Source organism: Danio rerio, chromosome 20 (genome assembly GCF_049306965.1).
Source record: "Danio rerio strain Tuebingen ecotype United States chromosome 20, GRCz12tu, whole genome shotgun sequence".
NCBI lineage: Eukaryota > Metazoa > Chordata > Actinopteri > Cypriniformes > Danionidae > Danio > Danio rerio.
The window spans coordinates 29,941,302-30,518,017 of NC_133195.1; the positions used below are offsets into that span (position 1 = coordinate 29,941,302).

The 576,716-nt window shown below is 35.8% G+C and overlaps 18 protein-coding genes, 1 long non-coding RNA gene and 2 other non-coding genes across 64 annotated transcripts; 12 read left to right on the top strand and 9 right to left on the bottom strand.

Annotated features, from left to right (window-relative positions):
- The first annotated feature begins 18,985 nt into the window (after nt 1-18,985).
- Nucleotides 18,986-62,638, top strand: prima1 (proline rich membrane anchor 1). 5 transcript variants are annotated; one of them, XM_073933293.1, is made up of 6 exons: nt 18,986-19,756; nt 20,194-20,413; nt 20,603-20,740; nt 21,400-21,550; nt 36,898-36,971; nt 37,365-37,678. In XM_073933293.1, the coding sequence occupies exons 2-6, from the start codon at nt 20,379-20,381 to the stop codon at nt 37,384-37,386; spliced, it is 420 nt and encodes a 139-aa protein (XP_073789394.1). In that variant the 5' UTR covers nt 18,986-19,756; nt 20,194-20,378; the 3' UTR covers nt 37,387-37,678. The 5 variants fall into 5 exon arrangements, 3 of the variants coding, with proteins under 3 accessions (XP_073789394.1, XP_073789395.1, XP_002665769.1); XR_012395750.1 differs by lacking the exons at nt 36,898-36,971; nt 37,365-37,678 and adding exons at nt 43,251-43,383; nt 59,325-62,638 and having other exon boundaries at nt 19,388-19,756; nt 20,194-20,277; XM_073933294.1 differs by lacking the exons at nt 20,603-20,740; nt 36,898-36,971; nt 37,365-37,678 and adding exons at nt 43,251-43,383; nt 59,325-62,638 and having other exon boundaries at nt 20,194-20,277.
- A 13,810-nt stretch (nt 62,639-76,448) lies between these two features.
- On the top strand, nt 76,449-159,227 carry ppp4r4 (protein phosphatase 4, regulatory subunit 4). 19 transcript variants are annotated; one of them, XM_073933295.1, is made up of 27 exons: nt 76,449-76,686; nt 78,080-78,223; nt 110,056-110,599; nt 111,537-111,610; nt 131,634-131,736; nt 131,827-131,974; nt 132,284-132,357; nt 132,466-132,572; nt 133,254-133,361; nt 133,830-133,951; nt 134,818-134,940; nt 135,019-135,182; nt 138,056-138,175; nt 138,303-138,380; nt 141,232-141,315; nt 152,540-152,722; nt 152,812-152,917; nt 153,012-153,159; nt 153,289-153,430; nt 154,358-154,396; nt 154,507-154,578; nt 155,632-155,695; nt 155,835-155,915; nt 156,647-156,737; nt 156,857-156,918; nt 157,004-157,160; nt 158,695-159,227. In XM_073933295.1, exons 3-27 carry the CDS (start codon nt 110,495-110,497, stop codon nt 158,738-158,740), a joined length of 2,601 nt encoding a protein of 866 aa, XP_073789396.1. In that variant the 5' UTR covers nt 76,449-76,686; nt 78,080-78,223; nt 110,056-110,494; the 3' UTR covers nt 158,741-159,227. The 19 variants fall into 19 exon arrangements, with proteins under 19 accessions (XP_073789396.1, XP_073789397.1, XP_073789398.1 ...); XM_073933296.1 differs by having other exon boundaries at nt 152,543-152,722; XM_073933297.1 differs by lacking the exon at nt 154,507-154,578.
- On the bottom strand, nt 77,292-90,963 carry asb2a.1 (ankyrin repeat and SOCS box containing 2a, tandem duplicate 1). 5 transcript variants are annotated; one of them, XM_691298.11, is made up of 11 exons: nt 90,812-90,963; nt 89,363-89,663; nt 87,714-87,833; nt 85,778-85,947; nt 85,540-85,695; nt 83,445-83,690; nt 83,179-83,350; nt 82,968-83,018; nt 80,260-80,821; nt 78,282-78,435; nt 77,292-78,192 (listed from the first exon to the last, which is right to left on the bottom strand). In XM_691298.11, the coding sequence occupies exons 2-11, from the start codon at nt 89,653-89,655 to the stop codon at nt 78,047-78,049; spliced, it is 2,070 nt and encodes a 689-aa protein (XP_696390.3). In that variant the 5' UTR covers nt 89,656-89,663; nt 90,812-90,963; the 3' UTR covers nt 77,292-78,046. The 5 variants fall into 5 exon arrangements, with proteins under 5 accessions (XP_696390.3, XP_073789411.1, XP_073789409.1 ...); XM_073933310.1 differs by lacking the exon at nt 82,968-83,018 and adding an exon at nt 90,029-90,156 and having other exon boundaries at nt 90,423-90,812; XM_073933308.1 differs by lacking the exon at nt 90,812-90,963 and adding an exon at nt 90,029-90,206.
- On the bottom strand, nt 95,572-111,100 carry asb2a.2 (ankyrin repeat and SOCS box containing 2a, tandem duplicate 2). Of its 5 annotated transcripts, none has more exons than XM_073933311.1 (10): nt 109,523-111,100; nt 104,050-104,295; nt 103,803-103,925; nt 101,136-101,305; nt 100,913-101,068; nt 100,029-100,274; nt 99,773-99,944; nt 98,108-98,678; nt 96,799-96,952; nt 95,572-96,510 (listed from the first exon to the last, which is right to left on the bottom strand). In XM_073933311.1, the coding sequence occupies exons 2-10, from the start codon at nt 104,286-104,288 to the stop codon at nt 96,356-96,358; spliced, it is 1,986 nt and encodes a 661-aa protein (XP_073789412.1). In that variant the 5' UTR covers nt 104,289-104,295; nt 109,523-111,100; the 3' UTR covers nt 95,572-96,355. The 5 variants fall into 5 exon arrangements, with proteins under 5 accessions (XP_073789412.1, XP_005160665.1, XP_073789414.1 ...); XM_005160608.6 differs by having other exon boundaries at nt 109,474-111,076; XM_073933313.1 differs by having other exon boundaries at nt 101,421-103,925; nt 109,474-109,717.
- LOC141379249 (uncharacterized) lies at nt 117,816-124,604 on the bottom strand. Its single transcript, XM_073933314.1, has 2 exons — nt 124,341-124,604; nt 117,816-122,069 (listed from the first exon to the last, which is right to left on the bottom strand). Exon 2 carries the CDS (start codon nt 122,026-122,028, stop codon nt 120,628-120,630), a length of 1,401 nt encoding a protein of 466 aa, XP_073789415.1. The 5' UTR covers nt 122,029-122,069; nt 124,341-124,604; the 3' UTR covers nt 117,816-120,627.
- On the bottom strand, nt 158,560-168,424 carry serpina10a (serpin peptidase inhibitor, clade A (alpha-1 antiproteinase, antitrypsin), member 10a). Its single transcript, NM_001045071.2, is given in 5 exon segments — nt 158,560-159,719; nt 161,687-161,834; nt 162,044-162,317; nt 164,834-165,404; nt 168,266-168,424. Coding segments are annotated over 4 exon segments (1,176 nt in total). The 5' UTR covers nt 165,399-165,404; nt 168,266-168,424; the 3' UTR covers nt 158,560-159,530.
- Nucleotides 168,425-169,269: 845 nt separating this feature from the next.
- On the bottom strand, nt 169,270-177,896 carry prph2lb (peripherin 2-like b). 2 transcript variants are annotated; one of them, XM_005160581.6, is made up of 4 exons: nt 177,656-177,896; nt 176,381-177,196; nt 173,732-173,978; nt 169,270-171,969 (listed from the first exon to the last, which is right to left on the bottom strand). In XM_005160581.6, exons 2-4 carry the CDS (start codon nt 176,956-176,958, stop codon nt 171,715-171,717), a joined length of 1,080 nt encoding a protein of 359 aa, XP_005160638.1. In that variant the 5' UTR covers nt 176,959-177,196; nt 177,656-177,896; the 3' UTR covers nt 169,270-171,714. The 2 variants fall into 2 exon arrangements, with proteins under 2 accessions (XP_005160638.1, NP_001104664.1); NM_001111194.1 differs by lacking the exon at nt 177,656-177,896 and having other exon boundaries at nt 170,920-171,969; nt 176,381-177,040.
- Nucleotides 177,897-180,449: 2,553 nt separating this feature from the next.
- Nucleotides 180,450-183,350, top strand: tmem179aa (transmembrane protein 179a, genome duplicate A). The gene is made up of 4 exons (NM_001003767.2): nt 180,450-180,769; nt 180,856-180,993; nt 182,534-182,612; nt 182,734-183,350. The coding sequence occupies exons 1-4, from the start codon at nt 180,468-180,470 to the stop codon at nt 182,911-182,913; spliced, it is 699 nt and encodes a 232-aa protein (NP_001003767.1). The 5' UTR covers nt 180,450-180,467; the 3' UTR covers nt 182,914-183,350.
- Nucleotides 183,351-192,734: 9,384 nt separating this feature from the next.
- mir203b (microRNA 203b) lies at nt 192,735-192,819 on the top strand. Its single transcript, NR_030115.1, has one exon. It is a non-coding gene; the product is annotated as a microRNA 203b (primary transcript).
- A 1,539-nt stretch (nt 192,820-194,358) lies between these two features.
- LOC137488731 (5S ribosomal RNA) lies at nt 194,359-194,477 on the top strand. Its single transcript, XR_011007914.1, has one exon. It is a non-coding gene; the product is annotated as a 5S ribosomal RNA (ribosomal RNA).
- Nucleotides 194,478-195,341: 864 nt separating this feature from the next.
- On the bottom strand, nt 195,342-207,768 carry LOC141379251 (uncharacterized). Its single transcript, XM_073933316.1, has 2 exons — nt 207,727-207,768; nt 195,342-201,121 (listed from the first exon to the last, which is right to left on the bottom strand). The coding sequence occupies exon 2, from the start codon at nt 200,223-200,225 to the stop codon at nt 199,329-199,331; it is 897 nt and encodes a 298-aa protein (XP_073789417.1). The 5' UTR covers nt 200,226-201,121; nt 207,727-207,768; the 3' UTR covers nt 195,342-199,328.
- Nucleotides 201,559-207,732, top strand: LOC137488657 (uncharacterized). 2 transcript variants are annotated; one of them, XM_073933315.1, is made up of 4 exons: nt 201,559-203,513; nt 204,297-204,428; nt 204,575-205,356; nt 205,516-207,732. In XM_073933315.1, the coding sequence occupies exons 1-4, from the start codon at nt 203,429-203,431 to the stop codon at nt 205,930-205,932; spliced, it is 1,416 nt and encodes a 471-aa protein (XP_073789416.1). In that variant the 5' UTR covers nt 201,559-203,428; the 3' UTR covers nt 205,933-207,732. The 2 variants fall into 2 exon arrangements, with proteins under 2 accessions (XP_073789416.1, XP_068071750.1); XM_068215649.2 differs by having other exon boundaries at nt 204,575-207,732.
- Nucleotides 207,769-213,967: 6,199 nt separating the features above from the next.
- Nucleotides 213,968-339,788, top strand: kif26aa (kinesin family member 26Aa). 4 transcript variants are annotated; one of them, XM_068215647.2, is made up of 15 exons: nt 213,968-214,285; nt 217,249-217,500; nt 264,399-264,842; nt 278,212-278,375; nt 306,548-306,737; nt 315,816-316,007; nt 317,878-317,971; nt 318,749-319,011; nt 320,515-320,698; nt 324,832-324,991; nt 325,549-325,711; nt 326,560-329,590; nt 330,012-330,202; nt 333,128-333,278; nt 336,381-339,788. In XM_068215647.2, the coding sequence occupies exons 1-15, from the start codon at nt 214,157-214,159 to the stop codon at nt 336,560-336,562; spliced, it is 5,790 nt and encodes a 1,929-aa protein (XP_068071748.1). In that variant the 5' UTR covers nt 213,968-214,156; the 3' UTR covers nt 336,563-339,788. The 4 variants fall into 4 exon arrangements, with proteins under 4 accessions (XP_068071748.1, XP_009302328.1, XP_073789419.1 ...); XM_009304053.5 differs by lacking the exon at nt 213,968-214,285 and adding an exon at nt 215,480-215,726; XM_073933318.1 differs by lacking the exons at nt 213,968-214,285; nt 217,249-217,500 and adding an exon at nt 251,917-252,024.
- An 80,994-nt stretch (nt 339,789-420,782) lies between these two features.
- On the bottom strand, nt 420,783-428,561 carry LOC141379277 (uncharacterized). Its single transcript, XR_012395798.1, has 3 exons — nt 428,412-428,561; nt 426,946-427,029; nt 420,783-424,955 (listed from the first exon to the last, which is right to left on the bottom strand). It is a non-coding gene; the product is annotated as an uncharacterized lncRNA (long non-coding RNA).
- A 5,559-nt stretch (nt 428,562-434,120) lies between these two features.
- Nucleotides 434,121-470,189, top strand: mthfd1a (methylenetetrahydrofolate dehydrogenase (NADP+ dependent) 1a, methenyltetrahydrofolate cyclohydrolase, formyltetrahydrofolate synthetase). 6 transcript variants are annotated; one of them, XR_012395801.1, is made up of 27 exons: nt 434,121-434,664; nt 434,759-434,864; nt 437,261-437,345; nt 439,341-439,400; nt 439,480-439,533; nt 439,907-440,043; nt 443,144-443,244; nt 445,948-446,084; nt 449,017-449,128; nt 449,215-449,342; nt 451,338-451,435; nt 451,550-451,723; nt 452,026-452,162; nt 452,990-453,036; nt 453,116-453,223; nt 456,234-456,308; nt 456,393-456,485; nt 458,225-458,363; nt 458,435-458,503; nt 458,675-458,786; nt 459,313-459,452; nt 459,585-459,626; nt 460,330-460,430; nt 462,403-462,580; nt 464,987-465,094; nt 468,735-468,887; nt 469,849-470,189. XR_012395801.1 is itself a non-coding variant. In XM_690886.10 (27 exons), the coding sequence occupies exons 2-27, from the start codon at nt 434,761-434,763 to the stop codon at nt 469,918-469,920; spliced, it is 2,760 nt and encodes a 919-aa protein (XP_695978.4). In that variant the 5' UTR covers nt 434,121-434,664; nt 434,759-434,760; the 3' UTR covers nt 469,921-470,189. The 6 variants fall into 6 exon arrangements, 3 of the variants coding, with proteins under 3 accessions (XP_695978.4, XP_073789445.1, XP_068071749.1); XR_012395802.1 differs by lacking the exons at nt 468,735-468,887; nt 469,849-470,189 and adding exons at nt 466,319-466,386; nt 466,559-466,709; XR_012395800.1 differs by lacking the exons at nt 468,735-468,887; nt 469,849-470,189 and adding exons at nt 466,319-466,386; nt 466,559-466,709 and having other exon boundaries at nt 458,225-458,359.
- An 8,520-nt stretch (nt 470,190-478,709) lies between these two features.
- Nucleotides 478,710-481,065, top strand: si:dkey-1h6.8. Its single transcript, XM_001341025.8, has 2 exons — nt 478,710-478,792; nt 479,390-481,065. Exon 2 carries the CDS (start codon nt 479,502-479,504, stop codon nt 480,897-480,899), a length of 1,398 nt encoding a protein of 465 aa, XP_001341061.1. The 5' UTR covers nt 478,710-478,792; nt 479,390-479,501; the 3' UTR covers nt 480,900-481,065.
- An 11,354-nt stretch (nt 481,066-492,419) lies between these two features.
- Nucleotides 492,420-507,544, top strand: zbtb1 (zinc finger and BTB domain containing 1). 2 transcript variants are annotated; one of them, XM_073932348.1, is made up of 2 exons: nt 492,420-492,551; nt 503,019-507,544. In XM_073932348.1, the coding sequence occupies exon 2, from the start codon at nt 503,023-503,025 to the stop codon at nt 505,054-505,056; it is 2,034 nt and encodes a 677-aa protein (XP_073788449.1). In that variant the 5' UTR covers nt 492,420-492,551; nt 503,019-503,022; the 3' UTR covers nt 505,057-507,544.
- Nucleotides 492,640-499,238, bottom strand: zbtb25 (zinc finger and BTB domain containing 25). Of its 2 annotated transcripts, XM_021473377.3 has the most exons (3): nt 499,132-499,238; nt 497,849-498,027; nt 492,640-496,386 (listed from the first exon to the last, which is right to left on the bottom strand). In XM_021473377.3, exons 2-3 carry the CDS (start codon nt 498,019-498,021, stop codon nt 495,258-495,260), a joined length of 1,302 nt encoding a protein of 433 aa, XP_021329052.1. In that variant the 5' UTR covers nt 498,022-498,027; nt 499,132-499,238; the 3' UTR covers nt 492,640-495,257. The 2 variants fall into 2 exon arrangements, with proteins under 2 accessions (XP_021329052.1, XP_021329051.1); XM_021473376.3 differs by lacking the exon at nt 499,132-499,238 and having other exon boundaries at nt 497,849-498,253.
- Nucleotides 507,545-520,037: 12,493 nt separating the features above from the next.
- On the bottom strand, nt 520,038-521,129 carry zgc:153157. Its single transcript, NM_001045390.2, has one exon. The coding sequence runs from the start codon at nt 520,879-520,881 to the stop codon at nt 520,096-520,098; it is 786 nt and encodes a 261-aa protein (NP_001038855.2). The 5' UTR covers nt 520,882-521,129; the 3' UTR covers nt 520,038-520,095.
- A 2,097-nt stretch (nt 521,130-523,226) lies between these two features.
- LOC108180259 (uncharacterized) lies at nt 523,227-528,158 on the top strand. Its single transcript, XM_068218949.2, has 8 exons — nt 523,227-523,316; nt 523,408-523,434; nt 523,617-523,925; nt 524,021-524,086; nt 524,350-524,400; nt 525,983-526,078; nt 526,804-526,874; nt 526,955-528,158. Exons 1-8 carry the CDS (start codon nt 523,262-523,264, stop codon nt 527,066-527,068), a joined length of 789 nt encoding a protein of 262 aa, XP_068075050.1. The 5' UTR covers nt 523,227-523,261; the 3' UTR covers nt 527,069-528,158.
- Nucleotides 528,159-536,576: 8,418 nt separating this feature from the next.
- Nucleotides 536,577-542,457, top strand: vrtn (vertebrae development associated). Of its 2 annotated transcripts, XM_073932528.1 has the most exons (3): nt 536,578-536,715; nt 539,244-539,592; nt 539,696-542,457. In XM_073932528.1, exon 3 carries the CDS (start codon nt 539,759-539,761, stop codon nt 541,277-541,279), a length of 1,521 nt encoding a protein of 506 aa, XP_073788629.1. In that variant the 5' UTR covers nt 536,578-536,715; nt 539,244-539,592; nt 539,696-539,758; the 3' UTR covers nt 541,280-542,457.
- The last annotated feature ends 34,259 nt before the right edge of the window (nt 542,458-576,716 follow it).

Here is a 576,716-nt window from a genome sequence, read left to right on the forward strand (position 1 = left end):
TGGTATCGTTTAGACTTGAGTGATCATGGCATAGATTTGTGTTTTGAATGAAATTCCGGAACAAAAAGAAGTTTTAATGGGTCTAAAGTGGATTTTCTGAAAGGGCAGCGCAGAGGAAACATCTATAAATGTTTAGTCGTTATCGTTTTTTGGTATACTAGAAAGAATTAGTGTCGTGGCATGTCAAAAAGTGCAAAACATATTTTAATACAATTTCTATTTATGAATGATATCAGATAATAATTTGGTAATACTTTAGATAAATTGTAATGTATTTACTGACATTAACTAAATAGTCCTGTAATCATAGCAGGTCATAGTTTACCATAAACTAATGGATTGTTAAATCCAAGTGCTTGTTAACATTAGTTAACACACATTGAGTTAACAAACTAATGTCTATACATTCATTTTCCTTTGGCTTAGTCCATTTATTCATCAGGGGTCGCCATAGCGAAATGGACTGCCAACTTATCAAGCAAGCATATGTTTTACACAGCGGATGCCCTTTCAACTGCAACCCAGCACCGGAAAACATCCATACACACTCATTCACACACATACACTATGGCCAATTTTGTTCATTCAATTCACCAGCATGTCTTTGGACCATGAGGGAAACCTGAGCACCCGGAGAAAACCCACGCCAAAACGGGAGAACATACAAACTCCACACAGAAAAGCCAACTGGGACAGTTGACAGGCGACAGTGGTGAGCCACCATTCCACATACACTAATGTTATTTAACTTAAATGACATTAACAAAGATCAATAAATACCATAATATATTAATAATTGTTCATGTTAGTAAATACATTAACTAACATTATTGGCGTCGGCGCCAGTGGTGTAGTGGTTGGTGTGTCGACATATGCACTCTGGTGCTCGCGGCGACCCGGGTTCGATTCCGCCTTGCGGTCCTATGCCGATCCTTGCCCTCTCTCTGCTCCCCATGCTTTCCTGTCAATTCTCTGTACTGTCCTATCAAAAATAAAGGTGAAAACCCTGAAAAAATAATTATAAAAAAATAATAATAACATTATTGGTGTCACGATCACCAGCGATCCAGTTTGTGCAGTTCGCTGGTAAACTCACAGGAGGCACAGAACTACAAATCCGCCAGTATATGGACTACAAGGTCCAGTCATGCACCCCTTGCTCACAACTCTTCCAGTTTCCTACATTAGACTCACACAGCTGAAGCTGCTCATGGTCTGATTACTGGACTATTTATACAGCCCACAAACACAGAGAAGTTGCTGAGGCTTCACTCTAAAAAATATTGTTTAGACCAAACAAAAAAAATCAACGCAACAGTTTGCATCAATATTTTCAAGTTACGGCAACATCTAACAAAATGAAGTTCAGACAGCAAACTTTATTAAGTTAGCCAAATTACCTTTACCTCTTCAATCAGAGGTATTTTTACATAGCATAACCTCAATTTTTTTAAGTTGACTACTTAAAAAATTAAGTTGTTCCAACTAGCTTTTTTTATTAACATTTAAACAAAAACCAGTGTTATGTACTTAATTACCATAATTATACATGCTAGTTTTCAAGTTTAGAATCTCAAAAAAATTAAGTAGCTGAAATTAAATTTTTTGTTTGTTTTCATATTATTGTTAATTTAGGTGCTTGTAAGAAATACATTTTTAAACAACAGCAATTTTAATTTCAGTAGCTTTTTATTTATTTAGAAACACAGTTTTCAGTGTTTTATTTTAAATATTGCACTTCTCAAAGTTTACAAAACACAAATGTGTACTGTCTCACAAATTATAAACAAACTGACCCGTCAGCTTTGCCTTCAAAAATGTGCGTGCATGCATAGCTATGCCATCACAATGAATTCCATCAAAACAAGAGTTATAGGCATTGATACACTTAAAGCTAACTATTAACTTATAAATTGAATATTTTACAAACTACTTGTTATTAGTTAACCTTAATTGTAAAACATGTAACATTTTAATATTATAAACAAACATATATAAATGCCACCATTCATATAAACAGTATGAAATAAAAAGATCAGCATGTGGACTTCAAAATACAAAACAATGTAGTTGCAACATAAAGAGCAAAATGTACTTTGAAATAAGTAGAGGCTTCAGAAAATGCTGTTCTTGAGACGCATTACTTTTGCACTGGGATTCAGTCCATCAAGTTCAAGAAACAGCTTCTGAAACACTTAACAAGTATATTTAAGCTCCTTGGGGTAGCTCAGATTCAGAGCATATATTATGCCCGTTAGCAGAGCACAACACCTTGAGATATCCATTCCAATCAGGATTCTGATTCCCTCAACAATGATGGGTCCCGTCTTGTGGTTTAATTCCATAGTTGACAGATCACCAATGATGGCAATTTTCATCACTTGCTTTTTAAGGTCTGCCTCAATTCCTTGTGTATTCTTGTAAAGCAAGAAAAAAAAATTGATTAGCATGATAGAGATAATTAAATTTATAATTACTTCAATTTTTTATTTTACTTACATATGATTTCAGTTAATCTCTGGAGACTTTGTTTTATTTTACCCCTTACATGCATGCACCCAGCTACTTACTCATAAGAATAATTCGTTTCACAATGTAATTTAAATGGAAAAGTGAAACGCAACTGTCACACCCATTTTACAAATCTTTCTCATTATTGTCAACATCTGTTTATTGAACTAAATAGTACATTGTTATTTTAACACAGAGCTAGGTAAACCCAGTGTGTGTGGACAATGTAATACAACTACACATTAAACTAAAAGAGAGCAGTCATTGAGCACATATTTTGTCTTGTATGTTTCCACTGTCAAGGGAATATTTAATTTGAATTTTAAAACAATGTAATACTCACAGCAAACTCCTTGAAAAGATCCTCTTCTTTCTCTCCAAGATAGACAACAAGACAGTGAATGGCTACTTCTCTCCATACTTCAACTGCATTGTTCTGTTTAATTAGAAAAATATATATCAAGATAAAGTACCTACAGTAAATGAATAAAGTTTTATCTGAACAAATAACTGATGGCAACCTGACAATTTAACACAAATCTAAACTATTCTAGTGTGTACAAATTATTTACAATACCTCAAGAAGCATATCCTTAATCCTTCTGATTCTTTCCCCTTTAGCTCCTCCCCTTGATGAGGCCAGGTCCATTACTTTTGGGCTGCATTTGTCAAGTTTGGCCATAAATGTGGATTCAAGACCTACAGTGGTTATCCTCTTGAATTCTTCATTTATCTGTAGAAAAAATAGAATAATTAAATAATGGAATAATTGTATACAATGTGTAACACAACAAATAACATGTAATATGTTATTGTTGTAAGAAGTTTTTAGCATAAATAACTTCAAGATGATTTTCTCGCAAAATTGTGAAACTAGACTAAAAAAAAAATAACCTTACCTGTGTTGCATCTGATAATGCAGGCCAGCGCTCCAAGATATCCCTTATTTCTTGCCCATTTTATCTGCAACAACTTGAAAATTGTTTATTTTTGTTACTTCATGCAAAAGGTTTACATTAGACAGATTTGTGGACTGTAAGATGGGCTTTACAACCCAAGCAGGACTGTAAAATACCTTTGATGATGGGTCCAGATGCTGATCGAGATATAAAATTTAACTCTTTAACAACCTCTTCTATACACCTGTAAGATACATTAAAAGTGCTCTCCAGTTTTAGAAACAACAAAGCTATTTTTTTTCTATGCAGTTTGGCAGGTCTGTCACATCATTATTGTCATCTTGACATTCATCAGACAGATCCCCACTTTGACCTTCCACATCACTGTGTTGATCTGCATTGAATGAACATACATACCTTTTTATTATGTCTGCCTTGAAGTCATGCAATGAGTGAGGAGTATGTTTTCGGCTTCTGTGGGAAGCAAATGTACCATAAATGTTAGTTCTGAAATTGCAGTTCTGAAATACACAGATGACAGTTTCGTGTTTTTTTTTTATTTCTATGGAAATTGTCATGGCATTGCAACAAGGACAAGTAAAATAAAAACTTGCTGCAAATCTGGAGGTTTTCTAAGTTTGATGTCTTGATAAATGTGATCTAAGGCTGCCCCATGTTCTGAAAAAACACAAACAATCTTGACAGAGGCATGGAAATGGTTGCCCACAATTACCATGGTGTAGTCTGTAATGTTTTAGCAAAACTATTTGTGTTGATGTTTCAAATTTACACATTTTGCACCCCCAACCTATTTTATATACAAGCCTACTTATATCTAAAATTCAGATCAGCCTAGAAAGTTGTAATACAGTTGCATGAACTTTGTATGAAAATCTTAGCAATCAGTAGATAAATGTAATATTTTCCATAAGAACAGGAGGAATAAAATACAAATTTTTAGGTTGGATAACAACTGTGAGCAAGCTCCAGAATATACATTTCTGCTAGGGTAACTAACATAAAACATGCAGGATAAAGCAATACTATTTATGAAAAAAAGCATCTACTATATAAACTTTATGTTATTTTGACATATATACTAAATTGCATTTCTGGCTTACCGTATGTGTTTTTACTTTCTTATCTACTATTTTCTAGTCAAAAAACACTGCCAACACCAACTATAATTTACAAGGAGTAGCCAACACTAATGGAATGTAGAATATTGATTTGGAAATGAAGTAAAACCCAGATTTCTCACCTTAAAGTATCCTTTGTGCCAAATGGTCTGCTTAAAACTTGTCCGGACATGCCTGTTGATCGTTCAGTGAGGGAGGAGCTTTGAAATCCAGAACTCCATTGGTGTGAAAAAATTGAGTTATCAACGCAATTTTTTTGGGTTGTTATAAGTTAAATATTGTTTTAAACTAATTGACAGATATATTTATCTTTAAATTACCCTCTTTTTTAAGTTGATGTAATTATCAATATTTTCCTGTTGTGTAAACTTAATAAAATTACTCTGGCAATTTAAACGTTTTAATATAATCAGCAATGTAGAATTTTTAAGTTACAACAATGTATTAAACTCTGTGGTGGTAACAGATCGCTTGAGTTATTTTTTAGAGTGTTGTTATACATTACAGCTAACATTATGTCGCGTTTCCCTAGTCTAGTCTTGCCTTCGCCTTGCTTGTTTGTTTACATCTGTTTACTCCTGTGTTGACTGTTGCTTGCCTGACCGTTCTCTGCATGAAACCTGCATTTGGATGTGCACCTTCCTCAGCGTCCGCTTCACATCACAATTGGACCATCATTATAGTGTTACCAATGTTTTTATTCAGAAAATAATTTAAAGGAATTTTTAAAAAGGTCTTGGATTTTTTTTTTGTTTTGTTTAGAAATCAACTAAATTGAAAGTTCTTGTATGACCATTTAGTATTGCAGTGATCTGCATGCTTTTGGTCTAATGTTTGTTTAAGAAATTGCTATGTTTGAAAATTATCTATTGAATATTTATGACAAATGTTACCAAGAATTTAGCCAAAGCCAGTGCTAATATGGCATTAAATAAATCCATACAAATAAAATAATAAAAAAACGATAAATAAAGTCCATTGAGGATACATTTTGATCTGTTGTGATGCAAAAGAGTAGATTATTAAACAGAGCTGTTTTTTTTTGTTAATTAAAATCATCAAAATTGGCATTTCCAAGCCAGAGAGAGATTGTGACAAAATATAATGGTATCATAAATATATGTAATATGATATATGATAAATATGATATTTTAAAATTGGTCTAGCCTGCTTGTACAATGTGCATACATTATCTCATGCCAGCCACTGTGCTAACACATAAAATAAAGTTATAATATACTAACATACTATCAGCATAATAAATTTTATTTTTATAATCATTTCAATCACATAAACAAGTACTTGTACAATTTTACCATCGGTAATGGGGGTCAATATGGCAGCTCTCACGATTTTTTTGTTGTTATTACAATCTTTGTTGTTATTATTCTAAAAATAAGCAAGCTTTTTCAGTTAATCTTTCATATTGGGCTTATAACTATACATTCAATTTTTGTGGTAAACAAAAACTGAGTCATTAAAAATGAGCCTGTCCCTAAATAAAAACAACCGCACGTAATTGACCAGGAAATATCAACACATTAAAGGACAGGCTAATCAGTCCCTCTTTCAGACAACCTAAATGTCATAGTGTAATGTACCAGGGAAAATGGACTAATATGCAATGAACAACCTACAGATCTTTTACACGCTGGTGACATCAGACATTTGCGTAATTAGGCATGAAAGTAATTTTGTGAACAAGGGGTCAAGGTTTATCTGGTTAGCACAGCTCAGTTGACAGATGCCATAATTACATCTTCTATTTCCAAAAAGTATCATTCTCAATTGACAACCTTTTAGAGAGCCATATATTTAGCCACAGTATTGTTTGCAAGCAGCACATGTTACATTTCTTTATATAATGCAAGGAATAATTGATGATAGGTCATTTAATAATTAGAAAATAATGCACACCCAAGGTAGAGATGCATTTAAGATGCAAAGCGGAGTGTGATAGTAATCATATTACCACACCTACAGACATCGTTTAGAGAATTTACTTCTAGACGTCTGACAGGTTTTTGTTCTCAAAATGCTCCTGAGTGAGAGAATATAGTTTCTTATGCATCTCATTCAAAGCCTTTTGTTTTGTTTAGATTTTCGGCAGCTGTTAAAGGCTGTGAAGTATTCAAAATAACTGAAATCAATCAGCATGGTGATATGGAATTGTAATAGAAAGTGATGTAATTACTGTAGCTGCATATGCATTTATCTGATTATATATACAGTACACACCTTAGAATGTTCATCAACCAATCAGAACCAAGCATCCCACAGTAGTATATATGTATTATATCAGAGCAGTGGTGACTTTTCATAATATTACGCTTCCAACAAAACCCCTCAGAATTGCACAATTGCACCTTCATATAAACATTGATTTATTGCTCTAATTTGTCAACGGTCAAGTCCAGAATTTTATTACATTGTAAAAGTAATGGCTTTGTAATTGGTCGGTTCAACTCCAAACGCCTACAGTTTATTTCTTTTGGTGCTGCAGTGAGATCTAATTCATTTGCATCTGCTATAGCGAATGCAACATCAGAACTTTAACATGCTTAGATAAAACTTCATTGTCAGACATGTAAAAAACTAAATTAACAGAAGAGGTGAATGCAAAGGCATATATGATGCAGTACCTCTTAATGATAATGCTAAAAGCTCCTACGTATCACTTCTGTCCTGTTATCTGTAAAGTGCCATTAGCTATCTTTCGCAGTAGTGGGTGAAGCATACTTCAGCAGTGGCACTCGATGTAGAATTAAAAGTTACATTGACAGTTAGAAGAGAGATAAACTGGCTCATGAGAAAATGGTAAGGACCATTAGTAACAGAACAAATACTCTATGTGGCTAAACCTACTGAAAAATATAGGCTACGAAGAAGCTCCTTCAGAATACAAAAGACACAAATAAAGCACATTTTAATCAACTGACAAAAAAGTACCAAAAAAGTGAGTCTATATAGTGCACTAGTTGTATTGATTAGTTTTATGGTGCTTGTTTATTTGTTTTGTCTTATATCTCGACACTGTTGCATATCCCAAAATGTGCCTCTGCAAATACAGCTGCAAAAGGTCAAAAAGGTTCCAACATGTGTAAAAAATTAGACATTGCATTTTAATTAGTTTTTTACTTGACAAAAGTGTGAATAAATTAGATGGAAAGCATGTAAAAGAATCTAAAGCATCTATTGTGATGCTTCAAAAAACATTATTGAAACAAAACGTAAAGAGATGATGCAAAAACTTCTAAGTGCCGTCTGAGGTTTTCATTAAAAAAAGGCATTTTTCTCAGACATGTTTATGTTGAGTTATTTCATTTTAAAGACATTTAAAAGAGTGTATTCTTTGCCAGTAACTTTAGAGTACTGAACCTACACACATGAGCCTGATAAAAATGCTCGTTTTAGAAGGAAATTTCAAATGGCTTTCAGGGGTTTTTGCATCTAAACTCTTTATGTAAACATCTGGTTTAAATAATATTCCATCTTCATTCAGTGTAACAGATTTATGTTAAAATGAGGCACTTATTCTGACGCTGTAAAAATACAAATACAGGATCATATAAAGTGTTTTAGATTTAAAATGATTTTGAAGCTGCGCTGTGATCCTTAAATAGAGCATTTTAATATGCGATCAAATGAGTCTTGATCATCAGTAAACCAGACAAGTATTACTTTCAGTATAGATGGTTGAAAATCTAGAGGAGAATCAGAACAGCAAACAAATACTGTAAATGAGAATGAACACCGAACTGAAGAAACTAAATGTTTAAACGCATAGAGAGCCAATCAACTGAACAGAAGCAGATGTGTAAAACCTATATGTGAACTTGGAAAGTAAAACAAGACCAGAGGACAGAACATATAAACCAAAAACAGAACAAAAACATTTTGGATGGTCTCAAATTGAAGATTCCCACATTTTTATTTTTCATTATTATTTAGATTTAAATTTGCATAATCTAGGGCAGGGATGCCCAAGCTTTTTCCTATAAAGGGTCAAAAACCAAACTTGATGGGCTCTACTTAGGGCATCTCTGATCTAACAAAACAACACCAGTTATGGTTATGTTAAAAATTGAAAACACTTCTTTTTCCTTACCGATTTGCTGGACATTTAACTGTTTATTTCACTAAATGATTCTCCCTAGAGTGAATAAAACAGCATATTCACAGCATGTCATTTATGTCATTTCCCAGAAGAGAAATGGTCATTCCCACCTGTGCTTTTTTCCCCTTCACTTTTGTCAATTGGTGAAGTTTTGTTCCTCGTGACTGTCGCCACTGGCTTGCTAGGTTTGGGACTTGTAGAGCTGCGCATCGATGGATTTGCTGTTCAGTAATTTGACTTTCAGCAGTGAAATTTAAACTACACTGAACGGAACTAACACTTTACAATAACAGTGCATGAATTATGATGTACTAATATTTAAACTAAACATTACTTTATTATGGACTAATGAAGAGTTAATGCATGTGCTAATCATGAACTAACTTTAACTACAACATGAGTCACGGCTACCTGAATTACTTGTTCGTACATTTGTTAATTATGTCATGACTTTACTTGGAGGGGCACATTCTCATTGACCCATTCTTTACTATTCTTTACAACTCTAGTGTCTTTACACTAAATAACAACAGAAAGTGTTCTGTCAACTTCAACATGAACAGTTTAAACCAGGGATGTCAAAACTCTGACCTGGAGGGCCAGTGTCCTTGAGTTTAGCTCTATAATCAAACACACCTGAACCAGCTAATCAAGCTTTTACTAGATATACTAGAAACATCCCTGCAGGTGTGTTGCAGCAAGTTGGAGATAAATTCTCCGGGACACCAGCCCTCCAGGACCAAGTTTGGACACCCCTGGTTTAAACAGTTCATGAGTAGTTAGGGATGAGTTAATGGTGATGTGCCACTCCAAGTAAAGTCATGGCATCGTTATACATTAACAGCTCATGAGTTCATGTTGGTTACACTTAGCTTAAACGTAAATGTTAATTAATGCATTAATATGTACTAACAAGTAATAAGGGTATTCATTATTTGCTCATGAACTCGTGTGACTCATGTTATAGCTGAAGATTATAACACGAGTTGTGATTAGAGCACACCTTAACTCATCAATAACTCATAATAAGGTTAAGTTTACATATTAATAAATCATTATCATGTACTGTTATTGTAAAGTGTTACTAGAACTTCTATGTTAAGCTGCTTTGACATGATCTACATTGTAAAAGTGCTATTCAAACAAACATGAATTGAAATATATAATGTACAACACTAATTCATTCTGAAAACATAGCCCTATATAGGTTTCTGGAGATCGTGTATTATGTAATCAGAAGTATGTATGGGTGCATTTATTTTTTTTTAAATAAATGCTACAGGGCGGTATGACGCCGTTCCTTTTTGCGCTTACCAGCTTACTGCTTATGGACGGCTTTCCCACTGTTTTCAGTTTGTCCAGTAGCTCGCCATGTGCGTCAGTGGACTTGAGACGCAGAGAGGAGTTGACCTCGACGACAGGGTTTGAGTGCAGTAAAGAATGGTTCTAGAACGCAGATAAGACAAAAACAAAATACAAAAAAATAATAAAAAATAAACAAGTAAAGAACAGGGTGAGAATGTAGTAAATTTTGAAAGCGTTGTAAAAATCAGGCAAGGGCTTTTCTTGTTCTGGATTGCTTTTGAAAATGGTGGGTTAAGATTAGGAAAGTGGATGGGTGGGTCAGTCAATACAATTGGTTGGGTTTAGGGAAGGAGGAGAGTGGGTCAGTTGACTAGTCAGTCACTCAGTCAGTCAAACAGTCAGTTGACAGCAGCCTTTGGTAGGTTTACGTGAGAACAGCAGGTGCGAATGGTGCTAGCAATTTGAAATCTGAAAAAGCGTACACAGCAGCCTCTGGTGGATTCGCGAAAACAAAAACTGCAAAGAAACGCTCCTGGGACGTATTTGGTGATCTCAAGAAATGTATATAGTGGTACGTTTTCAAAATGAACCAGGGTTGATAATGTAGTATCAAGTATTTATTTAATTCAGCAAACAATCTTAGTAAAGTCTGTAAAAACTGTAACCCAAGCAAAGTTATGTGTTGCACAAGAAAGCAAATATCTGATATCCACTGTATCACGGCACAGACCTTTCTGTAGACACGCTCTGTAGTGATTTACTTCAGGGATTGCATGAGCTCGCAGAGACTTTTGGCAGCACTAAGCCTATCCTGTCAGAAAGTGCAATGTGCTCCCAGAGAACTGAGGGATACCTTGTTGGATATGCTTCTCTGCTGCTGGCCACTCAGGCTCTTCCTCTCAGATCGATTTACTGTTGAAGCACAGGCCTTAAATCACAGCGCCATGGCTGTGCTGACTCCACTCCACTCCACTCCTTGACCTGAGGCGGAAAAAAACTCAGCAAGAAACGAACGGCTGTCACAACATCATCTATCACCGCTGCTCCCTCCATTTTGGGACACGGTTGACCCATGCAAACCCCCCAGGACTCCCGCAAGGTTGGGCACTGCGCTTCGGCTGCATTACATCCAAGTGCTCTCCACAGGCTAGCACAGAGCATTACATCATAGAGAGACCACGCAAGCACAAAGAAATGTTTTGCAACATGTTATTAGAGCTGACACAAAGTAAGGCAGTGGTGTGGAAGCCTTATCTGAAAGACAAGAGTAAAAGGTAGGCTGTGATTGTTTGGTTCCTCCTACAAAGCCACGATCTTTCACTCAGAAAGTTATTTACTTTAGATTTTAGACCATATCATTTAAGATATGTATGATCAGTGTTTAACTGTTTCTCTTGCTCCAAAACAATGTCTTCAATTGGTACAATGTTTTATTTAACCTTGGTTTGATATACAAGGCAAAATTTCAAAGCATTTTAAAATTCATTTATTTATTTTCCTTCAGCTTAGTCCCTTATTTATCAGGTGTTGCCTCAGCGGAATGAACCACCAACTATTCTGGCATATGTTATACGCAGCGGATGCCCTTTCAGCTGTAACATAGTAGTGGGAAACACCCATACACTCTCACATTCACACATGCTCTCATTAGTAATGTGCCGGTATTAGATTCTAACGGTATGATAGCCTTGGATAAAAATATCAAGGTATCATGGTATTGTGATCACTGCGCTAAAATATATAAAAAACAAGAAACTGGGTAAAAAACAAGAACTTTTTTTCTGTTTTGAACACAATGGCTGTATTCGAAATCACATACTTCCATACTTTGTAGTATGCTAAAAATGCAGAGTAGTATGTCAGAATTCATAGAATTCGAAAAACAGTATGCAAGAAGTACCAGGATGACCTACTACTTCCAGCAAGATTCTGAAGTGTGCATGTGATAGATGCTACGCTATCACATGATGCACCGTGATAGAATTCATGAATGGGAGTGAAGTGGGTGGGTCACATAATACTGACAAAATGGCATCTGTACAACGTTCGAGCTGCATTTATACTACTCACATTCATACTGTATAGAACATAACTTTTTTATTGGTCGAGTAGTAGACTCAAATTCAAATGCACCTACTGAATAGTATTTGATTTCAGACACAGCCAATATATTTTACTTTGAGAAACATTTAAAATATTTTGGTGTAGTAAACATGTCAGGCTAAATAATTAAAATAAATCATTGACTTCAACTGTCTTTATTAATTTAAAAAACACTGACTTCTTTACCATTTAAAATGGCATCTTTGTATATTTTTTCTGCTGGGAATACTGTTGTCCCTAAAAAGTAAAAAAAAATCTTACACATATCACAGGAACGGTATAGCAAAACATTTTGGCAGTTTAAAACCTTGACTTTTCCAAACCACGGTATATCTTGAAAACTGTTATAATATATTAGTGTTTTTCCTTGATTGTTTCATCGGTGAGATTTTAAAGCTTCATTTAATCTATCAAACATCCTTCCATGTTTAATATCATCTACTTTATCACAAACATTTTAACTCTCTGAGACTCACACATTCATACGTTTCTTCATCCTTTAAAGGGTTAGTTTAGAACAAAAAACAAATTTATTCAAGCTAATTTGGTTCCAAACCTATGTGTTCACCTTCTGTCCCTCCAATAAAGGTTAGTTCAACCAAAAATGAGCTTTGTTCATCTTCAGAACACAAATAATGATTTTTTAAATGAAATCGGTGCGCTCTCTCACTCCCAATATGCTCAAAACCCAGAAAAAGAACCAAAACACTGCCAAAACAGTCCATGTGTCTTAAGTGGTTTAACTGTAATCATATGAAACTCCAAGAACACTTGTGTGTCAAATAAATTGTAAAAATGACTTCCCCTTCAGGTCATCAGGGTGTACATTTACTACAGGCAATACATGAAATAACAAAACAATGACATACAATAAGGGTGCCCTCACACTAGGCTATCAGAACCAAAAAGCGCAAAGACACAAACCCCTTACTGCACCTTTAGCAAACCTCCTAATACAAGCAGCATGATGACTTTTATGATAATTTATAAGCGTCAAAAGTTGTGGATCTGTTCGGCGAAATATTTGACTGTGTCATCGCATCCCAAATGACAAAAATGATATAACTAAAGCAATATCCACTATGCTGAGCGAGAGAGCTTCTCTTCCTGTTAAACTGAAAAGTCGATTATCGATGACGTAAGCATGATAGGTACGGTATAGGTTCGGAAGGTAAAATGCAGTATAAGTGCAGGCCGTCGGGGGAGAGGGGACGAGGGACAATTGTGCTTTGGCACAGTTCAAGGCAACTGTACATAGTGTAAGTACACCCTAAGACTCTTTTACAAGGTAGAAAACCAAGGCAAGCGCCTTCATTTAAATGTCTGTTGAGAAAAAAATGGGATTTGAAAAGATAATAAAATATGAGTTTTGAGATTAGATTGTAAAGTATGAACATCACTACAGCTTCAAAAATGCAAAGGAAAGGAACTCTATAATTGATGGGCAGCATGACTTAAGGCTGTAGACCTCATCATGCTCAAACGAATATGTGGTATAACAAGAAAAGAAGACCTGAGATCACAAGTAGACATAAAAAAGATCAGAGAGATGTGAAGGAGTAAGATTACAGAGAGCCTTGTAGGTAAGAACCAACATTTTAAAATCAATTACTTAACCCGAAGCCAGTTGAAATGTTGAGGAAGTTCTGAAGGAGAGAAGAGCATTGCAATAATCAATACATACAGTAAGCTAACCAGTGCATGCATGAGAACAGCAATGCTATTCATTGTAAGAGACAGATGCAGATGATTAATGTAAATAAAATGATGCGATATTATTGCGTTAAAATGCGAAAGTGTGTGATAATATTTACCTAAAAATATGTCAAAAGAAAAAGTCAGATTTTGTCCAATTTGATTGGGTGAATCTAAAGAGGATTTTGAGGTTTTACCACAATTAAACATGAGCCAGAATCATAGTGAACGGAGAAAACTGGTTTTACCACTATTAAAAACAAACAAGTTCTTAATTTGAGCTAAACAACTAGACATTGAAGGCAGACACGGTAAAATGTAAGCTTAGAAGACAGACTGAGCTGGTGGTCATCCGCATAAATAAATTACCAATGGGAAGTAAATAAATAATAAATAAAAGAGGGACCAGTACTGAGCCATGGGGAGTGCCATGGTAACCTGAGTTGTATAAAACTAAATGTGAGCAGAAAGATATTATTAGTACTCTGTGAAGTAGCAAGAAATGCAGCATACATGTCGTGCTTTACAATCACTTTTTTTAATTTGAGGTCAGCTATACTGCAGATTGATTTTTAGGATCATAATAGAGTAAATATATTTTAAACAACATACCTGAATTACATATTTGTTTTAAAGTCTCCATGAAGTGGAAGTGCCAAACTTTTCATTAGAATGGCATGAAAATTGCAAATAGATTTTTTTTACATATATCCATAACATAATGTACACATACATATAACAACTATGCCAAAATAAGATGTTCATATAGAGCATTTTGAGTAATGTAAACAAAAACAGTGGTCCCAACATATTTCCTGTTTTATTTTTAATTTCTATTGCTTCAGAAAATCAAAAAACGTGCCACATATTGATAAATAATGTTTTAAGATTAGGTTATGATTGAATTGCCCCCTGTTACAGTAATGAAATAGTTTGAAAACAAGCAGAAAATGTTCATCAGCCAATGACATGACCACACTGAAATGGTCAACTTAAGACAATTTTTCATAGTATTTTGTATATTAGATTTGTGTAATCTGAAAAAACAAATGACATTAAAATCAGTGGTGTTTTCAAGCCCACTTTTAAATTGCTTAATTTTTCAGTTATAAGAATGCATGTAGTATTTCCGCATGAGTGACTTGTTCAATTTAGAAATAAAGATAATTGCAAATGTACTTATTATGGATGTCCTCGCTTTAATTACTTTTCAGAAAATGGATGTAAGTTGGAACCACATTATTTCCGAGAAATGAACATACTGTTACATTATTAGACAAATCTGACAACATTAAAATAGTAAAAGCATTAATTATAAGACACAAATCAAAAGTTTTGCACTGTCAAAAACTGAAAACATTCAATGGATGGCTAGCATGATCATTCATTCATTCATTTGTTATATTCATTCATTTTCGGCTTAGTCCAGTATATGTTTAATGCTGCGGATGCCCTTCCAGCCGCAACTCATCATTGGGAAACACCTATACACTCTTGCATTCACACACATATGGCAAATTTAGTTTATTCAATGACATATACCACATGTCTTTGGACTGTGAGGAAAACCAGAGCACCCACACGAACAAGGGGAGAACATGCAAATTCCACACAGAAATGCCAACTGACCCAGCCGGGCTTGAATCAGTGACCTTCTTGCTGTGAGGCGATCATGTTACCCACTGAGCCACAATTATCACAAACAACAAAACATAAATATATGAGGTTAAAATTAACACAGATTAAAAAAAATATTTGTCATAATGCTGTAAAGACCCCAAAAATAGAATGAAGTATCAAATTTAGTTTATAATCCTTTTAGATAGTGTTATGCTATCATCTTTCTTGAACAAACGTATAAAATTTCCAAAGCACTAATTCCCAGAGGTCTCTTTGATCTGTTTTATTACAACACCATTGACATATTGTCTACTGAGAGCATTCGGGTGGTCTGCAAAACTACTTTACCGCCACCAGACTGGCGCCAACCTGAGACAGAAATATGGGGTTGTTCAGGTGCAAAGTTCCCTCGAACCTTATTGAATCAGCCAACGAGAATACCGACTGTGGCCAGTTTGATTCACAATTCAATTTCATCTTCAGCAGAAAAAAAAGAGAAGAAGCCCAGAATAGACTGAGGGGTTTCTTTAGGTGAGGCAGAACAAATAAAGAATTCAAGAGCGGGGAGATAAGGAACAGAAATCGACAAGACCGAGAGGAAGGAAAAGAAGCAGCGTGAGCTCATCTTGATTGAACACGGGCCTAATGGCCTGGACTCAATTGGATGAACAATCGGACAGATCTACCTTAATGTACACTGAGCCATCAATCTCTTTTTAACTAGATTAGAGCACCCTTTAGGGTTGGTCAGCAAGCAGGGGAAAGGACTGTTGCAGAACAAGCTGGACTTCCTGGCATCAGGCTGTAGGATCAGCTATTGCCTGAATACACCCCTCCCTGTTCTGAGACCCCTTTTCCTATTTCTAATCTACTCTGCGTATGCCATGTCTCAACTAATGAAATGGCATTAACTTGGACTAGAGCCTATCACTAAAACCAAGCACTCACATTGATTTCTATTGACTATGTTTGTCCAGCACTCAGAAGAATGCACATATGATGCCCGCGTTTCCAATAGCATTGCGCTGGATTTCTGATCTTTTACGAAAAGTACACCCAGGCATGTGGATTTTAAATTAAAGCATTGACTAAATAATACTTGAAATTACTGTAATTGCTTGCAAATCGTTAGATAAAGTTGTGTTTAAGCAGCACTAAATAATTCTGCTGGTGTTTACCAGGTGAGTAAATCAAGGTATCCGCCAGTTCATTTTTAAAAGCCAATGAATGATCGCTGTGATTAAACGGAAGCAACACATTGGAGACACTGTGTCTGAGGTGCTGGCAGACTCTGACTCAGTCCATAAAACAAGACCTATAAATTAAGATTCAATTTATTCTGGGTGGAATTTATTGCTTTGGTGATTTAGTGGAGCAAGCTCATTTAGGATGATCACATCAGAGGGCTTCTCAGTCTAATTAAATCTGAAGAAGGAGGGGGTTTTAGTGCAAAAGTGTAAGCTGTCACCACACACGCTGCGGTTTGGTAAAAGAAGTGGTGGGAGAATTAATCAAAGTGTCATGTTTAGTTTACAAAAAAGATCCTGCCGATAATTAGGCAATAAATTTGAAAAAACTCATACGAACAACATTAATGATCCACCCCCAATAATTATTCATTTGGATTCTATTTAAAACCTTATTCAGGGTAGGTGTCATATTTCATTTTTCAATAATAAAAAGGCCTGTAAGAGGGACACACGTTCACTTTACAATTTTTAAGATGATTGTGTCTACCGAACAAATAGTTGTTTTAATGTGCAAAACTTCTATTTTTACAAGTCTTTATATTTACAAATCAATATTGACTATTGAAATTACAAGATTGATTATTTAGTTTATTAGACATTTCAGTTGATGAGTGAATATCTCTTGCAATGACCACAAAAAGCTTTGATATATTAGTAACAAAGATATTCAAACAAATCTGACAGATCATCCTATGGGCATCTCAGTTCAATCTGCAGCAGAGCATGAGTGAACATGATTATACCTTCCTCTTTATCACTAGTTATAGCACAAAATAAACATGAGTGGAAATCCCATGCAATCACTCAATCAAAGTCATAGTCCTAAAAAAAGTCAATAAAACATCTTAACAATTAGTCACAGCATTACATTTACTTCGGGCAAGTTTACAGTTCAGTGTACACAGCTTGTTAACCTACAAGCGCTATATAGAAATCTGTCATGCAAAACAAAATTCTAAGTGAAATAAAAGCCACTGTGTAAATTCTTCCAAAAATGAACTAACATATATAGTTAGTTTTACAAATCGTGTGTGATTAACATGTCAGTTTAAAATTAGTTTATTTTATCTATAAATTTAATACTTAAAGCTTCTTATTGTAATTTGCAGCCTTAACATAATGATGTTCAAGCAACATTTACATATAAGAAACTCCCTAAAGTCTACAGCAATAGTTGACATAGTTTTTAACCTTGTGAAAATTGTAAATATAACATAATTTATTTTAAGAAAGAGACACTCTTTTCCAGTAAACTACTGTTGATGTGTTATGAACAGAAAAAAAAACTAAAATTTGCATAAAAAGACCCATACACAGTGCTTAGCATTTATAAGTACACCCCTTCCAAATCTATCTTATAAATCCATATTTTTAATAGGAAGCTTTACAATATTTTTTTTGTGCATATACTTTAGATTAGTCAGTACTGAAGCCAAACCTGGAGCATATCTAACAAAATAACTAATGATAACGGTCCAAAAACTAGTACACCAAAATTTATTTGTTATAGAAAAATAGTAAATACAAATTCAAAAAATGGGAAAAATCAGAAGCATTTTAATAAGATTTTATTATTGAAATCTTTTAGATTGTCTTTTTTTGCAATATTTTGATTGAATTTAATTGTATTATCTTTCAATTTCTTAATATGTTTGGTGACTACAATATTAATTTAATAAATATATATATGTTTAATAAATCAGATTTGTTTAAATGCACCAAAATTCATTGCCTATATTCACTGAGAAATGGATAATAATATTCATTTTCAAAATGGGGTGTACTCAATTATGCTGAGTACTGTATGAACAGAAGTGTTCAAACAGTGTGCCTCCATACTATTATAATACAAGCACAAAGAATTTCATTACGCAATATCATAAAGCACACATTTAAGCTTGGCACTGGATGAAACTGTAGATTTAGACAACTTTTGTCAAACAATGGTTCTAAATATCCATCTTTAGTTCTGTCTAGCAACTGAGACAGATAAATCATGAGCTAAAGTGTGTAGTGTAGCCTCCTCCTGTTTCAGACTACTTCACTTTGCTCTAGTCTTTTACCACTTTTACCGCCTGTTACAAATTATTTATTTTGGCTTTCACGTCCTATTTCAGAATTAGATTGTAGCCAGTTGGATCATTTATTTAAGTGCGTTAATTAATAAATAGCTTTTTCCTGCTGTTAATCAAATCCCATTCGGATGGCATCACACACACAAAAACGTCCAGTAATTTACCACGCAGGCTAAAATTAAAATTCTGCCACCTAAACAAAAGCTGTGGATGGCAAAGTGCCCCCCTCCCCCTCGGCTCTCTCCCTCATCGCCTCAGCGTCTGAGTCTGCAGAGTAACATCCAACTCGCCCCGAAAACACGCTCACTGTCTGCCGCCGTGACCCAACCAAACATAACCCTAAGAGTCCTCGTTAAATGCCTCTTTTTAGCTCAATCCGGAAGCGATCGTAAAATTGCGATTTCCTCGCTAATGTAAATGGCTACCACATTAATAACAGCGCGTTATCATTGCGCGCGTCTCTCACTGGACGCCTTCACGTCATGTGCTGCTGTAGAAGTACTGAAGAGGTGAATCCCCAGCAGTCTACAGTTTTTTGGGACCTACTTGAGCACCGTGTGTTCTCCGTGGCGATTTGAGTTGCAGTTACTTCATCTCATCATGCCTGGCAAGAAATGAATCCTGATTCAGCGCTCGACTCGCACAGAATCGCGCGCGGTGAGAACTTTGCTTTGCAACTCTTCTGTGGATTGGGCACGCGCCACGGCAGCGCGCGGAGGATCAACAACTTTCCTCAGAAACAGCGCTAGCGTCCGTCCTATGTCGCCTCTAATCCGTCCATGTCACCAAGTATTGTCGCTCTAGTTGGACGAGAATGTTTCAGAGACAATTTCTGCTTAAACTCGTGGAAAACATCGTTGGTAAGCCTTGAGAAGCGGATATTAAATGACTTTTGATGCGCCCCAGACTCGCGTCCTCGCCAGGTGGACTGTGAAGAGACAGAAGAGGAATGTTTATCCGAAAATTATTGCCGCTGAATTTGGGTTTTTTGACATTTTTGTTTAGTCACTGCTTTCTCTCATTGTTTCTGCCGTTATTGCAGGTAAGTTGGACTGAGCAGTTGGGTCAGAGATGGTAACATTAATTCGTAGTTTTGGTTCATTGGCGAACCGTCGCGAAAGTGCACGTGCATAACGGTCACTGTGTCGCCGAGATTGATAAGATTCAAGCATATATTTGATTATATGTATATCTAGTTGTGTTTTAGTAAATACAATCACTGTCCGATTCCATTAATTTAAAATCTGACAACTATTTAAGTGACATTTATGTATTATTTATATGCGTACTATTATTTTGACCCACTGTCAAAGATGTTTACGTTGTAACGTTAAGAATTACAATTAAGAAGTACAATCAATTTTTGAGTAAAAAGCACATGGACATATGTCAAATTTTGACACTACACACCTAATAATAGTATTTACTACTACTAGAGAATGCACTGCTGTTTATTTAAAGAACATCTCCTGCTCTCAGTTTCAGCACCAGTTAAAGGGATAGTTCACCCCAAAACGAAGATTTGCTGGCAGTTTACTCACCCTTTGGCCATCCATGATGCTGGTGACTTTTTTTCTTTAGTAGAACATTAAAGATTTTTTGCTGAATCCAAGGCAATTTCAACAGTTACTGGCGTTTTGGATGTAAAAAAAAACAACATACACATGCAAGACAAAATTCATACCAGTGTCTGCTTCAGGTACATTAAAGTCTTATGAAGCAAGTAGTGTGCTTATCTGTGCCTCCGCAAATAGTCATGAGACAACAGCTTGAAGCACAAGCATCCTTTAACATGTTGACATTATCAAATGTTTGCAAACTGTGAATTCAGTTTTCAAAAATGAGGTCACTTATGCAAAAGTGATCTTACTTTTTCTTTATGTTGCAGCGGCAAGTACCAATTTGCTAAGTGCAAAACACACATCTTCTTTCCTCATTGTAAACAGAGTCAGCTCTTATGTGAGTTTGTGCAAGAATGCGTCAGGATACTTGGTTGTGAACACACTCAGAACATAATAACACTAAGGTAATAATGTGTAACCCTTTACAAATGTCCATTTTTTTGCACACACTGATAGTTTTGCTTTATATGATGGTATTATTAGGAACTGCTTGCATTATTTTTATTTATGCATTTATTTTTATTCTCAGAGTGCCAGTAGTTGTTGATTTGCATTTTAGGAGTGACCAATCACCACGGTTTTAGCTAAATATTATACCAAATAAAAACAATCTACATGGTTTGACAGCAACTTAACAGCAAATGTTTATTTTATTTCCATTTATTCTTTAGACTTTACTACTGTCCCCTGTGGCAACATTGCTCACAAGACTAGCAAAAGTGTTCCCTGGCCTATCAGGGGGAGGCAGTGTCAGGGTTCACCCCTCGTTACTCCCACTTCTCTGGGGATCTGAGGCTCCAAGGTGTGGGTGGGTGCTCTCTTGGAGAGACCTCAGCCTCCACACACCCTTCATTCTCCACTTAAGTGGGAGGGAGCTCCCATTCGTGCGTGCAGAGAGAGAAAGAAAGAGTGCTTGTGTTGTAATGCTCTCTTCATTGTAAATTCTAAGGGCTATTGTGAAAAAAATCACATTTTACTATGGCGTTGCTGTTCTACACGCAGAATTGGTGATGAATTTGAGAAAAAAACACTAATGTATGTCATGCTCTTTTCTTTACCCTAGTTTGCAAGAGGGGAGCTCCAGAAATCATGCTCCCGAACCACAGTGGCACCGCTGGAAGGGAGCTGCCAGCTGCCATGCCAGTGTAGGCCATACCCACCGTTACCACCTCCACCCCCTCCTCCACCGCCCCCGAGGCTCTTGGCTCCAACTGGTGAGTAGTACTACCCTCTAATGTCACTGCAGTCCTTATTCATGGTTTTCAGTCACATGAGTCCTGGAGCACTAAGCATCCTGCTTAGGTCTGCCAGCTGTCCATCTGTTTCAAGTCACGAGTAGTAGATCTAATCTTGAAAAAAAGAGATGATGATGATGATGATGATAAAAGTGAATGATGTGATGAAAATGATAATATGTGAACAAAGTTAGTGTAGGGCACTTGCTATCCATATGCAGTAACTGCTGCTCTATTTCAATCATTAAAAATAGCAGGGGTTGAATAACATGGATACATGTAATAAAGTTTGATTAGATTTACAACTGCTCAGGCAAAATAGTGTCCTTTTAAAAAAAGAATCTTTGATGTAGAGTTTTTTTTGTTTTAACAAGGGTGAGAAAGATCCCTACAAAGATTTTGCTTATGTTAAGGTTGCATATTTGGAGCTTATGATCGTATATGTCAATAGTGCTTAACATATTACTTTTCTATTGACAATTTCATTACATTTTTATTCTAATTTTATGTAACTGCAACTTATAGATGGCAAAATTTAAATGTTAAATTATGTATGCAACTGATTGCACACTATGTAAACTAAAGCAGAATGTGAATGAAATGCTTTGAATAGCATGTTAAATGCTCTACTAATTTCCATTAGGTAAAACCTATTTGTGTTGCATTTATATATTTGCTTGTCTGCATATAGTGCAGTTTAGGTGTTGCATTAGTTTTAGTTGTATCTGTTTAAAACAGAACCGGAAAGAGCTTTAGTGTCAGGTGTTTTGTGACAGAGCTTCTACAGTGAAACAGAATGACAGAGACAGGACAAAAACAGATAATAAATATATTTTAAAAATAGTAGTAGTGAATGCAAGAATACAAATTGACAAGTGAATGTACAGGTATATTACTATATGCAACATTATATGTGCAGCTGTTACGTGCAAATTGGCATGTAAAGTATGGTGTTAAATAAGTGTGTATGTGTATAGCAAGTAGTGATGTTTGTTTCATAATTATTATCATCAAGTGTTCGTGAGATGGATTGTCTGAGGGAAGAAGCTGTTTCTGTGTTCCGGGCTGTTCTGGTGCACAGTGCTCTGTAGCGTCGACCAGAAGGTAACAGTTCATAGAGGCAGTTTGCTGGGGGTGAGGGGTCCAGAGTGATTTTGGCTGCCCTTCTGCTCGCTCTGGATAAGTAAAGTTCTTGAAGAGTTGGCAGGGTTGTACCAGTGATTAGCTCAGCAGTCCGACCTATTCGATGCAGTCTTCGAAGGTCAGATTTGGTAGTTTGCCCGTGTATGTTATCACCATCTTTAATACATTAGTAATTGGCAGGCCTCATTCCTGTATGATGTCACGTATGCATCAACTATGCATTTGGTCCATAATACTGAGAAATTTTGACTTAATGTTTAAAATGGATTAACTATTTGTACGCTCCAAAGAATTTCTCTGCATCACCTCCATGTGGAGATGTTCATGTATCTATTTGTTCATCACACATGAATCTTGCAATCTAGGATTTCCTCTAACTAGAGTGAAATTTATCTCACTGTCATGTTGTCAGAATCTGCAAGTGAGTTCAATCCCCAAAATGAATGAATTGGCTTTGGCTGCACGCTTTTCCAGAAAGACAGGCGAGTTCATTTAATCAGATTTTGTTGCTGTCGTTTTGAGGGTAGCTTATAAGCAGTTTAATAGATTGCCCTTCTTGCTGAAACAGTTTTCATTTCCGTTTTGAGAAATGGACATGGCCGGATGGTATGTTGCTGTTCACGATTGACACAAAGCTCAATCCGCTTCATTACAGGAGGTGGAAATTTTAGATTTGTCATCAGGGGTCCCTGTCAGGCGCTCGGGAAAGCCAGATCAATGAGACCTCAGCATTGAAAGGGTTGTGAAATCAATCTGCCTCTAGAGTTTTAGCCTTCTGCTTTAAGCCAGAGTAATGCACTCTCACAACAACATGCTCTGGGGGAATCGCATTCATAAGAATTTATGACAAGTACATTAGTATGCTTCGCATCAGTATGTACCTCATGCATAAAGTACATGCTTGCTGTATCTTTGCATATGAAGAAAACAAAATCGATACATACCAAGAACAGCCTAAGAGACTTTAATATTATGTTTTCAGTCTGTGACATGAAATGTTTCAGGGGGAAATGCAACATGGCTTTAAACAAGCGTGTGAACGCTGAGGATTTAACTGTAAAAGGCAGTTTTGATAAGCAACCAATTGAAGGCTGGTGACAGGCTTTGCCTTTAGGGGTGAAATGGCTTTAACATTAGCTTATTAAAATTATTCATGAGGAAGTTGCGTTTAATGAGGACTCCCACACCTGTTGTCATTGAAGCAGCGATAAAAGGTTTAAACTGAGGGATGTATTAGTTGTGGAAAATAAAAGGCGGTTTCTGAAGGCCTGATTGCAAAAAAGTGCTACCGCCCTAAACCTAACACTAGGATTAGAACATAGGTTTGACTTTGGCTGAATATTGCAATCATCCTGCTGTATAACGAGGTTGTTGAAGTAGAATTTGACATTCTGACATTTAAAAGGTTTATATCAGAATGATGTTAAAATGTTATAGCAACAAGATGTTTCTTTCATCCAATAATTGTCCCCAGTTGATACACTGTGCACGCTACACTGTGAATATCTTGTTGAATTTTCCTCATGCGGGTAGATGTGTAGTAGTAGACATTTAGGACAGAAGGATCCCAGAATATTATAAAAGTGTACACATTTTTATCTCAAGATTAAAGATGAATCTATTTTTAGCAGAACTACTTAGGATGTAGATGAGGGGAAGTAGATTAGATGGAATTGCTCCTGGGCTCTTGGGAAAGAACATACTCTTTTAAGCCCAAAAAAGGACATGCGTGGCAGTCAGAAACACATGGCAAACTCTGCTAACCTCACAGAGGTGCTGAGAGACACTAGAATTGTCAGTGAGCTGTATCATAGTAACCTAAAAGCCCTGAAATGTTGCATTTTGATTGAGCTTCTCATTTTTTTATACTATTTGCTGCCAACCCATGTCAATCAAAATTGTTTGCAGTAGTAGAATTGGTTGGTTTGAAAGAAAATATAGTAAAATAAATACACTACCTGACAAAAGTCTTGTCTTCAATCCCAGTTGTCAGAGCAACAAACAATAACTTGAAGTCTATTTGATCATTTGGAAAAGTAGCAGAGGGTAGATTTTTCCAGTGAATTATCTGTTGAACTGCGTCCCAATCCTCATAAATACTGCAGAAGACCTATTGGAACCTACATGGACCCAAGAATCTTAGAAATCAGTCAAGTTTGTTGAAGGAAAAATCATGGTTAGTAGTTACATTCAGTATGAAGGCCTGCGAGAGATCTGCAGAGTAGATGGCAACATCAACAGCCTGAGGTATCAAGACATTTGTGCTGCCCATTACATTACAAACCACAAGAGAGGGCAAAATCTTCTGCAGGATAGCACTCCTTCTCATACTTCATCCTTCCCATCAAAGTTCCTGAAAGCAAAGATGGTCAAGGTGCTCCAGGATTGGCCAGTCCAGTCACCAGACATAAACATTATTGAGCATGTCAGGGGTAAGATGAAGAAGGAGGCATTGAAGATGAAAATGAATAGAGGCAGTCCTCCAAGCTCATGGGAATCATACACAATACTAATTCTTTTACCACTGCACCATGAATTTATATTCTGTACTGTACATTATTTCTGTCAAGTGACAAGACATTTGTATAAGCAAAGTCAGACCTTACTGTCCTAATAAAGTAATTAAAAATCAATGCATGATCATATTTTGTTTTGGTAAAATAAGAGTAATCTAGAGGCCTTTGCCTTTAATATAAGCCACTTCTGATACCAAAGGATCAACTAGAAGTCAAGTTGTGATTTGTTATTCCTAAAACTTAAGTAGGTAACAAGACATAAGAAGATTGTCAGGTAGTGTGTGTGTGTGCGTGTGTAAATAAATAAATATTGTGTGTATATATATGTATGTGTGTGTGTGGTGTGTGTGTGTGGTTTGTGTGTGTATATAGTTTTCAAAGCAAATAAAAATAATAATACAAATTAATTATCATAAGTTTGTTTGTGCTTTTCTTAGCTTTGTCTTTTTTCCAAAGAAGGATCATACACATTTTTTTTCTAGCCTAAGATGAGATATTTGCACATTTACAATGCCCCCTGCTGATGGAAAAGATATGGAATGCAGCTTTGCATCAGACACAAAGAACATTCATTATTTACAGTTCCTACACAAACTTGTAAATGCTCATTAAAAGTGAGTGAGTGTGTGTGAGAGTGAGCAGCAAACTGATAACAAATTTGCAAAATTATCAAATTGCTTTCCAACATATTTAATTTTGTGTGTTTTACTTGTCATTTAAACACGTACGAGTTTGCTAAAGTGCAGATTACACCACGGATAGGAGAGTGCACAATCTGACATTCTTGCAGTCTCCACTCAATTCACTATCATTTTACAAGTGCGTTAAATTATAATAAAAAGATGACAGTAATCAAAGAAGATGACAACATGTCATGTGTGACGTTGCAGACCAGAAAATTGGCTTCTGTGGGCTGCCACATTTCTCATTTTAATGAGGTTGAAGCTTCCTCAGTAGGGCTTGGACTAACGATTATTATGATAAAAACTAAATATTTTACATTTGCTGTTTTGCTCATTTTTACTGTATAAAACTATATACCAGGGTATTATTTATGTATAAATATTTATTAGAAAAAAAAGCAAATGCCACAGTTTAATGATCTTTAATTTTGACATTTTAAATCTTTTGAAGTTTGTCATATAACAAGGCAAGGCAAGGCAAGTTTATTTATATAGCACATTTCATACACAGGGGCAATTCAAAGTGCTTTACATAAACAAGAATAAAAGAAACAAGTAAAAAAATAAATAAAAACAAATAATAAAAATGATTAAAAAAACATAAAAATAGGTCAAATGTGATATAAAAGAATGAAGAATAAGAGTAAACAGTAAAACTTCTCTAAATATCCAGTATATTTATAAACAAAAAGCAAAACAAGTGTTGTACTCATTATGTTCACATTATGAAATTAGGACGTAAACATGCTGATATTAACAGCAGATAAAAATTATTAATCTTAAACAACAAATATTAGTTTTTGAATCAGGTAGAAATCAGAAGAACAGACAAACTGTTATTTCTCCGCTCAAAAATGTAACTTTATAAGCATTTGATGAACTCCACAACATTGACTAATTGTAATATTCTACTGCTCTTGTAATATTGTACTCAGCTTACTGTATATTTAGAGGCATTTAATGGACTGTTCTCCTATGCTTTAAAGGACTAGGGGCACATGCTTTTTCCAGCAGCCTGTCCTGTATGCTCCTCAGCAGCCTAACTAATCGATAATAGCATTCATTGACAACAATATTCATTATCGATAATATTATCAATTTTAGTTGTTGCAATTCCCCAGTATAGGTGACGCAGTGGTGCAGTAGGTAGTGCTGTCGCCTCACAGCAAGAAGGTCGCTGGTTTGAGTCTCGGCTGGGTCAGTTGGCGTTTCTGTGTGGAGTTTGCATGTTCTTCCTGCGTTCCCGTTGGTTTTCTCCGAGTGCTCCGGTTTCCCCCACAGTCCAAAGACATGCGGTACAGGTGAATTGGGTTGGCTAAATTGTTCGTAGTCTATGAGTGTGAATGAGTGTGTGTGGATGTTTCCCAGAGATGGGTTGCGGCTGAAAGGGCATCCGCTGCGTAGAAACGTGCTGGATAAGTTGGCGGTTCATTCCGCTGTGGCGCCTCTGTAATAATAAAGTGACAAAGCCGAAAAGAAAACGAATGAATGAATTCCCCAATATCAAAAATCACACTCATTGGGATATATATTTTCTAGAATTTGTTGTTTGACATTATCACAAATTTTTGCAGTTTGCAGTGCAATAAACACAAACGTTCCCTGCTCTTTAAATCTCAATTCCTTTTTAACCGTCACTTGTTCAAATCGATTTTCAACCAGCTCACTGTGAATTGTTACATTATTAATAATTCATTAATTTTCCTTTGGCTTAGTCCCTTTATTAATCTGGGCTCGCTACAGCGAAATGAACCACCAACTTATCCAGCATATGCTTTTCGTAACGGATGTTGTTCCAGCAGCAACCCAGTACTGGGAAACTTCCATACAAACTCATTCACACATGTACACTATGGACAATTTAGTTTATTCAATTCACCTATAGCACATGTCTGTGGACTGTGGGGGATCTGGAGCACCTGGAGGAAACTCATGCAAACGGATAGAACTTGCAAACTTCACACAGAAATGCCAACAGACCCAGCTGGGACTCCTGCTGTGAGGCGACAGCGCTAACCACTGAGCCACCATGTTGCCCCATTCTTAATAATAACACTGCTAATTTTATTATTTGTTTTCTAATTATATAATATAAATATTTCATACTGTACATACAATGTGGTGTAAATTAATAGCATTTATAAACTATTTAATGTACATTTTGTTTTTGTTTGGAAAATTCGATTACATTTTAATATTTAGAATTTATTAATGTAAGTTTAGTGTTTATTTGGCATAAAACAATATGCCTTTTGCTATTTGGCAACACTTTAATATTTGTACATAAAACAATATTTTAAGTGAATAATCAAATAAATAAAAAAACATATATCTCCAGATAAAATGTTTGTTATTGCAATTGTTTTTAATTATAGATATATCTGCTCTACAGACAAGCAATTACATATTCACTCAAAGGACTAGCTGTTTGTAGAATGTGGTGTTATTCCTTGAAATCTAGGCAGAAAATTGCTGCCTTAAAAACAACTGGATAGCAGGGAGAGCTTTTGAAATGGCAAGTACTTCTCTCCTCTTGTCAGCCTCTTCTCCCTCCGGGCCTGTCGACTTGACTCCCCCTCCTGACAATCAAAGTAAGGGAGAGAAAAAGCAAAGCTAATGTCTCCCTGTCCAGAGGGCTGTTTTGTCTTGCAAGTGTATCTGCCTGTTTATGCTAATTCAAAGCATGTCAACATTAATTAAGCGTTTCAGCATCTTAGGAAGTAATTAAGTGTAGCTAAATCAAAAACACATTGTGACACAAAACCCAAATAAACTGTAACAAATTTATCACTCTGTATCTTCCCATCAGGTGAAACCAATGGCACAATTTTTTTGAGATAGCAGCCAATGTTTGTGCTTGTACGCCATGACCGCAGAAATCTTTCCCTCTTATCACACTTCTGAATTATTCAAATGTGTGCAAGTGGGATAGCTTGCTATAGGGAAAATTGCTGTGTCAGAAGTGTAAAATTGTCCTGCACAGTGAGAAGGCAGTCAGTGGCTCGGCTTCTGTGAAATGCTACATTATATAACCTTGTAGAGAATAGGTATGGTTGAGCATCCACAGTTAAAGACTCTCACTCGGGTTAAATGATAGTTGCAATGCCAACATGATGTCTCTTTATGCCTCTGTGGTGCTTGTTTTGTCAGTGAATGTGTCATGCACGTTCAATTGATCAAAGGATCTTGCTGCCTATTTCACTGCCTTTTTTCATTGTTTTAGGCAGTGTAATCTGTACTTCAAAAGAAGGTAATGATTCGCACTCAATTGCTTCATACTGTTTTTATTTTTACTTTTTCTTACATTGTTTTACACTGAGGAAGGCTTTGTGCCGAAACGTCTGTTTGTCTGTTATCACCCGTAAAGTGTAAGAAAAAGTAAAAAATAAAAACATTATGAAGCAATTGAGTGCGAATCATTACCTTCTTTTGAATAGTAGTAACGATCAGATTAACGCACCAAACCAAAGAAGTAACTAAAAAAGAACCGCAAGCGCGCAGGACAAACTTCAGTAAGTCTGTATTATAAAAAAAAAGATTTTGAACCATTTTTGACTGAAGATCGAAAATAATACTTTGTGCTGGGCTAAGTGTGCTCATTGTATGTCCATACGTGTGATAATATTTTTGCTCATAAAGTAGGAGTCAGAGCAGTTCCAGGAAACATGCGCACACACATAAATAAGAATTTGCTACAAAGACACTTCTGCATTCCTCATGCCTCTGTTAAATTCTAAAGAGCAGTGATGCAACTATACACTCTTAGAAATAAAGGTACAAAATCTGTCACTGGGACAGTATCTTTTCAAAAGTTAAATTTTTCAGGCCCTTTAAAGGTACATATTAATACCTAAAAGTACAAATGTGTATCTCAAAGTAACCTAAAGGTACAAAAATGAACCCTAAAGATACTAATGTCCACCTGTAGGGTAAAAAAGTACAGCTTTTGAAAAGGTACCACCTCACCTCAGTGACAGATTATGTACTTTGATTTCTGAGAGTGTACTAAGGATAAACATGTATTCTTGTTGTATCCTTTTTTTAAATAGTTGGAGCGTGTTATATACTGTAAGATCCTGTTTTCAGTTAGCTTACATATGTTTGGTTCATGTTGCATTCACATTTCTGCTAACTGCACCTGTTTGTTTGGAGGTGACCTAAGACCCATCTCTTCACTTTCTAAGGTAAATTTGGATGTGGTTTGGCTTGATTGTTGCTCACCAAGGTTCATATCGGAGAGGTAATGATCCACATTTACAGCTTTAAATCTGCCAAGTGTGACACTTCCTTATGGAGTTCATGGAGTAACCTTTTGGCAGCAGTTGGCTTTTTTGTGTGGAGTTTGCATGTTCTCCCCGCGTTCACGTGAGTTTCCTCCGGGGGCTCCGGTTTCCCCCCAGAGTCCAAAGACATGCGGTACAGGTGAATTGGGTTGGCTAAATTGTCCGTTGTGAATGATTGTGTATGGATGTTTCCCAGAGATGGGTTGCAGCTGGAAGGGCAAAAAAACATAAGTTGCATAAAACATAAGTTGGCAGTTCATTCTGCTGTGACGACCATAGATTAATAAAGGGACTAAGCCAAAAAGAAAGTGAACGAATAAATATATTTATTAAAATAATATTTGAGTCACAAAACATATTTAGAAATTGAAAGATAATACAAATAAATTCAAGCAAGATATTGCAAAAAAAAAAAAAATTACAACCTACAAAATTTCAACTAAATTGTTTTATTTTTTTGCTTCTTGATTATTTTTTTCTCTTTTTAAATTTGTATGTAATCTTTTTCTTTAACATATAAATTTGGGTGTACTAGTTTTTGGGCCGTTATTTTAAGTTATTTTGTTTGATTAGCTCCAGATTTGGCTTCAGTACTGACTAATCTAATGTATAAGCACAAATATAATACTGTATAGCTTCCTATTTAAAATATTAATTTAAAGGATAGATTTGTGAGCGGTAAACTTATATGCTGAGCACTGTAATATAATATAATATGTTTTCCTCCAAAGAAACTACAGGAAATTTTAGGCTGCTTTCCTTCAAACCTATGATCTTGTCTGATGACTGGACCATAGTGCAAATAAAAGAGGGATGTAACACCCACTGACATTTTCACTGACTGTGAAATTGAGAAATTCACCTGGCATAAAGTAAATCTGATGAATCAGGAGCCGTTCACCTCTACTCACACACTCTGCACATTCCCCACTGTCCAATGTGTTGTGGAGCCTATCTACTAATGTTACATGGATTGATTCCCCGTGATCCTGTTTGTCTTATTTGAGAGGACATTAGTGATCATAGAGCATTAGTAGATTGACAGTCATTTGCTGAAAGCCATGCGGTTGCTCGGTGGTACGCTAAGCTGCAAATAAGTTAAAAAACTTAACAAGTCTTATAGCTTGAAGGGTAGGCCGTAAAGCTTTTTTTATGTACTGCTGATTAATGCTTTCCATTTTAGGTTAATTACATCCTAGAGAGGCTGATCACACTTATTATGATGCAGCACTTTAAATGTTTTATTTATAGCACCTTTGTCTATACTTTAGAGTGTTATTTGAAACTGTAAAATCAATTAGTTAAATTTTCTTTAGCTAAATATTAAATGTAAGGGTCATGTTTGGGGCTACATGTTGCCAAATTGTGTAAAGTTGTATATTTATGTTTTTATTAATTTGTTATCACCAAGTTTTTTATAGTGTAAAGTAGAGCTGTGCGATTTGGGGAAAATATCTAATTGCGATTTTATTGACAGCTATTGCAATTTCGTTTTGATCTATGATTTAATTTTGTAGTCAAGCTTCAGCTCAGTAATCTGTATTGTAGCTGAGTGAGTGCAATCCAGAATGCAGTGAGTGTTAGTTAAAAAAGGAACTGAAAAGATATTAACTTAAACATTTATTCTAATTTGTTTTAAATATGCAGAAATGAAACACTCATTTTTTTCTAGAGCAAACAGTGGACACAAATAATTACCTTGTTCCTTGTTTACCTTGCTGTAAACAAGTTGATTTCAAAGGGAGATGGTGTAGCTTATTATAAAAACAAAAATTCACTCCGCTAACTAACATGGCTGAAACAACTCTGAAATTGTAATTTGCTGTTGCTTTCTACTAGATTGAGTATCACTGACAATACTTTCAGTTGACATTTTAGCAAGACATCCCTCATGTAGACCTGTGTGGTGCTTTTTTTAGGTGCTGGTTGTTGTATTTCTTCGTGCTGTGGTAACAAATCCTATAAATTACCCGTTTTTGTTCAGTGTCTGTGTCTTCAAAACCAAAATAATCCCAACTTAATGATGTCCTGTTTTTTTTTTTTTAAATATTAATTTGTCTATTATTGCGGTATTGGCAGACATCACCCCAGTCCACGCTTTCCTGTTGTTGTTTTTTTTTATTTTTAATTTATTTTTATTTTTTATTATGGGCGTTTCACTAAGTTCAGTTTTGCAATTTTGTTTGGGCAGAACGAAAGTGTACTCTCAATTGCCTAGTAAGACTGTCAAACACAGATGGCAGTCATACATTTGCTCTGGGCTGAGAAAATTAAACAATACAAATATATTTCATATCGCAGCTTCTTGCGATTAGCTAATTGCGAGGTTTTATATCGCAACTGTGATTCAATTTTGATTAATTACACAGCCCTAGTGTAAAGCAGTTAAAGCGCCAGGTTAAAGTAAGTAAAACACTGGGCTATTTCTATCACCAATGCTATCTGGGATAGGTGTATATCTTTACAGATAAAACAATCAGCACCCTGTTTAGAGTCAAGATTTAAAGTTGTGTACTTCGTACATTGTGTCACATCTTCACCACCTGGGTGAATACCTCAAGAAGCCTGGACAGACATGATCAGACTGTATCAGTATTGAGCTTTTAAAATGTGTTTTTATTAATCTCTTTGTCTTTTACAAAATTACAAGTAGAACTATTGCTGCTTAAAAATGAATTTAGTGCTTTTTGAATGTTTAATGTAAACTGTAGCAAAAAAAAAAAAATTTATATATATATATATATATATATATATATATATATATATATATATATATATATATATAAATTTATTTTTTTATACATTTTTTTATTTATTTTTTGTTATAAATATCTTTTGATGAAAGTTGATTCTCTCTGTTGACTTTGTTCAATCTAATTATTCAGTTCACTTAAATTTAGTTTTTTTCTTATTGCTCTTATTGTCTTATTGCTCTTATCTTATTGTCTCTTTTTTGTGCATAATTTAGTGTCTGGCAGAAATCCAATAAACAACTGACGGATGGAAACAAGCTTTTTTTTATATATAAATAGCAGCAAAATCGCAAGAAAACATTTGTCACTACTGTTGCAGTTTTAAATAGTAGAAAATCATATCGATAATTGAACCTAAAAAAGTAAAACATATGCTGGATAAGTTGGTGGTTCATTCCGCTGTGGCGATCCCAGATTATTATAGGGACTAATCCTTGAAGAAAATGAATAAATGAATAAATAAAATAATAGGATGTCTGATTGCATTGGAATATGCATAGTTACTATTGGTACTTTTGCATGTGGGTGTTTCATTTATTTATAGCCTTTGCGTATAATTAAGAAAATGAATATGATGAAAAATTGTGACACTACTATCGTGGCTTTACTGTGCAGTTTCTGGAATATGGTTCTCCTTATTGATTTAATTAGCTTTTTACGTTAGATGGGATGCCAGCAGGCAGTTGAACGACCAACTGTTATTTTACTCAGAAACTTGGCAAAGGTCTAAATCCATAATGAAAGTGCACCAGGCAGCACAATGAGAAAATTAGCTTGCGGTTTTCACCAAAGGTCAAAATAAATGAGGAGAAAAAATATGAATAAATATTTACAGTCACAGGCATTCCTATCTGAACAGGATTATATTTCAGTACTTTAGTCTAAGATGCTTGAAACATTTAGCAAGCGAATTATGTAACATATTCTTTAGCTGAAGAATAAGAGACAGTTGTGATTATGATAAGCCAGCATGTTATTATGTTTTAAAAATACAGTTAATTTCAATTGTTGATAAAACCCTTGTAAATACTTTTGTAAATGCATGAGCAGATGATGCCACTGAAGTCACATACTATCTCTTTCTAGCTCTTGCTCTTTCTCTTGCGCATCTAGCTCAATGCCGCTGGCAAATGTCAGGAGTTGTGGTGGAATGTCAGAAGTCACGGTCTGGCTCCACCACATCTCCTCAACCGATCGGACAGGGCGTGCTTTCAGGTCTGGCCCTGCACCAGGCTCCTAGCTTTAATTAAAGAGGGCTTTAGGATGTGTGCCAGAGACTTCGGAGAGTCGCTTTCATCGATCACCCCCACCGTCTCATCTAGCTTTCCACACCCCCACAGCTTTGGATCTTCTTTGTGCTCTCTTTTTATTTTTTCATTTCGCCACTCATCATCATTGGATGATAGAGTGATGTTTTTCCTGTTTAGTATGACTAACAAGGTAGGATGGGGGAAGCAGCAGTTGCCTGCAGGCTCTGCACTGACCTTTGCTCGGATGCACTTTGTCATGAGTGTGGATCAGCCACCCACAGGGATGGAGGCCCACGATTGCTCTCTCCCTCTTCATGCAGACTTTCCCGTTGTAGAAATACAATGGAGTCCTTCCCTACCTGCACACAAGTGGTCTGTGGCAATGGTGATTGAGGATAAATGTGAAGTACATGTATTATGGGTGATTGAGGATAAATGTTGGCATAGAAATGTCTACTAAATTAAAGCCAGTGACGTCCACGTCTTGGTTAATATATGATATCATTCATGTACAAGAAAATCAGCAGATGGTACTGCGACCAAAGAGAGAGTGAGAATAAAAAAATTATGAGCTCATACTTTGAGTGGTAAAAATTAGTCTGGACTTTGAAAATTCTTGTAAATTACTTAAAAGTGCCTGACTTTGCTTTTTTGTCTGGCTGTCCAATAAAAATTGCAGAGCTCCATGGAGTTATTGTTTTTTTTTGTTTTTTTTTTATCTGGCAGCCTGTCAGTCCTCTTATTTTAAAATCAGTTTTGCCCTGGCAATCCAGAGCCTTGTAACTCCATTAAACAGGAGAGCAGGTACAAAAATAGCCTAATCTAATAGGCCTGTTTAGCTCTGCCTTCATAAGACCGAACCTCTGATATGTCTGATGCTTCATCACCGACAGAAGATGCTATGATTTACAGTTTACATGATACAGGTACTCAGATCAAACTTCACATATGCTGGATTACATTATTACAAGCATTTTCTGGCGCATTATTCTATTTTTAAGATTACTAAATTTGTTTTTGAGGTTTCCTGCAATAGGTTTGCATCAGTTCAAAGTAAAAAGATTTTCAGCTCTGGTGGCTTCACCTGTTGTAGCACAGATTTTACAATATCACTTTGAGTCTGAAGACAAAACATTGGGAAAAACAACTTTGTTGTAAACTAGGTTGTGGTAAATTGAGGTATTCCAACAAATGTCACTATTAACAAGGGCTGGTGGTGCAAATGCCCAAAATGAACAAAAGTTAAAAGGCAAAATCGCTGCCCTCCACTATCAAACTTCACAAATAAGTGTAAAGCAATGCGAAGCGTCAATATGTGGCATTGCACTTAATCCTGTACATGTTGAATCAGATTTATTTTACTTCTTGTTTGTCGCAGTGCTGAGAATAATAACCAGTCACACATTTCTGTTGAGTTTTGATCACAATGGCCAATCATACTTTTGGATTAGCCACAATAGAAAATGAGCTTTGTTGAGCGTATACACAGTAAATATATTTTGCGTTCTCACAATATATAAACAAGAAAATACAGATACAGTGTAAAAATTTATTTATCAGTTTGAGGGTTTTGCACAGTGGTTTCATATATACACAATTCACGCGTGAATAAATAATTTGTCTTAACAAAGATTTTTTTTCCCTTAACATGATAATGACAACACAAACCAACTAAATGGTTTGAGGACTGGGCAAATCAGATATTAGACATCCAATGAAGACCATAGACTGGCATTATGCAAGTATATTAAAGATCTATGCATGTGAGTCACGGAAGTAAAATTGAAAGTGCTGATGACAGATTTATTGGCAGTTCTGGCAGTTTTTGTTTTTAAAAGACAATACAATGTGGTGCCAGTCACAAGACTGACAACAACCTGTTCATTAAATAAAGGATTAAATAACGTTACAACATCTAGTGCTTAAAATGTGTAAATTTAGTGGCAAGCAGTTCCCACTAGCTTCACAGTGAATGGCTTTAGTAATTTTAATAGCGGACTTTAACCCACTGGAAGTCTTTTATCCACTCTTCGGAAAATGTAAATGGTACATTAACATTCACCACATGATCACTAATAAGATGTGCCATTATTTGTAGCTTTATCTGATTTCTAAAACTAAATCTGTCAGTGTTGTTTTTCTCTCGTATCCAGACCTTTACATTTTTCGTTGTTGTAGCTCCCTGTCAACTAAACTGAGTGATTGACAGCTGATATTAATCAATCCATTTGCGTTCTGTTCTAGGGCAGTGGGCCAATGAGAAGAGCTTGAAGGTGGGGCAGACATTGCATGATTTGTTTACTGCAGCAAGTTGACATGTCAACTATTCCTGAGTGCTGCGTTTGGGTTTTTTTGGTGCAAAGATGCTCTCTGCGTGAATTTTTTCTAAATACGCATATATGGTGAACATTTTGCTGCGGAAACTTGTTACACGGCAACAATTTTATGCACTCACACAAATGCTCCTAAATATATTTTGAGGTCACAAAGATAAAATTTCGGGTGCATATGCAACCAAGATAGTTGCAATTTAAAACCCTGCTGAATGAAAAAAAAGCGAAGTGATATGCTGGTGAATGGATAATGACAGTTTTTTATTTATTTATTGATGAACTATTCCTTTAAGAGTGTAAAAGCCTATTGAATCCCAGTGTCTCTTTTTCCCATGCCTGCCCAAAACATCATCTACATGCACAAGGGTCCAATTACTGAGTTCACTCGAGACACTTTTGGCACTGGAGGTCATGTCTTTGGGGCCAGCCATGTATTTCGGTAAGTACATGTGGGTCATTTGAGACTAAGGAGTCTTCTGAGGACAGGCCTTGTCTTCCAGGCAGTCATTAGGACTATTAGTCATTTCAGCCTTTGCTTTGTTATCAGACTGAGAGCATGTTCAGAAGATGCTGAGAGCCCTATGGAAACAGACAGATTTTATGTTAAAGAAATGAACAAATAGCATCACAGATGTCTTTTCTTTATGGTGTCATATGTTGGCATTAAATTTGTAATCAACTAGAATACATCCTCCTAAATGCTTTTACATATGAGCAAGTCTACTCTGACATTTAAATAAGGTCACAGAGGTCATCTTCGCACTCTCTTTTCCCATTTATTTGCCCTGAGGCTTTTTGCCTTCTCGATAATGTACTGTATTTTGATTTGCAGGTGTGCCGCCGTTCATCAGTAATAAATCTGACTTGGAAATCAATATAAGAGTTAGTTTCTCCTCTGCTGAATTATTTCAGCAGTTATGTGTTTGCATTTCTTCCGTTCGTCCAGAATGGTGAGGATTGGGAGCATCAATCAGGATGATAAACAGCAAGAGAGAAGCCCATATGAAGTTGCTGATGCATTGGTCTCGACCCAAGGGAGAATTGTTCAGTGATTTATACTCCAAAGCTGCTGGCTTACACTTCACAGTCCTTTAATTAATTGAAGGTTTGAGTGAATAATGAGGAATAAAAGTGATGTTTGGGGTATTTCTACAGTGTAACAGTTATTTTTTTACACACTGAAATAATGCTGGTTCTTGTGCCGTTGAACAGTTGGTTACAGTGAATCTTTGTTAAAACCTGCCCACTTGCTTAACAAGGACTTAACTGATTATGTTATTACATAACCTGCCCACAAACGAGAATGCTGCATCATTGGTTATTGGTTTTGAGAACATCATCTACATAAAGTAATGCTGTGTTTGTGTTATTATGAGCTGATTTTCATGAGAAACAAGAGTTAATGAGACGTATCATTTAAAAGTTAAGCTGTAGTTTTTTAAAATTTTTTTAGCAAGGATGCAATAAATTGATGTGAAAAATAAGACTTTAAAATATATCATTTGAAAATAATTTTTCAAAAAAATCAGGAAAATTGTATATCAATTTTATAAATTATATTTATAAAAATGTTATATATATATATATATATATATATCTTTTTTTTATGTCTTATGTCACTAATTTACAGTAGCATGTGTTCTTTATGGCGTCATAGTATTTTGACATTACATTTGTATTCAACTAGAAAACATCCTCCTAAATGTGTTTACAAATGAGCAAGTCCACGTTAACATTTAAATAAGGTCACAGAGTTCATATATGCACTTTCTATTCCCAATTATTTGCCCTAAAGCTTTAGCATATTAGAATGATTTGTGACTAAATGACTGACGCAATGGCTAAAAACAACAACCCTACAAAATAAGCTGCAGTCTAGTTTTTTTTATTAGAAAGATTGTTGATGAACTTTGACATAAATTGTTGAAGATCAGAAGTGACTGAAGCCCAAAAAATACTTCTGTTTTTACACATAACAATTTTTTATACCAGGGTGTCTGATATTCAAACCGAACAGAAAAAAGTGCAATGTGTCCTCTATGGTACAAATCGTGATACTCTCATAGAGAACCGAAGTACCCCTTCCTAAACTCCACCCACCACCAAGCCCCAAGTCACCACTGAGCCCCCGCCATACCTGTCAACTGTCCAGTTTTTTATGGTATTCTCCTGTATTTTACCATTCTATCCCACTATCATCTAGTAAAGGTGTTTTCCTGTATTTCTCCCATTTTTTAAATATTTCTATGAAGGGTAGCAATAAACATTTAAAGGGCCATGACACCCCCCACTTTCGGTTAAAGTCTACTTCAGAATTTTTTCAAAAGATGCATGATTAATGGGCGTGGAGCTCCGCGAGCATCGAACAGGAGTGGGCGTGGCCAGCAGGGGAGAACGTAAGCGAATGAAGCTAGCTCACAAAATGAGACAAACCGTGAGGAGACGCTTGAGTTTATAGTTTACAAAGTTAAAATGCAAAGAAATAAATAGTGATTTAATGCCCTGCTACATTTGTTATTCGTAATTTCATATACACATAACCACAATTTATATAATTATAAAGATAAGTGTGTTCATGTAAACCGTATAAATGGGGACTTCTCTCTTAATCCCCGTATCCAGCAGACTCAGTGCAGCAGGTCTCCTGACCTGTCTATTTTAACCATTAGCCCTGCTGGTAATCTGGAGGATTTAGGCAAACACAGCAGCACAGTGATGTGTCTGAATGTGAACGAACTCCTGATAAAAGACAGCGTCCGCCATTCTCTAATTCTCGTGCTGCTCTCCCGACAAAAAATGCTAGCAGCACACACACAGCTTTGCTGTATGATCGGCCCTGACAAGATCGCGGGGGAAAACATGCAACAAACCGCGTGGATCATGGAAACAAACGCATATGAGCCTTCATGAACGGCTAAATACTGTGTGCCCGTGGGTCCGTGACGTGTGTCACAGCTCGGGCTTGACTCTGGCAGGTCTCATGAATAATTAAGCAGCTTGCTCTTCTCATAGGATAAGAAAACTTCGCTATGAATAATAATGAGAAAACCGACGCGTCATCATTGCACTTGCAGTACTGCGCTACGTCGCCGATTTTGATCCCGCCCCAAAAATCATTTTAAAACCGGAAGCTGAAATTAGCTGACAAAAGCTCAAAATTATCCAATTTTCCCCACAATTAAAGCTTACAGGTGCTAACATTGTCTTAACTGATGCTCAACACACACAAATCTGTTAATATTAAAAAAAAAGTTATCCAGGGTTGCCTGAACCTTTAAGGGCCGAGCCTTCCTATATGCAAACCATACCGCCAAACCACCAGGGAATGCCCCTTGCTCTTAATTGTAAATCTGTTCTGTGCTTTCATTTAATTTAGGCATGAAAACACTTTGAAATAAATATAAAAAAGGAGGGATTTTTTTTTCTATTACAGGCGCTGTTGCCCCTTCTATGTAATCCTTAAAACAGTCAGTTTATGTAGCGACATACAGTATAAACAGTTCGATCTAGGTGGGTTTCCTTTTAAACACAACAAATTTGTCTTAAATGAGCATAAAAAGTAAGAAAAGCAATTGAATGCTTTTGTTATAGATCTGTGCATGTTTAAAGTGACAGCTGTTATTTAATGTAATGAAAAATCTAAATAAAAGATTAATTTGCTGCTCTTTATTCGGAATGTTTAAATTATACAGTAAATAAAAGTTAATGAGATTTGATAACTTAATTCAATTTATTTATAATAGCTATTTATTTAAATGGGGGGGTTTATCCCTTATTTTCACATCCCAATGTAAACAGGTATGGCCCCCGCACACCTACCTGCCACCCACCAATATTCACCGAAATAAAACCAAAATTTGTATATTGGTCATTTGAGCTGGGCTTGATGAAGGATACAGAATGCTCCAGATAACCACCAGTAATCAAGAAGCGAATGCGCACCAGCATGCCCTCATCTTCAAAAGTACTGCATTTTAAAACGCAACCACAGTTTTCAAAGTAAAACTGTTGTGATTTTAGATGTCAGCAAAAGCTTTATGGGCTGGTATTAGTTTCTGACTTGGATAAAAATATCATGCAATTGTGATTACTGCTCTAAAATAAGTTCTTTTTAAATGTCTGGGTAAAAAAAAAACCTTTTCCCTCATTGAACACAATATATTTTATTTTAGGAACATGTATAATATTTTGGAACAATAAACATTCATTCATTTGTTCATTTTCTTGTCTGCTTGAACCCTTTATTAATCTGGGGTCACCACAGCAGAATGAACCACCAACTTATCCAGCATGTTTTTACGCAGCAGATGCCCTTCCAGCCGCAACCCATCTCTAGGAAAACAATAAACTTGTCGGGCTAAATAATTCAAATAAGTCATTGACTTCTGCTCTCTTTGTTAGTTTCATTAACACAGATTTCTAGACAAAACACATAAAACAAAAAAAAAACCTTACATATACCTTAGGAATGATATAACAGAAATTATTATCAGTTTGACTTGACTTTTCCAAACCATGGTAAACTTTGTAACCGATTATCATGCCATGCCTAGATGCCACATCTAACAGCAGCAAAAGTTATATTTCGTAAAATGCAAAGTGGTGTAAACAGCCTTGATATGACTCATGTCTCCACATGGTGAGAGCATATGAGAACATCAGTGGTCAAGCATTGTTAGTTAGTACTCAACAGATATTTTTCTAGGTATTTTATCCTGTTAATAAGCAGGACTGTGTATATAGTATTCTCCTCATCCATAATTGTGACCAGCAAATAAACTCCACTCATCTTAGAGTGCCATTACATAGTCTTGTGTGTAGAAATGCCGTCTAGGTCTGTAATTAATACCATGATTTACATATTTGGGTGAACTAACTCTTTAAAGAGAAAAATTTGGATTTTTGATTGGGCTCTGGCATAGACTTCAGACCTATTAAACTGTTTGTGGAAACAGTAAAATAGTTATAAAAATGACTTGTTTAAGTCGTTATGCTAGAATGAATATTGTTTTGAGGTCACTACTGTAAGCTGTTTTAAGAACAGACACACAGTTGTTTGTAAATTGAGTTGTTAGTCCCAAGCACAGGCAACACGCGTCATGATTTTGCCAAGTATAATGCGTTCCTGGATTAGCATCTATGTTGATCCTGGAACATCATTTTTCTTCCAAAATACATATTCCATACCCCTAAACCCAACAATAACTGTAAATTATTCCCCAAATCAGAGAGGAATAATAGTTGGATAACAATCATGAAGAAGTGCATAAACCTATCAGTAAGCCTGAACTTTACATAAACGTTAAGCATTAATTCTGATTGGCTGATTGTAATGTTGTTCCAGGATCAACATAGATTTTAATTCAGGAACATGTCCTACTTGGTGAAATCAGGCTCGCGCACAGCCAACAGCCAGAAATCTCTATTTTTGTGACTCAAAGGTATTTAGACTGAAAAGCAAGAAGTAGAAAGTGAAAGCAGTAGTCTTGTTTGCTCAAGAGGCCAATGAACTTGTTAATTATCCTTCTCCTGTGCTTTTTTTTTTATTTTATCAGTAGCATTAAAACGGCTCCGTATACAAGGTGCCACTATCAGTTCCCAACCAGAGAAAACTCATCCCAACTTTAAAGTGGTGGGGAAGGTAGAGCAGCCTGAAGCACTAATATAGTTCTGGATGAGACGGCTGTGTAATGGTCCAAATAAAGTGCCTCTTTGAAACGGAATGATAAATGGAGTAGAGCTAAATGCTGCATCCCTGTGATTGGGCCATCAAGCTAAACTGGTGTGAGAGACCACTAGGAGAAGTTCTGTTCTCTAGCTTAGGTGAAATGACTCAGTAGCAATAAATGACTGGAGTTGGCTATTTTAACCATCACCAACATCAAATAAAGAAAAAAAAATGCAGTACTGTATTTGTTCATGCTTTTATCACCAGCAGAGTGGATTACTGTAATGGACTCCTCACTGGTCTTCCCAAAAAGACAGTCACACAGTTGCTGCTGACAGGATTCTTTGTTTTTTTTTAAGAAGAATCAGCTTTCAGAAATGATCAGATGTGCTCCAACATTAGGTACATTCAAATCATGTGTTTAGCTGTGCCTTTACCGACTGAGCACTGTGCTATGTCCTACAGATCTAACTATTATGTCTTTTTTTTCCTTTTTCATTTTTTATAACCTGTTTTAAGACATTTTAATCTGTTTTTAATTATTTTAATCATTTGTTATTATTTTCTTGTTTCTTTATTCTTGTTTATGTAAAGCACTTTGCATTACCATAGTGTGGGAAATATGTTATATATACATATATATATATATATATATATACGTATATATATATATATATATATATATATATATATATATATATATATACACACGTGTGTGTGTGTGTGTGTGTATATATATATATATATATATATATATATATATATATATATATATATATATATATATATATATATATATATATATATATATATATATATAAACTTGCCTTGCCTTACTGTTCAGAAAATGGGGTTGGTAATAACGATAAAAAAACAATGATTTTTCTATTTCAGTTCTATATGTGTGTGTGTGTATTTTTACATGTGTATCTACATACACATTGCAATGAGTGTTGTTTACCAAGCATAAAATAAAGTGAGAATCACGTGATCTGTTTAGTTTTGTGATTTGTGATTTACTTTCTTTGTAACACTTTGTTTCTCTTGCAGTGGCTCCCTCCACTGTATCTCCCATGACACCATGGAGGAGAGAAATGGAGATCTTAGTACTGGGGACTGTAATCTGTGCATCTGTGGTCTTCCTCCTCCTGACTGCCATCATCTGCTACAAGGCCATCAAGAGGTATCAAATATTTAAGTGTTTCACTTTGTCTCTTGTATTATTTGATTTGACATGGCTTTTCATTAGACATTCTGTATTGTAAGACAACATAATTGTTTGTAATTCTGATCTGTTTATATAAATATATTTTTTGTATATGAAATTTATCGGTGTATTAAAATACAAACAATTTGGAAAGTGATACATTATATATTATATTTTATATTGTTCTGTTTATGTATAAATGTTCTTGTTTCACATACAATGAATGATGGTGGGTACACAACAATTTCAATTGACAACTGGCGGCTTTCATTTTATGAGAATTATTATTATTATTTTTTTTTACATATGAAGAGTTCTGATGCAAAAGCCGCTAATCGCCACTTACTCCAAAAATGAGCTAATGACATTGAGCGAATGCTTTAGGTACGTAGCACATGTTCTAAAAATATTTTTGCTTTAAATCATCTGAATCCCAATGTTAGCCCATTCAGAAATAACAGTTTGTTTGCAAAAGCCTCTAAATGCCACTTGCCTTTGACAGCAAAAGCGGCTATATCCTGAGAACCAATCAGAAGGCGTGAATCAAATCGTAAGTTTTAAATGTAACAGTGCGCTAATACGCTGGCTCTATGAGGATATTTTTATTTATTCTGCTACTGATTTAGATTTTAAAAGATGAAGTTTGATGAATTGGATGAGCCTGTCTGACTGTCAGTGAATGGCCAATGAAAACGTCCCTTACCTCAAAACTCACAGTTTTATGAGAAAAAAACATTATAAGAAAAAGAAAACACACTGTACAGTCGGAGGTGTGACATGCATTCATAGCGTTTTTTTTTTTTGCTCAGTGATGCTTTACGAATGAGTCTGATTTACTATAGCTACATTAAACAGCAACTCCATTTCATGAAAGACGAAGTAAAGATGCCATTCTTTTATCCCACATGGATGCTATGAGAATAAACAAGAGACGAAAAAGAGACCAAGACCTTGAGTATTGTGAGAATGAATGAATGACAGCTTTTAAAAGTGTCTCAGAGACATCTCCTTTTTGCCAGTAGGCCTACCTTGTGTTTTTTTTTTTTTTGCTAATGTAAGCTATTTTTGAAAGATATACCTATAAAACTATACATTATTTATATTACCTCATAGTACCTATATGTCTGATTAGCTTTTTATATTCATGGACAATGCACAGATATTGATGTTTCACAATGTTTTTATTCTACATTAATTACTATGTTTGCAATGTTTACATTGTTCTACTTGCATTAAATCTAAATGCTATATATCAGAAAAGACAACAGATTAAGATTTTATTGTTGTGAATTTTGATGCTATTGATTAATGCACTTACTTGACAGATTTCATTCAGTCATTAATTTCCTTCTGCTTAGTCCCTGGTTTATCAGGGGTCGCCACAGTGGAATGAACCACCACTTACTTGACAGATTTATGTATTTTTTTTTTTTTAGGTGGTTTGTGTAATGTGTTTTATGTTTGGTAAAATAATTTCTAATTGCATTTTAGTGATTTTTCAAATAATTACAATTTTGTCCCAATAGGTGGATTTAAAGGTTTTTGCAAAAAGTAGATTTAGCTGGTTTTGATGCAAAAGAAAATCTACCTGTTAAAAACCAAAGAATTGTCTAAAGTGACATTTATTATTATTATTTTTAATTTTATTTACTAGCTAATAACCTTTTCATTATCTATAAAATGAAACTTCTGAACCTAATCAGCCTGATAGAAAATTCTCCTTTACAAAAAAAGAGGTCTGAGGGATTTAGAGGGGTTTGCATCTGAACTCTTCTTATGTTCTGCAGAGGAAAAAAAGTTGTACAAGTTTTGAACGATTTTAGTGCATTCCCTTTAGGTTGATGCTCACTGTTTTTTGAGCCTGCAATAGGTAAACATAGAACTTTCCATCAGCATTTTATCTGTCACCTTAATGCTTCTTTGATATAACAAGATAACAAGGCAAAAGCATGATATCTGTACGTCTTGTCAAAAACATAAATTGTGACTCAAGGCACAAGAATCGACAATGATTTATGTTTAGGAAATAGGAATGTGTTTCACACTTATGGCACAGTAGAAGGCATAAGCATTGAGTGGTGTGTCAGACTTAAGCTGCTCTTTTGGTTTGGTACCGGTGACATGCTGTCATGGGAACAACCGAGAGGCCTGTCAAATCAGCTGCAGACAGGGAAATGGCCCCAGACAGTCCAAATCACTCACACAGCAAAAAACACAAACCGGCTCCCAGACTCTCTTTGACGCACAACAACTATATATATATATATATATTATCATCATCATGCTGCCTTGAATGCGCTGCTATATAAAGTCCTACTGTTACTTTATAAAAAATAAATTGATGGTTTGCATTAAACACAAATGAAGCAATGTAGTAAGAAATATTTATTTAGTACTATTGTTTTTATATGCATGTCAATTTAATAAATAATATTTCTGCTACAAAACAATCGAAATAATATATTAAATCATTCAATTCAATGCTGAAAGCTGCAAAGCAGTCATCAGTAATTAAATAGAAAAATAATGTACACCTCAAGAAAGAACGGACAAAAGAAAGGAGGAAAAGTCTTACTTTTAAAAGTTTTGGTTTCGGTTCGTGTCGTTTTAATGCTCAGCCTCGTTACGCGCTGAATTACATCTTTCTGTGTTTGCGGAAAACCATGCGAGTCAGCCGGCCCAATTTATGAGGGGGGCAGAGCAGGATCTTTGTTATAACCCGTATCAGTTTAAACTCAGTAAAGGCAAGCTTCTTTGGCGATGGTGTTTTAGCGGACATTTGCGCTGTTGCAGCCTAATCTCACGAGGAAACGTATGAAAAAGTTACGAATTGCTGTGAAATTGTGTTGGCTGAACACGCAGTGCATGCAACGCATCGAGAGTCAGTGTACTTTTCAATCTTCAGCCGTTTGCATACAAAAGCTCCCTCCCTCATCTGACAGTGGAAAGTCTTGAGTGATTGACAGCTAATATGAACCAATATAGCGGCAGGGAAGACAGATTTTACCACGTTTTCAGAAAAAAAAAAAAAAAAAACAGGTCACATTACAACTATTGTATGCAGTCGCATGAATGCTCCCAAAATATATTATGAGGTCGCATAGCTTAAATTTCGAGTGCATATGCGACCAAAATAGTCACAATTTCGAGCCCTGAATATAATATAATATAATATAATATCATTCATTCATTCATTCATTCATTTTTTTGTCGGCTTAGTCTCTTTATTAAGCCGGGGTCGCTACAGCGGAATGAACTCCCAACTTATCCAGCAAGTTTTTACGCAGCGGATGCCCTTCCAGCCGCAACCCATCTCTGGGAAAATATAATATAATATAATATAATATAATATAATATAATATAATATAATATAATATAATATAATATAATATAATACACAGATCTAATATGAGCACATGCAGTTTCTTTCACAACTGTTAATGTTGTTTACGACGAGTTTGTAAACTTTGTCAGATATACACAAGATTTTTTAATTATTATTTATTTATTATTATTATTCTTTGATCATAAATATCTGATCCCCAATGATAATCTGATCTGATCCCAATCACAGTCCCCAATCTAATCCACATTAATTAACCCATTCTAATTTTTTGTATTAAACATCATTTGGAATCAATGAGATTCAGTGATGTTAATCTGTGCATCTGATAAATATGACTTTGATAGACATTTATTTATAAAATAAAAGTTTGTTGTGCAGATTAGCCTACATGGTTAAAGTAAACACAGGCTTTATTACTCCCTTCAGACTTTAGTATGAATATTGCTGTTACGGTCTTTGAAACACACTAACTATATGGTTGTTTCTTACTTACAACTCAGGAAGTTTTTTTGTGGAGACCAGTATGGCCAGGTTACTTTGGAAGAAAGAACTCGGAGGGATGTGTAAACACAAAATCATATCCTTGTGAGACTGGAGATGCTTACTGCATTTCAGCTTTGAGAATGGAACCCCCTGTCTGTCCCTACCAGTCCAGCAATGATGCATTTTAGCCTGACATGTATGCTTTATTGACCCGGTGGCGTCCAGAACCAGAGCTCATTGCTTCACTACCAGAAAAACAGAATCCATGTGGTAACAGTCAGTCAACTATATTTGGCCTGGTTTGTGTCATCCTGAGGCATCTCTCATTAAATGGATACTATTCAGATTTTCCAGTGAAACTAGTGGAGGTGGAATCCAAGCTGTTAATGTTAAAACATTCCAGTCTTCTGGAAATTAATCTTTTATTTATGAAAGCTGTGGAACATCCCCTCCTGGCTATTAAACGGGGACTTGTTATGAGCTCTTTTGGAATCATTTCACTTGGTGAATTTGTTTGTTGCACATTTTTTTTTGCCTGAGAACTTGGTATAAGGAAGCCAACTCCCAAAGGAAAACCCAGCTGGCAGCTATTTCCCCACTAATGAGCTTGCCCAGTCTGCCAAAATGAAGAGAGAGACATGTTTAATGCCTTCCTTTATATGCATGCGAACACATCATTTAGCTATGCCCAATGACCGATGCACCGCAAATGGTGCTTCTTCAAACAGTCGCTAAAATGCCCCAGTGAAGGCTCGGATTATTACCCCAATCATTGCTTTATGGCTTCTGCTTGCTGAAGCCCGGTGTGGCTCACTTATTGTAATGAGTTTAATGGAATTAGAGGCACTGGAGGGGAAAGCTGAAGCAGTTTTGTCGAACAGTTGCTCTGCGCATATCGTGAAGAATGGATCTTAGAGGAGAGAAATGCGGTGCTTGGCGATTTTTGACCGCTGTAAACAAATGATTAAGTCCCTGGGTCATTAAACCGCTAGTACAGATTTGATAATGCAGACTCTAAACAAACCAGAAACCATAGTCTGGCTAGGACAAGCAAACATACTGTAGCTTCAATCTGTCTCTCCCTCTCTTCTCCTAGCTCTGCTGAACGTGCAGCACTGTTAAATGCTGTCATGCATGGTTACAGTCAAGACATCCTAAAATAACTTTTTGGGTGAACTTCAGTCACATTTGAAATGCTAATTAGGCTCAGGCTTGTTTAAAGTGCCTTAAGAGATACTGGGGCTAAGAAGGAAAAAGTTATCTCTGAATTATTAATAATACAATAGTGAAATGATTATCACTTTTGTTATCTTCTGTTCTCTAGGATAGAAACGTGAACATTTAATATGACAAGTCATTTCTGCATGACTTGTCTTATTATTACCTAATATTTCTGTAAATTAATAAGTTGGTCGTGTTGTTAAAGAAAGATAAACATTGTACTGTGTCAATTCCGGTTATGCAGTACCTTTTGAACTTTCTAACTTTTTAAAAATAAATATGTCTCTGTTGTAATTTCTATAAAAGGGTACATCAGACTTTTTATAAATTCACTCTGGCTAAGCTCATGCACTTAAACTTTACACAAAGTGACAAGAGACTTACCAGGATGCCTGCATGGAAATAAAGACCTAGAAATAATCCTACCTACAATAAGGTACATTATATACTTATTGAGGATGCTCCAATCATGATTTTTGCAGCTGATACCTAGTACCGATTCCTTGTCATGGTGATCGGCAGATTCTGATATTCAAGGTTTATAATGCAAAAAAGCACATTTTCCCCCTAAGTTTAATACTTAAGTAGAGTTTTCTCCTTTCCTAAGAGAATAAATTAAGGATACAGCATTTAACCCCTAAAATGTCTTTTATAAACATTTAGTGTGGACATATTGTGGTCAGAAGGAGCTTTACACAAAATAATAGATAAAACAGATTTAAAACATTGGTAAGAAATGATTCATGCAAATTAGAAACATTTTAAATGATGGAAGAAAAACATCTCAATGAAGAAAAAGTTTCAGGCACATAATAGATAAATAAGAAGTTAACCTAACCAACGTAATGCTTAGAAACTGTGCCTCTCTCATTCTCTCACTCTCGTCACTTTTTCCCTCTGCTTGTAAACTCATAACCAAACACTTGCCATCAGTTCATGAGATTGGCCTGATTGGCGAGTACTTATTGAGTCATGAAATGTGATTATCGGCCGATACCGATCTCCGGTCGACAGATTGAAGCATCCCTGATACATATATATCTTTTATTTCCTTCCAAATAAATATAGATTTTATTGCCTTGTTGTAAATTTGTGAATCAATAAGTGCAAAAACATTAAGACCATATAACTTCTTTTAAAAAAAAACCTTTACAATTTCTATTTATTTAATTATTAAAATTATTTAAATATGAAATTATTTAATTTAAAATGTATTTACCTAAAATTCTAATTACCTAGTAATTAGAATTTCTTAAAGAAAAATTTTAAATATTTAAAAAAAGAAAATTAGTTTTAACGCTGTGATTAAAAATAACTGATAAATATGATTATTGACAATTTGTAAACGTTTTAAGTTATGTCATTTATGATGAGGACAAAAGTTATAAGTGGTACAAATTATAAATGGTACAAAAATAGCTATACAAAATGATTGAAACATCATTCGTATTGAAATAACTGTGCTGTGGCAACAATCTCAACCTGCTCTCTTTCATTTCAGAAGAAATGAATATATTTTAGTGCCTATTCCACAGAGCAGGATATAAAATATTTACCTCTACCTGCAATGTTTTGTGTAGCTCCATGGCATTTGTGTACTACACGTCATGTATTATTGAGGTGAGGATGCAGCTGTTTTAGGTTCTGCAGTGATATTTTGGTCTCCTTTTTATTAATATAAAATGACAAAATTCACCTCTGAACATCAAACTCTGTGTTTACTAAACAACAGACTTATGAAAGTACTGTACATATATATTGAGGATGCCTTATGTAGATTACTTTTAGCTGTGAATTTGACACTATTTTACAGACATTTTTGAAAGAAAGTAAAGTTATTATTTTGTTGTGACTTAAAACACACATTTGGATTAGTGCCAAATGAGAGGAGCTTGTGAGAAATTGTCTAAGTTGTATTTTTCACAGTCAGCCAATTTCAGTTTCACTAATATTTGTTTGTGCATCGAAACTGTGGAGTGCAGAGATAGGGGAAGGATCAGCAAAGGGCCTTGAGCGGGGAATCTCACTTGGGTTGCCGAGAGCACCTTGGTGCTTATGTGCATTAACCACTAGGCTATTGGGACCGAACTTGACATTTAAAAATGTTGAACATAGTGAATGCCATTGTGGATGTGCAATATATATATATTTTATTATGTGCCAGCTGAAATTGTATATGTCAGTCACTTTGATGCTCCTATAATTTGTCATAAAAACAAAATCTTTTGCTGCATTTTTTGTTTATGATGTAGTTAAGTAAACAAAACAAACAAAAATTTGGGTGTCTTAATACTGCAGGTGTGTTTCTGAATGTTTTAGAATCAATTAGGCCTGTCTTAATCAATGATATTTAGTGATCCATTCATAAAAAACTGTCTATTGCTGCTTTTCTAGATTAATCAGCTGTTTTGAACCAATCATTTTGATTAAATGCTTTAATGAATCACTGATTAAGAGACATATATCTGCAGTGGGTGTAGCAAATCCCAGTCTAAATGAGTGATTTATTAAATACTTAATTAAAATGATTGGTTTAAAACAGCTGATTAATTTAGAAAAGGTATGTCATGTATTTTCCGGGCTTTATTTTTTTTAATAGATTAAACACGGCAAATGTACCAGCACAAAAATACACTCAGCAAATTATCCTTTTATTATCATTAATGAAAAATAAATCCCAAACTGATTTTCAAGCTTTCGTATACAATTTTTTTGGAACTACACTTGAGAATAATGGCTCATACAAGTTCATCGCTTGTTATTCCAGCTCCCGCTATGCTTCACAACTTATCCTTCCAGATCAGCATTTCTTTCAAGCGGAGATAAATTTTTGGCCCACATTTTCCCACAGGATTTATGTGTTGACCTCAGATGGAGGTCACGTAAGACCCAGGCATCCGAACAGTGAGCTGAAATATCTGGGGAACGACCTGCTGCTGTCCATCACTGGGAAAAGGTGGTAAAGAGAGCAGAAACAGCGAGGGAGAGATAGAGTGTGTGTGTGCGAGTGAGCGGCTCACTGCTGATTCAGGAGAAAGATAAAGGAGTTTTTGGCTTCCCGTCCTGGCACGTTACATAAGCCGAGCGGTCCACTGAGAAACTGGGCGACTGTCAGGGCATCTGCACACGGTGCAGTAGAGCAACACAACTCCAGGGACATCCACACGACTGCTGGAGTCCATGAGCCTTTAGCAGGTTGGAGGGAGGATAGAAACAAGCTCTCGGTGGAAAATTACTGTTTCGCAGAAAAAGCTTAAACTGTAATTTTATGCAGTGGACTGTGAGACAATGGGCCCTGTCATACACCCAGCGCAATAAGGTGTTTAGTGCGATTTGTTGCTATTTTCAGACCAGCACAACCCTAATTTTCACGTTTTGCACCACGTTGTTTAATTAACATATTCATTTGGCTAATTTTATCGGTGTGTCAAGGAGGTGTGTTAATGTGCATTGTTGAGGAACTGAAATAGACTGTGCCATTGACCAACTAAAACCTGGTCTAAAGTCCAGCGCAGAGCATGTTAGTTTTGCGCTTATACAGGTCCAAAATGCTTACACATTGCTTAATACACACTGGATTTTCAATAAAAACAAGTTTAGATTTGTCCACCTGTTGGATTTTGGAAATGTCTGCATCACCATATGGGGCATAAGAATAGGACGTGTGTTTGGATATAACTCAGGTTTTGACCTCACTTCATTAGTATTGTTCATTTATTCATTTGCTGGAAATTAGAACATAATTTAGAAATAGTTTTGAAACAAATCTTTGCACTTTACAAACGAAATTAAATCTGTAGGCTAATGGATGTCTTCAGTGGAGTGTGTACTACACCATTTTTTTATCTATAAAAGTAAAGAAGTAAAGTAAAGAGTAAAAGTAAAATAAAGAAATGATAAAGAGACCGAATGGAGGAGGCTTGTTCTTTATCCTTGATGCACATGGTCTGCTTAACAGTTTTCTCACTAGTGAAAATGTGCTTTAGACTTTGTGCTGACAGTAGATTGTTAAAATTAAGCCCAATGTGAATGTGAATTTGAGAACATGTACAATTATATGAAACATGAAAAATACAGTGTTTTTTTTTACCTGTCCACTTAAATTGAAAACAATATTTATGTATTTTTGGTTATTGTTTTAAATATACTTCTAGATGCTATATTTATAATAATAATAATAGTAATAGTAAGTCTTTCTTGGGCCAATATTATGATTCTATACTTTTGTTACTCAAATGTAAGAATTTTTTAAATTTTAATATAAGACATTATACACTTGAACATGTTTATGAGTGGCTTTTCACACACATGCTCTTAAAAAACATTTTAGTTCACACACATCTATATTTAGCCACAAGTAGTGCAATGCTTGCTCTTCATATCCCTGCTGTCATATTTCATTTTTGCCTAGCAAATCTTTCTATTCATTATTGAGTTGCCATTTTTTCTCATTGAATTGTTCCTCATTTGTCCAGTGGTCAAGCGTGTCAAATAGACTATGACTAGTCCTTAAGTGACCCTTTTGCAGCAGCTCTACCGCTCTTACATTGTTTATACATAAAAATTATAAGCTTTCTCTTTACCCAAGTTTAATGTGGATAAGATGTGAACCCAAATTGCTTGTTTTCTTTCTCCCCAAGTTTTTATTTTTGAAAGGAATGGGGAAAGGAAGACCATGTTTTCTTCCTTTTTTTTATTCTTGGTGTCTCCCTGGTCCCCTTTCCACCTCTCAAAAATCAGATGAGGCAGAGTTATTCCCATGTGTAAATCATGCAAAGCGAAAGGATGTCTTTATAGGAAAGCCCTGCAGCCTGGGGCATCTTATGACAGATGGCCCCTGCAGAGCTCTGGGATTGTCTCATCAGTCCTGCCCAAGAGACAGAGACTGTGTTTATCACAACAGATGAGCGCAAGCTACCTCTAAACATTTAATCAATCTCCACAAGGACTTAAAGTTGAATTCAGCTGAAGGTATAGCTGTGTTTGTTGCTCAGGGTTTGAAACGCTGGATCTTTTATAGAAGATGGATAAGGAGAAGGAAATATAATGTTGTGTAATCGAACAGCAAAACAATAATTGTCATCATTTGACTTGCTTGGTTTGAGACTTGTGGAGCTGCACATTGATGGATTTGCTCTTCAGTGTTTGGACTTTCAGCAGTGAAAATTAAACCACACTGAACTGAACTAAACTGGAATTTAACTCTGAAAACTGGTCTGACGTAGATTCAGTTTACTAGAACGTCTATGTTAAGTTGCTTTGACACAATCTACATTGTAAAAACGCTAAGATGATTTATTTAGATGAGTTATTTAGTTGAAAACAATTGATATTCTGTGATTTTCTCATGTTCCAAGCTGTACGACATTTTATAGCTATTTTGAATAATAGTTTTGTTCTTATTACGAGTCAACAACTTTAGAATGTTACAAAAGGGGGAAAATGCAAAAAAAAATTGTTAATCTATTTAGTTTTTTTTATTATATTCTAATTGTTATGGGTGATGGGTGAACTATTAATTTAGGGATGTTTTATAAACATAATTCTAGGAGGAGCATGCACAGATGATTGACAGCCCTAGTTTAGCATTAACAATCACACCATTATCCAATCAATATAGGAGAGAAGCCCTATAAATAGTCAAACATGTTCTACCCTTACTAACTCTTGATTTTCCAACATCCTCCAGAAATGTCTTGCTTGATTGTGATTTCAGACATCAGAATATTAACCGCATTTGACCGCATCTGAGGTGTGGATAAGTTATCACTTTTTATTATTATTATGTAGAGACCCACAGTGGCTTTTTTTTTTTCTTTTTTCACAAATTAGAAAGAAAATTATTTTACGAATATTTTTTGCAATATGACAAATTTGTGCAAATATTGTGGATTGAAATACAACTATTGTTGTATCACTTCTCATTTGCATAAATTATAGCTGTGCTGAAAATTAAATTTGATAATAATGTTAATTACAAACACTTCCTGACAAAAGTTGTCGTCGACCCCAGTTGTAAGAGCAAAAAATAACAACTTGACTTTTAGTTGATCAATTAGAAAAGTGGCAGAGGTTAGATTTTTCAGATAAACTGCATCCCAATCATCACAGATACAGCAGAAGACCTATTGGAACCTGCATGGACCCAAGATTCTTACAGAAATCTGTCAAGTTTGGTAAAGGAAAAGGGTGTCCGAGAGATCTGCAGAGTGGATGGCAACAACAACAGCCTTAGGTATTAAGATATTTGAGCTGCCCATTACAAAACAAACCATAGGAGAGGGCAAAATCTTCCGCAGGATAGCACTTTTTTAATACTTCAGCCTCCACATCAAAGTTCCTGAAAGCAAAGAAAATCAAGGTACTACAAGATTGGCCAGCCCAGTCAACTGACATGAACATTATTGAGCATGTCTGGGGTAAGATGGAGGAGGCATTTAAGATGAATCCTAAAGAATCTTGATACACTCTGAGTCTTGCAAAAATGCTTCCTTTGCCATTCCAGATGACTTTATTAATGAGTGATTTGAGTCATTGCAGAGATGTATGGATGCAGTTCTCCAAGCTCATGGGAGTCATACACTTTATTCATTCATCTTCCACTGCACCATGACTTTATATTCTATACTGTACATTATTTCTGTTAAGTGACAAGACTTTTGTCTCAAGAGCCATAGGTGAGAATCAACACCTCCATGTCCGAGGCCATGGTCCTCCACTGGAAAAAGATGGCTTGCCATCTCCAGGTTAGAGGAAAGTGTTTACCCCAGGTGGAGGAGCTCAAGTATCTTGGGGTTTTGTTTACAAGTGAGAGAAGGATGGAATGTGAGATTGACAGACAGATTAGTGGAGTGGCAGCAGTAATGCGGTCGATGTACCAGTCTGTTGTGGTAAAGGAGCTGAACTTAAAGGCAAAGCTCTCGATATACCGGTCAATCTACGTTCCTACTCTGAACTATGGTCATGAGCTTTGGGTCATGACCGAAAGGACAAGGTCTCGCATACAAGCGACCGAAATAAGTTTCCTTCACAGGGTGGTAGGGCACACCTTTATAAATAGGGAGCTCTGTCACCCAGGAGGAGCTCGGAGTAGAGCCGCTGCTCCTCCACACCAAGAGAAGTCAGCTGAGGTCTCTCGGCCATCTGTTTTGGATGCCTTCTGAACGTCTACCTAGGGAGGTGTTCCAGGCATGTCCCACCGGGAGGAGGCCTTGGGGAAGACCCAGGACACGCTGGAGGGACTATGTCTCTCAGCTGGCCTTGGAACGCTTCGGTATTGTAATCTAGAGGTCTTTGCCTTTCATATAAGCCACTTCTGATACCAAATGATCAACTAGAAGTCAGGTTATTATTTGTTGTTCCTAAAATTTGGATAGGCAACAAGACTTTTGTCAGGTAGTGCACACCCTTAAATAAATAACAAGACTATCAACAACTCTACATTTATCTACTTAAAACTCACAGTTCCCAGAGTAGAAAACCTGTTTTAGATCATTACAATCAAAGTATTTGATCACATTCAAAAGATGGATGTTGAAGATGTTGCTCAGCTCCACACACAAATGACATTTCATGGGGGTCATCTGAAGGAAGCCCTTTATCTTACCCTGTCTGAAAAAACAGCCTTCATTCAACAAGTTGCTGTCTCATAAGTGTATTTCACTGGAAGAAACGGGTCAGTTTTAATGAGCTCAGGCCCTGTTTATGAAATTAGACTTGTCCTCTAGACAGACCCCAGAGAGCCGCAGACAGTAGAGACAGCCACTGTAAAGGTCAGGTTGTTTTCTTTCTCATGACTGCTTTCATTTTTCCTGACCTAATCATTAATATGACGTGGAATCTCTTGTTTTTCTGGTATTTACTGTTATTGTTCATTATTGTTCAAGGTTTTGGTGTGTTTTAGCATAGCTCTGTGACCACACACTTAAAAAAAAATGGTTTTGGATGCATTTATTATTAAACATACTGATTTATTTGGTCCACAAAGGTCTAAAGGTGCAGTTCTATTGAGATATATGCGGGAGGCTGGAAATGTGAAGATGTTTTTCATTTGCCATGTTCCAAAGTTATGTTTTGGTTATCTCTGACTTGTAAACCATCATACCTCATGACTTCAAAGCTACAAGTTTAAGTTCTATGACTACCAATATATTTGCTCCTTTTTCTGAAATGATAGTAATTTTGAATATTAGTATTCTACTAAACCATTCAAATCTATATTGTAATTTTGAATTTTGTGCCATTTTATAACTCTAGGTGATCAGTCTAATAGACATTTCACTCATTTGTGAATTAAGTGTGAGATACTGTTCTTTCACCTTTTGTGTCGTTTCTACGGCAACAGTCTTCAGAGTGGATTTCACTTAAATTAATTCGAATTTGCTAAAAAAGGAAGCTGACTAATGGCTTCTCTGGAGACCTACTTTAGCACTTAACCTCTGAGTTATATTAAGGGTTTCTTGAAATATTTATTGGGTATTGTTAAAAATCAATCTCGCTATGGAGATTCTGAATGACATTTTTACTTCCGGAAGCTGGACAGTGAGCCCTATTGCAAGGATGTGTCCTTTTTAGCAGTGATGTGATTGTTTGGCATCAGGGGTCTCTTTATAAGCTTATTGAACATTGTTGATAGCTGCTTTTATGCAAGTGTTTCTTTACTTCTGTTCCATCATTGCATCCTTTTTTGTGTGAAAGGGAAGCTTTAAAACTGCTTTATTTAATAGAATCCTTTACTGATATTATTATTTTTTTATCCTTCAAAATATATATCCCCTGCATCCATCTGTATACATAACCAATTTTTTTCAGACTCTCTACCTAGCATTAAGTCAATTGTGAATGACATGATTTAACAAAATATCTACAGATTGGATCTGCATGCTCTGCTCTGGATTTTAATGTGGTTATAAAGGCAATTGGCTATAGGCAGGTTGCATATTTCATATCTTAAAAAAGAATGGACAGGCCGGGTGCATGCCAAAGCTTTTTAAGTCCAGCAGTCATTATGGCTTGCGGGAAGTAATTTAAATGGCAGAATAACTCACTTTGATGACCCGTGCTGCTGTTTATCAACCCAGTGTTTGTTAGTGGCTCAAGAAACGTCTAGTGATGATAAATAGAGCAAATATTATTTGGAAACCGGGCTTGACATTAGCTTTTTTGATCACCAGCCACTGTAGTTACTAGATTTCCAACATTACTTGCCACTCACCATTTTCACTAGCCACAATTTTGTTGTTGGGAAAATATATTTTAAATGCATGAATTTGACTTTGAAATGTTAATTACTTGATTCAAATTGTATGTTATGTCCACATGGCTCCTCATTTATTTCACTTTTTTGTGTGTTGTGTATGAGCTTGCTTAATTTGATTAAGCAAATGGGTTGTGCTTTTATAGTGTCACATTTATTTAACAATTAGTTTTTATTTCACATGACTTTGCAGGGCTCAAAATTAAGGACTTACCAAATTTATCTCGGACCACATGAAAAATAAATAAATTATTTCTTAGCCACAAATTTTAAATAATGTGTCAAAACAAGCAAAATATAGCTGTATACATGCACTTTTTATTCAACACAACTTTTTTTTTTAAACAATTACATTTAAAAAATAATTATTGTTATGAAAGCGAAAGCAGCAACCGCTGCTGCTTACAAAGGGATATTTTTTAACAAATCTGGAGCTCTTGAAAGCAGCAGGACTGTGGGTACGCAAGCATTGCTTCTTGTCCAGTTTATTTCAAAGAGAACAGATCTCACCAGCTACGTTTCCAGGCACTGTTGCTTCGCACAAGAAAACGCGAGCATGCACACTTTTTAAACATCACCTGTGCGCACGATTTATCATGCTGATAACATTTAATCACATTTGCACGCATTGGGCCGTACTTATTGTCGAATCTTGCTTTTAAGAAAACTACAATTTAAAAATTACTGTTAACTAGCCAAAGTGGATGGTGGTGGTGTCTGTCTAACCCGCCACTACTGAAATCTACCCACATTTGGTGGGTTGACGGGTGTAAATGTCAAGCCCTCTTTGGAAAAAAAGTTGGAATTTTAAGTTTAAATTTTATGAGCTTAGGTAAGTAAGACAGGTTAAGATGCCTCATTTTTGTATAGCAAACTTATGTTGTAGTTTTTTTTTTTACATTTTATTTTTAATTTCAGCCATTGTGAGATATTTGGTTAGTACAATGGTTTTGGGGTTAAAGTCTGGTCACGATTCCAGAATTTGCACTGAAAACCCCAAGTGCCATTTTGTTAAAAGTATTATTTACTTACTCTAATACTTGAAATATCCACTATTATTTTATATAGTCTATATAATATGGAAATATATTTAATATATAAGTATACTATACTATACTATACTTATAATTTATATAAGTATACTTAAATAATTTTTCATATTACTGTTAAAAAACAACATCAATTTTAAATCATTGTTATTGGCAGTGTGATAACATATTATGGTGTTCATTATGATGTTCCTAATTGCAATTTGTTATTTTGTACTTTTTGTAAAAAAGTTGTGAATAGAAAGTCTGGTTAAAGATTAAAATTCCTAGAACAATTGACCATTTTGATATAGTTTGTGATAGCATTTACATAGCCAAAATGATCAAAACCCAAAATGAAAACACAAGAATGCTCATAAGGATGTACGAGGTTAGAATATAAAAGTAAATGCACATTGCACTTATCAGTTTTCCTTTGCTTGTTTTCCTGTTTGCCTTTGAGAAATCTATGGCATTTCTTTTCTGAGGCTTCAACAAGCCAATCAATAGTATTCTCACTCTGAGCAAAAAAAAAAAAAAGAAAGTTGTTTGAAGCTCAATCTGTTTGTTCTCTGTTTTCCAGGAAACCCCTTCGAAAAGAAGAGAACGGCACGAGCCGAGGGGAGTATGCCATGAGCTCACGCTGTAAACAGCAGGTAGTGGAAACCAACAACACTGGAGTATAGAGGCCAACATGCAGCAAGGCAAGCTACCCTACAGCACCACCGGCTCTCTGTTTGGGTTCACGAGATGGACGCAAGGTATATACGAATTTAGAAACTGTAAACTGCACGGCTGCCCTCCTTGGGACATTAAATGGTGTTTAGAGAAAAGAATCAAAGCAAATAAGTGACGTGTATAGGCAAGCATATGTAGGATTTGAGGAGACGACACTTAGCGATGCAGGCAGCTGCACGAGTTTCACAAGACTCAACCTGGTGGCCCTCAGGGGCCCCTTTGAGTATAATATACAACACCAACAACAAAATAGACGCATGCACTTTCTGTTGAATGCAATGATGTTTTGAAATTCCTGTCTTCTCTTGTCTTTAACTCGGTCTCTGCAGTGTTCCTCATTAAACATTAAGGGTTCTCTCGTCTCATGTAGATTGTGTGAGTGTTAAATAACCACATCAACCCCTTATGTTTTGATACGGATTCCAAGTGGATTGGTTGATTCTTCATTTTGTGTACCAAATATACAGTAGAGAACGAGAAGTGCTTTTCTGAAAAGCACCCATAGATTTCTTGCAGTTTGTGTTACTATGCAATTGGAAAGAATTGAGTTCTTGAGGTGCATGCTGATTATACAAAAACACAATGCTAGCATTTGCTTTGCTAATATTTAGATGATTGTAGATGAGTTCCTTTTATTGATATGGTGTAGATTTTAAAGATGCTAAATGTGGCTTATTGGGAAAGAGCTCCAGTTATAAGTACATGAAGAAAGAACAACGGATAATGGATGAGTTTTAAGAAAAAGTTCATTTTAAAATGAGAATTATGTTGTTAGAGCTGATAAATAGCTTCTTTTAAATTTGTATTATTAAGACATTAATCTGTATTATTTTGTTAAAAATAAATCAATAAAAAATGAATCTGTTTTGTCTTAACAATTTGAGTTAGCTGACCCTTGAAAAGAGCAAAGATTAAAATCACTGTCTTTCTCATTTCAATATACTTTAAAAACTCTTCATCTTTGAAACACGGATTATCATCATTTTAATGAAACCTAAGAGGTTTCTGTCCCCTCAATGAACGTCTTCTTAACCATACCTGTAAAGATCCAAAACGCAATAACAATGTATTTGATAATACAGTATAGACCATTTCAATGTGGTGATGTCATTGCCCTATAAACATTTCCTGCTTGTTGTCAAACTATTTCTTTACCGTAACGATGCAATTTGATCATATCTTAAAACAGCCTTTATTAATCAGTATATGGACCATATGGACCTTTTTGGATTCTTGGAAGATATAGAAATTAAAAGTGCAATACAAGAAATACGTTAGGACCATTGATATGGTTTACACCTCTCAAAATGGTCTATATATTATCATTTGTAGGTTACAGTAGTGGCGGTTGTTAGCTAAACATAATGTGGCAGAGAATATCATTGAACATTTGAGATTATTGAAGAATTACTAAACATAACAGTTTGGCTCTTCAAACCCATTTTAGATTTAACTGAAAATTAGGCTTTGACTGAAAATGTTAATTTGCCAGTATTTTGGTGCACCTTTGACTGCTGGATATAATAAACAAATTTAGTTTGATCTTTACATGTTTCCTGAAGCATTTTATCATTTAGTTTTTTTTTTTTTTTTTTTTTTTTGAAGATAACTAAAGTCAAATATTAAGTGAAATATTTCATTAATTTATTTTCCCCATAAAGCTGCTCTGTTCCTCTTGAAGTTCAGACTGCATGATTTTAGCCCCGATTTTGACTCAGAAATCGAGAAATCGGTGCTCGTTCACATGAGTAGTTACAGTATGTATGTTAACAGATAGGTCGCTGATACCTGTCAGATATTTGGCATGCTAAACATCTGGAGCTGTCGGTGATTTAAATCATGCTGTGTGGAATGTATTAACATTCATGTGTGAAAATAACATTGGCAATCACCTACAACTAACAAGAGAGCAGCATCCACTAGTATAGGTATCTGCTGGCCAGCTGAGGATGGGGTAGAAGTTAAAAGCGCTCATTTTCAGTTTATTTGGACCCAAAAAAGGGAGGAAAAACTAGTGAAAATTTGGCAGCAGCACTCATTTCTGTTTGACATGTCTGAGCAATACCACAACTGAGTCAAAAAAATAAATAAATAAAAATAAAAAGATGGAGAGAAACTGCTAATTCCCATTCAAAGCCTTATTTGATTATTGATTATACAGATTATTTGAGAATAAATGCTAAATATAGACTGAGAATAAGGTTAAAATGTTTGGTCATGATAATTGGACAATTTCAAACTATTATAATAATCTAGAAGTTTGACATTCAGTGTTACATAAGGTAATAAACTTTTATGCCAATATTCAATTTATTACGAGAGAAAAAAACGGGAAAGCAAATTAGAAATGATTGAAAATTAAAATGATTTTAAATTAAAAAAAAGTGTGCCTATATATGAGTGTGCACACACAAACACATAAATATATACATATAAATCTTTACATCAGTCAATAGAAATCAGTCACTTTTTTAAAATCGTACATTTTCATACGACTGAACTCGTACGAATTAGCCACTAAACTATAAAAACGTAAAATACTTACGTTTATTCGTGAGATCAGGCTGGGTGTTTAGTTAATTTTCGATTAATATATCTTAAATTCATTTTTTTTGCAGACAAGAGCTTGTATTTAGAAATCAGTGATGCAATCAATGTTCCTGCATAGTAACACGGAACTATGAACCATAATAAACAAGTGAGCAATGATGATTACATCATTTACAGGCCTGTGTAAACAGAAATCCCACTTCATGTCCCACTAAAACATTCCCACAATCTACTGTACAGTCTTTCACCCGTCCAACAAGATACATGTACTGAAGATATATGTGTATTATATTGTACAAAAGGTACTCAGAATTGTATTGCATGAATGTACATATCAATATTTGCCTTCTTGACAGTTTATTGTGTGTACAGAGTAAGAGCAAATGTTTATAGGGATAAGTATAAGTCGATGTGTCGTCAGAACAGAATAAGTTATTGTTTGTCTGGAACAAGCCATTAATGTATATTTGAGTAATCAGAGGTTGTTGCACAATGTATGCATCACATACCAAAATGTAAAACAATTATATATATATATATTGTGCATTGAACTAATTTAACTGCAACTTGCTGACTTTTTTTAGTTTTAAATAAAATTGTACTACTGAATCGCATCTGGTGCTTCTTTGTCGGCGAGAATTGACCTGTGATAATTGAAACTGGCAAATTAATCCCATGACTTGGGATTATTGCACAGCTGTAACATATTGGCCATATTCACAAAAAGGGCTGCCAATCCTTCATTTAAATCATCGATACAGTTTCATTGCGTTCACACACATTTTAGTTATTTGTAGTCACATTTTGTCACACTGAGCATCACTTTAGTGTGAAGCACGAGTAATACTGAATGAACAAACAAATGTGAGTGGGAAAGCAAGTAAATATACAGGTAATGTATTTAGATATGTGTTTTAGTGCAATAGTATTCTCTTTTGGTGCGTTTTCTTATGACACGTCTCATATCAAATGCATGGTAGGTCAGTATGCAGAGAGTAATCTGGTATTTTTTGGCTGTTCAAACTCTAAAACATGAGTAACTACTGATTTAAATAAATGAAATAAGTAGACCATGTTTTAAAGCATTAAATGTCATCCACTTTAGATTAAAATTATTTTTTAATTATTGAAGATGTGTAAACTGTGCTCGTGTTTTGAGATTGTTCAGAGGTACAAAATTAACATTTTTTCAGTAGGGAAAATTACTTTTCTTGTACTTGTTCAAGTAAATGACAGTGACTGTATGTTCTCCTAAGCCGATTATGCTTAATTTAACATATACTTGTATGCAATGTCATGTAAATGTGTTACACAGATTTTTTTTATTGGATACAAATATCCAATCAAAACAAATATATATATATATATATATATATATATATATATATATATATATATATATATATATATATATATATATATATATATATATATACAGTTGAAGTCAGAATTATTAGCCCCCCTGACTTATTAACACCCCTGTTTATTTTTTTCCCCAATTTCTGTTTTATGAAGGGAAGATTGTTTCAGCACATTTCTAAGCATAATAGTTTTAGAAACCTATTTCTAATAACTGATTTATTTGATCTTTGTCATGATGACAGTAAATAATATTTTACTTGATATTTTTCAAGACACTTCTGTACAGCTTAAAGTGACATTTAAAGGCTTAACTAGGTTAATAAGGTGAATTGAGCATGTTAGGGTATTTAGGCAAGTTATTGTATAATGATGGTTTGTTCTGTAGACTATCGAAAAAAAAATTAGCTTAAAGGGGCTAATAATTTTGTCCCAAAATTGTTTTTTAAAAATTAAAAACTGCTATTATACTAGCTGAAATAAAACAAATAATATTATCAGACATACTGTAAAAATGTCCTTGCTCTGTTAAACATCATTTGGGAAATATTAAAAAAAGAAAAAAAAATCAAAAGGGGGCTAATAATTCTGACTTCAACTGTATATATATATATATATATATATATATGTATATATATATATATATATATATGTATATATATATATATATATATATATATATATATATATATATATATATATATATATATATATATATATAATTTATTTATTTTTTATTTATTTTTTTTGGCAAATACCTTGATTTCCATTCTGACGGTTTGATAACCTTTAATAATAAAACCACGGTTTCTCTGTATCATGATATTGTGAGAACTGCTCCAAAATGTGTTCTTTTAAATGTCTGGGTAATATTTTGGAATCATAGATTTTAATGTGGAGGATTGTTTTCTGCTGAAGATAATGTTAATTATCTAATAAATTAAGAAAATAGTTGTAAAAATACATTTACTAATATGTAAATACATACGTTTTAGGAACAACAAATAATATCTTGACTTCTAGTTGATTATTTGGTGTCAGAAGTGGCTTAAATGAAAAGCAGACACCTCTAGATTACACTTATTTTACCAAAATAAAATATGATCATGTCTTGATTTTTAATTATTTAATTAGGAGAGTAGCGTCTGACTTTGCTTAGACAAAAGTATTGTCATTGAACATAAATAATGTACAGTATAGAATATAAAGTCATGGTGCAGTGGAGAAAGAATGAATATTGTGTTTGACTCCCATGAGCTTGGACGACTGCATATATCTCTGCAATGACTCAAATAAAATGGAATGGCGAAAACAGCAGTACTCCCAGCGTTCATCAAAATTCTTTGGATTTATCTTCAATGCCCCCTTCTTCGTCTCAATAATGTTCATGTCTGGTGACTTGGATTGACGACAAGACTTTTGTCAGGTAGTGTATATTTACATATACCCTAGGAACGGTATAAGAGAAAATGTTGACTTTTTAAAAACATTTTCCAAACCTCTGTAAACCTTTAAACCAGTTCCCAGTCCTATGCCTAATGCAAACACAAAAACATTTCCTGAAATAATACGATTTTTTATAGCTGTTAACTGCTTTTATGCATGTTAAGATATTCGACATACAGTACTGTAGCCATGCTGTACATGCACATTTCCAGTCTGTGATAGGATAAATATATAAACAAGGCATGTATGTTTCTAAATCCGCTTGAATCTAATCTCATTACAATGTTGACACCTGATATCTGTCACTCTGGGATTGTTTTGTGGTTGTATGTGGCGGATAATTATATTCTATTAATTGCTAGGATATAATTATCTCCATGCGATTATTGAGCTAAAAATATCTTACCTAAAGACAACAACAACTACAGCGAAGGCTCATGGGACTTGTGTCTGCTTTGTAGAAATAAATTCCTTTCACATTTTTGCATTATTTATTGAGGTGTGTAGTGTAAATTTCATTTACTCAAGTAAAAGTTTAGCATTTAGTAAAGCACAATGTCAGACATTTATGAAAGAGTCAAACTGGGGGAAGGAAAATGTTGCCCTTCTCTGACAGCCGTTACCTGACAAGTGATTTAAAAAAGTGGAATGTCAGGTCTTTTCCATAAGAGCCACAGTACATACACACATTCTCTGTGCTGCCAGATAAATTACCCACAGTTCGGATAAGGATGATAAATTGCTTGGAGGACCCGAAGGCTGAGGCTGTCAGTCAGTCACTTTCACCTGAGAAATTTGATGCTTTAAAATGTTTACACTGTCAATTAGTTGGGCGCCGGTAAGGCTTCCCTGTCAGTCAGAATTATTTGTCTGTTGTTTCATATTATTATTCTGATCCAGTACTGTCATTGAACATCTCACAGATTTATTTAAAGCAATGAAACCCGAAAGCTGAAACTAATCCTATAAATACAGATAACTGTATTAGCAACACTGTAATATGTATTCTTTCATAAGTATTCAGTGAATGTTTACACTTGGATATTAAATATAATGGATATTTCAAATACATCTTTGTAAAGCTATGCTTTTGAGAATATTTATTATAATAGAAATCAGTTACTTTAATTATATTTCACAATATTGAAAAGTATTGCTTGGATTTAAAGAATGCAGCCTTGGTAAGCATAACCGTGCATTAACACGGTGCTTCAGTGCCAACGCTTGACCAAGGGCAGTGTCTGAAGTTTGAGCTTCACTTTGAATGGGTGACGTCAGGCATTGCCTAACTGCATTGTGGATACGTTGGCACCACTTCAGTGGTGTTGCTTGCTGCAGAAGTTGGGAAATTTTCAACATTTCAAGCGCCAGCGGACGCGTCAGCCAATCAGATCGCTTTATGCATATACACCAGCTCAGACAGGAATCGATAGCAGACTAATTTTATTGGCTAACGCTGCTATGATGATTGCCTCAGCCCCAACTTCAGACACACACTGTCAAGCATTGACGCTGAAGCCCTATGTGAATCGGGCGTAAGACACTTAAGATAATACGATTTTACACTTAATAACTATTAAGACGGTTTATTTCCCTGTTGAGACCTCTGAAATATATGAATGAATGAATGAATCAATCAATCAATCACTATTAAATGAATGAATCACTATTATATTGGCATGTTTAATGTTTTAGAAGGACCTTTCTTTAGATTTATAAAAAATTTTATTAAATTTTTTTTTTTACTATTTTCATACACTGAGCAATAAGGTGCAAGACATGTTTGGCATGATTTTCTTGCTATTTTTAGGACAGCGCAACCATAATTTTCACGTTTTGCACCATGTCGTTTCAACTGCAAATCCATTTGTGCTATTTTTTGGACTCATGGACGTGCTGGTCTAAAATAGAGGTGTGTTAAGGCGCATTGTTGGCGCGTTGCTTCTTTTAAGTTCTGAAATAGATTGCACCATTGAGCATCTAAAAGGAGGTCTAAAATCCAGCACATTGCTTAATACACACAGGATGTACAGCAATACACAAATATCTTTACTTGTGAAAAATAAAGGATTAAATTGTTACAAAAATTTTCTACATGAAAAAAAAAATCGATGCCTTCATGCCTCTATGCTTTTTTTCAGTAAATTTATGACAATTTGCATTTGTATAATATTATTATTAGCAATATTATTTATTATATGCATATTTATATTAGTTTTATTAAAAACAAGTTTAGACTTGTCCACCTTTCGGGTTTTGTAGATGTCTGCATCACCATATGGGACATAAGAATAGGATGTGTGTTTGGATACAACTCAGTTTTTTGACCACACTTCATTATTATTGTTCATTTATTAATTTGCTGGAAATTAGAACTGAATTTAGAAATAGTTTTTAAACAAATCTTGGAGTTTAACAAATTAAAATAAATCTGTTGGCAAATGGATGTCTTCAGTGAAGAGCGTACAACACAGTTTCCTTATTCACAAAAGTAAAGGATTAAAGAGTGAAAGTAAAGAGGCCGAATGGAGGAGGCTCATTCTATATCCTTTGCACAGATTGTTTGTTTAACTGTATTTTTGCCAGTGAAGCGTTCAGTTTTTCCACTTACAAAGTCCGACATGTAAATTTCAAATGCACCATGACGTGATGCATCTGACTCCTGAAGGGAATAGGAGACGAGACTCTGATTGGTTGAATGCTCGTTATGCACAAAACACACACATTACTCATTAAGAGAATAAGCACAACCCTGGTAGACCATACACCAGGGCGTAGAGCGTATTTTTCAGTCCTTGAAATAGCAAAAGTGTATTCAGACACGCACTTAATGCTTTTGCGTCATGCACTTTAGACTTTGCGCCTAGATCGTTAAAATAGAGCCCTATAGTTGAAAATTTGATAGTGTGAAAACTAAACTCTTTATCAGGACTTCTATAGACATAATGATTGTGACACTGTACAACCTGTAAATTCTATCCCCTAACCCTCACAGGAATCAATGAATACATTTTTCAATTTCAAAATACCCAATTCTGTGAGATTTACGAGCTGTTTCCCCTATGTGGACAAAGAAAAGTATTTCTACGAAGTCAAAATTGACTGATATTGCTGTTCTTGTGCATGGGCACATACACACATATAGCACACACACAGTTAAGTTGGTTTCATAAATATATTTATATAATTATGTAAGTGTGTGTTTTCATTCATCAACAAGTTTTGGAATATACAGCTCTTTTTTTCCTCCAGGCAGCCACACATAGGCCGCTGGCAAAATAAGGAGTTGGTTCTGCTTCATTCACCTCCTCTGCTTGAGTACAGAGCTTTCAAAACTTCTTCATAATCGCCCTCTATAGCAGCTGACCCAGTATTAATGCAGTTTTGATGTTGTTCTTTTGATGAGAATACACCCTGCGTCTTACTGTATGAAGCTACAGTATAGGAAGGTTGTTTTACTAAACCCACAAATACAGGTACTTGCGCTCTGGGAAACGTGTTCAATTCTGGTCGCACATTGAGATATAAAGCACTTTGTAGGTGCAGTACATGTTAATAAGGGAGGCATCTCTAAATGAGAGAAGCTAGGAGAGCTGTTCTGTAACTTCTCCATCAGACGTGCCATTTGAAGATAATGCAATGAGACGGCTGGGGCCATTTGGAGCACTGATGCGTCTCTTCTCCACCGAGACTTGACTTACACGGGAACAAAGCCAACCCGACAGCCTGTAAATCGCTCTGCTCAGCTCCTGCTCATAGGAGGAGAGAGAGAGGGAGAGAGGTCCACTTTTAGATGATGATACAAATCTATTGATATACGACTTCACCATGACAGCCCTGTAATCGATGATTCCACCGAGACCTCATTTGGAAATGATCGAATTAAACTTCGCTTATTGTGCATGCACAGTCTTTGTGTATGAAGGTTGAAAAAGAAGTAAAGAAGCTTTGCGGTTCTGTCTGTGTCATTGTAGAGAGGGAAAGCCAGAGCTCTGACTGTGCATATTATATTGTCGGGATTTGCAGCACTGCATTCAGCCTGCGTTGGGACAATAACAAACTCAAGCGTGGCTCTCAAGCTGTGGCACAGCTGAAGCGAAGGCCTTTTGGGCCATATGGATCAAATGAAATGGACTGAAGGGGATAATCCTTCTGCTGTCCCCTATAAACAAAACCAATGCACCACCACTAATGTGCCTGCGCCCATTCGCATCTCATTGGTCCAAGCTTCAGAATCAGCAACAACAACATCTGCGAAAAATACACCTCTCTGTTGTGCAGGCTGTGCTTTGTTGGAGATGTTTTTAGACAGGAAAGCCTGACGTTACTATCAGTTATTAAATCTGCAGTTCAGCTTTAATCTACACATATCTGAAATGTATCTATATTATGTATTATGTACAGTTAAGATCGATAACTATAACAATTAATTTAGCACCACACAAATACAGTAGAGATCAAAATTAGAGGGCACTCTACAGGTTCCTTACTTTCAAGGTCGTTGCTCAGTTCTAGAATAATCGTTCACCCTTACTTTATTCCAATGCCGGTAAGACCTTCGTTTGCATTCATAAGAGAAATTAAGATATTTTGTATGAAATCTGAGAGTTTCCTGATCCTCCTGACTTGTTCAAAGTACAGAGAAGTACCAAAACATTTGTCAAAACCAGGGGTGTCTAAACTCAGTCCTGGAGGGCCGGTGTCCTCCAAAGTTTAGCTCCAACCCCAGTCAAACACACCTGGGCTTGCTAATCAAGCTCTTACTAGGCTTTCTAGAAACATCTTTGCAGGTGTGTTGAGGCAAGTTAGAGCTAAAATAAGCTGGACACCAGCCGTTCAGAACCGAGTTTGAACAACCCTGGTCAAAACAGGCCATCTGTCTTTGTGGTTCATTCAGAATATTATGAAGCTATTTTTGTGTGCACATAAAACAAATATAATTATTTTATTCAACCATTCTTTTCCTCAGTGTCAGTATAGGGTGCATGTTCACAAGCTCTGATGTACACTCACTGGCCACTTTATTAGGTACACCTTACTAGTATCAGGTTGGACCCCCTTTAATCCTTCATGGCTGGATGGATCCATGCTTTCATGTTGCTGACACAAAATTCTGACCCTATCATCCAAGTGGCGCAGCAGAAATTGAGACTCATAAAATCAGGCAACATTTTTCCAATCTTCTATTGTCCAATTTTGGTAAGCCTGAGCCAATTGTTGCCCCAGTTTCCTGTTCTTAGCTGACAGGAGCGGCACCCAGTTTAACTTTCTGCTGCTGTAGTCCATCCGCCTCAATGTTGGACCTGTTGTGCATTCAGAGGTGCTCATCTGCACTTCTCAGTTGTAACAAGTGTTTATTTGAGTTACTGTTGCTTTTCTTTCAGCTGGAATCAGTCTGGCAAATCTCCTTTGGCCTCTGGAATCAACAAGGCATTTGCGCCCACAGAACTGCTGCACAGTGGATATTTTCTCTTTTTTAAGACATCCTCTGTAAACCCTTCAGATGGTTGTGCATAAAAAGCCCAGTAGGTCAGCAGTTTCTGAAATACTCTTTCACTTAAATCACCTTTCTTCCTCATTCTGATGCTCAGTTTGAACTGTAGCAGATCGTCTTGACCATGTCTACATGCCTAAATGCATTGAGTTACTGCCATGTGATTGGCTGATCCAAAGATGGAAATGTTTAAGTGCTTTAACCACACTTATATGCCCACTTTTCTATATATTTGATCATTGCACTCTTACAGTGTCTTGCACATGGCACAGAATTTTAAAAAGCACAATCCTCGAGGCTCTCAGCTTAAACAAAATAAAAGCAAAATCTCATATCTAGAGCTTGTGTGCATTTTGGTTATTGCACAATTAATGTCATGGCTGCATTTTGTGTTATCACTCCCATATTCATTGTTTTTATGACTTCACTTATAAGTAATATGTAATTTGTTCTTCCCCTAATCATTTGTTTAAAAACAAGTTTAAATCAACCCAGGCTCATTCTGAAAACCGCTAAATACATTTCTGGAGAGCGCAAAATAAGGTGCTACGTTTTTAATGTAGTTTCTGTTTTTGCAAATCCACCAGTGGCCGTTGTGTACACTTTTTCAGATCTCAAATTTCTCTTCCATTCATGCCTGCTGTTCTCGCGTAAATCTTCCAGAGGCCACTGTCGACTGACTGACCCGCCTTTCCTCTTCCCTAAACCCAACCAATATTGTTTTCAAAAGCACTGATTGCCCCTAACACCCACTTCCCTAAACCCAACCGACAGTTTTCAAAAAAATTCAGAAAAAGAAAAGCCCTCGCCTGATATTTAACCACGTTTTCAGATTCTGGAACCGTTCTTAGTCGGACTCGAACCCTGCCATCGTGGTCAACTCCTCTCTGCATTTCAAGTCCGCCGACTTACATGGCGAGCTAACTGGAACTAAAGTGGTAATAGTGGGAAAGCTGTCCATATGGATGTAAGTGGTCAGCTGGTAAGCACGAAAAGGAACGGTGTCATACCGCCCTATAGTGTTTTAAAGACGTACCAATACATACTTCTGGCTACATAATTCGCAATCTCCAGAAATGTATATAGGGCTACGTTTTCAAAATGAGCCTATGTTGAATTAAATTCAGTTCAAAAGTTTTTTGAATCACTAAATCAGTTTTTTAAGGGAACGAGTTGTTGCTCAGGAAGGAGTAGGAGACTCACACTGATCACACTGATTTCAAACACAAATTGAAAGCTCTTTATACTCATTTTAGTTGTTTTTTTACACAGAAGTGTTTTGGGAGATTATTTGACAACCGAAACAACAATAGCTGCAGAACAGTACATAGTATTTCTTTACAAAGTAACATCACCAAATCCTAGCCTAGACACGTACAATCAGCTAATGTTTAGATCAATTTCAGCATATCGTTGTCATGAAAACTACAACTCAGTTTGGAGCTATTGTCTTTTGCGAAGCATTGCACCCCAGTTGCTGGTGCACAGTGGACATGTTCTATAAGGCACTGAAAGTTTTGACGTGATCAGTCCAGTATAAGTGTTTTAAAATGTTTAAAGGTTTGACTTTAATTTTAATAGTATAGCACTGTGTTTAATAAAACCGCTAAGTCACACTCTGCAGTTTGGGCTGTCTGGGGAGCAGTCAGCCCTTAAACAGCTCTGTAATGTCAGCCGCTGCCAGAGTGTGATGGAAAACCCTACGATGCTTCTGCCACTTCTGCCAGCACTTTTTGAAGATTTCTGAACAAGAGTTTGCAGAAAACAAATGGCCACTTACTCCTCTCCCCAGGGCCCTTCTGACAGCAAGGTGTGTAATCAATGTTTGCCGTTGACCTTTCTCAGGCCATTCATCCACATAAATGTCACAACAGAAAGCTGATGGACAAAAACAAAGTGCAAGAAGGAGTGTTGTGGTTTGGCCCATCTCCATAATTTTAATGAAAGTGGACATTTTCGTATAGAGTGATGGCAAGTTCCTGGACTCAAAGGGGAGGAAAGAGAGAAATCTCTTCCAAATTACTGATGAAATCGTCTACAGGTATGTGCTTTGTGTTGGTTACAAACAATCCTCTAAAATAAACTCATGGATTACTTTTAATATACAAAAAGATATTGTGCACTGTAACTGTAAATGTATCTAACGCATGACAAATGCTAATATTAAAGATTATGATCATATTAAACTATGAGTGTTTTGCTTTCTTAAATCTGCCGTTTGTCTTATATTTATTATATTTTTAGTGTGAATTTTTTTTCTAATGTTATTTTTTACTCCATGAAAAAGAATCAGCAATTGACTTTTATTTCTGCCTTTTATACAGTATTTCTCTGTGGAGTTGCATTGCCACCCTGTGGTTACAGGTAAAGTTGTCTAAATAACTACATAAGCACACCAACGTGGGCCCAGTTAAGAAATATGTTCAAACAGATCAAACTACCTAAGATTATCTGAAAAAGCCTGTATTAATAAAATTAATTTGCTATATAAAACAGACATATTTGAATGGCTGTTGAACTGTTCTATCAACCATTATTTAGTTTGTATCTGAATATATATATTTACACACACACACACACACACACACACACACACACACACACACATATATATATATATATATATATATATATATATATATATATATATATATAATTTTTTTTGGTAATATATACATTATAGCAAAATAAGTAAATATGGAAGTCCTAAGAGGCCATGCATTAAAATATTTTTCTCACTTGTTTTCGCGTGATTAGAACTTTCTCATCTATCTATCTGGATATAAAGCCATCAACCAGACAATCATGTTAGACAAATTAGCATTTTATAGGCTTATCGGTTTGTGATTACACAACAAATGATTAAACCCTGAATATTGTTTACTTTGGACAGAATATTTCTCTGAAATAGACATATTTTAAGGTCTATAATATCTGACAAGGTATCTATAGCTCCTTACTGCAATCAAATGCAGAAAATAATTAAATAATTCCAGCTGTTTTTGTTTTTAGAGCGTTTTCCAAACGTTAGGAGTGTTCTCAATGTTTTCATTAAGTCAATGAAAGCATGTTCAAAATGTCAATTTTTTTCAGAACTTAGCTAGAATGTTTAATTAATTACATTTTTCTTGATAAAGTCTTTCAGAAATCATCCCCCAATTTAATTGACTTAGTTATTGACATCTACAAAAACAAAGACAATAGGAGACTTGTTTTAAATTTGTATTCTGCCATCCAAGGAAGACTCAACAAATGACATCAGACAAAATGGGAGAGAGAATCCAACCTAGTTATCTCAGAGGAAGATTGGTTGAATATCTGCTCAGTACAGGCTACCACTTCCAGCTCTGGTATGTGAAGAGATTTTTGCTGGAGGAATCTTAGCAGATACTTTATAACCTCCAAGTTAACATTCATGCAAACACGGGAGAAGGAAAGGGGACAGTGCTGGAGGAAATGTGGAGAAGACTTGGCAAACCACTTTCATATATTTTGGAGTTGCCCATCCATTCAGTCATACTGGCAGGACGTAATGCAAGTAATACGAAATATGTTTGGATATGATGTGGATTTTTCTTTCACAACAATTTATCTGGGAAAAATTGCAGCCAACCTAACGGTAAAAGACAAGTATTTATTAAAAATACTTCTAGCAACCAGTAAGAAAACTGTGACTCGAAAGTGGCTACAACTGGATCCCCATACAAAATCTGAATGGTTGGATATCATATCTAATGTTCAAAATATGGAGAGGATGACTTCTTCTTTAAAACTACAAATGGACAAATACCTGCAATATTGGGAGAAATTGATTGTTCTTATGCCTTTACACAGTGTAATCTGATTTCTATATGTATTTGTTAATGTGACCTGTAAGAAAATATGTGACCAGTCAACTGTTCATTTATGTACCGGTGTTTTATTGTATTATTTATTTTATTATTATTATTTATTTTTTGTTGTTATTTGATTTTTTTCCTTAAAAAAAAAAGTCTATCAAAATTTTCTCAGAACATTATTCCTGTTATGTAAACGTTCACTAAATACTTTCTCTGAAGGCTTAGTGAAGCCATTATAGTTTGTGAAAAGCTGAATATTATTCTTTGTCCTGATTTGCCTAGGAAATTATTCATTATGGTGACTTACAGTAACATTTCCGTTCTAACAAAACCTTTAACTAAGTAGGAAAACAAGAGCCAAACAGCAAATAACAGTACTCCCTTATTTTGGCAATGTCCCTTTCTTAAATCTTTCTGGTCTGTTGTGAACACTCTAATTGTCCAAAATGTTTATAGTGATTTTTCATTAAGTTAGACATGATATTTTGGGCATTTACATTAACAAAACAAATTTCATTTATTCAATTTATTTTTTGTATAAATCTAATATTATTTATTGTTAAGTTTTTTTATGCATAAGTGTATACTATAAGTATATTGACAAGTGATATACTAACAGTAAATCAAATTTTGTATTTCTTAAACGAGAATTGGATCTGTACTTAAATACTTTTTCAGTCTCATAACAAGAAAGCAATTAAAACTTCTAAAACATGTGCTTTATTTAATATTCTGCATTAATTTGTGTTATTTTTCAAGTGCCCTCTCTCTTCTTTGATATTTTTTCTGTTTATGTTATGTATTTATTACTTTATTGTCTTTTTTTCTTTCTCACTATCTTTCCCTTTGTCATACCACTCTAATACTTCTTTAAAAATGGTCATTCTCTTTTTGTGCAAAAGTAATATTTGCATTGTTTGTAATATACTTATTCGTCTGTATTTTCATTGTAATGACCTGTTACTGCAATAAAAACAAAAAATCCAAATAACATAGTACTGTACCACATTTAATCTTTTTATTCTGCCCTCTGGTGAGAACTCAGAGACACTGCAGGAGGTTATTTATTGCTAACCTCAAGAAATTGTTTAACCTGCAAAGCCACCACATCTGCCGGGTTTCTGCACAACCCAGATCAGTCACGACAGCTTCTGATGCTAATCTGGAAGATGTTCAATGACGAGGTGACAAAAGAATTAGTCACAACCAAAAACAAGTTGTATTTCTTGGTAACATGAAATGCCATTTGTATGTGTAGGCCTATTTAATACTAAATATCAATATTTACTCCGAATGAACGATTAAAAGATACAACATCGGGCTATCACGTTTGAAAATCATAAGGTTTCTATCTTTCTTTCTTTTTTTTTACACAGCATTTGTATTTCAGGTATTGTCTATGATATGAGGCACTGCAAGCAGACCATATCATTTGCTGGGAAAACAGAACATATTGAGAATCTGGGCAATGTTGCCAACTTAGCAATTTTGCTGCTACTTTTCATACTAGCTAGCAACTTTTTTTTTTCAAACAGCAACTAGCAACAAATTTAGCAGTTTTTAACTGTCATTTGGCTACTTTTAGCTATTTTTAAAAAGTGACTCAAAGCAGTGGCTGCAGGCTTCACTCAGTAGAGTAAATCGCGAGCTCGATTGTTTTTCATAACCGTTAATTTACTGATATTTGTTAAATTGTTAACATGTGTAATTGTTGGTTATTTAGGTAGCAATTAATTCCAATAGTGCTATAACTATAAAGTTTCATTAAAATCTCAATTTCATACAAATCTGCTTTGTATCAGGCTTTTTAATTTAATAAATTTGTATTTTTGGAGCTGTGGTGTTGCCGCCTTTGATGAATAGTTAATTTGCACCTTTTGCGTTTTTTGGCTGAGCACATTTGGGATTTGCATGCTTTTGAACAGTTTTTCATACTAATCTAAATGGACATTTTTCAAACAAGGTTTTTGCTGAGATGGCCAATCAATCTGAGAAAACATTCATTATTTTGTATACTACATAAAGAGCTGTAGTTTTAAGTTGCGATTACGCAATGACGTCATCACGCTAAGTAATATGTTAATAAGAACCTATTTATTGATTAAATTCTGGATGTAATGTGTAAATATAAAGTAATACCTCCGACAGAGAGATACCGCCTCAGGGAGTAGAAACATGACGGGGTTTCTTGTCAGATACTACGTGATGACGTCACTGATATGCAAATTAGTGCTTGACGTCATCTGGCAACATTTAGCTACGGCCTTCGCCTCCATACCATACAGGCTTTAGCTACTTACCATCGGAAAAAGTTGGCAACACTGAATCTGGGCAATCAGTTTTGCTCTCAAGTCTGGCCATCTGGAAAGTACATTGTCTGGCTGCTACCCGAACTGACCTGATCAAGTTCAGATCAGGGTTAACAACACCCACATTCAAGGACACATAGAGGCAGCTTCTGTGTTCTCTCTCTGAGTATTGCTGACAGCTTTACTGCTGACAACATTATGTAAATACAGGTATTTGTACGAATTTTGTTTACACGTTTATTGTTTTTAAAAGTATTTTTAATTACTTCCCTAAGTTACAGACACAATTAGGGGGGCAATACGTGACGACACCAGAACCAATTATTCTACCCACGTTGTAGCTAACACTTAATCGACATACACAGAATAATACAATAGTCTTTTTATAATGACTGTATAGACCTTTTATTCATTTTTTTGTGCTATTGCTTTTGTAATAAATAAATCCGAATGAACACTGAATAACTCATGACGTCACTTCCGACTCTGAATAGTAAGGTCCACAAAGTGTTGTTTTCAGTAGCTACATTATTTAAAGTAACGTACTTGGTTAAGAACAACGTATTCCGTAATTTTGTTCACCGTTAGAACTGTTAGTAAGTAAATGAGTTTTGTTTTCTTTCTCAGTTTTATTTTTAACGTTGAAGTAACGTTGGAAATGTTGATTGAAAACGTGTGCAGATGAGCAAGTAGGTGAATGAGCAAATGAGGGACATTCATTTTTAATTTGAGAAAAACTGTTTTCTTATTATATTTTTTCACACTGGTTCAGTTTGGAGGTGTTGTTTTTTTATTTTTAATAATAACATTTCAAGAACTGTGTTAATCGTTTATTAAAGAACAGAAAAAAACTGTAGCTGAAAAACCCCAAGAACAACCCATGAAATGAAAAAGGGCGGTAATTTTGTACATCATTATACCCAGGAATGGAAGTTAGGTTATTTATTATTCATACATATACACTAGTTTGTAGAAAATCTTCAAAATTTGTAAAGGAATAGGCTAATTGAATCTCAAATACTGTAACTTTAATTATTGTATAACACTTTAATTATTATCATCATGTCGTTGGAAATCATTCAGATAATTATCTCACGTAGCTTTGCCACTTAGTTTGCTTTGTAAGCAAGACAAAACATTGAAATATACACCGACCTGACTAAAAATCAGCAAGAAGTAAAAAATACAAAACCTAATACAAAACTATACACATTTCATAATACATTCTACTATATTGCAAAAAAATAGCAGTTATTATTTTCTTTCACATGATATCATTTTTCGTACATATAATATTCCTACATTTTAAATAAGAATACACATATAGACAAGATAAATTAATATGTCTTCACTGAATCTATTTAATACATGTCCGCTATATTCTGTTTATGTCTGATAGCTACTTGCATTTAAACATTTATGGCCTGTTTACATTAAGCAGCAGATTTGATTGGAAAATTTATGTCAATTTAGTTCCAATTATTTTAACTCAGTGCAAGTTATGAACAGAAGCATATGGACAGATAATTTTCTTATGTCATTGTTCTTTCTGCATTGAATAAAAGCAGGTCTACATTTCATATTCTCGTTCTTGATGATTTAGGAATTTGATCAGCCTCGGAGGAACCGGAAGCTTGTGAATTTTCTTCAGTCTGTTGATTCCGAGGAGTGTACGGATTTTCAGTCTGCACAGCTGCATGAGTGGGCGTGGAGGCACTGCAATCAAAGGCAGCAAATGAATACACAGGTGACTCAAATCATCTGCATAAATGAATAATTCACGCTCAAGGTATGGGTGCACATACTTGCTTTCTCTTTGATGCACTGCCACTCGTGGTAACTGTCCAGATGTTCAACCAGTCGTGCGCAGAGTTTCACATGTCCAACATAGTCTAGAAGCACGTCAATAATCGGTCCTGACCAGCGCGAGTAGTTTTCGGTGGAGATCACCTCGCAGAACTAGTAAAAAATGCAAAGTAGATATGAAATAAGTAATATACAGCAGTCAACATTTGAAGTGGATCAAAAAGTTGAGCAAATGTTTCCTAAGAAAATAATGGCTGTGGTTCAATAGTTAAATAACACAGTCAAATCAAAGATTATTCAGACATTTTCTCACATTATCACCATTTATTTGCTACGGTTTAGAAAGTGGTAATAAAATATGTTCCACCACATCCCAAAGGTGCTCTATTGGATTGAGATCTGGTGACTGTGGAAGCCAGTAAGTGAGTACAGTAAGAGTACAGTAAGATTATTGTCATGTTTCAGAAACCAGTCTGAGATATGACATGCTCTTTATGACATGGTGGATTATCCTGCTGGAAGTAGCCATCAAAAGATGGGTACACTGTGGCAGGGCCAGAGCAAGCTGAACTGCCGCTCTAGGCAGAGGACGATCATGCCGCCCTCAACCCCAATGTAAAAACGAAAGTGACCGGTTATGTAAATGAAGTGAGGTGTCGCGGACCTCTTTTCCAGCACACTATGCGCTGAGGATGCGCGGGTGCTGAGGGAGGGAGGGAGGTGTCGCGGACACTGCGCTCTCAATTCTGCCGCCCTATGCGCGGATATAACTGAGGACGCGAGGGTGCTGATGGAGGTGTCGCTGACGCCGCCCTCTCTATTCTGTCGTCTATGCGTGAATATATTTGAGGACGCGGGTGGTGAGGGAGGTGTCGCGGACATAACTGAGGACGCGGGTGGTAAGGAAGGTGTCGCGGATGCCGCCCTCTCTATACTGCCGCCCTAGGCGGCCTACTAGTTCGCCTCTATGGACGCGCCGGCCCTGCACTGTGGTCATAAAGGGATGGACATCGTCAGCAACAATATTCAGGTAGGCTGTGGCATTGACACAATGCTCAATTGGTACCAATGTGCCCAAAGTGTGCCAAGAAAATATCCTCAACACCATTACACCACCACCACTCGCCTGAATTGCTGATAAAAGGTAGGATGGATCCATGCTTTCATGTTGATGATCCCAAATTCTGACCCTACCATTCGAATGTTGCAGCAGAAATGAAGACTCGTTAGACCAGGCAACGTTTTACCAATCTTCTATTGTCCAATTTTGGTGAGCCTGTGCGAATTGTAGCCTCAGTTTCCTGTTCTTAGCTGACAGGAGTAGCACCCGGTTGCTGCTGTAGCCCATCTGCCTCAAGGTTGGACGCTTTGTGCGTTCAGAGATGCTCTTCTGCATACCTCGGTTGTAACGAGTGGTTATTTGAGTTACTGTTGCCTTAAAAATCAGCTCGAACCAGTCTGGCCATTCTCCTTTGACCTCTGGCATCAACAAGGCATTTGTGCCCACAGAACTGTCACTCACTGGATAATTTTCCCTTTTTCGGACTATTCTCTGGAAACCCTAGAGATGGTTGTGTGTGAAAATCCCAGTAGATCAGTAGTTTCTGAAATACTCAGACCAGCCCGTCTGGCACCAACAAACCATGCCACATTCAAAGTCACTTAAATCACCTTTCTTCCTAATTCTGATGCTCGATTTGAACTGCAGCAGATTGTATTGAAGATGTTTACATTCCTAAATGCATTGAGTTGTTGCTATGTGATTGGCTGATTAGAAATTTGCTGTAACGAGCAGTTGGACAGCAAGTGGCCGGCGAGTGTATAATGACAGTTTAATTTATTTAGCTATCCTAATTTAATGCATAAATGATGTATAATGTCTAGCACCCATTAGTAAGTGCATGAATAAAAATATAATAATATATCTGAATCCTTTTTTAGTTTGACTGTATATATAGCTATCTTCAAAACACTCACCAGAACACAGGTCTTTTCTCTGGATTCATCTGAGTCATATCTTGGATTCCGCCTTGGTTTTATAGGTGGATGGGGATTACTACCATAAACACAATTAAAACATGACAATGCATCGCAGCCGTTATCCATCAGATATTTCAGTAAGGACAAGTACTTCATACAGAACATAACGGAGGCTGGAAAGCTAGTTGGATGAGTTGGGATGTTGGCATTAACATCAGCGCCATGTTCCACCAGCAGAGTCACAGTCTGTATGCAGCCCTGCCTCAGTGCCACCAGCAGCGGTTTGAACGTATCCAGGTTTGGGTTGGCACCAGCCTCCAGAAGCATAGTGGTAGCTTCGATGTTGTTGTTAATGACGGCAAAGTAGAGAGCTGTGCTCCGCCGATCTTCATACATCATGGAACGATCCTCAGACAACATGGCATTAACGTCAAAGCCGGCCTCGATCAGTACTTCCACAATGTCATTTCTGTTGCGCTCCGCAGCCAAATGGAGAGGGCTGATACCAGAACGCCTCACTCTGGCCCTACTTGTGGCTGGGATCAGCATGGCTATAATTCTGAAAATGAGAAACTTGATGTTCTTGAGTGTTACCTTGCTAGTATGCACCAAATTTGAATGTCATGTTAGAAGTTGATGTCATTAGGTTGAAATGAACATTATAAAAAGGGGAGATGGTTTAAAATGAAGACTGATAATCTATTGAATACATGAAAATCTTTAAAAAGCTTGTATTAAGTGATTAGAAATAATGACATTTTAGGAGGAAAGTTCTGGGGTTGGGAACCGAGAATTAGTGAAGAAAACGTGAACTACGAGATGTAAATATGAACAGTTAACTAAAAATTTTACTTTTATTTTAAATAGAATCAGACCAAAACAAAGTTTAGGAGTAAAAATATGATTGGCAAATTGAACTATCCTAAGCAATGTAAGTTTGGTGTGGCTCTGAGGATTCCTTTTCTTGAATGTAGTACTATTTTTCAGTTAATCTCCTCTACTCTTGCTATTATTTGATGCTTTATTGTTGTGTTTTCAATGCTATAATTTTGGTTGAGTTATTTTTTTGGTATTCAGAGTAAAATGAATACTTTTAATATGCATATACAGTAGTTCAACTTAATAACTTTGCGACAAAGTATTATCTCTATTGTGCCTCTGTATTGTCTTGTGATGAAATTCATGATGCATACTACGGCTGTGCAATTAATCAAAACGTAACGAAATAGACATTCAGGACCAATAATCGATAAAATTTTTTCAGGTCAATTTTTTCAGTTACTTTTCCCACCACATGCAGAGTCACGTGACCCCGCTCTATTAAGGCTGATTTATACTTCTGCGTCGATTCTATGGGTATAGTCTGGAGCAGCCTTTGTGCTTTTACTCACACACCTCTCGAAAAATGTAACTATACGTCGCACGTTTGCACTACATTGATGATAATTGGAAGCTGTGCCAGAGATACCTTGAGAAGGTATACTTTCTATTACAATAAAATAGTAATTTGCATTAAAGGTAATTACATTACATCGATTTACATTACAATAAATATTTGTTTAAACAAGATGCAAGGATTGGACTGTTTAAAATATTATTTACAGGTTGTACAAGAGTTATTCCAAAAGTGCAAGTTATTTATTTTTACTTTTTCATAAGAAAAAAGTGACCGTTGGTTGTAGACAATGTGTGTTTTATTTCAGTTGTTTAACATTGATGTTCAATAAATAATCATAGATAGTAGAACGTGTTTCCTTTGATTATTTTAAAATCAATTAGTGTACCCTTTATTCAGAAATCTCCCACTTGTTATATGTGAGCATATTTACTGTACAAAACCTGTAAGTGAACTATTACAGCAAAAAAATAAATAAACAAATAATAAAATAAATAAATAAATAAATAAAATAATCATTAATCGTGATTGAGTAAAAATGTTCATTATTAATCAAGATTTTGATTTTAGGCCAAATCGCCTAGCCCTATCACATACAGTATTCCGATCTTAATGCATACCTATAGAAGCTTATCAGTTAACTGATGACATTTCAATGTTCTTTCCATGCCTAACTGTAGAACGAAGGGCTTCAAACATATGTCCACAAATAACGCTTAAAAAAAACCATCTCTTGCATATTTTTATTTAATGAGTTGATTCTTAACTCTAATTGGCTCTTATTTTAAATTAGCCAAAGACAGCTTGCAACTCAAAATCAGATTGCCTATTCGCATTATAATATAGATATACATTATGCATTTACTCAGTGTTCTCTTAAACAGACCTTTTGCGAAGGTTGTGTTAAAATATTATTTTTAGCAGTAACATATTTGTTTGTTTTCATATATTTATTCCCAGGCAGCATTTAAGTCATTGTTAATAAAGTAGTTAAAGGAATTGAAATGGTTAAAAGGCTGCAAAAAAGGATTTTGGAAATTGTTAATTTTTTTCACGATTCCCATCCCTAAACATTTCATGCTAACAGGAATAATGCTAATGGATTATTAGTTATACTGTTAGGCGAGGGAAAAAACCTACACAGAGTTAAAAAGACATTATGTCTGTCAGAAGAAAGAACATTTAAATGCAGATAAATGGTATTTTGCAAGTAAAAAAATTTGCTCCTACTTGAGTTAGCTTGAGTTAAGGTTACAGGATTAGCACCCTCTTGCTACAGCATTGCTGTAAAGCACCCATTGAGACTTACTTAGTTGCACTGATATTTTTGCGGGTACACCCAAAAGTGAGGAGGTCTTTGCTGAAAATTAATGCAAGATTGTGAGATGTACTATGCCTGAACTCTCAAGAACCAATGGCCTTCGCATAAAAAATTTATCTTTAGATAAACCTGAGAACATTTCTCCCAAAGCACATTCGTTCACATAAATACTTTATATTTCTGTACTGTTAAATCATACCCATCTTTGCCACGCTGGGCAGCAATATGAATCGGCAAGAGTCCTGTTTTTCCTGCCTTGTTGGCATCTGCATTTTGAGAGAGAAGGAACTCTACAATGTCCTCATGACCATTTTTACAGGCCTCATACAGCGCTGTGGCTCCATCTGAGGCCTGACTGTTGAGATCAGCGCCTGATAGAATTGAAAGAAATTACCTTTAAGATGCATTACATTACAAAGCGACAGAAAGACAAAACACAACCCAAATGATAGAGGAAGATGTTACCATTTTTTAAAAGCATGCGAAGTGCTTCCACTTTTCCACTTTGAGCCGCTACAAAGATAGGAGTGATTCCGTACTTGTTAGGCAAGCTGACTTTGGCTCCAGCTTTCATCAGCATCTCACAGATTTCCACATTGTTCCTGCACACACTCTCGTGGAGAGCCGTCCAGCCTTGAATACAGCTCTTATTCACCAAGGCGCCGTGATTCAGTAACATGGCAACCAATGCTGGGTTTTCCTTCTCGCAAGCTACAGATATGTATAGAAATAATAACATTTCCATCACAGCACTGAAGGCCATGTTAAATGAAGAACATCAACAAAAAGGCTTTTTTTAATTAAATGATGTGTATCTGGGACTGTAAGCTAGAGTTATCAACCTGAACTACAAAAGAATATACCTGCATTTACAAAAGATTAAAGAAGGAAAAGATAGATAGATAGATAGATAGATAGATAGATAGATAGATAGATAGATAGATAGATAGATAGATAGATAGATAGATAGATAGATAGATAGATAGATAGATAGATAGATAGAATTAATGCATAGATGACAGACGGATGGATGGATGGATGAATAATGGATTGATGGCAGAAAGATAAAGGATGGATGGAATAAATGAATAATAGATTGATGGCAGAAGATGGATGGAGGGATGGAAAGATGGATAGTAATTGGGTAGACAGATGGTTGGATGGACTACCAGACAGACAGACAGTTGGAGATGGACAGATGGATGGATGACAGTTGTATGAATGGATAGATGAAAGACAGATGGATGGATGGATAAATAATGGATTAATAGTAAACAGATGATGCATGGATGGATAGATGACATGGATGGATGAATAATGGACAGATGGATGGATGAAGGTTATATGAATGGATAGATGACAGACTGATGGATGGAAGGATGGATGGATAAATAATAGATTGATAGTACATAGATTATGCATGGATGGATGGATGACGCATGGATGGATGAATAATGAACAGATGGATGGATGACAGTTGTATGAATGCATAGATGAAAGACAGATGGATGGATGGATAAATAATGGATTAATAGAACACAGATGATGCATGGATGGATAGATGACATGGATGGATGAATAATGGACAGATGGATGGATGAAAGTTATATGAATGGATAGATGACAGACTGATGGATGGAAGGATGGATGGATAAATAATAGATTGATAGTACATAGATTATGCATGGATGGATGACGCATGGATGGATGAATAATGAACAGATGGATGGATGACAGTTGTATGAATGCATAGATGACAGCAGGGGCGGACTGGGACAAACATTCAGCCCTGTCACTGTTGTAACATCAGCCCACATTACCACACCGACACAGCCCCACCCACGGACACGCACATTCACTATTTATTTTGGTGTAAAGATGGTGAAATAATATGACATTTTTGCCAGATTTTGATTATGTCCGGGTTACCTTGGATTGGGTCGGCCCATCTTGAAACCAGACGGCAGTTGCCGATTGGGCCAAATGCTTAATATTTATTATTATTATTTTTATTATCATCATCATAATATCACATCTAGGAAGAGATAAAAGCTGTCTGCACTTAAAAACAATAAATTTTTTCAAAAAAAACCTAACCGGCCCACATTTAAAAATTGGTCCAGCCCTTCTGGCATTTGCCAGAATTGCCAGATGGCCAGTCCGCCCCTGGATGACAGACAGACGGATGGTTGGATGAATAATGGATTGATGGCAGAAAGATGAAGGATGGATGGATGAATAATGGATTGATGGTACACAGATGTTACATGGATGGACGACTGTTGGATGGATGAATAATGGACAGATGGATGGTTGACAGTTAGATGAATGCATAGAGAGATGACAGACAGACTGATGGATGAATAGATAACAGTTGGGTGGACATGAACAGACAGACAGACAGACAGACAGACAGACAGACAGACAGACAGACAGACAGACAGACAGACAGACAGACAGACAGACAGACAGACAGATAGATAGATAGATAGATAGATAGATAGATAGATAGATAGATAGATAGATAGATAGATAGATAGATATTAAAGCGGTACAATACCTTTGTAAAGTGGAGTCTCCTTTTCCTTGTTGGGAATCTCAGGATCAGCTCCTTTCTCCAGAAGAATCTCCACACATGCCAGATTCTCTCTGGACACAGCTAACATTAAAGGAGTCTGATCTCTCAAAGTGCGCTGGTTAATCATCCCAGGTTGAGCTACATTCATGATAAGAATCACAACATTCTTTTACAGCTTGGAAAATAGGATTTGAGGAATTTACAAATGAGTGCACTCTACCTCTCAGGAGAATTTTAACGCATTGATCTTGTCCATAATATGCCGCCTCATGCAAAGGAATCCACCCTTCTTTATTAGGTTTAAGAAGGTTGCAGCCTGGTTGCTTGACCATTAGTCTCACTGTCCCTACATCCCCCTCCGAAATGGCCTTAGCAATGGGCTCAAGTTCCCTACAATAGACAATTTGTTTATGCAATGCTTTGCTTTAAACTTCTAAAATGTCATGCCATAATGAAATGAATCTTCCATGAGTGCTTTATTTAATATGAATTTTTGTTTTGAAATGCGCGCATGACAACCGTACCATTTGACATGTGAAATTTCATTTAATTATAGCAACAAATATGTTGAAGCGCAAGTAGTACCCCGAATAAATATATTGACAACAAAAGGAGGCTTATATGTAGTGTGTTGCTCTCACAAGAGAGCATGAAACCTTCTAAATTGAAACGACATTTAGAAACCAAACATCCCAGTTGCAAGGACAAACCTGTGGACTTTTTTCAAAGACGACTCCAATAGCTGAGGGCATCACAAAAGTGCCTAACATCTTCATGTTCAAAACAAGTACAGGCAATCCGCGCATCTTACTGCGTAGCTCACCGTGTAGCAAAGGCCAAGAAAGCCCACACAATAGCAGAAGAGCAAATAACTGGCGATCATTATAGAAATGGTTATGGTTATTATTATCAATTTACTTGAATTTGCTGGTTTGTTCTGTGCAACAGGATCAGTGTTAATGCTTTATTAACAGTTCAGTTTAGTTCATATTTGAACCTTTGCTTATACCATAAGCACTGTTTACAGTATTTGACGTTTTACTTTGTAATATTTCTATAATTTGATGAATTTTGTTAAATGACAGCAATAAAATATTGTTTATTTGTAAGTCTTGGTGATTTTCTTATGATTTATCTGTCACTACTTGTGTATGTTAACAAATAAGTACAAATTAATTGTAATTCCTAAAATTATATTATAGTTCCTAAAAATTTGGGTTGCGGATTGATGACAATGTAAAAATGTGGGTCCCAAGGCCAAACCAGTTGAGAACCACTGTATTAGATCATGTCATTCACCCGTTAGAAAACTTTATAGTACTGTATAATACTACAATTCTAAATGAAAAACTGCTTTATATCTAGCATGTTTTCAGTTGTGTAGCAAGCAGAACTTGTCAAACTTGTGCAACTTTTTATTCATGCAAGGGTTGCTGGTCTCACTCTCTCATGCACTTTGTCCTAATGCAACTACTGTATGCTTAGTGCTTGGTTGGCAGGATGCAGGAATTACACTTATTACTAAGCTATACTTACATAATATTTCAGACCGTATAGTCAATAAAATAAAAATCTACATTATTGATGCTGTAAAAGGTTCCTTATTTAACTGTAAATAGTCAGATCAATCTTTCGCCGGAAGATTTCAGTGGCTGAACAACACGTCAGTGCATATAAGTAATTCGTAACGCAACAAATCTACATAAGGTTTGCATGACTAAAACACTTTTAAAACATAACCCGTCTAAAAGAAATACTTCAACCATGGTGTCATCCTTCCTCCAGCATGCAAAAGAAACTCCAATATTGATTCAGAATTTTAAAAAGTTTTGATTTAGTAATTGTTTTTCCTGCTGTCACTCTCTCCTTCGTTGATAGTTTGGGCTACTTATCAGAATCATGGGAATTATCGCCTGACACATTTTAATTGGATTAACTTTTTTTAGTATTATGCCTTACCTAGAAAATGAAAATACATATAAATTCATTTAGATCATTTACTGAAATCATTACTATTGGTATATGAAGAGACTTTTAACCAGCACAACAAAAAATGTTTCTGAAGACAATCACCTGCTGCACCTTTAATGAACAGTATATTTTAAAAAAAAAACGTAAAAAAACGAACAAAACACTTTTATCCAAACATCACTCACTCTTCAGGTTCAGGCACGAGTTGCATAGATCCATCATATCTTCGGTACGCCACCATTGGCTTGCCATATCCAGTCACAAAATGACTCACTGAACACACATTTTCAAGATCAATTTTTTCTCTTTTGAGGAAGAAAAAAAAAGCTGATCAGAAAGAGATCATTTAATAACACTTGTGCTTCTATATGTTATATACTATATGTTTTTGAATATATATATAAACAGTTGAAGTCAGAATTCTACCCCCCCCCCCCCCCCTGAATTATTAGCCCCCCTATTTATCTTTTCCACCAATTTCTGTTTGACGCAGAGCAGATTTTTTCAACACATTTCTTAACATAATAGTTTTAATAACTCCTTTCTAACAACTGATTTATTTCATTTTAGCCATTATGGACAGCTATGCAGCTCAAAGTGTAAAAGGCTCAACTAGGTTAACTAGGCAGGTTAGGGTAAATAGGCAAGTTATTGTATAACGATGGTTTGCTCTGTAGACTTTCAAAAAAAAAATAAATAAATAGCTTAAAGGGGCTAATAATTTTACCTGAAAATGGTTCATAAAAAATTTAAAACTGCTTTTATTCTAGCCAAAATAAAACAAATTAGATTTTCTCCAGAAGAAAAAAATATCATCAGACGAAAATTTGTGAAAATTTCCTTGCTCTGTTAAACATTATTTGGAAAATCAAAGGGGGCCTAATAATTCTGATTGTTGAATGGAAATAGAGTTTTTAACTTTTTTCACCCACAATTACCAACCCAAACAAATAACCTATATAATATCTTAAAATATAGAACTTATCACTCCTTAAATGTCAGATTACAGTGAAAATCCAAACAAGTACATTGGGGCACAGCAAAGGATAGAGTCTCTATTTTTATGCACGGTGGCATGCGAACTCTTGAACTACTCCACTTGCACCTCTTTCTAATGCTGGCCTTTGAATGAAGAGGAACAGGTGTAAAGCAGCCACCGGAGAAGACGCAGTAGGCATCTGTAAGTGATATTGTGACCCTGACCCCCTCCCGTGAGCTGCATCATCAAAACATGACTGGAAAATTCATGCAGCAACACATTAATGTCTATCCTTTCAGCCTATTTCTTATGTCTTCACATAGTTTTATTGAGAAATACAGAAGATGTGAGTGTCCTATACTACAAATGGATGTTCATTTTAATAATTATTTTGAATTGTAGGATATGATTGCAATTTAAAATAACTGAAGTTTACAAATGTTATTTTCTGTGTTTAATTTTCAGCATCGTTACCTTATTCTTAAGTATTCAGAAATTATTCTAACACTATAATCTGCTACTGAAGAAACATTTATTACTATTAGTATTATTATTATTATCATCAGTGTTTAATTCTATTGGGCTGCTTCATATTTTTGGGGTGAAAGTAAAACAAAATGCATAATTCTAAATGCAGGAAAGTTTTCAAGTTTTCATATTGGATTACATTTTCACCATAACTATGATGACATTAAATATAATTTAATTATAAACAACGTAAAAAAATACAATTATTTTAAACTGCAATAATATTTCACAATTTTTCACATATTACAATATTTTTGACCATTAGTCTTATAGCTGGCTTGATTTATGATGCCGCTTCATTTGAACCTGAAGCACATCAGATTGTACCTGGGTGGATTAGCAGGACATGCAGCTTGTACTGTCTGCTGCCGCTGTTGTTGTTGGGGTGGACGTGATGGTGTCTGGCATGCTGCTGTTGCTGCTGCTGATGATGGCTTGTTCAGAGCTGCAGGGGTCTTTAAGTTTTCAGTGCCCGACCCAGAGCTGTGGGCATCAGCAAGACTCCGCTCGATTGCCAGGTGCAGGAGCTCATCATCAGACAGGTTGCTATAGAGACTGTAGTCAGCAAATTCCAGGTTGGTGCCTGTGGTTCCCGGTAAAGACACATGGGTGGCTGCCATGATGGTTCCTGAGGCAATCAAAACATGCATTACATAATGACAGAAAACTGCTGGGTTAATATGCTTGATTAGGAGATTAAACTACATCATTAAATGGTAAATCTGACTGATTTTTATACACACAAACACGCACAAACACACACTAATTTCTTGTTTTTTTGCATGTTTCCTAAATTTTTTAGATCATTCATTTTCTTAGGCTTAGTCTCTATTTCAGAGGTTGCCACAGTGGAATGTACCGCCAACTGTCCCAGCATATGTTTTATTTAGCAGATGCTCTTCCAGCTGCAACTCAATACTGAGAAACACCCATACACCCTCAATTTACACAGACACACATACACTACTGCCAATTTTAGTTTATCCAATTCACCTATGTCTTTGGACTGTGGGGGAAACCGGAGCTCCTGGAAGAAACCCAAGCCACCACGGGGAGAACATGCAAACTCCACACAGACACGCCAACTGGCCCAGTCGGGACTCGAGACAGTGACCTTCTTGCTGTGAGATGACAGTGCAAATTGCAGAGCCACCATGCCACAATGTTTCAAATCATCCAACAAATTTATTATTAGTCATAAATAACAAAAGTAATCACATCATGCAAATTTTAAATGAAGGTATTTCTAATGAATGGAAAACAAAATACATAACTATCCCCGCCCCCTCTCTGGTTTATCACACCTGAGTTCACATTTTCTAGCCACACCCATGCCTGATTACTACAACACCTGCTGCAATCAAGAAATCACTTAAATAGGACCTGCCTGACAAAGTGAAGTAGACCAGGTGATCCTCAAAAGCTAGGCATCATGCAGAGATTCAGAGAAATTCAAAAACAAATGAGAAAGAAAATAACTGAGATCTACCAGTCAGGAAAAGTTTACAAAGCTATTACTGAACTTTGGGACTGAACCACAGCCAGACCCATTATCTACACACATGGCAAAAACATGAAACTGTGGAGAACTCTTGCAGAAGTAGCCGGCCGACCAAAATTACCCCAAAAGCCCAGCTAAAACTAATCTAATAGGTCTCAAAAGAGCCCACAACAACATCCAAACAACCATTGCGCAATAAATTAATCTGCAAATGCATTATTTACAACATTACTCCAACATAATTATCCAAATCACACCAACACGGGTCTACTCACCAACTGAAATAACCTCTCTTTTCCCCTTTTCTCAGCAGCGTGTCAGATTTCCAAACAGAAAAACTTGTTTTGTTGTTCCCCTATGTCTAGTGACACACTTAACACCAGCTCAGCCCGTGACCTGTTTAGCTCTCAGCAAAAGAGAGGCCTTTAACTGTCACTGTCACCCCACACCGTCTGTTTAGAGGACACGTGATGTCCAGCATGCCAAGATTATCAAACTCTGAGCCACTGCCGTTCTTGAGGAGCTGCAGTAACAAACCCTCATTACCTATAGGAAGGAAAAACAGTTAAAAATGCACTTCCAGAAAAATACCCACACCGTTAAAAATGCAGGGTTCCACGCAATCCTTTTTTGCCATCCCAACGAAAATTGATTAAGTTAACTTAATGTTTTTTTTGCAATTTTAAGTTGAGTGAACATAAAACAATTAAGCTGTCCCCCCAAAAAACTCAAGAATTGTGTGGTTTCAGCTCATTTTAAATAAGTAGTTAGAACAAGCAGCCATAATATTTTCTGAGTGCATTATACTATAGGACTTTAAGACTTTTCTCATAAAAAAATAAATGAACATTGATTATACTGTTGGGGGTGTGTGTGGGTAAATTACGGTTGGGCTTTTCTACATACATTGTCAAGCCTTTGGTGTGTAACTGGGTTAAATTGTTAGGCTGTCTTTGCTGTGTCAGGTTACAGGTGTGTCAAGGCTACGAGACAAACAGGACATAGAATTGCATTGTGTGAATGCCTTATTCCTTATTTATAGGTGAAGCTGTTAAGTTAAGGTCAAGTGGACGATTCATCAAGGTTATGAACTGTAGTCACGCTTTGTGTTGTGTTTTGAGTTGTCATTGTGGATTAGGCATGAATAATTTGACAAGGTTATCAAATAAGCAGGACGGTGTGGTAATAAACATTAAGTTGGTGTGCAGATTTGCAATTGGATGCCCTTGTTTTAAAATAAAGGCCTACAGCTAGTGGTTATAAAAGATGAGGTCTCCATGCACCTTTTGACATTTTCTGACAATGAACAAAATGAAATTTCATTCGGAGTGACATTTATATGCAATTTTGAGTCTTCTGGTGGTTCTTTAATGTCAGTGATTAACTGTTGTGTTTTATTAATTATATTTTCTGTTTCTGACGTTATTTTTTTTTCTCAGGTTTTTGGAAATTTGATTGTGGTTTTGTTAGTACAATAATGTTTTAAATCATTAAAATTTGCGCTAAGTATGTCTTTTTTTGTTGTATTATAGTTTAAATATTTATTCATTCATTTTATTTTCGACTTAGTGCCTTAATTAATCAGGGGCCGCCACAGCGGAATGAACCGCCAACTTGTCCAGCATACATTTGAAGTCAGAATTAATTGCCCTCCTAAATTATTAGCCCCCCTCCCCCCCGTTTATTTTTTTCCCCTAATTTCTGTTTAACGAGGAGAAGATTTTTTTAACACATTTCTAAGCATAAAAGTTTTAATAACTCATTTCTAATAACTGATTTATTTTATCTTTGCCATAATTACAGTAAATAATATTTTACTAAATATTTTTTAAGACACTTCTATACAGCTTAAATGTATATGTAAAGACTTAACTAGGGTAATTAGGTTAACAAGGCAGGTTAGAATAATTAGGCAAGTTATTGTATAACGATGGTTTGTTCTGTAGACAATCGGAAAAACAATAGCTCAAAGGGGCTAATAATTTTGTCCCTAAAATGTTTTTTAAAAACTGCTTTTATTCTAGCTGAAATAAAACAAATAAGACTTTCTCTAGCAGAAACACATTTTCTTGCTCTGTTAAACATTATTTGGGAAATTAAAAAAAAAAAAAATTCAAAAGAGGGATTATAGTTCTGTCAACAACTGTATATTTTACGCAGCGGATGCCCTTCCAGCCACAACCCAACACTGGGAAAATACACTATGGCCAATTTAGTTTATTTAATTTACCTACAGCGCATGTCTTTGAACTGTGGGGAAACCGGAGCACCCAAAGGAAACCCACGCCAACATGGAGAGAACATGCAAACTCCACACAGAAATGCCAATCTACCTAGCCGGGGCTCGAACCAGCAACCTTCTTGCTGTGAGGCGATCATGTTACCCACTGCGCTATGTGATGCCCTAGTTTTAAATATTTAAGTATTTAAATATTTCTTTTATTTAAATGATTAGGCCTATAAATAGGCTGATTTAGTTGAACTACTGTAGCTGAAATAATTCGTTTACATATTTTTATTTTTCAGTTAACACCCATCTCATAATACAATTGACAACTTAATGAATGTAAAAGGTCACATATTTTACCCCTTTTTTAAGATTTAGAAGTCTTTTGTGTCTCTAGAGTGTGTCTGTAAAATTTCAGCTCAAAACACCCATCAGAATATTTATTATACAGTTCAGAATGTTGGAGTTTTCCGCTCTGAACACAATGTTGCTATTTTTGTTGCCTGTGCATTTAATGCTAGTTCTCCCCACCTACTGTTCCCATGTGCCTGTTAGACTTTGCCTTGTTCTCCGCCTCAGCAGGGTCAGATAAACAGCACAGTGACAGATATGAAGGAAGCAGACCTTACGTAACATTTGTGATGAATACTACAGTAAGAACTTTCCCAATGATTATTTGATATATTTGTTGTGGAGTTAATTCAAGCCTTTCTACAATGAGTCACACAATGTCGTTACAAAGTTCACGTAGACACAGAGACACACAGCACGCGCATTTAGCTTTGCACTGTTTTTGCATGGCAAATGTGACAGGATACATGTTAATATCCACTGCTGTATGGGTATATGTTATGTTAATGTACAAAAAACGGGATTGAAGCTTTTATAATTGTACTGACGTGGCTGTGGTGATAAAGTAAAGACGGTAAAGTCACTGTAATTAATTAACTTGCTTTGCTTTAAAAGCGTTTTAAACTTGTAAAGCTCATTATTGATCACATTTGAGAATGATTGATGAACCTAGCAAACTGAACAGATCTTTTATTCCCAGTGGTTTTGCGCACGTCCTGTCTTGTTGACATGATTAAATGCGTTACTACAGAGACATGTTAACATGTGGTTGTCTATCAATTCGGTGGGCGGGGAAACAGCACTCCTACTTACTCCACCTTTCTGGTATAGGGTGAGCGCACTAGTGCCATTGTAATATGGCTGCCGTCGTATCATCCAAGTGGATGCTGCACAATGGTGGTGGTGTGGAGAGACATCCCTCATGATTGTGAAGCGCTTTGGGTGTATGGCCTTACACAATAAATACGCTATATAAATACACATTACATTACATTACGTTGCGCTCGGCCACAAAATAGGAGGGATTTGGATCCTATTTTAACCTCAGGAAATTTTTAAAAAGAGGCTTATTGTGTTTATATCACCCCAGTATGACTATGTACACACTATACCTACACACAGTTCTGTCCAAACAGCTTACAAAAGATGATTTTCATCATAGGTGCCATTTAATGTCTATTTCAGGTAAAAATAACATATTAGTGTGTTAGTTTTTGTTGATTAGAAACACATATAATATTTATAAAACATTATTATTTATTATTATTACTATCATTTTATAGTTATGATTTAATTAATTATAGTTTCATTTATTTACTAAGACTGCTCTTTTTGAAAGATTAAAAAGAAAAGTGTGTCAGAAATGGTGTCTGAGGTTATGTTTACAGTATCTTGGCTAATTATAGAGCTTATCAAAAGCTCAGCTATCTGCTTGAGCATACAGTAGAGGTATGATAGTAATCAATTAAGCAATTTATGTCAAGAATGTAATCAAGGTGTTCTTAAGGGATATAAACGTACACTCATCATAAGACTACAGGCTTTGGCAGTGAAGCACTTTACCTCTCACCTCAAAGTTTAATTTTGTTTCTGCACCTTGTTTCCTCCACTCTTCTTTGAGATTCATAACAGCTGTGATCCCGATGAAGAGCTCAAACTCCACCATCTGTCATGAAGCAAGATGAACACACTTGATAACAGCTTGCAAGGGTTTCTTTTACTATTCAAAGAGCATTTGGTGGCACTGAAAATAATATTTGTGAAAGGAGGTATTGAGGTGTTTTAGCTAGGCATGTGCTTGAAAGGTTTTTGGGCTGCATATTAAAAATGGTTTAAGCAACATAATCTTTCTATACCTGTTTGTCTTGTTGGTGCATCAGACAGGAAATGTGGCATCATATTGCACATCCAGTAACAAAAAAAACATGCAAATCCTAAAAACATGGGACTTTCGGGCTGGGTCTTGTTGGGGGCAAGACGTTTCAGATAACACCGCCCCCCCCAAAAAAAAATTCAGATAATTTACCCAAAACGAATCATTTTGTCATCACTCAACCTCTACATGTCACTAACCTGTTTGAGTTTTGTCTACTGTTTAACACAAAAACAAATAATTACAAAACTAAATAAAAACCAGTAACCACTGATTTGTTTTGTTTTTTTATACAAAGGTTACCAGAAACCTCTCTTTCTTCAAAATATCTTTTAATGTATTCAACAGAAGAAAGAAACTCATAAAAGTTTGGAAAAACTCAAGACTGAGTTAATAGTAAAAAAAGAATACATTTTCATTTAAGGGTGTTCTGTCACTTAAAGACTAACATATTGATGTTAACACCAGTCAAATCAAATATGTGACATTGATTTTTTAAAATGTATATATGGCCTAAATACATTGTGGTAATTAACAGATTATAAACAAAATGTAATGTCATCCATTTAAATGGGGTCAGTATAGTTTAAAAATAGTTTATTGCACATTTTTGCATATGTACACTGAAAGATACGTACGAAACATATCAACATCATAACGCACACCACACTCTTGCTAACATACAAAAACATGTTAACATTTAATGGACTCATGATTATGAGAATGATACAACTGTCATTTAATCAGGAGCCCATTAAAATAGTAACTATTTTGACCAACGTGTGTAAAAGCTTTACATCTTTCTATTTAGTTGCAAATAAGTGTTAGCCTATTATACTTACTACAAAAGTACTTCTTTACATTATAGTGTTCAGTGTCTTACTGATAACCTCAAACATATGAATGTGCTATAGACTAAACATATACTGTAATACACACCCATGCCATCACATTTATTACAAAATCAAATTGTTGTGACACAATTTTTGCTCATTGCAGTTTTAATACCCGAAATTTTTAATTATTGTTGAATCCAATTATTATTTACAAAAAATCTTAAAGTGCAAGTACAGTACATTTGTTTATGCAAGTAAAAATACATAGCCAGCACTTGATTTATATCAAATTGTGTGCCTCTTTTGACATTTTATACAGTATGTATACTATATACATTTAATATGTTATTTACATTTACACGCATGAATTAAAATAATTAGCTATGCAAATTGAAAATAGTAAACGTTTCATTTTCAAATTTGATTTTAAACATTTAATTCATCGTTTAAATTTGTTATAACTAACTGTATGTCTGTACCAAAAGAATTCAAGACAACATGTTTTGTAAATATTGAAAAATGGCACAGAATTTTATGACAGGATTCCCTCAAATGATTCTCGTTCATAAATCAAGAACTTGTTTAGTCTTGCTGGTAGAGGAAGAGTGTGGATTTGCTGCAGTCTGTGGACTCCGAGTTGTTGGCGAACCTTTATTCTGCACAGATTCATCAATGTGCATGGAAGAACTGAAACAGAGAAGCGTCAGTTTTTATTTTTAATTCCGTTAATTAAAAAAAAAATATTTAGACAATATTGTCAGTAATATGACAAATTCTGCAAAAACATTATCGCTGCCTTAATTTATTTAGTTGAGTCAAATGAACTTTTCTAGTCATCTCAACTTCCATATTACATAAATATTAAGATACTAAAAATGGTGTAGTTGAAACCGGACTAACTTGTTATTTATTATTACACTTTTTACAGTGTGAAAATGAAAAGAATAGAAGAAGAATTACAAAGAATGTTCTCACCTGCTTTTTCTTTTACATGAGCCCAGTCTTTGTTGTTGTCTAGGTGTTCGGTTAATCTAGAGCAGAGTTTAACGTGACCCACGTAGTTAAGTAAAGTGTCAATAATGGGTCCAACCAAACCACTGACTGAGGGAGCAGAGATTATCTCACAAAACTGTGAAAAAAAAAGAAAAAAAGTACTTCATTTTGTTGTAAAAGAAATGTACAAAATAACAGTTGTACAGTTAGGTCCATAAATATTTGGACATTGACACAGTTCTAAAAATTTTTTTGGCTCTGTATAAAACACAAATGGATTTGAAATTAAATGAAGATGTGCTTTAACTGCTTTGATTTGAGGCTATTTACATCCAAATAAGGTGAACGCTGTAGGAATTACAACAGTTTGCATATGTGCCTCCCACTTGTTAAGGGTTCAAAAGTAATTGGACAATCGGCTTCTCAGCTGTTCCATGGCAAGGTGTGTTATTCTCTCATTATTCCAATTACAATGAGCAGATAAAAGGTGTAATGCATATTTACTACTGCATATATTTGATTTTATTGGATATATCCAATACATATTTTATTGGATGGATATTTAAGGTTAAAGCAAATGTTTTTCATTTTTTAAAGGAAAAATTTATCAAAAATTACATTTTCTGTCCTAATTCACCCATATTTTCTATATGTTTGTTATATTAAAATTCTTTGTAAAAAATGCCATAAAAATAAGGGATAATATAGTGTTCGTGTAAAGCTTATTATTATTTTATTAAAATAAATAGTAATTTAAAGGGATAATTTACCACCAAATATATTTTCCGTCATCATTTTCTCATCCTCCACTTGTTACAAATCTGTATGAGTTTTTTCTTCTGTTAAACACAAACAGCAGCTACTTTGAAAAATATTGGTAACCAAATAGTTAGCCAAAGATTTCCATACTACTATTTTTTTACTGTGGAATTGACGGGCTGTTTTTCACTCTCTCGTTTTTCAAAATATCTAAGCAGAGAAAAGACTCATGCGACTTTGTAACAACTTGAAAGTGTCTTCAGTAGTGTGTTTTTCTTGTTGTCTGTTTCTATCACCTTTCTTTCTCAGTAAGCTGTTCTTTGCAAGCAAGCAACATTGTAACCAGTCCAAAAACAATATAAAGTGTATGTCTGATCTGTTCAGTACAGTACTTTGTACAGATGGTTACAAAAATCAAGATGAATGATGAAATCTGAGTTAAGTGTACGTTACTGAACATTAGCACACTGTATGTGTAAATAGTTATGGTGTAGTTTTAAACACAGTGTTATCATTTTATTTAAAAATATACCTGTACACAGTAGTCTGATGGATCTTCATTTAATAAGTACATTGTTTCTCTTCCAGTTGATCTTGGTTTTAAAGGGGGATGAGGATTACTTCCATACTGACATTTAAAACATGCCAGTGCATCACAGCCATTGTCCAGAAGATACTTCATCATCATAATGTACCTCATGCAGAAAACCAGAGCTGCTGGGAAGCTGGTGGGATGAGTGGGCAGCATGGCATTAACATTGGCACCGTACTTCACCAACAGGGTCACCATTTCTATATTTCCTTTCCTCACAGCCACAAGCAGAGGGTTGAATATGTCCAGGTTTGGGTCAGCACCAGCTTCTAAAAGCATAATGGCGGCCTCAATGTTTCTGTTCACCACAGCCGAGTATAAAGCTGTGCTGCGGCGATCCTCATGCAGTTTTGACCAGTCGTCTGAGAGCATGGCATTGACATCATATCCAGCCTCAATCAGTATTTCTAGAACGTCATCTCTGTTACGCTCAGCTGCGAAATGAAGGGGACTGATGCCGGAGCGTCTCACTTTGGTTGTGCTGGTTTTAGGAATTAACATGGCGACAATGCTGAAGAACATTTAAAAAAAGAGACATATTTATTTCTTCAGCAATAATCAGATCCTTGAGATTATGAAGAAAGACTAAAAAAACTTCTGAATAAGGATATCTACATGAAAAGTAGGTGGTATCTAAAAGATTGGTTATTTCTTGACTGTTTAACTCAAACACACACACACTTAAAAAGACATTAGGAGAATTACTTCTGGAACCAGCACTCCTGGAAAATTGAACAGGCCCTAATGTACTCTATGGACCACTTAATGATGGGATTGACCAGATTATAAGAATAATTTACCCAATAATAAAAATTTGGCCATCATTCACTCATCATAAACTGGTTTTAGACCAGTTTGTGTATTCTTTCTTCTCTTGAAAAACAGGTCACAAAAGTGAAGTACACTAAGGAATATCAAAAAAAGCCATTGACGTCTTCCATCGTATTTTTGCGTCTCTTTTTCTCCAACATTCTTCAGAATATCTTGCTTTTTGTGCAACAGAAGAAATTCATTTGTAAAAGTTTATAACAGGGGTGCCCAAACTTTTGCCTTTAAAGGGCCAAAAAGCAAACTTGATTGAGGGCTGTGCCAAACCCGTATATATAATATTTTCCATGGGTAATTTCCTAATTAATTCGCTAATATTTAAAAATAATTACACTGTAAAACCTAAAAAGTTAAGGCAATTCAAACTATTTGAGGAAACAGATTGCAACAAACCATTTAAGCTTTAAAAAAAATCCTAATGAGTACTGTGAACTTAATACATTTGAGTAAATAAAGCAGTTTGAGCACAGTAAAACCCAATAAATTAAGAGAACCCAAACCAACTGAGTACTGTAAAACCCAACAAGTTAAGGCAACTCAAACCATTTTAGGAAATCGACTGCTGTACACCATTTAAGTTCAAAAACTAATCTATATGAGTACTGTGAACTTACGCCATTTAAGTTGAAGTAATGAAGTATTTAACTAACATATTACTTTCAACTCTTCAAATGAGTAGAATTAACTTGCAGTCAATTTTGACTTAACTACACTCATTTAATTTGTTAAAGTTGACAGTTGGTTCTTACAGTGTAGAAAACATTTCACTGCACTAACCTCTCATGGCCATTCTTTGATGCGATGTGAATAGGAAGCAATCCAGATTTGTTGGCTTTGTTAGCATCGGCTCTTTTTGACAGGAGGATCTTGACAACTTGAACATGACCATTCTTGGAGGCCTCAAACAAGGCTGTTGCATCATCATTAGCCTTGGAATTGATATTACCTCCTAAACAACAGGTAACTGGGTTAATGATGCTAGATTAGAGTTGATAATTACACTTAGGCATGCCATATGAAAAAAAAATAGTACCTTTATGTATAAGGTAGTTTAGCACATCGACAGCGTTACACTGAGCAGCTGTAAACAAAGAGTCAATCCCATAAACATTTTGGGCCCACAGCTTTGCCCCTGCGTGTATCAACATCTTACAACTCTCCAACATTTTGTTCCTCACTGCTTCATGTAGTGGAGTTAAACCTTGAACGCAGGCTTTGGTTGGTGTAGCTCCATATCTCAATAGAAGTTCCACTATCTCTTCATTACCTTTCTCACATGCTGTAAAAGAAAATCATTATTCATATTTTCAAACGCTTTCTGGTCATTTGCGCATGTTTACATGGACAATAATAAGCCAATTTTAATACGATTAAGACAATACTCTAAAGCAGAACTAAACAGAAATTGATTTAAGACGTAGAGTATGCCAGTTTTAGTCACATTATTGAAGTGTAGTACAGACATGTAAACAATGCAATCAAACTATTACTGTCGTGTAGGATTTTTAGTAAAGGATCACTGTCACCTGCATCACGAAATGCAGAGGTTTTTTTCCTGCGATATAAAGTTCCATTAAAACAACACTCTTCCTAAAATTCATACTCATACTATATCTTGTTTGTAATGGGGGCATGCATGAAATGTTTCTGAATGAAAGTGAAAGTGCCAAACTGCAGCTAAAGTCGACAAATTAAAAACGAAACACGCAAAATTACATGAAATTCCGGAGGATATGTGGATAGCCTGGTGACGTAATGACTTTAATTATGAGCTATACAGTAACATGTAAAACTGGATCATGATGGGAACATTCAAAAAACAACAAGCGTTAACACCTTAATTATATTATTGTCTTACTCAGATTATAGCAAATAATTTGATTACTGATGTCCTTGTAAACATAGTCACTATTGTACCTTTGTACAATGGGGTCTCCCACTGGTTATTCGCAATGTTTGGATCAGCTCCTTGCTCCAAAAGGTGCTCGACACAAGCAACATGCTTGCGACCCACAGCCAGAATGAGCGGGGTCTGATTTCTGTGTGTTCTTTTGTTGATTGTATCTGGTTTGGCTGTGAGGAAAGACGAGATGGTTTGAGTGTTTGACTCTGAGCTGGACACAAATGATTAATTTCTTACCTTTGAGCAAAACCTTAAGGCACTCCACATGGCCGTTGCAGGCACATTCATGAAGCGGTAACCAGCCATCTTTATTGGGCTCTTCGAGATATTTAGATTTGCTATGAACGAGGTCTTGTAAAGTCTTTGCATCTCCCTTCCAAATAGCTGAGAGAAAGGGGTCCAAATCACTGAAAAGAAGAACAAATATGCAAACCAATCTTAAGAATAGCACTTATATCAGAGGATTTTGATTAAGCATTTTATTTGATTTTAACTCAAAATATGCAGTAGTTGTTGCCTCACAGCAAGAAGGTCGCTGGTTCGAGCCTCGGCTGGGTCAGTTGGCGTTTCTGTGTAGAGTTTGCATGTTCTCTCTGCAATCGCGTTGGTTTCTTCCGGGTGCTCCGGTTTCTCCAACAGTCCAAAGACATGTGGTACAGGTGAATTGGGTAGGCTAAATTGTCCATATGTATGTATGTGTGCGAATGAGTGTGTATGGTTCTCCCAGAGATGGGTTGCAGCTGGAAGGGCATCTGCTGCGTAAAACATATGCTGGATAAGTTTGTGATTCATTCCGCTGTGGCGATCCCAGATCAATAAAGGGACTTAGCCGAAAAGAAAATGAATGAATGAAAGATGAGTTATGAGTGATTTGTTTTTTATTCAAGCCATTTGGAGTCAGATAAGTCTCAAAAATAATGTATTTACAAAATAAATTCATGGATGCACAGCACAATTCACATTTACAAAATCCAATTTGTAAATTCAAAACACAATTTATAAATACAACACACAATTCGTGAATTCACGAGTAAAAGTCCTAAATATTTTTGCCAAATGAATTGGATTTGCATATTTTTGAATTGCGATTTGAACTTCTTATTTGGAATTGTGTATTTACGAATCGTGTTTACAATTTACGAATTGGATTTGTGTATTTACAAATCGCATTTAGAATTTACGAATTTTATTTGTGTATTTACGTATCGTGTTTAGAATTTACGAATTGGATTTGTGTATTTACAAATCGTGTTTAGAATTTACGAATTGGATTTGTGTATTTACGAATCGTGTTTAGAATTTATGAATTGGATTTGTGTATTCACGAATCGTGTTGAGAATTTACGAATTGGATTTGTGTATTTTCGAATCGTGTTTAGAATTTACGAATTGGATTTGTGTATTTACGAATCGTGTTTAGAATTTACAAATTGGATTTGTGCATTTACGAAACAAGTTTAGAATTTATGAATTGGATTTGTGTATTTACAAATCGTATTTAGAATTTACGAATTGGATTTGTGTATTTACGAATCGCGTTTAGAATTTACAAATTGGATTTGTCTATTTACGAATCGCGTTTAGAATTTACAAATTGGATTTGTGTATTTACGAATCGTGTTTAGAATTTACGAATTGGATTTGTGTATTTACGAATCAAATTTAGAATTTACGAATTGGATTTGTGCATTTACGAATCAAGTTTAGAATTTACGAATTGGATTTGTGTATTTACGAATCAAGTTTAGAATTTACGAATTGGATTTGTGTATTTACGTATCGTGTTTAGAATTTAAGAATTGGATTTGTGTATTTACAAATCGTGTTTAGAATTTACGAATTGGATTTGTGTATTTACGAATCGTGTTGAGAATTTACGAATTGGATTTGTGTATTTTCGAATCGTGTTTAGAATTTACGAATTGGATTTGTGTATTTACGAATCGTGTTTAGAATTTACAAATTGGATTTGTGCATTTACGAAACAAGTTTAGAATTTATGAATTGGATTTGTGTATTTACAAATCGTATTAAGAATTTACGAATTGGATTTGTGTATTTACGAATCGCGTTTAGAATTTACAAATTGGATTTGTCTATTTACGAATCGCGTTTAGAATTTACAAATTGGATTTGTGTATTTACGAATCGTGTTTAGAATTTACGAATTGGATTTGTGTATTTACGAATCAAATTTAGAATTTACGAATTGGATTTGTGCATTTACGAATCAAGTTTAGAATTTACAAATTGGATTTGTGTATTTACGAATCAAGTTTAGAATTTACGAATTGGATTTGTGTATTTACGAATTGTGTTGTAAACTTACATACTGGATTTTGTAAATGTGAATTGTGCTGTGCATATATGAATTTTATTTTGTAAATGTATTATTTTTGAGACTGATCTGGCTTCTGTCTTCATTAAATAGCTACTCATTTTGAATAGTGTGTGCCTTTTGAATGTGTAATATGGATTAAATTCAAACACACATTCTGCATGTTGTCAGCATCACATGACCTAACAGGATCTGTTGTGTCACTTCACTGCCATTATACTCTCATAATAAGTAGTATGTAGTAAGTACTAATATGTAGTTACTCATTAACCTGTTTATTGAAATTGCAATCATAAAAAACTGTTTATAGAGTTGTACATATTGAGAACATATCATAAACTTCCAAACTTACCAAAAGTTTTTTTCTGTCACACTATGTCACACTATATACTTATACATATCCACCACAAGACATGCAAATCACTTGATGTTAAGCAAGCATAACTAGTAATGATGAGAAAAATTTCCAAGTAAAAAAGTCAATTGTCACAATTTTCCACTATAAATAAGGACATGTGGATAAATAAGTACACATGCATACACAAATTGGGTTAAATGCTACTCACTTTACAGTTTGCACTGTGACCCGCAGGTGTCCATTGTGTCTTGTCCATGCAATTACCTTGTCACTGTCTTTACTAAAAATATGATCTTGAACATCTCTGTCGATCTTTGTTTTCTTAATTTCACTGAAATCAGAACAACACATTATTTACAGTATAGATTTTGCAAGAGATTTAATAATAATTATATGTTTTAAAATATTTTATTCAAAGTCATGTGGTTGTGCATAAGAAGCCCGGGAAAAATCACCTTGGTGGGTTGGCTGAATTAGGGTTGGCTGGAGGTCTTTGTGCACCTTTAGGGACAGCTGGCTGTGTGTGGGCCTGCACTTGCCGATCTTGCCATGGAGATAAATTTGTTTCAGCCAGGCTACGTTCAATAGCTAACTGCAACAGCTGTTCTTCTGACATATGTGCATAAGCACTGTAGTCCTCCAGCTCTCTGCTTGTTGTCCTTGATGCTGCCATTGTCACTCTGGCTGCTGCCATTTTGCACCTGTGACAGTAAAACAGCTCATGAATTTGAATACCATTTCTGAACAATCACATACACACAAACACAAAATTTGCTTCGAGATGAATTAAAATACCAGGTTCGAGCGGTATATTTTTTTTCTTCTTCAATTTAAAAGGTCTATAACATTTTCAATACTGTCATTAATTGCACCTACTCTACCTCCTACCTTCTGCAGGATATCAACAGTTAGGCTGAATGTGTTGCATGCGTGTCTGCTTCTTCCTCTCTACAGCAATTGCTGCTGTGTGCTTTATGAGGAGTCTGTAAGAGGTCTTGATTTCATATCACACAGTAAACAAACTGATTCCCTTATAAATATATCTGCCTTCACTGCATGTGATTCATTAGAGCATGTCTGGTTTAGATGCAACATGATCTTTTTTTTTTTTTTTTTTGCATGTGAGCCAAGAAACAGGAAATGTGGGACAGCTAGACTTATGTATGTTTGTGGAAACCATTTTTTCCTAACCCGGTTTACCAACACTTGAAAAGACAGTTGACCCAAATATCTTTTACATGTAATTCTGCTGTCATTTGCTTAACCTTTAATTTAAGTTTCTTCTGTTGAGCACAAAAGAAGATATTTTGAAAAATGTTTGAAACTTTTGACATTTATTGCTATGAATGTCAATAAGTTGTAACATTCTTCTGAACATCTTCTTTTTGTTCCACAGAATAAAGAAACTTATAATGGTTTGGAACCACTTGATGGTCTAAACGGTGAGCAAATTTTTATTTTAATTCTGAATTTCCATAAATATTATGTAAATTGCAGCAGGTACAAATCTTGCATAATTGATCAAAACTCGGTAGTTAAATATGCAGAAACAGCAATATAAATGTGTTTATTGCCAGTATAATACATTATGATGTAAAAATTTGCGTTGTCATGTGATGCCCTCTATACTGCTTTCTATATGCATTGTTTACATATTTACAGCATGTCATCTTTCTCTATACATTAATACAATTCCATGGTGTAACGTTTGAGTGACCCTGTTTTCTGAGACAGCTGTCTCTGAACGCTTGCATGTGCTGGAAACCTATCTGTGACACTATAAACATCTCAGATGGATATTCATATCGCTTGTTTTAAATGACTCAACTGTTTTTTATATGCAGCAGTGTGGCAATGAAGGTTTACAGCTTGAAAACAGTGCAATAATGCAATCCAAAATAAAGGATGTTGATAATGAATCATATTTCTGATTGACGTTTGACTGAAAACTGACGGTATAGTATTAATGTTCACAATCATACAGTATCTGCAGATATGAAATTCATTTTAACTAGACTATCGTATATTTTAATGTGATTCAGCTAAAGAATATTTAGATTAACCGTTTTCATATGGAGCCAGATCAGTCTCAAAAATAATAAATTTACAAAATTAAATTATTGTATATTCACAGCACAATTCACATTTGCAAAATCCAATTTGTAAGTTCAAAACATGATTCTTAAATACACAAATCCAGATTGTATATTCTAAACTTGATTCATAAATATGCAAATTGATTCGTTAATACACAAATCCAATTCGTAAATTCTAAACACAATTCGTAAATACACAAATCCAATCCATAAATTTAAAACACGATTCCTAAATACACAAATCCAATTAATAAATTCTAAAACACGACTCGTAAATAAACAAATCCAATTAATAAAGTCTAAAACACGATTCGTAAATACGCAATTCCAATTCATAAGTTTTAAGCACAATTCGTAAATACACACATCCATTTCGTAAATTGTAAACACGACTTGTAAATACACAAATCCAATTCATAAGTTCAAAACACGATTTATAAATGCGCAAATCCAATTCATAAGTTCAATACATATTTTAAAAATATGCAAATCCAATTAATTTGGCAAAAAATATTTATGACTCTCCATGAATTCACGAATTGTGTATATTATTATTTTTTGAGACTGATCTGGCTCCATATTTCATTCCTTTTACACACCTGAAACAATATGCCATTTGGTAATCTCATTACGTTTTATTAATTTAGTTAATTAATTATTTCTTTCAATATAGTCATCCACTTACACCAATAAGAATTATTTTTCCCATTTAGGCTGAAATAATAGTAAAAATGTGGGATTAATCACACAGACTACTACTGATCCCCAGTGCATAAAATCGGTACACTGGCACCATCCTCTGGTCGAAATATGTAACTTTTCTTTAGTGTTTATATAATGTTTATATACTATATAAATAGTATGCTCTAAACAAACAAATAAATAAATGTGCACATAATTATAAATAATTCCATGTCATAACATTACCATAATCAAGTTTCTTCATGTTTTATTGCATTCACTTAATTTTTAAATGAAAACGTTTAACCTAAATTGGCTTTGCAACGTCAAAAATATTTTAAAAGACTAAATTAGCCTGGGAGAACCATACAAGTTAAGCAATTCGGTTCAGATAAAATCATATCTAAATTGCTTTTCAAGGTTATATATCAATATCATAAACACCTTTTAGAGTAACTATACAGCAAGAGCAAAATAATATTTTGGAATGGATCGTTTCAGTTTTTTTTATTAATGTTGGATGAATAATTCGAGCAACTGGGTGTCAGTTGAAGGAGGAGAATCCCAGACATGATGTAGTGTGAAAATCATGACTGTGCATTTACTTTGATATATTCAGAGACATTCAGATATCTGAGACAGCACATGTTGAGATCGAGATGAGTATACAGTTGATCGTTGCTAGTCTGGCAGTGATATGAGAAACTTGCATGGATGGATTCTCTGAGAGCCCAGAGACTAAACCTTTCCAGCTGACCTGATGTGACCTGTTATCCAAGAGCCATATAAACAAGGATACTAAAGGTCTCTAGAGGTCTGAGTAGCATTTGGTTTTGTCACGTGTATTTGTGTTCACGTGTGCTTATAAATAGGTCTGTTTTATATAAAAAATAACAAGATTTTAACAAGACACTTTATATCTTGGGTCTTGCACCAATGTATATAATTTAGAAGAGCCCAATTAGGCCTGTTTTACAGAAATACTCAATAAACAATATTGAGTTTAATTATTTTTGTAGCAAAAACGTCTAATCATTACAAAAAATATTTTCAGTATTATTTTTGTAATATTTTATTTTATTTAACAATTATAAGATATTTAACAAAAAACAGCACAATTCCATTAAAAAGAAGAAAAAATAGGACAGAATAATTGACATTGCATTTTTTTCTGTAAAGTTTCAAGGCGTAGTAGTTCCACTTGAATGACATAAAGCAACACGTTCAACCATCTCTTATGGAGCCTTTGGAGATTTCCAATTAAGTAAGATCATCTTTTTAGCTGTAATCATGTCAGTCATCAGGGCTTGCTGTTGGGTTAATAGAAATGTCCATTATATTAGAATATTTAATAATTGACAAATTGTAGTCGGGTGGATATAATAGTCGGGTGGATATAATAGAAATGTCCATTATATTAGAATATTTAATAATTGACAAATTGTAGTCGGGTGGATATCGGGTCCATAAGCACTGGAAAACAAATTTAAAATGTTGTGCCAAAACTCATGAAGAGCAGGACAAAACCAAAATACCATTTCTGCCCCACCACATCTTTCACATTTAGGAGATAAAGAGAGAAATATTTTACGTAATCTAGTTTTAGAGAAATAAAAGCGATGTTAACACTTTAAATTGGATTAATTTATCTCTTGAATTTATCTAACCTTTCTTTATTCTTGACAGGGCTTCTCATCAGCCACTTCTTTATTCAAATCCATGGCCCAAGCTGTCTTGATGTGCTTAGTGCATGTTGGTGCCTAGATGTCTAATATTAGGGTTAGAGGATAGACAATTCTGAATAATATGACTTTCTGGTTTATTTATAAATTGTGAAACATTTTCCTTTACATAGTTTTAACCTGCAGATAGTAAAATAAATTAGACTGCGGGAGAGAAAACTTATCCTTCAGCTGTGCAAAGCATGTAAATTGATTGTCAATGTAAAGATCAATGCAAAATAGCCCTTTTCTTATCCATGCCGTAAAAGTACTGTCGATCAGGGAAGGTTTAAATGAAGGACTGTTTGAAATAAGCGTACTGTCTGAAAGCTTAGGTCATTTGTAAAATGTATTTATCTGATTTAAAATCCTTAACAAATTCCACATGCTGTGTTACTTTTTAGCTGGAATATTACAACTACAAGAAGAAGCTTACATGAGGTCTACTGTAGTTTAACTGCAGTTGCAGTCCAATTCACTCCCTTATAATTTACTGCATTTACTGCAGTGCAAATATAATTCAGTGCAACTGCAGATGATGATGATGATAATGATAATAATGATGATGTTGATGATGATAATGATGATAATAATAATGATGATGATGATGATGAAGATGCATTTAGTAAAATAAAAATTATTAAAACCAAGATAAATAAATACATTAGTAAATTCTAAGCAAATACTTTTTATATGGAAGTAATAATTATAGCAGTTATAAAATTTACAAAAATAAATAAAAAATAAATATGATCCAAATAAATAATCAAAATTAGATGAAAGCAAACAACAAATACAAGTATGATGACATTCGGTTCTATTTGGTGCACTGTAAAAACATCCCGGTTGCCTTACATTGTTAAGCTGAATCAAAATAACCTCACGGGTCTATTGAACTTAAAACTCCACTGACCCAAAACTGCTTGCATAACTTATAAAATTAAGTTAGAATATTATTAACGTAATTTAATAAGTTACAATGAACTAAAAACATATGCTGTCATAACAAATTGTTCATAGAATTTTTTTTTTACAGTGTGGTTATACATTTTAGGAAGGGGTCCCTTATCAAAATAGGACAAACACATTTAGTTATCATGTGGCAGCTTAAATTAAAAAGAGTGTGGAAATGTTAAAAACGTCTTGATCAAAGGTGTGGGAATTTACTGCATTGTTTACTTTTTTAAGCATGGTACCTTTAATGCATTATTAATGCTATTTTGCAGGACTAGTGTTTAAAAAAAGTTGTGCTCAAAATGACCACACTTGCTTTACAGTTAAAGCTCAACTCCTACAGCTCTTTAAATGTGCGTATTAGGCTAAGGTACTTTGGATATTCTTTGTCATTCTGCACTGAATGTGTTTGCCCGAATTAACTTACTGTTGTAAGCACTGGTGTTCAAGTTAGCACAATGAGCAAAACGTCACACCTAGCTGTTTATTCCAAGCCTTAGGTTTACCCGGAATTAGCCATATTTAGAAGATTATGCCGTAAGTAAACGTAATCAGTTGTCAAATCCAGTAGTTGTGCCCTGTTCCGAGTCCATTTCGATGACGAACTTCGACTCGCGTTCTGACGTGCCAACCGCTCCGAGCTGCTGTGGCATGCTGTCGCCATGGAAACCAGTTTAGTTGGTGCAGTGCGTTTGCGTGGTTCCAATATTCCTGCTTGCTAGCACATCCACGTTATAAAAGACGTAGCTTTTATCAAATGATCCGTTTGCCAGTCGAGCTACATTTACAGAGGATTACGTGAGATGGGAACTAAATAGGCAGGAATGCGCACGGCTTTCTCGAAGGGAGTTTTTTTTTTTTCGACAGGCCTTTTTTCAACTTTGTTGTCGTAATATTAGCGAGCTAACGTCAACCGAGGCAGGTGAACAGGTATGTGCGGTCGTCTTAAACTGCAAATGTACTTGACGCCAGACATTCATGTAAGCGCGGTTTTATTTTTTCCCATCAGGGATCTGTTCTTCATATGACAACAGCCATATCTGGATGATTTTGTCTTCAAGCGGGGGAAGGATTTCATGTTTGACCACCAGCACGCGCTGGCCACACAAGCACTCGAGCAGCTCCGGTGGGAAAACGAACAGCACATCCCATCTTTTTTTCTCGGAAAGTTAGCAACACTTTAATCGCAGGAATCCCTTACTATGTGCCGTCAGCGCACGCGCGTGTGCAACTGAAAGCGCGTGTGGAAACTGCACAAACAATTCTGAACACCACGCAAATAAATTAGTGATAGATCAAGCTTTGCAACCAGTGGGACGCGTTTGTCGTGGGAGGACCATCCTCTCTTCATCAAAGGCATCACATCAGTCATTATCTGTCAAGGAGCCACAATAATGACAGCACTTTGACATCCGCGTCTGGCACATTGGCGAAAACACTTAGGACAGATGTTTGTCAGGAAAATGACGCCGAGTCAGTCCAGTCTGTTTGGAGAGATTGATGACCTGCAGGACCTTACTTTCATCGAGAGACCCATACGCAGGAGCCTGAAGGTATGTATGAATCCATTTTCTTGTCAAGAAATGCCTACATACATTTTCCAAGTTGCTTATCAAATTGGTATTGTGCCATTAAATGTTCGTATATAGAAGTAAATGCATTTTTGACGCTGCAGGTTATTTTTAAAAAAGAAATACTAAAATATTTTTGCATATTTTGTTCCGGGCGTCACGACTATTCATTTTACATTATCACGTCATATTATATTTATTTGAGGTTGTAGCTGTTCTAGCATCCGTGGGGAAGGACGGGGGTTGCCCACTTCAGTCTGCTGAGTGACGCAGTTTCTGTCAGCTGTCCGCATCACTACTTCGCCTCCTCGTTTTCGCGCCTCACCACTGCGGAATAGAGGATTTCCACCTCAAACCGTAACGCTAATCCCGTTACCACCGCGCAATTCCTCACGTCAAACGGTGGCATTCACGTATTGTCGTGTTGTACGTCTTTGCAGTCGTGCACCTGGTCGCAGTGAAGTTAAGCAAGGATACTCTCTCATCTCAGCATCACGTATGCGGGAATAATGCAACGCCTCCAGAGGGGGCGGGTGTTTTCTGTCCCTTATCTTTTTTTAATGGGGAGCTTCCAAAGAAAAGCATCGTGGTTCTGAGAGACCTGAAGTATCAGACTAGGCACCCACACATGGCTCCAGTCCCCCACACTATATCTTCCCACGCAGTCCCTCATGCCTCGCATCCTGCCTCCCTGCAGCCTCCTCACATATTTGGCTGAGTCATCTGTAATGGAATCTTGCCCAATTACTGGCCATTCTTTATTTAAGACACACTACTTTTGCACATTTTTCGTCTTTGCTATAGAAACGCTCAGCATTTTATGATAATGTCTTTGGATTCCTTCTTTATTGAAGTGCTGTGTTTTGTCAAGTGCCAATAGCAAGGCCTGGATTCATCCTCTTATTCCCACCATTTGCAGACTGCAGAAGAGATTGACAAGCTCACTGTGGATGAAGATCTCAATGACATAGAGCGAGCAGTCTACCTTCTCAGGTAAAATATGACCCATTTGTGGCATGGGCAATACCACAGGCCTTTTCTAAGGATTGTTAGTTATGTAAGGTTTGTTAGTTATTAAATTGTAAGTTCATTGCATGGTGATCTCGATTGTGGCAGATCATTTGATCTATATTCTGACGAACACATGACCAAAAATAGTATGGCCTTGAATAGCACATAATATTGAAAAAACGTTGAAGTCACCATCTCATTGGTTAAACTCTACAGGATTCTTTAACTGTCCATCTGAAAACATCATCATCATTATCAGCAAAGTCATCATTACATCAAATCCCCTCACAATGAAGAAAGCTGTTGTAAACAAATATGTAGCTTATGCTACATGCTTTTAAAATGTGGTTTCACAATTTGGTGTGTTATTGTTGGTTCATTAGTTACATTTTTATGATGCTGAAAAAAAAAACTTGAATAGCTAACTTGGTTTTTTAAATGTTAGTCAGGCATCCTCTGGGTGGACATTAGTCCAGCTACATATATGTTCTGTGCATTAGTTGTTAATTTCATGGAGGCAGATGGTTTGTACTGTACATAAAGACACACATTAACATCTAAATTTATATAAAACACTTTAATAAATCTTTTTTCACAAATTACACATGATTTTTATTGCAACTTTGACTTTATTTTGAATTGCAAATAAGACAAAATTAATATTCACAACTTAGATTTTATTATTAATTAATTTATTATTTCAACTGTGACTTTATTTGAAATTCCTTTTTTTTAAAACCATCAAAGACTTATTTTATCACAAGTCACTTTCATCAGGGATACAATGGAATTCACATGGCTAAATTGAAGACAATTTTAACTTTGCCTTCATGCAAAACACATAATCTGCAAATTTATAATGGGATAACTGGATCTGGATTTCACCAGTGGCATTTTGGAGAGCAGTTGTACATGAGATCACATTTGTGACTTTATGGTGACAATTTTTAGCTGTTTATTGTTTCCCCATCTAGTTTTAAAAAAATGTATATTCAACCAAAAACATCACTATTTTAACTTTTTTACTGAATACATTTCATGCTAAACAGATGCATTATATATATATATATATATATATATATATATATATATATATATATATATATATATATATATATATATATATATAAATGTATATATATATATATATAAATGTATGTATGTATTTTAAAAAGTTGACAAAGAGAAACCTCTCAAGCCAAATCATCTTATTTTCTGGTGGTACAGTAGATGATTGATTCTTCTAAGATTGACTTTTCTCTTTCTAGCCTAAAACTGCACATATCCTGTTTTATTAGTCATATCTTTGTATCCCAGCTTGTCTTAACCATTTATTCTTAGTTCTCTTTCTTTTATCTGACACTTTGTTGGAAACTGTTTACCTGTGCCAGCATTGTTGGCTGTTGTTTTGCCAAATGTGTATCCGGAGTAAGCTGACCGCACAACAACTTCTTGGTGCTTGCTGACTAGCATAGTACATTGAGCTCAGTGGTTTAGGGCAGGCTGTGTCATCACCGCTGTACTAGTCTTATGAATAATGAATCTTTGAATGGCCTCTCATTGAGATCTAGGCAAACCTAGTTAACTGCATACTCATCTTGAAGGACTTTGGGGAGCAGCAACTCTTACATTTCCTTGTTACTGTTGCTCAGATGGAGGCTTTGTAGGGCTTAATAGTGTTGTCTGATCATTAAAGTTGAATGGATATGGTGCTGATTACTGGGCACACCAAGTTAAATTTTGATCAGATTTCCCCAGAATCTGTGGTTTGTCTAATCTTACAGCATAATGCAGTTTATGGTTTCGTAATAGTATGGTAACTATTTCAAGTTAGAAAACTCTTGTTAGTATACACTTGGTCAAATTGTCTTGTGAAACTCTAGTTTTTTAAAGAAATGTAAAAATATTTAAAGCTGTTTACAAAATACTAAGCAATTGTTAAATTATGAGAAGTGCTTTTAGTTATTTAGATGTCACAGACCCCCCAAAATGATCATCCTCATGCAAGTGACCTATATCTTACAATCTAAAAGGTAGACCTTTCACAATAATCAATATATCAATAGGCCTGTCTTGATGGTCAGATAGTATTGACTTATCGTGCAATATATAAAAGTGAGTATGGTTAATTTTGGAGGCTTGATATATTGACTATTTTATATAAAGAAATTTAAGATGATGATGATGATTAGGCTACATAATATAACAAGCTTAGTTTTTTTAAGTTTAGTGTGCTGCACTGTGGAAGTCAGGGCTTATGGAGCATCTCCACGCATGCTGCGTGCACACACACACAGATAGAGTGCGAGAATAAGCGGATAGTGGAGTTGAAGAAGGCAAGATGCAAACCCTCTGATTCGTGTTTAGGAACTAGAGTCAGTTAGGATAAACATGTTGCAATGAACTTGGTTTCAAAGTCACTGTCTTCAGCTGTGGTGTGGTAACATTTTGACTTCAAGCCGAATGAAAAAGGAAAACCTGTTAACATGAGCGAGCCAATATTTAGAATTCGTTTCAGAACAGTGGCAATGAAAAAAGGCTACACAATTATACAACTGACCTTAAATCACACCTAAAACATAATCACCCTATCCATTTTTTTAATAATATTTTTTAATGTAATATAAACGTGACAATGTGAAATGGCACACACTCACAGACAGGGACCATTATTTAGCTATATAGATGTAGCCGTTAATCCAGCATTTAAATAAAAAATGCAGCAAACCTTTAACAAGCAACTATATATTATTACTTATTTCATCTAAGATATTTTTTCATGTTTTAATTTCAACCATCTAAATATTCTTAAAATAAAATGTTCTTTAAAACAGTGTACCTTAATTGTTACATTCTATGTACAGTGAATTGGACGCTGACAACAGGGAGTTGCAGATCCAAATGCAGGGTTTATTAGCATAGCTAACAGTCATGTAATAACAGTCAAGACAAATGCAAACAGATGTATACTAATAAACCCACCAGTCCTACACCACCCAACCCGTTCCGAGCTGGTATCAATCCGGTGACCTTCCGCATGGGAGTTGATTGCGCTACCAAGGAGGCTAAAGACCCTGGCCTCTCGCATCTGTCACTAGAGCACCTTTAGAGGTCAGAGGAGTGAGGTTTACCTGCACAGCACACACTAGCTGGCCTCTGTTACATACGGGCAATCCAGAGTCATAGTCAAATAAACAGGCAAATTGACAAAAAGGCTGGCGGCAGACAAACAAAACAAAGCAAGGTTCAAAAACACAGAAGGCAAGGAAAATGCGTCTCAGTGTCACGCACAGTTAAACAAGACCCAGATACTTCTGTGTGTTTGTGTGCTGTATAAATAGTCCAGTAATCAGTCCATTAGCAGCTTCAGTTGTGTGAGTCTAATCAGTGGAGACTTGGAGCAGGTGTGTATGTGTTGCATGACTGGATATTGTAGTCCATATACAGGCATATTTGTAGTTCTATGAGATCTGCAAGTTTATCAACGATTTGTAAGGATTAGATCGCTGGTGGTTGTGACAATTATGATGTTTTTTTTATTAGTCATATAAGTTATAAAGTGGCAATGATATAGTTTATTGCATTTAATGTGGGTGCAATATATCGCCCAGCAAAAATAGATATTGTGACAGATTGACTTATCGAGCAATGCTTGAAGATGACAATCCTTTCTGCCATTGCAATATATATTTACAAGCTCACAAATAACACTCTTCCTCACTGATGTCAAAGTTTATAATTGGGCATTTACCTTATAGGACATTTAATGGTATATATAAAAGGAGATTTTTTACCTTTTTAACACCTTTAACAAATAAATAATCAAAATAACCTTAAAAATGATAAGTATTTTAAAGTGTTTATGGTTATTTGCAGTATTATGCTGTTTTAAAATCATATAATCAGTGCCATAAAATATTTCTGTTACAATACCTACTTACAATGCCTGCTAAAAGGTAAATATAAGTTTATTGTGTAAAATCTAAATTTTTTTTTGCTGATATCAATAAAGCAGTTATGTTATTTTAGTCTTATCTTTATTTTAATAATTGCATTATTTATTTTTTTACATTTATTTTTATGTTTATTTGAGCTTATTGTCCAATCATTTGCATGGACCTCCTACCACTTTTTACCACAGTTTGAATAGCAAAATTAGCATTTATGCCAAAAATGTAACATTCGAATATTACATCTGTTACCCTGTTTATGAATATGGAAAGTGCATAAAACAATAGCAAGCCTTAAAATATGGTTGAAATGTATGTCATGTTGTTTTTGGAATTATATTTATATTCATATTTTTGCACATTTATATGTTTGGAAGATAATTTTTCAAAGCAACTACTTTCTATCAGTCCTTGCATTCGAAGGGAATCAATACCTTGACCTTGCTGTTTCTTTACTGTTTGAGCTACACAAATGCTCATTTAATATACAGTTATAGAGAGACATGCATCAAAAAGTCTAGTTGTAGCACCATTGTTCTGACATGTGGATTTATAGAGTTAGCTTCTGCCTCTGTGTAGTTCTTATTCCACAATCTTTGATACCTGTGTCTATATTAGTTGCTTAGTTTTAGAACAACGGCAGTTGAACTGTTAGGTGTCTAGACTCTGTATGCTTCTGTGCTATGTATAGAAGCAAATGACTGGAGTCTAGACCAAACAACCAGAACTCTTTCTTATTATGTTTTTTGACCCAAAGCGCAAACACTCTTTCAGAAGAGCTGATTTTGTCCCTCTTTAACCTATAAAACTCTATATTGCTCCTTGCCTGTGCTAATTAAGCGGCAGAGTTGGTCCACAGCCCGACTCCCTCGGGTGGCAAACTAGTTCTGAGAACAATTTAATTGCCCCTGTTCGCAGTAATTTGGCAGGTAAAAGCAGGCTGCCAGAGCATCTCGAAGATGACAGGAAAGAGAGCGCTTGTTAAGAAAAGGATGAATGGTTGAAAGAGGATGGTGTTTCTGATGCGCAGACACCTCATAGATTATGGTTACACATAGATGGTGCTATATTTGAAAGATCCTTTTTAGGATTTTGCACACTTCAGAATATTAATTTTAATAAAATTTAATATTTCAGTGGTTGCTATTTAAAGGGATAGTTCAGTCAAAAATGAAAATTTTACTTTCTGTTTACTCACATTTAATTGAGTTAAAACTTAAAGAAGATATTTTGAAGAAAGCTGAAAACCTGTAACTACAGAAGAGAGAAACCCATAAAGATTTGAATCAAGTAAATGTAAATAATAACAGAATTAAAATTTTTGGGTGAACTATACCTTTAGGTCATACATATGTCAAATTGTGTTTTAAGTAAAATGCTTAAAACCAATTTGATGTCAAGTAACTTCGGGAATGTCCAGTTTTTTTCTACATGGGGCCTAATGTTAATATCATACCATGCAAAATAATATTTATATAAATTCCATTTAAATTTTATGTTGATCAGTTTTAGTTTTTAACAATCTTAAGATTATTATTTTAATCTTCTTTCTTATTTAATTAAATTGTTTATGAATTATTTATCATTTAATAGAACTTTTCAGCAATCATGGACCGTACATGGACCCCCTAGTATATTCCTGTTTGTGAAGAATTTTCCACATGAAAACTTGTTTTAGGAGACAATTTAAGACAAAATATCATTAGAACTAAATCAGCAACTGCATCCACAGCCACATCACCCTGCACCCCAAGACCGGTTACTCACTGAAGCTGAGCAGGGCTGAGCCTGGTCAATACCTGGATAAGAGACCACATGGGAAAAGTATGTTGATGTTGGAAGAGGTGTTAGTAAGGCTCAACCTGCAGTCTGTGTGAGTCCCGTTGTCCTGTGGCTGCCATCGCATCGTCCAAGTGGATGTTACACTGGTGGGGGATTGGAGAGACCTCCCTGATGATTGTCAAGCACTTTGGGTGTATGGTCAAACATGGTAAATGCGCTATATAAATACACGCATTACACATTACAATCGGCAGTTCTGGCATATGCTGCTTTTAAAAGCTAAAGCTCTTGTTAAAACTCAAGTTGGGTGGATTCTTATTGGCTGCTTATGTTTTTATCATTTGTTAACTTGACAAACATCATTCTACGAGGTGTGCCCATCATCATGTTGGAATATCTAGCCTATTCCATGCGTGTTCAAGAGAAAAAAGTCTGGAGAGGTTTTTCTTCAATGTCAAAAATCGTAACAATTTATTGGATACAAATGAATAATTCGATGACAGAGCTCTGGGTTACGTTACCCCAATGCAATACAAGAATTACATTCAGGAGGTTCGCAACTAACATACATTTCCTGACTCCAGTATATATACACAACTGATCTTAACAGGTGGAGTTTTGGTTTAACGTCACTTATCAGTCATTCTGCAGTCCCTTGGCCCTTTGTGACCCCTGGACATTACTTCCTCTTTCTGCAACCTTTCTCTGCATACCAGAACTGAACACTTCCGTGCATCTTTAATATCTTTCACACTTCTACAAGCATCATGACAACTTGTGACATGTCTAGACTATAGTTCTGGAACAAACCTAAATTTATTCTTATTCTACTTTTTTCACTAGTCAGCAGTTCTTCTAAAAAGTATGCAGCACAGTAAAAAGAGGAAGTTTGTCTGGTCAAGATGTTTTATAATACAAAAGAGAACGATTGATTAATCTGTTGTTAGTCTAAACATTTTTCTAATAAATGAAAACACAAAAGTTATAAAAATAAATTCCTTTTCTCTAACACAACCCATCTCTGGGAAACGTCCATACACACTTAATCACACACTTTCTGTCAGAGTGTCATATGCTAGTAAATCAGTCTTATTTTCTCTTACTATTTTAGAATTTAATGTGGTTTTCGGTTCCCCTTTTTGTGTTGGCCTGTATCTAATATACAGTTGGCCTCATGCATTGATGTTGCAGCGTGTTCAGCTCCCACACCAATACATGCTTACACACTCCAATTAGTCAGATATCCCCTTTTTGTGTTTTATCCCCCTTTCGGCCTGGGCCTAGCTCCAGGCCGTTTTTACACCCCTATGTTGACTGTCAAGTTAATCCGGCCAGCCTCACACCTTCAGCAACCTGTTTAGAAAAAATCGGGAATAAGGTTGTTAATTTGTCATTATATAATCTCTACATAAGTGATCTACTGCACATCCAAGCTGCACCAGGTCCCCAAAACTGCAGTCCTGTAAACAATTTAAAAGTCATTAATTCTTTCATTAAACACTTCATCACTGTCTGACTGTCCTCTTTGCTTGCTGGCCACTCCTCTAGCCATTCACTATAGCTGTCAATCATGACTAGCACATATCTTTTTATTCACCTGTTCTCCCATATCTCTATAATCAATTATAACCTCACCCTCATTCTTCTCTTGCAGTTTCTGATATCTCTAAATATAATTTTGTCTTATCAACATTAGTCTTATTACCATGTCTTTTACAGTCACCAGTTTACAGTTATTTGAAATGGCTTATTTATTTAGTGATCTGACTCCACCTATCCCAGACACCACTTGTCCCAATATTATGACGTGTTATCTAATCACCTATAATTTTTTATTTACTTCCTTTAAATCTAGTTCCATATAAATTTCATAGCACCTTTTTAATCCCAATCAATTAGGTGTCTACTCTTTTTTCTGCAAGTAAAATATCATCAACATCACGTATCAGTAACACTCCCTCTGCCAAGGGGCAATAACTCAGCAGGCCTCGCAGGGTGTGATTTAACAACCCTGATAATATAAATTCTTGGGGTACTCTTGTGTACCTGTATTGTTGCCCCTAAAGATAAATGAAAGCACATCCCTCAAATTTGGTGCCAGTGTTAAACAGAAAATTTCATTGGCTAAGTCTAGACATTAAAACCACTTATTCTCTTGGTGTAAAGCTGGTAATGCAGTGTATTAATTTGGAACTGGCATTGTGGTGGTTTTCACTACCGCATTAACTTTTCTTAAATCATGAGCCATTATGTATTTTCCTATGTTTAGTTTTTCTACAGGTAAAATTGGAGTGTTTGGTTGTAAGGTCGATGGCTCTAATAAAACTATAGTCAACAATCCTTTAATTGTATCTGCAATACCTGCTTCAGCTTGTGGTTTGTGAGGATACTGTGGCTGCCAAATCGGCCTTTCATTATTTAAATTCATTATTTAACTTTGATTTGTGTCTGAGAGTGAGGAGCAAAAACCCACATCTGCTGGTGCTGTAGGACCTAATTGGCTTGGTAAACTTTCTAGCATTGGTGCCGCCACCTCATAAACCGTTCTTTCTCTCCCATGCCACCTTGTGACCCATATATGTTTTGATAATTTGCCAACCACACCCTTCTAATTTTTATTTATTATTATAAAATCAGTTTTAGTTTTGGTCACAGAATACAAATCATGTGTGGTGGTTTAGTGGGAGTCATGTATGGTGTACTGTGGGTTACCCAAGACCTCCATTGAGCATAAAGCGAGAGAAGGCCGTATCCCGACATGGTTTCTGGCTCCAGTTTGCCCCAGTAAATGTCAGCTCCTCAAGGCTCTCATATCGCCGACAGCAACCATTGTCCTCTCAGTCTTGGTGTGCCCAGTGAGCAGTTCATAGTCATTCCTGGGAGAAATCTCACAATGACACCATCAGCACAACATAAAATTAATGCACCCAGCTTTATCAACAAGTCTCTGCCCAGTAAGTTCGTATGGGGCTCTGTCAGACAACAGAAATGACATCGATGTTTTCATTGCTGTCCAGCCACAGACATGGGTATTGGTTCAGTTAAAGGCAGTCTTTCACATTCCTCAGAGAAACCCATCAGTTCCACAGTTTTTTTTTTTTTTTTTTTTTTTGTGAAATCAAGTCCTGGTTGACAGGGCCACTCAGTGCGGAATAGGTAGCGCCCGTGTCAACCAAAAAGTTCAGACAGTCTTTGTTAACCTCCATTGATAGCATTGGCTCCACCTTAGCCACGCTTGGGTCTTCCCGTGGGCCTCCTCAGTATAGTTCATGTCCTCCCCAGAGTGGATATTGTGTCCCACTCTGTCCTGGGTTTTGTCCACCAGGGTTTGGGGCTAGCCCTGCGTGTAGTGTTGCAAAGCCTTGGCCTCCTTGTGCACCCCCTCTCTGGGTTTTTCGGGTTCTGTCCTTGGGGACATCTCGTTGAAATGTGCCCCCACTGGTTGCAAGTGAAACATTGAACATTTTGGCAGTCGCGTATCTGATGATTTAGCTGCCCACACCGGAAACAGCCCTCTCCACGCCCACGTCCTTTGTAAATCCCGGGACCCCACTGACCCCCCATGCCTCCCCTATTTGGTCCTTTAACCTGATGTTGGCGTTTGGGTGGTTGGTTATATACAGGTGCCATGTAGAATAGTTCAGGGTCAGGTGACTGCACCAATTGTTTACCTTTCTCTTTATTCTTTTTTCTTTTATCAATCAGTTTCTGTCTGGCTTTCTTCACCTGCAATTTAATTAATAGGTTTTTCAACTCCTCAACCTCAGACCGGCTCACATCAGCTTTATTTTTAGCTATATCCATATGATGAATTAAATGCCTCTCCCAGGTGGCCGAGCCACTTCCTGGTATGTCAGGGTTAGCTTTTAGGGCCGTTTTAACACAGCTTGGAGTACCCTCCAACACAGCTGATCTGAACACCCCTTCATGAAGTTGGTTAGCATGAGAATGTGTCCCAGTTTGGGCTTCCCACTCCTGCTTGCACCTCATTAAGTATGCTGCTGGGGTTTCATCTACCTTAGGGGTGAATTTTATGTTATGTATTGCACCAGGTGGTGCTGGAAACTTTTTTCTCATCACTGCTCCCCAAGCAGTTGCCACATTGCCAAAAGGAGTGCTTGATTGAAATTTGTGTGTACCCGCTTCCTGTTCAAATAGTTTCAGTTCCCCATTAGAGATTACCTGCCCCAAAAGGGATCGGACATCACCGATCGCTAGGCGGTATCCCTGTGTAAGAGACATTATTTTAGCCAGCCAGTTGCCTCCCCCTTCAGTGATATGAGGTAATTTTTCCATAATGGCATGCATATCAGTAAATGACCATGGCTGGTATTCCTCCCTACCGTTACTTGTTAACAGTGGAGCCATTAGAGAATTTCCCATTTCTGATGTCTCACCTATTTTCTCATCGCTTCCTGCATTTTCATCATCTCTTTTTTTGCTATCCTCTTTTATCTCAACCCTTTCTTCCTCACTTTCGTAATCTGCTAATTTCACTTTCTTAGTTTGTTGTCTGGTTCTGTGTGCTATCACCTCTTCATTGTGTTTCAGTTCCCTTCTCACATTTTTAATGGACTTTGTGGCCACTCCCAGTTCCTGATCCATACATGTACATCTGGCCTGTTCTGCGTCTTCACTGCATCCTTCACACTCTCCTTCACGATTCATTCCACTCTCCCTTCTTTATCTCAACTCAGGATCGTCTTCAACTGTCAAAAGATGAGTGTTAGATCAAAACAAAATCAAATCCTTCTCTGCCTGACCTGCTTTTATTGTAAATTCTATGTCTTTGCTTCTCTTAATCTTCATTATTATTTTTTTTTCCACTGACTGAACTCTTCCTTCTTGTTGTTAACTCTAATAATTTTCCCTTCTTTTTCTAATGTATGTATTCTAATGTTTCTTTAGTAGCGGGTCTTAATGTTGTATCTTAATTTCTCTTTTTCATTTTCTATTAGTATTATTTATTTATTTGTGCTTATTGTTCTAGTCAATAACTACTGGTCTATTGTTTTAGTCCTCCTCCTATATTTAGTAAATTCATTTATTTATTAATATATTCATTTGTATAGCTTCAAGTTCCATTTCAACAAATATAACTATATTAAGCATATTTCTCATTGTTTCTTTATTTTACTTGTCTTTTTTAAACCGCATTGTAATAGATCTGTTTATTTAGGAACTTATACTATATCCCTAATTATTATATCAAAGTCTATCATTATTTAATAAAAAAATTATATATATTTTTTTTATATAATTTACTCTCTTCTGTCCCTACTTCAACTGCTTCTTCCTCATGAAAAGGAGTGGCTCCTTTTTCTGACTTCCTTTTTGTTGTCAGTCTGTCTAAGATTGTCTGCCTGAGCACTTCCTCTTTTTTCTCCCCTCATCTGTCTTTCTACAGCCGTTCCAACAAATGCCAAAATCATGCCACATTACAAATTCCAACTAATTTTTTAAAATTCTTTTGCTATGTTATTAACTTTGTAAAACTCAAATTCTCTGTTTCTCAAAATTGTAGCCAATTTTACTGTTCCATCATTGCTCTACTCATTTTCACATTTAAGCTTCTCATATATTGTTTCTCATTTCCTTGCCACATTTTTTCTTCTTAGTTCCAATCATTTATCACTTGTCCCATTGAGTTTTTAATTTTGTCTGGGACATTTTCCATATTGCTCACATTCTTAATCGAATTACTTATGTATTTTTCACACCTCCACTTCCTCAAATTTACAGTGTTTTTTACACACACTAATGAACTTCTGTATGTTTCATTTACTGCACATAATCAAAATATATATATTTATCCTCCTCCAACAATCAAATTTTCACCTGCAAACTTTTTGCACTTTCCCAATTACTGAACTTTCCCAATTCTAAATGACAATTAATTGAATATCATATACGCTTATATACAGCCAACTAAATATTTGTACACTATGCTTATTTCAACTGTTAGTTACTACCGCAACAGACAAACATTTACATAAAATAACATGCACACTCTATACAAGTCTCAATTTCTTTTTATATTTACATTCGCCTTCCACAGTTTTCCTGTGTCTGTCTAATCGACCACACCTTAACAGTGTTGACTTTTTCCTGTATCTTCTACAGCGTCACACCTTTTCAGTGAAGCAAATCATCCACTCAGAGTCACAACCTCGGCGACTAAACTGTCCCTATTTTTTAGACTATTTACAATCTGACCCTATAGCTGTCTTTAACGCTTGGACGTAACCAACGTAGGGGCTTGCACCCAGATTGTTCGGGATCAGCCGTCGCTTTCCCTGGATTCCCATCCTATCATCCAAATACGGCATTCGTCAATACCGTTGCCCAGGTAAAATCACAGTATCCACAGAGACAGCAGTCACCTGAACAGAACACCCTAGGATGGTATTCTGTTCAATTCAGTGTAGGAGCACAGCCCTTATCTGATCTTTCCTTCCACCAAACAAGCAAAAACTGTCAAAATTGATCAACTTATGTTCTGATCTACTTAGTGAATGCCATATGACGAAACCATTATAATACCTGAAGCTGCACAGTCACAGCCCTATCTGGTCTCCTGTGCAATACAGTCACAGCCCTACCTGGTCTTCTGTATTCATACAGTCACAGCCCTACCTGGTCTTCTGTATCTCATATTCTCATACAGTCACAGCCCTACCTGGTCTTCTGTATCTCACTACAGTCACAGCCCTACCTGGTCTTCTGTATCTAAACTATACTACCCTATTCTAAACTATTAATCTTTTCTAAACTATTCTAAACTATTCTAAACTACCCTATCATTTCATTAATCTTATTCTGACACATTGGTTCACATTTAAAGCATATATACATTTACACTCATCGAATTATTCAAATGCTTATATATTTTAACTACATCAATCCTACATATCACCTGACATCATTTAATTTAGATTATGCCAATTGCAGAAATTCGATTTAACAGGTTTTCTGCTTACCTTATTTTTTCGGCACCGATGATGTCAATGCAATACGACAGATCAATAACTTCCTCTCCCCCTTTTCCACGTCGGAGGTCACCAAATTGTTGGAATATCTAGCCTATTCCATGCGTGTTCAAGAGAAAAAAGTCTGGAGAGGTTTTTCTTCAATGTCAAAAATCGTAACAATTTATTGGATACAAATGAATAATTCGATGACAGAGCTCTGGGTTACGTTACCCCAATGCAATACAAGAATTACATTCAGGAGGTTCGCAACTAACATACATTTCCTGACTCCAGTATATATACACAACTGATCTTAACAGGTGGAGTTTTGGTTTAACGTCACTTATCAGTCATTCTGCAGTCCCTTGGCCCTTTGTGACCCCTGGACATTACTTCCTCTTTCTGCAACCTTTCTCTGCATACCAGAACTGAACACTTCCGTGCATCTTTAATATCTTTCACACTTCTACAAGCATCATGACAACTTGTGACATGTCTAGACTATAGTTCTGGAACAAACCTAAATTTATTCTTATTCTACTTTTTTCACTAGTCAGCAGTTCTTCTAAAAAGTATGCAGCACAGTAAAAAGAGGAAGTTTGTCTGGTCAAGATGTTTTATAATACAAAAGAGAACGATTGATTAATCTGTTGTTAGTCTAAACATTTTTCTAATAAATGAAAACACAAAAGTTATAAAAATAAATTCCTTTTCTCTAACAATCACTATAATTCTCTCTGTGACATTATTGTTGCTTGCGGTTTAAATTATTTGCTATGTTTTTATATGTTACCAGAGATGTAGTGGATGTTTAGGTGCTAGTGGTTAACAGCTTTTAGGTTCAGTGACCTTAGGTGAGGCTTAAAGAGAGGTTTTGTTTTTCATTCTGGAGTGCTGATGTCAGGAGCTGCATTGAATACGTCACTCTGCTCTTGCTGAGAGTCATACTGATGAGACTGCAGGGTCATGCTTTTTGTTTATGAAATGAGTGTTATAGGGTGTTGGACACTTCTAGGGTTTGGTTAGCATGACCCCCTCCCACCCTCCTTGTAACTACACCATACATTAGAGAAATATGATGATAAAAATTAGTTCCTATATTGACGTTCATTAAAAATAGCTAAATCATCTAGATAATGTTTGCTTTCAACATATGTATTGGCCAGATTTCTTTAATAATAGTAAATGTTTTCCTTGTGATTATTTCTATTTTTTCTACTGTGCATTTATTGGTTACTTCGCTGTATAGGTTCGCTTGAATTGTAGAATAAATGGTGAGCACAACTGAACAGAAAGTGTCTATTTGGAAATTTTGGGAATGAAATGTTTGTTCTCAGACAGACTGCACAGCCTGTGCTCTTCAGTTTTTTCCCCGGCATCATCATTGTTGGGGTTGGAGCGATTAGTGTGACTGCCAAATGTAAACTAATTGCTAAGTGGGCTTTGTTTAGGTTTCATTACAGTCCTGCTGGCTCAACAATTAACTGCAGACTCATTTCTTTTGGAGAGGGAGAAATCAAACAGTGTGTCACTTTTTGCCACTGCATGTCTTCTCTGTCTCTCTTTTTCTTCTAACTTTTTTTTGAAACATAGAGCACTTCAGACAGATTTACAAAAGAAGGCAAATTAGATAGAAAGCACAATATAACATTGCTGATGGTACAAGTCCAAGGTTTTTGTGATCCACCCTATGAATGTGCACATACAGTATGAACATCAAGGTTTGGTTCTTTATACATTGCTTAATTTAAGATGATTTGACAGATTCTGTATCTTTTAATCATGATAACTGATCTCTGGCTAATTTGGCTCTTTAAACTCTTATACTACTGTATACTATTATAATACTGTGTCTGGATGAATTGATATGAGATTTTATTGAAGGGAAGATCTATCAGCTACACGGCTGTTTGTACTAGAGCTCCACAATACATTTAATTATTTATTATTATCGTGATAATAGTTTATGCAATGTTCATATCCTAGAGAGATAAATTAAATAAATCCACTATTTTTTTTAGGAATGCACTGAAACAAGAGAAAAAATGACAACAGACAATTAGAGTCAAGATTTCTGCCCAGGTATACACTCATTTATAGTGTCAAAATTTCATACTTTCATATTTGATAGTATTTACGTTTCCTAATCCTGTGGCGTAAGTCTTAACTGGCTATTTAAATACATTTTGCACCTAAAAAGCTTTTTGATGTTTGAGAAGATTTTGCATCTTCTGCCCTGCATCAAATCACCTGAATATTTGAGAATATTGATAGGAGGACATAGCTATGTTCTTTATTATTATCATAGAAATTGTACTAAAGCTGGGGCATTACCTTTTTTAAAGTTTAAGTTTGGATCTAAAATGTCAATTTTGGTGTCTTAAAAGTATATATTTGCACCTGAAGTGTACATTTTCATTAATAAAAAAGTACTATTGTATATTAGTACTAAAAGGTACCTCGTGACTTTTTTGTTTGTTTATTTCAGTGTAGATTGTATAACAGTCTTAAAAGTCCAGTGAAGTGCTTAGAAATGTGCATTTTTTAATTTGATTTGATGTTTGACGTAAACTCAACCAAAAAATGTAGAGAGGGTGGGACATAGAGTAGAAAATATAAAATAAGGTAATGTAAAAAAAAGATTTTCATCGATTCAGGCTGAAGTGGCAAACTTTACATGTTTATATATTTTTTATCTATAATTTTGTCTAGCTGATTGATATCCTTAAAACTAACAGACTAAAATCAACATAAAACTAACAGAAACTAACAAAAATATTCACAGTACTTTTAAATTGTTTGGTTGTTTGGTTTTTACAAATAATTTCACAATATAGTTCTTCCTTTATTTTAATACAGTACTCTTGTAGGAAATTATAATCAGTTTGTACATTCTGTCAGTATCACCTTTGCTTGAAATGACTCAATCTAATCCTGTTTTAAAATAAACCTGCTCCCAAGCAGGTTTCAGCTTATAGACCTGTTGCTTTGACAACAACTCATGGATGAGTTTTGAAGAACTGAACTATCCTGGATCATGCCAAATAATAAATAATCAAATCCAGCTAAATAATCTATGTACTAAGAACAGACCCCTTGAGTGTGTGATCTACCAACAACTCAGACACAAAGTTGATTTGAATGGCATTTTGGTTGGCATGATATTTGGGCGTTAAAAATGCTGCAATAATAGTCAATTAAATACCACAACTTAGTAAATTAAATTGTGTTTAAACATGTAAATGCTCTCCTTCCATACATTTTGTATCTGAAAAGAAAACCATAGTTGCCAAAAGAAATCCTTTCTCTGTTTCCTTTTCCTACAGAAGTTTCTAGACATAAGGTAAAGTGTTTCCAAAATAGGCCTTTCTAAACATATGATGTAATGTAAACTCCCATAGGAAAGGAAGATTACAAGATCGCTCAATTTCTCTTTGGCAATACAATTAAATGTAGAGCAAATGGAGATGATTTTCTTTAGTTTTGGTATGCTTTGCTTTTCATATTTTCTCATGAGAAATATACCAGTCTAATAAGAAATATATCATTTGTCTCCTCTGGAGAATTTGATATGGTTTGCCAGTCTGTGATCAATAGTCCAGAATTTAAGCATTGGATTATTTCTAAATCAAATTCCTCCAGCCAATGGTGATTTATTTTAATGTATTGTACTCCATTTTTTTTAGCTCCATTGTGTATCTTAATGGTTATCTCATTCATTTTTTTATTTCTCTTTTTTTCTGTCTTTAAGTATGAAAAAGCTAATTCTAAAAGGATCAAAATGTTCTGGGCTGAGGCCACTGTGCATCGTTCACTCACCAGGGAAATCTAATTACAAATGCGAGCGTAGCTCTTTTTACTTTCTGACCACTTTCCAGCTAGAACCTGGCCGGTGCAAACAGAGACTCGAGGCTTACGGCAGTGGGATTGTGTTTCCATACCCTTCAGCACCTGGTCTTTAGCTGATTATGTCTTTCGCCTTTTATACATACCAGCTGCTCTTTTCTCCGCACGGTGCCTCTGTCATTAAGGTGCCGCACATTATTGACCATATTCAGGAAGTGCACAAAGCATGACCGCTTTACTCTCTTCTTAGACAAACTTGGCATTAGGTCAGACTGTTTCTTGGTTATTAAATAACTCTCTGCTAACAAAGGACACAGGAGGACAACCTATCCCTGAAAAAGTAATGAATACCTGTTTATAGTTCATTATTTAGAACAACAGCACGCATGAGAGACTGATAGACATGAGAGTATTTGGAGAGAGGAGAACGTCTGGGAGGTTGAGCTGCTCTGAGCTTGCTTGAATGGTAGAAACAGCTACAGCACAATGGTTCTATAAATATTCAGAGCATGTAGGCGTTTCCTTCACCTTCATGGCTACTTCACTTGCACATTTCATCCAAAATAAAATAGCTAAGCTGTTGTAAAATTTAAAGTTGCACAAAAAAATGAATGGTCTTTGTGTTCCTAATTGACCAAGTGGGCTGGACTATATACTGGAATGTATTGGTGCAAACTTGAATTGAATTTATTGAATGGGATAGCCCCTTGAGATGAACTTGCAGTTTGAATGAGCTGGTCATGTAATTTCATGATCATTATTTAGAATAAAACTACTCATTTAATTTCCCGTGTCATTGTACATTATTATAGTCAAATGGACCATTCATTCTTAGGTCTAAACCAATATGTCCTCCAACCCATATACAGTGCTCAGCATATATAAGTACACCCCAATGACCCCTCACAAGTCTTTTAAATTCATATTTTTACTAGGGAGTTATACAATATTATATTTGTGCAGATACATTAGATTAATCAGTACTGAAGCCAAATCTGGAGCTTATCTAACAAAATAACTTATGATAACGGTCCAAAAACTAGTACACCCAAATGTGTTCACACAATCACCAGCGATCTAATCCTTACAGATCACTGGTAAACTCACAGATTGCATAGAACTACAAAACCACAGGTATATGGACTACAAGGTCCAGTCATGCACCGCACACTCACACCTGTTCCAGTTTTCCATTGATTAGACTCACACAGCTGAATCTGCTCATGGACTGATTACACTCACATATATATATAGCTCCCTTTGTCACCCTCATTGCTGAGTCTTGTTATATTGATTGTGAAGATTACGATGCATTTTCTTTGCATTCCGTGTTTGTACCTTGCTTTGTTTTGTTTGTTTGTTGCTTGATGCTTTTTGACCATCCACCCGTAAGACCATAAATCTGGATTGCCTGTATACGCTTGCTCCTGTGTTGACTGTTGCTTGCCTGACTGTTCTCCTAATTAACCCTGTATTTGAATTTGCACTCCCTTTGTCAGCGTCCGGATCACATTACATGTATATGTTATAGAAAAATATTAAATACTAATTTTAAAAAGAGGAAAAATAAAGAGAAGCAAAAAAATTGAAACATTTAGTTTATTTTAATTTAGGTTGTAATTTATTTGCAATATTTTGCTTGATTTTAATTGTGTTATCTTTCAATTTCTTAATATGTTTGCTGGCTAAAATATTTTTTAAATAAATATGTCTGTTTAATAAATCTGTTGTGTTTAAATGGACCAAAATACATCGTCTATATTCACTGAGAAATTGATTAAAATATTCATTTTCAAAATATGGTGTACTCAATCATGCTGAGTGTTATGATGTAATGGCAAAACATCTTGAGTTCAATTTATAGAGAAAACATTCATTGGTTACAGGGTTGGGCAATATGGCAAAAATGCAATCTCCATAATAATTTTTCATATCAAACGATAAGTTGTTATCACGATTTTATCACAATTTGATACAATATATTGGTTAAATATGTGGCTCTCATCTAAAACAGTTAAACAATTTAGTGCACCTTTAATTTTTTTAACAAGACTTCATAGCTCTTTGTATTGGTTGGTTATTGTTTGTGAATGTACTGTAGACTAGACAGTACAAGTCAGTGCTCATATAGTTGAGGTGATGAAAGAAGCATATGTCTCCTAGAGACAAGATAATGCACATAGAAGGATAAATCATACATTTTATCTTTCAGTGCTGCATAAGTGCTGGGCACAGCTGTAGTTCACTGGCATTTAAAACATTTAATGTACATGGAGTGCGTTTAGCAGAAACTCTTGTGTGCAATGTGCTTGGGATTCACGTAAGATCATTGTTATCAACAGATGGCCAGCATGCAACTCAAGAGCGTCATCTGCTACAGAAGGAAAGAAATACTTCCTGTACAAATGCGAAAGCAAGTGTTAATTAGAACAAAGAACACTACAGTATATACACACAGTGCAACTTACAAACAATAAAGTATTGTTAAAATGTTGTTTTAACACAGCGTCTAAAGATTTAGGTTAATTTGCTGTTATTTAAATCAATCGGATGTTCTCTTATACAGAAATAGCAAGGAAACTGCACCTGAAACAAATTGGTTATCATATTTACCCGCTGTTTTAATGGGGAAAATATCCTGTAGATTTGGTAGTTTTGAAAAAAAATATTTTGAATAATTTGTGTGAACAAGGAGATGCACACATTTAAATGATGGGGGAAATAGATGATCATGAGTAATGAGTAACATTTCTCTGCATTTGAAATATAAAGCATTTAAAAACAGTTTTCGGTAGCATTTGGTACATATTCCTTAAAAACAAAATAAACTGATTTAGAAGACATACTGTTTTTCAAATTTGCTCCAAGGAAATGTCTTAATATTTTTTTTCCTAAAATTTATGTCAAAACTGATTTCGATCCTGCTGAATCAAAAAGGAAATCAGACAAGACTGCTTAGATACAACAAGCTGAGTATCAATTCTGTTGAAACTCACATCTAAACAATGAATGTCTGCAGCAAAATGTTTTCAGTATGTTTTAAATGAGCTATATTATACTAGCAGTGTGATATGACTGTATATCGGCACTGGTTGGAGGCATGCGTCGGTGTCCCACCAGTGACGATATACAGCAATATTGCTCTGCCACAAGTGTAATATTGCATTTATACAACAGTCCGACAGCATACTCATGTGTATATGTGTGTGTGTGTGTGTGTGTGTGTGTGTGTGTGTGTGTGTGTGTGTGTGTGTGTGTGTGTGTGTGCGTGTGTGTGTGCGTGTGTGTGTGCGTGTGTGTGTGCGTGTGTGTGTGTGTGTGTGTGTGTGTGCGTGTGTGTGTGTGTACAGCAGGCATTTTAATTTATTATAATTTTTGTTGTGATACAGCTAGTAGCCTCATATCGTTATTATTCACTAGTATTCATATCATCAGCCATATTTCTGTGTTGTTTAGTTCTGGTGAGGATATCCAGCGGGCCAGTGTGATCATCAACCTGCCAATCCTGGTGCGTCAGAACCCAGCAGAGACCTTCCGCAGGGTGGTGCCAAAAGTCAGGGTAGGGTAAATAATGGATCATTCATCGCTTCTTTTTATGAAATCTTTTTAAATTTTATGTTCATACAGAGCTCCTCTTCTACCCCAACAGGAAGTGCTCCATGTAGCTGGAGCAGATATGCAGCTTGCCGCAGCAGGATCTTTTCTCACCATTCTACAAGACGACATTGTCCTCATCCAGACACACACCCACTCAATTTTGCAGATAGTTCTTCTAAATCTTGACCACAGGGACACAGGTTGAAACTCTTTGAGAAAATATGTAGAAAATTTTGAAGTGAATTGGAGTAATTGTGGACCTTAACATCCTCTTGGAATTATTGCTTGAATTAACGAGTCTTTAATATTTAGCAGTCTTGTGATTGATAGGCAATTTAACACAATACTGTTAAAAATACAGGGTCAGTACAGCTTTGTACTAATAAAGACATGAGACTCAAACAATATTTATATTTTTGACCCCAATTTATTTACCAGCAGAGTGAAATATATGTATTTCTTCATGTCAAGGACACAACTACAGTAGCTATTTATTTTATTTTCATTAGTGGTCAGCAGTGCTTGGTTGGAGACATTGCTATCAGCAATCGATGCTTTACCTAAGGAAACTATTAGACAAGAGGTAAGGACAGCTCTATTATTTCTCCCGCCTGTCATTTTTAATACCCAAAGATTCTAACTGTTGAATGTGAATTGACATTCAGTTTGCTTTGGTTGACTGTTTGCACAGATTCTGAGTCCTCTGTTATCAAAGCATCAGCTCTCTCAGTCTATTCCGGCACGTCTGGCCAGCTGTCGCATCTTAGGAAAGGTTGTTGGCAAGTTCGAGTCATCGATGTGAGTATATCAGTGGACCAGAATGATTATGTTGTACTATTCCTAATTCCTATAATACGTACTTTTTAAAGTAATATTTACAGTTAATAACATTTAAATAACATAATTTACAGTACAGTTTTAATTTACAATTTTGTTTTTCCTACTAAATATCTGCTTTTGTGATTAACTAAATGAGGCTCATAAAGGTTTGGAACCAGTTGAGGGTGAGTAAATAGTGACTAAATGACATTTTTTTGTAAACTATACTTTTAGTTTAGGGGTGGGCAAACTCAGTACTGGAGGGCCGGTGTCCTGCAGAGTTTAGCTTCAACTCTAATCAAACACACCTGGTTATAGATTTCTAGTGATCTTGAAGACACTGATTAGCTTGTTCAGGTGTGTTTGATTAGTTATGGAGCTAAATTGAGCAGGACACCGGCCCTCCAGGACTGAGTTTGCCCACCCCTGCTTTAGGTGCTTACACTTAAAGGCATAGTTCACCCAAAAAATGTAATTTGCTCCCTATTTACATTTACAAATATGTACCTAGTTACAAATATGCAACAAAATAAAAAATAAAATCAATTCAGGAAGGGGTAAATATATACTTTTTTACAGCATTGTTCAAAGCTCCAAAGCTCCAAATAAATTTTGTTGCTTATTTGCTGACTTAAAAGTTCTACAACATGTGCTCTGCAGAGTGAAGAAGGACCTTTTGCCACTAATCAGGTCGTTGTGTCAGGACGTAGAGTACGAGGTGCGCGCCTGCATGTGCCGCCAGCTGGAGAACATCACCAGGGGAATTGGGTAAAGAGATAAAGCACAGAGACATTACAAAGAACATTTTGTTTTCTGAATATCTAATGCTGCCAAGAATACATGGCATAATCTTCTACGGAAGACTCCTGAACTTTTCTATACAAGAAAAGTCGTTCTAATTCTATACAGCCAAACATGTTTTGTTATGTACAGTATATAAAGTATAATATTTTGGACAGATTTGCTATTCTGTATTATTACCTTAGTATTGTTTTTGCCACTTCCTTGAAATATGAGTCATTTTGTTTAATATTTGAAATATTGGCTTATTTCTTGACATAATTGTTTAGGAATGCATGTTTTTAGCTGCGTGATACTAAAACTTAATTGCTTCTTTTATTACAATTAAAGTCCTTATGGGTTGTTTAAATAGAAATAATGTGTGCAGCAAACATGCATGTGTTTGTTTTCAACAGAGAGCACAGATTTATTTGAATATACTTATCTGTATCCTAGGCTGGACCACACGAAGGGTGAAGTGCTCCCAGAACTGGTTGAACTGGCTCAAGATGAAGCCAGTACTGTAAGATTGGCAGCTTTCGACACAATAATCAACCTCTTAGAGATGTTTGATAGTGGTAAGCCAAAAATGGAATTTATCTCATAATTTACTTATCTTTGAGCCATCCTAGGTGTATATAGTGTATGCAGTTGTACTCAAAGGTGTGCCTGGAGATGTTGCTTGGTCCTCACACTGTTCATGACACAGCTACATGCATGTTCAGATATAACTAGCCGATTTTGCAATATTTTGAAATATATTTTGCTTGTATGTACTCTACATATAGGGCATATATTTGTTATAGCTTGTCAAGAGTTCACACTTAGCTGATGATTGATAATAAAGCTTGTTTGGCATGCTGTCCCGGGAGAGAGCCCAGAGCTTAAAAGATCTTCGAGCCCTGGGCTCCCTCACGTTGCAGGGCGATAGGGGAGTTTGAGCTCAGGTAGATCTCGATGACTCCCCCTTGCTTATTGTAGTCAAGTGTCGGATATGAATGGCTGAGAAGAGGTGTACTCAGAGCCTGGCTATAAATATTTTGAAAATGAGCCTGGGTTGGCATATTTATTATGTTTTATTTATGAATTTGAACATAACATTTCAGAAAACTTGGAAAACAATTCAGTTGTCATTATACAGTAATGTGATTGTCTAACTGCAGAAGTATGGTAATATCTTAATTTTTTGTTCACTTAAAAAAAACTTACTTCAAATATGTACCAGTTTACCCCATGATGTTACACCTTAAGTTTTAATCGCATAATTTCTGCCCTTGAACCCAAGCTTTGTATCATATTACCAGACACAGGTCCACTCTGTATTTCCAAAGCTTTATATTGCGTGTTGGGATATCAGATTCAGATACTGGCAAGTGGCTCTTTTGTGAAAAGATGGTGTCTCACACTCTTTCCGTCAACCTCTCACCCTCCCTTCTTTTCACAGATGACAGGACTTGTGTCATATTTCCCTTGGTGAAGGCATTCTGTGAAAAATGCTTTAAAGGGGATGAGGCGGTTCTGGCCTCCCTGTCCTTTCAGTATGGAAAGCTTTGTCATGGACTTTCAGGTGAGGCTCTTTCTGAAATGTTCTACAATGCCAGCCACTGAGCCGTGTCATGAATCTTTCTACCTTTTGTTTGAACAGAGTCTTTTACTGACGAGCAGCACCTCTGGTTTCTGGAGTTTTATAAGAAGCTGTGCTGTCTGGGTCTGCAGCATGAAAACGGGCATTGCGAAAGCCAGCCTTACCCGCTGGAACTGGAGAACAAATACGCCCTAGTGCGCAGGAACTGTGCCTACAACTTTCCTGTGAGTTTTTTGCCTTGCATCCATATGCAAAGCCCCTGGAAGGGTGTAAATGCTATTGCACAGTGCTTTCAAAACTGTTCAGAATGCAAATTTAGTCATGTACACGGTGTATGTGTAGTGCACATTGTTTTGGAGAGAAGAAAAGCAGACACTGGGCAAGGTTAAACCTTTCTAGTGTGCATGTGTTACATGCTTGTGTTAAGGGTGCTATCAAATGGAGGCTGTGGCTTTTAATGCATTTTATTTGCATTTAAGGCAGATTTCAGTCAAATATTATCCATAGTTTGACCTGCTAACCTTTGCTTTGGCTTGGCTTTGTCCATCCTGTAAAATGAATGTTGGCATCTTCTAAATGACTAGACATAATATTAACATATTTTAAATAATGATGTAGCTGTTTGTAATGGTTTTAAAGATCAAAATCACAGTCAAATTAAATTATTAAATTAAATTTTACTTACTATTTACTCACCCTCAAGCGATTCCAAACCTTTTTTAAACCTGTTAAACACAAAAGATGATATATTTGAAGAAAACTGAAAACCTGTAACCATTCACTTCCATGGTAGTAAAAACAAGTTCTATGGAAAGTGATAGTTTCAGGTTTCCTGCTATCTTTGAAATATCTTCTTCAGTGCTTAATTTGTAAAGGAAAAATTCCCGGAACAAAACCAGGAAATAAAAGTTACTGTGACCGACAAACACCAAACAATTTCAGTTTTTCCGGAACATGACGTTAATAAACGGTGATAGCGCAAAAAACATAATCACATTTCTGAACTGTCTTTAAATATTTGTGCCATATAACGTTATTGTTCAGTCATGGTTAATCAAATCATGTAGCTACAAACATAAAACGTATGAACAAACTCTTTTCACTATTGTGAAGTGAAAAATAAAACTTAAATGACTCAGTATAATTTTCAAGAAGAGGAAACAGTTTGCCCTTCTGTCATGTTTTCTGGCTGACTTGAGATCGCTTTGCTTGTCTCCCGCTATTCTGATCCATTCTCGGAGTTTCATCTTCTCGAGATATCTTTTGATCAGGCTCATTATCAGTTACTCATGTTTTTAAATATGAAAAATAAGCATGCCTCTTTGCCATTTTGAAAATACAAATATTATTTAGGTAGGCCTCCTTGCCATTATTTATTTTCGCTGCTCACTGCACGCAAAACAGTAATCACCAACCAATGAAAGTGATTGTAAACATAAGAAAGTCGATCGGCTGAAAATATTGTCGCGCACACACAATCCACACAGCCTTTGCTTGCACTCATTCTCTCTTTCTCACACACACACACACACACACACACACATACATGCAAGCGCACGCTTAGGTATTCACCACGGACAAGTTAATGCTGGATCCATTAAAATAAATACCGGAACACGAAACACAAATATCAGACATTTTCCAGAAAAGGGTTTGGCAATTTCCGGCTCAAATTAAGCACTGATCTTCTTTTGTGTTTAACAAAAGAATAAATAAATGTTTGAAATGAGTAAATGATGACAGAATTTACATATTTGGGATTTCAACTATCCCTTTAAAAGAACATTAAGTGAATTTTGCAATGTTGATATTTGAAAGCACCAAAATAAAAACACACCAGTAACCCAACATGACTTTACACTTTTTGATATAATTACTAGACATGCCCCTTACTGCTGATTGGCTGCTGGTGTGTTGTAAGGCTTGAGTCTACAAAAATGTCTTTCAAATAATGCTTAGCGCACCTTATAATAGTGCACAACAAATAATGTAATTTCCTGCTAAAAGATTCCAAACTTTCATTTCCATATTTGACCTACTGATTGATGCGTCACAAATTTGTATATTTCCAGCCCATGGTCCTCGTTGGCCTGTAATGTCTATTTTGACCCATCCTTAAACACTAATATAAATGCATTTAACTTGTCATTGTGTTAATAAGCTCAATAGAAATGTGTTCAATTAAGTAATTGACTGATTGATCTGTTGCACATTTTACATTCTAAATGAATTCCTACTTTTGGAAAAGTCTTAATGAATGCTTTCGTTTAAATATTGTTTTATAAAATAAAGTTTTAGGACTTCTGTATTTATGTTTTTAAAATTTTTTGATTGTTTCAGTTATTAGAAAGCCTTTTGATATTTTCAGGCACAGTTCTCTATTTTTAACGTCTGTCATTGGAGAAAAAGTCTTTTAGAATAGGTCAGCGTCTCATTTGAGGAAATAGGACCTCTGACTGCTCTATCATCAACGTCTAAAGTGCTCCTTTGTTGTTAGTGAAGTTATTTATAGCTGCAGTCACTCTGAATAACTCTGCAAAGTCTGAGATGAAGGTGGCTGAAAGTTGCATCTGTGAAACCATTCTCACTTTTAATGTTATAAAGTAGATTCATATCAAGTCCAGTTTACAAAAAAATGAAGATTCTGATGTACACTACAGAGTTTGGAAACATTAATGGTTTAAAGACAGTACACGGCAAAATTTAAATGTACTCACTATTTATTTGCATATAGGATGAGTAAATGATGACAGAATTTTCATTTTTGAATGAATTATCACTTTGATGTTAGTATGTTCACTAAGACTGCATTTATCTGATCACATTATAATAAAAACATTAATAATGTGAGATAACTTCTATATTTAGAAAAGCTGTTTTCAATATCAATATATTTTAATGTGTATTTATTATTTTTTTGTTTATTCGTTGTTTATTCTTTGTAAAAATGCAAGAGTCTTTATTGACATTTTTAAACAGTTAAATGCACCCTTGCGTAATAAAAGTATTCATTTCTTTTCTTTCTTGAACTGTTTATATAGCTGTATGAATGCTATCTTACAGTATGTGTACATTTCCTCTCTGTGTTCATTTGCAGGCCATAGTGTTATTTGCCGATCCCAACCACTTCCTATCTGAATTATATCGTACCTTCTCAAGTCTCTGCCATGATCCTGAGATTTCAGTAAGAAGGACAGCAGCTGGTGGTTTCCATGAGGTATGAACTTTCGCATTTAAACATATGTTTGTCATAGTACACAATGACATTCATAATTTGACATGTACGGCAGTGATGGCTCTGTTCAGAATTCATAATAGCATCTTTTCTAATCTGTCTGCATTAGGTGGTCAAATTACTGGGCCCAAATGTGCATTACATACACAAAGAACTAATCACTTTGCTGCAGGATGATTCATTAGAGGTGAGACCTGAAAAAAGGTTTGTTTGTTTTTGTGTGTGTGTGTGTGTGTGTGTGTGTGTGTGTGTTTATTAAAAGAGCTTTCAGCTTCAGTCAGCACAGTCATTTCCTTGGCTCACTATTCTGTGCAAAACGTTGCAACTTTGTTCTCAGACAGATTTCGTTTTTTTCTCAGACCTTTTTCTCATTCAGAGTGTTCCTCTTCTGACTGCTGAGTTCAGATCAACAAATAACCGTCTGACCATTCAAAACCTCCGCCTTGCAAGGCCAATTGTGCTTATGTAACCTCTGAATTTAGATGCCCATTAGTTGGACTAAAGATTTTATCAGTGAGTGAAGGAGAATAAAGATTTATTTGGTTGCGTCTTTGTAAAATATAAGAAGGTGAAGTGTGTTATTTTTCGCCACTAGCAGAAGCTATTCTTAATGTCCTTTTTTTCTCTCTTTAAAGCTAATGGTAAAATAAAAATAAATCAAATATAAAATATTCATTCATTTATTCATTTTCTTTTCTGCATAGTCCCACACATACACTACGGACAATTTAGCTCACACAATTCACCTATAGCGCATGTCTTTGGACTGTGGGTGAAACCGGAGCACCCGGAGGAAACACTCGTGAACACGGGGCGAGATGATTGTTCTACCCACTGCGCCACTGTGACGCCCTCAAATATGAAATATACTATATGAAATTACTGAATTATATAACTAAATTCCTTGAAAGAGACCCTATTATGGGTTTTAATCTGAAAATGCACCGTTTAAAACGATTGATTCTTTAACAAAAGACTATTCAACTTAGAGTTGAATAAATTAATCGTGTTAGGTTGGGATCTTTTGCCTAAACATGTCAATGTCGATATGGTACATCACCAAATATGTAGTGCTAGATCCGGTAAAACGTGAACGTGCCTTTCCCTTCAGACACTAGTGGAGCGCAGGGGATCACGGGAGTGTTCATGACATGAAGATGGCGATCACTAACAGATGAAGATTCAGCTTCAAGAAATAAAGGGTTAAAGTTCACTTTCACAACAACACCACAGTATAGCCAGACTGTAATTTTTCTTATTTTTGATACAATAACCTACCCTACAGTATAGGATTCCCAGCAGCAGAGACTATTATGTATATGGGACTTTGACAGGCACTTTGTCAGTAACTGTAACAGTTAATATGGACCAGTTTTTTTTTCTTCCGGATCATAACATGTATGTGTATTTAAAATTGTTACCTTGTTCTTTGCAGTGTGCAAAATATGTATTTAATTGTGTGTTGTAATTTGTAATCGCTTTGTGTGGCTTGAATTCACTTTCTTTTAGAGATTAGTGCTTAGTACTGTTTCTGTCAGGTTAAATCTTTATGGAGCTATTTACATATTGCGTCCAAAATCACGTTAAAAATGCTAAACGTGCTTTTTCCTTTACTGATTTAAGTGCGTTTTTATCGCCACCATCAGCTGTTTATACACACGTGTGACACGGTCAATTTTCAAAATAGTTCAACTTTTGCCACTGTGTAGATTAATACTGAATGTGTGTCGTTGTTATTATTTGTGGTTAGCATTAAGAGTAGAGTAATATGCTAGTGTGTAACTGCATTGCTTTATTGCACTCCTGCATTGGGCTCACACATATGCTCTGCACTCTGAGTACTTCATAAATGTACTGGACATTTCTCTCTGTCTTGCGCTGAACCCAGTCCACTAATCACAATAGACAGGGTCATCAGACCAATCACAGCAGATTAGCCTTACGCTAAGGAGGGGTTTGGGAACAAATGTATCGCTGAACGAATCATATGGGAGTCGTTGGGATAGTTAGGTAAAAATAAATGCATATTATAAGTATTTTTTATTGGAGATTCCCAAAACCAAAAGTACCTTTTATATGCAAAATAGAAGCTCTTTAAATTTATTTTAAAAAAGTATTTATTTTCATAGTTCATCAGTTTGGGTTTAGAATGTTTTTTATCTAAAATAAAAAGAAAAGAAAGCTCAAGGTTGTATTTATGTGTTCCAATATTGGAAAAATAATATTTCTATGAAATATAAATGTTTTCTGTTTAAATAATTTTTTAAAAATAATTTATTTCTGTGATGGTACAGATAAATTTCACATACTCCTTCAGAAAGTATTCCAGGATGCTGATTTGGTGTTAAAAATATGTCTTAAAATTATGAGTATTAAAAATAGTGCTGTTTCCTCAGTACTGGGTTGTGACTAGAATGGCATCCGATGCATAAAACATTTGCCGGAATAGTTAGCGGTTCTTTCCGCTATGGCAACCCCTGAAAAATAAGAGACTAAGCTGAAGGAAAATGAATGAATGAAATAAGTGCTGTACCAAAGCTGACGTATCAGATTTGGTACCAGCTTTCAATACCGAAAAGGTTGCATGGATCCCCTTTAACATCAAACTACCAAATATTCATTGCCAGACATACAATTTGTGTGTGTGTGTATGAGGCTGTGTGCACAAGTTGCGGAGGTTGTAGCAACTGTGTAGGATGAATGAATCCATCGCACCTCCCTAGCTAAGACTAGGAGTGTTGCATTGTTTATTCCGTCATGATCCTCTGAGCAGTGTTAGTCACACACTACATTAGCATCTACTACGGCGCAAAGCTCCCTGAGCCATCAGACATAGTGATTTTCATGATTAATGATGACAGAAACCGAACATTATAGCCTATCTATTATAGTCAACGATCTCACATCAGCTTATCTCTAATTTTAGAGTCGCTTCCTGGGGTTGATAGAAATGTGTTCCTGAAGCGTCTAATAATGAGAAGGCTTTGTTGATATGAAAGGCTCAGATCATCCTGAGGTTAATGCTTTTGAATCTGCAGGTACTGGATGCTCTGCTGAACAATCTTCAGGAGACTTTAGAGCTGGCCACGTCTAGAGGAGAGGGAGCAGGACCTGAAAGCAAGGTACCAGATGAATGTGCTTTATTTTTGGTGCTTTTAGTTAGCCTTTTCCTTTGTGCTGTCTCTGTTTGTACCTGGTATTAAGGTGCATTTTTGTGAAGCCGATCTCAAGTGAGCTTTTAGCTTGTCTAATTTTGTCCAATTCCTGCTGTAGTTGAAAGCACATTTGACTGGATTGCTTTTATAGTGTAGACTCATGTGGTTGAATGCATTCAGAGAGGCACAAAAGACAACCTAGTTTATGCTAACTGAGTTAATTCTCATAGTTATAGGATGTTTTGCTGTAGTATGCTAGCTGGACAATTGTATTATTGATTTACAGGATTAGCTCTTGCAAAAATGAAAATTCTGTTATTAATTACTCACCCTTATCTCGTTCCAACCATCATATACAAGAAGGGTCCCAAAATTTTCAAAAAACATCCTTAAAAAAGACCATATGCTTCAGTAGTTCAGTTGAAGTATTATCTCGTTATGAGATTACTTTTGATAATAAAACAAAAATAATAACTTTATTCAAAGTCCAGAAAAGCTACGTAGAACTTTGGTTGCAACCAAATAGACCCCTGAGACGTTCATTCGTTCATCGTTGGAAGACAATTCAAATTTTTTTTAGATAAAATCTGAGAGTTCTTTGATCATCCAAATACAGCAAGATTCCCAAGATGCTTAAAGAAAGTCCAGAAAAGAAACCAAAAACTTTCTCAAAGCATTCCATGTCACTTTAGTGCTCCATGTACACTTTCATGTGGCACAAAAATAATGAAAAAATGACTTTGTTTGCTGATGTTTTTACTGTATCAGTTCAGGGTGCGCATTTACTATGGGCAGTAGGAAGCTTGCATGTTGTGCTGCTGACTGTAATAGCAATAGTATTGCCATTGTAAAGAGAGTATATATATAGTACATTTATTATGTATGGCCATACCCCCAAATTGCATAACAATGATGAGGGGTGATCGCTCCACAACCCTACCAGTGTGCACTTCCACTTGGCCACAGGACAATGGTGCCAGTGTGCTCACCACACACCAGCTATAGATGCCATAGTGGAGAGACAGTGAGAGAGCCAATTTGGTGGATGGGGATGATTGGGAGGCCATGATGGGTAAGGAACGATGGAGGGAGTTTGGCCAGGACACCGGATTTACACCCCTACTCTTTACGAGAACTTCCATGGGATTTTAATGACCACAGAAAGCCTCAGGTTAATGTCTCATCCTAAAGACAGCACCAGGGCCGGATTAAGAATTCAGAGGTCCCTGGGGACCCAACCTAGCGGCACTCCTATAGTTGAATTAAAAAATAAGATTAATATAATAAAACAAGTAATAAAATTAGTCTACAACGTATTGCCCGCATAAATAATATACAGTACATATATTTCAAGTCTACAAAGATTTAACATATTTTTAAAGCATTTAAAACACACGTTGAAAAAAAAATTACTAATAAAATCTTTGAAAATTAATAGATTTAAATATACTTGTGGTTCACAGAAGCAGTACTACAAATTTATATTTAAGGGTTTAATGTATAACTTGTACAAACTTATAATGCATATGATTTGGACATAATACCTTTCCAATCTAGTTCTATGAATCTGAGTCCTCCATAATGCACACACTTATTAATGATTCCTACTTGTCTTCCTCGTGATGAAGAGTAGACAAAATCTGATATGTAGTAGGGGGAAAAAGAACGTGTTCATCAGATGCTGGATTCAAACCGGGTTCACGATCTATTGCATCAAAAGGTATTGCCATGCGCTTTTACGAGCTACGCCACTCACGCTGCTGTCTGTTGTCTCTGTCAATCAAACGGTGATGGGCGGTGTAAGAGCCAGTTATGCAGAATTCATTTGTGATAATAATTTAGTGAAGGTTAAAACATGATAAAAATTGATATTTAAATTTAATAAGAATTCATTGTGATTGTATTATCTAAAATGCATAATTTAGTAATTGATATAATTTAAAAACCTTTAGTTTGGTATTTTGGCTTCCGACAGTAATACGTCATGAGGTCTGTAGTTCATACGTTTTAGGCAGATTGCAGTTATGGATGTTGGAAGCAACACAGTTTTTTGACCGAGCTGATCGAGTCTATTGTAACTTTGTATTTTGTTTGCATTTGTTCAGTAAACCTTTTTTAAAAGAAGATTCGGTCTTACTCGCGTTTTTGCAAATACTGGTTGTTGGAATTGAAGCTGCAAAAGGTGGTACATAAGGATTTGCACGAAAGGTGTGCCACTATATTAGTCAAAAAACTCGCTAAGAAGATGTCAATGGAATCTCCTTGGATTGCCTTATTGCACGGCTCGACGAACTGATCAACGAACTGATAATTCATTACAGCTTGGAAAAGGTATTGGAACGTACTTTTTATTTTTTGAGTATTGTGAGGAGGAGACGCATATGGATGAATGAGGAATTCCCACGTGCGGAGAAAAACGAAAGTGAAAGAATTAACCGCATGGTCAGTGAGAGCGCTGAATCTCTCCCTCTGTCAGAGAGCGCACGTGAGTGACAAAGTGGATTCAGTCAGTGTGGAATTGTGTGATTATAGAAAGGTTGTTGGCATTCAGTTCTTTATGAAAAGCAATTTGAAGAAAGTGCTTTAAACTTTGTGCACGCGACATAAGCATAAGCTCCGCAACAAATACGATGGCTGATGAAGAAGTTAATATATGCGAAGGCGAAGATGGGGTGGAGTCAGGAAGATCACGTAAACTGACAGAGAAGGGATTAGAGGAGAGATTGCGACGGCTCATAGCAAAAAGGAAACAAACTTTGCGAGCTCTAACAGACAAAATGAAGGAGATAGAGACAATGAAGAGAGATACTCAAAATGTACAAGAAGTGAAGGATATGTTGGAAAGTGATTTTGAGCAGTATCTAAATGAGTTCATTACACTTAATAAAGAAGTTGGCAGTTTGTGGACTGAAGAAGAAAAAATGTTTGACCATGTTGATTGGTTTGAGCCAAAAATGGTGATGTTTAAAGACTTCATAAAAACAACTAAAACATGGGTTGCAGATATGCAAGAATCTATGGAGAAAGAAACTGAGCAGTCAGAAAATCATGATGGAATAAATGAGCATCAAGAGGCTGTTTTACCAAGTGACAGTATCTCCCAGATAGGGGTCAGCAGTGGTGCCAAAGCTCACTCATGTGGATCTCATGTAAGTCGTACATCAAGCACTTCATATTTATCATCTACACGTGCTAAACAGGAAGCAGAACATGCTGCTCTGCTGGAACGTGCATCAGCGATGAAGAAAAAGCGAGAGCTTGAATTTGAGGTGGCAAGGATTAAGCAACAGTTTGAGATGGAAACAGCTAGAATTAAGGCTGAAAAAGAAGAATTAGAAATGGAGACTGCGCTAGCTGAAAGCCAAGCAAAATTAAAAGTGCTCAAAGAGTATGAGAGGTCTGAAGATGGTATGAATAGTTATGCATCAGTGCGTAAAATATCAAGTGAGAATGTGAAGAAGGAAAGAGTAAGCATTACGCTACCGACACAAGCTAATGTAAATGTTCATGTACCAGCACGAATGCAGCCCTCACAAATACCACAGCAGCCACAACCAGTCTCTCATCAAAGTCTTATAACTCAGAATAATAGAAGTGATGACATTTTGACAATCATGCAAAGGCAGAATGTAATTACTGAGCTACTAGTAAAGCAACAACAGCTTTCTCAGTTGCCAACAAAAGACATATCAGTGTTCAAAGGTGATGCACTCCAGTACAAATCCTTCATGAGGGCATTTGAACATGTAATTGAGCAGAAGACAGAAAATGATCAAGATAAATTATACTTCTTGGAGCAGTTTACAGACGGTGAGCCTCAAGAACTCGTTCGTAGTTGTGCTCACATGCCACCTAGCAAAGGTTATCACGAGGCTAAGAAGTTACTTCATAAGCATTATGGAGATGAACTTGTGACTGCCAATGCATACATAGAGAAAGCACTCAAATGGCCACAAGTGAGAACAGATGATGGGAAAGCATTAAATGCTTACGCAATGTTTTTGATTGGATGTCGTAACTCTATGGAGGATATTGAATTTTTGGAAGAAATGGATAATCCTACCAACATGAGGACAGTGATATCCAAACTGCCTTACAAACTTAAAGAAAGATGGCGTGTTGAAGCTTTCGAACTTAAAGAACGAAGAGGTAGAAGAGCAAGGTTTGCAGATTTGGTGAGTTTCATAGACCGCCAGGCCAAGATAGCTATAGATCCTCTGTTTGGTAACATCTCAGACAGCCGCCCAAACACAGCTGGAAAGCTGGATCTAAGGGAAAAGCAGCCTGCAAGGAAAGAGGTTCGAGGAAGCAGTTTTGCGATTAGTGTTGCTACTGAAAGTAAAGCACCTCAAGAAATACCTATAAAGCCTCCTAACATAATTAAACCAGCAAATGCCTTTGCTAAACCATGTTTGTACTGCCAGCAGTCTCACACTCTTGCTTCATGCAGTAAAATTAAATGTCAGCCACATGAAAAACGAGTGGAATTTCTGAGAGCAAAGGGCTTATGCTTTGGATGTTTGGTTCCAGGACACCTCAGTAAATTCTGCAAACGAAAGTTAGAGTGCAAAGAATGTGCATTAAAGCACCCTGACATTTTGCACAAAGTGAAGGAAGAAAGTTCTGTCCCATCAGAAAATAAAGATGGTGCTCAGCGTAAAGAAGTGTCAAGTATGGAAGTTCCCATCACACAAGAGTCATGTGGTCTTACCGGAGCCGGAGAAACTGAATGTGTGCTATCAATAGTACCCGTGAAAGTCAAATCAAAGAATAGTAATAAGCATATAGAAACATATGCTTTCCTGGACCCGGGAAGCACAGCATCATTCTGCACGGAAGACCTACAAAGGAAATTGAATGTTAAAGGGAAACCCACAAGAATACTTCTTAGCACTATGGGCAAAGATACATCAGGAGAACAAACGCTAATGAACAGTTTTGTGATATCAGACTTAGAAGTGTGCGGGCTCGAAGACACGATGTTCATTGAGCTACCCAAAGTGTTCACTCATAGCAGCATACCTGTGCATGCTGAGAATATACCCAAACAGTCAGATATTCAAGAGTGGTCTTACCTTCAGGAAGTCAGCTTACCAGAAATAGAAGCTGATGTAGGTCTGCTTATCGGAGTTAACTGTTCAAGAGCCATGGAGCCCTGGCGCATCATTAATAGTCAAGATGGAGGTCCTTATGCAGTGAAGACGGCTATAGGTTGGGTGGTGAATGGTCCTGTAAGGAAGGAACTGAAGGATTCAGAAAATGAACCATCTCATTTCTCTGTTAACAGAATATCTCTGATGGACATTGAAAAGTTACTGGTTCAGCAGTACAATACTGATTTTCCAGAGCGCAAATATGACGACAAGGAGGAGATGTCTGTAGAAGACAAGCAATTTTTGAGGTCTGTAGAGAAGACAGCAATCTTTGAGAATGGGCATTATAGCATTGGATTGCCACTCAGGAATAAGAACCTACAAATGCCTAATAACCGCTGTGTGGCAGAACAGCGTTTAACTTGTTTGCTCAGAAAGTTGAAAAAAAATGCTGAATTCTTTAATGACTACACAAGTTTTATGGAAACCATCATCAATAAGGGCTACGCTGTCCAGGTTCCCACAGACCAACTGAACAGAGATGACAACAGGGTGTTTTATATACCTCACCATGGTGTCTACCACCCAAAGAAAAGAAAGTTAAGGGTGGTATTTGACTGCACCTCCTCGTATCAGGGTAAATGCCTGAATAGTGAGCTGCTTCAGGGGCCTGATCTGACCAACTCATTGATTGGTGTCCTTCTTAGATTTCGAGAGGAGCCTGTAGCAGTAATGGCAGACATCGAGTCGATGTTTTATCAAGTGAAAGTGCCAGAACATGATGCAGACTTGCTCCGTTTTCTATGGTGGCCCAACGGTAGATTGGATGAGCCAGTGGAGGAGTTCAGAATGACAGTGCACCTCTTCGGAGCTACTTCTTCTCCAAGTGTAGCCTCATATGCACTGAGAAGAACTGCAGAGGATCACAAGGATGCTGCATCACTAGATGCTGTTCAGACAGTACTGCAAAATTTTTATGTAGATGATTGCCTGAGAAGTGTAACTACAGAAAACGTTGCAGTAAACTTAGTCAGTGATCTACGAGCTTTGTGCAGCAGTGGAGGGTTCACCCTAACAAAGTGGATGAGCAATAGCAGAAATGTGTTACTGTCAATTCCTGAGGAGCACAGAGCCAGTGAAGTCAAAGATCTGGATTTACGACGCGATGCTTTGCCAGTTGAGAGGACACTTGGTGTACAGTGGGACACAGAAAATGATACTTTCACCTTCAGTATAAAGCTGCAAGATAGACCAATGACTAGAAGGGGGATTTTATCGATCGTCAATTCCATTTACGACCCTCTCGGCTTTTTAGCCCCAGTCATTCTGCATGCCAAACTTCTATTAAAGGATCTTTGCAAAGAGCAGCGTGTGTGGGATGAAAACATTGATGGAAAGCACGCAGAGGATTGGGAAAGATGGATGAAAGATGTTACTCACCTTTCCAACTTTCACGTGAGTAGATGCGTTAAACCCACCAAGTTTGGATGCACTATTACAGCGCAATTACATCATTTTTCAGACGCATCAGAATATGCATACGGCATTGTGTCTTACCTACTGTTGGAGAATGAACGGGGTGAGAAACACTGCACTTTCCTTTTGGGGAAGTCAAGAGTGGCTCCACTCAAAAGAGTCACAATCCCAAGACTTGAGTTGACAGCAGCGGTTGTCGCTTTGAAAGTTGACAAGATGTTGCATCAAGAGATTCAGGTTCCATTGCAACAATCTGTCTTTTGGACAGACAGCACTACGGTGCTCAGATACATCGACAGTGAAACTGCTCATTTCAAAACGTTTGTTGCAAACAGAGTTTCCTTGATCCGAGAAGCAACCAAGTCATCGCAATGGAAATATGTTGGAACAAATGAAAACCCTGCAGATCAAGCCAGCAGAGGCCTGAAGGCGAAAAGCTTAGCGCAAGGGGGAACATGGATAAGTGGACCAGACTTTCTGTTGCATGAAGAGGATTGGCCGGAACAACCTGTGAGAAGGAATGAAAGCCTTGCCAATGACCCAGAGGTCAAAAATACAATTGTTGTTAACACAGTTAAAGTAGAAGAGAATGTAGAACCAATGAAACAGCTGATCAATTATTATTCGGATTGGAGTAAGCTTAAACGAGCAGTGGCTTGGATTGGAAAAGTGAAGAGTTATCTGTGGAAACAAAAAACAGAAAGAAAAGAGGCTTTAAAAAACAAGCAAGCTGTAAAAGACCCTGAAAAGCAAAGATCAAAATTAAAGCAACTTATGAAGAAACTAAAACCTGCTGAAGTAAAAGAATCACTTACCTTGGATGATCTGGACACTGCTGAATTAGAAATCATACAGTTCAGTCAAAGACAGCATTTTGGAGAGGAAATCAAGGTACTACAGGAGGGAAAGCAACTCACTCGCAGTAGTGCACTGTCTAAATTAGATCCAGTGATTTACGACGGCACGTTAAGGGTTGGTGGAAGACTGAACAAATCAGCTATGCCGGAAAAGGCTAAACATCCTGCGATTCTTTCTAAACACAGCAAAGTTGCAACTTTGATCTTGAGGGACATACATCAAAGAACAGGACATTGTGGACGTAACTATGTGTTGGCACAACTAAGATGCAGATATTGGATTCCACAAGCTAATTCTGCTATCAGAAAAATAATCAACACATGCACAGTATGCCGTAGGATGTCTGGAAAGGTTGGTGAGCAAAAGATGGCAAACCTACCTGAAGATCGGCTCCTCCCACACCAACCTCCTTTTACCAACACCGGTGTTGATTTCTTCGGTCCGTTTGAGGTTAAACGGGGCCGGGTTACCCTTAAAAGATATGGGGTAATGTTCACTTGTCTAACGCTCAGAGCTGTGCACATTGAAGTAGCTGACAGCCTCGACACGGACTCCTGCATCAACGCAATTCGCCGTTTTATATGTAGGAGAGGTCAAGTCACCATCATGAGATCTGACAATGGTACAAACTTTGTGGCAGCTGAAAGAGAATTAAGGGAAGCTATTCAACAGCTGGACAATTATAAGATCGAAAGAGCTTTGCAGCCCAAAGGAATAAAATGGATATTCAATAGCCCAGCTGCTTCTCACCAAGGCGGTATTTGGGAAAGACAAATCCGGACGGCTCGAAGAATTCTTAATTCCCTGTTGAAGGAGCAAACAGTTAATGATGACTGTCTTCAGACGATAATGTGTGAAGTTGAAAGTATCATCAATGGCAGGCCTCTCACAAGTGTCTCAGATGATGCAAACGACGTTGAGCCTTTAACTCCCAATCACTTACTGCTTCTGAAATCTCAACCAATCATGCCCCCAGGCATCTTCTGCAAAGATGACACATATGCAAGAAGAAGATGGAAGCAAGTTCAGTATCTTGCCGATTTATTCTGGACTAGATGGACGCGAGAATATCTTCCACTTCTTCAGGAGCGTCAGAAATGGATGAAACCCAGCAGAAACTTCATGATTGGAGATGTGGTGCTATTGGTGGACAGTTCATCTCCCCGCAACTCTTGGGTAATGGGGAAAATAGTTGAAACACTGCCAGATTACACTGGAATGGTGCGGAGAGTGAAATTGAAGACCAGAACCAGCACTTTGGAAAGACCCGTAAATAAACTGTGCCTGTTGAAAGAGGCAACGTTGGACGAGTAACAAAGAAGGACAAGTTGATCTTTACACACATTTGAAGTTTAAGTTGTTTGGCTCTTAATGTTTTTAGTTGTAATTGATTAGTCCTCCAGCCTAACAATTAGGGGCCGGGTAATGTAAGAGCCAGTTATGCAGAATTCATTTGTGATAATAATTTAGTGAAGGTTAAAACATGATAAAAATTGATATTTAAATTTAATAAGAATTCATTGTGATTGTATTATCTAAAATGCATAATTTAGTAATTGATATAATTTAAAAACCTTTAGTTTGGTATTTTGGCTTCCGACAGTAATACGTCATGAGGTCTGTAGTTCATACGTTTTAGGCAGATTGCAGTTATGGATGTTGGAAGCAACACAGTTTTTTGACCGAGCTGATCGAGTCTATTGTAACTTTGTATTTTGTTTGCATTTGTTCAGTAAACCTTTTTTAAAAGAAGATTCGGTCTTACTCGCGTTTTTGCAAATACTGGTTGTTGGAATTGAAGCTGCAAAAGGTGGTACATAAGGATTTGCACGAAAGGTGTGCCACTATAGGCGGGAATCGTTTGGTTAGCTTATTCCAACGAGGTGCACTATTTGCACTTAGCCTAAATAGACACTCCACAATCCACATTTTTTCCACCCTCACAGGGGCCCCAAGTGCGCAGGAGCCCCTGGGCCTGTGCCCATAATGCTCGTTGGTTAATCTGGTCCTAGAAAGCACTCACCGACAGTATATAGTGTCCCCTTCAATTTACTGTGGCATAAGAACTCACACAGACCGCAGGTTGAGCACCCCCTGCTGGCCTTCCAACAGCAATCTAGTTTTCCCATATGTTCTCCAATCCAGGTACTGACCAGGCTCTTCACTGCAAAGCTTCAGTGAGTAACCAATCTAAGATTTTTTGCTGCACAAAAGTGTTCTGGTAGCTTTGTGTGATTACAGTTAAACTAGTGAAGTTACATGGAATGTTTTGTCAAAGAGGTTGGTTTCTTTTCTGGACTTTGAGAATCTTGGAACCATTAGTGTATTTGGAGGATCAGAGAATTTGTGTGCTGAAGATGAACAAAGCTATTAGGGGTTTGGAAAGACATGAGTAATTAAGACCAGAATTTTCATTTTGGGTGAAGTAATAGTTTAAACGTCAACAATAACTAGTAAAAAAAACTATGTTCTCATAACAGCCCTGATTCTTGCACAAATTCATAGCATTCTGTGTAGTTTTACAGCTATCAGAGTAGAAAGAAAAGCTGTCGTCCTCCATGTAATATAATGTCCTGTTGTCTCTTTTCACATTCATGTGTAAGTTCCATTAGATTGAAAAGATCAGAAAAGTCTGTACATACTCATTCAACCCACTTATTCAACCTCCCTTTAAAGAAATAGGCCAAGTGGGTGAAAGTAGACAAAACAGATGGATTGAGCAACAGGTGTAAAATGGCATGCATTGTTTGTTATTGCCAAAATGCTTCTGCTAACTTAATATTGGTACCAATAACGTTTTGACTTTATTTCAGTTTACTTGGATTAAGAGGTACATATGAGCTGAAATAAGAGAGCGCATTTGAATCTGGGACTGGAAAAAACTTTGACAAAACCTGTTTTAGACTTTTAGTCCTAATAATAATACAAAAAGATTTCTAAAATGAATGATTTTTTTAATAAACAGCTCATCATAATTTATACAAATATGTCATTAATATTCCTATTGAACTATTTATAATTCTTATTTTGAAGTTGTTTTTTTCTTATACAAAATAAAAGTAACTTTTGATAGCTATAACTGTAATCTTCTAAGTGTAAATAAAATTGAAATGTTTGAAATCAGTATTCAGTTTGATATATTAAAGAAAATATAATATAGTATGTTTTAATTAAATTGAAAATATATTTTTATGTCAATATATTTTTAAATGCGTTACTGTGATGGCATACTTTAGCTACATTTTTAGCAACTGTTGCTTCAGACTTTAGTGACTCATGAACGCACAGGAATCATTCTAATATGTTGAATTCATGCTCAAAATAAAATATTATCAGTGTTTAAGACAGTGGTGCTCAACCCTGTTCCTGGAGATCTACCTTCCGGCACAGTTCAGCTCCAACCCTGATCAAACACACCTGAACCAATTAATCAGGACCTGAACAGCACTTGATAATTACAGGCAGGTGTTTGATATGGGTTGCAACTGTAATCTGCCGGACGGTAGATCTCCAGGAACAGGGTTGGTCACCCCTGTTTTAAGAGATAGTTCTGCGGTGTAATGTTTTCGTAGAAAGCAAGTTAGAATTTTCCAGGACTCCTTAGTGAATAGAAAGCTCAAAAGACTATTCAAATATTTGAAATAAAATTTTGATTTTAATGTAAAAGTCTTTTCTGTTACAGTACATTTAATAAGTTGAATGCAGGCATCTTGCTGAATATGAGTGTTTATATAGTAGCTTTTATATCACTTTCACCTTTACAGCAGGTGAATATACAAGACTTGGTGCCAGCTTTGGTAGCAGCAGAGCAGAAAGCGGCTTCTTCCCTTCACTGGCGAGTTCATGAAAAGCTGCTTCAGTGCTACTCGTGTCTGCCTCGTGTCATTTCTGGAGACCAAATCTACTTCCGCTTCTTTCAGAGGATGTTCAGCATCATCACCACTAATGTAAACATCTTACACACACAGACCTTTCAGTACAGTCTCATCCGTTATACAGTATGTTTGATCTGTCTTTTCTGTTTACTCTGTTGTAGAATGTTCTGCCAGTCCAGCGGGAAGCTGTCAGGACGTTATGTGTGTTCCTGCGCTATAACCGCAAACAAGAACAGCGGCAAGAGATAATGAGTAAAATAAAACAAGGTAAAAAGAAAGAAAAATACTTATTTGACACCTTGTGCTTGAAATTTTGTCTTTTTATGTGGTCGGGACTGTGTTTTTTTCTCCTGTATTTTAGATCTTGCTCAAGGTAGAAGCTACTGGAACAGGCTTCGCTTTTTGGACCTGTGTGATATCACAATAGACCTCTTCTCCAAATCATATTTTTGCAAACATTTTCTTATTCCAGCACTTGAGTTAGTTAGTGATCCTGTGGCCAATGTCAGGTGAGCAAGTTTTCCACATTATTGCTTATTTTTTGACTTTGCTATTCATTTGAATTACATAACTTAATGCTTTAAAGTATTTCTTCAAATTGTTGTTGTTTTTTTAACAAAAACAAAACATTTTGGCAGGTACAAGCTCTGTTATATGTTGCCCAAATTGAGATCCACCATCAGACCAACAGAAAAGCATCTGCTTCAGCAGCTGGAGTTCTGTGTTCGGAAATTGTTGTGCCGTGAAAAGGATAAAGATGTAGTGGTGACATTGAGAAAGGTGAGGAAATCATTATTAAGGTGCATTAGCATTGTATTGGCAAATGTTTTGGGCCAGCATGATAATAAATAATTATAAATAAGTTTAATATTACGGTTTGGCTTAGTGTTATCGCATTTCACAGGCTGCAGTTTAATTTAATATAAATGCGCCGGGTTTCAGTGCAACATGTTTGCACACCAGACATCAGATTGCATGGATTTCTTATGAAGTGAGATTTTATTTTATTGGATTTTTTTTATTTTATTTTATTGGATTTTATTCACAAACACTCTTTTGTAAAATGTATTCTGTACAGTATACTGAAGGTGATTCAATTTATTACAAGTAGGGATGCTCCGATCAGGATTTTTGCAGCCGATTCTGAGTACTGATTCCTTGTCATGGTGATTGGCCGATACCAAGTACCGATTCTAATGCTTCAAGCTTTATAATGCCTAAAGCACATTTTACCTCCAAGTATGATACCTAAATGAAGATCTTGCCTTACGAAAGAGAATAAATTCAAGATGTTGCATATATTTCCTTAAATGTCTCTTAAAAGCATTTAGTGTGTACCTGTCATGGTCAGAAGCAGCTTTTCAGAAAATAATTAAGAAAGCAGATACAAAAAAATTGGTAAGAAAAATGACTAACTAAGCAATATGGAAACATTGCAAATGATGGAAGAATGTCTCATTTTTATTTCCCTAATATTTCTAGTCAGGTTTTAATGAATTTGTAATATTGTAGAAAACACTTCTTATAAGTTCTTGTAAACTCGTAAACAAACTATTGCGATCGGTTCATGAGATCGGCCAGATTAGCGAGTACCAATCGAGACATGAAATGTAATTATCAGCCAATACCGATCGCTGGCCGATTGATCGGAGCATCCCTAATTACAAGTAATGATATTGCAAAAACTGTTTTATTATTTTCCCTCAGACAGTTCTGGAGCTGGACAAAATGGACATTACAGAGCCGGTATGAAGGATCTGTGACTTTTTATATTTGGTTATGATGACAGTTTCTGTACACCATAGTTATTTCTTTTGAGCACTGTGAGCGAACTTTGCCCATATTTATATTTGTAGTATCATAAAAGGCATGAAAGAGAGCTCTTGGATCAGAAAAAGGAGAAGGAGGAGACCCTTTTACTTGAAATGGTGAGAGAGATTTTTAATTACTGAAATTGAAGGCAAATTATTATTATGGTTATGGTTTTTTCCACCAAAACCATTTTGAAAAAGCAAATAGGCTTTTCCTTATGTGTAAATGTGGGCGGTCACATGCTATTTTCAGTACCAACAAGACAAAAATGAGATTTTTAAAGAGATAGTTCACCCAAAAATGAAAATTTCCTCACCATTTACTCAGACTTAAATGGTTCTAAACTTCTATTAATTTCTTTCTTCTTTTGAAGACATAGGAGAAAAACAGCCAATGACATCCATAGTCGGAACAAAATATACTATGGTAGTCAGTGGCTGCTTTTCCCCAACATTCTTTAGTTATACTTCTTTTGTGTTCAACAGAAGAAAGAAACTCGGTTATGCTTTATTTTCAGATGTCTTTGTTACAGAGTAACTATTAATTCAGCGACTAATAAATAATATTAATTCATTACAAGTACTTTTATATGTACTTACTATATGGTTGGGGTTAGAATGTGGATTAGGTTTAGCTGAATGCAATCAACCATAATTACCTGTAATTACTATTATTGCTTGCCGGCTTAGGTATGCAACAAATGAAGAGCACCAAACTAAATAGAATGAAAATGCAAAAATATATTTATTTAAAGGTTAAATATATGTAAATTAAATGTCTAACATAACATATATAGTTCAAAACAACAGATAACATAGGATCAAATTCCAAAATAAAATAAAAATAATATATAAGCGGTAGGTAAGCAAAAAGAAGTTGAATGGAAACGATCCTCCGAAGCAGTCTGTGAAACACATCTTTGCAGCTTCTTAAATAAGCAAAATCTAATCACAAACCTGTAACACTATAGTAAGTACATACTGTAGAACTTGTGTAGCACGGACATCTAAAAATAGTGTTACCAGAAACTCAAATAGGTTTGGAACAAGTGGAGAATGAGTGAATGATGGCAGAATTTATTTTTTGTCTGTGAACTATACTTGTATATGTTCTAGATCCCTACATGTGAACTATTTGTTGCTACTGTATTTGTGCTGCTGTTAACACAGGAACTGTTGGAAAGACAGCAGAGTGAAGCAAAACTAGCTGGAGATAAACAGTCTGAGAAGAAACGTGAGTGATGTTTATTTATGCACCACTTCATTAAGAAGTTTACTTTGTGCTTTTTGTTGTAGCTTATTGTAAGTTTCCTAAATGTACTGTACAGCATATGTGTGTTTATGTTGTGGTTTATTATATTGTTGTGTTCCAGAACGAGAGAGCAAATCAGGCCTATCTGGTAGTAAAGGAATGTCAGGAACATTATCAGGAGCATCATCGTCCTCTTCTTCTGGTTAGAATCATTGTGTACATTAATTATTATTAATTTTTTGTCAATTAACAATTTGTCAATTTTAGATTTTTCTTTTTTTTTTTGGAATAATTTTAATCAGATAAACATTTTATTTATTGTGATAGTCCCCACAAAAATGAATATTTACTTACTGTTTACTTACACTAAAGTGGTTTTAAATCTTTGTGAGTTTTCTTTTTTCTGTTGAACACAAAACAAGACATTTTGAAAAATGTTAGAAACATGTAATCATTGACTTTGTAAGTAGGCTTCAGGTTTCCAACATTTTTCAAAATATCTTCTTTTGTGTTCAACAGAAAAAAGAAACTCAAACAGATTTGCGAAGGGTCAGAAAATGATGACACAATTTTCAGTTTTGGGTGAACAATCCTTTTAATGATCAAGTAAAGGAACATGATGGAACATGCTTGAATTATTATAACATTTTATTATATTTTCGGAAATGCTGAATATTCCATTTTGAAAACTAACAAAATAGTAAAACATTAAAAATATTTTTTACAATAAAAATATTTCACAGAAATACTGTTTAACTTTTGTGAACAAAAAAATCTGTAGCGTGTAGCAGAAAGCTACTTATGTAATCGTTTTGTTATTATTGTTTTTGTTATTAGTTTGATAAATTTCCAGTGACATAAAAATGTTAAACATTTTCTTAAAGTTTTGTAATGGTCCGGTGCTTATCATCTCCACATTGCTGCTGTTTCTAGGGAAGGAGATGCGGAGGGCTAAACTAGCTCGCAGTCGTTCTCTCAGTGGCCATCCCACAACACCCAAGATGACAAACTCAGACAAAACCTTGTACGTAACAAAATCCCCTAAGCTTTCTTATGTTGCTACTGCAGTTGGTTCTTTGACCCATGACCTGTGACCCATCATCGCTAGTACTTCAACATTTACACTCACAATTTTTTCTTTAGAAAACTGAAAGATTCAGGAAGTTGCCCTGGATCAGGAAAGAGTCCTATGCTACCTTTAAATGGTAACTAATGAGATTGTTCTTCGTGAATTATATTGTTATATTATATTGTTGTTTACATGTACTTATGTACTTGTTTGCTTTCCAGATGATAACCTGCGACCCCACCACTTTAATGTTGCTTCTTCAATCTCCTCCACCCCATCGTCCTCGTCCATGCCTGTTCTGATCCGCAGCAACACCAGCAGCTCTGTGGATCACCGGAGTAACGGGAATAAAGACACACAGTCTAGGAAACTTTCTGTGTATGTTTCTCAAATTGACTGATAAACTCCCATTTTTAATCAGCCACTCCCCACCTAGCAAAATATCTCTGGCCCAGCTCTGACCCACACAATCAGCTTTTACTTGGCCCACATGCTGCAGTAAATTACGGTACATGACTGGACCAAGTCTGGCTTCCAGACAAGGGCCAAACATGGACCATATCTCAGCCAAATTAACAATCCCTAACCCTGAACTAGGCCAGATATGTTGGTGTGTCACGACTGCAATGAAATTGATAAATCCATAAAGCATTGCACTTTAGACATGCTATGGGCATGCTTTTTCTTGCAGAGACCTGATTGTTTTTTTGTTTTTTTTTAAAATAAGAATTTAAATGTGGGTCAAGATAGGCCAAACTCACATGGCCCACATATCAAATTATAACATCTGGGCCAAATACTACATTTGACATCTGGCCCAAATATTGTGTGCCGCCTTAAAGACGGTGCCTGACTGCTGTCAAACCTGGGCCATGTTTGGTCTGAATGCCTGCTGTGCCAGCTTTATGCTAAATCTCAGCCAGAATTCTTTGCTTCCTGGGTTATTATCTAAGTGCCGTATTCGGCTGTATACAACTCATTATTTCATTATTTAAAACATGCTGCACCTCACTCCAAGGATGCAAAGCATTTGCAAAATCTGCACACATTGTCAAATGAGTGTATCTATACAACAAGTACATCATTACTTCATATTTTAAACAATATTATATTTCTTATCTGAATCAAGTCATTATGCCTATAGTAAAAACAAAGGAACAGCTTATATAGCCTTGCAGAATTCCAATTGTAGTGTTCATAGATGTCATATAGATATTGAAACTGAGGGCAAACATGCTCCCTTTTGAGCCTACTGGATTATTAAGGCAACTGCCACAAGATATAATGTACATTTTTACATTTGACAGTTAAGTTCTATGGCTATTTAAGCAATCACGTGAATATACTGTGAATTTATTAATTACATACTATTGAGAGAAAACAAGAGGCATTTTACAGGTCAAAGTACTTTATTTATTATTATTATTTATTCATTTATCACAATGATTTTATTCTGTTCAGACACGTTTATATATATATATATATATATATATATATATATATATATATATATATATTTATATTATTTCATTGTGCGCATGCAGAGCTGAATCAAAACCTTACTTACACATTTTTTTGCATACAATTTTTTTCAACTTCCAGTGGCCCAAATATTTGAAGGTGTTCCTTTTAAATAAATTTATTTAGGCTTTTATCATTCTAGTTTAAGGTGAAAATTATAAAAAAATTTCAGTTTGTTTTACATACATTTCTATCTGTTCTGAATAATAATGAACATTTAAAGGATTTGGTGTTGGTTTAAGGGATCTATAATACATTTTTATAATTGTTTTGTACAATGTTTTGATTTATTTTCATTTCTTTTTTCTTAGCAATGCAATTTTGTTTTATTATGAACGGGTGTGATTCAGCAAGAGTGATCTTATGTTGTCTTTCTGTTTGTGTTCGACAGACAGCGGAAGTCGAATTCATTTGGAATGCAGTCTGGGAGAGAGTGATTACCACTTTGCCTTCTGACTTAAAGCCCCTTTTACAAGACTTTTCATTCTGCAGCAGCAGCACAGCAGTGTCCCTCCATTTTGATGTGTCCATTCTCTCTTCTATCCCAGAAAAGGCTTAAGATGTGCTGGGGCATCAATTAAGGTCTGCATTGATCCATCTCTGCCTTATTTCATACAAAAAAAACAATCAAAATCTCACACCATACATCATAAAATGAAACCGAGAGTTGAGGAGTAATTGAATGTATTTAATTTACTGCCTCATTATTTTGTTTCTTGTATTATAGCATGCTTTGCAAAATTCTCTGTTTTATATTTTTGAAGTGGCTAAGAGAAAAAGAAGCACTATGTATTTTTATGATTGAAGAGTTTTGGAACTCTCCATCCCATCCCACCAATGAGATTGTGCCTGGTGCCACCCAGCACCTGATTGATTAACGCCAACATCTTAGTACCCAATGAATAAAATTCATGTTGAATATGACGTGCTTTAATGACTTGCTTTTGAACTGGCTCTTTAAATACTGACAGCGCACATAGAAAAACAAGTTACTAGTTACACTTGACATTAAGTACACTATTCATTTAATTTCCTAGCAAACATTGGATTGTGACTATATTATGCTGCTACTTAATGTTAATTAAATCACAGTATAATGTTAATAACAGTTAAAAGGTTGATACTGATATTAATTGTTTTAAAACACTATTAATATTTGGTTATTCACGCAAAACAAATGGATGTAGGAGTGAGAACACCTGTATACACCATTGGTAGTTTCTCTAATTAGTTCTTAGTTGGGTCGACCACACGTCCAATGTAGAGGATGCATTTTGTGACCTCATGGTAGACAACAAAAATGAAGGGTCGGTTGAAAGTGAGCCTGGGAGGAAGAGGATTCATGAAGAGATTGCCGGAAGCTTCTGCCAGTGAGCCTCCAGACTCATCCACATCCACAGCCACCTTCTGTACCACCTGGAATCAAGCGCCATTGGTCAGTGCATTTTGTATTTATCATTATATTTATTTATTTTTAATTATGTCAACCATCATGGTAGAAAGAGTATGATTTTTTTTTTTTTCAGCAAGGATTTCACAATTTCCCTTGAACTTGCACATTGAAAAAATTATTTCATGTTTTTCTTTGGTTAAATTTTATTCCAGACACCACTTTAAATCAATTTTGCTTTAATTGAGTTTTAATGATAACCCATAACATAACATCAACCAGGGGTGCGTTTCCCAATTAACATCGTAACTCGCGGCTAAACTATCATAGTACGATGCATCATTTGGGAAAAGAACGATGTAGTGACGAGTGTTTCCCAAAACTGTAGTTTCTCTGTCGCAGATCCATCGTTTGAACCACGTTAGTTATAACGTAAAACACGCATAATGATGCTCTAAATGGGGTGTTAAAAACCTCTTTAGAGAAAAAAAAAACTATAATTTCTTTGTGCAAACTATATTGTTTTACACGAACATGCATTTAAAAAAAAAAATCCAATATCAGTTTTGGAAAAAACATGCACTCGCTTTCCAATATTCCAAATTCTATTTTGAAACATAAAAGCACTTACAAAAGCAAACACATACTATAATATCATATATAAATCATATAAATAAATAAATAATTAAGCTATTTATTAAGAAATTGAATTTAATATTTATTAAACAATGAAAAACCCTACTTTAATAACAATACTATTGATGATGATGATGATTATTAATATTATTATAAGTAGGAAATTGTTTATTCTTTTTTTTTTTAAAGAGTCTACTTTTAAAATTTGACATGCAAACCACTGCAGAAATGTTCTAACCAACAGGCCCATGCCATATACAGTACAGATACTTAATAAATAACCTACTATAAATTAAAAGCATTAACGTTTGCTATGCTTTGGATACATAACATAAATTCTGCTTTTACATAATAGGTCACCTATAGCTTTCATCATGAACCACGGCTGTGTTCAAAATGACATTAATGTTTTCAAAGTGCAATACGAAGGCTACGAAATTGTAAACATGAAGATCTCTAAAACTGAACTGTAAAAATGCTTTGAAAGCATATTAAAGAGCACAGCCAGGAACTATGTTTCTAACTATAGCTTCAGATGTGTAGTTACAAACATACAAGTTTGAGATGTAGTTTGCGAATGTTCGTTGAAACGATGCATTTGGGAAATGCCAATCAACAAACTATGTTTGTAACGACGGAACTTGTGACCTTAGTTGGCTAACAAAGGTTTTCAGAAACAAACCCCAGGTAGTTACTATGCCTGTTAAAGGGATATTACAGGTGTTTTTTTTTTTTACATGTTAAAGGTAGTGTATATATGGCTCAAATACAAAATGTCCATATTGGTTTATGCAAAAAAAAGTGATTTTAAATACATAGAAAGCCTAATAAATGCAAATAAAGTGTCTGATATTTATGAAAATAAATGTCAAAATTGGTGAAATAATGTTTCACAGTCACTCAGCATGACAATGTTTTTATATTTATTATTTATTATATTTTTAATCTTGCTGAGAAATGGCAAAGAATAAAGTTTTTAAATAAATTTTTTGTTTTGTTTTGTGGTTGACTTAAATAGAGGCTTGTAATATGCTGCAAAAACTCTCGTTTTAAATGCCTGAAGATTTTTTTTATCTTAACTAATGTTACACAGAAAGACATTTTATTGAGTTTGTTCTGTAAACAATGATAAAAAAACATGAAAGTCATCATTTGTTTTTGCTCAAAACAAACCCAAATCCAAAAAAATAAAAGATTAACAAGATACATTCTAATGTGTAAAAAGGAATATGTTTTGATGCTTTAAAAACATTTAATTAAACTTATGGTGCAAATAACTGGTAGACGTACAGTATGCATTAAGAATGACATGAAAACCCTTCAACACTCTTTGTGTATTATTAGAAAGACCTCACACCTCTGACAGCTTCAGGCCTTCACTGCTGCTGATTCCAGTAAGATTTGCAGTACTTCCAAAGATCTCTTTAACACCCAGACTCGGCAGACTCACACTGAGCGAATTGGACTGCTTCAGTGAAAATCTGGGCAACTGAATCTCCAGCTTCCTGATGAGAGACACATAATGGATATTTAAGCAATAAACAGAAATTTGTCTTAAAAATTGTATGTTTCTAAAAGGGAAATATGAACTGTCAAGTACAGGATGTGATTGTTCACTTTGGCTGCACAGCATGAGTTTGATGGAGATTTTAGTCATTAAAAAAACAAAACACATGGATTTATGAAAATGTGAGAGACTGACTACATGACTCACGTCTTTTTCAGCTTCGCAACCCATCCACGAAACACTTCACCAGTCATGGATTCATCAACGTAGGTGTAGTCCACATCTTCATCCGGAAGAAGAACAAGCATGGCAATGCCGTTCTCGCAGGGCAGCTTCAGAATTCCAACCTTAAATGTGGGGTCATATGCCAGGTAGTATTTTCCAGAACGGAGCATCATGGGTACTTGCACAATGTTATACTTGTTCACATAGAATCTGTCTTCTTGGGTGAAGGTTGCGTTGAATGGTTGCAGCCACTGACCTGTTAAAGATCAAGAAACTACCTTGATATCGGAATATTTGCTTGCCCACTATTGACTTACTCCTTCCATCTTTAATTCCTGCCAGTTTTGTACTAAATTGTAACCCTCTTTAAAATTATTTCACAGCCTCAATCTGGTAGTTTTTATGGTTAGGTGTGGGGGAGAGGTTATGATTAGGTAATCAGGTAGCTACTTCAACGGGGAGTAATAAATTGGTAGGGTTGAAAAAAAAAAAAAGAATCAACACCTGTGACCAGTAGTTTGTTGGACTGATATTTACAGTACAGACCAAAAGTTTGGACACACCTTCTCATTCAAAGAGTTTTCTTTATTTTCATGACTATGAACACTGTAGATTCACACTGAAGGCATCAAAACTATGAATTAACTTGTGAAATTATGTATATAACAAAAAAGTGTGAAACAACCGATAATATGTCATATTCTAGGTTCTTTAAAGCAGCAACCTTTTGCTTTGATTACTGCTTTGCACACTCTTGGCAATCTCTTGATGAGCTTCAAGAGGTAGTCACCTGAAATGGTTTTCACTTCACAGGTGTGCCCTGTCAGGTTTAATAAGTGGGATTTCTTGCATTATAAATGGGGTTGGGACCATCAGTTGTGTTGTGCAGAAGTCAGGTGGATACAGCCGAAAGTCGTACTGAATAGACTGTTAGAATTTGTATTATGGCAAGAAAAAGCTGCTAAGTAAAGAAAAAAAACGAGTGGTCATCATTGCTTTAAGAAATGAAGGTCAGTTAGTCCGAAAAATTGGAAAAACTTTGGAAGTTCAGTCACAAAAACCATCAAGTGCTACAAAGTAGCTGGCTCACATGGGGAGCTGGCACACCAAGACTCACCTCTGCTACAGAGGATAAGTTCATCCGAGTCACCAACCAGAAATCGCAGGTTAACGGCAGCTCAGATTAGAGACCAGGTCAATGCCACACAGAGTTCTAGCAGCAGACACATCTGTAGAACAAATGTTAAGAGGAGACTGTGAATCAGGCCTTCATGGTAGAATATCTGCTAGGAAACCACTGCTAAGGACAGGCAACAAGCAGACGAGACTTGTTTGGGCGAAAGAACACAAGGAATGGACATTAGACCAGTGGAAATCTGTGCTTTGGTCTGATGAGTCCAAATTTGAGATCTTTGGTTCCAACTACCGTGTCTTTGTGCGACGCAGAAAATGTGAACGGATGGACTCTACATGCCTGGTTCCCACCGTGAAGTATGGGGGAGGAGGTGTAATGGTGTGGGGTGCTTTGCTGGTGACACTGTTGGGGAGTTTTCAATATTAAAGGCATACTGAACCAGCATGGCTACCACAGCATCTTGCAGCGGCATGCTTTTCAATCCGTTTTGCGTTTAGTTGGACCAATTTTTTTTTTTTTAACAGGGCAATGACCCCAAACACACCTCAAGGCGCTGTAAGGGCTATTTGACCTAGGAGAGTGCTGCGCCAGATAACCTGGCCTCTACAGTCACCGGACCTGAACCCAATCAAGATGGTTTAGGTGAGCTGGACCGCAGAGTGAAGGCAAAAGGGCCAACAAGTGCCAAGCATCTCTGGAAACTCCTTCAAGACTGTTGGAAGACCATTTCATGTGACTAATGAATTTTGATCAAATCATGGCTAATTTGATGAACCTAGAATATGACATATTTTCAGTTGTTTCACACTTTTTTGTTATGTATATATGAGGGCTGTGAAAATTAATTGTTTATTCTATGCACCGCGATGCAGACACAAACAATTTGGTATCGGTTCAGTAACAATTATAACCGGTTATTATGTAGGCCTGCTGACGTCATTTAAAATAAAATGCTCCAACTACTTAAAAGGCAGATTACGCACAATTCACTGCTTGTGTCTTTCACTGACAGGGAAGCACATCAGAACCCAGCTAGGAAAAAATGAAAGCTGTAAACTCTCTTTCTCTCTCTCAGGTAACGTTTTATCTCATCAATTAGCTGTTACAACAGTAACATTACTTGTGGATCCAGACAGGAGCGTGTCTGCAGAGGGAGTTTTGACAGATAGAGCCAATTGCAGCCTTTTTTGTTGAGCGCTTGATCAATCATAGGCGTTTAAGAATCCGCAGGCTCAAAAAGCAAGCAAAATAATATTTACATTAGTTTATTTGCTTTAAATGTTCATGTTGTTCCATGCATGTACTTGAGATTTGTTTGATAGATTCAAAATTTCTTTCAGCGGGTAAAATTCTTTCAGTTTTCTTTCAGTAGGTAAAATTAAAGGTACAGTACATATATGCTTGTATTAAAGGAAATTTTTTTATCACAAATAATAAATAAATATACTTATAAATTATACATTTTAATACAAGAATTATTGTGTCGCATCGTCAATGCACCGTGATGCACTGAGACATCAAATTGAACTGAATCGATGGCATGATAATCATAACAAACCAGTGTAGGTTCACACCCCTAATGACATTATCTCATGTCATGACATTATATCATGATATTACTCCTTTGTTTTTCTTACCTGTGAAGAAAGCAGCACTGATTAAAATCGCCATGCTTTGTGGATCTACATTCTCCACCACATCCCTGACCTTCTCTCCTGTTCGGCCTCTGACATAATCATTAATACTTCCTTTGGCCTGCTGTCCATTGGCGTAATTCACATTCTGGACATCTGCATTATAATACTGTTTAACCTGGTTGCTGAAGCTGTCATCAGCCTTGACGTCCTGCTTGATGAAGAGTCCAGTGGCCGGGATTTGAGCAGCGTCTTCCCTCAGCTGCTGGAGTATATTCTGAATCCTTTCCTGCTCTCCATCTTTCACCATGGAGTCCACTCCTATACCCTGGAGCAGCTCGGATTGAGTAGCTCCACCAGCCCCGGCTGCTAATGTGGCTAAGGCCAAGGTAGCCCCGAGAGTTGAAACAGCCACGTTGTCATCACTTGAGCTAGCAATCTTGCTGTAAAGCCGTGTAGCAAAGTCTGCATTCTTGATGGCAAGCTCTTCAACATCTGTGGTTTGCCCAAGAACGGACACAGAAAGAAGTGATGCTTCGATCAAGAGGGTGAAGAAGCCCATCTTCATGATGCTCTGAAAAATGTATATATATATATATATATATATTTTTTTTTTTTAATTGTCATGAAACATAAATATTATCTGCTATAGATTTCACACAATCAACCCTGTAAAGCCTAACACCTGAAACAACAATATACTGTTATATACACTCACCGGCCACTTTACTAGGTACACCTGTACAACTGCTTGTTAACGCAAATTTCTATTAGCCAATCACATGGCAGCAACTCAATGCATTTAGGCATGTAGACATGGTCAAGACGATCTGCTGCAGTTCAAACCAAGCATCAGAATGGGGAAGAAAGGTGATTAAGGTGACTTTGAAGTAAAAGTATTTCAGAAACTGCTGATCTACTGGGATTTTCATGCACAACTATCTCAAGGCTTTACAGAGAATGTTCTGCAAATGAGGAAAATATCCAGTGAGCTGCAGTTCTGTGAATGCAAATGCCTTGTTAATGCCAGAGGTCAGAGGAGAATGGTCAGACTGGTTTGAGCTGATTTAAAGGCAACAGTAACTCAAATAACCACTTACTACAACCGAGGTATGCAGAAGAGCATCTCTGAACACACAACATGTCCAACCTTGAGGCGGATGGGCTACAGCAGCAGAAGATCACACCGGGTGTCACTCCTGTCAGCTAAGAACAGGAAACTGAGGCTACATTTGGCACAGACTCACTAAAATTGGAAAAACGTTGCCTGGTTTGATGAGTCTCGATTTCTGCTGCAACATTTAGATGGTAGGGGCAGAATTTTGCATCAACAACATGAAAGCATAGATCCATCCTGCCTTGTATCAATGATTCAGGCTGGTGATGGTGACGATATAGTGTGCGGGATATTTTCTTGACACACTTTGGGCCCATTAGTACCCATTGAGCGTTGTGTCAACGCCACAGCCTACCTGAGTATTGTTGCTGACCATGTCCATCACTTTATGACCACAGTGTACCCATCTTCTGATGGCTACTTCCATCAGGAAAATGCACCATGTCTTAAAGGCCGAATCATCTCAGACTGGTTCCTTGAACATGACAATGAGTTAACCGTACTCAAATGGCCGCTGCAGTCACCAGAACTCAATCCAATAGAGCACCTCTGGGATGTGGTGGAACGGGAGATTTGCACCATGGATGTGCAGCCGACAAATCTGCAGCAAATGCGTGATGCTATCATGTCACAATGGACCAAAATCTTCTAGGAATATTTCCTGAGAATAATTGAAGGCAAAAGAAGGTCCGGTACTAGTAAGGTCTACCTAATAAAATGGCCGGGGAGTGTATATAATCAAAGTGCCTTTAAGGCATGTGTATTCTAGAGTCTTTGATATAATCCATTGACCCTTTTGAATATTTGAACAATATTTGAAACATGGATCACAAGCTATGACTGTTCAGATGCATTTTTCATGGCCAAAAACTATGATTCAATTCTAATAGTTTTGTCATGTAAATGAAATATATATATATATATATATATATATATATATATATATATATATATATATATATATAACAGACAACTTGACTAAACAGCATTAAGTATCAGTTGTCAATTTATACCCTTCAATAATATTTCTTGGTAAGATATATTATTTAAATGCTTAGCTTTGGTTTAGAAAGCGTTTTGGGGTTAATTTTGGGGAGCAAAAGAAAATGTAGTGTAATGAAACGGTGGCTGTGAAATGTATTGATAAAAGTTCCTTAAAGACCTACTGTATTTTTGATTTAAAATAACATCATTTTGAGCAAATCTTAAATGGATAATCAAGTAACTATTGCTTAGTTCCATAAATTTTCATCTTGAAATATAATTACCAATACACAGTTGTTTTATACTAATCGCCAAAGATTTCACAGCAAATAATGATGAACAACAACATTTAACAAGAACATTGAATAAAGACTTTTTAAAGAATTACGTTAATCAGTCTTTTCTAAGGTGATAAAAAACACAATAGCTTAATAAAAAGGTTTTGAGTTAAACCTTTGATATAAATATCAATGATAAAGGGTGGTGGACAAATTTGTGCAGATTGTAATATTGATATTTTTATAATATTTGTATTACATATTACATTATTATAATAGTATTACGTTTTGTTTGATATTAAAAAATGGTTAATTATGTTAAACTTTTATTTGACTCTCACCATACAAAATATGATAGAAAACAACATTATATAGTTTATAGGTATAATTTATACCTATACCAGTTTTCCTGGGGCCCTAAGTGGTCGCTTAGCTTATTGGTTAAATCCGCCTCTGATCACAATAGCAATTTAGAGGCAACATCAGTACAGTAAGTTAGAAACAGCTGCCTAGTTTTTAGGCAAATCTGTGCAGTATAATACATAACAAGCAATACACGGTGTGAGAGCCCACAATGAAGGCCTCAGTTGACCGACTTTTGTTTTTAAAGGATCTGATTGTCAGGCTTTAAACTGAAATTTTAACATATTATTACATTATCATCATCTTATTTATCATATTACACGGGTTGCGTTTGGTCTTTGTAAAATACTTCGCTGTTTTAATAGTCTAAGCCAGAATAAAAGAGAATGTCCTCTGATGATTCTAGAAGCGCAATCAGACGTGCGTATGATTCATGCATTCGTGCATTCTAAATAACAGCTAAGTTCAACCAAATAGCATCGATCAAACGGAGATCACTGATTAGTGTGTATTTTTCTCAATAGAGCTCGTGAACATTCTCAGAGGTGACAGGAGGCGTGTTTACAGTGTATGTTCCTTTAAGGGTTGTGTCGCATATTCAGTAGACTGCGCTAACATATAGCAACACGGTTTTAAACGAAAAAGAAATGTTGCACAATTCATTTGTATTCACTTACAGTCGATTCTACATACCTGCAATCACTCTAAAAGAACGCCGAAACGTTGTGGAGGACAGACTTCTTACGGTACAAATGTCTGATTCGAAGGCAGTGCCAAAATCCAAGTTATAGAAGTACAGATATGTTGTCTGTTTCAAAACAATTCACTGCAAACACAGCAACAACACCGTCTAACGGTTCACGTCATGTCGCCATCAATAACAAACCGAACGTACGCAGATTACGCAACATCCGCCCCTTGCCCATACGCGATGATTTACGCAGTTTACGTATGTTTCTCTTACATCGCACAAGGGGGAAACGTAATTTTATGATTTGCGATTTTGCGTAACATTTATTTCCAAATCTCTACAGCCATTTGTCAACTAACATGTTTGGGGAAAATAAAATATTACAATTTATTTTACTACCTATGATTTATATTTGAATAAATGGTAGTTTTAAATAAATAAAACGAATATGAATATCCCACTATTGCCTATTCAATTGTTAATATGATGTACACGAGTAACCACTGTAATCCACACAATTACTGTTCGCTTGTTTTAACGTTACCTGTACTTTTAGCACGTAAATTATCATGAAACTATAATTTATAAAAGCGTTAAGGTTTGAGACATTTTTATTTGAGATATTTTTACCTAGGTAAATATAATAAACACAATATTTCCAAAAGCAAAACATGTTTGTATAAATTGTCCTTGTAATCACAAATGGCTGCGATTGGCCCATTTTGGATGTTTTTACCAGCGCTGAGAAAAGTAACATGTACGGTACCACGTGACAACAATGTTCTACGTTGATTTCAGGAGCAGACGGCCAGACACTGTTGAGTTTGTGCTGTCGTCTAGTCGACTTGTTTTTAATCCAAGAAGGAGAGGCCGCTGTTAATCGGATGCGTGCCTCGGTCACGGTGACGGACTGCAAGATAAGTGCACACCAATCTCTTTAATTCAGAGGATTTGGTTTGGAACAGTTCTTGTCCAGAAAAGAGGGCCTCAGCAAATACAAAGACACTTGTAACGTTAAAGCAACTGATTTAATCACAGGCATTATCACGTTTTACTACAAGTGCATTCACGTCAAACATGTTTTAAAAAGTGACGTGTTTTAACACACAGCCAAAAACAAAACAAAACAAAACAAAACCCTGATGTCAAAACTGAAGTATGTGGAAGACATCAGAACGAATGAATGTGATACAAGGCCCCAGGTTTACAGCCTTTCTGGAGGCTCAGTCTTAAAATTTTTAAAATTTCAAATCAAAATGTTAGGCCTTAAAAAGTGAAATTCATTGAAATAATGTGTTGTAGGTTTTTATTTTTCTATGTCCATGTTAAGCTACCCAATCAGGCCAACACTTGTCCAATCAAACATTCCATCTCAATAAAAGTTTAACAAAAGTTTATTAACTCTATTTACCAATATGGCTTGATTATCTTCCTTATGATAACATTGTAATGTTTTAACTGGGCCATTACAAACAAATCTTAAGCGTTTGGTTTTTGTAAGTCTGAAATTTCATACATAAAGGTCTTAAAAAGGCTTAAATTTGACATGATCATGATGAAACCTGTAGAAACCCTGAAAAAACTAAAATAAAATAATAAAAAAAATACCTGTGGCTATAAACCCTTTTTACATTTCTGGCTTTCTCAGCAGCAGAAGTCATCATAGTTGGGTAAACTTAGAGTGCAGTGAAGGGGAGAGTACAACAAATAATTTTTTACAATCCAATTTGCTGAAATAATAAAGGAAAAAAAAATACCACGAGGATGTTATCAAGACTTTCAGTAAAAGAGAACAATAGTGTGAAGCTGATGACGGCAGCCAGAGGAGAAAATAATGTCAAATATACTCTTAGCCCCATAGACGCTGCATTAGAAACACCTCGGATAAACGGTAATTTGTTTTTTTGTAACTTGACGCAAAGATGATATAATACACTCATAAAGGCATGTAAATGTTCATACTTTTTAAAAAATCTAGATATTAAACTAACTTATAAGGATTTACCATTATGAAGACTGGTAAACACGTCAGAACAGTCTTTGAACAGGGTCCACTGATGATTCACTGAGGTCTTGCAATCGGTCTATGCAAGACCATTATTACCAATAATTACTTTTAATATTTTAGGTTCAACTTATTTCCCCTGTATTGCAACCTATATATATAGGCTGCAACATCCAGGATAAGCACAAGTAGGCCTAATATTATAATGAGCATTCATGCTCCCTCTCCATTGTAAATGCAAACAGAAAACATTTATTATACAGAGGGAGCATGCAAAGGTAACAAGGCTGTAAATAAAATTTTGCTTCCTACTCAGACCAATCATTTTCACTTCATAAGACCTCATTGTACCCTCAGGAGTTACTGGTGTTCATTTATGCCTGTGTTATAATTTTTTATTCTAAAAGTCCCTAAAACATCACAAAGGTCAATATTTTCAGGTAGTAATCTTCCATTTTTATGAAAGAAAAAAAATCACTTGTAAATTTTGGGTGAATTACCCTGTAAAGATAATTATCCTGTTAGAGGTATGCAGTTTTTTTTGCATATGGAAAATAGCTGTTGTTTTCCTCCTTTAATTTGAGGCGTCACACCAAATATAACGAAGCAACTGTGAGAAATAATGTCACAATAACCAGACAGAACACACAATGGGTTTAAAACAGACAGTGTAGACTCAAAGTATATTAAACACAGTGCTGCAGCTCAGAAGTCAATGTTTGTACTGATTAATTGTCTGAAAAAATGTGCCTAAGCCAAAATTCATCCTTTTCAGATGCAGAAATTCTCCAAAGCAATAGATGTATGATTGACTAGCAGAGAAACTAAATATAGACCTACGACGAAACAAATGAAGCAACTGAGTGAGAGAGAAAAAGATCCTTGCTGGATCCCAAAAGGCATTTTATGCTTAACACATGGTAATACCTCTTTAGTAATGGAACAAAGGCCTATAATCAAACCCTTTTCAGATTAATTTGAAATGTGTTTATCATTCAGATAATATTAAGATGGACAAAATAATCTTCATTACAGGGTAGAGGCACGCGAAAGCTTGTCATCCATTACCATCTTTGTTTATAGCCGCTGTTATTAACTTATTCATGTCAGTTGAATGAATTTACTCCATTTCACAAGTGTAAATCCAAGTAAATTTGACATTGATTGATTAAATATTGTAAATATCTGTCTGTCGCTTTTCCTTCAGCTTCTAAAAATGCATATTTCATTCTCTTCCTTTTGTATGGCACAAGGATTACATTGCAATGAGTGCCTTTCAATTGAGATCTCCTTTATCAGCCTGTTTTTATGTTCCAGGTCATTCTTCACCTCCTTTGCGCTTTGTGCGATTCAAGTAAATGGTCAAAGGCTGCAATGCAGAGCTTGATCTGCCTCTCCAAGGCTGCCATTGTGGAATGGCTTGGGTAAGTCTCAGTGTCTCTTTTACTACCTGGCCTCAGGGATTTGCTTTACGGGCACGTTCTCTTGCATTTGCCGGCTGGTGCTCGGTACGTCTATGTTGGGATCGTCATCCACCTGGTAGCACTTGCCCAGGTTCTTAATGATGTTGAAGTTATAGCGTGCAGTGTCTGCAATGCTGTTCTCCAGAAGCCAGCCGTCAGACTCACAGTCAGGGTCTCCCTGCCTCAGCACGTTCTCCATGGCTGTCTGAAGATAACGCACTCCTGTCAGCACAGACACCTACAGCAAGAGAACAGCATTTAGGGAAAAAGAGTGTCACATTTCATTTTTAAGATTAGCAAATTAGTAAATTGTTACGTAATGGCTTGATAATATTCTTTTTTTTTTTGTATAAATTAGAGATCAACACTTTTTTCTTCTGGCCAGATTGGACTAGTGGTTCAGATTTTTACTTGCCCTGCCAAAATTTTTACTGGCCCCAGCAAAAAAAAAAGAAAAGAAAAAAAAAGCGACTTGCTATTTTTAGCCACATATTTTAAATAATGTGTCAAAAATAATATCTGTGAATTTAGAATTTCAATATTTTAGAAATGTTTTAACATTTAGCAGTAAAATATAGCAGTATGGAAAATGTGCAGGTATTTTATTGCAAAACAAAAGGTGGCTGACTTAAAAGTGACGGCAAACTATGCAAAACATCACTTCATTTTTTTCTCGTGTTGTACCCACAATGTGAGAAACAGACATTTTCTATTAGCCTCATAATTTGTTGTTGTCGTCCTGTTGCTTTCTCTTCAATGTACTGGTTATGGAAAAAAATAACATGCATACAACATCCAAACAGATAAGTGGAAATGAACAGCAATATGGTGTTTACGACTTCATATAAAAGGTAGCATTTAAATACTTATAAGTACAAAGTGTTTCTCGATTCTAAGACAACGCAAGGCAGGCAGCCTAACGATTCTGTCTACTGTCCTGAGCATCTCTCACTCTGGCACCGGGCCATCAGGTAGTCCTTATAATTGAGGATTAATATGTAATGATTATTAGCCAAAATAATTATATTTTCATTAACTGTGAATGAAAATCAAGGTTATTCCAACAAACACAGATTTTTTTTAAAGGTATAGTTGACCCCAAAATAATCTAATTTTAAATAACAAAAGAAGATATTTTGAAAAATGCTGGTTGTTGGGACCCATTGACTAGTATTTTTTTTCAATGGGTCTCAGCCATTAGCATTCCTCAAAATATCTTCTTTTGTGTTTGACAGAAGAATGAAACTCATAAAGATTTAAAACCACATGAGAGAGAGTAAAGTATGATGAACATCTATCTCCTAAACTCATCTAAAGATAAAACGGTCTGAGAATTGACAACAATGTTCGTTATTTTGACCTTTTTTATGCTTAAAATCTCACATTTTTATTTCAATTTTGGATTAAACAGAATCAGTAGTTCAAAGGTTAAAACTAAATATTTCATACTATAATTCAAAATTTCTGAGAAACTAAGATTTTTACTTAGAATTTTTTACCAGTCATTTCTTTGGCTTCAGTGTTTTCAGATTTTGTTCTAACATGCGGATATTTTTGTAAATCATGGTAAATCTTCATGATTCTTTGTTTAATACTTAATAATAAAGTTTTTATGTATTTAGGATCACTTTAACACAATTTAATGGATCTTTACTAAACATGTTCATTCTATTTTATTCCCAGTTTCCACAAAAATAATATACAGCACAGGTTCAGTCAACAGAATATGATAATAAAACATTTCTTAATCGTCAAATCAGCATATTAGAATAATTTGTTGAGGATTGTGTATCACTAAAGATACTAAAGGATCTGAATTTAGAAAACAAAGCAAAACAATTGAAGGCAGGTACCAAAGTTACAGTCTTCGTTGTATTCTTGATCTCTTATATCAAATACACCCTTAACTGATAATGTACAGAATGCAATACATTTTTCAGAATAGAGATGAATTGGATTTAATTAATTTGTTTAAAATGAGTCAAATCAAAATCACACACCTCAAAAAGCCAAATGATGAGAACGATTAACCCGATGGACTGCATGATCTGTGTGTAGTGCTCCAGCAGGGCCTGTAGGCAGCCTCGTCGGTTCAGGTTCAGATCCTCCTTCAAGTAGTCGTAATTATAGTGCGCTGAGTTGTTGGTGATTTGATGCTGAATGCAGGGCCGGGGTGAATATAGGCCACAGCAACTGAACGGCACCCCGTCTATCAGATACTTCCCTTCCACATTGCTCCGAATCCGCCTGAGAGGACCAGAAAGCATTGAATAAACCAAAGAGGCATAGACAGATGATAAAGAGAAAATAAAATGTGATCTGTCTAATATTGAAGGTTGAGCTATTGGTGTATTACCATTCACTTAATGGTAATCCGTATTACTAAAAACAAGGGTTTCTAGATTAAACAAATAGCTCGTTTAAAGAGATCATTTAAAAATAGAGTACATACAAAATAAAATACACTCTATCATTTAAACATCCCGGTGTTGTTCCAAATCTGAATGACTCCTTTTATTCTGTTTGAATTTTAATATATTCTTAGTTTATGAAAGTGTGTGAGGTTCAGTCATGGTGTTATTTGGGACCCCACTGATTTTTACTGTACAGACAAATCCAGCCGGAACATTCTTCAAAATACCTTCTGTATTCCATATAGCAGTGGTTCCTTTTTTTTGCCTGAGACCCCCCTTTTCTCCCAGAAAATATTGTAAGGCCTCCCTCCACATTTAATGATATTATCGCTGATATAAGCTTACAGTAGGTATAACAAAATAAGATTGTTTTCAAACTAACAGTGTGTTTATTACTAAATCTAGATATGTTTATGCTCAAATAATAGCCTAATGTATCATATAAAAGCTAAACATCAGTTGGCCGTTTGAATTAGGTACACCATGCAGTATTGTGGATGAGTTGTCTGCAAATGTCTTATTAATTTGGACAGCCTCATGCATTTGTTAGCAAGAACTTTGGCGCAGATAATGCACTGTTACTGGGTCAGGGACTCTTTCCCACAGAGCTCGCTGAGGCCCCCTTGTGGGCCGGGACCTCCCTGAGGGGATACACTGTCATAGTATGGTGGCCTAAAGAGCTCAAATGTGCTGCAAGTTAAGAGAAAACATGCAAATAATAGACTAACAAATTGAGAAAACATCTTTATCAATTTTAAAACCCATGAGCATGAAAATTCCAACAACACATGCAAATCTAGAAACACTCTGCAAATAGTGCGCTTTACCACGGAAATGTGTTAGTGGTATTGTGGGAGAAGTGAGAGGTGAGTTTTTTTGGTTCATCTCTGACAACAGCGCTGACTGTGAATGCCGGGACACACTAAACCCACATTCGGCCATCCGTGAGTGTCTGTCGGGCCCATGTGTTTGGTGTGTTCCACATGCCACCTCACATAGAGCTCATGTCTAAGAAAGTTTGCCTAATTCAGCATGTATTGTAGGACAGGGGTTCCCAAACTCTTTAGCCCGCGACGCCTCAAAATAGCAATGCCAGTACCTCGCGATGCCCAATACTCTCTGAGGTGATTATAAATATATAAACCTTACACACAACAGTGCAGGCATACCAATAGGCCCAAGTCTATTCATCGTTTAATTTGGATAACGCCATTTGGAAACCAGCCTAAATGTTTAATTGTGGCCTGTATTAATTTTTGATGTACGTGAATGCAGCAAATCGTGTTCCATAATATCAGTTTGCTGCATCTCACACTATTGCAGTGTCTTTTATATAACGCAATCACCCCAGGGGTCGCCAACAAAATAAAAAGCTAATTTTGAAAGGCTGATAGCTGTATTATTATTATTTATTATTAACATGTTAACAATGTTACCAATAACTACTATTTTGTTTTTCAGTAGGTTTCGGATAAAATATGGTAATTCTAATAGTTTAATAAATTGAATTTAGATTTTTGGAATTTCCACCCCCACTTTTGGGAATCACTGCTTTAGATGAAGTGACAAAACTAAGCAAACTAAATTATTGAATTCAATACAAGTCAAAACAGTCAGTTTTCACCACCACTAGTATTTTGACATCAGCTTGGTGTGTGCCAGGTTTAAACAGGAAGCAGCCAGGTTCATCTTTTTTTTGGGGAGGGAGGGGGTGGGTGTTCACCTTTATTATGATCGGACAGTTGAGAATTCCGACAGAAAAAGCCTTGGGAGATGAAGAATCGGCAAAGGACCCCAAGCCAGGAATCAAACTCGTCACCATGATCACATCAGTGCTAAATGTCTACTGGCTACTGGCACCGATGAGTTCATCATTTTTTTTTTTTGGGTCCCCTGATACATTTCCATTGTGATATGCACTGTTAGCAGAACGTTTATGTATTTGGAACGTTATGCATGTGTCTTGTTGGAATTTGCGTGTGTGTGTGTTATCAAATTGATAACGATGCTTTCTTAATTATTTGTTTTATTTGTTTGTGTTTTTCTATTTGCTTGTGTTTTCTTAACTTGGAGTGCATTTGAGCTCTCTTGACCATTGTATTATAATTGTATATTGATATTCATATTGGTTTGGAATGACACAAGAACAAGTAAATGATAAAAGAATGTTTAGTGAAAACAATGCCTGGAAAACAAACAAAACAAACCAATAAATGAAGGTAGAGATGGACTTACTCCACAACATCACTGTTGCTGAGATTCAGGTAGCGGTTACTGATCCACTGAATGTGAAACCAGTCTCTGTAACCTCCGTTACCGCAACACTGAAACTGCATCTGCAGCATGTCCATAGTGCGCTTAATATAGCAGCGTCCCGGCATGTCAGTGTCTTTATAGTAGCGCATGGCATCTCGCAAACCAAAATACAGGGACTCCTCCAGGTCTTTGCGCATGCTGTAGCACATCAGGGCACCCACGAGGATGCAGAACGTAAAGAAAAAGGTACATGTGATGTAAGGCAGCATCAGCAGCTTCCATCGCAGGAACTTGGTTGTATCCACACAGTCATAGCAGATCTTTCCCCCCAAAAAGTTGATCGCACATGCAGTCAGGCCAACACAGATAAGCATGTTTGGCACCGAGTCGATCTCTTTTGACATCAGCTCCCGCCTCTTCTCAATCTCCACCTTTAAGAACAAGCCCATGCTGAAGAGCGTCACTCCAGTCACCACAGACACCCAGTTCAAAACCCATAAAACCTGGGCCAGTTTGTCTCTATTGGTCTTCGTAAATGTCACTTTTAAGACGGCCATTGTCAACGGAAAGTGTCGAGTTTACCGTATCCGCTGTAATTTTTTATGTCTGGTCGTAAAACTCATTTTATTTCAGGATGATATAACGTACTGGGTAATTGGGAGAGGACGAGGAACATGTTCCACAGGGAGGAGGGAAGCGAACTGGGAGAGAAGGCCAAGAGAGCCACGTAAGCAGCTTAGATGAGGTATTTTTACCCTCCTGGATGATGGCCTTAGCTGCATAATAGCGTAGGTACTGAAATCAAGATGAAAATGTCACAAAATAAATTCACAGTTTGCTTGCATGTTATGAAGACAGACATTTAATAGATACATATATACAATTTATCTGTAAATATTACACTTCTACAAATATTCCGATATTTGCTGAAGGATTAGCAGTTGAATTTAATGCAGAAGCTTTGTTGTTCTTTGCCTTTGAAAATATATTTTAGGAATTAAAATGTACATATTTTACTGTCATTGGTTTATCAATTTGCATATTGCATATACTATAAATGCAGTCTTTCATCATTTATGGCTTTATGTCAGTTAGTATTGTTTCTGTGCAAAAAAATATGTTTATATTTATACATTAAATATATAATTTTTTTATATTTAATTAGATACATGTTGAAATTTCATTGCATTAGCTGTTAAAGAAGAGCATTAGCTATTAGCTCTTCCTACAACCCATAAAATGCTATTAACCTACCTGCTCAGATCTCATATATTCTCATATGGCCTTGTAATCCATGGACCTTGATTGTAGGCACTGTCATAATTACTCCTTTTTTGTGCATATTTCATGTAAGGACTACAGAAGCGGTGAGAAGCGTGTTTAGAGCGACTTCCGTCCAGACTCACATTGACCTCCACCTAATCTATTTATCCCAAGGATTTAACAGAACACCTCCATGCCATATGGGCCAATCCCAAGTCAATAACATCAGTCTTTCCACACCCACATCATATCAGTTATTATATGATTTATACTTTATATATCAATTATTATTTTATTATATATACTAATAAATATAAATATTCAATAATATATATATATATATATATATATATATATATATATATATATATATATATATATATATATATATATATATGTGTGTGTGTGTGTGTGTGTGTGAATAAATAATGATTATTTAGTGTCCAACATGATTTATTTTGATCATGTTTTTCAATAAATTAGTCTTACACTTTATATTTTCAGATTTTCATAGTATATGTATTCATTTCGGTACTTTTCCCATAAACCAACATATCATGTATTTGGTAGAATTGGATATTTCAGAAATGATGGGATATGTTAGAAAATAAATGCATTGTGTTAGCTTAACTAGCAGTATTAATAGTTAAGAAATGCAATCCAAAAATGTTCTATTGCTTTTTTCTTAGTGGGACAGTTAAAGAGTTAAACTATACCCAAAGCATGAGGTCTGTGAGCTCCGTGAAGTTGGCACCCCATAAAAACAAAAAAATCCCTTAAATTACGGTGTTCGTTTGTGCTACAATTGTGCTGATTTGTACCGCAAAAATGAACATTTGTGCTGATTTGGGCTCGGATATTAAGCATAATTTTTTGAACTGTGTGACATCACTTTCCACACCATGTTGCTCAAATGACTTCAAATCAGCACAGGTTGTTTGTGCTCATTTTGTGCTGGTTTGTGCCGTTAAAACAAACACTGAATCTGTTTTCCTCGTTTAGATACAAGCAAAATATTTCGGGAATTGTGATATCACTCTCCACCACATTTTGTCTTAATCAGTGTTTCTCAATTTGGCTCGCGGGAAGTGTGTATTCAGTGTGTGGTAAAAAAACAACAACAGAAGTTTAATTTTTTTTCATTTTTAATTTTTAACTCATTTTTATTTTTATTTTGAAATGCGTCCACGACCACCCTACCGTTTGACGTGAAATTTCAGTACAAAACCTTCTAAATTAAAATGACATTAAGAAACCAGACAACATGTTTTATTCACAGTTCAGTTTAGTTTATGGTAACCAAACCTTTCCTTACCCTAACCACTGTTTACAGTATTTGTCGTTTTTACTTTGTAATATTTCTATAATTTGATACATTTTGCTAAATGACAGCAATAAAATATTGTTAATTTTAATTATAAATAATAATTATTATTAATAATAATTATTAAATAATTCCTAAAATTGTATTAAACTTCCTAAAAATTTGGGTCGCGGCTTGATGACCATGTAAAAATGTGGGTCCCATGGCCAAACCAGTTGAGAACCCCTGCTTTAAATCACACAAAACTGGTGTCATATGTTTGTGCTGGTTTGTGCGGTTAACATACACAGTGTATCTATTTTTTCGTTTAGATGTTACCTAATCAAAACACTTTGGGAACTGCAACGTCACTCTTCACTCCATTATTTCCTCTAAATCGCCCAAAACTGGTGTCATTGGTTTGTGCTGGATTTGTGCCACTGACATGTTTTTAACTGATTATATTTTACTTATATTACAACATTGATGCTGTAAAAGGAACCATATAAAATGGAAAAAAATGGGTTAATTGGAAAAAAGCATGGCTGCTACCATACAAATTTTGCATTTCAAATAAAGTAAGAGAAATACATTTAAAGATTTTACATAAAATATATCCAACCAAATTGTTTCTCAGATTTTCAGATATTGAGAAAGAATGTTCATTTTGTAAAAAAAAAAAAAAGAAAAAAAGTAAGGAATCCTTATGTCACTTATTTGTTGAATGTTAGAGTGTGCAATTTTTTGGAAAAATGTCTGCTAAAAATAATTTCTTGATAACATGAATGCAAAAGAATTTATTTGTTATATTGAAAATGGTGATAAAAATGTACAATTTTGTTAATTTTATTTTAAATGGTAAATTCTTCACCCACAAATGAAGACTTTCAAAATCCTCTCTTTTATACAAGGTTTTTGTCAACAAACTTTTTCTGTTAATGAAGTCTCTCAAAACTGTAAAAAAAAATGTAAAAGCTGTCTATTGTAACCCATGTATCAAAGAATTCTGGCCCAGATTTGGCAAAAAGCTGGCACATAGTCTAGGCTGATGTGATAAAAGCATGACTTTTTCCAGATCTTGAAAGGAAAGTAAAGTTATAAGTCTGAAGATGATCCTCAACTATTTTTAATGACCAATTTGTTTTTCTCGACAAAGCTCAAAATCAAAGATTACTCTTAGATTATGACTGATTGTAATTGTCTTGCTTATATTTTGTTTTGTGTTTTTTTTTTATTTGAATTTCAATTATCTTCAGATTTTTTTGTTGCCTGTTTTTGCTGTATTTGTAAATTACTAATGCACAATAAAACCTTGTATTGATCTATTATTATTATTACTACTATAGTAAAATCATATTTGATCACATTAAGGCAACGGTGCTATCAAAACAATCCTCAGTCATGCAGTGGAGACATTTTACTCCTCGTCCAATAACATAAATCCGACATAGTTCAACATTCACGGTCATGCGCAGTAGCAGAATGCAGTCGCCGGGAACGATGGCCGTCGATAATTTTCTCTTCGGCCAGTGCATCCTTTACTTTTTAGCATTTCTTTTCGGTTTCATCGCCGTTGTACCGCTCTCTGAAAACGGCGATGACTTCCAGGGGAAATGTCTGCTGTTTACTGAGGGGATTTGGCAAAATGAGAACATGACGATGGGGAAACAGCGCTTTATAGTTGAAGAATGGGGACCAGAGTCATCCTGTCGCTTCATCACTTTCGTGGGCATCGTGTCTCTCATCCTCTCTGCCGTGCAGGCGTGGCGGACCTTTTTCTTCCTCTGCAAAGGCCACGACGAGTAGGCAACACGCATATCATAATGATGATTAAAATCACAATATAACGCTTTGTGAATTGTTCTTTTTTTGTCCCCCTTTTTTGCAGCTCCCTCTTCCATTCTTTCTTGAACCTCCTCCTCTCTCTGTTAGTGTTATTTGTGGTGTTTGTGGCCGGTACAATCTCCAGCGTTGGGTTCAGTATATGGTGTGATTCTGTCACTGAGAATGGAGCAATGCCTAGCAGGTAAACTAAATTTAGTACTTATACAAATACAGCATATTTTATGCATATAAAAATATAAAGCTCCTTGGTAAATATGAGATTTCATATAATAATAATAATAATAATAATAATAATAATAATTGTTAATTAATATTTTTCCTTAAGGAATAATATTGGAATGCCTAAATTATTAGGATTGAAATATTCTTGCCATTTATATTCCTACTTATTTTTGCATTTCTGTTGCACACAATGGTGATTATAGGGATATATTGTCTGGTTATAACTTTCTAACTTAAGTATGTGTAAATTAAAAGAAAGTCAAAGGCCAAATTCTTTTGTTTGTTTATTTATTTTTCCACAACAAGGGACAGCGTACTCAACATTCCCCACGAATGTAAATGTACCCAATTTAGCCCAAAGTTTTCATTAGTGGTTTATTTGCCAGTTGTTAAAAGCCTATACTAATAATAAAATACAAATAAAACTATAAACAATACTTAAATGAACAATTAGAAAACAAGAACAAAAGCAAAAAAAGAAAAAAAAACTGGTTTTCACATTGTTGATTATTAATAGCCATTTCTTAAAACTGTACTTTAATGATTTAAAAGATAAACCGATTGTGGATACAAAGATGCATATTGTGGTATCAAATTCTACTGATGTGTTTGTGTATTGCAAAGAGTAAACTAAAGCGTATCGATTTTTTAAACTAGAAAATGGCAATAACAATAAAAAATGACAATGATTTAAGAATTAAAGTAGAATCCCCCATATTAGTTTAATTTTTTGGGTCAGAAAACCTTTTTAGACATTTTCATTATATATATTAAATTCGATATTATAATTTAAATATTGATATAAACTTTTTTGTATTTGTAGGTTTTATATACACTGGAAAATAAATAAAACAAATTACTGGCTTATAATTGCATTACTTTCACCGCAAGATACTGTATGTAAATTCAAAGTGAATTACTGTGAGATACATGATAATAACAATAATTCTGTAAATATTTCTAAATATCAAAAAAGTGCCTGTACTGGCATAAACGTTAATGTGTATTACTTTTTTATGTTGAATAAAATATTAAGTGTTTGAATTCCTGTAACTAATGTGCAAAAAATATTGCCATTTTTACAGTAATTTGCTGTAATCATGATGCCTGCCTTAATTTCACAATAAAATTCTGAATATGTAAAATTTAACAGTTAAATCCTGTAATGTGACACTAATGTCATGTACTATGAAAAATTACAGTAATGTGAAATTCTGGGAATTTATTACAGTGTATATAAATATAGTAGTCAACATATAAAGTGGATTAAAACCTTTTATCAAAGTGGTCCTCAAACTTTTGAACAACACCCATTCTTGTCTTAGGACAACTTCAAAAAAATAATTGATTCACTTGAAATGATGATTATTGAAAACGGCGCTATATTTATTTTCTTGACACTGGAACTTAAGAGTATTATAATAGTGTAATTTAGCTAATGATACAAAGTCACATTTTATTTATTATATCTCCTATAACTGTCTTTATTTTTTTGTCAGCTGTGAAGATCTACAAGACACAGATTTAGAGCTCGGCGTTGAAAACTCATCTTTTTATGACCAGTTTGCCATTGCACAGGTATTACAACATATTTACAAAGTAACATATTTGATTCTCTCAGTATATAATTTAGCCTGTACATGAGCGTCTATATCCATTATCAGTTATACAAGTATGTAATTTGTTCTTTGTTTCACAGTTTGGCCTGTGGTCGGCCTGGTTATGCTGGCTAGGTCTAACAGTGCTGGCCTTCCTGAAGGTTTACCATAACCACCGACAGCAGGAGCTGCTAGAGAGTCTAGTTCAAGAGAAGGAGCTTCTGCTTGGTCATCCTTTACAGAGGAGTTCTTATGTGTACAACAGGAACGCCATGATTTAATCCAACATACATAGTAATCCATTTGCACTGCATGAACCACTTTCTGAGAGCAGAAATAAGCCCTCAACATCAACATATTTTTTAATAAAAAACATATATCACAGATTAGAGTAAGTCGTTAGAGTCATTACAATATATATATATGGTCATGGAGCAGGGTTAAAATATTTCTCTTGTTTCAGACATTTCATCAAGCTGTACATGTTCATATTCACTCTCATTTTCACAGTATTAAGGCATAAGAAGACTGATTAATTGTGTTGTATCTTTTAAGAAGCCAGCTGTGCATTTATTAGGCTCAGTAAAGCGTTATGAGGACACACTTTTAACAGAAGTCGCAGTTTCAATAAGTTCACTCAGACGTGACATATAAATTCTGCTACCGATACAAACTACTGCATTTATTGTACATTTGAAATAAAGCTGAATTATTGCTCTTATGCTGGCTTTATTCTCTTATCAATTACTGTTTATTCTCATTTATGCTTTTTGCAAACATAAGCTACTCTAAATTGACAAAATGATTGAATTATTTCGCTTGTTATGCTGTTAAATTGTATGATTTAGTAAAATTATATATAAAAGTAGATAAAATTGTGTTTTATCGCTGTAATTTTCTTGTTCCTGCAGATTATCTTTCTAGCACTTACAGCAGGTCAGTCTGACTAAATCAGAAATGCCCTGCCAAAGTTGGCCCATTGTAACCTTTTATTTGGCTTGTCATGCCATTTGAGAAGAGAGGGAGAATTTTGGGAAGGGTTGGGGTAATTGTTTTAATACACATTGTCTTTTCTAATTTAACGTAACCTTTCATTTGTTCATTTATTTTTAAACTACAAAAAACTTGATTTAAATGTTTCAATTAAATGTTGTAAATGAAGGCAGGTGCAGCTTGACTAGAGTATTTGGCATTAAACTCTATAATGTTATAAATGAAATTCTTATGTTTTCATTATAATAGCTTCATTATAAAATGTAAAAAAATATACAATGGATTAATTAATATGCTTAAAGTAATGTTTTTTATTATTATCTTTTGAATTAACAAGGAAATTATTCACGGAAACCTTGTAATACAGATTGATATATTTACTTTCGGCCCACTGCCCTCAATCAAGTTTGTTTTTGGCCCTTCATAAGAAAAAGTTTGGGCACCCCTGAATTAAATAATAATCGGAAATGTGTGTCCTATTCTTTTGTAAAGCTGTAGTGCTGTACAGTCATCAGTCTGTGTATGGACTCGCAGTTTCGTTGTCTCTGTCACCATCAAGTGTTAAAAAAGGAAATTGCTACTATGTCAGGTTTACTCATTTATTATTCGTGCTAAATCATATATGATACTGACTAGTGAAGTCACATTGTCTATTTAAAAAAGTTACATAGTGGCTACTTGATTACTTTTTTGTATAATTTGTATAATATATATTTTTACCTTGTTATATTGGAATCATTATTCTTAAGAGACTGAATAAATTACATTGTATCACTCGAACCTATTCAATGCAAGTCGCAAGTAGCAAACATATAGGCAATGTAAAGCAATATCAAACGTCGCTGCAAATATGCATTACAGCCAATGTAAATCTGTATTTTAATTGTAACAAACTGTAACCCTGCTGTGACATCATATTAATACAACACACTCAACAAATGTGCAAATTTAATTTTTGCAGAAAATAGTGTGTGTGTGTGTGTGTGTGTATGTATGTGTGTATATATATATATATATATATATATATATATATATATATATATATATTTTTTTTTTTTTTTATTTTTTTCCCCCAGGTAGAAATATATAAAAATGTATAAAAAGTTGAATGAGTTATTCAGTAATTAGCTATATACGAACGCTTGTCTCTTTACTTACAATTAGCCTACATTTAATTAGGAGAACTCGTTTAAGTGTCTAATGCATTTAGATAGTACGCGTTTTACTATAATTATTGAACAAAAAGTGCATGCGCATGATATTAAATTAATCTTTAGCGATTCAATTACATTATGTTGATTTGAGGCATACATTAAAGACAACTTCACTATATTTTGGGTTGATTATTTTGAGGATTTGCTGTTGTCTTCCCTTTTCCGTGATGAACACCAATTCTGTTGGATAAGGAGAAAGAAAAAGAGAATAATGTGTTAGTTTGATCAGGTAATAGGCCTACTCGCAACTTAAACTCGTCCTCAGAAAAGTGTCACTTGTAGCTACCTTTTTGAGCACCGTGGAAAAATCTTGTACCAGCCGATGCCCCACACAGCTGTGCGTAACGCCGGGCTGCCCCAAACGTAGAGCGCCGGGGAGGACAAGGCATTAAAACGAGCCATTATTAAGAAAATGCTCGTGCCGTCGTTTTTAAAATAAAGGCCGTATTTAGAAACCTGCTTCACAATTATGTTTAGAAACGCGGGGTACCACAGAATTAAAAAAGTAATGACTACAACTATAATAATCTTTAAGGACTCCGCCTTGCCGTCTCTCTCCGCGCCTGGCGGATCTCGGGCAAGTTGCCGTTTGGCAACAATGAACAATTTGATCGTCATCATTACATTGGTCACAACGATAATCTGCAAACTGGCAATACTGAAGGCGAATATCTTGTTGGCCAGTGAAGGTGGAATCAAGTTCGCCATAAGCTGAAACAGAACACTGCAGTGAAACCAGCAGTAAGCGCAAATACAGATGACCAGAGAGCGCGAGATGAAGCGCTTGTAAATGAAAGGAAAGCACACGGCACCGTATCTGTCAAACTGAGCAAACATAAATGTTACAAGGTTTACACCGAGGAAAGATGGTAAAATATTATAGGTTCCGTTTCTAGAAGGGAACCCCTCTTGAACGTCAAAAAGCCCCGAATAGTAAACAGAGAGGCCTGTGATAACGTCACACATGCTTGTGCTCAGCATAAACACAAATCTGTTTTGGGATCGAAGATGCTTCGTTTTTAAGATCGCCACGACCACCGATCCAGCCAGCAGAACCGCACTTGTGGCGAAAATAATGTGGTAAGCAAACAGAAAATAGTGCCCTGGTTCAGAGAAGTCCACTGATAGTTGAATGCTGGAAAAGGTGGCGTTTGCGGAGAGGGTTTGTGCGCTCATGCTAGTCATGAACTACAGTCTGACTATCAGGGTGAAAGAGACATGCTAAAGAGGAGATATATATTCTCAAAGCCCTGGAGAACCTCGAGATAGGTCTGCAGACAGGTAAATGTTTGGCTCTGTGGTAAATTAACGAGATTAATTGAGGCCAAGGGGTCAATACACAAGACTCTCTTTTCTGAAGATGAACTCAACAACAATCATTCATCCAAACAAATTAGACAAGCCCCACTGGGAACAGTTTTGTTTAAATGCTCTTTATTAGTATGTTTATTTCGCTGTTGTCAGATTTCATCAGGGTGCTCAAGTGGTGAAGTCCACACAAATATCGGTTAATTACACCCAAGGCACATTCAGAGTTTCATCACTGCCCCCTGACAGCAGATATACAGTATTAAAAGATAAATTTGTCCCACAGAGAGAAACGGACAGCTGCGCTACAAACAATCTGTGCAGTATTTCTAACTATTCTTGTTGCTAGATTAGTTTATGAGGGATTTAAACTTATAAGTAATAAAAAACTTTAAAAAGGTCTAAAATAAAATCATGTTTCTATTCTATGGAAATACCCCAAAATATTAGAGTCAATTTGGTAGGAATATTAGGTGCTGACACTCTCACTACAACAATCATAAGATTATGGCCCCAACAATAAAAAAAGTTAAATCAGTAAACTATAACTGGATATACAAATTTGTAAGGAAGATGTGCATACTGCAAATAAGAGTAGGCCTAATGCTTCATAACACAATGAAATCATCATTGTAAACAATTCTATGAATCATGTTTGTAATCATGGTTTATGAAAATTAAAGAGTCATGAAACACCAAAACACATTTTTTGTGATGTTGACAGTCATATATGTGTCACTTGTTGCTAAAAACACTATTAGGACACATATATTTAACTAAAAAGTGTAAAATTATTATTTTATTTCATTCTTTCAAGCTAATTCGTTCTTCTGGTTTGAAAAGAAAGTTTGAAGCTATTTCACAGCCATAAGATCCTTTTGAAAATGTTCTACCTTTTACAGTATTCAGAGAGACGTCACGTTGTGTTGCCAACCCTAATTCAAACAAGCAGAAGAAGAAGAATTGTTCAGGGACATGGGTCGTCAGTGTTGCCTTTATAAATGTGCCGCAACAAAGGTTTTGTTTCCATTTCCCCGCTATGAAATATATGTGTCCTAATAGTGTTTTAGCAAGGGACATATATATGACTGTCAACATCTCAAAAAATTGTGTTTTGGTTCCCTTTAAAGTGCAGATCTGCTGTTTCGGGGGCTTTTGTGTACACCCAATTTCTATTCACACTAGAGTATCTTTGGTTTAGATAATGTATAAAGACCTTAAATGATATTGAATAATGATCACTAATGTGCAGGTTGTGTACCTGTAAAGGTGCAAGTTCAAGTTCCTGCACCTTCAGGGATTGGAGGTGTTGGGAGTGAATAACCATTGGTCCTTACCCTCAATACCACACCACCAAACCCCCAACTGCTCCTCTAGAGCCACAGAAATTGCTGATCATTGATGCAGGTGTGTGTTTTTGTTCAAGGCTGTGTGTTTTCACTGGAATGGGTTAAATGTAGAGCACAAATTTCGAGTATGGGTCACCATACTTGGCCACGTCACGGCTATCCTTCCTTTACTTTTCCTTTTTTAGTAGTTTGAAACAATATATTATCTATATTTACGTTCATAAAGTAGTCTTTGTTAAATTGCAGAATTAAATTTTCCACATCAAAGGTTATGGAGCAGAGATCAAGGCCCCATAATGAATTTCAAAAGCTTAAACAAATGCAAAACACCTATGAATCCCAAAATATGGGAAAGCTGCTGAACCTCAACAGTTGAAGATGTGAACGAACCAGATCTGACGTTTACACTCTATAAAGAGCCGTTTTTACTACAGATCTTTCACAGAGACTAAAAATGTCACAGAGTTTCTCAGAGAGGAAGAATGCGGAGGAGCCATTGTTGAGTTCAGCACAGACAGCATTCCTCTCATCTCCCTCCCATTTCTCTATCGCCTGACGATGACTTCTCAGATACTGCATTGATTTCATTTATGATACGTTTTGTTATAGCTGTTTTCTGATACTTTTACAGTTGCTTAGCAGCCTAAGATATTAATCAGTCAAGAAAAGATAAACAGTGTTTACGGGTATTTATGGAGTCTCACAGCACGTATCATCTTCTAGCTTTGCTATACAGTATGTCATTCGCTAGCCTGTTCTAAAGATTTTTTGAAACAAATCGATATATTTTGTATATATATGAGACTGAAAGTAGGTTAGTTTGGGATTCTCAAGACACTGATAGTGGGCTAGAGAGACTTATTGGGGTAAAGTGTTGGTTTGTTTGTTAAAACTTGGCCTGCAAACACTTTTCTATTGTGTGGCTTTTAAAAAACAAACAGCGGAATGTGATCTGATGCTACCACCGGAACTAGCTCTACCGCACCAGCAAGTTCAGCCAAAACATGGACATCACTGTGAGCTTTAGACACGTGCAAAAGCGTGCACACACACACATAGCCTACAGTTTTTAGATGATGACTTTTTAAAAATGTAATTTAGTTTCTACCATTGTGCATGTGTTTATGTATACAGTTGAAGGCCAAATAATTATTAGTCCTCCAGTAAAATGAAATGGTTTTTCAAATATTATCAATGGTCTAATGAAGAAAATATTATTTCAACATATTTTAAAAGTAGATTCTAACAATTACTTTTATTTGTCTTTGCCATTATGACAGTATATACGTATTTGTAGTTATTGTGATAGACACTAGTATTCAGATTAAAGCAAAATTTAAAGGCTTAACTAGGTTAATTAGTTTATGCAAGTTAGGTTAATTAATTATATATATATAATTAAGCAAGTTTATTAAGTTATAATTAAGCAAGTTTTTGTATTGTGATGGTTTGTTCTGTAGACTAAAAAATAAAAAAAAATAGCTTAAAGGGGCAAATAATTTTGACCTTAAAATGTTCCTAAAAAAATTAGAAACTGCTTTTATTCTAGCCAAAATAAAACAAATAAGACTTTCTCCAGAAGAAAAAAATATTATCAGAAATACTGTGAAAAATTTCTTGCTCTGTTATCATTTGGGAAATATAAAAAAAATCAAAGGGGGGTAATAATTAGGACTACACATAATATATATATATATATATATATATATATATATATATATATATATATATATATATATATATATATATATATATATATATATATATATATATATATATATATATGAACAGTTCAGATGCAAAAACTTCTAAATGCTTCTAAATAAGTTCTCCTAAAATGAGAATTTATCTCAACCTGCTATGTTTATGTTCAGTTATTTCATTAGAAATTAATTGAACTTATCTGTCACTATAAATATAAAGTTACTGAGCCTACACACAAGATTGGACAAAAAAAAACTAATTTTAAAAGAAAATATCAAATGGCTTTTAGAGGTGTTTGCATCTAAACTCTTCATTTATATATATAAGTATTCATAATTGACAGTTTTCCTTATTTTGTGATAAATGTTATTATATTTTCCCATTTGTTTTTATATGCTTATTTTTAATAGTTTAAAGTGATATGTTTCTACCCATTCTCACCCCAAAGGCATCAAAATAGGAAGCATGTCAGACTTATTTCTTTATATATTATTTCCTATACATTTTATTATTTAAGAAAATGTCAATAAGTCACTTTGTTGAATTGTTGAGTTCAATTGTCAACATCAAAAGTGAACAGAGCAGAGATCAACATCCCATAATGCAATTCACAACCATAAATAAATGGAAAACACTAGTGAATCACAAAAGACAGAAAATGTTAATTAACAGATATTTAAAATATATAAATACATATGCGTTAAATATTACTTTAAGTTGTTATTGTATTGTTATTGAGTATTTCTCTTCACTTTAAAGAACTGTTTCATCATACTTCACATCCTCAATCAGTAAATTAATAATACTTATTTCTAATTAATTTTAAAGTATGCACTTTCAAGTAAACACTTGGTTGTTTTAACACTATATTAACTTAAAGTGCAAAGTTGTAGCGACCAACTCAATGGCTGGATTAAAATCCATGACACATGTTGTGTTGTGTCTATTTACCCAAATTTGGATTAAATCAACCCAGCATTGAAAAAACTCTCTGAAGTTATTATAGGCCACATCATGTTTGTTCCTCTGAAAGTGTATAGGAATGCCAGCAGTTTGGCTAGTTTCAGTGTGACCTCAGAGAACAGGTCTGCCCTGTAGAAAACAGCTTTTGATTAGTCTTTGCATGTTACCGGATGGCATCTTTACTAGTATATCCTGTAGAATGGCATTCATGTGTCTTTTACAATCCAGAGAGATTCCTTTCAGATATAAGGTGGCATCAACTTTGAGCCCTTAAACTCTTAAACATTAAGGAAGTGGCTATTTTTAAGCCTCTTGAACCTTTCTGTGTTCATATTCATATTCCGTGGTCACACATTTTCTCTGTAATTTAGAGAAAAATAGATATGCGTTTGGTAAACATGTTATAATGTGAAGGAATTCATGTTATAATTGAAATGTATTATGTTACGTCTTGTCATATTTAAGGCCATTTTATTTTTTCAGTACCTAACATATACTTAATAGATTCTTTTTTCACCTTGTTGGATGAAAAAGGAGTGAGTCAGCACTTAATGTCAAGAAAAAATATATATTACAGTGTATCCGCAGGGTCTTAATGTCTTAAATCTCAAAAATAAATTTTATGCCTTAATTTTTTTAAATTTCTGAAATACTGTCTTGTAGGTCTTCAATCTTCTAAAACAGGTCTTAATTTTTCTTTGTTCACGTATAGCTACCCAATCTGGCCAACACCCATCCAATAAATAAATAATAACATTTTATACTTATTATTTAAGAATATATTTTTAATTCTATTTACCACAATGGTTTAATTATTTTCCTCACAATAACATTTGTTTAAAAGTTCTCCATGTATTTACTGCTGAGGAAGCTGATCTGGTCAGACTGTTGTGCATAGATTGTTTATTATAGTTTTTAAAACCTTTAAAAAAAATTTAAAGAAAGGTTATGTTGAAAAAAGGGTACTATAGAGCTTGCTTGTTTTAGCAATGTTTAAAATATAAAACTTTTTAATTATTAAATTATTATTATTGTATTATTACATTTATTCAATTGTAAGAAAAAGTTTGATAGGGCAAATAAAAATCTTTTCCAACTGGGCCATTTAAAAAATTCATTAGCCCTGTGGAGTCTACAATTTCATTCATCATAATAGTCTTAAAAATGTCTTAAAAAGTCTTACATTTAACTTGCAGAAACCCTGTTATAAATAGTTCAGACTATTTATTATTCAAACATCAGAACAATAAAACCTTTTCTGAATAATAATTACACATTTAAACCATGGTTTGCAGATGACATTAAAATGTATTCAGTGTAACAAGTTTTTAGACTAAAAAATTTGTCAGAGATATTTAAAACAAGAATCATTTGATGATTTATTCTAATTCATTTGTAAATCTTTATACTTTGACATTATACTGCAAGCAACTAGATTTTACCTGTTTATCAGCAAAAATGTTGTCATCATTTGAAATATAATAACATTTTGTGTGAACATTTATTTTCTTAGAATAAGTAACACACATATACTAATTTATGATGAATAACAATGTAACATTATTTCACCCAGATTTTTACATTTTATTTCTGTTACTTAAATCTTTAAAGTATACAAAACGTTTGTCAATTAAATCGGAAAAGGTCACAAACATGGGCTTTCTATATATTCCTGATAGATAAAACAACTTATCCCTAATTAAGATTTCGTTAGTAAAAATAACTTTGCAAATGTTGTTTTTATTACAATTGTCTAGTTTAATCAAAAGCAATAAAAAATATTCTAACTAGATGAACAAATGCGTTACTGTGCCTAATAATATGCATTTAGCCCATTTGTATTTTATTTGTTACAATAGGCCTAGTTAAAGTCTATATTTCAATTACTCTGTTTAAAACAGTCTAAACTCGTTTGTCATGTCTATGTGTGCAATCATAATAGTATTCATAACTGGATTCGTGAATGAAAAAAGCAAGAAAACATTGTAAACAGCCTTAAACCCGTTTGGTATGCTTATGTGTGCAATCACAATACCATTCATAACTGGAATCGTGAATGAAAAAAGCAAGAAAACAGCGCAAACACTTTTAAACTCGTTCGATACGCCTATTCTTTTCATACCTAGATTCATGAACGAAAAAAGCATTGTTTTTCCTTTTTGTAATCAATTTCAATGGAGAATCTCAGTAAATCGGTTAATTTAAGTTATTTCAATAAGGTAAAATCGACAATGGTGCAAGAAGTGGGGTTTTTCAGAAGCAAAGGTGTGCTCTCTACCTCACTTCTAACCGGTCGAGCAGGCAGGTTTAGGGTGAACTAACCCACGCAATGCTAAGAACCTCTCTGACGAGTCCAACCGGCAAGATCATCATTCCACGCCGCCCTGAAAGAGACCCCAACCGTCTGCTCTCTATAAAAGCACCGGGCTTCAGCAAAGAGATGTGCATTTTGCTCTCTGTGGAAGGATCTCTTTAAAAAGCGACTCATCTCAGGCTTGACATGTGTGTTCCTCCAGGCAGGTACCGAGCGAGGATCCCGGATCGCTGCTGTTCTCCACTTAACATGTGGCTTCCTCTTTGGCCGAGTGGTTCTCAACAGTTCAACAGTTCTTTTGATGATTGTGAAATGTTCAGGACCACTTGATCAGACGAAGGACAATTTCACCTCTGAAACGGGTTTGTTATTTTGTTAAAGTCAGCTTACAATCAACTTTGGCAACTTTCTATGCGATATTGGCCTAAACTCTCTCTCTCTCTCTCTCTCTCTTTTATGTGGTTTAAAATGATTGATTGTATATATGTAATGTTTGGTGTTGAATTTGAAAATAAACATGATTCAAAATGAAACCTGTAACATTTATATTTTTCAGCACTGGATTTTTGTACTTATTTGTATAGCCTACCTCACTGGTAATTTTTACCATTTTATTATTGTTATTATGTTTGGACATATCAGATTTTTAAATGTTTTTTTTTTTTATCTTTGTTAAAAGATATCTTAACATGTCTGCATTTGCGGGTGCTTGTCTAACACGCAGCCTAACATTAGCCAATGTGTGAATGTTTTTAAATATAATTATTTTAGGCTATGTCTTGCTGTTCCACACTGTTGAGACAGACCCTTGTTTGCTTATAAGAGGTATGCTACACTCTACAGGCAAACAATGGTACAAAGAAGAAAAAAAAAACAGAAAATTAATACACTTAAGACAACGATGAATACATCTGAAGACCACCAAATGCTCTTCAAACCCCTGTAACGTTACAATGAAGTCCACGAGTCTCTTTTCCTCTGACAAGAACAGCCTGAACGTGAAGTAGGATTTCCCCAGAGATAGCGAACTGCTTGTTAAGTGGATTCTCACTTTGCTCAACTGTTGACTAAAAAAACTGAGCTACAGAACAGGCAGTGAAAGTCCATGCAGCTTGTAGTGTTTAATTCAGGCAATTCCTGTTCAATTCAGGCAAGGGTCTTTCCTTGTTGGACTTCTACATCTTGAAAAAAAAAGAGCCTATAGTTATCTCTTGGTAACACTTTAATAATTGCACACTATGAATAATTCATTAAGCACTCACAAATAGTGCATAATTTAACAATAACTATATTAATATATAGCCTATTTCAATACTAAATTCATGTTGTATTATTTACAAACCAGCTAAGGTGAACATTTTCAGAATTATTGTAATATTAATAGTCACTCTGTATGTTAATGATAAAAACTTCCTACAGCTTTGTAACCCATGACAATAAAGGATCAGTATGAAAAATACATTTTTGCAATTATATCTTCAAACTCATCAAAACATCAACAATATACTAATTTAACAACATAATGACAAAAACATTTCAGTGTTATTTGGCGGGGTATTTTTTTACACTGATTAAACTAAACTTGCCTTGCCTTACTTTGATTATGTGAAGTTTTATTTTTTTTATTCTTAAAACATGCATTTTTTTCTGAATCGGTTATTCATTTCTTTTTTCTGTTTAGTATAGAACTAAGCCTTTTATTCTCATTTATCGGGAATTTACAAAGCATAAACTGTAGGAAAACTGCAGAAAGTCGAATTAATAAAGCGTTTATTAACAGAAACTATTACTGTAGGTCTGAAAAATAAGTAGATAATGCAGCCTATTGAATCATCACATTATATGGCACGTTTAAATTGGTCGCTCTTCTGTCCATCTTACGCTTACGGCCACACCACCTTCAGCACGCCCGATCTCGTCTGATCTCGGAAGCTAAGCAGTGTCGGGCCTGGTTAGTACTTGGATGGGAGACCGCCTGGGAACACCAGGTGCTGTAAGCTTTTGCATTTTCTTCATTTGTCACCTAATGCACTTCCCCATCGCTCAGCTTTGGTGGTAGTATCTGTATGCTTTAAATTGAGTTGATTTGATCCATTTAGTTTTTTCTGTGGTTTCTTTTTCTGCTTTCAGAGCGGCAAAGGGACAGTTCAGCTGCGTCATTGTTTCTTTCTCCTCCAGGGGGCGACAAACACAACACATATATACAGTATACACTCACCGGCCACTTTTTTAGGTACACCTGTCCAACTGCTCATTAACGCAAATTCCTAATCAGCCAATCACATGGCAGCAACTCAATGCATTTAGACATGGTCAAGACGATCTGCTGCAGTTCAAACCGAGCATGCAAATGGAAAAGAAAGGTGATTTAAGCGACTTTGAACGTGGCATGGTTGTTGGTGCCAGACGGCACCACTGGTCTGAGTATTTTAGAAACTGCTGATCTTGTTGATGCCAGAGGTCCGAGGAGAATGGCCAGACTAGTTCAAGTTGAACCTTGATTGAAAAGCAAAAGTAACTCAAATAACCACTTATTACAACCAAGGTATGCAGAAGAGCATCTCTGAATGCGCAACACGTCATACCTTGAGGCAGATGGCCTACAGCAACAGCAGATTGGAAAAACATTGCCTGGTCTGATGAGTCTTGATTTCTGCTACAACATTCAGATGATCAAGTCAGAATTTGGCATCAACAACACAAAAGTGTGGATTCATCCTGCCTTGTATCAATGGTACAGGCATGGGCGTAAATCTGATTTAACAGTAGGGGGGGGGGGGGGGGGAGAGACAATAAATATAAAATTTCTTTCGAGCATTTTTTTGAAGGGGACACAAATAATACAGCCGAATTTAACTAATAAAGATATGTACCCGCAGTTTCATTATAATTATTAGTATAGTATGGAGAATTTATTATTATGATTATTCTCAAAGTTTTTCTCAGGTTCAACGACAGCAAATTTTTCTTCAAAACTATTTGTTTTTGTTTATCTAACTGAGGTTTTAATTTAACACTAATTCGAGTGTATCTGAATCCCTGCAGACAGCCGGTCAGAACTGTGTACTGTATGTACTGGATGTACTTCCTCGAATTTCCCCTCTGGCCATAGAGCTCGAGGGAGCTGAGGATCGACAATCATCACTATTTCCCCAACCTGCAGGTTTTCCTTTTTTGCTTTCCATTTCTGCCGAACATGGAGACTAGGCAAATAGTACTTAAAAAAATGCCTCCAGAAGTGGTTGGCTAACAGCTGGCTGTGTCTCCAATGGCGTCGGCTTATCACTCCTGAGTCCTGATACACCACCTGGGGCAGTGAGGCATCTCTGCGGCCAATGAGGAAGCAGTTGGGAGTGATTGGATCTACATCAGAAATGTCTGTTGATATGTAGCTGACCGGTTTTGAGTTAAGTATCCCTTCAATCTCGGTTAAGACTGTTCTCAAAACTTCCTCTGTCACAGTCTGTGCCCCTAGTGTAACTTGGAGGGCTGCTTTAATTGAACGTATTTCTCTCTCCCAGCATCCATCGAAGTGGGGTGCTCCTGGTGGATTGAAGACAAACTTAATTTGTTGGGAGGCAAGATGACTTTGGAGCTTGCTGTGCAAGGCACCAAGAGATTCCTTCAACTCTCGTTCTCCACAGTTTAGAGTTAGTGCCTTAATCACTTAACAACTCGTATGGCTTTCCTCGTCGAGCAATAAAACGTCTTAAGGCCATTAGGAATGAATCAGAATCTATACTGGCCAACAGATCTATATACACTGCCCTGGTCGTGAGGCACTTGAATATTATACCCTACCTCTTCTCATTTCTCAATCCGATCTTAATCAGGCAAGGTCCAAAGCAATCCATCCATGTTGAGAAGAAGGCAGGTTTAAAGAGCTGTTGTCTTGCAAGTTGTAAGTCTGCCATCAGGGGAACTTCTGGTTTCCCTTTCCATCTACGACACTCTGCACATTGAAGCTGGTGTCTCTGAACTGCTTCACGTCCTCGTAACACCCAATATGTTCTCCTCATCTTTGCGAACACTCGTTCTGATCCAGGGTGATATAGCTTCTCATCATAATCTTTAATAATGAGTTTAGTTGCAGGATGGTGGGAGTCAAGGACTATGGGGTGAATACAGTCCAGCTCTGCTTCTGTGCGATGTCTTAAACGGCCACCTACCCGAATGAGACCAGTGGTAGGGTCAAGTTCGGGAGAGAGAGAAGCCAATCTGCTTGTACCTAATACTGGTTTCCCAGACTTTAGTTGGGCCATCTCAGTAAGGCAGGACTCAGTTTGGATTTGATAAAGAACAATTTGTTCCAGTTTTCTTTGTTCATCAGCACATGTAATGTTGGCCGCCTCGTATAGCTGCTGATTACATGCTTTCATGAACTCAGTCATTGTCTCATACTGCTGTGGATTTGGCAAGGGTGTGACTGTAATTGCTCCACAAAACACAGCTGGCCCTAGTTCGTGCTGCTGCTCTTCAGCAGGCAAGGATGGCTACTCTGGCCAAGTCTCTACAGGCAGCTTAAGAAATGAGGGGCCTTGATTTCACTGGTTACATTTGACTAGGTCACACAGCTTTTTTCCTCTTGTGATACTATCCGCAGGATTGTCCTCTGATCATATGTATCGCAAGCTTGCAGAAGCTGTGAGTTCTTGAATTTCTGCTATTCGTGTTCCCACAAACACCTTGTAACGACAAGAACTTGACAATAACCAGGTAAGTACAGTCATGGAGTCTGAACAGAGGGTTAGGGAACAGATGGGTAATGTGAGCTCTGTGACTAAGACCTTGGAGAGCTGGGCACCACTAAGAGCTGCACATAGTTCAAGGCGAGGTATAGACTGTTGCTTTCGGTGGGCAACACGTGACCTGGCTGCTAGAAAGGCAACTTCAACCTGTCCTTCTGTGCTTTTTGTCCTCAAATAGGCCACAGACCCATAAGCCTTCTCCGATGCGTCACAGAATACATGTACGTCTCGTCTGCTAGTTGGTACATCCATGTCTAGACTGGAGTAGCATCTTGGCAGTGTTATCTTGTCTAGCTCACACAACTCCTTCTCCCATGAATTCCATAAACTGAGCAGATCTTCAGGCAGTTGTGGATTGTCCCAATCACGCTTTTTATCCCATAGACGCTGCACCAGTAATTTTGCTCTTGTGGTGTAGGGGATAATATAGCCAAGGGGATCGTATTCGCTGACCAGGACACAATAAATGCTGCGCATGGTTACTTTAGTGCAGTTCACTTCCCTGTGCTTGTAGTGCAAAGTGTCTGACTGACAGCATCAGAGCAGTCCCAGGGTAGATTCTTGGGTATCTTGCAGTCCCCGACTAAGGCAGAGCTCACAGTTATTTGATCTTCTATCACAGGGAAGGTGAGCGACCACTGTTGGACAATTGCTGGCCCACTGATGCAGTTCAAAGCCTCCTTCATTCAATAGGGCACAGAGCTGATCAACAAGATCTTTGGCTGCATCTTTGGAGGGGAGACTGTAAAGACAGTTGTCAACATAGAATTACTTTTCAATCACTTCCCTCACCTGATCTCCTGGTTGACTGTGGTCTTGTTCGTGTTTTTGGAGAGCAAATGTGGCACAGCAGGGACTGCAAGTAGTCCCAAAGGGAAGTACCTGCCACTCGTACACTTCTGGGGCTTGATCTACAGCAATGTCTCTCCACAAGAACCGAAGCAAGGATTTGACTTCCAGGAGCAGCCTCACCTGATGAAACATCCCTCGTACGTCGCTACTCAGAGCTGTTGAGTGTTCACGGAAACGCAGTAACACTGCTAGCAAGGTGGGACTCAAAGTGGGACCTGGTAGTAGCAACGTATTCAAATTTTGTCCCTCTTACTGAAATGAGCAATTGTACACGACAGGATTCTTGCCATTATGGGTGACCATATGGTGAGGATTGTACCATGATTCTTGTGATTTCTTAGCTTCACCTGGTTGTAGCTTCTCCACATAACCAGCATTCTTGAGTCTCTCAATTTCAGCTTTGTAAGCACATGCCTGATCAGGTGTTTTCATCAGCTTACGTTCAATGCTTCTGAACTGTGGCAGTACAGCTTCTTTAGGCATGTGCAGAGTCGGCATATGTTATATCATATAGCGGTGAAGAAGCATTGGTGAGTATTGCGGCCATGCTTAATCTTGTGTGTTGGGCCTTGAAATGTCCAGCCTAGTCGAGTTCGTATAGCAGCAGGTCCACCTAGAGGGCCTAGACGAACAGGCTCAATTGGGGTCACCAAGTGTGGACAATCTGAGCCATTAAGTAGTACAGGTTGGACTCTGTCTATTTGATGCAAGGGTAGCCCTGCTAAATGGCAGTACCTCTTTTGGAGGGAAGCAACGGGGTGGGATTGCTCGGCCAGTCCAAGTCTTTCTGCTGTAAAAGCACCTTGAATGGAGAATTTTTTTGTGTTTATTACTGACAGGGGACACTGTGAATGAGACTGTTGCCCCATGAAGAACCTGTTGGTCCTGCCTCACTGTCCGCAGTATTAGGTCCTCTGGCTGCCCTTTCAGATTTAATTCCTGTGCTGCGTTATGGAGCAAGATGGTCCTCTCCGACCCGTCATCCAAAACAGCATATGATTTGTCTCCATTGGTAATGATGACTTTGCTCACCTTCAGAAGTACTTTACGGCTATAAACTGGGTGGTCAACATACAGGACTTCCTTGGTGGTGTTAACTCGACAGGAGTTCTCTTTCGTAGCTGTTTCAGTGGAATCTACAGTCCGTTCATTTACGTCATGCAATATACATAGATGTCTCCTGTTGCAATTCTTACAGGGGGATTTTAGGGTGCATTTTGAGGCATGATGGCTGCGTCCGCAACACCAACATCAATTGTTTTTCCGAATCCACGACTCTTTCTGCTCTTTGGTAAGTTCTTTGAAATTAGCGCACCCATTCAAGAAGTGATTGGTATTGTCACAGTAGGGGCAATATGCACTTAACCACCCTTTAAACCTAGCAGATTTAGGTGTCACCTCTGAGGCTTGTGGTTGGCTTATTCTCCCACTCATGGGTTTCTCTGTGCCTAGCAGGATGGTGGTGGGTTTCCTGGCAGTCTTAGGATTACGATACTCCAGCCTTTTCTTGTTGCTGGGGCCTGGTGTGAAACATGAAGTTTTGGCGCCATCATCCTGAACTTGTAGCTCATACTCTAGCCAGTTAGAGAAATCGATGAGGGTTGGTATGGCTACTCTCATAGGGTGTATATATCTCTTGAAACTAGTTCTCAGCTCATGTGGGAGTTTACTTTGCTGTCTTAAAACATGTGACCCACAGTCCAATTCAACATTGCCTTCAGGACCCACCTGTTCTAGCATGCTCACCAGGGAACGTCCTCGAAGTGCAAACAGATTGAAAGCTTCAACATCTCCAGTTCTGATATTGGGGCCATCCATGACCTCAGCGATGTTGTGCAGGACCAACTTATGTGGCTGACCATACATGTTAATGAGAGCTTGGATATTGTCCGTATAAGGGTGTGTTGAGTTGCAATATGAGTCTGCTACCAGCAATGCCTCCTCTAACTGTAGATGATCTGTGAGGATTTGATATCGGAAACGTTCAGATACATCACTGGGTAGGAGATTCTCTAAAGCCATGCGCAACCTTGAAAACTCTCTGGGATCCGATGTTGATAAGAACGGAATAGAAGGCTTAGGTCCTCGGTATGTTCTCTCTAGAGAGTATGGCACTGCAGATGGAGGCACAATCCCTGAACGCTGCATATGGTAGGATTCTCGCTGGTTTGAGTGTGAGGGATAATTGTCTTGGGGCTCATAGTAGTGTATGGGTTCACTATGTGGATGAGGCTGAAGATTAGGAGATAGTCTTGGATTAGGGGTACGATACCTTGGTAGTGCTTGGGGCTGCTCTGCTGATATAGATAATCTCTTATCTGCTCTGTTACCTGCCCAGAGGGGTACTGGGGGAAATCGCTGCCTTGTGTGGGGGACAGAGGCTGGCTATGAACTGTTTCTGGCACATCAGGGCGAGGAGCTGGTAACCGAGCGACTGGTTTATGCTGAATGGCTACGTTTGAGGCTAGCTGATGGATCTCTCGTTTCATAACAATATTCTCCTCTTTAAGACCCCTTAATGCACTTAAAATCTCTGGCATGTGTCAGATGCAGCTACGGAGCTCATCATTCTCTCGTTGCATCTCCTCCCAGGCTGACTGCTGCGACTGATGATACTATTCATCTTCTTCTAACACTCCATGTGTACTTTGCCATTCATCCTGTAGCACCAGATCACTGGTTGGTGAACGCTGACTTATAGGTGTGGAGACACTTCGTCATCACTTGAATATGCAAGTTGCTGGCATCCCCTCTCAGATCCAGTCATACGCACTTGGAAGTCTGCTAGATATGCAGGTGGCTTTATATGTCGTCTGGGGCGAACAGCTGGAGGCTCTTGCTGTGAACGGGATAACATTTCTGCAGTTATTCAGCATCCGACTCGAAGGACCACTTTGTAACTGAGGTTTTAATTTAACACTGATTCGGGTGTATCTGATTCCCTGCAGACAGTCGGTCAGAACTGTGTACTGTCATCTATTCAAAGAAATTCACTCAGACTCCATGTCTCATTCGAACATTTACTGACGAAAAGTTGTGGTTTTCTGAAACAAAACAAAAATAATCTCACATAAGTAATTTTATAAAAAACAATTAGAACATCAAATAACAATACTTATAAATATAGCTGCAAGCACCAATTAAGGGGCTAAGCACTTTTGGCCAAAAGGTGGTGCTGCTCCAGACGTTTTTGAGTACTTTCAGGGAATGGGGTTGAAGATGCATACCATGTTTTGTAATGATATGTGAATGTGTTGGTAAAATATAGCATTTTCGGCCAAAAATCGAAATGGGCGACGCCCAAAATGGCTGACCTGTGAAAATCAGACATCATTCGACTCGACATGCTCTGCCGGATGTAATGAGGTAAAGGTTAAGACAGTATAAGCCAAAAAGCAAGTTTTTTTTTTTATCTCCGGACCACTAGGGGGCAGTGTGCCGAAACTCCGCATATAACCTCAGACCCTATAGTTGTCATACCACACACCAAGTTTGGTGTGAATCGGTGAATGTCCATTTTCGCAAGTCCTACGTTAAATTTGATCGCAAGTTAAACAAAAACGGTTGGTCAAATTAACTTGAATTCCATAACTTTTGGTTGGCATGGTGTGTAGATCATATGATTCAATTTTGGTGAAAATTGGAGAAACGGCCTAGGACGAGTTCGATCAAATAGGTTTTTTGAAAAATTTAAAATAGCGTGAAAAAGAATTTTGATTGAAGCCCATTTGGTTCAAAAGTTATGATGATAAACGTACGTGAAAGTTTGGACAAGTGGTGGCGCTATAGAGTTTGATTTTCAGACTCCATATTTGGTCTGATTAATGTTAATACTGTCCTCTATCATTGTGCCAAATTGCTGCCATTCAAATCTGGTGGAAGAAACGGAAGAAGAGGAAGAAGAAGAAGAAGGAAGAATAATAATCATAATAGGAACGCTAACGGATCCAATAGGTGCCTACGCACCTACGGTGCTTGGCCCCTAATAATAGGAACACTAACGAAAGCAATAGGTGCCTACGCACCTACGGTGCTTGGCCCCTAATTATTGATCACTCAGTGTCATCAACTAAACTATTTTTGATTCACAGTTTGAATGTACAGTTGAAGTCAGAATTATTAGCCCCCCTGAACTATTAGCCCCCGTTTATTTTTTTCCCCAATTTCTGTTTAACGGAGAGATTTTAATTTCTAAACATAATAGTTTTAATAACTCATTTCTAATAACTCATTTATTTTATCTGTGTCATGATGACAGTACATAATATTTTACTAGATATTTTTCAAGACACTTCTATACAGCTTAAAGTGACATTTAAATGCTTAACTGGGTTAATTAGGTTAACTAGGGAGGTTTGGGTAATTAGGCAAGTTATTGTATAACGATGGTTTGTTCTGTAGACTAGTGAAAAAAATAGCTTAAAGGGGCTAATAATTTTGACCTTAAAATGTTTTTTTAAAAAATGTTAAACTCCTTTTATTCTAGCTGAAATAAAACAAATAAGACTTTCTCCAGAAGAAAAAATATTATCAGACATACTGTGAAAATGTCATTGCTCTGTTAAACATAATTTGGGAAATATTTAAAAAAGAAAAAATAAATGCAATGGGGGGCTAATAAGTTTCACTTCAACCGTATGTTGCCTGCACTTTTGCACACATTTGTTCTGCACCTTACGGCTTAATTCAGAATTATTTTGTTGATTTTTATTTATTAAAAAAAATAATTTTCTGTTCAAAGACAATCCTTTAAATTTATTACTGTGGCGACCCCAGATTAATAAAGGGACAAAGCCAAAAAGAAAATGAATGAATAAATGAATGATGGTGCACTCCAGACGTGATTTAGTCCTTTAGTGTTCGAAAAACACTAATGACAATAGTGTTTATGTCTTATGGGAATGGCATGTATATTTGCAGTATGTCTTGCTGGAGGATCACATTAAAGCTTCAAATTAATTTATTATATATAATTTCATTTGATTTATGTCAGTTTTGTGTTTTGAGTTTCACAAAAATCTCTGGTGTTTCATTTGTTGTGCTTCTTTGTTTAGTTAAATTAATTTAGAATTGATTATCTATTTAAAACAGCTTTTGTCCCTTAAATCTATTTATTCAGCCAGTTTTTAATTCATTTTATGTCATTTGGATATTTACTCAGTCATTCATTAGTATTTAAAAGAAAACATTTCTTAGCGTTCAGTCTCGTTGCCATAGTGACATGTTCTAGGGAATAGAACGCGTTCCAAAGTGTTCTTGAAGCCTTGCATCACAGAAAATCTCTAGTGGTTTTGTTGTAGTGGAGTCAAACAGGTTGTGTCTTTGGATTTTCAGCACTTTAATACTTGGAAATGGAAGTTGAAATCTCTTGCGAGATCTCCGAGCGCCAGAAAGAAGCGCAGCAGGGCAATGAAAGGCCTGGGAACGGCACTAATAGTGAGTCATATTTACATTGTGATATGAATATCCAGGGTTTCCTTACATAATATTATACTTACTGTTACAAAATAATGTTTGTACAGTGTAAATGTTTGTACATTATAATAGACAGCTGGTTGAATTCCAGTTTTCGTAAAGAGCTATGTTAACAAAGTCCTGTAAAATCTACAGCAACTCGCAGCAGTTCGCCAGTAAATTACTAAAATCAATTATAGCAAAAATACTGTATCATTTATCTTGCTGTATATGTATTTACAGTATTGTATGGACATCTTTACTGTAAAATACGGAGTAATTTTCACAAAGCAACTTGAAAATACAGTAACAGACTGCTTAAATGTCTTACAGTACAATACAGGCTATTATTGCATTCAAGTGCATCTTAATGAAATGCTTTGTGTAAATGAATGTTGTATCTCATATTCAGCTTTTCTGATTCAACTTTAGTCTAAAGCCTTTAGGAAATTTAAGAATTTACTTTTCTACTAAAAAGGTATACTGAACATGTATATTTTTATATGGTTAGGTGCACTGACCATTTGTGTAACCAATTTTATATAACATGAACATAATAAAATATAATATTATTATAATCAATTATTATTTATCAATGAATAATAATAAAATACAAAAAAAAAGAGAAATTTCATGGTTAAAGTAAATTTGTGGTAACCTTGGTTTAGCTGTAATAACTTTTTAAAATGTTTATGTATTAATATATATATATATATATATATATATATATATATATATATTGTGCAATCATTTCTCTTTTACCAGACGAGGAGAAGGAGAAAATGAAGAAGCAGAAAAAGAAAAAGAAGAGCAGGGTTGGCTCCTTTATCAGAGCTGCCCTAAGATGCTTTTGCTTCGCTCCAAGAAACTCTTCGATCCGACTTTCACCCTCTGATGGTAAATGATGGTTTCTGTATCTAGATATTTTTTAGACTATAATGTTAGAAAAAATCTGTACTTTTACTCTCCTTTATCTGGAGTTTAACAGCTTCTTGAAAATGACTTGTACTATGTGCAAACTGCAATCGTTTCTCTTTTAACAGACAATGAGAATGAGATCTATCAGAATATGATGGTGAAGGTGGAAGAAGAGGAGGAGGTGGTGGAGAAGGAGGAGGAGATGATGAAAGAAGAGGATGAGGTTTTGGAGAAAGAGGAGGAGGTGATTGGACAGGAGGAGAAAGAGAAAGATTACAGAAATGAAGAGAAGCCAGAGAAGGAAGAGAAGCAAAAGAGAAAAAAGAAAAACATCAACAGCCGATTGTCAGAGGAGGAGTTTTGGAGGAGGAAAATGGAGGAGGAGAGGGTGGAGGAGAAAGAGGAGGAGGTCGTGATTGAACAGGAGGAGGTGAAGGAGAAAGAGGAGGAGGTCCTGACTGAACAGGAGGAGGTGAAGGAGAAAGAGGAGGAGGTGGTGACGGAACTTGAGGAGGTGAAGGAGAAAGAGGAGGAGGTCATGATTGAACAGGAGGAGGTGAATGAGAAAGAGGAGGAGGTGGTGACAGAACTTGAGGAGGTGAAGGAGAAAGAGGAGGAGGTCATGATTGAACAGGAGAAGGTGAATGAGAAAGAGGAGGAGGTGGTGACGGAACTTGAGGAGGTGAAGGAGAAAGTGTTGTCAAAGTTCTCGATTGTGCAAATAAAGGAGGAGAAGGACATGATGAAAAGAGAGGAGGAAGAGGAAACAAAATACATTGAAAAGGAGAAGAGGGAGGAGGAGGAGAACATGGAAGAGGAGAAAGTTAAGAAGAAGAGGAGGAGGAGAAGGCCAAGAAGAAATTGCAATGTGGAAGAGAAGGAGATGGAAGGAAAGGAAAGTGAGGAGGTGGAAAAGAACAAGGAGGAGAAAGAGATGAATGAAACTGAAAAGGAGGAGAACATGGAAGAGGAGAAAGTGAAAAAGAAGAGGAGGAGGAGGAGAAAGCCCAGGAATAATTGCAGGTTGGAAGAGGAGGAGGAGGTGGAAGGAAAGGAAAGTGAGGAGGTGGAAAAGAACAAGGAGGAGAAAGAGATTAATGACATTGAAAAGGAGGAGAACATGGAAGAGGAGAAAGTAAAAAAGAAGAGGAGGAGGAGGAGGAAGCCCAGGAATAATTGCAGGTTGGAAGAGGAGGAAGAGATGGAAGGAAAGGAAAGTGAGGAGGCAGAAAACAACATGGAGGAGAAAGAGACACTCAATAACTTTGAAACGAAGGAGGAGGAGCAGGTGAAAAAGAAGAGAAGGAGGAGGAAAAGAAAAAGTAACAGTTTGAAAGAGGAGGAGAAGACAGAAGATAAAATAGAGGAGGAGATGCTTAAGTGGCCCAGCATCAGACCTGTCTCCAGGGCTGAAGCTGCATTGCAGGAGGGAAAGACAATAATATTTTATTTTGGTGGTGGAGGAAAGTTTATTGTTCAATGAAGTTGTGTTGTACAAATAAAACTATGTGTTGTGTTTATAGTTGTCTGTTTTTAAAATTATGAATGTGTCTGATGTTGTGTTGACGATTATTCCCTTGTTTCTTAAAAAAAAAAAAAACCTTAAATATTATTGTCATCTTAAATATTAACATTTTATTTTATAATAGTAATGGGCTTAATATTCACCTACTTTACAAAGTCAAAAAAAAAGTTAAGATTCTCAATATTATAGTATTTTACTTCAATAGCATGCCACAGACTGTTTTTATGGCTAATACTAAGTTGTAACTGGTATGGTTAATGTAATTACATTTTAACGTGAATGGACTCTTACCTTAAAGGTGCCGTATGTACATTTTTGACTCTTCTAAAGCATAAAAATACCATAATATGATTGCAGATATTTAAGAAACATGCCAAGCAATCATTCTTGTTTATCTGTAAAACAATGCTGTAGTCAGATATTCTGCTTTAAACATGTGAGTTACATGCCGGAATGCTGTCTTTGTGTTTTGGCCATTTTACCCACCCAATGCCAGTTTAGCCAAATATTTTTCAATACTCCAGGTTGCCTTGGTGGAAAACTGTGTATTTCATTAATTTATTCAGTCAGGAAGGCTCTCAAAGTGCGCGCCTGTAACCAAAATGCGACCTCTGGTGGACAGTAGCTGACTCCAAAACGAGACACAGATTCAGAAAATAATATAAATATTACGAACGTAAACATTAGGCAAGCAGGTTACATTGTAACCCCGCATCCTAACAACACGCTACTGTGACGACATTTGCAGTGATAAGCAATTTGGCTGTTTGCACCAGACCAAACAAGACAGAAATTTAAATCCAGCCATTCAGAAGTACAGAATATGCACTCACTCATGAAATGGTAAGGTTTATAATCTAATTAATAAAAATTAAACCTCTTTAACAACATTAAATGTAGATGCTGAATCACTGATATGTGTTGGTTCGCACTGAGTCACAGTTCTAAAGTTCAATTTCAGACGGTTTATTTTATTTTCAAGATCTGATGTGAACTATCTGCTGCTGCTTTCAGCAGTATGGCAATAACTGTCATGTAAAATGGCATTCAAACTCACATTGTTAGCATTTAACACTGAATAAAGCACATCAGGTGTACCTGAGGTGATCATTGTCAGTTTTCTGTTATTTAGCTGCAAGAATAGAAGCTGTTTCTAATATATCAATTCCAGGAGTTGGTTAGAACAAAAACTCCTTTTAATATAAAGAATATTCCTTCTATCGCGTGCCATTGCTTTTATATAGAACACAATTTAAATCAGCCTTTAAGCTCGAAAGTCAGACTCGCTTCTGTTGGTCGTCAATCTGACAACCTGCGCTTGGATTTGTTTTGATCCAGGAATTCAATACCTAGTTTAACCACTGGGCGTTAAGCTTACATACTGCATGCTGAAAGTTATTAGATTTGCGGTGTCTGTAGGTTATGTTGAGTATATTTGATCTGAAATGTTTGGCTGAAATGTGGGTAAAATCTATAATGCTACATTACAGTTACTATTTAGAAACTGACCAATGAACTGATGATGAAGAACAGAGGGTGAACACAAGATGATTAACGGCCATTTCATCTATCTATCTATCTATCTATCTATCTATCTATCCATCCATCCATCCATCCATCCATCCATCCATCCATCCATCCATCCATCCATCTATCTATCTATCTATCTGTAAAAATCAACATTTAAAAAAAAAAAAAGCAAAAGCTTAGCACAAATCTTAAAAGAAGCTTGTGATATAGTATGTTTTTTACCTTCTCTGCACCTCCAGCTCCTCTGGTGAAGGGCCATTCTGCACCTGAGGGGTCTGTCTTGGCAACGGGGGACCTGCGGGACAAATATCTGCAATTAACATCACTCTGAAATCTATATGCAAAAAGAAGCTGAAGTCTGATCAATAATGTAAAGTGCACAGGATAAAACCCAAAAGAGTAACAGAAGAGCGGGTTTTAAAGAGAGTAACATCGATCAGGTGCGTTGGACAGCAAGAGTTAATTAGGACATTATATATCAGCCAAAGGGGAAAAGATTATCTGTAAAAACAACTATCAGCAGGAGCTCAAGTTAGCGTAAAGTTGCCAAGCACCAAAACAGAGCTGGTGCCAGTACGGATTACTTTTAAGAGCATTTGGATGAGGGCAACTCTGTCACTTTTACTCAGTATGTACTTTTATTATATGTACAATCATGTGGAAAATATTTCAAATGTGGAAATCCAAAATTTAAACAAAAAGTGCACAGAGGTAGCTTAAATAATGTGTTGGTGATTTTTAAGGTAAGGTTTTCATCAGAATAAACAGCAAAAGTCAGTCCAAGGCACTAAAAAATTGTGGGAAAAAATATTATGAAATATATTATGAAAAAATATTTGTATCCTTACACCTGGTCAACCTGTTTCTGTACTGCAGTTTGGTCGTTTTTAAGTGGACAAAATATAGTAAAACACAAAACTTTAAAATTAAATAAAATATCAAAAAACATTCAACATAAAACAATACTATATGAAATACACAACAAATAAAAAGCATAAAATGTCATTTAAAACATAAAATACATGACAAAAACAAAACATTTACATAAAACAAACAAAATCAACTAGTAAAAAAAGCAACATTTAACATAAAACAATAATGTGAAATACACAAAAGTATCAAATTTAAATGTAAAACAAAATACATCACAAAACAAAGCGATTACATAAAACAAAAAAATATCAAACTATTGATATTGAGAATTGTTCAAATATTAAAAAACACAACACACATCAAAAATACAATAAAAATTAAAGTAAAAAATCTAAAACAAAATACACAAACAAAACATAATAAAAAAAATGCAACATTTAACTTAAAACATAACAAAACAAAACAACTTAACGCACAAAATTTGTGAAACAAAACAAAAATCTGAAAAACAAAATTAAACAAAACAGAAACCACAAAATTGACAAAGCATAACAGCACCATAAAACAAAGAATAAAATAAAAACAAAAATGCTACAAAACTACAAAAAGGAGAATTGTTTTAAATATAAAAAAACAAAAAACACAACAAAAATACAATTAAAAAAATGAAATAAAAAATAAAACAAAAATACACAATAACAAATCATAATAAATTAAACAATGCAACATTTTACTTAAAAAAATAACATAAAACACAAAGTTTGTGAAACAAAACAAAAATGTAAACAAAACAAAATTCAACAAAACTGAAACCATAACATTAAACACAAAAGCATAACAAAAGACCATAAAACAAAGATTAATAAAATAAAACAAACAAACAAAAAAACTGCAACAACTAGAAAAGGGGAAAAAACACAACACAAAACAAATGTCTAGCAATGAGACAAAGAATTTCAAAATAAATAATAAAATAAACCAAAAACACAACATAAAAATAATAAACAAATCAAAAATAACAAAATATAAAACACACACCGACAAATAAATAAATAAAATATAGCTGCAAACAGCAATTAAGGGGCCAAGCACTGCTCCAATCGGACTGAGCCAAGGAATCAGAGGAAAAAAGAATTTTGATTGTAGCCCATTCGGTTCAAAAGTTATCATGATGAATGTACGTGAAAGTTTGGACAAGTGGTGGCGCTAGAGAGTTTGATTTTGAGACTTCATATTTGGTCTGATTAATGTTAAGACTGGCCTTTATCATTGTGCCAAATTATACAACTTTCCCGCATACGCCTATATGGGCTGCCATTCAAATCCGGCGAAAGAAACGGAAGAAGAAGAATAATAAATATAGCTGCAAGCAGCAATTAAGGGGCCAAGCACTTTTGGCCAAAAGGTGGCGCTGCTCCAGAAGTTTTTGAGTACTTTCAGGGCATGGGGTTGAAGATGCATACCATGTTTTGTAATGATATGTGAATGTGTTGGTAAAATATAGCATTTTTAGCCGAAGAAGAAGAAGAAGAATAGGAACACTAACGAAAGCAATAGGTGCCTACGCACCTACGGTGCTTGGCCCCTAATAATAAAAACACTAATGGATCCAATAGGTGCCTACGCACCAACGGTGCTTGGCCCCTAATAATAATAATAGGAACGCTAACGAAAGCAATAGGTGCCTATGCACCTACGGTGCCTGGCCCCTAATAATAGGAACGGTAACAAAAGCAATAGGTGCCTACGCACCTACGGCAATGGCGTAGCGCAAAATGCAGAGGCCCCCCTGCAGGGATCACTGACGGGGCCCCCTGATGAGGGGGGGGGGTAGTTGGAGGGGTCAACGCGGGGAAGTGATCACAAATTAAGGAGCGGGGAAGGCAGGCGGGGTGGAGCGACATAGTGGGGAAGCCTTCACAAACCGACAGCGGCGACAGCGTCAAAGTAGCCAGAAGTTATTCATTTTCAATGAGAACCGGCGGCGAGAAACAGCGCGGCGCGTCTTCTCCAGTGTGTTAACGTCAAGGAGAGATCAAATCAAATCAGTTTTGAGCTATGATATGACGCGGTTCGGCAGCAAGCAATCAGAATGAAGTAATCCACCGCTTGAGAGGTGTTCAGAGAACACAGACCTGTGAACTTTGGTTCCGACCACAGTTGTTCCCAAGAGTTTGATTATTGCGGTTGCTGGATTTTCAATTATTGAAAATCGCGATGACTCGGGGCCCCCCATCACATGGGGCCCCCCCCCGCGGTGCGTGCCCTGCGGGCCCGTCCGCTACGCCACTGACCTATGGTGCTTGGCCCCTAATTATAAAATATAAATACAAATTGCAGTAACTGCACACCATATGAATGAAAATAATTAGAGCAGTAATTCCGTGACTGTCCACAAGAGGGCACCAATAGACCACTAAACGTGGCTGAGGCACATTTTCCAATTAAATAATAAATCAACAAGTATAAGTGGTAAATAACTCGACGAAATGATTACGTTTGTACATGTAAAGTGTTAACATTGCGTGCATTAGGTATACTGCACATGAAAGTAAACTTAATCATCAACTGAGTTACAACTCCAAAACCGGCCATTAGGCGCTATTGCATTATGGCGCTATTGCGCATTTCACCCGCGATCTAAAATAACAAGACATTTACATCAATTGAACCAAATACACTTACTTTCTGTGCACGCACAACTATGTACATCATCAGTGATGTTAATCTGCATGCAAACGTGAGCAGATAAGCAGATAACTTTCACTTTGTAGCGATTTTAGATCGGTTCTTTGTCTGCTCTCCACACCTGCTTCTTTTTCTTCTCTAAGTCCCGCCCATTAAAGTGACGATGCACTTGCGTATCAGTCAGCAGCAGATTGTTCCAGAAGCCTTTTGAACAGTTTAATTTCAAAGGAATTTTATCTGCACCATTTAAAAATATATTTATGCTGGTTTGACTACGTTCAGTAAGATATCGACAGCTTATACTAATCATTTCTCAACCACATTACTGGAGGCCCACCAGCTCTGGACTTTTTGTATGTCTCCTTAACCAAACACACCTGATTCAGATCATCAGCTCATTAGCAGAGACTGAAAGACCTGTAACGGGTGTGACAGACAAATGAGACATCAAATCATGCAGTGTTGGTGAGTCTCTAGGTGGTTGAGAAACACTGGTCTAAATAGGCTAATTTATTAAATTTTACTGTATACATTTCAAACTTTTCTAACTATACAGTAGCTTATATCCCCTTCTATACGGTATTTACTATGGTTTACACAGGTTTGTTGTCATCAATGTCATCGGAGGTGAAGATGATTCCTCCATTACCGGAAACATGAGCAGATTACACGGGTATAAAAACAGCTGAGCAGTTACCATGGGACGCTGCGTTTAGGATGCAGGGCATGTCTTTGTGACTCCAGGGACCACTGGACATGATACAAATCATTTCAATATGGATTAAAAAGGTCGCCCCCACTAATCTCCTACCATGTATTTTTACCATAGTCAAACGTGGGCCTATAGGCGTACGTTTAACCATTTTTCTCACGGAGGCAATGGCATAAAGGACTAGAGAACCCAGAAATTGTTTACACAAATAGTAAATTATTACAAAATGTGTTAATCTACCAATGAATGAAAATATATTCATTAATATAAATATTGAATACATTTATTAATATATTTATACATACATTATTAATATATTTTGCATACAGTAAAACAAGAGACAATTGCTGTGTCCTTTTCGGATGCTTTTACACTTGATTCGTTAAAAATAAACAAGTGCTCTCTGGCCAATGAGATGCAATTTTACCTGCACGTGATGAACTTTGGTCCGTTTAAAAGTTTAGCTTGTTAAAATTAGGTACTGCTGTACATTATAACGGCTTTGATCGATGTTTCAGACTAAAGCAAGCGTTTTACAGGCTTGGAAAAAGCCAAATGAGAGAGAGAGAGAGAGAAAAAAAACAGCTGCTAGGCTATTGCATTGCGGATTAAATAATGGTAACAGGTGTAGTTGTGGGATGTTTCTCGTGAGTTGTGACAGTAACGTTAATTCCTACAACTCGTTTATGGAAGGAGAGAAAGAGAGATGGAAGGAGGCGGAGACATCAGAGCAGCTTTGAATCGATCCACATGTTGGAGCTTTAGTTTCATGTGCGACCAGGTGTGCACGTACGGAACCCCGGAAGGGACGTAGTGGAGGAGAAAAAAAATGGGTGGGTGAAAAAAAATAATGGGTGAAAGAAAAAAAATGGGTGGGAGGAAAATATATATTTCTAAGTTTTTTGCGTTCTCTCGCAAAGTTTTGCGTTCCCTCGCAAAGATGTTTTGCGTTCCCTCGCAAAGATGTTTTGCGTTATCTCGCAAAGATGTTTTGCGTTCCCTCGCAAAGATGTTTTGCGTTATCTCGCAAAGATGTTTTGCGTTCCCTCGCAAAGATGTTTTGCGTTATCTCGCAAAGATGTTTTGCGTTCCCTCGCAAAGATGTTTTGCGTTCCCTCGCAAAGATGTTTTGCGTTCTCTCGCAAAACTGTTTCTCCACAAACACTTCCTGTTCACTTCACTCACGTAAACCCTCCCGTTTTTTCCGAAATTCTCCCATATTTTACTATTCTATCCCACTTTCTTTACTGTGCGCTGATTGTCGCCTTTCACTTTGCAACCTCTGAACCAGTGAATGCATGTTTAAGCGCTGACTGACAGACGCGCTCCATACAATAAACTGATCCCAGATCAGCGTCTGTACGCGCCATTTAAAGGGACACTTCTGTTATCAAACAAGTGCGCAGCAAATGAATCTCATGTTTTGTTTAGTTTGATAACAGAGGTGTCTCTGTAAGAATGCACAGATCTATAATGAAAGCAGTCTATTACTTTAGAAACTGTTTGTGCTCATTTAAGAGAAAATAAGCTGTTTAAAATAAAAGATGCAGGACGGAGATGTTTCATATTGTTCAGTGTATTTGTCTGTTTAAACATACACCCGCTCCTCTGTAAATGGCGTGTACATACGCTGATCTGGGATCAGTTTATTGTACGAAGCGCGTCTGTCAGTCTGCGCTTATACATGCATTCACTGGTTCATAGGTAGCATACGCACAGTAATGTAAAGAAAGTGGGATAGAATGGTAAAATACGGGAGAATTTCGGCAAAAACGGGAGGGTTTATGTGAGTGCAGTGAACAGGAAGTGTTTGTGGAGAAACAGTTTTGCGAGAGAACGCAAAACATCTTTGCGAGAGAACGCAAAACATCTTTGCGAGATAACGCAAAACATCTTTGCGAGGGAACGCAAAACAACTTTGCGAGATAACGCAAAACATCTTTGCGAGGGAACGCAAAACATCTTTGCGAGGGAACGCAAAACAACTTTGCGAGATAACGCAAAACATCTTTGCGAGGGAACGCAAAACATCTTTGCGAGGGAACGCAAAACATCTTTGCGAGATAACGCAAAACACTTAGAAATATATATTTTCCTCCCACCCATTTTTTTCTTTCACCCATTATTTTTTTTTTCACCCACCCATTTTTTTTCTCCCCCACTATGTCCCTTCCGGGGTTCCGTATGCACGCGCGTCTGCGATGAGCAAAGGATGGAGATGGTTAAACATATGCCAAAGCTACCGAAGGACAGGAATGACATTTAGGAATCGCATGCCTCTGGGTTTCTTCTTAATACCTGACACATGGTTTGATGATCTCTCGGCGTGTTTTGATCATTTTAAATTGGCTGTAAGACTCAGATGACAAGAGGTGTCCCATGGCTTTACATCATGATTTACCACAAGATATAGAGCAGAGGGAAACACCGGTGGAACTTGACGCTCTGCTTTTGGATACGGATATTATATTTGGATTAACCAGTCATTATTTGAGGAGAAAGCAGCAGGTGATACCCTAGCTTGTTGTCATGTTGCATGTTTTGTTGACTTTTTATGCAAATGTCAAACTTAAACTTAGTAAGTTTATCTTGTTTTTTACAAGAAAAAAAATATAAATGGATAAAATATTGCAGCACCATGAACAGCTCCTTTGAAAAAAATAAACAAATGTGTTGTAGGCTATTCATCTCATCTAATAGCTGTAAAGTGTGATGTCGACCACAACGAAACCTAGATTAATCAAAGTACTGTCTGAAATGCATAGTTTAATCATTCCTGGATCAGCTGACGCATTTTTGTAATGTTACTAAAATATTAGTACAAAACCCGCCGATAAATAAACTTTATAATCGTCCAATTGCAGATTTTATCCAGGTAGTGGCGCTAAAGTAATAGTAAATGACTGACTGCACAACAGAATCGACTGCGTGATGATGAGCTGCTCTTTCTCTAAGCACCTCATTGGCGTATGTCTGACTTCTACAAACGCAATAAATTGTAAAAAAAAAAAAAAAGTGAAGAAATCTTATTAATTTAGTTAAATAAAGAGTTGTAATATATGTAGAACATAAAAATAAATTAGCGTACAATAATAACCTTAAAGGTAGTTTGTGTAATTAAAAAAAATACTCACTATTTACTCACCCTTAAGTTTATGTTGTTGAACAAAAAATTTAATATTTGGAAGAAGGCTGAAAACTGGCAACCCTTTACATATAGGAAAAACTATTACGATATGGTTACAGATTTCCAACATTCTTCGAAATATCTTCTCTTGTGTTTAACAAGAACGTTGGTGAAACCGATTTGTAACAAGTGGTGAACTATTCCTGTAATATACTTTAATACTTTAAGAATAAACCTCGTGAGTAGCTTTATATATATGAATGTGATGCGAGTCATGATGCATCTTGCACGTCTCCTCACCTCAGTTTTAGTTAGGAAAATCTGTAATAAGATTTTTTGAGTTTTTCTGAAGTGTTTCCCTCAGTTATAAGAGTAATTGCATTATATGAGAAGAAGCTGATAAAATGAACTAGGACAAATATTGCATGTGCAGCCTATATCACGCTACCCCCCTCATAATACAGCGATGCGCGCATTGAGTGTGAAGTGAGGAGCGCGCTGTGGCTGTGGGCTGAGCTGAGATTCTGCTACGCCCCTCACTGACTCAACGCCACTCTAACTTTGAGACCCGATTTAAATTCATTTATAGTTAACATGAGAAGCGCGACATCTCGAAAGACTAGAAAAACTAAAATTTAGACCCTTATATTTGTAAGATTTATGAACAGAACATCCATGAAATGAAAAGGATAATTTACAGATCTCTCAGTGAGTCGGAGCACAGACTGTGTCTAACACGCGGGGACATTTAAAGCCAGAAACATGCGCTCTCATTATTGGGTTCAAGGTGGAGGACGTAGAGCAGATTTCAGGAGGTTCACGGTGAGATATGGCATGATGTAATTTAACAGCTTATGTGTTTATGCTTCAAATAACTTTGTCATGTTTATTGATTGATTGATTGGACCTAATGTCATGCATGTTAACAAAATGTGAGACTGGTCTCATGTTTGCATTTCCCAGTTAGTTCAGCTGAGAGAAACTTGGTAATTGGTAAGACTGGTAATCCATATAACTCATTTAAGGGTTTTTTGTTATTGTTGGTTTTGTGAATGTCATATTTTGAGTCTTATCCCTAAAAATAATTAGCATTAACTGTTAAAAACATTTTTGTGGTATTAAACATTTATTAGATGATTAGTGTAATCTTCACACTATCAAAATACGTTTTGAATCATACTTTTAAGAGTGTAAGTTTCATTCCCACAAGGACCATAACTGCATAACAACACATATGTTTATAAATCATTCTCAATATCTGTTGACAACCAAATAGTTATTATTAATGATAACTACAGCATGGCTACATAAAGAAAGCTCAAGTTGGGACCAACTTTACACACCAGCTGATGATATTGTTCTTGATTAAGTGTTGCTGGACTATCCTACTCTGCTGCTTTAAATTCCCAAGCTCTTTAAAGGAGGATGGATTCTGATTGGCTCATATTCAAATCCATATCGAAAGTGATATAAATGCTACTGTTTCTTAGTGCTGTTGCTGTTAATGATGTGGTGTGGACTGCAGATATATGATTTTATACCTAATCTAGTTTTAGAACTAAATTTTAATTTTTTTCATTCATTTTCTTTTCGGCTTAGTCCCTTTATTAATCAGGGGTTGCCATGGGAATGAACCGCCAACTTATCCAGCATATGTTTTACGCAGCTCATGCCCTTCCAGCTGTAACCCATCTCTGGGAAACACCTATACACTCCCATTCACACACATACACTACAGACAATTTAGTTTAAAAAATCCATTTATAGCATTTGTATTTAGACTTGTGGGGGAAACTGAAGCAACTGGAGGACACCCATGCAAACACAGGGAGAACATGCAAACTCCACACAGAAATGCCAACTGACCCAGCCGAGGCTCGAACCAGCGACCTTGCTGTTGTGAGGCGACAGTGCTACCCACTGCACCACCGCGCTGCCCATAACTAAAGATAATAAATGAAAAATAATTTATTATAATGAATTCACAATAATTTAATAATAAAGTCCAGAAGTTATAATGTAGTGTGGCACTTTAAAAGCTTTATAATAAAGTTTTATTGCATTCTGATTGGCTGTTAAATGATTGTTTATCAGTGTCATCAGTATTGTTATAGTGTGAACTTCTTTTCTTTTGCTTTATATTTAGAACAAATTTTAGCACATTTTCTTAATTGTTATAGTTATCGTCTTTGAACTGGCCTTTTAGGTTTATTATCTTGCCAAGTATGAGTCTTTAAAGTAAAGTCTATATTGTTCATCATAATCATGTTTTATTTTTCCCAGCAACCACTTTTCATTAATCCCTCATTGTGGACTGTTCTGTTCTGCTCTTCTCTCACATAAGGTCATTGAGGTTTCAGAAAGCAGTGAATCAGTGCAGAGTCCGGCACTCAATCCTAGGAAAAGGCTTCATTCGGCAGAGGAAGTGCAATGCGGCAGCCGGCCAAACCCGGAGGGTGCCGGTTCAGCGTCCGTAACAGAGTTAAGTTATTCTGAGAACAAGCACGGGAGGGAAAGCCTGTGTCAGCGATGTCAAATCATTGCGAACCAACTGAACAGGCAGGCGCGCGAGCTGGCCGAGCCAGGAACTCTGAAGGTTTGTGCATTCAACTATACCATTAAATCAATTCATCTCAGGGCCTGTTTCATCATGAACACAGTGACAGTGGTGTAGAAATAATCGTTTTAATCTTTGCAGTAATTAAAAGAAAAAAAAACTACTGTAACCATACCCATTGCATTCAGAATAAAGCATTTAGATGAGTTCGAAAAGATGGGTTACTCAACAAGTTCAATCATTCTTCACTCTGCCTATTTTATTGCACCCAGTTTGACCTTTTTTCCTACATGGTAACATAAAAGGTGATGTTTGGCATATAAGCAGTCTAAGTCTTCTCTCACTGTCAAAATATGGAAAAAAGATGTCTCGAAAATGAAAGGCGACAGACACTGTCATTTTGCCTGACATCTCTTTTGTGTCCCAAAGAAGAAAGAAACAGCTGTGGAACAACATGACAGGCAGTGTATGATTAAATAATTGTAATTTTTGGACGAAGTGTTCCTTCGAATTATGGAAGATCCTTATTACTTTTTAATATATGTTGAATGCATGCATGCATACACGTACCACACACAAACATCTGAAAATTACAATTTATATAAAATAGATTCATTCTGATGCATTGCAAGTCAGAATTCGTCACAGACACCTTTGGGACACATCACTGTCATTGAGGATTACTGACTTTGTTGAAGTCTACAGAATATTTTGACTGGTCTTCCTCTTGTATCTAAAGTGTTCTTAGACAATTTTCGAAAATATGAGATGGCCACCAGCGTCTTGACTGTCCTCAATGATTATTGTAGATGATCGTGAGATGTACTGCAGGTAAAAACACATTTCAATGACCAGAGGAGCGACCAGCTCAGCAGGATTTTATGGTCCCATTAATCGTAAACGATGACACACTTGGAGTGGCTGTATTCAAGAGCAGAACTGCTGAGATGAACGTAAGCAGTCATGCCTATCATTGGTGATGAGCGCTCTGATGATATTAGCTGTCCCAGCAGTGCATAAAGAGAAGGTTGTGTCTAACCTTAGCCTTTCACAATAAAATCAGCTCAAACTAAAGTTTAACAAAGCTTTTAAATTAAATCTCTAGACATTTTTGAACCTGTAAAGATCATTTTAAAGGTGAAATATGAAATCTGTCAATTACTTTTCAGCTTGACCAGTAGTAAGAGTTTGGGGCGTGACTACTGTAGGATATGGGTGGGGCCAGATGTTGTGTAGCTTGGGATGTATTACATCATGTTAAAAGAAATTAAAGCTGCATCTGAATTTCTGAAATCGTAAACTACCTGAGTAGGTACTAGATTTCAATCTGAATTTTACTTCACGACAGCTAAAGAAGTATATTCTACATCACAGGTGTCAAGCACAGTTCCTGGAGGGCTGCCGCTCTGCACAGTTTAGTTCCAACCCTAAATAAACACACCTGATCGAACTAATTGAGTCCTTCAGGCTTGTTTGAAACCTACAGGTAAGTGTGTTGAAGCAGGGTTAGAACTAAACTGTGCAGGGCTGACAGTTTGCAGTTGCAGTGCAGTTTGACACCACTGTTCTACATAGTATGAATGCGTGTAGTAAGAATAGAATTCATACATACTTCATCCAGCATTTATCATTCTCACATGACCTACCAGTATCAGTTGGGTCTCTTAACTCTCATTCATAAATTCTCTCAGAGAAAGTATGGTGTCCATTGGATGCACAGTTCAATATCTCACCAGAAATAATAGGCCATTTAGGTTTTTCTCAAGTGTATTCTCACTGCAGTCTGTGAACAGCTCATGGACGTGCATGTGCAAGCTTTGTTGCTACAAATAAGCATTATTTATAGTAATTATTGAATTATCCGTTACATTGAGTGTTATTAACATCTACCCCAACACTAAACCCAACACTGACAGTTATTGACCTATCCTAACCCTAAACCCAAGCGACACAGTAGCATGGGTGTTTCAATGTCCTACAAAAGCTTGCACATGCACGTCCATGAGCTGTTTGCAGACTGCAGTGAGAATAAACTTGAGAAAAAACCTCATCCAGTACATCATCATGTTACCGACTGCAGCAAGGACATCGGCTGCGTCTGAAATCACATGCTTCGATACTATATAGTACGCCAAAAACAGTATGTGAGTAGTATGACTAAATTCATAGAATTTGAAAATCAGTATGCGAGATGTACCCGGATGACCTACTACTTCGGGCGAGATTCTGAAGTGCGCATCCCATGCATGCTGCACTATCCCATGATGCCCCGCAAGAGAATTCATGAATGGGAGTGAAGTGATGCAACTCACGGGGGTAGGTCACGTGATCATGACAAAATGGCAATCTCCGAATTCCTTTCATACTGCTCACATTTATACTGTATAGAACATTGGTCACCAAACTTGTTCCTAGAGGGCCGATGTCTTGCAGATTTTAGCTCCAACCCTAATCGAACACACCTGAACAAGCTAATCAAGGTCTTACTAGGTATACTTGAAACATCCAGGCAGGTGTGTTGAGGCAAGTTGGAGCTTAACCCTGCAGGGACACCGGCCCTCCAGGACCAAGATTGGTGACCTCTGGTATAGAACGTACTTATCTAACGGCCGAGAAGTATGTTTAAATTCAAATGCAGTACCTACTGAGTAGTATGCAGTTTCGGACGCAGCCATCTTGTTTGTCTGTTTTTCAAATGCTATGAATCCAGCCATACTTCTCTGCTTGCATACTGTTTTCCACATACTATATAGTAGGTGATTCGGATACACCATAAGATTCCTTGACAGAAGTAAAAGTAAAAATTTAATGTCTTGCCAAGATCCATGGAGATAAATAACTTAGAAAAACAAAGATTATCTCTGAAGGTGCTTTTACAAGATAAAGGAATTTGAAGAAATGTTTGCGTTTCAATTACGACACTGAATTTGCAGAGTTTCTTATTAACACAAAATCTGAAAGTTTTTAACAATAATTTTAGCTTTTCACCATTAAGCCAATTTATTAAGTTAAAATATTGCATCTATAAGAATAATCTTTGTGAAAAAGCTCAGTGAGGGTAAGTGATGTTGGCAAAGGATGCAAATAGTTGCTTTGTTTGTAAGAACACTAGTGCAGAAATGATATACACTACATGTAGCCTCTGGCTCACAGCTGAAGGTTGAACACTGTCAATAACTTAGTTGTTTAGATTTGACAGTTGTTTCTTTGCAATTGCTAACATTTATTATGCAGTGACATCATTATTTATGAGGGTTAATATATTGTCTTGTTTCCATGTTTGTATACAGCAGCACTTGGTTGTTATTGTTTGAAACAATGCTTGTGAAAGGAGGTGTAGAAGTGATAGGATCTGAAAAGGAAGCTAAATCACCTCACTTTTATTAGTCAATGAAAGTGTGATCCTGTTGGCTTGGTAGTGCATTTCCTCATATCCAGAGGTTGTGCATTCCTTCACGTGGACTGAGGATATCAAGAGTTTCAGACACGCCTCCCTTGTCATGTTTTGGTAATCATATTCTCTCTAGAAAGAAACATTCATGTTTCTGAATGTGCCTACTTCCATAATCCCCTGACAGTTACATTCACATTTTTTACTAAAGCTGGTTGTAGTAAACCTCACGCTGAATCAACAAAGCAGTTGAAACCATTGTTTACAATGCAACGCTATGGAGATTGCCCAAGTTTCTTTGGCCTGTTTACATTAATACATTTTAGTTTTAAAACAGCGTTTTAGAATGAGAAATATCCATGTCCACACAGGCGTTTCAACTAGCATTTTTGAATAGCCCTCCGTCCATACTATACCACTGAAAATGCACATCACATGACCACACACACAAACTCTGGTATGCGCTTGAGCGTATGCACATGTCTGAGCTCAAGGCAGTCAGCAGGTGCTTTTAGCATAGAATCCCTGGTGAGAGCTGTGCACGTCGGACTGTTTAGAGTGCATGGACAAGACTTGTTGTGGAAGCAAGTGTAAAAAGTGAGAAAAGTTCTGTTCTTGTTGGTATTTGGATGGCTAGCTATAAAGTACCAGTGATGGGTACATCATTTTATCTAAAGTTGATATGCAGGTGCCGAATTCAACGTGCTCCACACACACTGATACATTCACCAACTTGGAATTATCAATAAGTCGTCACTTATAGTAAAATCAATACATTTTTCAAGATGTCACAATATTGAACAACATTGGTTTGTTGTAGTTTAGCAGTGTCATTGGACATATTGGTGTTGTTGACACGGTTTATCTATGATTGCACATGAAGAAACAATATGTCACAAACCCAATCACCCAATCACAAACCCAACGTGACCCTTCTTATATAATTTGCTATATACTGTAATCAGCCACTAATGGGACATTACTTTATATATATATATATATATATATATATATATATATATATATATATATATATATATATATATATATATATATATATATATATCCACGCTCAACATATACTGCTGATTTTATATTGTACAGTTCCATGAAGGTTATGTGAAGAACTTTTAACATCCATTAACCCCTTCAGACCTGAATTATGTTCCAAATTTCAGAAAAACGGGATGTCATGTGATGTCCATTGTAATGGACGCAGGGTCTGAAGGGGTTAAACCTTTGCATTCCAGGTATTTACATTGGAAAAAAAAAGTCACACTTTATTTTGATGATTCGTTTGTTGAATTTAAGTTACACTGCACCTACATGCCAACTAATTCTCATTAAATAATAAGTAGACTGTTAGGTTGGGGTTAGGGTTAGTGCAAGTTGACATGTACTTGTAAAGTTTCTTATAGTCAGTTAAATGTCTGTTGAAGGAGCAGTATCAACATATACTAAGCAGACAGTCTACTAATACTTAAATGAACCATCAAAATAAAGTGTTACCCAAACAAGTGATTATTTTAGGATCTGTTCTCTGTTCTTTGTCAGGTCTTTTTTTGCTGGAGAACAGTAGTGGCCCGATGGACTATAAAGCTGAAATGTTTCAATTAGTCACACACCTTTCAGTCACAACAGGATTCAAGGTTTGTTTTGGGATAGATGTAGACTTCACCCACTTGTTTTGGGAAATTCCTGTATTTTCCATTCCCTCCCTTATGAACTGAAACAACTCCATTCCTGTACAATCAATAAATCTCTGTTAAATTTTTAGTTTTTTTTTTAATGGATTAATGGGATCAGATATAACCTAAAAATATTGTATTTGTTGGTATGGTGTGTCCTTATTCTTGATAGATAATTTAATATGACTTCAGACAAGTGAACTGGACCGTGTGAAAGGTACATTTTGTAAAGCAACTATTGATTGCAGTGTAGCAACACTACTCTGACTAGCTTGATTTAGTTTTATGAAGGATTCACTCATTCAGGCTACAATTCAACTTCACTTTCTGGGATTTCTAGCTTTCTTTCAGCCCTGGAGATGAGATGAGGTAAGGCTGTAAAACGCGTGAGGACATTTTCTTCTCAGCCGTCTCAGACAGAGTTAAATTGTTTGTCAGGTCAGACAATCGTGCCTGAGTCCAGACAGTCAGATTAAGCTGTAAGATACCCCTGCAAAGGCCGAGTGCTCAACAAAAGCAAGATGAAAGAATCTATGGTTAGTTTTAGCACACAATGATGCTGTCAATACCAGACTCCATAAGTTTGCTTCACACAGTCTCCCAGAAAGAGTTTAAATTAAAAAGTGTAATGACACTCTAAATCCATTCTAAATCATCAATGAAAAACAAATTGGATTGTATAATAGAGAGATTTATCTCAATTTCAGATCATTAGGATCACATAAAAGTGGTGGGCTTTGTGGGTTTTTAATGCGCCGTGTGAACAAATCCTTATGAAACAGATCTGTTGAAGGAAGATTAACTTTAAAGAGTTCTACATGTGGTAGAAATAAATCTATATTTTAAATAAATGATCCATCTTGCGTAAATTTGGTTTTGATATTGAGAATATATTTTCCTAAACATACGGCACAAATTTAACTCAAATGGGCATGAAAATACAAATATGTTTCTCATTATAAAATACAATGTAATTTAAAACAGTTTGTTTTGAAAATATGCTTTATAGTATGAAATTATATAAATAAGATAAAAAAGATAAATTTTGTTTGTTATATGTATTTTTATACAACAGTTCTGTCTGGTACTCTGGTTCTCAAATCTGATTGGCTGATAGCCATGTGACACTCTGCAATATTAAAACTTGAACAGCCTCCTCACCCTTGTGTATTACTCCGCCTGCATAGTGACATTAGATCAATAAACTCACTACAGTTTGAAAAGTATTGCAGCTGTTGGACAACATAAAGTGCTTTTTAGACGATAATGTTTAATTATGAGGATCGTGACCATTTTAAATATTTATGATTACGGAGATACAACGCGTTGACATTCATCAGCCTGTCAAACTAAGTCGATATCTCTCTCTCTCTCTCTCTCTCTTGTATGTTGTAGTGCTGTATTAATACCATAGTAATTGTAGTGTATTGAGTGAGATGGGACTCAAATATCAGGAATGTTTATTTTGTGTTGGCCACTCTTTGTATAAACTTGAGTTACTTTTTCCTTTGTTTTTAATGAGTCTCCTGTCTTCGCTCCTGCAGACTAGTTCAGTAAAAAAAAAGAACGAGGAAATGCCTGCATGTGTTTAGCATTTTTACTTATCGTATTCGTTTCTTTGGTCTTTTTTTAGGGATAATTATTGTGATCTCATTGCAACAGAGAAATGCTGGGAAATATCTGTAGACTGATGGCATTTCCTGCTGTTTAGCCTTATAATCTTAAAATGTGAGCAAAATCATCTGCTATTCATCCCTTTAGACATTACGCTAATGTATAATTCAAATACTAGCTCTTAAGTGACATTTGTGAATTAGCAACAGTTTCTGCTGTTTTGACGTCAGCTGCAGATGTGAATGAATGGCGGAAAAAGTAGTTCCTCATTGAAAAAAAATTTTAGACTCCATATTTGATCTTCTTAATTAAATACATGATTATGCCATTGAACTGTTGTATAGACACAATATCACACTCTTAGCAGTGCGATATTGCTTGAATGGTATTGCTCATATATCATACCTGCCAACACTCCCGTTTTTCCCAGGAGTCCCCCGTATTTCAGACTAATCTCCTGCAACCATCTTATTTTTGGTACGGTCCGTAAATACCGCCGGGTTGCCAACATTGGTACAGTAATGTATATATTATTTAAGTATTAGTAGGAGTTAAAAGTAGTGTTCAAATCAATAATAATATTTACATCTGTTACTAGTCTATAGGCATCAGTACCGCTGCGTGTTTTAAAACCATTTTTCTACTTCAAAACCATTTTACTAACTACTAAAATTTAACAATTTATTTAGTTAGTCCATCAACCCATTATCCAGAATGATGATGCAACTGTATTGTTGTATTGTACACAGGATGTTGTGGTTTTCTTTTCACAAATTAGTGTCATCCACTTCAGTGATTTTCCTTTAACCGATCCTGAGGCATGTTGGGACATTTCTAAGAGCTGGCTTATTGAACATTCACTAAATGCCAGAGTAAAGAATTTAAAGGCTCTGGCATATTTCACTTTGTACGTATACAATCACCCAAAAGCATTGCCCTGTCTCCAAGCTTTAGCTGAAACATTGCGTGTCTGACTGCCCTCCTGTGTTCAGCGCTAGTATGATCGTGGGAACAACCGTCTCTGACAATATTTACAGAAGGGATTGAGAGTACTTACAGAGCAGTGAGTTCTTGGTAAAACGATGATTACTACAATCAACCGGGACCGTCCTATGGAAAATCACCTCACTATAAATTCACTGGGAAGGTCTCTGAAGAGGCCCGCGTTGGTCTTACTGGAGGGGGTGAAGCAATCTCAAAGAAATAAACTACGATGGAATGATGTGCTGGTCCATGTGATGAAAATTTAAACCTGTACATGTCCCTGCTGCCTCAGCATTCGTCTGCCAGGCATGACCGCAGTTTATAGGGGAAAGCAAGTAGGGGTCCTTCCCAAGGGGATCATGGCCAGCTTTTTTTACAGGCCTTTACCGATAGCAAGGGTCTCTGGCTCCCTCTCTGAGATTATTCTTCCAGTCGGCATGTCCTTGGCTTGATAGCAGATGACCTTTTGGCATCGCAAGCAGTCGTTTTTAGTTTTCTGAGTGCAGTGCATTGGGAAGGGCAAAAGGCTGATGCTGAGGATCCCAGTCCTCCCTTCGGTTTGTCCTTAAGCTTAAAATGAGAGCTTCAAAAATCACCTGATACAATCTGCCACACAAATTACATCTGAAGCTGATGTACAACAGTAGTATTAGATAGATAGATAGATAGATAGATAGATAGATAGATAGATAGATAGATAGATAGATAGATAGATAGATAGATAGATAGATAGATAGATAGATAGATAGATAGATAGATAGATAGATAGATAGACAGATAGACAGATAATTATTATTTTTATTTGATTTCTATATTATTATAGATTAAATATAATATATTTTTGAAAGGTTGGATAGATATATAGGACATTTCTATAATATGTCTATATGGACTTTTCCCCTATCCATCATAAGACTCAAAATGGCATCTTCAAAATTCCATGAGCACTCCATACAATCTGCCACACAAGTTATCTCCATTACTGGAGCAGATTATTATGTAGGTCCATTTCCTTTCTGTTATCTCTTAAATTCTGGATAAGTGTGATTTACTGTGGTGAATAGGTAATCTTGAGAGCGTTTGTGGCCAGATGACAGATCATCATCTCTGTCACTCTCGCTCCTCTGTCCTGCACTGATTGTGTCAAAGCCTGAGGGGTCACAACTTGTCCATCAAGGATCAATCCGTCACACTGATGGGACTTGGTCGTCATAGAAACCTGTCTGAAGGATGGAGTAAAAAAGGCATTCCTACATTTGCTAATGCTTAGTCACCCATCCATTCTTCTCTGTCTTCATGTACATCCATATATTGAGTGAACAGAAATATTTTACTTTGGCATTTATAGCACATTTATTACAGCAGATGAGAGCTGGTTAAAACATTTGTGCATTAAGCTGTATATTTGGAGATCAAAATTTTGAATACACACACATTTGATTCATTTTATTTGGAATGACTAATACTATTAAAACAACACAGCATCCAAATAATCGTAAGGAGCCCATAATGTTTCACAATAAAAGCAGCATGCAACCATTGATCTTTTGCGTGGCACTAGACACTCAATCCATTCTACGTGCAGTATTAAGTAAATGGATTAAGGATAGAGATGGCATCGTCTTCTCCACACATGAAGACTGCCTATTATTGCAGATACAGAACAATACTTTGCAATTTGTTTAGAGTTTTTTTTACTGAGTCCGGCAATTTGTAGTCCTCTCACACACAGTTTATGAACATGCCCAAGGCTACCGTAAATTAAAACCACCAACTTTGTGTTGTAGCCACACACTTTCAGAGCATTCACTAATGGTTGATATTTCAGCATTTTTTCTGAATAGCACAGATCCATGTATGAGTCAAAACAACAGCCTACTTCCATAATCAGAATGTTTTTCAGTACTTCATTCACAACAACAATATCAGGAGTGTTTGGAAAATCTCTAATGACAGCACTCAGAACATGTGCATTACTGCTCAGTGATGGAAACCAGTTCATTCGTACAGTCTTGTTAGTGTATAGTGCACTGTGCACACTGACTCTGTCCACCTCTTTAGCTGTGATGTTCACAATGCGATCGTGACGTGTGATGTACATGCCTCTGAACGCGGGGCAGCCGTTCATTATGTGCGCTGTTGATTCCACCGTTCTATCGCTATGTAATAAGCAAAAGGGCTCGTGGTGTTTCGGGTACCACACGGACAGATTAAACTTTGTAGGAAGTGTTTGTAAACGAGCTCTAATGACAAACTTAAGAATAGTGTGGTCAATAGCGGGGTTGTGTAGCGTAGTGTGTGAGACTGTGTGATCCGCGCTCTGCAGGCAGGCCAGTTTGCCCTGCAGCCGCAGATGAGTCCAGTAACTGCGCTGCTGTGTGTAAAAGTGCTGGAGAATCTCATACCTGCACGTCCTGCCCTTCAGCTCCTTCTTTTCTCCACCATTATCTAAAGTTGCTTCAGCAGATGTGTTATCAATGTCCATGATCGCCTCATCGCTGACTTTCACCTGCTGTCCGCTCGTGTTCCTCCAGCTCAGCTGTATGTTATTGCTGCTGCACAAGTCATTCAGGTCCGGCCAGTCTGAGCGCACTCCAAATCCCACAGACGCTGTATCCAGCCTACCATTGAGTTTCTTTCTGAATCCTAAGAAACTTGGTTCTCCTTCAGCTGCATATGGCACCTTGCGTTTACCCAGATCCAGAAGGAGTGAGCTCCGGGCTAGCCTTTGTACTGTCGGGTCATCGCTGTTCAACATGTGCAATAGATGGTTTATCCTAGTAGCTGTGTAGATCCACTCGATATTGGGAAACCCGAGTCCGCCCTCTGTTTTATTAGTGAATAAAATACTTCTTGTCGTGTGTGTATTAAGACATAGCCATTTTCGCGCCAGGTGCACAGCCTTATCATTCATTTGCTTTAAAGCTTTCTTTGAGATGTGTACGTTAGCAAACAGATGTTGTATTTTGGAGAGAGCGATCTCACGAACTGCTTGAAGTTTTAGACAGGCTGGTAGGGGACAGCGATCTATTTTGTCCAGTCTGCTAAAATATTCATTGCTGATTTCATTCAGTTGTTCTTGCCATTCTCCAGCTACGTTAAATTTATGTCCAAGGTAACTATAAGTCTCATGTCTGGCATAAACTCTGATCGCATTTCCTGAGATTGTGAACGCAGGAGGATGGTCATATTTGGCTCTGTACCACCTGTTGCCGCCGGATCGGCGTTCATAAAACACTGCACACTTGCTGTTCTTCACCTCGAGTCCAGACCACTGCAGAAAGCGGTCAGTGTCTGACAACATATTGGTAATGACATTTTCCTCTCTTGACACTAAGACGACGTCATCTGCGTAGGCTTGGACGGGATTCGGAGATATGACATCGGGCGGGGCGAGGAGGCAGATCCATTTCAGCCATTGGTTTAATGCTAGAATAAAATTCACTGCGCTCCAAGGACAGCCTGTTTTAATTCCAACTGTAAGCTTTATGGGTTTTGTCATTTGCTGTCCGCACATTACTTGTATAAAGGATTTCTCATATACATCCTTAATTATGAGTCTGTACTGCTCTGGCAGTTTTATCTCTTCAAGAGAGCGAATCATTTCACTATGAGGTAAAGACCCAAAAGCATCCCGAAAGTCAAGAAACACAGCAAAAAAGCGTGAGGACTCGTGTTTAAAGTCATCAATAGCAGTCTTCAAACAGAAGACATGTTCGTTCATTCCTTGCCTCTCTATATATGCTTTTTGCTTTGTTGATAGTATACCAGAATCCACAAGCCAAGGCAGAATACGATTTACAATGCATTTCATAAATACCTTGTAAATGGAGGGCAGCAGTGATATATCCCTCCAGGTGGAGGGGTCTTCCGGAATGTTGTCTTTCTTGGGAATCCTGTGGATGATGGCTCCTTTCCACAAATCAGGAACTTTTCCATTGATTAAGCAGACATTGAAAATCTGTGTTAGCGTCGTTGCTGTAAAGTGTTTTGTCGCTTTAAGCACTTCATAAGTTACCCACACACACACACACACACACACATATATATATATATATATATATATATATATATATATATATATATATATATATATATATATATATATATATATATATTTATATATATATATTTATATATATATATATATATATATATATATATATATATATATATATATATATATATATTTTTATATATATATTTATATATATATATATATATATTTATATATATATATATATATATATATATATATATATTTATTTATATATATATATATATATATATATATATATATATATATATATTTATATATATATATATATATATATATATATATATATATATATATATATTTATATATATATACATACATACATACATATACACGCACGCACGCGCACACACACATGTATATATGCATGTGTATTTGTGTGTATCTATATATGTACATACATGTATGTATGTATGTATGTATGTATGTATGCATGTTTGTATGTTTGTTTATTTATGCAAGTTTATTTATTTATTTATCCAAGTTTTATTTATTTATGCAAGTTTGTTTTAGTTATGAAAGTTTATTTATTCATGCATATTTATTTCTTTATATATTCAAGGTTGTTTGTTTATATTTTTGTTTATTCAAGTTTATTTATTTATTTATGCATATTTATTTCTTTATATATTCAAGGTTGTTTGTTTATTTTTTTGTTTATTCAAGTTTATTTATTTATTCATGCAAGTTTGTTTATTTATTTTTGCAAGTTTATGTAAGTTATTTATTTATGCAAGTTTTTGTTTTTATTTATTTATTTATTCATGCAAGTTTATTTATTTATGAAAGTTTATTATGCAAGTTTTATTTATTTGTTTATGCAAGCTTGTTTATTTATGCAAGTTCGTTAATTTTATTTGTTTATTCAAGTTTATTTATTTCTGCAAGTTTATTCATTTATTTATTTATTTATTTATTTACTTATTTATTTAATTTATGCAAGTTTATTTATGCAAGTAATTTGTATAATTCAAAGTTTGAAAGAATTTTAGTTGTGGATATATTGTGCTTGAATAATAATGTTTTACAAAATAAACAAGGCGCTTAATTACAGCAGGTTACAGCAATTGCTAGGAAATGTAGAGGATTTTGCTTTGACTTCAGCAATCTGACAACTCCAGAATAGGAAGTCAAAGCTCAAAAAAAATGTTCATCGGTGCAAAATGAGGGATCGGGTCAATTAGTGCTTTTGAAAACACTGTCGGGTGGCATTAGGGAAGGGTGTGGGTGGGGTAATTGGTCAGTCGGTCGGTCGGCCAGTCAGTCAGTCAGTCAGTTGACAGCGGCGGTGTGGTGGATTTATGCAAGAACAGCTGGCGCGAATGGCCTTCACGAGAGAAATTTGAGATTTAAAAAAATTGTACACAGTGACCTCTGGTGGCTTCGCTATATCGCAATCGTATCAATAATGACTCTGGGTTGGCAAAATGACAAAAAATAATGAACATTGAAAAATTATGCAATGCTGGGTTGAGTTTGTGTATTTTTTTATTAGTTTTTTAATAATTAATTTGTTTATTTTTACATTTGTTAGAAAAAATAAAGAACAAAATAACAGAAACACATTTGTTAGCAGTGTTAACAAAAGAAGCCCTAATATTTTCAGATGCTATAATACAGACTACCACATTCTTTAACATTTGAACTCTCCATGTCCATTAATCACGTTAATGAAATGTTAGCATATCAGGACACTGCGGTTCTTTTGTATGCTTATCCGGCCACCATGGTGTTTCGTCTCTGGTGAGTCCGAGCTAATGAGACTGACCTTTGATTCTCTCTGGAACCCCAGAGGCGGCATGAGTTTTTTAGCAGGTACAGCTGAGAGCGAAGCCCGGATCAATGCTGCATTTGCATTAATCACTCCAGAGTGCTCGTTCACCACTATAACACATGATGACTGATGAACGTGTGAGTGGGTACATGTGTGAAGAGTGGCAAACAAACCACCCGGGCTGTGGACCAGAGCCAAGAGCTAATCAGAGGATTGCACTATATGCTCGAAAACCTTACAAATCAGCACCTGTGTGAGAGAGACACCAAATGAGATGAGCAGCATGTTCAAGATCCACAGTTGTCATTCTGCCCCATAGCAACACATCTGGCATGAAGCGGCAAAGTGATCATGAAAAAGTCCAGATGGGATCTGCAGGCTTTCTGCATTCAAACTAGATGTTCTAATGTTTAAAAGAAATGGTGTACAGTATTATAAAAATATTTGATGTAATTCCTATCCCTTGTCACTTTTATTCAGGCTGAAAGCATAATCAGGTTTGCTAAAGTATTAGGTGAGTTTACACAATACAAGTATAATGGGATTTTTAATTTTAGTTAAACAGTACTTCATAAACACCATACTTGGATTAAACTAATGCACTATAGCTTCTAATGGTAATCACCATAATCCCGTTAAACCATAATGGATATCAAAATTTGAAGACAACCTTCCTTTCTGAAATTTCGAGGCCATTGCTTAGTCTTGGTTAAAGTTATTTAACTACAAGCAAGGCCCTACAAGCACGTACGTTTGCACTGTGTAAACACTGTCAGTTAGAGTAGCTGTTGGCTGTATCGGTTTGTGCCTAAATCAGACAGAAATTGACACAGAAGACATCTGAACCTCATGCCTGCTATAAAATAAAATCTGACAAGTGTCTTTCACATATATTCAAAATAGGCATGTGTTAGTAATATGAAATGTTCACACATCTTTTAAGAGTTTGTTATTTGAGATGTAGAGCGCAGGAATAGCGGCCACATAGAGAGACACTGCAGAGCTGGTAAAGAATGTGGGTGTTTACAGCAGTTTGACAGACAAATATGAATTTGTAGCTAAATTGTTAACTGTGCCAAACAGCATGTCCCGCTGTTTACGTCTTTGTTTACGTTCTCGCTACAACATACAGTACTATTAACACTAGACACTGTGCATGTAATAGATCAATTTTAACAAATAAAAATACTTACAGGTTGTGGCTCACAATCCATAGCTTCATCTGTTATGGGTGGAGGAGTTTTTAGCCAAATCTTGCTGTGAACTCAGAGATTCTGGAACCTCTCCTTTGTCAAATGTTAGATATATATATATTTTTTTATAGTTCTCTGGAGTTCTTTGGAAGCCCAAATACAGAAAAGGAACGAGTTATACAAGAAAATAGCAGCGTTTGGACGCATTTTAGCTTTTTCTGCTAAAACATTACAGTGCCACGCCCCTTTGCTGTGCAGGGTGTGCGCTCGTTGTATATGCATGTAACCTGAAGTATTTGTGATGTCACTCACCCGCATGTATTTTTTTGTAGTCCCCAAACTTTGTTCGCTGTAGGCTTTGTTAAGCTGACTCTGTAAAAACCAGTGTCTTCCTTCACATTGAATATTGAGCATATTACAATTAGAGATTTTGTTTAGGTTCACACAGCTACATTACAGATCAAGTAAAGTTTTAAATATGATATCACAGTAGACCACCCCTTTAACATTACTTGGTACAGTAACCATAACTTTCCAGTTTTCACTGATGGCTTTACAAGATGGCGAGCTTTTATTTACGAATTTATGATTTCTAGAATATTGCATGTTTACCGTGTCACTCACTAGCTAAGTTTCCATCGACTTATTTTTATGTGCATTTTTGGATATGTGCATAAAAAATCGGTTAATAGAGACATCCAATTGCACATCAATTATAAATGCACATTAAAAACATATGCACATGTCACGGTCGGTGAGGGGAAAAGGAGCGAGGACTCAGGTGCAGCAATAATGGGTTTTTATTTAATTATAAAATGAAAACAAAAAGGCAAAACAAACAACCCCGAGGGGGAAAAACTCTAATAAAACAAATAAATGAACAAACAAACTTGACTGGCTGGACAAGACAGGGCTAGACACAACAGGACAGGAAACTTTCGACTACGAACTCACAAAGGACTGAAAACATGAGGGGGATTATAAAGCAAAAAGTAAATTGACACAGGTGAACACAATTAACTAATAATGGGTTGACAAGGAGGGTGGGACTAGACAATAGACGGGAGAGCGCATGACACAGAGAGACAATACAAGCCATGCGCTCACATAACACAACACTGAAGCACACGACAAAAGCACGTGACCACAATGTAAACACCGAGCCACGTGCTTTGACAAAAGACGCAAGACACGAGCACACGATAGATAAACACCTTACCGTGCGCTCACATATAAGCAACGCGCATGCTTCATCTCAGCGCCAACCAAAACTGAAACCAACTAGACGGAGGCGCCGAGAATAAAGCAGCGCGCTGCTGACAGAACAAACACAAACACTAGTACAAGAGCGCGCGCGTCTGAGGGACGCAGAGCGCGCGCGGCCACATCATGTGGCAGCGCGCACACTCTGCGTACACCCACGACGGCGCGCGCGCACACAGAGACAGAAACAGGACCAGACATTGAGTAGTGTCAGAGCTCTGCCACCAAAACAAGAATTTACAAGACCAAAGTGGCAGAACCCTGACATGCACATAACTGAGTAAGATAAACTTTTTATCCAATAAGAAAAGATGTGCATAAGCTACGATAGCAACCCTTTTACAAAACAAATTCCAGTGTGTGTATTAAAAAAAAGTCATGTGACTTTGTTTTTACGAGATCATGATAAATATGTGTGCGAATGGATAAACCACAGCAGGCTGAGTACATTGTAAAGCATCTGTAATGTTGTTTTGGTCATTCTACAATGCCTTACCGTTTAAGTATCAGTGTTATTATATTATTAATGACCTCCAGAATCAAGGGTGTCTGTGCTCCACGTCTGACACCTCCAAACGCCACCGTGCGTTTACTGCGAGTCATTTATTAAATGAAGAAAAGATTCAAGCAGCTCCTCTTATTGCAGCAAATTCTATTTCAACAGTTTTTACTGTTGAAATTTGGTGCCAGTTGTTCAGGAAGTGATAATTTGGTCTCTTTGACTCGTTGAATGGAAACGTTGCTTTATTCGGACGTCTTTTATGCGATAATCCAGTTTTGCACATAAAGTTAATTTGCATTTTTGGATGGAAACATAGCTAATGACTCATTCAAGCCTCCAAAAAAGCAGGTTGCCCATTAAAGACAAATGCACAGTAGGATAGAATAATGATGACAATGGGCAATCGATTGCTCTCAAGTTTAGCGCTAAACAGCATGTCATACAAACAGTGTCTCCCCAGATTAGGATTAATATTCTTGTTGAGTATAAGCATGAGTGTTCTGATTGATTGTTTTGCTGGAGTAGATCCTGATTTGTCAGCTGAGGTCTTATGGAATTCTTTGAAGTCCTCTCAATATGGATTTTTGACTGCTAAAAATTGTCTTTAATTTAATTGGATCCGATGGAGTGTTCCCTCAAAGCCTTCATTTCTCTTTAGCCTGGGAGTCATATACTGGATGCCCTGAGGGAAGTACTTAATGAAAATTTTTGGATATTTACCTAAATTATAATAGTTAATAGTCAAGATACCATCCATCTCTCTTTTCTGCTAGACTTTAGTCTATTCTTTTTAGATGGTCAGATAAGATCCTCAGATCCTTGTTTAAAAGACATAAATCAGTCCTTACGAGTATAATAGAACTAAACAGACACAAAGGCTAGTTCTAGTAAAACACAATGTTAAGAATCAGTAAACACATAAAGAAAACAACAGCAACTCTGACTTCAGAAAGACATTGCATGAAGAGGTATAAAGGTTTTTCATTGCATCCAACAAAGTCTGTCATTAACCTGAGGTGATGAGGGGTCTGTCTGTCAGTGTCTGAGGCTGGATGACAGAACAAACACAAACACTAGTACAAGAGCGCGCGCGTCTGAGGGACGCAGAGCGCGCGCGGCCACATCATGTGGCAGCGCGCACACTCTGCGTACACCCACGACGGCGCGCGCGCACACAGAGACAGAAACAGGACCAGACATTGAGTAGTGTCAGAGCTCTGCCACCAAAACAAGAATTTACAAGACCAAAGTGGCAGAACCCTGACATGCACATAACTGAGTAAGATAAACTTTTTATCCAATAAGAAAAGATGTGCATAAGCTACGATAGCAACCCTTTTACAAAACAAATTCCAGTGTGTGTATTAAAAAAAAGTCATGTGACTTTGTTTTTACGAGATCATGATAAATATGTGTGCGAATGGATAAACCACAGCAGGCTGAGTACATTGTAAAGCATCTGTAATGTTGTTTTGGTCATTCTACAATGCCTTACCGTTTAAGTATCAGTGTTATTATATTATTAATGACCTCCAGAATCAAGGGTGTCTGTGCTCCACGTCTGACACCTCCAAACGCCACCGTGCGTTTACTGCGAGTCATTTATTAAATGAAGAAAAGATTCAAGCAGCTCCTCTTATTGCAGCAAATTCTATTTCAACAGTTTTTACTGTTGAAATTTGGTGCCAGTTGTTCAGGAAGTGATAATTTGGTCTCTTTGACTCGTTGAATGGAAACGTTGCTTTATTCGGACGTCTTTTATGCGATAATCCAGTTTTGCACATAAAGTTAATTTGCATTTTTGGATGGAAACATAGCTAATGACTCATTCAAGCCTCCAAAAAAGCAGGTTGCCCATTAAAGACAAATGCACAGTAGGATAGAATAATGATGACAATGGGCAATCGATTGCTCTCAAGTTTAGCGCTAAACAGCATGTCATACAAACAGTGTCTCCCCAGATTAGGATTAATATTCTTGTTGAGTATAAGCATGAGTGTTCTGATTGATTGTTTTGCTGGAGTAGATCCTGATTTGTCAGCTGAGGTCTTATGGAATTCTTTGAAGTCCTCTCAATATGGATTTTTGACTGCTAAAAATTGTCTTTAATTTAATTGGATCCGATGGAGTGTTCCCTCAAAGCCTTCATTTCTCTTTAGCCTGGGAGTCATATACTGGATGCCCTGAGGGAAGTACTTAATGAAAATTTTTGGATATTTACCTAAATTATAATAGTTAATAGTCAAGATACCATCCATCTCTCTTTTCTGCTAGACTTTAGTCTATTCTTTTTAGATGGTCAGATAAGATCCTCAGATCCTTGTTTAAAAGACATAAATCAGTCCTTACGAGTATAATAGAACTAAACAGACACAAAGGCTAGTTCTAGTAAAACACAATGTTAAGAATCAGTAAACACATAAAGAAAACAACAGCAACTCTGACTTCAGAAAGACATTGCATGAAGAGGTATAAAGGTTTTTCATTGCATCCAACAAAGTCTGTCATTAACCTGAGGTGATGAGGGGTCTGTCTGTCAGTGTCTGAGGCTGGATTGCCTCGAGTATATGGGACAGGTACGCTGACAGAAGAGCACTGGAACAGATTGAATAACAGGCTAAGTGAGCTGTGAAACAGATCAATGCTGTGGTTTGGTAGTCGTAATTCAGTTCTGTCCCCGAGCCAGCACCTCAATCAACTTTTACCTCAGATAAGTCCTTCATATAAGTCACACTGAAAGCCTAAGACACACACACAAGCACACAAAAGGCTTGTCTTTGTTGATAAATATCGTAAAATCTGAGCACAAAAAGCAGGTAGTAGCTTAGACTCTTTATCCTTTCCGAGAGCTGCAGTGTTAAAGCATGCTCAAGAGAGCGTTTCAGGACTCCACCGCCACAGTTTTATGCACCAGTTTGCCCAAAGAGGCCCCATTCGCCTTGTCAAAGCAGGGATATTTGAGTTCACACTGGCTTTATAACCCTCACCACACTCGTTTTGAAAAGCCACTGGAGCAATAAAGCTGCAGGGTTACGGCTCTCTCCTCATGAGCTCTGGATGCCAGTGCTGTGGGGAAGGAGGAATACAAGAGGTCCAGTCAAGCAGACAAGCAGGTCAAGTCAATACAAGTTTCCTGGAGTTATTTTAGCTTCTATTTACTCATGATTACCGCTCCAGTATTTGATTTAGTCAGTCAGTTTGTCCTCGTTGTCACTTCATGCAACTCAGGTTGTGCGCGTCTTACTTTCAAGCGTCTTATCTGCTGTCAGCCACAGCCTGCCTGCCGGTCACACTTTCAGATTAGTTGTCATTAGTGATGGCTGGAAGATTGGAAAGGGAGATTTTGGCATTTTGGGAGACGCTCAACAGCTGTGGTAAAAAGATAGCTGAGCTGTATTCTTACAACTCAGTTTAAGCTTAGAGTACAAAGTCTGACAAAATGTCATCAAAAAGAAGCTGTGTGGAATTATTAAAAGTTTTATAGACTACTTTTGTGTTGTTAGAGGATAAAGTCATGCATTGAAAGTCAGGTCTATTGGTTTCTTGATTGACATCTTGTTCATGAGTTTGTTGTGTTTTAGAGTTAATAAACACCCAGGGTCTGAAAATTTGGGTCACACTTTTATTTTGATGTTCCGTTTGTTGAATACAAGTTACATTGCAACTAATACTCATTAGATTATAAGTAGACTGCTAGGTTGGGGTTAGGGTTAGGTTAAATTGACATGCACTTGCAAAGTTTTTTATAGTCAATTAAATGTTTGTTGAAGGAGCAGTATTAGCAGACATTAAACAACAGTCTACTAATACTCCAATGCAGGTGTGGCCAACCCTGTTCCTGGAGAGCCACCTTACTGCAGATTTCAGTTGCAACCCATATCAAATGCAGGAAAGTGGCTCTCCAGGAACAGGGTTGGCCACCCCTGCTCTAATGCACCATCAAAATAAAGTGTTACCAAAATTAGATTACAGGTAGCAATTCACATTGTTTTACAGTTACACTCAATACAACAAATCAAGACAAGCTTTAAAATAATTATGCTAGATACATTTTTCCTTTAACCAGACATTTAAAACAGTTTTGAATGGGGTTTGGTTATGAATCATCAAGTTCGAACAAGTTTTACAGTAACAGTAGTATTGTTATGTCTAAAACATTTCGTTTTGTGAAATATTTTGCTTGAAAACGGTAGATCCTATTATAATCAACAAAGGGTTCCCTCTAGTTCTGAATCTAGTCAAATGATCCCCATTGCCCAACACAATATTTCACTTAACTAAACCATAGAGCATTGAAATATCTATTACATTTCATTATCTTTCAGTTTGTGTGAACATGGTTTTCTTGTATTGCCTGGATATTAGTTTAATGTACCTGTACCTGGGGTTCAGGTGGTTTGGAAGACCCACCACTCACTGACAAAGGTCCAGAATTTAGCTTATTTTAACTGCTATGCCATCATAAATTGTAAAAAATAACTCATCGAAGAAGGCTTTAAGACTTTCACTACATCTTTCACTATGACCTACTGTATTGTTGTTAAATCGCAAAAACATTTTACAAGTAACTTTTATATCTTGCACCTTATTAAGAATTTTTTTTTTTTTTACCAATGTAAAGGAGTGAATATCCAAACGTTAATTTTGAAGTATGCAACCATTAATTTTAATACTTATAAGAAAATTGTTGCTATGCATATTTTTTAAATGTACTTTTTACGAGAGAGGCTAGAAAAATCTAAAAGTTCTACACTATTATTATTATTATTATTATTAATATTAATATTATTGTTATTATTACTTTTTTATATATTTTATTATTCAAGTGGACAAATTCTAGTAATGTAAAGTTGAATGTGCTGGCTTGTTTGTTATTTTCCTAATAAATGACAATAGGCTACTTGGCTTTAATAGGCAGTTTTTAATTTAAAACTTTAACAAGAAATTTTTTCTAATAATATAAGATGCGATAAATTTGTATTTTAAAATGAATATATATATAAATACATTTTAATATTTTTTTATTCTAAATTTTTAGAAAAAGTGTGGTTATGATGACCACCCGACAAGCTAATCAAGAAAAACACAATGCTGTCATTAAAATGGAGTATTTAAACCTAGTTAAATAGAAAATGATGTAAATAACTGCAAAAAGGTCCAGTTTTTAAGATAAAAGAACTACCCCTTTTACCAGGCAGGCTACAGGCCTGCAACACAGGATAAAAATTACATTTTAATGTTTACAGACAGAACATACTATAAATATATATATATATATGAGCAATATCACTTGAGTAGCAGTGCGATATGGCTGTATATTGGCAGTTTGAGAGCATAATTGTGTATATAAAAACAAAATCAAACATGGAGAGTCTCAAAAACCCTTTTGTATGAGGAACTACTTTCTTCCGGATTCAAATCATAAGCTGACAGTTAAACAGTTGAGTGTGTATCTTTTAAACTTTAGATCTGTAGTGTCTGCTTTTTGCTGGCTGTATGTGGGTGGAGTAATACACAAAGGGTAAAGAGGCTGTAGGAGTTCTGATATTGCAGAATATCGCACGACTATCAGCCAATCAGATTTGAGAACCAGACAGAACTGTTGTATAAATAAATATATATATATATATATATATATATATATATATATATATATATATATATATATATATATATATATATATATATATATATATATATATATATATATATATATATATATATATATATACTCTTTCTTTCAATCTTTCTCACATAAACCTTCACAGAAACTTGCTATCAGTGTGTGTGTCATGACTTTCTAAACAAAAATAGTATCTTAAATTGAAATCTACAATTTTGCTTCACTCATCTCAGGTAAAAATTGATGTTCTTGAAGCAGATGAACCTACAGTTTTGCTGTAAGTAGAGATGCTGCTGCTTAACATTGTTAAGAGATGCATAGACTTTAATAATTCATAAACACTCACATAGAGTCACTCTCTTGCTCTCTAAGAATTGTGGCCATGCATTTTGCAGAAAACAACATAACCTTGCTGATGCGTAATAAGGACTGGTCTTCTGTCAATTATTTCTTACATAACTTTAAAGCATATAATCACTTTAAATCATCTTTCTGCTAGTCTTTGAGCTTTACAAAGAACCTTGTTGTGCCGGTCCACTTGTTTAGAACTACAGATTGAGTTGCTTTTCTAATTTTCAATCTCAGCCTTTTATGTGAATAACTTTAATTCTTTGAAAAGATACAAGTAGAGGTCACCCCTCCTTAATATACTGAAATATTGTTTCACTTATCTTTTACCGCACACACAAGAACATCTTTTAATGTCGGTTTTACTTGGCTGGTCCTGGTGTGACATTTACGTGCAGTGAATAAAATAACCGAACGCTTGAAGTTTATTATCTCATTGACATTTCTAAACAGCTTTCTTGTGTATATGCAGTGTTTTATAGGTGGCCTGCTACACCCTTATTAATGTAGCACAGAAGTATTTTTTCGTACACACAGTTGGTGATAAGAGGTCAGTGGTCCTAAAGAGACTTGAAAGAGCGTCTAGCAGAATATGACAACCAGCAAGAGGAGACTCTGCTGGTGGTCCACTGAAAAAATAAACATGGGAAAAAGTATCCAGCCATAACTGTTTTCTTTAAAAGGAGGTGCCATCCCTGTCCATTCCCAGTAAAAACAGGAAGTTACAGGCGGTCACAGGGAGAAGTGTAAGCGCTCATTTGATCTCTGTTGACTGGAGGCCTGACGTGTTCAGCTTTGACCTTCCTGGCTCAAAAACAAGTTCATAAAAGACAAAACCTGTGGTGAGAGACCTAAAATAGAAGCTTATACTGCCTTGTTGACATGGAACATTGAATCGGGTCTCCTGCTGTTGTGGAACACTCATAGTTACCCATCATCCTCGTTGTCATGGCACGGTCCAGAGCAGATATGGATTTTAATGCTCTCTTACTATGTGTCAAACCACTGTCCGTTATGGCTGCTGCGATTTTGCATTTCTAAAGAATTTTAATAGTACTTTTTTCTTCCAATTCTGTGAAGGAAGTGCACTGCTTTACTTTTTCTTGTCTATGGGGATTAGAAAAATCAGCCCTGTGATTTCTGTCCAATCGAATCGCACATAGAAAAATTATTCGTTTCATATTGAACTACCTTAAGACCATGGGCACTTTATAAATGCAGCAACTGTTTGGAAGCATTAAAAATGTCTAAGAAAATGTCAGAAATCTTTACACACATTGACCCAGAGACTGTTTAAATGCAGGTCACTGATAAAAAGATGATGGATGTTTACTGTATGATGACCGAAATGGCCTTAAACACCCAGCAGGCACAAAATGTCAATATGACGTCAGATTGACGTTGTACCCTAACATCATGGGGACCTTACATTTTGTTAGGAAATGAAAATAAGGTTGACATCTGAACTCAATGTCCAAACTAAAATTAACCAAATATCAATGTCTAATGATGTTACAGCTTAATGTTGTTTGGACGTCACCGCTATGACGTCTATCAGATGTTGGATTTTAGTTGCCGTACCTGACGAATAAATGTCAGTATTTGACGTCAATATGTCGTTGGTTTAAGATGTTGGTTCGATGTTTTATTTTGGTTACTTTCTAATGTAACCTAAAATTAACCAAATATCAACGTTATTTGACGTCATTATTGGACATCAAAATAATGTCGTCCTTAGATGCTGGCTAGACATTGAATTTTGGTCACCTAATATCACCACCTAAATCTAGCTTAATATTAACGTCTTATGATGTTGTGTACCTGCTGGGCAGTCACTAAATGCACTACAGAATGTTATGTTTACACACATCCACAAATTAATTGTAAACACATCAGCTTTTTACAGCGTGATATTCACTATTCACTACTCACTACTTTTGAGTACTTTTAAAACATACTTTGAGTAATATTTAAAATAGATACTTTTACTCTACTTGCACTACATATTCAGGCAAGTTATGGTATTTTTCCTTAAGTATAATTTTAGTACTCTTTCCACCACTGGTTATTGCAACACAAGGACAAACAATGGTGTTTGTTTTTGCCAATTTTGACTACTTCAAACTGTATGTATTGTGTTTTTCTCATTTAAATTTGAAAAATGTATCAAAAAAGTTCAATCCAGATACACAAAGACTTGATCTGCCAACATATTTCAAACTTCAAAAATGTTTCTCTGCATAGTTTTCAGTTGGAATTTTTAGGAAAGGTAGTAAAACACAATCAACCTTTATTCCTTTTCTCAGAAATGACGATCATGGGCATTATTAGTTAACGATTCACTTCCAGAAGGTTTCTTGCATGTGAATGGATATGTCACAAAACATTGTAGAATGATATGGTTAATTCATCAAAGAAATATTCATTATTTTTTCTTTCTTTAGCACTTGTTTAGGAATGGTGAGGTTTTGTCACAATCCCCAGTGATCCAACCTGTGCAGATCACTGAAGAACTACAAATCTGCCACTTTAATGAACTACGAATGCCTTCATGCACTACAAATACACACCTGGCCGAGATTCTAATTGACTGCAAACACACACAGCTGAAGAAGTTCAGGATTAATCAGATGGAGCATAAAGTACACAGCACATAAACAGACACACACATCATGGTTGAGTCTTCTGTTATGTAGCAGATGCAGGATGACAAAGTCGAGGATCCAAATGCAGTTTTATTAAAGAGAATCGTCTTGCAGTCAATGGTCAGAACAGGAGGTACATGCAGAGAAATACAGAGCATGGTCATAAACAGGTGAATGGTCAGTTCAGGCCGCAAACAACATAAACAAAGAAACAAAGTAAGGATCAAACATGGCAAGGGAAAACACATCGTAATGTTCACAATACAGATAAACGATACTCAGCTCAGAAGTGTGTGCTGTGTAAATAGTCCTTGTAATCAGTCCAGCAGTATTCCAGCTATGTGCATGTAATCAGAGGAAAACAGGAACCGTTGTGTGCGAGGTGCATGCTGGGTGTTACAGTTTGTTTGTGTGGTGTGTGTGTGTAGTTCTGCAGCCGCTAGATCGCTGGTGATCCTAGCAGGTTTAGTGTGAGTGCTATGCTATTTTTAAATGCAATACAAGATTGTCTTCTATCGTTTATCAGTTATTTGATTTCTAAATTGAAGTGATATGTGCAAGAACCAACCTAATAAAACAGTGTCATCAGGCACATTTATCTGTTTTTTTGTTACCACTCATTTTACTGCAGTGAAATATGCAAGATTTTTTAAGGTTTACAAATATTGCTATAGTCAGTGCTAACACTTCACTACTAAAGAGTGACATCTTAAATTGCATGCTGTAAATGTTTTTAAAAAAATGAAAGTTTAAGCTGCTTATTTTTTTTTTTAAATATGGCATAAAAATACTCTTATTAGCTATGAGTTTTCTGCACAGATTCTACGCTGTTGTGGCCAGCAGATAGGAATAGTTAGAAACAGGCATATGGGTGTAGGATAATATTTATGTTCAAAGTATGAAATTATTTCAACACCATCTGAAAAATTCATTTATTCCATTAATTTATTATGAGTCATTCTGTGAATGATTGTATTAATCATCTGGCTAATTGGCTTGGCTGATATGCATCAGTGGGATACTAATGATTCTTATGAGAGTGCTACATTTTTCAATTCGGGATGACGTACTTGCTCCATAATCTTTGCTGGAAGGATTGTGTGTAATGTTAATTAGGCCGTCTAAAGTCTCTTTATTTGACCACAGAGCCGTGCCAGGGTGAAACAAATCTTTCCATGTCGATTTCGATTTGTTTGAAACAATCAAAGTGGCAGAAGAGGCTCTGATTTTTAAAGTAGCACTCCTTTTTTTTCTCCAAAATATTCATTTTACAAGTCACCTAGAGTTAAACACTTGTGTTTAATCATTTATTAATCCATTCCCATCAAGCATTTAAAAAAAAAAAGATGTCTAATAGATGTCTATGAATAGGTCAAAACTAGAGTTAGTCATAAATGAAAATCAGAAATAAATGACTACATATAAGTCTGTCTAATCTGTCTATTAAACAACTAGTCTAGTTTTGGGCTATTCTTAGCTCTTTACTGACAGCCCCAGTTTAGCCAAGCTGTCTACATTTAGATGTCTATCAGATTTCTATTGAACACAAAATTGTTTGCTGGGTTCAGCCAATCTCTAGCACTGGCAGAGCATTTTTAAGATTAGCTTAGCATAAATCATTGAAACAGATTAGACCATTAGCATCTAACTCAAATACATTTAAGTTTTTAATATCAAAAACAAAAAATAAAGAAGGAATTTTGCTGTCGAACTATAATTGTTGCAGATGCAATGATGTTACGCTGCACCTGACAACTGAAAAGTTTGGGACTGAAAAGTCCCCAGGAAGCTAAATTACAATGCTTTGCAATGCTTTTTCATTAGACATAACCGTCAGTGCTAGCTACAGAAGAGTAAATGGGAAAATAGGACATTTTTTGAGCAAGATGTTAATGGTCTAATACAATTCTACAATTAATGCTAAGCTAAGCTAAAATTACCAGACTTGGAGATTTTCTGAAAGAATTCAAAAATGGTAAAGCTTAAACGTTAAACTCGGAAAATGAGTCTATTTGCAAAGAAGTGAAGTGTTCCTTTAAAACATTTGATTTGCCAGCTCTTACCTAATCTTTATAATTTTATCTTAACATTCTCAATTTACCTGCGAGTATATCCACCAGCGCATTATGCAATAGCCTTCACAGAGGAAGCATTTCTTTTGAATGCATCATTGATGCATGTGTATGTCATCTCAGTTACGTAACTGTCTCATTACATTGACAGGAACTCGGCTTTGATACGAATGACTTAGAATGCAAGAGAAACCCAGGATAAACAAGTCTTTGCAAAGTCACTGTGATGGGAAAGTGGCTGTTTTCATATTCCTGCTTCATCTCTTTATTCGTTACAGAACTAAATCCCCACTCTGCTTTTCTGTCACACAGATAGTCTGACAATTTCTGGAGGATGCACTTATCTTTGACTTTTCTCTCAAAACAAGAAAAAGAATGTTATTTTCTTTCCCTTCAAAAGCATATTTCCGTGCCTCACAGGTAATTTAAAATCACAGCAGTAATTTTCTTAATATAGGCAGGAAAAAAAAAAACATTTTGTGAGTGACAATATAATACTAATTAAGAAAAATCTTTGGCATAAATCCCACTCAACAGGGAGACTAAATTACTAATAGTTTGCACAACCTGCTTGTTTACAAATCACTGCGAAATTACTCTCCTAAATGTAATTTAAACAATGAGCTTTGTGGAAATGTTTTGGGAGTCATAAAATAAGTGGATTTTTATAAATGGTCACGTGAAGATGCAGCATAAGCCCACCCACATGTAATCAAATGCTGTCATCGTCTCTGCGCTTGCTCATGATAATGGGAGCTTATTGGGTGAGATGTTATCCTAATGGGGCATAATTGGTCTATTAAGTGCCATCATTACAATTTCCTCCTGCATCTCATAGTCGATTATGCCTGTGCCGTTGACGCCATTATCATTGGTATCATTGGTGCCGTATGACCAATCAGAAGCTGAAGACTGACTGACTGACTGGGAAAGAAGCATTTTTTTGTACGAAAGGTTTAACTGTCAAAGGAACAAACTATACTCTGGAGATATGATGAAAAGGCCCTTGCAGAGAATATGCAGATTGGAGAGCTCTTGGCATTTTTAAGTTACTGCAAGACAGAATCAGAGAAAGGCAGTAAAGTGATTGAGTAAACCCATGTTCTTAAAAATAAACATCATATTATCTGGTAGCCCTTTTCCGTCAGAGTATAATCATTCATTCATTCATTCATTCATTCATTCATTCATTCATTCATTCATTCATTCATTCATTCATTTTTCTTTGGCTTAGTCTCTGATTTATCAGAGGTTGCCACAGCGCAAATAACCACCAACTATTCCAGCATATTTTTTATGCTTTGGATGCTCTTCCAGCTGCAACCCAGAACTGTGAAACAGCCATACACATTCTCTCACACACACACACACACACACACACACACACACACACACACACACACACACACACACACACACACACACACACACACACACACACTTATACACTATAGCAATTTTTTTTTTGTTAACCCAATTCACCTATAGGCGACGCAGTGGCACAGTAGGTAGTGCTGTCGCCTCACAGCAAGAAGGTCGCTGGTTCGAGCCTCAGCTGGGTCAGTCGGCTTTTCTGTGTGGAGTTTGCATGTTCTCCCTGTTCACTTGCGTTTCCTCCGGGTGTGGTACAGGTAAATTGGTTAGGCTAAATTGTCCGCAGTGTATGAGTGTGAATGAGTGTGTGTGGATGTTTCCCAGGAATGGGTTTCGGCTGGAGGGGCATCCGCTGCGTAAAAACATGCTGGATAAGTTGGCGGTTCATACCTCTGTGGCGACCCCAGATTAATAAAGGGACTTTATTACAAAACAAAATGAACGAACCTATTCACCTATAGCGCATGTCTTTGTACTGTGGGGGAAACCGGAGCACCCAGAGGAAACCAACACAAACATAGAGAGAACATGCAAACTCCACACAGAAATGCCACAGGATAAGTAAAATAAAATAAATTGATAAGTAAACCCAAAAATATATGATCCCAATTTAAATGGAAAAACCTTTAATGCAAGGTTTTAAGAACAAGAGATAATCTATAACTAAATGAGAAATAGACTAAAAACAAACAAAAATTTCCAAAACAAGCCATTTCTCAGTTCATGTCTGTACATTTTGTGTCTAAACATATCTCACTGTTTTGACAGAATTCTGTTTATATCTTCCATTTTTCTCATAATTGCCTTCGCTTTAAGTTTTTTTGCTTATTTTCTCAAGATTATGACAAATAAACTAGCAGTTGTAAGTTTATAGCTCAGTATTGTAAGATGCACACTTGCAAAAGTCAGAATCGTGAGACGTTCACATGTAGTTCTGAGAAGAAAAGTTTTTAATTCAAAAAAATTCTTCGTTGCGAGATAATGTACAATTTTATTTTTTTTATTAATGAAGTCCATGATGGAAAATTTTTGCTACCATAATTATTTTGCAGAATGTGTTTTTTTTATTTACTGTTTACTCTTTTTTATTTTTTTATTTTATTTTATTTTTATTTATTATTATTATTATTTTTACTTTTTATCCCTTGTAGGTCTCAGCTTCTTTTATAATTATTATTATCATGATGGGGCGAAGCAGTGGCGCAGTAGGTAGAGCTGTTGCCTATACCTCACAGCAAGAAGGTCGCTGGTTCGATCCTTGGCTCAGTTGACGTTTCTGTGTGGAGTTTGCATGTTCTCGCTGCGTTTGTGAAGGTTTCCTCCGGGTGCTCCGGTTTCCCCCACAGTCCAAAGACATGCGGTACAGGTGAATTGGCTAGGCTAAATTGTTCATATATGAGTGTGTGTAAATGAGTGTTTGTGGATGTTTCCCAGGGATGGGTTGCGGCTGGAAGGGCATCTGCTGCGTAGAAATGTGCTGGATAAGTTGGCGATTTGTTCTGCTGGGGCGACCCCGGATTGGTGAAGGGACTAAGCCGACAAGAAAATGAATGAATTATCATGATCATAGCACACATCTTAATCTTTAAAGGTGTTTTAAAACAGTAAATTCACCAATTCTTAATTATAAAATTTTTATTTGAGTGTGAGAATTTTGTGGAAAATTAAATGGCATTAAAAAATTTTGCTATGTTACAGTATCAATGTTTGGGCTTGAGACTTTAAATTATTCTGTGCTTATATTTATTCATAAGCTTTACGTTTTCTGGTGACCATACAGGATATTTCATGTTAATATGAAAAGTAAAAGTAATTGCTACTTATCAAATTGGAAAAGGTGAGCACTGAGGATTGACAACTGGTTATGTGGAAATGTCTCAAACACTGCAAAATTATAATAGTGAATAGTATACTACCTGACAAAAGTCTTGTCATTGAGCACAGTTGTAGAAGCAACAAATAATAACCTGACTTCTAGTTGATCATTTGGAAAAGTGTCAGAAGGTAGATATTTTTTTCTATGAATCTTCTGTTGAACTGCATCCCATTCATTACAAATACTGCAGAAGACCTATTTTTTACCCGCATGGACCCACGATTCTCACATAAATCAGAAAAAAATCATTGTTTTGAGATACATCCAGTATGGGGGTGTGCGAGAGATCTGTAGAGTAAATGGCAACATCAGCAGCCTGAGGTATCAAGACATTTGCTCTGACCTTTAAATTACAAAACACAGGAGAGGGCAAAATCTTCAGCAGGATAGCGCTCCTCCTTATGCTTCAGCCTCCACATCAAAGTTCCTGCAATCAAAAAAGGTCAAGTTACTCCAGGATTGGCCAGCCCAGTCACCAGAATGAACATTATTGAGCATGTCTATAGTAAGGTGCAGGAAGAGGCAATGAAGATGAATCCAAAGAATCTTGTTGAACTCTGGGAGTCTTGCAAGAACGCTTTCTTTGCCATTCCAGATGACTTTATTAATAAGTTATTTGAGTCATTGCAGAGATGTATGGATGCACTCCTTCAAGCTCATGGTAGTCAGACAATATTAATTCTTTTTCCACGGCACCATGACTTTATATTCTGTACTGTACATCTACACTACTGTATCTACACTAAATATTATTATATATTTTTTTACAAAACACTGACTCATCAATTTTTTTGGGAGTTTGAAAGCAGCCAAAAATGAGGAGAACTGCCCAGAATCAATGTAAGTTTCAGATTAGTTTTGTCATTGCAGTGACTAAAACAATTTATAATATATTATATCTAGACCTATATATCTATAACTCCAGGTGATCAAAGGTGATTTATTCTAGGAGAAGTTCTTTGAAGGCTGACATACATGAGCCTAAATAAGTCATTGCATTTCTGAGACACTTTCATGTGTCACAGTATCCAGAGCATTAAAAGACGATTTCTAAGAAGTGAAAATGTAGACTGGAATCTCGCAGAGCTCAGATGTCTTTTACATTTATCTGTTAATAAATTCTTCTTTGAAACTTTTATGCTCCTGCTTTTCTGTCTGTGAATGTCATAAAAAAAACAAAAAAAAAAACGTTTGTTTCTCTTGACATACACTCCTGACATGCATTTTTGCAACAGGTACACCAGTTCAGACACCTGAAATTAACACAGTTTGTATAAAGACAGAATTCATTTGCATTACTAATTAGAGCCTCTTATTTGGAAGTATTTTGTGACACATGCATAATTTGTTTTTAATGAGATTTTTAAAATGAAGTACACTTCCAGTGAGGGAAGGAACAAGTTTCTTCGGGATGGGATGTACACAGGTGTTGATGAGCAGATATGAATATGCAAGGAGGCGAATTAATAAGAGAGGTATTGAAGGCGACAGTGGGGGCAACCCTTGTGTAGAGGAGACTTTGAATTGCAAATGGAACATTAAGCAGAGACTGAACAGAAGTGAAGGCCTTTTTAAACTGTGACCGGCCGCATTGTATGCTGTATATAATAATAAAGATAGCATTTTGTTGGCTAATCTGATTACAGTTCTACTGTCACTTAAAGTGCACGTCTAAATGTAATGTTAAATGACTTTTTAAAACTAAATGTGTGGGTGAAATACTGTTTCATTGCCATTCAGTGTAACGTAATTCTGTAAAAAAAATGTTAACATAATTATTGTCATTAAAATATTTAAAATGATGATATTAATTTCAAAAGTCAAGGTCAGCTTTATTGTCAATTCAACCACATACACAGGACATACAGAGAATCAAAACAATGTTGACAATGAAACAACTCTCAGACCCTAGGTAACATACAATATTAATACAAAAAATAGAATAAAAAAAGGAGTTACAATAAATACAATTACACATATAATATAATAAAAAATATAGGTAAATATAAATTATAATATATGATAAAAATGATAAAAAAAAATTCTAAACTTTTTGCAGACAAATGACAAATTCAGTTCAGTCTTCTTTATTTTGTCATTCAGAGCATCACATGCAATGTAATACAGAACGAAACTACATTGCACTGGTAATCAGCAAGAAAAATAAAGAAAAACACCTTAGCAGCTGAAAAAAACACTTTAAAACCCTAAAAAAGAACAAAATTAATTTGCTTTGTGATTCATAAATATAGAAAAAGGAAATGTTTTAAATGTAAACCAGTTCAGGTCAATGAATATAAAAAATATATATATTAGCATTAAAAGGATGATGGTAAAATAAAATGTTAATTAGCAAAAATTGACTATTTTTTTCAATTCAACTCTTCAATACACTACTAAAAGATCCTAGTTTTAGTAACTTCCATAAATCATGTTTTTTTTTTTTTTTTTGCAATTGTACTCTATAATGCACAATATAGAATATATACAGGAATAAACATTATTTTCAGGCTGCACTGTTGTATCAAACATGACTGAACTTTTGACAAAAGTGAGAAATAGTAAATTTTAAACAAACTTTGGCCTTAATTTAGGGCACTTTAGCTTATATAACCTTAAGACCAAAATGCTGATACCGAAACCCTGATACAGGTTGAATATAATACATTAAAGAATTATTATTTTTAATGTATGTGATAATGTACCCCATAAAAGGTCATTCCTTTCATATGTCTATTTATTTCTATTAACAGCAATTGCTTGGAGTATAATTTTACATGCCTGTATATTGAATGTGATTTCCTTCACGAGTTCACACTCGTAGATATTTGACTGAATAATATGCATATTTGGCATGTTGTCCGGGAAGAGGGCTTCAAGATAGGAAAGCCACCCTGACTCATGTTATTCACCTTGTCAGGATTGAGAGAGAAATAGGGGTCCGAGCACAGTGTCTAGCCCGGCTCCAGAACACTCTTATTTATGTTGGAATCAGGTTAAAGTGTGGAGTTGTGATGGTGGAGAGATGCTGAAAGATGGGACCTGCTTGACTATAGACAGTTGGTCTTTTGCTGATTGGAAATAGAATGATTGTCAACAAGGAATTAACCTCATCAAAACTGTTCATGGTGCTCCTGAAATTTGTTTATAAAACATCACAATGAAAGCGAGAAAGGGGATGAATATTGCACTGATTAGGGATTCATTCATTTTCCTTCGGCTTTTCCCTTTATTAATTCGGGGTCGCCACAGTGGAATGAACTCCCAACTTATTCAGCATATGTTTTACACAGCAGATGCCATTCCAGCTGCAACCCAGTACTGGGAAACATCCATACACTCTCATTCACATTCATTCACACTCATCACATGTCTTTAGAAAACTTTAGAAACTGGAGCACCCAGAAAAAAAACCCCCATGTGATCATGCAAACTCCACACAGAAATGCCAACTGACCCAGCCGGGACTCAAACCAGCAACCTTTTTGCTGTGAGGTGACAGTGCTAACCACTGAGCCACCATGTTACCCCTAACCAGTATCAATGAATACAATTTGAGAAAACAGCAACCATACATTTTTAAGAATCAAAATTGCTTGTGACATGATGCCGACAAAAATAAGGCCAAATTTTGTATGCAAATTAGCACACATTTTACAGAGACTTTGCATTTCTGGTCAAGGCTGGTTGTATAAACTGTTAAAACTTCTTTTCAAGAAATAATTAAATAAATATTTTTTGGACAGTTTTGTAAAACATATTTACCAGCAGTAAATGAGAGCGATTGAATTACTGGATGTTGGTCAGAGTAGCAGGACATAGTCTTAACATGCTGGCTATATTTCTGCATCTAGAAGACTTGTTGGGATTTTTAAACTAATTTGTTCGTTCCTAGACGTCTGATCTGAGGAGCATCCCATCTCCCCCCTTACCTCCAGCACACAAAGCACTCCGTCTGTTGCTGTGCTTATGTTAGTAAATCTCCATTATTTGTGTGTGGTGATTTATGACACTGCTTTGCGAGTGAGTCCAAGTGTCTGGGAGTGAATTCAGTTAGTTGTGTTCTGACTGCACACTAGATGTCATGGCTAGAAAGATTGCAAGCTTCTGAAGTGACCAGTCAAGTTTTAAAAGCCCGGATTACTAAGACAAAAAGCAGGTAATTTGGTACTTTGCCTTTATATATTTATGTCATGATTATTCATACACAATGAGTCTTTGTTTGTCACTAAGTTGGATTTGCAAAAATCCAAATGTACCAAAGGACAGATTGATGAGAAGATAATATGCTGATCTCGTTCTTTTGAGAACATTCAGTTGTTTTAAAATCTTTTTTTGTCTATTTTGTTGAGGCTAATGCATTTCTGTCACATATAAATCTTTAATTTCAGGTGCACACATTGCTGGTGCATTTAATGTGTTCTGTGTTTTAGCAAATGTGTTTTAGCAAGTACAGTACTTTTATGTGCAACATAAAAATTTTACTTGTTGCATCGTGGGTTGCTTTGTGTAGAAACTTTCTTGTTTGGAGTACAGGTAATAAATTGAAATATGTAGCCTTTTTGTTAGACTGTGGGTCTTAATACATATGTTTATGTAAAAAAAAACATCAGTATCTTGTTACCCAAGGAATTTAAACATGCTCTATAGATGAATGTCTGAGTCTGAAGTTAGATTATGCCCTTTATAAGATAAGATATTAATTGTTTTGCAACTTTGACAGATTTTTTTGTTTTAGTTTAGTGTTTGTTTTATTATTTGTTATTTTTATTATTATATTTAGTTTATATTTTCAATGTAATTTAATTTTATTTCTAATTACATTTTTAATTAAATTAAATAAATTTTTTTGATTATTTTAAATTAAATTTTTATTATATTTTTATTATTTTTGATTTTACATTTTTATTTCATGTTATTTTGAATTTATTTTATTTAGAAATTTGTTTTGAAATTTTATTTTATTTTATTTAGAATTTTTATTTGATTTGAAATTTTTATTTAATTTTATTCTAAATTTGTATTTTATTTAAAATGTTTTTTATTTTATTTAATTTTGTTTTTATTTTATTTTATTTAGTTTTATTTTATTTTATTTTACTTTATTTTATTATTTATTTTATTTTTTATTTATTTATGTATTTATTGTTTTATTTTATTTTATTTTAATTTATTTTATTTTATTTTTCTCCAGTCTGCTCTATTGCATCTCATATTTCTAAACTCAGGTCTTTTTTAATATGAATCGTCTTCTGTCATTCTACTTCTTATTGCATTCTGCCATATTCACTGGATTTCAGCCAAGCTTAGTGACAGACCTCACTTATTCTTGCCTTCCTTCCTTCCATTTCCCATTCCTTCTTTTTTCCCTCAGTACCTTCATCATCTGTCTGCTACCTAACAGAACAGAAAATTGCAATTCGCCAGCAATTTTCCCCTCTGTAGAGCATGGATGAAGTCTTGGAGGGAAGGCCTCAGTTCTTTCCTAGCCTCATATCTAGTAGTGGATCATAGTCGACAGTCTCGGTGATCCAGTCTTTCATTTAACTGTATGTCAGACTGTCACACTCCTCTTTGTTTAAGCTACGCCTTTATTTATTTATTTTTGTGAACACGGATAGGAAGTCCATCATCGGTAATGCCTACCAGCCAGTTTTTCAGATTTATCGCAGGTACAGTTGTAGATCTTATATTTTTCATCCACTTCACTTTTTTCAAAGTGCCTAGGAGTGTTTGAAAATATAAGGGCTTTACATTTCCCAGGGTTAACTCTTTATGAGTCAAAGAACCATGTTGTAACTTCATTGACATTGATTACAGTGCACTATAAAGGGTTAAGGGATAAATATATTAGCTCAATAAATTGAGAAACTTGTGTTATTGTGTTATTGGTTACACTACTGGCCTTTAAGTGAACTGCAGTCAGCAATTTATTGATTGCGATTGCATTTGAGTACATGTAAAATAAAAAATGTAAAAGATTTAAGACCCTGAAATCTTCACAGTTATTTTTTATATGACTAGAAGTAAAAATCTAAGTGCTATAGCAGTAATAATGACACTGTCACTACTGTTAAGCACAATGTTTAGATGAGGCTGGACAAAATATATCGTTTCAGCATCAATATTGCAATGTGTGCGTCCACAATAGTCACATCGCAGGGATTATACTGTAGTTGACCAGACATTACAGTTAACAACATACTGGAGTCATTTCAAAATTTAAACTTAACAGTGAAAGTTTATTATTATTTATAATTATGTTTAAGGTCTGTGACTGTGTAAACATTTCAAGCTAATTTAAGCCATTTAGGCACAATAAATTAGAAGTTTGTAGCTTAAAGATTGTTTGTAGATTATGTAATTATTTACTGAATGAAATAATTTAATTTGTCCTTTTTTTCTATTTAATCTTTCTGAATACTGTTCGACTGCCCATAAAATCATAAATATTGTTAATTTCTAAATAAAAAAAAATATACATATATAAGTCATTTGCAGAAATTGCATTTATATTGCAATGTATATCACAGTAAAAGAAATATCGCAATATGAGTTTTTTTTTTTCAAATATCATGCAGCAGTTTAGATTAATATTCTTCTCTTGTTTATGAGAATATGTTCTGCATAACTTTTTAGTCATTCATTTCATGTGCTATTGGTGTTTTCTGGAGAAAAGTCACTTTTTTTGTGTTTTTTTTTTCACGGAAAACGTTCCTTCACATATTAGAAAGTCTACACTTTAGTCTACACACTAAAATTATGTGATAAAAAGTAATGACCGCAAATGTTTAGTTATTATAACTTAAGATATATATAATAAGATTATTTATTTATTTACTTTTCTTTTGCTTTTTTACAGTGCAGGTTTTCTCAGACAACCTACAATAGGAAGCCTGAGCCTTTCTATTCCACAAAAAGCTCTTTAATCAGTATTTTTTTCTTCGATATATATCTTCTATATATATATATATATATATATATATATATATATATATATATATATATATATATATATATATATATATATCAATGAATCTGTAAAAAAACAAAAAATGTACTGGCAGCTTATTTCAAGGTGTTTGCAGCATAAAATACAACACGAAGGCAGAAAATAATCACTTTAAGCTACTAAAATGTTCATAAAGGTCACTTTTTCCAACCTTTTAAGGTTAAAAGTTGACAGAGGAAAGATCAAGGTCTCATAATGCAATTTAAAATCATAAATTTAAAAAAAATGAAAACATAAATCACAAAATACAGAAAACTGTTAAATTATAGATATTTTAACATCCCCTTGTTTCAAGTTTGTCACACAGTGCTGGATTAACATGGCAAAACATAACAAAAAAATCTGTTAATCCCAATTCTAAATTACACTTGAGCAAAACCTGAAAAGCCAAAGTTGCAATAAAAATAAAGTTTCCAAAGTAGAGTTTTTGTAGTTATGCCAGAGAAGAACCTTTTTTTTTTTTTTTGGCTCCACACAGGAACATTTAGTGCAACATTATTTTTTTTGGTACGAAAAGTTTCCATGTATGTTTAAGGTTATTCATAAAACAAGTGAAGAGTTCAGATGCAGAAACCTCCAAATACCATCTAAACATTTGTTATAAAATGCATTTAATGTCAGCCTCCGACAGTATGTTTACATTCAGTTATTATATATTAAAGGCAAAGAAAATAACCTATTCTGTGTCATAAAAGTTAAACTAATGAACCCACACACAGGAGCCTGGGAAATATGCACATTTTAGAAGAAAAATTCTGATGGCACACAGATGGAGGTCTTTGCATCTGAACTCTTCAATTGTTTCACGATGAACCTTTATTTTTAAGAGTGCGCTGTCGGTGGATGTAAAAATGTAACCCTGTTGTTCTAAAATCCCAAAGTGTGCCTGCTCACCATCACCCCTCTGTCCCTTCTATTAGAATGCACATGTGGGGTGAAACTTAGAGGGCACAGGCTCATAAGAAGCCACTGACTCGTGAATAACCTCAGTGTGTTTGTAGAGGAAGACACCAGAGTCACAGACAGAAGCCTGCCTTTAAATCTCTGCACAAAGAAAGGGTCCTCTTCAATAGTGTCGTGGTGTGTGACGAGCACTTAACAAGTGTCTGTTGGGTGGGTGGACAGATGAACACACGCCATGTTTGCACGCTTGCGTTAGTGTCATCTGGTTATTTTGCATTCTGCAGCTGTCATTTAGCATTTTTACGATTCGCAGTGTTTAAATGTACATACATAAAGGCTTCTAAGAACACATGCTGGCTGAACGGCTCCAAAAGCCTGACTAGACTATTCATGTTTCTATGCAGACTTTTAACAGAAGGTACAATGACCTATTTAAATAAGTGTGTCTCTGACTCTGAATTCTGATTAGATTTAATGATTTCAAATACACACCACGGATTTTTTTTTTCATTAATTTGAGTTTTTTTTTTTTTTGATGTTTTTATTAAATAAGTGTTGCTATGAACTAATAATATTACTTGGTGAAAGAATAGTTTTATTTATTAATTTGCTGCACTCTTAATGATGGAATTTTTATGCATATTTAATTTAATTTATGTCATTATATATTGTTATTTTATGGTGTTGCCTAAAAGCAATAAGTTGTCTTTAGGCCCACAGCACTTAAATAGCCCCTATTTTGCATAAAAAGGTCATATTTTAGTTTTGGGGGTCTCCAACAACATGCTGATATGTGTGCATGATCAAAAAAAAAAAAAAACACTTTAATTGTCTTATAATATGCATTTATTTTAACCTAATTATACCAGCGACTCCCATATGAATCGTTCAGAAATTAATTTGTTCCCAAACCACTCCTTAGCGCGAAGCTAATCTGCGCTGATTGGACCGATGACCCAGTGTGTTGTGATTGGTCGACTGTGTTCAGCAAAAGACGAGAAATGCCCACCACGGCTAAAGTACGAAGTAGCAGAAAGTATGTGAGGGTCCAATGCAGGAATGCAATAAAGCAATGCAGTTAAACATCAGCATATACTCTTAAACCTAACCCCGAGTTATAACAACAAAACACATCAAGTATTAATCCACACAGTGGCAAAAGTTGAACTATTCTGAAACATGACTGTGCTGCGGGTGTGAGGAACAGATAATGGTGGCCATAGCAACAAACAGCAGAGGATCACTAGTTTAGAAACGCATTTAAATCGGTAAAGGAAGAAGCACATGTCACGTAATGTAGTTTTGTATGCGATATGTGAACAGCCCCATACAGATTTAACCTGAGAGATGCAAGCACTGATCTAAAATAGATATGTGTTTACAAGCTGTGCGGGGCCATTGCAACTTATAACACACAATTAAACACATTTTGCAAATTGCACAAAATAAGGCAACAATTTTAAATTCACTTGCATGTTATGATCTGGAGGAAGAAGAAACTGGTTCATTTGAACTGCAAAAGTTACTGACAAAGTCCCTGTCAAAGTCTGACAAAAGGCCCTTTCACACAGTGATACCGGTAAATATCCGGAAAATTTACGGAACGACTTTACCGGTATATTCAAAAAAGCGCTGTTCACACAGGCGAGGACGTTACGGAATTTTTCCGGAAAAGAGCATTCACACATCCATTCCAAAATACCGGTAAATTCTGACATCATTCACCACAAATGAGCTTTAAACGGCTGCGCTTGTATTTGTAAACATTTGACTAAATTACAAACTCTGTGGATGATCAATATTGTAAACAACTTTCGCAGGATCACTTTCGCATGTCGAGATGTTCATAATATGTGCGTGTGCAGGCGCTCACAGGCTGTTTCATGGGCACACGCAAAGCTTGAAGGTAAACAAACAACGGCTTATCATAAGCATCTCATCGATGATCATTTACACAGTTGGCATTAAGAAGAACATATAAACGTGATTTGACTAACTTCTAGCAGCTAAATGTGTCTGGGAAAATATTCAAAGGCTTTTATTCTCATAAACCGCGCGGACGTAAATGCGTCTGACTGTTCTGATTGGCTAAAGCAGACGTCTTACGTCAGCACGTTCTAGACGTGCACACGCTTATTCCGGAAATCTTCCTTCTGCGTTCACACAGCGCAGCATTCCGGCAAATTGCCGGTAATGTTACAACTTCTCTTTCCGGAAAATAGCCAGAACGAATTTACCGGTATTTTCAAAAAGGACCTGTTCACACATACAACCTTTCCGGAAAATTGCCGGTAATTTTCCGGAAAGGTCTGTATGTGTGAAAGGGGCTAAAGTCCCATAGTCTCTGCTGCTCCTTCAATAGCAAACAACGTAAATCCCTTGTTGCAGAGTAGGTTATTGTATCAATCATCAGAAAAATGACAGGAACAAACGCAGGACTAGGCTGGCTATATTGTGGTATTGTTGTGAAAATGAACTTCAGCCCTTTATTCCCCTCAGCCGAATCTCCATCTGTCAGTGATCTTCATCTTCATGTCATGATCAGTCTCGTGATCCGCTAATGTGTGAAGGGAAATCACGTTCACAATTTACCGGAACTGGAACTACATATGTGATCAAACAAAAGATCTGAACCCAACTCGATTCATTTATTCAACGCTGAGTCAACTATTTTGTTAAAGAATCAATAGTTTTAAACACAGCACACTTTCAGATTTAAACCTCAGCTGGATGTTTTTATTCACTTAGAGCTGTGTTACACACTGCATAGGTAATTTTCAAAAACCCATAATAGTGGCACAATGCACAATAATTCATTTACTATTTCAAAGGTATTGTTTTAATTTTAGGGCAACAGGTTAACTCACTTTTTTTAAGGAAAGTCAACTTATCACTTAAAAAGAAACATATTTACCCAGTTTTTAAAGAAAAGTCAAAATTGAAAAAAAATGCATTAACATAAAATATTTAGTTTAACTTAAAATTATTATTTATTATTTAATTTAAATTTTTTTATTTTATTTACTTTAATTTAGTGTTATTTAATTTTATTGTATTTAATTGAATTAAATTGTTTTTATTTAATTTTCTATTTGTATTTAATTGTATTTAATTTAATTAATGTATTTTATTATATTATCTTATTTTATTCAGTAAAAAATTCATTCTGCGATGGTTCATAAAGCATATGCATGAAATTTTAGTAAATTATTAATAACATTCTTAATAATTATTAATAACATTTACTTGCTTTATTTTAACATCTTTGAATCAGATTTGAACTATTCTGCTTCATATTCCTTGCTAGTAGTATTAGTATGATTTTCTGTACTCTGAAATATGATCAGTTTTCCAGCCTCTCAGAAACTTAGAGGACTCCTAAATGAATAAATGTAAAGTCTCAGTTCTAACAGGTTGCTGACTGAAGCTGAGGCAGATTGCAGGCATCTGGCATGCCAATGTCATATGGTTTCCCCCATAGTGTGTGAACCTGTTGTAGAAATCCTTCAGTTCAGGACAAAAGCACTTAATTATGCTGTAGTGTTTTGCTGGGGTCGCGCTTTTGTCCCCTGACCTCCACTTCACTCCAGCAAAATATAAACTTAGAGAGTGCTGGCAGCATAAGTTTATTACAATCCTTAAATCAAGCTACAATGTTGCATGTAGAGAGAGCTTTGATTTTTATGGTTTTGAAAAGGAGCAGCTGTTAGAAGTGACATTCATTTGGCCAAGTTCACCAAAAGTTTACCCTAATTTATAGATCTTCATCTAAATATATATTGATTTTTGTATATATTTTATTTTGGGCTTAGAAAGGGTTATTTTAGTTAGCTAAAAGTGAAAATTAATACTAAATGTTTTTTTTTTTATTGTTTTGTATTTTGGATCAAATAAAATAAAAATTAACCAAGAACATCTATTACAAACATATTTTATTAGGTTATTAGCATTGTTAGCATTATTAGCAATCTTATTTTCCTCCTAAATTTAAATTCTTGTTCAAATTATGCTAAACAAAGCAAGAACATTTTCATAGTATTTTCGATTATATTTTTTCTTCTGGTTTCTGGAGAAAGTCTGTTTTTTTTTTTTTAGTTTGGCTGCAATAAAACAGTTTTTAATTAAACGCTCAATATTATAAACCTCTTTAGCTACAGAACAAACAACTGTTGTACAATGACTGTCTAATTAAGCAGTTAAGTCTTTAAACTGCTCTTTAAGCTGAATACTAGTATCTTGCAAAATAACTACTAAAACATTATGTACTACGACAATGTACTACACTATGGCATAGACAAAAGAAAACATTCATTATAAATCAGTTATTAAAACTAAAATTGTATTAAAATTGTGTTGAAAATCTTTTCTCCATTTAACAGCACATGGGAAATAATTGAAGAATAATATAAATTCCACTGAAAATAAAACAAATTTTGCTTTCAACTGTATTACTTTTTTTTTTTTTTTTATTAGAAAATGCAAAAATCATCCAAATACAAGAAAACATCAACAAATAACAAATACAAAGCAACGAAACAAAAACAAAACAAAAACAACAACAATATAGTCAGGTACTGGTATGTGCGTGAGTGTGTGCTTGTGAGTGTGTGTATGCATGTAAAGGTAACTTGGTGGACAGGTCAGAGTACATACATTAGGAACAATAACAGTCAATAAAAGAAGCAAGTGTCACAGATATAGATAAAACATATAGAAAGAAACCAGTCAGAGGTAGGGAGTAACAACAATGCTTATTAATGTATGATAGTAAATATGAGAGTAAAAAGAGAGAAAGGACAACAGTAATAACTGACAACAATAATAATAAATCACAAGTGCTACACCAACTACTACTACAGAAAGTTACTTATATTACAACTACTACTGCTTCTACTACAGCCACAACCATGACTACTACTACTAAAGTGTCTACTAATACTGATACTACTACAACGACTACCACTACTGATACTACTATAGCGTTTGCTACAACTAATACAACAACGTCTACTGCGACTACTACTACTACTACTACAATCACTTCTACTACATCTACATCAACAACATCTACTGTACTACTGATATTACTACACCTGTATTACTTGCTGCTAAAGAAATACTGATTTATTTACTTAAACATTTTAACAACAACAATAATAAAAAAAATAAGTAAGCAAGTAAATATAAATGACAAAAACTTTTAAATGAATATGAAAACAAACAAAAATAATTATTTAAAAAAATAACTCTGGTTTTTCTAGTTGATATTAAGCAGTTGTGAATTAGCTTTAGCTTCTTATTCATTTGTCCAATATTTCTTTAACATTATTTGTATACTATTACAGTATTTGTTCATGTTTTGAATTAGCTTTTTATTTAAAAATGTTCTCACTAAACATCTCTTTATATTTATTTTGCTGCTATTCTATATTTAGAGACATCATTATTGTATGAGTAAAGAATAACAGATAAAAATACCCCCCCCCCCCCTAATAAAACATGAAATTTACATAATTCAGAGCATGTTAAATGCTGGTGATTATATGCCAGTGAACCACATCTGCATCAAAATCATACTGGGTTGCATGTGATTGACAGACCAATCTACTACAAATGAATCCCAGCTTCTGCTTTGTAAATAGAAAATATTTATGCACAACCTCAAAAATGATAACCAGCCTGTTCATTTAACCAAAAATGCAGCCGGAACTGAAACGGCTGTTCTATAATAACATGTTTGTTGTAGGACTGCTTTAATGTCTAAATTATTCATCCTATATATTTAAATATATATTGTAATCATATTATAACATTTGTTAATATTTAAAATGCACTAAATAATGCAGGCTTATTTTAAACAAACTTTGAGTTGGTCCATATTTTCCTGAATTTGCTGTTAATTACTGTAAGTATATTTCAGTGGTTAATTTTGTGCATATTTTACCCCAAAATAGGTTAGAATAGAATAACCCAGAGAGTGAGCTTTTTTTAAATAAAAATTTTATTTACAGTAATTTTGTCACAATTTCAGTGTTGAAACATTTCAGGTTTTCAACATGAATCACTTCATGAAACGTTTTATGTATATAGCTTATATCATGTTAAATTCTTGTAATTATATGTCAGTGTGTGCACTGCCTCTGGATTGTATATGAAATCACACTGTGTTGTGCTTGATTGACAAGTGAATTAAGTACAAACTAAGCCCAGCTTCTGCTTTGTGAATGGAGAATAATTACGCACAAGCTTAGAAAATATAATTACAGTCTGTTAATTTAACCAGAATGCACCATGAACAGAACCAAGAGCTGTGTCCAAAATCACTCACTAGTTCACTTCTTCACCATAGTGTATTGCAATTGAGTAGACTAAATCAGAGAAAGAGAGAAGGAAAATAAGTGAACAAATTCGGACATTACACCTACAATTCTGTAATATATGATTTTGGCTTCATGAATGGATTGTGACTGCTCAATTTGTCACATTTATTGTAATGTTAGATAATAAGAAATCAAAAATGCATGTTTGTCATGCTTATCTACTTTTTAATCATGTTAAAATAAAGCACTACTTTCACATTTATTTCTTAGTAAACAAACTACATAAATATAAAATGTAGATTTTCATTGGTTTGAACATAGAGTTCAGACAAAATTATTAGCTCTTGAAATTTTAATTCAACAATTTTTAAAACAGTAGTTTTATTTACTAATCTTTAATAACTATTTTCTTTTGTTTTGCCATGATGACAATAATATTTTACTCGTTATTTTGCAAGATACTAGTATTCCGTTTAAAATAAAATTTAAAGGCTTAAGTTAGTTAGGCTAATAAGGTAAGTTAGGATAATTAGGCAAATCAATTGGAAAATAATCTTAAAATGGTTAATATACTGTATTGTTGTTCCTATCACTTCATCATTTGCTAATTATTGTCTACTACAGCCAAACAATAAAAGAAATGATACATTTTCCAAAAGAAAAATATAATAGGAAATGTTGTATTTATAGGAAAAATTCCATGTTTTGTTTAACATCACTTGGGAAATATTAAAAAAATACAAAAGATTTCACAGGAGGGCTAATAACTTAGCCTTCAACAGTTCAATAGTATTTGTTGTTTTCAGTCTCTCCTGCGGTAATCCTGACTTAAATTAAGATTAAATTGTCCATCTCTGGTGTTATAGCAGACACATTTCTTTTTCTGCTCTTTGGCTAGATTGGATTTTGGGAAGTGGTGTTTCACTGACTGTATGTTTGATGTACATTTGAAATCAGACTGGATTACATCAACACAAAATGTTGCATAAAGAAAGAGAGAGAGAGAGAGCTTTGATTTGAATGTTTTTTACAAGGAGCAAATGTTTACCTTATTTTCGTCTAAATATATCTTATTGTGGGCTGGAACCGGAAAAGTGGCAATGTTGAAATCAGAAAATTCTAGATTTTTTTTTGTAATTTTTGTTAAAACAAAATCTTAACTGGAAAAATAGCTTATGTCGATAACTTATGTTAATAACTGCTGTCATGGCAAAATGCTTTCAGTATTCAAAAAAGAGAGTTTCTGGCTATGCCACAAACTTATTACTGGAGCAATAAAGGACACATTATCTGGATTCTTCTCGAGTCTGCCAAATCTCTCAAAACCACAACTTTTTTTATTGTGTGTGTGTGGAAAATCCCTCTTTCTAGTGGATATTTAACAATCAGATGCATTCAGTATGTACTGTACATCATGTAAGAATACTTACAGTTCTTGTGTCATATGATGTTTTTCTTGGCACTTAACAGTTTTGTCATTGTTCTCTTTTTTACTTTCTTAAAAACCAAAATACCATCACATGATTCAGTACGCATATGACCAACTACATATGACTGACCAAGAGTGTAAGACAGAAGGCACATTTAATACGTGGGTCAAAGGTTAGCTATGGAAAAACACACATCCATATGTTCTATCATAATAGGAATCATTTAGTAATATTAAAATTGTAAAAATAACAAATCACAGTAAAGCAAAAATGCGTATAATATATACAGTTAAAGTCAGAATTATTAGCCACCCTTCGAATTTTCTTTTCTTTTTTAAATATTTCCCAAATGATGTTTAACAGAGCAAGGAAATTTTTACAGATTTTTTACATTTTTACATTTTTCTGATAATATTTTCTTCTGAAGAAGAAAGTCTTATTTGTTTTATTTCGGTTAGAATAAAAGCAGTTTTTAATTTTTTAACCACCATTTTAAGAACAAAGTTATTAGCCCCTTTGAGAATTTTTTTTCTCGATATTCTACAGAACAAACCATCATTATACAATAACGTACCTAATTACCCTAACCTGCTTAGTTAACCTAATTAACCTAGTTAAGCCTTTAAATGTCACTAAGCTGTATATAAGTGTCTTGAAAAATATCTAATCAAATATTATTTACTGTCATCATGGCAAAGATAAAATAAATCAGTTATTAGAGATGAGTTATTAAAACTATTATGTTTAGAAATGTGTTGAAAAAATCTCTCCATCAAACAAGAATGTGAATAAACAGGGTGGGGGCTAATAATTCTTCAACTGTATATATATTTTCTTGTTTCATTGAACTTTCTGCCTTTTATTTCAGGACCCGAGTTTTGCAGCGTTTCTCCTCGACGAGCTCCAGTCTCAGGAATGGCCTCGGCGGGTCTGCAGTGCCCAGAGCAGCTGTGAAGTGTGTGGGACGTCGCTTTACCACCTGAGGTGCCTGGCACTGCACTCGGCCCTCGGGCTGCCATTCGACAACATGCCTGACCTGCAGCCTGGACCCCTCACTGGCCTTCTGCCTCCACGCGTGGCCTCTCACAGCTCCATATCACCCTATCCATCCTGGGACTGGCCCACGCTATGTCCTCCAGCCGTTGGCAGTCAAAGCCTCAGCAGGCGACCATGTGGCCCGGAGAATCAAGATGGAGCGGTCAAAGTAGGTGGCAAACGCTCCTGTCTGGCCACTGTCACACCTCTACCTCTACACGCACAGCATTATTTGGAGGGAGTGTGGCGTGTCACAACCGTCCCAGAACACTCAGTGGTAAGAATGAATTTTATATTTATTCATTCATTTTTTTTTTGTTCTGTTGTGTAAATAAGTGTTCAGCTGGGTGTAAATGTTATTGGTATTTATTTTTTTATTTTGATTGCTTCTGCCTTGACCGCTGTTGACTGAGTCTTAAATTTAATCTTTTTCAAAATTAGTCTATAAACCTTTATTTTTTTATTTTATCCGGTTACTAAAATGCTCTATTCTATATTCCCGTCCATCCATTTCACATGCCAATTCATTTATCCATCCATCCATCCATCCTTCACCCTATCCATCCACCCCAATCCAATCCATCCATCCGTACCAATCCATCAATCCATCCATCCATCCATCCATCTATCCATCCATCCATCCATCCATCCATCCATCCATCCATCCATCCATCCATCCATTCATCCATCCATCATCCCAATCCATCCATCTGTCCCAATCCAACCCGATTCTTTCATCCATCCCAGTCCAATCCATCCTTCCATCTTAATCCATCCATTCAATCCCATTGGTCGATCGATCCATCCATCCATACAACATCCCAATCTATGTATCCATCCCAATCCTATCCATCCATCCATCCCAATCCATCCATCCAACCCAATCCGTCCATCTATTTGTCCCCATCCATCCATCCATCCATCCATCCATCCATCCTTTCCTCCATTCAACCCCATTCATTCATCCATCCCAATTCAATCCATCCATCTGTCCCAGTCCATTCATCCATCCATCCATCCGTCCAACCGTCCGTCCTAAACTAATCTCTAAACCTGGTAACACTTTTCAACACTAACAAGTTAATGTTAGTTAATGCATTAGTTAATGCATAGAGATAAATAATGCAAAAGGATTATTAACATCTGCTAAGCACTACATTATCTTGGTTAATCTCAACTTGCTCTGTAAGCACTACATTATCTTGGTTAATCTCAACTTGCTCTGTAAGCACTACATTATCTTGGTTAATCTCAACTTGCTCATGTTCAAATGCAGGGTTTTTATCAATCACGTTCCTGGAGGATCACCAACTCTGCATGTCTCCTATGTCTCCTTTACCAAACACACCTGATTCAGATCATCAGCTCATTAGCACAGATTGAAAGATCTGTAATGGGTGTGACAGACAAGGGAGACATCCAAAACATGTGTTGGTGGTCCTCCATGAACATAGTTGAGAAACACTGTTCTAATGCACCTCTTTACTTTAACAGCCTCATTAGTTAATGGATACACATACATTAATGTATTTGTTCATTGATTAGATAACATTGTTTCAATGAACAACACATTTATTCAGCAGTACTAAATCTGATGTAAATAAAACATATGAATGTGTTAATTAATAGATAAATTGACACATTACCCTATATCTAAAACATATCTAAACTTTTTTTTTGTATTCTGCCCTTATTCATTTTCCCCCATATCTTTTAACATTTTTGTGATCAGGAGGGTAAGCACAATTTGAAAACACTATTTTAAAATAAATGACCTCTGGATTCTGAATATTAACAGTGTGGCTTCATGAATATTAATTATGCTGAATAATAATTTAATATTAATATTCAGTAGACTCACTAGTCCTGCTTTATTTGCTGAATTGCACTATTGCATTAGACTACTACTTAAAATTGTTTGTTGCTTTTTTCTTGCTTATCATACTGCTTCTAAATAAATAAATGAATGAATAAATACATAACATTTACATGCTTTCTGTTTTCAAATATTATTTATGTGATCTATTGAAATGTATTTTTAAAATGGTAAAGCTGAATTTTCCAGGCTTTGACATGATCTTTCAGAAATCCTACTGATCCAATGATTTAATGCTTATTATTATTATTATTATTATTATTATTATTAGCTGGGATTCTAATTCAGCTGTTCATGTTGTTTAAAGGGTAGGCTATGATAATACATATTGATGTGGATGGTTATTAAGATCCCCATTATTCACACTCTAATAGCATGTAGATATTCTGCCAGTTATCACTCATACAATTGTCAGCATCTGCTTTTCCACAACAGACTGAATCAGACTCTGCACTTCATTGCTCCTCAGATTGATTTTAATATATGCAGAAAATAGATGAACAACATTTTGACTTAAAATCTGCTCAGATAGTATATACATTAGAAAGTGCTAGTGTTAGAAGTTCAGGTCAATGTCTGAATGAGACCAATAGACCAATAATATAGTAATTTCAATTTCAAGTCGCAGTTGGTGCAATGCATTACACAGAGCAGATATTATGTGCCTATTGTACCAAACCATTAACACTATATTAGCTCACAAATGGAACCAAATTAATGGTAACATTTATACAAACTCTCTGGACATTGCAGATGCATCCTAAATGGGATATCCACCAAAACTAATAATAATGCCAATAAATATAAATAATAAAAAATAATAGAATGCAGTAATAAAATACGAAAATTTCTAATACACAAATCCTTATTAGGAAACAAATTCATGCATATTGCAGATAATAAAAAAATATTCTAAATAATAACATTTTTTGCATTGGTGGGTGATTTTTGAAACATTTTTTATTTGGAACTGAAATTTTAAATGAAAATTCAGTTTAATATTTTTTGTAAAGATAAATTAAATACGTTTGTGGTAAACATATTAACTAGGTCATAGTCAGATATCTTCAAAATAAACAAGATCTAACAAGTCAATAAATATAGCAGACATTTTCTGTTACTTTAGACCCACTCCTGTGTCTCATTTCAAAAGTAACAATATGCAGTCTATGTTTACAGTGAAATCATTCTGAAGTTGTTCAACATTTGTACAAAATACCACCTGATATTGATAGCCAAAATAAATTTAGTCTAAAACATTATCTTTTGAAAATAGATTTTTTTTAATGAAAAATTATTCTACTTAAGTCCCCATTCTCCCATACCTCAGTCATTTCCATGATCTTCTGTGACTGCTGGGAGTTGACTAAGATCATCTTTTTGCTGCTTACATCTATTTTTACACCAAGGCCGCGATGAAGGCTGTTTCCTCAGAGGTCCTTTTGGGCCGCATAGTTTGTGCATTGCATATGTACAACTCTATGTGATTATGACCTAGTGATTTGGTTTATGGGTTTACCTTGAGCAGACTTATTTATGAGCTTTCATAAGTCCCTCATCACCGGGTTTATTCGACTATATTAATGCCATTATGGAGCTCATGTCCAGTTCAGGGCCGAAGATCAGACTAAAGATGGGGACTCCAGAGACAGTAAGATGCCATCTTTTTGATAACATCTGTTTCAATCTGATGATGGCTTAAGGTGACTTAATCAAATATAATGGAAAACATGAAGGTGTTTTTCAACATGAGACGGCTGTGAGTTGGTTCAAGGTTATCGTTGACATCTTAATTGATTTTTGCATGCTAGAAGAGGAAAAATGACAAAATGTCATCCATAAACAGAAAAAAAATAAAAATATTATTAAATCCTTATGAAAGTGCAACTTGATATTTTAATATGAAATGTCACTTTTTAATGTAAGAGGAAATGCTTTGTGACTTTATTCAGGCATTATTATCAGGCAGATTAGCTGCTGCTTGTCTCGTATTGGCCTTCTCAGTTCTACTTGACCTTCCCGTCAGGAGATTGAGCATTAAGTCATCTTGATATGGAAAACTATTTGATGGGCATTTGGAGGGCTCGCTGTGACCCCATTGTTACAGATGAGCCATTTATCATGACCGGTGCTTATAGAGATATGAATAAGATATTTATATATATATATTAAAAAAAAAACTAAGCTTTGAGAATGTGAGTTAGCCCTAGTTTTATGCACTTTAGAACAGATGGAGACTAACAGATATGTTTAAGGGATGCAGAAGTGCTTTCTATTTGTCACTGTTAAGAATGTCAGGGTTTCCTTGGAAATGTGCCTTTTAAGTCATCAAGTATTGATTGGAGGGAGTGACTTTGTCAGCATGGCATGTATAGAATGTGTTCATTCGTTTTATCAATAGATAGCCTACTTTTTTCTGAATGTTATTTCTTGGAATTTGTTTGACACCTGTGCTCATATGTACTGTAAGCCCACAAGGAATCTGCGCACACAGAAATCTACAGATTTCCGCAGATTTTTAGCCCATCATTGAGTCTATGTATTTACTTGTGGTTGGTGTGTAAATTTATATTTATTCTATTTTCAAATGAATTTCATATTATTGTGATATAATAGTAGTAATATTAAAAAGTTCATATGATGGATTTACCATACAGTTTGTAAAGTCTTTTAGTTGATATATTATATGAAAGACTCTGTTTGTTTACTAAACAATACCAAATCATTCCGCAAAGATCCACAGATTTTACAAAATTCTCCGCAGAAATAACAAAAAATGTCCGCCAACAGAGAAAAGATTTTTTCACCACATCTAACAACTGATTTCTGTTATCTTTGCAATGACAGTAAATAATATTTTACTAGATATACTAGATACAAGACACTTCTATAAAGTGACTTAAAGTGACACTTAACTTAGCTAGGTTAATTAGGTTAACTAGGCAGTTTAGGATAATTAGGCAAGTTATAGTATTACGATGGTTTGTTCTGTTGACTTTTGGGGGGAAAAATTAACTTTAAAGGGGCTAATCATTTTGACATTAAAATGATTTTAAAAAATTTAAAAACTGCTCTTATTCTAGCTGAAATAAAACAAGACTTTCTCCAGAAGAAAAAAATATTATCAGACATACTGTGAAATTTCCTTGCTGTGTTAAACACCATTTTGGGAAATATTAGTAAAAAATAATAATAAAAAATATGTATTATTAATAATAAATAAATAAATAAAAGAGGGGGGGGGGGTAACAATATTGACTTCAACTGTATAAGAGTTAAATGGGTACATTATAATGTAACAAATTATACTGAATTGTAAAAAGCTATTTTACTTTAATTTAAAATTTTACATTTTATTTTCATTTGATTTATTTTTAAGAATATATTTTATTTTTTAGTGTACTATTATAATTATATTTTATTTATTATAAACATGATGTCTTATTTTATATTTTATATTGTGTTTTAATAGTTTTTTAAGCTGATTATTTTAAATTTTTTCTTTTTTATTTCTTTTCAAAATACTATTTTTATTTTTGTCTGATTTTGTTATAAGATTTGTTTTATTTCATTGTATATAATCATTGCTATTATTTCATAATTTTCACATTTTAAGTTGTGTTAAGTGTGTTGTCTGTTGTAGTGTTGTGTAGCATACAGTTCTATAGTAGCTAGTGAGCATACAGTACATCTTTACATGCAAGTTATGGTTACATGCAAAGTTGAACAACTCTCAAACTCTCTGAAGCCTTTCACATTTAATATCCAGACCCTTTTTAATATAGACCCTCAAGCCAAAAGTCCTTTATATAAAAGGTTGCTTAAACTGTTTATATAATATTTTAGTGCATTATGAGTGTAACACACAGTTTTTACCATCCAGATAGACTTTGTGCCATCATGTTTGCTAGAATGAGTCACTTCAGTGAAAACAAGTCTGTGTTTGCAAGTTCTCCTGTAACACCTCTGCATACCACAGAATATCATGGCAAAGAAAGGCCGACTGGCCCCGTGTCAAAAGAGCACAATGGATGCTGTCTTCCCCTCGTCTCGCAGGGTATGAAAAGCAATTAGACCTTGAAAGTCACAGCACATCCAAACCGCACAGAAACACAAGGCTGCTGCTCCCCAAGAGAACATTTCCAGCCTTCAAGACAAAGACATTGTGCCATGAATTTCAATAGAACCATCTCTGACTAAGTATTTTGTCCTTTTTTATTCACAAAGGTGCATGTTTAGTATTTTCAGTACACCTTCCGTAAAATAGCATAGCTGCGTCAGGAGGCAGAGATAGAAAGTCACGTCTTTCATCCATAGTGCATTAATATTAGCTCGGAGGCGGCTTCAGGCACTCATCCTGGGTGTTTGAATAGTGTAGGACGGGTCTCATCAGCTTGTCCTCAGGCCTAAGTGCCACCCGCAGCCCACTAATGGGCCTCCTCTGGCAGCCGGGCCCTTTTAAGGCCTTCAGGAGTCCAGCACAGGCTTCATTTCAATGTGTGCAGGGAGCCAAAAGTGCAAATTGTCAACAGATGGGACTGCAGTCTCACCTGGGGTGAAGAAATGGCACCTGACGTCCATCTGGGACGCTTGTCTGCTAGACTGCACATGCTGCCCGCTTCAGCCTGGCACTGCTTCATCCTGTGAAGGACGTTAAGGGCCTCCTCTGCGAAAAATGTACACCGGATTTAACAATTTCATTTGTTTTTCCTGCGCTATTTTGAAGTGAAGAGATGCTCATTGCTGCTTTTTTAAAAAGGATGCTTAACCCCAAAAAATTCTCTCACCATTTACACTCACCTTTCTCTTATTCCGATTGCATTTAAGTCTTGTTCTTCTGTTAAACTAAAATATATTTAATGAAAGATTTCAACCTGTAACTATTGACTTCAATTGTATTTTTTATACTACATAAGTCTATAGTTAAAGCTTTCTAACATTCTTAAAAATATCTTCTTTTGTGTTCAACAGAAATAAGAAAATTGTAGGTTTTCGAATCACTTGAGATTGAGTAAATAATGGGAACATTTTCAACTTTGTGTGAACTATCCCATTAATAGAAATGCCATTTGGTTGGGTTTGACTTGAAGTGGTGTTTACCTAATAGTTTATTAGTGTTTTTTTGCTGCCGTCTGACAATATTGAATGTATTTTAGTGATTAATGGAGGTTTCAGAGGTGCCGCTCTCAATTGTCAGCACTTGTGCATTCGAGAATGCTCTATAAATGTCAAAGTTAAAGTCCAATGTGACCCCTTCACTGTCGCTGAGCTCCATCTGCTGCTGGGTTTTATTGGAACACAGCTGTGCCGATCTAACACACTCATGTGTCTGAGCCTGTGTGTGTGTGTGTGTGTGTGTGTGTGTGTGTGTGTGTGTGTGTGTGTGTGTGTGTGTGTGTGTGTGTGTGTGTGTGTGTGTGTGTGTGCGTGTGTGTGTGTGTGTGTGTGTGAAAGTGAGAGAGCAAGAGCAGTGCTGCATAATGAAATGCAAAGCTCTGTATTGAAATGTTGACTACAGGGGAAGGTCATTAGGCATTTTACCTTAATTTGATAAACTTAAATTGATTGTCATGGCTGTTGTACAAAATGCAGATTTGTTTGATGGATGAGTCTCTCTTTTCTCTCCATTAGCTGACATGTTCAAAGTTTACTGTAAAATACTGAAAATGTATGTATGAAGAGTTATTTTATTTTGATTATTTTTACATACTGTTGACTGTTATTCAATTAGATATTAACTAGCATTTACGATTGATCGGTTTTCAGCTTGATTCTTTTGGCTGTGTACTATGTGACAATTTAGAAATTTTGGTGACCTAGACACAATCTGATGGAGACAATATTTTAATGTTCACGTTTTTGAAAAGAGTGTGTATTATGTGATCAGTCTATATCAACATTGTCTTGTAGTCCTTTAAAATAATCAGATGTCTGTTAGTTAGTTGGCAGATTTAAAGGGATAGTTTACCCGAAAATGAACATTTACTCATTATTTATTGACACTCGAGTGGTTCCAACTTTTTTTTGTTTCTTTCTTCTGTTGAACACTAAGAAAGATTTTAAAGAAAAACTTCAATGTGTCTACCTTTGTTAAATGTGTTATTGTAAGAAGTTAAATGCAGAGGTACATTTATTTATTGACTTTCTTTCTTTCTTTCTTTCTTTCTTTCTTTCTTTCTTTCTTTCTTTCTTTCTTTCTTTCCATTATTATTATTATTATCATTATTATTATTATTATTCATTTATTCATTTTCTTAGTCCCTTTATTAATCCGCGGTCACCACAGCCGAATGAGCCACCAACTTATCCAGCATATGTTTATGTTAAACAGCGGATGCCCTTCCAGCTGCAACCCATTTCTGGAAAACATCCATACACGCTCATTCACACTCATACATTACAGACAATTTTAGCCTATCCTTTTCACCTGTTCTGCATGTCTTTGGACTGTGGGGGAAACGGGAGCACTCGGAGGAAACCCATGCGAGCACAGGGAGAACATGCAAACTCCAGACAGAAACTCCAACTGAGCCGAGGTTCGAACCAGTGACCCAGTGACCTTCTTGCTGTGAGACGACAGCACTACCTACTGTGCCACTGCGTCACCCTTAGATCAAATTAATAAATGTTATTGTAAATTTGAATAATTTGAACCTTTTGGACAGCTTTCCAATACATTGTATACTTTGTCATTTATTTATGCGAAGGTAAAGCTGAATTTTCAGCATCATTACACCATTGTCACCTGCTACTTTAGAAATCATTCTAATATGCTGATTTACTTCTCAAGAAACATTCATTGTTGCTATCAGTACTGAATTATGCATCTGTGTTCTTGCAGAACAGATAAAATTCCTTCATACTGCAAATTACAAACTCCATAAAAATCATAACGTCTCCAACTTTTGAACGGTAGTGTAATTATGTAAATGAATATCACTCCGACTCCACGCAAACTTCATTTTTTATTCTTAATTTACACAAACACCTATTTTTTATGCAGTATAATTAGTTTAAATAAGCATTGCCTGTCCGTTCGGATCTGGAAGCATCCCTCTTCCGGCGTCCTCCTCCTGGGCTCTAATTGTGGATTCTGACGTGAGTCTGTAATTACGGCTGGAGTGAAGGAAGGCAGATTAGCACACAGCCTTGGTGGGTGTTTGAGATGGGTCTCAGAGGAACTGAAGACCCAGAGATTTTTTTTTCCGTGCTCGTTATCTCTACATCAAGCTGTCAGCAGATCACAGTTACTCCAGTTTTCCCAGATTCTGTTGTACCTACTCATGCCTTCCCATTTCCTCTATTCTTCCACCCTTTATCAATGTATGTGTGTAAGTACATGTGTGTGCTGTCATGTACTGCTTGTTCTCTCTGCATTTAGGAGGAAAAGCCTAATTAAATTGTGCATCATGAATGGATGTGGAGATTAAGTTATTTTGAGATTGTTGAGCTTGTTGCCACACCAGCGCAAGGTATATAGTGGCATCATCATGCATCTATTTTTGGCTTGAGGGGACACCAGGAACAGTCATGGTTTACTTGGTGCCTGTGAAATAACACATGAATAAGTATTTAGAAGCATGTGGGTTCATTATGAATGTGTGAGATGTTTTTGTTGTACTGGCTTTAATTTAGCAAGTCTTGGAATTTAGCTTTAACTAGCATATTTTTGTTCGTAATTAATCTTTTTTTGTAATAATGTTGAACTCGAAATAATTTTATTATGATATTTGATTGAATTCTATATTATTATTATTGCTTTTAAAAAGTTTTTAGGTGGCACTGTGGCTCAGTGGTTAGACTGTCACCTTACAGCAAGAAAGTTGCTGGTTCCAGTCCCAGCTGAACAAGTTGGTATTTCTGTTTGCATATGTTTCCTCCGGGTACTCAGGTTTCCCCCACAGTCCAAAGACATGCGCTATAGGAGAATTGGCTAAACTAAATTGGCCGTAATGTATGAGTGCGAGAGTGTATGGGTGATTCTCAGCAATAGATTGCGACCAGAAGGGCATCCGCTGAGTAAAACAAATGCTGGAATAGTTGGCAGTTCATTTCGCTGTGGCTTCCCCTGATAAATAAGGCACTAAGCCGAAGGAAAATTAATGAGTTTTGAGACTACATTTTGTGGTTGTTTAACACAGAGTTTTTATGTATTGCAGAAAACTATTTCTGCAGTTTTTTTGACAACAGTTTTATACATTACTTCATAAACTTTGAAAGACTGCAGTCCCGTGCATCACATTTTATTTATATATTTATTTATATAAGACTGTCTTTAAAATTTTTATAATTGGTTTAAAAATTCCCTGGCATTGTTGAGTTAGTGTTTGATTTCCAACTGGCCTAGGATTTTATACAGGATTTGCATGAGAATAATTAAACAATGGTGTTTGAGGCTCATATGTGAGTTCAATGTACTTGACTCATTAATTAATTTATTATTCAGCCATGCCTAGTTATATCGAGTTTTTTAATATATGGCACCCTTTAATAGTATACTTCAGATTTTTTATTTTTGTAGTAACATAACGTTTAAAGGCTTTAAAAGTTATTGATGAATGAAGTTACCTTAAAAATGACAGAGTTTGGAAATTTCTATTTGGTCCCTGTACCATTAAAAAAAGATAAATTTTTCAATGCGTGAATGGGAAACTCAGGCTGTTTCTCAATTCCAAGAATGCAGAGAATGGACTTGCGTTCTCGTAGAGAGTAGTCTTGCTAGGCTACCTCGAAAAAACTTAAAAAACTGCGAGAACACAAAACGCTTCCTGTGAGAAATGAGATGCTGCGTTTCTTCCTGACCGCAAATTTATTTAAACATTACAGCATTCATACAATTATGTATTGTTTTTACCCTTTTCACAATAAATAAATAACATGCAAAAAACCTTACAAATATATGTTGCAGAATATAAATAAAACTTATTTTAATAGGAATTTCAGCAAATAAACACCCATGCCTTTATGCCTTTATTATGATTTTCATGTTAATGCTTACTTTCACCATCTCATTTAGGAAAACTCCTAAGATAAATAAGTTATATCTCAGAACTTTTGTAATAAATCTATATAAAATGCTGTGCTTCCCACCTCTTTTATTCAGCCGCAATGACTTCAAGGACTTCTCGAGCAAGTTTTGCACTCAAGTCTGTATGCCATCCAGGCATCCTTGATATCAAAAACACATCCGGGAACTTTCACATGTCCTTAGTTCTTGCTGTCTTGAGTTTTAGAACTGAACTTTGATGGTTGATGGTGATGTTACACTAGAACACAAGGATGCAAGATCGCTGAAGAATGCATATTGAGAAACAGCCTTAATCTCTGGTCCTACACAAGAGACAGCAGGTGCATCTGATCTGAATCTACTTATCAAACTTCTCAAGACAGTTCCTAGTATTAGTGTTGCTTAGACTGGCTTAGAGGTTTTTTTTCAGCATTGGAAAATTGGTTTCCCTCTGATTAACCATTGCATTCATATAAAAAACAGATACCCATAGAGTGAGGATGATAGGTTTTACTATATAACAGTTATACAGACAAAATGACTTCACTATATTTATTAGAGCAATGGCCTCTTGTTTGGTCTACGGGCTGCTTGGCTGCTTTTGCATCACTTCTGCTCGAGTAGACTTTGTCTATTTGACACCCGTGTTTGCAAAGTATCCCAAAGGATTTCATTATTTTACAGCAGGCTGTGCTGTTGATATTATGGAATGTGTTTGTAATCCTTTTAGCCAAATACGACACACTCTTCTGCAAACTGCTCTCCTCCAGACACAATCATGTCACGGCGGCATTCTTTATCCTGTATATACTAGAGTAATGCCACACTTAATCAACAGAGTGCTGATAGGATTATAAGTCTTTTTTGTGTATTTTTTTGTATTGAAAATACAGTTTCATCACACTTTTGGAGTAATAGCATGTATCACAATACAATCAAGTGGCGCAGTGAGTAGCACTGTCACCTCACAGTAAGAAGGTCGCTGGTTTGAGCCCCTGCTAGGCCAGTTGGCATTTCTGTGTGGAGTTTGCATGTTCTCTCCGTGTTCGCATGGGTTTGCTTCGGGAGCTCCGGTTTCTACAAGTCCAAATGCATGTGCTATAGGTAAATTGGGTAAGCTAAGTTGTCCGTGTATGAGTGTAAATGAGAGAGTATGGGTGTTTCCCAGTGATAGGTTGCAGCTGAAAGCACATCCACTGTGGCGATCCCTGATTAAGGGATTAAGCCGAAAAGTAAATGAATGAATGAATGAATGAATGAATGAATGTTTGCTTGATTTTGGAACTATTTAGGATGTATTTAAAACATCTACAAATAATTTTTTGCAAATAAAAAATTTCTAAATAATTTATTTGATCAAATTGGAACAAATGTTTGTTAAACGATTGGTATTTAAGAATGTACACCACAATATTGGAAATGGAAGAAGCTTCGGAGGATTAAAATGATTGACCAGAGCAATTATGCTTAAAGGAATAATTCACCCATTAATTAAAACATGATTGATTCTGGATGTATATGCCTTTCTTTTTTTCAGAAGAACATAATGAAGACCTGTCTCTTTCCAGATTTGTAATGGCAGTGAAAAGAGACTTTTACACTGGATGAACATTTTCATAGTTTCTAGAACCATTGATGTTCACATTATATGAGCCATTCAGGGTTAACCAAATTAGCAACAATGTCAGAGCAAGTATAATTCAACACAAATGGACATACCGTTACAACAGCACATGCCATACAAAACACTGACAACCAAAACAAAAGACACATTGAGATAAAAACACATACAGTAGAGTATATAGTTAGCAATTAAAACCAGGTAGATTGTTTAGAGGAATTAGTTGTCAGGGAACTGGACCTGGTGGCTAGTTTCTATTAGAACTGTATTCGGGCCATAAAAGTTAGGCCAATAGGGCCGGAGCCCGACAGAATTCGGCCTGAGCCTGACAAGTACATTTTGATTGACAGCTTTCCTAAGTCTTTGACAGCGTTTATAAGTCTTTCCTAACAAATTAAATTAAAATAAATTCTAAATAATGACGAATATTTGGCAATAATGAAATTAAGATAAAGGCTCTGTGGGATTTGTCTCACAATTTTTCTTCACAATCCGGCCTTAAGGCAACGGTGACGCTGAATATTGAAAGAATAATGCCAACATTAGCCTATATACTGTCTACATTATGCATGCAAGTTTTGGGTAGGATTGTTTGTTCATCTTCCACCAGATGAGAACATCCATTTCATTTTCCATGACGTTTTTAATGTAGCGAGTGACCTCTCATTTACCCTGTCAGCTTGCTGTACATTTTCCCTCTCCACAAAATTTGCTCTTTTTGACTTTTCCATCATCATTTGTTTCACCTTTGCAGGGATGGATTTTTGCAGATGGCCCTACCTTGTCTAAAATTATTGAAATTAAACCAGAATTCGTCAGGTCCCATTGGGTTCCCTAGGGTTCGGTCAAAGATCTTCTGTTCTAATTTCTATTGTTGAGTTCCTATATACATCACATAACTCACCTCACACAATGTTAATTTACTGTTAATTAGCCTTTTAAAAAATAGGATAGTTCACCCAAAAAAATTCATCACCCTTTGTCACCCTTGACTTGTTCCATTTCAGTTTTTCCATTGGTTTTGCTACTGTGGACCTTAGTGGGCACTGATTTCCATCATTTTACGATATATATTCTTTTGTGTTTAATAGTTTGTGTTAAAGCTTGTTTTATCATTCTAACATTATTTTATTTCTCTACAGAGTCCTACCGGAGACAAGGATAGTTTGACACCTGTATCCACTAGGTCCATTCAGACCACCGCTGTACCTCTGGTTTCTCCGTCAAGCCAAAAAACAGCACATTATGACCAGCCGGCTGTCCCACCCGCAGCCCAAACTAGCTCAGCAGCCTCCTTCTTCCTCAGGTGAGTCCAAAAGCCTGCTAGGGATGTGTTTTTCACAGCAGCAGCCATCAGTTTAGCTAATCGAGCTCAGTGTCGGAGTCCCTCAGTACCTAGAATCCTCCATTGCCTCTGGCAGTCCCGTCATGCCAATGCTTTCTCAGAGCCCATTGAGACTGCAGTGATGGTGAGGCTGGATCAGTCTAATGTGCTGAAATGTCACCGATCAATGCTCAGGCTTAGCAGTCAGAAAAAGAGAGAGAGAGAAAGAGAGTGCGAAATCTAAATGGCAGAGGCCTCAGAACTGGACTGGCCATGTGTCTGCAAGGAGAATGGTTTATCGCAATGTAGCAGACAAAGTGTTTGCTAAATTTGTTGTTGGGGTTTGAAGGTGTAGTGTAACATTTAGAGGTCATTACTAGGTTTAGAGAATGTTAGTTTGAGAATGAGAATATGTGTTTCAGTGATTTCTCTAAAGTGGAATATTTGGAAGATGTTTATTTTGCCAAATAAACTATATATCAAATTAGGTTGATTTACTAACTATTTGGAATCTAACTTTTTAAAGTTGAAGAATTAATTAATTAATTAGTTTATTTATTTACAAAACTAAGCAACACTAAAACTGTAACTAAAAAACAAAAATATCAAAAATCATTCAAAATATTAATATAAAATACTTAGTACTCAATGACATACACCACCACTGGTATATTCATGCAAACCAATATTACATGTTTTATTTTATATTCTATTTTTTAAAAGTAAAAATTGCTTATGTTGAACTGAGACATTTAAAGGGACATTTCACCGGAGAATAGTTTTTTTTTTTTCTTTTCACTTGTTTTAAACCTTTATTAGTTTCTTCTGTGTGTAATGTAAAGGATGCTATTGACAACGGGAGCAGACAATGGTTACAGGTACAAACAGGAGCATAAGGATAATCAAGAAACATAGTCGAGGTCACAGGCAAACAACGTAAGCAAGGAAACAAGGCAAGGGTTAAACACAGAAAAACTAAAAAAGGAGAACGCTTTGTAATGTTACATGTAAACAACAACAAGACTCAGCAATGAGTGTGAGAATGAGAGCTGTATATAAAGTCCAGGTAATAATTGAATGATAAGCTTCACAGGCTGTCCGCGGGGTGCTAAATGTCTTACATTTCAAAAACTATTTTACGCCTTAAAAAGTCTTAAATTCACTGAAATAATATGTTGTAAGAGGTCCTAAATCATTTTAAAAAGTCTTATTTTAAAAGTTGTTGAAGTAATGTTACCCAATCGGGCCGACACCCATCCAATCACCTTTATATATATATATATATAGTTAAGGTTTTTTATTGCATAGAGATTTTAATTTCATAACAGCAAATTTATAAATTAAATTCCCTAATCAGGAGAAGAAAATACACTTCCTCATGATACACAATTCCTCATTATAATAACAGCAATATATCCCTTTGCATAATCTGCCCTTTACACACAAACTATTTACAGAAGAAAGTGTAGACATAATAATTGGAAATAGGCATGAAACTTAAGGTTTCATTAAAGAAACGCGTTAGGTTGTATAGGAGTTAAACTCAGTTCATTTGGACCAAAAGCAAACAAATATATATATTTCTAATTATTTGTATAGCTTTCTTCATAATTACTTTTAACAATGCTAAACTTGTCATTAAAAAACAACATTATGTTGAAAAGTGTATTTAACTACAGATTTTTTATTTTGACACATTAAAATATGTGGTTAATAAATGACTACATTTGGTATTTTCTTGTTGCATTGATCCGACCAGGCAATTACAAAACATCCTTAGTGTTTAGCCCTGTATAAGTCTAAAATCTCATTCATTATAGTCTTAAAAGGGTCTTATAAAGTCTTAAATCTGACTTGAAGAAACTTGCAGAAACCCTGGCTTCTGCTGTCTCAGCAAGCATTTTTTGTTTTTAAAAGATTTTAATATCGTCTAAGACAAGGCCAAAACTAGACCAGTCATCAAATAAACAGAAATGATTGACTACACATTTAAAGTCTGTCTAATCCGTCTATTTGACGACTAGTGTAGTTTTGATGTCTGTTAGATTTTCACTAACAGCCCAAGTTTAGCCTTGTTTTAGCCAAGCTTTCTACGTTTAGATGTCTGTTAGACAAAATTGTTTTCTTGGGTGTGTCTGTAAGTGTGTGTTATCAGGAGAAATCAGGAACTGTGTGAGGTGCATGATTGGGGTTGTAGTTCGGTTCATTGGCCAAATTGTAGTTTTCTAGTGATCTGCATGTGCTTGATTGCTGGCGATCATAACCCTGTTAAACACAAAAAAACATATATTATGAAGAACGCTTAAAACCTGTAACCATCGACTTCCATAGTTGTTGTTTTTCCTTCTATGAATGTCAATGTTTAAGGGGTTCAGCTTTCTTCAAAATTTCTTCCTTTGTTCAACAAAGGAAAGAAACTCATAAAGGTTTGCAACTTCTCAAGAGAGAGTAAATTTTCATTTTTGGGTGAACTACCCCTTTACATTTCAATTTTTAAATATGATTTATACGCACAACCTTTGTTTAATAGCAGGCTTAGCAGACTCTTGGATGCCTGCTCATTTTGCTGAAAACTTCATTATAACCCCCCCAAAAGACGTCATTTCAGGTGCAGACTACAATAAAAAAATGACACAGAAGAATTCAATCTCTCTATTTGTTTTCATTATTCTGGTCAACAAAAAAGACAAAAGAACAAGCGACACTGTCTTTCCTAATAAAAAGAGGGAGGATTTTGTGTTCACAGCCGAATGTCTGGGAATAGAATGAGATGCTTAGAAGTGCGAGACACTAATTGCTGTGTGATGCTGCATACAATTAGCCTATTGACAGCAGGCTTTCTCTTCTCTCGCTCTGCACCTCCTGTAAATGACTGACAGACAGACATTTGCCTCGGCCATTACATTCCCTTAAAAAAGTCATAAAAATGCAGCGGCTTAGTCATGCCATTGATTTTCGACACTGATCACTGTATGACCTGTGCTTCTGTGTGCATCATTAGGAATTATCGCTAATCTTTCTCCATTTGAGTTGACCTGAATCTAGTGAATTAGTATGCGCTGTCAGCAAAAAGGCACATCTGTCTTGTTGTGAACTCAGTGGTCGAAAAATAAGCAGTGCCTCCAGGATTTTGAGATTTATGTGGGGGGATATACAGTATGATGCAAAATCACAGAATTGTAATGGAACCTGTTTTAAATGTATTTGAATTTATTTCAAAAAGTTGAATTTATGGGCCTGGATTAAATTTATATATATTTTTTATTTGTACACTTTAGATGTATTTATAGACTGAAGATATTTTTAACATGTGCATGTTTTTTTTTTTTTTTTTGTATAGGCGCAAGTCTATTTATTTTATTTTATTTTATTTGGTTTTAAATGTGTTATTATTTTGTTTTGTTTTCATTCATTTAATTTGTTTACTTTTATTTTAATTTTTTCCATTCATTTATTTTATTTTCAATTAATTAATTCATTTTATTTTATTTTTCATTCATTTATTTTGTTTGATCGTATCTTATTTTATTTTATTTTATTTTTTATTCATTCATTTTAATTTAATCAAATTGTATTATTTTGTTTAATTTTATTTAGTTTTCAATTTATTTTATTTTATTTTTATTTTTATTTTTCATTCATTTATTTTATTTAATCAATTTTTATTATTTAATTTTATTATATTTAATTTTCATTTATTTTATTTTCATATATATATATTTTTTAATTTATTCATTTTATTTTATTTTATTTTTCAATAATTTAACAATTTTATTTTCATTCATTCATTTAATTTTAATTTTGTTTAATTTACTTTTATTTTATTTTACTTTGAGATTTATTTATATTTTTTTCACTGCAAAGCAACACATGCTGCAAATTTTGAGAAAATGCCATCACAAAATTAGTCATTTTACGCAGCAAAATTTCAGAAAAACTTCCTGTGAAATTTTGCAGGGACTGAATAAGGTGGATCATGATGACAGCTTTTGGCATTGATTTCTCTGTGCTCTCAGTCAGTCCAAAATCCTGCGAATGAAATAATGTGCCATTATGTAAATTGGAGACGACTGACAAACAGACATTTTGAATATTGCTTAGACTGCCTGTGGCAAAATATGCATATTCATGGCAAAATGTTTTCATGCCTTCCTCAATTATACGAGTGACTCAAATGCCGTGTCCTCTCACTGGCCTTGACTTCCACCTGGAGCTCCAAGCCTTGCACTTTTTCAGTTTTTCAAAGCAAGTTGCCATGGTTGCACAGTTGTGAAAGAAAGAGTGGCTGAAAAGGTGAAATAATTACAAGCGAGTTCATCAGGAACATATCATTTATGGACCCCTTGTTGCTTTTTGTTCTGTATTAAAGGCATGTTTTGTTAAACTGAGTCTGTATATTTATCCATGTATTTTTGTAAGCTTTTGCCTACTGAATGTTTGTACTTAATTCTTGGACTTGGTTTGTATAATGAGATCATAGGTTTATGTAAATTAGCCATACACAAAATTAAACAGCAAATGTGGAAGCTGGTTTGTGGATATTAAGGGAAAGATATGGGAAAGACTGCTTGGGCTAAAACAAAATCTAATGTGTCCACTGGTTGTCATTTTGAGAGGGAATGAAATGATTGAATTAGCAAGGACCAACCAACAACTCAACTGTCAAACAAGATTAAGCATATTATCATATGAATTGAATTTATTTGTGTTTTAATTTCATTTTCCAATCATTTACAGTAAAACGTCATGCCCATGTTGCGCTATACACTGAATAAAATCTTTTTTGGTTGACAATATGTTCCATGGTAGCCTAGTCCTACTTTTGACTATGCTTTTATGTACATGGTTCTTCTGATCTGTTGTAATTCTCTCATTCATTTCAAAATTACCAACATCCAATACTGTCTCACATCAATTTGTAACCTTTTGATTTAGTGGCTAATTTGTATGAATTCAATCATCTAGCTATGACAGCTGGGTTTAGGGGTGGGGTTTGGCCTCCTTTTAAAAATCATACATTTTTGCACAACTGACTTTGCATAAATTGGTACAAATTAAACTAAACTGACAAAAAGTTTAAATAGTTACACTTCCTTGTAAGATCCGACTGTAACGTCTGTTTAAAAGTATGAAACAATAGAAAATGTTATTTGTAAGATTGCAGTTCAGACAGAAGGCTGTATGTGTTACAATTTTAACAATTTAGATATTAAAGATGCTGTTGTAAGTTTTTGACTCTTCTAAAGAATAAAATACCATAGCATAGATTATTTGCAGATGTTTAATAAACATTTGTTCTCTATAACCCACCCACTACCTGTTTACCCAATTATTTTTAGCACTCTGGGTTCATTGGTGGAAAACACAATATATTTAAGTTCAGTCTTGAATGCTGCCTTAAAGGGCCATGAAACCCCCATGAGTGTTGAGTGGCGAAACAGGGAAGGGTTTGCCTGAAAAGGGGAGTTTCATTAAGTGCACTATAGCTGATTTTCACAGAGGCAACACAAACATAGATGCAGGGGAGATAGATGTACATCAGTAATTATTTGCCTTAATCTGAATAAGACAATAACATAATTAAGGTGTTTACATCAGTTGCTTTTTGAATGTTCCTTTCTTGATCCCATTTTACATGTTATAACACATAATTAGGTTAACATCATTGCCACACTATCCACATTTCCTCTGGAGTTTCATGTAATTTAGGCTGTTTTATTCTTAATTTGTTGACTTTAACTGCAGTTTGGCACTTTCACTTTCAGTCAGGAACATTTCATGCATGCCCACGTGACAATCAAGATATTGAATGCGAGGAACTGCTGGAAGAGTGTTGTTTTAATTAAATTTTTGATACCGCACACCGCATGGGAGAAAAAAAACTCATAATTTCTCGGAAGATGCAGAGACTCGGTAGGTGCAGAGAATAGTGTCAAACAGCCATGTGTGTATAGACTATTCTGTCACAGAATGCAGTGAAAATCATATTCTGTAAAAAATCGCGTGTTAGCAGACCACTGTAATCCACAGTCAGATATGGGCCCGCACACAGCGGTGCTCTCACTGTGGGAAAATGAAAACAAAACCTTTTTTGTGGCACATTTATAAATGCAACACTGACAGCCAATGTCTCCGAACAATTCATCCTCTACTTGTTTGAATTACGGTTAGCAACACAACATGGTGTCTCTCTGCTGTCTGAACACTGTAACACAGGGGTCACCAACCTTTTTGAAACTGAGAGCTACTTCTTGGGTACCGATTAATGTAAAGGGCTACCAGTTTGATAAACACTTCTTAAAAATCAATTCAATTTACTTTTAATTATATGATATTATTATTAATTAATGATATTCATCTATATGAAGATACTGATCATGTTAATGATTTTTCACAATAGTTGTCAACAATGATTTAACAAAGAAACAGATAAATATCAATATGCAACACTTCATTTGTCTGAAATAGTTTTTAAAGTTTTTTTTTATAAACAGTATAACTTAATTTCATTTTTAGTTTTACACCAATGCAAGTGTGATTTAAAAAGAATAGCTACAAAAATATTAGATGCAGCTTTCTGGTATGTTGTGCTATGGTGAGCTATTTTTAGAACAGGCCCGCAAGCAACTCATGTGATCCTCACGGGCTACCTGGTGCCCGCGGGCACCATGTTGGTGACCCCTGCTGTAACAGGTAAAAACAGTCTTTGAAGCTCTATCCTGGTGCATATTAATAATGTTGCACCTCATTTACAATAGAGCGCACTGATTGGTTTGAACTAAGTCTTTTATCATTAATTAATGCTGAAAACTCAAAGAAGTCACATTGTACCGACTGGTATAGACATTCAGTTCACACGTTGGAATTATCTCAATGATCTCATGACCGTGACGTAGCTTCGAAATTTCTTTTCAAACAGCAAGAACAAATTTGCTTAAATTAACGCAACAACAACCAATTTTCACTTTTTTTGTGCGAAATATATGTGTCTTAATAGTGTTTTTAGCAATGTGGGACATAAATATGACTGTCAACATCTCAAAAAATGTGTTTTGATGTTTCGTGACCCTTTCATGTTGAGGACACCCTTAAATATGTACACTCCAGAGGACATTAGACGCAGATTCAGTGTTATTAATATATACATACATGGTTTTAATTTGCAAATAATGCAAATATTACAAATGTAAACATTAGCTAAGAAGCATAACATATAAGGCTTGGTTGCCTTAGAGGCAGAGGGGCCGGGTGAAAAAAACTCTTTCCAATATTTTGCATTTGGACTACAATCCTACAATCCTGCACCTTTAATTTTATCAAGAAGTAGACTTTTTGTGTTCTCCTATTGGCAATTCAATTCCTTGTGTCAGCGAATCAAGGCCTTAAATTTAGCAAGACTGAAGTCTTCTGCAACTTCTGTGACCTTTAGCCTTAGCTGTTTTCCTTACAGCTCAGGTTGTTGTGACAGTTTCCAATCCTCTCATCTGTTTAAAAGCGGCAGTCTAGTAAACACGCCAGAGGGAGAGTAAAAACAGATGTAGACGCTCACATATTCACCCACAGGTTTGCCTCAGAGGTTTCTGGTATTAGGATGTTTATTTCTTATATTTTCTGACATGGCACAGCATAACCTTAAGCGAAGCGTTGAGCACTCAGGCCTTTTGATAGAGTGATATTTACACTCATCACCTGCAATCAACAACCCTGTGACCTTTAGGATCTCAGCAGATCAGTGATATGTTTTATAGCAAACATATACGTGTCGTTTATTGTGTGTGTGATATACTTCACATCATGCATGCTGCTGAGGTGTGCAAAAAAGCAAGTACCAGGAACAAGTGGGTTTTTACGACTGAAGGCCAGCTGTAATCTTGCCTTTAAAGATTTACAGATAAAAGCAGAGTGGCTTCTCTATTCCCGTAGATGGGGAGCGTCTCTCTGTGGCTTTGATGTCGCTTTGTGGCCGAGGGTCTCTCTCATGTGCTTTTCCGTAGGCTTTCATCGGCACGCTGAGTGTGTATTATCTGCCGGAGTCATGCACCGCATTATTGTGCTGCTGACTGCTGTGCTGAAATGCATAATCGTCAGAGAACAACAGAGCTGACACCTGTTTGCCCTGACTGAAAGTGCTCGTAATAAATGCAGACGCTGGAAAATGCATCATGTAACTGATGTGGCAGAACACACAGTTCTGCTTTTAACAAGCTCTTTAAACACAAGCTTTTAGGTTTGACAACAACCCCTTTCTCTTTGTGTGCGATACTATATATGCACTTTGTAGAAATGTGTCAGCTTATTGTGGGAAGGAAAAGTTACAACCTGCAAAACTTCCTAAAAAACAAAAGCTCGTATGTAAATTAGTTGCGATTGTGCATTGAAGCTTCAATACGAAATTCTGGGCAACAGGATTTACTACTGCACGGCAGTGTAAATACAAAGCTGCTGTAGTGTGAACTGACATTGTTTACTACCAGTCTCCACACTTGTTATTCTCTCTGTTTTGTTTATCCCTTTGCATTATGCTTTACTGACGGTGAGATTGAATGTGGTTGCTATTATTCATTTTACCAAGTAATTTCTCTCTTAGTGTGTGTGGGCATAGCCTTTGTTTTTTGTTTTGTTTTTTGAGTCAGCTGAACTTAGAATGAACCTCCAAAAATAATACAAAGTTTTTTTTTCTCTGAAATTTTTATATGAATATGTATTCACAATTAGACATGCACATTTTTAAAGATAATTTTTAGTAGTACTTTGTATGATAAAACTACAGTTGCTAGGGTAAATTATTTGATTGCAAGAAATCCAAACCCTAAAGTTAAAGGATATTTTAGGGCTGAGTTATGGCATGTTTGTGCTGCTTTTAAGTCCTTTAAATTGATTGCTAGGGTTATCCTACAAGCTAAGGCTATGTATTTCAATAGCTAGGGCCAAACAGAATCTGCAGACATTTTTTGCTATTTGGTAGGAAATCTGCGATATATGCAGAATGATTTTAGGAGTATCATAACAAAAAACTTATTATATGAAATAAAAAATAATAGATTTGTAATTTTTATTTAATGTTTCCAAATCCAATTAAATCCACTTATTTGGTAAACAAAGCAATTCTCTTATATAATATCTCTACTAAAAGACAGGACATATTACTTTACAAACTGCATTGTAAATAAATCAAATTAACTTTTATATTATTGTTATTATACAACAATTAATAATGATGGGCTAAAAATCTGCGAAAACCATGTGCAGATTCTGTGTGGGCCTACTAATAACCAATATTTAGGTTAATATTTAAAGGACAAATTAAGAACATGCAATTTTTCAGAAATAATGTAATATTTATTATTTAAAAAATAATTGTTTGTTGTTACAACTAAAATAGCTCAGGCACTTTAATAAAAAACATATACTTTGTGGAAAACAATTTGATGAAAATTATAGAACAGCAACAATTATGAGAAAAAAAGGTTACAGCTGTCAAAATTTAGTAGGAAGGCTACAGGCTTTTGTTTTGAATGTGTAAGTGACATTTTAAAGATGCAAAATTTGTACCAAATCTCTTGCTGTGGCTGAAAAGGTCATCTGTTGACCAACGATCCTGTTTCAAAGTCTAGAAAAAATACTAAAAACACCCTCAAAACAGACTATATGCCTTTAAGGGTTCAATCAGTGATGATTCTGTGGTGTCAAGCTACAAGAATACTTGCAATATAGGTTCATTCTGAAAAGATAACTGTATATACATTTCTGGAAATCGTGAATTATGGAGCCAGAAGTATGTATGGCTGCATTTCATTTTTGAAATGAATGCTACGGGGTGGTATACCACCATTGCTTTTTGCGCTTAACAGCTGACCGCTTACCTCCGCATGGACAGTTTTCCGGGTGTTATCAGAATGTACAGTTTGCTCACCATGTAGGTCGGTGGACTTAAGATGCAGAAAGGAGATGACCACAACAACAGGGTTCAAGTTCGGTGAAGAACAGCAGGTAAGACAAAAACAGAAGCCAAAAAATAAAATAAACAAGTAAATAACAGGGTAAAAATGTGGTAAAACATGGTAAAAATCAGACGAGGGCTATTCTTTTTCTAAATTGCTTTTTAAATTTGTTGATTGGGTTTAGGGAAGTGGGTGGATGGGTCAATCTGGGCTTTTTAAAATCAATCAGTCAGTCTTTCAGTCAGTAAAACAAACAGCAGCCTGTGGTGGATTTACGAGAGAAGAGTAGGTGCGAATGGCACTCGTCAGAGAAATTCAAGGTCTCAAAAAGGGTACACAGAAGCCACTCGTGGATTCGCAAAAACGAAAACTGCAAAAAATAAAACATACCTCCTGAGATGTATTTGATGATCCCCAGAAATTTATATAGAGGTACGTTTTCAGAATGATCCTGGGTTGAATACTTTTGTGTGAACATAAAACAAAAATAACAGTTCTTCTCCTCAGTGTCAGTATAGGGTGCACATTCATAGTGCTGTGCACTACATTATTTGTGTCTTGCTGCTGGCTTATTAACTCAGAAACACGTTTGGGTTTTGAAGATAATGAACATGAAGGTCTCAGGCGTTTGGAACAACATGAGGTTGAGTAATTAATCATATAATTTTTATTGAACTAACCCTTTAAGCCTACTTATTTTGCTAAAGATGCCTGGATAATTACATAACGCATTGTTTCCCCTCACCATCAGAACAAAAACATTGTTTTCATACTTGCACTGTTCTTACTGTGGGAGCACTGTGTGTTATGCAATACATTTTTATGAAAGCATCTGGACACCTCATTCTTGCCCCTTGTCATCATTCTGATTGTATTGTATATTGTGTCTGTGTGCAGGTCGAGTGATGGCTTGTGTTCCTCAGGTCAAGTGTGTTTTGTTGTTTGGCAAATAGCCATGTCCTCGGTCTGGCTGCCTGTGTTGATTATTCTGGGCCAAAGTTGCAGCCTGTGACCCAGTTTATTTGCAGAGATGGAGCTGAATAAGTAATTGTTAAAGTGTGATGAGAAACAGCTCACGTTTTCTGTCTTTTCCCCATCATTCTATTTTTGCTTGTGTTCTCTCTACAATCACTCGCTGTCATCCGTGTTACTTCAGCCTTGTTTTGTCTTGCGCTCTCACTCCTTCTGCATCCCTCGTTTCCTCAGAGTAAGTAGCTCATGACATGAAGTCTGTTTAAAATGCTATTTACAGAGAGAGAGAGTATTCTCGGGTGCTTTGAGCACCAACGCTGCCTGTCACTGCTGTACTCACACAGCTGTGTGTGTGTGAGTGTGTTTGTGAGAGAGTGTATTTGTATGTATAGTCATGTAGGTGATGCTGTCTAAGTGGTAATTAAACATCAGTCTGTGAGTGTGTCGAACTGTGACACTCGGGAAACAGCTGACAGAGATAGAGAAATACAGAGAGATGTCAGGTGAAGCAACAGTAGAAACATCTCAGCACAGGCTCTGAGATTGAGAGAAAAAAAAAGAAAAAAGGAAGAGATACTGGTAACAAATGCACCTGATTTTCCAGGTCAACTTTTAAAAGGCAAAACAGTACTGGATGAGAAATAATTTTTTTAAGAATCAAGAAGATAATGTTATGAATTATTTACAGCAATGTACTTTCTGTGCTTTCTGTTTCAAGGGTTACTTTTTTAAAGGGATAATTCACCCATAACTGTACATTTACTCATCCTGAAGGGGTTCCAAAACCTTTCTTTTTATGAAAAAAATTCTTTTTATGTTGAACACATAAGAAGATATTTTAAAGAACTTTACAAATTGGTAATCCTTACATTGCTGCTGGTCTCGTTGCTAAAGTGCTTCTCCTGACACCTATAGTAGGAAAAAACTACCATGGAGGTCAGTGGTTGACTTTTTGCATTCAACTGAAAAAAGAAACGTTTGTGAAGGATGAGTAAATGAGGACAATATTTTCAGTTTTGGGGGATCTAAATCACTCTGCCTGGTGCAGCCACAGTTAAGCTGCAGAGGTTCTTGACTAATGCCAGAATGAGAGTATAATTCCTATTAATATTTGCCTAAAAATAGTCACTTTTATTTATCTGTCATTGTTGTTACACAATAATACAGGATACTTAATCTTTAAATAGGAAATTATCAAAACTCTTTTTTTTTTAACTATTTGCTAATGTTTAAATCCAATTCAATTCATTATGCTCAGCTAAACTTAAAGTAACCCTGCTAGAACAAGAAATCATCTGAGTGAAGTTTATTTGTAATCTAAATTCGAGGATCGCTTATGACTGTTCACTGCTGGTCCCGATTAATTCATCAATCAATTGGTTCCAAACTCACTATAAATAACCAGAGTTTTCTCATCTCAGTATCTTCGTCTAGAAGAACCCACCCCTACTCCTCCTCCTTTCCAGAAGGGCAACACAGTGGCCCAGTGATAAGCACTGTTGCCTCACAGCAACAATGTCTCTGGTTAAAGTCCCTACTAAGTTTGCTCGTTCTCCCTGTGCTCGCATGGGTTTCCCCGGGTTTTCCGGTTTGCTCCCACAGTCCAAAAACATGCAAAAAGTAAACTGAACATACCAAATTAATACCATAGCAAGCTCTTAGCAAGCGTACATCTATTAATCTATTATCATCTATTAGCAAGCCATCCTATTAACCAGGAATAAGTCGGGGAGTTTATCGAGATCTACCTGAGCTCAAACTGCCCTCTCGCCCTTTTGTGTTTCATGAAAAAAAGTCATAATTTTCTGCAACCTGTTCCTTTAAAATAAAAACCAGCATGTCATTTACATATTTTTTTAATTTCAACTAAAAATCATGTGACCTTCTTTTTGTCTTGCTTTCTGTATATTTTTTTACTTCATGCCCTCTAATCATTTTGAAATATCCCCTTAAACCTGCCTCTCTTCACACCCTGTGTCATCATAAATGAATGCTAATAAGATCACCAGAGATTACCTGCTTTTCATTTTGAACCCTAACACCCCCCCCCCACTTTTTTTTTTTTTTTTTGCATTTTCACCACCTTTCAAGTGTTTTTTTTTTCAAGTACAGTAGAAGAACCTTTATTGTCATTCAAAAGAAAGGAGGAAATACAATAAAGCACACAGGGCAGACAGATATTGACAGAGCCGATCCTTGAGTCTCTGAGCTGGATTATTTGATGTTTTCAGTCGGCCAGTATTCCTTTGAAAAAAATGAAGGGGGCTGAGCCTCCACCCCACCCACTGAATCCCCTTTTCTCCATATTATGTCTAAAAAAGGGGGGGAATTCAGGGTTTCGATCATGTCCTTGAAGCAGCTGAGCCCCGGTTGCTCCTCCAACAACTACTCAACCTGTTGTTGGCCACAATATTGAATGGAATCAGCTCCTATAGTGGCTTCTAGTTCCTCTTTGTTGCATTCACGCTCTTCCAGCAAGCTGAATATGTTCTGCCAGATTGAATCAAAACAAGTGCATGCTAATAATCGCTAACAAACTCAGATGTGCTAGCATGCTGTTAAAAAAGCCTCCCCATTATTTCTGAAAGCAATGCCTCCTGGCATTACATGACAAAAGCATCACGTGTCCCTCAGGGCAAGGTCGCGGTGCGCAATTCACAAATACCCAAGTCAATAATGACGGGAGCTCAAAGCAGCTGCCAGACAATATTAAGACAAAGAGGCGAATGAGTGTGAACATGGCGGCTCAGCAGGTAACACAGGTGTCGGAAATGGCAGTGGAAGGTGTTGAGTGATGTCGTGGTGTTTTGGGTACACCATTTAAATTTCACAGCAATTATTGAGCTCCGGTGCCCTTTAAGCTGATCTTTTTCTAGCCATAGGCATCCAAGGCTCTCAATGGCGTGTCATATATGAATCAGTGGATTCATGCTGATATTATCCAAGGGAATATAGTGGGAATGAAAGAGATTCTATAAGCCATTGAGTGTGTTTCCATAATTTAACAATGTAAGTGTATTCAGTAAGATTTAAAGGGGAAAAGACATATTGGATTACTTGTTCAGTTGCAAAAGCATCATGAAGGGAAATGAAAGTATAATTTAGTACTAGATCATCTAGTAACAATGCTTCCAGCACAGTTTAGACAAAAAAGTGGTGTAGGATTTACTTTTGAAACATTTTTCACTCAAATAATTGTTTGGTCTCTTTTGTTAAGTAATTTTAAAAGGGAAATATTTTAATTATGAAATGTTTATGGTAAAGCATTGTCATGTATTAATTTGTACATGCTCTTTTTTCACATTTTTACATACTATATCTTATACATTTTCTTAAGTATTATTCTTTTCACTATAAAAGTGAATTTAAACTAAATAATACTATAACAATATAATTCACACTCACATAGGACTACAAATATGCTGGTAAATGGACTACAAGAACCAGTGATCCAACACACACACACACACACACACACACACACACACACACACACACACACACACACACACACACACACACACACACACACACACACACACACACACACACACACACACAACCGGTTCTTGATCCTTACTGATTGCAAACTCACAGCTGATGCTGCTCAAGTAGTGATTACACACACATATATACAGCTCACTTTGAAACACTCAAGTTAACACTAAAGTGACATTAAAACGCGTTTCCTTTGTCTTGTTTTGCCGTGTTTTGATTACCTAGTTTATCTGTTTATTTCTGTCTACCTTCTGACCACTTGCCTGTGACTTTAACAATGTTTCTGGATTACCTGTTTACATCTGTTTGCCTGTGTTGACCATTGCTTGCCTGACTTCCCCAATAAACCTGTATTTGGATTCGCACCCCCGTTGCCAGTGTCACACCCCTGGCTACAATAATAATACAAATGTAATAACACTGTTACATGTGATCTTTAGCAAATTCCAAAATGAATTTTCTTTTTAAAACAGTAAATGGAAATATTTTAAGATGGTTGATTTAGTTTTTTATGTATTTGAAGAAAAGTGTGAAACGGCCATTTATTGGTTACTGACCCTAGCAAAATATGAATAATTATTATTTGCCAGTCAAAATTATCTGTATGTTAATTGAGTTATCCTGTCATCATTTCAAAAGCAGAATTCATCAGGTTTTAAGTTAATGAAGTAGAAACCTTTATTGTGTATTTTGTTCTTAAAGTCTCATAATTAATTTGAAGTCTTCCCCGTGTTGTACATATTTGAAATTAGACATATGCTGTTATTCAGTCATTCGATATAGTGTGTTAATATATTTACATTCAGAATATTCACATTGTGTTTGCAGTGGTTAACAAGATTGCACCAAATACTTGAAGACGTAATTGATTAGATTAATAGCTGAAACATCATTATTTTTACATGTTAACCTGGCCTACTACACACTGAAATATTGATAGAAAATCTGACTACTTATATGGCTAGATTAACACTGTGCAATAGGGCTCCAATTAACATAAGTCTTGATTAAAAACACAAAAGCATTTGTTAACCTGGTAACACTTTACAATAAGGTTCATTAGTTAATGCATTTACTAACATGAACTAATAAACAACACTTGTACAGCATTTATTAATTATAACTAAACATTTACTAATGCATTATTAACATTTAAGTCCATGCTTGTTAACTTTAGTTAATGCACCATGAGTTAACATGAACTAACAATGAACAACTGTATTTTCATTAACTAACGTGTATTAACATGAATAAATACTTTAGTGAATGTATTGTTCATTGTTTGTTCATGTTAGTAAATGCATTACTTAACATTAACTAATGAACCTTATTGTAAAGTGTGACTGTTAACCTTATATGATGCTAATGTCTTGTATTTAATGCCTAATAATGTGATAAATTTAGTCAAACATCATAATCATTTTATTACATGGAGTTCATAGTTAATACAATGCATTGTGGAGTGTCTATTAAGGTATAACAGCAGAGTAACTGTAATTGTTTTTTAAGTGTTGATTTTTATTCATGAAAAACATACTGTAATGATAATTTTTAAAATAAAGTGCCACCTATTGTACTTTATAAGCCTTTTGGTTAAAACATTTGTGTACTTTCAACATAAAACAATAAATTGTGTATATTTTACTATTATACCTGTTAAAGCAGTGTTTCTCAACCATGTTCCTGAAGGACCACCAACACTGCATGTTTTGGATGTCTTTCAGTCTCTGCTAATAAGCTGATGATTTGAATCAGGTGTATTTGGTTGAGGAGACATGGAGAATGTGCAGAGCTGGTGGTCCTCTAGAAACATGGTTAAGCAACCAACATAGGCTCGTTTTGAAAACAAAACCCTATATACATTCCTGGAGATCGCAAATTATGTTGCCAGAAGTATGTATGACTGCATTTCGTCTTTAAAATTAATGTTATGGGTTGTTTTGGGGTTGTTTAACGTTATGGGATGCTTTTGAAAACACTATTGGCTGGGTTTAGGTAAGGAGGAGGGTAAGTCAGTTAGTCAATCGACAGCGGCTTCTGATGGATTTACTTGAAAACAAAAGGCAAGAATGGCACTCGCTAGAGAAATTTGAGATTTGAAAAAGTGTACACAGCGGCCACTAGTGGATTCGCGAAAACAAAAACAGCTAAAAACGTCACTCCTGAAACATATTTAGCACTCTTCAGAAATGTATAAAGGGGTACGTTTTAGAATATGCCTGGGTTGCGAGAATCACTGTTGGAAAGTAATTGTTTCTCAGCTTAAGTCAATAATGTGATAATCCCATATACTGTACCATGATAAAAGGTTGATCGATTAATAACAAGAAAATATGATACTGTCATAAGCTTATTTAAAATATAACTCGTATCCAAAAGCTGGACTCCCCCACCCCCCACAGTATAACATAAACTTGTTAACTGTGGTTTCAGTTACAGACTCAGGGATATATTATACATGATCTTTGACAACTGCAAATACGTGTAAGAACATATTCATACTGAGAAAGCCTGTTTAAGTTTGTCAAGGCAAATTCTAATGCTGACTTGACAAAGACTCAGCTTAAAAGCCTTGAAATTTTGAAGGTTATAGGAGAAGGTTGTAAAAGAAGGAAAGAAATCCTTTAGAAAGATTTCCTTTTATAGAAAAAGTATTTTATCCAAGCCTGCGATTTTAAGCTATTACTGTCAAAATTAAATTCTGTTTTTTAAGAAACAACTGCCATATTGATGATAAGCTTTGTTTTGGGTCAGAGAGTTTTTATCTATTTTTCTTCCAGCTGCAGAAACCTCAGACAGCTCGACAGAATTGAAGACACCTGCAATTTTTCAGTGGTCAGAGTTTTAGATTTACCTGCTGCCATGGTTTACACTGGACTTTCTTAAATATTTAACTCATCCAGGGAGAACAAAGCAATGGGAGGAATGAAGGGCAAATAAAGATATGTTAGACGTCTAGTCACATAATGAGCTTCAAGACAGGCTGCAGGGGGATTAGAGAGGCTGGTGACAAATTATCCTTAAGTAACCTAAAGGCTGTCTCAGCTAATAACCAGGTGACTCTTGCTTGACATACATTGACACAAGTGGGCAAGATGCCAGATTGACTTATTTACCCTTTTAATGTGTGTGCACTATACTTCTTGAACAGTTGGGGTCAGTAAGATTTGTTTTATAAAAGAAATCAATACTATTAATCAGCTGTGGCACGTTTATTTGATAAAAAGTCAGTATACGTCAGTAAAGACATATATAATGTCTTTAATTAACGTATAATGTTACAAATACATGCTGTTCTTTTTCTTATTTCTAAAGAAACTCACAGTTGCCATAAACATCTTAAGCAGCACACAGCAGTTTGAAAACTTTAATTATAAATGTTTAGTGCACTTCAAATCAGTGTATAAAAATGTTTCAAAATGACCATGAAAACTGAAGAAAAAATGTTGTAAATTGAAACTGAAAACAATTATTTTAATTGCTTTAATAACTTTAGTGTGTTTTTGATCATATAGTATTAGAAGTAATACACTACTACTACTAAATATTAATTATTATTATTATTATTATTCCTTTACTGTACATCCTTTCTGGTGCTCAATAACAATAAGAAAACAATAAAGTTAGACAAAAAGGGCAGGCTAACTTAAAAGCAATTACAAAGACAAGGTGGAAAAAATTGCAAAAACTGAATCAGATGCCGCAGATACAGAACTCAATTATTATAACATTTTCTTTTTGAGAAAAGATTTTAATTCAGAAATATTAATAATAAAGAGGAGAGATGAGTGAGTGTGTGTGTGTGTGTGAGAGAGAGTTCCAGAACTTACTGTAGGTGCAACGACACTGAATGATCTGCCCTCATCAATGATCTGCCAGTCAGAGGATCACAGTGACAAGAATGTTATGAATTAGTCAGTTACAGAGGTATGGGGGAGCTAAGCCATGTAATGATTTAAAGATATAATTGCAGCCTGGAAGACTTAGTTTAAAGACACTGAATTTTTGTAAAGTATGCATGTGGTCTTATTGTGAATGATTTATTGAGGCAAATTATATTCCTAAAATGTAATAACTTGCCTCTCTTGTGCTCTGATTATTCATGCATTGTTTTCACAAATTAACATTCGTTCTGGTTTCATTTTTGTATGTAGCATCCATTTTCACAAGCCAAACTATTTGTCAGAGGCAAACTCGTCTTATGAATGGGCTGCTTCACAATAGAATAAATAAAACACTAGAAATAAAATGCACTGCAATTGAAATTTAAACCTTGTCACATCTTTTCTCAACAGATAAGACAAAAACACTCTTTTCTTAGGAGTTAGTTTGGAGGGGATTTGAGTTTGGCAAGACACTAAAACAGACTCTTACCACCTGCATCTGTCTGAGTTTACTGCATTGTGTCAGCTTGACCAATGACTGTATTACATATTGTTGAGGGAACGGCACCGCAGAGCAGGTGAATCTACTACTGGATAAAGTCCTGCAAGGCTATATGTCATACTTTCTGCTGGAGCACAACATCTTTCTTCTTTCACTCTACCTTATTCACCAATTCATCATCATCCCACACACACACAAACACATAAATATTACATATTAATTGGCATTCTTCCTCTCCCCGGTCACCTAGAGGCAGGGTCTGCCTGGTTAATAGTTAACAGCATTGTTTTCTGACTATTTGTGAAAGCAGGAGGTCTGTAGCTTTGCTTGCGGGCTAATGTTCTCATTACCATCTCGCAGCTCACCTGTTTGTTTTATCTTGCTCCATTGATTTATCCATCAGTGCTGCCATCCCTCCATCTAACCAGCTCTTATTTAGATTTTGCTGATCACCGTCCTAAAAGGAACGGTTCAACCCTAAAATGACAGTGTACACCATTGGGCTTTTCTAAACTTGATTGATATTATATGTTCTGCACTGAAAACATGATGTCTGCAAAATGGTTGCAAATAATTTATATTTGTTGATATTAAACAAACAAATTAAATTTAGTAATATTCAACTTATTTTGTTTGTTTAAATTCAGTCGAAATAAATTGTTTACAACCACTTAACTTAAAAACAAAATCGTAAATCCAAGAAATCATCTTTGAATATTTTTTTTCAGTGTGTAAAAGACAAAAGAAGATATTTGTGCATTAGTTTACTGACTTTATTCATTGACTTAACTATTAAGGGCAGCTTTACAGTCTTAAAAAGGGGAAAACAAATGAAGCCAACTTTATCAGGCATGAGTCATACAGCAAAGAAACACAATGCTTCATTTTTCAGGTCAAGTCATTTAAGTGTTATTTCAGTTCAGTGACAATTTGAAGTTCATCAAAAATGAAATAAGTTTAATTAATCTGTCAGCATCTCTGTCAGCAATAGTGTAGTTATTCAGCTTGAGTCAGTTTAATGTTGATTTAATTCAGTTCCAATGTTTAAAAATTGGTCAATTATTATGCCAATTTCTGCTATATCACAGCTCTACAGTAGGCAGTAATGTTTTTCAGTTTGGGTCATTTGGATTTTGTTCAATTTCACAGTTCCCATTTGAGTTATAAAAATAGCTCTAATTTAGCTCCTCGGATATAACAAGGGAATGTTATTCAGTTTGATTCAGCTAAATTCAGTTAAATAACTGTCAAAGCTGCAGAATTTGTCAATTCAATTGTGGAACCATTTTGATAACACTCTCAGAAATCAAGATAAAAAAGTTGTCAATGGGACACTACTTTTTCAAAAGGTAGACTTTTGTACTTAAAGTAAGAGTAGAGGAAAAACTGGAACTACGTGTCTGGTTATTAGTTTGAGTGTACTGTATTTTACCATTATAGACTTGTTGTTTACACACTCTGTGGACCAAAGACCATAGAATACACAAGACATGTCACTCGCATAGTTTTGTGGTTAATAAACACACTGGAATTTCAGTGAATACCTGCTTCACAGACACAAGAAATATATTCAAATGAAGCTTGAAATCTGTACTTTTAAACGAACCAACTATACTTGAAAACAAAAGTTTTTTGGTTTTGTAATCTATATGAAATGAACGTGACAGTCCGTCCTGTCAAACACACATCACATGACAGCAGCAATTACTTTAATGCCCACAAACTTGTAAACGAAGAGTAACTGTCGTTTCTGGAGGAGATTCACCATCAAAACCAAGTTGTTAACTACTTCTAAAGACCAGTGTGATCTGACAAAGCGTTATTCAAAGAATGATAATGTGTAGAACAGCTATTACTGAGGTTGGTGTCATGATCTTGTTCGTTTTGATTAGCTTGAGCAACCTGAAAAAAATGCAGGTTTTGTTTGATTTGGACGTTTAGAAACAAAACTTGGTACAGTTGTTGTTTAGTTGTATTAGTGATTCCTAATATGTAATGTAAGCTTGGAACAGTTTTGGAGTATTTAATGTTTCCCCATTCAGACAAAATGCCAGAGCATACTGCCCGAGAGGCGTATCAAAGATGACCGCCGAGTGAAATGACTTGCCTTAATGGGACTTTGCAGAGGATAAACATCCCCTTTGTGAACTCTTTAGGTACAAATGTTTGAAAAGCGTTTGTAATTAACGTTTATTTGTGAAAGTGTATAAAAAAAGCTCTACAGAATTCTGTTTTTATCCAGTTTCAGTCAGTTCAGTATTGAAATTTAGACCCCACTGACTGATTTGTAAGATTTTGAACAACCCTTCCTTTTTAATAATCACTCAACTGTCACAATATCATTCTTTTCAGGTTTACTGAGCTCTTTGGTCTCTTTTTTGTTATGTTAATAATAGGAAACAGACTGACACATGTGTATGAGCAGGAAGACACTTATTATACCGTGTTTCCTTGCTCCTGTTTCACACACACTAACTCAGTCTCTTTGAAGTCCAGCAGATCGAGTAAAGGGGGCTCCTCGACACTCATGAAGTATTCATGCCAGTGTGTGTGAAAGTGCATGCTTTGCACGTCAGTGAAGTGTGTTGGTGTGATTGAAAGAGAGAATGTGCGCGCACGTGTGTGTGTGTGTGTGAGGAGCATGCTGCTATCAGTGGCGCTTTGCACAGCAGCTGTGTACTGACACTCTGTCTGGGAGGAGAATGGGAAGGGGGCTGGGCTGAGGAGAAAGTGAGAGAGTGAGTGCAGCAGAGCGAGAGTGAGAAGGTGAGAGCAACTCCCCAGATTGAGGAAGAGAGACGCTGAGAGTAGACGGAGAGGACCGCTGGACTTCTGCCAGGGTTTCCCAGCAACAGCACAAGCAGGATTCCACTCTTTTTTTTTCCCCCATCATCATCCCAGGGGATTTGCCATTTCCACTGCCTTCCCTGGGAGTTCCGTCATTGGGAAAGTGGTGGGAAGGAGCGCAGCAGAGAGGGATGCCATGCCCCCGCCCAGCCTCAATGCAGAGGTGTGAGGGATACCTTGGAGGAAACCTGGAAAAGAGAGATGAAAAGTTGATCACAGCTTTGGGATACAAACCCATCACCTTCTGACAGGAGGAACTTTGGGAAGTTGACCCTTTGGATTTGTGGAAATAAAGAAGATGCTTCACTGCTGGAGCTCGTCTTTGCTGCAGAAAACTTTTAGGGGTCATCATGCTCGTTTCTGACATCTGCTTCTCACCCCTCTCCTCTCGTCGCACCTGTATCCACTTCTTCGTCTGGGAATTTGCATGAATGGACCCCTGATGACAGTGACAGTAATCACATCGCCCCGTCCTCCAGCAGACTCCTCTAGCCCCCAGTCTCCTGCCCGCCCCGCGCACCCGCCCCGCCTTGCTCTCACATGTGCCGGCAACCGTGGAGTGCTCTTACCGGGGTCTGGAATGAACAAGTTAAAAAGCTGCTTTTCTCACCGCTGTGCTGGTATGACCTCTGAACTGAGATAATGGATTGGAGAGAACTGTGAGTATACTGTAGTCGACTCTTTCAAGTTTTTTTTTTTTTTTTAATAATGCAATCGTCTGGGTTTGTGGTTCAACTGGTGCTCTCAATATCAGTCCTAGAACAGCTTGGATAAGATGTCAATTTTGTCATCATGTGCTCAGCATCAATGCAGTCCAATACTGTGTGACTTTCTTTTGTGCATGTTCATTATCATGGTTTATTGAACGTCAGCTAATTTTAAAAATGTCCAGCAAAATCTTACACTGGATCAGTGAGGACTTTGAGAACAAAATACAGAATGAAAATAGATTCAAGATATTTTCAAAGATGCTTTAAATGCTTTTGTCCATACTATAAAAGTCAGTGGGGTCTAAAACAATACTGAGTGAACTTAGAAAAACACCATTAAAAATATGTACAGATGTATAGTTTGTACTGATTGATTCGGTGTGTTTTGTTTAAGATGATGGCTAATATAATTTTACTTTAACTGAACTGCTCCTCTAATGTGCAGCTCCATTGTTCACTCCATCATTAACGTTGCAAAAGTGTTTTACTGTCTACAGTTACATTGGTTTGCTCTCGGTTGCAACTTGCAACCCTGAAAGCTCACCTGCATTAAAATTAGAGATAACCCCGAGGGAGACTGTTCACTGCAGGGCATGAAGATTTAACAGGTGGGTGCATCTGGATCAAACCCAGCCTTGCGTATCGCGCTCACTCTACCATGCTGCTTTTCTCCCACTCTGGTCACTCACCTCTCTTCGCTTCTGTCTGATATCTCAATCTTTTATGTGTATGTGTGTGTTTGTGACTGTGCTGTGCTTCATAAGAAGCTTGAAAAGCATTTGTCGCTCAGGCAGACGCAGTGATTGCAGCTCTCTGCTTCACGTGTGGGTGTGGGTCTGCTCTTTATGTTAGAGGAGGCACTGGATGAGTGTGAGTGTTTCAATAGGTGTGTGTGTGTGGAGAAGGAGGCGGAGAAGAGGCTTTGTCTCTATAGGTGGGTTAACATTAATAAATCCCTCCTCTTCTCACTCAAGTATTTTTTGGAACCGGTTATGTCCCCTATTATGAGCTCTTCTTTTTCTCTCTCTCAGTTCATCTCTTTCATTCACACCCAGGGTCCAAAATTAACACTTGTTAAATGCCAGATGAGAATAAAAATTGGCTTTGGTAACTAAGTAATAAAATGCCATGCTGCTTATTTCCTTGCTGTATGTGTGTTTGTGTGTGTGGGTGTGTTTGTTTAGATATTTACAGTTGAAGTCAGAATTATTAACCCCCCTGAATTATTAGCCCTCCTGTTTATTTTTTCCCTAATTTCTGTTTAATGTAGAGCAGATTTTTTTTTAACACATTTCTAAACATAATAGTTTTAATAACTAATTTCTAATAACTGATTTATTTTATCTTTGCCATGATGACAGTAAATAAAATTTTACAAGATATTTTTCAGATATTTATAAACCTAAATATAGTTACCTTCAAAATTAAAAAGGATATAATTCGCTTTTTTCCAAAATTATTGGTTTTATGTTATTTGACTTTTTTTTTTTTTTTGCATTTATGAGGTAAAAGGTTGGTTATGGATGTGACATCTCTCCATTATGGATGTGACAGATGTGAAATTGGCACTTATGTGATTTTGGTAAATGAAATATAATTGTTTAAATACATTAACAGAGACATATTGGAGTATTTTTAAAGCACTGTAAGATGCTTACAGTGTAAGATGCAAAAAAAGGTTTTGCTATTTTGTATGTTTTATGGCAAGGTTGACATTTGAATGGAATTGATTGTATTATTAGAATTGTACATTAGTATATGTAGTAATGTGCCATAAGTGTATATACGTAGAGTCTCATCTATTTTTTCTCATCTCATTTATTTTTTTACTTTTCCAAATTTTTTATCTTTTTACATAAATTAAATATAATATATGCAAAGTATATTTTGCATTGTTTTAATTAAATAAATGTTCTTTGTTTCATGGATATTAAATTTGCAGTTATTCTTCAGCTATTTTTCTTTAGCCATTTTTCTTTAGCTATTATTCTTTAGCCATTAACCCCCAAATTATTACTTAATAGTGGTTTCTGCCCCATTTTAATTGAGTTTGTTTTTAGTTTTTTAGTTTTGTTAGTTTCCTACCAATCAAAGTATATTTTTATATTAAAGAAATATTTGATATTTTTGTCTCTATTAATAATTGTAATTGTTTATGCATACAGAAAATTAATACATATGGTTTCACAGCTGGCTAGAGACATGTAGTGGCAGTAAATTTACATAATGTTATTGTCTGTCCCCCCATTTTAACATGCAGAAGATTATGAAGCGCAGTGTTAATTTTTTACTGTAATCTGTGTGTGTTTGCAGACCCATCCACTCACACCTTTTAATGCACAGTGCATGCACATTTCCTGTGGGGGCCTCCTCTTGTGTCCTTCATGGAGGCTGTAATTACACAGTGTTCTCTGTGATTTTTCACCCCTGAAGAGCCTGTGCTGAAGGAGCTGGTGGGAGAGAGAGAGAGAGAAAGGATGTGAGGAAGAGTGAGGCATTTAATGAGCTCAAGCTTTTCTCCTCAAGCCCTTCTACCTCGCATGCTAACAGGCTGAAAGACATGAATGTGAACTGGAAAACACACACAGCTGCATTTTTTTTTTTTACTATTAGCACACATGTATGGCCCAAAGCACACAGACAACCAAACACCCCAGCAATATGTGCTTGTTGAGCACTTATTAATAGGGATCCTGTCCTTCCTAAAAGGTTGTGCTCCTCTGGGAAGGCTTTACACTAGATGCTGTATGCTGGGTTTCACAGAAGTGAGGTCAGACACTGCTGTTGGCTGATGATGAGTTCTGACTCACTGTTCCAGTTCATCCCAAAGGTGTTCAAAACCTTTATATATTGATTTCATCTGTCCAAGAAAAGCATGTGCCGCAAACTGATAGAAGCATGCTGTTGTTGAGAATTTTATTGTTTGCTGTAACATTATAATGTGGCTTAATTGCATCTTTGTCCAGAGTTTGATTGACAAGTGGTCTTACCAGTGATAATTCCAACATTATTTACTCCCTGTTGCTGTCGTGTTATTATTGTTGCTTCCATTTTGCCTGACAAGCATTTTATTAAGTAAAGTTAGTTCAGTACATTACAGTACAGAAAATTTGTGTAAAAGTTTATGGCTTTGTAAAGAAGACAGCAGGTTCTCAAGTGGGTTGGGGGAATATACAATTTATGTTTATTATTGTCAAAAAATCGGTTTTAAAAGTTATTAAAGTGCATGGTTAGTTTGTTCTTTTAATTTTTTGTATTCACAAATATAAGTGATGGTTATCCTCTGTGTCATTTGCATTATCAAGTGGTCAACTGGTTTACCCTGTTATCTGCAGGTCATATCTAGGGCCAGACAGAATCTGTAGACATTTTTAGCTATTTCTGTGTAGAATTTTGTAAAAAATCTGTGGATTTATGCGGAATGATTTTTGGAGTATCATTACTAAAAACTTAATGTATGAAATAAAAAATAATACCATATTACATAATTACATAATTTATGTAATGTTTAAATTGCAAATTCAATTAGATCCACTTATTTGGTAAACAAAGCAAGTATCTCAAACATACCTGTCAACCCTCCTGTTTTTCCTTGGATTCTCCCGTATTTTAGAGTTCTATCCCTCTATCATCCCTGGCATCCGCTGATTCTGTGTGGGCCTAGTTATATCTGATAATCTTTTTTTTTTTACTTCGTTTTGCGGTACTTTTAAATCCTGAATAGATCATTGAATGCATATTGCAGACATTTCTTTTTGCTGCTGTCTGAAATCAACATGTGGGCTTTCCAAAAATGATTTGAAAACGTATTGGCAAGAGATTTGAAAAGTCAGTTAGAAGCCAAATCCATACTTTTGGCTTTGTAGACAGTTATACTGTAATTGTACTACTGTAGTCTAACTGTAATCCAAAAACAAAAGAACAAAATAAACAACAAAAAATATATTCTCTTTACTGAACACTATCAGAAAAAAGGGACACGGTGGTACAAATAATTTTCCTTGAGGAACAGTTTTGTACCTTTGTAAAAACTTTACCTTATGGTACAGAAAAAAACCTCTTATGATACCAACCTGTGCCTTTTAAGGTACAATAAAAATATTGTTCCCATAAAAAGGTACAAAATTGTTGAACAACTACTTCATTACAATATCTATGAAAATAAATATAATTAAAAAGGCAAAGTGATCTTATGAATAATATCCATATTAAAACGTGAATCGTCATTTAGAAGTATATGTTTAAAGAAACTCATAAACATGAATTATTATGTTCCAAAACGCAAAACAACTGGTAAAACAAAACTAAAGGTATTGTAAGCTAAACATTTAAGGCATTTTTAATAAAAGTTTGGTAAGCATTTTTGACACAATGGGCTCTATTTTGACGGTCCATGCGCAGAGCGCAAACGTTTTCAAGGTGTGTCAGAATGCATTTTTGCTAATTTAAGGACGGGAAAATCCGCTTTGCGCCATGGCGCATGGTCTAAAGGTGTTGAGTTTATTTTCTTAATGAGTTATAGGTGTGTTTTGAGAATAAACCAATTAGAGCCTCATCTCCCATTCCCTTTAAGAGCCAGCTGCGTCGCGCCGTAACCGTATTTTGATGTAAAGTAAGTTCACTTTCGCTTTTGCTCTCGTGGATAGGGAAACCTTTACGCACAGACATCAATTAGCCTATAAATAATTAATTTCGTTTGTCAAGCGCAAAGATTTGTTTCAAAACTATTTCTAAATTCAGTTCTATTTTTTAGCAAACGAATAAATGATTAATAATAACCAAGTGTGGTCAGTTATTTCCAAAAACACCTGCCATGCCCCATATGGTCTAACTCTAAAATTTGACAGGTGGACAAATCTCAGCTTGTTTTTAATAAAACAAATATAAATATGGATATGATAAATAATACTGCTAATAATAACAACATTATACAAAAGTTGAATGAATGAACTGAAAAAGCCTCCCGAGATGAAGAAAGTAAGGCAGTGGTTTTTAAATCTTCACGTAGGCTAGAAATTAATATGTTTTGTAATATTTTAATCATTTACATTTATATCCATTCCTGTATATATCCTTATTATATATATATTATATTATATATATATAGCCGGGTGTATGATAGGGCCCAAAGTGTCTTGTCACTGTGGTGGTATCCTTACTGGATCAGATTTGTACCTTTGATGAGGGTACAATATTGTATCTGCAAGTTTTTTTAAAAGCCAAAGGAACATTTTGGTTTCCCGTGGTACAAGTCATGTCCTTAAAGGTACAAACTTTAATGCTACAAATTTGTTTCTTTGTCTTAAGGTACAATACACACCAGTGACAAGGGTTTGTACCTTCTTTGGTACAACATTGTACCATTTTTTTTTTTTTTGAGTGTTGAAAAGATGTTTTAGATTAAGTCATCACACAAGACAGTTGCGATCTGTTTTGCTTTGGCTGGTAAAAAAAAAAAAAAATAATTGAACTACCATTAGTCTGTGGCAATGGCATACAGTAATAGTTTGATTTGACCTTCTTTTAGTAGTATGTGTATTTTTCACATTTAGTTATTCATCTAAATGCTGCTCTCAGTAGTGTGGGCAATGATGGAATATTTGCTAACTTTATAGTGCGTGTAGTTGTAAGTTATTTTCACTCTTAAATAAAAAAAGGCTTTTATTTTAAGTATATTAAATCCCACACATAACTTTTATGTGCTCATAATCTTTTAAAATATATACTTAATATCATGTTCAATACAGGATGAACATGTGACTTCTTTTCGCCTAACTTTCTGCTTGCCACTGTTATGCAGGGCTGCCCAGAAGCTGAACCTCTCCAAACGGAAGAAGCCTCAGCCACTTCCGCCATCTCCTCCGGACCCAGAAGAGCCGTTCTTCTACACTGATGGCTTCAGTGCCGCCCTGCAGCTCTCTCCCCCAGCTGTACCCCCGTGTCTCCTCAGGGCAGGGGCAAAGGTTAAGGACAGCCCTGGGATGGGAAAGGTATGCTAAAGTAATTTTTACCAATATTTGAAAAGTAATCTTTTTTTTTGTTCGTTATGAATTGTTCCGATTTAGAGGCTTTTAGATGGAGCAGGATCAAGGTAATCTTGAAGCCATGCCAACAAGATATTTTATACCATTTAATCAGTGCTGGTACAACAGACAAGTTGTAGTCTGTTAATAATATCTAACTACAATGACATTTGAAGTAAGAAGCATCATTAAGATTACACAGATCAGGTAGTGCACTTTTAGATTAGTCTTGTATTACTTTTGACAAATTTTTCACATTGTCATGTTTACTAACGATCTAACCTTCATAGATCGCTGGAGAACATTCATATTTACATGCTACAATCCTGTCTCTGTTTTTTTTTTGTTGTTTTACACTGTCTGCTGCCTGCCTTTTGACCATCTGCCTGTTGTATGACCACGACCCTGGATTTGCCTGAATACACCCGTTTTCCCCTGTGTTGACCATTTCTTGCCTGACAAACCTGTTTATAAAACCTGCATTTGGATCCGCATCCTGTTGTCATTATCCCCATTCATATTACACACATAGATTTCAATATTTGGGATTCATGGGTAACACTTTAAAAACTACACCCTATGAATCATTTATTAAGCATTAGAAAACTGGTAATTCATTATTTGTTAAGCATTAAGTCTACATTAATAAAAGTGATACCATTATAAATTATTACATTAATTAAATTATAAACACGAATGATTTACTAAAAATATCAAAGTCACAGATTTTTTAATGACAACTAAAGGGAAAATAAAACCCTTGAACAGTATGCTACTGTATTCATTTATCTGCATAGCTTGTAACCATTGGGCAACATAAAAAACCAAGAGCATGCCTTTGAGCGCTTCAAATATTTTAGTCTGGAAATTACATCATAAATTTGCTTTACAAAACAAAGATGACATTACATAATAAAAGTGTTATGTGAAGGGATACTGGACAACGGGGCAACGAAGGCAACGGTCAACAGATGTATACAGGCAATGCAGAGTCATGGTCATTAAACAAGGTGAATGGTCAGTATAGTCAGCAAGCAACATAAACAAACAAAGATGGCAAAGCAATGGAAACGTGTGGTAATGTCAAAGTACAGCTCAGATGTGTGTGTGTGTGTGTGTGTGTGTGTGTGTGTGTGTGTGTGTGTGTGTGTGTGTGTGTGCGTGTGTTGTATCAAAAGTCGATCCTCCAGCTGTGTGTTTGTGTGTGCGTGTAATCAAATTGAAACAGGAACTGGTGTGTACAAAGTGCATGACGGAATATGTAGTTCATGTAATGGCAGCTTTGTAGTCTGTTAGCTATTTAAAGCCATTAGATTGCTGATATTCATAAGAAAGTCTTCCAGGTTTGAAATAAAAGTGAATTATTTGAATCATTTTGTTTACAAAAAAAAAAAAGTCAAATATTGTGTAATTAATAAAAAGTAACTGTAATGATTTTAAATATTTTAGACATATATAATCTAATTACAAGTACTTAATTAAATTATGTAATCCCTAATCAGTTACTTCACAGCACTGTTCATAATTACAGAGATAAATTTCGTCTGTGTTAATAAAATGACATGACGTGTAAACCTCTGTTTGCCCTCTGCTCAAGAATTCTCTGTGGGTTTATCGATTTGGCTAGTTCTCTGGTTACCATCAAAGCAGACAGTGTGTGACAGCACGGGTCGCCCCAGTTGTCCTGATTCCCAGGCTCTTGGAATTCCAAGAAGCTCCTGTGGAATGGCAGACGGCATTCCTCACTGTAAGAGAGTGACAGGCTGAGGGAGTGGGAAAAGCACTGTATGAAAACAGACGGGTCAGAGAATGACATCAGGGGGCATTTGGATGAAAGACATATTTTTAGCTTGGAATAGAGTTGTTTATTGGTGCTGGACAGTCTGAGTGTGGAAATGCTTATGATATCACATTGGTATTTCTGTGTCTTGTTCTTGGGTTATGTGAGCATGGAACTTTTTGGTGTTACTGTAATATGTCTCATTGTATGAGAAACAATCAAAAAGCTAAAGATAAATAGGGAGTCAAATTAGTGTTCACACCAACAGATGATAAAATTCTACTTATAATAAGCATGTGCAGTGGTTCTATCTTCTGTTGGCTGGATTTTTGAGTGTTTTTCTGAAGTAGTTGTAAACAGTGTTGGAAGTGATATCAAACATCTTTCCTGTAATTTTAGTTATTGTGTGCACATTCATTTGCTTAAGATTTGCAGCAGCACTTTATTTTACAGTTCTGCTCTTAAGTACTTATCATAGTTACCTATCATGAAATGGGCATGAAGTTATAATAATGTACTGAGTTAGTGAGGTAGTGAGGCCAGCAGGGGTCGCTCAACCTGTAGTCAGTGTGAGTCCTATGCCCCAGTATAGTGAGGAGACACTATACTGTTAGTGAGCAGCATCCTTCGGATTAGTCTTTAAACTGAGGTCCTGACTCTGTGGTCAATAACAACCCAGGAAGCCCTTTGAAAAGAGTAGGGTTGTGTCCCTGGCATCATGGGTGTCCTCAATGTCCAACATGGCCTCCTAACCATCTCCATATCATAATAGGTTTCATCCTTTTCTCTCCTCCACCAATAAGCTGATGAGTGGGGTTGGGTCTGGCACAGAAAATACTGCCATCTTTTTAGGTGGATGCTGCTGATGCTAGTTGAGGAGATTTCCCCCTCAAATCTGTAAAGCACCTTGGGAGCCCTGAAAATTGCTATATAACTGTATTCATTCATTCATTTATTCATTTTCTTTTCGGCTTAGTCCCTTTTCACCTACTGTATACCACATGTTTTTGATTTGCCGGGGCTCGAACCAGCGAACGTCTAGCTGTGAGGCGATTATGCTACCCACTGCGCACTGTGCTACTATGTACTGTAATGAATTATTAATGAATTATTATTTAACAGTATTTTTAAATGGAATTTTTTAAATATTAATTGAAGCATTTAAAATTCTGAAACAAAATGAAAATCTGAACATTTTTTCTTTCGAGAATGTAATTTATTTTCTTCAGCAGAATTCATATGAATTGTAGCTAAAATCATGTTCACTGTGAAATGCAAATTAACTGTCAGCACTCTGAGAATTTAAAAAAACAAACATTAGCAAAACAGAATTAATATTTATGGCTACTGATGAAACATTCACAACTTATTTAGTGAAATTACTGGTCTGAATATCATTATTTCCATAGCATTGGCAAATTGTATAGTGTAAATTGTCTCCAGTATGAGGTGCAAACCTTTTGTTGTGGAAAGATGTTTGATGTATATCAAACTCTGGCCGTTTGAGAAAAGCCAGTATTTCTAATTAAAACTGTGCAATATTTAATTAATTAATTCGTTTTTTTTTTTTTTTTTGGCTTTGTCCCTTTATTAATCAGGGGTAGCCACAGCAGAATGAACCGCCAAATTATCCAGCATTTGTTTTACGCAGCGGATGCCCTTCCAGCTGCAACCAATCACTGGAAAACACCCATACACTCTCATTCACACACATACATAGCATTTGTAATGAATTTTATTATTTAATATATTTTTTCCCCTTCTAAACTCTGTATCTTCAGGAGCCACTAATATTTAGTTTTTCATGTGCATGTGTTTTATTTTAATGCCAGTGCGTGGTGAAATTGTATTTTATACATAAACAAAAGAACTACGATTTCGAATTAAAATCTTTCTTAATAATCTACTGTAGGATTAAAAGTCACTCATACATCTTGAATGGAATGAGGATGAGTAAACTAGCAGATCGTTTTAATTTCTGGGTCAACTGTCCCTTTAATTATCCAATATCATTCAATTCAGTTTCTAATATAAGCCTGTTATCACTATGGTCTTGATTTATATGTAATACATTACATATGCAGTCTTATGGCAATACAGGAACGAGTTAACCATAGCATGTATTTTGTCTATAAAAACCCATATGTCTAAGTGTCTGGACAGTTACTATGATCACTGTCATGCTGAAGTATGCTGGTACCCATTAGGCAAAGCACTTAATCCCAGGTCACTCCAGGGGGACTATTTCTGCCATTAGCGTACTTTAAGTCACCATATATTGAGCATCTGCTTAATATTAACTTGCTAAGCATAATGAGCATGAGGTCATGCCCTTTCACTGAATCATCCATACATGTACTTCTATATCTTGCCATGTGACTGACAGTTATACTATATATATTCCCTCATGGGACTTTCTAGAGCCTCATGAGCATCTCAGAGTGTTGTCACTATTTTGGGTAACAAACTCATTCCTATCCTTAACACCCCCTGGAGGTCTAAAAGCCATGAGGATTGTGCTGACCCACATCTGACCCTCCTCCAGCACAGGTGATGCTCTCTAAATAAATTAAAAGAGGAAACCCATTGCAAACTGAAAAAATTAACTTGATAAAACTGCTACATAAAAGAAACCAAAGGACTGATGAAAATGCTAAATATTTATATTTTATATTTATATTTTTAAATATTGTATGGGACAAAATACTTTTCGATTCAAAGGGGAATGGGTGGTCAACCTGTCGTTCCATATGTTTATTTGGCAGTATAACACTTAAGATCATGATATTTAAACATATCAAATGTGAGAAACGTTATAGCAACTTATTGATATTTGATGAAGGTCTCCGTGCAGTCATTCTATTGAGTTATTTTTCCCCACGGCATAAACAGATGTGCCATTTTTATAGACTTTCCTCAAGTCAATACTTTTCAATTAAAATTTACCTAATATTACTAGTTTTATTTGCATTGATTAGAAAACATTTATATTAAATATTAATACTTACCCCAACACCTTGACGGCCCTTTTTGGTATTTCAGAGTGAGTTGACCTGAATGTTGCTTCTAAGAAATGTATTGCTTTTTCTACTCTTTCTACTCTTTAGCTAGATGAGCAATTCCTATCAAGTGGAAACAATTACTTCTTCCATCACATGACATGTGGATCAGAGAAATCTTTAGCTGCATAAAACTTGAGAAGTTAAGATGTTTGCTTGCAAGATCTCTCAAATCTTTTCTCAAGACCTGGAATCCTGTTTTAGAATATATCAAAGGCTTACCCTGTTCAGTTGATATCAGCTTTAATACACAGCAAATAACTGGAAAGATTGACTCCTTAATGTGAAGTACCCCCCCCCCCCCCCAGAAAAAAAAGTTTACTGTTAACTTGCTCAATTACTATTATTACTTTTATTATTTAAACTGATAAATTTCTTTTTAATTTTTATTTCTTTATGTTTTTTACATTAATTTTTATAGTTTTTTTTTTCTCTCCCAGAGGATATGTTTGTTTTTAAATCATACATTTTATTTATTTTATTTTTTAGAAGAAAATAAGAAAACAGTCTGTAATTTTTCCTATGTTGTATTGTATTCTAACATATGTATGGTCTTGTTAAACACTGATAAATAAATAAAAAATAATATTCATTTACACACAAATCAAGCACAAGTTTCAGACACCATCTTTCTTTCTTGTCAGAAATGGAATGCACAATGTGGGATATCAAAGAGGCAAAAATTAAAGGACAATTGTTTTTTTCAAAAAAAAATTTTACAACAAAATACATCAACATAACATTTAGAGAACATTTTAGATTTACAGTTGTACACAAAATATGCGTTTTTATTTTAGAATGCATTTCTTCTAAATAATTTATATTTTAATTAATTGTTACTTTAGATTGCCAACAACAATCTATTTTGAGGTTGGAAGTGTATTTTCTTGACTCAGAAATACATTTTCAAACACGTTATTTATTTTTTTTACTAAATATATTTAAAATTTATTTAAAATATATTTTAGCTACAACAAATATGTTTTTTATTTTATGAAAAACCTGTACCAGATAAAGGTGTCTCTGGAGACAGGAAGTAAAGCCAGATTAGTATTTGGATGTACTTTAATGCTTTCCTACCTTCTTTCAAAGGCAGCAATTTTCAGCTTTTCGGACACAGCCTGTGACAGACTGCTGACTCATAAACATCAGCTGGTGTTATGGGTTTTATGATGACATCATGTCTGCTGGGAGATGATTGGCTGATTTAGAACAGTGAGGTTACCTGACATACATCTCAAGAGGAATCAGATTATTACATAATCATATCCTTTGCTGATGTGAATAAAGTATTTCACATTCTTTTAATTGAGCACCTGATTGTGTTGATGCATTGTGCAAACACAGCATTTAAAAATATGCTCCATAGACAATAAAAGTTTTCCAAAGTCAAACCAAAGGCAGACAGCTGTGAGTTTTTAATGAGGTTTATCATGGAAAAGAGAGTGGAGTGATTGCTAATAAGCTTTGAAGTTGAAGTGAGTCTCATGCTGATTTTTAGGCACTCGTGAAGGAAATGGATATGAGCACACTTTTTTGGGGGGGGGGGGGGAAGGAAATGTCAAGGTCCTTAGAAGATGGCAGGTGAAGAGGAACTGATGATTGTGGGAATATGGTGGGAGTCTAGTGCGAGTAATGAATATTAATCTGTGTAAAAGTTACTGACAAATGGCTGTGTTTGTATTCAAAGGGAATAAGAGATTTGGATGATGTCATATTTATATTTTCATTGCAACTACCACTGTAGAAAATAAATCAATAAAATGTATTTGAACTGCATAATTAAAGAATGACAAGTTATTTTATGTAAAATTCAAATATAAATATAATAAATAATATTAAAAATAAATATTAATTTAGTAAAAGCTTGCTTGAAGCTTAAAGTTAAAAAAGGGTAATTTATTATTTTTTTTTATTTAGATTATTTTATAGTAATATTTATATCTGTCATTTAAAGCATTTAAGGTGCTTAACATACATTAGTTGCCTTAAACTTGGAATTTAAAGACAAAAATAATTTTAATCAGTCTCTAAGCTGTTCTTTTGCAGTACATGTTAATCACTTTCTGTCAGGTTCAGTTGCAGTTATAAGAGATACAATTTTCTAAATGAAAACTACTTATAGTCTAGCACGTCTCATGTAGAAGTGTTAAGTTGTAAATAGGTGTGGAATAATAACCGGTTTTAATATTTTTGCAGCAGTTTGGAAAAGTCAAGCTTTAAAGCCGCTAAAATTATCTTTATTTTCTTGGAAGGGAAAGCTTTGTCTGTCACAGCTGTAAATGTCAGTTTGAGTAAGGAACTTAGAGATTCTGAGAGATGCTTATTGTCGGCCAATTGAATTCTTCATCTCAGCGGAGGACTGTAAACTTCAGGGGCTGTTTGTTGCTGTCTGCTCTGAAAGTGTCCCTAGTGGCAGAGCTATAAAATAAGACGTTAAACACACAGTCAAGTACATTATTGCTTCATTGAATTGGTGTGATAATGAATTGCTTTGCCTCAATCATGCAGGATGTGTTGTTTCAGTTTGCTATAATTCATTTGCATGTATTTGATCACTGTAACAAAAATGCTTTAGCATCTGTAAATTACAGTAAAATGTTAGATTCATCATGGGTTTCACAGGGATTATAGATGCACTAACAGACATACAGTTTTGGCCTCATGTTTGAATTTGATTGCTTGCTCTGTAAAAAAATAAATAGATAAAAAATTATATATATATATATATATATATATATATATATATATATATATATATATATATATATATATATATATATATATATATATATATATATATATAAAGAACTATACTAAAAAGGCTACTGATGGTAAATAAACAGATGTTGTTTATTATTTCATTAATTGATTGATGTCTTGACTGACTGAAAGTACATTTTAAATAAAAACTACAATTATAAACAGCAAAAATGTGTTTTTTTATGCAAATATATATATAATTGGCCAACTTCTGCCAGGACATTTCCTCAAGAAACTTTTTTTAAACAGATTTCCTTTAACAGTGTATAATAACCAAAAGCATTAATCTTAAATACTGCTTGTCTCAATACGCGGTTTCTGTACGCTATAAGATTAATTTCCTTTGTAAAAATTTCCAAATACAGTGATGAAAGCCAGTAATCCAGACCTCAGTATCAAAATCCTACAGAAATCCTTCTGAAGATTTCTTAATATCATCATTGTTGTGCTGCGTACTATTTAATTAGATGTCTGTCTGTTTCATTTTAAAGGTAACGTATTATTCCCCAATTTTTACAAGATGTAAAATAAGTCTCTAATGTCCCTAGAGTATGCATGAGAAGTTTCATCTCAAAATACCCCACAAATAATATTTTATAAGTCTATAAAAACTGCACCTTTTTGGATTTGATTCAAATTGTGGCATTTTGGTAATTGTCACTTTGCATTAAAATGAGATTGTGCTCCCAGTGCCATTTTTAAAAGTGGGCAGATAAATGTTACAAATGTCTCTGCATCAGCATAGTGGCATCTCAAAACTCCCCATTTATAATGACTCTTAGTCGCAGACATTATGTTTGGGAGGTAGGACGTGAAAACTCTAATGGCGAATGGCTGCTTCTCACTTAGGGCTGTCTATGCTAATGAAATAAGGGAGAGATCATTACTTAAGTCTGGGACTGTCCCCCTCTGATGACGTGTACAAAGGGAGAATTGCATTTAAAGTGTTTCTGCAGACTATTTTTATGAAGTGTGATTATAAAAAAAAAAGAATTAATAAATGTTTACTTTTAGAGGTTGGCTATACTCTTGCACTCTTGCCCCACAACTGTGTTTATACTCCTTATAAAAGTGATTTTTTTTTTTTTTTTTGCATAATAGGTCCCCTTTAATATGAAATGTCTAGCCAAAACATGGAGGGTCTGTTTTGTAAATCCAGACGCACTTTCCAACAGGATGTTCCCTTTTGTAAGCAGAAGGGTTTGGAAATCTCAGCATCCATCTAACACTGATTACATGCTTCCACACTGCCAGCATGAGGGGGAATCCTTGGCCAGAAAACTGAAAGATATTATTCATGCAGCAAACCACTCAATAATTGTGAGAATAAGTGGGTGGGAAGGTGCAATTACAGCCGTATTTTTTAAATTCAAAAGGAGCTTGTTGCAAATACAATGATGTAAGTGTATAATTATGATATGAATGTAATTTTGTGCCTTGCAGGTGAAAGTGATGGTGCGACTATGTAATGCCAAAGGATCGAGAGACACCTCAGAATCCATGTCCTTTCTCAAAGTGGACGCCCATAAGAAACAGCTGACGTTTTGTGAGCCGCCCATGTGTGCCCGCACCGCCTCTGCCAACGCCCCAAAGATGTTTACCTTTGATGCCATCTTTACCCAAGATGCTTCCCAGGTACAGTGATAAATGCCTCTATTTGGAAATCAGAGTCATGAAAGTAAATAATCTGCAAGTTCTGCCAAGAAATTGTCCCTATTTCCTTTCTTATACTTCATTTTGAGCACAAATCTACATAGAATTACTGTCAAACAGACAGGACATTCATTCTGAGATCAAAGCGAAGTGTAAGGGAGATATTCGGTTTGGCTTGGTGTGTAAGGGAGATAAAAGGTTTGGGTTGGTGAGCTGGGGTTATCGTTCTGAGCCCACAGTGCCTGCAGGGTCCTCAGAGGAAACCGATAACAGAGCTCGTCTCTCTTCTTCTTCCTGAACTCTTTGAGAGTTTGGAGTCTTTTGGTTTCCTGTCCTAGAAACATCAGGTCTGATGATCAATGACTACCCCACATTGTTCAGAACAAAGGAGGCTTTGAGCGAGCACACATTAGAGGTGGTTTTTACAACAGCGCTGTCAACACTTTCCTTAGGCTGAAAAATATACACGCATAATTTCAAGTTTGAAATCTTTATCAGTGTTTTTCTTGGTTTTGCATCTGTTTGGAAAGTTTGCAGGAAGGGCAAAATGACACGTGGGGATTTACCTGCCGATTGTCAATGCTGACCTTTTTTTGTTTGATATTTTGTATGTTTATCTATTTGGCATTTTATCTGCTTATCTGTCTGCCATTTTGTTTATTTATCTGTCAATCTAATATTTAGTCTGTCTGCCATTTTGTCCATCATTTTGTCTGTTTTCTGTCTTTGAGTTTGTCAGTAATTTTGTCTGTTTTCTGTCTGCCAGACATTTTATCTGTTTATCCATCTGTCTGTCTGTCTGTCTGTCTGTCTGTCTGTCTGTCTGTCTGTCTGTCTGTCTGTCTGTCTGTCTGTCTGTCATTTTGTCTATTTATCTGTATATTGGAAGTTATATTGATGTATCTGTCTTTCTGAAGTTTTATGTATTTATCTGTCTGTCATTTTGTCTATTTACCTGTCAGTCTGATTTTTTGTCTGTCTGTCTGCCTGCCTGCCTACCTGCCTGTCTGTCTGTCTGTCTGTCTGTCTGTTATTTTGTCTGTTTATCTGTCTGCCAAACATTTGTCTGTTTATCTGTCTGTCTATTTGTGTGTTGTTTTGTTTATCTATTCGTCTATTGGATGTTTTGTCTGTCATTTTGTCTATTATTCTGTCTGTCTGATGCTTGTCTTTTTTGTATGTTTGTCATTTTGTCTGTTTATCTATCCATCTATCCATCCATCTTTATTGATTGATCATTCTATTTATCCATCCATATTTATTGATATTTCTGTCTGTCTATCCATCCATTCATGTCCCTTGATCCATCTATTCATGTCCATGAATCCATGTCCATCCATGTCCATCCATCCATCCATCCATCCATCCATCCATCCATCCATCCATCCATCCATATCTATTGATATTTCTTTCCGTCCATCCATCCATCCATGTTCATCCATCCATCCATCCATCCATCCATCCATCCATCCATCCATCCATCCATCCATATCTATTGATATTTCTGTCCGTCCATCCATCCATCCATGTTCATCCATCCATCCATCCATCCATCCATCCATCCATCCATCCATCCATCCATATCTATTGATATTTCTGTCCTTCCATCCATCCATCCATGTTCATCCATCCATCCATCCATCCATCCATCCACAGTTCTGTGTTTTTGTTTCTATTCTGTCATTCTATCGATAATTTTTTTTTCATTCTGCAATTATGTCTGTTCATCCGCCATTCAGGTTATTTGGTGTGTTTTTCTTTTATTTTGTCATTTGGTCTGTTTGTATGAATTATAAATATGTACAAATTGAACAGTTTGAATTTGCATTAAATGCTTTTTTTTTGTCATCAGGCGGAGGTGTGCTCAGGGACAGTGGCAGAGGTTATCCAGTCTGTGGTCAATGGGGCAGATGGTTGCATCTTCTGTTTTGGTCAAGCCAACCTTGGTTAGTAATTATCTCTTTAACCCACATTTTATGGTCATTAACTTTATTGTTATGCTATCCCACCTCCTTCTTTCACAACTCCTCATGCTTTTACAGTTAATGCATTGTTAAGAACCCATTTTTAGATGAAGTAGCCATTACTGACAGTTAGCGAAAGGAAAAGGGATGCGAAATACACTAATGTTCTGGCAGCATTTAAAACTGGCTAATAAGGAGGCAGAGAAAGTGCTGGGAGGGCATATGTCTGTGAGCAGTAATAGCGGTTTGTTGAACACAAAGTGCCCCCATTTTACACTTTGAGTTTGAAAGTGCTCAGTTTCTTTCTCTCCTACTCTCTTTTTTTCAGCCCCTCACTGTGAGAAACTGTGTGCCTCCCACTGTGCTTTTTCAATCCCCCATAGTTAGCTTGGCTTCTCATTTACTCTGCCTTCGCACAGTATATTCTCTTGTGACTAACATCCATGTGGGTTAATTTTATTAGCTTTGGGACGTTTTACATGCACTGTGCTATTATGAACACAAATCCTATTATAGACATCCGCTTATATCATTTTGTAGTTAAGTCAAGCTAAGTTAATCAGCTGACATTGTAATGTTTTTCAATTCTGTGATGACAGATGTTCACTTATTTTATTACATAACTGTTTTTAGTTAAATGCTGTAAGAGCAATGAAGGGGCAATTAAAACACAACCACATTTAAAATTCTGTTTCCTCAGTCTTGAAAGTTGCAAATTTCATTATGGCTGATTTTTAACACTTTACTTTTACCTCACAGGCAAAAGCTACACCATGATCGGCAGGGACAGCTCTACACAGAGCTTGGGTGTTGCACCCTGCGCAATCTCTTGGCTCTTCAAGCTCATTGAGGAAAGGAAAGAGAAGACCGGCACAAGATTCTCCATTCGAGTGTCTGCTGTGGAAATCTGCGGCAGAGAAGAGGTGTTGAGAGACCTGTTGGCTGACTTTTCTGCAGGAACTTCACAGGACAGTCAGAGTGCAGGAATTTCTCTGCGAGAGGACCCAGTCTGTGGCTCTCAGGTGAGTTCGAGATTGTTTTTCATTTGTGATAATCTACACAGTGTTTCTGTTGCTCAAATAATAGAGTCTGGTGTTCATGAGCTTGTTTTCCTTGAAAGCATAGATTCATTCTTTAAAAACTGAAACATAAGTTATGTGTTAGGCTGGTGGAGCATTCAGTTGCATACCTCTCGGTGGACCCTGACACACACCATGGCTTACACACAAGGGCGTAGTTTTGCTCTTGACATTGGTGGGGACATACATCCCTAGAGCTGCAATAAACAGCACAAAATCTGTTTTGCACTTTTTAAAAAACATGAATAAAGTAGTTAATAATATAACATAAACACTTAATATTACAATTACAGCAACAATCATGTCCCATGCTGCAAAAGTTAAATTACATGATTTTACTGCAGTCAGGCTTTGAGGAGGTATGAATGTACAGAAATTTAGTTGTGCGAAGCAATTTAACCGTTTTATCCCGGTTATTGTTTCTCATAATCATGGCCAAAATCAAATTCAAATTTTGATTAATTGCACAGCCTTGGTTAATAATATTACGATGAACTCGAAGCGAACGAGACTTTGTAGGTTACTAAGGGCTGACGGAGCATTATTTTATTTTGAAGTCGATTAAATTATTGGTAGGGACATTTCAGTAATTGGCAAATATTGGTGGGGACACATCCCCTCCATCCATACCAATTCTACGCTCTTGCCTGCACCTCTCAAATATTTAATTACATGTCATGATGATGCAGAGCACAAGATCTGTGATTGGCCAGCTTGGTAGCGGTGATGAGTGTGGTAAGGGAACCATGGGAGCACAGCGAGTAGTGTTTAAAAAGTGTCAAGACCCATGGAGGAGCTTCAGAAGGATACTTTTGTTTTGTTTTTACTTCACGATTAAAGTTGTTGAATGTTCACCAGTTCCTGCCTCTTTCTCCCTTGAATGAGTGTGAGTTTGAGCTGCTTGTACAGTAGCATCACACACAATTTTCTGGTGTAAACTCAAAGCACTCAATACAGTTGAACATAAAAACCTCACTGCCTACTAGCATTTCAGAAGTGCTGTTGCAGTACAGATATATAACAGAAGTATAAATGCTAACAACAACGTTGGTGACCTACGATGTATGCGATATTAGGTACAGCGATTGCTTGATACAGAAATATAAATCAGGCTTTACTGTCACCTGTGATCTAGTTAGTGGACCCTTGCTTTAAAAAATGCATTACTTTCCTTGGAACAAACATATCTTAATGACTTGAAACTGAGCATAGTATATGCAATTCACCTTTTCTTGGCTACAGTTCATTACATTTATGCACTAAGTAGATGGGTTGCATTCAAGGTATATAAGTCTACATTTTATTATTCTTTCGTTGAAATTTTAATCCATGTCCTTGGCATTGCTCTCCTAATTGAGCTACAGCAAATTCTATAAATACAGCAAATTGCTTCTGTGTTATTCCCCTATTCATTTTTTATTTTACTCATACTCACTTTTTGTCCAGCTGCAGAACCAGAGCGAGTTGCGGGCATATTCAGCTGAGAGAGCGGCATTCTTCCTGGATGCAGCTCTGGCAGCTCGTAGCACCACCCGACCTGACTGTAAGGAGGAGGATCGGCGCAATTCTCACATGCTCTTCACACTGCACATATCCCAGTACCGCATGGAGAAGAGCAGCAAAGCTGGAAGTATGACTCTCTGTGTTCATTTTTAATATTACTGTAAGAAATGTAAATTAGAACAGTCTAACATCATTTTGGAAACATAGGTGTGGTTGTTTGCTCTTTCAAGGGCACTGTCTTGTTTAGAATTAATGCTAATAGGATATTCTAAACAGACCTCTACATCTAGACCTTAGGGGATTAATTCACCGACAAATAAACATTTACTCATGATTTACTCTGCATCAATCAATTAACCTTGATTCCTTTTTATATTTTGTTGAACACAAAATAATTTACTATACAAAATCATTTAGCGGCACCGTGGCTCAGTGGTTAGCACTGTCGCCTCACAGCAAGTCGGTTGCTGGTTCGAATCCCGGCTGGGTCAGTTGGCATTTCTGTGTGGATTTTGCATGTTCTCCCCTTGCTTCCGTTGGTTTCCTCAGAATGCTTCGGTTTCCCCCAAAGACATGCGCAATAGGTGAATTGAATAAACTACATTAGCCATAGTGTATGAGCCCAGTAGGTACACAACATCATAAAACCTCAATACTAGGTTAGATTTAAGTCATGACGTCAGGGGATCAAAATTCAGTGACTAGCCAGCATCTACGGATGTCTTTTGACGTCCAATAACGGCGTCAAATCATGTTAATATTTGGTTGATTTTAGGTTGTGTTGGAAAGTGGAAAGAAATCCGACGTCTGATAAATGTCACAGTGGTAACGTCCACACAACAACAAGGTGTAACATGATGAGACGTTGATACTTGGTTAATTTTTGGTTAATTTTAAGTTAGAGATTGGACGTTGGCTTCTGACGTCAACCTGATTTTCATTTCCAAACAAAATCCAATGACTCTATATGACGTTGGCGTACATTGTAGTACAATGTTAGTATGGCGTCATGTTGACGTCCTGTGCCTGCAGGGAGTGTGTGTGCATGGGAGAGTGTATGGGGGTTTCTCAGTACTGGGTTGCAGCTAGAAGGGCATCTGCTCTGTAAAACATATGCTGGAATAGTTGGTGGTTCATTCCACTGTGTCAACCTCTGATATATCAGAGACTAAGCCAAAGGAAAATGAATGAATTGTTGGATCCGGTAACCATTGACATCCATAGTAGAAAAAAAGAACGGTTACTAATTTCCATTTTTCAAAATATATTTCGTTATCAATATGAAACTCAAACAGGGTTGTGATGAGTGAAGGGTGAATAAATGATGACAGAATTTTCATTTTTGAACTATACCTTTAAAAGGCACTTCACCTCCACCTTACAAATTAAGTTTTACCTTCCTATCATTAGTCCAAGAAATCATATCATATATCTTTATGCATCATTAGTATTTTGAGAAGACTGCTACAGAGAATGGCCGATACCTGACTTTTCCATTATCATGCTCACCATGTTCACAGAGAGTATCAGTTACCTCAATTTAGTCCTGCTGATAACGGCTCTGAGAATGCTAACAAGAAGGGTTAGCCTATTTCATTACTGGGCGTAGCCATCCTGTCAAGTCAGCATGTCAACATTAGCTTGATCATTAGTATTGCACTCCTGTCGCTGCAATGCGGGCTGGGTGCTGGCCATTGACACTAGCCAGAATAGATTTTAATATGTAATGAGGCTGGATTCCCTTCTGCGGAGATGTTTATAGAGCCCAGCATGAAATGAGAAGCTCGTTTGCATTCCTGCTCCACAGAGGGCTTCGGTTCCGAGCGCTGGCTTTGTAAATCCTGCCGACGTGAGGTTAATGGCTTCCATCTCAGTGTGAAATAAAAGCATCTCCTGTAATGATACTGAATGAATTTTAGTCTAGTGACCTACATGGGAGTGTAATCTAACTAGCTGTACTTACTTTTATTGCTTGCTGTTTGAGAGACTGCCAAGGATATTGAATCACCACTTACCTTGCAGAGATCCTGTATCAAACTGAAGTCTCATAAGGTCTCCTGAAATAATGTGACGTGCAGTACCTGTGGCCTTTTTGATAATCAAATAATTTCAGTGTAATGCACAGAGACAACTAAGCCATTATACGTTGATTTTTATATGTTGCTTTGTTTGTTTGAGTCGTCTTACAGTATACTGTTTGTGTAAAACAAGACAGAATACTGTTTTTATATGAACTTTGATATTTATATGGTTTTTCATGGGGACCTATGGTATTTATGCAGTTAGGTCTATAAATATTTAGATATCAACACAATTCTAACATTTTTGGCTCTATACACCAACACAATGAATTTAAAAATGAAATGAAGATGTGCTTTAACTGCAGACTGTCAGCTTTAATTTGAGGTTATTTACAATTAAAGCATGTAAATGGTGTAGTAAATACAAAAGTTTGCATATGTGCCTCCCACTTATTAAGAGTCCAGAAGTAATTGGACAGTATAATAATTAAAACTCAAACCTTCACTTTTTAATACTAACTTGCAAATACTTTGCAGTTAATTACAGACTAAAGTTTGGAACACAGACATCACCAGGCACTGAGTTTCATTCCTGGTGATGCTCTGCCTGGCCTCTACTGCAACTGTCTTGAGTTCCTACTTAATCTTAGGGCATTTTCCCTTCAGTTTTGTCTTCAGCAAGTGAAATAGGTCAGAGGATTGACTTGGCCATTGCATAACATTCCACTTTTTTCTCTTCAAAAAGTCTTTGGTTGCTTTTGCAGTATGCTTTGGGCCATTCTCCATATACACTGTAAAGTGCAGATGGAAGCATAAAAATATATAAAAATATATAAATAAAAAAGCATTTAGCTTAATATGAGCAGAAAATATTGCCTGAAACACTTCAGAATTCATCCTGCTGCTTTTGTCAGCAGTCACATCGTCAATAAATACAACAGAACCAGTTCTATTGACAGCCATACATGCCCACGCCATGTCACTACTACCACCAAGCTTTACTGCTTAGGATCATGAGCAGTTCCTTACCTTTTCAATACTCTTCACCTCCCTCAACTGGAACAATCCCTGATCTTGATCTCATCTGTCCATAGGATGTTGTTCCAGCACTGTGAACGCTTTTTTAGAACTCTAATCTGGCCTTCCTGATTTTGAGACTCACCAATGGTTTTCATCTTGTGTTAAACCCTCTGTATTCACTCTTGTGTAGTCTTCTCTTGATTGTTGACTCTGACACACATACACCTACCTCCTGGAAAGTGTTCTTGATCTGTCAAACTGTTGTGAAGGGTGTTTTTTTCACCAGGGAAAGAATTATTTGGTCGTCCACCATGGTTGTTTCTGTGGTCTTCCGGCTTTTTTGGTGTTGCTGAGCTCACTAGTGCATTCTTTTTTTTTTTTTTTTCAAAAATGTTACGAACAGTTGTTTTTGCCACACCGAATGTTTTTGCTATCTCTCTGATGGGTTTGTTTTGGTTTTTCAGCCTAATGATGGCTTGCTTGACTGATCAGCATCTTGAGAGCTGACAGTAACAGATTCCAAATGCAAATAACACACTTGAAATTAACTCTGGACCTTTTATCTGCTCATTGTAATTGGGGTAATGAGAGAATAACACACACTTGGCCATGGAACAGCTTAGAAACCAATTGACCAATTTTTTGGACCCTTAACAAGTGGGTGGCACATATGCAAACTGTTGTATTTCCTACACAGTTCACCTGACTTGAATGCAAATACCATAAAATTAAAGCTGACAGTCTGCAGTTACAGCACATCTTGCTTGTTTCAGTTCACATCCATTGTGTTTGTTGTATAGAGCCAAAATGTTTGAATTGTGTCGATGTCCAAATATTTATGGACCTAACGGTTTATCTTGGTTATGTAAAGAGTGTTAAAATTAAGATATGTGCCGTCTGCTCTAACTATTTTGCATAAAAAAGATGTGTAGTAGATATCTAAACATAGATATATACATTCCTGTATATTTAATTACTAGTCTAGATTTGGACTAGTCTTAGATGTCTTTTAGATTTTTGGCTACAGCCCAAATTCAGCCTTGTTTAAGCCAATCTGTCTATGTTTAGACATCTATTGAATTAGCCATTACACACACACACACACACATAAACACACACACAAATGCTTGCTGGGCTGTAAACAATAAAAACTGCAACTAAGAATCATTTACATGGACATTGGGAGTCCTATTTTAACTTGCTGTTTTTGACTTTGCAGTGTCTGGGAATCGTAGTCGCCTGCATCTTCTGGACTTAGGAAGTTGTGAGTCTGATCTGAGTCAAACCCGAGATGGAGGAAGAGGCCAGTGTTTGTCATTAGGTGCCCTTGGAAATGTCATTTTAGCCTTGGCCAATGGAGCCAAGCATGTGCCATACAGGTATGTACTTTGTTGTTCAATTAATCAATACAAGCCAATAGTGAGAGATGATAGATCTCTGTTAATGGTGGTAATATGTCTAGTGAGTCTTCCTGATCTGCATCTGCAAGGGTTTCATTCTCACCCTCCTGAGATCAATGTAGCCAATTAACCAGCTTCACAGACAGAGAAGGCAGCCAAGTTGAATTGAACTGTGGTGGGATGTATTGATAGGAATGTGGGTCTGGGAGGAATAGATTTATGCTGAAAGGGAATTAAAAAATACTCACCGGAAGGTGGGGTCGTAAATTCAGTGATGCAAGCAGAGAGAATTAATCTTTTTCTTTTAAATGTGGCTTCAGAAAATATCATCCTCCACAACAGAATAAAATAACACTCCAAAAAAGCAGGTCACTAGAAAGTGAGCATCAAAAGGAGGGATATCTTTTATGCAAGTATGATTCATAATCCTCTATTTTAAGACAACCTATCAATGATCTTAGAGGGAATGGGGCTGAATGTTGTAAGGCCTGGCTTCCTTTTTGGCTAACGAGGAGATTTTTTGATGTATAATTCAGAGACAGCAAGCTTACCATGCTGCTGAGGGAATCGCTGGGCAACATCAACTGTAGAACCACCATGATCGCCCACATCTCTGACTCGCCAGCCAATTATGTTGAATCTCTCACCACTGTGCAGCTTGCCTCCCGTATTCACCGCATGAGAAAGAAGAAATCCAAGGTACTTGATTCATACTGATATATTGCTCATTCAGATTGTATATGCTTATGTAAAAATGTCTTTATAAATGTCAAAAATAACTTTAAGACAACACATTGGGTACAGTGCACTAAGCATTATTCTAAAAGTTAAAATTAAGAAAAATATTTTTATATAATTCAAATAATTTAGACCAATAATTATTTTGAAAATGGTTTACAATTAATTGTTGTTGTCAGCATTTTGTCCACACACACACACACACACACACACACACACACACACACACACACACATATATATATATATATATATATATATATATATATATATATATATATATATATATATATATATATATATATATATATATATATATATTTCTTTTTTTTCTTTTTTTCACATTCTGCAATACATCAAAAATGGTAGATGAGCCTTTTATTTGTCAGGATCATTCACAATTTAAAAAATAATTTGTGTTTTGTCAGAGGCACAAATGTCAACGTGATAATTACACTGCAAAATTTCTCAGTGACCTATGTCATCTAATCAACAAATGTAATCAATGCAATTTTTCCAGAGGGAGAACAGCATGTAACCTTTTCTATCACAGAGGCAATTTTCACCATAATTACCTGTTTTGACTGAATATATTAATATTTTATAGAACTAAAAATAACCTTTTTTCCTGCATAGCTTATGCATTGCATTGACAATATATTTTATTATTGGTGTGTACTTAATTAATACTGTTAATATTGGCATGCTGTTTCAGTTTGCAAGTGGAATGTCTCTGAATTTATTGCGTGCTGTGAAAGAGGTGTCTGCACAGATATATTTATGTGAGTGTTGTGTGTTATTCTCTTCAGTATGCATCAAGTTCCTCTGGAGGGGAGAGCTCCTGTGAAGAGGGACACATCAAACGAAGACCCTTCCACCCTCGGACTGTGGCTCTTGACCCAGACCACCCTGCAGTTTTATCCAGTGATCCAGATTACTCATCCAGTAGTGAGCACTCATGTGATACAGTGATCTATGTTGGGCCTGGTGGGGCCCCTATCTCTGACCGCGAACTCAGCGACAATGAAGGTCCCCCAGCATTTGTTCCTATCATTCCCTCCCTGAACAAGAAGCGTGTAAAAGAGGGATCTAAATCTGATGGGGATCACCTCAAATGTAACACCTTTGCGGAGTTACAAGAACGACTAGAGTGTATTGATGGCAGTGAAAGCACATCTGTTTTCACCAGTGAAGCAAAAGTCCTGCAAACAGCCTTAAAATCTGGAGCGGACAAAGCATCAGAAGGCATTACCTTATTGACAAGGACTGCTAAGTCTTCTCTTCAAAAGCCTACAAACTTGGGAGCTACGTCTGAAATAAACACAACACAGCAAGATTCAGAACCTGTTGTGAGAGGAAAAGTGTTTAGTAGAGGGGCTATACAAAAACCCAATGCCTCTTTCTCCACACAGAACATATCAAAGACGTCAGTTTTGAATACTGAGTGTGGTTTAGCCACAAGGACACCTCCAGTGGGTATGAGCCAGCAAGCCCTTAGACAGGGAGAACAAAATGACTCCCCAATTACTGACAGATCCCAACATCACGGTAGAAGTCCTATGGAGGTGAGCCACTTACGTGCTGCTTTGAGGAACAGGTGCTTCGACAGAGATGTTTTAAGGACTACAGTTACATTGCAGCAACCTGTGGAGCTCAATGGAGAGGATGAACTTGTGTTTACAGTGGTTGAAGAGCTACCTGCTGGTCTGGTTCCAGACAATGGGACACCCTCCAGCATAATTAGCTTCAATAGCAACTGTTCTTTGCAGGCTCTGGCTTCTCACTCACGGCCTGTTAGTATTATCAGCAGTATCAACGATGAGTTTGATGCTTACACATGCCAGTTAAACAAGTCCAATCTGAACCAAGGTGCTTCTGGTGCTTCCAATTCAAAAGAGGAATTTACAGCTGGACATGCAGCACATTCTTCAACTGGTGCTTGGACTTGTAATTCAAATCTTTGTACCCCATGTAGGGATGAAACTGATAGAAGCCACTCATTAAAGGGAGTTTGCAAGGGACTAGTTAGCAGCTCCATGATGGATTTACCTGGTAGATTACATATGGAGTCTGTCTCACAGCAAAGAACAAGAAGTCCACCGGGTGACAGTGGAATTTGCTATTCAGATCAAGGTTATGATTCTGCAACTGTTGATACGTTGTCCATATCTAAGTGCCCTCTAACTCATGACAGTACCAAAGCATCTCTCAAACCAATGAGATCTAATAGACTATTGGCCTCACAATCTGCCCAGATCTCATGCCTCTCTAGTCTCCCTAGAAAAAGCACCCAAATTTCATCTTCAAGTAGTAGCTACAGCCATGAACTGCAACGTCAAGGTAGTAGAATAGATGAACAATGGAGCCACTCTAGCAGTGGGCTGCACTCAGCCAGGAATTCTGAGTTTAGCTCTGTTGGCAAACCACCAAAAAATGGCACAAGTGGAATTCCATCTAGAAAGATAAGTGGGAATAGCAACAGTGTACCTCGCCCTCCCAAAATGCATGCATCGTCCACATCTCAAAGGGTTGTGGATGGTTGTGAAAAGTCCAGTGTTAAGAAAGGGGAGCTGAGCAAGATGCCTCAGCTCAAGCGAGGAGCCACCACTCTTGGGATGGTATCAGTTCCCCATAGCTCCTCTGAATTAAAATGGGGTAATGATGCCTCGCAATCAACTGGTAGCTTAAAATTCTCGTCCCTGGGAAAGAGAGCTAATGGACAGAAGAGTAGCATGATTCCTAAGTCTGGAAGCATGTCACCTCCTGCTCCACCTGTGCGAAAATCCAGCCTTGACCAGAGAACACGGATTTTGTTGTCTCCTAGTGCCTTAAAGTCTGTAGGTAGTGATGGAACAAGACTGTCTTCATCTAAAGCATCTGTTTCTGAAGAGGACTTTGATGTTCGAGGTAAAGGGGATTCCTTTAGCTTTAGATCATCCAGCCTGAAGACAGCTTCGAGTCTCAGATCACACAGTGCTAAAGGAGACAATGGAAGGCATTTTGGTAGTCTTATGTCCCTTGAAAGGTGTGATAGTTTAACCTCAGTGGGTTCCAGACCCGGAACATCAAGAGAGAACAGTAATGTCAGTATCAGTAGCACTGGCAAATCAGCTAAAATGGTGCCAAAACTTGGGGCTTCTTGTCCCTTATCTACACCAACTGCCACTTCCCCTCCATCTACTGGTGGAATTTGTAAGCTTGGACAGATAAAAGCTAGTTTATCTCCTAGAGCCATTGTTGGAAATGGCAACAAAGGAAAAACCTTGTCAAGTACTGGTTCAAAGTCTATTAGCTCATCCACCAAGTTCCTTGCCACCTCAGCCACTCGGAATGCAAGTCTACCTCCAACTGGAAAAACCCCAACTAGGTCTGTCACGAGTTCCAGTACTAAACAAGGAAGGGGCACTATTATGGGCACAAAGCAAGCGCTCCGTGCAGCCAACAGTCGGGTCAGTGAATTAGCAGTTGGTAGCTCCAAGAAACACCTCAGGGGTTCTGACCAAGCAGATGAAAATAGTGATGCCAGAACTTCCAGTGAAATGCCACCAGCTACCCCTTTGCCCTCTCCGTACAGCAAGATCACTGCCCCTCGCCGACCTCAGCGCTACAGTAGCGGACACGGTAGTGACAACAGCAGTGTACTTAGTGGTGAACTGCCCCCTGCCATGGGACGCACTGCACTTTTTTATCACAGTGGAGGCAGTAGTGGCTATGAGAGCATGATCAGGGACAGTGAAACTACAGGCAGTGCATCTTCTGCCCATGATTCCATGAGTGAGAGTGGAGTGTCCACGACCAGTCGAACAAAGGCCTCAAAATCCCCCAAAAAGAGATCTAATGGTAGGTTTTACTGGCTAGCCACTCAGGGCACTATTTTCTAGTGATCAGTTCAAGATTTAGATTTAGATTCGACTAGTCATCAGAAGTCAGAATAGAGAATAGGTAGTCTTCTATTAACTATCAAGACATAATACTGTGGTCAAATACTTTTATATTACAGTTGAAATTTTAGCTTAAATTAGTATTTAAATACATACTAATAAATATAAGTAAAGCACTCTTTGTAAGTTCTTTTCAGCCTCATACACGAGCTCTAAATTATTTAACTCTAGGTTAGAGCATATGATGTTTATTGTACCCTATGCATACTCTACAGTCAGTGAAAGATTCAAATCTCAAAAATATTTAAAAAGCATGCTCACAAAGTTTGCTGTGCATCTTCGGCCCACATGAAGAGCATTACCATGTGTGACCCCTCCAGGCCTACAGCGGCGCCGTCTGATTCCTGCTCCTCTGCCAGACACCTCTTCCCTGGGCAGGAAAGTTGGTGCAGCAGGACAGTGGGTCGATCTGCCCCCACTGGGTGGTACAATAAAGGAACCTTTTGAGATCAAAGTGTATGAGATTGATGATGTGGAACGCCTTCAGAGACGCAAAGAAGGTTTAACAGAGGTAAGAAATGCTTCTATGCCATAGGTCTCAAACTCGATTCCTGGAGGGATTTAGCTCTGTACAGTTTGACAACACTTTATTTTGATGGTCCATTTGAGTATTAGTAGACTGTCTGCTTAACATCTGTTGATACTGCTCCTTCAACAGACATTAACTGACAGAAACTTTGCAAGTACATGTCAACTTAACCCTAACCTATACCTGAACCTAACAGTCTACTTATAATCTAATAAGAATCAAGGCTGATTTATACTTCTGAGTCAAGCGCATGCGTATGCTACGGCGCAGCCTATGCATTGTCGCATAGCCCAACGCTATGGCTGTCGGTGTTGTTGAGGCTCACCTCTCAAAAAATGTGACTACACGTCGCAATGACGCATATTGCAAGCTCTGTGATTGGTCGGCGTGGTAGTGCTGACCAGTCTGGGCTGGACAGAGAGCCGCACGAGCCCGATGGAGTGATTTATTTATTTATTTTATTTTTATTTTTTTTACAAGTCTGGAGTCCCATCAAGGAGCTCTGCATGGAAAGTTTTGTTTTGTGTTTATCTCATGGTTAAAGTTGTTCCACCGGTTCCTGCCTCAAAATGAGCAAGTTTGGGCCACTTGTACATTAAGGAAACATTCAGGAAAAACAAAACATCAGCAAAGAAACCCGACACAGAGGAACATTAACACCTCATTGCCAACTAGTGTTTCGGAAGTGTTATTGCAGAATAACAGAAACAGCTGGCAAATGTATAAATGCACAGCTACGCGCGTTGCATGCACCGTGGGTCTCGCAAATGTATACACAGAAGTATAAACCAGGCTTTAGTTAGCATGTAGATGCAATGCAACTAAAATTCAACATCAAAATAAAATGTTACCCACAGTTTTGCTTCAACCCTAATCAAACACAGCTGATCCAACTAATCAGTGTGTTGGAGGTGGTTGGAGTGAAGCTATGCAGAGCTGTGGCCCTCCAGGAATTGAGTTTGAGACCACTGTTCTATGCTATTTGTGTGCTAATTGTGTCTTACTCTGTTGTTGTTTCAGTTTATTCAGTTCTATTTGGATTTATTTCTTAAGTATGTACCAGTAATCTGTTGTTAAATGACTAAATTAATGTGTTGAGTAGTTTGAGTAGTGTTGAATAGTTTATGTGGCAAGCAATGCTTTAAAGACAAGGCCTTAACACAAGGCCAATAGAACTAAAGAAAATATCTATGTGGCTAAAATATATTTAAAAGAATCTTACTGTTTGAAATGTGGCACAGACCAGTTTTCAGTTTTCTATTTATGCTCAATTCAAAAGCATTGGGCCATTAGCAATCTGATTTTTTTCTCACATCCTGTGACAAGTGCAGTCACCAGGAATGAAGCTTATCTCTGTGACAATTACTTATGTTGGCTAATTGATTTTAGATTGGACAGATAGCTTTAGTTAGACTTGGGTGACTGGTGTTGTAGAAGAGAGAGAAGTGGAAAGAGATTAGAAAGAGAGAGAGGAAGAGATGGTGAGAGAGATGGAAAGGGAGAGACAGCATTGGGGAGGGGTCAGGGGTGCCCATGATGAATGAGGTGTGGCTCCACAATCTGTGGCCCGCCTGATCGGTCTTTATGGCCCACTCCACACAGCGCGCCCATGGGTCATTAACCGTTTCTCTGTGAGTTTCTAACCCTGATCACACAGTCAATTGTGTGGAGAAGACGAGAGGAAAAGACATTAACTCAGTCGAATGACGCTCTGATTTATTTTCAATTAAGAAAAAATGATCTCAGCTTGCGTATTAGAGCCTGGCCATTTTCTGGTGAAGGATTAGTCTGTTCATCCTCTTGTTTTATGTGAATCTGTATGTGTGTGGGTAGGAGGTTGTATAACTGCTGGGTTTATTTATGTTTCGTGAAATTAAATTGTATTTGCGGTGGGGATAGCATAGTTTTTTCTTCATCTGTAGTTCATAAAACTGATGTATTTGTGGACTGGAAAAAAGGGATTGCGTTTCAAATTTTATCAGTGCTTGCTTTCTAATGACCACCTGTCAATGACAGAATATACATGATAGAATATATACTTATAGCAACTATCTTTTTCTTTATTTATTTACGGTGGGTGCATTTAGGGTGGGTCCAGATTTGGTCCTGGAGAGCCACAGTTCAATTTTGAAACAAATTCTCATGTCTGTACCCTTTTAGTAACCCCTAGACCAGGAGTGTCCAAACTCGGTCCTGGAGTGCCGGTGTCCTGGAGAATTCAGCTCCAACTTGCTTCAACACACCTGCTAGGAAGTTTCTTGTATATCTAGTAGGAGCTTGATTAGCTGGTTCAGGTGTGTTTGATTAGGGTTGGAGCTAAACTCTCCAGCACACTGGCCCTTCAGGATCAAGTTTGGATGACCCTGCTCTAGACCCTGATCAGCTTGTTCAGGTGTTCAGGTTTAGAGTACAACTCTACAGTTGGTTCTTTGGTTGCTCACCTCTGGTTTAGGGGTAAAAGGAAGTTCAAATTACCTGAGCAACTGTATGTTAGTGAACATCTGATGATGCTACAAAGGTTATATTTATTTTTGTTTTTTGAATTAAATTAATGTGTGTTTTAACCTTTGGTGAAATATATCCAGTAATTCAACCACCCAGTAAACAGTTTCTCTTGAACCTGATCTGCCTTTGTAATCCCTTAAGCAAACGTGCCTTCAGAAGTCTAGCAAGTGTTTAACCTGGATGCTAATTTTATTTCCAGCTTTGCCCTAATTAATCTGACCAAAGGGCTAAGGATCTAAATCCTCTGTACAGGTTAGCGAATACTGAATCAATTCGACTTAAGCCAGTTGACTTTAAATCAGCCCTGGGGAGGGAAACACGTAGTCTAACAGGTTGTTTGGGTAGGTACAAGAGGTTTGTGGGTCACTGTGCACAGCTCACGCTGCTGTACTATACTTACAGGGTTTGCAGTACTTCAACGCCCGTCTTAGGATGCTGGAGAAGAGGCAGCAGCAGATCAGGGAGTTAAGAGCCAAGCACGAGAAGCTGAAAAAGGAGTTGGAGGATGCCAAGACTCGACTCATGCTGGACCCCAGCAAATGGATGGGAGAATGTAAGTGTATTATTGTGCATGTAATGGGGTTTTATAATTTTTCATGCTAATAATCTGCAAATGATGGAAGTTTTCTTTAAAAGGGACCTCCTTTTTGTAATTTAAAAAAAAAAATATATATATATATATATATATATATATATATATATATATATATATATATATATATATATATATATATATTCTCCTCTAAATATCCTCTAAAATTGAAAAAATAAATATATATTATCAATCTCTTGATTTATGTCTATGTGAAGCAGAGCATATGAAATATGATTGAATTAAAAATTGTAATTGTTAGTGTGTAAGTTTAATGCCTTATTATGCAGTTTTTTTTACATTGTCTATTATAGTAGTAAAAAAAAGGTTAGTTAGAACCAGCACGTATTTTGCTATCTACATTCCTTAAAATAGATGTTTTATGTATAACAGAAGAAAATGAAAGACACAATAATACTGCCTTATTATGCAGTTTTTTTTACATTGTCTATTATAGTAGTAAAAAAAAGGTTAGTTAGAACCAGCACGTATTTTGCTATCTACATTCCTTAAAATAGATGTTTTATGTATAACAGAAGAAAATGAAAGACACAATAATACATAAAAGTCTTCATACAGGTTGATGTGCTTTTAGACAAAAGGACTTTCATTAGCCAATTTTACTGTGATGTTCTACCAAGCATCAAAGGCAGGAGTGATTAATTTTACCATGCATCTTACACCGCATAAGTTTCCCAGTAATGTGATGTAGACTAATGGCTCCATTTATGACTTTAATTTAAGAGTTTGAACTTAGTGCCAGTGAATTTACAAGAAAACGCTGATGCAATGGTGATCTGCAGACACGCCTTGAGCACTGGCTACTTTGAAATGGTGCTTGAAACTATGTATTACAATAATGGATGACATTGGCTTTCTAGAATTTTCTCCATAAACCTAAACTGTAAAATGGTTTGTTGAGGTTTTTGTAGCTGTAATTCTCTTTTATTGTTGCTGCTTTCAACACTTTAGCTGTAAGAACAAACTATGAACACAAATGTAACAACGTTTAACCTTCATGTTAGCAATGAGCTATTGGTTTATCATCAGATTGCAGGGTTTTCTCAAACAAATACAGACCTTTAATATCACAAAAACATGATTTGAAGGAAGTTAAGCTACATCATGTCATTAATATTTACTTATTGAGAATAAAAACGAACACTGCCAGCAGCCATAGAAGCTCTGTTGAGGCTATAACTCAGTTTTATTTTGTATTCGTTTTTCAGTTTCAGTTAAGAATAATGAGAATTACAACTGTTAAAAAACAGCCATCCAACAACCTTGATATTGAAAAGTATATGTCTCCGGTGTGCTAGAAGAAATGCTTTTGTAAACAGTATGTGGGAGAGGAATCGCAGGCTATAAAAGAATAATGTAGAGCAAATGGTAGACGAACAGAGAGAGGGAGTGAATATGCGTGTCTGTGTGTGTTCTCGAATCAATAAGGTATTATTTTTTCCCTTCTGCAATCACTACCTGCCCACTGGCCAGGTGATGTTAACCATTCATCTGTGACTGCTGTCTTGGGTAAAGCTATGATTGGGACTGTCATGCTGTAAAAATCAGCCCTTCTTCAGAGCCCAGTAAAATGAGGATGGTGTTTCTGCAAGCTCACACACCAACCAAGCATCACACGCACAGATTTTTGTTTATGTCTTGAGTGATTAAACTATCAATCTAGGTGAGTCAGTAGTGCCACAGCCTGATGCGGTTAGCCTCATCTTTATTATGTAGTACAATATTGTGGCTTTTGCGGATTTTATTCTGGTATTTTTTTTTTTATTAGGGCTGTCTAAATTGACAGTATGCAAATAATATATAACAGTGAAATTAACTGATCAAACTGTTCACACAAATCAATACTTTGTAAGAAAAGCTTCCTATACAAAAGTAACTTTTTAAATCACAATGAATACCTGTATAAATATATATGAATACACAATGAATACGTGTATAGAAATATACATTTCTAATTAATGTATAAAATAAAGCCTATAACATTGATTGATTGATTGATTGATTGATTGATTGATTGATTGATTGATCGATCGATTGATCGATTGATCGATTGGCAAGTTTAATTTGCATATTTAAATGGAAACATAGCTAAAGTGACTCTTAAAGCTCGCTGTTGGAAGGAAAGAAATGAGCCTAACTGCTCAATATTGTTCTTTACCTACATGAAATGTTTCAACATCCATTCTTGCAAGTATTATTATACAGTGAAGCAAAACATAAATAAATAAATTATTTTTTTTATATTATGATTCTTACTATACATTTCTGCACATTACCTTTCTTAGGATGTTATTGTTTTTACAAAAGTGGTCTAACTGCACAGTTTTGCCCTGAGACAATAAATGAACTATCCTTTTAGTATATAGAAAAATAATAACAAAAAGTATCTTTTCTCAATCAAATATGCTTCTTCACATATCTGTGCACATCACGCATATTTTTAATTTGAAGATTTTTAAATTTAAACATGTTAAAAAGTCAAATCTAATTTACATTCTTTTAGCGTTGTGCTCAAGCAGGCTATGGTCACAAAAATGGCTTTTTTTGCCCCAAGAAGAAAGGTTAAACCCACACCCACCTCAAATTCTATTGTTCACCAACTTATTATTAGAACTTTTTTGTGATCTTTTATTTTAAAAATTTAAAGGGTTTTTTTTTTGGGCCCAAAAACTGGTTTATTGCCTGAGGGCAAACACTGCCATAAAGAATGTCAATGATTTAACTATAACATGAACATGAAAAAGGCATTACGGGTTGCAGTGATTTAATAGTGTATTAGTAAATGTCCAAACTAAAATGCATTAATGCTTTAGAAGCATTAGATATTTCATGCCAACTAGCAGTCATTAAAATGATAGTTCACAAAGAAACTTAAACATCTTTTGAACTAGTGACGGGTAACTAATGATGACAGAACTTTCAACCTTTTAAAAAGACTGTTGGTTTGATGGTCCATCAACAGACTTTGGCACTAATAAACAGAGAGCATGGTTAAATTAACCCAGTTTTAAATGAACAGTTTTGTTTTTCTTCTTTGCCCAGTTGATGTAGACCCAGATCTGGACCAGGAGTCACATGACTACCTGCAAGCTCTGGCTCAGGCCACAGGAGACCTGGAGTTTTGTGTCAACCTATGCAAGTCTCGCGTGATGATGGAGACCTGCTTCGATATCGCAGTGCCCGCGATTCCAGGACAGAGTGGACAACAGGAGATGGAGGTTTAGAAGAGAATAAAACAAGATGCTATTTGCAAGCTAGCTGTGAGTTATGGCAAGAACATGTTTTTTTTTTTTAAAGACTGACCTGCTTCGAGTAATGCAACAGTTGACGGTAATGAACATGCATGGGAATACCATGAAATGCTGAGAAACAAAGAGACTACAGAATAAGAGTAAGATCGTGTCCTGAGATCTTCACTAACGTTACCAGAAAGTGCCTTAAACCAAAAAATATCAGATGAAATAAATAAATAAAAAAATCCCTAGAATTATCTTTGTTTTTAAGATTGGTGCTAGTACTGAAACCAACTTTCCCAAGTACACTTTGAAAAACAAAGTATTGTGCATTGCAATGCAATGTATTGTGTATTTATAAGCTAAAGTGTGTAAAAATATAGTTTTAAGTATTTTCAATTACGCTGAGAGAAATTCCCCATAATATTGCCTTTTTAATGTATAATTATCTGTTCAACTTCAACATGCAATGCTTCTTCTGATTCTGAAGCATTGTGGTTAATCTTATTTAGTTACAGTCTCTGCATGAAGGCCTTGATATACTTGAAGCAAAATCAAAGAACTAATAGGTGAGATGTCTTTAGAACTAATTCAGCCTAAAATTTACTCTATCTTCAAAACTATTGGTCTGTGATGATGATGTATTAGGTGGGTGTGGCTATGAGGCTCCGCCTCTTCTTGTGTGCAAATAATCTCTAGTTAGGACTGTAGGTGCGTTCTACTTGAACCATGGCTGCAACCAACAACCGAGCACAGGCAGGGGCTGAGCTGAAAACAAGGCTGTCAGGTCGGACACCTCAGGGCTTCGTAGTTTGCTGCATGATGACAAATCAAATAGCGAGATCAATGATTTTATTTATTTATTTATTAATCCAGTCACATTAATCCAAAAAGATTGAACAAAAGGACATTCCCAAAATAAGTGAGCTAAACTTTCAGTGGAAATTTCACAGAAAAAAGCTAGATAAGCAATGTTACTCTTAAATGTATGTATAAATGGCCCGACAGGATAAAACTATTTAATAAATATCTAAATTATTTTAGAACTATTTAAAGAATAATTATTTATCTAAATTTGAAACCGTCATGGGGTGGCACGATCAATTATGATCAGTTAAATTACAAGTCTGTAAGACTTATTTGAGTTGATATTTGGTCATTCTCTAAAAATATGGAAGCTAATTTAAATCATATATGGAGCTGTATAAAGTAAAGGGTCTGTATAAAAACGATCGAAAATAAACCTATGCAAACAATCTAGCCTTTATAAACAAATTATTTAACAAAAAAAAATTTTGCCTACTGCAGTTAAATATTTAAAGTCTTTTAATAAGCATGATGTGTACAAGATATACATGGCATATAAAGTTTGTTTGGAAGTTTGTGAGGCAGAAGTTGTCCAATAATAAACCCGAAACACACTTGGTTGTTGTCATGTGGTGAACTCAGCCAATCTTGTAATATTGGTGTCGTGATCGCAGCTCCTGCAGTTGATCTTCAGGTGCTGCACCGGCTGAATCATTCGTCTGATCTTGGAGTGATGTTGCCATAGTTTGATGCCACATGTGACAGTCACGTGGCGTCGACGCAGAGCTGCATGATGTTGAACGCACTGAGTCTCTAGTCTGTGTGAAATTAAAAACATTTATTTTACAAGTGCACATACTCATTAAGTCAACAAATAAACCTTGCAAGTCAATTCACTCAATAATATTTTTTTGTGTTGGTAATTGTCTAAGTCTTACCCTTTGCTTCTGTATTTGGACTGGCTGTGCTTTTCTAAAGACGTCAGTATTCTTATTCTTGCCCCTCTTACTATTACTATGTGGGAATGATGCGCTAAAGGAAAGTCACGCTCCTACTCAATATTCTGTTTCAGTTGAAAGTACATCAACACACTGAAATAAAAGTCTCAGCAACTTCCTGTTAATGCAGACTTTTATTTCATCAGTTCTATTTACTGAGGTCAGACATCTTTGAGCAAAAGCATGAACAAACTTGAGAGCTGTTTTATAGTTAAAAAGGAAAGCGGCACTAGCTTTTTGTTTCTGGTAAGTTGCTTTGTTTAAAGTAATCTGCCATATCACTTCACGAGACACAGATATATATTTTATTTAGCTTAAAATGCTTTTGCCAGAAGCTATTGATTTTTATTTAATGCATAACCAAGGACCACTGTTTCAGCTAAAAATCCTGAAATCTTGAAGGTTTAATGTTGAAATCCTCAATGTTCTACTGGAGAAAATCGACACAGACAAAATGGTATTTTAAACTTCTTTTCAAACCTAAAGAAAGAATGAAAAAGACTTTTGCTTTGAGTATATCTTGGCCTTAATGATTGGCTGTCAGAAGACATGTAATTTCCCCTGGATACAGATTTGCTTCTTTAATTGATCAGTGCAGCTGCCGGCAGAGCAGTAATTAGAGCTCAGCTCAAACACTTCTCAGGACATCTAACCGAAGTGAGTTTGTACTTTGTTATTTGAGTGTGTGTTGTTTGCATCATACTGTAATGTGTGCATGTGTCTGTTCTTCTCTGATCATCATGCAAGCTGGTGTCTTTAATGTGGTAAACAAATCCACTCTATCTACCTGAACTACAAAAGATTATGCCTTTTTTTGCTGAAAATGATCTTCAAAATGATCAGATATACCAACGGCTATCATCTGTTGACAACTTCACAGCACAGGACCTTTTACTCACTGTGTCCAGTGAATTATGTTCAGCTTCTGATGTTAATTTATTATTGTGTTTTTTTTTTTTTTGTCCTGTTAATCCTTAAAGTGTTTCTGCAGAGAAGTGTGAATGCTGTTTCCTATAAAGAAACAAATAGAAGAGATTATTTAAAATGGCAAATGTTTGAAGTAGAGTTTGTGGCTTTTTTGTTTTCTTTTTACAAAAAACATTTTGTTTTCATTGAAAGATTGGTTTATTTTAAAGGAAAATAGACTTTTTTTCCTCAAGTTGCTGCATGACATTTTTTTTTGTCAAATTAATATATGATTTTATTTCTGTTTGATATGTTAATCTGAGATTTATACTGATAATTTATGTTTTAACAGATCTGCCAAGCATTTAGACTTTCAATGTCTATGACATTTTATCAGTGTTCCTGCTTTGTATTGTACAGTTTTTTTATCCTTTTTAAAAACCATGTATAAACTCATAAATTTGCATTAACAAAAAATATGAATAAAGAATGTCTCCTCTTTATAATTCTTTGTGCAAAATGGCTCTTTCATTTATCCAGGATATACTTAAATTAGATTTTTTTTTAAGAATGTTTAGTTGTTTTATTGTAAAGCCACACTAAAATTAGTTTGCGCTTTATGAATTGTAAAACTCTTGCAGGACTTTAGTCAAAGCACCAAGCCTAACTATATACTGGCTTATACTTATTATTCTACATCCCTAAAATTACCCATTTCTAAGCCCACACAGAATCTGCACATGCAGAAATCCGCTGATTTCCACAGATTTTAAGCCCATCATTATGTCTATGTATTTACTTGTGTAAATGTATATTTAGTCAGTTTTTCAAATAATTTTACTAATATTATTATTAGTCATGTAATAATAGTAATATTAAAATGTTCATTTGAATTATTAACAATACCGTTTGTAAAGTAAAATTTTCTGTCTTTTAGTAAATCTATAACAAATGTGCCCAAAGTAGGGCCCACAGGCCAAAGTTGGCCCATTGTAACCTTTGATTTAGCCCACCATCCCATCTGTGAGGAGAGTGACACTGATGAAGTTGGTTGGGGTGAATGCCTTCAACACAGAGATTGTCATCTCTTATTTGATGTAGCCTTTTTTGTTTGATTTATTGCTATTTTAATGTTTCAATTAAATGTTGTAAGTTAATACAATTTTTAAAAATGTAAATGCTGTCATATGACGGATAGAGGACTATGCATTTGCATCGGCGAGGAAATCAAGGCCAAAACTAGTGTAATTGTGTTATACTGTAAATTACATGTTTTTTTTGTTTTTTTTTTACTGTAATAAGTTCATTATAAAATGTTAAAAAATGCTGTATAAATTTAAATAATTTTTTTATAGTAATTTTTAAACATTAGTAAATAAATTAGGAAATTACCCATGGCAACTAGATTTACCTTTGACCCACTATAGCCTCAATCAAGTTTGGTTTTTGACCTTTCATAAGAAAAAGTTTGGGCACCCCTAATGTAATATATGAGTGTTGCTTTGTTTACCAAATAAGTGGATCTAATTGGGTTTGCATTGTAAACATCAAAAGTTAATGATAATTATTATTTATAATTAATTCATGAGTTATATGATAAACTCATTCCACATAAATCTGCATTTTCTTTTTTTTTTTTTTTTTTTTTTACAAAATTCTTAGCAGAAATAGCAAAAAATGTCTGCAGATTTAATTTGGCCCTACCTATTACTTAACCCAGGGGTTTCCAAAATTTTTAGCCCACGACCCCGAAAATAGCAATTTCAGTGTCACCCCACGATCCTCGAAGGTGGTTTTAAACATAGAAACATTGCACAGAATGTCCACACACCAATAGAAACTGCAGTATATAAACATGAACATATTGACAACACAAGAAAGTGCAGCAGTCTAACAACCATATCATTTTTTATAGTCATTATTAATTCGTTTAGGAGATTTTGATTTGCAGATCATCCTCCATGTTCAGTTGTGGCCTTTATTTTTAATGTACGTGAGTGTGTAAAGGTGTTAAAGTTTAACATTGTGCTGTAAAATCAATCTGCTGTTTCTGACTCTATTGCTGTGCCATTAAAATAACATAAACAACCTAGGGGTCACAATCCAATGGAAAAAAGAAATTGAAAAGTTGATGGCTTTTTATTTCCATGTTGTGGTTTTTTATGTAACTATTAAATATTATTTTGTCTTATGTAGGTTATGGATAAAACATGGTAATTCTATTGGTTTAATAATATATATAAGACTTTTGCATATTACCAAGCGACTCCCACTCATTGTCTCGCGACCCCCACTTTGGGAACCACTGACTTAACCCCAACTACATTAATAATAATAATGGGTCATTAATAGTGAGATACTTACCTTAAACTAAAGTGTGACTCTTGTTTCTGACAAATAAGATAGAAGTGGAGTTATTCAGCTTGATATATGACCAGGGTAAACAGCCAATTTACCTTTTCCTATAATCTGAAAAAATAACATTGTCCTGAACAAAGTCAGCTGATAAAGTGTTAAAGAACTAGAACCTTTTTATATGCATTAGTGTTAGCAACAGTAGCTCAAGGATGTAAGATTTCTCCATATAATAGCACTCTACCACTTACAAATCACGTGAGGAAGATCCCATTTCCCCCTGATCATTTCATATGTGCAGCAGAAGAGCCGGCGTGAAGTAATGACTGCTTGACATTAAAGCAATGGTTCACTGTGGACTTGTTAAACTGTTACTGGTCATGAGGGCCCGGTGAAGAGATGCTCCTGCACAGATGGCTGGAGCCAAAACAAATTTGGGAATTTAATCATGCCACAGATTGATCTCCGTCAGGTTTTCAGCCCCATAAATGATGGTATGCTGGGTTCAGTAATTCGTTTAGGCTTTTGGGCTCTGTGAGTCTATAGAATATCATTAGCCACATTGAAGAGACCCGAGAGCTTTAAAAACTCTCTTTATGACTGATTCCATTGGCAGTTCATTCCACCTGTTTTCCTCAGCAGATGGTCTCATCAAAAGGATCGAGATGAAGAAATCTAGTCGTTTATGTCATAGAGCCACCAAGTGACCCTGCTAAATTTGCTGACCAGGAACATTATTTTTCCACTTAAGTGAGAACCTTCTCTGTGTCTCTTCAATTAATCAAAGCAAATCAGTTACAGAAACTCAATTACTAAACTGTGTTCTGCTTAATCTAGTGTATATCAGTGATCTAATTATTTACTGTATTCTGAATGAGACGATATTATGATTTAAGTGTTTACATGTTTCTGTTTCACATATTATTGCAAAAACTGTTAGCTCAGTTTATGAATAGTAATGATCAATAATAACGAGTTATAATTAATTAATAATAATTATTTAACAAAATAAATATAACAATGACTTCACCCGCTTGTTTAAGCAGACTCTGAAATGTTTTTATTTATTTAGGAATGGTTATTATAACTACTTCTTGTGAAGTAAATAAATAGTTTAGAAGTTTTAGTAAACTCAGTCAGCTTGTAGCAAGGCTCTATCGTTAAATTGACTTTTTCTGTGAGGCAAAACAAAGACAATCCAATGTGGTTATATAACGCAATTTATTGACTAGTTATACATACAGTATAACAAACAAACCTACAAAACATAACAAAAACAAAAAGAAAGAAAGAAAGAAAGAGAAAGAAAGAAAGAAAGAAAGAAAGAAAGAAAGAAAGAAAGAAAGAAAGAAAGAAAGAAAGAAAGCAATGAAATAAATAAATAAATTTAGATCAAAGAATGGCAAATCTAACTCAGATCATGTGATCTGACCAGGCCAATTGAGTGAGCACACTTTTGTTCTGGCCAATAAAAGAAAACAAACAAAAAGAAGCGCTGACAAGTGGGATAATGGCATCTGCTGCTTCAGAAGCATTAAGAGACAAATTAATATCAAAGAAAAATAGCATTTGTAATATGACTTTGGTTTCAAAGTCACAGACAGCGAACAAAAACAGGTAATTTTTAAGAGCTGTCAATTATTAAGCTGAACCTTGAATTAATTGTAAATCAAATCGCAATGTCTGTCAAAAAAATTGCTATTAGATATTTTCCAAAATCGCACAGCCCTAACATTGAGTTTGTTATATTAATTAAATGTTTAATATGTACCTGCCATTCAGCAGCCAATAAAACGGGTTTGGCAATAAACAAATACTTCTACTATAAGCGTCTCTGTCTGTCTTGCTCTGTTCATTATATACATGGATGGGGGAGGGCAGGTTCAAAAGCAGACAGTCCAACCCTCAGGCTCTGAATGTGATTGAGTTCTCCGTCACTCTCTGTGAATATGTGCAACAGAGATGAACAAAACAGAGCTGGAGTCTGGTATTTCAATTCCATCCTCTGACACAATGCAACGTCTTGCATTTATATTGAAATCTACAATAAATGGGAAAACACTTTGAAATGCATGATAGAATGCATGAATACTCTTAGGACATTGGTGATGTAAAGTCACGGCGACTATGTTTTCTGCAGACTAAAGCAGTAACTAAATTTCAATGTGCATACATGTGAAACAAGTTGTTAATGCATATAATAATGAAAAAGGTTTTACAAGCAACAAAATCATAGTTTATTCTGACTTCTTCAGCTTTGTGGATTTGAATTTGACAGATATTATGCAAAGTGAAACATACACAAACATGTGCTTTTTGCTAAGCTTTACTTTGTGCTTTAAATTTACTTCTTGCCCATGCCTGTACATTATAATTATGTTTAATTTTGTTGCATTTAATATTGCATTTATTTATTTATTTATTTATTTATTTATTTATTTATTTATTTATTTATTTATTTATTTATTTTATCTTTTGTTTGTTATTGTTAATGTTAATTGAGTTAATGTTGCTCATACTTGTGGTGCATGCCTGTTCATTAGATTATTTTTCTCATTTTTAATTTTTATTTTAATGCATTTAATTTAATATTTATGATCCATGCCTCTTGGTTTGACATTATGGTCAATTACATTGCATCTACATGCCAACTAATTCTCATTAGATTATAAGTAGACTGTTAGGTTGGGGTTAGGAGTTGACAAAGTTTCACTTGCAAAATTTCTTATAGTCAGTTAAATGTCTGTAGAAGGAGCAGTATCATCAGATATTAAGCTGACAGTCTACTACTCAAATGGACCATCAAAATAAAGTGTTACCTATATTATTGTTGAGACTTTATTGTTTACCTATTTATATGTGAATTACTGATTTGTAAACAATCAGGATGCGCATGCATCGAGATTGCAGAAAAAAAAAAAAACGGGAGCGCTAGCATTAACAGCGAGGGAATGACATCCGATGCGGTACAGAGTTTGTTGTTGTATTAGAGATAAAATATATTGATTACATATTATATTTATTATTTACATAATGCTTTCAGTGTATTGTAACAGCTTGTCACCCAGTGATAAGCACAGTTATTCTGCGTTCGTCTGAAAGGTACATCTGCGATAGCATCCTCCCAATGAATATTGATAGAAAATGTCAAGAATCCAGCCAGAAATTTACAGATATCTTATTAAAACTCCAAGTGTTTTTACAAGAGAGAAGTTAAAGGCCTACAAGTCTTTGGATGCCTACAGGCAAGAAATAATGTTCCATGATTATCATATTCAAAACTTTGTAATGCTATAGTGCTAAAAACCGAAGTTCTGCCTAGCCAAAGACATAGAAAGAAGATGGAACTGTACAAGGCCTGGGTAATCATCAACAAGCAAAACAACTGCATTCTGACAGCGAACTGTAAATTTTTACATTTCATTCTAAGCATTCAGTGTCTGCAGTTTAATCATTGCTGCAATCAAAAACGAGTAATGTGTATGATTCAGCATAGCATGCCGTGAACTTACCTGATATAAAATGAGAACTGCAGAGTCGAGCATTTTTAATTAGGTCTTCACTCCATTCAACTCTTCTGATAGCTGTTAGCTAAAAATGTATGTGGTTACTGTTAAAAGCAGTGTGGAGTTGAGTAAGGTGAACTTTAAGTTTTCTATTTTTGGACTTTCGATTTTGGCATCCTACTACACAACGTAACATGTTTGCTATTGCAACCGGTCTGTTTTTTGCAACCGCTATGTGCAGTTGAACTCATGTGACGTCATGTGTGACGTAGGTTGATGATTCCCCTATACTTTGATGTTGCTCACATGTTTTGTTTTGTTGCTCACATTTTTTTTTTTGATTTGTTTCAATTTGTATTTCATCTTGTTTTTTTTTCATTTTTTTGTAATTGAATGTTCTTTATATTTGTGGCCCATTTCTGATTGTTTTGTTTTGTTTTGTTTTGCATGTTTATGTTGTTTATAATTATTTTCTATCTGTGTTTGTGAGTTGTGTTTGGTTTTTATTTATTTATATGATTTCGTTTTTTTATAGTTTTTTATTTTTATTATTTTAATGCATCTTTTTGTCTGCCTGTTCATATCTGTTATTTAGAATATTTTTACTTAACTCAATGGTTTGCTCGTTTTCTTGCACTAATGTTGCTGTATTTGTGTTCCATACCATAAAAGCAATTAGTTGACTTTACTTAAAAACAAAATGTGAGTCTGTTTTCTTTAAAGCAATTAGTTTACTTTAAAAAAAATAAAGTGAGTTCATTTTCTTTTAAAGTGATTAGTTGACTTTACCTGTTGATTGAAATGTTAAGTAAATGAACAACAGTATGTGCATAAAGTGATGTTTATTTATAAACTAATTTCGCGAGGATAACATGCTTATGATGGTCCACAGCTGGTCCTGCATTAGCAACAGGATTCACCAATCGGATTATTCCTAACTCACTATAAATAATCAGAGTTTCTTACTTTTGATATCTTTGTCTTCCTCTTCCCTGTCTCCAGAATCCCCCCTTCCACCCCTACTTCTTCCTCCTTGTCCCTGAAAGAGTGGCACGGTGGCCCAGTGGTAACACTGTTGCCTTACAGCAAGAATGTCATTAGCCCCTTTCACACAGTGATACCGGTAAATATCCGGAAAATTTCCGGAACGACTTTACCGGTAAATTCAAAAAAGCGCTGTTCACACAGGCGAGGACGTTACGGAAATTTTCCGGAAAAGAGCATTCACACATCCATTCCAAAATACCGGTAAATTCTGACATCATTCACCACAAATGAGCTTTAAATGGCTGCGCTTGTATTTGTAAACATTTGACTAAATTACAAACTCTGTGGATGATCAATATTGTGAACAACTTTCGCAGGATCACTTTCGCATGTCGAGATGTTCATAATATGTGCGTGTGCAGGCGCTCACAGGCTGTTTCACAGGCACACGTAAAGCTTGAAGGTAAACAAACAACGGCTTATCATAAGCATCTCATCGATGATTATTTACACAGTTGGCATTAAGAAGAACATATAAACGTGATCTGACTAACTTCTAGCAGCTAAATGTGTCTGGAAAAATATTCAAAGGCTTTTATTCTCACAAACCGCGCGGACGTAAATGCGTCTGACTGTTGTGATTGGCTAAAGCAGACGTCTCACGTCAGCACATTCTAGACGTGCACACGCTTATTACGGCAATCTTCCTTCTGCATTCACACAGCGCAGCATTCCAGCAAATTGCCGGTAATGTTACAACTTCTCTTTCCGGAAAATAGCCAGAATGAATTTACCGGTATTTTCAAAAAGGACCTGTTCACACATACAACCTTTCCGAAAAATTGCCGGCAATTTTCCGGAAAGGTCTGTCTGTGTGAAAGGGGCTATTGTCTGTGTGGAGTTTACATGTTCTCCCTGTGATTGTGTGGGTTTTCCTTGGGTTCTCTGGTTTTCTCCCACAGTCCAAAGACATGCAACATAGTTGAATCGACCAAATCAAATTGTCACCACTGATGAGCTCCTAATCAGCAATTCCTAATTGCCTAATTGGGAGTTCTTGAGACCTACCTGAGCTCAAATTCTCCTCTCACCTTACAAACGGGAGGGAGCTCTAGGCTTATGGATCTTATGAGCTCAGGGCTCTCTCCTGGGACAGCGTGCCAAACATGCTTTATAATCAATCATGAGCAAGTGTGAACTCTTGAAATATGTCAACTTATCAGTTCCAAGGCTTTGTTTTTATTTATCGCCTTTTTATTACTAATTAACCTTGACCATATCTGTTTGATTTTAACATTATTGCTTATACCTCTTGCCCGTGCGTTTATCTTCTGTTCTGTGAGAGTGCCTGTTCTCAGAGCATAGGCTTCTATGATGATTGAGGCCGCCATGACACCTTGATTGGCCAGCTGAAGCAATGAACCAAGCAATAGAAAAACATTAGCTATGAAGAAGGCTTATCTTCTGGAGTGACAGAACGAACTGTGAGTGTTCATTGGTGAATGCGGTGTGATTGGCACATAGCAGTGACAGGTTGAGGTATCTTTTTTTTAGTGGCACAGTGAAATGTAAAGGTGAAGAGTAGTGGGGTTAATTGCTTCTTGTTGCGAAGAGCCAATGCGCCGCCTGTCACGCCTCCTGCATTAATCCCATCAGAGGCAGCATGTGCCCATCAAATGCATGGCAACAGTTGCCGTGGCTTCTGTTGGAGAGCACAGCCTTGGAAATAGATTTATGGACAGGTGAACAGAGTCAAAAAATCATGGTTATCACTATACTTTGCCATTTGCAAACTTTTTTTTTTCTATTACAATTGTTCTAAAATGTTCTGCTTACTGCATGCATTATGATAGATTTATAAAAATCGTAATGGCTCAACTTAAAAAAATTTGGGGAAAATTATTTATTTTAAGATACTTTATGATATGTTGCCATATAGCAACAATGTATAATAATGGATCTAACTTAGAAATGTCAGATTTAGAACTCTCCTTATAATTAACTATTTTATTGTTTGTTTTGATTTAATTGGTGTTGCAGTATTACAAGCTATAACCCCGAACTAACCAACAACTGATTCCATTCTTTTTGTCTGAGCATTATTGAAAACAAACACAATACTGTATTATCATGTACACAACATACAGTAGATATCAATATTTCCTCCAGTAAATATTAATTCATTAATTTATTCATTCATTTTCTTTTCGGCTTAGTCCCTTAATTAATCTGGGGTTGCCACAGCAGAATGAACCGCCAACTTATCCAGCATATCTTTTTTGTGGTAGATGCCCTTCCAGCTGCAACGGATTGCTGGGAAACACCCATAAACACTCATTTACACACACACACAAACACACACAATGGACAGTTTAGCTACTTACCCAATTCCCCTGTACCGCATGTCTTTGGACTTGTGGGGGAAACCAGAGCACCCGGAATAAACCCAGGCGAACAAGGGGAGAACATGCAAACTACACACAGAAATGCCAACTGACCCAGCCAAGGCTTGAACCAGTGACCTTCTTGCTGTGAGGCGTTTATGCTACCCACTATTCCACCGTGACACCCTTAGTAAATATTATAACAAATAAACAAGCCCAATACATCCAGATGCAATGTAACTACTAGCTAACAATGTTTATATATTATACAATATACTATACTCCGCCTGTCGTATCTGCCTCAGAGCTAACTTACTTGAACTGTCTCCATCACTGCGATGTAAATATCCAGCCTGATCTCACGAGAAAACGTAAGTATTAATTTTTACGTTTTGCCAGTTTAGTGGCTAATTCTTACGAATTCGTACGAGTTCAGTCGTACGAAATGGTACGATTTTAAAAAGGAGGCATGGCACCTAACCCCACCCCTAACCCCAACCGTCATTGGGGGATAAGCAAATTGTACTAAATTGTACGAATTAGATCGTACGAATTCATACGAATTAGCCACTAAATGAAAAAGTTACGAATTGCCGTGAGATTGTGTTGAAATATCATGTTGCCGTATGGCAACGCCATTCGATAGAGGGTTATATATACAAGTAATGCATTATTTGAATAAATATTTGTTAATTAGCATACATTTCTTGCAGAAAATTGGATAAAGTCATATTTAATTTTTAATTTAATTGAATTTTTTTTTTTATTGCATAACAGAGTCCAAGGTTTTTACAGAGATGACTTGGGGAATCTTTTTGGTTGCTTTTTGATAGTAGAAAACTTCTACTTCTTACATAATTATGCAAATTATGTAAGAAAATATCTCTGTTTTTATAATGTAGTTATGGCTATAACAGTGATGTGGAGACTTATTTCTCAGTGCAGGAGAAAATCGCAGCCTTTAAAAACTATGTATTGTAATTGAAATCACAAATTGGTGAATTGCGCAGAAAGAAACACTTAAAAGTATATGTTTTCTTTACATCTGACAAATAAAAACACTATGAAAAGCCAAATAGATGCATTAACAAACAGTCTCTTTGAATGCTGGGTCTTGTCTTTTTTGTTGCGGTGTAAGAAATAAGAAATAGACTCAGCTTTCTGCTGGGTAACGTGTTACTTTCTGCACACATTTCAGCTTAAAACATCTCGCAATAGCGTAAAATAGTCTGACAAAATGTGACAGTCAGAAAGGTAGAGTGATCTGTTTATGCCTTTAGAGGTTGCAATGGATATTTTTTTATCCCAGTAGAGGAGACCATGTATCTTTTTTACTGTTTGTTGTGCCTTGCCAGCTGAGATGAAATGGGGTTTATTGACTCATTTCAGAGCAAATTAGCCTCTGCACCGAAAACAGCCTGGAGCAATGTGTTTTGTTTTTTCTCATACTGAGTTTTTGCGTAGATTCTCTCTCTATCTTAATTAAACTTTGTCATATGACCATGCACTGCGAAACTGTTTGTGTCAATTAGCTGTCAGTAGCTTTAATGACACAGTTCATTCAGGTCAAGATCGGAAGGAAGTGTTCAGCGTATTTTTGTGCACATGGTAATAAGAGCTTGAGTACATACTGTACAAATAACAGGCTAGCATATGTCAGAATTGTTTTAATACTATGTAATATAATCTTTTTCATATTTTGTAACAGCCCTTCAGTACAAAGATACATTTTTTAGTGTTTTTTTTTTTATTTTTTTATTTAAGTTGTATTAATATTACTATATGATGATTGGTGTTTGTTTATTGTATTTTATGAGAGTTTATCCTTTCTTCAAAGGAAAATAATAGGTAAATTTTTTTCTTTAATACGTTATTTTTTATTTCCCTCTTTAACACCTCAAAAGCACTGTTTTCAAATGTATTATACACTGTAAATAAATCAGTTATTTTCCTTTTTTTCCAGGTGCGGGGTGCTGGAAAAAAGAAGTAAAATAACGGCCGTTAAATTACCGACATTTACCATAAAATAATAGTTGTTAAATTACAAAAATGTTTCTAAAATTTAAATTTCCTGTAATTTTTTTATTTATTTACCATCTGTTATTTTAAAGTGAATTTATAAATTTTGTTTTTTCTCCACTTTTAAACTTTGTGAAGTTTATTTTTAAACTAATTTTGAGATGATCACATGCTTATGATTGACCACAGCATGTCCCGCATTAGCTATCATATTTTCACATTACCGGGTTTCTCAGAAGCGGAAGTCATCAAAATTGAGAAAAATTGAATGGGAGAGTACAACAAATAATTTTACATTAAACGGTCATAACAGGTTTATGAAAATTAAATGAATCCAAATGCACATAAATAACCAGATTTTCTTACCTTAGTCATCTTCGCCTTGAAGAATCCCCTATCCACCCCTACTCTTCCCCCTCTTTTCTAGATTAATCCAGGACAGGGTGGCACAGTGACTGTGGTTAGCACTGTTGCCTCACAGCAACAAAGTCCCTAGTTCGAGTCCTGGCTGGGCTAGTTGATGTTTCTGTGTAGAGTTTACATGTTCTCCCCGTGCTCGCGTGGGTTTCCCAGTTTCCTCCCCAAAGACATGACGTATTAGTGAATTGAACAAACCAAATTGGCACAGTATGTAAGTGTTTTAGTAATGGGCGTTCAATGCATAACCATGTTCTGGTAGAGTTGGTGGGTCATTCCGCCGTGGCGACCCCTAATAATCAAGGAATAGGCTGAGCGAACAATCCGGGGGAGCTCTTAAACCTACCTGACTCCCCTCTCTCTCAGTGAAATAAGTGGGAGCACTGGGCTCAAGGATATTTTGAGCTCAGGGCTCTCTCCTGGGACAGCATGCCAGACACGCTTTATTATCAATCATCAGCTGAGTGTGAACTATTGAAAATGGATAGTTTACCTAAAAAAAATAAAAAGTCAATTAAAGATATTTTGAAGAATGTTGGTTACCAAAAGGCAATGGCTATCGTTTGCCAGCATTCTTCAAAATACTTATTTTACGTTCAGCAAAAATGAAAAAACTCTTAAGTGTGAGTAAATGGAGGAAGGATTTTTGTTTTGGTGTAAACTATCCTTTTAGTAACCAAACAAACAGGTAATTGAATAAAACAGAAATTAAATTACAGACTTTACCTATGACTCTATGCTTAAAGACTCATGAATAATGAAGGACATCAGACCACCAGCAGCTCACATTCTCTTATCTCCTTTCACGATTGCTAATCTACATCCAATTCCCCTGCCATTTGACCCCTGATCTTTATGTGTACTTTGGAGTCCTGTGTCTTGTGGTATAATATTGCCATTTCCATTGCACATAGTGAAGCTTCTGTTTAATCTCCTCACCCTTTCCTTTCACAGTGTTGTATTTCCATTAAAATGGATAGCATTTTTTGTAGCCCATGTCATTAATGTGTCAGTAGTGTGTGTAAATCACATAGTCGTAAAATACAGTTCTCTGATAAGCATTGGATGTGACAGCATGTTTGATTAAAAAGCATATGAAAGAAAAATGTTTGAACACAAAGAGACACCTGGTTGCGGTTGTAAAACTGTGTCATATTTATAGCTTCTTTTGTGTGATTAGGTGGCAATATTGCTTTAATTAAACATGCCAGTAATTATTACTTGATTTATGTCCGAATTAACTTGTGACTGATTACGTTATTTTAGTTGCACTGAACTTTTTTCCATTTTTAATTGTGGTTGTTATTACATAGGGTAATGCAGTAACGCAGTAGATAGTGCTGTCGCCTCACAGCAAAAAGGTCGCTGGTTTGAGCCTCGGCTGGGTCAGTTGGCTTTTCTGTGTGGAGTTTGCATGTTCTACCTGCTTTCGCGTGGGTTTCCTCCGGTGCTCCAGTTTCCCCCACTGTCCAAAGACATGCGGTACAGGTAAATTTTTGTAGGCTAAATTTTCCATAGTGTATGAGTGTGAATGAGTGTGTATGGATGTTTCCCAGAGATGGGTTGCAGCTGGAAGGGCATCCGCTGCGTAAAACATGTGGCAGTTCATTCCGCTGTGGAGACCCCAGATGAATAAAGTGACTAATCCAAAAAAGAAAATGAATTAATGAATGAATGTTGTTATAAAGTTAGATTTGTGTTTTTTTATGATTTTTTTTAATTTAATTATTTTTTTAATTGAATGGAAGGCAATATCTTTCACTGTAAAAAATAAATAAATAAATAAAAAAGAACTTTTTATCTCTAAATTCAAACTGTTTCTCTTCAGCTTATATCATAGTTAAAACTTTGACGAAACAAAATCAGTTGCAATTTTGGCTTTTTTCTCAAAATTGTCATTTTATTTCTTGTGTTGGAATAATTAATCAATTCTATGCGTGTTCAATAAAAAGGCCAAGAGAGGTTTGTGACAAAAATATTAGTAATTTATTGGATACAAATAAATAATTCAATCCACCAATTCTGGTACTCTCAATGCAAAGCAGAAGTTACATTCAGGAGGTAAGCAACAACTTTTACTTCCTGACTTCAACTTTTATAGGCAGTTGATATTAACGGGTTATTGAAATTCGTCACTTATCAATTCTCCAGTCTTCCATTAGAATGATTGGGTCCTCACTAAAAAATCTACTTTTCATGCTGTTTGGACAGACGTGTGTATGTATAGGGTATAGACTGTCATATTGTATAGACCAATATTGATTGACAGGCGCGCATTACCATATCCTTATTTTGTTGTTTCATGTCCGCCATTTTCAGTATGTGAGTCAAAGTGATGTCACCAAAGGAACACCCTTGCCCTATTTTTTAGATGTAAGGCTCATTGGGCTCAACACAAGATTTACCACATGATCACTCTCATCAGCGCCATTGTTTGTAACTTTAGGTGGGTTTGCAAACATGTGTACTTTTCATTGCATCTTTCTTAAACTTCAGCCGTTTGCATTTCTTACGTTCACCGAAGCTCCATGTGATCTTAACTAGGTGCAGTTGAAAAGTGCAAACACGTTGCCTCAAGTGTGCGTCCCTCTTTTAAAAATAAAATAAAGAACTTACCTGCAGGTTGCACACCAAAAGCGCCTCTCACAGCGCCTTGCATTTTTGAATTCTAAACATAAGTTTCTATCAGGGTACACACAACGGCGCCTCAAGTCGCTGGCTGTCCGCGGCGTTCAGCCATGCCTCAGGACACTGTTCATATTTCTGCTGCGCCACAGAGCGCCATTTGAATAATTTAATTTAATAACATGCAAATGTGCGCGTCTGGTTTGCTGTATAGCGGCTCTGAGTGGTGCATCCGGTGCCTCAGTCAATGTTAATTCACTGTATATGGTTATTAGTCTCGGTGTACAAGCTCGGAATTTAAACTAGCACACAGTTGGCTGTAAAACTATACAGAGACACAAATGATTTTGTACTCTCTGCTTGATCTGTGCCCGAGGCGTACATGTACGGCTGAATGCTGGTCCTCTCACTCATGTTGCTTCTCTCTGTCTGCCTGTCTGTTGCCAAACACAAAGCGGGATAGCTCTTGGCTCCGCCCTATTGTTATGTTGGGCGGGAAATCGAAACTAATTTTCATGTCAAGCCACACACACCCCTAAAACAAAGACCTGTGTACACCCCCCCAAAATTACACTTTTTAACACATTAAAATAAAAAAATGTGAACTGTGTTTTGAACTGAACCTAAACTAGCACACTCAAAAGAACAATAATATTAACATTAAATCTTTAAAAAGGGGTAGGTGCCCTTTAAGCAATACAAATAAAATTGTTTAATAAGAAGAAAAAGAGACAAAACAATCTATAAAATATATTCCTTTTTCCCCAGCACTTGAAATCCTGAGAAAAAAATTAAGCAATTGCTAAGAAGTCACGATAATGTAGATGCCTGACATTTTGTTTTGTGAAGTTTGTTTCTTTCCACCAGAATGTAACTTGCGACTACTTATCTCAGAATTCTGACCTTTTTCATTATAATTCTGAGTCAATGTGTCAGTAGTGTGAGTAAATTTCGCAGTTGTAAAACACAAAACTCTGACAAGCATTAGACGAGACATCTGTTTGATTAAAAAAAAAAGATCTGAAACAAAATGAGGCACAATGTTGTGGTTGTAAAGCTGTGTGTCATATTTATAGCTGCTTTTGTGTGACTGGATGAGGACATTGCTTCAATTAAACCTGCTTGTAATTATTGTTTCATTTGAGTTTGAATGAACTTGTGGCTAATTAAGCTCCCTTTACTTACATGGAGGTCAACTGATTGCCTCCATGATTTGGTCATAATGTGTGGCGTAAATTAAATTGTAATTTGCTGCGTTTGTTGGCCAGCTTTATTATAAAAGATTGTCCTTTTCTTAAAATCAAGGTCTTGTGGTTGAGACTGATTCCTTTTAACTGGTATTTTTAATATTATTGTATATGAGGTTGTTTTTGTTACTGGATCACATCACTTGAGATGGCATTCTGGACTCTCTTACTTTTTGTGAGACCTAATATGTATTAAATAATATGTGTGTATGCCATAGCTTTCTTCACTCTTTGCTGTAAATTGAGGATAGGCCTTTGAGTTTGCAGTATTAAATCCATGGACGATTCCCACATTGAGCCATTTCTTGTTCCAGCCCATTTACCATGATAATGTATTTCGCATTGGAATGGAAAAAAGCTGCTTCTACTGAAGCCCACTGGGGTCCTCAAGAAATAAACATGCTTGGACAGACACAGAGGGAGAAAAATCCCTCAAACGGCTCCTGGGATCCTCAAGGTGGAAATGTGGCTCCATCTGAGTGAGCAAGGTCAAATCCCAATGTTGAATTCCTGCATTTTCTGCCTCAAGTTCATCTCTGCTGTGCATCTTTCCTCTGTGATATATTCATTTTTTAATTTTCCTTGTCCATGATTTATTATGGGTCGCCACAGTGGAATGAACCGCCAACTTCTCTGGCATGTTTTACGCAGTGGATGCTCTTTTGGCTGCAATATGGTATATTAATTTGTTCTTCATACTTTATTAGATGTGTTGTCCACATATGAACGCAGACAACAGAATATTTAGAAGCTCAACAGATTATCATTAATAGTATTAGAAACCTAATGATAGTGTAACCTAGCATTGATCTTTTTGATTTCTTTAAATGTCCACTAATGTGCCAAACATACCAAGTTAGTGGCTTTTTAATCATTAAAACCATTTAAAGGTCATTTTATCATCACCAATTACAGTTAATTTAAGAAATACTAAAAATAGCTAAAAGTTGTTGTTGTTATTTTTCCCCTGATCCAGGAACATTTCTGTGGCCCAGGTTTTCAGAGTGGATTTACTGAGATAAAACTTCAGAACCAACAAAATTCCAAGCTTTGGTGTAAAATAAAATATAGCTGTTTTCTTCTCTTATTTTAATCTTTATTGTGAAGTAAAAAAATACTGAGGGCAACTTTACCCTCAGAACTATAGCATAACAGTAAAAAAATCAGCAACTGTAACAGCTTTGTAAAATCAAGGCCATATTTCTGTGCCTGAGGTTAAATGTAAGGACAGACTTCTCCAGTGCCTCAGATATCAAACAGAGCCCTGGATCTAAGGCGAGTCTGTCACCAAGCAGGGGTCTAGAGCATCACAGCCCTCTAAACCCAGGCATGAGCAGAAAAGAGATGGTCCAATGCCTCTTCGATCTCATAGTTCAAATGTACGCTCTCAGCAGGAGGTCTGTGAAGACATATATGAAGTGTTTCTCCTTCCAGAAAGAATGCTTTGTTTCTCTTCAAAGACCTTGAAAGCATGATATATTTATAAGACGTGGCGGATGGAAATGAGGGCTAAACTGTGACAGGAAAAGGATTGAGGACAATGTGGGAAGTGGCATGTGCTTTTTCCTTCCTAATGTTTTTCTTTTTTTGCTGTTGTCGGCCTCTGTGCAATGACATGTCTTCTTTTACTAATTGGAGTGCATTACTGAAGTACATTTCTTTACCTTAATCATCCAGAGAAAACATTATCTGTCAAACCTTCAGAACAGTAGATTAATGGTCTTGGTCTAGCTTTACTTTCTATTAGGCAATTCATATTTTATTTCTTGCACACAGAGCAAAAAGTACAGCACTGCTACTTTTTGTTAACAAATCACCCTCAAGTCGTTTTGAACCCTTAAATGGAAAGTTCACCCAATAAAGAAAATTTGCTGTAATAATGTTAGAAATAATGTTTCTTTGCACAAAAAATAATTTTGTGTTAAGACCTCTGTATATTTTCAGGAGTCACAGATGTTCATTTTGTTTTGACTATATATTTTTGGATAGTTCAGGTAAAAAAAAAAAAAAAAAAGGCACCTTATCATGGAGCCTGGTTTCTCTCTAGGTTTTTTTTTTCCTTCACTTGATCAATTGGTGAACTTTGTTCCTCGCCACTGGCTTGCTGGGACTGCGCATTGGTGGATTTGCTCTTCAGTGTTTGGACTTTCAGCAGAGAAAATTCAAGTAAACTGAGTTGAAATGAACTAAACTGAACTCTAAAAACCGGACCAACACAGTTTCAGTGTACTAGAACTTCTATGTTAAGCTGCTTTGTCCATGCAGTCCACACTGTAAAAGTGCTATGGAAGTAAAGATGAATTGAATGTACTTTGTGGAGACAGTAAATTACCTAATCTCATATTATGTGCCAGTCACCAGTCACATGTACACAATTTACACTTGATTGGCAATACAGCGGTACAGTGTTAGATGTTTCTATTTAGTAGTTTTGTTTTGTTCATTATTTGAAAAGAATAGTTTGTGTTTAAGACAAGATGTTTTGCAATAGTTTTTTTTAAGAAACCAACATTTGAATATGAACTGTGTGAAAATGACTTCAAGTGATATTGAGCAAACCTGAATATTATGTTTTTTATCCAGGCTTAGTCCATTTACTTTGAATGTATTAACATTGTTTGTAGATAAATAGATGTATATATATATATATATATATATTTTTTTTTTTTTTTATATGGTCAGCACTGTTGCCTCACAGCAAGAAGGTCACTAGTTCCAGCTAAGCCAGTTGGCATTTCTGTTTGTCCAAAGACTTGCTCTAGAAGTGAATTGAATAAAATAAAAAATTGCCATGTATGAGTGCATGTTTGTGAATGAAAGCGTATGGGTGTTTCACAGTACTGGGTTGAAGCTGGAAAAGCATCCTCTGTGTATAACATATGCTGGAATAGTTGGGAGTTCATTCCACTGTGGCGACCCCTGATGAATAAGTGACTAAGCAGAAGGAAAATTATTAAATGAACATTTTTGAATGAAAACAAGTGCATTCATCTTGCAGAGCTGAGTCAGATGATTGCTAAAATGAGCTTAAATTAACTTTTTTAACTTACTGGTGAAGAAAATTGTATTAAAAAAACACTATTTCATAACTGCCACAGAGGGTGTGAACAAATCATAGTGAAATGTACAAGATAAAATGTAAAATAAAATAGCTAGCAGACAGAAATAGAAGTAACATAAACGTGAAAAAGCTATGAACTACCATAAGATTGCATTGGAACTCCCATACTGTGACCTTTAGCCCTTCAGTTGAGATCATCCGTTGCTTTAGATCATTGCTATTGACAAAGCTGGCTAATTCAAGATGAAAGACATTTGCACTATTGAATTTCTTTTGTCTTTTCGTGGCAATGTTTGCATCTAAAAAATAGAGTAACTGTAAGATAAGGAAATGACTTGACTGGCAGCAGTCTCGGTACAGCAGGAAAAATCGATGAAGCTTTGCTGTTCAGAGCGTTGCTGTGAATGACAAGAAGCTATTTTTTGATTAGACCTCGTACACTGTTGCTGACTTTGAAGAGACATGACCCAAATATGGCATGAGGGTGAGCAAATATATGATTAGAAATGACAGCTTTAAGAAGCAGCTGTAGAGTCTTATAGGTATACCACTCAGTCTCCTTCACGCTCGGCTGTCTCAACACCGTATTGATTTGGGGACTCCTCTTAAGTCATCATTATCCATGGTAAATGACTCGGTCACTGGGTGCATTTTACAATGAAACCGTGAATGATATTTGACCTTACTTTGCTACAATTCTGCCGTGAGAAACTTTAGTACAGTTCCACGTTACCAGTGACATCCTGCATTTATTATAATCTCAGTAATGCCAGTCTAAGCGACTCAACCCTGAAAAACGCAAAAATTCTGCTGTATAGGCATTGATTCTGCTCTCGTAGCGTGACCCAAACAGCTCCAGTCTCGTTTTGGTTGTCTCTATATTGCCTCAGAAGTCACTCTACTGGGCATAAAGGAGCTGTGACTGAGAAGATAAGGCAACCATTACTTGCCACGTTCCACCGAGCAACAAGGCTTTTGCATTCAGGACACGGCTGGCCATCCATCCAACCGTCCTTTTCGCCTGATGTTGTGCTGAAATAGATTCCCCTGTCTCCATCCCCCTGCACCTCAATTATCTACTGCGAGGAGGACGGTGCCGATGAAAAGAGAGAAGAGAAAAGCGGAGTTTTCATACACACTCTCCCCTGAAAGATTCAGCTGCCGCTTTGAGCTTGGATCAATCCTGGCTGCTCTCCATGTCTCTCAGACAGCATGTTCTCACGTAGGGCAGGCCTGTCAATTGCCAAGACAGCTTTGGTGAGGCTTGCATGTTATGCCCAACTGTAGCGTGAGCAAATGATTTGAAGAGAAAAGAAGAAATAATTGATGAAACTATTGAGGTACCTCTGTATAAAGCCTGGGCTCTAAATTAGTAACCTTCTGACATACAATGGCTCTGAAGAGCATTTGCGGAGGGTGAAGCCGAGGTTAAAAATAAATGAATGCAATTGAAACAAGTTCACTTTTTGTCTACATGTAATGGTGCTCTGCACCAAATAAAAGTCTGCTTTCAATAGATCTGTTTTAAATTTTACTTAATAAAACTAATTATGAGAACAATTAAAATGAAATTGCAACAACCAGGTTTTAGGATTCTAAAACTTTTAAAATGGCATAACGTTTAGAAGCATAGGCAAACAGTACACCTTCTATTTGACCAAACATTATCTGAACCTCACATGTATGAACTTTGAGCAGATGTTTTAGTTTTTTTTTTTATATATTGTCTGCAAATGCATTGGGTACAGTATGTATGTATGTGTGTATGTACAGTATGTATGTATGTGTTTATTTATATTTTACAGGTTCGGTTTGTTTAAACTACACATGTAAACACACTGCAACAGGAGCATGAGAGCATTAAGAGTGTTTTCACACCTGCCTTATTTAGTTCAGTTAAATCGCACAACAGCTAATTTTCCCTCTTTGTGCAGTTTGTTTGGGCAGATGTGAAAGTAGCAAACGCACTCAAGTGGGTACCAAAAGCGGACCAAAAAAAACCTTGAAGAGGTGGTTTCGGTACGCATTCAAACGAACCCTGGAGTGGTTCATTTTTGGTGAGAACATGATCCGAACTAGAACAGACCCAACCCCAAAAAGTACTGTGCCTTTTGGACTAATTTAGCTTCCATAGTCCGATGTGCTGTGCATTATGGAATGTGGAGGAAAAATATTTGTTGACAAAAATTTTAAACAAAAAAATTACCTGATGGATTGTGGTAATATTTCCGGAAGATGTCCATGTCACAGTTTAGCAAAATTAATTCACGCCTCCTCCTGAAATGACTTGTAATGTGCCTTTATCGTTTGCAATGCATTAAAACATTATTTTCCAGCCACAGCTGCGCTTTATTCTCAAAATGTATAGTTTGCCTAAAATGATGTATACAAACTATATAGTATAGTATGACCAGGGATACAATCAGCCAGCGCAGTCATCCCTCCACAGTTAAAACAAAATTTTGTGTCTGCCGGTTTGTTTACTTGCAAGAGTTCCATTGGCATTTACTTCCACGTTAATTCTGACCAATCGAAAAGCCTTTTAGGAAATACTTTCAACAGCATCTGGCCAATGAGTGACACGTATTTTGTCATATGACAGCATTTTGGTTCCTTCAACTGGTTTGGACCAAAGCAATCAGTGTGGTGTGAAAAGGACCCAAAAACAACAGAAAAATGCTACAATGTGTCATTTGCTGCCCTTAGTTCAGACTAAATAAACCAAACCACAGATGTGAAAGCACCCTAATATTTATAACCCTTCCAAATAAGGTAAATAGAGAGCTTTTCATTCTATTCATTCTACTTTTCATCTAGGGTCCTAAGTGTAACATCATTACATTAAAGTCATTTATGGAGAATTATTTCACTTACCTAAGCCACATACCTTATACTGTATGTAGTTATTAGATAACAATTTAAACATAATGTATCAATTCATTCAACAATAGCATCTGGATGCAGCCTTGATGATGCAAGATGAGATTGCATATATCAGTGATGCGATGTTAGACACAATGCACTCAATGGAGCTAGTGATGTTACTGTGATGGTAGAATTAATGTTAGGTGAGGGCATGAAAAAGCATTAGATGCAGCTCGGACTGCACTGCACCAGGTCTCACTGCACCCCTCTCACATTCTATGGCAACTTTTAGAGGAGCCAAAAAAAATTGCAATGACTTTTAGACCTTCTTCTATGTGTTATCAAGTGTACAATTACTGTTTGAGTACACTGCATTAAAATGGTGACATAAACTAAACAGTATGTACGGATTAACTTGACAAAAAAAAATCAGATTTTGAGAAAAGCTGATTTAAAAGCAGGGAAAGAAATACCTTGTTGTACCTGTACAGTTGATATAAAATACACACACATGCATAATATAATAGACTGTGTTTTAGCTCTGAGCATGGTATGTGCTTTTAGAGTGAGTCAGTGAACATTACATTTACAAATGCAGCAGCTGCCCCATACCGTTGCTCCAATACCGAATCATACAATACCAATGTGGCCCTCACACAATCTCAGGCGTTTGTTTTCATGCCCTGTCAGTTTATATGAAGCAGAGGTGCTTTGATGCACTGGAAGTTTAGAGGTGCTTGAATTATGTATGTCATGTATATTATATACAGTATGCCCACAAGTGTGAGGATCGATCTGTTGTTGTTTTTTTTCTCATACTTGTGTTTGAGGGTATTTTAGAATGCGTGAATCCGTTAGGTAAAAACATGTTAGTGCAGAATACAGCATATTGCCACTGGTGGGCTGGTTTCAGAATTGGATTGTGAATGCTTTTAACATGCCATTTCAGCTCTGGAATTTGAAAATGAGCCAAAATAGGACACATTCAAATAAGTGTCATTTTTACTGATACATTTTATACACAATTCATTTTATTATAATTAGCATATAGCACTAAAATTGTAAATGTAAAAAATGCAGCACATTTCACATCCTAAACTTTTAACTCTTTAATCATTCACTTATACCTTCCACTTGTTCCAAACCGGTTTGCTTTTCTTTTTTCTGTTGAATAATAAAGATGATATTTTCAACAGAACTCATGGAAATACATGCTTCAGCCTACTTTTGTGAAAAACAAAACACACTTCAACAAACTGTACTGTATGTTTGACTACAGTTTCAAAGTAAAATGAATGCCTAGGGGTCAGTATGATGCCAACAATGTTTTTTTCCCTTTCATACTACTTCTATTTGCAGCGATATATTATTAACAAATATGGGAAAAAATGATAAAATTTTATCCATTTCGATGTAATGTCAAGGTAAAACCGCATGGTCACACGACACCTTTCTCTAACGTTTGCATTTGAAAACACCAGTGGTTGGGTTTATGTTAGTGGTTTGCTGGTCTAGGTCAGGGATTCACAAACTTTTAAGCCCGCGACCCCTTAAAATAACAATGCCAGTGACTCGCGTCCCTAAAATTAGGTGGTTAATACATATGCACACGTTGCTCATGCAACAATAAGTCTATAAACTCGAGCATATATAAATACGACAACACAAAAACTGCAACAGTCTAACAGCCATTTTACTTTTATAGTCATTTATTAATTTGTTTAATTAATATTAACCTGGGAAGCATGGTGGCGCAGTGGGTAGCATAATCGCCTCACAGCAAGAAGGTCGCTGGTTCAAACCCTGGCTGGGTCATTTGGCATTTCTGTGTGGAGTTTGTATGTTCTCCTCATGTTCTTGTGGGTTTTCTCCGGATGCTCCGGTTTCCCCCACAGTCTAAAAACATGCAGTACAGGTGAATTGAATAAGCAAAATTGGCTGTAGTGTGTCTGTATGAATGCAGGAGTATAGAGGTGTTTCCCAGTGTTGGGTTGCAGCTGGAAGAGCATCCGCTGTGTAAAACATATGCTGGATAAGTTGGTGGTTCATTCTGCTGTGGTGACCCCAGATTAATAAAGGGACTAAGCTGAAAGAAAATAAATGAATTAATAACATTAACCTCAACTAAAGAGACTGGTGGACACAATGTTTTTAGCACAAGTCTATTATTGGTTTAATTTCGGAGACACTTAATCAGAGATCTTTCTCAATATTCAGTGACCACTGGTCAAGATGATCTCTACTACAAGCCTACAAGGACATGTATTTGAAACGTTCAAAATGTACCCTAATGTATTTCATATTACACACACACACACACACACACACACACACACACACACACACACACACACACACACACACACACACACAGCAACAAACAAGCCGACCGTTCTGCTTTATTCGGAAGTTTCTTCCCACGCCGCAGAACTCTCCGGGGTACAGCGTGGGAATGCAGACCTTCACACCGGACCTCCAGGAACAAGTTTGGTGATACCTGTTCTAGTGGATTTGTCATCTGAAATGTGCAACAAACTGTACCCAGATTTTGTGTTTTGCAAAATGTGGCTGACGCACATATTTGAGCCTGATCTCTTGAGGTAATATAACTATTTTTAATTTTGTGGCTAATACATGCAAATTTAGATGAGTTCAGTCATTTGAAGTTTACGATTTTTAAAACGAGACATGACACCCAACCTCACCCCTAAACACAGCCGTTGTTGGGAGATGAGCAAATCGGGCTAAAACGTACAAATAAGATCCTACTTATTCATATCAATTAGCCACTAAATTAAAAAATTACAAATTTGCTTGAGATGGTGTTGGATTGTCCAGTAAATCAGGGTTGGATATTTTGATGAACCTTTTAAAACCAGTAACCATTAATAAATAGGGGAAATTATTTTTGGTGAACTGTCTCTTTAACTTTAATGTCTTTGAGGATAACCCTAATATTCAAAATTAGGAAAATTTAATTGTGCTAGGTCTGATTTATTTTATTTTATTATATTTTATTCATGTGTTCTCATGTACTGATTCCAAAACAAACAAGACTATATTTCATTTTAAAACAAATTATTAGATTTATTTGTCTGTAAGTTTTTGGCTGCCTATATATACTGTGGCACTTCACATACTTTTAGCTTCAGCCTAGCCTAGAAAATATTGTTCAAATATAATAAAGAATAATGAAAAATATAATAAAGCATCCAATGGCCACATTACCTCTTGCCCTTCATGTCTTAAGTTTAGCCTGCAGCCCAGCTTAATTTACTGTCAGACAATTACAAACTTGAACCGAAGTCCAGGATTGATTTGTTTGCTTTAATTTACTAGCTCTTCTGTAATTACATTCTGCATAAATACCTGCCATTGGCACATGCGTTTCCATTATGTTCAGGCTTGAATGATTTTAATTCCTTTAGTCTGTGTGTTCATGGGTGGATCACGTTCAGGATTTGTGCATGTGTCGTGGTCAGAATGACATTGGTCATTTAACTCAAGGTAGTGAGTTAAATTAAGGTGACACAATGACTCTTTGTGGCCAGGAAGAGGTTAATAGAATGTGATGTCTGGTGTAAGTTCCTGCCAATGTCTATTGTAATGTCGGGGCATGTTTCATTATGTGGGTTAATGCCACACAATGAAATATTATTCGATGATAACACTAAATATGAATTGTGATAGTGTTTTTACATTCTATTGGACGTTATGAAGCTTATAGATGAAATAACTTCTAAAACCTTAAGTTATATGACTATGACTTCTCATTGAAAACAGAGCGAAACCTTTTCCTGAATGATGTTAAAGTGGTTTCAACATACTCAAGCTCCCTTAATTAAAACACACATTCAGCTAGCATACAACAATGAAAAAATAACAAGAAAAAAATGCTTATATTAAGTATAGATTTGAGTTAAATGTTGTTTTATTATTATTTGTTCATTTATTTATTTTGTTTTATGTTTTTTATGTCATAAAGGTCTGACAACATTTCTTTCCAATTAAAAAAAAATAGAGATTTTATCAAATACAGATCAAATACTGGTTTCTTAACTCGTTTGAAGTAAATACATTGGTATTGTGTATTAGTATTTGCTGTATTAGTATTTTTAAAATACATTTAATAAATTAAATTCTGAAAATTATTTATTTAATTTATTGATTGTCATCAATAGTTTACAGATTAAAACAAAAAAGTGAATTCAGACACAGTAAAGTATAAATTTCACATTGACATTCAGATAAGTATAAATCATAAATGCACAGAAACTAATTATTTTAGTTGCTGGATGGGGAGTTTGTTCATATGAAAGCTTAATTCAGCCTAACAGACAGAGCATGTGAAGGTAATAATGCAAACTGGACCGGAGCAAGCTGATGTAATGATAATGACACAAGGAGTAATTGGATGGCAGAATCTAATCAAAGTCCTTTTCTTATAAACTATTGCGGTGCGTGTATGAAAAAATCTGACCCCTGGGTTAAAAAGAAATGCCAATATCTATTCCCATGGAAGTCTCTTCAAAGCCAGTCATTGGAAATATGATTTACCACTGATTAATCCGGTATAATGGTGTTACTAGATAATCAGCATCTGTCTAGGAAGTGGCATGTTTAATTATTATGTCCACATGGTTTTTTCTCTTAACTTTGACATTACACAGGAAAAGGCAACGTATTTCTTTTGCTTGTCGGTTTCTATTCCTGCTTTTGAATGTAGTATAATGAGTCCAAGGATCTCCTTCATTTACTTTGATATTAAATATTCTCAGTGTTTTCATACTGAACATGTCTCGTATTCCTGGCAAGGTTAATTTGGTGTAATTAATTCACCTCTCAGTGAAACAGATCATGTAGTCCAAAGACAGTAATGAGGTTAGGTTGTGCTGATTGCTGCTGGCTGGAGCAGTTTACTAATTGCATTGCACCATCCGGCTGTGTTTCCTCTGTCTCTGCTGACAGTAAGTCTGACTGTTTACACAAACAGTTTAAGATGATGTTGTGGTTGCTGAGGTAATAATTAGCTACATTATTGTCCATTAAATCTTGATTTCACTAAAGGGGTTTATTTATTTTTGATGTTTTACAAAATGTTTTATTTAATATACTTATTTATACAGACTATTCTTTAGTGTTATCAAATTACAATGTATTGTAACATAATATCTCCTTTCACATATAAGCCACATTTCCACTTTGCCAAGTCAAAAGCAAGCAAGTGTGTCTGCTGACATGTTTTTATTATCAGTTTTGATTGGGTGCTTGGTCAACAGGGGTTTTTAAACCTGCAAAATACCTTGGTCCAAAGTGGGCTTGAGGAGTGGTCATGAACAAAGTCAAAGGGAATGTTCACAATTTAGGGATTTGGCAGTTATCCTTTTACTGAATTCTACAACCAGATGTTGAATAAAAATAGAGTTAAAATAGAAATATGTTATTTTATTATTACACAATGACGTCACATTGTATTACTTCACATAGGCATCATCTGGCAGCATTTAGAGACTTTTCAAGCAGGCTTGAGCAAAGTACATTGAAATGGAGGACATCTGTAGTTTCTGTAAGGCAGATAAAGAGAGCTATTGTCATTTTCTTTTTTAAAGCAACATAGACAATTTCTGGAAAGATCTAGCAATATATGTTTTTCAAAATTACAAAACTTAGTTATTATTTTGCATTAAAAGATATTATTTCTTCTTACGAAAACAAATCCAACAAAAGTCTTGAATTTATTGTTAATCTATCGTTAATCTCTTTATTTTATTGACTTTCACATACACAGACAGAAATTTGCTTAGTCATCTCCCACATTCTTTTTTTATTAACTTATATATATATTTTTTATTTATACAGTGAATATGTTTTCAAAAAGAAAAAAAGAGATATGTATCAGTTATTATAATAGTTTTTTTTATTCCCCTGCTAATTCTTGTGTAAAAAAATATGCTTTTTCACTTTTTACCATATTTATATATTTATATAGATATCTATATATATAGATATATAGATAGATCTTTTTATTTTTGTGTAAAAATTGAAGGCAGCGTAGATTGCGATCGTGTTTTGCGGTTGCCAAAGTTGAATTATTTAAATCCCCTAATAGTGATAAAAAGCGATGTTTTGTTCTGTTCTGTGTTTCTCTTTTAATATATGCAATCTGGCAACTCTGCATGCACGCGCTCTTAGAGTTGAGGCACCACAGATGACCTGAAAAATGACAAACGAGTTGGGTGAAACAAAGGACGACAAAAAACGGTAAGGTGCATAATATAAACAAATAAGCTTTAGCGTCGCCATTTGACATATTTTACTCAAAATCAACGTGTCATATCGACTGTACGTGGCGGTTCTTGACCTGTGCTAAAAATCTTCGATCTGTAATGAACATAAATGACAATCGTGCCTATAGTTTTTAACAAAATTGATTCCAGTAATCAGGCATAAATGTTTAGTGTACTAAGCTTGACAAAACAAAAACAATACCAGTAAGTATAACCTACATTAGAAATAGGCAAGGCCTACAAGACTAGGAATAAAGTATAACTCATTAACTGTCACTGTTTTTCAGTACTTATTTGCCTAAACCTGGACCTTTCTTAACCAACTATTCCTATTCATATATTACTGAATGTTTTACATTTTTGTTAGCAATTCACTTAAATGCAAAGTTTGCTCATGAAAATAAAATTTACTTTAACACCATTTAAACTTGATCATTATATAATATAATATAATAGATTTGTGTTTCATGGCTTGGTAAAACAGACTAGATTTACACTTCAAATTTCACACTGCACTCCGTCTACACACTTCATCTTCCATGGGACAAGACCCGGCGTTTAACTGTCATTGCAATGGTGTGACCTGAAATGCACTGACATGAATTAGGTTAACTGGTCTTGGAACTTTGTCCATCAAGATGTATTAGTGTAATTCCTAAAATACCTTGTCATTTCCAGTTTATAAATGAAAAACGACAGATAATGCAATAAGGCAACATTTCTTCTCCACTGTGACAGACTGCATTGCCGTGTAGTTTGACTTATCATACCTGACTTTAAAATCAATTTTGGTGTTTCTTTAAATAAGAAGTGGCATGGAAAAGAAGTGGCACAAAAACAATTTTGTTTTTTCATTAGAGAGAATGGCATAAAGAAAATGGCTACGAATTGAAATGAACAATGACAAATTCAAAAATTTGCAATTGGAAGTACATCAAGGCATTAGCATTGCACACTGCAAACTACAATGCATCTCATATGTATGAATGTCAAAGAGGCTTGCCTTTGGGAACCACAACAAATCTTGTTTAAAAACTTACAGTATAAATGGACCTAACAGGGGAACGTATTCATTTATTGTTTTTCTTTTATATTAAAATGGCAGATTACTGTTTTGTCTCCGGTATTCAGCTGGAATTTATTTATGCCTTTGAAGGTCATTTATCTTTTTAGCACACAAAGGCAGTAAACAATCATGCAGCTTGAAAGCCTGAATAAATTATTAATACAAGGATTTTGTCAGGAAGTCATAGCAAACATGATTTGCGAAGTAAACGGCCACAGAATAATTATTTGTGAGGGATTATTCTGTACTGTCATAAAGTTAACGTTTAGATTTCAAATGTACACACATCTGCCACATAAAATTAAATCGCCAACCTGTTTATTGCTTTATTCGTGACACTAATTCATCACGAGTTTGCTATGACTTCCATCAAGAGTTTGTCTGCTCTATTTCAGAATCTAATTAACTGTTCTTGTTACAATAATTTATATGTATAAAACATTACTGCCTTAATTAGTATCTGGAAGGTGTGAAACGGAGGAAAAGATGCAATCTTCATTTACTAAGAGGCAGTAATTAGCAGCTGTGCTCTTTTAAATAGTTTAAAGGCCTATGAATGCAATCGCATATTCATAAACCACAGACAATGATAAAAGACTGTAAAGTCACACTAGTAAGTTAGCTTGCATGATTTACTATTTGACCCATATAAATTGAGAAATATTAATGTAAAATAAATGTAAACTTGCAACAAAGTATAGCAGTTATAGTTTTAAGGTTAAGACAACACCTTAAGGTTTCTTCATGTACTTAAATTTAATTTAAAAATGTTGTGCCTTTTGACCTTTTAAATTGTGTTTTTCAATCTGATGAAAAGAAAACCTCCAAATTATACTTTTTCGAGTTTTTTTTATTACCCTTTATAATTTATTTTCTTTAAGATTTCAATTGCAGTACACATTTATAAAGATGTTTCTCAAAATTAGCTATTTTTTCTCAAAAAAATCCATAAATCTCCACTTGCAGCAGCAGAAGCACCAATCTTTTTTTTATTCACATGTAATTGGCTGAAGGTTTTTTACACAGGGATTTGTTCAAACAATATTTTCCTGACAATGTTTTATTCTACAGTGTATTTTCTTTTTATTTCTGGCTGTTCAAGTATTTTCTGAATAAAATGAGATGCACAAAATCCCCTCTGTCAAAATCTTTGATTCTGATTTGACATGATGAGATTTTTGTGCTAAAATACAAGCAAATTATCACATATTTAATGCAATAATGCCTTTTTACTCAACATTTTAGAAATATTGCAATGCAAATTATGTTTGATCCACTGTAGAAGCATAGTGATAACTATGAATTTTTCTTCCCCTATCACTTGCAGTGTCTTGCTAACCCCTTTGCATTTGGCATTGCAGTTCATGGATATTCTGTAACAGCAGTCACACTATTTAACAGTGCCAGTAATCTTGATTGATTGCTGTAAACACCTGGTACAGCACGGTACACTGCGCATGCATGCTGTAAATTCACTTAAGACCACACAATGTTGTGTTTGGTTGTGGCATCAGTAGTTTTATGGCAACACTTGAAATGGCAGGCAATATCACTCTCAAGAGACATATTACATTGCGTTTATGATTGGGGTATGTTTGGAGAAGTAAATTTAGGGCATATTGACATTCTGTTACTGCATAAACCTGTCAAGTGCAGCTGTGTTTGAGCTGAGGGGAATATTTTATTTGATTGGACTCCTGGAGTTTTCACAGAATTCATGAACTGTGAAGAAAAATTAATCACAGAACCCAAGCAACTGTAGTTTTTTGTTTATTTAAAGGATACTCATGCTCTTAAAAATGAGGAATGCTACAACATAAGCAAAAGCAAAGAATTTACAGTACAGTGTAATTTACAAACTGAATCTATTAGTAATGTAAAAATGCAAATTTATTAAATATAACGGGGATTTAATTTATATCAGATACTAATTGTAATTTAACCTATTTTTAAGCTTTTAAAAATCATAATTTTTGAGTTGACAATGACAGTGGACATTGTCCACCATTTTGTGCTTTAGCTTAAGATGCTAACATCAAACTAGACACCATATAGTATCTCTTAAACAGATTTTATGTATTTTCATCACATTATTATTTTTTAAAAAAGTAAATTTTTTTAATTTGAAAAATAGAATGTTTGGTAACAAAATGTACCCCCAATTCTAGAATCACCCATGCACAATCTGCTATTTACTGTAAGTCATGACTTATGGAATACTATTTCTGGGTCCAAGTCGCTACTCATTTGACTTGAGAAAATATTTGATTTTGACCACTTTTCAGTCCTATTAGATATTAAAGTAAATTTTATATATAAAATCATGGTGTACACAACAGTCTCTGGACTTTTCTGCATCACAGACAACAATATTTTTGCAATTTATATACATATAAAAATCACTTTCTGGCCATAAGATATTAGGCATGGATATGTATATTGTGATCATGATTTTCGAAAAGTATTACAGCGCTTTAAAAAAACATTTATTATTAGTATTTGTTGAGTCTCCACATACAGTTTGATAGATCGCTTGGATCCGGAAGCTGCTTTTTAACAAGCTTCTCATGTCACACTTAACAAGTGGATAACATAAAAAATACACTCTAAACAACCCAATAATAATTATTTATATTAAATAAATAGAAAAAACCAGTGCACTCACAGCTCTTTTTGCTCTTTGCTAAATCGTCACCTTGGAATTATAAGGTTCTATCTGCATTCTGAATGATTTTGAGATATTGAGCTTTAAAGTATTTGCAGTCCATAGCAAACAGTATGTGTGCAACGTTTGTTTTTTTAATTAAAAAGTCTTAAAATGTAAATAACTTATAAAAAACATCCCATAATGTAAATAAGTTGTCAGTTAAGAATATGTCAATAACTCAATTTTGACAAAAATGTCAGATAGAACCTTATAATTCTAAGGTGACGAAATAGTTAAATGCTTTACTATTAGCAAACATCCTAATGTCACTGTTTAGAATAGATGATTATGTAAACATAAAACTGTCATTTGCATACAGTATGCACCTGTCAATAACATTATCAAAATCTAACAGTCAAGCAAACCAAACCTAGAATAAATATTAGTAGTGAGAAACTAGCAATAAAGAAAGCATCTCCTGATTTGCAGCATATCTGCAGTTAATTCATTCGTTTATTCATTTTCCTTCGGCTTAGTCCTTTTATTCAACAAGGGTTGCCACAGTGGAATGAACTGCCAACTATTCCAGCATTTGTTTCATGCAGTAGATTCCTTTCCAGCCGCAACTCAGTACAGAGGAAAAACAGGTGGAAAAACTCGTCCGGGATTTGCTTAGGGGACAGCCCTGCAACCCTGCTCTAACACACTTACTTGCAGGTTTCAAACAAGCCTAAAGAGCTCAATTAGTTGTGTTTAATTAGTGTTGAAACTAAACTGTGCAGAGCTGCGACCCTGGGTTTGACACCTGTGCCCTAGACCAACAAGCCCAGTCTCTCTGCATTTAATTGTAGTATAATCATCAGGTCACATTCATACTACACTTGTTACATTAAATTGATTAAAAGCAAGAAGCTTAACAGATACATTTACACAGTATTTTACACATAAAAAGAACTTTAGTTCAAAGCAACTTGCCATGTTTTTACTTGTTAACACCCAACTATAACTGAACAAAAAATTGAACTTCTGTTGATCAAAGATGGCTGAGGCTCAGAGCCACTCCTATAGTACCTACTGTATTATGCTGCCATCCTTCATCATATACTCACTGTCGCTTTCTTCTGAGTGACACAAAAGAGAATACTTTGAAGAATGGTGTTAACCAAACAATTGACTGTAACCACCAACTGTAGTGTAACTTCACCTGCTATAAAGGTCTTTGGCAGCCATCAGTTCCAACATAACTCTTTTTTACAATAGAAGAAAATAAAATAAGTACTAATATAGGTTTGGAACAACTGTGAAAATGAATAAGTGATGAGCAAATTTCCATTTCTAGGTGAACCCTCCCTTTAATAGTGTATATGTGCTCCTAGATCTAAAGTGTTATCAATGTTACTGTAATGTTCTTTGGAAAAATAGATATGTAACTTTAAAAAAGCGTGTGTGAGCAGATATCTTTGATTTCATGCTGACCTATTCCTTAAATATTTTAAGAGCAAGTGCAGATTCAGTGTGTTTTTTGAAGATGGAAAGGGCTACTTAGGTGGAGTTGGGAAATTCATTCTCATTTACTGTAGCTTGATGGTGGAAAGCTTAGGAAAGTGATTTTCTGCCTCTTTGTGTTAGCAGTACCACGAGTGCCGGTCCTGAGGACAGTTGAGATCGAAAGTAAAGCAGAGGGAGAGAAAAAGGAATGGGATCAGGACTTCACAAAGGCGATATATGAAAACGTGAGTATGTCTAATTAAACCTGAGAAAAGTGCATGAGAAGAGCGTAAATTAAAAATGAGGAGTGAATATGGAAACAAGTAGGGAAAAAAAGCTGACAGAAGTTGAGATCATGGAAGCAAATTCACACTTTAAATCACAGGCCATGGCTAGTCCTGCTGCTAGAAACGTCCAGAAGTCCTGCTGTGTGTCACGTCCCGCTCTGAGTGATGTGAGCTGATGTCCCTGTCTTGTAGAAGTACTGAATGAGTAATGGGGTGTGCAGTTTCCTCTCGGCTCTGTGAAAAGAAATGGCAGATCAATCCCACTTGAAACATTGTTGTGAAGCAATGTTGTGCTGCAGTTACAGCCATCAGAATTGCAGGAAATTAAGAAAATTCTGTATTCCGCTTAAATATTTCAACTAATTGACTTAAAAATGTTTATAATAAAATTTGTATTAATTATAGGTGAATTGGGTAAACAAAATGGGTCATAGTGTTTGAGTGTGTGTGTGTGTGTGTGTGTGTGTGTGTGTGTGTGTGTGTGTGTGTGTGTGTGTGTGTGTGTGTGAATGTGAGTGTGTATGGTTGTTTCCCGATACTGGGTTGCGGCTGGAAGGGCATCCACAGCGTAAATATATGTCGCAATAGGTAACGGTAGTGGTGTAATGGATCACTAATCTCACGGTACAGATCACATAATGGTTTTTTAGTCACGGATCGGACCATTTTTCGGATCAGCCAAAAAGGGAAGGAGACTTAAGGAGATGTGATTTGCATTCCATTTATTACAAAAACAGTACTGCAAGCAGGCCCGGCTCCACGGGGGAGCTTGGCCAACTCTGGCCTCACATCAGATAACAACAATTTATTTTGTGTTGCGTTTCATAACCGAGAAAGCAGCATACATACGATGTGACGGTGAGCTTTAAAAACATGTTTTGGCAAGACAGACTCATTTACAATCTTGTTTAAAGTATTCCGTTTTAATAATTTTAAACCTTTCAAGCTACATTAGATGAAAGAGAACCTAACTCGACATGAGTGCAGACTTCTGTGCGCATCATGCGCCTCAGCTGGCATTACCAAACGCACTTTTATATCATTTCATGCAGTCGTAATTCATTCAATAGAAAGTCTTAAAGAACGCAAACAGTTAAGCAGCACTGAGTACGATAATCAGGAGATGTATTGGGCCCGCTTAAACATTATAACATTTTTTTCAAGGAAAGAGCAGATATTAAGTTTGCTATGTGTTGATGACGCACAGAAATGGACAAATCACATGAAGTTTCAGTAGTGAAGTTGTGCAAAGTGCAACATACAAAATTCAAACATGTGTGCAAAGTACTTTGTTGCAGTATGTGTCAAAAATGTAAATATCTCTATTTATATATATTTATATATATATATATATATATATATATATATATATATATATATATATTTATATATATATATATATATATATATATATATATATATATATATATATATATATATATATATATATATATATATATATATATATATATATATATATATATATATTTTTTTTTTTTTTTATTATACTTACTTTTTTTGGCCCACCTGAAATGTCACTTCACTTGCCCCACCCTAAAGTTTCTAGCTGGAGCCGGGTCTGACTGCAAGACATTTATGGTTTAAACAAACAGAACTTAGAACCTTTCAGTTTATTAAAAAAAAAAAAAAAAAAAAAAAAAAAATATATATATATATATATATATATATATATATATATATATATATATATATTTTTTTTTTTTGGCTTTGTCCCTTTATTAATCTGGGGTCACCACAGCAGAATGAACCGCCAACTTATTCAGCATATGTTTTACACAGCGGATGCCCTTCCAGCAGCAACCCATCAATGGGAAACTCCATACACACTCATTTACGCACATACACTTTGGACAATTTAGCTTACCCAATTCACCTATACCACATGTTTTTGGACTGTGGGGGAAACCAGAGCACCTGGAGGAGATCCACACACAAACACGGGGAGAACATACAAACACAAATTCCATTTGACCCAGCCAAGGCTTAAACCAGCGACCTTCTTGCTGTGAGGCGAATGTGTTATCCATTGCGCCACCGTGCAGCCCTATTTGCATTTATTTCATACTCTGATGCAAATAATTTCATAAATTTGCATTTAACTGAGCGGACTACAGCAGTAATTAACATGTTGACTGCAAGCATTATATGGGTCTTGTATTCCTATTCTAAATATCTTTTTTTTCACAAATGTGAATATATGAGATATTTGATTGAAGATTGAGATCAAAATGTTTGCGCAGATTGTGTTTTTCTCAATGGTCATTTAAATATGCGTTTGGATATTCTGTAGTTGAAATGTAGAGTTGCAAGGTATTGCAGCTTGCAGTTGCAACTGTATACAGAAGATAAAATCACGCAGATTATGTTTACATGGACAACAAATAATTACATTTTCCTATACTCTGATTATGAGTACCATGTTAACAGCGATATTTGATTAGTTTACTTCGATTAAGGTCATAATCGAACTGAACAGAAAATCAAAATAAGACGTGGAGTATGCCGATTTTAGTCACATTATTGAAGTGCAGTACAGACATGTAAACACTGCAATCAAACTATTACCGTTAAGTAGGATCTTCCGCGTATTTTGCGACAGGATATTCAATACAGACACAGCTGTTTGATACTATTCTCTGCGCCTATCAAGTCAGTGAAGGTCCACAGACACCTTTATTGTGAAATGCGGAGGTTTTTTTCCCATACAGCGTGCGGTATAAAGTTTTAATAAAACAACACTCTTCCAGCAGTTCATACTTCCATCCAATATCTCAATTGTCACAGGGGCATGCATGAAATGTTCCTGAATCAAAGTGAAAGTGCCAAACTGTAGTTAAAGTCAACAAATTAAAAATTAAACAAAATTACACAAAACTCCGGAGGAAAGATGGATAGCGTGGTGACACAATGAAGTTAATTAAATGATGTGCTTTAACATTTACAATGGGATCATGAAAAGAACATTCAAAAAACAACTCATGTAAACTCCTCAATCATATTATTGTATTATGCAGATTAATGCAAATAATTTGATTACTGATGTCCATGTAAACAAGTCACTGATAACCAATTCTGATATTATTACAGTCATATGTAAATCTTAAGTAAGTTCCTTTCTTGTTGATATTAAATAAGCATTCATAAAACATCAGATGCAGTATGAATAATGCTAAATTATCATTGATAAAACAAGCAGTTTGGCTTTAAGTTCCCCCTTATAAATCTCCTGGACGAGGACATTGCTGTAAATGACCACAGAAGCAAGGCAACATTAATTTCAGTCTGTCTTAACACCATGGGTTTGCTCAGCTCAACAGCCTCCTGCTGGGACTGCAGATTCCCACAGTTTATGCCTCTTTTTTTTTTTTTTGCTCCACAATCACACACCAGCAGACAAAGTGAAGACACAGACACACACTCTTCCCTTTGAACGTCCAGCTTATGATTTTCATTTCAATCCTGCTCCTCCTCAAGAGGGTTTTACTCCCCTAGTTACATTGAGATCTTATGTCGAACGAGAGGGAGGAGATGCAAGCATTTCAGTCGCAATTTTCACACCCAATTATGCTAATATGTTGTGCTGGTGTCTCCGTGAGCCAGGCTGATGGAGCTGTGTCCTTGAAGTAGGGTCCATCGGGACACACGGAGGGCTAGAACAGACGTGACATGCTGTGCATACTTTACCCAAGGGAGAACAACCTTCGGCTCCGAACAATCTGTAAACATGAGGTTATTCCACACACATCAGCCTAGGAGCAAGTGAGATGAGACCTGGTCAGGAAGCCAGGGAAATGTGATCTGATCTTTGTAATATAAGTAAAATGATTGTTTTTACTTTTTATATTTTTATATATGAAGAGTTCAGATGTAATTGAAATTTTATTCTTAAATAAGCTATTTCAGCCACCTATGTATATGTTCACTTATTTCACATTAAGCGCAATGAAAATAACTCATTCTTTGCCATTAAAGACAATTTTACAGAGCCTGAGAGAAACACACTCAATTTAGAAGAACATTTTGGATGGCTTTAGAGGTGTTTGCATCTGAATTCTTCATATTTTAAATTTATTATTAATTATATATGACAAATTTACTTGAATTAAATTTGTCTCCAATGATCTTCACTAATATTCATAATGTCTGTCTGAACGCATTCAAGTCCACACAACCTCCACATGACAGATACGCCTGCTGTTTTTACCCCTCTTAAAAGATCCATTACCATAGATGTGGAGAAATAACTCATTCAGCAGGAAAAATCACTATCCCTCCGCCCTGAAAGGGACTGGCAGTGGCATTTATCATTTGAGTTTAATGTATTTGTCTTTCGGCAGGCAATTAGAGAAATCTCTCATATAGACGAGAACCTTTAAAATGCTTATTACTTATTTTTCATTCTTTAATGGAGCTTCTCCTGGGTGAGATTATCTCATCTAATTACAAAAACAGTTTCAACTGCTTGGCATAGATTATTTTTTTGTCTTGTTTTAAAAACAGAACCAAACCACAGCAAAGTTACACTGCTTAGATGTGCATGAACCTTTCACTGAAATGAGAATATTACATTGAATCCGTGTAAAATAATTTATAAACATTGGATTTTTTTTCTGAAATAGTATAATAATCATCTTTCAAAATTATAAAGAATGTTAGTTGTGACTTTATGCCATTTTGCTGTGTGATGGAGCTCATTTGTACTGCATGAAATAGAGGTATCTGCTTGTGTGATGAATGCAGCAATGGAATAGCATGTTGCTGAAGGAGGAAAATGTGCATTTATTCTGTCATCATGACACTTACTTTACCACCTTTTACTGACTTCCTCATTTTTGAGTTCAAGATTTTTTTTTCTATTTGAAGACCAATGTTTCCCATCAGACCTAAATAAATTAAACTTTCTTACATCTGAATCACAAATGTTTTTATATTCAAAGAAATCATTCCATTGATCTTGATTACTAATCCAAATAATTCCTAATCCTCAGGTTGGTGTCCTTTCGTAATACTGATGAGCTGATAATGACTTGGTGTAGGCTTTGATTGGACTGTTCATTGTGATGGTATCATACAGTATTTGCCATTGAACTAAATCACTTGCATCATTCTCTGTCTACACAACATGCTGCTTAGAAAAGGAAAGTCTTGCCCTTTGATTCTTTCTCCTGATAAGAGTTTTGGTCACTGCAGAGGCTTTCAGTCTAAATTCTCTTAAAGGGATATTTCACCCAAAACATGTAATTCTGTCATCATTTATTCACCCTCTACTTGTTCCAAACCTGTTTGGGTTTCTTTTTTCTGTTGAACATAAAGGAAGATAGGCTAAAAACAGCCGTTGACCTCCATCGCATTTTTTGTTTTTACACTCTCAGAAATAAAGGTACGCGAACTGTCACTGGGGTGGTACCTTTTCAGAAAGTACACAGTTGTACTTAAAGGGTCCTCAGAATTATATATTAGTACCTAAAAATTTTAAGAGGAACACTTTTGTACTTTTTAGGTACTTATATGTACCATCAAGGAATTGATATAGAACTTTTAAGCACAGTACAAATGTGTACCTTTGAAAAGGTACCACCCCAGTGACAGCTCGCGTACCTTTATTTCTGAGAGTGTGCTATGGATGTCAATGGCTGCTTTTTTTTAAAAACATTCTTCAGAATATCTTGATTTGTGTTCAACAGAAGAAAGCAGTTCCTGAAAGTTTAAATCCGCTTGAGTGTGGGTAAATGGTCAGAAAATTTCCATAATTGCTCAAACTATTCTTTAAACTTCAAAACACTGTGTGTGTCGATACTGCAAATCCTTACTCTTTTCAGCACTAAAATGTCAAGTGATTCCAGCTGCTATGTTGAACCGACTTCCCATTGCTTCTCCACATTATTCTAATCTATTGCACATTTGTATTTTATGAGCATCCAGTTAGTTGTAAAAACACAATATTCTAAAAATCTAGAATTCTTTTTTTAATTATTATTTAACATTATATATTCACAAATATTAGATTAAATCAGATTATGCTTTTCTACACTTTAAGTCCAACATGGTGCAGCCCATTGGGTCTGGACTCACTGCTGATTACCAGCCAGAAAGAGGCATTGAAATCCTTTCCAGCCACTGAAACCAAGCTGCTGACAGTTATAGCTAGTAAAATCTGAACAAGCCTGAATCGTGACATATCTGGGAGGCTTTTAACATTTATAGACACAGCAAAAGCTGGGCCATAAATGGCTAAAATGCATCATAAATGAGCAGAATGACGGAAAGGATTGCTGAGAATTTGAAACCAAGGCGATATACAGTAGCATTAGGCCTGTAATGTGCCTCTTCATTCCAATAACATTGTTCACGTTTGATTATATAAGAGGGAAACATCCCACACAGAATTTGCACTCACTGTTTAAAGGCCGTCATTCATAAAGTTCTCCTCTTGCTATGGGGGATATTCTGCATAGTGGATGCTTTTTTAAACTAGCATGTGCAATTTAGAATAAACAGACTTGCAGGCTTTGAACAGTTACTTTATGCGTGTCCTCACACTCACACATGACGTGTTACAAATCAGTATAAAATAGTAACAAAAGAGGAAATGTATAGGAAACAGAGTAAAATCAGGGTAACAACTGCCTGCAATTTTCACCTTATTAATATTTTGATAACACATTTGAATAAAAATTATCTCAATATTCATAAATATGAACAAATATTTATTTTTATACTAGGGATAGTCAGTATGACAAAAAATTAGGATAAATTTTACTCAAATTTCGTCAACCTTTTTCTACATCCAGACCCTTTGTCACACTCTTCATCGCTTTATGTCTAGATACTTCATGTCCCATGCAGCCAGACCTCAGACAGACTGCTGAAGGTCTGGGAACTTTGGCAATTTGATTGGGCAAGGACTGCGTACTATGTTATATGACTAACAGGTTAACAACAACGATGCATCAATATTCTAAATGATCTCTAAGCAAAACATATAGCAAATCAACAGGACATACAGTATACAGTATGCAGACTTTGTTCTAAGATTCACTTATTATTTCAGTGATGCAATTCTACATAAAGATCACACAGACTGAGATGACAGATGAATGAGTGAAAGCTTTGTTGTAAAAGTGTTTCCACAAGTAAAAAAAACTGTTCTTGTTTTGAACGATGACTTTCTCTTATCTTTATGACCAAAATGACAGAATATCTGAAGAATTTCACTGCCAATAGGAAAAGAAACAAGAATGAAAGCATATCTGCATGTTTGTTAACATCACAGGTTGAAGAATTTATGCAGTGAATATTGTATACTTTTAAAAATCCAGCATATAAGTCAAATTGATTAATGCTCATCGTCACAAATTTGTCCTCACAATAACAGACAGGTGTGCAGGCAGTAAATCACTGATTCATCATTGTCTCCAAAAATGATACGTTTATTAATGGGCACTGTCATCAATATAAACGTCCCAGCTTGTTTATCCACTCAGATTAGTTTTTAGGCGGGCTGATAAAGATCACTGCACACTTATGGAAATCCTGTATATTTAAACCAATCAGAGGATGACTGAGGATCTGCAAAAGTGTTTCCAGAAAAGTGTGCCATATGCATCAGATGTTTAGCCAATGGTTCATTGGCAGTGCTTGGCATGACGTCTGTGCCTAAGACTACTTCATGCCAGTACTTTATGTGTGATGTGACAAACAATGCGATCCAATGTATTTTGACGACCTCTTGAAGGGGACAGAAGTGGACAACCTTAAAATATTTAGACCCCGTTTACATCTAGTTAGTGTCATCCAATTGTGATCAGATGAACAAATACACATCCTAAAGACAGGACTTAAATATATCAAATTATATTGATTCTACAAAACAGTTGCAAAGTTGCAGAAAGAGGTTGTTTACACTTGTGTGTTTTAATTTTTTAATACCTGACAAAATTTAGCATTTGGAGAATGATTAAGACCCAGTTTAAGTTTGGAAACAATAGTGTTCTGTTTAAGTAGACGGGCGGAAATGCACACTCTCTGACTTGTCTTCTGGACTATTTTGTACCATTCCCTGATTCATTAGGCCATCCTATCCACTTAAATTGGTTCTACTATAGTATTATTATGAGCCAAAGAAGTGCTGAAGAACCCTTTTTGTTTGTGTGTGTACTGATTCTGGTGGTTTACAAGGAGTATGACCTAATTGTACTCTATTATAGTGGTTTACATAGACATGCCTAATGTCCTTGTTATTCAAAACACCTACAAATCACACTTAACTACGTCTTTTCACATGAAAATTGCCACAGGTGTCATGCGAGAGTTAAATAAAATACAAAATGCCTATGGAGAGTCCCTTAAAAACCACCAATACCAACATGTCTGTGTGTGTACTGGTTTAGCTACACTAATAATTGAGGGCTCAGTTATTCTCACTCATACAGTAAGATATCAAAACGGCTTATAAGGACATTTTACTGGTCCTTACTAAATAAAAGTGCTTATAAATTGGCCAAAAATAAAAATAAAAAATTGGCCACTGGAAGGCCAGTGACACTCATTTACCGGATCTAAAAACATTGGAAGTCTATGTATTGCCCTCACTAAGATGGGTGTGTGTGCATGTGCGTGTGTGTGGTAAACCATCAAAATTAAGTATTGTGTTGGTGCGTCCTTGATTTTTATAGTTTCCTTGTGCATTTTTCATGACTTACTCAAGTTTGAATCAACATCCAACATTTCTCTTAGCTATTTATAGCAGTAACAACAGTAGTCCTTCGTGTTAGAACATGTCCTGTCACAGTGTAAATGACATTATGCCTGTAGAGACTGTTCTGTCCTGTATCCCTCTGTTAATGTTTATGTTCACAAGTCTCAAAAACGTTGCTCTCCTTTTAAATGTAATTTACGATTGAATTATTCATAATGAATAACTCAGATGAATTATACATGGGACCTTTGATTTGCAATTCGGGACTAGACTTGTGACCTCATAGAGGATGGGTTGAGCAGGGACCGAACAGCAGGTGTTTAGGGTAGAAAAGTTAAAGCCCAGCCTGTAGTCCAGTGGAGATGATTAGTCCTGGTGTGGACGGTGCTTAGATCAGCAAAGATGCTTTGCTTTCTCTTTGAAGAGCTCCGCTTTTTTTGTGTTCTTTATTTAATGAGACATCTCTGTAAAACAGTTTCACGTGCATGCTATGCAATACTGTAAAGGATTTCAATATGGAAAAAGAAAGGTGATGTGAGGTGTTTGATAAATTTGTAGCTGCTTGAAGTGCAGGTCTTTTTAAATCACTATTTTAAAATTGTAAAGATAAACGTCTTGTGTTGCAAAAGAACAGTGCAGTTTTGGCAAATTTATGGGTCAAAATTATTGGAATATTAAGTGAATGTCATGTACCGTGCTAATATATCTTATACATTTTCTACTGTAAATACAGTATTTTCATTTAGAAATGTAGTTATTGATTAGTAATATGCATAGCTAATAACTAAATTTCATTCATTTATTTTATTTTCGGCTTAGTCCCTTTATTAATCAGTGGTCGCCACAGTGGAATGAACCGCCAACTTATCCAACATATGTTTTACACAGCGAATGCCCTTCTAGTTGCAAACATTCGCTGGAAAACACCCATCTCACTCCAACACATACACCAAGGTCAATTTACTCCACACAGAAATGCCAACTGATCCAGCTGGGGCTCGAACCAGCGACCTTCTTGCTGTGAGGCGATCGTGCCACCCACTGTGCCACTGTAACGCCCTAAAACTAAATTTGTAAACTTTTAAATACAATTTTTCCAATATTTAGACTTTTTTGAGCCATCAGATTCTATATCTTCAAAAATTGTATCTTGGCCAAATATAAAACATATTATATATAAAATGTATTTTCCTAATGAACCATAGATCAATGGAAAGCTTATTTATTCAGCCAGTAACACTCATATCCCATCACAAAGTCATAGTCTAATGCATTAAAGAATTTTTTTCTTAAAATACTCCATGAAGTCTCTGAAGGATATTTGAAAGCAAAATCATTTAATATTGATTATAAATTCATTCAGTTGTGAGATATGGTTCATGCTTTTTCATCAAGCCCGGCTGTTGTAAGGATTTTAGTTCAGTGGTCCTCATAGTAATACTCCTGTTTCTGTTTCCAAGCTTAATGGTTAATAAAAACTGCTGTTTGGCCGAAAGGCCTGTCATTACTCTGTGATTAAGTTGGACCTATGTGGTGTGTAGTAGAGCTATTTTTGAATGTAAAAGGTATACAAAGTTTCAAAATCAAATTGCATAATTAATGAAGGTAATGTATCCCAAAATGCAATTGTCAAAACTCAGGTTGAGTAATAAAAATATGATTACCAGACAATTTTTATATACCAATACCATATAAACTGGCACCAAATGTCAAAAAGAAAAAAAAATGCATTTTGCGGAGGTAGAAAAAGCCAGCAGGGGCATTTTTTTTTTCAACATTTTAGATATTTTACAATGTAGTCGGTCTAATGGTTTGTCCATTAATGCCATCCCATCGGATTTATCTTTGTTATCTTGTGATTTGTTAAAAAACATCACATCACATGATGAGCATGCTGAAATTTATTCAGTAAATGTATTTCCATTGTAGTTTACTGTATGTGCATTCTTTCTTTTTGGATGAAATAAATATCCTACGCAATTGTGTGCTTTTTTTTTTTTTTTTTTTGCACATTTTTAAAAGTTTACAAAATGTGTACAAAATTGGTGGATGAAAACAAAGATACTTACTTCAGAGCCAAAACAATCCCACATCAATTTATAACTTTTTTGATTTAGTGGCCTATTCGTATGAAATCTTATCTCATTCTTGCATTTTAGTACGATTTGCTCATCCACAAATATTTTTGGGGTTTAGGGCTGGGATTTTGGGGAACTACCCCTACTTTAAAATATGAAATTTTATGCATAAATTGTTACAGCATATTTCCTTGTGAGATCAGAAATCAAAAATTGAAATTGAAAACTGCAGTGAAATTAGTTTCGCATCGATGGACTTGCTCTTTAGTGTTTGGACTTTCAACCGAGACATTTAAACCACACTGAACTGAACTAAACTAAACTGAACTTTAGCTCTGAAAACTGGACTGACACAGTTTCAATTTACTAGAACTTGTAACGCTGCTTGACACAATCTACATTGTAAAAGCCCTATAGAAATAAAGATGAATTGAATTGAAAAAGTGTTCACTTATTGAATGAATTTAATTGAATGAAGGCATCCATTTTCTGAAAGCTAATGTTCACAGCATTTGCAAGTTGCCTTGGTCTGTGATCTTTTCTCATCTCATCTCAGCTGTGCTGTAAGGGATTTATTTGTCTTTTTTTGCTCTTTCAATAACATGCAGCTTCAATCACATCGTCCTCCATTCCTCAGTTATTGATATTTTTCTCATTATTCGTTTATATATTAAATACATCCTTAAAGTCTTGTGTTAATGTTGTTTTATTCTACTTTTTCCCCCAAAATAAATGTATTAATTGATCCCAGAGCTGCATAGTTTTCATGATGTTTTAGCTTTATATTTCCCTAGTAGATAAATACATTAACTCCCAAAAAAGTATTTGATGCTCTCAGATTCCAACTGTCAAATACTAGAGTGTTAAAATAGAACCCAACGATCATAAAAATTCCTTTTCTTTTCATTTAGTTTCATTCATCAAGCAGTCAGATCTTGTTCCATGACTTCACATTCTCTCAGTACATGAATCATTTGAAGTGCTCCCACACAACGTTTTACTGAAATGATATCCGTTTTGCATTATTCATGCTGCATGCAGTAAGTGCCCACAAATGCAAAGCACCTTACAACTGCAATAAAGTTGATCGCTCCATTGCCGATGTTAAAACATTTCTCACCTGCCTCAATGGGAACCAGGGGGCCTATTTCCGCATGTACCCATAGACGTTAGGGAATAGTCGAGCAAAATTACACCATGCGCCGTTCACACTTGTGCATACAAACTAATGCACACACTGTGATATATATATTTTCCTCATTTATTTCTAACCATTAATCTAGACCTGGAATAAAGCGTTTAGGTTAACAATTACGATTGAAAAACACATTTTATTTTATGTAGTAGATTTACTTTTGCCATACAATGCTAAATAAATATTTGATATGCTTCACCAGATCATCCATAACCTTCTCAATATCTGTTTCCTGCATTATGATAATCCAGATATTTTCTGTCAGGCCCTTACAGAACAAGTTTCTCATATCCTTTTTTATCCCTCAGAATACCACTAATGTATTTAGACATTACGTTAGTAGTTCTGATATGAAGCTGAATTTCTATAAGCTTTTAAATGTTTTATTTATGTGCAGTATTTGCAGCTATTAATCTAGTGGATAAAGCATTCAGGGTAATAATTTAGTCCGGAAAAACACATTTTGCTTTATGGAGTAGGTTTAGTTTTTCAGCCTTAGAACAATAAATAAATATTTAATTTGCTTCACCAGATCTTTTCATCCATAACCTTTCACAATATCAGCTTCCAGCGAAGATAATCCAATGTAGATCATTTCTATCTGGCAGTTACAGAAAATGTTTCTCTTATCATTTTCCCCCTGAAAATTACTTGCCACTTATATCTTTGCAGGTTACATAAGCAATTTTGAGAGAACAGATACCAATCATAAATCAAGTCCCCCTGGTGCAGTAGTGCTATTTAAAGCATTATTAATATCTCAAAGGCAAAATCATGAACAGTACCAACCCTTAACGCATTTGGTTTTTGTTTAGTAAGCTGCAGTGTTTATAATTGTCACATTAAATCCATGACTTTAAAAACTACCTTTTTCATCCTCTGCTACAGTTAAATCAACTGAATGGCACCCCTGATGCAGCTTATTAAGCAAACATGCTCTGAAAATCACATCAATAATATTAATGCAGTAAAATGATGAAAAAGTATCATGCCTAACGTTTCTGCCGGGGATCTGTCATTAGGGCAGAAACACATCCATCACAGCTGTCCAAGCAGAACACACTCGGCCGCCCACTTGATTGTGTTTTTATCAAGCGCTTGCTAAATCAATATGTACCAGATTACTCTAGGATTATCTGCGGCATCAACTCCATCATTACATCGCATTCTGAATGACTGAACAAGCTGGAAATGGATTCATTTGGTATTCGATTGGGTTTCTTTTGGGTTAGTTAAAAAGTATTTAGATGCACTGGATTCGTGGTGTCCAGATCAAATTTAACCTACAGTTTATATACAAAGCACAATCGCAAGTAAAGTGTCACGTTAAGATATTTTTCAAATAGCTTAATAGAAATACTGTATGATGTGAAAATATGGGGGAAATTAGACTTCACTGCCATTCAGATTAACAGATACAGTAAATATGTATATAAAAACATGTCCTGACTGATAAATATTAAAATATCTAAATTAAAAATGTCTGCTGACAAATGGTTTAAACCTAGTGGTTTAAAAGGTCAGGCAACAAAGAATAAAGATTAAATTGACTGTTAATCAGTATTTGGGGCTGTGCTATCCACCGCATACAAGCAGATGCAGCCATTTAATTCATTTTGGCTCGAGACTTCCGGTCTCATTTACTTCCAATAATTTTTACGCATCAAAAACAGCTCGTTCTGCTGCTTGATGCTGCAAACTAATATTTTCTTATTATATTATTCTACTATGTCCGTATAATTATGCAAACACTTGTTTGTATAGAAAGTAGTTTGACCGCTTTCTGCCGTTTATTATTCCTAGTCATTTCTAATAGGCAACTTAATCGGAAGTTCGAAAACAATCGCAAAAACGAGCACACTTCTGCATTGAAGAATAAGGTCAATAATCTTTAAATATAATTTTTTAAATATTTTGTGAACTTGCTGTGAAAAGGGCTTACAAACACAGCAGGACACAATATTAATTAATGAAGAAACTGCTAAATTCAAAGCTGTAATACACTTTTATAGTTTTGAGATTTAAAAATCATTTTCTTATTAGACCCCCTGTATTAGACCCACTGATCGCCAGGGATCTAGCGGCTGCAGATTGTTGGTAAACAAGCACCATCACCTGGACTACAATCATATCACTTAATGAACTTCAAATCCTGTCATGCACTTCATACACACACCTGTTTCGGTGTTCCGTTGATTCGTTTTTCTTGTCTAGCCTAGCTGTGTTTTGACCCTTTGCCTTGTTCTATCATTTTGATTCTTTGCAGCCTGTACCTGTATGATTTTCTGCATCATTACTTGTTTTTAGTGTTATGTGATCCTTCAGAAATCATTTTCACATGCTATATTTCAGTTTGAGTTACATTTTATTACTATTATCTATCACCTTTGATCAATTTAATATATCTTTGCTTAAAATTGTAATTATTTATTTATTTTATATGTTATTTCTTAAATACACCATCAGAAGCAATTACACTGCTGTTTGATACACAGAAAATAATATGAGCCCAAGTATATTAAAATCAAAACAAAAGATGTAAAACAAACCCAGCAGCATTGATCAGCCCTACAGATACCGCAATGCAGACTCAAATGATCCAAAACAGGAGTCGGCATTGATCTGCAGAGCTTAACGAGTTGAAACATAGCGGCTAATTAAAATGCTATCAGCAATAACAGAAGACATTTAAGCTCTTAATGCACCAAATATCCAATTCTAGAGTAAATTAACTCTAATATATATTATCATCTGAGGCCATAACACATATTCGCGGGTCAGAGTGACTTGTTTATTGAATGTGCATGTGCATAAAAATGCCAGTTTATGAAAGATACGGCACTCTGAATTCCGATAGAACATTGAGTGTAGAGTAGATCAGTTTGCAGGAATCTTGTTAAGCATGAAAGCAGCAGTTGTGACAGAAATAGAGCATTGTGGGAGAGAGACTGAAGCTGTGTCAACCACTATTAATGCTGGTCAGAGAACACTATAAAGACAGACTGAGAGAGAAAATGGAGAAAGTGAAGGCATGTAGCGCATTTGAACTCAATATTTTATAGGCAATATGGACTTACTATAACATATTGTGATGTTGTATTATGTTATAGTCCTGTATCTTCAAAAAGAAGTATTATCTTATTTTTTTTATTATTTTTCACTTTTAATTGAAAGGACAGTGAGGTTTAACGACAGGAAGATATTTGGAGCAGAGAGAGGGTTGGCAAAGGACCTTGAGCCAGGAATCGAACTCTGGTCGCCGTGAGCACCACCAAGCTAAACTGTATGTCAGCACATTTAACCACTAGGCCATTGGTGCTGACAGAAGTATTATCTTTATAGGGTAATAATGTAATATCTGTTCCATTTATACTGTAAACTAGAGTGGGAAACTGTGCATAAACTTCCCTTATGCATTAAGTAGAAGTAAACACATTCAGATTTTACTGTAGAAAAAGGTACACATGCTTAAATATAAAGACAAACAGTTTATCTTTAATCTACATTTATAATGCAATGCTAATCATTGATTAGCATTTCTAACCCTCTTTAAATCCAGGGGTGATCCTAGGATTTTCTTAATGGCCACGGGGGACCAAGAAGCATATATATGTCTAAGAACAGCTTCATATTTAAAGAATATCATGCAAAAAATCATTTGTTCATTCACCTAACACAATCTGGGGTTAACTTTTCAACATTTTTAAATTTTCATTAATGTGACTAATCAAATGGCATAGAGTGGCTTTCCATCATAAATACAAGGGGAACCAGACATTAAGTAAGTGTTTTCTACTTCAAGCAGTGCTGCGTGTGAGGTTTTACATGCACCTGAATTGCTCTTGCACTGTAGATGTACTACACTGATCTCCGCGCTATTGGGTGGGCATTTTTTGGCGGGGTCGGTGCTATGCCAAGCCAAAAGCTTTAGAACGGCCTTTCTTTCTAGACGTTATTCTTTCACATTCAAGCGGGTGCAGTCATTAGAACCTTAATGGGTCAAGACTTCTGGTCCCATTCAAGACCATTGATTTTTAAGCCATAAAACAATCAGCTTGTTGGGTTGCTTGATGTGGCAAACTTGTATTTTTATTATTATATTATTTTTATTTTGTATATGTTGTCATAAACACAATTCTTTGTAGAGCAAGTAGTTTGACAGTTCTATGTTGTTTATTATTCCTTGTATTATAGTAGTATTATAGTCCTAGGCTTTTCCACAAATTAAGGCTAATGAATTGGAAGTTCTAAAACAAGTGCAGAAAAGAGCTTAGCACATTTCAGAATAAGGTCAATATCATTGTATAGAATATTATAACATAGTATGATTTCTTCCTGAGGTATTCAACACTTGACAGATTTTATGAAGTAAATTTGAAGTAATGTTATGTCAAAGTATGTTTGTGAACAGACTTTGTATACATGCAGAACTGTACTACATTTATTCACACTGAACAATTTATTGTTTAGTCCTGACCAAAACAATTTCAGACAGTAGAGGCAAATTCATTTTATCACTATTATAAAACAAATTTTTATTATGTGCAGACATTCTTAAGGTGGGAAGATGTTTACCAGTATTTCACAGATTTTTATCAATAAGATCTCATCCATAAAGGTTGCACAGTGAAGGAAATGCATCTATGAAGATTAAAATTGTCGTATTGTACCATGGCAGTGTTTCCTGCACCCTTAGTGACCTCATAAATGTATAGGCAGTGCCTCGGCAAACCTTCTCTACTTCAGCAATGTCATCGAGGACAAGAATCAGATACACTTTGTGCACTTGATTTACATTCTCCCGCAGTCTGTGCACCAGAGAGCCATTGTGAAAACGTACAATGTAAAAGTGGTCTCATACGTGGAGTAATGATATGGATTCCCAATGTCCTTCTGGGATGAGATGCTCCTGCATGCAATTTAAAACATGAGGGAGGCTTGAAAAGAGAAGCACTGCAGGAAAGGGACATGCATAGCTTCGGTTATTCATAAAGCGGGAAAAGTACCAATAAAAGATTATGCATGAAGTCCGTGGAAATCTGTAATTTTTATTCATGGAGGACTGTAGTGAAAACAAACGGGGCGTCATGTTGATATAGACAGTTTGCTAAGAGGCTGGAGCTCTCCACTGGAGTCCCTGGGGTGGCTGTATATCGTTTCGAAAGATAATTGAGTCGCCTGGTTTCTCATTTTTCTCTGATATTTGTGTATGGTCACATCGGGCATTTTCTCATAGTTCATATGACTGCTGAATTAAACACTGGAGGAGCTGCTGTGAGATACAGGCATTCTTCATAGCACATCATGGTTTTGCCAAGTACGATGATTGATCCTGGAACACTATTTTTGGTCAAAAAAGTAATCCATACCTATTCCCTAGCCCTAAACTCAACCATAACTGTAAATTATTCCCCATATCAGAGGAGAATATATATAACAATCATGTAGAAGGGCATAAACCTAACTGGAAGCCTATACTTAACATAAACGATAAACGTATCCCTTAATTATGATTGGCTGATTGGAGTGATGTTCCAAGACCAACATAGATGTTGATCCAGGAACATGTCCTACTTGGTGAAATCAGGTTAGAGTTTTTCATATGGGAAATTTGTTCAAAGCTTGTTTGCTTAATAATAAGTGATGTTGTTGATCATACATGTTTTGAGTATGTGTTCTTCAAAGCTTCTCAATAGCATAACATTTTAGTAGTATTTTAGTTTTCAAATGGTTGTATATTGTATTTGAAGGCAAGTCTTTCTTTCTTTCTTTCTTTCTTTCTTTTATGATATGTGGGCAATTACTGGGACAAAAACTATTTATTAATTTACTCATAATCTCAAAATGGTTTATGAGAAATATTGATTTAATATTGAAATAATGCAATGTAACAGAAAAGGCACTATCATACACCCAGCGCAATAAGGTGCAAGACTTGTTTGGTGCTATTTTCAGTCCAGCGCAACCCAAACATTCACGTTTTGTGCCACGCTGTTTAAATAGCAAATCTATTTGTGCCACTTTGTGGACACTTTGTGGTGTTCAGGTCTAAAAAGTTGTCTTTAGGTGCCTAGTTGGCGTGTTGCTATTTTAAGAAACTGAAATAGACAGTAATCCATACCTATTCCCTAGCCCTAAACTCAACCATAACTGTAAATTATTGACCAACTAAAAGCAGGTCTAAAGTCGTTAGTTATGCATCTGTACAGGTTCAAGCGCATACACATTGCTTAATTCACACAGGATGTACAGCAAAAAAAAAAAAAAAAGAAAAAAAGAGAAAGAATTGAAATGTTACAAAAATTAATCTTTTCTTTATGAATATAAAAACCACTACCTCCATGCCTTCGTCATCTCAGGGGGACTTTATTTATTCATGGCAGTTTGCTTTTGTACAATGTTATTATTATTAGCAGTATTATTTATTCTATGCATATTTATATTTGGTTTAATAAAAACAAGTTAAAAATTTGTCCACCTGTTAGGTTTTGGAGAAATCTGCATCACTAAATGGGGCATGAGAACAGGATGTGTGTTTGGATATAACTCAGTTTTTTGACCACACTTAATTATTATTGTTCATTTATTCATTTGCTGGAAATTAGAACTTAATTTAGAAATAGTTTTGAAACAAATCTTTGAGCTTAACAAACTAAATTAAGTATGTAGGCTAATAGATGTCTTCAGTGGAGTGCATACAACACTGTATCTTTACTCCATGAAAGTAAAGGAGTAGAGAAATGGGAGACGAGATTCTAATTGGTTTCATGCTCATTATGCTCAAAACACACCCTTAACTGATTACGAGAATAGGAACAACTGTTGGACTATTCGCCATGGCGCAAACCACATTTTTCTGGTCTTAAAATAACAAAAGTGGATTTGGACATGCCCTTAATGCGTTTGCGCCATGCACTTTAGACTTTGCACCTAGCTCCTTAAAGTAGAGCCCAAAGTGTTGCCTTGAACAGGCTTTCAATTAAACACTCTGGAACCCATGAAAGCTTTACTAGCATCTTGTAAGAGGATTTTTGAAAAGTTTTAAGTGTACTTTATTTATATAGCTAATTTAAAGCAGCCATAACACTGACTAACATTAGGAATACAAAAACTGCAACCAGATAAACAGAACACACTTAGGGAATATACTAGGCATTAAAAACTAAGAGGGATTTTAAATGAGATTTAAAAATAGTCAATCAATAGTCAATTACTAGTCCATAGTCATTAGCCCTTCTGATATCAGGAAAACATAGTCCAGGGTATATATTTGTCAGTTCTCAAAAATGTAGTACTGGGTACATATGTCCTTGCAACAAGTAAGTGGGCAGTTTTTTTTTCAGATATCATGCTGAAATAGCGAAAGATCCACATGGGTGACAATTCATATTAACAACTCTGTGTCAACTCTTTCTTTTTGAGATTTAAGAATTTTATACATGGTGCACTTTTAGATTTGTGAGCATGAAAGGTATTTTTTTAAAAATCCACAATAGGGGCACTTCAAAATGTGTTGTAAATTGAATAGGCATCCAATGAAGGGTTTTTAGGAGTGTAGCGACACGGTCCTTTTTTTTTTTTTTTTACAAAGAAATTTAGAGGCAGTGTGTGAACTGAAGATGATTTTAATTGGTTCAACTTGAGGTTTGGAGATGCCATATAAACAGATATAATAATCATATTTTTTTAATGAGAAGCTTTTTTTATTGTTCAGATGCTCTTTAAAAATATGTAGAACTAAACACTGTAAACAATAGATGAACCTGTTAATACAAGCACGCACATTGAAAGCCTGTGAAGGGGAAATGTTAGTTCTTCACTGTGGGATTCAAGAGAGAGATTACTGTATGTGTTGTGCCAGGTGCGTTCAAATAAAACGTTATTTCCGGCTTTAATCATTTTCAGATTGGGTCCACCAGATCTAATTCAATTTTGTGTTGCTATGGAACGAGGCCATGCGTATGAGTGAGTGACTGAGAGGCAATGAAGAGACAAAGAGAGATTTAATCACACATCATACAAAGCCAGAGACACAGAACGCCAGGCTGTTTGCCACTATCTCAACACTTTCTTTGCCAATCGCTGCTTCCCCTTTTGTTGTTTGTGCAGCAGCAAATGTGTGTCCAAAAACGAGAGATTAATGACAGGCCGTAATTATTTGTATGTGGCTTTAGCAATCAAGATTTAATGCCATGTCCCAATGACAGTAACATTAAAGCCAAATATACAGTAGTTAAACATGAAATGTCTGAGATATTAATCTGAGAGCCAAACCTATCCATCCACTGTTTAACAGTCAGTAGTGATCAAAAGCTTTACTGTATGTATTGTTTGACAAAGATGTGTTCTTAGATGTATTTCTGAAACAGGTGAATCGTACGCCTTGAAAAAAAGGGGGGGTTTTGGGAAAACTGTTTTAGAATAATTATTTTGCTGTTTAATTTGGTAACACTATCATTTCAGAAATTTCACACTTCCACTTTGAGGGCCCTATCATACACCCAAGGCGCGGTGCTATAGTCTTTTGCTACTTTCAGCTCGGCGCAAGGGTCATTTTGAGGTGTTGTGCCATACTGTTTAAATTGCAAATGCATTTGCGCTCAAATGTGCGCCCATAGGCTTTCTGGTCTAAAAAAGCAGGCGTGTTTTGGCGCGTTGCTATTTTAAGAAACTGTAAATAGTCTGTTCTTTAGACTAGAACAAAGTCGGTCTATTGTCTGGCACAAAGTGCACCTGGCTTACACACTACACACAAGATGTAGAGCAACACGCAAATATCTTTACATATGAAAAAGATATAATGTATTAAGGATGTATATAACAAGGATATATATATTTATATGATATAAATATAAATGATTAAAATATTACAAATCATATTAATTTCTAGCCTACATGAATTTAAAAACCACTGCCTTACTTTCTTCATCTCGGGAGGCTTTTTCAGTTTATTCAATTTGCTTTTGTATAATGTTATCATTATTAGCAGTATTATTTGTTATATCCATATTTATATTTGTTTTATTAAAAACAAGCTTAATAAAATTCTACTTAGTTTGTTTGTTTAAATTCAGCCCAGATAAATTGTTCACAGCCACTTAACGTAAAAAAAAATTTAGTAAATGCAAGGAATCATTTCTGAATAAATTTTTTTTTTGTGTATTATGTTTAGAAATGTGTTTTAAAAAATCTGTCCGCTAAACAGAAATTGGGGGAAAAATAAACAGGAGGGGCTAATAATTAGGGGTCTAATAATTCTGATTTCAACTGTCCATCCTAATATTCCAATAAAAGTTTGCAGCAACTTCTGGTTCATTCTTTAAAAGGACTTTGCCAAGTACGATGTGATCCTGCATTAACATCTATGTTAATCCTGGAACATCATTAATCCATACCTATTCCCTACCCCTAAACCCAACCATAATTGTAAATTATTTAATATTTTGCTGAAGTGAGAAACGATATACCCAACTTTGTCACTGCTCAAATTTTCATGACAAAAGCATTGTTTTAGTAACATTATTTACTGAAAATATTATTTCAGTTTTTATTATTATTTTGAAATTTCTATTATTTGTAGATTTCCATTTTATTTTTTCAGTGTAATCATTTTACAATTTTGTAATATTTTATGAATCTTCTTTAAATTTAATTATTTTTCAAATTTTAGTATTTGTGTACATACTTCATGTCCAAAATTCAACTTAATCTTCAGATTTTTTTACACTATATAGGCTACTATTTATGATTTATTTCATTTACAGTTTTCTTAGCATAAATAAATAAATCGATAGATGTATGGTCGTACAGATAAATAAATGAATGAATAAATAAATAAATGCATAAATAATAAAATGAATAATAAATTGTCGGTTTATAAAAAGCATTACTTATTATTTTAGGTTAAAAAATGTCCATTAATAATGATGTGTATATAAACAATGTTGTGACAAGACACTATCAGTACATTATATAACCAATAGTCATAATATACTGTATCATTATTAATGTAATTATTACATATAATATTTCCCACATCTGATGCACCTGCCTAATTATTCAGGTGTGCAATGCATGTGTGATTTTTGATTTGTTTTCTTTTTATGAAATTATACCCGTTTCACACTGGCGGGTTGAGCGCAAACTGTTTGCATGTTTTTTTTTAATGAACTTAGCTTTCCATCTGCTTGTCAAATCCCCGCACAAGCCCTGATTCTTCATTGATGAGCTATTGGCTTAGTTCTTCATGGACGCGCTCTTGCAGGCTTTCATAACACTCAAGCGGCCCATTTTTAGAGGTGATCAATGAGGAACGGTAAACAGAATGTCGCCTCAACATAGTATGAAACACCATATGGGTGATTAATCTCACTAATCGCTTCCCTTCAGCCAATCATTGACGAACAGCATCAGCAGATGTAAAGCGACTGGCCTTCGGTGATTACAATGAATCATCTGAGTTTTGCAAATGGATGGTTAGCCTTATGGAATTACAAATAGCTGTAAATGAAACACCATGAATTGTAAATATCACTTATATTCTTGCGAAAATCAAGCATATGCTGTAATTTCATTAGGTATGTTCATTATTTATCATGTTTCATGTACAGCTACAGAACATCAAGGTCTTGGAAGACATCATTCAGCATAGTCATTTCATTATGATTGTGAAGGAGTGTAAACAGGAGGCCTTTCTGAAGAAGTCACAATGCTTATTGAATGGTCTAAGATCTCATTATAACAGATCTTTCCACAGGAGTCTGCTTTGAAACATCATAATTGCTCTTGACTTCAGGTTATCGGAAAGACCTTTCAGCTATGACTGTAGAATTTTTCTTCTTATTATTGTATGGGTCACTTATGGGTATTGTCACATTTCATTTATGAGGGCAAAGTACAGCTGAGTCAGCAATGATGAGCTCAGTCTTGAGAAAGCAAGTCACATCAATTCACAATATTGACTGTCCTTACTCTTGATAGCTGCTTTAATAGATGTACTTTAGTTCTTTTACTTCTCCTCTTCCTCATTCTTATTCTTCTATTATAAAACAATAACAATAGGAAGAAAAATTGTCATATATATATATATATATACACACACACACACACACACACACACACACACACACACAATTATGAAACAGACACATACAGACAATTAAGAAAAATTGTCATATATATACACACACACACACACACACACACACATGCATATTGTTTTTGTTTTTATTATATAAAACCACCAAACTTGTATTATTGAATACAATTTACATAAATAAATGTAATTCAGGTTCTATTATCATCATTATTATTAATATTATTTTTTATTTTTTATTTTTTTATTGTTATCATCATCACCATCATTGTTACATTTAAATCATCATCATAATCATCATCATCATCATCATCATTATTATTATTATTATTATTAATATTAATATTAGTATTATTATTACTTTGTATTATTATTTTCTGGGGTAAACACTGCAGAATGAATCGTCAACTTATCCAGCATATGTTTTACGCAGCGGAAGCCTTTTCAGCTGCAACCCATCCCTGGGAAACACCTATACACTCATTCACACTTCACACACATACACTACAGACAATTTAGCTTAACCAATTCACCTATACCACATGTCTTTAGACTGTGGGGGAAACCAGAGCACCCGGAGGAAACCCATGTGAACACGGAGAGAACATGCAAACTCCACACAGAAATGCCAACTGACATTTGCGCTAATTTCTAATAAAAAATTTTGTTGTCTTGGCCATTATGACAGTAAATAAAATGGGGCTAGTTATTTTGCAAAATACAGTATTAGGGTTCAGCTTAAAGTGCAATTTAAATAAAGTGCAAGGTTAATTAGGTTATCAAGGCAAGTTAGGTTAACAAGGCAAGTCATTGGACAGCAGTGGTTTGTTCCGTATAGCCAAATGAAAAGAAAAGATCATGAAAAGACTTATAATAATTGCCTTAAAATTATAATTTTTTCAAATGTAAAAAATAAAACTGCTTTTATTCTAGACAAACTAAAAGAAATCAGAGGTTCTCCCAAAATACTATAAGCCTTACTTGTGAAATATTTGAAAAAGAATAAAAATTTTACAGTTGGGTTAATAATTATGCTTTCAACTGTCTGTGCATATATATATATGAGGCCTTGCTGCATTCATAAAATGTACAAGTTTTGATTAAAATCAAGCCAGACCTGCCATGGATTACAACCAGCCTTGAATTGTGTGAGTACAAAAGCCCTTCTTCCTCTGACCCTCTCGTCTCTTTACCTGTTTAACATCAGCCCCAAACAAACATAACAAAGCCTCTGAGATGAACGTGGTTGAAGTATTGATAAAGTCACATCCCCCCGCAGCTCTGCCAGTAATGATACTCTATATGCATTTCTCGCTTCTCTACAGGTCAAAGAGATTCACTCTGATGATAGCTTTGCACTTTACTAACACTGTCAGAACAAAGCCTGTGTGAATCTGAAAAAACTCCCCATCTCCTAAACATCAACCCTGGGAATTAAGAATGACTAATTGTGAGGTATCTCAGTTTTATGTATATTTCAGACTAAAGGGGCCACTGTTATTTTAGGTGTACCTTCAAAAGGTTGCACTATAGTGAGCTACTTGCGCTGCCTGTTATAACATTACATTTTTTCTAAGTAACATTTTAAAACAATAACACAGTGTGTGAATTTTCATTCGAAATCAGGGTTGGATCTAGAACATTATAAGGTGTGGCAAGAATATTATACGGGTTGGCATCACTCAAGCAAACATCATTGCATTTTTTTGTGGTTTCAATGAATGATGTACATATACTGTTTCGACATCTTTATTCTTTAGTTGTAACAAGCATGCAACTACCTCAAGAAATTCTAATTAAATGTTATATATGCCCAATCAATAGTGATATATGGACTTATTTATTAAAATCCTAATACAATTTTTTTTGTAGAGTATAACAGTAATTTAGCATTTGAATTTGTTTGTGATGATCCCCAAATTCATATCATCAAAACGAGCAATAAAAGAACAGTATATAATGCTTCAGTTCATTAAAAGGCATATGTTTGTTTACATGACCTTAGTCAAGGTTTTCGGAAGAGAAAATATACTATAATAATGGCTAAAAATAAAATATATGTACACTTTTCATGTAGCAATTTACCGGTATTTGTTGTTGTAACAATTTTCATTAACAAGATTAATGTCTAGTTTAGACTGCATGATTTTAGCCCCGATTTTGACTCGCTGACAGGTTTTGAGAAATCGCAGACAAATGCCTGAAATCATAGGCAAATCGGTGCTCGTGCACGTGAGTGACAATCACTCAGTATGAACTATCAGAAACGTGATCTTAGAGAATCGCCGATGAGTCTCTGATGCCTGTGAGAGCTGGAGCTGTCTGCGATTAAAATCATGCCATGTAAAATGAGTTTTTACTGAAAATAACATTGGCGATTGCCTATAAAGCCAATGTGAGAGCAGCATTCAATTGTGTGTGTACCTTCTGGCCAGCGGGAGGTTGGGGGAAAAGTTGAAAGTGCTCATTTTCAGTTTATTTGGACCCAAGAAATGGATGAAACACTAGACAGGAGCACCGGTGTCTGTTTGACGTTTCATAAAGGAAGTTAAAAAAGAATGTTGAGGAGAAATTACTAATTCCCTTCAAACCCAGAATATGGGCAAATATGTACATAATACAGTAGTTTGGACAAAGTTGTTGGCGAATCTTCCTATTGTAAAGTCATACAATGTGAAAGCCCCTGTCGCCGATCCATCTTGCAGTGAAAAAAAAAGCAGAGCCAAAACGCTAGCCCAGATAGTCATGCAGTGTGAAAACATCTGTGACACGACTTTAAAAATCATGCAGTCTTAACTCAGCATTAGCGTTTGAAACATGCATGTCAACTTACACTCTACATGATTAACTGTACAGAAATGTTTAATGAATGTTTATGCATTTTAAATTGACATTCACAATATTTGTAGTAAACTAAACATAATGAAACATAGAGTAGCCTACATGCTGGCCAGTGTTTTTTTTTTTTTTTTTTTTGTGCTACAAGGGCCAGTTGCACAGCAGTACGTAAGTTAAAATAGCTTATTAAAAATATTTTTGTGTTGCACCACTGGACTTAGTTTAAACATAATGCTACGCTCCAACTAAATATTTATGGGAGCCTCCCCCCATGTATAACGGTAGAAAAGTGATGATAGCTAGATTAGCTTACATCGTGGAGCTCTTGATTATAACGAAGAATGATCTCCCTCCACTCACATTTTTAATTTCCGCCCAAATCTTGCATTTTTTTTTTTCGGTTTGTGAAAGAAGAGTTTCATTTTCTTTTAGGGAGTGTTTTGTGTTAATTGTATCCACTAATTTAAATGAGAATTTCTTCATGACTAAGTTCTTCTTCCGGCTCTCTTCTCTTTCATGTGCAGGATGTGAAAAAAATAAAGTTTAATGTTTTGATAACTTTGTTTTTTTCTTGTGTATTCACGGCTCATGATGCAGGCGTCTCTTATTTATGACTAATAAAATGTACTATAAAAATGTAATTTATAATTTCATTTTTGTAAGACAGTTTTATATAGATGCATACGTTGCAGAATTTTAAAGCAGTTTAACGATTCTAATACTTTTTATTGGATATTACGTCAATCAATGTGACTTTTTAGTAGGCTTACGACCTACTAACTACGGTTTGCTTTAAGAACACGTGGTGCAACCGAAGTGAGAACAAATTTGGTTACAAACTAGCTAGCAGTTACTAAGCCCCTAGTTTGGACTTTACGTTCCAGTTCAAGAGTTCACACTTAGCTGATGATTGGTTTTAAGCAAGTTTGGCATGCTGTCCCGGGAGAGAGCCCTGAGCTCAAAAGGTCCTTGAGCTCTGGGCTCCCTCCCGTTTGCAGGGCGAGAGGGGAGCCTTAAGCTCAGGTAGATCTCGACAACTCCCCCTTTGAAAAGAGCTGATGATTAAAATGAATGCTATGAAGAGATATTCTGCAGGATGAGAGATTGACTGTAGTGCTAAATTTAGATTGATCAATTCAATTGTTGTGCATGTTTTTGGAATGTGGGAGGAAACCGGAGAGCCCAGGAAAACCCACGCGAGCACGAGAATAACATGCACACTCTGCACAGAAACGAATGCCGGCCTGTTAAAGGACTAGAACCGGTGACGTTCTTGCTATGAGGCAACAGTGTTAACCATTGGGCCACCATGCTGCCCTATGGAGGGAAAGGTGAGGAAGTGGGGGTGGAAGGGGGGATTCTTCAAATCGAACATGACTGTAGTGAAAAACCCTGGCTCTTTATAGTGGGTTAGGAATGGCCTGATTGGTGGATCATACATGCTAATGCAGAACCAGCCGTGTTCAATCATAATCACGTGATCCTCTCGAAATTACTTTATGAATAAACTTCACTTTAAGAAAGAACTTACAATTAGCTGGTGCAACCCTACCCAGATCTGTAAGTATTTATGCTGCTCTGATTGCATTTCTCTGTTAAATATACAGTAGAAGATATCATGGTGATTATTGTGTGTTCTCTTGCTGAATGTGGTCTCCTCAGCAATTAACTATCTACACACTTCATACATGATTGGATGCAAAACATTAAATTTGGTGGTGCCAAATATTGCTACAAACAAACAAAAGCAAACACCAAAAATAATAATATATGTAATCGCTAACCCCAAACAAATTCTTTCAATGTCATTAACTCCAAGATTACATTATTATCACTGTCAGTATTACTATTTAAAACAAGTTCAATGATGTGATGTGTTAAGAAGTGAGTCTAAAAATTAAAAAGGTCAATAAAAATGATTGCAAAATGAACATGAAACAGAAAAACATTGCAGTTTTGAAAAATAATAATTTGTTGAATTGCCTTGTTCTCCTTCAACGTATACTAACAGACAAAAGCCACACAATGTGGCATTGTATTAGTATTTTATTCTCAGAGTTGTGTCCAAGAAGCTCACGGAGTGCAACCTTCTACCGTCATGCATAACATACCTAAAATGATGCTATCCAAAATATCTATTAAATGATGTGAATTTTAAAATAACCTACATCTAAGATGTGTTTTTGACTACATATTTTGGTAAGAGACATTTACTTTATATTAAAAAATAAAAGTCTTAATAGCCATGCCGGGTTCATTTTAATTGTGCTCTTCACCAAAGCTTTATATGTGGTGCCCATGATTGCCACCTGTTTTGCATTCTCAAACAAGTGAATCAATGGAGTAGATATTGATCTGCCTGTCCTGCCAGCGCATTGGCCTTTATCCATTGTTTACACTCTGGCAACCATTTGCAATGCTGATTGCCCAGGGGTATAATAACAAATCCTGAGGAAATAGTTATTCTTTTCCTACAGATGTGCATGTATATGCAGGGGCAGCTGTTTATGAGCATACGGGTGGTGGTGCAGTCACTTTAAGGGAATAAATAAGGATTTTTTTTGTTTTGTTATTTCAGCCCACGAGCGAACTCATGATGAAAGCTGACACTGAAAAGAATAAGCTGCTCTCCTGAGGTTTCTGAGACTCGGCGTGCGTCTATTTATTAGCATCACCGAAATGTGCACTCAGAATATAATTGTTATTGAGATAATGTGATTATCTGTGTCAAATAAGCGGCATGACTGAAAAGTCAGCTATGTTTAAAAGCAATTGTTTTGCACTTGGCCTCTTAAACTCTTTCTAAAGCTCTGTGTTAGTAAGCAGATGCATCGTCATGCTAGTCAGGTAAATGCCGCCGCAGTCCAAATACCATCGGCAGCATGGCATTAATCCCTGCTGCTCGGAGAGGTGAGATGGAGAATACATATGCTTCGTCCTTACTCATCTAGGTGTAACGATAATAACAGGCCCATTTTCTCTAATTACAGAGTGCAGTCACCCCATGGACGGAGTAAAACGGCAATGAAGAAGAGAGGTTCATTACTTGTGACTGAACTGAGTGAATTGTGGTTGTCAATCAGTGTTCCTCTGAAAATCAGTCTAGTGAAAGGTCTTGGAATTTGAATAGTTCATTTTACTGCTAACTAGGAATTGTTTGAATAGGGAAAATAGCATGTGTTCAGTAGGCAATCAGTAAAATTATTTAGATTCAAGGACCAATTTAATTTAAAAAGGAAAATAAACCTGTTATACATATTGTGCTGATTGTCTTAGGGGCCATTTATATATCACATCTTAAAGTGAGTGGAAAGCACAATGTGTTGCTTCCTTTACCAGTTTCACCAGTTGCTCACTATCTTGAGGTATCTATCATTGCTAGGCAACCTTCATCCTTTCTCTCTGAGGATGACAAACTGACAAAGCATTGCTCCAGCTCTGATACAACTTTTATTAATGGAGGAAATTTAAATGTACTGCTGTGTTTGGATGCGTTGCGTTTGTCTAAAGTAATTATGCTGTCGTTATAATTGAAATGTGTGTATTTCATGCAAAGTATGAATCTTCAAGTCACACGATTCATGTTGCACATGTGGCAATCTGAAAAGTAGAGATGCTTTCAACTAGGTGTGCATTGGAAACACAAGCATGACTTGCCTACAAAAAAGATGCAATATGTGAACGGGCCCTTAAACAACTTTTATACATGGTTGCTACTCAGGCTCGTTGAAAAAAATTACCTCTACCAACATTTTGAAAAATGTAGATGTAGAAAAAAAATTGGCTGCTTATTTCAAGTGAACAGTTGCAGCAGTAAAACTACACAAAATGCACATTTGCCACTGAACTGAACTACAGACCTCAGCATGCACCTCACACACACCAGTTCCAAATCACAACTGGTTGCACAAACAGCTGAATTTCGTGAGAACTGATTACCAGGACAATAAACACAACACACACACACACACACACACACACACACACACACACACACACACACACACACACACACACACACACACACACATACATTGATGCTGAGTCTTGTTAGCTGTAAGTGAGCAATTCAAACATTTTCCTTGTCCTGCGTTCCATGTTTTTAACCCTGTGTTTTGTTTACTTTTTATGTTGTTTTGCCGCCTGTCTCGACCATTCGCCTGTTACACTGACTTCTCTCTTGATTATCTGCATGCTCCTGTCTGTCCCTGTTTTAACTTTTGCCTGGCTGACGATTCTTAAATAACTGCACATGGAGATCCTTACCTGTGTTGCCATACAACTCATTACAGAAACAACTTTATATGGATTTTTAAAACAGTTTTTAAGTTAATTTAACAATTTATTGCATATTACAAGCCAATCATATGCTATTCATTATACATAGCATTAATTTACTTTAATTAATATTATTTATAATAATAATAATAATAGTCATAAAAATTTAAATAATTATCATTCATTCATTTTCTTTTTAGCTTAGTCCCTTTATTAATCAGGGGTCTCCACAGTGGAATGAACCACTAACTTTTCCACCATGTTACACAGTAGGTAGTGCTGTCGCCTTACAGCAAGAAGGTCGCTGGTTTGAGCCTCGGCTGGGTCAGTTGGCATTTCCATGTGGAGTTTACATGTTCTCCCCACGTTCACTTGGGTTTCCTCTGGGTACTGCGGTTTCCCCCACAGTCCAAAGACATGCGGTACAGCTGTGTTAGGTAAGCTAAATTGTCCGTAGTGTATGTGTGTGAATGAGAGTGTATCGGTGTTTCCCAGTAATGGGTTGCAGCTGAAAGGACATCCGCTGCATAAAACATATGCTGGATAAATTGGTGGTTCATTCCACTGTAGCAACCCCTAATTAATATAGGGACTAAGCCAAAAAAATTATGAATGAAAGAATGAATGAGTCTGATCAGCTGAACTGGCAATCTGTTTCCATTTTCTAGAAAAAAATATTAAATTGGTGTCGTTAGTTGGTTGATTTAATTCTGTTCCAATATGTTCTACCACCAAATTACCAGCTATCAACCAGTTTAGACCAGATAATGATTGATTTGTAAAACAAGCTCACATGCTCTAAACCCAGCTCTTTTTCCAGAAAAGATGGCAGGTTTGTGGGGGGAGACTTTACCTACTTGCTAATATCCTCATTAAAATGAATCAGAGATTCAGAGGTTCAGCTATTCCCTCAGCTACTATATACAGGGTGACACCCCCATCCCCATCTTACTTCTCAATGTCCCGCGTGTGTTATAATGACCCATCCCTGAAGGACAGAGCTGGTCTCAGCATGGTGTGTCAGTCAGATCCATCTGAGCTCTGACACTGTTAATTGTGCTCATCACATGAGCTCATTACTCATGACTGGTTTGGGATATTCATGCCAAATGGCTTCTCTAAATCACTGACAAAATAGCTACTGAGAGACTCTGGTATCATGTGATGGGGAATATCCACAATATGTGAGATGGGCAAATAAAAGCAGAATTCACAACAAATCTGATGTCTATAAATAAGACTCATTCAAAGACAGCTACAGAAAGCGTCAAACTTGTATTTAAGTCTTCTTAGATACATTAAACAGTGTGTTAAATATTATTATCTTTCACATACAGTCGAAATCAGAATTGTTAAACCCCCTTTGAAATTCTTTTCTTTTTTAAATATTTCCCAAATGATGTTTAAGAGAGCAAGAAAGTTTTCACAGTATGTCTGATAATATTTTTTCTTCTGGAGAAAGTCTTACTTGTTTTTTTTTATGCTAGAATAAAAGCAGTTTTTAATTTTTAAAATAACTTCTGTAGACTTTCGATAGTCTACAGAACAAACCATCATTATACAATACCTTGCCTAATTACCCTAACCTACCTAGTTAACCTAATTAATCTACTTGAGCCGTTAAATGTCACTTTAAGCTGTTTAGGAGTGTTTTGAATAAGGTCTAGACTCTAGTCAAATATTATTTACAGTTATCATGGCAAAAATTTTAAAAAATTCAGTTATTAAAAATGAGTTATTAAAACTATTATGTTTAGAAATGTGCTGAAAACATCTCTCCATTAAACAGAAATTTTGGGAAAAAATAAACAGGGGCCTAATAATTCAGAGGGCTAATTATTCTGACTTCGGCTGTATATATTCGCATTATAATTTAATAAATGCATTGTGTTTGGTTTATTAATTTATATTTTAAGTCTCAAGTAATTATTTATACTTATAACTTATTTCATTAATATTAAAATATCCTTGTTTATAAGTTATACATTTTTATGAATTAATTTATTTTTGTTATTTTTATTGTATACATTACAAAAATATTAACTATTATATAGTATTTTATATTTTTATAATGTATACAATAAAAAATAGATAATAAATATTGTTTATTACAATTAGTACTGGTATAATCCTCTATTTTATCTCCAGTAATTATACTTATCAGATATTTTATTAGTAATACTTGCTATCATATTATTTTATTTAATCTTGTTTATCACAAAGAGCAATTACAATAATTAATAATTTATTAAGTGGATTAAATAGCATTAATGATTTATTTCTTGTAAGGGCTTGGCATTAAAAAAACTATACTATTTTACTGGAAAGTAATTTTGGTGTCATTAATATACTTTGTCTTAAATATACTTTTGCTTAATGTTATTAATGATGAAAGTAGTATTCATTTAATAATTAAGTGCTATTAAATTCAACAAATCCACAAAATAACTACATATCCAGTAATGCACCACTCCCACACCTGTCCTAGATCCCCATGATTGCAAACAGACACAGCTGAAGCTGTTCAGGTCTAATTACACAGACTATATATACACAACCTTCAAACACACACGTTGCTGAGTCTTGTTATACTGAACTGTGAACATTACGATGCGTTTTCCTTGCCTTGTTCTGCTGTGTTTTTGACCCTACCCTTGTTTGTTTGTGTGTTTGTTTGTTGTCTGCTGCCTGCCTTTTGACTATCTGCCTGTTTACTGACCACGACTCTGGATTGTCCTTGTTTATTTAATAATTAATGTCGGGCGGCACAGTGGGTAGCACTGTCGCCTTACAGCAAGAAGGTTGCTGGTTCAAGCCTCGGCCGAATTAGTTGGCATTTTTGTTTGGAGTTTGCATGCTCTCCCAGTGTTTGCGTGGGTTTCCTCTGGGTGCACTGTTTTCCCCACAGTCCAAAGACATGTGCCATAGCTGAATTGGGTAAGCTAAATTGACTGTGTGAATGAGTGTATGGGTGTTTCCCAGTAATGGGTTGCAGCAGAAAGGGCATCCGCTATATAAAACATTTGCTGGATTAGTTGGCGGTTCATTCCACTATGGCGAAATCTGATTAATGAAGGGACTAAGCTGAAAAGAAAATGAATGAATGAATGAATAAATAATTATTGTACTTTGTTAAAGTTTAAACTATTTTGATACAATTATATTTATTTAAATTTTTGTTTATTAATTAAAAATTTACTGACCATTTTTTATTTTGGTTTAATACAATAATTACAGTATATAAGAAAAAATTATATGTATTTTATATGCATTCCTATTTTTATCAAAATACAATTTCTGCCTGAATTTGTCCTGTCACTTTAAGAACTCTGTGACCAGCCTGACTCTCTAGGACAATAATCCGTCCCAATATCTACACAGCAGCATCACAACACAGCAGTAGTCAGATCTCATCAAAACATCGGTGCTTGCTGAGAATTTTCACACTTCTGTCTTTAGATTGACTACTCTGGAGGTCTGTGGTCTATATATGCTGCTCTAAATATAGCTGACATAAGTACCTGCAGTCATCAGAGATCGCACACACTTCTCACAACAGTGAAAATGGGCAAAAAATGCCAGCATTGCCTCATTTTTCAGTGTTTATCAGCCTTGACAGAATAACGAAGAGATAGAAGCTAAATAAGCCACGTGATATGCGAGCTGTATGAAGCCCTCAGGCGCTGAGACTTTCACATTCAGGGGAATTTTTCTGCCTGTTAGTCAGACAACAATTAAACAAACTTCCCTTTTTCAGTCTGAAGTGAAAAGGCTTTGATTTTTGTGAAGTTTAAACCTAATTTCCTGCACATGAGTTAGGATTTATGAAGTAGGATGAAATAAAAACTTCATACTACAGAATGATTTTCATACTACAGAATGTCAGCCCGTTTTTTCCTCCATAAACCATTTAATGTAGGATGACTTGATGATTTGTAATTTACAATGGCCATCAAGGTCCTGGATGAAATTATTTTATCTACTTTAATGTTTCATAAATGAAAAAGCAACCATTCCTGTGTCTGGGATGCTTCACAATGATGACATAAAAACAGTAATTCGCACATACAGTAATATTTGCAGGAAAATTGGAGATGAGAAATGTGTAGCTTTGTTGCAAAAATAGACCTCCATTTGCTGTACTAATTTACTGGTATGAGAAGTAACAATACCAGTATTTTAAATAATGAAAAAAAAACATTCTTTTTTTTTTAAATCGTTCAGTAGTTAATTTGTTGTCTTCTAATTTGATGTCTCTGTGCCAAACTAGCTTTGCAGATTCATGAACGTGAAAGTCTGACATAAAATTAAAAACATCAACAAAACACTGATTGCATAGATGACCTTCCATGTTTACAACACTAAGAGGTTGAGCCATTTGGAGGTTACTTTCAGGTTAATGATGTCACAGAATTTACTGCTATTTTAAGCGGTTCTGTGAATTGTGCTTCACTGTATAAAAGACAGATTGCTATTGTAGCTGAAAGAGCATATTTTGCTGCAATTTGAGAAAACACATGAAATTACTAAAAATACTAGCAAATAGAAAAGATCTTCATTGGTTTGAAAAGCAAACATGTGGCAAATCTTCAAAATGCAAACACATTAATAAAACACACTGCAAATTCTCACAATGCAAACAAATTAAGAAAATGCACTGCATTTTCTCACGACACATGCAAACTGAACTAGGGTTGTGCGATGTCGACCAATTTGGCATCGTATTATGTCTAATGTCAAACATCACGATGGACATTGGCATCATCGTCTTAGGTGGCAGTGAATTAATTATTCATAACTAATTAATTAATTCATGACGAATACTTATTTGTAGCTTACCGGTTTAACTACCTGACCCGCAAGGTCTTTGTTTTACCCATAACAAAATCATAAATAAATAAAGATAAGTTACACACAAATTACCACCTGTCAATCTTTTTTTTCCACAGGACTCTGGCATGAATAGGCATAGTGACTTTGTCGTTATAACGGCGTCGACAAACCTGGTTGGTAAACAAGGGGCACAACCAACAGGAACCAACCAACAGAGGTTTTTGCTAAAATTATTATGTATAAGCGTAAAAGCAAAAGATTGAAGCAGTGTACTGACACTGTGACACCTTACCTGATAGATTCAAAAGACCGAAGAGTCATTAGATAGAGTCAAGATTAATTAAATATTTCCATTAACAACTATAGTGAGACGCGATCCAGTGGTACATCCTTGGTGAACTGTCTGACGTGCACTGCTCTATGGGGTTTTGTGCTCAAAGCACCCAATGGCTGCTGGAGCTCAGACACGCGCACACTGCAGTGCATGACAGAGAGTGTGTGTGTATGTGTGTATGTGTGTGTGTGTGTGTGTGTGTGTGTGTGTGTGTGTGTGTGTGTGTGTGTGTGTGTGTGTGTGTGTGTGTGTGTGTGGTCAATTAATGTGCATTTTCAGCAGTATAGTGTGGGTGGAGATCTTTTCATAAATGCTACATGAAATGTCAGTGTGGACGTGGATCGTTTTCTTTCTAAAATGCCATTTTAAAACTGACGTTTTAGTGTAAATGTGGCATATGTGTGTATTTTTCGTGAGCAGGTTGCTGCTGTGACAGGGATGGGGCAAAGGATCATGATGCTGGCTCAATTTTGTGAGGTCTATTAGCCATCGGTGATAGACGATGGCATCGTCTATCAATCCAACCCTAAACGGAACACAACAAAAATGATTAAGGAAACCCAAGAAATGTGACAGCCATTTAAGTTACTGTATTATTACTGTATATTATTTAGGCTAATAATATACAAAAGACAAGGGAATCATTTAATCAGGATGTTAAAATTAACAAAAAACTCTCCTTTCAAAGATCTCCTACAAAAAAATCACTGAGCAATGAGTCACAGCACAATAAGCAAACCCCAGCCGAGTCCGTCACCTTGAAACGTTGTCCTTGTATTCTGTGCTATTTGCATGTGAAAATGCAGCACATTTTCCTAATTTGTTTGTATTGTGATGATTTGCAACACATTTGCTGTCAAATCGATGAAGACCTTGTCTTTATTTACAGTGTTTTTATAATTGCATGTGTTTTCTTAAATTGCAAGCTCTCTCCGCCATCGTAGATTGTAATTGCTTTTTTGACCAATGAAGCAATGTTGTTCTCGTAATTTTACAGCAATTTACTGATATTACTGTGAAAGAGGGGCTAAAGTGGTGGGCAAACCTTTTAGACCCAAGGGCCACATCAAGTTTTGCAGTGAACTAAGTGAAGGGCCACATGTCAAATCCTTAAAAAAATAACTTTTATGTATATTGGCAGTATGCATGAAAGATGCAATATTGGACAGAAACAATCTTGCAAAATACCTAGCCGATTCAGTCGTTGCCTAACAACATTAAAAAAAGCGCACAGCACTCCTTTTTTTCTTGTCAACTGAAAAGCAGTGCGGTGCACCTTGCGTTTTTGGATCGTAAATGCGCGTTTGGTGTGATCAGCTCCTTAGGTTGTGGTCTTTAAAAACAGCAATATTTTCATTGCATATTAGACCTACGGCTTTCTGTCTGATATTGGTTAAGAAGTATTTTGTTGTTCATTCTTCCTTAAACACATGACATTCAGTGTATTTTTTATTGATTTTTTTGGCTGACTCATTTTTATTCATTAACAGTCAAGTGCATTTTAATATTCGAGAGTGTCTTCTAATTCTACTGGTTGCACTAACTGTACCGCGTGCAAATCTGCCATCAAGCATTTTAAAAACTCCCTCGCAGGCCAGATGAAAGTGTTCAGCGGATTTCTGTGTGTGTGTGTGTGTGTGTGTGTGTGTGTGTGTGTGTGTGTGAATCACATTCTTTAAAAGTCAGTCTAGAAACAAAGCTACCATGACATCAAACCCACTCACACTTTTAAAAAGAAAGGACCTTCTGCTGTGAGTCTGAAGGTTTGACTTTGAGAAATTACTGTAGGTGAAATTATGCAATGGATGAAAGGTGGAGCTACAGTGGATATTAAAATTACAGAAAAACTAGCAATTTCTTAATTCATATTTGAAAGTCATATTTGAAGTTGTATATAAGGTAAAAGTGGAGTTTTTAAGCATACTTTGTGTTATTCTGTAGCACAGTATAAACAACTTAAATGAGATAAGTGAAAAACCTAGTGGAAAATTTCCTAATTATGTGATGAGCCCTATGTAATTGGTTGTCTAACCTTGCAGTTTTCAGACTGTGCAAAGTTGTGAGCCATTCTACAGTGACTGAAACTCGTGTCAAAAAGCATGTGGTAAGTGCAAGGTGCATTACTGTCTTCACCAGTTTAAATGCGCTTTGTGCCCGCTTGCTTGTCGCATTTGTTGTTGCTAGGCAACCATCAGCAATTGTCTCAGAGATTGACAAACTGACAAACCATTGCTCCATCCCTGATACAAGTTCTATCTATGGAGAAAATTTAATTGTACTGCAGTGTTTGGGTGCACTGCGTTTGTCTAAGGTATGCTTGGTCATACACAAAAGCAAACTAGATAATAAACAAAAGGGCATTAGGAATTGCTCACCAGTTCAGCACTTAACAAGATCTGTCTTGAGAAACAGTAGCTGTTTCTCAATATACTTTTTTTCAGCAATCTTGTGTCCTTGTGTTCTCGTGTAATGTCATTATCACTGCCAAAGTTCAGTTCCAAAACTCAAGACCGCAAGAACGGAGAACATGTGAAAATTCCAGGATGTGTTCTTGATATCGACGATGGGTCGAGGATACGTGGTATCGAACTCGCTCGAGAAGTCCCAAAAGTCATTGTGGCTGGAGGTGGGAAGCACAGCATTTTATATAGATTTATCATTAAAGTTCAGAGATAAAACTAATTTTCCCTAAATTAAATGTTCAAAGTAAACACATCAAGAGAGTTTATTTGTTGAAATTCATATTAAAATCAGTTTGATTTGTATTGTGCAAAGTATATTTGTAAAGTCTTTATGCATAATATATATATATATATATATATATATATATATATATATATATATATATATATATATATATATATATATATATATATATATATATATATATATATAGTGAAAAGGGGAAAAACAATAAATCGTTGTATGAATGCTGTAACGTGTAAATCATTTTCGGTTACAAAACGTGCAACATAGGCTCATCCCTAAAACATAACCCTATATACATTTCTGAAGACTTAAATAGCCAGAGGTACTTATGCCTGCATTTTATTTTTTAAACGACAGATACAGGGTGGTGTGACGCCATTCCTTTTCGTGCTTAACAGCTGACCGCTTACCTCTGTACGGACAGCTTTCCTGCTTTAACCAGTTTGTCCTGTTAGCTTGCCATGTACGTTGGCGGACTTGAGACGCAGAGAGTTGACCACGACGGTAGGATTCGAGTCCGGTGAAGAACGGTTCTAGAAAGCAGGTAAAACAAAAACAGAATACAAATATTAAAATAAACAAGTAAAAAACTGTTTGAGAATGTGGTAAAAATCAGACGAGGGCATTTGTTTTTCTTGATTGCTTTTAAAAATTGTTGGTTGGGTTTAGGGAAGTGGGTGGGAGGGTCAGTTGATAAAATTGCTGTGGTTTTAGGGAAGGGGGAGGGTAAGTCAGTCGATCAGTCAGTCAGTTAGTCATTCAGTCAGTCAAACAGTCTATTGACAGCCGCCTCTGATGGATTTCCGCAAGCACAGCGGGTACTTGCGAGAGAAATTTGAGATCTCAAAAAGCATACACAGCGGCCTCTTGTGGATTCACGAAAACAAAAACTGCAAAAAAAGTACTCCCTGGGATGTATTTTGCGGTCTCCAGAAATGTATATAGAGGTACGGTTTCAGAATGAGCATGGGTTGAAAATGCAACCATTAGGAAGAGCGCAGCATCGTATTTCCCTGTGAGCGCATTCTGTGTCCCAAGTTCGTTCTTCTGAGGTTACCTGGCAAGACCGGTCTTCAAAAGAATGCAAGTCCATTCTCTGCATTCTTGGAATTGAGAAACAGCCCATGTCTTGAAGTGTAAGAGAATTTGGACTGAAATCTGAGATGTCATGATTGCTAGTAAAAGGTTTAATTGATAAAACCACATGAGTCTTTAAGTCAAGATTTCGATGACCAATCAATCGTGCAACTCCACAAGGGCTAAAACTGCAACTGCCAGAATTTTCTTTGTTCTACCAATGTTGTTTTGTTTACTCAAAGAGCAATACATTATTACATAACTACTATTTTGCATGCCATGCCCAACACATGACTTCACTTGAGCATTGATTATATGTCCTATTTTATATTGCACATACTTTGAAATGCCCAGTGAAATGAGCTGAATCCAAGAAATACGCTTTATGAAAGTGATATGTCTATTGACCAGTGTGAATGAGCTTTTGAGTAATGACAACTAGATACTTGCTGAAAACACACTTTACTGCATGTGTGTACAGTTATCACTCATTCAAATAGCCTGTGTTGATCTGATCGTGTCTCGTTTATTCTTCTGTGTCGCAATTTCATCTCTCTTGTTATTATTTACAAGCTGATATTTGACAGCCAGTGGGTGTGCAGACACATCCTCTATTGATTCGTCTATCTGCGCTCTTTGTAACATCCAAGAATTAATAGATCTATTATGAATGGACAGTAATTTTCAGTATTTAGAACTAATTATGCAGGGATGGATGATTTTCTGAGTGTGTGAACTTAATCACAGGGAAAGGCCAGGGTCAGCAGAGGGTTAATGTGGACATGATTGAACTGCGTAACCCGTTACAAGCATTAGTGTCAGAGCACTCATCACTACTCATCAACTGATATGTGGTTAAAGTTTAGTAGCATGTGTGGGTTTTTATTACATTATCAAGTATCTGGGTCAGTGGCATTGTGTTTTCTAAGACGGGATCTATTAAAAGTTCATGATTAGAATGTCTTGAAAATATTTCTTCACTATTATGAAATAAAAGGTTAGTTAGTTTGCAAAATGCCATGTAGCAAATGTAATGACATTTGTCTTTTTTCAAACATGTTTCCTTTGAATTTAAATGTCAGTTTTATAAATGATTAATGATCACATTTAGATGTTTAATTTTTAAATTTGAAAAACATGAAAATAAAAGGTAAATTTTTTAATTAATGGTCCATTGGTTCATGTTATTTAAAGGTGCTGAAAGTTTTTGACTTCAAAACATAAAAAAATACCATAAAATTGACATAAAAAACCAATATTATATTTGCAGATATTTAAAAAAAAAAGTCAAGTGAACATATTTGTTTATCTGAAAAACAATGCTGAAGTCAGATATTCTGCAGTCTCTGGGTCATTGCTTGTAAAGATTTTGGACATTTTCTTGGACACTTTAATGCTTCCAAGCAAATTTGCTGCAACTATAAATGACCCATGTCTTGAGGTATTTTATTATGAGGCGATTTACCTTCTATGTGCAATTTGATTAATCTGGAATCACAGGAATGATTTTTCTAATCCCCATAAACAAGAGAAAATAAAGTAGTGACTGCAGTTTTAAGGAAAGTTATGGAGTACTATTAGTACTAAGTACTAATACAGCACTAAAAATGTACTCAAGGGAAAGTAAAAGTATACATTTCTAAAACTACTTAATAAATTACCATTTCTGAGAAAAAAATACTCAGTTACAGTAATTTGAGTATTTGTAATTATTTACTTTACACCACTGGAAATGAGACACAGATTTAAAGTTCCACATGAGGTTATTAATTAGCAAATGATATAAATATTAAGAACGTAAACATTAGATGAGCAGGTTACATTGTAATTGGGTGTCCTAACAACACGCTACGTGAGGAGATTTGCAGTGATGAGCAATTTGGCTGTTTGCACCAGACAAAACACTACAGAAATTTAAATACAGCCATTCAGAAGCACAGCATATGCACTCACTCATGAAACTGTAAAGTTTAGAATCTAATTAAAACATACTAAACCTCTTTAACATTATTAAATGTACATGCTAAATCACTGATACAGTATGGTTTGCATTACTTTTACAGTTTTAAAGTTTAATTTAAGACTGTTTATTTTCACAATCTGAGGTGAACTATCTGCTGCTGCTTTCAGTAATACGGCAATAAATGTCATGAAAAATGGCATTCAAGCCAATTGTTAGCATTTAACATTGAATAAAGCATATGTGGTGTACCTGAGGTGATCAATGTCAGTTCTCTGTTGTTCAGTTGCAAGAAATGGAAGCTGTTTCTAATTTATCAATTTGAGTTGTTGGTTAGAACAAAAACTACTTTCAATACAGCGAATATTCCTTTTATCATGTGCCAATCCTTTTATATTGAACACAATTTAAATCAGCCTTCAGGCTCCATAGTCAGACTTACTCCTGTTGGTCTTCAATAGCCGCATCTCCACTATCGGGCCAGTGCGAGCCAGGGCTTTAATCGGGCTGGGCCGGGCCAATAGCCCGGGAGGTTGAGAAATGAGGCCGAAATCATGTTGTGTTTCCACTGTCGGGCTAGTAGCTCACATCGCGTCACGCAAACACAGCCCACAGAACGTCCCCGAATCAAACGTCACACAACCCGCCCACTTCAGCGGGAATGAGGACAGACAGATAAAGCACACCATAGAATCATCACGAAACGAAACCATTAAAATGAAGACAACCGAAACAAACAAACAACACGTTGCTGTACAGCAGTACATGAAATGTCTATACGCACAGACCTGTGTATTTACATTCATTACATTTGTTTACTCGCCGACCGACTGTTGGCATTGTGCATAGTGCTCTCGCCACTAACGGAGGGATTCAACACAGAGAGCACACACATCCATAATATAAACCCACAGAAATTCTCCTTTATATCTCGATATGGCATGTATTTTATAACATCCTCGTTTTGATAGACATCGTGTTTCAGCACAAGAGCGAGTAGACTGATAAAATATAGCCATATTTGTTGCGCTCAGCAGCTATTCACTAAAGCTCTTCATTTAAAGTTTAATTTATAAATTTAACCCTGTCATATAAAAACATAAACAGTTGTTTGAGGATATAGAACACATTTTGTGTTTGGGCTTTCCCCCATATGCGTTTAAAGCAGCGAGCGCAGCGCAAGACTGAGTGACAGAAAAAAGGTATAGGCTAGATTCTGCATTCACTCACCCAAATAATGCTCTGTTTGCGTGATTTGATTAATATCATCGCATCCAAAAACTTTATAAATAATATTTTAAACCTTCTCCAGTGTTAATTGTTTTTAGAAAATATCAAAACTTTTTTTTTTTGTCAGATAGGTCTTTGTAAAATGAAAGTTAGGCTATATGTGGCTTTAAAACGGTTTGATTTATGTAGGCTATTGTATATAGGCTACCTACCTAGCTAGCTTTTGTTTATTTTATATTGGTTTATTTATTTAATGCGATTTTATATATATCCAATATTTGTAATTCTTTAAATTATATTTTCAATATAGGCTATTTTATCAAGATATGACATTATATTGTTTAAAGTCTACGAAAGTGGGCACGTAATTTGTTAAGTTTTATGTCTTTCTGTTGTATTTATATTGTGAATTATCTCAATATCTGCCCGCTCGCGGCATCAACAGAGCTGTGTAGTAGCGCTCTTGCCCGGTCTCACACACACACATACAGGCATCTAAACACGCACAAACAAACATTTTAAACTTGACAAAAACTCTCGAAAACCTTTACTGTCTGCTGTGTCTTTAATATGGTGTAAAGATTATTATGCGTTAACGAAACATAAAGGAGGACGCAGCAAAGAACGTTACTATAAAATAAAACTACTTTATTATTTTATGCAGCAGCCTTACATTTAAAAGGGAAACATAAGGGTGATCAAACGCAAAAAGACCCCATACTATAAGGCTAGATGTTTTCTTTCCTTTATTTCTTTATTTGTTTGGCGCATGTACTCATGTGCGATCAGAAAACTGCCCGCCTCTTTTTTACTTCGCCCCGAAGCCCCAGCTGGCCCTCCTTGGCCCAAGGTATTTGGCGGGCCGAAAAAGGCCGGCCGCTGGCCCCAAGAAAGCCCCGCTTTGGCCCGATTAAGCCCCGGAAGTGACAGTGGAAACGCCACTGGCCTTGGCTCGCTCGCTTTAGGCGCGATAGTGGAAACGCGGCTATTGGCAACCTGCGCTTGCATTTGTTTTGATCCAGGAATGCAATACCTAGTTTAACCACTGGGTGTCAAACTTAAATACTGCACCTTTAACATATTTATTATTATGAACTAAGTAAAAACATTAAAGCATTTTTTAAATCACAGTTAAACATTTACTAATGCATTAATAAAGTCCAAAGTTATTAGTTAATGCGCTTTTTGCTGTAAAAAAAAAGAGTTTACAGTAACTTTGAAAAAAAATTATGACTTTATTTTCATTCATTCATCCATTTTTATTTTTGCATAGTGCCTTTATTAATCAGGGGTTAATAAATGATTAATGAACTGCCAATTTATCCAGTATATGTTTTAAGCAGCGGATGCCCTTCCAGTCGCAACCAATCACTGGGAAAAACCCATACACACTAGCATTCACACACGTACACTACAGACAATTTAGCTTACCAACTTCACCTATACCACATGTCTTTGGACTTGTAGGGTAAACCGGAGCACCCAGAGGAAACCCATGCCAACATGGGGAGAACATGCAAACTCCACACAGAAATGACAACTGACCCAACCAGGGTTCGAACCAGCGACCTTCTTGCTGTGAGGCGATCATGCTACCCACTGCATCACCATGACACCCCTGACTTTATTTTCATTAACATTAACAAAGGTATATAAATACTGTAATACATGTATAGTTAGTTGTTTGTTCATGTTAGTGAATAATGGGGCATTATTTTAAAATGTTACCCATTTTGCAACTAATTTGAATTAAAGAAAAAATTATTTTCAAACGTTTTTTTCAGACTTTATTTTAATCAATAGTAATGACAATCAAACCAAACTTTCTTTAAACTGTTGGTAAAATAAATAAATAAATTAATGAATAAAAATACAACCTGGAATTCAAGTTTCCTGCACTGTAAAACCCAAAAAGTTAAGGTAAGTCAAACCATTTGAGGAAAGTGATTGCAACAAACCATTTAAGTTCAAAAACTAATCCTAATGAGGACTGTGAACACTCATTTCATTTGATACAGTTAACTGTTGGGTTTTACAATGTAGTCAAGCCACTCACAAATAACCTGAGGACAGTTGTGCTAGTTAAAGGAATAATTCATTCAATAAAATAAGGCTCAGGCCTTATTCTTTCCTTTTTTTCAAATAACTAAGCCATGTTCAATTGACTTCAAGAGAAAACATACAGCAACAAACAAATCAGATTCAAGCTTGAATTGGAAACGTATGATTATTTTGGCTTAAAAAAAAAAATATATATATATATATATATATATATATATATATATATATATATATATATATATATATATATATATATATATAAATAATTATTGTATTTTTCTGCAGTATTTACCTCATCTCAGAACACTTTTTTTACGTGTGCCACTGACCCATATTCAGGGTTTATTTCCCTGCAGCTCCTGAAGTTCCACAGTTTAGCTGCATTTTTCACAGCACTGAAATAATAACCATTATCAGACTCCAACAGACTTGCCAGGAGCTGTGAGAAAACGCCATGAACTAAACCTAAAATAACAGCAGAATATCAAGGTCTCGTAGTCCGAGTATGGCAAGGTATTGATTTTGAAGACAGACAGATAAGTGAACATGAAACCGTGAAAACCTTTGTGGACGTGTCTACATCATAGTCTGTGACAGAGGCCATTACACAATCACAGTCAAATTGTGAAGTACTGACACCTTAAAAAGCAATTTTTTACCAAATAGCAGTGGTTCGCCCTACAGATAGAGGCATTATAGATGGAGCCTGTGTTTCTGTCAGTCTTTATCCAAGGGGTGACTTGAGAAAGGGGAAAAGATCATAAAGAGGAGCAGGAATTGTCTCAAATACGCACGAGCAAACAAACACAGTCACGCCTGAAGATGTTGAGGTAATATAAGAGTGTCTGGGTCAAAATATGTGCCCACTTCAGCTTCATAACTAGAAGAAGCACCTGCATTATTCAGCGGGGTCAAAGCCATACCAGATAAGGAACTTGAGCTCAACACAAAGTAGATCAGACCCCATGTGTGATAATAGACTGAGAATATTTAGTGCTCGGCTTCAGAGATGGCAGGAGTGTTGTGTGTTCTTACACTTGACTTCTGTCCAGCTTCAGTGGATACGTTCATGAATTCTTCATTAGGTGCAGAAATCGGAGGACGGAGGATTTTCATAGGCTGCTTTCACCCGCAGTCTCAAACAGTGCGATCGGCTGCAACACACATCACAACACTTAATAATGCCCTTCAGGGGAATTCATAAAAAATAATGATTATGCCCTTTGGGTTAAAATTAATTGTCTCTATTAAAAGATGTTGTTAATAGTGGGATTAAGCACCTGAAAGTATGAAAACACTATGCAACTTTTGGCCCTTTAAGAAAACTGCATACATGTTTCATAATGAATATTATAAAGGGTAAAGCTTTTTTTTTTTTTTTTTTTGGTTAATTCAAAATATTCAGGGTTTGAAATAAACTTTTTTACACACACTGGAAAATTTGGCTACCATTCAGGGGTGCATTTTCGAAAACCATCATTAGCCAAGTAAGGTCCCAAGTCACATCGGTACAAACATAGTTAGTTGATTTGGCGTTTTCTAAATCCGTTGTTCCAACAAACATTCGCAAACTTGTACGCTTGCAACTACGTCTCTAAAGCTGTAGTTAGAAGCATAGTTCCTGGCTGTGTTCTGTTTCCAGTTATCCACCCTATGCCCTATTCATTTATAACATTCCAACATTTAAACTCTGAATGATTTAAAACAAAAAAAACTAAGTCATCTCTCTTACGCCCCATTCACACTGAGCGTCAGCTTCATCGCTTCCAATTAACTTGGAAGCATTCAAAGGCATTGCCAAACTGCTTTTGTGGACGGAAGCGTCAGCCAATCAGACGCCGCTATGGCGATCATGTCAGCCCCAACTTCAGACTCTCCCTCTGTCAAGCATTAACGCAGAAGCTCCATGTGAATGGGGTGTTAAATGTAATTTGCTTTCAAAGTATTTTTACAGTTCAGTTTTAGCAATCTTCATGCTGACAATTGCTTTGCCTTCGTACTGCACTTTAAAAACATTTATGCCATTTTAAACACGCGTGGCTCATGAGAAAAGCTATTGGTGACCTATTATTTAAATGCGGAATTTACGTTTTGTCTGCAAAGCTGGTGAAAACAAAAATATATAGCATATGTTAGTTTTAATGGTTTTACTACTACTACTACTACTATTAATAATAATAATAATAATGATAAAAATCATAATCATCATTATTAATGTTGTTGTTGTAGTTAAAGTAAGACTTTTTTTTAATTTCCTAAAAAATAATAAATATTATGTTTCTTTCTTAATAAATAGCCTCATTATTTATTTATGCGATTTATATACGATATTAGAATCTGTGTTAGCTTGTGTAAGTGATTTTATGTTTTAGAATAGAATGTGGAATATTCTCAATAATATTTGTAAAGGAAACTGCCCTGTATGTGCTGTTTACATATTTCAATTAATACGATAACGAGTGCATGTTTTTACCAAAACTAATATTGGATTTTAATTTAGTGCGTGTAAAACAATGTCATTTGCACAAAGAAACTATGGGGTTCTTCTCTATAGAAATTGTTCGTTCACCCCATTTAGAGCATCATAAGGGCCATTTTATGTTATAACTAATGTAGTTCAAACGATGGACCTGCAACAGAGAAACTACGTTTTTTGGAAACACTCGTCACTACATCGTTAATTTTCCAAACGATGCATCATACATTGATAATTCAGCCATGAGTTATGTTCCAAATAGCCAAAGTCAGTTTAAATATTGATTATTAAATCTGACTCTAAATCACTGACTTGCCCTTTTTGAATTTGTGTTCAGTAAAACAGCAAGCAAAGAGAAATTTATTAGACAATATTTGGGGATTTAAAATATTTTCACTCCATGTACCACTCCATTTATGCTTTGTTTTGCTTATTTTTGTGGCTCCCTTATAGTAATTGGATACAAACGTTTTGATAAATTAGGATAGAACATAATATATAAATCCTAACCTACCATAAAGGAATAACTACTACCTGCTACGGACAATTCCCTCATTTTGCAGGTTAAATGGTGTTTATTTTGAACCCTGGGAATACTAATATTTTTAAATTGTGATATTACAAATTATTGAAATGCAACCAACACATGACTTTATTAGGGGTGTGGGGAGGGGTGGGGGGAGAAAGAAAAACAATAGTTTAGATAAAAAGGGCTGGAAGATGAATTTTTGCTATCTGAAAAGAATTTTACTTTTTAGTTAACTCACTGCACGGTCTAGCTACATTGACATAAAATTCTGCACTACTGTGCAGTAACTAATGCTATATAATCAACACATCCTATAGTTAGAAACAATGGCTACAATGGCTGTCAAATCAGTTAAAAAAATAGGAATATTTTCTCATTCTCAAGTCATTCCAAAACTATTTTATAAGTTGAACACAAAAGAAGATATTATGAAAAAGGCAGAAAATGATAACCATTAATATCTGTAGTAGGAAAAGGAAATTCTATGGAAGTCAATAGTTACCTGTTTCCAAACATCAGTTTGTTTTAAATTCTTTCGTAATTATCCCACAAAAATCACAAATTTTGTTTTGAGTTTTATTACAGACTTTACTGTGTTCCTTTTGGCCATTAGACTGCTCTGTTCAGAGTTTTTACAACCAGTAGTGATATACCATACCGTTCTATAATTAGTATTTGAGCTTATTGTTACTGTCACACCATACACACAGTGGAAGTTGCAGCTAAATTTGTCTGTTTATAGCTATAATAATGATATAATTATTATTTTTTTAAGTGAATAAATATACATTTATTTATTGTTTGTATTTTTTATATTTTATTGTTGTTTTTATTTGATTATTTTATTAATTAAATTCAATTCATCTTTATTTCTATAGCACTTTTACAATGTAGATTGTGTCAAAGCAGATTAACATAGAAGTTTTAGTAAATTGAAATATAAACTGTGTCAGTCCAGTCTTCAGAATTGAAGTTCAGTTTAGTTCAGTTCAGTGTGGTTTAATTTTCACTGCTGAAAGTCCAAACACTGAAAAGCAAATCATCAGTATTTATTAATAAATGTTGTTAATATTTATTATTTATTTTTTAATTTACCTAACATTTTTGTGTGTATCTTGTCTTATAGAGCATTTGCTGGAGAAAAAAAGAAACACAACACAAGACACACAATTTCAGTATTGAAACTAAATATAAAAATATATTAAAATTAAAAATGTCTGTATCTGAAACAAAAGGGTGCTAGCAGATTAATTAATCCTGTCATGATGTAAGATACACAACTGCTGAATCCACTGTTAATGAATCAAGCTTTTAGCTACAATCTAAGGCTAATTTGTATGTTGTTAGTGAAGATATTCAACTCAAGATTTCTAGTTTTAAATTATAGATGTTAAGGCCCTGTTATCTTAATTATCATGAAATAATTTCAGCCTCTTTCAATTAAACACATCATGTAAACACTGCTAATTAACTGATTTCATGCGGTTGAAATCTGCCTTGAGCAAAACTCTTGTTTTATCATGTTAACCTATGGCAGTTGTTGAATTATTAATGAGTATATCTAGCATAACAGATAAAAGATCAAATAAAAACAAGCTTTATTGTGCAGCATTTACACTCCTTACAATATATTTAGGTAAAACAGAGCAGAAATCTTGCACTCATGAAATCAATCTTGTGCTGATTGATTTAAACAAAGGAATCCAAACCCAATGTATTTATCTCAGTTTATGTCCTTCATTTCATCTAGAGGTTGTGAAGGGCCCCCATCACTTGTTCCCTAATTCAGCTGTTTTTTCCATTCTTTTAACCTCCCGAGACCTACCATGCAATATTGACGAAATCCTTTCACCACTTTGCTCCCAAGCTCACCTTCACCAAAATGATATTAAGAATTCATATCCAATTAAATGAGAGCAGACATTGCCAGTGCTGCAGGATAGCCTTCACTGATGTCGGCATCGGCTCATAGTTATGAATAGTCTTTATTTTCAATATTCTCTGTTCCTGAATTGTGCACTAGAGAAGCTCAAGGGATAAAACCATTACTGGGGTCTGGAGCTCACAATGTCACGCTGCGTCTCTAGGTTATAGATTACATCTTTGAACTTAATGCCGCCTCTGTTGCTGCTTGACACGTTTCAAAGGTACCCAAGAATTCAGAAAAACAGAGAGCCGCATGCGATGTTCATTATTTTTAGAGCTAAACTTAAAATGAACCTGCTTCCTGAATAGAAACTGCATAGGAATAAGCTAGTGGAGTAGGCGCTTTTTGTATATGGATATATTCATAGACTATTGTGGTATACCATTTACTGTTGATTCCTGCATAATGCATCGAGAACTTGATGGCTGGGTCATTATGAATTGCATCTATTTTTAGTCAGTCACCTGCCGATGAGGATACTTGGATAAAGTAAAATGCCTGTCCATTTGCAAGGGAATTCCTAATGATTGCTATACAAAATATGAGAGAATATCATGCATGAGATAGAAGATGCGTCCATTTTAGTAGCCCAGTGTCCACGGTAGGTTATATGGGTATATTATGTATAATTTTGTTTGGGTTATGAGGAAAACTACTATTTATTCAGTGCCAGGGTTGCTTAAAAAATAGGCTTTTCCCCCTCTGGTATTGCATCCAGTCCTGCTACCGTGCTTTCTACTCTGAAGCTTCATTCAGACAGCCTTATTATCTGATATAGACGCTGCACGTCTAATTCAGGTAAAGGCTAATTTGATATGCTTGAATATAAGAAAGAAAGACAGATGCAAAGGGGTACTGTCAGTTGTCTTAGAGTTAAATGATAGTCCTCAAAACGTTTTCAATAATTTTCCATATCTCCACAAGTCTGCTTATAGTGTTATCAGATAATAGATAGTGTATAAAAGGATAGTGAAATAACATAAGTAATTGGATTTTGCTTTGACCAGAAGAGTATCCTAGTAAAGAAGATTAAAGTTTTCCTTGCTCTCAGTGAAACCTACAGTCTGCGTTTTTAAATCAATCTGTTTATGAATGCATATTTAGTACATATATGATTTTATTGAAAGGTGCTAAATGTAACTATTTTCATTCATCACTTTTTTTTTTTTGACAATGTGTGAAAATCAAGGGCTGTGACAGATTTTATTGATAAAAAACAAAAGTATATGACATTTGTGCATGCTCCTGAGAGCTTTATTTCAAATGTTTTTCTTTTTTAAATTCATTTGATTGGAATTTGGAATAAAAAATGTTTAGAATAATGCAAAACGAGCTATTCCATGGTCTAATTTCAGTGTGAAAATAAATAAAAGGAGATTAATTCAAACTATCATCCAACATAGCAAGATTTAGATAATTAAGATAATTAATCTATCATAATCATGTAATTTTCAACACTGATTCATTGGAAGAGTGCACCTCAACCTGCATTTACGAACCTGTCATGCAAATACACACTTCAGCATATGTTTGACCAGCATGATCTCACAAGGAAACCTATTTTACATTTTGTCAGTTTAGTGGCTAATTTGTACGAATTTGTACGAGTTCAGTCATACAAAAATATACGATTTAAAAAAAGGAGGCGTGGCACCCAACCCCACCCCTAACCCCAATCGTCATTGGTTGATGAGCAAATCGAACTAAATTGTATGAATTAGATCGTACAAAATCATACAAATTAGCCACTAAATCAAAAAGTTACTAATTGCTGTGAGATTGCGTTGGCAGTGCACTGTTTTCTTAAGTTTGCTTTTTAAGAACACTATTGGTTGGGTTTAGGGAAGTGGTTTCAGGGCAGTGTTTTCATAAGGTGATCTATGACTAGTTCTGCCTTTTCGTAGACATGTACAAGGACATGTTTCTGAAACATATAACAAAACGTATCCTAAAGAAATGTATTTCATATTTACAGTCATCTGAAACATGCAATGAAACATACCTGGAAACCTAATGTCATTTCTGTTTTTCAAAAATGTAGAATAATTCACATATCGTCTTAAATTTTCACCTATTTTTACATAGCTGTCTGCATTGTGGACATTGTCTGGAGGTTTATTATCAGTGTATTGCTGCAAAGTAATATTCATTTGTTTTTATGTAACTAATATAGGAATAATACAGAACTTTGTCCTTAGTTTTGCATCATTTGATCCAAGTTTGGTCATGTACGGTACACCACTGGTGGTGTCATTATGCTTACAGTCATGCGACTGTTTGGTTTTCATCACTAAGATTTATAAAACTGGAAGTGGGTGTCAGGAGTCTTAACCGTGAGAAACTAAACTGTACTTTATATTGTTTTCACACTGAAGGCCAAGCTTTGCATTATCACTGCTTGTGACTTTGAATTCAGAAGGTTGGAGATTTTCAATGTGAGAGTTTGTTTTGTGTCTTTTAAGTCATATTACCATAAATTAATCTGTCTAAATCGTTTGTTTATTTGCTTTTCCCTCATTAAACATTCATTATTTTGTTTACTGCTGTCTCTGTGAAGGTCTCCCTGACTTAAATCTGACCTGTATATCTGATGCTCTTTTGCTTGACTACACAAAGATCACCCCTTACATTGTGTGTGCTGAAAAGAAAAAAGAAAACTGAGCTGATGTAAATCAGACCTCATCATATTCGGCTCGCTTCACTCAGTAAGATCTGAACAGCAAGCCGTTTTTTCTCCTCAGATTGTCAATTAATTAATTCTGTGCTAATGGTAAAGGACCAGCTCATGACCCTCTTCTCCACTGGGTTTCAAAAGCTCCTCTGCATCAAGGGATTATCAAGTAAAAGATGTCATTAAAGAAGAAAGGAAAGAGCACATTATCCCTTCCCCCTCTTAAAAATGGTTGAAAAATGGACAGAGAGGTGCATAAGTGTCCTAAATGTATTCAGGGATTTTATCCCACTCCTCACAAACTGATGCTCTCATTAAAACAGCATGAAGACCTTTAAGGTTTTAAAGTGCAGAAGCTTCAAACAGCCTTCGGGCAATTCTTTCCGGCTTTGTCCATCTCTCCTTTGCCCCTTGAGCCTCTGCTTTAAGGAAAATGAAAAAATAACAAAGTTTCACTGGTTAAGTAGAAGAAATGTGTCGGTATCTAATGAAAATTATTCCATAATGTGTTATCAGTTCATGATTCCCCACTGATTTCTCTATATTTGAAATAACATCAAATAGAATTATATGGTCCGATTTCATTTTCAGCTTCATGATATATCTACTTTGCAGGCTACTTATTTTTTCTTAATGCAGTTAAGAAACCTTCATTTGATTTAGAGAGAATAAATATCTTTAAAAAGGAACCTCTGCTTTTTTTCCCAAACAGGAGATTCATTTCTCTCAATCCTGCAAAGATTGCAAATAAACGAATACAGAAAGTAATACCCGTTTATTCACAGGTTGTTTGTAGTTGACATGATAATCTGAACTACACACAGTACTGCCTACTAAAATGAACATGCCCATGTTTTGCTGTGCTCAGTGGGTGATATTCACACACACTGTGAGTCAGGCCTCAAATGTTTTTCAGCCCATTTACTGTCAGCCAATGGCTTGTCAATCTTCTAAGGGGGTAAGGCTCAGATTTTCGTGCATCTGTGATTAAACTAGTTTAGAATGATTGTAACATCTCAATTTGTATATTTGTATTGTCACATTAAAGCCCACTGAAAAAAAATCTGCGTGTGTGTGATTGTGTGTGTTTTCACAGAACAATAATATAATTAGCTTTAGCGCCATCTACTGGACAGACAATTTATTTAAATGGGAAAATCTCAATTGAATGGCTACTGCCTCAAAATAGTCAAAATTTATGTTTGTGCTTTATTTCAAGATATATCATATATATATATATATATATATATATATATATATATATATATATATATATATATATATATATATATATATATATATATATATATATATATATATATATATATATATATATATATATATATATATATTGTTGTACACATACATTTTTAAAAAGAGTCATCACTAATAATGGTCTTTTAAAGAAAAAATATCTGCAAAAAAAAATAAAAAATCTGCAAGACACCGGCCCTCCAGGAACAAGCTTGGTGACCCCTGCACCAATGTGCTTTGACAAAATACATTAACATAGCATAAGTTTTCCCTGGCTGGCCAAAAATTTGGCCTTAGTTTTGTTTTACATATATCACTATAGGGAGGAAATATATTGTGCTGACTGAATGTATTTAAATGCGGACGTACTCCTAACTCCCTTCTATCCCATATATTATCCAGTACATTAAAGATTCACCTTTAATGTTCAACAGAACAGATCTCGTTTTGTTCCTCAGTTATTGCCTATGCAGAGAATGAGCTTGAACATCTTCAGAGTTATGCTACTGTATTGTTGCAGCAGTGTTTGCTTGCTCCCGTTCTTCCTGTCGCTGTTTATTTTGTGATAATGAACATCATTGCTCTACATTACCCCTTGCTTGTGCTATTGTGCTGAGTGTAATCTTTGTTTACTGTATAAATGTGATGATTCATGCAATTTCTAAGTACTATAGTATCAGCAATAAAAGTACAACATTGATTCTGGCCCAACAAAAACCCAGTACTTTGTGTCCAAAACTACTGAAGGGACTGTTCACCCCAAAAATGACCCTCTCACTTTCTTTAGGCTTGTAATAAATGAATAATGAAACAGTAGAAAACTCTTTCTTTTTTTCTTTAATAATAAGAAAAATAGATAATTACTGGCTTCATTCACATCTACAGCTGACCATCAGAACAGCAGAAACCTTGCTACTTCACATGACACACATCACTTTAGAGCTAGTATTTGAATGATTCTCTAGCTTAATGTCTAAGCAGGGGTGTCCAAACTTGATCTTCGAGGGCCGGGGTCCTGCTAATCAATGTCTTTCTAAAAACTTCAAGGAAGGTGTGTTGAAGGAAGTTGGAGCTAAACTGTGCAGGACACCAGCCCTCCAGGACCGAGTCTGGACATCCCTGGTCTGTAGTGCTGACAAAACAGTTGATTTTACTCACATTTTAAGATTATAAGACTGAACGGCATTAAATGCCATCAGTCTGCAGAGATTTCCCAGTATTTCTTTGTTGCAGTAATTAACCCTGAAAAGCAAAGCAAACACTACCAGATTACTATGGTATAAATACAACACTACAAAATACACGAGAGAAAGAGATTGACTTAAAATTTCACTTACCTGTTTTATAATGATTTGATCAGCTGTAGTTTGAAATACGACAAGAAAACGCTGAGTTCTCTTTTAAGAACTTATTATGCGATCTCTGTCGTCATATTGCAATCTAAATAACTAATATATACTATAAATATTTAACAAACTGTACTAAGTTTATTCCTCTGCTTGTCTCTCTATGTGGGTGGAGTAATACACCACAAGCATGAAGAGGCTGTACGAGTGCTGTTATTGCAGAATATCGCATGGCTATCAGCCAATCAGATTCGAGAACCAGACATATAAACACACACAAAACAATATTAATATGAGTCTTATGAAGAGGTAAGCAATGACTTGCAGTTTATCATTTAGCAAGGTTTTAGTTTAAAGCATAAAGCAGTTTCAGATAAAATAGTCATCCTAAAATGAGTTTGTTTTGCATGTAAACAGTACTGAGAAATTTGCATGTGTATGAGGTTGATTTTTTGACATGGCACTGCCCAAAACTAATATTACATCAATTTTATTTCTATAAGTAGCCTAAACATAAGTAGTAATTGTATATAAGTAGCCTAAACATTAAATGTAATATAACATTTTGTATAGTAATTTAAAGAGTTAAAATCCTCTAGATAGAAAGTTTTAATTATCCTAAATGATGCTGGTTATATGTGGCAGTTTAATTGTTTTTGTATATTAAAATATTACTACTACTACTACTAATACTACTATTATTATTATTATTAGTAGTAGTAGTAGTAGTAGTAGTAGTAGTAGTAGTAGTAGTAGTAAGAGTAGTAGTAGACAGGCATTTCTGTGCTCTGTTTCTCTATGTGTAACTTTGTTTTTTAGTCCCACTTTATTTTGATGGTTCGTTTGTTGAATTTAAGTTACATTGCATCTACATGCCAACTAATTCTCATTAGATTATAAGTAGACATATACTTGCAAAGTTTTTTATAGTCAGTTAAATATCTTTTTAGCAGCAGTATCAACATATATTAAGCAGACAGCCTACTAATACTATAATGGACCATCAAATTAAAGTGTTACTTTTTTAATTTTAATGTTTTGCTGAAGAAGAAGAAGAAGAAGAGAGAAAAAAACACCACATCCCTAATGTCTTAAGAATTATGTAAAATAATAGTTAATTTTCACTTCTGGGTGAACTATCTCTTAAAGCCTACTCATAAATATAAAGCTGACTTATGTGAATCTGCATTTAGGTTGATCTCAGAAGCATTTTTTTTACCCTGCAAATATTCCACACTGTCCCAGTTCAATGACCCATTTAGGGATGTGCCATCCTACCTTTGCATGCGTTTTGACACAAGTGTGTCCAATCCTGGCACCTAGGGAGAAAAAAAAGCATATCGCTTCCCCTAAATCACCATGTCTCATCTCTTCATTTCCGCCAGTGATCACCATAGCTGATTTATCGTGCTATGTCCTGCTTACTCTGTTTTATGAGGATTAAGCCTGCCATGCGACATAAGTGGGACAGAGGTGACCGACCGCGCTTGTTCAGAAATAAATCCCGAAACAAGAACAAAGTAAATTTGCTTTCGCACCTCTTGGTTCAGAAATTAGCAGTCACAAAATGCTTTGTCCTCGGTGAATTAAAATGTAAGAGCGAAGTTCAATTAGAGCGTTCTGTGATTTCCAGTCCATTACTTCAGAGAAAAGAAAGATGAAAATGTTACAAAAGGCCAAAAGAACTCAGAAAAGGAGAGATAATTGGCCCATCTTTGCATATTGTTGTGAGTGTGTGTGTGTGTGTGTGTGTGTGTGTGTGTGTGTGTGTGTGTGTGTGTGTGTGTGTGTGTGTGTGTGTGTGTGTGTGTGTGTGTGTGTGTGTGTGTGCGCCTTTGTGTATTCAAGCATTGGAATCACATTAAGTACTGTATGTATGCAACACACGTACCAGCTTCTTTTACGTTTTCTCTGTTTGTGTTTTGGCTAGCTCATGTTTCTCCAGGGAATGCATCCACCGTGATAAGGACATCATTTTCATACCGGCCAATCTGCACAACAAGCAAGCCACCCACGTATACACCCACACAGTTCTTGGTACTATTAACGTCATGTCATGCAAGTCTGAGCTTGTCAGTGAAGGTGTGTGTGTGTGTGAGAGAGGGAATGTTGAGGCTCTAGAGGAAGAGGTGGAGAGGCAGAGTCACATAACTATGACAGTATTCATCAGCACAGTGGTGAAGGAAGACTCTTTTTGTATCAAGACTGCGTGCTGTGCTTTGAGAATGATACTGTGTAGTTGCATCAGGTAGACAGGAAATGTATTTGCCAGTCACGTCATTGCAAAAAAAAAAAAAAAGAAATGAATAGATACGTGTATATAGGGGATGTCTACATTAATTGAATAATTGTAAGCAGTGTACAGAGCATCCGGAAAGTATTCATAGCGCTTTATTTTTCCTACATTGTTTATGTTAAAGCCTTATTCCAAAATAGATTAAATTCATTTATTTCCTCAAAATTCTACACACAATACCACATAATGACAATGTGAAAAAAAGTTTTTGAAATTGTTGCAAATTTATTAAAAGTAAAAAACCTGAAAAATTAGATGTACATAAGTATCACAGCCTTTGCCGTGAAGCTCTAAATTGAGCTCATGTAAATTCTGTTTCCACTTATCCTTTTAAAGATGTTTTAACTGCTTCATTACAGTTCACCTCTGGTAAATTCAGTTGACTGGACATAGTTTGAAAAGGCATACACCTGTCAATATTAGATCCAAGGGTTTACAGTGCAGTGCATGTCAAAGCACAAACCAAGCATGAAGGCAAAGGAATAGTCTGTAGACCTCAGAGACAGGATTGTTTCGAGGCACAAGGCTGGGGAAGGTTACAGAAACATTTCTGCTGCTCTAAAAGTTCCAGTGAGCACAGTGGCCTCCATCATCCATAAGTGGAAAATGTTTGGAACCACCAGGACTCTTCCTAGAGCTGACCGGCCATCTAAGCTGAGTGATCAGGGAAAAGAGCCTTAGTCAGGAAGGTGATCAATAACCAGATGGTCACTCTGTCTGAGATCCAGCATTATTCTGTGGAAAGAGGAAAACTTCACAGAAGGACAATCATCTGTGCAGCAATCCACCAATCAGGCCTGTATGGTAGAGTGGCCAGATGGAAGCCACTCCTTAGTATTGGAATTTGCCAAAGGGCATCTGAAGGACTCTTTAGACCATAAGAACCAAAATTCTCTGGTCTGATGAGACTAAAATTGAACTCTTTGGAGTGAATGCCAAGCGTTACGTATGGAGAAAACCACTGCTCATCACCAGCCTAATACCATCCCTACAGAGAAGCATGGTGGTGGCAGCATCATACTGTGGGGAAGTTTTTCAGCAGCAGGAACTGGAAGACTAGCCAGGATAGAGGGAAAGATGAATGCAGCAATGTACAGGGAAATCCTGAATGAAAACCTGCTTCAGAGTGCTCTTTGGGCGATGGTTCATCTTCCAGCAGGACAATGACCCAAAGCACATGGCCAAAATATAAATGGAGTGGCTTCACAACAACTCGGTGAATGTCCTTGAGTGGCCCAGCCAAAGCCCAGACCTAAATCCTATTTAACATCTCTGAAGAGATCTGAAAATAGCTGTCATATGAAATAGAGGGGGGGGGGGGCGCTATGAATACTTTCTGGATGCACTGTATGTGTAATGTATTTTTTTTTTTTTTTTTTTTTAGGACATCAGTATTTCCAGCAAAAAAGATATTCAAAGATGCCATTTTAACATGTGAAGGTATCTGTGTTTTTGAAACTAATGAAGACAGCAGAAGTCAATGATTCAGTTGAATTATTTAGCCTGACATGTTTACTGCTCCAAAATATTATACATATTTTCTAAAATAAAATATATTGTGTTAATTTGGGAAAAAGGTTGTTGCTTTTTACTCAGACATTTAAAAAGAGCATATTTTAGAGCAGTAATCACAATAACGTGAAACTGTGATTTTTTTATCCATGGTTATCATACTATCAGAATCTCATACCGGCACATGCCTAGTGACTATGGAGTTTAGTGAACTCACTGGACGGCTACACAGTGATCAGAAAGGGATGGACATGTTCAGCAATAATACTGCTCTGAACTTTTTAAGCAATCCTTAATTGGTACTAAAGGGTGCTATGAAAATATCCTATACACCATTACACAATCAGCCTTAATCACTAATACAAGACAGCTGTACTAACAATAGAATCTATACCTGCTCAGATTATGCTACAAGAATATGCATAAATACATTTAATTTAACAATTAACTTATATTAACTAAATTAAATCAACATTTGCTATGAGCGCACTTTGCATTTAAAACACCTAATACACTTGCCCATTGTTTTTCAGGTAGCTTTGCAGTTACTTTTTTAACCTTCTTAGAGATATTGCCTTCTCTAAGCTGTTCTGTATTTATTTTGTCTCAGTTTGTTCTGTTTCTTCATGTCATTCCAGAAAGCTTAGATGATGATCAGATCAGATCTCTGTGTGGTGTCAGACTCCTTCTGACAATAATCTCACTGTATAATAATTAAAATTAATGACAAAAATAATGTTTGAAAATGTAGATTGATATTTCACACTGACCAACTTAAAAAATTACCAACTTTAAACCTTTTTCGGTGATAATACTAGTACTTTTGCACAGTAATCTTGTTGGATTTATGTAAAAAGGTACTTTTTCACTTTCTGTGACAAAGTGACTTGTACAGACATGACATTGTAATTGCAACATGCCAGAACCTGTATTCTGCCATTTTAAGCTGTTTGTCAAATTTTTATAAAGTGATAACCCACCATTGCAAGTAAACCAGTCTGGGCTGTAGGGATTTCAGCATGTTTAAAAATTATAAAAAATATTTTTAGTAGATTCTGAGTTTTACTGGTTAGAAACACCAAGGCCTCACTGCTTGTTCTACACTTCTAGGCATTGAGTTAACTTTGTATTTGTGCTTATATATGTGTCTGGTTTGACCATCATTCCTGGAGTTGTGGGTCGATGTGGTCTCTGTGACTCATGTGGCATGATGTAATGGACCTACTTCTGGCAGTGTGTGTAAATGTAAAATCACTCTTCAAATATTTTCTCCACAGCACCAGGAGGAAGTCAGGCTTACACTGTTTGGCTAACAAGATCAGTCAAACCAGATCAGTTACACTGTAATGTCCCCTGAGCAGGAAATAATCCTAATGATTTTAATGCTTATAGGACATTAATGGTGTTCTGGAAGTCTGGTGAATCGCCATTTATGGGACACCAGGGACTGTGTATACAGTACAGTAGTGGTTTAAAAAGGTTAACATAGAAAAAAAAAACATAGGTTGGTCTTGTTTTCTTTTTGGACTGCAGTCAATGTTTAATTGCTGTTTGTCAATATTTTATTGCTGTTTTATCAAAAATGCTTCCACTAAAAGTCAACTTAACTAATGATTTGTGAGGTAGTTTCTTTAGGAGGACTTTATTTTGTTTTAAGAATAAAGCAGCATATTATTAAAACTGTTTTTTTTGTTTTGTTTATTGTTTGTGCTGTTATCTGGATTTATATTTAATCAGTCACTAAATGATCTGACTGTTACAGATATATACAAATATATTTGGAAGCTCGATGGCTTGGAAATTTAACACGACGTTGCCTCCTTGTGGTCAGTTGTTGAATTTACAGTTTACAACATTGAATTTTTTGTGCTTACAAATTACTTCTCTTCAGTGTCCAATGCTCTACAAGAAATTATAACACTGATTTGGTGCTCTAGAATTGATTATCAATAATTATTTCATAAATACATTCAAAAGAACAACATTAAATTTGTATACAAATATGAATATAAAAAAAACATGAATATACTGTATTATTTAATAATAATAATTCTAAAAATCATAATCATAATAATACCTTTTCAATACTTTCATAATATTAAATAACTTGTTTTTAATTGTAGAGGATAAATTTATATATAATATGACAATTTGTCAAATGCTTAAACTGAATATCAATTAATTTAAATACATTTTAAAACTGCACATATATGGTTGTCACTGCACAATAAAAATATTTTCCTTAATTAAAGTAACTATAAAAAACAAATGATTTTAAATAAAAAAACAAGCTGTATCAGCATTAGCCAGTTATCTTAGCCAGGAATCCACTTCACTGATTAACATAAATAATAGAGATTAAATGAGAATATTTTGTAAATACTAAAGATAGTCAGACATTTTGGAGGGCTATGAAAACTCAAAATAATTTGGTAACAATGTGTGAAGTTTCCTAACTCATTCTGACACTGAATACAGTTGGTCAGGATTAAATTAATTACTATAGAGGTAAGGTTTTATTCAAGTACTTATATACAGTTTCTCACTCCCCCTGTGTTAGATGTGATTGAAATGCTATTGAAATGTTTCTCACAGGGTCTCTTTCGTTAACAGCAGATTTTGAAGGTTTTTAAGTGTATTTTATTTTTCTTTAATTTTGTTGTCTACATTTTCTTCACGTCAAGTGCATTATTGTTTTGTATTATTGTTTAGCCAGGTGTTTTAAATTAATTATTTTATATGCAAGAATAAAATGTCTGAGGTTTAAATGCACATATTGAATACAGTAAGTGTGGACGAAATGAATCGGTTTATTGAGTACTGATAACGGGAACATACACACTCAAAAAGTTACTTATTAAAAATGAGTTCTAAAACAAAACAATTCTGAGGGTTTATGGGACGCAACTTCACTGTTTTATGTTCAATCCACTTGATTTTTTAAAAATGATTATGTAAACCCTTTGATACACCACATGGGTCTAAAGTGGCCCGTCTAAGCTTATTTTTTCTATGTCTATTTTATAGCTTGTGCATCAAAGGGTTAACTTAAGATTTTGTGTTGGGACAGCATGACGGAATAGTGCGAAACCCAGCCTTAATTACAGTGCAGTTGTCATTTTAATAATTTTTTAGCAGAGGGCGCTATAGTTACAAAAACAAACCGTTTCGTTCATTTCCTTTTCGAGTAGGGAAAACGAAGCGTCACGATGTTGTCAAGTTTTCTGTTGTCTATATTTCTTTTTCTCTGTGGTGTTTATGCCTTTATATTTTCTATCATGTTATAGCAGCTTGCCATTTTCCGCGAGTTTGTCTGACTGACAGCTGTTTTGAGGGCGTTGGGTTGCTTTTCAGAGACTGCTTAGCAGATCACATGCTGCAGTTTTTTGACGGCGAAGAAGAGGAGGAGACCGACTAAACTCACAGTCCCAGGAATGTTTCTTTTCTCACCCACAAGACCTCTGATTGGCTGCCTGCTCCTCGCTGAACAGCCTACCTGCTCCACTTGCCAGTAGTTGTATTTTAACCTCTCTTGCATTGTGCAGGCTTTTTCCACAAACCATGTGATTGTTTGAGCTTGTCTGAGTTTTGCAGCCTCTACTTTTATCAGCTCACATCCCGACTCGTGCTGGAATAGTCTGGACAGCTGGATGCATTGATAAGACTGCACAGTGAAAGCAGGAGGAGTGACTGTACTGACTTCATACAGTTCATACAATACAGGTGGTGATATCTCTGTGATGTAGAGAAACAGCTTTGTTTGAAGATTTTTTTCCTGTATGTTGTCCAACTGACTTTGACACTGTGTTGTGTGCAGACATGTTTTCTGTCAGTGCTGCTGTGCTACGGCGAGGTGTTTTAAGGTACAGATGGGACAGATGCTGTGCGCTTGCAACAGTTGTTTCTGGAAACAAGACCTCACAGTGAGTTTGAGTGTGTTTGAGGGCTCTTGTTGATGTAGGACTCAGGAGCTTTTACACATTATCAAGCATTTGATGCTTTTTAAATTTAGTTTATTGTGTTTATTCTAAGCCTTTTAACAATATGCTTGTAATATAATAATGTACTTAATTTAAAATGGAAACACCTTATAATAACTATTCATTTGTAAACCTTGGGAACTTACAATATAAAGTGCTCAGCATAATTGAATACACTCCATTTTGAAAATAAATATTTTTATCCATTTCTCTGTGAATATAGGCAATGTATTTTGGTGCCCTAAACAAAACCAATTTATTAAACATCTATATTTATTAAAATAATATTTATTTTATGCACCAATATTTAGCCACCAAACATATTTAGGAAGTGAAAGATAATACAATTAAGTGCAAGCTAAATTATTATTTTTTTTATCCTTTTTAAAATTTGTATTTAATATTTTTCTATAACATATTCATTTGAGTGTACTAGTTTTTGGACCATTATCGAAGTTATTTTGTTAGATAAGCTCCAGATTTGGTGTCAGTAGTGACTAATCTAATGTATATGCACAAATATAATATTGTATAGCTTGCTTTTAAAAATATTAAATTAAACGATAGATTTGTGAGGGGTGTACTTTTATATCTGAGCACTGTATTGTTCATTATATTATAAACTGTATTTTTCTGTCTTTACCAGAAACATTGCACCAACCCAAAATTAAAGTTGATAATATAATATATAATAGATTTTATAAGATAAATGTATATAGATTTTTACATTACATTACAGCTATATGAGTACTGGGTCATGCATTAACTGTAATTTACTTTGTGGGACAAACATCAGATTATTCAGGTGCTTCATAAACAATACACAGCTATGTTAATGTACTGTATTAAATGGAGCTTGACACTTAATAAAGTATTTTTACAGTACATTGCCATATGTTGTTCAGACTTTTTTTTTTGATTAGCCAATAAATGAATTAATAAGGGCATTTCTCAGTTGGTCAGTTGGCATTTCTGTGTGGAGTTTGCATGTTCTACCTGTGTTCGCGTGGGCTTCCTCTGGGTGTGCTCTGGTTTCCCCCACAGTCCAAAGATTTGGTACAGGTGAATTGAATAAGCTAAATTGTCCATAGTGTATGTGTGTGAATGCAAGAGTGTATGGGGGATTCCCAGTGTTGGGTTGCAGCTAGAAGAGCATCCGCTGCGTAAAACATATGCTGGAAAAGTTGGTGGTTCATTCTGCTGTGTGGACTCCTGACTAATAAAGGGACTAAGCCAAAAAAGAAAAAGAATGAATGATTATTATTATTAATATTATTATTATATATTTTTTTATTATATATTTCCCAGTACTGAGTTGCAGCTGGAAAGGCGTCCACTGTGTAAACCATATAACGCAGTGGTTCTCAAACATTTTTCATCAAGTACCACCTCGGAAAAAAATTGTCTTTGCAAGTACCACCATAATGAGCAGTTTTGAAATACAGTAGCGTATTAGGTCTAGTAAAGCAGCTTAAGCTCTGTACAGTTTAAAAAAGAAATAACTCCTGGTTTGTTAGCACCTGGAAATGTTGCCTAGACCTCATAAATATAGGCTTTATGTCATCATATTCGTATATAAATCATTTTTGATAATTTATTTAAATATATGTAGCATGTACATATTACATATTTGATTCATCCGCGTACCACTAGAAGGAAGCCTGCGTACCACTAGTGGTACACGTACCACAGTTTGAGAACCACTGATATAACGGAATAGTTGATGGTTTATTCCACTGTGGTACCCTCTAAAATAGAGACTAAGGCGAAGGAAAATTTATAAATTAAAAATGTAGCTATTATTATTAATATTATTATTATTAAGCATTGATTCATTGCTTACACAGGATTTCATTACTTCCCCTCTGAACCTACTATTTATAAATTTACATCTATTTTTTATATACTATTTATGAAGGCAAACCTGAATCATCAAATCCAAAAAAAGTTTTTATGTACTATTTTGGTAATTTTGCAAGTTATAGTTACTGGATTATGCTGGATTTTAAACTGTCTTCTACCAAAATCAAAATTTAAGCTTATAATATATAATACATGTTTATATATAACAGATTTTACATTAATATTTACAACTATATTAATATTGAGTCACGTACATTAACTGTAATACACTTTGTGGTACAAACATCTGAATAACTAGGTGCTTCTTAAAAAAGTTATATTAATATATTAAGTGGATATTGCAGCTTAACACAGTAATTTTTGCAATGCATTGCCATATGTTGTTTACACCTTGTTTTAGATTAGCCAATAAATAAATCAATAAAGCCCTTCAGCAGAACCTTGCAGTAGATTTTGATTCTTCTTTGTATGTGCAGGCAGGTGAAACAGCGGCTGAAGGAGGAGGTGGAGCAGATGAAGAGTCAGTTTCCAGGTTTCAGGCCTGGTCTTGTGGTGCTGCAGGTCAGTCTGGACCTCATGCTTCTTTTCATTTATTTTATTTATTTTTGTTGCCCATATAGTATGCCTCATACTGATAGCTAGCTGTTTAACTTCATCTCTCCCGATAATCTGACTCATCTTTTCTCTTTATTGCTTTTTCCTTTCGCTCTACTCCAGGTGGTCATTTGGTAAAGTGCCATTTTCTTTTCTGTCACGGTTGTGGGTGTTGTGTTAAAATAGAAAATCTCCCTATGGCTTCATGGTCATGTGTTGATAAATGCAGAAGTGTGCATGTAAGAGAAAGGTGTGCTAGTTTAAGGTCACAGTGATAAGATTAAGACAGCACTGATATTGTGTGTGACTCAATTACACAACAACCTCACTGTGCTGTTTTGCTGTTTTCACTTTTAAAGATCTGTATTGATCGTTGCATACAAATAACCAGACTTACAACAACAACAACGCACTGATTTCCAGATAAAAATGAATATTGTATATTATTTTAATAATGTTTTTAAATGAGGGTTACTGTAGTAAACTAAACTCTTAAAACATAAGGCTAAATAAAATATTTGTGTGTCTGTGTGTGTGTGTCAAATTAAAGCTCAAAATATAAACTGAATTAAAAATATATTTATTATATAACTATTAGGGTTGCATGGTTTACCGGTACTATGGTAGTACTGTGATACTATGGCTCCAAAATACTGGAGGTGCCACTGTAGTATGTAAACGGTAGTATCACCATTAACGGTTTATCTACAATGTATAATGTTGCATGTGTAAAAGTAACTAAAATGCTTACACGTTTGTGCAACAATAGACCATTTTATTTGAATAGTTTGTGGTGCCCTTTAAGGTTGCAAACTGTAGAATTCACGCCTTTTATGGTAGCCTATTGCACATTTTTTGATGCTTCAGTTCGAATCTGAATTAGTTAATTTCTGCTCCTTTCAATATGATATAGTAGCTACACCAACCACAACAATCTCGATTCTTACCTGATAAGACAGGAAACATTGAAACCATTTTTGACCACTTCATAAAGCCTAATTTGTTTAGAAAAATGCTCTTTTTGTAACAAATGTCATTTGGTGTATTTTGTATCTTTATTTTAATTTATTTTTGTTGGTCAGTTATGTACAAAATAAACAAAAAGAATGAATACATTTTAAGTGAAGAACAACTACTTTCTTCGATAATAAGGGAATCATTCATTCAATTCAAGTAGGCGTATTATAACATAAAATATAGTAATTTTGACAATTTTCTTTATTTATGAATTACAGTATCACAATACTACTTGGTATCACGATATTTCAGCTGGTAGAGTATAATAACACAAATTAATGGTATTGTGAAAACCCTGATAACTATATGGAGATATAAAATAAAAAAGCATACAAAAATTACTTTAAAAATTGGGGCTGCACGGTGGTTCAGTGGTTAGCACTATGACCTCACAGCAAGAAGGTCTCTGGTTCGAGTCCCAGCAGGGTCAGTTGGCATTTCTGTGTGGAGATTGCATGTAAAGTTTGTGTTCACATGGGTTTCCTCTGGGTGCAGTTTCCCCCACAGTCCAAAGACATGTGGGATAAGTGAATTAGATTAACTAAATTGGCTGTAGTGTAAGAGTGTGTGTAGATGTGAAAGTGTATGCATGTTTACCAGTACAGGATTGCAACTGAATGGGCATCTGCTGCATAAAACATATGCCGTAATAGTTGACAAAGCCAAAGGAAAATTAATAAATTAATTTATTTAAAATCACTCAGAAATGTTGCTTAACACTATTAAATATTTAAATATTTTCACAAAATAAAATATTTCTAATTAAACCCTTGCAAAACAAATATCTGCACAAAAATTTCTAATTGCATTTTTATATTCATAAACAGCAACATTTTGAAGATTAAGTAGTTTTCTTTTGTGTGTGTGTGTGTGTGTGTGTGTGTGTGTGTGCGTTTGTTTGTTTGTTTGTTTGTTTGTTTGTTTGTTTGTTTGTTTGTTTCAAAGGTTGGAGACAGAGAAGACTCAAACCTCTACATCAGTATGAAGCTCAAAGCTGCGGCTGAGGTTCAGTGAGCTGATTTAATAAACTGAAGTCTTGTTTATCATAAACCTCTCACTCACACTGTCTCTCTCCTTGGTTTAGATTGGAATCAATGCGAACCACATCAGGCTTCCTGAAACAGCCACTGAAAATGAAGTAAGAGAAACACAATAAATAACAACGTTTATCCATATATCATTGTTTTAATCTTAATTAGAAGTCTTTTGTTTTAATCAACGCTGAAAAAATACAGCAACCAATCTATTGCAAAGCCATCATAGAAAAATGATGAAAGATCCAATGCCCTCATCAGTTTGATAGAGTTTATCCTTTAAAATTACAAAACAGTCTGTCTGGGTTAATTGTAACACCTTTATTACATTTCCTAAACCACCTACTGACTAACCTTCAGTTCCGATTTAGTTTTGTAAGGAAGTTGCAATTGATCATTAGTATAATTAATAAATGTCGCACACAGCAGATTAAACTATTTTGTGAGAAATATGATTTAAGGACTGGTCTTCTTTAGGTCCTACGCAACATAGTTGCGGTGAATGAGAATCCTGCATTTCATGGGCTCATTGTGCAGCTGCCGCTCGACTCCATCAACCCAATAAACACTGAGAAAATCACCAATGCTGTCGCTCCAGAGAAAGATGTTGATGGGTACGTCAAATCTGTGTTTTTTTAAGAAAGCTACAGGAAAGTTGGGTCTGGTAGGTGACTTTCATTAACTCATGAATATTCCTTACCACACATACTGTATATGTACTCTGCTGGGTTGCATCATTCAAAAAAATTAGCTAAATATAGCTGGGGAAAAATGTGGTCACTTTATTTTAAGGTACAGTTCTCACAACTAATATGTTAACTAAGACTTTTAGCTCAATAAACTACTAATTTGCTCTTATTAGTAGTTAATAAAGTAATAGTTGGGTTTAGTTATTGGATAGAATTAGAATAAGGTCGTACATAAGTACTAATAAACAGCTAATATCTTATTAATAAGCATGTAGCAACTAGAAAGCCAGTGGAAATTGGAATTTAAAGTGTTACTAAAATATATAAGAAAAACATATATTTCTACAATTACAACAAACCTTTGGCAATTGCTCTAAACCAGTGGTCAGCAAACTTGTTCCTGGAGGGCCAGTGTCCTGGAGATTTTAGCTCCAACACACCTGAACAAGCTAATCAAGGTCTTACTTGGTATACTTGAAACATCCAAGCAGGTGCGTTGAGGCAAGTTGGAGCTAAATCCTGCAGGGACACCGGCCCTCAAGGACTGAGATTGGTGACCCCTGCTCTAAACTATGGCCCAATCCCAATTCTATTATGTACCCCTTCCCCTTTGTGTGTTAAGGGGAAGGGCTTCAAAATTTAGCCCTTAAGAATTGGGACCACACTACAACACTTGCACACGTCATCAGATGTCATTGCAATCTCTTGCTTCATATAAGATCAGACGATTGCCACTGCTGTAGTGATATCAGTTGTGTTATTTATTGTTATTTTTTTTTCTGGAAATCACTGAAGGCATATATTATGTTATCATCACAATCTAATGTGACAATAAGATTGTAATATTGTGCATTTAACACAGTGGCCATATTCATGTATGTAAACACACCAAAAACAACATTAACATTATAGCAGGCACCGTAAAAATCCTATTCCCAGCCACTAGACTTTTCTGACAGGGTTTTCGAGTGTCAATATGTTGTGGGACTGCTGTACAGGATTTATGATTATGGATTATAGATTGCGAAATTTAGTTAGCGTGGTTTTTTGTAAGCATGATGGTAAAACATATATGCGGTTATGAACATATTAAAATATGTGCTTGTTTGTTGTAAATTTGTAATAATGCCAAAAAATACTCATTTGTGGATCTCTTTATCTCCGGGTGTAACTATCTGCCGTTGTGGCTGGTGTATTCTGGGAAATTTTCTTACATCTTGGTTTTGAGTGTGGTCCTGAAAAATCGTCGTTTGAAGGGATATTCACCTCTTCCCCTTAGCCCGACGCCTTCAAGCTAAAGAGAATTGTGACACACCTACCCCTTGACATCTACGCACAAATCGAGGGGTAGGGTTAAGGTGAAGGGCTAAGGGGTAGAATTGGGATTGGGCCTATCTCTTCTTTAGGCTATGCTACATTTAATAAACGTGTCATTGGCCAACTGCAGAGTAACACAAATATATACAATACCAGTATGTACTTGGTACTTGTATTTGGTTTTTATTGAGTCTTATTTTTTTGCCTCTTGCCATCAAACTGGTATAGTTGAAAGTATGTCTTACAAGCACAACAATAATTTGGGTGAAATGATGTATTTTATTCCTTTTAAATAAGCAGGTAGTTTTAGACTGCAGTTTTTCTTAACAAGGCCAAGTTCTATTTTCCAGATCAAATGTTTTGCTCTTATCTTTTTTTTCCATTCAAAGTCAAAAGGCCAAAGGCCCTTTTTTGACGATGTCTGTGAATATTGACTCTTTTTTACTGATTTCAGATGTGTTTTTTTCAGTGAAGTATTTTTAAGAGGTTACTGATTTTAACATCTACACAAATACAAACAGATCCCACCTGCAGGCTCTTGACACATTGCTGAGATAGATTCATGCGGTACTCTTATGTTGTATAGATCACTTATGTTACTTTGTGTTTGATCACTTGTGTTTATAGTCTGTTTATCACGGGGTCTGCTGTAATTGCAGACAGGAGAATTGATATATTTTTAGCTTTTAAGGCTAGAAGCCTTAATACAAATTCATTTAAATACTGTAGTAATGACGGTATAGCACACTCTTTTAGCATATTAATTATAATCTAGAACATTGCTAACATGGTTTTGCCCTATTTACAGTTAAAGTCAGAATTATTAGCCCCCCTCAATTATAAGCCCCTCTATCGGAAAAAAAAATGTAGCTAATAATTATAATATATATATATAATAACATACTGTGAAAATGTCCTTGCTCTGTTAAACATCATTTGGAAAATATTTTGAAAAAAAGAAAAAAAAATTTAAGGGGGCTAAAAATTCTGACTTAAACTGTATATGCTTATTATTTGTTTAAGCTTGTTGTTTGCATGTTTTTGTCATTCTCCTCATTTACATGTTTACAATGTTAAACATGCTAACAATGAACTAGCAATGCTCACTCTAACATTTTAAAACATGTGGTAATAAATGTGAGTAAAGTTTTAACATGTTAACAATACACTAGCATGTTATCAAAAGATAAACCTGCTAGAGGAATGCACAGTTTTGTAAACAACATGCCAAAACAGGAGCTGTGCTAAAACATGTTTGTAACAACATTCTAAATTCTGTTTTAGATTTTGCTACACAGAAAATGTAGCATGGTTTAGCTATGCTAATATGGTCCTTATGTTATGCTTAAGTATAGTACTTTCTTATCAGAACTATCTTAACAGAAAAAGATTGTTTCAAAGCTACGTTTAGGGAATATTTTGTCATCCTCAGAGAGAAATGCATGTGTCAAATGAATGTCCTGGCAGTAATATGCAGATAAACCTGATTAGTTAATGTCATTTACATCAAGCACAAAGAATTTGTTACACATTATTGTGTAGCACAACTGCGTAACACGTTGTAATATGTTGGATAATCACTCAATAAGTATTATTTTAAAATATAAGGATATATTTTGCAATCTTGTGTGTTGAACATCTGCAATCTTCACATTTTTCAACTGTATGTTATTTGTACAGTATGCTGTATGTTATGTTTTCTTCCCAGCTTGACCAGTATAAATGCGGGGAAGCTGTCTCGTGGAGACCTGGGCGACTGCTTCATCCCATGCACTCCTAATGGCTGTATGGAGCTTATCAGCCAGACTGGTGGGTGGAAACCTTCTGACCTTCTACCCATGAGCTCCAGGTCTCGTCAGTCAGGGTTACTGTGTGATTGTCTAAAGGGCATTCATTCTGCAGCACAATGAGTGTCAGTGCATAGGTGTGAAATATTTATATATATATATATATATATATATATATATATATATATATATATATATATATATATATATACATACACACACACACACACACACACACGCACGCACACGCACACACACAGACTGCAATGCAGGCTGATGACTTGGTGGTGAAATGAGCTGTCACCCAAAAGCAAAAGAGAAGAAGGATCCAGAATCTTGTTTTTTCAGCAGCACACAGTATGGATGAGCCAGAAAAGAATGCATCATACAAACATAAATAATGGCGCATGAATTATAGTATCCTTACTTTCTTAGCTATATATTTATCTGATGTTTTTTATGTTGCTTTTTGTTTAAGATTGTTCAGAGATTATTCAAAATGATAATTCCTACAATCTTTACAAATAAAGCTTCTTTACTGGCATCAATGGTTCCATAAAAAATCTTTAACATGCATGGAATCCTTTCATGTTTAAGTGTTTTTTTAAGTGTTAAAGCTAAAATGGTTTTTAAACTAAGAAAATGTCATTTTAAGAACATTATACCAAAAATGGTTCATCAGTGGCAACATTGCCAAAAAAAAGACCTTTTTAATTTTACAATAATTTTAATGCTTTGTAGAGATTAGAAAAACTAATATTTATTGAATTCTTAAGCAACAAAGAAAAACAAATGATAACATTAAATAAAACTGGAATAAACATTTAGAGATTTACATAGCACATTTTATACACAATGGTAATGCAAAGGGCTTTACATTAACAAGAAAAAAAACATAAAATACAAGCATAAGAAATAAAAATGCTAAAACAGGTTTAAAAGGGATAAAAAAAAGACATGAAAAAGAGTCAAATAGTGCGGTCATATATGTTTCATATATTTTTGTTATCTAGGATGAAGTGTTTACATGTTTGGGCTTTGCTACATTTCTAGTTTTTGAACATTTAAAAAAAATGTGTTTTAGTTTCTCACTAAGGCTGAATTTATTTGATAAAATAAATAGTAAATCTAAAATAAATATATAATAAAAACGCTGATATAAAGGACAAAAATAAGAATTTGAAATAGATATTTTCACCAACCATTTTTTTGTAGTACATGTGATGGTTTTTTCATAATAGGGTATATGTTGAAGTATGCTAAAGGACTTTTTATTTGTCAGTAGCCTGGGTTAAGCTCTTCCGGTGAACTGTATGCCATTACAAAATCAGCGCGTTTAAGGTCTGTTTTCTTTAAATATCAGCGATCTCCATTGACTGAGTGATATCCGATATAAAGTGGGTCTCAGATTGTACAAGAAACACTGCATTGAATTACATTTTCCCTATTTCTTGAAAATATGAACATTTAGTTTAACCAAGTATATTCAATGGAGCATCTGCGCTAGTCTGCCGATTCTGACAGCCGCATGCGAGTAAACGGCTTTTTCTCGTTTTACATTTTGTAAGTGGAAAAACTAAATGCTTCATTAGAGAGAAAACAGTTAAACAGACCATCTGCAGCACCAGGATAAAGAATGAGCCTCCTCCATTAGTCCTCTTTACTTTTTCTTCACTTTACTTTTACTCTTTACTTTACTCCTTTACTTTGGTGGATAAGGTGTTTTATGCACAAGACATTCATTAGCCTACATGTTTAATTTTGTTTGTTAAGCGCAAAGATTTATTTCAAAACTGTTTCTAAATTCAGTAATAATTTCCAGCCAACAAATAAATAAACAATAATAATGAAGTGCAACGAAGTTATATTCAAACACGCGTTTTATTCTTATGCCCCGTATGGTGACGCATATATCTCCAAAACCCGACAGGTGGACAAATCTAAACTTTTTTTTATTAAAACAAATATAAATATGCATATAATAATAATATTAACATTATACAAAAGCAAACTGTCATGAATGAACCGAAAAAAGGAGGTAGTGGTTTTTATATTTATGTAGAAAATAATAATTTTTGTAACATTTTAATCCTTCATTTTTCATATGTAAAGATATTTGTATACTTCTGTACATCCTGTGTGTATTGACCTGCATAGGCGCATAACTAACTCGCTCTGCGATGGACATTACACCAGCTTTCATTTGGTCAGCGGTGCAGTCTACTTTAGTTGTGCAATGTGCACAATGGGCATCAACGTTTTTAGACCGGAACACCCAAGATTCCACAAAGTGGCTGGAATGAATTCGCTATTTAAACAACCTGTAGCAAAATGTGAAAATTAGAGTTGCGCTGGTCTGAAAATAGCAACAAATTGCGGCAAACACCTCTTGCAATTTAATCTGCCTCTTTTTGTTGAATCATTAAATCCCTCCTCAATATAAGTCACTTTAAGCTAAATCATCTGCTAAATGACTAAATGTAAATATAATTGCTATATATAGATATATGTACACAAACAAATCACACAGTTGATCATCAATTATATTTTTTCACTGAGCTCATGCGACGCATTCTGCCATCTCTTCAAAGCATGCATATGGTGCTGCTTGGCTTGGTTTGAACAAGGCAACACAATGAAGATGAGATCAGCCTTGGTGTCAGTAGTGCTTCTGTTGGCAGCTCATTATGCTTTGGATCAGAGCAAGTGTGATTCATGTGTGCAGGTGTGAGTGTGATGGGGAAGAATGCTGTCGTGATCGGCCGCAGCAAGATTGTTGGAGCCCCAATGCACGATCTGCTCTTGTGGAGCCACGCAACAGTGACCACCTGCCACTCGAAGACCCCTGACCTCGCCGAACAGGTTGCTTTCATCTGCTTTACACACGCTTAGTTTTATAGGCCATTATATTTCTCAATATTAGCATTTTTTAACCCTTACTGCTGTAACTCAAATTTATGACTAGAATACTATTTTAGTCTTCTTAAACATTTATTGTTTTAAAAGCAAGTGCTTGCTGCAAAAATTTTGGCATAATTTGGTGGTCTGAGACACATTTTTGGAAAATAAAATAAAATAAAATAAATGCAGCTGCTCTGATTTATTGTTGTTTTTACAATAGCAGGGAGTTAATAATGTTTCAAAAATAATGTCTTCATAACATTAATACTTAATCTTAAAGGGATTGTTGACAGTAAAAATTGTGTCCGCATTTACTTATCCTCCACTCAGTTTCAAGCCTATTTGAGTTTCATTTATCTGTTGAACACAGAGGAAGATAAACTGAAGAATACTGACTAAATAAAGCATTGAATTTTTGATAATATTTTTTTGTTCCTAATATGTATGTCAATTGTTTATTTTTTCCAGTATCCTTTAGAATGCCTTGTTTTGTGTCAAACAAAAAAACATTCATAAGGGTTTACAACCACTTCATTGTGAATAAATGATGAAGAGAGTTTCATTTTTGGGTAAACTATCACTTGAAATGGTCAGCTTACTTTAAATTAAACTTTACTTACCATTTTCTCAAGTCATTTGTTGGATTTTTTTTTGTGAAAGACTGTCAGAAATTGCTAAAGAAGGTTGGAAACAGGTTTTGGAAAAGACACTTAAACATCTTTGGAAGATGTGGAGGAAGAATAAATTATGAAGTTTTATTATTTGGGTAAACTACGTATAATATGATGCTTTAACTTTATAAAAAAAGGTTTTCATAGCACTGACTTATTTTTAAATTGTAAATTTGACAGTGTATTGAAATGGATTATATCAGTGTTGCGTTTAATTAATTAAAAAGTAAGTAGTTACTGTTTATACAGTATTTATCTGCATAAAACATAAAGTAAGAGGTTTATTTTCATTTTTAGGTAGTTTAATTAACTTATAATACATTTGCCTTAAATACTGTATATTTAGTTCAGTTAAACTATTTTGCTCAGTATTTGTTCTATTTTTCAACTAAAGAAGGTTACATATATCAAGGTGATTTTACATGCTTAAACATTGGGCACAGTGGTTAGCACTGTCGCATCAAAGCAAGAAGGTCGCTGGTTCGAGCCTCTGCTGGGTCAGTTGGCATTTCTGTGTGGAGTTTAGATGTTTTCCCCATGCTCTGGTTTCCCCCAGAAACATGTAGCATAGGTGAATTGCGTAATCTTAATTGTCCAAAGTATGTGTGTGAATGAATGGGTATGGGTGTTTCCCAGTGTTGGGTGGCAGCTGGAAGGGCATTCACTGCGTAAAACTGTGGCTCTCCTTAAAACTCATTTCGCTGTGGCGACTCATTAATAAAGATACTAAGCCGAAAAGAGTATGAATTCATGAATGATAATAATATTACAAATATAGTAATATTGCTTTGATTCATGAATTTAATTCTTTTTAATATATATATTTTTAAATAATGCTAAAAGACCCAGAATTTCCAGAATTAAAAGTTTTTTATTTATGTTGTTGACATTTATAGAGATTTTATTGAGTCAAGTAATTAAATTACTTATTGAGTTATTAAATAACTATTCACACAAAGTAATCAGAAAAGTAACATAAATACAATTTTAATTATGTAATTATTCAATAATAATTCATACATTTTTTTTTAAATAACTTACCAAGCACTGGTTATAGCTTACTATTGACATTTTATTGTTGCATAAGAACAAATTTAGCAGGAACTCTATGAATTCAAGGTTCTTGCACATGAAATTTTGTAAACACTGTTTGCTGGTGACTGCTTATATTTGTATAACAGCCTAAAGCATGGGGCTTAAACTCAATTCCAGGAGAGCCACAGCTCTGCACAGTTTTGCTCCAACCCTAATATAACACAGCTGATTTAACTAATCAGAGGCTGCGTCCGAACACGCCTACTACTCAGTAGGTACTGCATTTGAATTTAAACATACTACTCGGCCGTTAGAAAAGTACATTCTATATAGTATGAATGTGAAAAGTATGAAGGAAATTCGGACGTACTATGTCCGTCATTTTGTCATGATCACGTGACCTAACTGCGTCAATTGCGTTGCTTTACTCCCATTCATGAATTCTCTCATGGGGCATCATGATATAGCATAGCTTGCATGGGATACGCACTTCAAAATCTCACCGGAAGTAGTAAGTCATTCGGTTACTTTTCGCATACTGATTTTCAAATTTTATGAATTCAGAAATACTACTCGGCTCACATACTGATTTTAACGTGCTATATAGTATGGAAGTATGTGGTTTCAGACGCAGCTTGAGTGTTCAAGACTTTTAGACACTTAAGCAGGTGTGACTTGGAGCTAAACTGTGCAGAGCTGCGAGCCTTCAGGAATTGAGTTTGAGACCACTGGCCTAAAGAATATGTCTCTTAGATTAAACGGCTGAATTCTTAACGAATCCTTTTAGTTTCCAGAGTATCAGAGTTTTTCGGTCAACAGGCTTTCACCGGAAATCTGTCAGCCTTGATTAAAAATATCTTCTTTTGTGTTATAAAGATAAACACATTCCTTATGGGTTTGAATGTCAGAAATGTTATTAATCTTCAATTCAAAGTTACTTACCATTTCTTTTTAGTCCTTTGTGATTCTTTTTAGCCATTTTAGTACAAATATTTATCTATCAATATATATATATTTACTTACTGCTGTAGTTATTACATCAAAGAAGAGCTCTTAAAGAGTAAAAAGATTAATCTAATGTTTGCTTTATGGATTTTGAGTGCAGACCTTGAACTGGCGTGCGGTTTTGGTGTGATGGCTGAAGTAGATGCATCAATGACTCTCGGTGTCTTGTTTTTTTTCTTTAGGTGGGCAAAGCAGATATTTTGGTTGTGGGTGCTGGCAGAGCAGAGATGGTGAAGGGCGAGTGGGTGAAGGAGGGGGCCGTGGTCATTGACTGCGGCATCAATCATATACCAGGTCTCTCTGCTCATATGAATCAGTAATGGAATATTGAATAGAAGCTGTTTTTGGCTCACATGTTTACCTTTGACTTCCACACACAGATGAGAGTAAAGCTAGCGGGAAGCGGGTGGTGGGTGATGTGCATTACCCCTCAGCTAAACAGCGAGCTGGATTCATTACCCCAGTGCCTGGTGGAGTCGGACCCATGACTGTGGCTATGCTGATGAAGGTATGGTATTAGGCTAAAATTACTTACCTGTTCATAACCATTTTGGTTAATGTGGGCAGCAGTTTTGCAGACTATAAATACTACATACAAGTGAATGCAGTAAAATGTGAGCCTGCTTTGTATTTTTTTAAACAATTGCAATGATTGGACCGTATCTTTTTTTTTTTTTTTTTTAAAGAAATGACTTCCCTAGCTGAGAAATATAACTTTGTAGAAGTTTGTGTGTTTAATACAGGAAAATGGCAGTCACTTTGAGCTTACTATCATGCTCACTAGCTGAAATGAGAGTAAAGTTTGAACAGTTTTCTATTCTCAGTATAAAACAATTAATTAATCGCTGTCACAAATCAAAGTTTATATTGGTTAATGTTGATACTGACTAGATATGCTTTATTAAATTGCTGCCCAATAGCAAAAAATCTCAGTAATCATTTTTTTGGCTCCTGTTATTTTGTGATATCTAAGTAAATTACAAATAAAGAACTAAAACAATTATTTTTGAAGTAATTTTAAGTTTTAGTGTATATTTTTAAATAAAAGAATAATTTCAATGTCTGATTAAAAGTTGAGGCAATTATATTTTTACCAAGTATTTCTATTAAAAATAAAAGCTCTTTTTATGAACCTACATAATTAATCCAGAATCCAGACAAAAAAGTTTCCACATCATGGTTTTCACAAAAAAAAAAAAAAAAGAGCAGCAAACTGTTTATTCCCCGCAGGCACAGGACGTCAGCATGATGTCAGATTGAAGTTGTGCCCCAATGGTGTGGGATGTTGCATTTTAATTGGAAATGAAAATCGAGTTGACGTCACCACTTTGACGTCTATCCGATGTTGGATTTTGGTTGTTATGCCTGATAAATATATGTCAGTATTCGACTTCATTATGACATTTAAGATAATGCCTCAATGTTGGATGTTGGTCGATTTCCAACATAACCTGAAATCAACAAAATATCAATGTCATTTCACGTCATTATTGGACGTCAAAATAACTTTGTCCTCAGACATTGGCGACCTAAATCTAACCTAATATTAACACCTTATGACGTTGTGTCTGCTGTGTTTACAGCATGTTTCAGCACATTAAAAAAGATCCCCAAATGATCATATGACCCTGAAAACTGAAATAATAGATGCTTAAGAGCATAATATTTTACACACTTCAAACTTTTCTGGTGGTATACAATATCAAAATGCACATTCATTACATTTTTAAAGTAAGATTAGGATCAAGTTGACCAAAAACGCCAGCAAATCGTCACACCGCAAACACATTAAAAATTTTCTCACTACACAGCAGAAATGTTTCAAGGAGACCCTAAAATGTGATGGGCCTGGCTGTTTAGGTTAGGAATATTTAGGCTAATAAATACTAGACATGGGAACTGGGATATTAAAATAAACAAAAAAAAAACTCACATTTCAAAGATCACCTACAACTTCACTGAGCAATAGTCACGGCACATTGGCATCTGGATGTTTTTGGGTCACCTTGAAACATATCCTGTATGTTCTGTTCTTTTTGTGGTGTGAGAAAATGCTGTGCGTTTTTGTAAATTGTTTGCATTGTGGGAAAATGCAGCACATTTTTTTTATTGTTGTGAGGATTTGCAGCACATGTGCTGTCAAACTGATGAAGATCTTTTCTCAGTTTTTTGTAATAGCATGTGTTTTCTTAAATTGCTGCATGTTAAGCTCTCTTGGCCACTGTAAAACTGCAAGAACTACTTTCGCAATATTAGATTAAAAGATCAGAAAATAACGACACAAGAGCTGCCTAAAAGTCCCTCAAATTCATCAGAAAAGTACTCCAAAGTGGATGAACGAGACATAATAAAACACTGTTAAGGGTCAGGTGTAGAAAGGAATGTTTCTCTTAAACTTATAATCCACGTTTTATGCTTTCTAAATACTAAGCTTATATTGTACAAGCACTAAGCATCTTTTTTAAATAAACGCTTCTGTTTTTCTTGTTTGGATTTGGACCAGAATACAGTTGAAAGTGCGAAGAGGTTTCTGCAAACACACACTCCTGGCAAGTGGAACTTAGTGTACACAAAGAAGAGACCCCATGAGCCTCAGCCCAGGTACTGCCTCGGCTTGCTTGTTAATATAAAAAAATATTTCAAGTTATCATGTTATTTACCGTGACATTTCTGCAGCTCATGCTAATCCTCGCTCTGCTTTTTTCATTTCTTCAGCGATGCTGCAATCTCCTCTTCATGTGAAAGCAAACCAGTAGTTCAGCTCGCCAGAGAATTGGGATTGTTTTCTGATGAAGTAGAGTCATACGGCAGGAGCAGGGCTAAGATCCGACTGGATGCTTTGAAGCGCATGGAAAAACAGCCGAATGGGAAATATGTGGTTGTCACCGGGTAGGATGCATCTTGAAATATAATTATGAACTTTAGCACAAACCTGTAATAGTAACTATCCACAAGCACCATCTTATTAAACTTCATTAGGCCTAAGTACAGTAATTGGTGCCAAATGATCAATGGTATAATTAATGGTCAGAATATAATATTTATTATGTATGTATGTATGCATATGAATAAATTTAATGAATAATACACACAGTACACACAAATATTATGTAAATACAAACTTTTATTTTGGATTAAATTATACATATTTGTTTATTTGCTTTCAAAGTCAATCTGTTCTGTGTCACCAGAGTTACTTCTTCTCCACTGGGTGAGGGAAAGCGCACCACTGCTCTCGGACTGGCTCAAGCTTTAGGGGCTCACCTGAATACCAACGCTTTCGCTTGTGTTCAAAAGTCCTCACTGGAAACCTGTTTTGGTGCTAGAGGTGAGAAACAAATAGTTTTTTCAAGTTCCAAAGTTTAGAAAGTATATTTTGATTCCCAGTTTCACCATTTAAAAGTTATTACACTTTTGTGAAGTATAGTTCTCACATGACAGGCCAAGAATTATGTACCAAGTCGTAATTAAATACAGTTAATAAAACATACTATAAAATATGAAAAAGCCTTACAAAGTAGAATAAAATTGAAAATGTTTTTGTCATATATAAGTTATGAAAAGTTAAATTTGATCAAGATAAAAAGTCAAATAAGATTAAATTAAGGTCAAACAGTAATAATTATGACCAAAAAATATTGAGATAAAAGGCCAAAACTGCTATAAAATTACGATATAAGATGTAAAATCAAGTTGTTTTCATCTGACAATATGTGATAGAAATCAAAGAAATTAATTTATACAAATCTCAATTACAACATAAAATGTTAAATTAGGAGATCAAAAGCCATAATTGAGATAAAAAGGCAACTGCAATTGTGACAAAAAGTTGTAATTGAGAAATTTTTCTTTATAATTCATATTATAATAATAATTATTATCATCAAAATTATGTGGTAAAAATACATATTTGACAAATGAGAGTAAACATGAAACTGAGCAAAGTCATAAATAAGAGATAAAAAGACATTGTTGACATACAAAATTGATTGATGTTCTATTGTCAGTTGTTTGAAACATTTAGAAGTTCATTTCTCATTTTTTTTTCTCAAATTTCTCAAAAAAAATCTTTTTTTAACTCTAAACTGAAATAAAACATCTTACATGAGTTTGCTTATTGATTTATTTGAGGTCCTGTTTGCTTTTTGTCCACAGGGCCTGCTGTTGGAGGAGGATACTCTCAAATTATCCCACTGGAGGAGGTAAGTTTAAGTCTTCCTTGTAGCAAAGATTTGAAAGTATCAAATTAAAAATGAATATCATCCAACACACTGATCCCAGGTCAGCCTTCAGCCTTCAGGCCAGAATGAGCTCGTCTCTGCTGCCGGTAGACTGGTGATGGACACTGTTAAAGCATATGCTCACTATGAGACCAAACTCTCGGAAAAGGTCAGGCTTGTGTTTGATATGTGGGTGTTTCTATAATTGGAGATACAGTTGGAACAAAAAAAATGTTTCAGTTGCAGAAATTCTTTGCAATAAGTTACTGACAACAGATTTAACAATTCCCTTCTTGCCAAAGACAGGTTATGTCTTTTTTTTACGTTTAATAAAAACTCTCGTTTTGCTGTCAGCTATGGTACACACTGTCAGTTTTGTTACTCTTGTATGGAGACCAGGAACGTGATGGTGGGGATTAAAAATGGGTTGGAGAAAAAAAAAACAGAGTTATAGAAAAATATATATTTTGTTACCACAAACACTTCCTGTTCACTTCATACATGTCAACTAGAGATGTGCGGTTGGCGGTTATAGCCGCGGATCGGGCGGATGACGTTACGAAAAAATAATATTTTAATTAAATTCCGGCGGGTGGCGGGCGGTTGTACTGTTTTTATAGGCATAGCTGGCGCACCAACGAAAAAGCCTAGGACTGACTTCACAGAATGGGAGGAGGAATCGGATACACTAATTCTGGATGAAGTACAGAAGTATTCCTCTACAAACTTCCGTATAGACGGATCAGCAGAGGAAAATCTACTTCCTTTTGGGAGAAATAAGGCCAGTCATTCCCACGACTACAGCACCTTTCCAAGAGAATCCTATGCATTTCAGGAACAAGTGCTGCGAGCGAGCGCTCCTTCAGCGCAGCAGGGCGCATTATAGTGGCTATGCAGGCGCTCCCGTCTGAATCCTGACACTGTAGATGCTATTTCATTCCTGCATTGTGCCAAGAAAAAAATCAAACTAGACCTAAGGTCAGGCATATTAAACCAATTAGCCTATGTTATTTAGGCTATATAATATAAACTTTTGAGTTCGGTCAGCTGATAATTTTACGTTCATATAGGTTTAGCCTATTCTATTCTAGACATGTTGGCCTCGCTTTTACGTTCCGAGGCTAAGGTTATTTTGCCAGAATTTCTTTGTCGTAACTGGCGTAGTATTTCGTTATGCTTCAAGTTTGAGGGGAATGGGGATAATCCTAAATCCATGGGTTATTGGGGCACTTGTCATACATGCACTTAGCCTGGTCAGACTTTATGTTCGCTCAAAGAGAGATGGCATATCTATTTTTCTAATTTAATTTCTAATTGTGGGGGTGACTGAGCCTACAAGGCTTAGGCACGATATGACGTTTTTATTAAAAAAATTTTCAACTGTTTGCCAAAGCATGCGACTATAGCCTATGCCTACATTTAGATATTTATGTTAATATTTTTTTACTGCCTGTTGTTTCTTTTGGCATATAAAATAGGTATTGTCTGATAGAGATATCAATAAAGGTTCATCTTGTCGCAGAACTGGTTTTGTTTCCGATTTATACAAGCTCAATAACATCCACAGCAAAAAATAAAAAATAAATAAATAAAAAAATAGTCGAAAAACTGTGCCCATTAATTAGATGTGCAAGGCCATCAGGTAGCTACGTTTTTGAGGTTGCTTTGGACAACTACAAATGTAAACATTATTAGGCTATAATGTAAATGACTTATTATTCTATCTATTTACTAAAAAATAAAGTGAAATAGGCATTTAGTAGTAGACTAAATAGCAGCATGTTGAAATGATGTGTCAATGCGTTTTCTATTAGGCTACAATAAGAAAAGTTGTACAGTACAGTGCGTTTAATTTAGGCTATTTATTTACTTTTGTCCCTGTGCGCCGATTGGAGACGGAGTTCACTGCTGATATTCTGAGAGCTCGGGTGCTTCTCATTTCTTATTTGTGCATCCTCGTTTCCTTTCCTTGCTTTCTTTCCTTGTGTTTCCACCCCACCGGGATACGAGGGAAGGACACGTCCTCGTATCTTTAGCGTCACTTCAAAGCGTCGTCAATTAATGACTTGCACGTTTGGATTAACTGCATATCTACATTAAAGTCATTCTCTATTCTATAATGATCAATAAAGAAACATTCATTTAATAATAAAAAGGAATAAGCCATTCAAATAAAGAGCCCAATCAGCAGATGGCGGGCGGGTGCGGTTTTAAAAATTGGTCAAAAATGTTACTGCGGATGGATGGCAGACGGATGATGAATTTTGTCATGCGGTTGCGGATGAAATAATAGCCCATCCGCGCATCTCTAATGTCAACCCTCCCATTTTTCCCACCAGTCTTCCATATTTTAGCATTCTATCCTGCTATCATCCTATTAAGTATTTTCATCATATTTCTCATATATTTTTCATCCTGAAAGCACGCAGTAATTATTATAAAAATGTCTGCATTCACTATCTTTCTATTAAAGCTGTGCGCCGATTATCACCTTCATTTGCAACCTCTGAATCAGTGAATGCATGTATAAGCACTGACTGACAGATGCACTCCAATGATAAACTGATCCCAGATCAGCTTCTGTAAACGCCATTTAAAGTGTCACCTCTGTTATCAAACAAGTGAAGCGCAGCAAATTAATGTCTTGATTTGTTTTGTTTGATAAAAGAGGTGACACTTTAAGAATGCACAGATCAATAATCAAAGCATTTGATTACTTTAACAATTTGTGCTCTTTTAAGAGAAAATGAGTTGTGTTTTTAAAATCAAGCACGCAGGACAGACATGTTTACATGTTATTAAGTGTAATTGTCTGTTTAAACATGAACCAGAATCCCAAAGTGTCCTGCACTTTGGCTAATACACTGGCTAATCCAGCACTAATTGTGATGAAAGGAGTTTTATCATATCTATTGATAATACACAATGCATTTGAAAAGTCAAAAGGCAATGCTATTATCACTATATTTATCAGTTTTCTTCCGAGTAGTCCTGAATCCTGATTTTCAGCTACTCAAGATACTTTTTAAAAATGTGAAATGTGTCATGAAAAAAGCTGAAATAATAATCACTTTAGACCCCAAACGTGCAATTATAGAATCACCCGTGTGTGTGTGTGTGTGTGTGTGTATACCTGTGTATTTGTATTTGGTATTATCTCACATGCTTGTGTCTGGCAGGCTTTGTTTGATTTGTTGGTTCCTCTCAGAGAGGGTCAAAGGTGCGTCTCCTTGGCTCAGCTTAATCGACTGAAGGTAAGTCGCAGAAAACATAAGTCTACAGTAAAATACAAAGCTACGTTCAGACGACATGGTCACAGTGTCCTTTATGACCTGTAGAAACTGGCCATTGAGAAATCTGACCCCTTGACTCTCACAGAGAGAGAGATAAGACGTTTTATCCGATTGGACATTGACACAGACTCTGCAACGGTATGTTTCAGTCTCACAATGTCGGTTTGCCTCTACATTTAACATAAGGACTTATGTTTGTATGTACAAATGCATTTGTGTATGAACTCACCAAGTAATCCCAGACCATTATGTTGTTTGGCAATAAATAAAATACTGTTTTTAATCAAATAAATGCAGTTCTTATCTTTACAAAAAATGACTCATCTTTTAAAAACATTACAAAATCTAACCAATGTTATTGACTGTTGCCAGATTGGACGGTTTTAGTTTTGATTGTGCGGGTAAAAAAATGGCATTGGCGGGTTGACAAAATTTGGGCAGTTTTGAAACGTAAATGTTGCAGTATATGCAACTTATTCAACAAAACAGAACTGTGTGCTCCTGTTTTATTTAGTTAGTAGTGAGTGCATAGAGCAAATCACATGGGTCCACCCGCAAGAGGAGGTGAAGAAAAGTTGCATCAAAATCTGACTCCCGGACAAAACTGACTCCCCTTTGCGTGCACGAGCATCACACAGAGCCTGCAGTTAAACTCACCACGGTTTATCATAACACTTTTATCAACCTTTTTTTCAGCAATTGCTGAAAAGCGTTGTCTGATTGACAAGCTGCACAAACAAATTTAAAACGCCAAATAGAACCGCCATTTTAAAACATACCCTAATCTAGACAATATTCAGTGCAGTGTGTGGGTGAGAGGGGGGCAGTGTTTTGATGTGATCCGGTTATGTGGTTCTGTGAATGCTGGTGTTGGTTGCCATATGGTTAAACATAATGACAGTTAAAGTAACTAGGTTATTTCGATTTAAATTAATTTAAGTTAAATTAAATATTAATCTAATATTTTGGGCATTTTTGTGAGTTTGGGTGGTTTTTGGACAGCTTTTGGGCTGGAAAAGTCAGCTATATCTGGGAACACTGGTTATTGAATACTGATCAAAATATTGAGGAATAATCTAGAATTTTCAATAAGGTTTAAGGCACATCTCTTAAAATTAATGACATGGACCCCTGATACATATGGGACTAATCCGAAGAAAAATGGATGAATGAAAGAATTATGACATGAGGTAAAAAAAAAAAATAGACAAAAAGTAATTGACATTGTTATAGTCTACAGTGATTGCTGGGTTCCACACAAACGATTTGTGTTGGGACAACATGAAGGAATTAAATTAACTTATTAGTTATTACAAATTTAAGTGGACTGAACATCAAACAATTAAGTTGTCTCAAATAACTTAAAGAGTTGTGTTGTTAAAGCCAATTTTAAATAAGCTGTTTGAACAAACAACAACTGTCTTTTTTTAGATGTATGCATCACATGAGGTAAAATGTTTTTTTTTTTTTTTTTTTTTAAACATTTACAAAAAATAATTGTCAATATTGATCTCAATTATTTCTTTTTTGGCTTAGTCCCTTTATTTATCAGGGGTCGCCATAGCAGAATGAACCACTAACTTATCCAGCATATGTTTTACACAGCGAATGCCTTTTCAGCTGCAACCGAGTACTGGTAAAATATTGATCTCATTTAAAGTAAAAATTAAGATTGAAAATGCATCTATGACAAAAAGTCAAAGTCAGATCAGTTGAAATCATGAAATAAAAACAAATCTTAAATAATGACATTAATAAAACACACACAAATACATACACAGTTTATTTTACAACATATAGCACATTCTTTTCAAAAAGATTTAGAATGTAAAACGTTGAGTATTTGTTGATCTTACGTGTGCATCTGCTCTGTACAGGATTCATTCTCCTTGGAAAATGAGATGATGGCTGTCCTGTCACTCAGCAGCAGTGAGGAGGAGATGCAGCACAGACTGGCCAACATCATAGTAGCCACAAACAAATCTGGAGATCCTATCACTACCGAGGATTTAGTCAGTATGTGTTCACATGTTTAAGTGGATCCTTAAATGCGTGTGATCTAATATACGCATTATTTTATTATACAGAATGTCAGTGGTCCTTTGGCTATGTTATTGAAAGAAGCCCTGAAACCTGTCTTGATGCAAACTGTCGAGGTGAGATTTAAACAATGCAAAGTGTCGCATGACCTCTGAAAAGGTCATTGTCGTTATTCAGAATAAATATTTTAGAGTTGCTGTATGCAGAATGATTTTTATTTATTTATTTTGGCTCTGTCAGATTGTGTCTCAGCACGTCTCAGTCTCTCTCTCTCTCTCTCTCTCTAGGGTACACCTGTGTTTCTTCACACCAGCCCATTAGTCAATGTTGCCCAAGGCGGTCCTTCCATTCTGGCAGACAAAATGGCTTTAAAAATTGTTGGATCAGAGGGATTTGTAGGTAAAGAAGAATTTCATTTAGTAGTAATTGTATATTGTATTACTTAAATATCATGCATTCATATTAGTAAAAATGCAGCACAAATGCTCCATTTAAATGTTTGAGGTTAATAAGTTTTAAGGACAAAGAAATAATCAATTCACAGTGAAGACATGTAGAAGGTGATATATATATATATATATATATATATATATATATATATATATATATATATATATATATATATATATACATATTTTTTTCTTTTTTTTACACAAAAAAAATGATCTGAGCTTAAAAACATTTTTATTTTATTTTATTTTAAATAATAGTTCAATATATTACTGTTTTTAAAATAATTATTTAATATTTTATAACAGCTATTTTACTTTTGATCAAATGAATGCATACTAGCATATGAGAGTTTTTTTTTCAGAGGCACTGAAAAATATTACTAACTTCAAACTTACATTAAAATATAAAAAATATGGTCAGATTTCTGTAATATCAACAACAAAAATATAATCTGGTTCTATCTGTATTTCAGTCACAGAGTCGGGTCATGGAGCTGATGTTGGCTTGGAGAAGTTTTTCAACATTAAATGCCTCTACTCAGGTCTTCAGCCAGATGTGCTAGTGATGGTGGCAACCATTCGTACATTGAAGATGCAAGGTGGAGCACCTCCTGTGAGTAACACAACACACATTCATAATGGATTGGTTAGCCATTTAAAACTATTAGACATCAACACATCCATTGTGTTCATTAAAATATCTGTTTTGTGCTTCAGACTGCAATTATATTCTTTCTGTTCATAGATCCAAGCAGGTTTGCCCCTTCCAAAAGAGTACTTACAAGAGGTAATACACTTTTACTACTGACAACATTGTGATAGATAGATAGATAGATAGATAGATAGATAGATAGATAGATAGATAGATAGATAGATAGATAGATAGATAGATAGATAGATAGATAGATAGATAGATGGATGGATGGATGGATGGATGGATGGATGGATGGATGGATGGATGGATGGATGGATGGATGGATGGATGGATGGATGGATGGATGGATGGATGGATGGATGGATGGATGGATGGATGGATGGATGGATGGATGGATGACTATGCATGTTCCTATTACCTGTTTAAACACAAATGTTTTTTTATACACATTTATTCTATATTTGAAGTTTTAATAAACTTGCATAACATATAATAATTGTAATACATAACACATTATACATAAAACCATATGAAATAAATAATGTAGATGCTATTAAAATTGTACATAATGGATATACATTTTTCTATTGGCTTCAGCACACACATATCTGAAAACTATATGTAGCCTTCTATCTCACAAGGTCACTATTGATATAGGTCAATATGGCATATAATAGAGTTTTGAATGGTGTAGTATTTCAAATATATTTAGAACCTAATTAACTGACAAATGTGGTCAATTGTTTTATGTACACTTATTGACTGTAGGAGACACTGCTGTTTAGATTGATTTAGTGTGTGCATCACTTGAAGTGAAGTATTTTCTCCAATGCAGAACCTCAAGCAGCTGGAAAGAGGCTGTTGTCATATGAGGAGGCAGGTGGAAAAAGCACAAGCATTCGGCTTGCCGGTGATCGTAGCTGTCAACAAATTCAGGTAAAGCAGCAAGCAGCCAACAATGAAATATTTTGCTATTTGAGACTTTTCATACATTATCATTAGAATAAAATAGATTATCTTTAATGTCATTGCATGGAGTATACAACCAAATTTGCTCGACAAAAATTTTGGTTTGATCAAGTTAAAGTTTAGTTAGTCAATATTAAAACATATTTCAAGTGATTAAAGATTCATTAAACAATCACGTAAAAAATGTATATGTGGTCAATGTTGTAAATGTAAAACAAAGTTACTTTTTGGAACATCTCTGCAAAAAGGATGCATGGAAAGTGAAGGAAAATATTGTATTAATCTTATAGTAGTGTAAAATCAGAAATAGGGTAAATATTTCTTTAAATTTATATTTAGTCATTAAGCAGACACTTTAGTTCAAAGTGACTTACAATTGAGGAGGCATTCAGTGATTCAACAAGAAGAGGCAATGCACACAAGAAGTTTTAATTAAACAAATGAACTGTTAATGCTAGGAGAATTAAGTGCTAGAGTAAGGAGGGGAGTGTTTCTACAGGAGGTTTGTCAAGGACACTTAGCTGTGTGAAGCACACTTCGTAAATGCAAATGTAAGTGCTTCGTAAATAATTTTGTTTGTTTGTTTTTAAAGATAATATTCCAATTGCTTTCCATTTTAGTCAACTCCAAGGTCCCATTTACACTGCCAGTTAAATGTGACCCAATTCTGATTTTTTTGCTTCTATGTGACAGACAGGATCATCACATCGGATGTTTTATGATTGTGTGACACGAAAAAAAAACAACACATGCATTCGGATGTTTCAGGCCTCCATCATATGTGGAAATGAATCACATATAAATCAAATATGTGACAATGTGATTATCATGTAAACAGGCAGATTGGCTTTATCGTTGTATTCATTTTTGTATGTCATTAAGGAAGAATGTGTGTGCAACAACAACAACAGAGGAAACATGGAAGAGGAAAGTGGTCAGTTGCCACAATTTGCTCCCACCAGACCTGAGATCTCTCACAAAATTCCTCTGAATGGTGGAGGACAGCATATATAAACCATAGGCGCAAGCTGCGATGACGGCCCTTTCCCTGCTCCTCCACCTCAAAATCATTTTAAAGTTGGGTGAACTTTACATATTTCGCAGAGCTAAAAGAAAGACAATTTCTTCCATCGTGGTTTGTGTGGTGCAGATGCTAAAGATGCCTTTATGCATGCACGACGTCGTAAATTGAATGGCACGTGTAAACACATTAATCGGATATGGGTCACTCAAAATTAAAAGGGCGTGTAAATGGACAGGCAAAAAATCAGACATGGGATTTCAGATTTGGGAGTCAAGACCTGAGTGTAAACGGGACCTAATTGACTTTTAATTGACTTAGTATTAACAGTTAATGTTTCTTTCTTTAGAAACAAAGCAAACAACAACACTGTTTAAACTTGAATATGTGAACTAGTAAACATGCTGAAGTTGTTTTTATAGGTACAGCGTTCTATAGATCCCCCCCATGAAACGCCATATTAAAAATGCTGTTTATTTATTTATCTACAGGGGATTTTTCCTAGAATATTAAATAAGGTTTTTAACTGAAACCCTGATCCTTTGAGATGTAAATGCAAGTCAACAGCTTCCAACACTAAAAAAAACATCTACAGGCAAAACAAAATTAATACCCGTGGGTCATGACTTATGGAGCTTATGGAACACAACACTTGGTCTGTTCAAGAAGCTGAACATAATTATTTAATGCAATAGTATTGCATTCATATGAATCCATAAAATCAGAAAAACAACCAGTCCTAATATCTTTCAGTTTTATTCAGTGTCACTGATATATATCTAGTTATGATCTAGTAGATGATTTTTTTTGTCCTTTGTACACTAATCGTATGCTCATGAGCCAAGTTAAACCACACACAACACTCCCACTCTGAGTGAATGTGTGTATGAATATGGACTCTGATTGTGTTTGGCGTAGCTCTGATACTGACGCTGAGCTGGAGCTGGTATGTGGCCAGGCGAGGCAGGCTGGTGCCTTTGATGCAGTGCAGTGCAGCAGCTGGTCTGAAGGGGGCGCTGGAGCTCTGGCTCTGGCCGAGACGGTTCAGAGAGCAGCAAAACTACCTGCCTGCTTCAAGTTCCTCTATGACTTGCAGGTAAAAAATGGCAAAGTGGGTAATATTTGCACTGATAACCTAAAGGATGCTAAGGCAAGAGATTTATTTTTTTTTTTTTTTTTGGCAAAGAGTAATATCATGCCATATTTTCCCAGTTAATTGATTATCAATGTCAAATATCAAATATTTAAATGCTGTGTTATTTAATTACACATTACACAACTTGTAAATCTAAGCATAAGTTAATTTAATATTTTTATTAGAATTGATTGTTTTTGCATATTAGAGTCGGAGGTGTTAAGGTGAACTTGAGAATCTCCTTTTATCACTTCATAATTTAGAAAATACTGCTAATGGCCTGCAGATACAATAACAACATATGAACATATTTCTGGGTAAAAACCTTCCAGATTTGTGATAAAACACAAAATCGTTTGGGGTATGTACATGAATTCCGAAGTGAAAAGACAAAAACTGGTTTTGAGAAAATTTAAAACTGAAATCTGCAGACACACATTGATAAATTAAGCTAAGAAAAAAAAAGAATTGTTTTGGATGTTTTCTTTACATTAGACTTAAAAGAAATAAATTAGTGCTGGCAAAGAATAATCGCATTCATCCAAATCCAAAATGACAGTTTGTTTTGACATAATATATATATGTGTGTATTCTATATAATTGGGGCAGCACAGTGGCGCAGTGGGTAGTGCTTTTGCCTCACAGAAGATCACTGGTAAGCTAAATTGTTCGTAGTGTATGTGTGTATGTCCTGGTCCTCCAGGTTGGGGGCTGAGCGTTGGGCTAAGTGATGTTTTGTAAACAAATTTCGGGAGGAGCATTGACAATTATTCTATTATCAAATCAGTTCTTGACCAAACACCTATATATACACCAAAGCTGTCCTACCTGCAGCATATTACGACTTTAGCATCCCTCCACCACCCCGACACCTCGCCTCTTAAGCATTACATTCCCGGGGGGAGCGTTCTGGGGCCGGGCTAGATACTTTGCTCGAATCCCTACTCCTCTCTGGTCTCTAATAAGGGGAATGACTCGAGTTTGGGTGTCTCCCCGAGCTCAGAGCCCTCTCCCCAGACAGCACGCCAAGTACGCCTTATTCTTAAACGTCTGCAAGTGTGAACTCGTGAATGACCCTTGTCGTAAAAATTAAGTCATGAAACACCTACATATTGTGGTTGAAATAGCAACTTTGATATAAACGACCCTGGTAAGATTAAGTATTTTTTATATTTATTATTTATATGTTATACATAGGCAGCGCTGTAGTGAGATCCCCTTACAGCAAGAAGGTGCTGTAAGCTTCGGCTGGGTCAGTTGGCATTTCTGTGTGAAGTTTGCATGTTCTCCCTGTATTTGCATGGGTTTCCTCCGGGTGCTTAGGTTACCCCCACAAGTCCAAAGACATGCGCTATAGGGGAATTGGGTAAGCTAAATTGTCTGTAGTGTATGTGTGTGACAGAGTGTATGGGTGTTTCCCAGTGATGGGTTGCAGCTGGAAGGGCATTCACTAAGTAAAACATATGCTGGATAAGTTGGCGGTTCATTCCGCTGTAGCGACCCCTGATTAATAAAGGGACTAAGCCAAAAAGAAAATTAATGAATGTGAAACACATACATAGAAACAAATCTATGCAAAACTATTTTGTTATTTAGATATTTAGATTTATATATAATTTGTATCATATGCATATGTATTTTATATTTAAATATAAATACAAACGTTCTGAAATATATGCATGTATGTGTGTATTTATATATGCATAATAATTATACAAAGTACACACACTTAAATAATGTCAAAACAAACTTTTAGTTTGAATCACGATTACATTTTTGCCCAACACTAAAACAAATACTTTATGCAAGCCCCGAATCTTAAAACTGAAATATGAATCTGAAAGTCGATTTGCCTGTAGTGTCTTGTCTTCAATTTTTCAAGGGAAAAGATCCACAATTTTTTTTACCATGAAGATGGATTCTAAAATTACAGTACTTTGAGTAAAAGCTTTAGCTGAATTATTAGTGCTAGAGAAAGTACCTAAGAGCATTTATAGCACAAATGAAAGAATATCTGCTAGAAGTGCCATTAAATGCATTATTCAGGTATACAGTGACGCTGTTTTTATTTTAACTCATCATTTTTTATTACCCTGGCTCCTTGTGATCTTTTCCACATTTATTTTTAGATCAATTAGCACTTTATATATAGAGCTGTTTCATTAATGACTTCATCATGCATGAAATCGTTTTAATTGACAAGGCCTAAATATAGCTAGCATAAAAACAGTTCATCACACATACTGTAGGCAATTAAGGCTTTGAGGAAGTCTGTATGCTATGTATTAAGTGAGGGTACATTGGGATCAAGCCAAAATCCTGTACTCAACTAATACATTATTAAAAGTAAATGCATTTTTTTTTCAGACTCCAGCCTCTGATAAGTTAAGGACTGTAGCACAGAAGATGTACGGTCTGAAAGACGTCAAGCTGTCTCCAAAAGCAAAGGAAAAACTTGCACTTTATACAAAACAGGTGAGATTGCTTTTGTCAGAATGCATTTTTGGACGATCATATAACAATAAGGTAAGGGAGACATATTCCAGTTCACACCTTGTATTTAATATCCCTTTTGTTGACTTTGAAGGGTATATGGACAGGTATATGTATGGTTTTATGGAAATAAGCTTGATCAATTACATATAAAAAAACAGACAACTGAAAATCATATGAGGACAACCGGCTTTCATTTCTGATTTGATTTGTGGTTACAGAAAGAATTTATTAAAGGACATTGAGTTTTTTTTTTTATACTTTCTTTTAAAACTTACAAACAGTCAGAAAAGCAGAGAATAGTTCAAACATGAGCATCTACACCAGAAATGGCCAAACTAGGGCCTGCGGGCAAAAGTTGGCCCATAGTAACATTTGATTTGGCCTGCTATCCCATCTGAGAAGAGAAAAGGATTGATGGGGAGGTATGTTGGGGTAAATCATTTGACAGACACCATAATTTCAGATTTAACGTGACCTTTTCCTCGTTTATTTTACTGCTGAGACATCAAAAAAGATAAATGAAATTAAATGTTAACCATTTTAAAGGTTTAAAATAGTCACTCGAACAAATCAAGGCAGGTCCAGTTGGACTAGTGTAATCAGCATTGAACTTTTCTTGTGTTATAAATGGGATTGTTGATGTTTTTGCTGTAAATTCATGATACAATAAAATTATACAGCATTAGTCAGTACTACACTACCTGACAGTCTTGTTGCCAATCCAAGTTTTAGCAACAACAAATAACAACTTCTAGATGATCATTTAGAATCGTAAATGGTTTATATTAAAGGCAAAGCCCTTTAGATCATGTTTATTTTACCAAAATAAAATATGATCATGCCTTGATTTTTTATTATTTAATTAGGACAGTAAGGTCTGACTTTGCTTAGACAAAAGTCTTGTCCCTTAACAGAAATAATGTATAGTAAAGAATATAAAGTCATGGTGCAGTGGAAAAAGAATAAATATTGTATGACTCTCATGAGCTTGGAGGACTGCATCCATACATCTCTGCAATAACTCAAATAACGTAATAACTTAATTAATAAAGTCATCTGGAATGGCGAAAAGTGTTCTTGCAGGACTCCCAGAGTTCATCAAGATTCTTTAGATTCATCTTCAATGCCTCCTCCTTCATATTACCCCAGACATGCACAGTAATGTTCATGTTTGGTGACTGGGCTGGCCATCTTTGCTTTCAGGAACTTTGATGTGGAAGCTGAAGTATGAAAGGATCGCTATCCTGCTGAAGAATTTGCCCTTTCCTGTGGTTTGTAATGTAACGCGCAGCACAAATGTCTTGATACCTCAGGCTGTTGATGCCATCCACTCTGCAAATCTCTTGCACGCCCCATACTGAATATAACTCCAAACAATGAGTTTTCCTTGACTAAACTTGACTGATTTCTGTAAGAATCTTGGGTCTTTGCGGGTTCCAATAGGTCCTCCACAGTATTTTTGATGACTGGGATGCAGTTCGACAGATGAATTATGGGAAAATCTTCTACCACTTTTTTTTCCAAATGATCAACTAGCAGTCAGGTTAATATTTGTTGTTTTTACAACTGGGATCGACAACGCTACTTTTTTCAGGTAGTGTATTTAAAGTAATGTGTTCTATTTATTCAAAAATATTAGGAAATAAATTTGGAGATTACCCATGGAAACTTTAATGTAATAGAGTTTTGAATATTTACCTTCGGCCCACAGCTATCAATTAAGTTTGGATTCAGCCCTTTATAAGAAAAAGTTTGGGCACCCTTGATCTACTCTATGAACACAATTCAGTTTAGTGTGTTTTCAGATACTTCTGAAAGTGGTTTATGAAGTGGAGAAGCTTATAGCAAAGTGTTATACCCCATTTAACGCTGTATTTAGTATTATCCACCTGTGTTTGTGTTCACCAAAAGTAAACTTAATGCCAAGTGTTAACATTTTATTAAGTATTGAGATTTTTAAAAACTTTTTAGATATTTGCTTGTAAATTAAACATGTTTTTTTTCATCAAATCCAGTTTATACTTGGATACCAGAATAGTGGTTAATTAATGTGGGTCTCACTAATTTAATAGTAACAGCTGCTGTTGGTTATTGAGAGGTTTGGAGAAACATATTGCACAACATATTGTGGAAATATATGAGTAACAGAATATTAAAGAAATGTGCATGAAAAAAAAGAGTTGCTTGTTAGTTAGGGTAGGAGGAGGATGTTTGTTTGGTTATTGGAAATGTAAATACTATTTTCACTTAATGTGGTAATTAATATATATATATATATATATATATATATATATATATATATATATATACACACACACATATATATATATATATATATATATATATATATATATATATATATATATTATTAGTCAGTATATATATATATATATATATATATATATATATATATATATATATATATATATATATTCAGTATTATTAGCCCCCCTCATTTATTTTTTCCCCCAATTTCAGAAGATTTTTTCAACACATTTCTAAACATAATAGTTTTAATAACTCATCTCTAATGACTGATTTATTTTATCTTTGCCATAATGACAGTAAGTAATATTTTACAAGATATTTTTTAAGACACTTCTATACAGATTAAAGTGACATTTAAAGGCATCACTAGGTTAATTAGGTTAACTATGCAGGTTAGGTTAATTAGGCAAGGTATTGTATAATGATGGTTTGTTCTGAAGACTGAAAATGTTTTTTACAAATTTAAAAACTTCTTTTATTCTATCATAAATAAAACAAATAAGACTTTCTCTAGAAGAAAAAATATTATTAGACATACTGTGAAAATTTCCTTGCTCTGTTAAACATCATTTAGTAAATATTAAAAAAAAAAAAAATATATATATATATATATATATATATATATATATATATATATATATATATATATATATATATATATATATATATATATATATATATATATATATATATATATATATAGTTAAATATAATATATAGTTAAATAAAGCCTTGATGCTGGTCCGCAGAGCACTATTATTTTGAGGGGGACGTCACAAGCTCAATTTTGATTGACCAATCAGAGGAAAGGGGGTGTTTCAGCTCGCCCACATGTGTATAATAAATTTACACAAATTTAAATTTCTTACCCTAAACCAAAAAAACAAAACAAAAATTGAGGCAATATCTCGTTTTTTATGTTTTTTGTGAGCAAACAAAATAACGGGCGTTTTCTAAATTTTCGTTGTTTTTGTTTTTTTTAAACAGATATAGAAGGGATGGAAGATACTTTGATTACTCGGTTATGCTGAGCATATCATAATCAGTTTTATTGCCAAGTGTGCTTCACACACAAGGAATTTGCTTTGGCTACAGAAGCTTCCAGTGTGACAAGTGACAACACAAAATAAATATGAAAAAGATGATAAACATTAAAACGAGATGCAGTTAGTCTGGATGTTAAATTATATATATATATATATATATATATATATATATATATATATATATATATATATATATATATATATATATATATATATATATATATATATATATATACTTTATATTCTATTTTGAAACAAATTTGTATTATTTTTTTCTCTTATTCTATGGTTCTTCTTTTTGAAAGGGCTTTGAAAATTTGCCGGTTTGCATAGCCAAGACACCGCTGTCCTTGAGTAATGACCCCATGATGAAGGGGTCGTCCACTGACTTCATGCTGCCCATAACCGATATCAAAGCCAATGCTGGAGCAGGTTTCCTTTGCTGTCTGACTGGCTCGGTGAGCTTTATACTCCTTGATCATTCTCTTATAATAGTACAGCTACACACACACACACACACACACACATCTGTTCAGTATTTGGGGTCAGTAAGATGATTTTATAAGGTAATTCAGCAAGGTCAAATCTGTTAAAGAATTGTACAAAAGAATCATATGATTTTTTAAAAAAAAGTTTCCTCTACATCTAAACAGCACACAAAAACGGCAACTGAGCCAAGGTTCGAACCTGCGACCCAGCAACCTTCTTGCTGTGAGGCGACAGCAATACCTACTGCGCCACTGCCTTACCCAATTGTAGCATTTTATTTTACAATATCGCTTTGTTGTTGTGTTTTTAATCAAAAAAAATACTGATCCCAAAGTTTTGAAAATCAGCTAAGTTTATATTTTCATTGTAAAACTACATTATTACACCATCTCCCCATGACTGAAGAAAGAAAACAATTCAAAGGGATTGCTGTTATCAATCATGTCCTCAGTGTTGTTTGTGATTACTTGTTGAATATGTTGATGCAAGATACAATGATGAGATTACTGTATATGAAGAGCGAGTTGGTTTTACCTACAGTTGGATGATGTCGACACATCTGGGTCTGCTGTAGTCACTCTCGTTCAACGGCAGAGTCTACAGTATGGAAAAGAAAGCGGGAATATTTGGTCACACATGTTGTGTGTATTTTTATCCAGACGCGTTGCTAGGCTGCGTGAACATGAGCTGTTCAACAAAATCCACTTGTGGTCCAAGTGACCTTATCCAACTTTTTATTACAAACACACAAAAAAAATACAAGATACTTTTTTTCTCATTGTAGCAGCCACTTTCCATGCACAGTTACAGTTACACTTGGCTCAGCATGGTTTGGTTTTTGGTCAGGCTGTGTATTATTTGGTTGTTACATATTATTTAGATCCTTAATGAAAACACCAGGTTGACTAATTTCTTCAAATTCTCTCACAGACAAATGCAGAAATGGATGATCCCATGTGGCCCTGTTTCCATGGCAACAACCTTTACAGTGACAGCAAGTAGCTCAGTTGTTACTTGCTAAGGCGGGCAAGCTGATATTGGACTAATTATTGGTCAATCAAACTTTTAATAATTGGAAAGAAACTCTTACTTAACACAGATATTTTTTTTTAAACCTAGGCTTCTCAGTCATGGCAAAAGAAAATGTTTTACTGTAAGCACTGTACATGTACTGGTTTTCATTCGCTGTTAAGCCTCTTATGCCAAAGCAACTAATTATTTAACATCTTTTTATTGGATAATAAATGATAAATTATATTGTGTGTTTTAAATAGATCATGAGCCTTTTTATTTATTGTGTACTGTTCTCTGAGATCCACTTAAAGTTAGCAAGACTTAAGACTTCACTTAAGACTCCGGAGTTAAACCCCTACTCTTTTTCGAAAGACATTCTGGCATTTTTAACGACCACAGAGAGTCAGGACCTCGTTTTAACATCTCATCAGCAAGACTTCATGAACATCAAAAAAATCTTGATTTTGAAGTAATAGGTTATTTGATTGTTACTTGAAATAGGCATTGATAGTAGAGTAGTAAAGCATATTGGTGTGAATGGAACAGTTTTGCACATATTCAGGGGCGGAATTAATGTTTTGGGGGCCCTAAGCAATTCCAGGTATGGGGCACTAGCATTGAAACTCAAAACATTCTCTAGCTGTGTCTCATTTCAGAGGCTGCATCCTTCGAAGGATGCATTCGAAGTGCGCTGCGTCTTTGTGGCGCGACAAAGGCTGTCTCATTTCAAAAAAATTTGAAGGCTCCTTTAAATGCACCCTCAAAATGCGTCCCGAGATTCATTGCGTGCTGATAACAGCAGGACATTTTTAAAATAAAACTCCGATTTAAATGTATGAATTAAGTTTATTTTACTTGGATATCTAAACACATTTTAAAAAACAAAAAGGAGTATGACATGTCTTACTAAAGAATGATGTTTACATTTACATCTACATAGACAGTTAACATTTTTAAGTGTACATGTATGGATCAAAGGAAATGTATTTCCAGCTTCTGTATACATTGTTTTGTCTTCAAATCGCTTAAAATAAATAAGTTTTAAAATCACTTAGAAAAAAAGTCATTACAGACTTTATCAGTGCCCAGTAACAGCAGCTGTTACGGTTGCCTGGTGACGAGATCCGTCCGCTGTAGGCTAGATCATTTCAAAGTTCAGCCTGTGAGGAATTCGAGGGAATCACCTTTAAAGTCTGCAACCTTCGAAGGATGCAGCCTCTAAAATGAGACACAGCTTCTTTCTCTATAGATATATTTTTTTTCTCTGTAAATTTGTAATGAGTAAATGAGTTTTGAAAAAAAAACAGTATGTTAAAAAATATTTAAAGTAGGGCTGTGCAGTTAATCGAAATTCAGTTTCGATTTCGATTTGGGCTTCTAAAAATTATGAAAAAACATGAATCAAGATAAAACGATTATTGAATCATCAACTGCCACCTTTCCGGTTGTACACATTTGTTGCTCTGCAAAGCTCTCAAATGAAAATGAATAAAAGCATGTGCTGTAATGTAACTTTTGCAGCACGGGATGCGCATCATTCATTGAAGAACATTCAAATCATTCAGGTTTTTAAAAGTGCAAAAGAGATCGCATGCTGTTGTGTGTATGCGCTCAGCCTCAGAGACGAGCAGAGCACACACATCTAAAGTCATCTTAATGAGCGCTTTAATTGTTAAATACATGCAAATTTGTGTCAACGCAGTGTTTAGTGATTATTCATATTAACCCTCAATTATGTAATAACCAAATGAGTTGAGAATCAAAAGACATGTGAAAGTGAAACCATAAATCAGGACCGCACTGCTCTTAAAGTGACAGCGCGCAATATTCCTGCTGCCGACTGATTTTATCATTAATCAAACAACAAAAGGACAAAATCACCCATTGCTCTTGACTGAAGGACTTTTGTAGCTATAATTAAAGTTTTTTTCTTGCAGTGAAGAACAATGCTTAAAGCAGTTTGTTTCATGTTTTTATTCTATTGTATTTATTTCCCTTAATTACAGGGAGGAAAATAACTGTATATATACAGTTGAAGTCAAAATTATTATTCGCCCTTTATATTTTTTCCCCAATTTCTATTTAACGGAAAGAAGATTTTTTTCAACCTATTTCTAAACATAACAATTTCTTAATCTGCAAACAATCAAAACAAATATTGCTTAAGGGGGCTAATAATATTGATCTTAAAATATGTCAAAATATTTAAACCTGCTTTTATTCTAGCCAAAATAAAACACATAAGGCTTTCTCCAGAAGAAATACTGTGAAAAATTCCTTGCTCTGTTAAACATAATTTGGGAAATATTTATTTTAAAATATTCACAGGAGGGCGAATAATTTTGACTTCGGCTGTATATCGTTTTAAATAATTGTGATTACAATTATGACCAAAATAATCGTGATTATGATTTTTCTCATAATCCTGCAGCCCTAATTTAAAGAATTTTTTTTAGATTTTAATATTTAAAGGGACCTTCATCTTCTTAAGGAAAAATTAAATGCCATAAATTCACAAATAGCAAACAAGTTTACAAACTATATACAGTCAATTAGTCATTTTTGTGATTAGATTTTAATAAACATAATAAAAAAACATTTAAACAAATTTAATTAAAAACCAATCAAACTAATTACCATTTTTCATGTGAATTGAATAATTACTGTTTGTAAAGCGCCCGCCGTTATTGTAATTGTATTTTATTTGAACAAGCCCTCTGACAGGTGAATCTGACAGGTGTTTTGGCCGGAGGTAGCTGTGTCTTATTTCTACTTTTTTTTTCTACAGTGTCTTTGAACACCTCACACATGTGCAGCACAGAACACAGTACTCTCCTGGTTTTGAAAAGAAGTAAAAACGTTACAATCTTAATCAGATTTTACAACATATGATATATAATGTATAATAAAAGCTATATGATTAATATTGCTTTATTGGCCATATCAGGCAGGGATTCTGAGGCAGCATTTCTGCATGAAAGCACCTCATAACCCAGATCTCACACAGACTTTTGAAATAACTTGTGACTCATAGACAGGGGTCATCAATCTCGGTCCTGGAGGGCCGGTGTCCCTGCAGGGTTTAGCTTCAACTTGCTTTAACACACCTGCCTAGGTGTTTCAAATATACCTAGTAAGACCTTGATTACCTTGGTTAGGTGTGTTTGATTAGGGTTGGAGCTAAAATCTGCAGGACACCGGCCCTCCAGGAACAAGTTTGGTGACCATTGCTCTTAGAGCTTTAATGGCAACAAACTAGATATTTGCTCACTGCAATAGTAACTTCTTGCTAGAAATAGCATGAAAAGTGGAAAAAGTTGGTCAAAAACATACATTTACACACAAATTGACACCCAAGCGGTGCTTCGAGATGCCATCTTTTTTTATCTCAAGGATTTTGATATATCAAAAGGAGTGAAGCATACTTCTATGCTGACTTTTGAAGTTTAGGAAAAGGTATCTTTGGAGACAGGAGGTGAAGCAGAAATTCGATTCAGACATGCCTTGATGCCTTTTTACCTTGGTATGCTGCCACTGAAGGGTGGATTTTAGATTTATTTAAAATAAAGTTCGTCCACACATTGCTAATTTTGCAATCAAAAAGAAGGCAATGTAAACTTTAAAGACTGTTTTTCAACAACCTGTCACTGCACAGTGTCTTGTCTTCATCATTGTCTTTCTCGTTTGGTTTCTTTATAGACCTCTATTTTCCTCTTTGGTATTTACATATTACAGTGTGAATTGCTGGGCGGGGCTAAGCAAGTGTTCTGTGGAAGCGGAGTCATTTTGTCAGAGTGACTTCAAAATAAGCTGTCTTTGAAGATGTCTTTGAGCTGTCTTTGGGATTTTTTAGAGAATAAAAGAACTCATATATGTCTTATATAGTATGATTTCTCAATGATTTTAAAAACAAAAAAACATTTTTGTTAATATGGTCAAATTATTTAAAGAAAACACAACAGTTATTCCATCATAACAATAAACTGTTTTACAGTAAGTGCTATACAAGCGCTGGATTTCATTCGCATCTAATTATGAATATATGTATATATTGTAGTGTTATCTGTAAATTCCTAACCTGACAAAATGCTACTGCTGTGTATTTTATGAAAATCTCTCCAGATCTCTGTTTTCTCACGCTGTGCTTCTTGAACCATCAGATATTTTTAGCCCTGACTGAGCTTTAGCAGCACAGATCTGATTATCTGTCAGTATTTTTCTCATCAGTGCATTTGTGCGGCCAGTATTATTTGATTCCGTCGATAATAATGTGACGCTCTGATTCTGTGAGATAGGTTGATGCCTATACTGTACGTTTGCACTCTGTGCTATCTTATCGGACTCAAACACAATCTTAGCTTGGCCAATGAAGTTTCCAGTTGCTATAGATACTAAGCTGACAGTCTGATTGTAGACTATAATTAGATAATTGTATATTTGTCCAGCTTGTTGGTTCAGTTTATTTTTAGCCGCCACTTCAATACTTGTGGTACCCAGCAGCCTTTGCTGCCGTCCAGTAGTCAATGATCACTGTCAATATGTCACTTAAAGTTAGCGGGTGCTGCTGCAGGGTTAGGAATAAATCCATATATGTTTGCCACTCAAAAGTTTAGGGTTGGCATAATTTTATGAATTTAATAGACGTGTCTCATGGCCATGAAGGCTACATTTAGTGAATCAAAATACTCTTATAATGAAGAATTTTCTTCTGATGGCAAAGCTATAATTAGGAAATAATTGGCAGTATTGTAGTCTTTGATGTCTGATTTGATTCTAAATAATAATAAATAAGTGTTGTTGTTGTTGTTGTTGCTGTTATCGTCATAATATTAATCATCATCATTATTATCAATGTTGAAAACAGTAGTTGGATCATAATATTTGTGTGGATTTTTGACCAAAAAATTCTTTTTAAATGTTTTATAAAAGTTTTAAGTGTCGTTTTAGGTTAATTTAAAGCATTTTTTCTAAATCAAAATATTAAAGAATTTAAATAAATCAATAATACAGTACATATATGTATAACAAGATAAATACAATTGATTACAACAAAATACTTAAATCCAAACTCTTACTTACCCTAGATATTTATAAAATATATAAATGTGTGTATAAATTCTCAATGTACACTCACCGGCCACTTTATTAGGTACAACTGTTCAACTGCTCGTTAACACAAATTTCTAATCAGCCAATCACATGGCAGCAACTCAATGCATTTAGGCATGTAGACATGGTCAAGATGGTCTGCTGCAGTTCAAATCGAGCACCAGAACAGAGAAGAATGATTATTTAAAGAACTTTGAACATGGCATGGTTGTTGGTGTCAGTATTTCAGAAATTGCTTATCTACTGGGATTTTTATGCACAGTCATCTCTAGGGTTTACAGAGAATGGTCAGAAAAAGAGAAAACATCTAGTGAGCGACAGTTCTGTGGGCACAAATGCCTTGATGCCAGAGCTCAGAGGAGAATGATCAGACTGGTTCCAGCTGATAAAAAGGCAACAGTAACTCAAATAACCACTCGTTACAACCGAGGTAGGTATGCAGAAGAGCATCTCTGAACACACAACATGTCCAACCTTGTGGCAGATGCACTACAGCAGCAGAAGATCACACGGGGTGCCACTTCTGTTAGCTAAGAACAGGAAACTGAGGCTACAATTCGCACAGGCTCACCAAAACTGGACAATGAAAGATTGTAAAAACGTTGCCTGGTCTGATGAGTCTCGATTTTTGCTGCAACATTTCAGGAGTCAGAATTTAGTGTCAATGTAACCCCGTCGGCTCTACACCACCCAACCCGCTCCGAGCTGGTTTCGAACCGGCAACCTTCCGCATGGGAGTCGGTTGCTCTAACAAGGAGGCTAAAGACCATGGCCTCTAGCGTTTGTTGCTAGAGCACCTTTGGAGGTCAGAGGAGTGAGGTTTACCTGCACAGCCCCTACTGGCTGGCCTCCGTTACACTCACCCCCCTAAACCTCACTCCCATCCGGGTCACGGCACCAATGTAACCCCACCGGCTCTACACCGCCCAACCAGCTCTGAGCTGGTTTCGAACCGGCAACCTTCCGCATGGGAATCGGTTGCTCTAACAAGGAGGCTAAAGACCATGTCCTCTAGCGTCTGTCGCTAGAGCACCTTTAGAGGTCAGAGGAGTGAGGTTTACCTGCACAGCCCCTACTGGCTGGCCTCCATTACATCAACAACATGAAAGCATGGATCTTTGCTACCTTGTATCAACGGTTCAGGTTTGTGGTGGTGTAATGGTGAGGGGGATATTTTTTGGCACAGTTTTGGCCTATTAGTACCATTGTATCAATGCCACAGCCTACCTGAGTATTGTTGCTGACCATGTCCATGCCTTTATGACCACAGTGTACCCATCTTCTGATGGCTACTTACAGCAGGAAAATGCGCTATGTCAAAAAGCTTGATTCATCTCAGACTAGTTTCTTGAACATGACAACGCGTTCACTGTACTCCAATGGCTTCCACAGTCACCAGAACTCAATCCAACAGAGCACCTTTGGGATGTGGTGGAATAGGAGAATTGCATCATGGATGTGCAGCCAGCAAATCTGCGGCAGCTGCAGGATGCTGTCATGTCAATATGGACCAAAATCTCTGAGGAATATTTCCAGTACCATGTTGAATCTATGCCACAAAGTATTAAGGCAGTTCTGAAGGCAAAAGTGTTTCTGACCCGATACAAGTAAGGTGTACCTAATAAAGTGGCCGGTGAGTGTATGTCCATTGCATGTTTTAATTACTAAACGGTTGCATAAATCTTTGTATATTTTTGAATAATTGAGCTTATATAAACGTAATACATGTAAAAAATTATTGTATACATATAAATAAATGATTGCCACCTTGTTTTATTCTGGTTTTAAATGTTGAAAAATGGAACTGTTAGTCTGTTATCCAGATGCTGAAAGTAGAATATATTATGATGTTTTAGCACATATTGTTTTGTGAACTGAATGTTAAGCAGGTCTGTCACCACCAAATTAGCGCTGTGCTTGCTAAGTGAGATACTTAGAGCATTTTTCTATTCTGAGGTTAGTTCAGGACATTGCCATCGGGTTTATCAGTACTAGCAGCCCATTCAAGTGATCCTGAGTGAACTAGGCCAGACCTAAATACTGTTATGTGTTAGCTTTGGTGAGTACTTAGTTCTTTGCTTTCTGGTAAAGCTTTCAAGGGCATATTTTCCTCGGATCTCTAGGGCCTCGTGTCACTTAGCATTAGCATTGGTGGCTTTGAGCCTGAAATAACATTTCATGCTTGAGATGTCAAGACTTTGGTCATATATATTCTGAGTGAAAGAGGCAATCCCTCTTCTAAACAAAGTTTAAAACATGCCTGAGTGATAAATAAAGGTTAGCTAATAGGTCCACAAGGAAATATTAGCTACGGGCATGGCTATAAAAAAAAAGGATTCTGGGAAAATTGCATAATAGGTCATATTTGCACATATGTCTTTTGCAAACATCAAGCAAGCCTCCAAATGAGATTTAATTTCTGTGTCCCATCTGCCCATCGTGGTTCATTTAACTGCCAGAGATTTGTTTGTTGTAATTTTAGGGTCAGTACTGAACTGACAAAATAAATATTGACTATTTTCAGTAATTGGCACAAATAGGTGACTATCACAGGTACAATTATCCCACAAAACATGCAAATTACACAACTTTTTTACAAGTCAGTTTTGAAACTGACTTGTAAACTTAAAAACATAATAGTTTGACAAACAATTTCCATTCCTTAGGTTTCAGAGGGAAACAACAGTACTCTCTCAAAATTAGAAAATTAGTTACCAAAAAGATGTTTTAAAACAGTAGCCTACATGGTTACCAAGGAGATAAAACTGCACTGCCAGTTAATGTACATGCTTTAAATAAATAAATAAATAAAAACATCTGATGTGTGAAGAACAAAAAACAAAAGCATATTTTAATATGTAGTAAAAAATACACATAATTTTTGGTAAGTTATTCATTCAGTCATTTTTCTTCAGCTTAGTAACCTTTATTCATCAGCGGTCGCCACAGCAGAATGAACCGCCAACTTATGCAGCATATGTTTTACACAGCAGATGCCCTTCCAGCTGCGAACCCAGTATTGGGAAACATCCATGCACACTTACTCATTCAAACACATACACTACAGACAATTTAGCTCACCCAATTCCCCTATAGCATAAGTCTTTGGACTCTAGGGGAAGCTAGAGCACCCAGAGGAAACCCACGCGAACAAGGGGAGAACATGCAAACTCCACACAGAAATGCCAACTGACCCAGCCGGGACTCGAACAAGCGACTCTTTTGCTGTGAGGTGACCACTGAGCCGCCGTATCGCCCCCATGGTAATTTATATTATGTTAGAGTTATAAGCCATATTTCAGACATTGAAAAAGTGTGATAACAATGACCTCTGTCAATTTTACATTGCGTTGTACAATTTTAGAAGATAATAACAAAACTAATTAGAGTGTGAAGGGTGTTTCTTTATTCATAACGTTAGTTAAATAAAGCTGCCCACTTGTTTGTATTTTCAAGGGACCAGAAGATGTACAACTGGTTACGTTGTGACTTGTGAGTAAATAGGCTACGTGGCCGCGATGATGGATATCAATAATATCTTCACATTAGCAGAGCCTCCGCCTTGTTGATTGGATGGATGAGAGGCACGCTCACATAAACGTCAATCAGCTGGTCGTCATGGAAACAGAAAGGCGCGTAACCTGCTGTGCTGAGCCTCTGCGCCCGCCAGATCTGCGAGTGGATTTATAAACGAATCTCCTCGCTCTTCACAGCCGTGAGAAGAGTTTACGTCGTTCTCTTCACTTTACAGGTAGGTGTTTTAACTTATAATTAATGTAAGACTTTTTACATTTGAGTAAACATACTAACGTTACCTTTTTTGCCTGAGTTTTATACTAATAAACATAAAATTGGATAAATAACAATCTTAACCGTTTAAATTCGCCACCATAACAAAGACGTCACAAAACAAAAAACCGTCGCAAGCTAATTAATGTTTATCATTACAGTCTTTAGACTTTATACAGATCTATTTAAGGTTAAATATTGCTGTTGTATATCTTTTAAAGAAAATGTTGAGAGATAAAGTTGTTATTTGCCATTACTGCCATTTTATTTCAGTTTTACAGTTAGGAAATGCTTAGCCAAATTCATTTATTATTTTTCTAAAGACTTTTTAAGGATGCTTCTGAGTGGTGTCACACCCAGTTTGTTGTTTTGTAAACACTGCTCAACCTCTCTCGAAATAGTTTATTATATAATCCAAAAATCTCATTTGAATTGTATAACATATGAAAAGGAATATCAATGAAGACAAATTAACAAATGCTTTACTCAAGTAAAATAAAAAATTAAAATAAACAAACAAGCTGTAACTTATAGACAATGTTTTTGTTTTGGTTTTCAGCATCTCCACATCTTTATGCTGTCAATATGTAAGCTGAAAATCACCCAGTTGTGTAATCAATCCTATATTCCCAGTAAGGACTATTATTGACTTTGGTGCTGTTTGATTAACCATGTCCACACAAGAGAATGAATTATCCGATGGTCAGGAGAGGGTTGGTTTGAAGAGAAAACTGACTGGTCCACCGAGACTTCTGCTGGGGAAGTCCAAATCAAAGGAGAAATTGGAAGGTAAATCTCAGAGAAGGCAAAGAGAAGCTAAATCTTGTGATGGCACAACGGACAATAATGATCAAGTAAATGATGGAAAAACCAATGAATCTTCACATATTACCCACAACAGCCCTCAAAACGCCTCAGAGGGGACAGCAACCCAGCCAGAAGATACCTCAAGAATTCTTGTAACATTGGAGGAGAGTGAAAACAGGGATGAAAATATGGCAAGTAAAATAATGACCAAAAGTTCTTCAAAAGCATCCATTAAGAGGACATTTTCCTCACTTCTCAGGCGTGGAAAAAGGAAGGAAAATGAGTCTTGGAATCCAAAAGAAACTAAAAAAAATATAAACAATGCTCAAAACAACACGTGTGAGAATGAATTAAGGGATGCAAACAACAAAGAAGTTCCTAATGGAAAAGGTAAAAAAAGGGGTTTCTTCACCGTTTGGTTAATTTCTAAGAGATCTGCAACATCTGATGTTGGTCTAGGAAGGGGATGTAAAGAGGAAGATGGTAGAATGGATTCTGAGGACATTGCAGCACCGAAAGGTTTGACATTTAAAAAGATCTACCGCATCTTTTCTAGAAAGAAGAAAGCACCCCCTATTGATCAGTTTGAGTGTAGTGCCCCTAGCGCATCACAAACTGAAGTAGATGATCAACTGGATCAATCACCTGCCGCTGAGATGGACATTTCCAGGCTCAAGAGAGAAGATAACCAAATGGAAAACCGAGAAATGCAAGCAGAAATCGTTCCAGAGACTTTTACATTCAGTGCCGAGGTCAGCATTAACACAAATATTGAGTCTAACCACACTGATGAGGAGCAATTATGTTCTGACCAAACCCTGAGGATGAATAAAAATGAATCCCAGGAGCTTCCAACTAGTGGTCTTTTGGATTCTGAGGTTCTGCCATCGAGTTCGATTCATTGCAATATTGTCTCCGATTTGCCGGTCACATCATCAGATAATGATCAAGTCTTAAAGCCAATTGAAAACGATCTTAAATGCAGGCCAATGATTACTATAGAGCATGCAAACTCCTCAGAAGAAGAGAATGAGAACGAGCCACCACAGTTTGATGCTCTTACAGTCAATGGGTCCTGGCAACATTTAAAAATAAACGGTCTTACAAACAACACTCTACATCCAGACGTGGACCACAGCCGATGTAATGAGAGCTTACTGATTCAGACAGCAATTTCAATGGTGGAAGCAGCCATCCGTGGTGCTGTGGAACAGTTCACAATTGAGCAGCAGCACAATCAGATAAGTTTGGACCGCGTATAACCAACCACCCACAAATTCTAACTCTATCTGTATTTTAACTGTATTCAGCGAATGCTTTCTTATTTCTTTAAAATGGTATATATTTGGATGTAACTGCTAAAAAGTTTAGAGAGGAATTTCTTGTGATTTTAAATGTGAAACTTAAATATACTTCTGTTTTTCCATATGCATGACTGTTTTTGCATACTGTGTAAAAATGACAAAATCCACACCATACACAAACACTGAAGTAGCATATGTAGCTTGCACATACACGTTCAGTTGTTCTTGCACTATTTAGCTTTTAGTTTTTATTAATTAAAATTTTTATTAAACTCTTTAGGTTTATTTATTTATGTTATACACTGATAAAAGGATGTCTGCAAAACTGTTGCAAACTATTTATTTGCGTAGAATTTAAACAAATTATATGTAGTAATTTTTAACTTAATTTGTTTGTTTAAATTCAGCCCAAATAAATTGTTTACAATCACTTAACGGAAAAAATTAGAAATAAATCCAAGGAATCATCTTTGAATAATTTTTTTCAGTGTACATAAAAGCATAAACATTTTGAGGTTCAGATATTCTAATGTCTCTGTATGGCTTTCAAACCTAAAGATGCTGAGTTTTAGTCCCCATAAAAAAATACTCAACTGGTATTGCTTTACAATAGGTCAGTTGATACTGTATGAACACAGCCACTTCACACTAAAAAAATGTCCATCCCAGGAACTTATGGCCCGTTGTCATGTCATTTTTAGAAGGTTTTTTTCTTGACTGCGAAACACCAGTTGGTTCACCTTGTGGGCAAGCTAAGTAATGCAACAACTATTAAAAGTGTATGTGTGAGCTGTCTGTACTAGGGTTGGGCATCTAAGCTATAATGCCGATCCGATACGCATCTCGATACAAAGAATACGATCCGATATATTAGCGATACATTTGTGACATATTGCGATGCAACACGATACGATTCACACCCATATCACGATACGATGCGATATTTCAGCACTAACTAATTAGATCAAGTTTATGAGATGATGTGAAAGAGGATGCTGATCCATTGAATGAGTTTGATTATTTATTAACCAAGCAAAACCAAGACTTTTTTTTACAAACTGGCTTTTCTCTCAGAGCCACAGTGTCAGTTTACAGTAGAGGGCCATTTTAGAACATATAGCACATATTATTTATATATATACATATTATTTATTTATATATATATTATATATTAAAAAATATATATATATTTGCACTCTTTCAACATAAATAAATTTAGCATTGCACAACAAGAATTGTGATTTAACTTTTCAACTATGAAAACAAGTTTTACAAAGATATATTTTGCCACTGATTATTCAAAACTTAAGGTTGTGAACTAGCAGTGTTATGCTGCTTTGAAACACTGTCACTGTAAACAACAGGCTAATAAAAATATAACAAACCAGCAATCTTCTTGCTGTGAGGTGGTCAAACTACCCACTGTGCTACTGTGACACCCAATTATTTTTATCATTATTATTATTAATATTATTATTATTATAATTAAATAAAAATTAACAGGAGGAGGTGTTTAAAACCTTCGTTCTCCGTGACACTAGGCTGAATATCTTTGCAGATGAACAATGCAATAGCATTCGTTATTGGCGTAGAGCGAGCAGAACTGTTGCGCATGGAAAAAAAAACTTGCAATGCTTTTCTCACCACTTTTGGAGCTGGTTGAAGCAGTGCGAAAGCCGGGGATGCAGAAACACTGGAAGATGCTTTCACAACAACACCGTGGCGCCGCTTCAAGTGAGATATCAGATTAGTCATACTGCCCGCGTATTTTACAGATGCGCGGCACATTTTGCAAATTGCATCTGTCCTGTCATGTCGTCCATCCTTAAATCCATAATGTTGCCATACTTTAGATTTAAAACTCAGTGGGGAATAAAATGTTTGTTTTGCTTCTCGCGCTTTCTGAGGGCGCTCCACTAGCTTCATTCGCACACCTGATACACTGAGTTGTAGTGTGTGCACATCCGCAAATCCGTTGCTAAGGCTTACTTTATGTAGGTCGATTAAATTATGCGCCAAAAACAGGTTGACAACACTTGTTAATAAATAAAAAATACATTCTATATTAAAAATATAAGCTGTATCTCGGAAAAATCGATGCATCTCGCAAAAACCGATGCATCTCGATTTGCTTCCAAAATTTCATTCATCCTCTGCTGCTCAACCGATGCACTCGCATCGTGAACGCGCATAACCGCGTATCGATACATATCGGTTAATCTTCCCATCCCTAGTCTGTACATTACACACACATGTAACCCTCCCAAAAAGGGAATAAAGTATTCACACACAACACAAGTTCTTTGCTGGACAAAATACAGTATTTATTTTGGGCCACAATAATCAAGTAAACGTCAAACACTCAATTCATTTAAATACTAATTTCACTTTTATTTTATACAATAATCCTAAAGATTAAATTTCCACACAAGGGGAGCAGCAGGTAGGGAATCAAAAGGACATAAAGTTCATGATGTAAAGATTGTTAGTGGACTGCATAAAAATTATTAGGTAAGGCAATTAAAATGACCACCACAAGGCATTTAACAAGGGGTATCAACCGTAATTGTGCAACACATCATCATTTCACATCAACCCAGAGTTGTAATACACCACACAGTAAATCTCATAAATATAAATGTATAAATAACACCCATAAATAGACTCCACACAGCAATCAAATCATAAGCTACCATCAATGCCACTCCAGCTAAATATCAAGCCGTCGTCATTTAACATTTCCTTTACGGAGCGTAATGCTAGCCTGCGCTCATCCCCCGTCACACGCACGCACACACACACGCACGCACGCACGCACGCACGCACACACACACAGACAGACAGACAGAGTACAAGCGCCGGGAGCAATCAAACTCACTCAAACTCCCGGCGAACAAAATGCAATGCACACACAATGACCCCGCAACAGTATAACTGTGCTGCTGGCCCGCTTACCCGCTACCGGACGTGGGATACAGCGATTGGAAAGTCAACAGCGGCCGCCGAAACTTTAGTCCGGGGAAACCCCAGCACTACCAACTATCCCTCCCAGTCATTCGCTCGCGCACAACATCATGCCCACGTCCCGGCACGATAGCCTTGGCCAGCGGCTCAGCAGCACCTGCAATCAAAAACCAAGAAAAACCCCTCCTGACCCAGAAACTACAAATCGCTTTTAAAGGCTTGGACTCATTACAAATTGAACTCAGCTGTTCATCTCCTGGAAACGTCATAGACGCAAATGACGCCAGTACGCATCATCCTGGTTTGGGAAGCACCGCTTACATCCACCCCCTCTACTCAAAATGTGTCCACACATTTCCACTTAAATTCTGTAACGCTGAGGCAACAGGCCCTTGGTGGCCCGTGCAGATCGCCTCAAACCCTCCACTGATACATCAGGTGGGCTAGAGAGTCCTTCTCTCTGTATAGTCTGAGCAGTTGTTTCAGCGTTGTCCATAACAGTCCTTTCATTTTCCCTTACAGGTGCAGGCAAATCTGTTAGACAGCCCCCGACCCAAGGATACATACACCAATTACTGTTCAGTGGATCAACCTGAAGAGCAGGAGCTTGCTCCCCTACTTCATTCTCTGAATGTGAGGTTACCTCAAATTTGCAGGGACTTAACATATTGCGGTGCAACACCCTCTCATCACAATTACCCCCTTCCTTCTTTACAACATAAACTGGTATGTCAAGATTAGGTTGAGAAATAACCACATATGTATTCCTCTCCCACCTATCCTCCAATTTACCTTTTCCTCTGGCCCTCTTATTAAGAACCATTACCCTCTGTCCTATTAGCAAAGGTTCCCCTCTTACCCTACGATCAAACCCCTTCTTTTGATGAAGTTGAGCCTTCTGGACCTGTTTTCTCGCTTGACTATAGGCAGTTACCAGTCTTTTATGGTGATGATGCACCCAGCTGCCAACTGTTCCTGAAAACCCATCTCCCCGACCCAACATAATGTCCATGGGCAGCTTAGCATATCGTCCAAACATCAAAAAGTAAGGGGCATACCCTGTAGATGGATGGGGGGTATTATTGTAGGCTTGTACCATCTCTGCTACATGCTGGTCCCAATTTTCCTTCTGGTCATCCCTTAATGTACCCAGCATGCTCAACAATGTCCGATTAAAGCGCTCACATTGTCCATTCCCTGCAGGGTGATAGGGTGTTGTATGAGACTTTCTGATGTCATATAATCCACACAGTTCCTTTATGACTCTAGACTCAAAATTGGGACCCTGATCAGAGTGCAACTGATCAAATCCCCCAAACTGCTGAATGAAATGTTCCCATAACGCCCTTGCAGTTGTCACCGCTGTTTGATCCATGGTTGGCACTGCCACAGCATAACGGGTAAAATGGTCCATCATAACTAAAATGTTACACCTCCCACTACGCGCAGGCTCCAGTGACAGGAAGTCCACAGACACAATCTGTAATGGATAATCTGAATCTATGGATACAAGCGGGGCACTCACTTTATTAGCTGGGGTCTTATGCAGATTACATCGAACACATTTAAGACACCACTTCTCCACTCCTTGTGTCATTCCCGGCCAAAAGAAACGGCGACGGGCCAAGCCGAGAGTTTTTTCCACTCCAAGGTGTCCGGCACGATCGTGCACCCATTCTAGGACTTGGTTCTGCAAACTTTGAGGCACCAAAACTTGTTTCAGTTTGTCAAATGTCTTTGGATCACATACCTCACGGCACAACAATCCTCGATCGGTGCCCAGACGACCCCACTGTCGCAGCACCACTTGAGTAGGTCGATCCTCTGCTGCTCGTTCTCTTGGTCCAGGGCCTCTTCCTCTGTCCATATACATCCACAATCGTGACTGCACTGGATCCGCCCGCTGTGCCCTCACCCAGTCATCCAACAAACTAGGTCCGACACACTCCTCCTGGGTCAACTGTGGCTCTCGTTCTTTGCTTGGCTCCTTCTCCTGGTCCTTAACTACTGGAACAAAGGCATGGACACAAGCATGAACCACTTCAGATGGTACATATCCCGGCTCACCACATGGCACTGCTTCATCCTCTATAGACTGGCCATCTGTCTCTTTCCCAGGCCATCTCGAGAGGGCATCAGCGTTTCCATTTGTCCGTCCTGGTCTATAGCGCACATCAAACTGAAATCCAGCCAATTGGGCCATCCATCGTTGCTCCACTGCCCCCAGCGTAGCCGTATTCAGGTGAGCCAGCGGATTATTATCTGTGAACACAGTAAAGGGAGACACAGCAAGATAGTCCCTGAACTTTTCCGCTATAGCCCATTTTAAAGCCAGCAGTTCTAATTTAAATGAGCTATAGTTTTTATCGTTCCTCTCCGTAGGGCGTAGGCTTCTGCTTGCATAAGCAATTACTCTCTCCTTCCCTTCTTGAACCTGAGCAAGTACTGCTCCCAAACCCGTCTGACAGGCATCCGTATACAGCACAAATGGCAGCTGGAAATCAGCATATGCTAATATGGGTGCTTGCAGGAGGCTCTCCTTTAATTTCTTGAAGGCGCTTTCTTGCATCTCCCCCCATGCCCAACGCTTTGCTTTACCTGCAGCTGGTTGAGTTCGTCGTTTAGATGTCCCCCATAACATTGAATTCAGTGGTGCTGCAATCTTTGCAAAGTCTTTTATAAAACGTCTATAATAACCCACTAGGCCCAAAAAGGCCCGAAGCTGGGTAATGTTCTGAGGAGCCGCCCATGTCTCCACGGCTTGCAACTTCCCTGGGTCTGGTGACACCCCTCCTTCTGAAATCACATGGCCCAAATAATGCACTTTGCTCTGAAACAGAGAACACTTAGTTGGTTTTACTTTCAGGTTAAAATCCCCAAGACGACTAAAAACCAAGTCCAGATGGTCAATGTGAGCCTCAAAAGAGGAGGAGAAAATAATTATATCATCCAGATAAAGCAACACAGTTTCAAAATTTTGATCCCCAAGACAGCTTTCAACCAGCCTTTGAAAAGTTCCTGGAGCATCGCATAACCCCATTGGCATCCGATTAAATTCATATAGCCCCATTGGGGTAACAAAAGCGGTCTTCTCTTTGTCAGCTGGGTGCACCCCCACTTGCCAATACCCATGTGCTAAATCTAAAGTTGAAAACACTGTAGATTTTTTCAATGAGGCTAGTGATTCCTCAATTCTAGGCAAAGGATATGAATCTTTATGTGTAACACCATTCAGACACCTGTAGTCTACGCAGAAACGAAGGGTGCCGTCCTTCTTTCTGACAAGCACTACAGGTGCTGCCCAGGGGCTATAGCTCTCCCTAATAATACCATTCTCAAGCATGTTATTTAAAAGTCCCCTAACTTCCTGATACAATTTTGGTGGAATCCTATTGTAACGTTCTCTAATTGGGGCTGCATCACCTGTTGGTATTACATGCAAGACTCTATCTGTAAATCCATAATCTTCCTCATGCTCTGAGAAAACCTTCTGATGTTTAGCCAGCAAACCAGAAATCATCTCTTGTTGTTTTAGACTAAACTGCTGTGGATCTAACGGTACAGCAACAGGCCATGGCATCTGCACTTGTTCGTCATCCTGCACTCTATTTTGTCTCACGCTTACCTCCACAGTGTCATCATCTAATGATCTTAATTCCACATTTCCTTGCAGGCCAGAAGAACACAACTCCACATCTGAAAGCTGTCCAATCCGGCAGCGTTGGGAGAGGATCACAGCCACTGGGGACAGATTAAGAATTCTAACCATAACCCTTCCCTTTGAAACTGTACTCAACGATCGGGCTACCAATAACTGCCCTGGCAATACATCTGGACATGGTTCTACCAAACCCACATAATCCCTCTTATCAGGCCGAACCCGTGCACATGCCTCGATCACCATCTCTGACTGTGGTGGTATTATTTTTTTCCTTCCCTGGGGCCAGTAAATTGAACTTATCTGCCCCGACTCGTCAGCAAAATGTAATAAATCTTCACACACAGAAAACATCTGGCGCCATACTTTAACTTGTACTTCACTTTCTGAGCCTAGGTAATCATCTCCAGTTTTTGTCATTAAAAATTCTCTACATTCCTTAATTACATTCATGCCAATCAACCCTGGATATGATGATCCGTGTGAATCTTTGACAATAAGCACGCCCCTTTTTGGTATGACTTTGCCACAAATATTTAAATCCACCTCAATGTAGCCAATATATGGGATGACTAACCCATTAGCAGCCACTAGGTTAAATTTTTGAATGGGTGGATACATCGTTGGCCCTTCGGTCTCGAAATGTTTCTTAAAATAACTTTCAGTCAATGTGGTTACCTGCGAGCCAGTATCAATTAAGCAAGATGTTTTAACTCCTTGTATTTCTACCTGCACGACTGGACATTGTCCTATTAGGTGATCTTTCTTTTCTAATTGGCCACTACTTGATGTACCCACCGTTTGGGCCTGTACAGTGGGCTCTATAAGTTTAAAGGCCCTTGTGGTCCTTCTACAGTCCTACAACGTCTTTCAATATGACCCACTTGTTTACAACGCCGACAAAGAGGTCTTCCCTGATGGTCGAATTGATCAGAACTTCTTCGACCCCCCATCAACTCATACCTCGGTCTAACACCCTCACTCTTAGGCCACATATTCTGTACTCCTTCACGGACTTCACTCATCATTCCAGCTACTATTTCTTTTATTTCTCCTTTCAGCTGCAAAAATACCTCCTGTTTAATTTCCTCTACCAATTTGGTTGTATCTAGAGTTGGTTTCATTTGTACGGTTGCAGCTACTGCTTGCCTTACCTCTCCAAACGCATCTGCTTGTAGGATGGCTTCTCGTTTAATATCAACAAAAGCAATATCTGACGATGCTCTTACCATACCCTGAAGTTCCCTCCGCAGCCCGGCATCAAAAAGTCCCAAAATAAACTGATCCCGTAACACATAGCCTCCAGTAGTGTGATCTCCCCTACTCTCCAACCGATTACTTAATTCCTGAAGTACTAATGCAAACTGTCTCACACTCTCATCGGTCCTTTGTTTACGAGTAAAAAATTGGGAACGAAGGGTTGCAAGAGGGACTGTATCCCCATAATTATTTTTCAAAAATGTCAATATCTGTCCTGATGTTACACGCTCTGCTATCGGCAAAGCTAACACTTCCCTCTTCGCTTCCCCATCTAAATTACTTATTAAAGCTGAAACTTTTTGAGCCTCTGAAAAAGGGTACATATCAAACATTGATTTTTGCATATTATGCCAATCCTGAAAATTATTCTCCTGTGCCGTTTTCTCCCCACTAAATTTTTGACACCATGGTGTCCCCATCATCAAAGGAAACATAAGCATGGCTTGATTCTGGGCTATATTAGGTGAGCTATCAGCCCCCTGCTGCTGCTCACCAGATGTAGAAGGTGACTGGTCTAACTGTTGTGTGGTTGACATTTTCCTGATTATTGCCCAAAGTCCAGACTGCCAAAACTACGCCAAGTTGTAACCCTCCCAAAAAGGGAATAAAGTATTCACACACAACACAAGTTCTTTGCTGGACAAAATACAGTATTTATTTTGGGCCACAATAATCAAGTAAACGTCAAACACTCAATTCATTTAAATACTAATTTCACTTTTATTTTATACAATAATCCTAAAGATTAAATTTCCACACAAGGGGAGCAGCAGGTAGGGAATCAAAAGGACATAAAGTTCATGATGTAAAGATTGTTAGTGGACTGCATAAAAATTATTAGGTAAGGCAATTAAAATGACCACCACAAGGCATTTAACAAGGGGTATCAACCGTAATTGTGCAACACATCATCATTTCACATCAACCCAGAGTTGTAATACACCACACAGTAAATCTCATAAATATAAATGTATAAATAACACCCATAAATAGACTCCACACAGCAATCAAATCATAAGCTACCATCAATGCCACTCCAGCTAAATATCAAGCCGTCGTCATTTAACATTTCCTTTACGGAGCGTAATGCTAGCCTGCGCTCATCCCCCGTCACACGCACGCACACACACACGCACGCACGCACGCACGCACGCACACACACACAGACAGACAGACAGAGTACAAGCGCCGGGAGCAATCAAACTCACTCAAACTCCCGGCGAACAAAATGCAATGCACACACAATGACCCCGCAACAGTATAACTGTGCTGCTGGCCCGCTTACCCGCTACCGGACGTGGGATACAGCGATTGGAAAGTCAACAGCGGCCGCCGAAACTTTAGTCCGGGGAAACCCCAGCACTACCAACTATCCCTCCCAGTCATTCGCTCGCGCACAACATCATGCCCACGTCCCGGCACGATAGCCTTGGCCAGCGGCTCAGCAGCACCTGCAATCAAAAACCAAGAAAAACCCCTCCTGACCCAGAAACTACAAATCGCTTTTAAAGGCTTGGACTCATTACAAATTGAACTCAGCTGTTCATCTCCTGGAAACGTCATAGACGCAAATGACGCCAGTACGCATCATCCTGGTTTGGGAAGCACCGCTTACACACACACACACACAAACACTGCAGATGCTATTCTGAAGACAAAATTGGCCTCATGTACACTGTATGTGGATTTTTGCATACACAAAAAATGGTGTATATCTTAGACTTAAGATGATACATTTTTACGTGTATAAACATTTTACTTTAAATATTTGTAAATAAAATTATATATATATATATATATATATATATATATATATATATATATATATATATATATATATATATATATATATATATAAAATTAACAGCCCCGTTTATTTTTCCCCCAATTTCTGTTTAAGAGATTTTTTCAACACATTTCTAAACATAATATTTTTAATAACTCATTTCTAATAAACTGATTTATTTTATCTTTGCCATGATGACAGTAAATATGTTTTACTAGATATTTTTCAAAACACTTCTATACAGCTTAAAGTGACTTTTAATTGCTTAACTGGGATAATTAGGTTAACTAGGCGGGTTAGGGTAATTAGGCAAGCTATTGTATAACAATGGTTTGTTCTGTAGACTATCGAAAAAATATAGCTTAAAGGGGCTAATAATATTTACCTTAAATTTTTTTTTTTTTATATTAAAAACTGCTTTTATTCTAGCCAAAATAAGACAAATAAGACTTTCTTCAGAAGAAAAAAAAATATTATCAGACATACTGTGAAAATGTTCTTGCTGTTAAACATCATTTGTGAAATAATTAAAAAAGAAAAAAATGAAAAGGGAGACTAATAATTTTGACCAGCGGTATAAATATCCTTCCACATTGATGTCATTTTTATACTGTAACTTTAATCTGTAACCTGTTGTTCTTTTTTCACAATTGTGCAATATTATTAAATTTAACTTTCTGTTTATGTTTTTATATATATATATATATATATATATATATATATATATATATATATATATATATATATATATATATATATATATATATATATATATATATATTATACTGCAACATTGTTTCAAATGTCACTGCTTTCTAGTTTCTGTAGCAATGAATATCCCACACGACACCAACATGACACTGAGCCATTTGTTTATGTTGTGTAAAACTGGCTCTGGTCAACTTCTAGGCAATGTTTTTATAAAAATATGTGATGTGAGGTCCCAAATGTGTGCATAGATTGTTCATTTAGCATTTAAACAAGGCATTGACTGAAGCCCGCAGTAGTTGTTAAATGTTGTGTTTAATGACTAAACATGTACTGTACATGACTTGGTTTGTACATGGCTTTGGGAGTAATGTGTAAGGATAATGATTACACCGAGTTGGCAGAGGAGAAATGATTGTATTTTGTGATTGTATACTACTCTCTTGTGGCACTAAGACGTTACTACAAGATGGACAGGTACAGGAATACACAAAAATTAATATTATGTTATCATCAACTCAGCCTTGCATAGTTTTAAAACCCTGACTTTTTGTGTTCTGTGAAATGCTCATAAAAAATTATAAAAAAGTGTGGTTATACATTTTATACATATTTATTTTAACCAGGGGTGCCCAAACTTTTTCCTATAAAGGGCCAAAAACCAAACTTGATTGAGGGCTGTGGGAGGAATATATACCTAACTGTATGACAATAAATTTGACGAAGGGAAATTTCCTAATTTATTTGGTTTATTTGGTTAAAAAAAATAGAATGTTGCTTTAAATCATCTTAACCAACCCAGTAAACATATAATATTTAACTTATTTTAGTAAAAACATAAACAATCCAATTTATAACACAATGCTAAATGCTGCACCTGCCTTCAGCTTGATTTGCTCGCAGATGTCGAGTTACAGTATCTACATTTTAAAAGTCTGATTCATTTACAACATCTAATATTATCGTTTAGTTTCAGGTGGCTTTTGTAGCTCACAAATAATACAAACTAAAAGTTATGTTAAACTAGAAATGATAATATCTGTCAAAGGCATTCACCCTTACCACCTCCTTATTCTCACTCTCATTCTCAATCTCTTTTCAGATGAATGGTGGGCCAAATCAAAGGTTTCCATGCGCCAGTTTTGGCCCGCAGGCCCTACTTTGGGCATCTCTGATATAGACAGACATAAAACATATATACTGTTGATCACCTTTGGTGGGATAGAGCTTGATGGTGAGTAATGATAATAGAATTTTAAGCTGAACTATCTCATAATTATCAGATGCAGTGAAATCACTGACAAACATAAAACGCAAGCCTATACATTATAAATCACAGTTTATTCAGTGTGCCATTTATTTAAAAAAATAACCAAACACATTATCACACTATGGCACCGAGTGCTGATGATGAATCAAATCGAAAAGAGACTGTTTAAATGCACTACACAAGTCACACAAATAACACAAATGCAAGTTTTGCTGATTTTAAATACTCATCACAGTACACCAGCTTTGAGTATTCAGTGAATATTACTGCAAATGGTGGTGCTTCAACAGCTCAAATACAGCACGAAAGAACCATGTCTTATATCAGTGATGTCTCAAAGTTGATAAATCATTCTAAATAAAACATTTTTGTCATGTTTTCATTAGCTTTTGAAAATGACCCGTCTGTTATTGAAATATGACTGAAGCTGTGCCATTGCATTTTTTTTGTCTAGATGCGTTGTTAGACATTTACAGTGCTATTGTCCTATCTTTGTAGTTATGCACTGTCTCAGGTTTTGTAGCAAGATTGTTAGCAAACTTGGATTATACTCTGTTCCATACACAATATAATCACGAGAGTCTTTCAACATATCAAAAAGCTTTAAGAAAAGCACCATTTGCACATTCATTTGATAGATTACTCTGATTGTGTAGATGTCTTGGATAACTTTGCAAAAATAGGCACTATTCACTGTTATCTGGAAAAAATTAAAATAACTGGATTTAGTTAAACTGGCTGAGCGATAGTTTAAGTGCTTTACAGAGATGTTTGGCAAAAATATTCTAAGGCACTGAACCAGTTTCATAGGAAATTTGATTTGGGGAAGAAATCATTTAGACTCTACGCTCAGTCAGTTTCACTCATTAGGCCAAAACTCAAAATATACAAGAAATAATCACATAGTATTAGCTTAAGCTGGCCTCTGGAAACGAATACTTTTCACTGGTAATTTGCCAAATGTGGCACTTTATAGTGCTGTTTCAGTTTGATGTACGTGTGCTTGTCTTTTAATTTTTTTCTTTTTAAATGTGTAATTGATAAAACAGTGTTCAGTCATCCATAAGTCAGCAACATCATTACACATCAACACTACAATCATCAACACTAAGTTTTAAACAAAACTCTTGTATGTTTTAACACTGACAGAGACTTAAAGACAGGACAGAAGTGCTGAGGCAGAAAACAAAGTCATTGAAAGGAATATTCCGGGTTTTATGGCATAATGTTGATTAACAAAAAACTATTTTGATTTGTAATGACAGTGAATGTGGCCTTTTTTGATAAATTATAAACAAATTACAAAACAAAAATATGTCACTTCTTGTTAGGATTTGTGTATTGTTTGAACTGTTAAAATTTTATATACCGTCAAAGTCAAAACTATTAGCTTCCCTTCTCATTTTTTTCTTTTTTTTTTTAAAATATTTCCCAAATGATGTTTAACAGAGTAAGGAAATTTTCACAGTATGTCTGATAATATTTTTTCTTCTGGAGAAAGTTTCCTCTGTTTTATTTAAGATAGAATAAAAGCAGTTTTTAATAAATAAAAAAAAAACATTTTAAGGCCAATATAATTAGCCCCTTTAAGCAATTGTTTTTCCAATAGTCTACAGAACAAACCATCATTATACAATAACTTGCCTTATTACCCTAACCTGCCTAGTTGACCTAATTAACCTAGTCAAGCTTTTAAATGTCACTTTAAGCTGTGTCATGAAAAATATTTAGTCGAATATTATTTGTTGTCATCATGGCAAAGATAAAATAAATCAGTTATTGGAAATGAGTTATTAAAACTGTTATGCTTAGAAATGTGTTGGAAACATCTTTTCTCAGTTAAATAGAAATAAACAGGGGGGCTAATAATTCTGACTTCAACTGTATATTTTATGATTCACTGTGTTACGCCCAAAGAATATATTCATTTCCTTTTTGCAAAGAAGTTTTTCAAATAAATATTTCATTGGACAGTATGAGGACACTGTTGGCGGACAGATGTCCAATCCTAAATGTCATATTTGTCCAGTGCCTGAGTTGTTTCTCTTCAGAAGGGGTAGGATTGACTGATAAATAAATATCTTACTTGTTACCGAACTAGAATCCTTAACGCTCTTACACAAGCAGTCAACATCGACGCCTGCTTTTAAAGCGTCTCCTTCATTACTTTATATCCTAGTGTTATCATCTGGTGGGGAAACTAATTAGTGCAAATCCACTTAAGGTGCATATTCAAGCTGAGAGCGGTCTGAAGCCCAAAGTTTTCATCATCATTAGGGTCTCTGCAAAGGGCAAGTACAATAGCAAGGTAAATATTGAGATGGACAAGTCTACTCGGTGGAATTGAATTGTCCCATTCGCAGTATTCGAGTATTTTGTTTTTAATATATTTTTTAAAAGGAGGTACACTGAAAAAAAATGCAAAACTGTTGCAAACAATTTATTTGTGTTGAATTTAAACAAACAAATTCAATTTAATAATATTCAACTTCATTTGTTTGTTTAAATTCAGCCAAACTAAATTGTTTACAATCCCTTAACTTAAAAAAAAGTATATTTTTGTGGGAAAAAAAACATTATGCCACTAAATGCAGTCAGCTGAGCTTATTTTGTACTGAACCCAGAATATTCCTTTAGCAGGCCTTGTGTGTTTGCATACGTCAAACACTGTCATTCCACAGTCACTGCATCTACGCTCTCCTGAGAGATCTCAGAGTCCAGAGAGTAGCAGGAGCTGCCGTTATCCTGAGTGTCCTTGGCTGCCTCGTCTCCCGTGGCTGTGGTAATATCTGGCTGGCCCTCGCAGCCGTGAAGCAGCTGCCCGCAGAAACGGCTGTAGCGATGATATCGCAGAGGCTTTCCCACATGGGCAAACATGTGCTCCTGCAGCTGGCTTTTCTGAGAGAAACGGAGGTTGCAGACAGCACAGGCCATCTTTCTCTTTCGCGTGAAGGCTGCCAATGGGCTAGCGCTCCTCCCAGTCCCACCACCTCGCCTGAGTTCAACAGCCAGCTCATCAGCCAGGGCTTGACTCTGCCGTAGAGCCTCCTCCAGACTACCAGAGTCTATAGGCTCCTTAAGAGGCCGCCTTTCCTCCAAGGATGCGTGTTCCCCGCTTTTGTCCTCTGACGGGCCTTCCATCAGTGTGCTAGACTCGAGGGCGCAGGCTGCGTGGGTAAAAAGGTGCTCTTGTAAGCCTTCAGGTGACAAACAGCGTTCCCCACATCGAGGGCACAAAAGTGCCAGAGGGCCATCTCTGAATAGACCCGCTTGACAGGGGCTCACCTGGGCTGGGGAAAGAGCTGAAGACTCTTTGTCTCCTTCCTGTTGTTCTTCCTCTTCTACCCGTTCCTGTTTGATCCGTGCAGAAATGTCAGAGTCGTCCCCCGAGGCCACCGAAGACGCGGCATGAAAGCTTTGAGGGTGTTGCTCAGATGCAATGCCCTCCAGCCCTACAGCGAGTGCTAAACGGCCATGTGTGCGATCGGCCCGTGTGCTGGAACGCCCGTCCTCAGGGTCCCGTGAGCCACCAGCCTTCAGGCCCGAGTTTTCTTTGTTGGCCAGCTGGGAAGAGATCTGGATGCCATACAGATTGGACATACGGATGGCATCAGAGGATGCATCAGGACCACTCTCGCCTGCTTTACGGCAGAGCTGGTACGCATGGAGGAACTTGATGCCTTCCTGAAGTCTGCCCTGGTCTACAGGTTGTTTAGGACCCATACCTGTGTACATGATGTGTAGCAGATAGCTGAAGACATCAGGTTGAATATCTGTGGGCTGGATCTTGATGCACTCACTAAGAATAAGAGAAAAGTCATTTAAAATAGAGTTAACAATTTATTTTCCTTTAAATGATGGTTAATAATTATCATTTGGTCAGATGGGTTCTATTAACATGCAAAGAATGCTTTTTCTATCAGTCATTTTGCATACAGTGGCGATCACATTGTTTGGTCAGGCCTGTAGCCAGGGAGGGTTTGGGTGGTTCCAAAGATCCACCTTCCACTGACAAAGGTGTAGAATTTGTCCCATACATTTTTTGAAAATGTTACAAATTTTGAAAATAACCCATAAAAGGCTTTAAGAGCAAGCGGAATCTGACATAAGTGACGTCATCTTTCACTACTGACCTACTATATTGCTAATTAAAGAAAACATTTTACAAGGAACTTTTATTCTAAATTATTGAACTTTATTCTTGAAAGAAAGAAATCACCTATAAATAAGTGTGAAGCACCAAAGGCGGACCGTAATACAGTTAATTTGAATACTAATTAGGCTATTGTTGTTATCCAGGAATTTTCAAAAGTACTTTTTTACAAGAGACGCTAGAAAAATCGGCAAGCTCTACAATATTATTATTATGTTTTAATTGTTCAGTATTCAAATGGCCAAATTCTTACTGTTGAAAATTGAATGTGCTGCTCAGTTTGTTATTTGCCTTATGAATGACACAATCAGCTACAGTTTTTAATTTAAAACTTTAATAGATTAATTTTCCCCCGCCAATAATATATGTAATAAATTTGTATTTTAAAAATAAGTATTTTCTACATATTTCTTTATTCTAAATCTTTAGTACATAAATATTTTTACTACATCAAAAAGTGTGGTTATGATGACCATCCGACAAGCTAATCTAGCTAAAAATGGCAGTACTTATATACATAAATAAGTAGGAAATATAGTACATAAATAAGTCCTTACTGATAGTATATAAATAAGTAGTAAATGAAGTGAATACCTGCAAAAAGGTCCAGTTTTTTTTTTTTTTTAAATAAAAGAACCACACTTTTTACCAGCCTGGCTACGGGCCTGTTGGTACTCTCTTGCATTTGTCTTTTATGGACAACCAGCATTTTAGGGGGACTTATTAGGTTAGTTAGAAGGAAAAGTTAGTTTCCCAGTTAAATGTGGTGTGTCTAATAATTAAGTAACTTTACCACCTGGTGACATATTAATACCAATGACTAGGAAGTATCTGAAAGTGTTCTCTGATTTTAATCAGTGTTTTTTTTTCAAATATTAAAATAATATAAAAAAAATAAAATTACATGTTTTATACTGTCATTTATAAGTAACTTAAGAAATATGCTTAAATGATTATTTCATTGATAATTTCAACAGGGAATCAGCAGTGACCTCAACATTTGTGTAAACTGTAGGATGTTTTCCATTTTCAATCACCATTGTATGATCAATGACCATTCAATCCAGAACTTACACATTAGAACACTTCAAAATAAATTTGAGTTCACCTGGACTGGTGGATAAAGATCATTTTGAAGTAGTTTGAGAAGGCGGCGAGGACTGCACGATGAGCCTTGAAGTATACGTTGCCAATGGCAACAGTGCAGTCACACAGAAAGCCAAACTCCCTTTGGACGTTCAGCTGCTGCAGGAGGAACAGACTGTGGCCAGACACGTCCATCTCAACCTGTTGCACAGAACATACAAACACCGAAGACAATTGGATTCCTAGGCAGAACTTGAACAGACAACTCATGTTGTGTTACTGTAGTGCCATTTACCTTGATTAATCAATGTGATTTAATCAGCTAACGTTTCTAGTTATATAAATTATGTATCTTATATTTAATCAAATGCAAATACAATATTTTTACTTTATAAAGTCCAATTTTTCTGTCTGTTTATTTCACATCACAAATTTAAAAAATTTGCTCTCTTTTGTTCATATCAAGTACAACAACCTTGAGAAAACGTATTAATAATATTTCATGAAATATATTATTAGATTATTTATCAAGTTTTAATTGTAATTGATTTTAATATTTAAAATGTTTTTGTTTTTTTTTTGTGGAGATCCATATTTTCCTAAGTAGCCTACTTGATATGCTAGAATCAACCGATTGAGTCTCTCAGAGCCTGACTTAGTGACTGGCGACCTCTATCGATCAAAATAGCCATAACATTTTGACCATTTCTGAGACGAACCAGATGTTTACATCTGGCTAGAATTGCCCATTTTAAATAGTGAAACGCATCTGTACTTACATTCTCGCGTTACTTATACATGCTATCCGGTGATTTGCAAAGAAGTATTCTGAAGCGGTACGTTCTCCTAAATGTGTGTAGCATTGTGCAGAAGAATGGTTCATTCTATCGATTACACTTTACTTAATATGCAACGACTGGATTGCGTTTAATGTTTGCGGTTTACCTTTGCAGGCAAACCGGGATCTGACAATACCTGTCAGGGGCTCTTAAAATCATTACACAAAAAGGACATTTACAAACAGCAATTGTTCGTCGCATAGAAAAATGTCATGACTGAATGAATGGATAATACCCCCACACCGTGTAGAAGCTACTAAGCTCGTGTTTCTCTGATATTTTTGTTCTGATTACCAGCAGATCAGTCCGCGACAGAACCATAATAATTTTCACACGTCTGGTCTACACCGATCAAGTGTTGTCGAAGAGACGGTGTACGTTTTCATGCACCTTGGCCAACAAAACATGCATGAACCAAAGCACAGACACAATGCATTCACACGGTCCCAATAAAATGCATTCTTACCAACTACACGAGAGAAAGGGGGAATAATTTCGTGTTTGTTGCAGCAGGAAAATTCTCTTATGGTCTCGCGCTTCTTCCTATGCGATTGACGGCTTAGCTTGTTATCCGTCACGTGACCGTACTGTACATTAGCTGATCCAGACGAACGCATAGTGAAAACATACAAAGCAGGCGCCCGGCTTGTATTTATGTGCTCGTTTTTTGTTAATTTCTGTCTAATTGGAGCTCCGTATAGCTGCTTTAGCCTTGGCTATTGTCTCGCTGAACTAAAAGCGTGAAGTATAAAACCTTTGACGACTTGCATGGACGAAAGAGCAAGCCGGCAGTGTTTTGTAAAGGGTCTTACAGACCTGAGGGGCACACAAACAGTTTTAGATAAGTTTAAAATCAATATGCAAATTCACGTCATTATAAGGTTTCCTCAAAATGGTATTAACCATACTTAGAGACAAGTTTAACGACATTAATAATTGCAAAAAAAACATTTATGTTGATTAAAACATTTTTCACATATCCTAACAGATATGATGAAGTGTCTATATATATATATATATATATATATATATATATATATATATATATATATATATATATATATATATATATATATATATATATAATTGTTAAGTATTTATTTATACATTTAAATTATTTGAGAATTGTAATTAAATTTCTTTTGCAGTTTTATACGAATAGATTTTTTGATGTTGAAAACCCGTTTTCTAAGGCAGGTTGGTGATGACAGCTGGGCAAAGACTTTTAATTTTTAATTTGAATTATATTTTCTATATTAGCATTAAATGCTCTAATACCAGATTAAATAGTTTTTTATATGGTAAACTGTAAATAGCCTTAATGATATTACACAAATGCTTCTTTATAGTTTTCAACCCGAATGTTCGCCTAGAAGAGCATATTTTTCACAGATGGTTTGGTTGCATTTTCACTGTGCTGCGCGTGCTGCTGGGGCGGGCTGGATTTGCGTGAGCGGGGCCGGATCTCAGTGCGGTGATAGAGCTCGCAGAGCGGCTGTGCGGAAGTTCTTTCATCCGCGCTGCACAGAAGGGGCTTCGCCCTCGAGATTAGCTATTCTCGTCCCAAGTTTTCGCTTGGACGAAGGCAAAAGAGGTGGAACTTCTTCGCTCTGTGTTTTTACTCGAATTCTGCCGTTCGCTTCAAGTTAGCGCCCATTACCGTGGGTGAGTATTTTCAGTGTGTTTTGCGTGTAAACAAGAGCTGCAGTAATGCGAAGCTCATAGCGTATGTGCGGGAAGCTGCGCGGGGGTGGCACTGCATGCTTGCGTGAGAGATCTCCCTACGACAATGGTCAGATAGACTCTGCTCTGCTTTCTCTGAAGTAACGCAACATTTTGAAACTTTATGTTTTCACTACAGGTAGTCGTTTGGTCTGATCTTTGGTGTGTTGTCCAAGTAGTTAGATTTTACTTTTAAGTGCGGTATGATTGACAGCCACAACGCCCGCATGATTCGGTCTCTAAAATAGGCCAATGAGAACGCGGGGGCGGGATGTAAACCTCTCGGTTTGGCTTTATGGTGGATTCTAACGATGTAAACCAGCACGGTTTAAACCAACTCTTTTATTCCATTTATTAATTTGAATAAGGTTCCGATCTTTTTCTGTCATCTAATTTGTGTATAGTTTTTAACCATTCGTATATATTTTTTAGAATATATTTGTTGTTTTACTGAAGAAGTTTACATAGGGAATAATCCTACTTTATAAGCTATCCATCATTCTTACATTATTATTCCATTATTTATAAATGAATTAATTATGAAACAGAATTTATTAATCCAAGTTTTACCCTGTAGTCAGTCTTACCTGGGCTGTTACAGTGCAGTGCATACATGATTTATGAAAAATAGTTTTCTTTTGTTGTTTAAAAAGTAGACAAGTTGTTTAGTACTGATTATATTTCTAGTTAATTATTGTGTTTAATTATTTGTATATAGATTTTATTATAGCTATAATACACTGTTTCATTTTTTCATTATATTATGTTTATCAAAATGACAGTTAGGATTTATAGTTACAAAAATTCATATCAAATAAATGATGTTATTGTGAATTCTATTCACCAAAGAATGCTTGCAATTCTGATAATGCCAATTAGCACTTAATAATAATTTCTGATGTCTCATGTGACACTGCAAACTGGAGTAATGCCTTTGACATCTGGCCAAAGTATTCAAATGCTAACAAAATTACAATAGAACATATTCATTTTAAATAGAAGTAAAAGTTCATAGTTTTTTTTTTTTGTTTTGTTTTATTTTGATCACATAAATTCAGCCTAATTGAGCATTACTTTTGAATGATAGTTTATTAATTTAATGTAGATATTTTTTTGACTATACTTGAATTAGTGTGCTGTTCTTTATATATTACAAAAGACACATTATAGGACCATCTTATAAGAGTAGGTTTTTGTTTTGTTTATTTAGTTTATTTAATTTTTAAGTTAGGTGCATATTTGGCTGTGTATGGACTGATTTCACATGGCCGCCATTTTAACAGTGAAATCGAGACTGCGATGGGAAGAAACCGGGAAGTATTGCCTTAGTCACACAAGAATGTTGTGTACCTGGCTGTTTATCTTATTAGCGAAGAGAAATCGACACAAATTTATACTTTCACCGCCTTCCGAGTGACTCAAAGGTCCGTTCTAAATGAATAGTGAAAATAAAAAGGCATATTGGACCTCATTTTCAGCTAAGTTACGGGAAATGGCACTAGTCAGCTAATGTTTTTATTCCCAAACACACGTTTTAGATGCCATTCATCAAACTCAAGTTAATGAACTGATTCATTCACTATATTAGACATGTCACGATACTTAATTTCGGTACTAAAATTAAAAAACCCTTCATTCCCCATTAACATTTAAGCACTGTTGATGGCGTTCTTAAACAGCGCTGATTTGCCATTTTGTTCACATGCTCACCAGAAATTACTGTGATTAGCCGTGAAGATCATCACTTCACCAAACTTCACCGATGTTTACTGAGTACAAACACAGACAAGCGATCTGCTGATGAATTGACTGATCTTCACGTCTTTAAACACTCCAAGGTTTGTGTATCTGTGTTTGCACTCGGTGAAGAACGGTGAGCTAATGACCTTTACGGCCAATCACAGTCATTTCTGTTGAGCACCGGTGAATACTGTGGCATATCAGCGGCATTTTTGAGCGTGCTCAGCGGCGCTTAAATGTTAGTGGGAATTGGACGTTTTTAAAACTTTAGTACCCGGACAACACTATTACAGACAACACGAGGGTGTGCTACAGAGGACTGCATTGTTTTATCTCATACCGGGTTACATAGACTGAAGCAGGGAAGCGTCGACACAGTGTTTACCTGCTGCCATGACCTGAAACCTAGGAGGACACTTGGACATATTACTCTGAAAGGGATTGTAATGTTGTTTGATGCCTATTATGCTTTTAATTGTTTAAATTAAACTGAACTGAATGATATTAAGGTGATGTTTACACCATATCTGCATTTTGAAGTCGTGGCAACAGCTGGGGTTTGTAGTATAGTTAGTACAGCATGTTGCTGCAATGTTTACAGTGCTGATCCTATACTTCCGAGTTTCTTCCCACCGCAGCCTCGCTTTCGTGTTTTAAAATGGCGGCCGCGTGAAATAAGCGTATTATGTTTTTTAAACAGCATGTCAAGTTAAAAACTGGTTTAAACACTTTTTAAAAATCTTCAGAACGTTGCAATCCATGTACTGAACCATTTATTTTGCTAACCAGTAGGTTATCATGCTAGACATTGCCAATGGTTGTCTGTGAAAAGGATTTTTCAGACTTGGGCCATGCTGACGTACTAAGTTTTTTTTTTATGATTCTTTACAGGGTAATGGCAAGGCCAAGCCACAGTGAGCATGTCCTGCAGCAGCTCAACAATCAAAGGGAGTGGGGTTTCCTCTGTGACTGCTGCATTGCCATAGGTGACATTTATTTCAGGGCTCACAAGGCCGTGTTGGCTGCCTGCAGTTCTTACTTCAGAATGATGTTCATCAGGGATCAACAAGGTTCTGCCCGGTTTGATCTTAGCAACATGCAGATCAGCGCAGAATGTTTTGATCTCATCCTGCAGCTCATGTACCTTGGCCGAATTGCTGTGGATCACTATGAATTTGAGGAACTGAAAGCATCTATGGCCTACCTACAAATGTACTACATCCCAGACTCACTCGAGGACCTAAGAGACATCCGAACATCTAATCTCACTCCCTCATCCTCTGCATCGTCCTCTTCATCATCCAGCTCCTCGTCCTCATCCAGTGTGGTCGGAGGCAAGATGATGTTTGGCGTTAGAATGTTTGAGCAGCAACGGCCGAGCCCTTCTGAGAATGAACGTGCAACGAAAGCCCCAACCACAACTGCTCGTCAGACCATTAACATCTCAACTGTCAGGCCTGCTGAAGATGTGGTCATACCACACCCTCCACCACACTCAGAGACCGTTGTTGACCAACCATGTGACTTGAGAAAGAGAACATCAGGTCGAAGCTCTGCCATGAAAGAACGTCCTCGATTTGGTCGCACATACACGTGCGATGACTGTGGCTTTGTCTTCAGCTGTGAAAAGCTACTCATTGAACACATCCTCACATGTACCAATCGCAAAGCTTTCCAAACACCCAAAGTCAGCAAAGAGGTTTACAGTGACAATGGCAAAGCCGAGAGTTCGACTTCAGAGGGTACAGATGAACAGAGAACACTTTGCAAGGGGGAAGATGAGTGGTCGGACCACAAGCCGGACATGGAGACGGTGATCAGGTCTGTAGCCTCTGGCATGGAAAGTGAAAATGCCTTCTCTAGGAATATAACCATTAAAGTGGAACGGGACGATGATTCCGAGACTGATTTGGAAACTATAAAGGTTGTAAAGGTTGGGAACCTTAACTTAGGCAGCTGCAAAGTTCGTACCAGGGCATTCAAAGACAATCTTGCAGATCAGATTAAGTTTGACAGTGAGGAAGATCCTGGAGTGTCTGCCATGGATGCTCTGGAGGGCAAAAGCACAGAGTTGGACACCGATCTAAAGGTACATCGAATCAAAGAGGAAAAGCAAGATGGCACATGCATACCATGCGAGTTATGCGGAGCCCTGTTGACGGAGGAGGAACAGTCTGCTCATTACATCTCCAACCACATGGGACATATCTGTGCCTGTGGAAGGTGTGGCCAAGTGCTCATTAAAGGCAGACAGCTGCAGGAGCATGCAGAGCGCTGTGGTGAACCCCAAGGTACCGAGATGGACTCCCCAGGTGAAGATTCGCTTCTACTTGAAGATGCCGAAGCTATGGAAGAAAACTTGCTGGAAGGTGCTGACCTGGGCTTTCGTTGTCCACTCTGTGGTTTGATATTTGAAAGCGAAAGTCTTGCAGTGGAGCACACGTTGGCTTGCCCGGAACAGGAGCCCTTCCGACCCGTCATGTTGGAAGATGGTGGTGAGCCAGACCATCGGCGCAAGCATTTCTGTGCAATCTGTGGCAAGGGCTTTTACCAAAGGTGTCACTTGCGGGAGCACTACACTGTGCACACCAAGGAAAAGCAGTTTACCTGTCAGACCTGCGGGAAACAGTTTCTGCGTGAACGACAGCTTCGGCTGCACACTGACATGCACAAGGGAATGGCGCGATATGTCTGTCCTGTGTGTGATCAGGGTACGTTCCTCAAACATGATCATGTTCGACACATGATCTCTCACCTGTCTGCCGGAGAGACTATCTGCCAGGTGTGTTTCCAGATTTTCCCCAGCGGTGAACATCTGGAGAAGCACATGGATGTTCATCTGTACATCTGCGGCGTTTGCGGAGAGAAGTTTCGCCTCCGTAAAGACATGCGGAGCCACTACAACTCCAAGCACACCAAGAGACAATGAGAGGCCTCTCTCTGCTACCCTTGAATCTTTAAAATAAGCCATACTGTAAATGTGAGAACCAATCTATGCACTTAGACACCAATCGTAACCTTTACAACTGCACTTTCTGTGTGTATGCAAATTCTGGATGTGTTGCTCAATGTTTTTTTTTTTTTTTTTTTTTTTTTTTTTGGTGGGTTATAGTGCCTCAAGCTTTTGTCTTCATTTTCTAATTCTTAGAGATGGATATCCAGACACTGGTTAAGTCTAGATATTGACTAAATCACACTATCAGTGGTGTTTCAGTTGAAAATGCTATTTAGATCTGTAGTTATGAAATTGGCCCAAGGCTAATCGTTTTGATTACTTCATGAAGCTTTAATGATGATGCACATTGGCTTGTGACATTCTGTCATCATTTTTACTTTAGTATTTAAGAACTTTTGTTAGGTGGGTCACTGTGTTTTGTTATTGGTGGTGCTCTTATTTCTAGTGAACACAGCACATACTTGTTCCGTTTTGTTTCATTTCAAGTTGTTCTGGTGTCTTTACCTGTTATCGTATGTAATGTTGAATTGCGCTTAGGGATAGTTTACCCAAATGACGTCTGTTCTCTCACTCTAATGTTGTTCTAAACATGTTAAGTCATATTTTGCAGAACTCCTAAATATATATTTAGAAAAAACATCTTCATTTATTTAATGTCCAGTGTCCTTGCAGGGAAAGTTAAAACCCACTGACTTGTAATGAAATCTATTAAAATTTGTTTTTAAAATTGCTAAAAACATCTTCTCTTGTGTTGTACAAGAGTATAGGTTTGGAACATGAAGGGGATAAATGACAGAACTGTAATATTTAGGTAAACTATCCCTTTAAAAAAGGAAATGAAAAGAGGATGGATTGCTATGATATGGATTGCTAAAAGGCACTTTCCCTCCTTGCACCAGAACACTAACAATTCTGATGAAAAGCAAAGAAAACACTCATGATGATGGCTTTCAGCTTTCTGTACATGCTTGATAATCACTCATACAAAACCCTGAAATCTATGCAATCTGTTCATCCCTTATTTAGCTTGCATTCACATATTATGTGATTGATGTGAACAGTTGCAGCAACATTTATTGTGTGTAATTATTTCCCTATCCCAAAGATCTTCATTTAATATTCATATAAATGGAAATGTAAAATATCTGGGTTTATACGTAAACTATCTGTTTCTAACAAGGATTATCTGGTATACAGTATGTATCGGCCTATGCTGAATTTGTTTAGGCAATCAAGCTTTATGCTTTTATCCATCTAAAGCTTAAATGGGCTTTTAAGAGGTCTTAACATTTCTGATATTTCCTAGCAAGCATTTTTGTGCGTTTAAAAGACATCTAAATAGATTTCTTGGCTAAAACAAAGCTAAATTTGAACTATCAGTGAAAATGAATTGACGTCTCGCAACAACAATGTTAGCTGTCTTTTAGATTTTCACTGACAGCCCAAATTTAGTCTTGTTTTAGCCAAGACGTCTATTAGATGTTTTGTAAACACGAAATTGCTTGGTGGGTTCATACATTGTTGTGGCTTGATGTGAAGTATGTGGAAACAATGCTTGCACAAGGGTGTAGGGTAAATTATTATTACATGTTTGTATTAATAAACAAGCACTTCGCCATTTAAATATCTTGTCTGAAATATCAGGTTGGTTTGTTTTTGTTTTTTTCAAAGTTCTCTTGGTGTTCATCTAGGCTATGAGATGATAGAGATTAATCTAGACACAGTGAATGATTGGATTAAAAGCAGACAGTCTGGCTGAACTCGGGACAATTGGTGCTCCACACTTCTGTTTGGCATAAGTTGTCACATTTAAAGGGATAGTTCACCCAAAACTGAAACTTCATTTGCTCACCGTTCCCTTGTCACAAACCTGTTCAAGTTTCTTTTTTTCTGTAGAACACAAAAGGAGTTAGTTTGAAACATTTTTGAAACCAATTGACTTCCATAGTATTTGTTTTTCCTTCTATGGAAGTCAATGGTTTCTAACATTTTTCAAATTATATTGTTTTGTGCTCAACTCAAAAAGGAAACTCATTAAGGTATGGAATGGACACACTTGAGGGTGAGTAAATAGAGAGTATATATTCATTTTTGGATGAACTATCTCATTAATTAAGCTCTTCCGGCTAACACAACTCAATGTAGGGATTGTGCAAAAGTATAGCAAGACAGTGAGGTCTGTGCTGCTCACTTGTATTCTTTGTTGGTAGAGATTATTAAATAAAAAGGGTTATTATTATTATTAATACGGACCAAATTTACAGACAAACGGCTCAAATGTTTATGCTGGCCATTCAGCGGTGTATTTGAACTGTGTTGTCATCTAAAGCGGGGGGAAAGGTGTATATGAGCGATAGAGATTATTGCAAGGAATATATGCAAATATAGTTTTGATCATATTTTTTCTAATTCCTTCAGTGTTTCATTTGTTCTTTGATTTAAAATAAAAGATTCAAAATTGCTTATTTGTGTGATGTATTTAACAGTCAGATTTACTAAATATGGAAACCAGATTGTCTTATTGGATGCCTTAAATGTTTGATCTTACAATGTTTAATTCATCACATGAAGTATCTGCTGTAGTCAGACTACATGCCCACTGCTGAATTATTATAGTCTTCTGCCTGTGAGCAGCATAACATTTGCCATGCAAATCATCACTCCAAACCCATCCGGGAAGCATTATCCCCCTTTTTAACCGACCATATCACACACAATGACTTGAATAGATCTTTCTGTTGTCAAACTAAATAATGTTTTTAATATTATGAAGATCTTTGCAATGTTAAGATTTATGAAATGACACTACTGCTTTATTTTTAACCTGTTTATAATATTTACATCGGAGGGCAACAACTTGTCAATATATACAGTCGGTAGCAACTTTAGTTTGTAAAACTAACTAAATGGAATCAACAACATAAATTTTTACATTATGAATAATTTTTCTTAATTTTGTTTGACAATGCAATGCTTTCATGAGTTTCTTTTGTTAGCATGCAATGTGTTTTTTAAGTGATGAAATGTATTATTGCTAATGTACAGAATGACAGGAAGCTCCAGTTCCAGATGCGCTCAGGATTGCATGACAAAGCTGTAGATTAAAGGTAATAATGTTGTAAATAATGTTAATTTTTTTGCATAGACTGATCCTTTTTCTCTTTATAATACCTCAATGTAGTATCGGGAGCAACAGTTATTAATTTTTTATTGTGTGTGTGTGCATTTATTGGACTCTTAAATTGCTTGTAGGCACTGACTTGAATCAGCTTAAACAAATGCTGCTTCAATTTCTACTGAAGAAAAAATATCACCTACATCATGGATTATCTGAGGGTGAGTAAATAAAATTAGCATTTTTTTGGTTATATGTCCCTTGATTAGAGTTTGTTTACAGTGTTTTACTAACCTATATGTATATATTGCATACATGAGATTTTCAGTCTTTTTGGTGTATCTCTTTTTGAATTGTATGTCCATATAATGTTTTTTCTCAATGCTCAACTCTAAAAATCATCCCTCCCATACATAGCCTGCTATAATTATCTGTGAAAAATGCCCAAACAGGCCCTATCTCAGGCTCTCAAATGAGTTTATGTCTGGTTAAAAGCCTTTTAATGCCTACATGTTCCTCTAACAGCTTGAATGCCTTTGCAGCCAATGAGCTTGTGGTTTTGGAAACCATCTTTAGATGCCTGAAAACCTCATGTGGTGCTTACTGTGACGCATACAAACTCTGTATTTGTCCAACCAAATTAGCTTAGCGTGGAAAGGAACTTTTCGTTCTCATTGGGTAAATACCTAAGATGTCTGAAGCTATTTAATGAAAAGACCCTTGATTGGAGCTGACAAGTATTCTATAATGAGTCCAAACTTTTGTTTTTAACATTTCAAAGAATTGTACCTTACATATTTAATGTAGACATAAAACAACAACAATTTGTATTATAAGTTTACCTTATAATTTACGGCAGGTGGCAAATTCATATAAAATATTTTCAGAATTGCTTTTCTGTTGATTACAACTTGTTTTTCTGCGTATTTGTTCATTAAAAGCCTAAAGCTCACTGGCTGTAAGGTCTTGTTTACATGTTTCTTTCTGCTATTATTTAATTATCCACATGGTGGCACTGTTTTATGCTTATCTATGCGTTTGCAACTTGTATGACCTCAATACAGGTTATGTGCTCAATACTATTACACGAGAGCTGTTGAGAAGTTTAATGTGTCTGCCTGGCCGACAAAATGCGCTCTAGTGCTGAATAAGTAATAGTTAATATGGTTTATGTCTTCTTTTTATATAAGAGCGTTTATAACCTTACTAGAAGTTACCTTACCACCCCCCTCCCGCGCCAGGTAACAATTTCGCAAAACGATTTATCATGAGGTAAATAATGTCTTGGCTGAAAATTAACAGCATGTTTTCCATTTTTGTATACCGTTTACTTAAAGTGTTTCTAACGAATCTATAATAATAGGCATACAAACCAATAAAAACAACTGAAAATTTACCTCTGAGTCTGAACTATGTAGCAATTGGCAAATTCATTTACGTGTACATCACGTCTAACTCTCTAGCTCTTGCAGTCCTCTTTTTATCTTTAATTAAGAGGACAAATTTGTGCCTTTTATTATTTGAGTCTCTTTATCAAAGATATTAAATGTTGCCAAATACCTAGGTTTTTAAATATAACTAAATAATTTGCTAAGTGTAGAATGTGCTCTGTCTCCTGGCTCATCATCTAACACTAAGGTAGTCTGAATAGTTAGTAAGGCTAATGCATAGCGTACTTTAAAGATTAGCTTGAATCCAGTGTAAAGGACGGTGGTGAAGCAGGCTGAAGTGAAATTGCTGAGCAAGTTAAATGTGCCTATAGCTTATATAAACAATGCGTTCCTTTAAATGTCAGAGGTATTTAAAGCTTTAGGGGTTTCTAAATCTAACTTTTTTCTCAAAGTTTTTTTTTTTATACAACAGTAATGCATCCGTTCAATTTACCCATAGTACCCCTACTGAAAAAAACAGCTTAAACCAGCCTAGGCTGGTTTTTAGCTGGTCGACCAGGCTGGTTTTAGAGGGGCTTTGGCCATTTCCAGGCTGGTTTCCAGCCATTTCCAGCCTGGTCTTAGCTGGTCAGGCTGGGAAATGACCAGTTAAAACCAGATTGACCAGCCTAGTCAGGCAGGGAGCCCAGCCAATACCAGCTATGTCCAGCTTAAACCAGGCTGGTCAAGCTGGTTTTAGCTGGATTTAGCTGGTCATTTTTCAGCCTGACCAGCTAAGAAACCAGCCTGGAAATGGCCAAAATCCATCTAAAACCAGGTTGGTCAAACAGCTAAAACCAGCCAAACAGAACTCCTCTGTTTGTTGTTATAAATTTGTTATAAATATGATTGTTTATGTTTTCACTCGCAATAAGTTATCATTTTAAAAGTTACACCGAATTAGATAATACAATTAAATAGTTTAGTTTTCTATTTATTTTGAAATATAAGGAAATTAATAAAGGAAATCACCCATAGCAACTTTATATTGGTAAGTTTACCCTTGGCCCACAGCTATCAATGATATTTGGTTTTTGGCCCTTCATAAGAAAATGTTTGGGCACCCCTGTTCTAAACCCTATTTCCAAGATCCTGCTTTGCTTTGATTTGCCAATCTGCAATTTCCCAGTCTGTTGTGATTGGTCTATCAATTTACAATATCTGAAAAAATACTATTACCTGGATTACCTGATCAACAAAGCCTTCATGGAAAGCATAACATTAGCTGAAAGTTCATCATTTGTGGGTTTTTTTTTTTTTGGTTGTTTGTTACATTGGGAACACCAAAATGAACAAAAATACAATCTCAAAGTCAAGACATAAGAGGCAAAATTGTCATGATTAAAGTCTAATGTGAGAAGTGTGAGAAGGCTCCTTCAGATTAGGCTCTCCTTAAAATACCAGAGTTTTTTTGAGTGTGAGATTTATACTTACTATTTTTTTTGCAAATTATCTCATTAACGGCAAGAGTGTAGGTAGGATATAAGAGACTTAAATGCTTTTTCTTGACATGAACATGTCAAATTAGACAATAACAGTGGAGACTTAAGGTTGTCATTATGCATATTGATTACAGAATAACCAGTTCAGTTCAATAATCAAAAATGGAAGTGGTGACAACTTTGATTTGGCAGTTCTTTTTCATAGGAAACAATAATTATTCATGAACTTTACAAACAGCTGTTTCAAAGCAAATGTAATATTAGATAAATTAAAGCTGAGGTACTTTTACATCCTTAACCAAAAAATGACAGCATGTAAACTCAAAACATGGCCTAATCTGTGACATCTCTGCTGCAGTCTTTCTTTCCGTTACACCCAGGTAATTGAATTTCTTCTCCATTATCCCTAATTATATGTTCCAAAACAGCCGAGTTCTGCCTTGGATCACAGGCCCACAATGCCCGTCTCTAGTCTGGTTTACATGATCTCCTTTTAAGGCAGGTCTGTTTGTCATGACTGTGGGTGTCTGGTCCTCACGGGAGCTGGTCATGCTGACTCCAGTAATGGAGAGTCTTTCCATAACACATCTTCCACCCACTCTAGTCATATGTTTACAGGCAGGGTCCTCTTGAAGGTGCACTTCACAGCACTTTCCAGCCACCTGGTCCTTTTGTAGTCGCTTCATTATGTGTTATTTAGCACTGGCTTTGGCTGTGATCTTTCTTGGCAATCTTTCATGAGTTGATGGATTGTCTGGATAGGCTCATTTAAACCACAGGATGCTTCTAGAATGCAGATGATTTAGTCATGTGTGAATTAAAAGGGTAGCTCATCCAAAAATTAAATTTTGACACCGTTTACTCGCCCTTTGCTTTCTTCTATTAAACTCAAAGGAAGATATTCTGAAAAAAATGTTGTAAACTTGTAATTATTGATATTTTTTTTTCTTCTATGGAAGTCATTGAATACGTGTTCGACTTCCTTCTTCAACTATTTTTTCTTTTGTGTGTGTTTAACAGATGAAAGAAACCCTTAAATGTTTAGAACCACTTGAGGGTTAGTAAAATAATGAGTAAATAAAAATTTTAGAGTATACTATCCCTTTAAATGCAATGGTATTTGCTGTTAATTTACTTACTCTCAGCCATGCAAGATTGTTTTAATTAAGTAGAATGTTAAAGAAGTTTTTTTTAATTCATTTTGTTTTATTTAAAATTGATCTTTCGTAAAATGTAAGTCTGTGCCTCCTTTCCACTGAGCAGTATGGTTCAGTGCAGTACAGATCAGTATGGGTCACCCTGATCAGGCTTGTATTGCCACTGCCAATGATACCCTTGCATGGTCACATAAAAGTGGTATGGTACGGTTAACGTTTTGGTACCTCTAAACAGTGGAAACGGCCTCCGACCCATATAGTAAAAGCGTACCGACCCAAACTCTACTATACCACTCAGTGGAAACGGGCCAATAATGCAATAATATCTTTTGCTAACTCTAGTTAAAGGGTGTCCAAACTTGGTCCTGGAGGGCCAGGGTCCTGCAGATTTTAGCTCTAACTTGTGTCAAGCCAGCAAGGATGTTTCTAGGAAACCTTGTAAGAGCTTGATTAGCCCGCCCAATTGTGTCTGATTGGGGTCGGAACTAAACTTTGCAGGACACATGCCCTCCAGGACCGAGTTTGGACATCCCTGCTCTAGTTCATTATTTTAAATGTACCCAGCAGGCACAAAACGTCATAAGACATTATTATTAGGTTAGCTTTAGGTCGTGACCTCAGGTGACCAAATTCAATGTCCAGCCAGCATCTAAGAGCAACATTATATTGACGTCCAATAACGACGTCAAATGACGTTGATATTTGGTTGATTTTAGGTTGTGTTGGAAAGAGACCAAAATCCAATGTCAAGTCAACATCTTAAACCCACATCCAATTGACGTCAAATACTGACATTTATTTGTCAGGTATGACAACCAAAATGTAATGTCTGATAGAAGTCATAGTGGTAACGTCCACACAAGATCAAGCTTTAACATCATTAGACATTGATATTTGGTTGATTTTTACGTTCATTTTACAACAAAATGCAATGTCCCTCGACATTGGGGAACAACTTCAGTCTGACCTCTTGTTGACCTCCTGTGTCTGCTGGGTAAAGGTATGGCAAGTTTGTGCAAAGATTTTAAATGGCATCTCTTTGGCTTTCCACAGGTTTAGAAGCGTAATGTCAATTGTAAATAATTGTAAATAACTGTAATAGAGGACATACAACAGGTTTTGTTCTTGCTTCTTGGCATGTGACTGTGTGTCATAAGAAGAGGCAAGCTTTATTTGAGCATGGTTTAGTATTGTGCACCATTTGTGTTATTACAGTGTCAGGCTTTAGCTGTGTAAAAATGGTGCTTCCAGTGTTGTCGTTCCCTTGTCTTGTTGCATGCGTAATGACAATTTTCTGCAAACCCATAGCATTCTTTAGTGAGTATAGCTCCACCTTTTTGGTACTGTACTGTTGTGTTGATACTCTTAAGAAAAGTGGTAAGGTCTGTTTGCTATTTTGCTACCTTTGACAGTGGAAACAGAAATAAATGTATACTGCACTGTACTTCTCAGTGGAAATTGGTCATAAGTACTTTAAAAGTTAAAAAAAAAAAAAAACCTAAATGAATAGTGATCATTTTGGTGATGAAGTCTAATGAAATAAATTGAATGTTATTTTCAACACTGTTTCTTTCAGCAGATGACCCTGTCTAGAAAGTAAAAGAAAGTTTGGAAAACAAAAAACGTTGTCTACATCTTTTTTGGCCTGAAGGTGAGTAAACTTACAGCAAATTTTCAGTTTTGGTGAACTTTTCTTTAAGATTGAATGATGTTTATGGTTCAAACGTCATTCAGTTCTGACGGACCATCTATAATTTTCTTGTGGATTCATTATGCTAATCTACCCACACTCAAATGTATTGTTTGTAGCTATATTTGAGACAAGGATACCCATGTTATATCCAGTCAGCATAGAATATATATTTTTTTATTTTTAATTATTTATGTATTTCTTCTTCTTTTTGTGTTATTATTATTATTATTATTATTATTATTATTATTATTTGCTTGAGATGCTAGAATATATTTTCTACTAATCTGTTACTCCGGCCATCTGTCCTTTCACACCAGATGCTGTTGCAAATAATGTGCAAAGAATCCCATAAGCTATGACTGGACTCATCCATGAATGCAGTGAATTTTAGTTGAAATCAATTATTTTAATAAAATATTGTAAAATGAAAATTATAAAGTAACATTTCAGAAAATCAGATTATACTAGCTTGCATCTGAGCATAAGTCATCTTTAAAATTGTTGTTTGCCCTTCAACCCAGTTTGTGGGTGCGAATGTGTGCTCACTGTTTCTGTGCTATGTGAGATGTGAGATTAGCTTTTAGAGCCCTGTGCCTTAAAAGGATATAGACGGTTCTAGAAATATTTCAAAATGGCAACTGATAATTGCCATCTGTTATGACACAACGCAGATTCCCCTACATTCGCATGCTGGCTGAAATGTGACTATAAATGTTACACATGGTGGCAGATTAATAAACATGCACTACAAAAATGATGCTGTACACACAACACATGTTGTTTTTTTGGCAGTGCATTAAGTGACGTCTTCGTGATGCTTCTCTGACATCAGAGGACTGAGTCAAAGTATTTATTTTTTGAGCTATAGTTGCATGTACATATAGCAGTATGTAGATCGTCCAGTCATCCAGTGCATCAGTTTAATCTTCAAAGAACAAAATGTCAAATATGTCACCCATTTTGCCCTGCATGATGAAATTAATCAAGAATGGCTCTTGATGGTATTTGATGAGATTAAATATGTGCGTCACCAGATCCAATTTCCTTCCTTTTGTAAATAACTTTGACTGAAAATTGTTAACACAATCACTGCTGGTGACCAAATGCAGGTTATACTCTGCGAGTGTGAGTGTATGTCAGTTTGGGACACTGATTCTCACAATCTTTGAGTGTTAAAGGGTTCACTCTAAAACAAAAAAGAAATCTGTTATTAATTTCTCACTCTCATATCGTTCCAAACCCCGAGACCTTCATTCATCTTCAGACCACATATTAAAATATTCTGATTGAACCACTGTGGGCTGTTTTGGGGATCTTTTTTGGTACAAGTCGGGATCTTTCCTGTCTATTTTGTTTGATCTAAAATATCTTAATTTGTGTTTTGAAGATGAACAAAGCACATAGCACAATGGAATTGAAACGATTGTGTAATTATTAGCAAACCTTTAATTTTTGGATAAATTAATACTTTAAAGAGGACCCAAAATAAATTTTTTGCTTCCTTTTCTGCATTTTTTTTATTTAAGTTATAATTAGTTGAAATAATACCTACTAAATGTTAGTTTTTGTGAATTATGGTAAGAAGGTGGAATATCAGTCATTCTAGCCCTAGGAGTGATTTACAAATATTTCTTCTGAGGGCATTTGTTCCCCTACTGTTATATATCCAAGTGTAAGTGGTTTGTCCTCTCATGACCCCATTAAACATCAGGCTCTAGAAGCCGCAGACAGATTTTACTGAGGCACTTCATTCACAGAGGAAAAGAAAGGCCAAACCAGGTGAAAACAGTCAGTTTTTTGACACAAACTCATACCGTAATTGATTTAAAAAGTGATTTAAAGGAAGTATCATTGCAAAAGATTTTAATCCTTAAAGAGGATGGACTTACTGACCCTAAATTCAAAAGAGTATTTAAGGCTGTTATAGCATAGCAAATCTGTGGACTGATTGTGGCCTGCTTATACTGTAAGAAGTTATTGTTCGTATATGCTTTGTTTCTGTTGATATTACTGTTTTAGTCATTGCAAAACCATTAACTATCTCTGGGAAATGAATTATCCCTGTTTAGTTGTTCGAGTTATACATATCATTTGCTATTTACCTTTTTATGAACAGCTGATTTCCTCCACTTACTCCATAAACACCAAAACTGTTCTTGGCACAATTTTATTATTTCGTTTTTTTTTTTTTTTTTTTTTTTAACTTTCAAAGAGTAACCGGATTGCATTTAGGACATCATTTATTTATTTATTTTTATTAATTCATTCATCCATTCATTTATTTTCCTTCGGCTTAGTCCCTTTATTCATCAGGGGTAACCACTGTGGGATGAACCGCCAACTTATTCAGCATATGTTTCAAACTGCAGATGCCCTTGCAGCATTATTATTATTATTATTATTACTATTTTTTTCATCTTATTATTATTATTACTATTATTATTACTATTATTATTATTATTATTTTATGTTCTATTAAAGATAAAAGTCAACAACATTTTTTATTGCCAAAACCAATTAACAACTTGGGGTAAAGAAAACAGAGTATTATGTTTCAAAATGTACACAAGGAATGTCCTGCTCCTTCTGTTTTTAATAAAACATTATAGCTAAAAATAGTAAGGAAATGCTTTACATTGAGATTGCTGTGGCATAAACATGTTTGCTCATCTGAGGCTAATGGGAATGTGCTATTTGTTCGGTTGAATGGAATGCAGAGGCTTAATGTGATAAAAAAAAAATCCCTATGGAGCACCCGATGACTGGAGCGAGATGTATTCGTGCTGAGAGATACAGTACAATATAATATCCAACCTTATTGTTCTGTCTTGCCTCACAAACTTATAATGTTGCAAATAATTGTTTTACAGATTTTTTTAGTTTGAGGTCGAAAATTGAGCTGGAAGAGGATAATGTATAGGCTGTGTTAATTAAGCACTCCACTGATTAAATGTGTCGTCTCCCTAATGCTCCTTTCATTCATTTCCCACAACCCATCAACTCTCCATTTACAATATGACATCTTACTATAATCTCATTTGCATTGTTTGACGTATATATACTCCATGACCCTGTATCTAAGACCCTTCTGCACGGTTTGGCTTACATTTCACAAATTCCCTTAGAGACTGATGATTCATAGCTTCTGGTCAGTTTTTAGCATTACGCATTTGTACAGATTTTTTGTCCTGTTGCTGTCTCAAAATGCTTTACAAAGCATAGCTCAGAACAAATTATATTATGGTAACAATTTACAATGTTGTACATGCTTAATGTACAAATATCTGCATTAATAGTTAGTTTAGCATGAAGCGATGGTGAATGAAAGAATGGACTAATCAGGAATTAATAAAGCAATAAATTGAGGTAGGGATGCACCGATATGAGTTTTTGGACGATATAGATAACCAATAACACTTAGGATTTGAAGGCTGATGGCCGATATACTATAGCTGATAAATACAAATATTTCAAAATGTTATATTTTAAAATTTGATTTTTGAACTAGGTGACGCAGTGGCGCAGTAGGTAGTGCTGTCGCCTCACAGCAAGAAGGTCGCTGGTTCAAGCCTCGGCTGGGTCAGTTGGCGTTTCTGTGTGGAGTTTGCATGTTCTCCCTGCATTCGCGTGGGTTTTCTCCAGGTGCTCCGGTTTCCCCCACAGTCCAAAGACATGCCGTACAGGTGAATTGGGTAGGCTAAATTGTTTGTAGTGTATGAGTGTGTGTGTGAATGCAGTGTTCAACTATTTAATAAGTGAACATTACATAAATATTAAATATGTATTCTTTTCTTTTCGAATAAACAGCTAGTGATAAGTTGAAAGAACACAAGACAGATATTTGCTTGACAAATGGGATTGATATTGGTAAAATATTCATAACTTATTATTATTATTAACTTTTATTATTATTATTATTATGCCTGAATAATGTACAGTAAATGATCAAGGAATGCAATAGTTTGAAAACCAATTATACACATTTAAAAAACAAAAAAAACATTCTCCATGGAAATGAACTGTGATAGAAGATGCCATTCAAATAAGTCAAGTCCAACATTTTTGATAAATCATTGAGTAAGCATAGTGCTTTAAAATTGTGATAATCCAAAAGCAGCTCAGTCCACATATGTATTTGCACCATTTTCTCTGGTAATTAATTGTTATGCAATACATGTAGGCCTAAATTGGGACTAACCTTGTAGCATATGCATGAAAAGTATTAAAACAATGCAAGATTGGTACAGATCAAGTTAGTTAATTTATGAGCAACATCTCTTTCTTCATTCCACTTAACATCTCTTTCTTCATCTCTTTCTTCATTCCACTTAATGAAGCTGACTAATCCCAGAGATGGGTTGTGGCTGGAAGGGCATCCGCTGCGTTAAAGTGTGCTGGATAAGTTGGCGGTTCATTCCACTGTGGCGACCCCGGATTAATAAAGGGACTAAGCCAACAAGAAAATTAATTAATTAATTAATTAATGCGTAGACTATAGTTGAATAATTAGATTTTTTTGTTATCCTAACCCATTTGCCTCATGTAACTAACTGTTAAAAAGGTTAAATCAAAATATGATGCTGGTTTAATAACTCAGGGCACTGAATGAAAAATACTTGTTTATTTGAACATCATATTTTGCTTATTATACATCTTGCTCAACCCACACTGATTTATAAAAGACACTTAAACAATTAAAATGTCCACATGAGTAATTTTGCACAGTGTATTTTTCCTCCTTTGTATTCCATTCCTGAGCATCTTGATCTCTATAAGCAAACTTGCTTTAAAACAGTGTTTAACTTGCTCACAATTACTACACAATGAAATCAACGCTACTGAAGGAAGGCTATCCAACATTGGCAATAACAATGGCTCGTTTTCCTGCTTACCAAATTGCTTTCACCTTTTCCAATTGGGTTATACAGCAGTCATTTGTCTTAAAATGTGATTGGCTGAGCAGTTTTCCAAGACTTCATATTTCCTATGTTAGGCAATTTATGTCAAAATAATCTCTGTTTGTTAAATTAATAGTGAAAGTGGAGCTAGGAAGTAATCTCTGTCACTCTGCTCCCTATATGATCTACACCCGACCACTGTTTAGTGTCTGCAGCAAATCATGACATGGAGGGTTTTAGCTTCTTTTGGATCTATTTTAAGTGGAAAATCGAACTAACTAGCAAATTTGCCTAAAAGCAACTGGATATAAATAAAATGTATATTTAGAGCGTGGCTGAGATTACCTGTAATCAAATAGAGTGCTAAACTGCTCATCTAATTTTTTTTCTGGCCTTGGTTCCAGAAATATTTTCCCAATTATTTTAAAGGAACATTTTTTTAAATTGTTGTAATCGTTAAGGAAACCAAACCAAACAGCTTTGAAAAGAGCCATGACTTCATGAACTTTGATTTAAAGTAAAAACAAAGATATGAATATAAATATATTAAATGTTTAAGAGTGTCATTTGAGATTACATAGGAAAACTATAATATCCACAAATGAATTGAGCACTAAAGAGCTTTTTTGCTGATTAAAAAAAGTAGGCAAGTGCTGATTGTGATATTTTGTATCTATGTGGCTTTTTTCCATGATAAACAGTTTAGGTTGAAGTTCCTTGTTTCCTGGTATGTTGAGATGTGATTTCTAACACTGTGTGTTCTGGTGGACTTCACAGAATGTTTGTAAATGTAGTGCAGTGAAATACTTTAGTTTTCTGGAGTTAATTTGATTGTAGAATGGAGTTGTTAGTTTTGTAAATATCTGAACTGTATGTACAGAAGACAATTCAGCACTAAAAGCTGAACTGACAAGGGAATTAGGCCACATTGTGTACATAGCCTAAAGAATCTGTTAAAAATAAAGCTGCATTAAAACATACACTATTAGTTTACACCCTTTTAGCTCTATTTTTAACTATGAAAGGTTTACACATTCAAAATAAATCCCCCTACTCATAAAACAATGGGATATTTACTTCTGGAACCCAAACTATTGCACTCTATGTATAAGAGCTTTCCATAGCAGGCAGAGTCAACACAGTTTCTGTCCTTGGAAAAAGAAAAAAAAATAGAAACTGCATGAACGGTTCTATCACATTCGCAGTTTTTTTTTTCTTCTCTGCCCAGTCATCGCCTCTAATGTCATATAATTACATGCCACACAAACAATCTGGTGTCACACACCAATTGGATTCTCTGTGTCCTTGGTAACCAACTCCTCCTGCAACGCAGACGAGCCCTCCATTAAGTCCAGACCACGTTCTGTCAAAGAGGAGACGTCAGGTCCTGCACTGTAGCTTGTCCAGGATGCCTGGTCAGTTGTGGGAGAGACTAAACCCCAATTCTTACTGGCATCATATCCAGAACTGCCATAGACGGTTTGTTTGGAAGATGATGTGGCTCCACGTGCCAACAAAGCCTCACTTGACTCACCTGCTACTAGAACACTAGTTTTCAACACATGGCTAACTTCTGCTGTACTGAAAAGTCCTGATTTTCTTTGAATGTGTGTTGAGGCAGATGTCCCTGCTTGGTCGGTTTTCTTCATTTTTGTTGTGGGGATATCAATAAGGCCTTCATGACCTTTTTTATCACCCCAATGCATTTGAGAAGTGGACAGGTCATATGTTGTTTGTGTTGATTTCGGGCTAACCAGTGATGTATTATTCACCTTAGTAGACACGTCACTTACTGAGATGTTACTTGTGTTTATAGCCATAACTGTAGTCGTCATCAAAACATCGGACCGTCCAGACACTGAAGCAGACGTTGGTTTCCATATCAAACTGTAATAAATAGCCAGTATTATAGCAGCCAACGACACCGACAAGACATATGCGAAAACAGTAGCCAGTCTCACCCACTTTTTATTGGTTTTAGCAGCCATTTTAGCTTTTTTGTCTCCTGTGTATGTCGCCGGTTTGCCCCTTTCCATGTTTGGCATAAAGTCCCGTTCCCTCATGTTGGCGCGGATTCTCCCTCTGTGCTCCTGTACGCCGTCCGTCTTGAACGCTTGTTATTGACGGCTGATTGAAGAAAACTGCTGACGGTTTACACAGCGTTTGTCGGGTATCCACGCTGTGTTTTATTCATTCATCATTCCTCCAATTTTGCAAATCCACAGGAGCAGTGTGTTTTCAGCATGACAGCGGCGAGTGGAGCTTATTCAAGCAGTACGCGTCCACAGCGCCTGGGTGACCAGTGGGTATTGACGCAATAAGCAAACGCAGAGCTGAGATGCGATTGATGTGCAGAATGACATGTGAAAGGACATATAGAGAACATCTGTGTTTTGCGGTGAAGGGACCGATGGAAAATGAAGGGAGGCGGGTCTCACTAGTGCGCACTAACAAGTCGCAGCCCACAGCTAAACGTCATCCTGTCAGAATCCCCCCTGACTGTGCTGGGGTCGTTGACATATAACACGGTTACATTTAAAGGGAAACTGTTCCACATATGCTTAGAAAATAAACGAGAAAATGCATTTGATCGATTTCTCGTGCATTAGAAGGAATAAAATGGTCTTATAAGCAAAATCGTCAGCATGATGTACAGAATGTCGTTTTTTCAGGCATATTTAACAATTTGATGGTATATTAAAAATGTAAAGGCATATGCTATTATGTAAAAGAAATATAAAGATCGCACGTGCCGCAGCACAATACAGTTAAATCTGTATACTTTGCCATTATTTTTTATTACGTAAAAGATTGCTAAATTGAAAATTATAGTATTATATAACCATTTATTCTTTTAAATGCAGGCAGAATTAGTATGTAATTTAACCTAAACAGCTACACCAAATGATGAAAATTAAATATTGTTTCATAATGGTGGCATATTTTCTTCTTTCTTTCTTTCTTTCTTTCTTTCTTTCTTTCTTTCTTTCTTTCTTTCTTTCTTTCTTTCTTTCTTTCTTTCTTTCTTTCTTTCTTTTTTTTTTTGGTCACAGGTCTTGAATTAGCCTAATTGGTTTTTACATGCTTTTTTGCAAAAAAAAATTCTATTGTCTACTTTTAAATATGTTATATTTGGTGTATTCAGTAATTTGTTTCATCTAGTTCTGTCTCATTTTGTAGATCTAAGAAGTTAGAAGTTTCAGAAATGGTCAAACAAAGCAATATTTTTTTTTACTAGATCTGTGTAAAAGTACTTCTCAGATGTAGAACATTTTCTTTCCTTTTTTAGTATTGTATTTGTTATATTATGGAATGTTTGGTATTTATGTTTGGCTGTATGTGAAGTTTTGACATATTTGTCACCAAGTATATGGATGCCACCAGCTGGGCAAATAGCTACACTACAACTAAAGTAAAAAACCAACATGAAATGATGCATAAACATTAATAAATGCTTAATTTACAACTGTCAGCAAGCATGTATTTAATTAATTACTATACTATTTTCTACCTGTAACAATTTGACATTTATTGAATGGTCATACTTGTAAATTATTTCTGTTGGTTATTTATTGCAAAAACAATTAAATAAACTCAATATCCCAAAGTAGATCTGATTTAGGGAGAAGAGAGTTAATTGTAATTCTGTTTTTCTTAAGTGAGCTGTATTTACACTCAGCTTTACTCAGATACATCTTTGACCAGAAAATACATTTTTTGATGACAGGTTTTGGCAGTGTCAGAAAAACTTAAACCTTTTCTTTTTGGGGGGAGGGTTTGGCTCACAGGTATTTAGGACCTAGTTTACATATTGTATTATAGTAAAACTCATGACCAGTAATCAAATCAAAGCTATTTGCATCTTGAGCTCATTTGTGATCTGGTTTTCTATACCCATTTTATCCAGTTATTATAGTTTTATCAGAATGAAAATAACAAAAGTATTCTATGTATATGCTGGGTTGCATTGTTTTGTCTGTATATACATCAACGACAGCAATCACACAAACTTTAACTAATAATATTAATGTGTATTCAAACTGAAAACAAACAACAACAACAACAACACTTTTTAGTTTATTGGTGTTAAAACAAATTAAATTAATTTAGATAGATTTGAAAATTGAACAATAGGATGTTTGTAATACATTATTTTATTTAAAGGTTTAGTCTTTTGTTTCCCAGCACTGGAAGTTCACAAGTTCATGTACTCTCAGTGGTGGGCTGGGAAGGGCATCTGCCACCTAAAACATATGGCAGAGTAATTGGCGGTTCATTCTACTGTGACGATCCCTGATACATCTGAGTTGAAAGAATGTGCGTGGGTTTAGTGTTTTTTAAAATCAGATGGTGAACGTATTACACATTCAGAGGAAGTGATGTCATAGTCAAAGTACATAAGACTGGGAATCGAGAACAAAAGCTGTTACCAATAGAAGAAAAATGCATGTGTTCTTGTGCCCATTTCTTGGATTGCTGTTCTGCTTTGTTTATGCAGGTAATACAGAAAAATGGCTGTCAGACTTAAGAAATGCTTTATGTTATTATTTTTATGATTATGTTTATGATCATTATTATTGTTGTTGTAGATATGGAGCTTGATGAAATTACAGCAGGTAAGTAAAAAGAAAAAACAATCTCTAACCTAATATGAATAATGAATACAATAATTAAAAGATTAAGTTTGATTAGATTAGTTTTTCTTTGACACATTTGTCTGGTATATTTAATATTCAGTCTGTCCCTTTTTTCATGTTTTTTTTTTCTAATGTAAAGATGTTGTCTTGATTTTCATAAGGTGCTAAGTTGCCTGTAGAAATCGGAAAGCCTGTCAGTTTGCCTTGCCTTAATAAGGTGGAACAGAATTCTTGCAGTAAAGTGACATGGCTGTCTAATGAGAGTCCTACTGTTGAACTTGTCAGTCTTGGCATACGCAAATCAGAGCGGTTAGATAGAAAAAACAGAGTGAGTCTGTTGACCGACTGCGCTCTACACTTCAGTCAAGTCAAGCCCCAAAATCTTGGATGCTTCACCTGTCGACAGTTTTCAGGTTTGGGTGGAGAACAAATTAAAGAGGATTCCAGAATTTGCTTGTTTATTAAAAAAGGTAAAGCAAAGACTGCTTAATTTTATATGCTCATATTCATCAACCTTGATTCTGTCTAAATTATCTATTTATCAGTGTGTGCCTTTCTCTTTCAGACGCTACTGCTACCACTGCTACTACTACTACCACTACTACTACTGCTACTACTACACAAAGCTATGGTAATTTGCTCAAGCTTTTAGATTAAATAGAATTTTTACTTTGAAAGTGAAATATATTTCTGCTATAGTGTACTTTTTGCTATTGTAACTGATTATACCCACTCTATAAAGCTGTTCCCACTTTTATGTCAAACTGTTGATTCTAGAATTTCTAAACATTAATAGATCATATTATTGTAAATGTTTTAGCAAAATGCAACCCACGTCCTCCCAAACATTTCCCCCTAATATTATTATTAGGTTTCCCCCCCATTTTTTTCCAGATACAACTTCTATGGACAATATTGTTAGTTTATCAGACAGCGCAGAAGACAGTAAGTAAACTATTTGTCTAATTATTTCTAATAACTGTGCAGTGTTCAACATTAGTCTTATATATGCATCTGTCATCAGCATGTTGTTCTTATTTACGAGTAGATCAAAATGAGTTGCTGGATGAATATTTACAGCTTTACATAAATGTAAAATATTGCAATGTAAAAAAATATACATTATTTATCCATTAACTTGTGAATCATGGCTGTTTTTCACTTATTAGAATTAGAATGATTGGAATTGCATTGTGGGACCTTGATAACCGCTCTGACAACACTTGATGTTGAAAAGTTCAACAAAGAGATTGAGTTTTTATCATTTGAAATTATACGTTTTCTGGCTTGGTCTTTACATTATTTACAGTGCCATGACATAAGATGACAGCATGTTTTCTATTATTGTAGACTTGAATATTATATTTTTATTTTGACCTTAAAGCAACATAGAGCAATACAAAAAGCAACTACTATTATAAAGACAGAAAAGGCAAAAAAAAAAAAAAAAAATAGATAGAAAAAAAAAAAGATTTTAAAACCATTATTACATCAATTTCTCCAGTTTTATACATAGGTAAACAATGTTATATTTCTTGGCCAGTGGGCACAGGCAATATGGTGATCTTGCAAACAATGACAGGGTCATGCCGTTAAACTGTTATGCTTGACATTTGACAAAAAATAAACAAGGGTTTCCAGGTGGCTTCGAAGCCAGCAATGCTATCAGAAAGATTATGTCTAAGTTTCTCTAAATGTAAAGTGCTAAAAAATTCTGGATTTAAAAAGAACATTTGATGCCTTTTTCCATAGACATACAAAAAATTCTTTTAGCCATCACCATTTCATATTGGACAGCATTTTAAATTTGATGTCTGAACCCATGAGGTGATTCAGACCAACTAAAAACAAGGTCACGCGAATAAGCCTTAGAATCTAATAATTTCAGTCCAAATTAAAAATGTTTTGGGCGTGACCATAAAAGATGTCCTGATGAGCCTTCCGCAGGTTCACATTTGTTACATGTAGAGGAGATGGCGGGGTAGACTTTGTTAAGCTTAACCTTAGAATAATGAAGCTGACGTACTACTTTATATTGGATTAGTTGGCATCTTGAATTATTAGAACATGTAGGCATATTTATGACCTTGATAGACTTTTACAAGTCTAATGAAGAGAGCTCAAACCAACTGAGTACTTTAAAACCCAATACGTTAAGGCAACTCAAACTGTTTAAGGAAACCAATTGCTACAAATTATTTGAGTTAAAAATCTACATGAGTACAGTGAACTTACTCCATTTAAGTTAAAGTAATGAGGTATTTAATTAACTCATTACCTTCAACACAAACTGTTTTCAAATGAGTAGAATGAACTATCAGTCTATTTTGAGTTAACTACACTCATTTCATTTGATAAAGTTGACTGTTGGGTTTTACAGTGTTTAACAAAAAGGTTTTTTTTGCAAGGACATTATCTACAGATTGTATTATTACAATGAAAAATAGCAAGAGAATGTAAATAAATAAACTAATCATTTAATTAATTAAAATATTTCAAATAATATGTTTTTGCTATTATTTTACAGAATCATTCATTATAATCCCAATAGTGCTAGTGGTTGGTGCTTTTTCATTGGCTGCACTTATTATCACCTGGCTCAGATATCACAAGAAAGCACAAAGTAAGTGGTCACCTCAGACTTGGTCACCTCACAGGTCTCAGGTATCTATCGCATCTTAGGGCGTACTCACACTATGTACAGTTGCTTCGAACTGGGCCAAAGCACACTTGTCCCCTCTCCCGTCTCCCACAACAGCCCGCACTCACATTACATTCGGGCCTGCTCAGGCACACATCTTCCAACCGGGCCAGGGCAGGCCAAGTGAACTGTGCCTGAGCCCGATTCAACGCACTCACACTTATCAAACGGTCCGGGAACTGGGCCTGAGCACGGAATGGATAGCATAGTGTGAGTAGGCCCTCAAGCTCTGCGCTTACTTTCATTCTAACAATTATAGAAAGTAAAAAACTCATTTAAAACCTTATTTTAGATGTTTATTGCAGTTAAAACATAAGAAGAAGATTCTGACTCAAGAGTCTTATTTTTGTAAAAGTCACGGGTTCACTTTTGTGGTGAATGTATTGCACATTTTGAGGAAGTGATGTCAGATTTGTATCACATTGTAGGAACCGAGAGCAAAACCTACTCTCAGAGAAAAAAATAGCTGTATTTTCATGCTAAATATACTGCCAGAAAAATAGCAGTCATGTGTTGACCATTATTCATAATTTTAGGAATTTTAACAAATAGTTATGCTGTTTATTAAACAACATTTAACAGTCTTACTACTTTTGTGTTGTTTATATTTAAAACATAATAATGTGCACCTTTTTTTTCTTTTTTAGTGACAGCATCAAATGAAAAACAACACACACTGAATCCTGAAACTGAAACTACTACAAACAAATTCCACAAAGTGAGTAAAATGCAAACAGTATTATTCCGAATTTTATCTTTTCATTAACTAAGATGACATAATTCTGACTGCTTGAACAGGGTGAAGATGTGGTGACTTACATTGAATTGAACTACAATGTACTGAAACCAAGTAAAGAAGACATAAACAACCAATATCAAAAAACTGAATATGCAGTGATAAAAATGTCCTAATTGTCTGTGATAAATAAACCTGAATTGTACAAAAGAAAAATGTGTTGCTTTTATGGAGAAAATGAGTGGTGTGTAGAAGATAATTTCTCATTAGAGTATGAAGATTCCATGAGGTCATTGTCAGTGTTTTTAATTCTTTATTGAAATATTCAAAATCCTTTAATTTCATGAATTTTTATAAACGTTCATGTAAAAATAAAGTCTCTTCATTTATTATTTGCTCTTAAACTATGTTTGTTGTATGTTCAAAACACTACTATTTAAATTAAGCTGAAACAGGATTATTGACATTTTTTTTCATAAAACTTAATTGTTTCACGTTTCATTCACTTAAATTTGTAAAAACTAATAAGTTAACTTATTTCTTTCATGTTGTCCCAACACAAATTGATTGTGTGAAACCCAGCATTTTTGTACAATGTATATAAATTAGGACAGGATTCCAAATTGTGGAACTGTGATTTTTTTTTTTTTTAATAATCATAATATAAATACGAAAGTCATAGTTTTGTAGAAACTGTAATAATAATGTATTTTCTTGTTTCAGCTTCATTAAAATGAGTTCATGATCTTTCTGTCTTATTCTACATGTCTTACTATTGAATTAGTTTCTTAAAATATTGATCTGAAAGGGATGTGAATATATTTTGTAAAATAAAATGTGGAGTGGGACAAAGTTGAATCTAAAAGCAGTAAAATAAATACATTTAATTGAATTGAAAATCAATGAATCCTATATTGTGTTTTAATTACCTGATTATTAATTTTATTAAACTGCTAGTCACAATGAAGCGTGTGAAATCTGAGGGCAGAGAAGTTTGTCTATCTGAGAACAGAATTTTTAAAAGCTACACCCATCCTTTTTCATTTTTTTCAATCTTTACTCATCAGTGGTTTGTTATGCTTCCTATAAATCCAATGAGTCAGGAGGGCAAACTGTAGGTCACCAACATGGATGATTTTTTTTATTAATTAGTTTTTCAGGATAACATATTTGCATGAATTAGAGTTCAGTAATTATGATGTTTTGAGAAATTGTTCACATTTTAAAGGCCTATACTTTAGATGTGAAATTTAAAGTTACAGCACCAAAAAAAAAAAAAAAAAAAAAAACTAAACAAAAAACTAACTAACTAACAAACAAACAAACAAACAAACAAACAAACAAACTAAATTACTGGTGCATATTTTGTTAAATTGACAATTTTTTTGTATTCTTTAACTCTAAAACCCAATTTAATGAAATGCAATGCATAATTCAAAATACTGGAACTCAACACAATCTCATTGCAATTTCTAACTTTCCTTTTTTTACAGTAATGGCTAATCTTGTTCACACTGCATGTTCATATAATCTGCTATATATTGTTTTTAGAGGCTGGGTTACATTTTCATAAATGAGTTTGAAAACAAAAAAATCGATAAAAATTGTTTAAAAATACTTTGTAAAAAAATAAGTTTAGCCATACTTTTGAAGGCCGTACATACAACTATTATAACAACTGAAATTGTATTGACTGACTACATAATAAACTGTTTTTAAAAATGTAAAAATGCAGAATATATATATTTTTTTTCTGTGAGGGTTGTGTTTAGGGGTAGTAAACAGATTTAAATTTACAAAATATATGTTTTGTACAGTATGAAAAATCATTATGTCTGTGGGAAAAAAATATATAGTCGTACAGACGTGTCTATTTTTCCCACAAAAGTTGCTCTATAAAGGACTGTAATGGATTTATATTTCCTCAAACACATAAATTCATTATATGTTGCAATTGTGGACTGCTGTTTTTGTCATAATGAAACTGTGATGTAATCACTGAGCTTAACCCTAAAGACATCACAAGAATGGAATTATATATACACTTAATAATAGGTAACTTAAAAAACTTTCATCAAAATTAACTAAATGATATCCTAAACAATCAAATTTCATCTGTATGTTAAATAACATAACTAATAAATAAATAAATAAACTAATAAATAAATAAATAAATAAATAGTGATGTGACTCTAATTTGGACTGAATCATAAAGACAGGACAGGACACAATGTACCCCCTTCCCTAAAAAACAAAAAACAGCCAATAGCGTATCGTTTTTATTACAGCTTTACAATGAGAGTGGATGAGCTTAAAGTCCCAATGAACCGGAAGCTACGATAGTTATTATTATTATTATTATTTGTATTGTGACGCAGTTCCTGTAGAAAATGAATTTTTCTACCGTGAGCTGAATGGATGCATTCAGAAAGATCAGGAAAAGGGTTGTAGAAAAGTTATTACAGCCTAACAGACTCCTCTTGCTTACTATTTCTGTTTGTTGTCAAAAATGACCGTTGAACCAGCGTGGTTAAGTATGTTAGCCATGCTCATTACCTCAAAATCACATAATTTGAGAATAAAACAAACAGGAAGTGCATTTTCAGATTTCAATTAAAGATTAGTAGGGCAAACTATTTTTTTATTACATGTACAGGTGAATTTTTCACCACAAAACTAGCAATGTGAGCTAACAAAATCGAATGATTAGTTTTGATTTCTTGGAGACTTTAGGCACATATAGCAATAGCATTTTCAAGGGGTTGGGACATATCAGATTGAGAGCATTTGATCTGTTAGATTTTCATTTTAACGGAAGAGGCAAATGGCTAGTTTGGATGCTTTATGCAAATTTAGTCACTGTTTTAGAGCACATTAGCTTATCTTTATCCTCATAATGATACTAAAATATTAAAAAAAAATAATAATATTGATATCATGGGGACTTTAAATGAACTTTTTCCACAGTGTGCAGCATATATAGTTCATTCATTTCAGCTTAGTTCCTTTATTAATCTGTGGTCATCACAGCGGAATGAACCACCAACTTATCCAGCATATGTTTTATGCAGCGGATGCCCTTCCAGCTGCGACCCATTACAAGGAAACACCTATACGCTTTAATTCACACACATACACTACGTACAGTTTAGCTTACCTAATTCACCCGTACCACGTCTTTGGACTTGTGGGGGAAACCGGAGCACCCGGAGGAATTCCACGCGAACACAGGAAGAACATGCAAACTGCACACAGAAATGCCAACTGACCCACCTGAGGCTCGAACCAGCAACCTTCTTGTTGTGAGGCAATTGTGCTACCCACTACACCCCCGTGCTAGTTCACTCAAAAAAAAAATGCAGTTTGCTGTTTGTTCAAACTACTTGTTTAAAATGAGCTGAAACAACACAATTATTGTTTTCTTGAGGGGGGAGGGGTTTTTAGGAGGGGAAGACAACTTAATTGTCTAATGTTCAATCCGCTTGAATTTGTAAAAACTAAAGTTGACTTAAGTTATTCATGTTAACTTAAATCTAATCAAGTGTGTGAAACCCAGCATTTTTACAGTTCTTTTAAAGAAATATCAATTAAATTTAGTTAAATTTTTTTTTAATTATTGCAGTTAATTCACTGTTAATGTCAGGGAACATTTCTTCTCTTAATTCTCTTATTTTCTCAAATAATTGATTGTTAAAATTAAACAAAGAAATGTAGCTGCATGTGACAGGCTTGAAAATAAACCAACAACCAAACAAATGCACATCCACCTCACCAGGGTGAGACTTTTTAGCACGGAAAACGAGGAAAAGTGTGATCTGAAAAGCGTTTCCTTATCTCTCTGCACCTTTGGCTAGTGTTTGGTGGTTAATGAGGTGAAGCGATGTTTCATGTTGAGTTGAGGCAGTAGGTGTGAAGGTCCTGCTCTTGACTCCACACGGCCAAGCTCAAGAACAAAAGGCCACAAGACTGTCCTTGTCTGTGTCCCACAGATCTCTGACGACCCCCCCCCAAACCCCCAAACATACACAAGCACAGCCCATTGACCAGCACATACACACAAGCCCAGCATGAGGCAGACCACCGGAGCCGGGCCAATGCTGCAGCATTAGCATTTTAAGCACAGGATGGAGAGAAAACACTGGAGGTGTTGTAGAGCACAACGGCTCATCAGTGTTTCAGCTACACATTTCAGAAATATCTAGGAGTGTAAAAAAAATATTGTTGAATTACTGATACTGATATCTTTACTCAAATAAAAACGTGAGTAAATGTAAAATATTAGTTCAAACTTTACTTAATTCTCTCAAAATTTGACATTTTCCTAGTATTTATTCAATATACAGTAGAGTTTTTGTTGTGTTTCTTGAGCAAATATCTAATTATTTTTAAATGTAGAAGGATTTTCTAGACATTTAAAAAAAATAGCCAAAATGAGTAAGTTCTTCCCTAAAACTATTTTTTTTTAAAACTGAAAACAACCTTATTTTACCTAAACCAACGGCTGATTGCTTGATTGAAAGTAAAAACATTTAATTGTAATGTATAATCTCTGAAAACAAAACAATATTTTAAGCTTATCTTTTTTAGCTTAAACATTTCATAATTGAATTTTTTTTTTTTGATATTTGGACTACACTGTAAAACATGCTGGGTTTCACACAATTTATTCATGGTTTCCCAACACAAATCGAGTAAGTAAACTAGTTAACTACTAATAATTAAGTAGATTGAACATAAAATAATCTGTCCAAAAAAAATCTCAACAATTGTTTTGTTTCAGCTCATGTTAAATAGTTTAGTTTAAACTTTATTATCCGTTCTGCTTGGCACAGAAAGGAAATGTGTCTTTAACACTGGTAACATACATACAGCCATACAACAATCACATAATAGCAACACTCGTCAAGACAACCAAATGAATTCAAATCTAAAAAATGTATTAGCTCCATACATATTACTGCAGATCACCTAACAACCGCACCATTCACATTAAACAGTGATCGGGTTTAATACAACAACTGCAATTAGGATAAATGACTTTTTATAAGCATTTCTTCAGGCTCTAGGAATTTGAAGCCTGCATCCTGATGGTAACAATTCAAAAACTGAGTGAAGGGGATGTGTATTATCTTTGAAAATCAAAACTGCTGTTTTGTTCCATGTGGAATAAAATAATATCTGCAGCGAAGGTTGTTTCTAACCTTCTTAATTGCCTGATTGATCATTTGCGATCATTTCTTCTTCTGTTTAGGTGTTGTGTTACCATAAAATGTAATCATAAAACAAATTATATGTGAGAAAACTCTCTATTTAGGATCCATATGCCATGTTTAAAGTCTGTGTACTAACATTAAAACTTCTCAACTTGTGGAAGAGACTTCTTATAAACAGCCTCTACATTAAATCAAAATTCAGTTTATTGTCAGTAATTGTGCTTAAATACATACAATTTGAGAGCTGCTCTACTATTTTTTCATTTATGATGAATGGTTTATATATCTAGTATTTGCTACTCTTGTTTTACTCCCGCTCTTTTGTTTTTCCAATATTAAGATGTAATGAACTTTTGCCAAACCATTTAAATGATACTATTATTATATATTTAAAATATAAGGAGCTGTTCATTTCTTCCTGATAGGAAGCCATTGGCAGATCACAGGAATAATTAAATAAAAAAGTAATTTAAGCAGCAAAAAAACATTTTTTGAATGTTAAAAACAAGACATAAAAACGTATAAGAGAAGCAATTTTGCATTGCATTTTGTATATTTTTGTTGTTGAACCCAAAAATGTTGGCAATCGGTAGCCAGTGACTAGTAGAAATAAAAAAAAGTAGATTTGTAAGTCAATTTCTTGCAGATTACAGCATTTTTTGTGTTCAACAGAGGAAAGAATCTCAAATATAGGTGAATAAATGATTTTTCAATTTAAGGTGAACAATCACTTTTAAATATATAATAATCTAAAGTTAACTTATTTAAATTAAAACCAGAAGGCTCACAAATTGTAGATTTTGGCTCTATGCCAGGATTTTACATTATTGCTAAGAAAAGCAAGAACTGATCAAATGTTTACAGCCAGCTGTTTTGAAAAAAAGTGTCTGGCAAATGTATATACAGTCATTACTATTAGCCCCCTTTTTCTCAAATGCTGTTTAACAGCAAGGAAACTTTCACAGTATATATGTCTAATAATATTTTTCGGCTAGAATAAAGCATTTAAAAGAAACTTTTAAGGTAAAAAATATTAGCCCCTTTAAGCTATATATATATATATATATATATATATATATATATATATATATATATATATATATATATATATATATATATATATATATATATACAGTTGAAGTCAGAATTATTAGCCCCTTTCGATTTTTTTTCTTATTTTTTTAATATTTTCCAAATGATGTTTAACAGAGCAAGGACATTTTCACAATATGTCTGATAATATTTTTTCTTCAGGAGAAAGTCTTATTTGTTTTATTTTGGCAAGAATAAAAGCAGTTTTGAATTTTTTATTAACCATTTTAGGGACAAAATTATTAGCCCCTTTAAGCTATATTTTTTTTTGATAATCTACAGAACAAACCACTGTTATACAATAACTTGCCTAATTACCCTAACCTGAATAGTTAAATTAATTAACCTAGTTAAGCCTTTAAATGTCACTTTAAGCTGTATAGAAGTGTCTTGAAAAATATCTAGTAAAATATTATTTACAGTCATCATGGTAAAGATAAAATCAATCAGTTATTAGAAATGAGTTATTAAAACTATTATATTTAGAAATGTGTGGTAAAAATCTTCTCTCCATTAAACAGAAATTAGGGATAAAATAAACAAGCGGTCTAATAATTTAGGGGGGCTAATAATTCTGACTTCAACTGTATATATATATATATATATATATATATATATATATATATATATATATATATATATATATATATATATATATATATATTTTTTTTTTTTTTTTTTTTTTTGATGGTCTACAGAACAAACCATTACTATACAATAACTTGCTTAATTACCCTAACCTGCCTAGTTAACCTAATTAACCTAGCTAAGCCTTTAAATGTCACTTAAATCTCTAAAGAAGTGTGTTGAAAAATATCTAATCAAATATTATGTAATGTCATCATGACAAAGATAAAATAAATCATTTATTAGTAATTAATTTATCAGTTATTAGAAATGAGTTATTAAAAATATTGTTTAGAAATGTGTTAAAAAAAATCTCTGTTAAATGGGAAAAAAAACAGGTGGGCTAATAATTCTTTCTTCAACTGTATATATTTCAACATCAAGAAAAAGTGGACAGAAAAGAGATAAAAGTTCTACTTTTGAATGAAGAAATATGAAAACTGTTAATTAACGGATATTTTTAACAGTTCAGATCACACTCATTAAGTGGGATTTTACATTCCAGGCTACTCACATGTTCGATTATGTAACAAATCACTTGATTTGTAGTTTATTTGGCACCGACTTTTCAAATCAATTACACCATATAAAAGTAGATTAAGCTGTAAGTCTGAATAAAAACATGCTTCTCTGTTGTTTTAAACCTGACACCAAACTTGTAGAGGATGAAGTGAGGGGTGGATGAGGTCAGGCTTGTGTTTTTGTGAGGTGGTGGAGGGGTTGAAACAAAAGGTCCTGTGAAAAGCCTGCAAAAGGTGGACGTGCAGAGGTGTTAAAAGTGATACCCTGAAGAAACAATAGGCAGATATATGCACCTCTCTTTGCCATTTGCACACACTGTCTGCCTCAGCACAACTCCAATCAACAAACGCTGAGCTTGACCTTGTGCGGTCTGAGATAAGTAGAGTTTGAGAACATACACCGCGATATAAGTCAACGTTTGCGTACCTGTTGGATTTAGTGAACCCTAAGAAGGACACAAGTTGCGTGTGGGGGGTGAAAATGGAAAACAAGGGCTTAATCCGATAAAAGAAGGCATTACACTAAACATCCCCAGGTATACTGAAAAATCTATCTACATCTGATTGAAACTGGAGCCCGGGCTTTGGCATGGAAAGAAAACACTTCAAAGCCATTGTGTGAGGGAGTTCACTTTGAGCTATGGAAATGGAAATTTGCAGCATTCCTCAATGATAATTAGCCAACTGCAAAAGTGCAGCCAAGCTTATCTTTAATTACTAAGGAAGCTGCAGAGGCTATTTAGACTTTGTTGTCTGTTTAAGGTTTTTTTTTTTTTTTTTTTGCTTTTGTTGTGGTACTGCTAATGCAAAAATACAAACATATACGGGAACTGTGCAACAAAAGTTCCTTTCAGAGCTCCACGTAGAAAGACAGTTTGTTTGTTTTCAGTTAGGCCCTTTCTAAATAGTCACATTACTGTAAAGATTACACTAACACTAAAATGAACAATGAATATACTTATTAACTGGTGACAATGATGGCACGCTATGTTGTATTTAGGTTAGATTCATTTAAAATATCCCCTTGGGGCAATAAATTCAGACATCTGTGGTGCTTCACAAATATGTAACTTAACTCACACACACAAAAAAGAATACCAATACAAAATAAAATAAAAATAGATTTTAAAAAATCAACAAAATGTATTAAAAATCTGTATTGCTTCAGGCCACAAAAGTAAGTTCATAATAATTTGTAGAACATCCAGTTGACCCAAGGGGCATCTACTTAAAAGAATTATTTAGCAGGTGTGTATTGTCTCTTATTTACTCATGTGCCATCCTCAAATGAGAAATGCCCATCATTTTGAGCCTATAATATAATTAATGTATTACCATTCATTTGCAGTGATTATCTAGAGATTCTAACCCTTATATTACGTTTGATTGGTACAGTTTCTGTCTGAATGCAATACACCAAATATCCCACATCAGAAAATAAATAAATGAATAAGTAAATAACTGTAAACTTTTAACTTGAATACATTTCACACATTACAAATAGAAATGAACAGAATATTATTTTTAAAATAACAATTTATGTGTTTTTAAGCATTTAATCAGTTTTGAATCTATTTATTTATTTATTTATTTACCAATACACAAAAGTTAGTACCCTCAGATGGTATTTGAAGCTGAAAATAAATAAAAATGTCTTTTTTATTTTACTTATTTCTTTCTTCATTTATTATTATTATTATTATTATTATTACTGATTTTATTAGTTTGAATTTTATATTTTTATGTGCAGCTGGCTTTGTGCACTTAAAATTGCTGGTAATTTTTCAACATTATTATCTTAACTTTTAATTAACTGTACATATTTCATCTCAGGGTTTTTAAATCATTGCAGGCTGAAAACGAGAAGGTGTTGCAAAAAAACAAGAAACTGAACAAATACATACATACAAAAGATTGGTTGTGTTTTGTATTATTGGTCTGACTGACCTAAAGTGGCCCTCTTTATGTGAAGGGCTCATAAACGAGTCAGCTGGGTTTTGATTTAAATGTAATATTAAATAGCATGTGGTATAGGTGCTGGTAGAAAATATTTTTGGTTGGGTAGTCTGTATAATAACAATAACAATAATAATCAACTTTTCTGTCTATCAGTAGTCCTCACAAAACAGCTTCCATTGATAAAGGTGTGTGAGCGTGTGTAGGGGCTCAGTGATTGACAATTTCCTGGAGGAGGGTCTCTCTTATCATGTGAAATGTCCACTTCTCGCGTTCAGTCGCCTGTGATGAGCACGTTGGTTCAACGCACACAATGGATTAAACTTGGAGTTGTGAGAAGGTCTCAGTTTCGCCATACCTGACTACTTTACGGAACTGATTTAAATCTCAGAAGTGGAAAACACAACAAACAAGGTAGGTTCGCAAAGTAGGTATTGTTAGCCTTGTTTACTTTGCACGATACCGTATGTATTTTTTCTCTATAAAATATTCGTTCATGCGGAGTAAGGTGATTTTAGTCCCATTGCGGGGAATTTCTCGGATATATTGTGTTTAAATACCCTAATTTAGACCAAAAATGATAATCACTACACAGTAAAATGTGACGAATTGTTTAGTTTTGGTAAAGCTGAGTTGTGTTTTACGCGCGTGTAACGGAGACCCTTTGCGTAATTTGTCACTCTCCGTTACATGAGTGAAATCTGCTAATCTTTTCTTTCCCATCTTTGCGGTTTGCGTATTGTTTCAGACTAATAGATTACGTTTTATTCTTTAGACCGCCCAATAAATTAAACAACGTTTTAATTTATGTATAAATGACCTGAATGAAAGCAGTTTGACCTGCTGACCTAGAACAAAATTCCGATGAAAAAATTTCAATACCTTACATTTGCCTCATAGCTTTGAGAAAATATACTGTGCAAGTTGAGAATAAATGCATATTTGCATTTGTATTTCGTATTTAAATTTTTATTTTTTTTTCAAGTTCTTTTACAATATGAATTAGTTTCTAATTGTGAACACTGATTTATGTGTTGTCATCTTTATTTCTAAGATAAATAAAGCAAATACTCTATAGTTAAAACTGTATTCTTTTTTTGAGATCTTTGCATAACTATAAGAGTTAATTTACAGTTCACTCTTTTTAAGAGGTGTAAATATGTTCAAATGAAAATAAATAAAACTACTTGCGTATAGTTGCCAACTGAGTTTACAATACATCCATAAACCTTATAGACAATTGAGTAAAATGTGAAAAAGTACACTAAGTACAGAAATTGATTGATGAATTTAATGGCATGTTATTTTTTAAGTAGGCGATTTGGCTTAATCAAATTCTTGATTAATTGAACATTTTACTCTATTACGATTAATGAATGATTATTTTATTTATTTATTTATTTAAAAAAAAAATTTGCCCTCATAGTTCACTGGCAGGTTTTGTACAGTAAATATGCTTACACGTTACAAGTGAGAGATTTTTAAATCATGGATGCATTACTTTTTTTTTTATATAATTAAAAGAAACAAACACTATCTACTGTCTATGATTATTTATTAAACATCAACGTTGAATAACTGATATTAAAATAAACCTTGCCTAAAACCAACAGCCACTTTTTTCTTTTACAGAAGTGAAAACAAATAACTTGCACATTTGGAAACTAAATTAATTATTTTTTAACGTTTTCAAAAGCAGGAAATCAGCAGTATCTCTTCTAAAACAAATAACTCTAGTATATTCTGTAAATCAGTGATTCCCAACCTTTTTTTTTTTTTGCCTTAGACCCCCTTTTCCGGCAGAAAATATTGTAAGGCCCCTTTCCACATTTAATGATATTATCGCTCATAAGTTTGTAGTATGGATGGCAGAAATGAGGTTGTTTTCAAACAAACTGGATGTTTATTACTGTATCTAGATAAGTTTATGCACAAATAATAGCCTAATGTAAAAAGTAAAAGCAAAACATCAGTAGGCCATTTGTATTGGGTACAACTTGTGGAATTGGGGATGAGTCGTCTGCAAATGTCTTATTAATTTGGACGACCTCATGCATTTTTTAGCATTAACTTTGGTGCAGGTAAGGCACTGTGGCTGGGTCAGGGATTATTTGCTTTCAGAAAATGGAACTAAACCATAGTTCAGGTAACTATATTGAATTGTATTTCCTGCATTTTGTGTATTGGTAGCGCTGCAGCCCGAAATGTTTGGAGCTCCCTCACTGGGTCCAGTATGCTTGGGTCATTACTATTAGGTGAAGGTGACTCTGTCTTTTTTGGGGAGGACAATTTACAAATTTGTCAATTTTTTATGGTCAGCCAGGGATAATATGAGCTAAGGCAACATGATCATTCTCCTTCTTGTCCACTGTTAAAAAGGTTTTAAAATATGATGGGACTCTCCATAGAGCTCGCTGAGGCCCCTTTGTGGGCTGGGACCCTCTTGTTGGGAAGCGCTGCTGTAAATAATATTTTAAACAGTGCATTTCTTCAATCTTCTTTTAACAAATATTTTAATGTAAATAAATTTTAATGTAATGGAAAATATGCCATCTGAAGGAATCTCTGGCGCAGCTTCCAATCCCTGTCAATATTGTGCAAAGTGTAGTTACATTTTTCGAGAGGTGCGTGGGTATGTGACCGCACGAAGGTTGCGCCCGACCTTGTGCGTTCGATGCAGAAGTTTAAATCAGCCTTAACAGAGTGGGGTCACGTGACCCCATGTGCGGTAGGAAAAGTAATTGAAAAATTGACCTTGAAAAATTAGATGAATTATAGGTTCTAAATGTTGATTTCGATTACGTTTTGATTAATCGCCCAGCCTTATTATGCATTCTAATCATTTAATACTTATACATACCTTTTAGCATTCATTTAAATATACTCTTTTAAAACTTCAGTATGTGAAAATCTATTTATGTCTTTTTTGTATGTTTGTGTAGTTATGATTCAAAGGGCAGAGGCGGTGCTCTCGGTCCTGGGGGAGCTGCAGGAGGCCACGGAGTGTGTGGGTCTTGATGCCCTCACTAAAGTTGCAGTTGAGGTGGAGCAGGCGCTGGCCCCTTTCCCACTTCCTACAGCACCCTGCTCTGAGATCTCCTCATGGCAGGGCATCGACGCAGTGGCTCACAGGCTGTACCCAGGAGATGCACCCACAGGTCTGCTGCCTCTGGTCTGCAAAGGAGAAGGAAACCTGTTGTTTGATGCAGCTAGCATGCTTTTGGTGGGCTCTACGAGTCTGAGTCTGGAGCTGCAAGTCAGGACCGTGGTGGAGATGCTGATTTGGAAGAGGTACTACCTGTGTGGAATGATCGATTCTAAAGTGATGCTGCAAGCTGCCAGATTTTCCCTGTGTGCCGAGGAATCTCAGGATATGCTCAATCTCCCCATTCAGGTGCTGGAGGCCATCTTCGATGCAGATGTCAAGGCCTCATGCTTTCACGGGTCATTTGCAAACATGTGGCATGTGTATGCACTGGCCTCTGTCCTGCAGTGCAACATTTATTCGGTTTATCCCATGTACAATTTAAAGATTCGGCCATATTTCAACAGGCTCATTCGTCCAAGGATATGGTCGAAAGACACAGAACCGTTGACCCTTCACATCATGTGGTCAGGTGACCTGGAGGCAGGCTCCGTTTTCAAACCCCACAAGTTTGTGGCCCTAATTCATGCAAGCGACCTCAAAATTGGGAGCCCCAACAGCGAGCAGCGTATGCCCTTGGTGAAGTCACTGGAGCTTCAAAATCAAGATACTCAGCTGTCTTACTCCAACCTCAAAAACAAGTTCAACATCACCAAGAGCACCTTTTATCGCTGGAAGAGGCAAAGCATCGAGTACCACAAGAAATCAGTGGCAAGGTATGAGGCCAAACACTTTTTCCTGACGTCCTACAAACAAGGAAAGCTCATTCCCCTCAGCCAGTTTAAAGAACTTTTCCCAGAAATTCCAAGGTCCACGTACTACGCATGGAAGCAAGAGCTTGTGTCCTGTTGTAGCCTCTCAGGCGGCTCTACGGGGGAGTTGAGTCCTGGAGACAGCACTGAACAAGACTACTGGTCCTCACCAGAAGTCAAGAAGACGCCAGGCCAAGGCAGCTTTGCTAACATGTTGGCCTTCAAATATGAGAAACTGGAAGGAGAACGTAACCAAAATGTGACCTTAATGCAAGAGGCGAAGAAGAGTCTGCAGGACTGTATTGTTGCCAACACCTCGTTCCCATACAGAATCTTCAAAAGAAAATTTCCGGGCATCTCTAGATCCACATACTACAACTGGAGGAGGGAAGCCATGCTGTTTATTCCTTTCAAGGAACACTCCGGTAGCAGCGAGGAAGGCTCGGATGCTGACAAATCCCAGAGTCCCAGAAGTCAAATGTCCCCTTCTAAGTTTGACAGACAGAAACTGTCACCAAGAGTGAGGATCTCCAGACGCAAACACAGAAGCCTGAGGCTGGCGTACCACCACAGGAAAATGTTAAGGGAAGAAGCCAAAATGCACATCCGAAGGTCAAAGATGTCCTTCATCAAATTCAAGCTCAAGTTCCCTACGGTTTCCTCCTCTTTCTACTGGCTCTGGAGAGTTTCTTTGAACAGGAAACCTGAAAAGCCTGCTGTGATGTCTAACTCTGAGGAATCCAAGAGCTTGGCCGTTTCGCCAGACGTCTTCCAAAAGATAAAAACTCAAGGAATGTTTTCTTTTGATGGGAACATCGATTGCCTGAATGGACAGACAGAATTCACAATGCCTGAATACTCTCGGCCTGACCAGTCCACTAACGACCATATGTTTGTGATGGATGTTGTGGCGCTGGCCAACTTCAAGGCCAAAGCAAAGCTGTTCTTGCAACAGCGCTTTGAAGAAAAGGCCTTTCCTACATTCAAAGAGTTCCGGTCTTACTTTCCTCTTACTCCTCGTTCCACCTACTACATGTGGAAAAGGGCTCTGCATCACGGGGTGCCTTTAATTCATGCCTGAATGCTGTCACATTCATCACCACTGTAAAATCCAGTAATTAAATCCATATTTGACACTACTAGTTTTTGTGGTTCACAATCCAATGTTTTTTTTTTTTAATCTGTTTATTTTTATTTTTTGAGTCACCTAAATATTTGCAGTTCATGCATCTTAATTATCTGTCCCTTTCCTTTGTGTGACCACTTGGTTCTAGCTCAAGGACATTTGCGTGTGTGTGAAATCAGACAGTCTTTGTGTCCTCCTACAGTAAGTGCTGGTGGCCCCCAGGCAAAAGGCAGTTCAAAGACATTATCAGGTTTTCAAATGGCTCTCTTAGACCCCAACCCCCTGAATATTTACAATTTAAATGAACTCAGTCAAAAGACAGAGCCTGGAACAGGTTTTTTTTTTTTTTTTTTTGGCTTTTTATTTCTTTAAAATAGTTCTTCTTGTTTTATTTTATTCATTTTTTAGCTTAAACTATGAAATTTACAATTATGATTTTGTTCTTAATGTATAGTATTTTAATTCATACACTGGAGTGTCTTTATTTCTTTTTTTATACATATATATTTTTATACTGACAATTGAATGTGATCTCTGACTGGGACAACTTTAATATGGCCAATTCAAAATTGAATCCTCAAACTTGAATGTTACAGAATTGCTGCTGTTTTGCACATTGTTATTTTGAGCATGTTTCAGTTCACATTTCCTTTTTTTTTCTTGCTGCTAAGGGTGTAAATATTTGCAATCTCGATATTGTTTAAATGTATTGTAAAGTTATTGTGTTCAACTACCTAGCTGATTTTTCACTTTCACTGTTATGGTGTTCTGTGGCTCAGTTCAATTTGTCCAAAAAATAATGCGTTTACAATGTGCTTCTTTTGGTGAATTTAATAAGTGCACTGTTAACTTTGTTAATGTTATCATGTGAAGCATCTCATGTTTGAGGCCAGTTCCTCTGTGCAATAAAATCACTGTTCTCTTTAAGCATTAATGTAATACAATGAGCTTTAACCATCAAGTGTTAACTTAAGTTGTTAATTATAAGCTTTTGAACTGATAATTGTACACTCTGGAATTAAATCATTTATTACAAAATGATCATGGAGGAAGCTTTTGTTTTATAAACACAACATTGGCTTAATTAAAAGTATGTCTGCATGCATGTTTGAATAAATACCTTTATAATATCAGTATGAATTTTCGTATGGTGTGACTGGCTCCTAAATAATTTATTCTCAACTGATTCATAAATTCTGTGAGGGGGGAAACAAACAAAACAAAAACCTTCTTGTTTATATCCAAAAGACAAGTTTTTAGAGACAGATGCACTAGATGGCAGTGGTGGACTGTTTTATGATCCTTTTTCAATCGAGAGCTGCATTCTACTCTCTTCCCGACATTTCCCATTTTGTGCTGTATAGTCCAATACTTTTACTCTTAATTTAATATACACGTAGGCCGATTGATGTTGCTTGTTGACTACTTTAGTAGATTTTTTGATGATTTTATAAATAGCCCATCAAGCAATTTCTTAATATTTTTGATGATGTCTTTTAGCTTAAGTCGTATAATAGTATGCATTGCATTGTTTTTCTTTTTTCTTTGACGCATTAATCAGACTTTTAGTTTGACATCACTTTTACGTCGCGGGCAAAACGAGCGATTATGAACTGATTGGAGTCAGAAGTTCAGCAGATGGTTTACCCATTAAAAAAGCAAGGTAATTGTTTTGTTTTATTGTTTGGGAAAAATTAGAGAAGTTAAATAGATAAAAACGTTAATATACTATTGCATTTGCCATCCCCTGCTAAAAAAAACAAAACAAAACAAAACAAAGAGCTTAAACCAGCCTAGGCTAGCCAAGCTGGTTTTAGCTGGTTATTTTTAAGCCTGACCAGCTAACAACAGGCCGGAAATTGCCAAAACACCTCTAAAACCAGTAAAGCTAACGTTAAGCTGTTTCCCCCCCCCAGCAGGGTCTGTTTAAAGTCTATTTAACTTGTTTTCCGTTAAGGAGCATTATGTTGTCTGACCTGCGCTTAAAATTGTATGTTGTAAAGTTAAACACTTGTCAGTTGCAGTACGCATAATTAAATAAGTTATATTATTTTGTTATGTTCACAGTGTGTACTCCTTATAGCTTAATATGCACGTTGTTGTAACCTTCTGTAGATTTAGTCATTTGCTATTTTAATGCGCGAGACTTCCAGTTTCGTCTTGTTCCTTTTTTATTTTAGCTGTAGAATATAGGTTGTTGCGGTTTTTAATATTGAAAACTTACATGACTTATCACATGCTATTACTCTTCGACATTTCACAGAAAATGGTTCACTAGGTGTTGCAAAAAAAGCTGGATTGATACAATTGTAGTAAATGCACTTGTATGCGGATTTGAAATAGATACATTCTTTCAGAATTTGTGAATATCTTTTTTAGTTGTACTTTTGAAACTTTAAAGGTGCACTCAGTCTTTGTCTGTTAAAGCTTAATTCCAGGTCATGCATGTAATTCTTCCTCATAGTTACTCTGCGACTTTTTAAGGTACAAAGCATAAGGGCCTGGTATGCACTGGAAAAGGACTGGTATGCTGTAATTTTGAACAAAATCTGCCCAAACTTAAGTTTAGAATTTGTTTCAGGAGATCAAAATCATGAACTTTACAGAAAAGTTTAGAAAAAAAACACAGCGATTATGTAATAGGAAGCCGGGATGGGTTATTTTACTTTGATTTGAATTAGGCGAGTATTCATTTTTGTTGTTGCATATATTCAGTCAAACACACAGCCTTTACTTCATTTGACTTGTACTTTTACTACAGTATAACTCATGGAACAAAAGATCTTTGTATTCTTTAGTGCTATGGTTGTACACATGGGTATTCTCTATCCTCTTCACACAATCTCTTGTCTACGTAAACATTCCTTGTCGCTGTACCTTGCACATGTTCCAGTCTGTTCAGTTTATGCAGTTTTTTTCTTTGACTACCTTGCGAATCGACGTCCCCAAGGCATGGTTGGCATCTTGTTACTACAAAAATTAAATGTGCACATTCAGCCTGTGCAGACAAAGGACAGAAATCCCATGATGTGCTTATAGTACACACCCATACCATAGTATTCATGTTCATACATGTGTGTATTAATCTAAATACCACTAAGAACAACATGGAGAACATAAGCTTCACTGTATTTTTATTTTATTATTTAAAAATAACTAAATTAGGATGCATAGGGACCAATTAATCATAAACAATACTTATAGGTAGGGATGTCCTGATCAGGTTTTTTGGCCCTCGAGTCCGAGAATTTGATTTTGAGTATCCACCGATACCAAAACCTATACTTCTATAATACATAAAGAATAAAAAAAGAGTGAAGAAACAGATCCAGGATGTTCCTTATTTTTTATTTAATTCACCTTATTTTAACATTCAACAACTGTGTTAACAAACCGAGCACATCTGTGAGGTAGCTTGAACAATCAAGTAATAAACAACATTAATTCTTCACTGATGGACTTTAGTGCAACAGTAAACACACATAAAAACTAATATAAAAAACAAATAGCACCTTAACTTAAAATACCCGGCAGGCAATCCCAGATTTACATATCTCACGCATTGCTGTTTTTGTGTAAACTCAAGAAAGAGGTCTAACACTCTGCCACCGCATAGCTATAGATCTGTTAAAAATATCTATATAACAATAAATACATTTGAAGTCAGAATTATTAGCCCCCCCTGTTTATTTTTCCCCAATTTCTGTTTAAAAGAGATACGATTTTTTTTAGCACATTTTAAACATTAGTTTTAATAACTGATTTATTTTATCTTTGCCATGATGACAGTAAATAATTTTTGACAATATCTTTTTTAAGACACTTCTATACAGCTTAAAGTGACATTTAAAGGCTTAACTTGGCTAATTAGGTTAACTAGGCATGCAAAGATAATGAGGCAAGTTATTGTATAACGATGGTTTGTTCTGTAGGCTATTGGAAAAAGTAAAGCTTAAAGGGGCTAATAATTTTTACTTTAAAATGGTTTTTAACAAATTAAAAACAGCTTTTATTCGTGTTGTAATAAAACAAATCTTTCTCTAAAAGAAAAAATATTATTAGACATACCATGAAAATCTCCTGTCTCTGTTAAACATCATTTGGGATTTATATAAAGAAAAAAATCAAGGGGGGTTTAATAATTCTAAAAAATAATTCTATAAAAATGTCAAATTCTGATCGAGTCTGAAACTGCATGATTGGGCCCAATTTCTGATCATGTGATCGGATCTGGATATCTCTACTTATCGCACCTTCGGAAAATAGCTTCATAAAAATTGTATATTAATTAGTTGATTAAAACGGTGTTAAAATATTAGACAGATAAAGAACTAAATCAGTTCATCATGGCTTTCCCATTTATCATCAAATACGTCAATGATTGGATCAGCTGGACTCACAATATTATAGCAGTGGGTTCAAACAGAATGACTGGAGATTTTGTTAACTGCGTGTGTACGATTGTTTAATTTGTTAGAGGTGATCAGTCAGCTCTGACTAATTGTACACTCGTTTGCTAGATTAGACATGGCGCTTTGCTCCTGCTCATTTTGACTAATTGTGGTAATGCTCACAATGCGTGAGGTGCATATACGTGAGAAAATCCCCGCAGATGCCCTAAATGCTTTTCTGAAGCTTCAACAAACTTTTTCCACAAATTTGTCTAATTTCTCCACTCATTATTTTTCATCACTGCTGTGTCTAATTAACTCATTTGATAGTCAATTTGCTGCCGGCTTTCATTCAGAGGCACTTACGGCGAAATAATCCACAAAGAGCACTGCAGCTGAATTCACCATTTACTAACCATTGCAATAATTGTCCCCTGTGCGTAGTTGTACGTATCACAAATATAATGCTTTATGGCATTAAAAGCATTTCCATTACAGAAATTTGATAACACCCCACTGAGATTGCTTTGAGGCCGCATGGGTTGTCTTAGCAGGATAAATCGTGAGATTGTGGATGAGAAAGAAAGAGAAATTGGCAAACATCAGCACCATCCACTGCATGCTAATGCTTAGTGTCTCTTCTGTAATAAGGCCGCCTCATTAGTAAACCCAACTCTCTCATTTAACCTCATCCCTGATAATGACCAAATGACTTCCATTGTGGAATCCTGCTCACCGCTGCACCTCCCTAATGGCCTCTCTCCTCTGTGATTAAGAGGCAAACAGCCACAGACGCGAGCCATGTCGACTTTTGTCTGCTGTAGAGGAGGTGAAAGAGAAGGACAAAGGATAATTGTGGTTATAAGTAATCGCAAGAGAACCATCACGAAAACCTGCAATGCAAACGCATAATTATTATAAATGCCTTTTTGTAAATAGGATTGCCTGGAGACAGTTAATGAGAGAGATATTTTTTTTCTTTTATGATATTTATTAATTTCTAGGCTTGCTATTTGTGTGACATTTCATCTTAAATGTAAATTAGATTTTACAACATTTAGTAGGGGTGTCAGAATTAATTGTTTCCTTGATGCACCGTGATGCAGGCATGGACAATTCGATGTTGGTTCAGTAATAGTCATAACCGGTTTTGTTATTGATTTTATTTCATTACGTCATTCATCTCCTATGCGCTATGTCGCGGTAGAATACTATGGCAAAGGAGGCGAAAGAGAGTAAATAAAATGCTCCAACTACTTAAAAAAGCAGATAATTGTGCACAATTCATTGCTTGTGAGTTTGCTGCTTGTGACAGTCTTTCACTGACATTGAAGAAGTACAGCACACAAGCTGCTATTCCCCTATACTAGGAAGAAAATAAAAACTGTTAAACTCCATCTCTGCTTCTCTCTCTCTCTGTGGATGTTCTTCCTACATCCCTCATCGGTGAACAGCGTTGACAGTTTTAGAGCCAATCCCAGCCCTTTCTGTTGAGCGGGTGAAGACAATGACTAATCAAGTATAAGAACTCACTCAATATAGCGCTTAAAGGAAGCTGGTTAATATTTTAATTTGTTAATTTTGCTATAAATGCTCATGTTGTCTTTTGTGCATGTATTTGAGTTTTGTTTAAAACATTCAGAAGGAGCGTTGTCTTTGACCAGGTAAAATTCAAGATACAGTTGCTGCTTGTGTAAAAAGGACAAAATTGTATTACAAATAATGCATAAATATATTTCTAGATTTTATTTTTTTTGTCTTGTGTTGTAAAGAAAGGAAACTAATTGTGTATGGAAAGCATCATAAATACACTGTAATGGACTAAAAAAATTTAACTGAATCGTTGGCATGATAATCTTTACCAAACTAAACTATGAGACCAGTCTAGGTTCGAAGCACTAAAATTTGGTTGTAATTTTTTCAATTTTTATTTGTTTTTGGTAAATTTTTAAGGTAAGAAAAAATAAAGATAGAGAGACACCAAGACCATACAACAACAAGACATGGGCTGGTGTAAGATTCTGACGGTATGATAATAACCTTGGATAAAAATATCACAGTTTCACTGTATTGTGATTAATGGTCTAAAATATATTCTTTTTAAATGTCTGGGTAAAAAACAAAATCTTTTTTTCCCTTTGAACACAATATATTTAATAGTGTTTTTGGAAACGTAAACATGTCAAGCTAGATGCCTAACAACAAAAACAAAAAATTCAAGCAAATACAAACAGAACGAAGACACAATGCGCGCATACAATCGAGATGTAAACAGAGGGTGTTTCTCAGTTTCATGACTGCAGAAAACGGACTTGTGTTCTTGTGAAGACCGGTCTTGCTTGGTGTTCTCAGAACAACAAATTCGGGAGACTATGAGAACATTGAACGCATCCTGTAAGAAATGAAATGTTGCGTTCTTCCTGATGGTCACGTTACCTTCACGCGTTTGACTGAAAATTATTTAAACATTACAGCATTCATACAACAATTTATTGTTTTTCTCCTTTTCAAAATATATACTATGCATTAAAACATTATAAATATACGTTGCACAATATAAATGAACAGATTTTAATACAAACTTCAGCAAATAAACACTCTTGATGTGTTTATTTCTTTATTAAGATTTTCATGGTAATGTTTACTTTCACCTTTTTATTTAGGGAAGTTTCTGAGACAAATAAAATATATCTCTGAACTTTAATAATAAGTATATACTAAATGCTGCGCTTTCCACCTCCAGTCGCAATGACTTCAGTTTGGTGCTCAAGTCTGCATCGCGTCCTCAATATCAAGAACACATCAGGGAAGTTTCACGCGTCCTCCGTTCTTGCTGTCTTGAGTATTGGAACTGAACTTTGGCAGCTGATAATGACATTACACGACAACTCGAGGACGCCAGACCCCTGAAGAACTCGATAAACTAGATAAACTATCTAAAGAACTATTGATAAACAGCTATAAACTATTGAAAATGCTTGAATTAAATCTGAAATGAAATTTGTTTATGGTATTAGTTCAACAATTGTACTCAATTGTCAAAAACAGAATGAAAAAAGGAGAAATTCTTAAATTCCTAAAATAAGGCATATTTTATTACTATTTCAGGCATTTGAAATATAAACCACACTTGAATTTACCAGTATTGAATTAAAAAAAATATATTATTTATTATTATTTTATATTTAGTTCTTTGAACATGACTTTTTAAGATGATCAGTGTTTTAAAATTGCTCTGACACTTTTCATGCAAATATTATCGTGAAATGTTAAGCACTATATAAACTTTCAAAGTGCTACATGCTGGGGTATGAATTAAAGGTGCTTTATTTTAAATGAATGGTGCTTTAAAAAGTCCTTGAATCTGATGTCCATAAAGGAATCCTGTGGACACCCAAAAAAATTATTTTGCTGCTTGTTCAAACTACTTATTTAAAATAAATGGAAACAACACAATTCTTAAATTTTTTGGAGGGACAACTTATTATTATTTTATTTTCAATCCAAGAAATTTTTAAAAGTTAACTTAATCGATTTGTGTTGGATCAACATGAAGGAATTGTGTGGAGCCCAGCATTTTTAACAGTGTATTTACATTGGGTACATAGGTAAGTTAAGTAAAAAAATAAAAAATAAATAAATAAATAAGGGAAATTAAATTGATTACTAATAGTGGGTGTGGAGAAGTGAGTGGTAGTGGCAAAGATGATGATAATAATAATTATAATAATAATAAAGATAAAATTGAATGTATTAGAGAGTGAAATGATTGCAAACAATCCCCAATATCATAATAATCAATATCCCATCAATATCCTTTAGCACAGACCGCATCTCAGCAACATATACAGATTGACCCCCCCATCACTAGAGGCCTGACCCCCCGCAACAGTGACATCACTCAGTCCTTTATCCCAGTGAGGAAGAATTCTTGTTGTGAAGGTTTTAAACCTTTCGGTGAGGTAAAAATATAGAACTGCCTGACGTAGGTTTTTCTATGTTCAGCTCAGAAGTTTTTGGTTTTAATTTTACCCTCAGCTTGAAATAATATATGGTGCACCACATATATTATATACATACAAACCATAATTTCTGAGAACATAACTTACGTCAAATGTAAAACATTTTAACAGACAATAAGACATACTCTAACCAAACAATACTTTAAAGTACGCACTTTACTGGACGAATAGCAACATTGTATCATATTTTGGTTCTGTCTGTGCCGTAATGGACAAAAAATGTGAATTGTCTACTTGTGTCATGGTGACATCATGTGGTCATTCTCTACTTATGTCATGTTGACATCATGTGGTCATTCTCTATTTGTGTCATGGTGACATCAAGTGGTCATTCCAGCCTGATCTCACAAGAAACCGTAAGTATTTTACGTTTTGCAGTTTAGTGGCTAATTCGTACGAATTCGTACGAGTTCAGTCGTACGAAATGGTACGATTTTAAAAAGGAGGCGTGGCACCTGACCCCACCCCTAACCCCAACCGTCATTGGGGGATAAGCAAATCGTACTAAATTGTATGAATTAGATCGTACGAAATCATACGAATTAGCCACTAAATGAAAAAGTTACGAATTGCTGTGAGATTGTGTTGGTCATTCTCTACTTGTGTCATGGTGACATCATGTGGTCACAATATTAATATGAAGCGTGGTTGACTTGACCTTGCTGAGGTCTGAATTAGGATATTTCAGTTGGGATATTCCCATGCTCAAAATTGATCTCAAATATGCCTTTAGAATATGCTGTATATGTAGTAATGAGTTTACAAGTTTACAAACCAATCAGTAGTATTTTGCTGTACATGTTATTCATTTATAATCCTTGTGTTTTGTTGAAGAATACTTTTTGATTAACGAATATTTTTGAACTGAACTGCAGATTAAATGCAGAGTTCTCTTTTATCAGTCAACATTTAATTAACCTTATTCCTTGCCAGGTATATCTGATTATATAGATATAGAGTTGGATTTTTTTCCTTTTATCGTTAGTCTTGCACTTGATGAGGAGAATATGCTTTTTTCTGAATGGCAGTTGTGCGGATGTTTAGCTTTTGAAGGTCACCCTCTGTGATGCTCAAAATTTAGATCCATCTTCTGCTTTTTAATGTAACCTTGTTGTAGATTGTAGCTTAGGATGGAGTGAATGAATGAAAGAAAGCTTTGTGAACACTCAAAAATGCAAAATTTTTGCTGCATGTTCTAATTAAATATGTAAAATGAGCTTAAAAACAATTTTTAGAGAGATTTTTTTAAAGAAACTTAATGCTTCATGTTCAATCCACTTAAATATGTTATGCTAACTTTATCAAATTGTGGTGGGACTTACTGAATTGCTGGATTTCTTACTGGGAAGTTGAAGACCTGGTTTGGTTTTAAGCATTTCCTTTCTTCTCATTTTCTTGTACAGCATCAATTCTAAGAGAGCTGTTATGTGTTTGAGCAACATTTGTAAGTGAAGGCATGGTGTCTGAGGCAGACTTGCACTCTACTGTGGGAGATTTTCGTCAGTATCCTTGTCAGTGTCTGCTGGTTTTTATTTATAATTAACTCTGACTGTTTTCGGATCGATTCTTTCCTCTAAGGAAAGCAAACCTGGGAAGCACTCACTAGGAAAGGGGTCAGCAAATCGCTGGCAGGTATTTCACACAACGCTGGAATTTATGAGCAATTTATGGAGCAGAAATTCATTAAATTGAATAAATTCTCAGTGTTGGCACATCTTCACTGGCCCGAGAGCCAAAAGTTACGTAAAAGGAGGACTATCCCAGTTTAAATGCATGACCGCATTAGTGTTTTTTTTTTTTTTTTTTGCTTCCTTAATAGAAGAATAATCTGCTGGTTTTCAGTCTTCCATGTGTTCTGTCTTAAGAGAGGGGTTGATGATGGTATTGAATAAAAAAAAAACAAATGTGTTTAAAATCATAGCTTTCCATTAGGCATGGACCGGTATAAGATTCTGATGGTATGATAACCTTGGATAAAAACTTTTTTTTTTTTTAAATCAACAAACACCATAGAGTAGGAATAGTTTAGCAGACAATTTTGCCGGTTTTAAAACCTTGACTTTTCCAAACAGCGGTATACGTTGAAAACGGTTATCTCCTCTAAGGAAATATTAATTAAACTATTGATCAGTATGACAAGTAGAATATAATACATACCTGTCTAATAAGTCAGTTTTTTAAGGCAAGTCAATTCACTTTGCGGTCATCTCTGAAACACCTCTCAGGTTGTATACTCGGTCATACATAAATAGGCAACATTTAAATCTGTCTCATAAGTTTAGTTTCTAACTGTCCAAATCAAACAAAATCTGCATATTTTCAGACCGCCCGAGTTAATGAGCATTAGAAACAAAATGACGACACCAATTTCATTTATGGCTGTTACACATTATCATCCTCTGAATAATGATCGTCTGAACATGAGGCTCTTTGTGGGCATTTGAGTAGTTGCTGTCATGTGATGTGCGTTTACAGGGTGGACTGTACCTCATGTTCGTTTCGTACAGATTACAAAACCAAAAAAAATTGTTTTCAAGTGCACTACATTCATATAAAAGTAAAGATTTCAAGCTTTATTTGGATACATTTCTTATGTCTGTGAATCTTAGATTCCAGTGTGTTTGTTGACCACCAAACAGTTGCAAAAACACAAGTCTGGTCCAAGCTTCTCCAATGGAGAAACGTCAGTCAATGGCAGGCCGTTACACTTTTCCCCATTCAAAACTATACCAGTGACAGGTCTTGTGTATTCTATAATATAGTATTTGGATTACATGACACATATTTGTTACATGACATACATTTGTTAAAGGTCCCTTGAAGTGCTTTGAAATGTGCATTTTCGATTTGATGTTTGACGTAATCTCAACCAAAAAAAAAAAAAAAACGATGAAAGGGTAGGAAATAGATTAGCTACTCCTCTTTAAAGGAACATCTAAAAGCGTGTTGTTTTAATCACAGATCTGACAGTGGGAATGAATTGTCAAATGAAAAGCAAATATGAAGTGTTTTGAAGGGGATGGGACATGTCAATTACTAGAAAGCATTTGATTTGGTCAAGATTTGAAGAGAAACTGCAGTATTGGCTGACATAAAAATCGTTGATCCATTTAGGCGGAATTGACAAACTACAAGCTTTAGATGTTTCTATCAGTTTTATATTTTCTAAATATGAATTTTGTCACTGCTTTAGAGAACTCAAGCTAGATATAGATATACTTCAAACTAACAGACTGAAACAAACATCTAAAAATGTTTTGTTTTAATCTCATGGGACCTTTAATATGCGATTTTAAGTACTTCATGATATACATTGTGTGGTCTGCGTTTCTGCTACATTTCTGCACCAGACATGAGAAGGAATGGCCACTGGTGATTTCAGCTGACTATTAAATTAGATTTTTAGGTGGTAGCTATGGTAATGATTAAGACCACAGTAGGTAAATTAGCCATGACTGAAGTCCATTATTCACCTTTAACCTCTATTATTCACTCAGATTACTTGAGTTATTTTTCAAGCCCTTCAGCCGATAATGATCTCACAGCAACTTTACTGGCATTGTGACCCAGCAAATAGAAGACTCTTTTATAAATGCATATCAGATGTAGGAGTAAATTAAGTGTCGTTTATTCGTTAGCCTCACATTTTGCTGCTTTGACACCCTCGTAGTCTGCCTTTAGCATGCAATGTAGAGTCTCGGACAGAAGCAGACTGTTTATACAGTGTGCATGAGGTAAGTACAGAATTGCCCCTGTCCTTGGTGAATTATTACCCTGTCATTCCCTTTCCACCTGTCATCTTTCATAGCGTACAGCCACATGTTATATTAGTTTGTTGCCAAACCAGTTGGCACTCCATGAGCGTGTAGTTTCTGTCAAGGGAATAGCATGTTCGCCTTGAAGTCTTATAACTTTTGATTTTAACTTCACATTGATTTTCCTATGAGTAGCTAAGCATTGAAAGCAAATTGTTGACATGTAATCAGGCATATTTTCTGATTAGTTTATAATTCTGCTATCAAACATATATTACTAATGCTATTATTAATTACTACATTTTAGAAAATGTCAGTGTTGCACATGGAAGTGCATCAGCTGCATAAAACATATGCCAGAGTAATTGGCTTTTTAGTTTGTTATGACGATCCTAGATAAATCAGGGACTAAGCCTAAGGATAGTGATTGAGTGAGTGAGAAAATGCCAGTTTAGATGGCAAGTTTAAATCTGGTGTTCATATTTATGTACAATAAAGGACAAACTTAACAAATGACTTAATTTTTTTCAATTCTTCAAAATATTATATTTTAAAAAACAGAGGTTGCCTGTGTTTGACCCAAATTTAAGTTGAAAAAAAAAAAAAAAACCTGTACTTCTAAATTATTATAATTCAGATTAATCTGAAATGGACCTTTTAAACCATTTCTGGAATTTTAATTTTTTTTTTGGCACATACCTTCTATTTAAATATCAGAGCACAATTTAACATTGTATCAATGCAGTCTATGTTAGTTTAAAATGTTGGGCTTGTCAAGGCAAGACTTTAACTTTCCTGAGACTAATGAAGCTATTTCTTAAAAATTAAGTAACAGGCCGGATTTTTTTCTGTGTCCGGATTTTGCTGCAAAAATAGTGCAATAACTGGCACCAGTGTTGCCAGATAGGAAAAGTCAAATTTTCATAACAGAACCTCAAACTTACTGCATTCGGAGGAATATTAATATATGTATATTAAATGTTCCAGATGTGTAGGCACATATGAAATACCCCTAGAATCAGAAGGTCTATGATTGACCATATATGGTTCACAGCCTTAGGCATGCATATTAATGATTTTTATGATACATGAGTCGTGTTCTCTTGATGATGTCAGCTGTTCATCGTGTCCAGATGAATGACCTAAAGTAGGCATACATGCAAATGCGGAGGGCACATTATAGGGCACCTTTAAGTGCATTATTATCACTCATCATCTTGGCTAGTGATTGCAGGAAATTGTATTATAGAAGTATTTTTGAACTGATTCCATTTGTCGCACAGTTGGCAGTCAGTGGTCCACTGAGATCTGGAGCTAAAAGAATACATTTCCAGTTTCAGCAGAAGTAAGGTGAACTGTGGCATCTCTCATGTATACGCCTCTGTACACACCCACCTGGACTTCGAGTTAATTTCTCTTCAGGCTCCATCATAACCGCTGACCCTCTTTTTCCATCGCTGGTTATTGTGGAGGGGCTCCTCTTGCGTTTATCAGCTTTCAATTTGCTGTGTTTGAGCTCTAGGGGTCACAGTGCAGTCACACTACTCTCTCTGGGTTTACGGCTTTTTAATCAACTTCTACAACCTCTTCTATCTGTGTGCTGCTGGCCTGAGGGAGCAGGGGATGTGGGAGGATACAGGACTGTATCTCCAAAAATACTGACTTCAGCAAAATGGTCGTGGAGATGTCTAAATGAGCCTTTCACTTCTTAAAGCTCAACCCTTTACTGAACGCAAACTGTACAGTATTCTCGTTACAAGGTGTCAGACTTGTTACATAATTGACATAATTTTTCCCACTTGAGGGAAATTTTATATAATATTGTGTATCCTTCATTGGCAGAATTTGCGTTATTGTCTGTCAGCAGCATTGTGACTAACACTAATATGTTGGGTGATATTATGTAATTTATACATTTAAATGTGTTTAAAAGGAGTCTCTTAGGCTGTATTATGAATGCTTGTATTATTGAAAGTACTGTATTATGTACAATTCATTACAATATTTTATGATAAATGAGACCTATCAGACGCACACATAACATAAATGTAATGGTACATTTGCACAGATGATAAAGGAGTTCTTTTGAGTAAACGAATAATCTGACTGAATAAGTTAATGATACTTAAAATGATTAGTCTATTCATGTTGTACATAATGGCAGATATTTTGTTATCTTGTTCCTCTCTGTTAGGGATAGGTACGTAATTGGGTCAGTAGCTGAATACCGATAACCTTCATTAACAAACGGTACTGTTGATGAAACTTACTGCTTTGTCTACATAAACTTTAGTGGTAATATTCAATTCAATTTATCTTTATTTGTATAGCGCTTTTACAATGTAGATTGTGTCAAAGGAGCTTCACATAGAAGATCATAGTAAATTGAAACTATGTCAGTCCAGTTTTCAGTGTTTAAGTTCAGTTTAGTTTAGCTCAGTTCAGTGTGGTTTAACAATCACTACCCAGAGTCAAAGCACTAAAGAGCAAATCCATCGATGCGCAGGTCTACAGGTTCTAGACCATGCAAGCCAGTGGCGACAACAGCGAGGAAATGCTTTTCTAAAAAGATAGGTCTTCAATCTAGTTTTGAACTGCGAGAGTGTGTCTGAGCCTCGGACATTATCAGGAAGGCTATTCCAGAGTTTAGGAGCCATAAATGAGAAGGCTCGACCTCCTTTACTTGACTTTGCTGTTCGAGGTACTAGAGAAGCCCAGAGATTTGAGATCTTAAAGAGCGGGTTGGATTGTAGCGAAACAAAAGGTTGGTTAAATAAACAGGAGCTAGATTATTTAAAGCTTTATAGGTAAGAAGAAATATTTTTAAATCAATACGATAATAGTGAACTACAAGCTGCTTTGCATCACTTTAACTCCCTGACATCATCATGTGGCTGATGTTTGTTTGATGTACGCATTAGGACTGCACAATATATAATTTCAGCTTCGATATCACAGTGTTATCATTTGCAATAGTCGCATCGTGAGTATACTCAATGTTGAGTCTGGATTATAATTTATCATTTCACATGTGTTTTTTGAGGCCTGTGACTGTGTGAGGGTTTTAAAAGCATTCAGGTATAATAAATTGTACCATTTGTAATTTAACAACAATTTAACAACCATTAACTTTATTGAATTGTTTATAAAATTAAGGCTATGCGGTATTATTTTACATTAAATTATTCAATTACTTTGTACCTGAAAACAGTTTGATGACTCACAAAAAACAATAAAACACTGTTTATTTAATTTGTGCATTTTTGTTTATAGTATGGGTGACACGGTGGCTTTGAATATATTCAAAAAGGGTTGCTGGTTCGAGTCATGGCTGGGTCAGTTTGCATCTCTGCGTGAAGTTTGGATGTTCTCCCTGTTCGTGTGGATTTCCTCCGGGTGCTCCGGTTTCCTCCACAGTCCAAAGATATGTGCTACATTGAATAAACTATATTGGCCATGGTGTATGTGTGTGATAAGTGTGTTTGGATGTTTCCCAGTACTGGGTTGCAACTGGAAGGGCTTCCGCTGTGTAAAACATATGCTGGATAAGTTGGCAATTCATTCGTCTGTATAGTCCCCTACAAAATCATCCCAATAAATATAAAATGATCAATTCTTTCCAAATAGTTAACTAGTCAACTTGTAATAGTCAACTCAACTTGTATTCATATTGCAATATATATTGCAAAATAAAAAAATTATCACAATGTTGGATTTTTCTAATATCATGCAGCCTTAATACGTATCCTCGCACGTGTGTGTGTGTGTGTTTGTGTGCGTGTAAGAGGTGTTGACGATAGGCTTATAGGCTGCGTCTGAAACTGCCTACTACTCAGTGTAGGTACTGCATTTGAATCTAAATGTACTACTTGGCCATTAGAAAAGTAGGTTCTATACAGTATGAATGTGATCAGTATGAATGGAACTTGGACGTACTACATCTGACATTTTTTCATGATCATGTGACCTACCCGCGTCAGTTGTGTAATGTCACTCCCATTTATGTATTTTCTCGTGGGGCATCATGGAATAGCAGTGTGCTTTGCATGTGCTCTTCAGAATCTCGCTGGAAGTAGTAGGTCATCTGGTACTTCTTGCATACTGTTTTTCAAATGCTTACTGTTTTTAGCGTACTATATGCAGTAATATGGATTTGTGCGATTTCGGACGAAGCCATAGTGAGTTTATTTGTAAACTGCTCTAAGGTTCAATAACTGTAGTAAAATAACTTGACATTTTTTTTAACGTCTTTTAACATCTTTTTTTTAATCTTTTTTCACACTTTAGACAATATTGCTAAAAATATTGATAAGAGCCAGTATTGATAAGTTATATCAGTAATGCTATTTGTTCAAATGTAAACAATCCCCTTTCTTACACTCTTTTATCATGAAATTAAGTGAAAGACATACAAAAAGAGACATTTATTTTTGTTGCTAGACCTGTTTAAGCTCTTCCAGTCCAAAGGTTACACTTTGGGAAAAGTCCATTTTAAATATCGACAAGCATAGTACAGGTGTATTTGTTAGCAGTGAACATTTTAATTTAAAAGTGCAGACAAACCCAGAGGCACCATCAAGGCAGAATGGAAGACTTAAGTGCCAGCATCGAATCCTGCGCAACTTTGGGTCACTCTAAGCTCTCAGATCAATATGTGCTGTTACAATTTCACAGTTGGTCATGCTTCACTGTTTGACACTCGCTCCTTTAGCGCAGGTTGGGAGACTTTCTGAAGGTGTGAGGCAGACAGAGAGGAAGAGGTGAAGAGGCGCCTGTCACCATATGGAAGCTCACATTGACACCTCCTATGCACAGCTCCACTTGGCATGTAGTCGACGGTGTCCGCTGAAGAGTAGCTGCAAATGAGTGCAGTCTATCTCACAGTTCCTCAGGCGGCACAATAAGCCCTTTCCTCACCTTCATCAGAGCATTTTAGAGACCCTCAGGGCGGTGATATACAAACCTTAACTTTGCCTGGCTCGATGGGGGCATCATGTATAATTTAATGGATCATGTATACAAATGGACTCTCCAACACGCTTTTATTCTTATGGAGAGTGAGTAGGATGGCAGAGGACTGCAGAGTCAAATGTCTGTGTACTTCAGCACAGTACTTGATCAAAGCTGCTTGCTTGTGCTAAGAATATGATTTTCAGGATAAATCCTCATGCTGTACAATGCTGAAATACAGATGCATAAGAGCTTTTATGTTTGCATTAATGTCATGGAAATGTACCCTTATACCAGGGGTGTCCAAACTGTCCTGGAGGGCCGGTGTCCTCCATAGTTTAGTTCTACATTCCTTCAACACACCTCCCTAGAACTTTCTAGTGTACCTAGAAAGAGCTCGGTTAGTTGGTTCAGGTGTGTTTAATTAGGGTTGGAACTAATATACACAGGAGAGTGGCCCTCCAGGACCGAGTTTGGACACCCCTGCCTTATACAATAAAGTTACACCTTTATGTAAGATGTTTTTGTTGATCTGAAAACAAGTGGACAAGGGTAAACAAGGATTAATCAGAACAAAAAACACTTTTAGATGACAACATAAAAAAAGGAAAAAGACATACAATATATGTACAAAGGTCACTGGATACAATCATATTTACATTCAAGTATTTTTGTTTGATCAGATCCTGCCATACAATGTTCTGTTAAGGGTTACACATCAAAAATCTCTTAAGGGGGATTTCAAATGTATAGAAGTAAAACTACATTTCTTCTTAACCACTTTCCCAAGTATGAGGAAATTTTATAGGATTGTCTGAAAGAAAGAGTCAGTACTTCAATGACATACACCTCTTTTACAATAACAACATTTTAATCTTGACCACTTCCCAACTCTTCCAGGTCAAAAGCAGAGTTTTCACATAAGCGTATAAGTTATAAACGTATAAGAACATTTATTAATATTGACTTTTTAGATACAAACGCGCACTATTTTAAGGTACCGACCCAGCTTTACAATCTGTGCATGATAATAGATATGCACAATATTCAACAGTTTTTTTTGTTTGTTCGTTTTATAAAGGTATAATAATTTATGCAGTCATGCACATGTTTTAACAGCTAATATGACGGTAATTTGATGCTTTGCAGAAGTGTCAGACACCTATACCGATATCAAAATGTTTTTTGATGCAACAATAATTTAAATTTGCCGATTAAGAAACTTAAATAGGACTAGGCTACTATAATAATGAATATCCACTCTAAAATGTAACACTGAATAAAAATGTTAAATATTCATCACACATAAAAGTGCAATGCCTGCAGCAAATGTGGAAAGTTATTGCATATCATATTTAACAAACCATTTACTAATAATTTAATGTTATTTTGCTGTCATGAATAATTTAATAATAATTAGATGATGTCATTATGCTGCTGTGCCGTCAGCCAATCATTGCATTGCTGGTTATGATTTTGAGGCTCAATAGATCTGTCCTTCACAGCACACTCAACGATCTCAGATCAGTTCATCCTGTCATTTTAATCTGATTTGCAAACTTGTTTGAAGAACCAAATTAGCCAGAGATCAGTTTTCAAAATTAAAAGATCTAGGATCTGCCTCTAGATCTCTAGATCATCTAATCCTGTTAATATGAAATAAGCTTGCTCTCAAGCAGGTTTTAGCTACCAGAACTGTTACTATGACAACAACTCTCTGATGAGTTTAGAAGGACAAAACAATCCTGGATCATGCCAAATCGTCAACAACTAAATCCAGCTAATTGAGTTATCCGCGTAGGAAGAACGGATCCTAGAAGTACTTCAGTGCTCCTGTTGAATATACATTATTTGTTCAGTTCAGTTTGGTTATGCTGGTGACTCACAAATTACACACTACGTCATCTTTAGGGCTCAAGGCAGATTACTGTAAAATTGCTTTGTCAATTACCACAAGAATCATACCATGAGTCATCAGTCCTGAGAAATCAAGCAAAACACTTCACCTTTGCTGTTCTAGAGTTTCTGTGATAAATGCCAAATTTCTTAATTCTGGTTGAGTGGCAATAACTAAAGATTGTAGCTTTTATTCTCAAGCATGCAGACTGACTAAACCCTTATGGCTGGATCAACAGGTTCTCAAGGAGGACCAACTTCCCTGCAGCACGGCATCTTGATAATCTGTCTCTAATGTGGCACCAGCCCATTGGCTATTTACTCCTCATCTTGCCAAAGTTATTCAGCAACACATCTGTCACCGAGGTAAGGTGCTGTTTTCCTCTGGGCACTGAGCTGAAGATTTACTGCCACACATTGATATTTGATGACTGTTTGTGTGCTTCCAGTCATCTCTGGAAGGAAAGTTAGCAAGTCTTTTCCAAACTTGAAAATCAGACTATTTAATTCAAATACCTGTTGCTCTGGCCTTGGGTTTTTTGTGTATTATATGTATGATAAGGTCAGAAAATATAGACGTTTCCTTAAGGATGTGTAAACTCATGCATTATGCTTTATCAAATAACTAAACACCTTTGTATATGCCTAAGAGAGAGTAACCAAGGATATTCTCTAAAACAGTAAGTCATTTATCACGGAGCATAAATGCCCAGAGAGGTGATCCCTTGGTGAGGGGAACCATGAAATACAAGAGATACTTTACAATCCAATGCATATCGAGGCTTGTTTGTCCTCTGTAGGATTTTAAATATGTCATGAAGGTAAGACAAAAATGTCTCTCTTCAATTGTTTGCTTTCTCCTCCCAATGAGGGCATTTCTTTCTAGTTTCTGTGCCCGGAAAGCAGCAGGGCTCTGAATCAGCCATGCTGAGATCAATAGAGAGGCGGGAAGAGAAAATTACTTCCCTCTCCTGCTGGAACGTAGATTGGCTTTTCACATCTTCATTTGGAGCTGTGCGGTTGGGTTTCAATGGCTGGCAGCACTGGCAGGCGACACTGCATCTGATTCTTGGGGATGAATAATGTCTATTGAGAGGTAGGGAGAGAGGAGTACACGTCTGGGAGGTAGCCATTGCGGATATAGGTAGCTGATCAGGTGGGCCTGCTAGTCTAGGAGAGCATCTGTACACCCTGGAATGAAAAGCCGCATTTCCACTATCAGGCCAGTGCGAGCCAGGGCTTATATCGGGCCAGGCCGGGCCAATCGCCCGGGAGGTTGAGCAGTGAGGCCGAAATCATGTCGCGTTTCCACTGTGGGGCTAGTAGCTGGCAGCGCGTCACGCAAACCCCGCCCCCAAAACATCCCCCGAATCGAACGTCACTCAAACCGCCCACTTCAGCGAGAATCATGCAGATAAAGCACACCATCACATCATCACCAAACTATTAAAATTAGGACAACCAAAACAAACAAATTACACGTTACTGTACAGCAGTACAACGCATGTCTATACGCACATGCCTGTGTGTTTTCATTCATCATATTCATTTATTCGCCGACCGACTGGCATCGAAATCCAGTGGTCTTGCCACCAACGGAGGGACCCGGAGCACAGGGAGCGCACACATCCATAATATAACACCACATATATAAATTTCTCCGTTAATAACTCGATATAAAATGTATTTTATAACATCTTCTAGACAGAATCTGTCCAACATTCATCCCAAATGCTCCGGAGAGAACTGAAACATGAGTTTTTTCCCCCTATAGGCTTTATTACTCTTCATAGGTGATTCCCTTTATTTAAAGATGTTGCTTATTATATCTTAAGTAAAGGAAAGTGTTCAGTGTTTCAGCACATAAGAGCAGCACGTAATAAAATATAGCCTATATTTCGTTGCGCTCAGCAGCAATGCACTAATAAAGCTCTTTATGTATTTAAAATTTCCTTTTTTAATTTTACCACGTCATATAAAAACATACACACTTGTTTGAGGACACAGAACACATTTTGAACTTGCAGTTTTTCCCGTCAAAAAAGTGCTGCGCGGCTGCAGACAGAAAAAAAGGTCGCCTATTTCTGCTTTCACTCACCCCGAAAATGCTCTATTTTCATGATTTGATTAATTTCATCGTATCCAAATACTTTATAAATAATATTTAAAACATTTTCCGGTGTTTATTTATTTTTATTTTTTTAGAAAATATCTAAAATCTTTTTTTCAAAGAGGCTTTTGAAAAATGAAAGTTTAATATAAATTTGAAACAGTTTGATATAGTACCTAATTGTTATAGCTATAGCTTTTGTTAGTTTTATATTGGTTTATTTATTTAATGTGATTTTATTATAGGCCTATCTAATATTTGTAATTCTTTAAATTATTTCAATATAGGGCTATTTTATCTAGATATGACACTATTGTTTTGAGCCTACAAAAGTGGACATGAAATTTGTAAAGTTTAATGTCCTACTGTTGTATTCATATAGTGTATTATCTCGAAAATAAATTAAAACAATAAAAAGAAAAGAAAAAAGCCGCTCGCGGCATCAACAGAGCTATGAATGGAGCGCTCTTTTTTTCGGTCTCACACACATACACAGGCATCTAAACGCGCAAAAACACACACAGTATTAAACTTGACAAAACCTCTTGAAAACCTTTACTGTCTGCTGTGTCTTTAATATGGTGTAAAGATTATTATGCGTTATTGAAACATCAAAGATGCAGCAAAGAAAGATCATTTTATGCAACAGCCTACATTTAAAAGAGAAACTTAAGGGCGATCATATGCAAAAAAGACCCCAGCCTATAATTTGTTCCAGATGTTTTCTTTCCCTTATTTATTTATTTGTTTGGCGCATGTACTCGAGTGCGATCGGAAAACTGTGCCCGCCTCTCCTTTCACTCCGCCCCGAAGCCCCGGCTGGCCCTCCTTGGCCCAAGGTATTCGGCGGGCCGAAAAAGGCTGGCCGTTGGCCCCGAGAAAGCCCCGCTTTGGCCCGATTAGGCCCCGGAAGTGACAGTGGAAACGCCACTGGCCTTGGCTCGCCCTGGCTCGCTCGCTTTAGGCGCGATAGTGGAAACGCGGCTAAAGAGAGCTTGTTGCTGTAGCTCCTGATGGGTCCTTTGTTCCTAATGAGTAGCAACAAGAAGATGGGTGATGTGTGACAAGTCTGAATCCAAACATCCTGCCATTGAATCCATTTCCTGGAAGCTTGGATGTGCATGTGTTTGATTTGTATGTGAAAAAACGGTAGGGATTGTTGTTGAATCAGATTTCCTGATTTGATTCATAATCATGAGATTATATTTTGATTTGATTCCAGCTTCTATTGGTTTGATCTTTACATATTGGTTCATTTTCTTTTCGGCTTAGTCCCTTTATTAATCCAGGGTTGCCACCAGCAACTTGTCTAGCACGTTTTATGCAGTGGATGCACTTAGCTGCAACCCATCTCTGGGAAACATCCATACACACTCATTAAAACTCATACACTACGGACAATTTACCCTACACAATTTACCCATACCGCATAGTCTTTGGACTATGAAGGAAACTGGAGCACTTGGAAGAAACCCACGCGAACGCAAGGAGAACATGCAAACTCCACACAGAAATGTCAACTGATCCAGCCGAGGCTTGAACCAGCGCCCTTCTTGCTGTGAGGCGACAGCACTACCTACTGCACCAGCGCATCGCCCCTAGGCTACATACATAGCATTAATTTAAAAGTGGCAGTGAAGATGTATATAATGTTGCAGAAGATTTCTATTTCTAGTAAATGTTTCTTTGTTAATCAAAGGATCCTGAAAAACATGGTTTTGTTTTACAGAAAAAACCCACAAAAAGCACAACTCTTTTAAACTTTGATAAGAAATCAGCATATTAGATGTTAGAATGTTCTATGATGGTTACTTTATTAGCACTGTCTTGATGTGCCATGCATTGGCATTAACTATTTAAGACCAAATTAATATTACAGTGACCACAGACTCATATTGGTCTGTTTTTCTTCGAACTAAATAACAATTGAGGCAGTTGTGACACTATGTTTGGAAGACTGTTTCACAGTGCAGTTATGCCCTAGCAGCATTTCCATGTCAATTTATTATGAGCCGTTTTATGCCAGGGCTGCACAATATGTAATTTTAGCCTTGATATTGTGTATCCGCAATAGTCACATCGCAAAGATATGCAATGTTGAGTCTGATTAATGGTTGAGTAGGAGCTAGGGTTGGGTGGTGTTGACCAATTTGGCATAGTACGATGTCTAATGTGAAACATCACGATGGACAATGGCATCGTCGTCATAGGCGGCAGTGAATTAATTATTTATAAATAATTAATTAATTCATAACAAATTAATCACTTGTAGTCTACCGTTTCAACTACCTGGTCCGCATGGTCTTTGTTTTACCCATAACCAAATCATAAATAAATAAAGCTACACACAAGTTACCACCTCTCAATCACTGTTTCTGCAGGACTCTGGCATGAATAGGCAGAGGGATTTGTCGTTTTAATGGCGTTGAAAAACTTGGTTGGTAAAAAAAGTTGCACAACCATCAGGAACCAACCAAGTTTGTCGAACGCCATTATGAGGACACAGATTACTCTGCCTATTCATGCCAGAGACTCGTAGAAAAAAGTGATTGAGAGGTGGTAATTTGTGTGTAACTTATCTATTTATTTATGATTTGGTTGTTTAGCACAATATTTGAAGCAGTGTACTAAAGCTGTGACACTTTACCTGATAGATTCAAAAGACCAAAGAGTCGTTAGATAGAGCCAAGATTAATTAAATATCATACATCCTGGTACATCCTTGATAAACTGTCCGACATGCACTGCTCTCTGGGGTTTTGTGCACTAAGCACCTGCTGATTCGAATCATGTCCAATCAACAGAATTTACCACAGGTGAACTTCAATTAAGCTGCTGAAACATCTTAAAAACGATCAGTGGAAACAGAGGCTGTTTCTCAATTCCAAGGACGCAGAGAATGGACTTGCGTTCTTGTAGAGTGCGGTCTTGCCAGGTGTCCTCGGAAGAACGAACTCAGGAGACCGCGAGGGCAGAGAACGCGTCCTTTGAGAAATGGGATGCTGCGTTCTTCCTGATGGTCATGTGACCTTCACGCGTTTTAAATGGAAATTATTTAAACATTACAGCCTTCATACAACGATTTATTGTTTCCCCCCTCTTCAAAATATATACTTTGCATAAAAACATTATAAATATACTCTGCACAATATAAATAAAACAAATTTTAATACGAATTTCATCAAACAAACACCCTTAATGTGTTTATTCCTTTATTAAGATGTTCATATTAATGTTTACTTTCACCGTTTCATTTAGGGAAACTCCTGGGGTAAATAAGTAATATCTCTGAACTTTAATAATAAATCTAAATAAAATGCTGCGCTTCCCACCTCCAGTCGCAATGACTTCTGGGACTTCCAGAGCGAGCTCGCTGCTGAAGTCTGCATCGGTGCGTCCTCGATATCAAGAACACATCCGGGAAGTTTCACGCGTCCTCCGTACTTGCGGTCTTAAGTATTGGAACTGAACTTAGGCAGCTGATGATGACGTTGCACGAGAACACGAGGACGCAAGACCGCTGAAGAACGCATATTGAGAAACAGCCAGAGTGTATCTAGGCTTAATTTAGAGCATCATGATAAAGGCTGTGAATACTTATGTACATGTGATTTTTCAGGTTTTTTTATTTTTAATAAATTTGCAACAATTTCAAAAGCTCTTTTTTCACATTGTCATTATGGGGTATTGTTTGTAGAATTTTGAGGAAATAAATTAATTAAATCCATCTTGTAATAAGGCTGTAAAATAAAAAAATGTGAAAAAAGTGAAGCGGTATGAATATTTTCCAGATGCACTGTATATGGATATTCTTTCAATACTGATACCTCTTCCCATTTAGAAGGTGATAACCAATATTTGGCATATAATAATATTTTGTTAGATCATTTCAAATCTTATTACATTAAGCGTTTAACGAGTTAGACTTTAGAGAGACTTTGCAGATTTTGAATCTGGAGATTTTTATATATATTTTTTATTTATTTATTTTTTAGATTTAACAGTTTCATGGGCGCTTCTGGTGAATTATAAAATTCTAAATGTAAAGAATTAACATCAGGAGTCTAAACTATGCAGTTAAGCAAGCCATTTCAGATCTAACCCCACATCTTTCGCGTAAAAAACATATTCAGTTCTTCCAGGAGTAAAAGATTGTGTGTTTTTATTAATCAAAATCAGAAAGAATAAATAAATAAAGTTTTTTTTTTTTTTTACCCAACCCTGGAATAAAAGGGCCAAACGTCAGCATGTACAACTGTTGCTGTTCTCTCAGGGGTCAACTTTACAGTCCTTTTCACAACTCATAAACTTCCATCGCCCGGTTGCATTACGCAGAAAGTGGTTGGCTAAGGTTGAGTGAATGCTGTTTTGCCCTTTGCAGTGCTGACTGAAGCCCCTGAGGGACGAGTGTGTACCTCTAGCTCCACTCAGAGACGGTAGCGGCTCCGTCGAGAATATGACAGCCCTGCAGTTAATCATAATTTATTGCCGTGATAATTACATTTTAATGTTAGCCTAGCGCTAATTGTCCCCTGAGGTTTGGCCACAGGAATCACAGATGAAACAAAAGGGATTGAATGGAGAGGGAATTGTTTTATAAAAAGCGTCTGAATGCATGCATGCCTAGTCATATTTCAGAACATAAGGATTTGCTGTTGTAAACAGTTAAGCTTTCGCATTGGCAAGCATTCATAAGCACTCTAATAAAAAGCATTTCCTTGCCTCTCGCAGGCTCCGACCTCAATTTCCGTGAGCCTCAATGATAAGTGGGCTACAGCACAGACCTTCCCAGATATATTCAGCTCTCGATAAACCCAAACTAATGAGACCCCTGGGATCGTTTCCCTGTGGACTGTCTAGCGGAAGTGCGTTTCCTAAATGTAGTTTTGTTACATGTTTCTGGTTGAACACCAGATGCTGTATCCTGCAGACAGAAGGTTAAACCGAGGATACGTCGCCAGTTCTAGGCCCATCGATAAGAAATGTTAAATTACTTTCTCTCGATTACACGTTTGCTTGGTTTCCCTCTTCACTTTTGTTTTATTATTTTGGGAAACAGATGCTTCTTAGACCACTGAGCCAGAAGCAGTCGAGAGGCAGTTCAGAGATTAAGCATGACAGGCTCTCCCGATTAGTTCTCCTGTCTGATCACACAGAGAATAATTGTAATGCTTATCACAACATTTACACAGAACAAGCCACCAATGTACTATCTGAGGCGTTCTTTGATTAATTTCTGTAATGCTACTTTTAGGAAGCACTTGTCTGTGAACCAAAATAAATGGTTGATCGATTGTTAATCATTTGAAGTATTAATTTGTTTGTCAGCTGGAATAGGAGTTTAAATTGGATATTTAAATGTGGTGATAATTTCCTATATTTTTACATTTAGATTACATTTGCCAGTCATCCAGAACTAACCTAATGCTAATTATTAATATTCATAATTATTGAATTTGTAACAATGTTAACAGTGTTCTAAAATCAATATATATAGTATATTGTATAGTGATAGCAGTTGTAGAAATGTATTATTTTCTTTAAATAAAATAACGCATCTAATTATCTAGCAATTAATTTACTATGTAATATTAACTTACCATCTAATAATTACTATTAATCTAGTAAATCAATTAGGATTTGACAGAAAAACTGTATTATTAAGATGATAAATTCAGTAAAATTCAATACACCACAATACAAACACCAATACAAAAGTACAATTGATTTCAGTTATCTGAAATTACATAGATTTATGTAAACATGAATACACTTATTCTGACATTCAAAACAATATTTATTACACAAAATGCTGTCATTTTTAAAATGATCTTGGCTTGCTGACTGTCATGATTACTAGGGATCTAATCCTTGCAGATCACTGAAGAACTACACTTCTGTCAATGAACTTGACTACAAATACTATCATGCACCTCACACACACCAGTTCCTGATTCCCTTGATAACTCACACACAGTTGAAGCTCATGATTAACTGATTAGCAACACTATATATGGCTCTGACTCACACTTACACTTTGCTTATTCTTGTTGTATAAATTTACGCAACGTTTCCATGTCTTGTTTTTCCCTTGCATGTTTCCTGACCCTCGCCTTGTGTGTTGTCTTTGCCTTTGGCCGCCGGTACTGATCTTTTCGCCTGTGACACGGCTACTCTTTTGGATTGCCCTTTATACTACCGTTTGCTCCTGCTTGTGACCATCGCCTGCCTGACTAGTCTTCTTATTAAAGAGGACATTTGGATCCTCAAGTCTGAACTTGCAAGGAGAGGATGCAAGACTGAACTGTGTTTAGGCTACTTAATATTGAAGAAAAAGATTGTGGAAAAGTCACACCAGCAGACTGAAAAGGCAACTGTCTGCAGCCACGCCTTTGTTTTCAGATGTCTCAGTTTTCCCCCCATCCACACTGATACGGAGCAACAGCATTTTAAAATAAAAATGGCCTCTTTAGCATTTCCAAAACGCTCAGTTTTCTGCGCTCAAACTCTGGTGTAGTGTGGACGGATCGTGTAACCGTAGTAAAACTTGTGTGTTTTAAAAACTAAAACGTATTAGTGTAAACAGGGCCTAAATTGACCGTAGTGTATGTGTGTGAATGTGTGTGTATGGATGTTTCGCAGTGCTGGGCTGCAGCCGGAAGGGCATCCACTGTGTAAAATATATGCTGGATAAGTTGGCGGTTCATTCCGCTGTGGCCACCTCTGATAAATAAAGTGACTAAGCCGAAGGAAATGAATTAATGGTTCTTGTTCTAAATATTCCTGTCAGGATTTATTTATTTATTAATTAATTAATTAATTTATTTATATGAACCATTGTTACACTGAAAACATTTGAGCATGAGCCTTCTGTATATCCAGACTAAAACGTATTATGGTAATACATTTTTACTCGTTTGGATGCTAGATACCTGTTTCATCACTGACTCTACCCTTACTATAGTAGCATTATTCTATGTAGTAATGTACATAACAACAATCAGTCTTTCTGCAGTCCTTTTTGCTGTTTAGGCAAATCATTTTTGATTGTTTGTTAATTAAAAGTCAAACGTGCAAATAGAGAGTTTTTTGCAATTTGTTAGTGGCCACATGAGCTGCGCTGTGCATTCTGGAACCAAAAACTGCTTTTACTAGCAAGAAATCCAGACGTTTTGCTGAGATCCTGAAAGTATTGCTACTCAGTCTTAGTCCCATTGAGAAAGCAGAGCTTGGTAAAAAGCAGCACATTTAGTCGCTCTCTAGAGTTGTTTCACTAAATTAACGCTCGGGGAAACCAGGAAAAAAAGTTTCTTTGCAGTTACCACTTTCCTTCTGGCTATTTCTGACCACATAATAAATGGGTCAGTTCTCACACATGCTCTGGGAGAAATCCATACTCCAGATTTTTTATAATAATTTGTAATTCTGTTTTTATCAGCATCCCTGCTTTGTAAACGATAAGCAGTATGGAATATCATGCTGTCAGGGACACACATTAAATCCTTTTTCGACCCTCACTGGATTTGTGAAAAAGACCTGTTCCAGCATCTTACAGGTTATGTGGTCATGGTCCGCTGCTATAAACTGAGAGTTATTGCTTTAGACCTGTGTGCCTTCCTGGCTACCTTAACATTCTGCTAAAATAAACCATTGGGGCTATAAAAGCGGTCGGCAGTTAAGCCACTTTACAGTGGCAGCATGCAGTGCCTGTAAATCCAGCAGCAGTCATTATGTCTCAAAGCCTGCTGCGACTGCATCAAATGAGAGATTTATGCTGTGATAATGACAACTTTTGTCTGGGATTTTTAAATCGTTGATGTTAGCCCACGTAGATCCACTTTAAGTGTTTGACAGTTAGCAGGAGGCCTCATTTAAGAGACCACCATTCACTCAGATCAGAGAAATCAAAATGTCTTCCACAATATCTGAGGATTAAACTTTCTTTTCTTGCAGTTTTAAATTAAGTTGACATTTTTAATCGTAATTTTCTCAAAAATGGCGATGCGGTGGCACAGTGGGTAGCACGTGGATTTCCTCTGGATGCTCCTGTTTCCCCCAAACGTCCAAAGATGTGGTACAGATGAATTGGGTATGCTAAAAAATGTCCATAGTGTTTGTGTGTGAATGAGTGTGTATGGATGTTTCCCGGTGATGGGTTGCAGCTGGAAGGGCATGCGCTGCGTCAAACATATGGTGGATAAGTTGGCGGTTCATTCTGCTGTGGTGATCACAGATAAGTAAAGGGACTAAGCTGACAAGAAAATGAAAATGAATTTTCTGGAAAATTTCATTTGTTTTTGTGTGTAGGATTGTGATGTGGGTATGTTTTAAATGTTATGGTTACAGCACATGCCATTTAGAGTACACTGAATGTTTTGTGCAAAATAAAATTATATAATTTTATTACTAATATACTAATTATTACTAATATAATTTTAAATATAATTTTTTCATGTTAGTTCAATTTGCGGCTCAAGATATTATGTTAACATTACATGTGCTAGTTCTGTATGGCTAAAAGCGTTTGAATTAGGGATGTCCAGATCCGATCACGTAATCAGATATCAGGCCCGATCATGCGGTTTCAGACTCGGAATTGGACATTACCTCCCAATCAGGACACGAATAAATAGATATGCAGTATAGAGTAGGGCTGCTCGATTATGGGAAAAATCATAATCATGATTATTTTGGTCATAATTGTAATCACAATTATTCAAAACGATTATCAGTTGAAGTTAAAATTATTTATCTACCTGTGAATTTATTTTTATATATAAATATTTCCCAAATTATGTTTAACAGAGGTTTTTTTTTACAGTACTTCCTATAATAATTTTTTCTTCTGGAGAAAGGCTTATTTGTTTTATTTCAGCTAGAATAAAAGCAGGTTTGAATATTTTGAAACCTATTTTAATAGCTCAATATTATTAGCCCCTTTAAGCAATAAATATGTTTGATTGTCTGCAAAAGAAACTACTGTTATACAATGACTTGTCTATTTACCCTAATTAAGCCTTTGAATGTCACTTTAAGCTGAATACTGGTATCTTGAAAAACATCTAGTAAAATATAATGTGCTGTCATCATAGCTTAGATAAAAGAAATCAGTTATTAGAAATGAGTTATTAAATCTGTTATGTTTAAACTGTGCTTTAAGCATCTTTACTGTATTTTTGATTTTATTATTGATTAATAATAAAGCAGTCGGCAGCAGCAGGTATATTGCACGCTGTCAGTTTAAGAATAGTGCAGCTCTGATATTGTTTCTCTTTCACGTGTCTTTTGATTCTAAACTTGTTGAGGGTTAATATGAATAATCACTAAACACTGCGCTCTAACACAAATGTGCATGTATTTGACCATTAAAGCGCTCACATTAAGATCGCTTTAGATGTGTGTGTGCTCTGCTGTCCGAGGCTAAGCGCGGCGCGTGCGCAAACACACGCTACCTTTCTGAGGCTAAGCATGGCGCGCACACACACAACAGCGCGTGCTCTTTTGCGCTTTTAAAAATATGAATGATGCGCATCCCGTGCTGCAAACGTTACTTTACAGCAACTGCTTTTAGTCATTTTCACGTGGAACTGAGCTTTGCAGAGGCAAAGAGTTTCACACGTGTACAACTGGAAAGGGGACGGTACGTTATGGAATGATCGTTTATCTCGATTAATGGTTTTTCATAATCGTTAAAAGCCAAAATCGAAATCGGATTTTCGATTAATTGCACAGCCCTAGTATAGAGGTGTGAACCTACACTTGTCTCATCATGCCATCGATTCGGTTCAATTCAATATCATGGTGCATTGATGATGCTTTCCATAAACAATTTTATGTTTTACTTCTCAGCACAAGAAAAACTTATAAATATGTTTATATTTGTACATTATTTGTAACAACATTTTGTCCCTTAATACAATCAGTCAGATATATTAACTGTACCTTTAAAAACTCAACAACATGAGCATTTATAGCAAATAAAGAAATATAAATATCCTGCTGGCTTACTGAGCCTTGTCAAGCGAGTTCTTCCACCCTTATGATTGGTTACGCACTTAAGAGAAAGGACTGCGATTGGCTCTAATGCTCTGGTGCTGTTCACTAATGATAAACACTGCCCACATAGCAAAATTTCTCTGGCCTAGGTCCGGCCCACACAATCAGCTTTTCCTTGGCCCACATGCCGCATTGAATTACAGTACATGATGCAACCAAGTCTTTCTTCTGTACAAGGTCCAAACATGGACCATATCTGAGCCAAGTCTTAGCCAAGTTAATAACCCATCAATAGGCCTTAACTGGGCCAGATATTTTAGTGTGTCACGACTGCAATTCATTTAATAATCCTATGAAGCATTTCGCTTTATGGTCACACTTTTTCTCAAAGCGACCTGATTGCTAGATTTTTTTCTTTACTGTCAAGTAAAGAAAAATGGGTCAAGATAGGTCAAACTTCCATGGCGCACATAAATATTTAACGTCTGGGCCAAATACTACATTTGATACATTTGACGGTGCCACCTCTGCCAAACCCAGGCCATGTTTGGTCCATATGCTTTATGCCAGTGCCAGACCAATGCCTGCTGTGCCAGCTTTATGCCAAATCTGGGCCAGAATTCTTTGCTACCTAGGCGATAAACGGCATCGGCATCACAACTGATCCATGATAGACGCAGTGGAGAAAACTCTCTCTGCAGACACACGCTCGTGTCTGTATCAAGATGTAACTCTGTAACAGCTAATCGGAGAGGATAGTCACACCAATAGGTTAGGTCCACTGTGAGAGAGAGAGAAAGAAATGGAGTTTACTTTCATTTTCTCAATCGCAGTGAAATAGGGCCTTCTGCTGTTCAGTGTCAGTGAAAGACTGTCCAGCAAACTCACAAGCAGTGAATTGTGCGCAGTTTATGCATTTTTAAGTAGTTGAAGTGTTTTAAATACTTACGCTTACCTCCCTCGCCATGCTACTCCGACATAGCGCTTTTGAGATAAATTACGTCAGTACGTAATAACCGGTTATGATAGTTACTGATCGGATACCAAATTGTCCGCGTCTGCATTACGGTGCACCAAAGAAACAATTCATTTTGACACCCCTAATACAGAAACAGCAATGTGTGCGACATGACATCACACTGTTGCAGAGACACTATTGGTTAAATGCTTGCAAAGTAGAACAAGGAAGCAGCTTGAAGGGGAAAGCGCGAGTATGTCTACGGTCTGGAGGTAATATAATGTTGATGACCACAACATTGCCATAGCAAACTGTGAGAAATGTAAACTTGGGATTGCTTGCCAGGTATTTTAAGTTGAGGTGCTATTTGTTTTTTATATTAGATTTTTTAAATATTTTTGCTGTTGCACAAAAGTCCAAAAGTGAAGAATTTGTTATTTGTTACTTGATTGTTTGAGCTACCCCACAGAAGTGCTCTGTTTGTTTGCAGAATTGGTGAATGTTAATATAAGTTTGAATTAAATAAAAAGTAAGGAACATCTTGGATTTGTTTCTTCGCTCTTCTTTATTCTTATTTTCTATATTATAAAAGTATCGGATGGGGTTTCGGTACTCGGACTTGAGGGCAGCAAAACCTGATCGGGACATTACTAATTTGAATCCTGGTTGGGAATCAAGCTTTTTTTAATCTAGTGGTTTTTATGCTTCTTCCTGATGATGCTGTAAATTAGATTTATTTTCAGATGTGATTTATTTTAAGATAAATTCAGACCTGTAACTTGTCTTTTTGAACTGTTCGGTAATTAAACTTGCTCATCTGAGTAATTTGTATAACTTGTGAGTCTTATTTCACTGAACACTTGACAAGAGTAAGGAGAGATGTCAAAAAGACCGTGCTGGATATTTCTTATGTCTGATCTTGTAAAATGTGTGGTCAGTACTGCTCTACCCTATAAAGTAATTGCGAAGTGAAAATGAGAAATGTGCGAAACTGTAAAAGAGGCTTCCTGATGGCATAGATTTTATACTGTATCTTAAAGTTGTCACCGAGTGCTTTGATTTCATAAGTTTAATTGTTCTCTGATATCTACAGAGTGTCTGTGCGTTCAGATGTTTAAATATGTATATTTTGTAGGTCTTAAATGTATTTAAACTAATCTTAAATTTTCTATGTTCATGTAAAGCTAACACCTATCCAATCACAATCCTACTCAATAAAACAAAACTCTGTTTTAAAACTACTTGACAATATGGTTTAATTATATTCTTTACAATAACATTTCTTTTAAAGGTCTCCATATATTTAGACTGTTGCACATTTAGTTTATTAGTTTTAAAGCTTTTTAAAACTAGGGTTAGCTTGTTTTTACACATTATTTAAAACATGTGGCTAAGAAAAAAGTAATTTGCAAGTTAAAATATTTTCAGTTGGCCCAATTGGTCCATTAGAAGAAATCCTTAGTGTTTAACCCTGTATAAGTCTGAAATTTCATTCATATTGATCTTAAATAGGTCTTTAAAAGTCTTAAATTTGACTTGGTGACACTTGCAAAAACCTTGTAAACACATAGCAGGTATGTGGCTTGGGTAAGTTCCAAATTTCTCCAGCAATGGTTTTATATGCTCATTTATAGACCATTTTAAGGGATGTAAACAAAAACAATGGTCCTAATGTATTTACTGATTTACATTTTTAATTTCGAGAGCTTTCGAGAATCTAAAAAGAGTCACATAATGATACATAAAGTTATGAAACTGAATTGAATTGTCTCTTATTACAGTTATGAAATAGTTTGATAACAAGCAGTAAATGTTCATGGGCCTATTGGGCCAATGACATGACCACATTGAAATGGTCTATAACCCCAGAAATTACCCATAGATCAATCAAAGCCAATCAAACACAGTATATTTATTATATTGCATTACATATATTTTTTTAATATCATGCTTTCTTAATAAAGGGGTTAAGGAGGAGTGCAAATCTCATCTCCAAAGGCTGTTTAATTGGGATGCAAGTTTATAATCACACTAAAATTATGTTCTCTGATAAAATGGGCTTCTTCAAAATTCTCAAGACTTAAAGAGGCACATCGTTATGTTTTGTTTCCTTGCGTTTGCACTGACAATATGAGGCATTAAGTCCACAGTGTTTCGAATTTACATATAAAACATCTAAATGCAATTTTGATGTGCAAAGTGAGACTCATTTATTCATTTATTTAAATTTTTGGATAAGAAATTCAAGCGCTTTGAAAGTGGGGCCTCACTGCGAGACAGCTTGGGGCCTGGATGAGATGATATGAAAACAAATTTGGTGCAAGGCAAAGTGAATGTAATCGAGGTTGTGGAAATAAACACACTTCCCTAAAGATATGTTTATAGAATATTCCCTCCTTTTTCCAAAAATATTATCTGCTCATAACAGAGTGTCTTTCAAAAGGCCTTTGTCAGCACTGCAAGGGACGTTCGGGGGAAAAGACAAGATAGGACAATACAATGACCATTTCCATCATTCTCATTGCTTGATTAATTGGTTTGAAGTTATCCATGAAAGCGAGACAATGATAAGAGAAGGAACAAATAAAAGCCAATTACAGCTCACTCCATCATTGCACAAAGACTTAAAGTTGGGAAAGGCCTAATGCGTTGTTGCTGCTTGAGAAGGTTGATTTAGTTTCTGTTGAAAGATGTTTTACATCATACCCTTGTACAGCAACAAAACCAGCACAATAATCAGTCAGAGTACTACTCATCACAGGCTTTCTTCAGAAATTTAAAACAAAACAGCATGACAGCTCAGGAATTATGAATAATAAGTACAGTTGTGATTGTACAGTATGTGTCTCATCATTAATCAACCTGTCAGCTGTCTGTAGGCTTCCATAATAAAATAAAGGTCTGGGCTTTGTTATAGATTTCGTTGTCCAATGATCACCCCAAGGTCTTCTGACTGACATAATAAGCAACCAATCACAGTTCATCAGCATTGTCTTTAGTTGTGTGTAAAATGTCATAGACATCAAACCAAAACAAAACATTTATTCAAGAGCAACACACTCTGTTGTCAGCAGTATTAAGAACTTCACATGCTTTAAAAAAAAGGCAAGAAGTTGAAGTTGATGGTGATAAGTCATATTGCATTACATTGCAATAACAAGTCTCCGCTCAGATAAGATAGTTACCTTTGAAGCTTCAAAATAGCTAATCATTCTGGAGCTTATGGTGCCTTGGGAGGACAGTACTGAAGAAGCCAATGAGAGGAAGTGAACAAAGTACCAGGAACTGGTGGAGGAATGCAGGGAGAGAGGCTG

Coding starts and splice junctions, on each gene's coding strand:
- prima1 (XM_002665723.7), top strand. CDS start 19,664: ATGTTTATCCGAAAATTATTGCCGCTGAATTTGGGTTTTTTGACATTT. Junction 19,757..21,399: donor TGTTTCTGCCGTTATTGCAG/GTAAGTTGGACT, acceptor TCTTTACCCTAG/TTTGCAAGAGGGGAGCTCCA. Junction 21,551..43,250: donor GAGGCTCTTGGCTCCAACTG/GTGAGTAGTACT, acceptor TTTCTCTTGCAG/TGGCTCCCTCCACTGTATCT.
- asb2a.1 (XM_073933308.1), bottom strand. CDS start 90,191: ATGGTGGCTCTGCAATTTGCACTGTCATCTCACAGCAAGAAGGTCACT. Junction 87,834..89,362: donor TGTCCTGCTAATCCACCCAG/GTACAATCTGAT, acceptor CTTCCTCAAAAG/AGAAAAAATTGATCTTGAAA. Junction 83,691..85,539: donor GGAGACTCCACTTTACAAAG/GTATTGTACCGC, acceptor ACATATCTGTAG/CTTGCGAGAAGGAAAACCCA.
- asb2a.2 (XM_073933311.1), bottom strand. CDS start 104,288: ATGGCAGCAGCCAGAGTGACAATGGCAGCATCAAGGACAACAAGCAGA. Junction 101,306..103,802: donor GTCACAGTGCAAACTGTAAA/GTGAGTAGCATT, acceptor TCTTCTTTTCAG/TGATTTGGACCCCTTTCTCT. Junction 98,679..99,772: donor TCAAAGAATGGCCATGAGAG/GTTAGTGCAGTG, acceptor AATGTTCTTCAG/CATTGTCGCCATGTTAATTC.
- ppp4r4 (XM_073933295.1), top strand. CDS start 110,495: ATGTTTGTCAGGAAAATGACGCCGAGTCAGTCCAGTCTGTTTGGAGAG. Junction 132,573..133,253: donor GGCAAGTTCGAGTCATCGAT/GTGAGTATATCA, acceptor TGTGCTCTGCAG/AGTGAAGAAGGACCTTTTGC. Junction 134,941..135,018: donor GCTTTGTCATGGACTTTCAG/GTGAGGCTCTTT, acceptor TTGTTTGAACAG/AGTCTTTTACTGACGAGCAG.
- LOC141379249 (XM_073933314.1), bottom strand. CDS start 122,028: ATGAATCGTGAAGGAGAGTGTGAAGGATGCAGTGAAGACGCAGAACAG.
- prph2lb (XM_005160581.6), bottom strand. CDS start 176,958: ATGGCCGTCTTAAAAGTGACATTTACGAAGACCAATAGAGACAAACTG. Junction 173,979..176,380: donor AGCAACAGTGATGTTGTGGA/GTAAGTCCATCT, acceptor TGGTCCTCTCAG/GCGGATTCGGAGCAATGTGG. Junction 171,970..173,731: donor TCATCATTTGGCTTTTTGAG/GTGTGTGATTTT, acceptor CTCTTGCTGTAG/GTGTCTGTGCTGACAGGAGT.
- tmem179aa (NM_001003767.2), top strand. CDS start 180,468: ATGGCCGTCGATAATTTTCTCTTCGGCCAGTGCATCCTTTACTTTTTA. Junction 180,770..180,855: donor CTCTGCAAAGGCCACGACGA/GTAGGCAACACG, acceptor CCTTTTTTGCAG/CTCCCTCTTCCATTCTTTCT. Junction 182,613..182,733: donor ACCAGTTTGCCATTGCACAG/GTATTACAACAT, acceptor TTTGTTTCACAG/TTTGGCCTGTGGTCGGCCTG.
- LOC141379251 (XM_073933316.1), bottom strand. CDS start 200,225: ATGCAGCGTTCAGGGATTGTGCCTCCATCTGCAGTGCCATACTCTCTA.
- LOC137488657 (XM_068215649.2), top strand. CDS start 203,429: ATGGAAGTTGAAATCTCTTGCGAGATCTCCGAGCGCCAGAAAGAAGCG. Junction 203,514..204,296: donor GCCTGGGAACGGCACTAATA/GTGAGTCATATT, acceptor CTCTTTTACCAG/ACGAGGAGAAGGAGAAAATG. Junction 204,429..204,574: donor CCGACTTTCACCCTCTGATG/GTAAATGATGGT, acceptor CTCTTTTAACAG/ACAATGAGAATGAGATCTAT.
- kif26aa (XM_068215647.2), top strand. CDS start 214,157: ATGGCTTTACATCATGATTTACCACAAGATATAGAGCAGAGGGAAACA. Junction 214,286..217,248: donor ATTTGAGGAGAAAGCAGCAG/GTGATACCCTAG, acceptor CTCTCACATAAG/GTCATTGAGGTTTCAGAAAG. Junction 333,279..336,380: donor CAGCAAATGGATGGGAGAAT/GTAAGTGTATTA, acceptor TTCTTTGCCCAG/TTGATGTAGACCCAGATCTG.
- mthfd1a (XM_690886.10), top strand. CDS start 434,761: ATGTTTTCTGTCAGTGCTGCTGTGCTACGGCGAGGTGTTTTAAGGTAC. Junction 434,865..437,260: donor TCTGGAAACAAGACCTCACA/GTGAGTTTGAGT, acceptor TTGTATGTGCAG/GCAGGTGAAACAGCGGCTGA. Junction 440,044..443,143: donor CCAGAGAAAGATGTTGATGG/GTACGTCAAATC, acceptor TTTTCTTCCCAG/CTTGACCAGTATAAATGCGG.
- si:dkey-1h6.8 (XM_001341025.8), top strand. CDS start 479,502: ATGTCCACACAAGAGAATGAATTATCCGATGGTCAGGAGAGGGTTGGT.
- zbtb25 (XM_021473376.3), bottom strand. CDS start 498,096: ATGAGTTGTCTGTTCAAGTTCTGCCTAGGAATCCAATTGTCTTCGGTG. Junction 496,387..497,848: donor ATCTTTATCCACCAGTCCAG/GTGAACTCAAAT, acceptor TCTTATTCTTAG/TGAGTGCATCAAGATCCAGC.
- zbtb1 (XM_073932348.1), top strand. CDS start 503,023: ATGGCAAGGCCAAGCCACAGTGAGCATGTCCTGCAGCAGCTCAACAAT.
- zgc:153157 (NM_001045390.2), bottom strand. CDS start 520,881: ATGAGGGAACGGGACTTTATGCCAAACATGGAAAGGGGCAAACCGGCG.
- LOC108180259 (XM_068218949.2), top strand. CDS start 523,262: ATGCATGTGTTCTTGTGCCCATTTCTTGGATTGCTGTTCTGCTTTGTT. Junction 524,401..525,982: donor ATCAGACAGCGCAGAAGACA/GTAAGTAAACTA, acceptor ATTATTTTACAG/AATCATTCATTATAATCCCA. Junction 526,875..526,954: donor CTACAAACAAATTCCACAAA/GTGAGTAAAATG, acceptor CTGCTTGAACAG/GGTGAAGATGTGGTGACTTA.
- vrtn (XM_073932528.1), top strand. CDS start 539,759: ATGTGGCATGTGTATGCACTGGCCTCTGTCCTGCAGTGCAACATTTAT.